The sequence below is a fragment of the Callionymus lyra genome, chromosome 6 (genome assembly GCF_982586985.1).
Source record: "Callionymus lyra chromosome 6, fCalLyr1.hap1.1, whole genome shotgun sequence".
NCBI lineage: Eukaryota > Metazoa > Chordata > Actinopteri > Syngnathiformes > Callionymidae > Callionymus > Callionymus lyra.
Genome location: NC_141823.1, coordinates 28,611,116 through 29,187,831, shown reverse-complemented (window position 1 = coordinate 29,187,831; position 576,716 = coordinate 28,611,116). Strand labels below are relative to the sequence as shown.

The 576,716-nt window shown below is 38.0% G+C and overlaps 4 protein-coding genes across 7 annotated transcripts in view; 1 reads left to right on the top strand and 3 right to left on the bottom strand.

The window, feature by feature from the left end:
* Window positions 1–3,140, bottom strand: part of LOC148078048 (DNA-directed RNA polymerase III subunit RPC4-like) — a 3,373-nt gene extending 233 nt beyond the window's left edge. Inside the window, exons 1-8 of the mRNA XM_087793473.1 lie at window positions 2,477–3,140; window positions 1,744–1,790; window positions 1,523–1,674; window positions 1,328–1,452; window positions 996–1,095; window positions 677–903; window positions 379–531; window positions 1–309 (exon numbers count right to left, since the gene is read on the bottom strand). The exon at window positions 1–309 is cut by the window's left edge and continues 233 nt beyond it. Of these exons, the coding sequence (XP_087649599.1) occupies window positions 172–309; window positions 379–531; window positions 677–903; window positions 996–1,095; window positions 1,328–1,452; window positions 1,523–1,674; window positions 1,744–1,790; window positions 2,477–2,716 (1,182 nt within the window). The 5' untranslated portion in view covers window positions 2,717–3,140 and the 3' untranslated portion in view covers window positions 1–171. The remainder of the gene's footprint in view (window positions 310–378; window positions 532–676; window positions 904–995; window positions 1,096–1,327; window positions 1,453–1,522; window positions 1,675–1,743; window positions 1,791–2,476) is intronic.
* Window positions 3,141–4,182: 1,042 nt separating this feature from the next.
* On the bottom strand, window positions 4,183–7,587 carry LOC148078047 (ectonucleotide pyrophosphatase/phosphodiesterase family member 7-like). Its single transcript, XM_087793978.1, has 6 exons — window positions 7,519–7,587; window positions 7,155–7,341; window positions 6,898–7,043; window positions 5,539–6,171; window positions 4,959–5,196; window positions 4,183–4,238 (listed from the first exon to the last, which is right to left on the bottom strand). The coding sequence occupies exons 1-6, from the start codon at window positions 7,585–7,587 to the stop codon at window positions 4,183–4,185; spliced, it is 1,329 nt and encodes a 442-aa protein (XP_087650104.1).
* A 1,640-nt stretch (window positions 7,588–9,227) lies between these two features.
* LOC148078046 (ectonucleotide pyrophosphatase/phosphodiesterase family member 7-like) lies at window positions 9,228–13,904 on the bottom strand. The gene is made up of 6 exons (XM_087793977.1): window positions 13,649–13,904; window positions 13,199–13,344; window positions 12,304–12,936; window positions 10,844–11,095; window positions 9,692–9,792; window positions 9,228–9,231 (listed from the first exon to the last, which is right to left on the bottom strand). Exons 1-6 carry the CDS (start codon window positions 13,902–13,904, stop codon window positions 9,228–9,230), a joined length of 1,392 nt encoding a protein of 463 aa, XP_087650103.1.
* Window positions 13,905–94,181: 80,277 nt separating this feature from the next.
* On the top strand, window positions 94,182–552,869 carry rbfox3a (RNA binding fox-1 homolog 3a). Of its 4 annotated transcripts, none has more exons than XM_087794608.1 (16): window positions 94,182–94,397; window positions 150,712–150,826; window positions 238,709–238,761; window positions 315,001–315,051; window positions 395,817–395,938; window positions 502,623–502,871; window positions 511,837–511,980; window positions 521,115–521,168; window positions 523,592–523,684; window positions 524,400–524,460; window positions 527,120–527,173; window positions 534,482–534,614; window positions 535,226–535,265; window positions 535,374–535,438; window positions 541,283–541,361; window positions 542,777–543,752. In XM_087794608.1, the coding sequence occupies exons 4-16, from the start codon at window positions 315,030–315,032 to the stop codon at window positions 542,819–542,821; spliced, it is 1,161 nt and encodes a 386-aa protein (XP_087650734.1). In that variant the 5' UTR covers window positions 94,182–94,397; window positions 150,712–150,826; window positions 238,709–238,761; window positions 315,001–315,029; the 3' UTR covers window positions 542,822–543,752. The 4 variants fall into 4 exon arrangements, with proteins under 4 accessions (XP_087650734.1, XP_087650736.1, XP_087650737.1 ...); XM_087794610.1 differs by lacking the exon at window positions 542,777–543,752 and adding an exon at window positions 552,361–552,869 and having other exon boundaries at window positions 94,183–94,397; XM_087794611.1 differs by lacking the exons at window positions 94,182–94,397; window positions 150,712–150,826; window positions 238,709–238,761; window positions 315,001–315,051; window positions 395,817–395,938 and adding an exon at window positions 407,917–408,070.
* Window positions 552,870–576,716: the final 23,847 nt, after the last annotated feature.

Here is a 576,716-nt window from a genome sequence, read left to right as displayed (position 1 = left end):
AGATTGATGTTAGAACACAGATTTACTTTTACTGTTTAAAGATAAAAAGTGTTCAAAAGATTAAGCTGTTTTAACATTTTTGACCTTTACAAAAAGAGCTCTTACAGAAGAAATGGTGAAAAGTAGCTGCCAAGTAAGAAATTCTCCAGAGCTGAACCCGTGCTGTGTTGATCAGGACATTTGCTGCTGAGCCACAGTCTGAGCCAGCAAAGCTTGAAAGTTTGGAGACAACACCAGTTTGTGCTCCACGTTTCCCAGAACCATCATGTCACCAGTCTTGCCTTCAGAGAGTTGGACAGACACCAGTTGCTATGGTGACAGAAGCACAGAGTTAATGACACCAGGAACATAATGCCGACATCACATTAGACCAAGTACCTGCAGGAAGGAGAAGGCAGCTCCTTCTGTGACATCGAGGACAACGTCACCCAGTTTCAGCTCCACCTTCCCGGATTTCCTGATCAGGAGTTTACCCAGGAGCCCCTCTGAGAACTCGGACATTGCCAGACTCCTCTCTTTCACGCTGGCCAGCTAGACACAATAAGATGCAGTTCATTTAAGAAGACTGTGGCACAGAATAGTCCAGTCCAGTTGAATGTGTGACCACACAACAGTAATGGAAACATAAAAAAACAACATGTACAGATGTGTGGCCTGTTGGGTCAGCAGAACTCACTTGTGTTTGTGTCTGCTCAGTTCTCTTATGTGTTGATTTGACGTCCTTTTTGACATGCTTTTCCTCTGGTGCCTGAGAAGCAGGCCTTCGGTCTACAGGCAAACAGTCCGGTAGCTGCATGAAGAAGAGCTCCTCCCTGCCAGATACCTTTAGGTCCTGAAGCAGGTGGACTAAGGAATCAGTCCTTCCAGGACCCTCACAAGAATGAGACCTCAGGCTCTCTGGACCTGCAGTCATCAAAAGTCAAACGTCTTTTCAAATGTGTAAGAAAAACATAAAAGCTTGTTTAAGTCAGAGGACAATAGAGGCTTTCACTTACTTAAAGTGCATGTGGGTGCTTCAATGCTTGTGGACTTGCTCAATGGAAGCAGAATGGGCTTGAGTTCGGCATCATTTCTTAGGCCAGGGTCGTCTATGAACTGACAAAAGGACAACATTAATTTCAATCTGGATGATTATGATGTTAGATTGACTGTAGGAGTGTAAGACTTTAAGATTGACTGTTAGCTTGAGCTCCAACAATTATATTAAATATACAAAAACAAAACCACTTCTGAGACAGGATGATATTGATGTGACTTTTATCTTAAAATAACTTTTAAAAGTGCGTATTCATTTGTGGACCACAGATCAATTTCCAGTCTTACTTACATCGTCTCTCTGCAGTTTACTCAGTATGTCGTCCTCCCTCTCCTCCGACTCCTCTCTTTCTTTGTTTACAGCTTTACTGAGAGCAGACTTAGAGGAATATCTCTTGTCGGCGTCCACATTCCACCCTGCAGACACCCTCAGGTGAGTCAACGGCCGCACAAGATCATTGGGCTAAAACAAGATCCAGACACACACCTGATTTACGGTCTATGCTGGCAGGACCCTGCTCAAAAATGGAGTGAGACTGGATAGTCTGAGGCTCTTTCCTTCGTCCTCGGCTCTCCCTCCGCCTCTCATCCCTCTGTCTTCTCTCTTTCTTCGGAGCCGCATGGACTTCTTCCTTGAACCTGGAGAATTAAGATATCCAGAAGAACCAATACACAGACAGCAAACAGTGAAGGAAGAATGTGACTCACTCTTCTTTGCTTTTTCGTACAGCATGGACATTTGGCTCGATGGTTTTCTTCAGGGGGGACCAGAAGAAAATATCAGTCTGTTATTGATTCATCGGTTGCCAAAACTGTTATATCTGCATAACAATACTGTTGTAGAGTTGTTTAATCTTTGTGAACAGTAAGTATTTTTTAAATTTAATTTTATTAAAATAAAAGATCATCTGCTGTATATGATAAGTTTATTAAAAAGGTTTTGTACCTAGATATTATCTTGTCTCTCTGCTGTCTGATCTATTTAGAGCAGAGATGGGCAATTGGACTTCTTTGAGCTGCCACATTATTGACAGTTATAAGAGGCAGAAAAGTGAAAAGAAAGAAGGGAAGGAAACATTATAAAACGAATAAATAAAAGGACATTGTTAAATACTCTATAGCCTTAATCTGATTGTATTTCATTATTGTGATCATTTGATCATTTTAACATTTATTTTATAAAATAAAGAAAATAAAACACCATATTTAATATATTTTAAAACGTCAAATTAAATTGCCATTAAATAAGTTGTTTGGACTGTATTTTAAAAAGCAGATATTAAAAGAAAACAAGAGTAAAAAGGTCTATACATAGAAATAGAAAGACACGGTTATTTTCAAAAGTAATAATACACAACTCAATCCCCACACATATTACATTTTTTGGTGAAATTGTTTAAATGTGCTTCTATAATTATCACAACGTTTTAACAATTCTTACCTTCGTTTTTTTAAAAGCACCGCCTAACGTCAGGTCCCGGGTCCGTAGTGACGACAGTCTACCAAGAGGGGGCGTGCTTGGCGTTATTCCTGCCCGGTTTGATAGCATTCTGCTGAGAGGAAAGCTCGCGCTTGGTCCACTCGTAAGTCCAGAAGATCCCGGTAAACTTTCTGCTGATAAGCCAAGGCCTCTTGCCTCATATGAGCCCGGGTCCTTCCCCGCGTCTTCCTCTTGTGACATTTGTCCGGGTAAAGACAGCGCCCGTACTTTTACTTTGAAAGGAAATTCACAACATATCCGGGCTTTCTTCGCAGCGGTCTTCTTCCGCGTCGTCCAAAACAGCAAACAGCGTTTTATATCGTCTCGTCACTGGCCGAATGTGCACATTTAAACATGCAAAAAAAGACACGAAACCTCATCTAGCGAAGCTAACACAGCGCCGAAGACGTGGTCCGCCAACTGCCTCCATTTTGATCACGTTCGACATAGCACAACAAAACACCTGAAGTTAGTTATTGAAGCTTACTCGAGATGTAAATTTGCTTTGCAGCGTCTCATGAAGTCTTGGCCCACAAAGCTTCACTCATAACAACCTGAAACCATCGAAAGAACATGAAGATAGTCCAATAAACTGAGCAGAGACTCCATCAGTAGCTGCTGGTGCTGGAGCTACTCGAGTAGCTGTCATGTGTAACTGGCCACCGGAGGGCGCTGTTTGACTTAGCCGAACTCGGCTCTAACGCATTTTAATTTCGATCTTATTACCTGTTAATAATATTAATAATCACAATGAACATAGGATTTTAGCAATCAAAAGCGTATTACTAAAATGTTGAATTACTCTACACGACGGAGACAATCCCTAGTTAAAAGTTTTAAACTTCCTCATGAACTAATTTCTCGAAATGAGTAGTATCGTGAACGAGAGGTTAACGTTGTTGTAAGAGCTCCCTATTGAAATACATTTTCCAAGTTGCACATACCTGCAGTGCATTCTACTGTTTATACATACATTTCCAGGATGACATGGTGATATTCTGCTTATGTGAAAAATCTCATGTATTTGTTTTAACACATTTTTATGAGGTCACTCATATTTGCACTGCAACAGAAATTCTTGTTTGGTGCTGAAAAAAGGGGGGAAAAAGTCAGATACGTAAACCTAACCCTGGTGTCGGGCATTGGCCAAGGTGGGGCCACAGTCCAATCTCAGGGCCCATTAGATCATACATTAACATTTATGTGAAACGATGCAAGAAGCTATCACCATTCCATATTTCATTATAGAACTTAACTAACAAAATGTGTATAAAATGGGGAGAATATTTTTTTTCAAACAGAAAAAAAATCTGGGGAGCCACAAGGAGGCCCCTTTGTAAGGAGAACTGCCACTGGCGCCAGGAAGCAGTTACTTTGATATAACTTAAATGAATATTTACAAAAAGTAAGCCACAGAAAAAAAGGTACAAATGCAAACGATATGAACTGGAATAATACACTTTTTATATTGTAAGATCCAATGTTTTGTTCTTTGATGTAATATATGACAGATTTCATCAGGGTGTTTAATCTAAATCATTAATTTATGCTAGGTGTAGTCAGATTATTTTACAAGTAACATATGGGCATTTGAATTACTTATGCTTTATTTCCACTTGAATCTTTGGTCCTCCTACATATGTTGCAAGAAACAGTTAACACAAACACTACAACGAGACATGCAATAACAGCAGCAAACCGATCCACACCACAGGAGTGTTCTCTGTGAAGAGACAATGAACCCACATTAGACCTGCCAGTCATAAATGTGTGTACAAACTTTCAGCTTCACTGATAACATAAGTTTGTTCAGCATCAAGATAATAGTGCGAAGACATGTGACCAAGGACTATTGGTAGGGTTAGACTATCTGCTAGCAAAATGGAAAACAGACCAAAGTTCTACGTAAATGTCTGTCCCATCTTAACCACATTAGGTAACACATTTAAGCAAATATATATTTTTGTTAATTTTTAAAGTACACATTTCTCTCTTCTTCTCTTTATATAAAAATATATCACTGGACAAACTACTGTCCATCATGGATGATGATGGTCATCAGTGAGCAGAGAAGCAGATGGAGTGCACGAATGCTCCTTCCCAGATGCAACACTAATAGACTCAAGGACTCATTCATTCCTCGGGCTATTAGATTGTATTATTCTGAATTTGGGGGCAGGAGTGAAGCGAAAGTATCTTGACATTGTATTCTATGTTAATCTTTCTCTTTGATCTATGTTCTTTATCTTTAGACTCAGATTGTGTCATCTTGTTCTTTATCTATCCATCTATCTATCTAGATTAATCTTGATTTATTCTTTTTTAATTATATCGTAAATATTGTATCGAAATTGTCCCTCCTGGTGTTAAATTGTCAGACTTACTTATTGGAAAGATTCTGCATTTTTTATGTATATACAGTTATCCACTTAAATATACCTACCATTTATTTCTCCAGTGTTTTGGACCAGCATGTGTTTGGTACTCTGTAGTAGTCCATCGTTGATCTCCGGGGTTATCCCCAAGAGATGACACATCAGTGGGTACACGTCAATCAGGTTAAATGGGTCCGCCTTCAGGTTACCTCGGAAGTCAGGGCCCACTGCCCGAAAGAAGGCTTTCATCTCCATGTTTTCATTGTCAAAGCCGTGGTCTCCTTTGCTGTAGTGTAAAGTCCAGAACTGTATAGAGAAACCGAAATGCAAACAAAAGTCAATGATCACTATCACTGGTGTGTCACAGCATGATCAGCAGATTAACAGTTAACCTCTACACCAATATATATATATAATATGTATACATTAATTTAGATTTAATTAAATTACTTGTTTGATTCTAAGTTGGGAAACTTGATGTTTGCAACAGCTACCTGTGCTGGTGTCTCTGTTGAGAATGTGCTGTTTAACTGCTATATTTACGTTTATGTGTTGCTGATGCCATCACCTGAGTTTGCGTGTTATTTCAAAGAGATGATATGGAATGAATTAACTGTTCGATGAATTGAATTCATTCGTGAATCTCACCCCATTGACGACATATCCTTCATCTGCAATAAGAATGAGAGGCAGCAGTCTGGGATGGTTGCTGTAGTGCAGTCTGTTCGGCATGTCCTCCTTCTTATATACACGGAGGTGAGGGTGGCTTCCTTTCAACGCCTTGTACACCTTCTCCAACATTCCTTCTTTCGGAAGCAGCATCCCAAGTGGACCATAGTCCAACAACTGGAACTGAATGTCCTTAAAACTAAAACCAGGAATCTTTGACAGGATAATTTCATTGACTGCTCCACCGCGAAGAATTTCAGTCATTCCATGATCCGAGGTGATGATGATGTTAAGACGTTCTGTGAGGCCCTTCTCCCGAATCTTGTCTCTAATGTATCCCACTGTGCGATCCACCTGGCGAACCATCGCTTGGCGTTCTGTTGAATTCGGCCCATATTTGTGCCCGGCCAAATCTGGTTCTCCAAAGTATAGAGAGACAAAGTCCAGGTCTTGGTTTAGGAACCAGTCTCCAATCACCTTGTTTATGTTCATTCTCCAGTCCGTCTCATTGGAATGGTTGTATGTGGCTGGTTCTATTTGCCTCACATGGACAGCCTCTCCTTGATAGGTGGCAGCTGTGCCAGGGAAATGTAATGAGCCGGTTTTAAGACCCTAAGAGGTACAAATCACAATTTCAACATTGATGATACATAAACATAAGACGCCAACAAGAGGGGAGACATAAACCATACTTGTTCTTACTTTTAATGTTTCTAATCAAATATTCAGTTTTAGTTTGAAATTAACACGTTCAAATAATGACCCTTTGGTGACATCAATTGTGTAGCCTTTTTTATCTGAAGGATCATCACATTTAGTTAGAAAGTTTGCAGCTTTTTATGGAAGAATTTCCTTGGTTCCAATTACATTTGAAGGCAAATATTAATAAGTTGACATTCCAAAAAGTATTTAAAATAAAGTTTTTTTTCCTGTAGGTGGATTGTTATCTTCAAAAAAATATGATAGCAGTCAGTGACTTGGCTTAGTATAACAAGAAATAATTAATGTAATTAGTAAGAAAAACAACAACAACTAGAACAAACAGGATTCATATCTAAAATGAAATTTAAAATGAGCTCATGGGAGGGCCTGGCCACATAATGTTTTGTAGAATGACCATTTCTATTTTCATCTTATTGTTTTGTCAGATGTATCTTCTCCAACACACCCCAAAACATGTTGACTGCTTTAAGTTTACGCTTTACTGAATGCGGTGAAGGAATCTTCTTAGGAAGTCAAAAAGAATATGAAAGAGAGTTTATAGTGATGGGAATTGTTACTACATTACAGTGAAGCTCTGATCTCATCTTGAAAAGAATGACCAAAGAAGTGCCGTACCTGTCTCTGGGCTGTTATCCAGATGGGTAAACTCCCGTTGTCCCAGTAGGAATCCACAAACTGAGCAGCATAGTACTGCTTCTTCTCCTGGGTTGTTGTGTTGAACCACATGTTGTGTATCACCCCATGGTTCTCAACATAACGACCTGAGAGTGAAAAGTATTTACAACGCAACCAGTTTGTAAAGAAACACTCTCTAACAAAATTAAATGTAGTTTAGAGCACACAGTGAACGATTGTTCTAGAACATGAGTCACCTGTAAGCATGCTGAAGTGAGAAGGACTTGTGATGGTGAGGAAGGGCGGCGTGACATAGTCAGCCTTCACCCCATCAAGAGCCATCTTGTCCAGGTTGGGGGTCTCAACATCTATGTCGTAGTCCCATCGGAATCCATCAAAAGAGATGAGGAGAAGTTTGTTCCTGACAGAGCTGCTGTTAACAGACTGAAGTGCAGGAGAGCCTTGTGGTGGAGCCGCAACACAGATACCACAGACAGCAAGGCTGAAAAACAGTTTGACTAAAACTAGAAGCATTGTCACTTACTAGATAAAGTACTGAAGATTGAGTTTACTCAGACCTGCTCACTGCTAATGCTATTAAGCCAATATGGCTACACACACCTCCAAATTGGCCTGATATTTGAGCCACAGCTTGAGATAAGTTTTATCAGAGCTATTTACTGATACCATCTGTATTGAGAACACATAAAGGAGAGATAACTAATCAACATTATATCAGCGACTGAAGGTTCTCTGTATCTGCCATGAATCATCTGCATGGATATAAACATGCAGCACGAAATATGATTGATGATAGTTCGGTGTGCTCAAATGTAACATTGGACATTTAGAAAAAGAGAATGAAAAAAGTTGTAGTTTGGGTGTTAAAAACAAGGCCATTTGTTTTGGTTTATACAGGGAATATATCAGTGACGTGCGGTGAGGTTCATGGTTAGTGAGGCACTCCTTAAGTGTCAGATTTACAAGTATATAAACCGTAAAGGGTAATATATTAAATTAGCTGCTGGTTATTTCTATAATAAAAAAAATATATGATTTTATTAATAATTTCTCAAGTCTAGATTGAATTGTCTACATCCTCTATATCTAAGGCAGTAATCGATCGAAAATAATTATCAATTCATTTAAATTATGTATTCAAAATCTTTAACCTGCCATATTTAATGATCTGAGACCTTTCAATTGGCGGAAAATCTAAATTCGTTTTAAACAATCAATGGATATAGAAAAAGATGAATGAACTAATGAATAATTAAAGAAGGATCAGCAAACGTGGATTTAAACAGTATGGAGTATGACCGTGATAGTAAAGGATTACAAGAAAGACGCAGAAAATTAATAATCTTAATTTGAAAGCCGAGCGTTTATTTCCTCCTATTAAATGGTGTTTGGGGAATTTACCGTAAAGTTTAGCCATAACTGTCCAGATTTAAGTTTGGCTCAAGAGTGAAGAATCCCGAGAGACGGCGTTAGACAAGTGGTGCCGTAATGTTAGATAGACCCGCCCTTTCTTGCTTCTGATTGGTTAATATTGCGTCAGGCCTTTGGTGATTGGCTAGATTTAAGCAAACCGGAACAATGTTTATTATGGTGAAAAGATAAATATTGAGTATTAAATGGGTCAATATAAGCGTGAGAAAAACAAACAATTTTTATTTAAGGCCAAAATGTAGTTTTTAAATATTGTATTGTATTATTCCTAGTCTTATCTCTTTATTAAACTATTGAAATTAAAACCGTTTCCGAGTCAGATCTACATGGCGATTGGAGATAGAGGAATATAATACATAATCGACAAACTATGACTTGATATTGTATTGTATTTTTTTCTGGTTTGTGTTTCTGTCTGTGTGATTGTATATTTAAAGATCTAGTTTGTGTAGGCTTATTTTTGTTTATTCTTCCCATAGTTTAATTTGTCTGGATTTTCATAAAAATGCATTAATAAAGTGTTTTGATATAAAAAATGAAAGTAGATAAATATCACAACATAGGAATTTAAACTCCAAATCCTAAATTAAATGAAAAGAGTCCAATTTTGTGTAATTATAAGTAAGTAAGTAAGTAAGTAATTTTTATTTGTATAGCGTTTTCCAGACCAGGGTCACAAAGAGCTTAAACAATCAAAACAATATTCAATAAAGTATATACTTTAAAGGTCAACATAAAACTGATAACACAACAGGAGTTCCAGAAAATCAAGGAAAAGCCTGAACAAAAGACATGATCATAAATGCAAACTTGCAGAAAAGTAATGATGCCTTGAACCAACTTTATTTGATCAATAAAACCTTCAGACCTTCAAACCTTTATCTGAATTGTAAAGTGAGCACATGTTCACACTCAGCACATCTACAGGTCAATTCACTTGGTTTAATCATCAACACCATGCAGAGGTAGAAACAGTTTCAACACCAAGATAAATAACGAGTCTGATCATTTTGTTTACACTTAAAAACCAATATTAATTAGTAAAGATGAGTTATGAGACTTTTATACAGTATATATCTTATCACAAATGCTTCAGAAAGAATCAAATTGATTTAAAAATGTGTTTGTTTGATGTCTTTCAGGTCTTCATTTACAGCAAACTTTTTTAACCTAGGAAAAAAAAACAGAAATTGATTGTTATAACATTTATTTAACAGATAAAAAGAGATAAATTGTTTGATTCTTGATTGTCATCACTGTCAAGATTTTAACATTTGACTTTCAGGAATGTGCGACTTGTCTGAGGCAATCACGTCGTTCACCTGGCAGAGACTTTGCTTACCTTTTTTGCTCTTTAGTATTTTTGTAGCAGGTACAGGAAGTGGCAACAAGGAACACCACCAACAGGAAACCACAAACTGAGGATAAACCGATGACGGCGCGCTGCATCATGTCTTGGCCTGGACGCGTATGCAAAAAAAAAACAAACTTATATTAAATGAGAAGTTTAAATAATTTCACATGTCACAGGTTTTAAGGATGACCTATACTGTTTGTGAATCCACTATTTTCATTTATGGAGCATGGATGATGGAGATCTACTGAACTGAGTCAGCAAGGTTATATTGGGGCACAGTAGCAAGTTGATCATTGTAACAACACAAAATACTTGTTACTTGTTAAGGTATTTTCTTATTAAAAACATGGCGGTGTAAAACATATCCCAAAGCAAAATTATCAGAAAAATGATGAATGATGAAGTAACAAATTATTATTTTAAATGTATTTGATTGGCTTTTTGTTTAATTGAACTTATAAAATGATTTGTTTTAAAATGAAATTAGTGCTGTAGCTAAGCGCCAAGAAAAATAATAATGTAAAAGGAATCAAAGCATTTCTCATGACATTAGTTTTAATTTGAACTTTAACAGCATTTATATCTTGTACTGTATATTTCATGAAATATTCATTCATTTAATTTTGTTGCTTTTGGTCTGCAGACCATAAAATAAAAACATATATTTCTTAACCATTGTGTTTTTTCTGTTTCAAGGTCAAAGACCTCCTTGGCATCCATAAATACATATGCAGTGGTGGAGGTCATTCACCTTCACCCAGTGACAACACAAGGGATACCACAAACACATTTTTTCTGGTTTTCGGGTTACCTTGACCCTGACATAACACTGAGGTTAATTAAACTAATTTGCGTTTCTAAAAGTTCTTTACCACATTTAAATATTTCAATCCATTGTTTATGTTAGGTCATATTTATTTCAAAGTCTACAAACAAACTTAAAATATACAGTTTGATTTAAGTATTTTTTAAAATCTTTTTGGACGAAGATGAAGACGAAAACAACTGAGTATCAGTCCTACATTCAAATGAACATACATTTTTGCTTATAACTCTTTGAAGGAACAGATGACTCTGAAAATAATCCCAACCCTTATTCAACATGACGGTGAGTAGAAAATGAGGGAAACACCTTACATAAATTATGTTTATCTTACCAATGGCACTGTCGGAAACCAGCATTTGCTTGGTTCTGTCAAGTAGTCCGTCGTTAACCTCCGGGGTGATTCCAAGTAGATGACACATCAGAGGGTACACATTGACCGTCTCGAACGGCCCCACCACCAGGTTCCTCTGGAAGTCCGGCCCCACTGCTCTGAACAGAGGCTTCATGTCCAACAGCTCGTTGTCAAAGCCGTGTTCTCCTTTGTTGAACTGAACTGGGAACAGCTACACGAGACGGGAAACAAGGAGCAGTGTTTGTTCACTAAGTGTAAAGCATGTTTGGTTCAACTGATAGTCATTGTAGCTGTGTTTATTCATTGTCCACAAATTGTCTGTTCTTTATATCTCTGTAATGTTAAATTGTAACATGCTTCTGTCAAATGATTATACCACCTGTTGTAACGAGTTGCCTTTCAAAATAAAGACCCATGCTGTGTCTCAAATCGCATACTAGCGTACTAAAAGTTAGTATTTTTAGTACGTTAGTGTGTCTCAATTCTTAGTATGCGAAATTTAGTGCGCCATGCATACTAAATTGGCGTACTAACACGCCCACAAAACTAGCATGGTTCGATGGACACTAACCATACTAAACAGCTGCCATTTTAGTGACGTTTTAAACGGAAGTTACGTCATATATAAATGCATATATATGCATATACTTAAATGTGTATTTTCAGCAGCAGTAGGAGGATAAACACGTCTTCGCTGCTGATACCAGCTTAAATATCTCGCGATTATTTAGATTCTCATATTTTTTCTTTATTTCTTTTTCCAAAGTTGCAATACGTGCTGCCAGCAGGTGTCGGCGATAGCGTTCAAACAGCTGCTTGAAACATCGTTAAATAGAAGTAGAAGAAGAAGCTGTCATGTGATTTCCGGTTAGTGTGTAGCTTCAGGGTTTGATTTGAGACATACTATCTGCGGAGAATTTGCGTACTAGTTAGTATGCATACTAAACTGATGCATACTAACTTCTAGCATACTAAGATTAGTATGCGATTTGAGACACAGCACCAGTGTCATGATACAGGATCAATCAACTATTGCTGTATTATGAGGCCTCATCAGCCCATCACTAGTTTGATGTATCCCTTGTGTTATCCCAGGTTTAAGGTGACCCAAAGGCATGAAAACAAATGTGTTTGTGGCATCCCCTTGTGTTGTCTCTGGGTCAAGGTAAACAACCTACACAACTGCATATGTATTTCTGGAAGCCAGGGAGGTTGTTTACCTTGAACCAGAGTCAACACAAGGGATGCCACAACCACATTTGTTTTTGGCTACCGGGTCACCTTGACCCAGAGATGACACAAGGGTTAAGCTAACACTTAAAGGGATTTCATACATTTCTATATAAAACTGAGCTACTTTGCAGCTACTAGTTTAATAGTAACGCAATTTTCTAGAACACATTTGATTCAAGAACTTACCCCGTTTATCACATATCCACGGTCAGCAAACAGAATGAGGGGCAGCAGTCGTGGATGGTTGCCATAGTGCAGTCTTGCCGGCATCTCCTCCTTCTTGTACACATGCAAGTGGGGGTGACCAACTTTAAGAGCCTGGTAGACCTTCTCCAACATTCCTTCTTTTGGCAGCAGCATGCCAGAAGGACCGTAGTCCACCAGATGGAATTTGATATCCTTGAAGCTGAAACCAGGAATCTTAGACAGAATGATCTCCTGGACTCCTCCACCTCGCATGACCGTGGTCATGCCGTGGTCTGCAGTGATCATGATGTTGAGTCGGTCTGTGAGGCCACACTCATGGATCCTGTCTCTGATGTAGCCCACGGTCCGATCGACTTGTCGAACCATCGCTCTGCGCTCTTCTGAATCTGGCCCATATTTGTGCCCGGCTATATCCGGCTCACCAAAGTACAAGGACACGAAGTCCAGGTCCTGTTTTAGGAACCAGTCGGCGACCACCTTGTCAATGTTCAGTCTCCAGTCAGTTTCATTAGAGTAGTCGTAGAAACGAGGTTCCACCACTTTCACCTTGACGGTCTCTCCTTTGTAGGTGGCAGCAGTTCCAGGGAAATGCAACGATCCCGCCTTAAGACCCTGTTTCATAAATGATGATCACATGTTTGCTCTGTCTATTAAAAGATGCTAAAAAGACTATCCTATTTTACCTGGTGTGTAGCAATAAAGTCCCATATATTCAATCAACCTAATATTTTATTCTGGTTTGCTAAGACAGTCTGAGACACTATCAAGGGTTGTCATGTTAAATCATACGTTATGATTCATAATATCATTTAGTAATATCATCATAGGCCCTGTGTTAATGTCGCCCACAAAGTTCAGAAATGGGGTGCACTACCTGTCTCTGGGCTGTAATCCAGATGGGCAGACTCCCGTTGTCCCAGTACGAATCGACAAACTGTGTCATGTAATACTGCTTCTTCTCCTGGGTGCTGGTGTTGAACCACATGTTGTGGATGACGCCGTGGTTCTCTATGTAGCGTCCTGGAAAACAATTGAGTTCAAATCACTTTTTAACCCCAGACAATTTCTTTTATGTACAAATTATGATCAGAATCTTATTGTGACCACCGGGTTGTTGTGCAATTCTTCAAACTATTTCTATAGAGATTAGCGTCTATTAAAGAAAATCAAATTACATTTTTAACACCTCTCTAAAAAAATGAAATCCAATGTACAAAAGAAGACGAAACTATTCTCCTTTTACATGTTTTTAAAGTAATAAACATGTCTTTGTCAATTTAACGTTTAAAAACAATAATATTTTGAGTAAAATATCATATTGTACCTGTGATGAGGGTGAAGTGTGATGGGCTTGTGATGGTGAGATATGGCGGTGTGACATGATCTGCCTTCACGCCATCTACAGCCATCTTGTCCAGGTTCGGAGTGTCCACGTCCTGGTCATAGTCCCAACGGAATCCATCGAAGGAGATGAGTAGAAGTTTGTTTCTGGTGGATCGGCTGATGGATGCTGAGCCGAACTGTGGCGCAGCACTCACGGGACAGCTAAGGCTGAGTAGAGCCAGGCAGATCAACAGCATTGTGGGCGAGAAACTCTGAAAACTTCTCATTGACTTGATGTTGTTCCCCCAGAGACCTGTTAGAGTGCAGCGTTGTTTTTATGTGCTGGATTGTCTCTACATCATTTTATGTCCCGCTCTTTAACATGACGCAAACGTAACCAAACAAATGATTTAAGAGTCAATCTGCAAACATACACACAGTCACTTGGCAAGATAAGATGTGACATCTTATCTTATCTGCTCATATCTTCATGTCTTCCATCGTTAAGTTGTCTTTTATGACATGGTGCAATATTTATGGATCCAAAACTCTTGATTTTCAAAATTCAATCAAAGCAGACGTCAAGGTTTGAACACGTGACCTCATAAATTATTTGGATCTTTGTCCAATGGGAAACGGCTGGATTTTAAAAGTGAAGCTTATCCTACATGCAAAAAGACGGAGTCCATCGGCTTGTGGCTGGCTGCAGAAAGTCCGGAAGTCACGTTCACACACAAAAAGCAGACTTTTTCAGCATAAAAACACATATTTACAGCCTAGTTCCAAAACGGATTTGGTCTTAAACACTAATTAGCTCATTAAGCTTTTGTTTATATTCCCATTTATCTGTTTTCCTGGATCATCAGTTAAGACTTTCTCAATCTGTGGTAAAGTCATTGCTGTATTCATGTATTTATGAGAGTGAGGGGCATTCATTAAGAGCCCTGAAGTCTAACCATCGTCATCTCACAGTGCCTAGAGGCGGATATTTAATTTTTTTTAAATGCTTGGAGAGTTTTGTCTTTTATAAACTTGATATCCTTATTTAAAGATATATTTTAAGCTTTAATTCAAAAAGAAGTATTGCTAGTTAATTTTCAAAGATTTATTTAATTTTTTAAACTTATCCACTTCTTGTATAAATCATTTCATTCATTAGGCAACATATCTATTTGTTCTCTTGTGTATTTGATACGATATGAAACTGAAATGGAAGTCTTTAAAATAGTATATTTTTATTAGAAAACAAACACATTCTAAAATGAGAATACACTCATTTTCAGTTTTGACCAGTCACTAGATGGCGCCCTTAGTTTGAAAATGATGTACGGTTATTATTGAATGGGTGGTTCAGAGCAAGACGTTATAGAGCAGAGTGCCATCTACTGGCTATTGTAAAAGAGGACACGACACGAAATGAAACCTTATCAGACTAGATTGACAAATTACTGTTGGGTACGAGGATTTGGGCTCCATAGATCCAGTAAATTAGCATCTTATAATATCTTAAAATAGTTCTTTACAAGTGTAAGAGCAGTGCATTTCAGTGGAATATCTATTAAGAGTGTTTCAGGTCACACAGTGTAATGAAAGTGACTGACAATACAAGTACGGCCATTAATTCAATAATTATTTGCCTTTTCATTGTAGCAAGTCTTTGTTCTTCTTGTATTGCTCATAACTTTCAATTGCCTTGTCATGAATGTGATGGTTTGATTGTTTATATCCTCCTGTACATAAAAGTACGTATTCATAATGCAAAGCGTTTACATGTGTTTATTAATTAATTTAAAAAAATGTTCAGCACTTCCTCCAAGTTCCCATTGCAATCGATTGTATGCAAATATTAAGAATTTATTTAAATATTGATGAGAAATAAATAAAAGATAATGAGATTGAAGGTAAAACAGACAACGTCGAACTCAGGATGGTCACTTACATAAACTGTCCAGTAGGTGGAAGCATCACTTCAGTAAACAGCTTCAGTCTCACCATCAGTGCCGACGACGACAGTTGATGGTGAGAGCCGTTGAACATAACGGTCAACTAAACACGAACAAGGCCTGCAAGAAGTCTACATGTATCGCTATATATGACATAGAATCTACTTTGACTTCTACATAGAGGTGTTTATATATATTTTTTATTAATTTCTTATTATATCATTTACATGATTTCATACTTTTATTCTTTACTGACTAAAAACAAATCTGGTATTGTGTTTAAACCACTGGCAACACAAGTTTCTGATTCGTATATAAAAATGTAAATCCGTAAGTGGGAAGTGATCTGTTTAATATTTGAATAAGAAGTCTCCCCTATAGTAAACAAACAGATAAATGAAACTGAGGAGGATTATAAGATCGACAGTGGATTAAGTCACAACATAAGTCTCCTTTAATGAAAAAAATGTATTCTCCCTCACTGACACATTTTAATTACTTTTCATTTCGATTCACTGTTATTGCATTATCAATCTGCTTTTCTAATTGGTCCCTATAAATCTGCACGACCAACGCCTACTGTCCTTTAATCATTACCATTTTATCATATCAGAATGTTTGAACCCTAATCAAAGGAAGTTTTTAGGATGATTTTTGGGTGCCAAGGTCACCTTTAATGTAAGAACCAAACTTTATTATTGATATTTTTTCACTGAATTCCTGATCACAATCACTCTTCATGGCATCTTAGAAGGAAAAAAAGCTTATATGATGAATATGACTGCCATGACTACCAAAAGAGCTTCGTGTATTTTAATTCCACCTCTGTTGCTTTGTATCCTTAGACATATCCTGTAGAAGACACCTTCCTTCAGCTCATAAGATGCAACAATTCAACTCATAAATCATCAACATAGTTACCATAGTAACCCCATGACTGGTAGAGGTAGAACTGCAGTTTGTTTCATTGAAGTTTAGATCAGTGAATTTAAGATTAAGCTTGATGTTTTTTTCTGCACTATTTCCATGCAAACTGTTGCAAACAATTTCTGAGCACTGACTCTGAAGACGCATGGTGGAGACTCTCCAAAGGACACAGCCTATGCCAACACAAACACACATTGAGATAAATGTATACAAATTTGACAATCTTCAAATGAAACACACCAACTGGGTTCCCACTTAAAATGAGATTTTAAGTTTCATCAAATCTAAGCAATAGAAAACTTAATGGAAACACCTGAATTTCCTACAATATGATTGTAAAATTAGATAAGATAAGACATGAAATGCGAGAGAAAGAGAAGAAAAAGAAAAGGTGGTTTGTGGCACGGGAGGAACAACACTGTGGTCTGGTTTCCCAGTCAGACGTGATGTCTGTGAGTGTGTCTGGAGCAAATATATATATATATATATATATATATATATATATATATATATATATATATAAATACATGAATACAGCAATGACTTTGAATCCTACATTTACTGGTGTCTTGCTTTAAAGCCTTGCCTAATAGAACTAAATCAGAAGGTTCATTAGCATTTCACTTTTTCTCATTTTATGTCCAGAAACAAACATCTGATTCGGCTTGCATGTCTGTAACTGTGCGATTTTGTTTGTACTCAGGAGAAGTGCGTGTGTGTGTTTGTGTCTGTGTGTGATCGCAGCACTGTCACCCTAGTCTGTGCGACGGTGACAGTGATGTATGGGTAATTTAAAAAGTCGTTCTTTTCCACAGAGCGGTCTGCAGTCAGGCCAGCCAACCGCAGCCCATTCCCCTACAGCACTGAGAAAACTCATCTACATCCACCACACACACACACGCATGCATACACACACACACACACACACACACACACACACACACACACACACACACACACACACACACACACACACACACACACACACACACACACACACACACACACACACACACACACACACACACACACACACACACACACACAAACACAGTATTGATACAATCCACAAACAATTGCTTCATATCATGGGCTGACTGATTCATATCAAATTATTGATTAATTTTACAAAATACATTTTCTTAGTTTAAGTTATCTTGAATATTTTTTCACTGATCATGTGACCTGCCCTAGACACAGAAGGAGACAGCAGTAGCAAGTGTTTTACTCAACACATAGTAGTCCCTGATTTTACATGCCTCCTTTTAATCATGGATGTGAGTCATGTCAGATGAACATGCTTAGAATGTCACAGCATCAAGTCTAACTGTACCACTTCAGAAAGTGATATGTGTAGCAGAATTTCATCCTGCTTCTGTTGGATTCATTCTCTGGTGAATTCTTCACACTAAAACTAAGGTCAAAGATACAACATTGGTCAAAAATCCTGCAGAAAAAAAATAAATAAAAAAATAAAAGTTAAAATTAATATTTTTTGTTCATATACATGAGAGTAAAACAAAGATAAAATGATTTCAATATCCGACAGTTCACCTCAGAAATGGTTCCTTCTGAATTAGAATTTCTTTATTGACGATGTTTTGAAGTTATAACTTTACAAAGTTCTTCCCCGTCTGAAATCTCAGCGGATGAGAGGTTACGAGAGTGGAGTCCATTATGACGCCAGCTTCTGTTTATACTAGTCCCTTGGAGATTGATGACAATGATTACAAACCCCAATGCTTGACCAATCACAGCAGAGTGGGCATGGTTAAGGTAAACAAGATTTCATCTCCAGAAAAACAAATAGTTTTCAGTGGGCGGGGCTTAAGCACATTTTCTGATGTAAATATTTCTATGAAAAGAGAGTTTTGTACAAACAGACACATACTGATGGGTACAATAGAGGTCCAAGATCTAGTTAAGAGACACTTAAATCAACACATTAGTTGCCATTTAAGCAACAGTGAAAAACACACGTGCACTTTTGGCCAGACTTAATTCATACCTACTGCCATCCAACCTGTTTCCTATAAAGAAGCCCAGATGGTGACGCTGATGTTCATACTTGTCACTCTACATCAAACTGATCATTTCATGATCAACAACTTCAAAATCTGAAGTTCACTCATCATGTCACTGGACTGACCTACCTGTTCCCCACTTAAGAGTCAAGCGACTTGAGGGCATCTGAGACATTTATAAGGCTATTGTTGAGACACAGCTTAAATTTAGTGAAACGGTTTGTTCCGGCAAACTATTCCAGGCTCCTGTCTTTCTTTCTAAGTGTCTTGCATAAACCAGCAGCAGCGGAATGCAGGATCAGACAGCGGGACTTCCCTCCTGTTGGGTGTGTGATGGATGAGGGTTGTGTGTGATCACTCCACTATGACACACACTTAATCCTCTCTTCAACTCTCCCTCGTCGGTGCTCTCAGGTTTCTCCCTCACTCTTTCATCCCCTTCTCATCTCGCCCTCTTTCCAACAGCATCCTTGATATCAGTCTGCAGAGTCCTTTTTGTTCCGTTTATCCTCCCTCCTCATCCGCTCCACTTTCATCCCCCGCTTCTTTCCCCTCAATTTCTATGCCTTTTCTTTACATTCCTTCCTGTTTACATCCTCCCCATCCATTCTGGTCCCGAGGAGTGATGGGGGGGTGTGGGGGGGGGGAAGTCTGGAGGTTAATGCTTCGTGCTCTGTGGTGTCAGCACTAGCGCTCTGACACTTCCTGACTACGGTGTTCCTTGAGAATGCTGTATGTTTATGCTAATCTCTTGTTGCATTCTAACAACATGTCTAAGTGATAGAGCTGTCACCGCGACTGAAGAAGGCACACACACGGTGTGGACACGCACACACACACACACACACACACACATTATTCAAAGTCTAGGGTACAATTTTTAAGTGTCAGTAAAAGGAATGAATCTTGAGCATTCTGTCTTCTTCTTTCCCATCAAGTCACATCATGTCTATCTGATTCTGCCAATCAGGATGGCACTTTTGCTGCATAAACAATTCAGCTTCCACCTGCATGTACAATGATGCATGAGATCTGGACAACATCCGTCTGATTGATTATGACTTTTGATGCTTCTCTTTGCACGGCCTCTGCATTACTTTGAGAGGACACACCGTTCTCTACTTGATTGCGGTCTTACAAAGCAGACAAGGAGCCTGCAGTCTGCTTCACCTTTTTCCGTAAAGACTCACGATAAAAACGGCATGCTTAACCTTAAAGAGATGTCTGATCACACAGCTATAACGTTTATGAAAGTGTAATGCGACTGAACTTGATGTAAGGTGACCAGATAGTTTGCCAGGAAAAGACACAAGTGGGTACAAGTATCTAAACCACTAGTTTTGGTTGTCTTGTCCTCAAGACGCAAGGTTAGTGTCTGGTATGGCGAAGTGAAGAAGAAAGTTCAGTTTCCTAATTTTAATCATTGAGGACACACTGGAACATGGGCGATCGCTCCACAGCAAGAAGGTTGCAGGTTTGTTTCCAGGAGGGGTAGTGGGGGGCGGGGGGAAACTAGTTACCTTTCTGTGTGGCGTTTTAGTTCTCCCTGTTTTGCGTGGGTTTACTCTAGGATTCCTCCCACAGTTCCAAAACATACAGAGGTTTATTGGAAACTTGGTATTAGTGAGTGTGTGAATGGTTGTTTGTCTTTGTGTGCCGTGTGACAGACTGGCGTCCTGTTCAGTTCTGTCCTGTCTCAAAAAAAAGACTGAGATAATGAATAAATGAAGACACACAACATTATTTTTATTTTGGATCATTTTCCTTGAGTAATTCCTGGTCTGCATTTGGATGCATTTTAAGGTTTGGCTGGTGAGATATCTGGTAGATCTGCTCTTCAGTTAAATTTCGTTAGATTTTCTGTAACCATGATTATTATGATCTACTGGCATTTGAGGCAGTAGAGCTCAGGTCAGCTGGGAAAAATGTATATGGAATCCAGAGTTGAAAAAGCGAAAACATACTTTGGTCAAAGCGGTGAGACAATCTTAATTGTTTCCTTTGGAGCAGGAGACTTGAGAACCTGCTGGACCAATTAATAAGAAATAGCTTCAGTTTCAGGGACAGAAAACAATGAAAAGAGTAAACAAGTCACAGGAAGTGGATGATGGAAACTAAAACAAAAATAGAACTCATAGCAGCTTAAAAAAAAGATCGATCAAAAGACATTTGGGAAGACGTTTCACCTCACATCCAAGATGCTCCTGGGAAGAGGTGAAAAGTCTTCCCAACACAGTCTACACAGTCCAGTTGCTTCGGAACCTTTAAAACATGACCTTGATGAATGAGAATCAACAACAATGACATGAGGAAATCTTTACTAAGAAGCTCTATTGGTCATCACTCAACTCCTCTGTCTGTTAAAGGCACCATACGCCAAATGAAGTGTGCCACATGGGGTGTCTTACTGGAGAACGTTAATTTGATTTTAGGAAAGCATGAGCCGTCTGTCATGTCAAGCCAAGCTGGTAAATCTCTTGGCTCTGAAGGTGTTTTGAAAATATATTGTTTCATTCATCTGTCTTATATCAATTCTGACATTTGGCAGCAGCTTTTGTGTGGAAGTTGCAAAATGGTTCGTTCGATTCATACACAGAGTATGTCTGTCAAAAAAATTAAAAAGGCCAAAATAACTCAATTATTTAGGTGAATCTTTTGAGAAGCCCTTAAGAATACATCCATTTGTGATGTACAAACAGATTTTCGGGAATATTTAAATATTATTATTTTAATGCATTTTCTGGTATATGAAAGGATTATAATACAAACAAACTTAAATTGATCCTGTTTCAACTCTTTGTGGCCACTTTAACGATGTTTGTAGATTGACAAGACATGATAATATATTGATTTTAAATGTTATATTCACCTGTAGAAATCTAAATCCTGGCCCTTGTCACCCTTCTCATTACAAATGTTTAACAAGGTTATCAAAAACTATATTATTGTGATCTTTTGAGGACTCTTCACTGAGACATAAGAAATTATTACATACAAATTATAAAATTATGATTTTATCCGGACATTGTTCTTACATCAATTATATCCAAAGTAGTTTATTGTTATTTTGATCGCGTAATAAGGTGGAAGGCAAATGCAAAATAACTGCAAAATGAAGCGGATCTCCTTCTCTATATAATGAATCCAATTAAAACAAACTTTAGGAGTTTAAGTAAGTTTGTTCACTTGTGGTTACGGAACATCATGGCCCTTTGACATAGCTGTCAGCGCACTACCAGCCTCACACAGATAAGGACCTTTTTTCAGAGAAGGAATTACCTCTAACTGCACATTTGTCAGATATGTGAGAAGGATTCTCATTATAATTACTCCCAATGTTATATGCAACCTGCGACTGCTCATTAGTGGGAATGGATATTTATAGTTTCATTTGCGAAACTTTAACATAAACAGCTCAAGATGAAGGGGGTGAAATCTTTAGCAATTAGAGGAGCGTCTTTGTTCGTTGTTGATCTATTCATATGCAGGATTAATGAATGGAGGCTGAGTGAATGAGGTCACGCGCCTGATCTTGGTCCAAGACGTTGTGCAAAGGTGATGTCTTGTTGAATCATCTTCCCTATCTCTGGCACTTCTTTCTGTCAAATGCCACTTCAAAAGAAAATGGATGAATACATCCATCCATTTTCTTTTGCTTCACAGAAGCAAGGGGCAGCAGATGAAGGGAGATGACATTTTTGTGTTATCATTAATCTCCTTCAGGATTTCTGAGGAAGACATCCAAGTGTTAATTGAGAAACATTAACTTTTTTTCATGACTCTTTCGAGGCCCCTTAGGCCCCCTACCAGTTGGATAGGACTGAACACCAGGCATCCTGTCTAGATGCCCACTCACTGTAGTCCAGACACTAAACATTGTCTTTTTTTGTAGATCTCAGAAGGTGTCGTCTTCAGTTAGAGGGCAACTAATGTGTTGATCTAAGTCACTCTTACATTGATCTTGGACCTCTATTGTACATATCATTATGCGTCTGTTTTTACAGACTCTTTTAATAGAAATATTTACATGAGAACATTTGCTTAAGCCCCGCCCACTAAAAACACTAATTTTAAATCTCATTTACCCCAACCACACCCAAACTGCTGTGATTGGTCCAGCATTGTGTCCACCTCGTGTCATCAATCCTGGAAGTCTACACCTCCAAGGGACTCATTGTATAAGCAAAGCGGGATGTGATTACAGTTGGCTGAAGGAGGAGTGAAGCCATTATTAGTTGTAAGTAAGTAAGTAAGTAAGTAATTTTTATTTGTAAATCGCCTTTCACAGACCAGGGTCACAAAGTGCTTAAACAATCAAAACAATACACAGTTAAAAATACATACAAATAAATGTTATTAAAATACGAATTAAAGACTTTAAAAGCCCAAGACAACACAGTGACAAACATAGCAGCTTCAATGGGCTTGTCTCTCGTAACCTCTTGTTCGCTGAGATTTCAGTACGGGGGAAACTTCATTAAGTAACAAATTCAAAACATCATCATGTTGTGGGACTTACTGCATCATTTCAGACATGTGAGTAAGTCAGGAGAGTTGGATGTTACATAAGTGAGGGTTGATTATGTCAAGATTACTTTGAAAAACTGCAGTATGATTCCAACACTGTGCAAACAATATCTGCGTTACATAAATCCAAAGTTCATTATTCTTGAGTCCAACGTAAAGATAATTCAAACGGTCCGAATCATTTAGGATTTGTCTGCTATTATAGATCTTTTATTCTCCTAACTATATTAATGTTGCTCAAACAGATCGAGTCCATTGTAACGTCAGTGTAATTGTCCCCTAAAGCCATGAACACATGACTGCATGTGTGAACTGGCGTATGATTGATCGTCCTCTGTTAAGGTGTTTGGCGGCTGTGGCAGGGCCTGTAAAGGTGTCTTTCTATGAGCCGTCCAAGACGGCGACACCATATTGATGAGGGGCAGATGCATGGCTAAGACTGGTTTCATTTACAAGCACTGGATTTGCTGCCGGGGATAAAGGGACAACACGCCGACAGCAGTGTGCATATGTGTGCCAGGGGGGGGGAGATGGGCCGAGCACGGGTCAGGACCCTCCTCAAAATGGCACGGCTAAATAGAATAGTCAAATATATCTGGCGGCGGGCCCTAGAACGAGCAACGGCCTCGTGGACATGGATTGATTGCTGTCCATTGGCAGGCTTGATCAGTCGAGCTTAAAAAGCCTCCTTGGAACACTTTCTCCCAGAAGGGTGTGGGAAAATCCACAGCTGGGAGAAGCCAAATGGATTTGTCAGTGTGCTCACGTCCAAACAAGAGCCTTTTTCTCAGTAAATCCATTTTCACGAGGCCAGGGAAGATGCAGGCAAAAGCGTCATGGAGTACGTACAACAAAAAGAATTAACATCAAATACTTAGATGATCACAAAATTACTCAAACATTTCTCTTTATTACAAGACCGCTGTTCCCCCACTGCTCTGTTTGAATCCTGTGAACAACTAATATAAGTTAAGAATACAAAGGGACATGTCTGTCATTTTGGAAAAGCACAGAATGATGTCATGCTGGCTCAATCTGGCACTTTTAGATCTCACACAATGCAAGAATGACTCCTTCTCGTTGAACAGTTGCTGCATCGTGGTTTATGGAAAGTTTTTGTGTATGCATATTTAAATATATAAATACTAGAATTTCCTTTGTCTGAGACATTCACTTAGCGCTTCATCTCTTAGGGTCATCATCCTGACGTAGTCATGGGGTGAATGTTTCGACCCGCTCCATGTATACGGCTCAAGGTAGAACTCCCCTATGCATGGGGAGCAAATCCAGAGTTTAAAATCTGTACCCTGAATTTCCTCATTTGGCCATCATGTTTTTTGGCCATTGCTAATTTCCTAGTAGCCTCTTTGTGGTTGCCATTTTCCCTGTGCTATGCCACGGTATTTGTAGCTCTCCTTCTGCAAATCTTGCTTCGTGGAGTGTGACGCCCGCCCGCCTCTATTCATAACCATTCGCCACACCTCTCCAACAGGAACGGCATTCCCATGTCACTGCTGCAGATCCTGGTAGTTTGGATCAGACAATGTCTTGCTCCCTCTTGACGTCATCATTGTAGAGCAAGTGACTAATGTTGGTCCCATTTCAGCTTGAATAGTTGTGTTCCATTGCCTCATTGAGTTTGCATTTAAATTTCAGGCGTTCCAGGATCCAGCAGTGTGGCACATCTAAATTCTCATTTCAGACATAAACATGTTTATTGGTTTTTTGATGCGATCTGAAATGAGGTAGAATAATACATCAGTTTGATGCTGGAAAACATTTTATTTTGACTCGGTATAATACATTTGTCAATAATTTAATTCAATATATATGTGTTTGAAAACATCAATTCAACTTAGCTATTTAGACATCCAATTAAGACATTGAAATGATTGCATATCCAAGATGAGTTTATGAAAACAAGAAAGGAGACAACTCTGTGACTGCTTGACTTGACGATGTACCCGATGTATAAAATTGTTAGAATTCACACCATTTTCTATTTGGTTTAATTAATTTGTCAATGTAAATTTGACATGTTTATAACTGAATATAAATTGAATTGAACAGAGATAAAGCTCCTTCGAAGAAATTGTGACAAACCACAATTAAGTAGCGGGCATCTGTAATTTCTATTATGAATATTAATAGAACCATAGATGTCTTTAGTTAGAATACAAAATATAAAAGTATTTGGTATCAATCAAAGCACAATTACAGGTATCTTATCAATAAATGGAAGTTTGATTGCAAAGGCAGGATATATTAGTGGAAGCAAACAAACAAATCTGAGAATGTCATTTGATGGCTCTGAATAACCAATAACGTTATGCCAGGAGAAACGGAAGTCGTAATCATTTCACCAGCAAAAGTTGCCAAAGGGGGGTGACAGAACAGTCAAGAGGAGAGAAGGTATATTGAGCTTTTTAGCTGTCCCCCCAAAAAAACCCTTTCTCAGTAAGTCCAGCTACACTAGATAGCTGTTGAGCTTCAGCAGGGCTGCCAACTTTCAGAAGATGACAAGAGTGAGATTTGAGTGTCCTTACGTGCTCAGCTTAAAAAGAAAATAACTTTTTTAATGTCGGTTTGTGCCATTAATGTGAATGATGTCTTCACCTCCCGGCCAGCTTCAGGATCATAAACCTGTCAGCTCTGACAATTTCTTATGACCAAGATGGTTAAAATATGATGATTAAATGATTAATTTCTCTAAAATTCTACATTGAAACATTATCATATGTTGATGGGTACTAGTCCATATTATTTAGAAGAATTTACAATGTGAAATCTAAATGTACATTTATTTTCAACAAACGATAGATATTGTGTACTGGAATTTATTGTGGTGACAGTAAAGAATATAAAAATGAAATATAATATGTATGAAATAAAAAAGAGTTGTATTATTATATCATTAATTAATTATATTATATCAATATATTATTGATTTATTAAAAAAAATATGAAAAAGGCACTCTACAATAATAAAACGGCCTATTAATAAATAATGAATGAAGATAAAATACTTTACATTTAATCAAACAATATCTGTGGTTGGCTGGATTAACAAACAAAGTACCAAAGTGTATTATCATGAAAATAAACAAAGAGTATTGATTGGGTAAATGTAAGGATGGGGCATGTCATAAGTGGTGAAAGGTGTGAAAATGGCTCAAATTTAATAGGATGTAAATGGACTGGGTGGAGAATTGGACAAAGAAAAGTGGATCAGAGCCACAAAAAATGAGATAAATGACAGTGATGGTTTGATGAGGCCTCATGATGCAGTATCAGATGTGGTACACTGCATGGTGCTCTCTGCTTTATGTAGTAACTAAATTAAACATGGTATTATTTTCAGAGTATAAAATAACACATTCTAAAATGTGATATTGAACTGTGGTTCTGTATCACAACTTTTTCTTAACTGTTAAAAATAGGACACTGCTTCATGAAGCTTCATTAGCCCATCACTACTAAAACAATTATTTAGAATCATGTTTAAGTAACAAAAAAAACAAACAATTTTTGTGTATTGTAATTGATGTTGGCTCTATTGTTTGGTGGATTGTTTTACATCTTTCTCCTGTGTCTTGAAAGTATTGACTCTGGGTTCATCTAGCCACAACCGAAATGCATGAAAAAGAATTATTCTATTCACTTGCTTTATCTACATAAGAACCACTTTAATGCTATGAACATTTTTTTTCAAATTATTTATACTCGTCATTTGTCAGTGGCTAAAATCTTGTGGCTGATCCATTTTTGAGGGAGGAAATTAACTTAAGTTAAATGAGTACTTTCAACTAGCAAAGTCAAGATTTCCCACTAAAGACTGAAGAAAAAACAAGTGTCTGCAGAATATTCACAGTCGAAATGTTACAGTTTTTCACTCGTCTAGTTGGAAATAATGAAGACTTTAAAACCTGTGACAATAAAGGTTCCACAAGTGTCTTTCTGGGAACTTTTTCTTTTGCCTCTCTCTCTGTCTCTTTTCTCGCTCTTGCCATCACACAGACGTTTGGTCTAGTCCTCCTATTGAGTGGAGATGTGAGCCTCGCTGCTCCTTGCAATCTTCTGACATTGATCTAAGAGAAAGATCAAACTTTGGCCAGACACTCGCCGGAATGCTGTTCATTAACTTTGTGTGCGTGTGCGAGTGAGTGTGTGTGTAAGCGGTTGATGAAAATCACACATAAACATTAGAACTTTCAAGCATATGGAAATATTTGACACTTTCTCCCCCGAGTGAGTATGAGAGAAATCTGCTTCTAGTAGTATTTCATTCTCTCCATGTGTTCATCGGAGTGTGACCGAGCTGTTCTCTTCCGTGTGTATGTGGTGAGGTATTTGCAGTTGTGTGTCAGTGTGTGTGTGTGTGTGTGTGTCCGTGCAAGGGGTTTCTGAGTGGCACCGTCAAACCTGATAGGGGATTGGACTGCAGAGACGGGCAGGCAATCAGACTCCATCCAGACAACCCAAAGCCACCAGCGTCTCCTTGTTTTGATCAGTTAAAGGGCGAGCAGACCCCTCCAGCCTCGGCTCATAGATGGCAGAATGGCCGCTGGAATCTGAAACAGAGACAGGCAATGACTACCACAGAGATGCAGCCATTTCTCTGTCCAGACGGTGCGTCACTCGGCTCAAGATGTCATTCAATGTGACAAATATATACGATGGATTTTGGGGACGCTGGAGATCATTTTGATACATTACACTTGAATAGGAAATGCAGTTATTGACTTTACATATTTATGTTTTAAAGCATAGGAAATGTTACTGTGCTCCTGTTTTCTCATTTACACACTGTCAAAAGTGATCTATTCAGAATTCCCACTCTTGGTGTCACATGCAAAGTTGTGCTTACTAAACATTCTTAAATATATGTTATAGATATTAACCCAGTTCAGACTATACTAAGCATGTTCACTTTCCTTATTCCTTCATGCTTCTCTTTTCTTTTTGACAGCGCTTATCAGCAAAAAAGATTATTTAAAGCAAATCAAAAATGTGTTTCAACATACTGCGACTGTCACACTTACACAACCTTCATATCCAACCTTAAAGAACCAGGTTATGTAAGCATTAGATAAAGCCTTCAAACTCACTGAAAAGAAACGCACATCTTCATCTCCCCTTGTTAACTCACTTCGTGTCCCTTCTCCTCTCTGCTTTGTTTGTTTTCATTAGCTTCACAGACTTTGGCAGATCTAGAGGGAAATCTTTTGGTGCAGTGATGAAGGATTTAACATGCTTTAAACTAGTGATTAGTTATTGAAGATTCATGAAGCAATATCCTTATTCCTGAGCCCACTAGATGGCATTGTCTTTACAATAATCAATTGCCTTTAACAGCAGTTAACACCAATCTATAGAAACCTAGCCACATTTTGAAACCTAGAGCGCCCTCATGAGGTCAGTGTGGGTTTGAAGAAACAGTTTATAAAACAGTGATCTCATTTAAAAGGCCACCAGATGGCACTGTGTGCACTATAATATTTGACTATGAATTATTTGACAATTTGACCAATTGAATTAAATATCACATCTTACATTTTCCTTTTAGATTTAAATAACACTTTAATGTATGTAATGTAATGTATGTATGTATGACTCACACACATGTTTCTAATGTTGAAGGTAGTCCATTATGACGCAATAATGGGCTTCACTCCTTCTCCAGCAGCGAAGAACACCTGATTCTTTCTGTATCCACTTACCTTGGAGGAGGAGACTTCCTGGATTCATGACGCTGCATGACAAACATCAATGTTATACCAATCACATCGGAGTGGGTTATGGTAAAGAAGATTTTAGCCTAAGAAAACCAAAAAGTTTTTAAGTGGGCGGGGGAAATTTTCTAATGTAAATATCTTTATTAAAAGAGAGTTTTATAAAAACAGATACATACTAATGAGTGTATTGGAGGTCCAAGATCTATTTAAGAGACAATTAAATCAACACATTAGTTGCCCTTTAATTGCATCGCTAGAGCTGTTCAATTACTTGGTAAAATAAACTGTCAATTAGCCAGTCAGATGGCAGCAACTCAGTGGCATATAAGGATGTAGAAGAAAACTTGAATTGAGTTCAAATACACGTACAAAAACATTGTCATGAATAGACTGGTGAGATGGTTGGTTCTTTATAGAGACTGGTCCAAAAAGGAGAAAATGTTCAGAGAGGATACAAAGAAATGTTGCTGCATGAGGTCAGAGTGGCCAGACTGGTTTGAGGAGACAGAAAGGCAACAAGTCGAGCCCTGAAGCAGATGGGTTAGAGCAGCTTCACAAGTTTGGATGATAGAAAAGTTTGGAAAAACATGGCCTGGTCTGATGAGTCAGATCTGTGCAACTAATTTTAGATGGCAGGGTCCTCATTTCTCATGAACATTTCTTGTGGCTCAAATCAAGTTTTTGACAAGGCATTTTTTGTATAAAGTAAATACAATATTTAATATATTTAAATCAATAAATGTATAGTATAGAAGTACAGATCTACGTTTTGAATGAGACCAAGCCCTGTCTCAAAGAAACTGATCAATTATTTTAATTTAAAACAATTTTTTGCTCTTGAGATAATTCGTGATATTCGTATCTCTTGCTTCATGATATTTGCCTTCTCGTTTTCTTGCTTTAATGGGGCAGGGGGCAATAAGAGGATGCTAATGATCATTATATACCATTATCATGATATACAAGTATCTTTTGATATACGTATCTCGAGATATTACGTATCACAAAATACTAATATCTCGCCACATATTTCCCTGCAGGAGCTCCGTAATTTAGTGAGATTTTGGTAAGAATTGGGCAGCTTGTAAAGAAAGACACAGTAGATGAACCTGATGGAAAACTAAACTTTATTTGTAGATTCCAACTGAGCCTGAGTAATTATACTGCTGTTCATTTTCCGCTCAGAAGAGTATAATGAGAATTAGTTAGAATGCTCACCATCTGGGAATATCAATCTTGTCAACTCAGATGACCTTTAGTTTATGTTCACAGTTATTAAAACTGTTTGGATCACAACTGCCGCTGATCCATGACATTGTCTGTATTTTCAAATCTCAGATGTTGGAAGATCAAATTGAAAGTTTCTAAAATTGCTCGGAACAGAAATGGCTGGGGCGAAGGCAATAATGGCCGTGCCTTTGAGTTACACTTTCAGCCTGCATTCTCATTCTCTCCCCGGACGTTCCCCCAGACACGCTTCTCTGTCTATAGGACTTACGGATAAGAGATGAGATGATTTTCAAGGTGTTAGTAGAAAAAAAAGGGGGAGACGTGAAGCTCAGCCTTTTGTCTAACTCTTTCATATCAGAGAAAAATGAATGAATCGATTTTCTGTCTGTTTCTGTGTCTGCTGGGAATATTAAAACAGACAGAGAGGGTTCACATGTAGCTTCTCCCAACTCATAATCCTCCTCTGACATTCCTAAATGTTCAGCCGTTTCACAACTTCATTCCTCTGATTTCTGTTCCTCTCACTCCTTATTCGTGTTTTACATCCTTTTGAGGGAATTATAACAAAAGACGTATCAGCACTTCAGGATTGTCCATTAAAGTGTGTCAATGCTTCGTCTGCGTTTTTGGCCTGAGAAAAAAGGATTTGCCACCCTGGTGAATACTCAGAACCTTCAAGATATTTTAAAAGAACAAGGTTTGCCATTTCAGAATCAATTTATACTCCCATTTTCTCAATCTGGTAACACCTGCGGACTCGTCCAAAACATAACTCTCTTAAAGCTTCCTGATTGCTAAGTTTAAAAGAAAAATCTTAAAATTTACTTTCAATCAATATATACAAGGACAAAGCTACATGAAACTCACGAAACTTGTGATAGAGATAAAAAAAATGGTAAAAAGTTAAAATATGAAACTGATTACCCAGACCTGGCAGCTAATAGCAATTGATTTGAATTGAAGCCAACATACACAAGATTGACAATATAGTGCCTGGTGCCCACCGGTATGAGAACATGAATGTAACTGTAATTTCCTAAAGCCTCCGCTGCTTAATTCCCAGATACAGCATGTTTATTAGCTTTTAAAACTAGATAAAGACTCTTATTGTGTCAGTTTCTTGTTATACATACTGTAGTAGTTAAGGTATCCAGCGTTGCCCTTGGAAGATACATCAGCGTAAAATGTTTAAAATGAAAAATACAATTTAGTTTTAAATATTTCCTCATCCTTTCAACAAACCCGCATTCACTTAAAAGGGTGCTAGTGTAATTTTAGGGCAGATTCTGAAAAATTATGCAGAAGCTTCCATGGGCTCAAAGAAGGCTAAAGACATTGGAGGAGTTGCAGCTTTTAAAAGGCTATAACTTGCTTAATATTCGACAGAGCTACAGAGCTTTAGTACAGTTTAATACTTAGAATACAATCTGTGATGAGTGGAATGTCAATATATTCAAGTAGCATAGTCTCAAACAAGTTCCTACATTACTGGCAATGTTACTCTTTAAATTATAAGGAATACAAAAGATTCAGATTTTTTTTTCAGTGTAACCATGAAAAGCAATCCATTTGGCAAGGTAATGGACTCACATACACACAGCTATTTTGGCAAAAATGTGATATTTTAAAAATAATAAAGGCTTATATAGGCTTTTTACAAAATAAATGTTTCTACACAAAAAGAAAAAGCTGCCTTTTAACCTGAAGAGAAGCTTCTTAATGAAGAGCAACACATCTACTACTGCCACTACCAAAATATCCCACAGACAGAGCTTGAACAAAAGCAAACAGCATTTGACAACAAGGAGTAAAAGTAGTAAAGGAGCGTGCGTAGCATCTCTATCAAACTAGCCAGAAGTTTGACACTGGGCACAAGATTTCGCCATAAGAACTTGCCACATCTGCAGGCATTTGACGACTCACATCAGACAGAAACACCTGCTTAGGCTAGGGTCCACAACTGTAGGTTACTATGGGACCTGCTCTGCTGTGTGAAGCATGGTGAAGCAGAAGCCAGGCTGACTTAGCTGCCACAATAGGTAGAATTACCACCAGGGTTTGGATAATTGACACCAGCTCTGGAGGAGAGGTGGCTGGCTCTTCCGAAAGGCTTTGCAAAGCCACTTTTTGAATTTCAATCCTGCTCAGGCCCGGCAGGAAATCCACCAGCTATTTATTTCCCTGCAAGGTTTTTGTTACAAAGTTTCTGTGACAATACAGAGCAATCCTCCTCGTCTTTGATTTGACAATTGAAAGTACAACTGTGTAAGATGACTTCCCCGTATTCCCAGTAGCCTGCCACTGCTGCTCCTGAGCATGATGATGAATAGATAAATGTGAAGTGAGATTGACTGGGGTTGTCATCTACAGAGGAAAGAGAGTGTAGTTGTTATTCTACTTTATTTTGTTTGTATCAGGAGAAGGCTGAGCATTCAATATGATAAATAAACTCATAATGGCATTTATATATGGAGCTTTGTTCAGTATATGTGGCTGTATGTAACAAATAAATAAAAATTATCAGTGAAAGTAATTACAAAATTCATGTTGTGTTATGATACAGGAAGCATACCAACATCCTGAAATGATTTGAAAGACACTTTCTTATGTCAAGGATCCTCAAAAAAACTCAGTAGGTCAATAAAACTATACACTTCTGTACATATTAAGTATGTGGATTTGTATAAGATAGAAAATCGAATAAATATATTACAATCCATTTAACATGCTTACATGGACTTTAAAGTCCATTTATAGTAATAGTAATATAAGGGCTGAAACGTTGGAGGCGTGACGATTTCTTTGAGTTAGATTCTTATTTTGTCAAGACATTTCCTGCTGCTCCCCTTGTTTGCCGACAGGTTAACGGTGTGTTGCTGAAAAGCTAACGACGCACGAATGCTTGCACTATCCCAACATCAAGACCTTCTTATACTTCAGCATCATGCGTCAGCTCATCACAATATTGCCTGGTACGTCTGACTTCTCTCACTCACTCGTTTCTTCGTTCCGTCCAAGAATTTCTTTGACTTTTTTCAGACTATTATTTCTCACTGCTGTTTGTAACAAGGTTTGGGTGAGTTTTATCTTTCAGTTTGACTCTCTCTTTTGTTTTGTTTTAGTGGTCTGTGCATCTGGTCGACCCTCCATTTCTGGACTTCATTCCTTCGAGTTATTTAGATTGATTGGGTTAGGACTTGAACTCTGATATAGGACTCTGAAGCCATCCTGTGGACATTATTTGGTAACTTGTTTTTTGTTGTCTGAACCTGTTGAACCCTTGTAGTGCTTCCGCTCTTGGGTTTCCTGGTTAACGTTTTCCGTCTTTTTGTCCTTGAATAAAGCCAAAAACCAAAAATCTGTTTTAGTCCTGACACAGCAGTTCATGGTGGCCATAATAACCCCAAAACCCTTGTGTTGGCTCAGGGTCAAGGTGACCTGGAGGCCCGGAAAACAAATGTGTTTGTGGTATCCCTTCTTTTGTTTCTGGGTCAATATGAACGACCTCAATCACTGCATATGTATTTCTGGAAGCCACCTTGAGTTCACCACCTCGAGATAACACAAGGGTTTTAGATATAGATAAAACAAATGCATACATATCTTTGACACTCGTCTCAAAGTTTGTTAAAGATGCCGTTATTATTTAAATGAAACGTAAATAAGAGTCACAGAAAGGAGTCAGAAACGTGAATGTGGCAGTCAAAAACTAAAAAAATACACATCTACATTAAGCTTTTACTTATGGACCTTTTTTATTAGAATACAAATGTTTTCAACCCGAAACAATACACACACATCATTTCTCACATACTGGTCACAATTTTGTGGACATTTGCAGGATAAAAAAAAGTTTATTATTCCCCTTCAAACATTTTGTCTTTTTACTTCAAAAAATGATCATATTCTCTCATAGACTCTCTTTGCCATGGTGGATCACATGGTTTGGCATGGTGGGCACATGCTAATAGGCTAATGTTTGCTCACATCTGTGGGAGCTCCTGATTTATGCGCTGGCACAACAATGGATGACTTCCACTCCCTCTGAAACTCCTCAACTTTAATGGAGACTCAAATTATCTCTGCGGTTGGTTCAGTGGATGACTCCGCAGTTCAAACTCTCTGTTTGATTTAGAGTTTTTAAGGAGCTCAGGAGAGTTGCATTGACTTTCAGATCAGAGCCCTCCATCAGAGAGAAGCAGAGATGCCTATCTGTGATGGATCTAGAGGTCCAGTTAGATTGATGTGTACTGTCCTTGAACATAATTCACAAAAGTACGTGCAATTATTCATCACCTTTAATCAGGAAGCCATTGTCTTTAATCTGTGTTGCATTACGATGCTTCATTAGTTACTGTTTATCACCATCAATCCAGCAAAGACTGCGGGTATGTTGCCATTTCATTAGAAAGTGTAATTTAATCTGCAGACTGACGCATGTGTGTGCTCATTTATACCACGCTGTAATCACATCCTCCTCAGTACACAATCTGTTGATCGGGGATTTAAGTAAGATTTCTGCGGGAAAGTCTAATGAAGGCCAACGAGATCTATTATAATTGCTTCTTTTGGTTTCATCACTTCATGCAAGTTCAAGTTTCAAACTTTCCAAATGTCTTTCAAGGCATATCAGATGCTCTCTTTGATGCAAATGTCCGTCCAGTGCTTTGAGTATTTTCTTTTGAGCGCTTTTGTAGGCATGGATGGGCAAGCACTGGGAAGAAAGTTGATTTATCATAATTAGTCAAGAAAACCTGCAGTGGCTGGCACCTTAATTTAGTCCGCAGTCTCAGCATGGAATCAGGAAAATTGCTTTTGTTCATCTAATAAAAATGTTTTCAAACCACCACTTTGACATTTATTTGCACAACTTCTTTAAGTTCCTGGCTTCCATTTACCTTGAAAAGTTGTTATAACAGTAAGTGAGTTACAGTAATTTGTAGATAAGATTTGTTGCCTTTCTGGACAAGGGTCGCAAAGCGCTTCAACAATCAAAAGCAATACACGGTTAAAAATACAAACACATTTAAAACTCCTAATGGCCAAGACACACACGACAAACACAGGAGTTCCAGAAAATCAAGGAAAAGCCTGCACGAATAAAAATGTTTTAAGATGTTTCTTGATGGAGTCAGTGGAGCTCACTACAGCCCCTTCGAACCCCCCTTTATTTATGTTTCTGTCAGTAGCCTTCATCAAGTACAGAGGGAGATGAAGATCGTTCCAAAGTTTAGGAGCAACAGCCTGGAAGGATTTCTCTCCTCTGGTCCTGAACCGTGTGCGAGGAACCATCAGTAGATTCTGATCCACAGACCTCAGAGACTGAGCTGGGGTGTAAGGCTGAATCAGATCACTTATGGAAGGTGGAGACTGACCATGAATAGCTCTGAAAGTAAGAACCAGAATTTTAAATGTGATCCTGAAAGAAAGCCAATTCAGAGTTCTAAGGATCAGGGAAAAAAGAGTTCTTCTACTAGAGCTAGTCAGAATTCTTGCTGCAGAGTAAACCAGGACTATCTTTTTTCTCCATATTCCTGGACCTCTAGATGCTGATCAAAATGGTTCCTCTAATCACTCCTGGCCACCACTTGAGTCTGATCCAAGGACAAAGTTTCATGATGTGTATTTTCTTTGATGCTGCTTCAAAATGAGCAGCAAGATCTGACTGCAAATGTATCTTCCCTATACATGTACAACTCAAAATATTCAAGTATTAAAGATGTTTTGAATTTTGCAACGATATCGATTAACTTAAGTAAAAGTGTGACCATAAAATGGGATCTACATGAAGTCAATTTATTTTATATTAGAAATAAAGTTTTAAATGGGATTCATATGAAGGATATGTAAAATAATTTGTGTGGGCACAACTCATAACTTTTTACTAATGACATGTTTGCACATGTGATTTAAAAAAAACCCAAATTAGTTGGCCTTTCTCTCCCTCCGTCCCAATTAAAATGTACCACACAAATATCAATATTGTTGGCTTGTAGCACCCGAATCTGCATTTCCATCGACCCATGTGGGCTCATTACAGAGCTGATAAAGTCTGGATGGCAGCGGGAACGAAGACTCGCTTGAAAAAATATTTGGATTGATAAAAGTGTGAAGAGGGCAAGAAAAATAGCATACAGCTGGAGGAACTCTGAACATATGCTCAACCTAAGTAACTGATATAATCAAGTGCTGCGGAGTAGCAGAGAAAGTCAACCAGGGCATCTTAAATGACTGTGTGTGTGTGTGTGTGTATGCAGTTGAACTGTGATATATGTGCTTTTTCGTTTGTGTGCGATGTATAGTGTGTGTGTGCACAAGCTTTTAAGTGTCTGTCAATGTTCAGCTCATGGATATAGATGTTTTTATGTGTTACAAGTGTAAGCTCTGAGAGCTTTGTATGCGTGTGTGTCACACAATTAAATTCACTTCTTTTATCCGAGTACTCTTGCTCATGCTTTCATTTAGGCATTAGATCACAGCTAAGCATTAACTCTGAAAATAAAAATGCTGTAAGAAAGGAGCACATATAAGTTAGTAAGTAAGTAAGTAATGGTTATTTCTAGAGCGCTTTTCTAGACCAGGGTCACAAAGCGCTTTAAAGATCAACAATACACAGTTAAAATATAAACTTTAAAAGATCAAGACACGTAAGACAAAAACAGGAGTTACAGAAAATCAGGGAAAACCTGCATAAATAAGAATGTCTTAAGATGTTTCTTGAAGGAGTCAGTAGATTTAATCAAGATTTTGCATCTTACTACGGATCAATACTGTGCCTTACTTCAGTGTTGGTTTAATTTTCTCTTTTCAAACGTTATATCTAAAATAAAATTAATCAAACATGTATTAAAAATAAAGTGATTACACTTACTCTCACTCTTACTCTGCTTCTGAACTCACCTGTCAGAGCCCCTCATGCACCCGGAAATGATATTGGTGAAACATTACCTTGTATGTTAGGTTAAGGTAAGGTAAAACTTTATTGATCCCTCAGGAGGTCTCCTTCGGGAAATTGTTTTTTTCCAATAGCCAATACATACAGCATTTTTTTTATAAAAAAATCAAAAATAAATCATAAAATAAGAACAAGAGAAATAAAGAGAAAGAACACAATTACACAATCTAAGTCTAAAGATAAAGACAAAGAACATAGATATCCATCCATCCATCCATCCATCCATCCATCCATCCATCCATCCATCCATCCATCCATCCATCCATCCATCCATCCATCCATCCATCCATCCATCCATCCATCCATCCATCCATCCATCCATCCATCCATCCATCCATCCATCCATCCATCCATCCATCCATCCATCCATCCATCCATCCATCCATCCATCCATCCATCCATCCATCCATCCATCCATCCATCCATCCATCCATCCATCCATCCATCCATCCATCCATCCATCCATCCATCCATCCATCCATCCATCCATCCATCCATCCATCCATCCATCCATCCATCCATCCATCCATCCATCCATCCACTGCACTATAAGCACTGTATTACTGGTAATGGTGTCAAACCAAACCTAAACTATGTACATTTTTACCAGAACATGAGGTGTTATTTGAGTAAAGTGGGATTGATAAACACTTTATTTCTTATTTAAGCACAATGGCATATCAGCAAATTAAAATCTTTTACGTTTAAATGTACCATACACACGTTTTACAAATGCTAAGAAGATTAGTAACATATTGTGTGTATGTGTTTTTAAGTAAGTAAGTAAGTAATAGTTATTTGTAAAGCGCCTGTCTAGACCAGGGTCACAAGGGTTAATTGTCTGTGTGAGTAGCAGGTTAAGGATATTGTACAGCTTGTATTTGATTGTGTCAACATGTATTGTGTGTGTAATAATGTCTGTGCTCTCATGAGGTCATGTAGAAGCCGATGTAAAGAGGCTTACAAATGATGGATTACAAAGTCCGGTATTTTCAGGTTCTTCAAGGCCATGGGCAGAATATCAATCTCCAGCCAAAGAAAAACCCTTCATGTTCTGTCAATGTTGCTCATGATGTTTAATTCTTTCCTCCCCTGATCCTTCCTCAAGACCTGCCCACGGCAAAAATTCCAACCTAAGTCTTCACATAATTTGGTGTTTGAGTGACAGGCAGCTCTCCAGCCGTAGATCTACAGCTGCCCTAAGTGCTCGCTTTCATCAACAAACATGAATTTGAAAATTAATAAAGGCAGCTTCAATGTCAGTGGACATTGATGGTTTGATGAAAAACTATCAGAGAAATATTTATTTTGGCTCTGGTGAAAATCGGGACTTGATGGAAAGACAAAAATAATGATGCGCAAAGTTCAAATACACGGGTGAAATTTGGGTCCAATTTACTATCGACTGCAGTTCCTTTTTTCACGAATCTGCTCCATGGATGAGTCGTGATAAAAACATCCCAGCAATAACCTGAGGCAGCCATGCAAGCTGAAAAATATAGAACAAATAATTACAGTTGCTTTTATTAAGTTTCAGCAAACCAGGATGCATGTTGGGATAAGATACAACCCCCCCCCCCCTCCGCTCCTCCTCACACACCTTGTTATGACATGCATGGCTGCAGCTTACAAGCTGCCACAAGCAATTAAAAGAGCTTTGAAGGATTACACACTCAATGTCTGAAACTTAAATTTACTTATTATTTTAAGTAACAACATCATCACTGTAATAAACATTTTAGTCATGATAACCTGACAGATATGGAAACTGTTCACGTACGCTGGATTGATGGATTCCAAATAAACTTTAATAAGCTCAGGGGCCACATTTTTTTCACAGTGGCTGTTGTGAGGGGCCATCAAGAAAAGATAAAGGAGCAAAAAGAATAAACTCAAGCTAAATATAATCAATTTATTATTCTGTGTAGTTCATATAATTTTCAGTTCAATCTGTCATAAAAGCATTTTCTTCCAATTTCTTTCAAAAACACATTTATTTAAACGTATAACTTTATAAAGAGAAATTATTTCATGCCCTGTCATTTATGTTCCCTTTTGTCTCACTTCCTGGTTTTATTGTGAAGTCCTGATCCTTGTCTTGTTTACTTCCTCTTGTGCTACTGATCGGATTGCCCTGATTTGTGTCACCTGGGTCTTCATCTCACCTGATCCCTGTTCCCCTTGATTGTTGTGTGTTTAAAAACCCTCCTTTTTCTGTGAGTCTCTATCTTGACGTCAAACTTATGTTGTACATGTTTTGCTCAAGTATAGGATTGTGTTTAGTGATGTGTCCGACTGTGTCGAGGCTTCGAAGCGTGTGTCGAGTAATCCAGGAAATTTTTCATGAAGCGTGTATCGAGGCGTGTGTTGGTTTCGTAGGTGGTGATGTAGTGATGACGTTCGAGGCCTCGCAAACCGGACCGTGACGTGACTGGTTCGAGCAGCGTTGCTTGAACCGGCTCGTCACGTTACCGGCTCGTAAAGCGCTGCTTGAATCGGCACGTCACGTGACCGGCTCAAGAAGCGCTGCTTGAACCGGCTCGTCACGTGACCGTCTCGAGAAGCGCTGAGTGAACCAGCTCGTCACGTGACCGGTTCGGTAATCGCTCGGGAACTTCCAAAGCTGGTGAAATAATTAAAAAAAAAAAAAAAAAGACTGAAGCAAAGCACTGTTGCTTTTTTGGAATAAAATATAATAGGTTTTTCAGAAAAAAAAAAGTTAGTCAAGCACATTTTTTTATTATCACAATCATTTGCGCACAAAATATGCAATGCTCCGAATTGTCCACATGATGGCATGGTCGTACAAATGAAGCCTCATGAGGCTTTGCTCCAAAGATGAACTACTCGGCTGCGAGGCTTCAGTGCTACATGAGGCTTCATCTCGCCATCACTAGTTAAGTCGGCCAATGCCTTTTGCCTGCTCTTTTTGGTAATAAAGTAGTTTGTTCATTATCAGTTTCCTGCCTCTGGCATTTGGTTCTACGTCATTTGGTGCTCCGCCCTCTAACCGCTTCGCTATTGGTTTATCCTCGAGGCCCCGCCTCGTCTCTGAGAAAGCTTAATGAACTTGCCCACCCAGCTGGGTGCAGTCCACTTCCTCCTTTACAACTCAGCAGAAAGCTCCTGACAGTGGAATTTTATGATGGCGAATGAGTATTGAAGTGAACAAATGTGTGTGCATGAAGTGTCTGTGAAGAGGGGGGACACACATGTCTGCTTCGTTTTCCTAGTCCCAAATCACACGCTCTTGACAGTGACGGGAAGCGTTTCGAGGCTTGTCGACTGATGCCGCCTCAGAGATCATGATTATGATCAAGACAGGTTAATGCAATGTTGTTTAATAAACAAACAATATGGCATTCCTGTGCGGTGCACTCGACAAGCTCACGTTCCAACGTAATGAGAAGAAAAAGGTTGTTGGGCGCTGATGAGTCGAGCTGAGTCATCACTCGATCGTGAACGGAACGCGACGAGGAGGATGATTTGCTCACTGCATGAAGTTTGGCCATGAGGTATGTGAGAGCGATCCAGGTAAGTATCTCTTGCAGACAATATGGCCCTCCTGCAGTGCACTCAACGGGCTCACTTCTACAGTAAACTGCAGATGAGGTAGAGGAGAACCACAGAAGCTGCCCTCCTCAGGATGACGCATGCATATGTTCTTCTGAAGGAGGTCCTGGGACTCTGCTCGGGTGGAACATCGACATCTGTGGTGAGTTTGTTCATATTTTTCGGAGATTTCAGGAATATCCCCGGAGGTCCGTTGTGGAAGTTTTCCCATGATCGAGCCGGGCCTCTTGGACACAGACGTCGGAAATGGTGTCACTCAGCAGGTGTCAGTTCAGCTAACTGTTTCAGACGCCCGGACATCGGATCACCGATCATGCAGCAGCTTTGGGTGAGCGATCTCCTCTATAAAATACACTTTATGGCAATAGAGGAGATGAAACGGATGATTCTTTTGTGGTTTATTATGAGAGTGTTACTGGCAGAGCGTGCAGCTTCAAGCCTGTGACAGGAAGTTACTTGCATGTTTTGAAGTCTTTGCTGCTATTGCTATGCTTTCATGTTCCGCCACTCAGAGCCGGGGAGGTTTTTACTCTCACCACAAAACTTAAAGTGTTGTCTAACACCGCAGTCCGTTCTTTCATAGTCTGGCCTGTCCACACAGATGAGGGTCAGACCCCGATCACTGTCTTTTATTGCCCTTTAAGATACAGATGTCTGTGAGACCGGCTCGATCAGCTGTGTTTACTTTCACTTCCATGTGACGTTTGAGATGCCGGCCTGGTGGGTTTCGTCATCTGAGGAGGTAAGAATACGGAAACTCATTATGCTGACATTGCCCGGAGGCTGTTTTCCCTCTCCTACAAGAGTGTCGAGAGCAGCCAGTTCCAGGTTTAGTGTCCTTGTGTTTTTGGGCAGGAGTGCCATGGAACGGTGCGTCCCGGCGCCATTACTCACCGAGGGTTTCACCCCATCCTGGGATCCTAGGGGGGGGGACCCCGGTTAGAGATCAGGATCTCCAGCGAGCCGGTTCACCTATAAGCATATGTCCACGAGACCGGCTTAATCAGCTGTGTTTACTTCACTTCTGTGTTGACATGCGCCGGTCTGACGGGGTTTGACAGCTGATGAGGTAAGTGAAAATTGACCGGACATGTCTATGTTGACCGGAGGTTGTTCCTTCCCTCACAGCATTGTCAAGAAATCCCGGCGTCACGTTTGGTGGCAGAGAAACGCCATGGAACAGACGCACCATGGAACCTTTAAACGCGGGGTTTTCCCGCTGTTCCGAGACTAGACCAGACGAGGCGAGGAGCTATCGCCCCTGCTGGTCAGGCAGCTGGAGAGGTGCGTAGTGGATGGATCTCACAAGAGATGAGCATATTAGGACCGCCAGCAGAGCTTGAGAATGTACTGGATGCTGTGAGTGATGCGGTGCCGACGCGCAATCTGTTCTGAACTCACGTCAGCTCTGGGTTTCTCCCACAGAGCCGGATTTTATGTACGAGAGTGGGGGTTCTAGTGAATCCAGCTCGCGTTCATGCGCTGTTGGTTCAAAAGATGGAGATACGGCTCGTGTGATGCCCTTTCGTCAACGGCCACCCCTGGAACAGTGGACAACCCAAAGTTCGTCAGGGCTGCGGTTCTGACGGAACATTAATTCGGCTTGTAGTCACATGGTTATACTTTATTCCAGATGGAAGAGGGAAGTTATCAGGCGGGGCTATGCGTTCCAGTTTGACTGTCAACACTGCGTTTTTCAGGTATTCTCTGGACACATGTTCGAGAGACATCAGAAGTACTTGTGTTTCGCCCTCGAGGATCGAGTGTGTCAATACAATCGACTCCAAGTGTGTGGAAGCAGCACTGGAACCAATGAGAGCAAATAGGGTGAGGATCTTGTCCTATTTGGCGACTGGTTGATCCTTGCCTCTGACTCCAGTCCAGCAGTTGGTTACATGGGGGTACTGCTGAACAGGGAGGAAGGACAGCAGGCGCTGTTATGTCTCTCCCGGGGCTTGTGGCAGCAGCTCACATGGCACAGGGCTGGGTTTACTGCATATAAGTGGGGGTCCAGAGATGGTTTGGTCATCTCAAGCAAGACCCTTAGCGGGACCGAGGGCGAAAAGTGAGCCTTCCTGCTTTGGTTTTGCAGGACATCAACTCTCTAACCAACCTCAGTTCCATTAGGTTGCGTCCTTCATTACACATTTCAGGTGTTCCCAGACACTTCTCTGACAGGTTGGGGTGGCACCTTGGGTCAGACCTACGGCAGCTGTGTCTGGAACAGACCGGTGTACGGACACATCAACTGGCTAGTGTTGAAAGCAATTCACAACGTCCTGCTTCACTTCTGTCCCCAACTTTCACAGTCCAATGCCCTAGTGATATCAGACAGCTCCACCGGTGGCGTACGTGAACTGCTAGGGTGGAGTCAGATCCCCAGACCTTCTGAGTGTGGCAAAGATGATTTGGCTGTGGGCAGACCGACACCTGCTCTCTCTCAGATCTCAGAATTTGCCGGGCACACTGTCCAGGACGAATGGGGTCTTTGCGAGTCATGGCTGCAAAGATGTGGTCTCGGTTCGGTCACACGGTGGCGGACCACTACGCAAACAAAGAGAACTTCAAATGTCTTCTTTGGTTCTTTGGGCTTCTGATTGGCCCCCACTAGGCGTGGACGCTTTGGCCCACTTGAGTTGGCCGGCCAGTTACTGTTCACCTTCCCTCCTCCGCGGCGACTCCTCACCTTGGCGAAGCGGGGGAGTCTGAGGTTAATAGGTGTGGCCCCGTACTCCCCGGGACTCTGATGGCACCCTGACGGCACCCCCGTAGCTGGGTCTGCCTCTCAAAGTTAGGCTCTTGCACCGGACGAGCTGAGCGGGACTCTCCACATGCTGGAGAATGCCCAGGCCCCCAGACTACACATAGGCTTCATGCTAATGCTATGCTATGCAGACAGGTCCCTGGACCACAGCTCCTGATAGGTCTTTGCTGTCCTGTTTTTCCTGCAACATTGCTGGATAGCAGACGGACTGTGGCGACACTGAGTATTCGCATCAGCCATAGCAACAAGGCACGTCGGGTGCTTCGGCGCGTACCCACCCTCTGGTGGTGCTTTTTCTTACTGGGGGGCCTACAGTCTTTGACCTCCTGTGCCTTCCAGCCCTCGGCGGGATCTCCAGCTGGTGCTGGATTCTCTCGCAGACCTGACATTTGAGCCTCTTGACCAAGTCCCACTGGACATTTTGATTGAGGTCTCGCTCCTTCTGGTACAGACATCCACGAAGAGAACCAGTGAGCTTTGTGCTCTCCCCATTAGCCCTGAGTGTTCCTTTTGAGTCGAGGAGTTTTGACAGTGTCATTTTGTCCGATCCCAGCGTTCCGTCTTCCGAAGGTTCTCAACTCCTCCTTCAGGGCAACAACTCTCATGCTGCGGGCCTTCCAACCGCCGCCCGACTTGGACCCAGGTCGAGATCGTCTTCACTTGTTGTCCTGTGAGGGTTTTGTTTTGCGGCGCCTGGCCTCATTCGGTCGCTCTGATCTCCTAGCGAATTAGGGGAACATTTCACCCGTGGTATTGCAGCTTCAGTGGCTCTTTCGCTGGGTGCTTTCTTGGGAGCCTCTTGGGCATCCACTTCAGCCTTCGCTAGAGCCTATCTCCTCAACATGGTGACAGGAATCAGTAGTTCATACTGTTTTTCAGCAACTCCATTCCCCCGAGGCCCGCGGCCCCAATGGATTTGGATCCCGGGCCGCCGGGGCCCTTTAATGCTGCTGTCAGGAGCGGCATCTAGCTGGGGGTACATTGATCCCGTCGGGCTTCGCTTTGGGTTTAAACCAATAGCGAAGCGGTTAGAAGGTGGAGCACCAAATCATGTAGAACCCCTGAGTTATCATCATAATCTCAGGTTCTACGAATTGGTGCAAAGCCCTCTAACCTCCACCCCCAGCAGCCGCCTTTCCAGCCTTTATAGGAAGTGGACTGCACCTAGCTAGGTGGCGAGTTCATTAAGCTTTCTCAATGACGAGGCGGGGCCTCGAGGATAAACCAATAGCAAAGCGGTAAGAGGGCTTCGCATCAATTCGTAGAACCTGAGATTATGATGATAACTCAGGGGGTTTCATGTCCTGAGTAAACACTCAGGAATAAAATACTCAGAGAAATGACAAAAGAGGAAGAACAAAAGCCATATAACAAAAACATTGTGAAATTTAGAGACGAGTAATAAATAATATCAATAAATACAAAATAAAATTGGTAGTTTCAAATAAATACAGTCAAAGGACAGCATGTGGCCCCCGGGACGCACTTTTGCCCAGGTCTGGGCAAAGGCAAACACATGCCAAAATGTTTCTCAAGGATGGAGAGCTGATAAAGCATTTTCCTTTTTTTTAAGGCCTCAGCCATTATTGAACTTCTGCTACCCACCTAGAAAGAATATCCCTCAAGTTTTTTAATGATTATGACAAGGGTGACAGTGATGCTATAAAGCAGAATTGTCAGTGCTTTGGTCAATCTCACACCACTGTGGAATAGCAACAATAGGAAAATGCATTCATGTTTTCGGTAATTTTTGCAGTCAAGACACCAAAGATCTATTGGCCCAATGGATTTGCGAACCCTGGTGTACAAGTTCTCATGCAATTCGGACACGGATGTGGCTCTCCTCTTTAACGGAAGGCCTCTCACATTTACATTTACACTTCTAAAAGAAAGGAAGAATGTTCTTCATTAGGATGCTCATTTTGTTTTATGTGAGCAACAGTTCCTGAAAACGTCCTACCAATATGAAGAATTTAAAAGCTTTGGTAATGGCAATGACAACATTCTATCACAGTGTTCAACTTTTCTTAGACCTGTTCATAATTGATGCTAATCGTTCTTAAGATCATGATGTTTGATATTATGAACTGTTAAAAAAACATTGAATATGCGAGTAGCTTACATACCTGTAACAACCAATAAACTAATAATTAACCTCAAAAGGTATACAATTAAGATCTCAGAAATGTTGTTCGTCTCTATCTCATGAACACTATTTTAATCCAAATTGAAATTCATAAACAATAGTCTGTTCAATTATAAACATACAGCAGCGTCATGCTTCTGTTGTTTGCTTCACAACACCAGAAACAGGCCTCGCAGTAGTACTGAAGTACATGGTTTTAGCTTTTCTTAGAACCAATTTTCACTTTGTTATTGCACTTAATATTCTTCTTTCTTGTTTCCTTGTTTTTCAATTCTCAGGTTACATCAACACTTCTCAAAAAGTGCTACCCAATAAAAAAAACATGTTAAATAATTCAGCAGCTGGAAGTTTTAAGTATGCAGTGTGAAACAGTGTATGTTGGATCACTGTTGTCAGCTGTTTGATCAATTATCCGTGATCAAGAATAAAGAATGGTTAATAAACCTCAATATTTAATAATAATTGACAATCACAAATCCAATCAGGACATTGAATCCGGAAATTGGACAGATTAACCACCCCTCAAACTTTGTATTGCTTTTCTTCACATGCTTAAATGCTCTCTGACAACTAATCTAGCTCACAAGAGAATCAATTATAACTTTGTTTACATTATATCTCTGTCTACTGACAAAGTCAACATTATGAGCGCCACACATATATCGCTTTCTCAAGAAAATACAGACATTTTAGTAATTCAGAACAGGGTTCAAGGTTGCACTGAGTGCATCCTCTCAGGAAAACAAGGTTTGAATTCACAAAGGATCAGGACGTTGCTGACACTCGAACATCTTTTCTTCTTCTCGAATCACATGCGGTTCTCTTCATTTTCACTCTTCAACACTGGCTTTTGTTGTCCTTTATTCCTCGGCTGAATTACATTCCTGAGAGCTTACATTGATCTTGACAAGGAAGCAGAAACTTTACTTGGGTTGATATTGTGTCTTACAATGAAAATGACTTGCAGTTTGGTTTGCACATCAGGGTTTTGCTAAATACTAGCACCTTAAAGTATGTCTACTTTTAAGTAAATTAGTAAAATTAAAATTGTTTTATTCGTGTAAGGTCTCGCTTACGTTTTTTCAAATCGTGGTGATTACATGAGGCTAGACAAGACTAAAATGGTAATTCTGCTTGCCTTGCTGTTACTACGAGGGGAAAAAAAGGGCATGTTTAAAAAATCATTTATTTAATGTTGAGCTTATAGAGATGACGTACAATTGGTCAGTAAATAAAAAGACTTGAATGGCCATCTATGTGAAGGGAGATAAGGAAATGAGGAAGTGTTGGACGTGTATGTATAAAGTCAGGGACAGAAATGCAGGTTGGATTGTGACAGATTTTCTAAATTAAGGGGAGTGATACAGTCAAGTTGATGGTCAGGTTTTATCAGTGGTGTAGTGATTATGGCCCTTTAAAACTTTAAAATGACCTCTAGGTATAAAATACCTGAAGTTGGAACTCCACCTTTGAGTCTTAGTCCAAAGGAAACTATTACATTTATGTGGATAATAATTAATTATTGGCCTTATTGATTAATTATGAAACACTAGTTTGAATCAATCTCATAAACTGAAGTCACTACTTGTTGTTGTGATTAATGTTCTTTACTGAAAAAGAGGCTCTTAAAATGACTAACAAAAATATCCCCAAAATTGTAAATGCAACTGACATAATTGTTGTAGGATTTATTGAAAGAAACAAAGAGAAAAGGGAGAACAGTTAAGAAAAATGTAATGGAATGATGATGCTTGCTTTGATATCATGGAAGAAAATGAATCAGGAAGTAACTGAAGGCTTTGATAAGTGTCAACTCTGGGAAAGCTTTACAACTTATTTTAAGCAAATCTTGTTATCTCAAATCAATTTGAAAAATCCCAACACATCAATCAATGCAAGAGTGACAATGTTACAGTTTCTTATGCGTCGAGAGGAGAGATGAAGGCGTGATGAAGACGAGGCGGTTGATGTGAGGAGGATGAGGAAGAGGTGAGCAGCAGCTTAGGAGTCAGGAACGAGAGTCAAGAGTCAAGAGGGAGATTGGTTTCGAACTGTCCTTTTTAAACCATTCTTTCATGTTCCGGGATTGGTGGGCGACATCTGTTTCCTCAGCACGCATTGGCTAGAGATGGTCAACTTCGTCTTTCTCCTCCTTATGATTGACTTTGAAACTTCTTTTATTTGACGTTATTGACAGATCTGAGGGTCACACATAATGCTAACTAATCATAACTTTCCCAGCTTTTTCTAAGTATCAGAATGATGTCAAACATTACATGTTATGAAAACACAATATTGACATGTAGGTTCAAACAGCATATAGACATCTTTATGTTTGGTTATATAGTTCATGTGACTTTCTTCCTTGGCTTCTCTGTATCTAAAAAATATTTTATTGAACAAGAAAATGAAATTTAATACTCTGAAAGTCATCTGGTGATTCTGGTTCTATGTGGTCATTCTGGTTCTCCGGCCATGTGTGAGGTTCTGCATTCCAAAGTCGTAAAATGGGGCTGGGGGCGGCACGTGGACTGTTCGGGGTGGGGCTTGGGGTTTGCTAGTTGTTCTGGACGGCCCTCTGACCTGGGTGGCCTTCTACCTTGTCCATGATGGGGGGCCATGGGTGGGCTGGTCTTGGGATGGATGCCCACGGCAGTTATGGCTGTAACTCTCTGCGTGTGGCATGTGCCGGGTTAGGGGCCTTTACCTCCATGGCTGCTGGGTGGTGCATGGTTGGTCTTTCGGGGGCTACCCGGGAGGTGGGGCCGCAAAATGGGTAGGGACATGGCAAGGGGACGGCTGGAGCGATGGGCGGACCCTTGGTACCAAAGAGACCATGGACCGCCCATGTAATGCTGCTGGCCACCCTGGTGCTCATGAGGTTTTATGGTTTCCCTGCCCTCATGACCGTGGCCTCCCTGTGACCAGGGAGACACTCACCGAAAGACTGGACTGGTACCTGGCCGTGCTGCTCCCAGTCTCCTCGGGTGGTACAAGGCCCAGCTTCTGGCCATATTTAATGAGCCACAACCACAACTAAGCTTAAATTAGCTATCTATGAAAAACTGTTGTTGGACAATGATACTTCACCACAGAATGAACACAATACTACTACACCCTGTATTTGTTATTTTTAGGAAAATTGAATGATGTTTAAGGAAATGTGTGATAAATAAAATGTACTTAATAAGAGAGAGGCTCCCAGTATAAGGAAGAGGAGTATCGCGTACAGAGCCGGTGATTTCGTCAGGTGAAAAGGGTGTCAAAGAATCTGAACACTTTGAAAGAGGTGGATCAGGTATTTTGGGGTGTGCTGGATATGAGTTTTCTGCAGTCAATCTTAAAGGACATAAGGGTTGCTCAAAAGTTGTGGAACGATAAAGAGACTCTAATGATGGTGATGTTGACATTGTTTCTTCCGATTCCTCCTCAAATTTAAATCAGACCTTTATTTGCTATTATTGATTATAATAAGATATGGAAAACTCGATTATCATATATATTGCATAATATAAACATTTTGCATTAATATTGTTTTATCTGATTAATGACGAAATAAAACTTTTTAGCAATTGATATTGATCAAATCAATAAGACAATCTAAAAAGATAAGATTCAGCACTTTTCAAGTAAATGATGGGAGTTGGCTTTTAGGGAGTGACGAACTAACTAAGTCACATCATGAAGACGTTGGCGAAGACAAGTCACCATCAGTGAGCAGCATATGGGTTTATGCTAAGATAAAGAATCAGAACAACCCATATAATGCGTTTGCATTGAGGCTAGTGAACAACTTGGTGTTACACTTTGTAAACGATATAGTAAAACACAACTCACCAGAAGGATTGCATCAGTGATCAGTTCACAGCCTCAGACGGGTCAGGAAGTAGAAATGGTAAAAAACAAGTTCAAGAATTTGGGGTCAGTCATACAGAGTAATAGACAGAGGTGAGGAGAAGAGTGCAGGCAGGATGGAACAGGTCACCGTCAGGGAGGAAAAGTAGACGCTTAAGTGAAACGGAAGTTTTTTTTATAGGACAGAAAACACAAGTTGTATAGACCTGTATAGATAGGGATTTTAAAGAGAGGACAAGATACAATAAGTACATCAAAGGTAGTAACCAGAAAATGAATACATTTATTTAAGTTTTTATTTACTTTCCATACTATCAAAGACTGGATCTGAGAAGGAAAGATATGGAGGATTCTCCTGGATTGTCACACGACTGACCCACAAATGAATAAACAGTCTGTGTCGCACAATAGCATCCGTCAATCTCCCTTATCTGCAGAAAAAGTCAAGTTTGGGCTTCCCTGATAAAAGTGCACCCTGTAAGTCATAAGTGTATGAATATAAATGAGCCTGCGATTGCTCTCTCACTTTGTTTCATCATCTGAGGAATCCTGCTATCATCGCTCTGCAATCTACTTTGTCATTTGTGTTTTCTTTTGTCATATTTCATTGACAACTCTGATGTCACTCGATCAGACTCATTTTCTATCTGCCCTTGCACCGAGTCCACACATGGTTGCTGTCAAAAAGGCATCTGTTGACTGTTCCTTTTCCTTCACATGTATCAACATCTGTGCTTTTCCATATGTGGCGACGAACTCAAACACAACTGCATCACACGCCTACCTCGCCAACAGATGGTTCCTGCCCTACCTTCATTTGTGCTCTTCAAAATGATGCATGATTATCTAAGCCAGAAGCCATTGAAGGGCCGCAACCTGCTATCACACGGGTCTATAATTGCTTTACACCTACAAGTGCTGCTAATTATTCCCATTCAAACTGTAAACAATAATGATGCGGAGGGATGAACATGTGATCAGTTCTTTGTCTGCAGGGAATCACTCTCACGGCACAGATTTCGATTTGTAAAAGTCCTAAATAGTAATTGTTTACTTAAAATGACTTAAAGTGTAACATGAACACAGGTGTTCTATATATAGTTCTCTTATTATTGTTGAGTTATTGGTTCTCTTAGGTCTTTGAATATAAATTAAAACTATATTTCATGAGTCTAGACGCCGAATACTACTTTTAAATGAAAACATGCAATGTCTGTTTCCATTTGTTAAATCATCATTATTGATTAAAATGTAAACAAATTAGTTTGTGTGTGGATTCAGTAACATGACATTCATGCTTTGTATACTTTTCAAAGACCTTTTAAGTGTAAGCCCAGTGTGTAGAAGTACTAAAGACCTCTTGCTGAAAAACAAACCAGTCCCTACGTGACCTTTTCAGAAATTAAGTAAGTAAGTAAATAAGTAAGTAATTTTTATTTATATAGCGCTTTTCCAGACCAGGGTCACAAAGCGCTTAAACAATCAAAACAATATTCAATAAAGTATATACTTTAAAGGTCAAGATAAAACTGATAACACAACAGGAGTTCCAGAAAATCAAGGAAAAGCCTGAACAAATAGAAACGTCTTAAGATGTTTCTTAAAGGAGTCAGTAGACTCCATCAAGCGCAAAGAGAGAGGAAGATTGTTCCAAAGCTTAGGAGCAACAGCCTGAAAAGATTTATCTCCTCTGGTCCTGGGCCGTGTGCGTGGAACCATAAGTAGATTCTGATCCTCTGATCCACAGACCTCAGAGCCCGAGCTGGGGTGTAAGGCTGGATGAGCTGGGGTGTAAGGCTGGGTGTAAGGAGTGATGTAAGGAGGAGCCTGACCATGAATAGCTCTGAAAGTAAAAACCAGAATTTTAAAGTTGATCCTGAAAGAAACTGGAAGCCAGTGAAGAGGTTTAAGGATCGGAGAAATGTGAGTTCTTCTACTTGAGCAGGTTAGAATTCTCGCTGCAGAGTTCTGAATCAACTGCAGGCGAGACAGCTCCTTCTTGTTTAGACATGAAAACAAACTGTTGTAATAGTCCAGACGAGGAGAAACAAACGCATGGATTACAAGCTCCAGATCATGTTCCGACAACATTTTCCTAAGTTTCTGGTCAGTTTTCTGCAGTGTTGAACAAGAGACATGTCTTTATCAAATACAACACCCAGGTTTCTCAGGCTCAGTTTGACAGACTTGGTGACTGACTGTCACCCAAGTACTGACTCAACCCTGGAACCTTATCATCAGGAGCAATCACCAGTGTTTCAGTTTTGTCCACATTTAGCTGTAGAGTGTTTTCACTCAGCCATTGTTTGATTTCTAGCAAACAATTGACTAAGCTGAAAGCAGAAAGGTAAGATGAGAACCATTCTAACACAGACCCAGACAGTCCCACTTCATCCCCCAGTCTTCTCAGCAGGATCTGGTGATCAACTGTGTCAAAGGCTGAGGACAGATCCAAAAGAACCAGAACAGTGAATTAACCCGAGTCAACCGACATCATGATGTCACTGGACACTTTCAATAAAGCTGTCTCCTTAGAGTGATGTTTACGGAAGCCAGACTGAAACTTCTCATGGATGTCGCTCTGATCCAGGAACAAAGACAGCTGCTCTGACACCACCTTCTCCAAGATCTTGGACAAGAAAGGGAGCTTAGAAAAAGCCCTGAAATTACTGAGGTCAGTTGGGTCTAAGCCTGGTTTTTTGAGCAGAGGCTCCACAATGGCATGTTTAAATGCATTGGGAAAAACCCCTGTGGAAAGGGAGAGGTTCACCATATTGGTAACCCAGGAGCCAATTACATCAAATACTTTGATAAAAAGCCTACAAGGAAGGACGTCATCTGAGCAAGAGGAGGGTTTCAGCTTGTTCACTAGTGCCGAAATATCACCCAAAGATACAGCAGTGAAGGAGGACCAAGAGGAGGAGAGGGGCTCAGAGACAGTAGGGGTTCCAAACAAAGGGGGAGAGATTTTCTCTTTGATCAATTAAATTTTGTCAATGAAAAATCTCAACAATGCATTGCTGTCAGCTTCACAGAAGACAGGCGTGATTTGAGGAGCAGGAGACACGAGAGAATTAATTAAGACACTCCAATAAGTGAAAGTCTTGCGAACGAAGAGCAAACCCACAGTGAACCCATACTTAAACTATTGAAAAAAGGCAGCTTGTCCTCTCTAATTATGATCAAATGTGACACTCAACTCAATCTGGAAAAGATTTATTCATTTAGACTTTCGCAATGTAACGCTTACAACTCTTGTCTATTCATTAGCTGCAACACATACAATAAACTAACAGTGTTGCAGTTCGTAAACACAAATTTAGAAGAACAGATCTTTCTAGCTTTGTCAAAGACTTCGCCATTTTCCAAATAAGCCCAACGATCACTTTAGTAGCCGTTAAATTAGGTGAAAATGTAGTTTTATAAGACGGTGAACCTTTGCAACGTTGTATTAAATAAGCAACAAAAGAATGAGAGAACCGCCAATGGAAACATCTCAAAAATGCATTAGAAAGCTGCTGCAAGACTTTAAAATGAATCAGGAAAAGGCAAAATTATCAACTTGTTTTGCTCTCTTGAGCAAAAAATACAATTTTTATAGAGAAAACATATACGCAGGAAGGAATTGTCTAGTTCCTCTATGTGTCTTCAAATTCCTTCAGGGCAGCATGTTGACTTCCGCGCAGTTGAAGCGTATGCTTGCAGGACGAGGACAAAAGCCTATTGAAACTGCAGTGATGGTATTGAGAACTAAAATGGAAAACAAATGAATGTGAGGGCTCAAACATAGAACTGAATGAGATTAGTTTATTTTGGAGAGACACAATTTTGAATCTTTGAAAATAACATAAATCCGGGAATTTACTGAATTATGGCGTTTACATATATATTAATCAGGTTGTCAAGAAATGGACCTTACTGTCAATGAAGAGCATCTACATTAGGGGACGAGAGATGTGTGAAAGTGGAGACACTTACTAATTTAATTTAAATCCTGACTTTGATAGACTCATACTCTCACCCTTCCAGGACAAGTCATACAATGAGAATAAAATCTGACCTGAACCCCACCCTTGCAGTACGTCACTAGTTAAATTGCCTTGTAATTTGAGATATCACCCATGATTACCACAAGGGTTATATTTCAAAAGTTGTTAATGCTGCACGCAACAATAATCAGTAGGGTCTATGAAGTGGTTTTCATTTTGGATAAAATATTTCATTAAAAAACGAGAGGGTCACTGGTTTAAAACAAATAATAGAATTCACACAAATCATAAACCAATTGAGTCAAATATGAACCAATTATCGTTTAAACCGATTCAGATAAACCGAGTCATAAACACAAGAACAGGAACAGAAGAAAAAAAGCTTTATTTAATAAAAAACTAAAAACCTAGAAAAACTGAGAAACTAAGTGACAAAAACTTCAAGGTACAATAAGAAACAAACACATAGAAAATCTGTTAAACAAGTGCCAAGTGTGAATGTAAGACAATCTGGCAACACATCTGAACCCTTCTGCTTGTCTTGAGTTTGAGGTGTAAATGTGATCAAGACAGTGGAAAGTACAACATCACATCTTGATCACCAGGATATTTGAAGTGACAGACACAGAAATTATCATTTCAATTCTCTGAAATTATGAATTATATCATTTTATGCCTTTATTTTTTTGTTGTGCAAATCAAACACATCTGTGCAAAACTCTGTCAAACCATAATTATTTATATTCTTATTGTTAAAGATGATGTTTGCATATTCCAATGATTATGACTCATGCACAGCTAAATAAAGTATGAGGTGATGAGTTTCACTCAGTAAAAAGGTATAAATGTTGGATAAGATTTGCTATTCTTATTAAACTTAAGCCCTTTTCTATGTCTAAAAGTTGTATACTAAAAGTTGTACTTTACGTTTCTCCTCAATCTTGGTATAAACGCAAAATAAAATTAGGATGGAACTACTGGATAAGTTAGAGTTAAGAAACAGATCTCTACTCCTCTATATAGTTTGTGGTTTTCTGCCTGGCTTAGAAATGCACTGAAGATCTTTGCAAGCTGTTCTTTCAGCACCATGGCAATTAAAGTTTATATTTTTCATTTCCTGCTTTTATACTTCAGCAAACATTAAGTTATTCAGGTTTGTCTCATCTTTTCTCGTATGAAATTAACTCCCAAGAGTCAACATTTCTATGGAGATTTGCTGGATGACCTTCAGCCTGGTTCAACATATACTTGATAAAGAATCAGACATAAATTGAAGGGTGACACCAAAAAGAAATAGCTCTCCTTGTCCCTAGTTGTTTTCTGAAGTGCACTCCAGACAAGCTCTTTCAGTGAAACCACAGTCGGAGGCCTTCATTCCAACGCAGTGAACTAAACCATGAGCTGTAAAGACGGAATCTCCTTGAATCCAAGCACACAGTCCTCAACCAAGTCAATCGACATTCTCAAGGCTGATAACAGCCAAATTGATTCCAAACGGCTAAACAAAATACATTAAAAAACAGGGATGTGTATGGGTTGTTAAGGAATATCCATACTATTGATAATTAGCACAAAGTAAACACAATATTGGAAGCTTTCTTAAATCAGCCGCTTGTGAATCAAATGTATGGTACACGATCCATGTTCTTCAGAATGATGTATAACCAGGAAATTAGTGTTTATATAAGAACTACAAAATGTTAGCAGCAGACTTGTGAATGTGTGCACAAACTACTTATCGATACCACCAAAATATCAGTAGTCAAGTTAGAATGAGTGGTAAAGTTAACATTTGGGTAAAACTAACCTGTCTCACGACGGTCTAAACCCAGCTCACGTTCATTATTAATGGGTGAACAATCCAACGCTTGGTGAATTCTGCTTCACAATGATAGGAAGAGCCGACATGGCACAAGCCAGTTATCCCTGTGGTAACGTTTCTGACACCTACTTCTAAACCAAACAAGTCAGAAGCATTCACAACATAGCTGTGTTATTTTGCTACATACGATTCTCAACCTTAAAAACATTTTTTATCAATGAAATTGAACATTTTAACTAAAAGTGTAACTGCTCTGTTAAAAAGTTGACTCACAATTAAATTAAACATCATGAGCAATGGTCATGTAGCCTTTGTGAAGGGCAATAATACCTTTGACAATTACCTCTACACATGTAAAAGTACTGTCACTCAATTTGACTGAAAAATAAACATATTCTGAGACATTTTGTTCATCTGTTCAAACAAGCAGTTAAGATTTGCCACAGGAATAAGGGACATTATAAGATGCTAATAAAGAGAGTGGGTGTACGGTCCATCTGATGATACAGAATTAGCATTAGCATTATACCCTGAAAAAAAAAAAAAATTCACTAATTACCAACTAGAATGTTGTAAACCATCAGTAGACTGAGTAAGTTAGTCAATCTAAACGTGGATCTTTGTTTTTGTTGACTAGATTAATAATTTAGAAAAATGTGGAATCAAACAGACCGAGGCATCTCGGTGATAGCCAAGTCTGTTATTTTACCATCCAAGCCACTTTCGTTGATACGACTGGAGAACATTGAGCCGCTAACCACAAGGTTTTTAATTAGGTGCCAGCTACAAGTTTGTCAGTTGTTATGGCAACAGCAGCTTAGTGTTTGAATCCTGATTCCCGTATTCCAGCAGGTGGGCATTTCACCGTATAGTCGAACACACATCATCATTATAGTTGACTGGTGGATGCTTCCCTTAGATCTTCAGCCACATTGGATCGATCCACGTACACGCTTCTGTCTTACCCTACTACACAAACACACATCCATGTGCTTCATGTGCAGTTTGCTTACAACCACTGTCTGACACGTATATGACTGCACAACAATAACATTGGACACAGTATAAAATACACACATATTTGCTTTTGAAAACACCCAGATCTTCAATATCAAACATACAACAAAGACAACAGCCATTGTAAATACACAAACTTGTAGAATCCACATTCATAAGAACAAAAATATATCATTTGAGACCTACATCTCTGAAATAAACTGAGTAACATGTATACATAAACACCCATATGATACACAAACAGATCATTACACTCAATGAAAAATTGGAATCATGAATTTATATGTATTTCTTTTCATATATTAATTTGCATTTATTGTATTTATGTATATATTTGGATGTTTTTACATGTATTTATGGATGTTTGTATGGATGGATGTGTTATTGCTGCTGGACAAAATCATTTCTCCTCCGAGGATCAAGAAAGTATCCATCCATCTATGTCTATACGGAAGAGAAACCCTCCGGTAATTAAATAATTTCACAAATAAACACACGTAAATTAAAATCACAAATAAAACTACTTTATTCACAATTCGTCTTCTGTCTTTAATCTTAACAATGACAAGTCAGTTTAACATTTTCACGCTTTAAAATCATTTAAATTGTTTAAAGAAGGTCATTCCGCCACACAAATACAAACATAAAAACACACACACACTCACAGTGGAGTGGGCCCTTACACTGTGGCTTGAGTGTAATTGATAAACACTTACTGCTCAGCCGCTTTGGTGGATTGCGGTTGAGTCCTGGTGGAAGCTCTTGGTGGCAACATCATTTTTCTTGACGACAGCTCACACAGTCGCTGTCCTGTTCTCTACTTTTCTTTCCTTCTTCTGTTTTCAAGCTTCATCCTTCACAGAGTCGGCCAGATTGTAAAAAAGTAGCTGCAGCCTTCAGATGAAATACAACACAATGTGACTAAAAAAAAAAGCTCTTGTGTTGTTTACTTCTTCACTGTTTTTTTTTTCATTCACAGACTTGTGATTAGTTCTGAATGAGGGGAGATTAATTGTTGTGTCTAATTTCTGCATGAGGTACCGTTGAGGCTGCGCCGCTCTGAGCCACAAGCACCGCTCCAATCTCAATCTACTATTGTGAAAAGGGTCATATTTGAGCACAGACTTAATTTTCTGACTCAGTGCTTCTTCAGCTGCCAATGGTATAGATGGGATGGGGGTGCTGGCAGGGGGGAGACAATGGGGAGCAAAGACAAGACTAGTGGTGGAATCCAGAAAAAAATATAGATGCTGGTTCACAATTTGAGCAAATGGATGTCGACAGGAACATGACCAACTAATGTTGCACTGACTAGCTTGAACAGGGATTTTATCTTCTTTGATCAGTGCTATTCTAACAGCATTTTGAAACAAGTTTTTTTTTTTAATGATATTTAGCCTGGCTTTGTTCCCGCTGATCTTTGACAGTGAATTTTAAAAATATGCTCTATCTCATCTTGTCTATACTTTGTATTCCAAAATGTAACTTTCATTACTGTCATTGTCAGGGCTAACACTTGCGTTATCTTGGTATCAAGGTGACCCAGAGCCCCAAAAAGTTTAAGGTAGCCCTTGTGTTGCCTCTGGACACGGGGAACAACTTCCTTGGAGGAGTCAGTAGACTCCAATGAAACACAAAGGGAGATCGTTGTAAAGATTAGAAGCAACAGCCTCGAAGGATTTCTTTCTTCTGGTTTGGAAGCATGTGCGAGGAACCATCAGTGGATTCTGATCCACAGACCTCAGAGCCCGAGCTTAGGTGTAAGGCTGGATCAGATCAGTGATGTAAGGAGGAGCCTGATCATGAAAGTGAAAGTAAGAACCAGAATTTTCAAAATGGATTCTGGAAGAAACTGGTAGATTTAAAAATCAGGGTAATGTGAGTTCTCCTACTAGAGCTAAGTCAGAATTCTGGTTGCAGAGTTTTGTATTAACTGCAGGCGAGACAGCTCCTTATTCTTAAGACACGAAAATAAACAACAGTCCAAACGAGAAGATACAAATGCATGGATTATAAGCTCCAGATCGTGTTGCGACATAATTTCCCAAATTTAAGAGAATTTTCTCAGTTGAAGGAAACAGTTTCTGGTCAGTTTTTTGCAGTGTTGTACTAGAGAGATGTCAAATACAACACCCAGGTTTATCAGGCTACAAACACATTTATGAGACATAATGCATTTATAGGTCTTAATAGAAGATAGATAGATGACAATAGTTTATAAGCATGTACAGTAACTCACAAAATGCTTTATAAAGTAATATAAATTGTGACATATCACATAGTTTAATCTAGTTATAAAGACTCAATAACATAATAAAAATGCTTTATAAACCTTGTTATAAGTTTCAATACATGATTGTAAACCGTCATTGTTTCTTATATAATGTCTTGATTGTTTTATTCCAATTCCAAATGCTGTCCTCTTCTATTTAAATTGACACTCTTTCTGACACGTTTATGCTTTTATATGAATGAAAATCATGCTTATAAGAATAGGTTTTGACATGATTTTCGACATACCATGTGGAAAACTCCTTTCTTTACTTAATACGGTCGAGAGCTTTCAACAAGGACGTCCTTTTTATTAAAAGAGCCGAAAGAAAACCCCCCGATAGTATCGTAATATCACATAAACGTTTCCACTGCTGACCTCTCGAGGACACTTTCTGCATCACATTAGCCTGGACCCTCTTTGAGGGGGCCGGTGGCCCTGAATGTTGCACCAGGGACACTTAACGGTGGCACTCACTGCTCACAAGATCAGAAAGGTTAGACACAGTTCTGAGCATCCGGACCACTTCATTCCAATAATGGACACTGCTGGAGAGGGAGTGTGAGGTGACTTGAGGTCTTCAGGGGAATAAGTTGTGTCGCCCTGCAAAGTCTGCTGATTTTCTTCCTGTCACCTCCTGAGTGGTGATTGGAGGTTGACCTTGAAGGAGTTTTTGGCGTTTTGAGGAGGAAAGTGAGATTAATACCGCGCTGTTAATGTTTGTACCTTCATAGATCTCTTCCTTTCATCCTGCCATGTTTGGCTCGCTCTGTTTTCTCTCTCCGTTTCCCTGATTGATGACGGAGACTGGATATCCAGTCTGTTCAAAAACACTCGCTGCAAACTTCCAGCCAACCGGCTCTCACTTTAGTTTCAAGCACAAAGAAAACGTGGCTCACTTAGTGCTGCTGAGTTTTCTGCTGTTGAGCAAGTTAACTAACTCACCTAATGAACCTCACAAGAGTAGCTGTTGCTGGCTGAGGCCGGGCACGGTGATTTATGATTGGCCAGTCAGGGATTCGGCAGTGATCCATCATGGTTGGAGATGGGCATCATTGAGATGAATGGATTCTGCTCCAGATTCACTCATTATCTCAGTGCTCAAATTTATGCCCTACCTTTCGTCTTCAATTACACCAGCACTTCCACACCATCAACGTTTGCTTGGGCAGTGATGAATAATCATCAGCGGGGGGATTCCTAATTACTCTTCTTAGAGTTTTTGAATTTTGATGAAGAAATGAAAAGAATTAAAATCAAGCTATGTCATTGAATTTGTTAGTGATTTAGCTGCCTCGATAACACGATACAAAGGTACTAATTGACCCTGTTAAAAGTACAATATGGGGCCATTCAGACCAAATCAACTTTCAATCTCGAGTGTTGCTTCATACTAATTTGTGCTTTGCTTTTAACTATTGCACCACGTTAAAATCTCATGGTTCCATGATACGGCTAGTTGGTTAATTTGACATTCATAGTTCTGAAAGGGTGCTGAACCAGAAGAAAGAAATAATCTATTACCAACATAAAACAAATCCTTAAGCAACAAAGAAAAACCAAATAAAAATATCAAACACGGTATGAAAGGATTATAATAACGGTTTAATTAAGATGTAATTTTATTTTACTTTATTTATAAATTGTACATACATTTATGATACATCCATTTAACATTTTTTCATAGTTTGAAGTTTTAGTCCGTCATCACAATATTTTAATTATATTTATAAATATTATTTTATATTATAAATAAAGATAAAGAAAAAAAAAAATTATATGGTATAAAAGTACTGAATAAACAAATAAATCAATAAATGTCTGTGATTAAATAATTGCTCTAAAATTGTCTTCACACCCCCCATTTTTTTGAGACTCAGAAAATTGACAAAATTTGGTACTTTCTGTGAGGGTTAAAGTTAATCTTGAAAAACAGGATTATAGAGGATAATCCATACCTTTAGACAAAAACAAAAAAGTAACATTGGCAAACCATTGCAAATTAATGTAGTCCTATTCATTTGCAGCTGCAATATAAAGATAACCTATATATTGGATAAGACATCTGGATAAGCACCAAAATCCAATCAAGTTTAAGTTGGTAACATAACTCTCTACTAACAGGAAAGCTACGGCCAGCTGCCCTCAGAGTAAACACATTTAAATTTGACTATAAAATAAATAGTAAATAAAATACAGAAAGCATCTCAGTACAAAAAAACTAGACAAAAGCACTATTAAAAATTAAGTTTGTTTGTAAGTAAGTATGTTTGTATATAAGTGGCTAGGAGAGTGCAGCTCTATTTGCTTTTCTCAAATGTATTTCTTTTGTTCAGCCCCCCTTTCACCAAAGGTACTGAACCTATTTAAATAAGACTCATTACCAGCCACCTGCACATCCCCCAATAAAGCACTCTGACATTCAAAAACAGTATCTATGGCAAGAGGGTTGGAACTTTTTTGTCAATTACACCATGCTGTTCAAAATAAGGGCATAATTGTGATAGATGATTGTCTAGTCATTATATACATTCATTAATATACATTTATTTTATTTATTTATATTTGTAATTTCACTCAAGTCCCATTGACCACAGGGGGAACAGAGAAATAAACGATTTCCAACAAGGTTTCATTTTAGTAGCTTAATATGCAAAGGCTTGTGGACAGTGGGAGTGCGTATAGAGAGGAATCGAGTGCAGTTTAAACTTGATACATACTCATTATGAATCACCTGCATAACTCATCTTTTGTCTTCATTTAAAGTCATCAATCAAAACACTACATTTTATCTTATTTGAATTTCAGATGAAACAAACTTTATTTTAGGCTTTAAGCTCATTTACAAAGATGAACTTCTGCAGCTATAGTTTCTTCAACAAGCACTGGGATTCACATTACATGCAGCAATAACAAACCCCAAAAGAGATTGTGAATATATCTTACCTGTCATCTAACAATATTAGTGAGATGAAAACAACTAAAGAGTAGCCTTGGGATAATTTATACGCCTTTTCTTCTTCACGGGTGGGAAAAGACAGAATAATTGTTAATTTAAGTCAACCAAAATTATTTTGCAGCTTGATGTAAATGTACTACAGGTAACATTGTCAGAGAGATGAAAAATTACCTTTATGTACGTTTTTTTTCCAGAGTGAAGGAAAAGTTTTGCCTTAAATACTCAAAAAATAACTCCAATTAAGTCCACATACAATCTCTCAGACATTTTCATGCTGTAATAGTTTAATCAAATAATCCATGAGAACAGTACACGAGATTGGAGAATCAATTATTTGGTGTCATGAGAAACTGGAAACAATTAAAATATATGCTTTACTTGTGACATAACATTCTTATGAGTATTTTACAAATATACAGGGATTTCCTTTTGAAAAATATTGAAAAGTGTAAAATATCTGTTTACCTCTAATGTTACATTACACACTCAATGTAAAACACAACTACGAAAAAAAACTACCCCAGAGAATTGTCTGTACTTTAGAGAGTTGGAGATGTGAAAAGATTATTTACAAGGCATCAATCTCTGGTTATATGTTTATGTTTTAGTGCTTAGTTCTGTTTTTTCTATTACTTGTTTTGTGTGTTATCTTATTTCATTATTTTATTCTGTACTGACACCACAAAAACAAAACAATGGCAATACAAGTTTCTTAATGTGATACTGATGAAACTCCCTCTTAAATACCTTTACTTATTTTGTTGTACAATAAACATATTTTCTCACTAAACCCAATATTAAACTGCCTCTTACTTGACATGTAGTTCATTGAACTTTTGGACAGGTACTCATCAAGTCAGTAAACAGTTCTCTTGTCAGGCCAGTAGAAGATCTGCTGGATCTAGAATGTGCTTCTCATAAAGAAAAAATCAATGGGCATGAGTGAGGACTCAAGGAAATAATAATGAGGCCCTCCACAATTGACATCATTGAATTTAGCAAGACACCCTTCATAACCTGGAATCTAAAGGAGATTAAATGATCAGCAGTTTTATGAGGATCGCTCTTCTCTCTTCATTGCAGTCATTCATGCTACACCTTTAAGGTTGTCCCAGCATATCAGTTTCTTGTCCTCCCTGGGTGATAATTTCACTTCACGATGGATGTTAATCCATATTTTATTCCTTAATTTTGTTGATTGTCCTTCACCGCCAAGGACACCCTCATCTGTCATGTCCTGCATAGTGCTCTTTATGAGGAGCTGGAAGTGACGTTCAGGCAAACACTGGGTAACTGGTTTTGGTACCAGGCAGAATAAGATATGGATGAAGTATCCGTGACGTGACCATCTGTTACTGAACCACAATCTGCGGTCATGGCCATCTTGGTAATGCATTCTTTCTACAGTCGAAAGGCAGAGTTCAGGCAGGCTAAATTATGATGGGGCAGATAAAATGGTCCATTTAGTTGAAGCTAAGGTGACTAGTACACTTGACAGTCAAGTCAACCCCTTATCATGATAATTCTAGGAAATGGTAATAATATATAACAAAAAAGTTCAGGGTAGACTATCTGAGGAGGCTCCGGTCGTTTCAAAAATACTAAGAATACCTGTGATCAGTTTTTCAGACATTCTTATTTCCCATGTTTCTGTGATAAAAATCAATTATACGACACTACATTTTTCAACAGAGGCGTTTGAAAGAAATTACCTAAATCTCATGTGTCACACTCATGGCCCAGGGGCCAACCCAGCTCAACGAGTAATTAATATGGCCTGCCTGTTGGTGGGCTCAATTTTCCTAGATTAATGATCAAGTTGATATCGTGACTGATATCGATGCATATGCCAGTGTTTAATATAACCAATTTCAATAAATACACAGAGGGTTCGAATTTCAACAAAAATGATGTTGAAACTGTTCTGAAAATCGCTCTGAGATTGAGGCAGCTACAAGAGTCCTATCTCTTTAAAGAAAATACTGAGTCTCTTTCTAGGGGGAATTCCTGACCGATTGGGTGGCAGAACGACAGGAAAAACACAAACAAGAACAAAGTCAATCAAAAACTCACCAAAGAACAAAGTACCTAAAACACTGACCAGAAAGCTTGCAAAGAATCACAAAAGTCCAGAAACAAATGTGTTGCCGAACTAAGGGGAGGTACAAGGAGTTGCCAGGTATTATAAGGTGGAACTAAGTAACGAGGTGATGCTGGTCTGCAGAAAATCTAGCGTAGAAATAAGGCTGTGAAGTGGCGGACAGACATCCGTCACCAGAGGACCACCAAGCACTATCAGAAACCTTCCCTGTCCCCGTCGGCAAAACTGATAGCTGAGAAAAAGAAGAAGAAAAAAAAAATGAATAAGCAGAAAAATGAAGGAAATGGCATTTTGTTTAGTCTGCGATTTTGACCCTGACACCCTAGCCAACGATTTATTTTTATATAATATTTATTATCATATATTTTCCAAATATATTTTGATAGATCCCTAATTGTTGAGGAAAACGTTTGCTATGACTAGATTTAATGTAGTCCATACTTACAATGTCAATATGAATTATAAGGTTCATTAGTTGCTATCTTGTTGGTAACCTGAATATTAACTCGAAGGAAGTACATTTTTTCTCTGGTGGATGTGTGTATTTAAAAACAACTGTGCATGTTTCCAGGTTTTCTATTGATTTTTGCGACCGTGTTCAAGGACTCAGAATGTATAAAATAGCAGACCTTGACAATTTCTAGCTTGTGCTGGATTAAACCAAGTCCATAGGTAAGTATGCTTGTACTTTCTCTGTACATTTGCGTTTCCTCCTCATGTTTTCTCAAACATATTTAAATATTTTAGCCAAATCATGTATTTTAATGTGTGTGTGTGGTTGTATGTGTTTATCTCATGCCACTGCTGTCACTTCTCTAATCCTAGAGACAGCCAGCGAGCTGGGAAGAAAGAAAAAAAAAACCAGCAGGGATGCTGCGTGTCAGGCCAAGAAGTGAAAGGTGCTATTAATCATAATCAGACTGTCAGAGCTCTGGCGACTCACTGTTGACCACAAACACACACACACACATACACACATGCAGGCAAATGGCTGCGGTTCAACTTCTCCATGCCCCATGCTTAGACCGGATCTTTCAAGATGACAATCAACAAAGAAACAAGGGCAGGTTTGCGCTTGTGTAAGGAAATACGACGTGACAGACGCTGAGAAAATTCAATTACATAAAGAGGGAGCACATTTGTTGACCAGCTACTGTGGCCAACCTTGTTCGTATACAATCAATGTGTATGGCTATAGTTAAAACACACACTTAGAAAATGAAAATAAATGAATCATTTCTAATTACATGTTAACTAAACCATTTAAATTGAAACATTTACACCTTGATTTATGTTGCTGTAATCGGACAGACAAACCACTTCATGAAAGAACAACAATATAAAAAGAGCCGCTTAATTTTTTAGAGCTGTAAAACGTGCATGTTGTCATCCTGCATTGGAGAGGCTGTACTTGAAACATTTGCAACACAACACTTAATTTATGAGGACCTTATGAATACACTTCTGTCGCTGGTGGTTCTGTCTGTCTACATCTTAACTAATATTAACCATGTTAAGACACAGGATGAATAAATTAATGAAAGAAACACACATCTGGCAATGACATGGTGCTGATTCCTATTGTTTCCTTTTGTTTTATTTGTTTATTTAATTATTATCAATCAATCAACACTGGGAACATTATTTTGTTAAGAAAACAAACAAAAAACACTGATATCTCTCCTGACAGTGTGTGACGACTTTAAATTGGAAACGACGTAGGACCTGAGGCCAACTGTGCAGAGTAAAGAGAGAAGGTTTCTTAATATACTTCCTTTTTTCTCCCAAATTGGGAAGGTGTACCTCAGAGGATGCAGTCTCAATAACTATTCTGGAGGCGATGAAGACTTTGATAAGGCTCACTGTGGTGTGAGAGGAGGGAGTGATGGGTACAGACAACCTCTTATTTTTGAGGTACGATAATTCAGTTTGGTGAAACTATTTAAAAAAAGTATTGTGGCTGAAAATGATACTGAGGTTTGGGTGAAGTCAAGGAATGTGTTTTTCCTCACAAACATGTTTTGTTTTTTTTAGCAGTTGACCTCTTCCACATAAAAATATGAACACAATTAGTTAAACTTTAAAGCCTTTTAGAATTTCCTTTTAATAATGATCTGTTTCATTGAGTCTCTGCAGCTAAATACCCTTGGATTAATTTACGCCTTGCCATATTGTATATTATAGTAAATAACACCACTTATTATTATCATTCCTTCATTTGGATTCATATTTTTCTGTTATCATTCCTTATTACACCTCCTTTCACAACATTCTGACTACACATTAGTGGATTAGTGGAGATTTATAGGGAAGTGTCTCTAGCCAATTCTATGGCCATAGAGGACATGAATATTCTTGTCTTGTTGTTGGTGAGGAAATAATAATACACTTTTTGTATTGGGTGAATAGACACAGTTTAGTTAAGATTTTAAATACAGATGTCACCATTGATGTGGTATTTGGGGAAGATGGTTTTAGAAACAGAATTCAAAGTTATTAATGTTTGCTTACTGTATGCAACGATAGTTGAGACAGAGATGCAGAGTAACGTTGAAGGGCAACTAATGTGTAAACCCAACTCTCCCGACAAGCTCACATGCTTCAAATGTTGAAGTCTTCCTCTCCAAGATACAGTGAGTCTCTCATCATGGCGCTCATTTGAAGTTATTACTTTATACAGAAATCTCCGCCAATGAGAGGTTACGAGGACTAATCCCATCATCACATAATAGGTACAAGAAGTCCCTTGGAGGTGGAGACTTCCGGAGATTAATGAAATTACCTGGCACACCCTGATGATTGTGGTAATGGTAAACAAGATTGAATCTCCATAAAAATGTGTATTTCAGTGGGCGAGGCTTAAGAACATTTTCTGATGTAAATATTTCAATTAAATATATTTTTTTGTGCAACAGACACATACTGATGAGTAAAATAGAGGTCAAGGTCAATACATTAGTTGCCCCTTTAACGTGGGCAGCATTGTACATTTAATTACTACTTTAAATCTTATTACATTGTTCTTTGGTTTCATGAAGATGTAGATAGAACCAGTGGTGCCAAGATAAACATGTGCTAATTCCATACTCTAGACTTTATTCCCATCAATTCGCTTAAAGTGATAGTTTCCCCAACCTCCAAATGTATTCTCATTTTATACACTTTCTCACTTCAACTAAGGGTTCAGAAATCTGTCTTATTGGAGTAACAGTTAGTCCATAAGATGGTCACGACCGGGTCCCACTTTTCTTTGCTTATTTGTGTTGTAAACTCCCAGTCTCTCAGGATAAATCTTTGCGAATGCATTCTCCTAACCCTTAGTCGACATGAGGGTGAGTAGAAATTAGTAAACATTTTATTTTGGGGTGACTATTCTATTTGGTTGCTTTGAGTTTCTGAAATACTCTCAGTCATTCAAGCTTATTTTTGTAAACACAAAATAAATCAATGTGAACTATATTGGACCATAAATGCCCCTTCCTCGCCCCCATCATGCTGGTGCATAAAGGCATCACATGGCACTCTCTAACAGCAAAGATGATCAAGTTTGGCCGTCTTTTTTATGGATGGGGCCAAGTGACAACCATTGTCTTTACTAGAAGCTTTGGCTTTTAAAATCACCTCCTGCGGAAGGTTTACAGTCCCAGTGTTCAGGCTGTGTCAGGCTCCTATGCTCGCACGCATGCCCGCTCACTCGTGCACTCTCCCCTCTGTAGTCTGTGGCAGGTCAGGGTCTGTGGTGTAAGTTAAGGCAGGCATCAGTACTCTGTTGCCCTGCAGCCTTTCCCCAAGGCCTAGGGAGCAACTCATCTACATAGCATGAATACCAATGACTGGAACTGTATGATAAAAGCTATTAGATCAAGGCTGGTATTCCATAATCAGCATAGAAAGAGGAATGATAGGAAGTGTGACCGAGGTCACCGCACAGATCAGCTGTGGAAATGGCTTTCTGCAGGTATTCCATTGTCTAGTGTTTGAACCTAATAATTTTGCAATCAGCGCACACACTAAGTGGATCATGTCGAGAACGAATGTCCAATCTAATATTTCCTCCAGATGGAGAATCTCCACCGTGGTAATTTATTCTCTCTGCTTATTAATACCGTGTTTGTTCTCTGGAAACTGCAAGGTTTGCAACATTCACCTGTTTTAGATGCAACATCTGTTCTTCATCTAATTCTTTAACTCCGTCTAGACTCATTTAAAGTTTTATACCACAGAAGAGTCCTTTATTAATGCTTACAATTACTGAATGGAGAGAATGAGAAAACGGGGAAATTAAGGAAACTGGAAATTACAGAACGAGTCATTTTTATTAACGAAAAAAAAGTTTTTTTAATTGTGCTGTTCAGTGGGTGACTGCTTTAACTTAACATTGGCCATGTTATGGCTCAGTTGATACGGTAAAGACTGTTTTTTAAAGTTGCAAAAAGGTGTGTATCTCCATATCTCAGGTTGGTTAAATCAATATGAGTTTATGAAGATGATTTATTATATTGAAAAGCAGTTTTAAGTAGGAAATGCATTTTTACAGATTCATTTTCTTACTTTCTAAAATTATTTGCTAAAAACCTTTAACCAAGTAAACTCCAATCAAAACTCCATTCTCTCAAACTATTTCCCTGGTGTCATCAATACTATACATTCAAACAGTCATTAGTGCAAGACAGTGTCTACTCAGCATGCGTTCAGCCATGATCCGACTTGAATGTTTTTGTTCTTGCTGTCATTCCACAACAAAGATTTTTAGAAAATACTTGTCATCATTGTAGACAACATCAGACTAAAGCCGTGACGTTCCGGCCTCCAACCCAATTGTTTGATCTCATTATTTATATTCTAAAATCAGGGTTTATCTTTCCAACCCTGACAGCAAGGTTAGGGAGGAGTCTCCGTGGACCATGATGTTTACTGATGATATGATTAGTAGTGAAAGTAAAGAGTAGTTGGAGGAGAAGAGGGAATCGTGGGGTAAGAGCATCAGAGAATAGGAAGAAGACTTCAAGCTTAATTTCAAGCAGTATGTTGGGGATTGTACATCTAAAGTAACTTTAAGAGATCACTGAAGGTTAAGCATAGAGTGCAGACAAGGTTCTCATTGTTAGTGATCAGAAAGTGAAGGGATTCAAAGTGATTATATACGAAAGACATCCCTTGTAGAAACACGATAAAGAAGGTTTTAAAGAGGATGTGTGTGATCAAGATTAAGATTAAGTTGAGAAGGCGAAACACGTGTGTCAATCAATAATGGGAAATGGGGAAATAAAAAGAAGATATTTAATTCCAACATCCACCTCTAAAGCAGTTTGTAAAATAGAATATGGCAATAGAGGATGTTTCTATTTTAAACTGTGGAGTGCACTTTCCTGTAATATGTTTAAATATTTTGTTTTTACATACTCATATTTGAGGGAACTTGAAGAATGATAATTAAAGGAGCTGTGGTGAATTATTCATCATCATTTGACTAAGAAAGATTTAACTAAATGCTATTGACTAAACAGCTGCGTGAGCAGAGACATCACATGGACCAGGCCCTGACAGCAGTGAATGGAGCAGACACACAGGAAACCACATATGGTAGAAATAGGTGATAACACCAGTTGTCTTTCGGTAAATCATGTCATGTTTTAGGAGGAATCGCAGTGTTGCTTGAACAATGTTCCGAGATGTTCTTCGAGAATTTGCTGTGTGCTGAAGTTTGAGAGTTGCGTCTCTCTCTCTCTCGCTCAATAAAGTCAAGACATCCCGGTGACCTTTGTGGACTTCTCCTCTCTCCGGTCGAGAGTTGTTGAGAGTAATTAAACTTTAAGCTCATTAATATTATATTATAAATTATAAAAAGAAAAATAAGGACTGTTCTTTTTTCGAAAAGGTTTATTTTTTTCTCATAAATATTAAGTATATTATTATGTTAATCTTCAGTGATCGTGTGGGGTTTCTCATGTTGGGTTGAAAATGACGGTGGTCAATAAAAAGTACTGGGAAGAGCAGTGAAGGGAGATTCGGGACGAGGAAGTCTTGTTTGCAGCTTTTACACACTCTAACAAACATCCAATGATTAAAAAGGCCTCTCTGTCAGACCAATACCGCAGACAGGTCCATATCTGATTTTAATGAAAGGTCATTATTGGAAAACACATTTAGTCGACGAACCTCCCGTCACTCAGGAGCCTCTCACTCACACATCCCTGCACAATGACACACGCCACAACTTGGTGAAAAGACACGGACACTACTCATTTCCTGTCGTGATTAGCCGAAATCAGAACCTGTGCGTATATGTGCACATCCGTGCGGTATAAGTGACACTGCTCTCCCCTCCACCACCTTTCCCCTCTGTTAGTAAGTATCAATAACCTGTTAAGTCTTTTAGTAGAGATGAAAACAACATGATCTGGGAAAATATTGAATAATCAATAGAGGCTAATGCTTTCTGATTACTCGGGTACGTGTGCTGAGAGCCTGAGAGGGTGTCAGTCCTTGTAACTGGACCCCTCCCCCCATCCCTCTTTTGCCTGCCGCCCCCTCGCCAGACAAAAATCCATACCCAGCAAATACAATCTAATTTCTCCTTGCCCTGCCAGTTTAAATAGCCCGCATTGAATTAAGTTGGTAAAAACAGAAATCGATCTTTCCGTTGGCCATCTGACTGCGGCGCCTTGCACCGCTGGGCTTGTAATCACCGTTGATCCCTGAGAGAAATTAACCCGAAGAGAGAGATGAGGGGCAGGAGTGAAGAGAACATATAGCCGAGTTGAGAGAGTGGAGGTGGGGTCGGGGTGGTATTCATATAACTTTGAATAGCAGGTTAGCGCCATGGTTTTTTTGTCGGCAGTCACAGCTATCTTAGGGAGGCATTAAAGATATTACAGTCTTGATTTATATCAAGCACAGTCTATTCCCACACAGTAAATATGAGAAGATCAATTCCACTCACTCAGTTGAAATTTACTCCGCTTGAGTGAAATTTAGCCGAGTCATCTTCGATTCTTGTTCTACGCTGACAGAGGCGCTCTGCCTTCACTCTCTTCGTTTTCCTCCCAATTACTCATTAACGCTTGACTCGATCATTCATCTGCAAACACTGTACAATAAAACACTTTTCTTATCTAAAACTGATTTTTTCATTTACATCTGCTACCATCATGATATGTTTCTGTGGTAAATCTATGTCTGTTCAATGTGCACAGACAGCAGAGGAGACTCGTCATATCTTCACTTCCTTTTTAGAAAGTCAAAGTAGGAAAAAGACAAACATTATGAATTCTTTAAAATCTGCTGAGCATGCAATATGGTTTTGAATGAGCTAGTTCACCTTGACGCAAGTCAAACCTCGCTCGATTTTTTTGAGTCGTGAAAGCTACAATGAGTGTTTTTCCCACTCTGACCACATCAACCTGGGATGTGGGATGTAGAGATTTCGAGGTCAGTGTCGGAAGTTTATCACAATTTAAGAAAGACCTTCATTGAAAATGCTACGATGTTTTAATATTCGTTTGGATTCATCTTTCCAAACCGGTCGGGAATACAAACTAGTATAATGGCTTAATTCTCCAACGCTTGTTCCCTTATCAGTATCAGGGGGGTCTGCAGCACATCCCAGCTGCCGAGGGCGAAAGACTGGAGACACCCTGAACATGTCGCCAGCTTCACAGGGCACACAAAGACAAAGTATCACTCACACCTATGGTCAATTTGATGTCCTCTATTAACCGTTTTATGTTTTCGGAATATGGGAGGAAACTGGAGGGACAGGAGTAAATCTGTGAAACATACTGTTAGGTTTGTTCTGATGAACCAAACCCTCCCCAGTATCGGTACATGGCAGTGGTAAAGAAGGCCCCTGGCACAGGAATAAGTTAACTCAAAAGAGAATAGATCCAGATTGCCTCAAACCGAATGCAAACCTGTACGCTTCTTATGTCCAACACTATTCCACAGTATGTAGAAAAAAACCTAGAAGAAACCATGTTACACCTTATTCTGTTCTAATTACTTCATTATTCTTGATAACATATAATAATGTGTACTAATTAAGATGATCAAAACAGCTCTAGGGTTTAAGGATTTTTTTTACTTTTCAGAGCAGGAAACATTGACTGCCATTGTTGTGAACACAACATAAGAAGTAATCAAGGTGGCAGTATAAAATAAAATAATGGAATTGTAAATTATTATTCTTGAAGCAGAAGCGCAAATAACAATAATAATGAGATTCGCTCTGAACTTGAAAATCACAAACTCACGCTTTCGTCTTTTCCCCATCATGTAATAATTACGTATATCACCCTAACAAAATCAATTCCTTATTAATTCTGCCAAAGAACTGTGTGTACGAAGCAAATCATTTATATTATTTTGTTGGTGTTCTGGAGTTCCAACTGGATTACAGAAGCTTTTGAAGGCAAAGTGTATTCTCCCTAAAACCAACAAACAAACATGACAGAATACCATTGAGTTCATTTTGCTGGTGGTCTTGTGTCTAGCAATACAACTAACTTTCCCACTCGCCATTGCCATTTTTAAAGCATATACAATAATAGTGGAAAATTTAACAGGATACTGCTGACACTTTTGATTGTCTCCAGCAGAGTTAAGTAGTATATCTGTGTTGCTAAATTTAAAAGATCAACATATTTATACACAAGGCTGAATAATATCTTATGCTTTAACGCATGAAAGCCGTTTTATTGAGAGAAAATTCAAACAGAAGTGAAAGAACTTATGTCAACAGTTCCCCATGTCTCTGACACAGTAAGAAAGGGCGAAAAGTGTTTGTGAGAAATGGCTGTCACGATAATACATGTATAATTATTGAGGTTGGCAGTTGATGCTGCGGGCCCTTTCGATGTGGGAGACATGTTTGTGACTGAGGGCGTACACAAACACGCACAGCCTTGATTCAAAGCACACAGAAATAATTGAAAGGAGGGTGACGTGATTCATTATTCATGGTTTGGGACTTTGTAATGCTGGCGCATTTATTTACTGGCTTTATTTGATGTATTGCCATTTAATATTATGTTGCCATAATTCCTGCCACAGTTGGCTGGTAATCAGGGCAGCTGTTAGCGCACGGTCAACTGTTGAGCTTTTCTTCTTGCATTTCTATGTTTGAATAATACATGTGGTGAAGTAGAAGCTGAGCGATTCTCCAAATCTGATGGCATAGATCTTTGAAAAAGTGCACTTGTGATTTATACACTTATTAAAAGCTGACTTCAGGGCACTACATAAGGAAAATAAATCATAATTAGAGGTTTATTTCACGTGTAAAAACAGCCAAGCTGGAATATAAATGCTTATCCTAGATAACTAGAATTTTACTGAAATTTAGTTTCTAGTTTCATTTAAGATATCCAAATGTGCGTCTTCCTCACTGTACCAGTGTTTTACAACAACTGGTATGGATTTTTAAAGCAAACGTCTGAAGGAAGGAAACACTTAGACTTCAGCTAAAAGGTTTTATTTACGTAGACACAACTTCAAAAATAATAGTTGGTTTGGCATTAGAGGTCTCGTCACTAATGGAGCAAACCTAGGGTAAAACCAGAGACAACTCTTTGTCCAAAGCTCCCCTTTGTCCTTTATTTGTAGTGTTTGGATACTCTCTTTGCTTCTGCGACATAGGGGTCAATACGTTTCTTTGAAATATCCTTTTGTGTTTCGCGATAGAGAAGTCGTAAAAAATAAATGACTTCTCAGTCAAATCGCTTTATTTAATTTAACTTCATGTTTGAGTTAATGGCATCACTTAAAAAACATGTTATACTAGCGTTTGTTTATTTTTGAATTGTTTTGATTCAGGTATAGTGATAACAAACCGCGTATGAGACCAAAATGTTTGATGAAGAAGAACCGAATCAACCGGACATGAAGCCAGTTGAAAGCAGTAAACTGTAAATAAGTGATCCCAAACGCTCACACACCTGATAAAACTCAAAGTTTAATCAATTATAGGACAACATCAGAATGTGTGTTTTCCGAGGCAGACAAACAGGAAATGGTTATCAAAAAATAAATATATCATCAAATACAACAATCAGCAAATCAAAATGAATAAACAGACAGTTAGGGATTGAACTTGTATGTAACATATTTATGTTATGCTTCACTGTGTCTTTTACAAATTCTTAACACCTGCTGGATTTTTGATGAATAATTCTGTATTCAGATCAAGAGGCAATAAAACGAGTTCGGTTGAAATAGTAATTGGCAATTCACCATCTCCAAACATGGACAATACGGTGCAGTTATGAAAGTTACCACTGGTAAAGCTTTGATGGTCTGCCTTATGTTGTACAGTTTTATTAATTGTACTTTTAATTGTAAGTGAAATATAAGTTGAATTTCGCACTTTCCTTAAAATTCTTCCCATTTAAGATTGTTTTTTTTCATTAGCCTTAATAAGTTATTTCCTAAAGGGTATATACCTTTTAAAGAAATAGAAAATGAGACGTTACTATTTGTTAATTAAAAAATATATATTATATGGCAATATGTTAAATGTTGTAGCAGATCGTGTAAAGCAGATTCACTTGTAATGGCTTACAATCCCCTTAATCTTTATCTATAAATAATAAATTGCACAAGGGCAATTTTCCCATAGTCCCCTTGAATTTGTCCAATCGGCTATAAACTATATTGTATCTAAATCGTATGGTACTAAACTAAATGCAGTGGTCCTGAATTGTATAATACAATATATCAAGACAAGTATTGGCTCGCTTTATGTAGGAGGAATGCACAACTCAAATAAATGTGGAGAGTGATTTTCTGAATTTAGTTGTATAATATTTAGAAAAAAACCCCTGAAATGTTGGCATATTTAAATGACAAGAAAAACATTGAAGCAAAATTAAAAAAAGGTATTATCAATCGAACAATATTTAGTGTAAAAAGATTAGATTGACACCTACACTCAAACACTTCATATAAGAATAGACAACAATAGAGTATGTGCACTTAACACTTCTTGTTTTCAATATAGAAGGAAGAAATGCTAAACTACCTAAATATATCTCGAAGATTTATTGTATGTTGCGTGACAGTTGAGTTTTTCAGGCCAACTGTTTCCACATAGAGCTCTGCGGTGATATTAACTCAGTCAATATGAGTCCGACTGTGAGTTGGTGTCAACTTGAGGGAGATCTAATGACATGGTTGCTGACAGACATCCCCACACTCTCTCAATAAACCAACTCCCTTATTACCCACGCTCACTTTCATTTACCAGCTGGCAACTCTCCTGCTTTAAAAAATGTATTTGTTGCTTTGCAGTAGCAGATTATTGCCCAAATTTGATGAAAAGGCGCACACACGCTCAATCTTTCTTGCGTCCGTCATCTGGGAGCCATCAAAGTAACGTCAGTTAGGAGCAACTCAACTTGAAGGTATCATTTATAATCGCAAAAGATAATTTCGGAACATTCTGCCCAGGGGGGGTTGCTTGACACAATTTCGATGTGCAACAGATCCTTCATCGAGCACCCGGACGTGTCGCCTACTCTCACAGGCATCTGGGAGCGATCACGGGCTAATTAGCAGCTAATCAGTGTTTAATTAAAATGCTGTTGTTTATTTAAATGACTGGTGGAAGGTTCTGGGACCTGCTTTATTTTCCTGCCGAGACCTCAAGTGTATGAAGATGTAGGAGCCGAGCCAGGCTGCAACTTTAGTAACTTCCGGAGTTTGCAAAGCCATTAAAACAAATTGAATTGAAGCTCCCACATCAAGTGAAGGATTGCAGAGGCGGTGTTTTCATAAAACCCAGAGGTATCATCGCCTTGTCTTGTATTTATGTACGAGCGACTGGAGTTCAGACTTTGCTTTTACTTATGATGTGTTGTTCTCTCCGGAGAATGAAACTTAGTGTAGGACAATACAGTATAAATGACCTCATGGTGGATACATTTTCTTCTGGGTGCAGTTAATCCATACTTGTAGTGGATGACAGATGGCCTTTTGACTTGTTTTTAGTGGCTTTGATAGAATACCAGCGTCGACTGTCTTGTTTCCAGTAGAATGAATGACTTTCAGTGCGAGTAGCCACCAGCGCTGCTGCTTCCAAAATGAGTCTTTTTTTTTATTTATTTATCTGCAGCCTCTGCTGGGAGTAAATAACTTTGGGGAGAGACAAAGAGGGAAGAGGTTTTTAGAAACGACACTTTAAGAGTACAACACATGTTTTTGGTCTGCAGAAGTTGAGACGTACTCATCTTTTCCCAATGCCGCTAATTCCAAAGAGAGATACACAGGAGTTTTATTGCAGCCGGTGATTAACACTGACCTTTAATGGAGGAGGAAAAGTGCTTAAACGGTAGGAGAGAGAGGAAAGAAAGAAAATGACAGGAAGAAAGAGCAACAGATCACAGTAATTAATGTCTATGGGACACCTAATGGCGTTATGCAAATATAAGATGAATTGCAAAGCTCAAACTTACCCAAGGGACACAATCAACACCAAACACACGACTCATGTATGCAAACACGCGCCTGAAACAGCCAACAGCAATTAGAATCTATGAATCCTTTACTGGGTTGAGTTTATACATATTTAGGCTCCACAAGTGTCTTCTTTTCTGGGCTTTGTACATCCTGAAACACATCCTGAATTAATAGTTCGATGAATACGCAATGTCAGAGTTAAAATGAGTGGTTTGTGAAAACACTTATGAACTGATTTAGATTTAAATATATAAAAATTAAAAATACATAAATTAGATTTCTATTAAAGGCTTTCTTAACCCAAAGTAACCCAACCTAACTAAGGGTTTGGATTACTTTCGGATGAATCCGTTACTTTTTAGAGTTATAGTCAAATATGGAAGTGGATTTTAACGTAGCGACTGGAGCCCAGGCTAGTCTTTGTCCACAAATGACACTTTTTAAAACCAATAAACCAAACAAAATACCTCTGAGGTGCTCGTCTGTAACGTCCATCTTGTAATGAAGGATTGACACGAGGAATTGTTCCTGAAAGCATCTGAATCTGCTAGGCTAGCAGCCTTTATCTTGGGAAATGACACTTGCAATGGGTTTCAATGAGGAAATATGTCGGGCAGGAACTGAGAGACGGATAACTTCCACTGCAAACAAACTTCAAATATACTGTACAGGCTTATTTTATATTTTCCTGAACAGTTCCTCAATTTAATACAAGATGATGATACAGACAAACACCAAAAAATAATAGATCTCCAGTCGCTTCTTGCATTTCTGTCTACAACTCTTCAAAGGAACGGATTACTCTGATAATGTCACTGCAGACTCAACCTGTTTTTATTCACTAAATTATGGCTATACATGCTAATAGTTACTAGTAGTGGTTACTGATGAATATATATATATATATATATATATATATATATATGTATATAATATATAATATTTCATATATAATATATTATATTTCATATTATACGTTATACAATTAATAAGCATCAGGGCTCACGGTGATGCAGTCATCAGGGAACTTTTATTTCCAACCTTTCATACTTGTGTCGAACAATTTCTATGCATTATGTAAGTGGTTCTATACCTTTTATTAAACCTCACCTGTCCATCCTGCCTGCACTCTCCTCTTTATTTCCCTTGGTCTCTACTTCATGGATCCTCATCTGATCTTTAGTCCTCCTCTCTTCAACTAAAACCTGGACCTCTCCAACTTCTTCTTCACCTCATCTTTACTTTGTCTACAAATCACTATACAATGTTTAATAAAACATTAGATATGACAATATTCATTTTATTGTCTGTGTTTACTCTACGCTTCAGACCTATGAAAGTGTTGTTTTAATCCATATGAATAATCAAGTTAATCTGCTGCATTTGTTTGTGGCGCAACAAACCGTCGGCCACTGCATCCGTTCCTGGTCTGTCTCCGATCCATAGCAGCGCTTCGCAGAAACCAGAGGAGCTTGAGTCGTGAGATCACGGTAGAACTACAAGCAGGGATTATCAAATTTCCGTAGTAATGGGCATCTCCAGATGTATTTCTGAACCTCAATAATCAATGTCTCTTCGTCCATCCTCTCGGGACCTGTGGCATCTGGCATCGGATGTGACGTAATGTTTACAAAGGGTGTTACGCAATCGGGAGTTTAATTATTGTGTTTTATTTTGAAATTTACCGGATGCTTTGTACGTTTCACTTCCTTTGTGGTGCGATCCAATCGCTGTTGTTTGATGCATGACGGCTGCGTAATCCGGCAAAAATAGATCACTTGCGTATTTCTACCGGACGCCTGAGCTGAGACGTGCTGCAATTAACGCGGTGGAATAACTTTAATTGACTTTAATGAGTCCGAATTGCGATCGCAACAGAATCAGAACGCAGTGGAGACAGATCCAGTGGGAATTTGGGGGTGATTCTCAAGTCTTTAGGATACACTGATTCAATGATAATGCTGTTTATGGCCCAGTGAAAATGGTAAGGGGAAACAGATTTAAAACCTTGCTGGCCTTTAAGTAACTTATATCCCAAGCTGTGTCAGGCATGGGATCTGGCTAGGTTTATTACTGGTGATATGGTGATGAGGCATCTTGGGGCAGCTGATGCTGTATCATTACACAGTTTGAAAGGTACTATATGATGCTAGATTTCTTTGAACAAGCAGATCATTGCCAAGGATTAGAAAGCGTTGAGAGTAATCTATAGGTTGTTCAAATTTAAGACACTGCATCATCAACCTTTCACTTATTGTTATTTTCTAGCATGCACAGTTTAAAGTATATAAAAGGATGGTTGTATAGGTATTTCTCCATCAATGCAAATCCGGACCAAAAACTATACACATGTTAAAACCCTTCCTTGAATGATAAAGCATATAAGGCGTGTAGGCTATAGCTATATTTGTAAATATTGACACTTGCTTAGCTAATGCACTTTCCACCAATATATCAGCCACACTGTTACAACCCAAGAAGGCTGAGGACTCTGACAATATTTTGTGAGAGAGCACATGTTTAATCAAGGTGAGGACAAAAAGTGACTCCAGTTAAGAAGATAAGATCCAGGTGTTGTTGGTTTCAAACTTGGTTTTTGCTCTGCAGCAAGTGCTGGAATAGTCAAGAGTAAGACAATGAATTGTGCAGGCAGGTAGACAGGTTGAAGTTCTCTTGTCTAGCGGCTTGATGTCAAACCATTATTATTTGAACGTCAACGAGGACTGCTTCTCAGAGCCGCCTTTCGTACCCTCAGGTGAGTGTTGGCAGGTGATGATGAGGAGGGCAGGACAAACCTGTCAGGGCTTTATTCTGTCCAGTGCTCAAGCCACATCCCAATATCTTCAACAACCACACACTATGATGTGTTTGATCTATTGAAAGCAGGATCTACATTTTACATTTCACTCACATGTTTCATATGTTGAAGTCTTCCTCACCATGATGCAGTAAGTCTCTCATCATGACCATTTTTTGAAATGATTACTTAATATAGTTACTGTAATCACACTTGCTTTGTTTATACAACAAGTCCATTGGAGATAGAGACTTAGGATTGATGACGCAATGTGACAAACTTCAATGTTTTTACCTATCACAGCAGCGTGGATGTGATTATTTTAAACAAAATCTCTTAAAAAAGAGTTTTTCAGTGAGTACATAATATTAATATTTCAATGAAAAGAGGGTTTTGTACAAACAGATACATACTGATGAGTACAATAGAGGTCCAAGATCAATATAAGATACTCTTAAATAACACATTAGTTGCCCTTTACTTAATATTCACCTGACTCTAGTCAATGGCATGATCTTAAACACACTTTATATTCAGATGTAGAGTCTCGAACAACCATCTTACCGCATGACATTGATGTGGGTGAGTTTTTACCAATAAAACAACATGCCTACTGCGAAGAGCCGGACAAGCTGTGCCGTTTTAAAAATGAAGCTGAATACATGCTGGGTAATAGAATTTCCCAGAGAGGCTGAAGGGCTTGGAGTAAAACTTTAGACTCAGGCAGTTTTGGTTTTGAACAAACCACGTGATTCATTTTCAAGGTGGACAAAACCTGTTACACTTTGGTCTCAATGATTACAAGATGTCACATACTGAGATTGTCAATAGGTCACATGGTTGGGGAGTCATGGGGACGAGAGTTAAATGGAGTAGCTTGTGACATGACCCGGGAGAGAGGAGGTCATAAAGCCCCACTGTGAGAAGAAGCTTCAGGTGGATGTACTCACTTCTACTTCTTCAAGACAAACACACAATTACACGCAGCAGGCCACTGGATGAAATGGCGTCACAGAAAATTTGTGTTATGTTTGAGGCAATACAATACCAGAGTCCCAGTGCAAGTTCCATTTGTGCTTCCCTTTGTATTTCAAATTAAAAGGTAAGTACAGCTTCAAAATCTGGAACGGAAATAGTTAGATATTCAACATCAATCAAGACAAACAATGTCAGCCAATAGTAAAACCAAATGGCAAAAAAGGCCTTCAGGGCCTTGACAACTTTGATACATGTACGTGTTCTGTACTGTATCTAAAAGAACTATAGTACAACAGCCCAACATCTCGTAAAAATCCAGACCAACCGTTTAATTTTTATACCAATTATTCCCTTATCTGGGTTGCCAGCAACATCTCATTGACTTCTATAGTAAATACAAGTATAAATACAGCAAATGATGTGTGAACAGTTCATATTGCCTACAGTTTGCTTTGCCTCTGCGCCCTTGACTTGCACTGTCTTTTTGCTACGCCTTCTGATGGCTGTTAGCCAGTATTAAGTTGATTATTTCCAAAGTTTGAAAGTTGTTTATTCTTTGAATTTACTATTCGTATTAAACAATTTAAAAGCACCGTCTATTTATGTTATTTCCCCCTTATCCTAACGAGCAGGGTCGTAACAAGAATGATGAAATAAAAAATGATGACAAGAGAGATTTGAAGCTAAACTGAAATGAACCTATGTAGATGAGAATGTACACGAGAATTTGACCCTGGAGCAAAAATGTCAAATAATCGTCTTGAAAACCAGTATTGTAATTTTCAAATACAATTTTTAATAAGCAGTCACTTGATATTTGTAAACACCCTTGATATTATTGTGTACAGGACTATAAATATAAATAAAAACACGCTGAAAAAAAATACATGACTTTCTATGCGAAAAGAGGGTCAATAAATCGAAAGAGAAACTGAGCTTTGAAAATCTCCTACAAAAAAATAACGATCTGTTGTGTTTTACACACTCGATGAACTAAATGAAAAACATGAAGATGGATTAAATATTAAATTAAATCAAAATAAAACTATTCATTTTATCAGAGTTAATTTGCAAACCACTGTCATCCGTCTTTAGCCAATGCAGAATATAACAACCAAAAAAAAGACAAAATAAACACCGAGATATTTATAAAAGCTCAATTAAAACCAAATACGGTAACTAGAGAAGGTTTAACATCCGGGTGATACCAAAAAATACAATAAGCGGGGCAAACTGTAGCATCATGAAACAGCAACATGAAACTGATGTGGTATGCAGCATATGATATAGAGAAGGAAACACAGGACTTGTATTGTCTCTGACTTCTAATGTCATTTAAGTTATGCTGCAGAGCCAAAGTAAAGTAACGAGATTCTCAACACGTTTCATGCATCACTAGTTTCATTAAAGTATCGTCTGATGTGTTATTCAGTGAAAGAATAAATGACTGGCTTACTTTGTTTCTGGTGGAGATTGATGCTGAGTGCAGTCCTTGACAGGTTACTGTATGTTCCATATAGTCATCAATCTGCAAATTGCACAATTTGTTTACATCAGTTCTAGAAGTGAATATTTTATAAACGTGATTACATTTGTCTACGAGCCTTTTGGTCGTTTAGATTGCGCAAGAAAAATATACAGAAATACATTTTCATCAAAAGTTGCCTCTTAATCCACAATTTAAGTTTGAACTTGTCATTGACTTGATATTGAAGAGTAACATTTCAGGCGCGTGTTTTTCTGGTTAGAATTATGAATTTCGCTTGCAGATGCTGATGAGATGAGGGCACGACGATGATTGAAATGTGGAATGTATTCTTGAAATGAAGGAGCAAAAACATCTGAAAGTGAAATAAACAATCTTCCAAGTTTAAGAAGTGAAACTTGCCAAGAATGAACCACAAGCACATCATCTTTTTTCCCATGGGCGTGAGTGTGTGTGCAGAGGTAGCCGCTGTGACAACAACAAGCGAGCTGATTGTTTGTTGTGTGAAGTAGCGGCCTGACTGGATGCGCTGCAGCAACCAGCCAAGCCAGCATGGAGACTGAGTGGAGGAGCAGATTGACTGTGGCAGCTGGAGGAACTTTCAGGGCGACTCTGTGTGACACAGTGGGGGGACACAAGGGCCACTAACAAATCATTATTTTGGCCTCCCAGAGTTGTGACGAGCTGTAATTCCGACTCTGCTCACAGATCTGTAGCAGGATGCTGCATCCCAAACTTTACGTCCACCATACCTTTTGTTTTTGTGCTGACATTTCCCACCTCTTCACCTCGGACTGATGTGTTGCTTCCCATCACGGTGACCCGTTCTTGCCTGACAAAGCTCCTCAGTCTCTTCATTTTAAAACCCTACAAATACCATCAAAACAACAAACAAATACCAGGAGAGACGGGATAATCGTGACATTTCTGGCTCTCACTATTGATCCTGGGAAAACGATGCTTGGCAGCGACAAATGATGAATAAAAAGTGCCCGGAGTGGACGTGTATCTTAATGTGCTTGAACAAAAGCTTGACGAGAATTTGAAAATGCCATTGAAATTTAGTCTGATGATCTCCGACTTGAGAATAAAATACTTTGCAATCAGTCGTTCATGATATTTTAATCTTCAGGATACTTTCAGTTTTCTCGATTCATTCTTTTCTCACAACATATTTTCGGGTCATAAATGATAGTAGTTGTTCAATGTTTCTTGCACACACACTCAAGATGAGTTTCTCAACACTAGTGGTGTGTTGATGAGGCCTCATGAGGAGTTGATGCAGTAAGATGATATAGATTTTGAAAGACCACTAGATGGCACTCTCCTTAAACTTTGCTCTCATTAACTGTCCTCTGAAAAATATGACTGTGTCATGAAGCTTCATCGGCCCATAACTAGTTATTACTGTATCAATATTGTTATTGTTGTGTTTGCTACTAAAACTAGAATATCTGCAAGGTCATGTCACTGAATATAAATAAATGTGAAAACCAGCTGATGCGAAAACAAGCAAGAAAAAAGTACCAGGCAAAACAGAAGTAAGCTTTTGTGTGTAATTTCAAAGAGGCATGGTGGCACAAATATAATTTCTTTCAATTTCTAAGTAATATTTTTGCATTTTGGCCTAAACTTTATACTCAAAACATGTAGGCTAAGTTCCCCTCCAGGTATAAAACGTATCTGAGATGAAGTATTCATTAAATATTGTCAAACAAATCCGATACTGAGCATCATTAACTGAACTGTTTTAATGGCTGCTGGCTTCACACATTATTTTACACCACAGCATATTTATTGAGCTGTTATGAATGATGTTTGCAAACACTGTGACGAGAGTGAAGAGCGTTCCACAGGCAGTGGGCTTCAGTAAACTGGCAGGTTGACTCAACATTGTTGATTGACTCCGAAGCACACGTATTTAAAAGACAGTCTTCTGCTTAAAAGAAACAGCCTGAGTCATGATTCATGTAAGTATAATTAAGGAACAAACAAACATGGAGTGCAGAGACATACGAAACAGTTTTTTTTTTTTTTAAAGTTGTCCTTTCATGCTTGCTCTGGTTGCTAATATTATTGTCAACACTTATCTGAGGGTCATGATGATCCAGTGGCTTCAAAACAAGTGTGTTTGTGGTTGTCTTTGGGTCAAGGTGTACAACCTCAACCACTGCATATGTATTTATGGAAACAGGGAGGTCGTTCACCTTGACTGAGCGAGAACACAAGGGATACCACAAACACATTTGTTTAAGGGTTAAAAAGATCCCCCCCCAAATTATTAAAATTGTCAGATTTAGGTTTAATTTACTTTTAGTTTGTTTATTTATCAGTTGTAAATGTATGTCTGTCCACAGTTTGATGAAATGAAAAAATATAAATAATAATAACACCAATACTTACAATGTGTGTGTGTTTGTGTGTGTTTGCACACTCCTTCACCTGATTATCGTTATTTGAAAAGATGGAGAAAGAAACAGTACTTTAAAGTATATCTTTTATTGAATATTATTTCGATTGTTTAAGCGCTTTGTGACCCTGGTATGGAAAAGCGCTATATAAATACAAATGACTTTCTTAGTACTTACTTGAATAAATAAAACTGTTTTTAATGAAATCAATTGTAGAATGCCTGAGCTCCATCTCATGCTCTCTCTCCCTCCACTTCTGTCTTTTTGTCATCTTGACACACTCTTTCTTCTCTCTCTCCCTAATGGTTTGTAAATTTCTCTAACTTCTGCATTCATTTCTTTTTGTATGCTCCATGTTACTTTCTGTCTGGTTTCTTTTTTATTTTTTTTATCACACTTGCTTATTTTCTGTCTCGCTCCGAATTTGCCTATTGCTCTCTCCTTATTTCTTTATAGACCTTATTTTTTTTCTCGTTTATTTCCCCTGGCAAGAATAACCAACTTCAACCAACTTCAAGGTTCTTTGGTGTCGCCATCAGCTTAAATAGCCATCTAAACTGCTAACTGTGCGATATTCTTTCAGTTTTTTTTCACCTGTTTGTCCAAATTATTCTATGGTTGCTAAAAGTCACTTACTGTTACTTCCAAACAAGACCCCAATATAGTCAAACCTCCCTGGAGGTTGTTCACCTTCAACCAGAGACAACACAAGGGACACCACAAACACACCTATTGTCAAGCCTTGGGCTAACCTTGACCCTGAGATAACACAAGGGTTAATTGTTCAACTTATATGAAAAAGGAGGACATTTTTTTTTCTGTGGGAACCGATGTTACAGACAAGGCTGATGACCCAGCGCCTTCAGAGGAGATGTGATATATTGTAGCGATACAGATTGATAATGCTACAAGAATGTGTGTAGTTTTTGATTTATATTCCTTTTTTTCCCCTTCATTTTTTACAACCCAATTTGTTAACTGATGCACGACTGATGTATGTCACAGCCAACACCAAAACACACTGTTGAACAACCTAAACAACTCTCACTCTTTTCCCTTTAACTTGAAAAACCAAAGCACTTCCTCCAACTCAGCCAATCATAGTCTGTCTAATAAAGAACCTTAGAGTAGTTTTTGAGAGGTGGATTCATTCAAACGTGCGCCACTGTAGTAGACACTTGTAGTAGAATAGGGAAAAATGTCAGTATTAGATTAGATTATCTTTATGAATCCCTCTGGAAAGCTCAAGCAGAGATCGTTTTTTGTAATGTAACACCTGTGATAAATGAGGGTCCACTGTATTTATAGATGTTGCAAAATCAAGGGTCATTCATATATCCCTGAATCTTAAAAAAAACATAGAAAGGATATCAAACTATTTTGATATTATTGCATCAAAACCAAATTCCATGACACAGGACCAGAGGGCCCACCGTAAACCTATGGTCACATGATTAGGTTTAAAATTGTATACTTTTTTTCCTTATGTGATTAAAATTTCATTTTCAGCTTTTTGTCACAGAAGTCATTTAAGGGGATTTAAGAGAATCACCAGTTCATGAGAGAATTCATCATATAGCTGAATGGAGTTAAATATCAGTACAAGTACAGGCGGTTTTCTTGCTGCCGATAAGGAATAACTGAGTCAAAAGAGGGAGACAAAAGGCAGGAATGGGTACAAGGATAAGGACGCAGAAGTGATGGAGGACAGAGGGAGAGTGACAGAGGGGGAGCTGAGGAAGAGCTGGAGCACTTCAAACAGCTCTCAGCTTTCTCCATGTGCAGTAATAATAAATGGGGCTTCATTATTTAGTTGTGTATGTCTGTGCTGCTTCTGCTGCTGTCAGTTACACCACAAACCCTGCTGCCTACTTATCACCACGTTATTCCGCCATTTAATAATCCAGGAGCAAGTGTTTGAAGAATGTGTATTAGAGTAAGAACTACTTCCTGCCTTGTGGTGTGTGTGTGTGTGTGTGTGTGTGTCTGGTTTGCCAATGGAGATGATTATCTGTGTGCAGAGAGAGCAGCCATGAAAGACCCTTTCTGAGAAATCGAGGGAGAGAATATGTCATTGTACGGTAATTTTATCATACTATAATGTCACAGAAAAACATGTTTTCTCATTAAAAAGAGGCCTTGTCTCCGTAGACCGTCACGTCCTCTTAAACCTTTACCAGAAACAGAAGCTCTGTGCAAGTGTAAGGGACAGTATGATGACCTATGTCCAACGTAGAATCAGAGGCCCCAAAAAACATTTTAGTAATAAACCAAAACAACAGGTTGACAGAGTGAAATAGGTGACGGGTGGGAAAATGACGATGTTGTCAAGGAAAGGGGAAAAATACTATTAACATCGGTTATCTACAAGACAATCAAAAGCATGTCAGAACGACTATTGGTCAGAATCCAAATCTTTTTGCTGACTCATTAGATACCTGTCTTTTGACCCTGTGTACATACTCTTCTTTGGGCCTAAACCAGCTGAATCCCTTACAAAAGCTGATTAACTATCATTAAAAATGTATTCAAACACAAATGAAACTGATCACTGCTTAATGTAGTATCCAAATGTTTTTTTTATTATAGGTGCAATATTGAGTTTTTGTGATAATAAATAAGAGATTTAATACATTTTCAGTCATTTTTTCATATGCTGGGTGGTTAACAAGCACCTTTTTTCATAAAGAGAAATTCAAACTGATTCATAAATGCTAAACACATGGCTGGAGTTATTGTTTTCAAAAGGTGGTTATCAGCAATGAATTTTTTTTTTTTTTTTACTCATAAGTACTTCAATCTTTCCTTGATGCAAACCATGAGTCGATTAATGAAGCGACAACCTTCTCAAATAGAAAAAACGATTCCCCTTTTTTTTTATCATGTTGGTGCCAAAAGGGTGAAGCTTAAATTAAGAAAACATGTTATAAAAAGCCCTGAATGGAGAAAACATAATCTACATCTGTTATGGACACTCTGGTTGTCATTGTCCTCTACTGAACCCTCACAGTTTATCTCAGTACGACTCCAAAGGTTCCCCACAATCTGTCTGTGTGTTCCTGATAACATCATTACTGCTATAAATGAAGCGTCTCATGCAAGTTTATCTTTGACCATGATTCTGCTGAGACACCAGCGTGATGCAATTTAGCATTTCTGCCTCATTTCTGCCTCGTTCGCTGCTTTCGGAGTAGTCAGCAACATGCAGAGCAGTGGTGGGAATTTCATCACTTTTGTTTAGCTGCCTTCATTTCGGCATGGCTGTGATGACCACTTTTATAATAAAAATCTCCGCGCTGATGTCTGACCGCTTGTGACAGAGACCCAATTCTCTCCTCATCGACTTTGAATATTTCATCACAGAAGGATGCACACACTCCCTTCAGACAAAAACTACTTTAAGGCTGATGTGATAAAGTAAATGTGCCACCCGGTGATGCTGTTGCTGGCACTTTTAAACAAATGTTTATATCAAAAACAAACATAATATTCTTGCCTGAGTGATTTCATGGTTGTATCAGAAATAATAACTATCTCAAATTAGATTTTCTGTCTGTCACAAAAAGCATTAAGGAACCTGTGGTCTATCACTTCTTTTTTTGTTAAATGCCACTTTGTTTTGTTTTCTTAGGCAGTTTGGTTAGCATCAATAGAACAATATTAAGAGAAAAAGGAGGGGTAAGGGTTATTTGTAAAGCGCTTTTCTAGACCAGGGTCACAGCGCTTTAACAAAAACAATACACAGTTAAAATATATATATATACAATTAAAGGCCAAGACACATAAGACAAACACATGGGTTCCAGAAAATCAGGGAAACACCTTCACAAATAAAAATATTTTGAGATGTTTCTTGAAAGAGTTAGTAGACTCCATCATTAGGAAAGAGAGAGGAAGATCGTTCCCAAGCTTAGGAGCAACAGCCTGGAAGGATTTCTCTTCTCTGGTCCCGAAGACGTGTTCGCGGAACCATCAGTAGATTCTGATCCACAGACCTCAGAGCCCAAGCTGGGGTGTAAGTCTGGATCAGATCACTAATGTAAGGAGAAGCCTGACCATGAATAGCTCTGAAAGTAAGAACCAGCATTTTTAAATTGATCCTGAAAGAAACTGGCAGCCAGTGAAGAGTTTAAAGGATCGGGGAAATGTGTGTTCTTCTGTTAGAGCGAGTCAGAATTCCCGCTGCAGAGTTTTGTATCAACTGCAGGCGAGACAGCTCCTTCTTGTTAGACACGAAAATAAACTGTACAATAGTCTAAACGAGAAGACACAAAGACATGTATTCTTATAATCCAGATTGTGTTGTGACAAAAAAGAGATTTTTCTCAGTTGAAGGAAACAATTTATGATCAGATTTCTGCAGTGTGGAACTCGAGACATTTCTTTGTCAATTACAACACCAAGGTTTCTCAGGCTCAGTTTGACAGAATGACCTAAGTCACCCAAGTACTTACTCAGCCCTGGAACCTTATCATCAGGAGCAATCACCATTGTTTCAGTTTTGTCCACATTTAGCTGCAAAGTGTTTTCACTCAGCCATTGTTTGATTTATAGCAAACAACTAGCTATGCTGATCATCCTTTAGGGCTAAGTTGGTTTGAATGAGCAGTAAAGCTGGATGTCATCAGAAAATATGTGGTAGGAAACATCAGGAAATCTCTGAATGATTTTACCCAGGGGAATCAAGTACGGCAAAAATAATAAAGGACCCAATACAGAACCTTAAGGTACTCCACACAACAGATCAGCTGATTCAGACCTCATTTGATTTGCAGATACACTGGGACTGTGCCCAGAAAGGTATGACGAGAACCCCTGTAACACAGACCCAGACACTCCCACTTCATCCCCCAGTCTTCACAACAGGATCTGGTGATCAACTGTGTCAAAGGCTGAGGACAGATCCAAGAGAACCAGAACAGTGTATTTAACTCGAATCAGCTGACGTCATGATGACACTGGACACTTTCAGTAAGGCTGTTTCCGTAGAGTGATGTTTGCGGAAGCCAGACTGAAACTTCTCATGGTTATTTCTAAAGGGCCACTAAAGTCACATAGTTAAATGAGGACCACAAGGTGGAGACGGGCTCAGTGACAGCAGGGGTACACACAAAGGGAGGAATTTTCTCTTTGATCAATTTAACTTTGTCGATGAAAAATTTAAACAATGCATTGCTGTAAGCGTCACAGAAGAGAGGGGTGATTGGAGCAGCAGGACACACAAGATATTTGATTGTGTCAAACAACACTTTTCTTATTTAATGTTAAAAGTTTCTGAATGAAATCAGATCTGGCAGTTTCCATGCCATTAGATCCCAGAGCTTAAGTCTGTGCACCTCAAGTTTAGTGGACTTCCAGAGACGCTCAGTCTTTCGACAAAGTCTCTTCAGACTAAGACTAAATTTGTTTGTCCAAGGGCGTCGTTTTTTCTGTATTGTCAAGTTCGATTTAACAGGTGCCACCTGATCCAGTATTTCAACACATGATTAGTGAAACAGTGAATCAAACCATCCACGTTACGGAAACATTTTGGTCAAAATTAAAGGCTTCAGTTAAAGTTAAAAGTTATTTAGCAGAGCAAGATGTGATGTCATCAATGTGAAGATTAAAGTCTCCAAGAACAAGAACATATCCCATTTGAATAATGGAAGATAAAAATTCACCAAAGTCCTCAAATGACACTGCCGCAGGACCAGGCGGGCGGTAGATTGAAATACAATAGAAAGGTCTAGAAACCAACCAAGATCATCTGAGACTCAATAGAAGTAATTCCTATGTTGGAATCACTTTGCATAAACGACTATCTCAATAAACGGCAGCCAAACCATCCCAACGACAACAGCGACGGGGCTTCCCTAAGACAGAGCAGACAGCAGGACAAAGTTCATTATGATGAATAAACTCTTCCTCTCTCTGAAAGACACAATAAACCAACTTTTCTCTTGTGAAGAGATCATTCAGAGAAAAGGATTTATCTGCAATGGAGCGAGCATTCAACAAGCAGATATGCAGCGCTGATGATGTCACAAAGTCAGTGAAAGTGGAGAGCAGTTGGAGGTTTTCTAATATATTGTGGACCAAATAGTAGAGCCTTAGTTTTGTATGTTTACTAAAAGGAAGTTTTTTCATCCAGGACTTGATATCTGTTATACAACCATGTTGTTGTGTTGGCTAATCCATCTGGCTTCATTGATGAATACGTTTAGGTTCCATCAGCATGACAGTGAACGTATATAAAGTGTGTAGATAATAAAATAGAGCAGTATCTGTTCCGTTATGTTCCCTAAAACCAGACATACATTTTCAAATTGGTTGTTGTTAGTTGATAGTTTTTAACTGCTTCGCTACCAACTAGTTATTCCTGCAAGCTCTTACTAAAGTTAGATGTTCATGTAGATGTGACTCTGAATTAGTTCATGGATCCTCCTAATAGACTATTATCTGGAATGGAAAGCTTTCTAAAAGGGAAAGGGAAAAGAATTCTCATCCTCAAGAGATGTGCGTGCAAGCAGACTCATTCCTCAAGTAGATGGAGGAAGCCAGCTGCCTTGTCAAATAGTACTTTATTTATCAATAAGATAAGTAAATCAGGAGGAAAATGACTCGTACAATTTCAAATACTCAAATTAACTTTTCTATAGGCTCTTTACTCCACCATGGGCTGTTCACAGAGATTTCTATGAATCCCTGTTGTTTGCAGATGATGTAATTGCGTTTGCTTTTTTAAATCCAGGTAACATGATATTGATCGAAACAGAAGGGGCAGCGGTGCAAGAAATAAAGCTCTGCACCGAGACAAGGCCCTGATTTTAAAATCAAATTTGATTCTTAACCAACCCCAAGGCCATAATCACTCTCAAACAACCTGGATAATCAAATGTAGGCCCCCGCCCCACTGGTCCGCAATTTAAAAAAAGGTTCCTTGTCATTCCTTCAGAAATAGCACATTTTCTGAACATGAAATGACAAATTAGTCATTTGGAACCCCGACACATGTTTACATTAATGGCACATGGTTGTGAGCATAAATTGATGGGATGAACCGCAGTCCCACCTCAAATTATTTGGTGACAGGAGAGAGGAATGCCGCCAGGCTGTCATTCATTATCAAGAGAAGGAGACGGAGAGGCAATTGTGCAGGGTCAAAAATAAATTCAAGGTCTGTTTTATGCAAATTATAAGTGATGCTGCACCGAGACTAGCAATGAGGCCTGGAGCTGATTCCTATATTTCTCCTACACGGTTTCCATGTTCCTGATCATTTTGGGGCAGCTAATAGAGGTTTAGTTTGTCAGAATTCCGAATGAAACACTTTACTTATAATACTTTTTAGGTTTGTTACTTTATCAATCATAGATATATATATTTCTTAAAGCCAGTGGGACTAAGAGTTGGGATGGATCCAAAAGCAGACACAGACTTGTCTAAAACGGGAACAAGAGAAAAATGCTTTTTAAGAAGCAAAAAGGGATTAAAAAACAGAAAAATAATGTTTGTTGGGCCTTAGAAATGGTTGAAAAAAAGAAAATGAAAAACAATATTGTACAGAGGAAATCCAAAATGTTCAGCACTATCATTTAGGGAAAAGACAAGCATAGAAGCGAAACTAGATAACATTAAAAGACTGATCTCTTTGCTTTGTACATCATCGGTTTTAGACATTTTTGTGCAAAACTTCTTCTCCACAGACAGTTTTTATAGTTTCATGTTGCTTACACCTTGACCTACATTTGCATTTAAGTGAATATATTGGTCTCACTCTGACAATATTTTAAGGAGAGTATGTTTCTTGTGCCAATGTGCTAGCTCTGCATCTCAGGGATTGAGTTAGGTCGTAGGCGCACAAATCTGTAGGTATCAAAAGTGTTTTTCACAACTAAACTGGTGACCTTTAGCTAACACTGAGCCTTCCCTGTCTTCTTCTCATTTCAGGTAAAATTTAGATTTTGTTTTGAGCTCCTATTAAAACCCCAAGAATCCCAAGCAGCCTTCTTCTCATCTCTTACTTTCTCTCTGGAGAGAGAAGCAAAAGCCTTTCTCCATTAGATCAGTGTATTCCCATAACGCTAATCTAATAGCTAATTTCACCTTTAATTAAATGTGCGGTGGAGACGCCGAGCCTTCGTACGGGCCCGGATTAAAAATGCACCACTTCAATATAGATACAAAGATAGGCAACCAAAACTAAAGGTAATGCCAGGACAAAAGCAATCTTACTTTGTATCTTAAACTTTAGATTAAATGTATACACATAAATCAAATCTCCTGTTTTCAGTGGGCGGGGCTTAAGCACACTTTCTAGTGTAAATATGTAAATGAAAAGAAATTGTTGTGCAAACAGTCACATACTTGATGGAGTCTACTGACTCCTTCAAGAAACATCTTAAGACATTTTTATTTGTGCAGGCTTTTTCCCTGAATTTCTAGGACACCTGTGTCTGTCTTATGTGTCTTGATCTTTTAAGTATATATTTAAACTGTGTATTGTTTTTGATTGTTAAAGCGCTTTGTGACCCTGGTCTAGAAAGGCGCTCTAGAAATAACCATTACTTACTTACTGATGAGTACAATAGAGGTTCAAGATCCATTTAAGAGACACTTAAATCAACAAATTAGTTGATTTAGGCTGAGATAGCTGGTGATAGATGGTGATCCTTAACTTCACACACTGTTCACACTACACACATCAACATTGAGAGTAACATTAGCCGACTAAATGCTTGCTGCTTTTTACAGATGCCATGGTAACCAATTAATATTGGTTATTCTCTTTACCTTTTAAGTGGACATAATATTTCTACCAATATGGAAGTTTTATATTAACCTTAATATTTCAATACCATGTAAACTGAATTGTGACCATTAGATGGGTGGCCATGATAGAGGAGGTTACACTGCCTAACTTACTACTAAGCCTAGAAGGCTATTTTTTTTCAACCCAACACTATACTCATCTGACACCTCCAGCAAAGATTCTGTGCATTCCTGGCAGCCCAGGAGAACGAAGACTTCTCCATGAGCTGACAATCTTGACAATGTTGCTGCTATTCGTATCACTGAACATAAAGGTGATGTGATTTAGAGACGGGATGGGAGCGTAACAAAGAAAAAAAAACATATTTTTACCTTGGAAGAGTGTCACAAAAAACAGTATGAACAAGTTAAACGTTATTTCATCTTGTTTTTCTTTGTTTATAAATAGGCATTATTTTGTTCTAGATATTTTAGATATATATATATAACTTGGTTACCTTTAAAGTGCTGGTTCGTTATGTGATCCATTTCCCAAGTTTAGCAATTTAACGGTATTTAAGTTTAACTGAACCCAATCCATCAAGTTTTCCTGGAGAATAATTCACAATTGTTAAGACTCCATTTTGACCTTGAGCAGTTCTAACTTGAAGTTACAATTGACTGGGTAAAGAATAGAATAGTTTGAAAAACATTTTTTTTATTCAACACCCTTGAACAAAGTACTGTACAGTAAATACCTGATGTTGCCTTGGTATAAAAAATGAATAAATATTAAACTCCAAATAACCTCCAATCTATTTACATGTATGACATTTATTTGAATCAAAATTGGACGCATTTTTTAAAAGATATATCCATCTTTTATTATCGATAAAATAAGTCTTACAGTCTTCTACAACCTTTGTGCCACCTTTTCTTTAACATAAATAATCCGAATGGTTGAGTAGTCCATATGCACATTTTCAAACAATTTTGTGCCAAATTTGGTCACTCTTGTAAAATTGGTGTACTCCTGCTATTAACAAATGAGGAATCAGAAATGGTTGCTATGGTAGCTACAAACAACTGGATGATACTTGCATTTTACTCGTGACATGAGGAAATCCTGCTTTTCTCCAGTTATCATTTCAACATTCAAACGTTACAGAAAGACTTGTTGAGTCAACACTATGCTTTTTTTTTCTGCGTCACTTCCTGGTAATCAAGGATCAGAACATTTCAATTTTGCATTGAAAGCTGTAGCTAAATGTATAAGCAAGTCTCTCTGCCTCAAATGCTTCATTGTTGCTCTAAAGAGATTGATATAAGTTATGTCTTTTGGTGTTTTAAAGAGGGAAAGCTTGATGAATCATCTTTAAATATAAACTTTTACGCAGCGTGTTTGTTATCATGTGTGTCTAATGAATGACACCTACCTCGTAAGTCTCGCCTCGACCTCCACTCTTGTGGATTGATGAGAACACACGGAAGTAGATGAATGAATAAATGAATGAATTTAGTCTCAGAAAGGATTAGAGGCTTGTTTAATTCAGTACTTCCCTGCCTGACACAGTGTCATTAAAGGACACGCACTCGCTGCCTCACTCACTCACACTGAGAGAATTGGGGATTTCCTTCCTTTTCTTCCTTTTTATTGCCAAAATCGGAGCCCCGTATTAGTGCGTGGTGACTATTCCTGATTCTATTGAAGCTCCGGTGCTGGATCCCGGGGAATGTGCTGTCACATTTCTGTGCGTGTCGGTGTATTCCCACTCACTCGCCGGAGCATCTTCCCCCTCAAACCTACATCCCGACACAGTCATACACGCGCAGCCCAGCCTCCTCCTCTTACTCTGACTCCGCTTCTCACTCCCTCACCATCTCAGTCTCGCTCTGAGCGCTTGTTCGGCAGAGCAGCATAACACAGCGGAGTGTGTGTGTGTGTGTGTTTCTTTTCTCAGCATCAGTGAAAACATAGAGAAGTATAGAAGGAAGGAAAGAGAGAGTCGTCCGGAGAAGAGCGAGCTGACACAGAGCAACACTCCTGAGCATCGTGAGTACTGTACTCGCTTCCTCCATTCATTCACTCACATGTTACACAATAGGTAGGGTAGTACGCTCAGAGGAAGACGTGCTGAATGGCTTCCCTACTTGTTTGTTAACATCATCACTGGACGGTCTGTTTTCTGCAACGTCGGCTTTTCTGCTTTTAAACTGATGTCCTTCTTTTGTGGAACTTTTCGAGTGTAGATCAATACTGTTGCTGCCTTTGACACACCTGACATTCTCAACATGAACTTTTTGGCCACTCTTTCTCTTTACAAGGGACGTTTTCAACGCCTTGTCCACACTGCACTCTCTTCACAAGTGGTGTTTCCCAGCGTAGAAACATTATCTCCCTCCTACACACACTCTGAAAAAAAGTCTAAACGTGTCTCCACTCTCGTTTGTAGGAGTGTGTTTATTGTCAAGTGCTGGGGCGACCAGGTTCTGTTGGGGGCGGAGGAGAAACTTAAAAAGAAAGATTACAGGAACTTCTTAAAAAAGGGGGGATTATAAGAACTGCTGCCATCCTCTCTTTTTGCTCTGTCACAGTAATTATTTCTTGAAAGACTGTAGATTGTGTAGCTCTGTGTTCCTCCAGGAGACACCACAAAGTCATAACCAGCCACTGCAACGAGGGACAAAGTGACTTTTTTTTTCATTTGCTCTTTTACAACAATTGCTTTTTTTGCATTATGAACAGTGAGAAATGACACAATTGGGCCGTTTTAATGTCAAACCAAATGACTGAATGCCATTGCAAATAATTTGTTTTGTTGTTAAGGCACCATATTGAGGATTATACACCTACTTAAATGAAGCCAGGCACCTAAAAGGGCCTGGAGGAGACAAGATAATTAGGTAATACAAGTTATATTAGGGTTTAAAATATTGCGGGAACATCCTCTTCTGCTCCAACTCTCTTTAAACCAATTCAGTGATTCAACCACTCTTTTTACAAAACACACACACATACATTTTAGTCAGAAATAAAACTGATCTATGGTGAGATGATAAGTAGGTCATGTGAAAGTGCATTATAAAGTACGTTTCTTTTATGGAGGTGTGAGTTCTATGAAGATGTCAAGGTGAAACATTTGTATAACTGCACGGCGGATGTTCTCTGGATGGAGGAAGAAGTGCTTGTTGCTGTCCGCCGGGTGCAGCTCAGGAGTGGAGGATATCTGTGGCGTTTTGCTGGGATTTACTCTTACAATAACGATTAAGCATGTGACACTCGGGCCGGGTGTGTCGACTTCAAAGGCAGCTTCCCACTGTGGAGTCTTTTCCTGGTGTGTAACGGGGGAGGCACAAGAGAGGAGGAGAGAGAAGGTGCACAGTTGGAAGATAAGTTACCTCTTTTTTAGTGCATCTTGAATCATGAAGCAGCCAAATGTGTCAAAAGTTCCTGCTCCCATTACACTTCATTAATATCGCTATTAACGATTATTATAAGGGATTATCATATTACGTGTTATATACTGTAAAGTAATAATACATCCTTTAAAGGGCATCATTTCTACATATTTATTAAATAAACGTTTAAATGTAGCCAGATTATTCAGGACTTTTTGCGTGGAAAACCTTTGACTGTCTCTGTTGACTCTTACATTGGGCTGCCACCCACGATTTAACAACATTCAGCAGGAAATATAGCTTCAACAATTAGCATAGCTTCTGTTTAGTTTTGTTGTGCGATGAATAAAAAAAATCGAATTTTTTTAACGTTTAGACGTTTAAACAGGAGAGTGATAATAGTTTTTTAATCTCTTCATTTCTAAAAAGCTGCCTGCTACATCTTTGGCAGTAAATCCTCTTCAGCACGAGTATGGTTGTCTTTCCATCAGGCTGAGATGACCTGAATGATTCTTTGAGCGATTATCATAGCTTTTCCACTATCACCTCAATGCATTTACAAACAAGCGCTGAGCCACTTGTCATGCACTAGACGACAGGTAGAAAGTCAGAACCGGGGCACACAGTCCAGAAAGTGTTGCCGCAAAGCTCTGTTGGAGCCCTGCAAGGTCTCCGCCATTATAAATATATAAATATATGTATGTGTGTGTGTATGAGCCGGGTCACAATGCTGTGTCAGATTATTAGGAAGCTTTAAAAAAACTCATAATATTTATTACTTAATTAAAGGAAATCCTATTTTCAGAATACAGTTCATCTACCAGAAAGAAATACTTATTCATTTATTTTAAAATAAAAAATAAATATTTACACAATAAAAAGTACTTGTCCCAAGGGATTAATGAAGTAATATTTGATCTCAAATTATAATTAAATCCATTAATGATCCAACCCTTTTTATTACTTACTCATATTGATTATTTATCAGTTACAGGTTTATGGGAACATGTCAGGGTCAAAGACGCTGTTATGTCATTTATATTTTAACAGCAGTATTAACAGGAGCATTCGTCTTCCGACTAATAGCAGACTGATCCTCTTCTTTGTCTCCTTCGGTTTTTTATGCCCTTACTAGGGGTCCAAGGCGTTCCCAGGCCAGCTTGCCGACGAAACTTATTACACTGCTTATTTCACTATTTCAGCAATAATAGTCTGACACTTCATTTTAGAGTAAATGTATTGATCGATAATAGTGTTATTCATTTGTGTCAAACAAAAGCTCTGATCCTAGTGCCCAGAGACATCAAACTGAATTGGTAACTTAAACATAATGTGTGACTAAATACGATTATATCAGAGTTCACTTTTTTCCTTTTCGCCTGGGCTCCTCCTTTTTGGCAACTGTTGCCATCAATATAATAAGCTTCAATATTTTTAGGATCAGGAGTCAAAACTATTACAAGGCAAACCAACCAATTCTGAGATTTCTGAGTTCATAAAGGAGTTTCTAATGTTGCAGACTGGTGCTGGTGCCACACACCTTTTTATCCACAACAACTTTTTGTCAGAATATTTTTCCCCCTAATCTCTGATTTCACTTGCTTTAACCCACCAATGAACCCACGTACAAAGCTTTTAAGTCTGCATTTTATTTGAAGCAATGTATTTGTCATTGTGGTCAATTAAGTTTAAAATATAATTTGCTTCCCTGCTCAGTTTCCATTTTTTTTTAGCACATTTCTAGTCTAAATATTTTATCAGAATTGCTATAAGACACCATTTTTCACCTTACATCTTGGTGAGATGTAGGAACTTGTTTGTATCTTAAATCACTTGAATACCTTGAGTTTTAGCCGATGTTTTAACATTTGTTCCAAACATATTCAAAATGTATTGATATGATAACTCTGCCCTTAAGCTCCCCAACAATTTAAACGTTTTCTTGCAACCAACATTTTTATTTAACCTAATATTGATCATATGCATTTGAAAAGGTCAATATTTGATCATCTTATTCATATGACAAGAAATGATCACAGATGAATTGAATTGTTTGGAATTACTCTATCCCCACATAAATATAGGCTCAGTTTTATTAGCTGATCCTGTCTCGTCTTCATCACCCACTAATTTCTCTGATAACAAATCACCCCGACTGACATCTTCCAATTACATCTTTCATTTTCTCATAAACATCCATTTTCATTACAGAGAACATCGCACTTTACCCTTCAACTGCTGCCGCAATTCATCATACACCCCGACTGCCAGAGGCCGACACTGTTCGACAAAGCCTCAGAAAGCGGCTCCTCCACACAAACCCACACTCTTCGTAGGTCTCCTTTTAAAAAAAAACGTCTGCATCGTTTCAGTGGGAATGGTCCAATATTTCACACACCTCTTAATCCCCTTTAAGCGCAGTTGTTATCCAAGCCCACACTGAACTGTATCACTACTGTAGCTTGTTGCTGCTACAAGCTGTTTAAGCAAGTGTCTTTTTATGGGGTAGTGAATGCAGTGTTGTGATTTGTTGTGTGCTACTGTCTGTTTGTGGTACTGTCTGATGTGATGCACCAACTGAAGAGATATTTTTTTTCCTCCTGGGGCCCTAATCCTTCTTCTACATGAGAAGAAGAGATTGATAGAGAAGACGATGAATGTGTGTGAGAGAGTGACAAGTCGCCATAAAATAGTGTGTTGTGTGTTCTTGAGCACAGCTTTGAAGGCTTTCAAACGGAAGCATAAGCAGGATTTGCATGTGAACAAGGGCTTTAACGGAGCCGTGAACCGTTAATATGCATTCAGAGAGGTTTTGTCGCGAGCGGCCAGAGTTTTTCAGAGACAGGTGTTCTGCAAATCATAACAAACTCGCTCCCATCTGAAAAATTCTCTCTCCCCTCCAAAATATTTTCCTCCGGAGCTTCTATTCTCTGTTCTCTACAGTGTCGCTTGCTTTGCCAGCGCTTTCAATAGAAGTTGGGCGCTTATTCAGAACTGGAAAATGACAAGAGGAGTACTGCATCCGCGTTATTTTTATCCTTTTTGAATCCTTGTTGCCCCAACGGACTTCTGCTACCAATCAACAAGGTTGGAAATGCTCTCAATTTTTATTAACTGACATGCAAACAGACGTCAACAGCAAACTACTTAACAAAGAAGTAAAGAATAGTTTTGAATCGTTTGCTAAATATGTGATGAAACGACCGCTGCAAATGTCTTTTACCTCTCCTCGTGAGTCAGTTGGGACTAGTGTTGGGTTGATGAGCATCAATTGTTTGAAATAATAGGTTGAAAATGATCCCAGGTTTCTATAATTTGGTTCAATAAATGTTGTAAAGCAGACGGAAACCATAAATGTAAATACCAGATTTGAAATCTAGGAAAAACATCAGCAAATTTTTCAGTTTCTTTCTGAAATATCGCTTTTTAAGTGGTTTACCTGGAAATTAAGATAAAACGGAATGAGTTGGGAGCAGACCTAGACAAAGTGCGGTCTGGGGGCCACATGCAGCCTTTTAAGTGAGTAAATATGTGTCCCTCAAGAGGTTAGACTTTGACCAATGTTTCTGATGGCAAAACATAAACATTATTGTGCATTTTTATCATTATTCATTTCCAGTTTAACTTTAGATTTATCTTGCTTATTATCTTCTGTACGTATCTGTCCAAAACAGTTGAAAGAACAACTATTTTTTAACTAGCGATGGCCAGATGAAGCCATTAGTTTAAAAATAATGTGATCTTTCGTTAGAACAGATATACAAAACCAAGGAAAATTGTGCAGAGAGTGCCATCTAGTGGACTCTGAAAATAATGACACTGCTTCATGAAGCTTCATCAGACCATCACTAGTTTTAACAAAGACGTTTTAGAAAAATTCATAGAAAACGAAACAGTTTTTTTTTTAATTTTCTCATTATATTCAGGCTCCATTTCTTCATATAGTGTTCTGTTTGACTTAATGGCCCTTCACAGGAATCACACCGTATAATATGCATCCTTTGGAATTGAACTACCCAGCCCTGATTCAGACTGTCGAAAGGTTGTTTGATGTAATAGCTATAAGGTGGTTTATCAACTCACAAGTATCAAATCTGCTTCCCCCCCACACTTGGATTCACATTATCTTTGTCTCTCACAAGATTTGGATGAATATTTCCTTTGGTTTATGATAACATTTCATTTTTGCGATAAGGCCAGAGCAGAGAGTAGCTGAGGACCGCTGTCTGATGTGACGTTATTACTCAGCTCCTTCTGCTGCCGTTATAGATTTGGATATCCCTGCTTACTTAGATCACTCAATGGGATTTAATACCCCATTTTTCCAAATAAGTAGAAGTGAGCAAACTCACATATCTTACATTGTAAAAATTATTATGGCATAAGTCTTGACTCCAAGCTGTATGTTTAGATAAAAAAATGCTTTGAAGTCGTGTTGGGTGATGAAGATTCATGAAGCAGTAGCTCAGCAGGTGGCGCTTTGAGTTTAAAAATGATGTGAAGTTACAATAGAAAAGCCGTTCCAAACAATTGATTATAAAATATAGACACTGCTTCATGGAGCTTTATCGACCCATCACCAGTTTAAATCAGTGTTTACTGAACATTAGTGATGGGTTGATGAAGCCTCATGATACAGCACACAGTATCTTCATTTTGAAAGGCCACTAGATGGCACTCTGTGCCTCATAATCTTTGGTTCTGATCTGCTAATTCAATGAAACCTAACATAATTGTCACTAAAACTGGCATCTCGTGGCCTTTCAAACTGTATCATGATACATCATCAGCTGCTTCATGAGGCATCATCAACCCATCACTACAACAATTTTGTGACATCCCTGACCAATTGACTTTGGATATTGAGGGTGTTTTAGAGAGATTCTGACTAACACGTTAGACACACACCATTTGGCAGAAAATGAAACACAATCAGAGCATAGCGTTAAATTAAAATAAGTCCAATGCGTACAAGCTCATTTTGGAGCTCATGAAGACTTCATCAGATGGTAAAAGAGGGAACAAGTGAGGGTACCTTGTGATGTAGACAGGTTTAAGGATAAATATTAGATTCTTAAGCAATGAGAATAATAAACAATACTTTTATAGAGCTGACTTGTTGGCAGCATACATAGGAAATATTTAGCAAAACCTGAAAGTGTGTATGGCAGAGCAGAAAGAGATTTTTGACTCTTTGCCACAGATGCCTCGCCATGGCAGCTTCACACATTTTTCTCATTCAAATGCATATGTATGGAAGTGCAAAGTTGAAGGCGCTCACCTCTCATTGTGTGCATGTGAGCTATAGATATGAGGGACTCTGGAAGGCATCCACTTGATGATGTTGAATGGTGACTTTCTCCCCGCAGCTTTATTTATGTCCACACTTTGCAGTCCAGACACACACACACACCTATAAATCTGTTTCTGCTGCAGACCACACACATCACTCAGTGACACCTCTCACACACACTTCTTTTTTTCCCCCACTCTCTCCATCCATTTCAAGGTATCACTGTATTTTCAGTCAACAAACCAAATCGCTGTCCTCTGGGGGGTTTGAACCTTCTCCTGGTATGATGAACCCACCCGTGACTCGCCTGGCCCCACCTCACTAACTCCTGCCCTTTCTCCCTCTCACTCATGCATATCAGTTGCTCAGTAGCCCAAGGGCATCGCTGCAGGACTTTGTGACTCTGGCCTGCTAAATATTTTACCGTTTCCGGGTCTTTGAAAAGGCTCTTCTCAAACACACTCCTGAGGAGAAAGTAGAGCAGGAGGAGGAAAAAGGAAGGTTTGGAAAGATTGAAAATCAATCATTCTCTCTGAAAGGAGGAGAAGCAGTTGAGTGAGCAGGAGGAAATATTTCTTCAGGAAAGTAGTAAGCTGGGGAGATGTTACATGCTCTGACTGTACACAGCTTCAAAAAGAATGCAGGGCTTTAATCAGAGATTTATCAATCTCTGGATGAAGGAAGAAGTCCGAGGAGGAAGAAGCAGGTCTGGAGGACCGGGCAATTATAGAATCTAAAAAAAGAATAAAAAAAAGAAAAAACACGTTCTTTTTAAAACATAATTCTGTGAGTACAAAAGGCAAGTTGAAGATTGATTTTTTTCCCTCTTATAACAATTATCATTATTACACGTATAGAACTTTTTTAGCCATTCAAGGAATAATATTACTCTACTGTTAATAAAAATAAAGCTAAAGATCGTTACTACACACAGAGGAAAATCACGACACGGTATAACACATGGTTCATGGTTTCATCTCCTTGAAGATACCTTACAGTTTAGCACTTATTTAAAGAACTTTACATAATTTGGGGATCACACATGTTTCATGCAAGGAACTAAACAAAAGATCAGGCACAGTTTTTCCACACAACTCTTTCTTTGAAAGAACTGCAACAGGAAGTACAGTCTTCTTACTTGCTTGGAATCAAGACATTGTTGTCGGCTATTGATATTTAAAATGTAGAAGATAATGCTGGTATTTATTTAAATACTCAAAAGAGCGGGTTTCATACGCCTTTAATGATGGGTTGATGAAGCTTCATGAAGTAGTATCCTTTTTTTCAGAGCCCACTGGAAACATACTCTGCTCAAAAATCAATTGCTTTGACCAGCTCCACCTACTGAGCGTCTTGGCATTTCCTACCATGGGTTGCTAAAGCGAATAAACTCACTAAACTTATTGTCAGTGAAACTTTCTTTCCACATTGTATATGGCAAGCCACAAGCAAAGACATATTTTTATTTTTAATTATCATTTTCATCCTGGAATAAAACAAAAGTAAATGGGGTAGTTGTTGAAATGTTGATTTCATGAATAAACAAATGATCTACCTCAGAAAAATCATGAATATGTTTATGTGGTTCATAATTTTAAAATGGACCTACAAGTGACCGTCTGTTAATTATTGAATTATTTTCATCTCAAATCTCTTTAAATCTTCTAGAAAAGGTCTACAGTCTGTGAGTGGAACACAACACAGGCAGACATGTGTCGGGACAAATTCATGTCAAGGGTGTTAATAAGAAATTAACCTTGCATTAATTCTGAACACCATTACAATTTTGGTTAAGCACTTCCTATAAAGAAAACAAGCACATATCAGAGGTAGTTCATTTTTCAGCACCATGGACAGTTCATCTCTTCAGCCTGTTTACTTGTGATTGGCAGATGAAGCTTCATGAAGCAGTTCCTACCAGTGCCTGGAACCCTCATTTAAAAATGTGAGGTTTGGCCAGTATTGCTGTTCAAAGGAAATTGAGTGACATCTAGTGGCTTCTGAAAGTAAACAATACTGTTTCACGGAGCGTCATCAACCCATCACTACTGTCTCTGAATACAAAGAAGTATTTACAATGTTAAATGTTTGAACAGAAATATAGTTCATATATTGCATCCACTTAACATACATTATTGGTTAATCAGCAATTATTTTTGTGAACATCTCAAATTACAGTATTGAGAAACTATTGGCTCAGTTGGGGATTTCCAAAATAGTCGAAGGCACAACTCACTACAATACACATGTTTTCTCTACAGCTCTGTGATGGGTGTAGCTGAAGTTGAACTCTTAACCTGTCAACAGCAATCATCATCTTGGACTCAGAAGTACGCAGAGGTCATAACTGCTGGTGGGGGAGAGAATACATTTCAAATATTTCTTTTAAAAATACTCAACTTCAGATAGTAATGGGATGATGACGCTTCATGAAGCAGTGTCTAATTTTTAGATGTCTCTTGAAGGAGTCAGTAAACTCCATCAAGCGCAGAGAGAGAGGAAGATCGTTCCAAAGCTTAGGAGCAACAGCCTGGAAGGGTTTCTCTCCTCTGGTCCTGAACCGTGTGCGAGGAACCATCAGCAGATTCTGATCCACAGACCTCAGAGCCTGAGCTGGGGTGTAAGGATGGATGAGATCACTGATGTAAGGTCAATCCTGACCATGAATAGATCTGAAAGTAAGAACCAAAATTTTAAAATTCATCCTGAAAATAACTGGTAGCCAGTGAAGAGATTTAAGGATTGGAGAAATGTGAGTTCTTCTACTAGAGCTAGTCAGAATTAACTGCAGGCGAGACAGCTCCTTCTTGTTAAGACATGAAAACAAACTCTTTCAATTGTACAGACGAGAAGACACAAACGCATTGATTACAAGCTTAAGATCATGTTTTGGTCAAAGTTGGCTCGGCCTGGAAGCGAACCAGCAACCTTCTTGCTGTCAGCGCGCTAACCACTGCGCCACCTTGCAAACATGTCTATGTCTAATACAACACCCAGGTTTCTCAGGCTCAGTTTGACAGACTGACCTAAGTCACTCAAGTACTGACTCAACCCTGGAACCTTATGATCAGGAGCAAAAACAAAAGTTTTAGTTTTGTCCACATTTAGCTGCAAAGTGTTTTCACTCAGCCATTGTTTGATTTATAGCAAACAATTGACTAAGCTGTTCAGCCCCTGGGGCTCAGTTGGATCAAATGAGCAGTAAAACTGGATGTCTTCAGCAAAAATGTGTTAAGAAACATCATGAAATCTCTGAATGATTTTACCCAGGGGAATCAAGTACAGCAAAAATAATAAAGGACCCATAACAGAACCTTGAGGGACTCCACAACTGATTCAGACCTCATTTGATTGGCAGAAACACTGAAACTGCGCCCAGAAAGGTTCATCCCTCAGTCTTCTTAACAGGATCTGTTTAAAAATCAAAATCAATGTTTCAAATAGAAGAGCTGTTAATAGCAAATTGTTTTTGGGCAGAGAAAGTAATCTAGTGGGCTCTGAAGACAATGACACTTCTATATAAAGCTTCACATACCCATCACTAGCCCGGAAGCAAATTTTCTGGAGAGGCAAATCTTGTATCACCATCTGGAAACGTGATAGATGAGTACGTATTCAGGCTAACTCGGTTTCCAAAAGCACCAAGCAGTGAAACACACACTCCCAAGGTATTGTGAAACACTGTGACAAGATATCAGTGGATTCCACTTTTTGTATTATTCACTCAACAGTGTAATAAACTATAGTATTGACTGCATTTTATATAGCCTCTCCTCCTAACCTGATTTATTTAACACTCAACTATAAATAAATCTGAGTAAAAATTAAATTATATTTATTTAGAAAAAAAATTAGAATTTTCTCATGTTAACATAATAGCAAGAGAATAAAAAGTTGATCTATATTATTTTCTGCTACATTGAAATATTGCTCTTGAATAAGTGCTATACTTACTTGAGATATCAAGACTCATGTCGGGCAATAAATTAATACATATTCAATGAACAGATGGGCACAATAAAGTTGGCAAAATCATACAAAACAACAACCTAGTCTCTTCTTTTCTCCTTGATAATTAAAATTCTACCTTACATTGCACTGTGAAACTGTTCACAATTGCTTCACTGAGCCTCCCAGCTGTTAATTTAACATGTCTTTTGTTTGATTGCTTGAAAATGGCAGTATCGCTTCTGTTGTGTAACACGTCGTATACACACACACAAAAATAATTAGAAGTGGTGCACCTGACAGATCATATTGTAAACAGACAGGTTATTGTCAAATCCTTAAGAAACCTTTCTCTGCTACCTTGCTTTCCTCCGATGTTATTCCGTCCTTCTTCATTGAAGTGTAATAAAAATATTTAACACACCATAGTGCCCAACAGATGTTAAACCATGACATTAAATTAGCCAGGGACTTTTGTGAATGTGAGGCTTCAGTAATTCCACGACACCTAAGAAAATACAGCCTAGCAAATCAAGTCAGAGACTTAAATTGGTGTTATTGAGCAAATCCATGACTCCAAATTGTGAGTATTTAAAGTTTAAATTTGAGAGCCACTTACTGTTGATTCCTGCCATCTGACTCACTCAGTTGAATGAATAAACGACCATACAAACAATTTCAGTCATGTTCAAAGCTTGGACAAGAGAGTTTGATGAATTTTATTTTATTGTAAAGCTAATCTTTGAACCCTTTCAAACATCCTTAGAATTTGGTCCTATTTCAGCAGACCTTGCGTCTGTGCTTGATGAAAAAGGAGTTTCAACTGCTGCGGCGGAGACAGAGAGACAGCCTTGGTGGCTCAGACATTTGACAGACAAGTTGCATTCCTCGTGTCTGAGAGCGCAGCGCGACATATCCATATGTATCATTTCTTTTCATCATCATGTCCCTTCGACCTCAGCGGTCCTTTCTCTTATCAACTATCTGTTTAGTGTCCTCCACTTTGTTCTTCTGTTGCTCCTCCTGCACTTTCACTTGAACCCCATTTCACTCCATCGAACACCACTCTCCCATTATTTGCATCCACCAGTGTCTCACCCCCTCCCTCCCTGTTTCCAGGCCGATTTGCCGCGCTCGATGGCGGGGTATTTGACAGGCCTGCTGCAAGAAGATAGCGAGATTGAATGCAAGTCCCGGGGGTGGAAGGCAGGATGGTTTAAAAAAAAAAAAAAAAGAAAGGAAAGGGGGGAGATGTGGTATTAGTTGGTGAAAAGGGGGTTGGCACCAGACTGCGAGCCGAGGGGGAGGATGGGAAACGGAGATCTAGGCATGGGGGGCTTAGGGCGAGCCAGACAGACTGACACCACAACCCCAGAGAGAGAGAACCGGAGCTGCGCGAGATGAAAAGCTGTGAAATCGCCAACTATTTAGGAACTTTGAGAGTTTCATGTCATGTTTTTTAGGAAACAGCATTTTTTGGGAATACCATGAAGGACTTTGATTATCTTTCTTTCTTTCTTTTTATTCTGCTAACGATCAAAAGAGAAATTGTAGGACTATGAATGTCTAAGTCATACGAGCCTGGTGTTGTTGTTTTTAGATAAAGCGTGAAACAAACACATGGTAGGATTCACACATGTCTGTATTGTGTAACTTTCTCTAATAATGGGATGTAGAATATCACATTTAGATGCTACAGCTTACACATTCTGACTTTGAATCATCCACCTTTTAATGTAATGTAATTTAATGTTGACCTTATGAGAAACCAGAAATTGTTTGCCTGCACACTGCGGTAGGAGAGGTAGTTCCCAGTCTTCCCAAGTGTTTCTCCTCAGCTGCTCACAAGAGAACGCTTTTTTCTGATTAGATGACAACTTTAACTAGCTTCTGTCATACTGGACGAGAAGTGTTTACTCGTTTCAGTCCTTCAATAACCAAGCTTCTGTCTCCATCTCCACTGAAGAGTAAATATGGTCTGCCTAAATTTCCAACCATGCAAACTCAAGTGAGTTGAGTGTGAACATGGGCCTAAGGTGGGGGACTGGATTGAATTTTGACATATTGGCAATTATAATTTTATTCATTAAACAACCAGGAGCCTCAGTAGAGTGTGGAAAAAAAACACGTCACCTCAACAGCCTGGTTCCCCTCACAGTGGTCACCAGAAAACCCTTGGCCATATCGTTCTGCAAAATTGTCAGAAAATGGTCTTCTTAAAGGCTTATCTCAGACATCTCTTGTTATTTGGAACTTGGTTTTAAGGTAAAAAGTTATAAGGCTCAATGCAAACAATATTGAAACTTATATTAGTGGAACACCAGCCTGAAGTTGCCTAGCCTCTATCCAGATCAGTCAAAAGTGTCATGTGGATTCTTGGAGCAGACACCTACTGACCACTCTAGCACAACCCATTTATACATGTGGTTCCTTATTGGCAGCACCTGGTGGTACCAGAAGGTTAAAAAAGCTACATCCCAACAGAAGAGTGAGCTCCTGACTGGCCGGAGATGATTTGTCACATTTTAAATGGGTGCAACCCAGATACACCACCAATTAAAAGAATAATATAGATTCATTCTAGCAATATATAACAACTGGAACAACAAAGACATATTTTTACAAAAAACACATTTTCTTACTTTTTCAGTCATTTTTATTCTGTAAGGTTATCATGTTCCTCAAACAAAAGGTAAACATGTAATTGTCTGCAGGTTTAATAACAGCTGATATCTTTGTCAAACTGAAAATGTTTACCTAAATATTCATTGTTGCAGGTTTTGTGCCATTTATGGTTATAAAATAAATAAAAAAACTTTGATGCAAACCTATGCTTTCAGACAGTCACAGAGTTTCCAAAATCAATGCTCATATCCTCCTGTCTTCAACAGCTAACAGCCGGGAAACAGTGGATTTATGGCCGTCTCTCTCTCCTTCCTGTATGTCTGTGAGATTTTTCACGTCTCTCGTCATTTTAAATGATTGGCCTGTGTGCTTGCCAATCATGGCCCCTTGGTCCAGTCAATAGTGGGCAGCAATGACACATCGCGACAAGGACATTTCTCTGCTGACATCAAGTGCTGACCTTAAATCCTTAGAGGGAGAGAAAGTCACCCAGGCGTTGAACAAGGACTCTAAAAATAATACAGGAGAGGTGGTGGAGAAAGAAAAATACCGCAAACACCTTTTCAATTCAGCCTCTTTTATTCAACTTTTGTTTTTACCAAGTTAAAGCTTAAATAGCCAGTTCCCGTCTAGAACCCATTACCTCAACCTTCCCTTTTCTTCCTCATCCCCCATCTATGGGTTCACCTCCAATCACCCAAGGTGCACCTGACAGCTGAGAGTGTGAAGGAATGTGTGTGTGTGTTTGTGTGTGTGTGTGTGGAGTTGGGGGCTCGTCAGATTGCTGTAAAGGGCCAGAGAGTTGACAGCTATGGGAAAAGACAGCTGACCCCTCTTAGACGGAGAATGGGAGGACGGTGGCGAGGGAGGAGGGAAAGGGCAGGAGAATACAGGAGAGTGCATGAGATGGAATGTAGTAATATCAGTTCTATAAATAGCCCGTTTAACAATTCCAGGCCCGGACTCTGGCGCTACCTGTCGACATTGGAGGCTGGAATAGTGGTTGGCTCTTCACTGAAGCAGCAATAAAGATATATGGGGTTGTTAAAAAACAATTTGTATTTTTATTTTCAACTTGTAAAACAGTTGACTCTTCAATGATTTTCAAATTATACTGCAACCTACAAATGAGAAAAAGCATTAACAAATGTATCATGTAAATCTTTGCCTTATCCCTTTCATTTTCACCAACATCTTGTATTGATGATGTGAGTTTTAACCACTATACAAATCTTTGCCACGACTCTGTTGTGGGATCTATATTAAAACAATGCATCATTCTCCCTCTATCATAGTTTGAGACAGTAGACAAGTCAAACGGTTTTTAATCAAAATCCGATAAATAAATCCAAAAACCCATTCAGTCAATAAAACCGAAACCTATTCAGTAAGAGAATAGAAAACAAAAGCAGTTTAAAATGCAAAACATATCCGATCAATAAATCCAAAACCTAATAAGTACACGCAAGGATAACAAGGAAGCACTCAGACAGGATCTAAAGATCAGGGACTCACCGGCAACTAAAAGAGGGACAACTCACTTGAGTAACTAAAAACGCTGACAACGTCAGGAACTGTTCATCAGGTAACAAGGAAGGTCCAGGGAAAAAACCAGACGGGAGCGAACAAGGAGACGCAATACGCTGATTCTTCTGCTATTCAATCATCCCCAAACATGCACCTGCCTGCATCTGTCAAGTGGTCAACACAACAGAAAACCGGAAAAACATACCAACAAAAAAATCCCAAAAACGGGAGACATGACAGAATCCTGGCAGTGAAATCGTGGAGCAGACCATCTGGGAAAGAACAATACTTTAATGGAATACATTGGTCTGTTAATGTCTTAAGGGAGTTAGTTGATCAGAAGAAAGGTTGTCGCTGAATTCAAGAATTCATCTTTCGCTTCGATATATTCAGGTGGTGTTAAGAATGGATTTGGCCAAAAAGACGAGAGGATCACAGAATCAGCGGTATGGCTTGGCTTGATTGGAGAAGTCACGCCATCGGACCAAATCCATCAGAGTAAACTGCGTCGACACTTTTTTTTGTACATGTGTTAACAGTGGGCTCTCAAGAAATCTCAATTCACATCATAGAACCAGTTTGGCTTCTCTCTGGTCTACTGAGAAAGGAAAAACCCGGATCACTCCTATCAACTTTGAGTAAAAATCATTTCGGCCAAGTCCAGGTCACTGTGACCCAACTTGGAACAAACAAGCAAACCATTTTTGGAAGGAGAATGCTAGATCTACTACTATAGTGGCAAGTTTTTTTGTTGGCCAGGCAGCATACTTCATACCCTGTGAGTATACAGGAAGTTAAACAGGTCTGACAATGCACAATAGACACACTAATTCCTAGTAATAAACCAAGAGAAGCTCCGTGTCTTTCTTAGAGCCTCGAATCATACACAAAAACAAGTCAAATCTAACTTAAATTGTTGCCAGACACCTTTGGTTATTAGTCTTTCATGCTGTAAATATCTCTCTTGCAAATTCATAGCTGTGTTGTGGAAAATGCCCGTAGAGAACGGTGCAACAACACACAGAACATCTCAAGTAGAACAGAGGAAATAGTAGCACTTAACGGCGTTGACTTCTGCGCTAATGGGAGCCGATGTTACACTCAAGGCCCAGTTTAGATTATTTAGCCGACGTTCACTCTGACAGCGTTTTACCTGGTTCCCACAGTCATCGGCCCAGCTTGCATGTGCAGAGGCTGCGGACCCCTGTTGTCCAATCAGGGCACATTAAATCTCGGCCCCTCAATCTGCCTCAGCTGCAGCCACGGACGCTCAGGGGAAATGTCCCGTACTGTATCTAAATGCTAATCAGTGCTCATGCCGTTAATGAACACAGAGCAAACTCACACACAACCTTGATTTCTTCACACATTTTTGGCACAAGGACAGGGCACCCAAGGCTAATGGAACATTTTGACCGGAGGCTAAAAAGAAAGACTTTCTTTTTTTTTTTAAATACACAGGAAGGATGTTGTATTTTTTAATATTTTCTTTTAGACCAACTTATTTGAAAAGTACCCACACAACCAATACGTTGACTACAAATGAAAATAGTTACAACTATAAATGCTTAAAAACCTCAAAAAAACCCTGTTAAATAATGTAAAAATAATATATAATATAATTATTTTAATTCGGTACAGTGTGTTTTTCCATATATTTCTGTCACTTGGTTTGTCTTTTATCTTCCAGTAGCCCATGCACATGGGCTATGGTCCATCTTATTGGTGTGTGTCCAAGAGATAAATGAAATAATCAAATGTTTATGGCCCGTAAAAAGGCAATTGGCAGCTTTAGTTGTGTGCGTGCGTGTGTGTACGTGTGTGTGCGGGACTCGGTAGTGATGGAGCAGAAGTTATCCAGGCTCTGCCACGGAAAAAGGGAACGAGACAAAGTGGGGGAAAAAAGAACACACACTGGTGTGAACACACACACGCTCCTATCATCAGCCAACAACCAACTAAAGCACAGAATTATTACCACATTCTTCTGGTTCAGAAGAAGGTCAGAGGAATGTTGCTTAGCTACAGAGGAAGTGAAAAGGTTAAAATTAGAAAGGTTTTTTTTTTTCGTATATTTCCATCTAATAAATAGAATCTTTACTTAGTCACTATGTCAGCAGCAGAGGATACAAACAAGTCACACTATCTGTCAGCTTTGACGTGTGCTTTAGTAAACAAAGACCACATTTTCTTCCAGTATGTGAGTAAAACAAGTGACAGCTAAATTAGCTGCTGTGCATGCCACACTATCCCCACATCAGAGAAGTACAGACGAGCAGATCGAGCAGAGTCAAGCGAGTGTCAACTTTCCTTTAGTCGCTACATATTCTGTTTGATCTATCTTTGATTCTGAGACTTAAATCGTTCTCCACCCGTCTTACTCAACACAAACACTATCTTTCCAATTCCAGCTAGTGAAGTTGGTGCCTAAAATAATGTGAAATTGATGTATTAATTAAAAGTTTGTATAAAAATGATATTTTTTTTGGAAGTGTTTGTTCACCGCAGACTCAATTGCACGTCACACAATGCTGGACAAAAAGTGAAACAAGAAGAGTTTACAGAAATAAAAGATTCATATGAATAAAAACATATTTTGTGAGACAATGTGATGACTAATTTGATAAACCTTCCTAATTCATATTGTCCTTGGACAAAATAGGACATTTACAGCTGTGTTTCTTTGTAAATAGTTCCCCAGGGGTCTTAAGATTGTGAGTATTTTATATTGTACACTGTTTCCTTGGTAGCATCACACAAAAGTCATTTTAGACAGAATTAATCAAAAAAAAAATATTTTTTTCAAACTTTTGTTCTTTAAAAAACATAAACTATAAAGGGGCTCTCAAACTGAAAGTTTTTTTTCCTTTGGTTGAATTAAACTCCAATCATTTCAACTCCAAACACTCCAACTGCTGTTGTTTTTAGCTGCTGTCAAATTTTGACTTACTGCCTCATTTTCAGGGCACAAGAAAGTCCAGCACCTCCAAGGAAACAACGTAATCACAGCCAGAAGTTAAGAAACTCTTAGAGGCTCCTTTGAACTTTATTGAAGTAGAGTTCTGTAGACTGTTGAAAGAAAATAGAAAAATAACTGAATCTTAATCAAACAAAAAAAAGGTATTAATTTAAGGTTTGACTATAACCAGGAAAAGGTTGTATTGACATGTTGGCGATTTTTACACTTGTGTAAACAGATATACAATCAATTATCGTGAGCCATTCTTTGTTTTAACTATGATGATGAGATAAATGGGTCTTCAAATTAATTCCTGCCAATTTATTAAAGCTTGGGAAGTGAGGAAAACAAGTTTCTAAAAATATATTGACCAACTAATTTGACCGTTCAGGGCAGTGCGATGCCATAATAGATCAATCACTAAGTTCTCCTTGCAGGCTAATGAGGAGAATCTCTTAATATGATTTAAAGTTTTTAAGGCAGTTTTAGATTTAAAAGCTCCTTATTTGGGGGAAGATACTTGGCTTCAAGTGTTTTCTTGAATCTGGGGTAACTGAAAAAGAAAAAGAAAGCCGAGACAGAGATGCAAAAAAAAAAAAAGGTTCTTATGTAACTTTGTTAAAAAGTAAAAGTCATCTCTTGACTCACTGCTCAATTAATTATCTTTTTCTCCCAGTAATCAATGATGAATAATATAGAAAATAAATGCTATTTAGCGTTCATGAACAAGAGTTCAAAGGCATTTGAGAGGGGTCAGGGTCAGTCAGGGACACCAAGCTGCAGCTTGTTTTCTTGGACAGTCTTGACTGGTCTTGAACAGAAATCCTGAGTCAGTGTATTGAGTATATAGGAATTAGCATGGCGATTTTTCTGTTGTTTCTAATTGACTCATCTGAGCTTGTTATTGAAATGTTTAATTTAAATTTTAAATATAAGGTGTAGCATTTTCTTTTCGTATAAAAAAGAGATACAATGGAATCTGCGGGCCCGTGGAATCTGCTGAAGGGATCTGATCTGATCAGACCATACATGGTCTATGGTCTTGGTCTTGTCTAGTGTATTGGGATTTTTTTTCCAGGTGTAAAATATGAAGAAGTTTTTTAACATCAGGCTTTTAGAGCTACACGCTGCTAAACCTTTCTCATCTATTTGAGGGCTAATATTTTTCACGTCATTCAGTATTATCTACAAATCAGGATTTAATAAAACAACATTTGTTATCTTAATATAATTGAGTTCACCTGTGTCCTCGATACGGAGGGTCAGGCTGGGACCACAGTGAACGAGCATTTACTGATGTTAAATCTTTATACTGAGCCGGAACTGTCTTGGGATCACTCAGTTGAAGCTCATGTCCTTGGAGAAAGGATTTGTTTCTAAAAGTGCTGACTCTGTGACATAATAACGTACGATCAGTTGAGGTTCATCAGGCCTTTTTTTCTAAATCCAACCAAGTGTAAAAGGTCATGTAGGGTGTAAGTGAGCCCATGTGAAGGTTTAGGTGAAAGCCCACAATCAGTTTGAAGTGACGTTTTCCTTTATCGTCTTCCCTCTGATCCAGTCGTCTGCAACTTCATTTAGCCCTCTCTCCCTTCCCCCCTCTGCTCCTCACCCAGTCTCCCACAGTTACTACCATCCATTTGTGCATTCCAGAGGAGCTCCTCACTGACAAATCACCATCATTCTCTGTTTTGATGAGCTTTTGAATGATTATCCTGTCCACGGTGATCCATGTAGTGCTAGCTTAGATTCCGGGCTCCATCGGCTGCACCATCAGCGGCTGAAGCTGGAGAGATCCATCACTACTGCCTTGTTAATTCTCCTAATCTATCATTTGCTCTGGAATGAAATTGCAGCACCTGTTTCACTAATATTCAAATAAGGTTTAATAATCACTCCATTTTTTTTCATTTCTTGAAAAAAAAAGTTTTTAAACAAACTATTTCCAATAAATTCCACTCTTCCTTTTTGCACTATTATGAAATCATCATATATTTTTGCATTTTTTATTATTTTTATAGAGCTTTAATTTTGTCGTCCCAAATTCACTCACTTGACGACAGAACACAACACTAACACTTCTTGTTGAAGTTGAAACACAAAGTTAGACACATTTTACAAGAGGTGAGCAAGCCATGTTTTTCCAGCCTTCCAAAGTATACCAGGGATCAATATAGACATGTAATCATTTCATTTCATTGGTTGTACGATCCAAGGCCAGCAGTAATGTGAGCAATAATCCAACACCTTTAATTCCTCCTCCTCATCATCATGAAGCGGTTATATGGTCAAGAATTATGCAATTCTTTGGAAAATATATTCATTAATCTGCTGTGACGGAAGATGAATGAGAGTCAAACTAAAAGTTTACTGGCCAGCTGTGAACCATTATTTAGTAACAAGGCTCATGGCCCTATTTATAAAAAACTGTTCAAGGAAGAACGGTACATTGATCATGTTAAACAGAGGTTTCAAACTTGAGGTTTTGGGGGCAAATGTAGCCAACCAACTAATTTTAAAGAGATAGTTCACCAAAAATTCAAACTTCACTCATTTTCGCTCAGTAATCTGTTCCTTCTATAAAAGACACTTAAAAACATCCACATACCTCCATACTGCTCGTCTGTAATGTCTATCTTGTATTGAAGCTTCAACGAGAATAATTGTTACGCAAAAAATAAATGCCTATTATTCTAAATAAAACGGCCAATCCCAACCTTAGATCCACATGGAAGGAAAGACATGAATGAGTGAAGTTGGAATATTAGGTGTACCATCACTTTAAGTTTGCAACAAGTCTAATTTGCTACTGAATCTGAAACCAGTCAACAGGTTGTTTGTGTGGTCTATAAACTGTCAGTCAACAATAATCTAGAAACGTCTAAAAGGGACCGAATACAAAGCTAATGCAAAGCTTTTATATTTGGCTTGACATGGATTCTGAATGACGCTACGTGGTCTGGCTGCTTGATTTCTCAGCAAATCCCAGAAATATGTTTTAGTTTAGCAGAGTCTCTGTTTTCTGAAGGACACTTTCAACACCCTTAATATGAGTTTGTGATTCTCTGTGGCATGAATGGTATTTAAAAAGCTCGAAGCCACAGAGAGGTCGACACAATTCCAGGCTTGGCAACAAGAGCGACTTTGTGTGATCGTGCCGTTGAACTTCAGGAAAATGAGATTTGACACAGCTTTTAATTATGCATCAATAGCAAATAAAACATTCATTTAACATCAATATGCAACTCTGCTCTTCATCGCTTTCCTTTCTTCTGTTCAACCTACATGACGCAGCCCGATCAAAGAAATAAATCCACAAATAAATATTATGTATTTGCCGATAAGAAGCAATAAGATTTTTGTCTTTTCTCATTTTAAGCAAAGTCTAGTATCTCAAACCTGCTTTTTGCTGTTTAAAACAACATTTGTTGGGCTTTTGTTATAAAGTAAAAGCCAACTATCAAACCTATTACTTCATCAATAGCCAGTCAATCTCTGTGTATCTGCTGTCTTGCCAGTCTGATTTACAACCAATCAATGATGTGATCACAAAACTGGTTTCTGCCCAATATTGCCGACGTGATCTGAGAAGATATCGTCTTGGAAATGATCCAAACGTCTGACAAAACCAAGATGCACATTAAAGATCTCTCTGGCTCGGCGTAAACCTCGGCGATGATCCCTGTGAACCGGCGGATGACTTCAGACACTGAGATGCGATTGATTTTCACTTCAAAGCTGCACGACTACGCATTATCGCTGTACACGTGGAGCTTGTTAAATTGTACAGATGCAGTTCTTGCTGATGTGCTCTACGTGTGGATATGAAAGAGAGCCTCTATCCCTCCGTTCATCCGTTCATCTCACCCTTGTTGATCTTCGGGTGCGTTTTAAAAATATACCATGGAGAGATTGAGCTGCCTGGAAACTCAAAGTGACAATGTATTCCTTTTAATTAAGCAATTAATATCGATTGACAACGTTGTTGGCCACATCAGTTATCTTCATGTTGAGAGATGTTTCTCTTCGGGCGCATGAGTCATGAGGAGGAGAAGAGAGAGACAGAGGAAGCGCTATCACACGGAGGCTTTCTTTCACTTAAAGAGTCCATTAGCTTATCTACTGCTCCTGGGGAGGGAGACAAACTCATGGATATGTACTTATGTTGCGCGGAGACTTTAGATTTTTTATTTAGTCTCCCTGCTGTTAAATCTCTTTGATATAGATAACAATGAAGAATGGTTTGGGTCTATTCTTAGTCTCATTACTCATAATAAAATGGTTGCATATCACCTCATGTTGCTGTATTTGCTGAGGGGAGGAAAGAACGTGGATTCCAATTTGTGACTGAAGATCTCTCGTGTGATTTTGAGTCCAAGGAAAAGCTTACAGAATGACGTTTTGATGTGTATTCTTTGTGTTTTTTTAAATATGGATTTCTGCCTTAAAAAACATACATGTTCACGCTAATGCTATTTTTGAACTATCAAAACATTATTCAGACATCCACAAATATGCATAAAATATGCAGCAGTATGCATAATGCAACAGTGCTCATGAGGGAGTCCTTGACCTTCGCCTGCTCCCCGGGCTCTCCCAGACGTGCCCTTGGATGATTGTCTGACCTCGGCTCGACTTCAACTGTACTCCCCACTCATGTCACCTCATTGCACCCGAGCCTGGCCCGGGCGCCGCCGCCGCCTCTCCCTCCCCATTAACCTCGCGTTGCCTCCCCGACTCCTGGACATCTGCATTCTCATCAGATCATTTGAGGACGACTGAAACAACTTAATCGGTTGCTAAAAAGCAGCAGCGTAACCAATGTTTACTCTTATAAACACACATACGCTGTTTACCAACTTTGTTGAGGAGCTGGGAAACACTTCCTGGCTGCCAGTATCGGCGAGTTTGAATCACTTTCACACATCAATGGCCTTTCCCGCTTCGACTGTGGGAACATGTTAACAGATATTTATAGCCTGGTTTTGAATTTGGCAGGAACATTTAAGGTAATTATCATAGCACAACACTACTGGACTTAAAGAAACATTTTTTAGAGCAGATTCAAGTGAATCCCGGAATAGAAATAAAAAGGATTTAACAAATAGCATATACTTGAAGACAAGGTCGACCTTATTTGTTGTTGTTACAGGATATATTATTTAAAAAAATACATTAAGTAGGAGCTTCTTATTTTATATATATATAATATATTTTATATCGTTTATTGAGCACAAAAAAAGACTTTCAATCATTTATCGTCCCTTAAAACTTTGACTTGTATCTTCATCTTTGAACTTACACTTCCAAAACATATTTTTATTCCATATTTATGATGTCCTATACTTGTGTAGTGACATATTAAATATGTGTTCCTGTCCACAATACGCATCAACAAACCCTGATGTGAGGATGTTTAAATGACTCAGTCAAATTCAGACAACAATCCGTCTGGTGATATGTTATGTTGTTTTTAAAAAATCTATTCGTTCTTGTATATGTTTAAGGATTAATTAACATTAAAACGTTAGATCTTTAGCCTTATGTGTCGAAAAAAAATGGAAGTTGTTGGACTAAAGTGTTTGTTGCGACAGATCGACTCAAACACCATAGATTAAATGACACAATTGATTAAATATATACAAACACAAAAAGAAAGATGAAAGAGAGCAGAGTATGACAATTGAAAGAAGGAAAAAAACACAACAATTAATTGTAAGTGATACAACTTTAAATGGCGTAGCAGTCAACACATACCAACATAGAGGTTTGAAGGACCTGAGATACAATGCCGGAACTGAGAGGCTTATACGCAGGTGACAGGTGAACATCATAGGGGCTTTCAGCATTGTTATAATAGATTATACTTGACATTGAAAAATATATCCCTCAAACCTAAATTAGTCAAATCAGAATCTTTTCTTCTTTCGTAATATTTGACACATACTCATATTCACTCAATTTCATTTCTCTTTGGCTGCATAGTAATGAGGAAATAATGGACTAAATATTCTCTGAACAATGTGGTCAGTCCTCTATGACCCCCTCCTCCTCCTAGTTCTGCCGACTCCCTCTTTCACAGCGGACGGCACTTGTGAAGCAATTGAGTAATCTAATTGAATTCTGATGATCATTGTCACTTCATGGTAATTGCAGCCGTTCAAAGCGTCCTCCATTACATGTGACCGCGACGCCAGCACAGACCATCATATCCTGGCTGTGTGAGCGAGCGTGACATCGAATTAATCTCAAACTGGGGTCACGGCAGGTGACTGTAAATGGAGAACACCGCCAGTCAATAGTAGAGAGACGCCAGGATTCAGTTGAATTAACCCTAATTGAGGTCCTTTTAAATGTGTGGAGTGAGTCTCCTGGACTGTATCACAGATCGAAAGTTAAAGTCGGACAGTGTCAGACTGGAGGTGTTATTTCCTTTTTTGATCCCTTAAAGTGCACATTTTCACTGCTCTTTATTTCACCTTCTGCCATTTTCTTCAGTGATTTAAGGAGAGGCACATCTGGGTGGTGACACAAAGGTAGCATCTCTGAAATTTAGCCACTCCAGATGCCACCCTGTGAAGATGACATTGAAGAGAAAAGGACTCTCCCACACACCATTTGTTAATAAGCGGATATCCACTTGATAACTTATTTGCTGACTAATTCTTGCTTGTTTTTTTAATCCTAAATATTAGTCACAGAGCTTGTGTTGTACAGAAGAGATGTCGCTGAATGCAACTATGTTTCATGGTTTTCAGCTTCACGATCATGGAGAGAAAATCAAGTAAACTCCAACATCGTGAGGATAAATGACTTCCCTAAGTACTAAAACTAGAAGATAATCAGGTCCATAAATCCTACATATAATTTATGATATATTTCAGCCAATCAACCATCTACACTATTACACTTGTCACTGTGGCATTTAAACAGACATGTGAGACTGACACTCCAGTGCACCTACGTTGATGCTGGCCTTAGGTTAAGTCACAACTTGTTCGTCATTGTATGGAGAATGTATATTCTACATTTTATGCGATTGAAAATGATCACCTAAGCTTGCACGTATAAATAAATGAACTAGTATTTTATTTTACCAGATTAACGCCCCCAAAATAAATATTTTATTTAAGCTTTTATATCTGTTTTATTCATTTTTCCTTATGTGTTTCCCACAGTTTGCTTTCTTTGCAACAAGATTACTTAATGATCTCATCTTGCAGTAAATTACAAAACAAGCATTACTTGCTTGAAAACAATTCACTTCCTAAATGTTTAGAAGGAGCTATCAGGTATGCACAAGATTAGTTAATAATACGCCACTGTTAGGAGAACATTACACAAACAGAATAATTTATCCTTGAGCCACTCATCTTATTTTTTTATTTCCATTTCCTTTTTCATAGCATTTTATTTTTATTTTAGTCATTTTGGCAGTTGTGAAACACATTGGGCTTTCATCTCTTTATTTAAGAATATGTACTATCTATTCTATGAGGAAAACTTGTGAGAACCATTTCCTTAACTGAACTAAATGTCTATCTTCAGCTATATTTACCGCAGAGGTACCAAAGTAAATCTGTTGGGCTGAGAATCTAAAGAACAACAGCTGATTCTGTATGGCAGCTGTCTGTCCTTCCATGAGGTTATGTCAGGGTTATGCTATATAGCAGAGACCTAGAGTGGAGCCTCCTAATGTCTTGAAATGAAGTGAAATAAGAATCAGCTGTCAGCTGTTTTCAATCCTAGGAAAATATGGTTAAACTGAATCAGCTTGTGTATAATTTGGGGAGCAAGAGACATTGGAACTTTGAAGACAGAGAGGCTGTTCAAGATGGGTAAAGTAGAAAGGCTCCTGCTAAATTTAAAATCAATATAATGTGGCATGAAAGTTGCATTATCGCCACCAATAATAAATGAGCTTTGACACATGTGGTAGTACTTTGGAAAACATTTTTTGGAAAGTACTGTATGTCTGAAGTTCATTATCAGTGGACGGCTTTATTTTTTTTTTAAATTAGAAACTCAAAACCTAACAAATAATCATATGGCCCTTTTTTTTTTTTTTTACGATAATTCGATCCTGATATTCTTTAAACAAATCAAAATTTTGGTTGATAAAGCCATATTTCTTTTTGGAAAATCTGAGAAAAAAAGCTGCACAATTGTATTTTCTCTACATTCTGAGTAGAAATCGATCATTGTCACAGGCTGGTGAACTTTCTTTTATACCTGGCTTGTTGGGAAAGCGTAACATTTGACAACTTGCATTCAAGTCTCGTCGCCGGCTCCCCATTCCCGTGTTTGCTACATGGATTGTTAGCAATCAAAGCTGTGATTTTCTGGATGTGCCCCCACATGACTCCTACCAGAGCCTGCCTGATATCACCATGGCCAACTGTGAAATCCATTCAGACCATATCGAGGAGTTACAGGTCCCCAGCGTTGTGCCTAAAGCTTAAGAGAACACACAACAGCATTAAATAACCATTCAGTGCAGAGATTTGGCTGTTTTTTTTTGGTCTTCCACGCGACAAAAAGCCTTTGATACCTGTTAGTTCCACCATGAAATGAGGAACAAAGTGAGTAAAAGCCTCTCGAACAACTTTCAGATAAAAATAAAAAAACCAAGTGTACGGTTTTTTAGTGTTTCATTTAGATTCTGTTTTTCTCAAAGCCTCCTGCTGGTTTTTCCTCCACACCTTGTTAAAAATACATTAGCCGTCTGAAGGTCTCTCTCCATGCGTAAACGTATGTCCTTTGGGTTTGGAGAGCTGTTCAACATCGAAACTCCGAGTAATAGCAAGCGTAGAAGATGACTTTTGTGGTTGAAAAACACAACAAGGTATTGAAAACAAGTCTGATCCACTCACACGTTTTTGACATTTTAAATTATTTTATTCCAAAATGGTTTTCAAAACGTTAAATGACCATCTTAGCTACATATATCGAAGAGATTAAGGGGAGCAGTTGAATCAACAGCGTCTTGTCTGAAGTCTCTTGGGATTTGAGGCGACATACAAGACAAAAATTCCAAGCTTTTATCCTTTCTTTAATTTTGTAATGGAATGCACATTCATCTTTTTTGATTGGGTAGGATAAAGGGAAATTAGATTTACTGGTAACAGAGAACAAGAGAAGAAGCTGCTTTATTCAGCCAATGTACCTGAGCCAAGATCAAGCTCAAAAATCACAGTGTGAAAATACTGGTTTGCATCATCTTTCCTACAACAAGTCCCTTGGAGGATGCTTGACCAATAAAATCAGAGTGGGTGTGATTATGGTAAACAAATCTCTAGAAAAACTACGCTTTTTCAGTGGGCAGGGCATGAGCACATTTTCTAATGTACATTTTTTAATTAAAAGAGGGTTTATTTTTACAAACAGACACATACTGATGAGTACAATTAAGAGACACTCAAATCAACACCTTATCAGTTTTCCAAATGTCAATTAATGTGAATTATTTTATTGTATTTATCTTATTTTAAATCTTTCTTTCAAAACAATACATTATTTCATATGAATACACATTTTTCTTATTCATCAGTATTTTGATCTGAATTAAAATAAATCTTCTTTCAAAAGAAAAGTAAATTCAAAGTGTTTCAACAACACTCATTGAAAAATGGTCCAGTTGGCTCAAAAACATTACAATATTATAACATATTTATTAATCATTTCCATAGTTTTCGTCAACAGAAAAAGGACCTGTTAATATTTTACCTTTGATGCCACATGAACCTTGCACCAAGTGTTTGAAGCTAAAGATCACGGTATAAACTATCTACTGCTCTGGATAAACATCTCCACTGCTGCACTTCACTGAAAGACTTCTCTACTATTGTGAGTGTGCTTTTGGAAGACCATTAACATCTTCAACATGGAACTCAAGTACCAGTTTTGTCGCTCCTCCTTTGGCAACATCTTCGACGAACCACATTGTTCAATAAATGACATTTAAATCAGAGCCTAGCTCACCGTGACTCTGCCAGCCAGTGGGCTGTCTGAAGCTGTTGCTGTGATTGTATCTGATCTGCCTAATCACGGCGTAATCTCCTCCAAGGTAACGCCTGGCGTTGCGCTCGTCGGGGGATGAAAAAAAAGCTCCGCCACAGTTTTAATCTTGGTAACTGAGAAGCTGTGAGTTGTGCAAATGAAGCTAATCTTCAGTCAGATGAAAGGAGGGATGCCTAGCAAACACACCGATGATGTTGTTTATTGTTTTGCCGTGTTTATCGGCTTAACATGTAGAGATTTCACAAGAAACAGCTCAGTGGTTTTAAACAGATAAAGACGGCTTAGTGCCAAAGCTGCCTTTTTCCTACACGGTGAAACCTCCCTTTGGTGTCATCTGAAGAAGGTAACATCAAGAGGAGGAGAGAAGAGGAGGGTGAGGGGCATTAGCAGATGTGGTCCTGATAAAGTATGGATGGATATGTGCAATGGGAAAAACACTTTCCTGATCTGGGAAAATAAAACTCATTTGTGAATATGTTGGATTGAGAAGAGAAGTTAATTAGTCCTCATTGAGCAATGATATTTTTCTTTTCTTTTTTTTGTCTGCAAAATCATTCACTAATATGTTGTTCTCACCGCTGCAAAGGTGAAACAACATGAGACAAACATTTATTCACTTACCACCCACCTAGCTTGTTTGCACGCCAGCACCCGAATTAATCCTCAAGAGCACAGCAGGAGATAAGAGGTAATGTTCACCAACATTTTATTGCAGGGGGATTGATCCTATACGGTACATCTGGAGGGAGATGCATTGAATGTTCCAAAAAAAATGTATCTAACAACAGGTCTTTATGGAAGTTTCCCCAGCTTGTAGACTTTTTGCTCATAGATGACTGTACTTCTCCCGAAGCGGTGCTTCTGCTGATGTCCCGATTCTTCTCCTGAAGGTTTCACACTCACTCTGTGTTTGCGATATTTGGAAATCACATCTTGATGGCAGAGCTCTTTAAATCTGTCTGGTTCTGTTTAGAACAGTTGCAAAATGTCCCGACTGTTTGCTACAAGATTCTTGAATGTTTGTTGCTATAAGCATATTATTTTGAGCTCTCGTTCAAAACTGGAATTCCATGACGAATTTAAAGCATCTGGAATAATAATGGTACGCTAATAAATAAGCAAATTTAAGCCCTTTAGATTAAAGGTATTTTTCAAGTTGTATTTGTCTCCCTCAGTCTGTAATGCAGGATGCACAAATAATAAACATGTATATGAGGCCATCTGCATCGAAAAACAATAAATAAGCAGCTTAAATGTCAATATATTATGATTTATTCATTCAGCAGTTTGTTTTTTGGTGTTTAATTGTTTTGTCGGCTGACTTTCATTGACTTTCACTCGTCTCTTATGGCCCTCATTCAGTCATTCCTGTTTTTCTGAATACGTTCTTACACCGAGATGTAGTTGTCAGTGTTTATTTATGGGGGCAAGAAAACATTAAATATCTTAACACTGTTTTCCACAATACTGTTCAACAGCAACAGATTTAAAAAAAAAGAGGTTATTGCTTGGGCTTTCAAATCATATTTCATTTTTATCACAGTTACACACACATTACACACACATTAGTTTTACCATGCAAAATGTTCACTGTCTAGGTTTCGCCCTTGCTTGGCTTGTACTAGTGGTCTAGAGGCATAATGGACTAGATTATATATATTATTCTGATATGTAAAAATGTTGTCTTGGTTCTGAAAATCTCTAGTCTCTATAGACGCAACAACTTTTTTGTTTCTCCTGTTTGTGTTTGAGTGAGTTCACCTGTTGTCCCATAGAGCACATTTAAATTGGATTTTTAACAATGATCTTGATCGTTTCAAAATGCTAAAAAATGTTACTATTTATAAAGTTAATATGAAAAATTATTAGGCTTAAAGTGGTCTAAGAAAAAGATGGAAATGATCAAATTCTTGCAAGAAACAAAAAGGTTTCAGTCCAGTACTGGAAGACTGACAACCCAGACCCTTATTTATATCCATTTAATGTTTCTCGTACTGGGAAAACAAACAGACAAAGCTTTATGATTTGATGATTTTATTAATCAAATAACTTTCAATTTGTTTTTCTGCTATTTTCGATATTGTGATCATCTGGACTAACTTTCAAGAATAAAACTGTAAATCAGTAACTTAGAGTATTGATGATGATGTGAAGATGGTCTGAGCTTCATATGAATTTGTGCTTTTGCGCAAATTCTCATTAGATTTATAAAATAAAAGATTTTTGTTTACAAATTAACAAATCATGTGACGGTGTATTTATACAAGTATTTTTTTTCAAGGAGATCGCTCTGATCACGTGATCACAGCTTCAGTTTGATAAAACTGGTGTGATGTTGTTTCAGAAGAACGTCTGTGACTCTCATAGAGAAGATTTGAAGCGATCAGACGCTTATCATTTTGTTTGTTATATTGTAAAAATAAGCTCAAAATTTATTTTATTTTTTCTGATTTGCATGAAATAGCGGATTCAAATATTCAGTATTAAATGATCATTGTTGTCTTAATAAATACGGATCATCAGTTTGTTGAATGAGAACATATTTATAAGTTTGTGAATAATTTAATATCGACTCGTGTGACTACAAACACTTGTGTGTGTTAATTTCTGATCAATATTGATCGTTAATGTCACTGATGTGAACATCTCAGCATGACTAGTGAGGCTGACATGCATCCGATTGATACGTATGAACTTCGACGTTGAAAAGTATGTCTGTACGTTTTACAGCAACTGTTTAATTTCCTGCACAAATGGCAAATAAATCTCATGTGAGCTGTGACAAAAGCCAATAGTAAAACCATTAGCCACCTCCAGTTTACTACACACTGTGCTTGTTATGATAGATCTATGTAGTATCTTCACTGTGTTGTCAAATACATTATCTTCGCCTCTAACAGCTGAAGCGATTTGTGAGCAGTTTCTCTCTGAACTTGGACTTTTTAATTTTCACATTTTGCAATAAATAATGCAAACATGAAAACAAACAGCCATCTAATGTCTCTAAGCACACAGTGCCACCTAACTAGGTGTTAGTTCCAATTATTGTGTGCTTAACTTTGCAAATAGGCAATTTTTCAGAATTTGATTTTTTTTTCTTTTTTTTTCAATCACACCAAGGATCGCTTTGAAGTGCTGTGATCAGAAAGTTGACGTGTACACTCCCTTAGCCTCCATAATGTGATTTCATGCATTAGCCGAATTCTCTTCCTCTGAGGAATCTATCAAGGTTCTCCAGTCTCGTGTCCTTCAGATGAATTGAGTTAGATATTAATGCTTCAGAGTGACTATGATTATAAGATTTTACTTACATCTTCCAAGTAGCTGTCTGATATGTTGGGCTCCAGTGTCGTTCACCGTAATGAGGATTCAATGTCAGTCCATGCCGAGGGCAGGACTTCTATGGCTTCTCTGTGATCAGTCACAGATTAAAAAAAAAAAAAAAAAAAAAAATTGGAGATATTAAAATTGATCAATTGAAAAGTAAATTATTGCTACACTGATTAGTTCATTTGTTAATAATTTGAACAGAATGTGTTAACTTTTGTCTCCAGTTATTCCGTATTATAACCATGCTTACCATTTAAAGAGTCACTAAGGTGTAATAGACTCAGTGAGTTTGAATTGCCTTCTGAGCCATTTAGTAAGTGGAAAAAAACAACTTTAATACAGCTCAAGGGTTCAGGAAAAGTTAGGGTCTATCAATTCGGTTTTATAAGTTGTGATTTTAGAATTTTCAGCTAATAATCTTATAATAAAAACAAAAATATTAGAAATACATTTAGGGTAGAAAGAAAGGAGCACATGAATGCACCATTAAACGCAATTGAATCAGTCTCACAGCAATTACCAACTGTTGATGAATTTATTAGCCAATATTGTTATTAAAAAATATTTAATATAATAAATATGAAAGTTTTTTGATCGAGATGTAACAGTTTCTGCTACTTTGTGTTCCTAACAAGATTATCATTTCATTCATTGCATTATTAGAAACTTTCTTTCTTTTTCTTTTAATCCTGACAGCTTGATTTAGTTAACAAATAATTATCATTTTAGTTTCATTCAATGCAGGAAGATTTCCAGGAAATTATAATAATAGTCATAAGTGACAGATTGAAAACCTATGTTTAATAAACCTACATTTCACTGTAATGTAATTTCTTGTGGCTAGTCTTCTGGGAAGTAAGAATGGTAAAAGTACTTGATGTGGCATCATTGTAAAAGCCACATTGAAAGCCACGTTGAAGCTCATTTCAGCGTTTATTAATCATCTCTGTAATTGGTATTACCGCATGACTAAAGGTAACCACATTAATGTAAATGTATTGGACAATGGCAAATGTTGTATTGTCACAATGCAACAAATAACTCATTATAAACCTCCTATATTCATCCATCATCTGACTTTATAGTCAGTGCAGTTTCCCTACTGTTTAATATCATATATATATAATATCTTAACTATCAATTAAAAAAAATCTCATACCAAAGAAAAGTCTTACCTAAAGGTTGTTAAATAAGACCTACATTAAACTCTCTCAAATCATGCGAAGCACTTTATGGCAACAAACTTGTTCGTAACAGTCTTTCAAACTTTTAATTATTAAACACATTTTCTATTCCAATTCTTTTTTTATGGAAGTTGGGCATTAGTGCCAAACTATTACCTCAAAGAGCAATGCTTGTCACTAAGTGATGATGAAATATTCAGTGTTGCATTTATTATTTAATTTAGTTTTTTTTAGGTATAATGATTAAAAGACACAAATAGCACATTGTTAAAGCAAAATTAACCATATATTATTAAATTAATAAAATCAATGGAATTAGAATATACTGTGGCGATTTCTGTAACACTTGCCTTTTAAAAACAATGTATCTAACTATGACAGGATAGGCAGTGGTGAGTCGACAGATGAGGCCGAAGAGAGCTTTTAATAAAAAAAGTGCATTTTTTATTTTCTAGATTGAGCAATATCAAAACAATTATCTTTAATCCATTCATTAAAAAAAAAAGTCTGCCAGGCATGAAATCCTCACAAGATATTTTGCAAAGAAGTTGACACTTGCAACACTCTCTCCTGGCCTGCCAAAGGTTGGATAATACAATGTTTTTCAACCTTTTTCGAGCCAAGGTACTTTCCATTGGAAAAAATGATGAGACACACCACCACCCAAAGTGTTAAAAAATGGTAATATCTAGATCTCTTTTCACTGCACATCAACTAATAACCATTTGCTTGACATACAAAGCAGCCAATCTCAGCTCTCTTCTCTTTTATTTGCAGACGAATAATGTTTTTTGACTAATTAGGTAAAATTTTATATTTTCCAACGGCACACCTGGTCTCTCAAAACACACTAGTGTGCCACGGCACAGAGGTTGAAAAACACTGGGCTAATACAGCGTACTGTAGCCCCACCCTTGGATAAATCCATTTAATTATATAATGCATTAATTAACCAAAGATAATCATTGTTAAACACAAATGAAAAATGTAAATAAACAATAAGCTGTACAACGCCATAGAAAATCCAAACAAAACACCTCCAGTGGAGAACAAACAACTAATTAAAGATCACTCATAAAACGCACCACTGACCACCCCCCAAAACACCCCTATTTTAGCTGGGTGGTTCAGTCCCTCTGGTTCTCTTTTCCAAACCAGGACATTGTGAGTACCGACTGATTGTTTAAAACAATAATACAAAAGCAAAATGGTCAAAGAAAATCAGAAAGCCTTTCTGAGCAAGGGATTCTAGTGACCTTTTTAAACTGTATCACGATACAGCATCAGCTGCCTCATGAGGCCTCATCAACCCATCACTAGTTAAGGTATATCTGTGCATCCCGTCAACGATGTCGCTGTGGCTGAATAAGCAACTGACTGCTGTAGGACAGTTTAAACAAAAACAACTGTCCCCGTATTTTCTTTTCAATTTAAAGTGTATCAAAAAACAATGCAACGTCTGTTTTCTGTTTCATTGCTTGAATCATTCAATCATCTGATCCATTTAAGAGACTCTAGCTCTTATCTATAAATAGCATGTCTATAAGGTGCATGTCTTTTGTGGAAGTCACATAGGCACTTAGAGACCACCTACTTTCCACCCTCCAGTGAAGATGATCCTTGATAAACAGTGGCGATGGGATGGGAAAGATTAGGACTACTCCTTGTGTGTGTGTGCGTGGGTGTGTGTGTGTGTGAGGCAAGGTTAAAGCTGGTTGAGCCACCTCCAGCTCTGAGCTGGCTAACAGGCAGCGAGCTAATAACTTCAATTATCTCAGCACTCGGCTTCAGGCCACAGCTGATAGGACAGCAGCAAGTGTTATCTGCCTTTGATAGAGGCTCGAGACTCACACACACTCACCAACACATGCATACACACACACAGCGGAAGCCAAAACGGAGTGTGTAAATTTGTGATCACCTACACTCAGACAATCTCAGGATGGGGTAAAGGGCAAATGTCCAAACACACACTCATGTATGTGCCTGGAAGGACAGTCACTTAAAAGATTAATATTTATCACTGTCGGATGCTTAAAATCTACTTTTTTTTCTTTATATCCACCTTGTTGCACTCAAGCACCTTGATCATATGTTTTCTATGAAGGTCAAAACAATGTATTTATAGATGTATAAATAATGTTTTCATGGTCTCCTCAATATATAAATTCACAATATTACATTGTGCTATTTTTTGGCGAGCACTGATAACTCAGTTTTTTTGTTTTTTCTCAAGCTGTGATTTGAATCAGATTCAAAGGCAAGCACATTGGCTCTGCCCAATGTTCCCCACAGGGCTTGATGTATATGGTAAAGCATTCAAAGGAATAAAAACATAAAGAAAGTCCAGCTAATCTATCTATATTCTACAGGCAGAGGAAGCAATTTGCAACAGCATTTATAGTTTAGTAAGTAAGTAAGTAAGTTAGTAAGTAAGTAATAGTTAAGTTATAAGTTATTTGAGATCGTTCCAAAGCTTAGGATCAACAGCCTGGAAGGATTTCTCTCCTCTGGTCCTGAACCGTGTGCGAGGAACCATCAGTAGATTCTGATCCACAGACCTCAGAGCCTGAGCTGGGGTGTAAGGCTCGATCAGATCACTGATATAAGGAGGCGCCTGAACATGAATAGCTCTGAAAGTAAGAACCAGAATTTTAAAATTGATCCTGAAAGAAACTGGCAGCCAGTGAAGAGTTTTAAGGCTCGTGGAAATGTGAGTTCTTCTACTAGAGCTTCATAAGGAAGATAAACTTAACTGCTTGGAGTTGGGATGTTCTCTCATCTGCCCAGTTCAGATTTTCTTCAGGTTAGGAATTTGGTGATTTCTGCACCAAGAAAATAGATGTATTTTATTGGCTGAAGTATGTTAGTTGAAAAAAACATCAAATGGTTAGTTCACCCAAAGTAAAAATGTTACCCATTTTCTACTCACCATCATGTCCACTAAGGGTTGTCATTGTTTTCAAATGCATCATCAGCAAAGCTTAATGTTTTCGGAGATGTCGACAGTGAACCAAAACTAGTCCAGTGTCATAAAGCTGCTGAGTGTCTGAATCCTTCAGTTCTTACTCAGGCACTGATGAGTCTGTAGAGCAAACTTTAAAAAAAAAAAAAAGTCACTTGTTGGCAAGTGCTTTGAAAGTTATTCAGATAAAACACAAAATGTAAATCTAACTTAAGACACCAAGGGTGAATTAACATATATTTTCAACCAAAGTCTTAACTACAGAGGGTGTATGTATCGACATGTTTGGCAGCTTGACGTTCACCTCAAGCGTAAAACCTTTTCCGTTCTCTGATTCAAGCATCAAGTGTGAACTAAGCGAAAACATCTTTTGTGTGGTGCGTGGAAATTGAAAATGGGCAACTGAGCGCTTTTCCGTGTACCCAGACGGAAAAACCTGGTCATGCTTTAACGCTGTTTTGTGGGACAATAGTTGAGAAAAAGCCAGTTTGTTTTATATTCACAGACTTATACTTAAGTGAAAGCAGAAATGGGAAAAAAAGATGTAAGTTACAAACAGTATTTGCATTAGAAAAGATGTTTCAACAAGAAGAGACACATTGAAATCAATTGTCTGGAAGGAGACGGGGATAGGAAGAAAAAAAAGTCAGATACGACATGGACGAAAAGAGGACACGGAGAGCAAGGGAGTTCAACAGTGTCCTACTTGCTTAGGATTTCATTTTCTTCTTTTCTATCTGACCTCCTGATTCTGCCATCACCTCTTTGGAAAAAGTTGTTCTCTTCTCGCCGAAAACCCGCCTCTGCATACTCAAGATTGTGGTCGCTGTCCCGTCTGAAGGAGCGGTAAATGCGCAAGCTGCCGTTCTGATGTTTAATTCATTGTCGTGGTGTCAGAGAGGACAACAGGAAATAAAGAAAAAAAAAGGGAGGGAGGAAGATTACCATTTCTTTCTTTTGCCCGTTGCTTTGCTTCCAGCGGCGGCAGAGGAAGCAAGATGAAATACGTGTGTGGGAGGGGGAGACAGAGGGAAAGACAAAGAGGACCAGATACACTGGGAAAAAAAAAAAAAAATCTTAGCGGAAGAAACAACAGGACTGTTTGGTGATTATAGAGGTGTCTGCTGTTCGCCCGTCTTTAGAGAAATACTGACACAAACGCAGGTGTGTGTGCGGGTGTCTATGCAGCAGCCCTGACACTGTTCTGTCATCCTCCTGCTCATCAAAGCCTGATTAAATATCCTCACAAAGGAGACAGGATGGAGGGAATTCCCGCGAGGCCAAGGCCTGTGTGTGTTGGAATGGTGGTTATGTCACCAACAATTAATGTGTTCAGTTGAGAGGGCGCAGATGCTTTTAATGGCCTCATGTTTGATCTACTTTGAATATTAGTATCAGTCTTTAATTAAACACATGAAGTAATCCAAGCAAGATGTGCTGCAGGGTATGATGGAGTCTATGTGGGATACCAAGCAAACTAACACGAGCAACAACTGGAAGAGAAAGCTGGGCAGTTTTCCTTTGTCACAATACAGAGTCAAACCCTGGAACCCTTGGTTGTGTTTTTTAAAAAAAATAAATGTGGTAGTTAAAGCCGTTAAAATATTACATTTACAAAGGTCACTAATGATATACCTAGCTAAGATAAAACATTTCTATTTTAAGAACCCATGCGCCAAGGTTTGTCCAGTTCCTTCTTGATCCAGTTAAAGGCGGGCAAAAAAAACAACTTGGAAACTTTTAGAAACGACCCTTGCACTTTCAGTGGCAACAACTAGTGGTAAATGGGACCCCATGATATATCAGCTGCCTCATGAAGCCTCATCAATCCATCACTAGTTATTACTAAATACACATTTTCTAAACAACAGAGAGTGTACCTGTGAAGTCGCCTCAGCTACATTCGCATGAGGCAAGGCATCCGCTCAATATGTTCGACCTTTGTAATGCGTGACTCAATGTCGTCACGTACATTAATTTTCTTTTGGTGGAACATTCATCCCCTGTGTCATCATGTACAGAGAAGAAGCTGTAAGCAGCCAGTAAAATAAATATTGGTAGCGGATAACACAAAATTGTCTGAAAACTGCTGAATTAATTGGAGAATTGATTCTACTTTGAAACTATTGCTGGTGCTCAAGCCCTGAACCCTTTGCACCATAGACACTAAAACAGATGTGTTACTTACTTACATTTCCCAAATAACCATTAAGCCTGTACATTTTATTCCTATAGATGACATAAATGGAATACATTTTATGCTGTGAATTAGCCGCAGGACTCACTTTGAAGGGGAAAAAAGAAAAGCTTGAGAGCTCCAGGGAAAGTGAACATTTTGACAACTTTCTAGTCAGTGTAATCAATAGCAAGTCAGAGTCAGAAGAATGGTTTCTTAGACATTCAGTGTGTTTCTGGTGTGTTTGGTTCAATATGAAAGACATCCCTGGCTTTCAGAAATACATATGCAAAAGCAGAGGTCGTTCACCTTGACCCAGAGACGACACACAGGTTTGCTAATCCAGGACAGTGATTTCTGAATGTCAGTAGCAACCTGTTATGAGTAAAGGTGGGACCATTATGGTTTTTGCTGCATTTTGCATTATCTTCATCCAGTGTTCTCCCGTCACCTGTCTCATAAAAGCCAAAGTTGGTTCACAATTCAGAGTGGAAACTTGCGGGTGGGTCTGAATTGTGAATTGTCTTCTTCACCAGTTGCTTACAACTGGATCAGCGCCTCCACAAAAAGAAGAACTGACGGAGACACTGCTTAAATGTGTATTATAATAAAATAACCAAATTTTCTGTCAGTGTATCCAATATTTGTTGCTACGGAGAGCACAACAATATATTACAGTATAGATTTTTTATTTTGGTCCTACTTCATGCCAATCGTGGAAATATTTGACTGATTTTAGTGTTATTTAAAGCAACACGGTAGCATGGCATCATTCTACTACATTTGGGCATGTGTGAAATAGACTTTGCCAGGTGGGCGAGCCATCAACTTCACAAGAATTCAGCCTCTCGTCTTGAACCACTGTCACTAGACAACGAGCTTCAGATAAATCCGGCGCTAAATCTAATTACCACAAAGCCGATGTGATAGACCCGGACATGTGGTGCTAATTGTTAGTGGCACAGGCTTTCTACGTGTCTTCAGCCACGCTAATAGAGGTGATATACCCGCCTGTTATTGGACTTGAACGTTGCCACAGGCACAGAGCTCTCATCAGAGACAGAGCCGAAAACATAGAAGACATTGTTAATGATCTGAAAAACATTAGCTGCTGTTTGGCCTCAGATCAATACGCTGAATATGGTAATTGAACAGCTACAATGTGCCTCGACTCAGTCTTTGACACACTTGCATGTATTAAGGAGTGATTTCACCTGAACGAGAGAAACTAGAAAAAGGTTCATGTATATCTCGGCTTTACACACTGGTATCATGTAGGACATTTATGTCCTTTTTGCAAGGCAGATAGAGTCTGTCAAACTTCCTCTCACTTTTAATTATTCACTACATCACCATAGAAAAAGAGAGGCGTGGCCTCCTATTGACGGGGGACCTTAAACTGGGCCGATGTTGAAATTCTGTTATGGACCCACAGAGAAAGACCCTAGGAGAGTTTTGTTGTAGCGCAGAGGCAGCTGTCCTCAAATTCTTTCCCTCAATTGTGAATGCTGGCAAGTGCCCCCCGTGCTGCTCTGTGCACATTCCAGACCTGATGCCAGGGTCTTGGCTACCACCTAAGGCTACCTAAGTTATGTGTTGTGAATGTATGTGTGTAACTGGTTACCGGCTCAGCAACACAGATTCAAGTGTTGGGAAAAAGAGGGGGCGGGGCTAAGGTACAGAACTTGTTCTTTACCTGTCTTAGTCAAATACCTGCTCAGAGCCAGAATACATCTTTTATCTGTAAAGTTTCCTACATAAACTAAGCAGATAAGAGACATAATAGGAAGAATAGATAACGAGTAAAGAGAGTTCAGACAAGGTGGTGTGATATGTAATCTTGTGTGTGAAGATTTAAAGGTACTTTTACAAGAGAATAAGAAACGGATTGCAATAACGGCGCTGAAGAGGGTTGTCGAGTGGGGGCACCTGCGGGTGGTCGCCGCGAGAGAAAGATGTGAGCAGTAGCGAGGAACGAAAAATGTGGAGATACCTTGTGAAAGGAAGCAGACAGAAGTGGAGAATGTGATAAAATCAGTGAGCAAATGAGTTGACAAAAGAGTTTTCAAGCTTCATTGAAATTCAGACGCTTGAGTCAATTATTGCCTCTAAAACTTAAAGAGGAAGTGATGAGTCATCTGTTTAAATGCTCAAATGTATGACAAGGTCCTTGTCGGGTCTTTAGTTGGAACATTACCACCTCTCTATCTGTTTGTCTGTCTGTCCATCCATCCATCCTTTTCAAAGATATTATATTATAATGCACTCCATTGAACTGCACGAAAAAGCGATTATTATTTATCTGTTGTAGGAATCTGAAGACACTACTTTAGAAAAATCATACTCAATTACATAGGTATCTGTGTAGGCAGGATGCCTGAGCAGATTCCAGATCACTGCCAAGATACCACTTACTGTCGTTTCATTCAGGCCAGCATATATTCCAGTGCTGATCTTCAAATGTACCTGTTTGTACTAGGCTAGGATCAGTAACTGCTTTACCTTTTAATGATTCCCTATAGGCTTTTAAGATGGAATAAATACCAACACTATGTATTATCCAGCAAAACAGAAAAATATTTATTATATTTCTACCAATTTTAACTGTCTTAAAGGTACACGGTTTTCTCAAAATTGATATTAGACAGTAACTCTGATGCTCGTTTCGGTCAAATTTACTTTTTCGGTTCATACAATTTTTTTTCAAATTACTTTTAAGCTATTTTTATTCAAAGAATACAAAAAAAAGGCTCAGGACTTTTGTTCTTTATAGGAAATAAAATGGACTACATAGGAGAGAATGACATATTGTTTTATTTTAGTCAAATTTGCATATAAAAAAGGTAAATATGGACAGGTAAAAATATATTTACAACTATTTCCATGTTAAATGTCCTGACCTTTTTTCCAATACCAACCCAATTTGCCAAAGATACGGTTCGTACGGATGAACAGCAGTCATGACTGATGGCTAGAATGTTTTTGTTTAACAAATTCCTAAGGTATGTCACACTAGGGAAGGAATGCCACAATAACTTTAACAAAATGTTGAAACGAACCCGGGTTTGTAAAAACAGGCAGTTGCGTCAGCAAGACACACTGAGCCAGACAGCAGCCGGAGACACAACAGGTACAAATGAGCTATTTAGACTGCACACTGACGTTAGTGGTGCAATTTCCCCTGATGGCTGTGTTTGTGTGCTCAACAGGCATAGCTGCAGGACACGGTGCGTGTACATGTTTCCACGTTCAAAACCGGCTGCACTTCTTGTCGTTCAAGGCCACCTTATTGCTTGATGCGAGATCTGATGTGCAAAGATTAAGTTATCCATTCACCAGCATGAAACGATGAAGGTTAGTTTACAGTTAGTTTATTGAATAAATAAATAATTTAGGGGCGACAGAAGTAGTGAGTCTCTGTGCAGGGTTCTCGACGCCTGGCCTTACTTGTGATGCATCAACAAGAAAGTAGAAGCACATATCTATGCATTTATGTGCATAAAGAATCACGCACCATTAAACAGATTGAGCCGTATATTGTAAAATGTATCTTTCTGAAAGATAACATTTTTAGGATTTGTATGGCTTCATTTGTTCTTCTAGACGGAGGAATTCCATCACAGGCTACATATATTCATTTCCAGAATAGAAATGTCTTGAAAACTCAAAGCGACAATTAGGAATCTTAAACAGGACTGATCATGAGCAGCAACAACTGTAAAGCTTCAGGATTGTAGGGTTAAGGTGAATAATAATTTAATAAGCTTTAAGTATATCTACTCATAATAGGGAAAGCATTTCACAAGCTTGAATGCAAACCCACGTCTTGGGAGATCGCTTAAGTCTACAACGACCCAAAAAAAATTATGTTTTGCCATCTTTGTTTAGCCAATCAGTGGATATTATTTCCTTCACACAGGCGATACAAAGGTGCCTGCTCTGGCAACCACCCACGGTCCTCCCCTGCGAAGATTCTGATTCTTATTATGTATGGTTGAACAATCAGCAGTGATTTGACCACTCACTGTGAAATCAACTCAATTGAACTGAAGTCCTCTTTCAAAACATGTCTTAGGAAAAGAAACATCCTTTATTGAGATTAGCAAACAAGACAAGCTCCCTGCTGGTGCATGTTTTATAGTTGATTCTTTTACCCAAAGCTTTTACCTAGATACATCTAAGCTCCACCCACACTGATAATAACCAAATGCACTTGATTATTGGTAAACGTACTCTGATCTTTAACTTGTAAAGCAGCCCGATAACAAAAGCTCACTTTGTTATATTTGAACTGAACAAAGACGCGGACCAACTTTGTCATCCCCAGAATGAATACAATTTTATAAAAGCAAGTTTGCAGTGGTGTTTTCAATCTTATAAGTCTATTACAGACTGTATATCAATCGTGTTTACGGAAAAAGCACGGTTAAATGAGTGCACTTTACATAAGAAGCATGTCTAGACTCAGAGGAAAAGTGGATAATGTACAATGCAAGCCTCGCTGTTTCATCTCGAGGATGTATGAATATGAGAAGCCATAATTAAATAACTGTTGCATTGCTATTAAAGAAGTATTTCGGCTGAAATACTTTTGAGAATGAGGCCTATTGAATGCAATGTAGTCTTTCTTAAAACTTGCAAGGACTCACGAAAATCTATATATTCCAGGACTGAATTAACTATGAATGATTAAATTCAAGCATTTTGCCTGCACACAATTATTTGCAAAAAGCAAGGCTACTTTGCTACTGTGTTGTAGAATGGATACGCAAGTAATATTTATTTTTCTATAAATAAGCTTTGAATTACCTGCAAATAAATGATTAAATAATAATAATCTTTATGCACATATTTTCAGTGGTGGGCAGGTAACACATTAATGTAATATATTATGATTAGCTATAACACAATAATTAAAGGCATTACAAAAAAAAGAATAACATTTTTACAAAATACAATTCCCCTTGTGTTAATTAATTTCAGTTATTATTTTTAATCCACTAATAAATTAATAAAATAAAACACCTGTTGTTTATGCGTGTTGAAATGAAAAACCAGAGAGATTTTTTTGCCTGTCATTTTTAGCAAATTAACTCGCAACGGCAGGTGTCTGTTTTACATTTGTTGTTTTGCCAAATTCTCCAACAAACTTTAAACATTTTAGAATAATTATATATATTCTAGTCAACATGGATTGCTTTATTTGATAACCAACTTTTACAACAGAATGCAGACATGAGTTGCTCAGACTGTTTAACAGGTTTGACTTATGCTAAAAATAACAAAGCATACTACTTTTTTTATAATTATATAATTGTACCTTAAGTTATAAATATTACACCCATGAAATACAAATTTTGTGTTTCCTTAAGCCCTTCGACTTAAACATTTAAATGAGAGGAGAAGTAAAAGATGAGTCGTTCAGAAGTCTAGGTTAAGTTGAATAAGGATGTTCAGCACTTTTTTTCTTTCAGTGACTAGAGTTTCTGAACAAGCTTTGAAGAGCCGTGTCGGACAAAGCCTGTCTGGCACGTCTCATCACAGCCCCGGTGGTGTCTGGTCCCTGGGGGCCTCTGGCTCGTTCCTGATTTACAGGGACACACAGCTGCTGATTAGGCGTGTTCAGGTGTGTCTCCGTGTGAGTGTGTGAAGGTGATCGAGGAGTTCGAATGAGCCTCGAGGCTGTGCTGAGTCGACACAATTGTCATAGAGACATGTAATGGAACCTGTGCTTATACTAGTGTGTTTTCTGAGGTACTTGTGTGCATATTTATACTTTACCTCCTCTTTCTAGGGTCTTAGCAAATTGGAAAACAGATTCATAGTTTTCAATTATCTTTTGGCCGCTCAACAAAAAAACCTTCAAACTCCAATGATTTACCAACAACATGTTTTGAGTCCAGAAAATGAAAAAATAAAAACTATGCTATTTTCAAATGTTGTTCCCTTGCACTGAAAAACCTGAACACTTAGTGAAATTGAAGAAAAGATTGAAAAGAGAAGGTATTTGAGAGACGATGGGCGTCCTTGATCAGAGGCGTCACTCAAAATGAGGCTTTGCAGTTTCGAGGCCCAGAGAAAGGCCTGTGAGGGCAACAAGTAAGATGAGTTTTTCAAGGATGTTTTTTAGAAAGAAAAATCCATTTTGACTTTGTAACATGAACTCACTCATTGTTAGAGAAGGAAATCTCATACAAAATACAATTTTGTATAACAAACTACATTTTGTACATACATCTACAATGGCCACCCTTTTTAAATACCATGTTATTATGTTCTTATTTGGTTAAGTTTGTGTTTAACCTGCTTTTCATTATTACTTTTTATTAGTGCTGAGTGATGAGGCCTCATGATACACCATCAGCTGTAACATAATACAGTGTCTTAACATTTAAAGGCCACTTGATGGCTTTATAATCTGTCCTCTACTAATTCAATGGAACCTGACATTGTTGAGAGTGGTCTTTCAAACTGTATTATGATACAGTATCATCAGCATCTCATCACGACTTTAGTAGTTATATTTTCTAACACGAGAAAGAAATATATTTACATCAAAAGTATTTTCCCAAGTGAACATCTATTTATTCAGTCTAATGTCCAATAAGGATAAGTATTACCTGGGGACCTCTGGTAGTTTGTAATAATTGTGGAGAATTTCTGATTTTGAATCCAGTGTGAATGCTCCATGTCTGTGATTTGTAATGTAATAATTCCGCCGCAAATTACCTACTGTAATTCGCCAAACACAGACGTCAGGTGATAAAACTAGTCCCGTGCGAATCCGAATGTCTGTGTTTGTAATTCTGAATGCTGCATATATGCCACTGTAACGGACTTCTAGGCGCTCGCCATTGTGTTAATATTTACTTCCGCTGTTTTATTTTGAGGTGGTTGAAAAGGAAGTAGATCGAGTTCATTGTTGGGGGTATGTTCCACATAACGAAAGTAAAGAAGACGTGCGCGCTGCACAGCTGCAAACTAAGTTCCAGCCTCGTTGTTTACCACACAAATACACTCGGTTACACTACTGAAACTGTGTCTCTCTGTAAGAATAATTTTTACGTGCAGGGCAGCACTCTTGCTGTTGAGCATCTGCACAAGTTGAGAAACAAAAGAAAATAAACGATTGTCAACTTTATCTTCTCTAAACAAAGAACGCTTGGTTACACTACCTTTCACTCTTAGTAATTGCGCTCCTTTTTATACCTGTATCTCTAGGTAATGTCAGTAAAAATTACTATTTTACAGACATTGCTTATCCCCTGTGATTGCACTTAAAATAACGCAGAGGAGGGGGGGTCATTTACAAAACACAGAGGTCCCCAGGTAATACTTATCCCGTGCGAATAGGGCTTTAGAATAATTTACATTTGTGGTACCTATATATTCTTTATATGTCTACAATGGATGGAGGGAAAAACTAAGCAGGTTTTTTATTTTGTTATTCATTTTTTCAGAATATACATTATTGTGTATTCCCCGCAGAGAAAGGAATACATAACTGTGACTCATTGGTTGAACTCTACATCAGTATTATTTATGAGTCCATACTCGCGGAAAGTTTTTCTCCATAAGAGATTCCTGGTCCTTAAACAGTCTCTTTCCCATGAGGGCGATTCACAACCCCACAAAAACTGTATTGTACAAGGCTTAATGTTGTGTGAAATTAAACATGCCCTTTCAAAAGGCCTCCTCCAACAACATTTGGAAAAAAAAAAACAACAACAGCGTGGTAGCCACTGTGGATGTTTCACCAAAATACAAACCTCATCCGTTCTGAGGAGGGCACGCTGCTGACATGGAGATTGAGTGAAAGAGCTGTAATTTCATAAGTGATAGAGCAGCATGATTAGATGATGCTGTTTCCGGGCCTCGCAGAGATCACTTTTAACAAGACCGTGTCTGGTTTAGCAAAGACAAATTATATCCGCCTCTGAAACTAAAAAATAAAGCAGAAAAATGCAATAGTCATCATCATTATACGGAACTATTGCAACATCACAGTTTTCACAAGAATAAGGAATCTGAAGGTCTCATTAATGACTAAGCTTACCAAGACTTACTAACATTTGTACTTAACCAGTGTATATTCATCTGAACTGACTATAGCATTTTGTATTGTGACGGGAGTTTTCCCTCTCGTTTTATGAACTGAGCAGAGTGGTTATAAATCAGGTCTTGCTCATGACCAATTAAACAGTAGGACTTTTTGCAAATAAAAGTCTTTCAGCTAGGAGTTGAAGAGAGATGTGTTTTATTGAAATTGCTCATCAAAAGTGCAACGTCCCCTTAATTCAGAAGTGTTGCCACATTATCGACTCACAATGCATAACGTATAGATGTGTTAGCATATTATTGATTGCAGAACAGAAGAAATTAACTTTAAATTGTAAAACTTGAAAAATGATGGACTTCAAGTCAAAAATGCTAATCTTTTTATGGTCTATATCTTAGTTGTCACGGTTCATAGATGGCCACTGCTAGATTTGTCTTTATCAAATGTGGCCCTCCTCAAAAGACTATTCAATGTAGCACTTTTTATATTTATAAAACACAAGGCTATATTCAGGAGGAAACTACATAGATTTAAGAAGGTGTTTCCAACTTTGTCTCCTCATACGAACTTGAGTAGAGTTAGAATCTTCATCAGTACCGCCTGATATACAGTACGTTGTGCAGCATGCTGCTTCTTCAGCCCTGCAATGTCACAAACTATCTTCTGTCACCATGGGACCGAATTGAGTATTTAGCATGTGAATGTTTCGTTCGACTTTGAAATAGTAGTTTCAAGGAGTCAGGCTGTTGAGCAAATGAGACACCTTTTTTTTTTTTTTTTTTTTTTTTTGCTCCGCAGAGAAATATATCATTCAAGTCACAGAAGGAGGCGTTCAGCGACACTTGAAATGTTTTCAGGGTTCTGAGAAGCCATGTTGGAAATCAATTTATTTAGTAATGGATCAAAATACATGTACAAAATACAAATTTGATTAACCTTTAAATATTTAGCTCTCGCAAAAGTCACCTACATCCTTATTACACACGTATTGTATTTAGTAGAACATGTAAGATGTACATATTCTACATCCAGGCCATTTTGAGTTAAAAAAAATCACTCAAACAGGCGTTTTGTGAGTGTCTTTCTATCCTTAGTGAGCTCTAAAGCTTGAATGCCTGGTTAGTGATTAAAATGTCACTGTTTCAATTCCATTGAAGGCAGAATTAAACACTGGCTGGTACTTTCTGCTCCTATCTAAGTCTATGGTAGTCGGACAAAATCCAAAAATCCAAAATAGATAAAGCAAATCTAACATGCTTAATATCTCTTTTTTTGATTTGAACCTTTATTATCAGCAAGCTTCTCTGCATTAATCATACATTTGACCGTCTGCAAACTAGTGATGGGTTAATGAGGCATTATGATACACCATCAGATGCTGTATCATGATGCAGTGTCTTACTTGTCCACTAGATGGCACTCTCTGCATTTTGATACTTGGCTCAGATCTACTTGCTCAATAAAGAGAGAGTGCCACCTAGTGGGCTCTGAAAATAAGCATGTGTCATGAAGCCTAGCTTAGTTTTCTTAATTATAACAGAACGTTCTTATTCTATCTGGGATCAACTGAGTTGGTTCTTCCATATCTTCTGTTTCATTTTAAATACTTCATTTTAAACATGCCTTTGTAATGGACCCTTGTGAGAGAGGCGGTTTGAGCATGAAGCTACTGAGGATGAAGGAGGTTCACAGGAAGGCGTTTGATGCATGACCGGGTTGAACTGTCCAGACCATGACAGATGACTTAGTTGGGCTCACTTTTCTCCTGCTAAACCAAACAAGTTCTTATCTAGAATTCACTGTTGATGTGAACTGTCTGGACTAGTATAATACATCAATCGTATATTAAAAGCTTTAAAAAAAACTCCCTGATGAATCACTGTGTAGTTTAGTTCTTAATGATCTGATTTATAAAGTCAGCAAGATAAAGAATTCCTGCTCTTCTCTTTTGTGATTTTGTCTGTCTCATCAGTTTGAGGACAAACCAAAAGCGTCCGGTGTTGTAAAAACCACAAAACTGCCCGAGTTTTTCATCCCAAAGTTAATTTTCAATTCATCTCTCTCTGAATTGTGACTGTGTGGTTGTGTGCACACGCGAGCTCTGCTCCACAGCGGGACTGGTGATTGGTCAGCCCCCATGTGAGTGCTCTCACACTGAGTCAAGAAAATGAGTCCAGATCTGTGGTGACCTCCGGGTCAACCACGTCCTCCTCCATCACTTGCTGATGTAAAACGGAGGGATGACGCCCAGCTGGATCACTTTTTCTTACATCCCCACTGGACTCTTACCACGGCCATATCCTTCATCCATCGCACTCCTCCCGCTTCACCTTCATTAATCCCTCGCTTCCTCTCGCACGTCTGGAAGTGAAGTTCACCACAGTGACAGTCAACTGTCAACTCGGTGTGTCAGTAAGACCAGACGTGTGTGTCCAGACAAAAGAGATTTGGGTGGACCAGAGGTCAGTCTGCGTTTCCTTTCACATGTTGTATTTGGTCACCGCGGCTGTCATTCAAGCGTCAACTACTGGAGATTAATAAGTGACATGCCCACCGTGGCCAGAAATATTTCAGTCTGAATCACGTTGAATCCTCGATGTGTGTGTGTCACCCATGTGCGTGACTCCTCGTGTGTGTGTGTTGGGCTGCTACGCCTGGCCTTGCCTCTCTGCGACTTAGGTGCAGCCATGCAGAACCAGCTGTCAGCTACCCTCCTTCGCCTCTTTCTCCCTCCACCCTTCGCTACTCCTCACCCTCTCCCCCGCCCCCCCCCCCCCACTCGTCCCTCACCCCCAGATAGCAACACAAGTTCTCAGTATGTGGTAACAAGCTGGCACGTCTACATGTGCATTCAGAGAATTCGGATCATGTAAAAATGAACCAAAAAAGTGTGCCACATGAAAATTGTTCTTTGCCCAGAAGTCTGAGAGCTCATATTTAATTCTGTCTTCGATTTCTGTGAGGACCCGATCCAAATTACACACACTTCTTGATGCACTCACACACCCACATGCAATATTTGACGGATCTAAAAATGGCCTTCATAAACTCGCATGCATTAAATGAACCTTCACAAAGTGACTCATACATAGTTAAATATGTTTTTATCTAAGGTTTCATGTACAGTTACCTCAGGCATGGATAAAGTGTAAATGCAACATTGGTGTTACATTTGCCACCGTGTAAATGCGGTAAAAGATCATATACACAAGAAAAAAAGATTGATATTGCCAGTCATGTAAGAACCAAACAGGAAATCTGTAAAAAAAAAACATGATTGCTTTTCATGGTGAAGTTGAAAAGGGAGACAATCTTAGATGCACCTGTCCATTTCTATATGAACAATAAGGGAGGCACATAAAGAAACACACACCCCTATGTCCTCAATGCATATATAACCACAAGAATATTTTTGCACTTAATATATGATAACAAATGCACACCATTTTGGCTTTGTTGATACCAAATTTGAGATAGAAAAATGAATTGAAGGAAATGGATGAATCAAAAGCGTTGGTGCTGACATCATGTATACATGCGCATAGATTTTAATATAAATAATTTAGTACAATTTGAGGCATAATTATATATTATTAAATGCCTGTATTTGCAAACTAATATTTTTTTAACTGGATTTCTGTCTTCGATTTTGCATCATTCACTTTGAATGATAAGAAGAGGAGACTTGTTTCGGGCCAGACAGGCATGATGTGAAGAGGGTCGGCGCCAATGGTGCTGCCCAGGTCAGATACAGGGTGTCATGTTGGTCCGGTCAGCAGTAAACGATCCAGGATACCTTGTTAAAAGGCATCTGATCTCAGATAAAGCCTAACTCATGGTACTTCAGAGAAAGACAAATTCAATATTGGCTTTAGCTCCAACTTGAAAGTCATTTTTTCATCAGAAGGTAGAATCTATGTTAGTTGAATAAAGCTGACCATTTAACATACGATCATTAGTTAGTGGGTCGTCATCCTTTCATAGAATATAATGTTTTAGATTGTGACTGTAATCACAATGTAAAGAAACTGTTATGAGGTATTTCCTGTAGCCTGATCAGAGGCATCTGATGTTATAGATGTTAAACATATAGAAGTCCCTGGATCAGGTTGACCTTCATCAGTGACCTTAGAAAGAACATATGCTGTTGTGTCTGTGACGTCCTGAGAAATATATTTTCTGTTAAGATCAGCCTGTTTAATACCCAAGAAATGCCCCTAAAATGTCAAACTACAATGGTTTTCTCCATTTTTTGCTTAATAGTTTTCTTTGCATGTTTTTTGAGATGCTGACCCTTAAATCAACAGCGTGCCCTATTGGCAACAAATCACATCAGTAAACATAATAAGAAAAATAAACTAGATATTTTTTGTTCTTATTTGATTCTTTCAAAACCATTATTTGTGTGGGTATTTATTGTGCCTCAAAAAGATTTAAGTGAAATAAAAAAATATACAAGATGAAAAAAAACGACTTTAGGTCAAATTAAAAAAACACATTCAGAATTTGGGCCTATGAAGCTTGATATTATGGATTTATTTTGTACTTTTTGCTGGTTTATTTTTTGCTTAATGGCCCCTCAAGACACCCACTGTATAACTTTCCACTTGTCCACTTGTTTGTTTCAAAACGTTCTAATTAATGTTTCAACTTAGTTTAACAATAAGCATCTATTTTTATATGTGCCTTAGTTTTCATAACCTGGAGGAATGCAGCTTCTCAGAAGTGAGACGTTGGCACAAATCCTGATGATGCTTCTAAGAAAACTACACATATTTTCTGTAAATGAAAAAAATATGATATTTTTGCTCATTAAGATCCATCTTACCTTTTTGATCCACTTTGATTCTGTTTAAATTACTGTGTCACACAGCTGTGTTGTGGACGCCACACACTAAGAATAAGCACATCATGAGACCGTGCTTCATCTCTTGTAATGAAAAGTGAACAAAAATGAGCACAACAGTTTGGGAATAGCCCTGATTTTCTGCAAAATAAAAAAAGCAGAGTTAGCGAGAGGCAGCGAGGAAAAGAGGGGAAAGAAGAGGGTGGTGGGGGTGTGGGGGGGGCAATCCCCACAGATGGTGAATGAAACAAATGGATTTGAAATGCTATTTGATGCTGCAAAACTCAGAGCACGGAGGTTTCAATGTACTGGGCTTCTCTCCCTAAAGGCTGACCAGGGGCTCTCGCTTTCAACACTGCCTTCTCAAGCTGTACACGACAACAGCAGTTAAAATGAAAGCTGAATCCAACACGCCTTTTTTTAATCCCCGAGCTAATTACCTGCCGAGTGACCGTATGCTTTTAAAAATCCCCTTTATAGAAAGTTCTTATCCTCTTTATGAAATGACGAATAAACAGCCAAGGCCCCTCCTTGGTTCTTTTTTTAGTCTCTTCTGGAGAGACAGCGAAATTATGAAAATCATCCTCTGGCAGAGAAGTGAAGGCCTGACATTGTGGTAATCTGGTGTAAAATTGGCTGAAATTGTAAATGCAGACAAGTGTGAGAAGTGATGATGCTGCAGTTGACTCTAATGAATAATTCCACTGTCTGTTTCTCATTCTGTTCTACGGATCAGCAGGAGACGGGCCCTGTCCTCATTACTGACACTTGTAATTCCATGTCAGTAACATTTCTGTTATTTAAGGAGCCCTAGAATATTCAAACCCGTCTGCGGGTGCTGCAAAGTGTCTGGTGGAAGATCAGGCAAAGGGAAATCCTATTACTCATTCTATCAGTTAATATTACAATGTATCTTTTAAGAGCTGATTTACAAGGTATCAGAGAGAAATGACTCTGATTTGCATCTTAAAAGGAGATGGCATACATTATTTTATCTTGCTTTTTGTTGCTCTATGACTGAAACAACTGTCACTGTAAAACTGCGAGATTTTTCTCACTACATATTACTCTGATATCCACCATCCTTGATTGTCAGTGGGTTAATAATGTTTAAAGACAGACACGCACAAAAGAGGAAAAACAACTTAGTGACGATGAAAACAACAATGATGATTATTGTGGGTATGTCAATGTGAATGGTGATGAAAATAAAAAACAACAATGATAGTGATGATGATGACTATAACGCCAAAAAAACAACATACTTCACTGAAACCAAGAGGATTATTGTAAATGGTATTGTAACTTTTACAAAAATAACTTAAACGTATTTAACCCTTGTGTTATCTCAGATTAAAGGTAACCCGAAGACCCAGAAAAAAAATGTGTTTGTGGTAGTGAACATCCTCCACCACTGCATATATATTTATGCAATCTTAGGAGGTTATTCACTTTGACCCAGAGCCTACACAAGGGATACCTAAAACACATTTGTGTTACACGGGTTAAAAGTTTTAATCGTTTACTTGTATTTTTTCTATACGCTGCTAAACACACAGCTGACAGCAACAATAAGATGTATGTGGAATTTAAAAATATATAATTTTTTATTTTAAAAGTCAAAGTTTACAGGTTGATTTTCTTTACAGGTGTTTCATTTTGATGATGGTAATGTAGAATATTAAGTATATTTGTTTGGAAGGAAAAAGTCATTTTAGATTTTGATTGTATTAGCCTTACACAGGACTTTATAAACTGTTCTATTTACAATTATTTCCACATGAAATTTTGTTAATTGTAACAATTTTTTAACAATTTAATACCAAAAAAAAAAGTGTTTATCTAATAGGAGAAAGTTAGAGTCCTCAATAGGATTTTTTATTTTTGCCATGAGCCAATTCAGTTTTATCATGAAAGTTGTTAAACTGCTCTCTTGGCTGAGGTATGTACATGCTCAGTGTTTTTCTAATTATACAACACTCAAAAATAATGACACTACATCAATTACGTGTCATCATAAAATTCCAGGGTGTCTACTGTCATTTTATCCATTTACATTTCTGTATCAATGGCCTATTTTTTAATTAAAATCCGTAGTACACTGACATACCTTGTTTGTACGTAGTGAATTATATTTGCTCATTGTATTTTTTTATTTTTTTATTTTATTTTATCATTTTTTAATTATTACTGATTTTTTATTTTCTCTTTTGTTATTCATATTTTTGCACCTTGCATGCAGTAAATTGGATGTGAAGAAACCCAATTACCATTCTCTAAATCACATTCTACTTGCCTCTAGAAATGAAGATAAATGTTGTTTGTTTATCAACTAATAGAAAAATAGAAACTGAACCTGAGAATGGCTGAGAAGTAAAATGTTTGGCCCCAAACAAAGACACCGTGTTAGTGGTGAATGATTTCAAATAAAGGGCAGAGTTTGGGCTCCTTAAAGTTCAGCAGAAATGTGTCTTTCACGGCGTACTACGGTGGTTTTATTGGCTCAGAAAGGTCTGTACCACATAAAACTACAAATGACATTTAAAGGAAAATCCCTCCACTCCTCAGACTTGGCCACACACTAAATTCCATGACAAGATTTATTTATTCTAATGAATAACCTTCCTCACAAAGCGCTTTGCCGAAGGACCCTCCAACCTTAGAAAATGTCTGACAACCACGTTACACTTATCTTTTCCCGAGCTCTTTATGAAAGAGCCAGTGATTTATTACGAGGATCAAAGAAACTGTGGTTTACAATTAATTTTGTGTAATAGCTCTTTAATACGGTGGTAAAAATATGTCCCTTTAGTGATAGGGGCTGCATGAATTAGAATTAATTCCTCTTTAATTGTTCCTATATTTCAGTGGCCACGATGGCGGCTGCCCGGCCAAGGTAATTTATTTCCTGCTTAGGATGAGAGATGGTCTGTGGCCAGAGCTGCCATGGGAGGAGTGGTTAATTGCACTAGATTGCCTTATCTCCTTGTAATTATGCCCGTCTCTTTGGAGTCTCTAGTTCCAAATGGCCAATCGATACTATCAGACCACAGTCAAGGAGGAAAAGGAGAATATTTGGGTCCCAAATCTGACTTGAGGTTTATGAAGGTTCGCAGCATCCGGCTGCAGATAGCAAGGGTTTAGGGACTAAATCCCTCTAAAGCACAGAGTTTAAAATATGCTTTGGCAGGAATAATTTGGAGGTAGAGATTTGGATTTTCACTTTATTTAGTTGTTTGAATGGAAACGTTCCCTTTATCCTTTTGAGTAGGTGGGATTCCTTTTGGTCTCACAAAGGCTTCAGTGAACATCTTTCGCGAAAACTCAAACCCACTTCAAAGACAAGTGTTGTTCTTCAGAACCAAGAGCCCGTCTGTTTGTTTTCCTTCGTACAGCAGAGTGACCTTCAAAGAGTTCAAGGGCAAACAAACACCAATGTATCAAAAAAGTCCTTTTTTATTTATTTACCTATTTGTTCAGAAAAGGACAATTGGGAAAATGCAACTGCAACATTTACACCACTATATATTTGATGTCTAAAACTGAACTAGAGTCAAGAGGAAGTGGAACATCTTTAAATGTGAGTCGATAGTTCTTAAAATCCCACAATGTAGGGGCCAGTTCATGAACTTATTTAGACCCACAGTCAATCTATAGTAAGTAAGTAAGTAAGTAATATTTATTTTTATAGCGCTTTTCGAGACCAGGGTCACAAAGCGCTTAAACAATCAAAACAATACTCAAAAAGGTACATACTTTAAAGATCAAGATAATACTGAGAACAACACAGGAGTTCGAGAAATTCAAGGAAAAGCCTGAACAAATAGAAACGTCTTAAGATGTTTCTTAAAGGAGTCAGTAGACTCCATCAAGCGCAAATAGTCACCAGCTTTACGCGAGGATTTCATGTGAAGAATACAATTCACGCACAAGCTCACAAAATTGACCATATATCGTGTAAATAGAAATATATGTGTAATAAGTTCTTAACCAAATAGCTCTTGAAATAGCTATTTAGATAAAATACAAAAATGCACAATTACTAGCTAATATATAAGATAACAAACTATAATATATGTATAGTTTTTATTAGATTCAAACGTATAAAGCATAAATTTTATCAATTTGAGGCAATACATTTTTTTCTACACCCCTAAAAAAACTTGCCATTTGCCAGAAAAAAATTGAAAATACACAAATGTTTGCTTAAATTATAACAATAGTGAAGACATTCTACGGCAGTCCAGTAATCTGACTACATCTGACTCTATAAATGCAGAGTGATGTACGGATTTTTAATTTTAGTTCTTTTTGTATGCAAAACTAAGTAAAAAACTATTAAGATTCTCTCAATAAAATGTATATTAAAATTAATCTTTTTTTATATTTTAAATTTTGGCATTATTATAATTATACATTCAATCTTAGATTTTTTTTGATTTCCGTACTGAGGTCCAGGAGGGGGTGGATGCTTTCCCAAATACAAACGTGTGATAATTTAGAGGAAGTAGGAGGAAACGTTGAGTAAAAATACTTAAACTCTGTCTCCGTCTACTGATTTCCAGTGAACAAAGACATGTCCATGCTTCGTTCTGCAATCAGACGTGAGCGTCACACATTTCGCTCTGAAGTTGATGCTAATGTCAGGAATCTTCTCAACAAGGTGCACCATGTTCCGGAGACTCCGGTTAATCAGCGTTTCTTCACCGGCAGGACAAACCCAGGTCTGTCTCACCTTGGTCTGTGTCAGAGCCATTGACTCGGCAGGAAATAATCGCAACACACAGTTCAATAGAACACGATGGAAGACAAATATTGAACTTCCTGTCCAACTGGGCTCAATTGCTGGCGAGAGCTGCTGGCATGTTAGAGGAGGGTAAGGAGGGGGTCAACCCCTGATCAATGGTACAGACTGATCTTATTGACGGGACAAAGTGTTTAATCTTATCCTTTGCTATAATTACTCTTGCTGTTGGAAGTTTGTCTTAATCTTAAATTACCTACAGATGCAACTATCATCAAAAAGATTTAAGAGCAAGACATAAAACAGAAGAAACACTTTAAAACCTACAAAACTGTTAAAACAATTGGTAAATGGATCATTTAATTCTAAAAAATACCTTTTATACAATATATACTAACTGTTGTTTTCAAAACAATACACATTTTTCTCAGACACTACCTTTACCAATATACTGGTAAGCTGACTCAAAATCTTCAAAGTACGGCAAGTTTCAATTTCTGATTTAACAAAAACTGCATTGAATTGTACGTTTTATATTTATTTTCATGAAAAATACGCATCTACAGTTTTAACATTACATTTTTTGGTTGGGAAAATCAAAAGCCCAAACCTTTTTTAAAGCATTCAAGTAAAAAGAAATGCCTTCTGCAGAAGATTCAGTAGAAAAAAAGAGAGATAAATAAAATGTTTTACAGTAATGCGTACAGTGAGGTATCCAAAAAAGACAAATATGACTATACCACAGATGTTTTCATCTGCTGAGATATATAGTTTTCATCGACTGATATCATTGTATATCGTGTGAAAACAACATGAAAATTGTGATTGGCATGGACCTAAAATAAATTGTCTTTTCAGAACTGAGATTATGATACAGATAGATACAGATTTTTCTGTTGTAGTGATAATATGTGTGCTTGTCCTTTCATTTTAAAACATTCATTGTAGCTCCAACAATGTGTTCAATTTGAGTAAAAAGGACAAAATATTTGTCAAAATAACTAAAATACTTCAGAAAAACAGTTTGGAAAAAAATGGTTCTATTGTTTGAATTAATTGTTTCTAAGGTGACCTTGGGTGAAGTTATAAATACCTCATATATCTATTGTTGTCATTCAAACTCTTAAAAACTGTGTACAGTAGAAATCGAGATTGACCTTTTGGCAAAATGTCAGGTGCTGTTGTTTAAGCTGCACATATGCTGATGATGTTACACTGATCCGAGCAATTACCCTCCAAAGTCCTCTTCTGTGTTAAAAAAAAAATAAACTCTCTCCTTCCTTCTCCTTCAGGTCGCGGCGCGAACAGACAAGGATAAAGCATCCGGCTACCCAAACGGTGTATCCCTCTAGACGGCTCGACCCCGCTCACACTTCCACAATCATCTCTATTATCGCTCGGCAGCAGGTAATTGACTTCTCGTCACATTTGCCTCACTTTTAACACAGCTATAGCTCTTTTCCAAAGAAGCACTGAAGGGCCCTTTGAAGTGACTGCAGATTTGCTTTTTAAAGCCGTCGGCTCCTGAGCCGCAGATTGAGACTCGGGAAGGTTGGTGGTGGCCGGGGTTGCGTCAGGATTTGCTTCTATCAGCGGGCCTCCATCAAAGGCCAGATAGGGTTTGTGATAATGAGAGGGTGGTGTGGTGAAACAAGAAGTAGAAAGCGGAGCCCGGGCTGTCACGGAGCATTGTAATTGTTTGAGAGGAACGTCTGCCTTGGCTCCTGCAGCTCAGGGACTCCGCAGTTGTCAGCGATTGTCATTTTCGAGCACATTCTCTCTTTCGGAGGTGACACTGAGAAGCTGAAGGCTGAATGAGAAAAAGAGAGAACAGATATACTTAGAGCAATCAAAGACCTATTGGGCCCCACGCTGGGCACAGAGTGAGAGGAGGTATGGACGGGGATGAAGTGTGTGCGAGTGTCAAATAGTGTCTCTGTAAAAGTTGCTGATGAAAAAGCAAAAGATGAGTTGTGAGTTTGAAGTAAAGGCAGCCCCAAATCTACATTTAAATAGTTAGATACATTTCAGTCACAAACCATACGGATGAATAGTGAGTACAAAAGATGCCTCAGGAAGTTATTGTCAGTTCTGTCAGTCCAGACCACAGACCATACACTTCAACCTGCAAATCATACTTTTCTAAAGTTTCCTCACTGGGATTTGAACCCACACCCTTCTACTCCATACACGTCGTTGCTCACCACTTAACAAATACACACAGGAAGTAATAGCCTAAGAGTTTGTTGTTTGTTTTTTCGTTTTTTACGATATACTTTTACTGTGTATTTTTAAATATTGTAAAAAGGCCCAACCAGGGACAGGAACTGAAAACTAGCACAAGCAAGATACATTCTTTATGCATCGCATCAACTGCAAACTTGGATTGTAAATAGGTTGACTGCATTGTTCCTGACAAATAAGTAAATAAATAAATAAATATAACATAACAATCTTTTCTCATAATGACGACATAATTAAATGACCTCAAGTTGTTAAAGGAGATAAAAATTACACAGAATTTTTGGCTTAGTTTTTTCTACTGAAGTGGAACCTTAGTAAAAGGTATTATGTATTAGTATAAACACAAAGGTAATGTACTTGTAGTGTTCAAGAAATATACTAATTTGATACTTCTTTGGACTCAATGGGAACATTTTTAGTTTAGAAAAGTATACTGTCAAGTAAACTCATAGCTATAGTACCACCGTACTTGGTATATCGGTCTATATTCTAGTTTAGAAGTATACTCAATGTATACTATTCTCTAGAATAACAATGTACTGGGTATATACTTATATTATTTATATACTCTCGCGTACACAAACTACCTCTGACACAATAGATGAATTCAGCTTGAAAGCCAAGATAAGAACACGGTCATGTATCCAAATGGTGATATTACCAAACACTTATGAAAAGACTAGAAATCTATCAATAAACAATACAAGTCAATGTTTCGCTGTAACTGTGTGTATGTCTTTAAGAAACATGCATGCATTGCAAATGAGGACACATACTATTTGATTTAAACCTAAACTCTAGCAGTTCCTGAACACAAAAAGTCACCACCCTTTATCCACTTCAATAATCCTTTGCGGATTACTTCCGAGACATCACGATAATACAGTTGCCCAAAGAAAAAAGTAGTATATTAGTATAAGTAGTAAAGTATGTATTTTTATATTTAAGTACATTTCATGAAGTATACTTGAGTATAATTACAAGTATGTATAAGTAGTAAATAATTTTGACTGTGTATTGTTTTTTTGTTTGTTAAAGCGCTTTGTGACCCTTGTCTACAAAAAGGTGCTTTAAAAATAATCATTACTTACTTACTTATATCATATTACTTTGAAGTATAGTTTGTCAAAAGTGAACTACAAATGTACTATTTCAATTTAAGTATAGAAAAAATATACTCTTCAATAAACGTACAATATTGTTGCTAAGTCCAGAGAGTAAAATGATCTTGTTACAAGAATATGCTTTCTATCTTAAATTGACTGTCAATAATTGTTGATCATGTTAATTTTAAGAATGTACTTTATATATCAAATTGAAAATAATTTGAATGGACTAAACTTGATACTGTGGAGGTGCTTGAGCTGTGATATAAACTTTAGGAAGGCGACAAGTTTCAGAAAGTTTCCTTAAAAGTCACTGCAGCAAAGTTGAGTTCAAAGAAAAAGAAAGTTTTTGTTGCTCCTGTCAGGTAAATGAATGAAAGAAATCAGGTGAATGAGTGTGAGGCAAAGTTCCCGGACTAAACGTTCCCTCCACTTAGGAAGCAACCTGCTGTGGCTCTGAACTGTGATTCTAAATCAGGGCATGTGAAAATGATTCCTGAGCATCCAGTGCTGAGCTGAGGTTGTGTGTGTGTGTGTGTGTTGCCAGCCTGGTTGATGTGGGTGTCTCCGTGGCCCCGGACTCGTTAAGCTGAGAGCAGTAATGGATGTCAACAGGCTGGCCCCTACTTACTGTGTCAACATTAATCACCAGCCTTGAACGGCACCTCCCCTCTCCACTCGGCTTAATATTCATGACATTCTGTGCTGGAGTCAGCCGCCGGGCCATTCACAAATACGTACGCACACTGGCAGGGAGGGTTTCTCACCTGTTGAAAACCACTCTGCCCCAATTCTCTCTACAATGCTTTTTATTAACACAGACACAAACAATGGATTTCAAACCTTTGTAAACTTATTTATTATTGTTTACCTGAGATCTGGTCGTTATTACAGGGCAGTGGGACGGGCCATTATCGATTACTCCTCTTTGCTGAGTGGCCACTTACATTAGGCAGAATGCCAACTGCCTTGAATCATGGGCATAGTTTTTATACAGTATTATTTTCCCAAACATAGAGTGAAATTAAATTGAAATAAAATGATAATAACAAAAAAAGACAAATAAATAATACAGTATATAAACAAAAATGTATGAAATATTGATTACAAAACTAATGGTAGTGAAAAAGAAAAATCACAATAATCAGTAATCTCAGAAAAAGTGTAGGTAAAACATATATATATATATATATATATATATGTTTTATGTGTGTATATATATACAATGGGTATTAGCTTCCAGGACCACCGGCACTATGTGAAAATCCCCAAATTAGCAACATTATAAAACAACTGTTTTACTTACCATTTAAGACTGCCATAAAACTTCTATGATGAGTATTTTGCTGTGGAGTAATGTAATATTTTAAGCATTCCAATAGTTTTTGGAATAATTGAATATATTGAAAGTTTGAATTTGATTTATTGAATAATTTAATTCAATAATTGATATATAGACAGATTAATCCCTTTGGAGATCTCCTTCAGGTAATTGGTTTAAATCTTTTTTTTGTTAATAAGTGAATACAAAAACATTTTCAAAATGATGAATAAATGCAATTTTTTTCACACATACATAGTAAAAATAGAAGCACCATTGCACTGCTTTGGATTCTGCAGGGATTTATTGAGGGTCCAGTGCTTCTACGTCGTCATGTCATTATCTGCATGTCACATGATTAGTATGAAAGTTAGATCAAGTAGCTTGGTCCTATTGTGTGGAGGCAATGTCATTCCAACAATTTGATTAATATTTTTAAATATATATATACATTTTTTATTCAATTATTTAAAAAATCTCATTGAATCTCTCAATATACACATCATTGAAGTCAAACATATATAAAAAAGAACCATTAAAGGTACTGATGGCACTGATATACTTCCGTACCGCCTTGATGAGGAGCTGCGTCAGGAGATCTTCAGTATTCCCCGCTATAAACCTCCTAAAGCTAAATACAATGAACCGCGATATAGTGGTAAAGAGGGAACACTGGATATTTTAAAATGACCTCATGACGACCAGATAGGTACTGGTACAAGTATCATCATGCACCTCTGGATCCACAACAACATCATCAGTAACTTAATATAAAATCAATGTGAAATGAGTTGATATGATTGTGATCCTTAATTCATGTGATTAATAATATCCGAGAACACATCATGTTCAGAATAAGGTGTTTCTTTGCAGCTATTTCTCTTCTTTTATTTACACAACATCTTCATAACAACTGTCCTAGGAGCCGGTGAGTTTGAAGCCTCTGGCTCTGCTCCTCGTAGGCATCTGGTTTGTGGGAGCACTTGGCTTTCTTGGGACTTTGGGAAAACAGCCACCTCAAGTTAATGAACCCTGGGTCTGGTCATTCCTCCAACATTAATTGTTTCTACAGAACTGGCAGTCCTCCACTCCGCCTCCCTCCCTCCGCTGGGCTCTACCCTGTCGCCCGCTCACCACCTTTTCTTCCAGCCACAGGCTGTGTTTTCTGAATCAAGTTCACCCGTGATCACGTTAAGAAGCAGGAGAGGGAGAATTTCTCTGCTTCCTCCTCGTGTTAGATGAGTTCACTCTGTATCTCTCCCACCTGTTTGTTCGGTCCGTGTGCAGTGAAGCCTGTAGCTGTTGCTGCTGAAGTACGGAGGCAGATCGGATCTCTCAGGACGAATTATGTTGATGTGGTCAATATGTTTTGCCACCAGCCAGACGTACTCATGGCCTCTACCTCACTCCTTGTTTGAACATGTGCAAACACAGTCGAGACAGATGCTGACTTTTGCAGCAGCATGTTGAAACACCTGAGTTTATTTACTCCCCAGAGATTTCTCAGATATGGGCACCTTCTTTATTTGCATACCGGGGAGTTTCACACGAATATTTGTCAAACTTTTAAAAACAACAGGTACTTTTTTTTTCTAAATTAAATTAATAATCCTATCTACTCAGCATATCACAGAGACACACAACCTTCTATACACACTAACTGACAATATCTCAATCAACCTGTTTATGGACTGTCGGAGGAAACCCTGGAGTAAACCGACGCAACCATATAACATATACACTTCTCACAGAAAGGATAAAGCTGGATCTGAACCAGCAACCTTCTATCTGTCAGACAGTCATCAACTTGCGCCCTTTAGTTAAAGTTGAATAATAAAATACACGAGTATTAAATCATTTAGAGGCCAACCAGAATTAAAATTCTAATTATGCAAGAAGACACAGAGCGTTATGGGGTGGTAAATTTCACCTCACAATGCCTTCAGGTGTAAGTGTTAATGACTTGCTAATCTGGTATTTAAATCATTACCCTTAAAATTTCCTTCCCTTTAAATTACAGTTGAGAAACAAATAAATGAATAACAGTACCTGTCACAGTCACACTAAACAGTCTATTTCTACTCCCCAAAAAGTGACGAAAAATCCAATCAAATTGTACAGATACATGCCTGCTTGAGACCTTTAAGTGTCATCAGCTGTCTTAACCCTTGTGTTGCTTCTGGGTCGAGGTGACCATTAATACCCTGCATATGTATTAATGGAAGCCAGGGAGGTCGTTCACCTTGACCTATATACATTTGCTATATGGCCATTTGGTCACTTGACCCAGACATAACACGAGAGTTAAAGAGACAGTGTCTATGTGTTACTGGAAAAATAAGCATTAGGGGATTGAAAATGATTATATAAGAAATCTCACTTTACTTTAAAAAATAATATAAAGTAAATCTTTAAGGGCATTATAATTTATTATGGGCTAAAGGCTGTGCCAAAGAAGTAGTGAATGTTCTTTAGTAGATCAGAGCCAAATATTATTAAACAGAGAGTTCCATCTAGTGGCCTTTAAAATGTAAGACACTGCCTTATGATACAGCAAGAAACAACTGATGCTGAGGCCTCATCAACCCATCACTACAAAGAGGGTTTATCTTGTGTTCACAATACAGGTGAGCCAAAAGAACCTTGGCCTGGACCTAGTGCGAAAGTTAAAAGAACAAAGTGAATTCATAAAATTACATTGAAATGTGCATTTTGTCCTTCACTACAATTAAATACATTGTTTAGAAGCTTTTAAAAGCGTGTCGTAGAGCAATCAAGAAGCTCTTTAGCGGTATCTCCAATACTGATGTTTTACAACCACTTATTGTTGATGTCTTAAGTGTCTTGTAAACATTCGTTTGCTGTTTTTGTTTATGTCGAGAGTCGAAGCGAGGTCAAACAATCGTAAATCTGTTGTTAACAGTCGCTATCCTCAGCCGACACAACAATGTTCCGCTTGTCTTCTCTTGGACCTAGTATGCCTAAATTGTTATAGTTCTCAAAGGACAATTTATCCACTGCATTACAAAACGCACACAGCAAGACACAAAGTCTTAACAGACTTCAATTCCACTTTGAAAATGTTCATCCGCAGCTTCTTTATCCTCCATCAAACTGTTAAATGATCCCTGTAGTTTTAAAGAACCAAATCCAATGAGTGATGCCTTTTCAGCCATGCAGCTTGTTTGATAGAGTCATCGAATGAACATTATAGCAACACTTTTCAGGAGGAGAGAGTCGAGGCCCTGGGAGAAAGAGGCATGCCCGGGGAGTCAGTGCATGTGCACGTTCATTGCCCCTGACAGTCTGGAAGTGTTTCATATCCGCACTGGCTGAGCACAGACGCCGCTTCAATTGAAAAAAGATGTATTGGAACGTGGCGGCATTTGTCCTGATCCATACAGTCTGTTCATCTTCAGCCAGACTCTGGTGTCATAAATATATAACCTAGAGGGGCAAAACAAACGAGATGTTCTTGGTATCCAGCTGTGTGAAATCCTGTTAGTATTTTTGTGTTTAAAGGGCAACTAATATCAAACTCCAACTCATCTGACATACTCTCATATTTCTAATGTTGAAGTCTTCCAAATCCAATATGCAGTAAGTCCCTTATCATGACCATGTTTTGAAGTTGTACATTTGTCCCGTGGCTGAAATCTCGGTGAATGAGAGGTTATGAGAGCGGAGTCCATTATGACGTAATAAATGGCTTCGCTCCTCCTCCAGCCAGCTGTAATCATGCCCTGCTTTGATTATACAACGGTTCCCTTGGAGGTGGAGACTTCCGGGATTGATGACTTGCGGTGACAAACGTTAATGGTTAAGTGTTTTCAGTGGGCGGGTCTTAAGCACGTTTTATAATGTAAATATTTCAATGAAAAGAGAGTTTTGTGCAAACAGAGACATACTGATGAGTACAATAGAGGTTTAAGACTCAAGTCAACAGTTGCCCTTTAAGGACATTCTGCATTTGATCTCACAATGTTTGACTACTTGTTGTGATTGACATCATGCTGATTCAGACATGTTCAGTCCAGTGTTCATATATTTCAACCTCCATACAAGTGATCTGTCCATACATTAACAAAAAGTTAATATCTCAAGCAGCCTTGGAGCAAACCTTACAGCTTCATGGACAGTTTGGCTCACTCTATTGAGATGACATGATTTAGATGAAGCTGTTTGATATTCATATATTTTCTGATTATCATACTTGGCATGTATGTATGTATTTTTTTGGTTTTAATGCTCTGAAAAAAACCCACAGAAGTAACAGTGGAGTGTGATCAACAGTGTGACTCTTCTGACCTGATGGTGGAGTTATTTATGTGACGGCCCATATGTGTGTATCCACGTGTTCGCGACCTTTAAATCAAAACCTCAATCTCTCAACATGACAAGATTGACTGGTACAACCCTGTGTGAATACTGCAGCGTGTGAGTGCACGTTTGTCTAATTAACCAGTCAATCTGGGTTTGGTGACAGGCTGGAGGTGAACGGGCCAGACATACTGATGAGCAGTGGGACACGCTTTGAAGTTCCAGTGTCATTTCAAAGACGTTTTGCCTTTGTTTTCAAAGAAACAAAGTATTGTCTTTTTTTCTTTTTTTAAATTTCTCTCGCTTTCTCCACCTGAGTTTGTTGTGGCAACAGAATCGTGACACCATGAGAATCTGTTTCGCACATAAACACACAGCGCCTGCCTAACTGGCCGTCAAAGAGCTGAGGTGAATGGAACAAAGATGTGTTGTTGTGAGCGTGACGATCAGCTCCCCGTGCCTGACCATCTGCAGCGGGCTGGGCTCAGCGGGAGGACGGGGAAATGAGGTCAGCTCAGCTTTTGAAGCCGGCGAGCTGCAGGCAGACAAGGCACCATGCAGTGACTGGAAGCTCACATGAAAGGCAATCAACCAAAATAGGCAAATATTGTTACGGCTTTAGACGTGTGGAGGCCGGGGGATTTAACTTAACTTTGTGCCTACTCAGTATCTACGGCAATTAGCAGTCAAGGCGATATCATTTTGACTCCGTAATTCGCCAAATATTTGTATATCCTTTGCAAAAATTACCTTTTTGTGAAATGAAATGCATTTAATAATTTATTTAAGCTTCTTGAATAAGCTTTTTTAGTTTAGCCCACACCTAACAACACACCTGTCAAGAGAGCCCAGTCCTCGGTCAAGTCGTTGTTTCCACCAGTGATCACCAGTGATAACAATGAGCTCAGACAGCAGGTGGCAGTAGTAGAATAACACATGCTCACACTACACAGAGTAGCCCAAGAGTTGCTTTCGTGTGTACAAATACACCTCATTACTGTAAGTAAAGGCAACTAATGTGAAAGCCCAACTCTCCTGACTCACTCGCATGTTTCAAATGTTGAGTCTTCCTCTCCAAGATGCATTACGTCCCTCATCATGCTTTGAAATGATTACTTTATACATTTCTCCTCTGTCTGAAATCTCAACAAATGAGAGGTTACAAAAGCGGAGTCCATCATGGCATAATAATGGTCTTCACTCCTCCTCCAACCAGCTGTAATCCTGCCCCTGCTTTGTTTATACAATGCAATACAACTATGACCAATCACAGCACAATGTGTGTGGTTATGGTAAACAAGATTTATCTCCAGAAAAAAAGTGTTTTTCAGTGGCCTTAAGCACATTTTCTAATGTAAATGTCAATAGAGTTTTGTACAAACAAACACATACTGATCCGTACAATAGAGTCCACGATCCATTTAAGACACACTTAAATCAACACATTAGCTATTTTTTTTGGTACTTTCGTGATGCGATTTTAGTCATACTTGATGTACGCCATGTAATCTACTTTGAAACTTTCCACTGAATACGCCCACAGTTTTAATATTTATTCAAACCAGGAATGAAAACACATTTAATTCATGTAGTTATCTTCACGTTGTTCATCTAAGACGTATGCTTTGAACATAGTTCAATATTTCAATATTTCCCCTACAAATGGATTGTGAAACCCCCACGCCAGGCCAAAGATATGTGACACGTCGACGTTGCAAAAGAAAATAAAAAGCTCACAACTCCCTCTACAGCTAGCAAGTAAACAATATCTCTCCATTTAAAGTTACCATGTTAGTTGTCATCAGTATAAAAAAATGCTCCTGTGACTTTCTTTAGAATAATTGAAACCTTCACACTTGCATACAGTAATATTATTATTGTTATGAATGACCAAATTAAGCCCCCTAAATTAAACTAATAGACCATATCTTAGTTGTATAAGACTGACACTTACTATTATTCAATATCTTAGTAACATCAAGCCAAGTTTAAGCAGCAGCACAATTTCAAATGTACCATTTTGGCACCATTATTGGATAAAACTCATACATTAGCCATTCCTATTCATCTCAAACTAAAATAATAATATGTTAATTTTCCATTAAGTCAAAGACATTAAACTGTTTTCTAAACGAGAGAATCATTTGAATGCAGAACCAATCAGATTGAATCGAATCAAATTGCATGACACGGACAAATTCCCATCCATAATATCCATATACTGTAATGTGCATTGTTCAGGTATAACTCGCCGATAAAAATGTTGATGATCTATTTGGTGTAAAATACTATTATTTTTCAATGATAAGGCTTCATTGGTTATCTTCAGTTCAAACAGGTCAGTTTCATAAAGGGTTGACAATGATATGAAAGATCTTAAAAGCGAATGGTCTATGACAAAATCCTTTGGTCATATTCTCAGAACAATGAATGAAAAGAAGTTAACTTTTTTCTTTTGGGAGCTGTTAATTACAATCAATCTTATTTGATAAAACCGCATTTGAGTTTACTATTCCTAATCAAATGCAGAGTCACCATATCCCTGAGGGTTGTTGGTGTGTTGCCCCCTTTACTACCGTCATTAGCTCGTCCAGAGGTCTCTTGTGTTTTCTTATCTAACACTTTTCCTCTAAGCCTGCTTCAGGACAGCCAAATGACATTTCAAGTCTTTCTAAGATGTGCGTGACCTAACATCTGTAGCGGCTTCAGTCGGTCTCTAACCTTTTACCACAAACTTTGAACACACTTCTGAGCGGCTGTCAGAAAATACTTGCAAAATTTGGCCAGGCAATATCATTTTCATAGACACAAACTGGTCTGTCTCTTTTGTTTTTCACATGTTGCCGAAAGCAAGCAGAACATCAGTGAGAGCCGGAGGGTGGGACTGTACTGCAGCAGAAGATGAGACAGACTCATAGGCAAAAAATAGGACAATTAATTTTTTATTGTGCACAGTCAAAACAAAGCAGGAACCTGTGGTTCTGCACTGAGAAGTATAGATGGGGAGCTGCGTGCTTCTGGCTTTTGGTAGCTTGAAAGAAAAAACGCAAGACAGGTCGACCAAGTCTGGTCCGTCTGCCGTCAGGTTTGGTTCCACTAACAAGCGCTGAATTCCGTCAACCTCCCGTTAGCTTTGCTCTCTGCTCTGAGTATGTGCTACAGCCTTTGTTTCCAGATTCCCTTACGAATGGCAATCAGCCTCACGACCGGCCACATCTCATATCAACGTTTCAATTAAGCCATTAAAAAGTCACTATGTTCAAACATGCTACAGAAATCCCAGTCTTATTCGTGTGTGCTGATGTACCAAGACTGAAAAGCTTTTTTGAAAAAACTTGAAAAGCTTTTTTGAAAAAACTTGAAAAGTTTTTAGAACTTTAATTTAACATTTGAAAAATAAAATAAAAACACAATGGCTGAGTGATAGCGGTAAGCACCACCACTTCAAGGTAAGATGATTGAGCTTGAGGCAACTAGTGTCCTCTCTGTGTCAAGATTGTATGTTCTTTCCATTCTTGCGTGGGTTTACTCGGGAACTCCTGGTTAATCTAAATTGTTGTCCATAGGGGGAAAAAGTTAAACTTTTTACCAACCAAAATGAAACACAGAATATTCACATTATAAATATCAATAATCACATGAACACATAATGGTCATATGATATATAGATATCAAAGGACACACAAAGTGTTCCATCCATCCATCCATCCAGGATAAATGACACATAATGGATATAAAGGAGCACACAACACACATACGGTCCCCATGACAACCATAATGTTCAAACTTATAACTACAAATGTTCACATGACACACATGATGTTGACATTATAACTACAAATGGTCACATGACACACATAATGTTGACATTATAACTACAAATGTTCACATGACACACATGATGTTGACATTATAACTACAAATGTTCAGATGACACACACAATGTTCACATGACACACATAATGTTGACATTATAACTACAAATGTCCACATGAAACACATAATGTTCAAACTTATAACTAAAAATGTTCACATGACACATAACGTTGACATTATAACTACAAATGTTCACATGACACACATAATGTTCGAACTTAGAACTACAAATGTTCAGATGACACACACAATGTTCACATGACACACATAATGTTGACATTATAACTACAAATGTTCAGATGACACACACAATGTTCACATGACACACATAATGTTGACTTTATAACTACAAATGTTCACATGACACACATAATGTTGACATTATAACTACAAATGTTCACATGACACACATAATGTTCTAACTTAGAACTACAAATGTTCAGATGACACACACAATGTCCACACGACACACATAATGTAAGTAAGTAAGTAAGTAATATTTATTTATATAGCGCTTTTCATCATTATAACGACAACTGTTCACATGACAAACACAATGTTCACATGACACACATAATGTTGACATTATAACTACAAATGTTCACATGACACACATAATGTTGACATTATAACTACAAATGTTCACATGACACACACAATGTTCACATGACACACATTATGTTCACATGGCACACACAATATTCACATAACACACATCATTTTGACTTTATAACTACAAATTTCCACACAACACACATACTGTTGACATTATAACTACAAATGTTCACATGACATACATTCTGTTCACATGACACACACACTGTCCACATGACACACATCATTTTCACATTATAAATACAAATGTTCACAGGACACACATAATGTTCACATTATAAATACACATTTTCACATGACACACAGAAATGATGAAGCACTTATAATGTCACACATCTTGTCACATCAATAACACATAAATCAAATAATATAATTGAAGTGTGATGTAAATATTATGTTCCGTGAAATATCAATGAATAAAGTATGAATGAGGGACAGAAATAGTGCCAGATGAAAATATAAGTGCAGTATGTTTTGAACAAGAGTCTTAATATCTATCATTTAAAGGTTTCACATCTTGGAAAATGTTCACCTGTTTCCATCAATTCATTTGATGAATGTTTTAAATGTGTAAAAAAAAAACTGACTTCAGGGAGTCCAGAGCTTGAATTCGATATGATGGGAGAGTTTGACTGGCGGCCACTTGGTAAATGTGATATAAATATCTGAGGTCAAAAGAACCCTGAGTGGTGCCAGACCCACCCTCGGGAGCTTTCATTCATACATTACACGTCTGTTTACAGGCAACAAGTAGCATGAACACAGATGAACGTCTGCCTGTCTGCGTGTGCGCTGCTCTCTTGCCCTCGGCCGCTCCCACCCCTCTGGCATACATGACAGCAACAACGAGGACAAGCTGTTTTCCCTGCTGATAAATATTCCGACAGCCCGAGTCTGACAGGCCGAGTCAACCAAGTAGGAATGGGAACGGACAAGCCGAGCACTAGTGTGTGTGTGTGTTGGGTGTGTGTGGATGAGAGACAGCCAGGTCGTCTCCGTGGTGCCAGGACGACGTTCAGAATCTGCTTGAGATGCTCCCCTTGGACGGAGTCCAGCGGAGTCCGTGTAACTAGACCTCTGTGTTTCCCACCCTTCCATCCTTTCGCTCCTCCATCCTCCAGTGGAGAGACCCCCACCCTCTGCTCCCTGCCTCATCAGCTCACCCAGGAGGAGGGCCGGGCACCGCTTTCCTGCCAGCATAGAAATGCTGACATGCACAGCCTGGCATCCTTTTACTTGGAACAATCTTGCAGCTCCACACCCCTTCCTGCTTCACTCCCTCCTTTTTACTCACGGCTTTTTTTTTTTTTTTCTCCCTTTGCTGTCTAAACTCTGTATCCAGCCAAATCAGAAAATAGACTGAGATATTTATAGAAAGTTTAGATAAAGGAGGGATAACTCCTCTTTTCTCTGGACATGCGGGATTATCTTTTATTATTTATGTCTCTCCTCGCCTTCTCATCCCTTTCTCAGCCCTTTACAGATTTCCGTCCTTGTCTATTTTTTTCCCCCGTCTTTTAGCTGTCCTCTAATTAGGCCTTCTGTCTCTCCATGGATGGCTGTCCTATTTCAAACAAAAGAGGCTTAACGGAACAGAGCGGAGGAGAACAACACTTTAGAGATTGGGGAGGGAAAAAGTGAAGGTGTGGAGACGTGTTTGATTCCGAGCTGGAGAGAGGTAGGCGGTGAAGGCGGCGTGTCATCAGCGCGGCTCGCATCAGTCACGTCTGTGTTTGTCAGCATTCCAGAATAATTGATTAATGGCTGTGCTAATGATGAGAGCCAGTTGCTTGAAAGCGCACACTGTGCCCGCAATGAACATGTTGCTTAATGACACACAGCAGCTGTAATGAAAATGTATTAGGATGTTGATCCTCCGTGTATTCATTCACACGTAGAAAATGCGCAAACCTTTTTTTTTTTTTTTTGTTCATGCTGTTAGACTAATCAATTACATGCATGGATTTAATGCACAACTTGGTTCCGAACAATTCCTAAACAGTAGGGATCGGTCGATGAGGCCTCATGATACAGTAGCTTAATTCTGAAAGGCCCTCTAGATGGCGCTCCCTGCATTATATTTGTGTCTGATCTACTAATGTTATTTAACATGGCATCATTTTAAACTGAGAGTGCCATCTAGTGGCCTTTCAACTGTACTCATGATACAGCATTAGCTGCCTAATGTAGCCTCATAAACCCATCACTAGTAAGCAAGCAATTTTTCCAAACGTCAGTCAAAAAGAACTGAACTTGATCACGACAAGACGAGAAGAAAGGAAATGATGTACAGTGAAATCATGCCCAGAAACATCTAATTCAGAAGTTCAAAATAGAAGCGTCTATCTTCATTCATCTCAGCAGAAAACTTTTTTATGAAAAAAGGGAAAAACTTTTTTAGTATTTCGCAATTAGTCAGTTATGGAGCCTTGGAGATGACATACATTTGGTTGTAATCACGTGATATCAATATCTCAAGCTATTTGTATCAAGTTATTTGTACCTCGAGATATGAGTGTTTAATGATTATGCGTATCCTCATAGAATCACCGACCTTAAGTGGGGAGAAGGTCAATATCATAGATTGAGAGCATCTTATCAGCATTTTATCATTTATTTCATTGTTCTTTTACCTTGTTTACTTAAACAGTGATATACACTTATGTCAGTAGATGTCAGCAACTAAGTAGACAGAGAAGAAGATCACTTGACAGATGGTGTCTTAAGTAGCAGACAATCTTTATTGAACAATTATATTACTTGTTATATCACTGTCTTTGTGTCTGTACTGTGCAAATAAAGATATTAACACCTTGAAAGAAGAGCAACATTTCCTTTCATTTAGGTTTTAAGACTTGTCCTCGCTAATTTTGTGGAGAGGACACAAACACATTAAAACAATGAATTATATAATAATAAACTAAATAACTACATAATAAGACTGTTTGTGATCCAGACGTCCAAATAATGCGATACATAAATATCATGAAATATCAATATCTCAAGGCAGCACAGTTTTTGTATTTCACTTGTCATATGTATGTGATCTTGTCATAAATGAAAATGTGTTCAGACCTTAAGAAAGATTGTTCCTCTTAATTATTTAATTTGTAATTCTTCATTTCTAAATGTTTGTTAACTTTTATTGACCATAGGAAAAGTGATCATAATATGACACATTTTTCGCAAGTTGTCTATTATTAGTGATTGTTATTTTCACCACATGGACATCATTTATTCACACATTCCAGCTTCCCTCGCCAGCTGTTACGGAACCTTGTGTTGTGGCAGCACAGAGTGAAGTGTGTTCTGGTTTGAGATTGAATATGTGTGATCTTCTCTGGAACAATCCAACAGGAATATAGGTCCTGTAATCGATAGTATTGAACAGTTGGCAAGCGTCAAGACCGCCTCTTGTGCCACCTCCAGATTTTGGCAACACGTCCAAAACTAACAGATCATTTTCAACGTCCTCCCTAATCTGGAATTATCCGGAGTACTTTGCTCATTTCTAGTCTTTCAGCCTCGCTTTGTGGAGTAAGATGAGAGACTTCCCACTCTGAATTCCTGCTGTGAGGTCTGTGAGCTGCTGCTGGTGTGGGCAGGTGAAGTCAGCGACTGTTTGCTGTCACAGTGCTTGAAGATGCAAACCTGGCAGGCAAGTTTGGAGCTGGCAGTGTCCTGGGTGGAAGGGAGAAGTCTCTTATCTATGTTAGAAGGCATCCCACCATTCTCTCCTGTCCAATCAGAAGCTCCACCATGAGCCTCGCCACCCGCTACCTTCTGATGGTCGTAGGTTGTTTAACACCTCCACTTGAACTCATCCTAAAGCGATGATGAGGATGAAAGCAGCACGACCGCATCGCTAACTGTGTCAGTGTTGACTGTTGCTGAGCTTCCATGCTGCACACAGCCCTGTGATCTTAATAACTCGCTTCCTTCTTTAAAACTCAATTATGGAATCATCCTGACAATACACTGAAGGATTTTGTCTCCTTCCAAATAGTGAATCATTGTTATTTATAAAGAATAAATCAAATACTAATCCATCAAAAGTCTTTTATGTAATATAAAAACAATTAGATAGTGTCGCTCAATTGTAATTATAAACAAATGGTACAAAAAGACACAAAGAATTACATTTTTACATGTTTTTAAAAAACTTCAGGATGGGAAAAGAAGTTGCCATACCATGTCCTCTTTAACCTCTTAACCTCTTATTCCTAACCTTTACATTTGAGTTGTTGAGATAACAAGTCACCCATGGCAAAATAAAATGAAGTGCAAACATTAAAAAAGGAATCACTTCTTGTTGGGTTATTAAGAAGTTGGTTATAACTTGCGATGGATTCAAGAAGCATCATGATACACGATCAGTTGGTTAATGCTGTATCATGATGCAGTTTTAAAATGACGCCAGGTTTCACGGAGTTATTAGAGCAGAGTCAAATATTATAATGCAGAGTGCGCCATCTAGTGGCCTTTCAAAATCCAGACACTATATCATGATACATAGAACAACTGATGCTTTAAGTATAAACTTTATTGAATATTGTTTTAAGCGCTTTGTGACCCTGGTCTGGAAAAGCGCTATATAAATACAAATTACTTACTTATTTACTATATTTACTATTTACTTCGGTTGTTAGGTGCATGCATACATGTGTGCATATGTCTGCTGTCACCTTCTAACTCCAAGTGGATGCTGCTTTGTTCCTCCAAGGTTTCTCAACGTGCCAGCAGATAGTCATCAGTGCACTTCATCATAGAGCAGTATCGTGGTAATACTGTCAGCAGTAGTTGGCAAAAGAGGAAGATATTATTAAGCACAGTTTTCTCTAAAATGTTTTATCATATTGTTTAACATATTTTTGCTTTGAATCGTCCCAAATACACTTTGCTAGAATGCAAATCAGATGCTTGTTGAAAATCCTGTCGAGTTTGAGTGATGACAATTCTTGTAGGTAATGACGAAGTGTATTTTAATCTTGCCAAACATTGTTTCTTTGCTAAAGTTGGATTTTCAGAACTTTTCTGTTAATTATTTCTTTTCTACTCTTTTTCGTCATGAAATTTATTCATGTTTTATTTTTGTTTTAATTGTATCCTGCCTCCATGTTATTTTAATTTTAAATTGTATTTTGATGATACTTAACGGAAGCTTAATTACGAATTTAAAAGTCTTCAATTGTAATTTAAAAACAAAACCAGTAGAAATAAAAAATAAAAAATAGTAAGTAAGTAACTAAAGGTTATTTGTAAATCACCCTGTGCGCGGAACCATCAGTAGATTCTGATCCACAGACCCAAGAGCCCGAGCTGGGGTGTAAGTCTGGATCAGATCACTGATGTAAGGAGGAGCCTGACCATTAAAAGCTCTGAAAGTAAGAACCAGAATTTTAAAATTGATCCTGAAATAACTGGCAGCCAGTGAAGAGATTTAAGGATCGGGAAAATATGAGTTCTTCTACTAGAATCGGTCGATATTCTCGCTGCTGAGTTTTGTATTAACTGCAGGCGAGACCGCTCCAAAAAATCTGTTACAATAATCCAAACAAGAAGACACAAACGCATGAATTTCAAGCTCCAGATCATGTTGTGACACAATTTTCCTAAATTTAGAGATTTTTCTCAGTTGAAGGAAACAGTTTCTGGTCAGATTTCTTCAGTGTTGAACTAGAGACATGTCATACAACACCCAGGTTTCTCAGGCTCAGTTTGACGGACTGGCCTAAGTCACCCAAATACTGACTCAACCCAGGAACCTTATCATCAGGAGCAATAACCGAGTTTCAGTTTTGTCCACATTTAGCTGCAAAGTGTTTTCCCTCAGCCATTGTTTGATTTCTAGCAAACAATTGACTATGCTGTTCAGCCTCTGGGGCTCAGTTGGATCAAATGAGCAGTAAAACTGGGTGTCATCAGCAAAAATGTGGGGAGAAACATCAGGAGATCTCTGAAGGATTTTTCCCAGGGGAATTAAGTACAGCAAGAATAATAAAGGACCACATAATTATATATATAAACTATATTATACTCATATAAAATACATAACATTGTGTTCATGTAGATATGAAGTAGATGCAAGTGAACCAGGGACTTGTATAGATGGACATGTCTAGCTGAAAGGAGGTACTTCATAAAGGTCACTTAACGCTAATGGACTTCTGGTAATTTCATACTTAAATTAAAAAATAAATAGATAAGATCAAACCTTTAAAAAATATTTTATTTACTGTCAAATGATTGCAAACATGGTACATTGTGAGTGATTTCTGACTTCTCTTGTACATCTACAATGGTAGGTTATGTTAGCATGAAATATATTGGAGAAGATTTAAGTGAACATGTATCTTGTATTCTGCTCCAGTCCATTATTAATGTTTAAAGTATATCTAGTCTCCAAGGCAAAGCTTGGACCAGAGTGGATTTTGAGTCTCAAGAAACACCAGTGTTAAGTTAAAATGTCTCATTTAGCAAATGGTGATTTCCTTATGTTTATCTCAGCGTATTTGCTACATACATCGACTCACACTGGAATTGTGCATTTATCCGTGCGTGAAAGTGAGTAGGAGTTTGTTCCTGTGTTCCTCTGAGCCAAGGCAGTGGGGAACAGGATTCTTCCTTCCGTCTCACGCCAGTGAACAGGTGTGGGGTTCGGGCACTTGAGTGTGTGTGTGTGTGTTTGTGCACTTGTCTGTGTGTGTATCGAGAGATGCTATAGAACATGTTGAGACGTGGCAGCGGTCAGTGGCATGGAACTGATTGCCCTGCCAAACTCTGACAATTACCACCCGAGCTTGGAGACATCACCGTGGTCACACAGAGCATTTCCAATCGCCTCAATTTCTGTTTCTGCCTGGAAAAAACTGACGTTTATTTTATTATATAAACCAATGATTTCACCATCTCAGGCTTTATTATGTTTAAGGCTGGAGAATCACACGTAAATATTTTCAGGAGATTTTGTCTCCTCGATTATTTTTACCACAAGTAATGATATTAATATAAGGGTGTATCACAGCAAGTAACTTATCAATGCTGACAAACACGATTCACTACTCTTTATCTTTTCTTTCAAAAATTCCAAAGAAAAAAACACATTTAAATCTAGGAATACAAATACATATTTTGAGTTGATAAATGTTATCATACTATTTATTAGTGATGGGTTGATGAGGCATCATGATGCAGCATCAGTTGTTTGATACTGTATCATGATCATTTTGAAAGGCCACTAGATGGCACTCTAGGTTTGTAATTGATTAAGTGTCATTGAGTTAGAGCCAAATATTATAATACAAAGATTGCCTTGTAGTGGCCTTTTAAAATGAAGACACCATATCATGATACAGCATCAAAAAAATGATACTGTATCATGAGGCTTCATCAAACCAGGGACGTGTGGTCAGGGGAGGCAGGTGAGGCAGAGCATCTAAATGCACAATCCATCACAAACTGTGTTGACACATGCAATTGACACGCGCCGGTTGTAGTATCTCTGAATGTCGCCAATATAATGCTCACAGATACGTTTATTTTTCTTGGTAAGGGTCATTGGTCTTGGAAGGAAGAATCCTGTTCCCCGCTGACTTTGGTAAGAGTCTTATTTAGTTTTGCCAAGAGTGGTTGGCTGGCTGTGGTTCATGACCTCGTCCGCTCATCAGGTACCATCTTGGAAAGAATGTCCGCTCGGCTTGAAGCATAATTCGGCCATTTGGATTTATAGAGAGGCCACTGAAAAAGACTCAAGTCTGTGGAAAATTCCAGCCTGTTCCCAAGCAAAGTCATATCTCAATCTGAACTCTCTCAGTCTGGCCTTGGAGTCGAGTTATCGCATGGAAGACATGTGACACCTGATGCTCAACAACCACCACCCCTCAAGCCCCCCAGGGACTCTGAATTCCTCTCTGGACCAGCTCCTAAGGCTGCCTACCACCTGCAGGCAGAGACTGGGACAATAACAAGCAAGTTCATGGACACATTAGCAAGAAGGAGCTGTACCGCCTGCATTTGATAAAGAACTCTGCAGCGAGAATTCAGAGCCGTTCCAGTAGAAGAACTCACATTTCTCCGATCCTTAAAACTCTTCACTGGCTTCCAGTTTCTTTCAGGATCAATTTAAAATTCTGGTTCTTACTTTCAGAGCTATTCATGGTCAGGCTCCTCTTTACATCACTGATCGGATTCAGCCTTACACCCCAGCTCAGGCTCTGAGGTCTGTGGATCAGAATCTTCTGATGGTTCCTCGCACTCGGTTCAGGACCAGAGGAGAGAAATCCTTCCAGGCTGTTGCTCCTAAGCTTTGGAACGATCTTCCTCTCCCTCTGCGCTTGATGGATCTACTGACTCCTTCAAGAAAAATCTTTAAACATTCTTATGTGTGCAGGCTTTTCCTTGTTTTTTTAGAACTCCTGTGTTGTTCTCAGTATTATCTTGACCTTTTAAGTATATATTTTATTGAGTATTATTTTGATTGTTCAATGCTTTGTGAACCTGGTCTGGAAAAGTGCTCTACAAATCTAATTTACTTACTTACTTACTTCATGTGCTCCCGCAACTCACCGCCTACGTTGTTTTGTCTGTGTGTGTGTTTGTGCTTCTCTGTTGAGGTGTTTTTTTTTTTGTATCCCTGCACTGCTCCCCCTTCAGGTAAAGAGCAGAGATGCCCATTTTTTTCTCCACCACCCCACCTTCCCTTATGTCAAGCGCTAGACAGGTTTTTCGACGTTGTCCCAGGACTGGCTGCCTCAGTGATTGTCTCACGTTTTTCCACTGCACAACATATATTGACAAGTATATTGATATGAAATTATATGATTGACCCATTTTTTACTCAATATTTATCTTTTCACCATAATAAACATTGTTCCAGTTTGCGTAAATCAAACCATCTCTACTATTTATTCTTTAGCGTTTAAATACGCTTCAGAAATGAGTCCCTAACGTTTGTCACTGTGGCGCTGGAAAAAGTCTGAATTAAAATGTCTACGTGTTACTCTTTGGCTTCAAATATGTATTTGCAAAACAGATGCAGATACTTTAATGAATCAGATGTCCAAATGTTCTTGTTCAAATCAGTATTGCTATTTGCTGATTCCAAACTGTCAAAATGTCCTTCATTTATCTTAGTCTTGATTCACTTTTTCCGGTTAAACCGAACTTCAAGACTTGAAGATGGCGTCGAGACAGCAAATACTTTTTAATTGCGTATTTTGTGTCCATTTAACGTTGAGCATGTTCTGAAACGCGCCAACATGCTGTCCAGAGTTCGTAGAGACTGACAAGTGATGTTGTCTTTTTGTTTTGGTTTCAACTAAACAGCGCTAATTGGTTCATCTGTCTGTAAGTTTGTATAATGGCACACTCTCACATGTGCTCACACATACACGGCCACACTCTGGCACGTTTAATCTTACAAAGTTATTTTAAGTTCACCATAATTATCTTTGAGCTCAAGTGGAACACTCCTTTAAATATGCTAATTGGGCTGAAGGCTCTGGCAAGGTAATTGTTAAGCTTGTTGGGTTTGACAGTTTTGCTTGTTGTGCTGGTAGCAGCTTCACTCTCAGACACACAGACGAAAACACACCCGGACACACACACACACACACACACACACACACACACACACACACACACACACACACACACACACACACACACACACACACACACACACACACACACACACACACACACACACACACACACACACACACAGCCTGTTTGTTTGTCTGGTCTGCAATACAGGCTTAAATTATCCTTCACAGATTGTGAACATATGGTGCCATCCTCTTGCTCCTTCTTCTTCTTTTTAGACAACATATTTCTTATATTTATGTCTTGGTATAATTTGCTTTGTAAAAAAGCTTCATGGAGAACTTCTTCCTTTTCAGATCTTAAAGACTGTCACTATTAATAAAGCAAAAAAAAAAAAGAGTGGTATTTTCTGCTCTTGGGGAGAGTTTAGCAGCCTGAGCATTGGCATTCTTCAAAACTTATTAAATTAGTTTTTCTTTCCATCCATACTTTTCTAAAGTTTTTAGTGGTAAGTTAAAAACCCACAGTCTGTTAACTTCTCTATTCTTTATTAACTCTTGTTTTCTTTATTGTTCTTTCTTTTTAATCTGCATCTTCAACCACAAATACTCAACTCTGAATGAAGCTGTGTTCAAATGAAAAGGAAAAATTACCTAAAAGAACTTGAAAGAACATTAAAATGTTGACATAATTTTTTCACGTATTCATAGTTTCTGTAATGATTGGTTTAATATTAAATATACATATTCAACAGTCATGACTCATGTATCAAAATTCAGGGAGACTTAAGTGTTGTATGACTTTCAAACTTCTTACAGAAGCGAGTCTGAGATATTATTTTTATATAAAGTACTGCAAGCCAGGAAGATAATACAAGAAAATCAAAAAATGAGAGCATTTATCTCATATTGTCAACAAATTTGAAGACACAAAAAAATTGCAGCTAACCGTTCAGACATTCAGGGGAGCCATAAACACACATTTTATATTATGTTCTATGGCTTTAATCAGAGACGGTAGTTGTGGACAAAAGTACATTTAACAGATATTGTTGAGATTTTTTCATTATTATTTTCTTTAAAGCGATTTTGCCTCCCAAGTTTTCCATTAATATTACATATACTGTATATCAAATATATCTTCTTACAAAATATGGGTATTTTGCTAACATTATAGAATGGGGAAAACATATTAAGTTGTAGTTACACAATTAAAACACACATTTCTGCTGTAGACAAAATGTTTGTCTGAATGTATCTATGTTTATTTTTTATTTGAAAAGGTTGTGATTATTATACATTGACCAGAGCCTTATGAGCTATTTAAGATATACTTTTGGTTTCTATTTAACTCTACAGAAGAAAAACAGAGGGTTTAATGCTGACAGACTTAACAACGTTTCATACTGTACATATCTTCAATCATGAACACAAGACAGCCACAGCTTTGAATGTTAGACGCAAAAGTATTAATGGCAGTAAAATTTTAGGGATATTTATTTGACTTGGCAGAGCGAATAATTCCCCTTCTATTACAGTTATTACACCATTATGTCGAAGCACCTTCTAATATTTATCCATCTAGTTTTTGATTTGAGATATAACGTTTATTGTACATCTTCTACTGTCTGAATGATGATATGTAACTTAAGTAAGAGTCTGTGGTTGAAGGGATGACGTATAGAGACACAATTTGGATTTTAACTTTTGTTTCCCTGATAGGTGAGTGGGTTTCTGCTAATGAGCTAACTGCCTTTATGATACAGAGGGGAATTTTGAGTAGCGCAACTGATGGCTTTCTTTCCAGAATTGCAGAATGTGATATAAGTTTGTTTTTCACAGTAACTTACAGTAACGGCACAGGGCGGTTTGGAAACCCCATTTGTTTTTATTGTACTTTTGGGTATTCACCTCCTTTGGAGTAGCTTGTCATTTGCAATATGTTGTTGACCCCTAGTCTGTTGTCTGTTGCACACGAATATACAGCTCTTTCTATGCCTTATTCACTTGGCATTGAAAAAAAAATCACATTCATGACCAGCCATTCTCTAAAGATATTTTCATTATGTGACACACATTTAAAAGATTTTCCCACGTACACATGAATCCCTCTTACTATTATCCTCTTTATTGTGACCCAGATGAATTTTGTCATGGAGCCGTTTAATTCATCTTCAATCCCCCCGACTCAAAATTCAATTTGAACCATTTTGTAAAAATGTCTTTCAATTCATTTATCGATTATTTAATTTGACATTAGAAATATCCAAGCTCTTATTTGTTTGAGATTTCACTTTTTTTTAAATCATAAATTAGATTCTAATTACATGCGTTTAACAAATTCCCTCATTTAATGCATTTGGATTGGTGTTATTGAGCTATATGTACAGTATTTTCTATTCATCACGTACCACCTCTGGACCAGACTACCAATGTGACTAACACCGCACTAGAGTTCACTGGATTTTCTTAACAAAACAAAAAGAAGGGGAAAGAAAAATAATAAATGTATGTTTTAATCAGGTGGACATGTTCCATGATCCTCTCTGAACATTGTGCAGCGTTGGGACAGGATAAGATGACAGTTTTTCTTCTTGGTTTGAGTTAAAAATGGATCTCATTTATTGCCTGGCTTTACACATTTCATACTTAAAATCGCTTCTAGTCCCCCCCGCTGTGTTTAAAGAATAGAACTAAAGCTGGCCTGGTTAATCTCACTGCTGTGAGACCTGAATTAAAAGAACTTCATGTCCTGTTTCATCCATCTTGTAGTTCCCAACTTTATGTTGCCAAACTGTCCAAGCAGAAGATATGAAGACAAAATCATGTGTAGAGGCAACTAAAATAGAATCAATTCAGTCAATTGAGTGACATTAATATTTGTATGTATTTGAGGCACTATACGTTTGTTGTTGCGAATGTTTACTTTAGTTAAAAAATTCTTAAATTTAAGAATAAATTATAGAAAGAAGTTACATTTTGAGCAAGTGTTGTAGGACCATGATATGTATCAACAGGTAAGAGTGAAATGTATTGTTTACTTCTACCTTAAATTTAATGTATTAGTGAAAAGTTAACAGAAAAAAAGGTAGACTTTAACTGACAAAAAAACTTTTATTTTTCAAAAAAGAAATATCGAACATACAGTAAATCTTTAATAAAAGGAAAATGAACTTCCTGCTTATTCATTGTGTGATGGTAATGGTAGTTTAATGCCAGTGCAGTTCTTCTGGGGATTGTTTCTGTTCTTTAAGAAAGCTGCACAAAAGTGAGCTAGAAGGAGGAGAGCGAAGAAAGCGAGGGGCTGGAGGTGTCTGGAGGGCGCAAAAGACTTTCTAGACTGAAGCTGTTTGTGAGCGAGCATTCCCGCGATAGCTGGGTTGAGAATTAGAAAGCAGCGCAGATTCTGTAGCTTTGGGGGAGATTCTAGGAAGAATTTGAACACTGCGATCACTAATTCTGTTTCTCTGCTCCATCGTTGTTTCGCCAGAATAACCAAAAAAAAAAGAACACGTGTGAAATTCTGTGAACTGTTAAAATAATCCAAATTCTCCAGACTGGGGAAATGGCTCCTGTCATTGTGTGAGATATTAGCATTTTTGTGACGACTGTCCAGATGCTGGAAGTTGTTCCTGGTTAGTTGCAACCTCCGGGGGGGGGACCCTGGTGCTCAGGTACTTCAGGGGGTCTGAGAGGATTAGGTTGTCGGCCAGGTGCTCTTTTGTATGGGGGGGAGGATGAGGCAGCGGTGCAGGCGTCAGATAGCAGCTGTAGGCACACAGACACACTCGCAGAGGCTGAAAGGATAAGCAGAGCAGTTTATCTAATTCATTGTGGAGTTAATGGGGCGTATCAGCCAACGTTTACTTTTACGGCAAATGACCTCCAGTACGGACCACTTTTCAATAACGTTCTTTCTTTTTCTCATATAGAGACTGAAGTCAATAAACTGAACTGAGGGATCAAAGGTATGAAGCACATCTCCATAAAGGCCACAGCTTATTAACGGCAGCCATGTTAGGAGTCGGTCGCCGATAAACGTCACATGGAAGTACGATGTCTAGTTCAGCTGGAGCTGTGGTGGTTGTTACTTTACTCTGTCTATAAATTAAAAGTAGCCCTATTTATTTTGATTTAGAGCAAATTCCAACCCATAGCTTGTGGAAGATTCTACTGCACTTGCTTAGGTTTTAATATCAAATAATCTTCCACACACTTAATGTTTTAGTGGCTTTTTTTTGCAAGCTTGTTAAACAGATAAAAAAAAAATTACTTGTTGAAATGAATAGCTAAAGTGATACTTTATTCTAAAATATAAAATCAACACATTATAAATAAAGCTTGGTTGAAAGTTGGATGATTATTATTAGGAGATTCACTAGTCTTGTACCATATCAAACCGGATTTAACCAAATCCTAAATTGAAAATATGATCAAAGTGTGAGCTGCTGGACATGAGCTTCTACCCGCCATTCTATTCCTCCGTCATAAAACCATCCATGTCCCTCTTTTCTTTCCAATTCCCCCATAGTTCACTTTCACCCCTGGTTTGAGTGGTTTTCACTGCAGGTTACCAACACTGCCATTTTGTTTTGGAGCTGCAGGCTAGGAAATCCAACAGAGGTGCTATAATGCACTCAGTGGGAGAGACCAAACCCGGCCAGCTGACCTCCCAAATCAAATGTATCCACTTAACCCTTCAAAAAGTGATGAGCCCCTTTTGCTGCCCGGCTGCGGTCTGCTCAGAAACGATTCATAAAGGATAAATTGAATCTGGAGTTTCTCCACACAGACATATGGCAAACATATATTTGATCAGTGTGGAAAATTGTGGAAAAAGAGTTTCTGCATAGAAAAAAAGCTCTATGAAACAAACTGTATGCTCAGTCTAGATAGGTGTAAATTCATACATATATAACTTATATATACATTCAGAGTTACACTTTAGAATGGGGAATATATATATATATGTAAATATATATAAAACTATTAATGAGCTACCTTTTGATATGTGTATTAACTGAAAATTAGTCAAATATTAACCATTATGATCTACTAACTCACACCTTGTTACTATATTTTCCCCTTAATATAATGATAATAAGAAGTTCACTCTGAACTACACGACAATTACTGATTATTAACAGGAAATAAAGATTAAGATAAAGATTAAGAGTAGTAACTCGAGACTAAGAGAAATATTTCACTATTAATAATGAACAAATAAAAAACGTGTGCAGCATTTGTTTGATGATGGTTTCATTCATTGCATCAGTCCTTAAGTATAAATAATATTAAAATAAATGACAATAAAAAAATAATATATATTTATTTTTTTTTGGCAATTTTTTTTGTCTTGTTCACTTCTTAGTAAAAACAGTTATTCGGGGCAGATGGTTGAGGAACAACCCCCTTGAGGAAAACAGTGGCTGCCACACTATTTCCTATTGGCAATTTGTAGAGGGCAAGCTCTGTTATAACTGGGTCACTGTGCCGATAAAAAATACACAACTGTCAGCTTCTTGCAAGACAACCAATAGCTGTGGATGATGTGACCAGTACAGATAATATAATTTTATTCATTCTCCTTTTTTTAACCACTGACACACAATTGTGGATTCAACACAAGTTCCATTCAGGTAAAAATAATGCATTGAATCAGGGACTACTGCTTTTTTGTGTGTCCAAATTAATCCATCCAAGAGACCAAATAATACCAACTTGGTTTGAAACAGTTTGCGAAAATTGTATTCATTTAATTTATGTCATTTAATGCTTGGGAACTGACAAAAACATACCTCTGCTAGTCTGGCCTTTTTCCCATATTTTAATTTTTTTCTCCCAATATTGCTTCCCTTGATACATTTTATTTATTCATAATTGACTAACCCTTCAAAATCGTTGTGGATCCAGATGGGTTAACAGAAGACTCCAGGATTTAAACTGTTCTTTATCAACATCACTGCAGGCAACTGCTTTTTTTTTCTTTCCTACAAAATTCCTATCAATATGTTGTTGCTTTATCTTGTGAACTATTGCAGGATGTTTGATTAAAGTTGTGGGAATGCTATAAACACACACAAGGAAATGATATTGCAAAGGTCGAAGGAGAAATGAGGATAGAAGCCATGTTCAGGGTGACCTCGGAGCAAGCAATCAAATGCAGAGATAATGCTGATGGGGTCATATTTTTGCAGTTGTTCTCTCCTGTTCTTGCCTTCCTTCTTCTCTGTTGAATCAAACAGACGACAGTTTTATTAACCCACGGCTGATTTATTCACCCATGCACTCCCTTTTTTTCTAAGGACAGGAACACAATCACTCTTTTAGATTGTTGCATTGTTTTTTTTGTTTGTTTTTTGCCTTTACCTTTCAGCATCACTCTCCCCACTTCACACTCGCTCACTTTTCTCCAACCTTTATTTGTGCAAAGCTGGATGGCGCGAATAAATCTCAAAGGTTGTCATAAAGGTGCTATTACCTTGTTCTTTTGTAGGCTCGAAGAGTTGAGCACCCACTCCATCAAACTGATTTCCCAACCAAAGAGCTCACACTCCATTTGACCTGCTGCGAAGTACATGTGAGGGTCCTCAAACAACTGCAGAAGTCTTTTAGAGTTATAAAGAACGAACCGGGAGCAACACTTGACCTAAAGACGATACACCTGCCCTTCACTTTAAAGTGTTCTTTGTACTCTGTTGACAAAGTGTACGGTGATGCCTCATTAAATCAGAAAACGCAACTTTCCCTTTAATGATTGCGGAATGGATTGTGTCAGCCTGAGCTTATTCCTCAGCTCGGCTTTGCCCCGTACACCCCTTCAAAAGACTCACCTGACAGGGCACAGATGAAAGCCAGCAGGAAAGAATGCGGCGGAGGGGTAAAAGAGGCGAGAAGTGCTGGAGGAAAGGCGTGGCAGATGAAGGAATTAGAATAAAAAGAAGGGAAAGACAACAAGGAGAAAGAGAGGTGGTGTAAAGGAGAAGCCCTGCAGGGGGTTTTAGCCTCGGCTCGAGAGCGACTTGAAGGCGCGATGTTACAGACACATAAATAGAAAAACAAGGAGGGAAAATTATTCTTTGTCTCTCCTGAATCAGCTGTGGCACCTACCTCGGGATGAAGCTCTGTTTAGTTTTATTTTAACAAGATAAATTTCTGCTTATGACCGTTGATAATAAAATGTTGAATTTAAGTAAAAGAGTAACAAAGTTCCCTTTGGGTCTGAACACACCAGTACTAGAATCTATGTAATGCTGTATTACGCGTCACACATACAGATGCAGTACAGGCCAAAAGTTTGGACATTGTACAAATAATTGAAAATATGTCTTCTAGTCTCTCCACCACTTTCTCGAATGACAGCTTTGCATGCTTTTAGATTTTTCTTGATGGACTCAAGAGTCACCTGGAATGATTTTTCACTTCACAGGTGTGTGTTGTCTTGAGTTCCTTTGAGGAATTTCTTGACTTTTTATGGTTGTGTTTTGCACAAGTCAGTTAAAAACACAGCCAGCTGCCTTGTTTGACAACTGCAAGAATAAATATTAAGAGAAGAACCAATCAGCTCAATTAGGAAAAATGAGTGACCATCATTATGAAACGAAGGTCAGCAAGTCTGGAAAATGGCAAAAACTTTTAATTAGCATTTTAGGTGTATTAACTTTCCGCTTGTACTGTATATTTCAAGCACCATTGTTTAAAAATACTTTGTGGTGGTTGATGAAAGTATGTAAGTGTTGGCAATAATAAGACATGACCTTCCCATTTAGAAATAAGAGCTAAGATAAATGGCTTTCCAAATTGATTCTTTTCATACCTTAATGAAGGACATCTGCATTGATCTCCATCAGCCTAGATGCAAGGTGAATGCTAGTCAATCACACAAGATTAACAAATACATCGGTCATTTATCCATCTTCACAATAAGGTTTGATAACACTGTGGTCAAATTAACAGTCCTGCTTCTCACAGCTCTGTCACAGAGAACACATAAGACTCATATTCAAGATTTACTTTTACTTTGTTATTGTCCAATAATAAACTCACTAAAATAAATGATCATACTTTTAGTATTTGCATTGTATTCTTTCTGAATGTATTCTTGTTAACTTTGGACTTGACATCTGACTTCCACATCTGCTCTTTAAGTTTCAAATAAAAGAGAAAGGCATTCCATCAAAAGCTAACAAACATGAAAAGAAAAGGCCCACCTTCCAACATTTGTTAAAAACAAACAGTTATCTCTAGAGAATTGGATTTTCTGATCGGTGCCACTGTGTTAAAGTCAACAAAACATTAGAGAGTTTAAACTTTTCCTGTCAATAACAACCGAGGTAGTTCAGCTTTTCCCTGAAAGAGAAGAAAACTACACATATATGTATATTTTTCAGAATGTTCAATACCTGGTGATCCTTCAACTTTTCACATTTGAGACCCCTGCTGAGACCTTTCAGCCTCCTACCGAGACAGCCCATCAACGCCTCAAAATGTGCCAAGAAATGTCTTGTGAGAGGAGCAAAGGTCTTTCTAAAGTTCTTGTTGAACTGTTGGCTTGACTTCTTTTGACTTTACAAATAAAGCTGTTGCAGCACTGAATATTGAAATCTGAACAAGGGCGATACAATTCTGAATGCATTCGCTACAAGTCTTGTTTAACTTTTATTAACAGTGAGGCTGAAAAGTACCAATCATATATTGTTTGACTCACCTGAACACACAGTTCAGATTCAGGTATTAACCTACTCGAGAGATCTCTACAGTTGTCCGGTGAAAGTGGCGACAAGCTGGTGTGTGCTTGCTGAAAACAACTAAAGGTCGACAAATTGGCATATACCCCAGTAGATGAAAGTGTGCTGCTCTTTATCTTAAGGTTGGGTGTCTTTTGCCAATTGCTGTTTGGATTTATTTGCCAAATAACAGCTCAGGATACCCACCTTTTTGGAGGCACTCGATTGAGTATAGCTGCTGGTTTTGTTGGGAGAAGAGTATGTGTGGGGCAAGAGAATGATTTGGAAAGAACTTCTCCTGATAAATGGATGACGATGGGACGTTGGGGGATCAGCGATTAGTTAATTTGTCTTTGCTATGTTGAGATGGGGATAGTTGTCCTTACTCCACTGAGTGAAATGCTGTTGCTGTTGAAATAGTCCAGGAAAGAGTTATAGTCAATAAGCAGTGAGTATGGCTGGATCATCAGAGTACTTGGAATATAAGATATTGGGTGATGAGTGTGTAGAGTAAGGGGGCTACGGACACAGCCTTGTGGCTGCACCAGCGTTTATGGTGACTGCCTGTTATTGAGGAAATTGTGGATGAGATGAACCAGACAGAATGGGATGTTGAGCTGGTGCAACTCCTATTAGTTTGAGATCATGGTCCTCAGTCATAACAGGGTCCTGTGCCCAGGTAGCATAGTTCAAGTACCATAACATTTGGCTTTGCTATACCTACAGCACTCAACAAGAGGTAAATACTCTCAGTAGACATGCAACAGTAGAGCTGTGGTCATAAATGTTATCAAGTGTCTTCTCATCATAAAGCAGAAGGGGTTTGGACTGAGATGCCATTAGCACTTCTAACCATCAGTTCAGTACAGTACCATGAATATCAGAGCAAAGTTCTAATGAATCTGGAGTAATAAAGCTACCTTGACCTTGTCCATTCCAGATAAAGGTTTGTTTGTTCTACAAAAGTGAGTTTGATGAAAAGAAAAATGATCAGAGTGTGGGCAAAATGGTGAAAGGAACGACAGCAGCAGGTGAGGCCAGTTATGTTCTGGTGGACCTGCTGATATAACTCACAGCAAATCAATGAGAATTCTGTCTGACAGCTCACTTTCATGAATGCAGGGGTGGGCTGATGGAAGGCGCTGACTTTCTTGTTTCATAAGCTCTATTCAGGTTGCCTGTTGTTGATGAGAGTCAATTAAAATGTTGCAAGTTTAAGTCAGTAAAACGCTCTGTCTTATTAAAGTGAAAAAAGGTGTTTTGAAACTGAAAGCGCACCATGACTCATGCAGTTTGTCCTCGTTATCAAAGACTTAGTGTTCATTTTTAATGGACCCTCCGACAGCAGTCGCATGTGAAGCATTATGGCGACTGTCACTGTGCGCGGAAACACACCCAGATGTGTGTGATATTCTATCACGGGCCTTGTAGGGATACTGAACAGCCCCAGCCCAAACCTCATTAACAGAAACTGCATCCACAACATTTGGGCGATAACTTGTAAACACATTAAAAATTAAATTGTACCTACAGGCTTTGAAGCCACATGTGCATTTTTATTCAGGCGCCTACTAACAACGAAGTGGCGTCCCCTCACAAAATAGCCTGAATCCTGATAAATTTGAATATGTCTGATAAATAAAAGTGGAGTATGTTGATGAGCAAGATAGTAAATTAGTCTACCGTTTATTAAATATGTGTTACTTGTATACACTTTGACTTGGTGGTTTCAGTCAAGATGATTACATCCCAGCTCAAGTGGGCTTCGGTATGGCCTAAGACAGTCCAGTTTGTAAAATGACAAGGAAAACTTGCACCTCTTTATTGTGCTTCTGCAGTACAAGAAGCAACATGAAGATGGGTTACACTTCCTGCCATATGCCTCACAGGACCTTGGCTTTAGGCACCGGTGCCGTTTCCTGGGCAGATGGGAGTACCAGGGGGAGGTGGGGATGGCCTGATCAACTCCTCGCTCAATTTGCTTGTTCACTTGTCCAGTTTCCTCGTTCAGGCCGGAGTCTGAGCCAGAGAACTGGCAGAGTCTATGTCTTCTTCTGCCAATAAGCATCTTCTCAGTTGTACTGAACATGAGTCAGCTTGCCACAGTAATTGTTACGCACCTCATTAGAACTAACTCACCTCAAAGATTTAAACCAAGATTAATATAAAAGTTATTGTTATGTTGTTATGTTTTAACGTAGAAGGCCTTTCTCTAGTTGGCAGCTATTCTGAAATCATCAGATTTATTGCAAGTCTACTGTCTTGTGTAAACTATTTTGTTATAGTTTAAAAAATGCTTTTTTTTCTGTATATTGAACAAGTTTCTTTCTCTGCTGACACATCATTTACAATATGGCCTTGTGACTCTTTACTTACAGGAATCACTTTAGACGATATAAGGTTTATTTTAAAGGTCAACTTATATGAAAAGTCTTCAGGATGCAGTTAGTCCTTCATCATGATGATGTTTTAAAGTTATTACTTTATAAAGTGACCATTATGACATAACAATGGCTTCGCTCCTCCTCCAGCCAGCTTTAATCACGCCCACTTTGTTTATACAACCAGTCCCTTGGAGGTGGAGACTTCCGGGATTGATGTCGCACGGTGACGTACCTTGATGCTGAACCAGCACAATAGGTGTCGTTATTGTAAACAAGAGTTAACCAGGATTTTCAGTGAGCATAGTTTAAGCACATTTTCTAATGTTAATATTTCAATTTATTTTTGCACAAACAGACATATACTGATGAGTGCAAATCACCACATAAGTTGTCCTTTAAAGGTGTAGCTTTCATTATTAGGGTAATACTGATGGTGAGAACTACTATTGCCTTAGTAACTGTTGTTTTGGTTCATCAATTACTCAATTGCATCTTATCAGTGTTATTAATATTTATTTCATAATTGTGACTTCAAGAATAATTATGCTTCAGTGTTGGTTTTGAAGGTATCGTTGTCATTTTAATTTCAAGTTAATTTACTCATTCTGAAATAACACAATATTATAATGAAGTGGCCAATGTCAATCTTTTTTTTTTTATAACTGTTGCTTATTAGCCTCAATACAAAGGCCCTACATGTAAAAGTAAAAATATATGAAGGCAGAAACTAAAGTTAGTAATATATGTCATCATGACCCAAACCATTGTGACCACTTTAAAAAAGAGTTTATTAAGGGGTTAACCAATAGTATAGAGAGACGTTTCTGCTCTCACTTATATCTTGATTATACAAACATATGTAAAGTTACAAATACACTGTTAATTGAACATTCACCAGCTGAGCTATTTTACTATGAACTTTTAAATGTCATTATTTCATGTGTAAATATTATCATTACATATTATGAAGTGCTCACACATGCACACACGAGCGTCATGTTTTTACTTATTTTTTATTCGGAGCAAATTAAGGGTTTTTCAGAAGTGGTTTAATTAGAGATAATGAACTCCGATGTGGATGTTTCTGTGGCATGAAAATGCATCTATTTGATAGCAGATAAGATATTGTTGACTATCGTTGAGTTGACCTTTATTGTGATATGGTGATATCATTAACTGTTTATCTACTCACGTTGATGGCACTTTACAAGCAGGTCAGGTCAGCAACACTGGGTGAGGATAGTAAATACCTGATTCAATTCAAACATATATTTGTTAAGTGTTCACAGCAAATGCAGGTGTAAAATAAGGCACAATCAGTTTTGTCAGAAAGTAATGCTGTTTTCTTTTTTTTATATAATAACCATCAAAACAACATATATGAGAAGACACAGCCAGAGACAAAACTTAGCAGATAATACACAACAAGCAACAATAACTGGAAAAAGTAACTAAAATAAGAAAGTCAAAGAAATCCCTCGACTGTCCGCCCTTGTGTTTAATGCTTTCTCTCCAGACGAAGAACAGGCGGCCTCCCTGATGGGTTTCTCATCTATGCTCCAACTGCATGGACACTAACTTTGTACGCTAATTGACGGTGGAAGCTAGCCTTAACTGCAGGAGAAAATCTCCTTTTGGGCAAACAGTTGACAAGCATTTCTTTTAAAATCAATATAAAGTATCACACTATTGTTCTCTGTCTTTGAGTATCTTCATGTTTTCTGCAGGAAGATTTAGCATGTAAAGACTATTTAAATTGTTGTTAATTTGTCATGGTCTCTCTGTTGTTTTTATGTGCATAGTTTAGAATAGTCATCTTTAAATTTTACAAATTTGTATCTGATCTGATGTTAGCTTGCCTGTCACATGTTGGATTTGAGGAATATTTTGTATCGCGTCCAGGCCCTTTTATTTGGTTGGCCAGATGTGTCTCTGATTCGTCTCAGTGCAAGTAGATTGCAAGTAAGTCAAGTCCAGTTTGGCTTTTGCTATAACTTAGTATTGGGGGTCAAGTTTTACGCTTAGCTTTTCGTGATCTGACTTCTCATGAAAGGACCTCTGTTTCAATCGTGCAGTGAATGAGATCATCTGACCTCAGAGTTAAGCCTTCAGGGTGAGACCACCAGACTGGAGACTTTGGGTGAGTTTTTCAAGAAGAATAAACAATCTGTTTCTCCATAAAGTTGTTAAAGCTGTCATCTGATAGAAGAGCTGAATTAAAACGAATGGATTTCTTTGCAGTGGTTATTCTGGAAGAGACATTCTTAGTTCTTCATGGGCATGGTCCGAGATGATGATACTTTGGTAGGAACATGTTTTCACTTAAGTAATAAGTTGGTCATCCCACAGGTAGACATCCAACTTACAGCAAAGAAGAATCTGAGGGGAAAAAAAATAAGATGATTTACTGATCAATTGATTGCAGTATACTTTATACATTAAATATATAAGCCTTCAGAGTTGTACACATTCATGTACATACATACATTTGATTAAAGTGCAATCCGCAATAATAAGCACAGACCCAGCCAGGCTACTTCCACCAACACAAAGCTACAAAGATAACATAGGGTCTCTCAAATGTTTTAGTTCAGCTAACTGTGCCAGGTATTTTCTTCTCTTCGACTGAAGTTGCTACGATGTTTCCTCAAGTACTTTTGTCAGAGGAATTTTACTTTTTGGTGACGACGTTCCTTGCTTGTTATTCATATTATAAAAGCCAAACTGTGCCCAAACGTGCCCTCGTGTACAGTTAGTGCTCTAGCTCTAACCATCATCTAGAGATCCAACTAGGACTTGAATTGTTCACTGTAGTTAGAAGAAACAACCCAAGTATAATTACATTGATTATTCTTCATCTCTTAAATAGATCTTGGACCTCTATTGTACTCCACAGTATGTTACTGTACAAAACTCAGGTCTACATTAGAAAATGTGGTTAAGCCATACCCACTGAAAACACTTAATTTTTCTGGACATTAAAGCTTGTTTACGATAACCACATCCTCTCTGCTCTGATTGGTCAGCATTGGGGTTTGTCACCGCGCGTCATAAATCCATTTTTAATGTAACTGCACATTATCCTTTTAAAAAAACTGAACTTGAAAAAATTACAGCTTGCTGGAGGAGAAGTGAAGACTATTATTATGTCATAATGGACTCTGCTCTCATAACCTCTCGTTCTGCCGAGATTTCTAATGGGGAAGAACTTTATGAAGTGCATGATGAGGGACTTAGTGCATCTTGGAGTGGAAGACTTTAACACACTTTGCTCACTGTACAGCTCACTGTACAGTGTTTTGTTTCTTGCTCTTTGTTGAATTGCTGGGATCTCTTTTTCCTTAATCAACTGTAGTCTTATTTCAACTGTATAGTGTCTTGAGATAACTTTGTTATGATAAGACACTTTAAATAAAATTGAATTGAATTGAATTGAATTGAATTGAATTGAATTGAATTTACAACATGAGACTGAGTAAGGAGAGTTGGGTTTTCACATGTGTTGCCCTTTAACGAAGTTAAAGGAGTATGCTGCACTACTGATGTCTCTCAATTGCTAATCTGGCCATGTTTTCCGATGTGGAACAGTGTTAAGTCAGCGAGTGTAGTGTGATTGCTGATGTGATTGTGGTCGAACCTCCATCATGCAGAACTTATCATGTGTGCAACATGTGTCCACTGCTCGTCCAGACAAATCTCTCCTGGGTACCAGAGTCTTGGCTGACAGACATGCAAGTGGAGGATGGGGACTAATACACACTTGAACTAGCTGACCCTTGACAAATGAAGGTCCGGATTGACAAATGAAGACTCGCCATCCCTGTGCAACTGCCAATTAAGCAGTCATGTGGAAGGTAGAAGGCAAACATACACTCGTATCCAAAGTAGGTTGCACCAGGTCACGCGTGTGTGCCTGCTTTATAGATGGACTTGAGATATCTTGAGGAGATATGAGGGAACATAGCACTATTATTTATATCATCGACGGCCCACTTGGAGCTGTTCAACATTAACAAGCTGGCAACCTTGTAACGCACACACACACACCAACTATTTCACATATTCTCCACACCTTTTTTTTTTTTACATACCTGTGGGATTAATGTGTCAAATCCTTCTCTTTCAAGCATAAAAAGCCCTCTCTGTGTCAAACACAGGCATCATCAGCACACACCCACAGGCAGCAGATGGTGCGGTGGGCGTCAGGTACAGTAGCAGCCTCTTGACACCCCAAACAGCTGTTACCATTACAGCATGCTAATTGCCATCAATCAAAACGGCACCCCAGTGCATTCGTACACAAGGTTCAGGTAGCGCGTGTATGTACTCGTACAGAGAAGGACGTGAGCTCAAACGTCAAAGCTTCTTCTACCTAAACTTAATTTTCTCTCTCTCTCCCCCTCACGGTGAAAAAAAAGCTTGTTATGAATAATGAAGGTAACAGAAAAAGAGATCCATTACCTTACATGTCTTTCCCTTGCTCATTAGTGTCTGTGTGCATGTGTGTGGCCTGTAGTGCGTCTTCTATCCACCTGAGCTGGGGGAGGAGGAGGGTCTGTTATGCGGTTCTGTCGGTTGCAAATGAGAATTTTTTCAGCGAAGCTGTTGCACTCCGAGCTTGATTTGTGCGAGCCGGCCACGATCGATGGTCAGAAACGAGGTAGTCGATTCAGGTCAGAACGTACATGGCCATATTGATAACCTCGCAAACAAGCAAATATCTGGTTCAATAGTCTCTCATGGCTCAGGGGCTGTTGTTCAAGAACTGTGCAACACTGCCATTCATTATTTCATCAGTCATGTGATCTTGTCGGGAGCAACAAAATCATAAATGCAGCTCAGAGCCAAATGTGTTTATCAGATTTATTTTTTTCTAGCAGCTTACAACTAATGTAAGATTCACCCGTCGATTAATGAATATGAGCACAACATGAATATGAATATGAGAAACTCCAATTAAGATGTATTTGTATGACTTTAGGGATTGGCAAGACATTAGCGTAGGACTTAAACACTGGAAGCACTGTGCTGGTTTTTCAATGTCCAACAGGGGAAGAATTGCATGGATTTCATACCAAAAACAGGCGTACATTTAAATCCAGATGAACGTTGCACAAACTAAAATCTGTGCATGTCTACCAATCCGAACCTGTTTCCTTTGTAGATCCAAATCAATGTGAAATTCAGCTCAGAAATGTTTATCCCTTTCCAGACTTCCACTTAAAACATATATGAAACAGGAACTGAGATTCTTCTCTCCACGTTCAGAAAAAACAACTGTTGTAAATGAGTGCGGACAAGCTCCAACTAAAAAATATTTTTTACATAGGGGTTATTATTTACCTACTTACTTAGGCCTGTGGCTCCTTGAGGAACATAGGCCATCAACGACATTCCTCCATCTTACAGGGTTCTGGGCCACCCTCTCTGCTGCTTGCCAGGTGGTGTCATTTTCCTTCAGCTCTGCCTCTGTGTCTTGCCTCCAGGTGTTTTTGGGTCGTCCCCTCTTCCGTTTCCCCTGCAGGTTCCATTTCAGGGCTTGGTCTTTAATGCTGGTTTCCTTAGGGTGTGTCGGATCCAGCCCCACTTCCTCCGTTGGATCAGTTGGTCAACTGTCTCCTGACCCTCTTTCTGCCACGGCTCACTATTTCTGATCTCCTCAGGCCTTCTGCTGTTGAAGATGTGCCTGAGGAAGGTGTTGAGGAACGTCTGGATCTTCTGCAGTGTTGCAATAGTGATTTGCCATGTCTCTGCTCCGTACAGCAAGAGAGACTTTACGTTTGAATTGAAGATCCGCAGTTTAGTTGCCATGGGGATATGCTTTGAAGTCCAGATATTCTTCAGCATAATGAACTCTGCGCGTGCTTTGCCAGTCCTTGACTTGACATCTTGGTCCGTGCCCACCTGCCTGTCCACCACACTTCCCAAGTAGACAAAGGAGCTGACTTCTCTGATGGACTCTCCACCAACTGTGACTGGAGTTTGGGCAGTGGTGTTAATCTTCATCAAGGTTCTTCTTCAGCTTGATCTTGAGTCTTGTACCTGCTGATGTTGCAAGGCGAGTCGTCTGGTCCTGCAACTGGCTGTGGTTGTGTGAGAGGAGGGCGAGGTTGTCCAGAAAGCCGAGGTCTTCAAGCTGCATCAGCAGGGTTTGGTGTATCCCAGTGCTCCTGCCTGTTGTGGTGGTCTTTATGATCCAGTCGCTGACCAGGAGGAACAGAAACGGCAACCACCCCTGACGGACTCCTGTCCTCACCTCAAAACTCACGGACATCCAGCATGTGCCACCCTACATGTCATGCCTTGGTAGGTGCAGCAGATCAGGGAGACCAGCTTTTTGGGAATTCCATTGTGCCTCAGCAGCTTTCACAGGATCTTGTGTCAACACTGTCGAATGCCTTGAGGTAGTCAATGAAGTTAACGTAACAAGGGGAGTTACACTCCAGCGATGATGATGATGCGTAGGATGGCTATCTAGTCGGCGCATGACCTGTTACTTCGAAAGCCGGCTTGGGATCCACCGCCTGCTTAATGCGTTCGACCAGAATTCTGTTGAGAAACTTGGCCACTGTTGGTTGGTCACATTTAATGGGGAGGTCTGTCTAGGCTGACGGTATGTCTGGCGGTTCTTCTGGCCTGTTGAGGAGCTCTTAAAAATGTCCTACCTCTTCAGTTGCTCCTCTGTTGTTCTGAGCTCCTGCCGTTTTAGTACTTCACTGGCTTGTCCGTCCGTTGAAATCTGTTTGCAAGCTTCTTCGTGACGCTCTGGTGCTCGCTGTGGTTTCCCTGTCCTGCAACTTCCTCAGCTTGCTTGGCCAGGTCAGTGGCTGTGTAGGCTTTTTTTTTTCTTTGGCTGCTCTTGTCTGGCTTGTGTTCAAGACTGCTTTCTTTCTCTTCCTCTTCTCTAGCTTCTTCATAGTGTCAGCAGAGATCCACACTTAGTGCTGTCTCTGGACTTCTTTACCGGTGTCTCTTTGATGTTCTGCCACTGGGTCTCAACGCCAGTCTCACTGACCTCAAGCTGGACTTGTAGAGGCTGGAATCTGTTGGACAGGCTCAGGGTGAAGAACTTTTCATCATGATTCTGAAGCTGACAGGTTCCCAGCCGATGAGAGTGCGTTGTGTCCGGGGACAGCATCAGGCCTACCCACTTGGTGTGGAGAGCCCCATCCTCGGTGTGTCCTGAGTAGAGCCTCAGCTGTCCTGCCTGTAGCTACCTCGTCTCACTCAGCCATAGGAGACAAATGTTGTAGGTCTTCATCTCATTTGCTACTTGTACTGTTCTTCCTAGTAGCAAGTAGCGAGCTTGGCGGGTTTCCTGGAAGTCAGAAGGGGAGTCGGCCCTACAGCTTCCTTTCAGCTTTTACTGCAGCGCGTCATAGTCCTTCTTGCAGAATGCCCTTCCTGGCCCTGGTCATGTAGCTCTTGGTTTTTTCGTTGAAGCTTCTGTAACATAGTACTTTTTTCTAGGTAGAGTTGTTGTGAAACCCATATTTACCCAGAGGAGAGGTGGTTTAATTTCAGAGTTTTGTCCCTACCCTGCATTCTATCCCTCGATATTTAGCGCAGTCTGCCCATTAGTTTGGTTTTACATCAGTGTTTTCCTTCACCTAGCTGGAATCACTTTTTGTCAAACCTATCCTTTTCCCTGTCTGGCATGGGAAGTCCTATCAGGAGTCCAAGACTCCAGCAAGCATAGCTCTCTCGTAGGGAAACACAAACCACCCCACCACGATAAGGTAGTGATCCCAAAAGGGTGAACGGGGTTATTAACACAATAGTTACTTACAGAGATAATCGGATGCTTGTTCGGAAAAATCTTGAAATAAATCAAACAAGAAAAAACTTCAAATGAATTACATAAAGCAGTGATTAGTGATGACAATGTGAAGATGGAATGATATTTTGGGTGCAACACAAACACAAATTTGTGCATCATGTGAATGATGTGATGTTGCCTTCATAGGGACCTGTGTTAGACGATTAAGAGCTTTTCAATTAAAAGCCACAATATCATATATTCTGTTTCATAAAACTGGCATTGGTTGACTCAGAGTCTCAATGGTTCTTCCCGGTTGCTCATAGCATTTTATTTAAAAAACTTTCTGAATCCACTACAATTTGAATTGACTTACATCCTATATCCAGATGCGGATCGTTTGTTTGTTATAATAATACGATATAATGAGAATGGTATTTTTAGTAAATAAAGCTTTCTAACAAATGAAGCCCCAGCTAAATCTGTGAACAAGCGTGTCTGTTAAAATATAATTTAAAGTTCAACTAATGTGTTGATTTAGGTGTATCTCAACTAGATCTTGGACCTTTATTGTGCTCATCAGTATGTGTCTGTTTGTACAAAACTCTCTTTCAAGTGAAATATTTACATTAAAAATGTGCTTAGTTTTTCTGGAGATGAAATCTTGTTAGCCATTGATACACACACTCTGCTGTGATTGGTCAAACATTGAAATTTGTTACCGGACGTCATCAATCCTGGAAGTCTCCACCTGCAAGGGACTTGTTGTCTGAAGAAAGCGAGTGATTACAGCTTGCTGGAGGAGGAGAGAAGCCCCTTATTACGTCATAATGGACTACACTCTAGTAACCTCTTGTTTGCCGAGATTTCAGACGGGGGAGAACTTTATAAAGTAATAACTTCAAAACATCATCATAATGCAAGACTTGCTGCATCTTGGAGAGGAAGACTTCAACATTTGAAACATGGGAGTGAGTCAGGAGAGTTACGTTTTCAAATGAGTTGCCCTTTAACCTGTTTTTTTTGCCTGGTGGATTTTGTCCTCCTGTATTCAAATATATTTTACATTGGATAGGCATGGATGTAGTGAACAGAACATGAAATGAATCCCTCCTCGCTGTGACAGATTACATCAATTTTGCAACAGGAATCAACAAGAGGTATTCCAAGATTTCTAGACATGTGTTCTGTGGTTTCCACTTTCCTAGTTGTTCTAATCTCTGAAAATGTAAAGAGACATTTTTTAACACAGATCTTGTCTTGTCAAAGTTTTTTTTTTAATATTCCAAACTTGTGTTTTGCAAGGCAGAAATGTGACAACTTTATGAGGAATAATGAATGATGAAGATCAGTAACCCAGAAACAAGACAAGTCAAGTTCAAACTATAATCTGGCATCATCAAAAAAAAGGATTTCTGTCTTTAAGCACTTTTTTTGTGACCGGTTGAGAAAGATTTGCGCACAATATGTGACTTGGCATCAGTGAGTACACACACCTAGATTTCTGATCTGTTGGTCCTCTCATATGCTGATATACCCGTTTGTCATTTACCCAGAGGCCTTTGTTTGCCTTGCCTGTTTACCCAGCAAATCCAATCCAAAGTATCGGACTTGCACTTCAAAGAGATCACTCGCTCTCTCGCTACTTCTCATTCAGCCTCGTTTGCATATTTCAACCCGCTTCCCGCCGAGTCACAGATTGACTCCGCAGACCGTTCTAGATTTGGCACATCCAATTTGCATCATCGATGCTAATTAGTCGTTGAGTTTCAGCGATACACGCCTTTGAATATTCAGTCCGTGGACTCCATGCAGACTACAATCACTGCTCTGTCTACTGAATCAACACCATTAACATTGGTATGATAAAATAACACAATCTTAATCCCACACTTCGGTTCACTTTTCAACTGGTTATGGAATATGATTCTGAAACTACGAAAAGTTCACTTTGTCTCTGCCCAGATGAATCCAGATCTGTATTTATCAACCCTAGACTCACAAATCAAGACTTTATTTATTCTCTATCAGAGGACTTTTCAATGTTCCTTTTCAACATAACATTTCTTAAGCAATACATTTTTTAATATTCTAAACATATTTAATCTAATATTCAACCAACACATTTTAAACAGGGAAGATATATCGCTACACAAACATCAAAATGAAAATGGACACTACACCTTAAAGCCTAGAGACTGTTAACTTGAACTGTTTCCATGACAATATCACCAAGGACAGCAAGAGTAGCTCCACAATGACTATTTGAAAGTATTTCAAATCCTTTGAAATCCTTTGACAGCCTCACCTGACAATACTCCACCAAGTGCATTTATTTAGAGTTGAACGTAAGATCACCTTCACTACAACCCCCCATAAAAATCCACTTTTCTTTTTATATTCGTGGCAATAACCATTTTCGGATTCTGAATCTTTTTAAACTAGGGCACAGAATACACATACAAGTACCAGTACATTTTTGATTATGAAGAACCACATTGTGTTATTTATAGTAAATGTAGGCTTTCAGTAGTAAATATTGTAGCATTACAATTGACTTGATAATATAATCGTGTTAACCCACCCTGCAGTTGACACTCCCTAAGACTTTCACAGTCTAAAATGACTATTTATTCTTACAAAATGCTTTAAAATGCTTCATTATTATTTTTTGATAAGTGTCACAAGGACTTGAAGAAGATGTGTAGAAAAGAAATGTACATCACAATGAATTGATTTGTAGCTTATTAAACCAAAACGGGTGCACATTGACGTGATAAACATGGATAGACTTGTGGCTAGATAGGGACCAGAGTCTAGCCTTTTCAGTTTTCTCTAAAAAGGTAACTGTTGAAGAATGTATTAGACTGGAAATATTATGCACATAAAGCCTGGGGTTGTTATTGACCATTTGAAGACAGGCAGTTGGATGTCTTTTCCAAACCAAGACACATTATCCTGAGCACTGGACAGGTTGTTATGACTGCAATAGCAACCATATGACACAAGGAGTGTTTCACTGATCTACTAAAGAAGGCATCATCCTCGACAAGGATGGATTGCGAGAGGTATCTGTAGGCCAATTCAACATAAGCCACCTTGACATTTTCACACAACTTGATAAGGGGTGGAGTAGAACGGTGGCCAGGGCTGACAATGTTTTATTTACCAAGTGCTGATAAAACCATTAATTCTTGTTAATTAATGTGTGTGAGGCCAGAGGGAAGGGGGAGGATGGTGCTGGGAGAGGAAATGACATCCGCCGAGAAGCTGGCAACAAGATACCATTCATCACAATTAGAAGCTCAAACGCTCAATCTCATCTCCATTTGAATGTTGAGTTCTGTTGTGGTCAATGTTGGCATTTTGGCTTGAAACACGAACTTTTCCTGATCGGCAGCAGGTTAAGAGAAACATTTTGAAAATAAATTAATAAAACAAAAGGGATTCCAGTTTTCTTGATCAAAAGGATATTTTCTAACATAGGAATAACTCAAAAGTAAAAATCTGATATATTCAGGATACTGTGCACGTTTGTTATTGATTCCGTAAAAGTTTTTTTTTTTGGTAGCTCCAAGCAACAGATTTTCTTGGCTCCGATTATAACCTCAAATGAAAAGCAACATCCATAAATATAAAAAAATTAAATAGTTTGATTTAATAATCATATTAATTTAAGACATTTCAAAAAAGTGAGCAAAGTTGTAACACAATAACATCCAAACCTGTTAAAAGAAAAGTGTTCAAGGAATCCTTTATTTAAAACATGAATGACCTCACATATGAAATGGTTTGGAACCTATTGTATGTTCAATCATCTCATGTTGAAAAGACAATCGAGCACTGTGTAAAAATGCAGCTGTGGTTGCTTAATATATACTTTCAAATTAAGGTAAAACAAAATAGAATTTTGACATTAAAAATTCCAGAAAATGTACACGATAAGTTGCTGATTCTACCATAAAAATAAAATGTGATCTTTAAATAAAACTTTTTGTTGATTTGAAAAATACAAGCAGAATATCGAGAACAATTTAATAAATAACCATCCTATTGATAAACACAATAATAATAGAGGCCAATATCTCCAAGAGCTTAAAAAAAATAATGAAATACAAATGTCAACGGGATCAAAAGACAATAACTCGGAACCTGGAAACACAAAGGTTAAAACACTAAGGAAAAGGAAAAAATTGGGTTCAAAAACGTTATCCATGAGAGACAACACATAAATTGCAATTACTCATAGGTGTTGATTCCAAATGATGCCCTTGCATTTTTCTTTTTAAATATTTTCAATGGTTTTGTTTATTATACAAATCCCTAGGAAAAGTTGGGTACTTCAGCTAGAAGTATATAGACCAGGACAAAGAAGAATAAAACATTTCAAATTATTTTCCCTTCCTTTTTAACCTCATCGACCATATTTTTACCCATTCAGTAAAAATTAAAACATGATTTTGCTGAATATTTATGTTTGATTTTACACATTTTACATAAATCTTTTGATTAAGCAGAATAATGTTGTTCAAACCTTTTTAATAACTTTTCTTCATCTTACCATTTTTTATTTTCACAAAAAGGATTGTTTTATATATACTGTATATTGACACTATACATTTAAGCTATGTAATGTTTCTTGATTGACAGTATGTCTTTATTAAGGTGATATACTATTTTAGATTTTTCGGTCTTCGTTAATGTTTCCTGTTAAGGTCTCCTGTTAATATTTGACAGTTTTTCACCGTCATTTTCTACGACTTTTTCCACAGTGTTCTCCATGTGTCTACTGTATGTAATTATCACCCTCAGTGCTCACTGATATCAGACAGAATGTGGAATTACTGGCTCAGCAATCTCATTTTCTCTTCGCTAACTCACTCGTCTCATCCCTGCTCCCCCTGACTCTCCCTCACATTTTCAACCTCTCTTGAGACACCGTACAACAAGTTGAGGTGTGAAGATTAATTAGATGTGATGATTAAATTAATGTGCTTCATTACTGGCCTTTAACAGCCTCTGAGACAATAGCAGTCTAGCACATTTATCCAATGAGACGTGCATATGCTTCGGCAACACTCGACACAGATCTGCAAATTCACTTTGTGTCTTGATTTGTTCCAATCAAAGAGTGAGTTGAAGAAAACCAAGACACTGATGTATTTGGTCATTCCAATGCATTTGTTATGGTGTCTTATGAAAACTTGAGAGTTCATAGCATAGTTTTCAAGGTTTAAGAGTCTTTGCAAAAGACGAAGAAAGGACGCAGTATAAATAGTGTATTTATACCTATTTATTTTTTATATAATTTTGTGTATAGCAATTCAGTGTGGACAAATGCCAAAGTGCATGAAGTTAGTCTGATCGTTGTGGGGGAGCCTTATGAATGTGAAATAGTGTTCAATTCAATTCAGTTTTATTTAAAGTGTCTTATCATAACAAAGTTATCTGAAGGGACTTTAAAATGAGTAAAGCACAGTGTGGTGTTCACAGCACTCGAGAAGAAACTATCCAAAAAAACAAAGTTCTTGTTTCCTGCATTCGGACTTTCTGTCTGGAGATGCTATAGAACATCGGGATCAACACTGCAATGGTGGGTTCACTGGTTCTGGTCAGTCATACCTGTCAGCACAGGGAATAGGTTTTCAGAAAATAGGCGTCATATATACATAGAAGCCAAAAAGCAACAATGCATCAGTGTTGAAAAGTGGGTCTTTATCTCAGCACGAGACCACACGTTCTTTGTTGTCCGGTGGACTGGTCAACAAGTGGCACACGACAAGCTGCAAACCGTTGCTGCAGACATGAAAACATACATGGTATGTGCGATGAAACCAAAGATGTTGTTGTGCAGGAGGAAAATGATTCCACGCAGTGACTTGGGAGTAAAACACTGTCTCACAACTGTACTCCCCTGACCTTGCACACCAGCAGATTACAACCTATTCTACTCCCTAGAGAATTTCCTTCATGGAAAATGCTGCTCAAATGAAGGAGACCTCATGCAGGAAGGAATTTTCTTTTTACCACCAGAACATTACACAGGGGCAGGGGTCACCAATGATGTGCCTGCATGTACCACTGATGGTGCCTGTGAGGCATGTTCTGTCAAAAAAATAACGTGTTTTTTTATTTTTTATGTAAAAATGTAAAACTTAGAATGAAGCTTATACTCAGAACCTGCTAGGTTGATTGTGTTTCCTGGGACAGATCAAGCCAGATTGCTGAATTTACTCTGGACGTTGATGGATCTTTGCCCATTTTTGCACGATTTTTGTTTGTGTTTTTCAATATTTGTGGAATCAGTTCATGTTTTGGATGTTGACGATGCTCCAAGCTGCATCTCTCTGCAAGCACACCTCAGCCTCTGAACCGTCAAGTGCCTGATAAAATGTGAGGGAAAAAAAAGATTAAAAGGGAGCAGGGAGTGATGGGAAAGCATTAGGTCAGGAAGTGCAGCATCGTAAAAGCAATTTACATAGTTGTGGGATGGATTATAGTGTTACTGGTCGTGTCTCTGAAAGGCATGGACACAACTATTCGACATGCATAAATGGGACACACACACACACATGCTCGTGCACACACCATTTTGATCCGATACGGATGTGGAGTGTACATAAAATGCGCAGTGTCCATTAGTCAAATTGGCGAGCAAGTGTTTGTAATCTTGGTTGTGGGCGTGTTGTACACAACATTGGCACCGTATACATGAACTTGTTTATCTACACTCGCTTGGATTATCAACAGTGTCATGCATCACAAGATTTCAACAATACATTTTCACCAGAGCAGTACAAGTTATTCAGTATATTTTCGTCAACTCTCAAACACATAGTACATGCAAACACATGTAGTAGCTTTCTCTGAAAAAAGCTACACTCAGAGTGACAGGGCAAACCACACACACTTTAATACACTCTTCTTAAGTGGACGGGTCTCAGTAGACCACCGTGCAGCTATTATGCAGAATTCAATTGTATATAAAGGAGGAAGAGGCAAGAAAGAAATGCTGCATCTATGTCAGATTGTTGCTCAAAATATATAAGATAATGGATTTTTAATCTGATATAGTTGTTACTGCTGTAGACTCACAGCAGGTAGGCCTGAGGTTTGACATGTATAGATGGTTTATGTGTCATGTTATGTTGTTTCTTTATTTTCATAAAGTGTATTTGTTCATTTAGATGAGAGCTTGAGGTGCAGAACTAAAATTGTAATTGTACTCTTGTATCGGGTTAATCTATTATTTAGAAAGAAAATCAATAAAAACAATAAAAAGTCATTAATCTAAGTGCTTACAATTATTCTAGTAGAAGTTATCATTAAAAATTATGAGTAAGTGTTTTTTTATTTTTTTATTTCTATTGTCATCAGGAAAACACTCAATCAAACACATTTCCTGCTCCCACTGTGCTGCGGAGGAAATTAAACCAACTGTGTAGGCAACTCATGTCTGCTCAGTACCACCTGAGGACTAATGTAAAGATTTTGGAGAATATTATTTTCTCCTACATCATTTAAAAGAAGGAGGATGCCATTCTATCTTCAACCTTTTCTGAGGAAATTTTCTCAGAACGAGCAACACACATGTTTGGAGCTGGAATTTGTCTTTTTTAACCATTTGAACGCCCAATATTCTTTAAGACAAAGGGACCCCATGAGTCCTGCTTAATCTGGGTATAAACCAGTAAGAAGAACCTTTCAGAAAACCAACCTTGAAGGTTCCAAATTTAAAAGTGACACAATGACGACACCATCCTGGAACCTTCCATTCTCCAAATTGAGTATTAAACATAACAAAAATTCCTAACATGGACCATAACGGCCAGATATGATACGTTTAAATTGGTAAGACCGGCTGTGGTTGTAGTTTTGACCCTTACATCAATGTGTTCAAGAATTTGAACAGATTTCTACACGTAAAATAAATTGTAATAACCAGAATCTGCAAAGGTCATTTAACATTTACAAAATCCCACAAATTAAATGATAGTGTGTACACAATATTTAATGCTAAAATACACAAACTGAAAAAGAAAATCCAGTTTGAAACAATGATGGCAAACACATTAAACTGAAGCATTACATAAATACAGGTCAACTCCTTTTTGTTTGTGTTGAGTGATGAAGCTTGACCTTCTGTGTATTAGGTTGATAAGTAAAATAAAATATAGTTTGTTGTTGATCAGACATCTTCTGAGGAATTAAATCATTAGTGTAGCATTAACCGGATAGTAAAATGGATGTTCCCATTGAAAAACTCAAATATAATTCAATTCATAATCATTGCCTGCTTTGTAAAGTGCAACCCATTAATCTCAAACTTGCATTATTTATTTCAGAAACAATTAAGATTATTGTGTGCAATCTCTCGTATTTTTTTTTCCACCAGAGAGCAAATGTAACCTCCTTGAAAAACCGTGTTAGAAAATACTGCAAAACAAAAACAGTATCTTGCCTGTTCATAAATGCCACTATAGGTCATCATGCTCCTCGACATACTTTGCTAAACAGCAGTTATGAAAAGCTTTTCTTCTTCCATCGGCTGCGTGACTTGGTCTAGAGGTAGATTCCAATGCTTCAATCAGAGAAGCGTCAGAGTAGATGGAGAAGGATGAGGATACCATATAGGGGTCAAGATCCAAACGTACAACATATTGTAAGGTAAAGCTACTTTATTTGTGTGTGAGAATTGGCCACTAAAGAAAACGAATACACAGTAAAAAAACCCTCCCAAAGTATTATTAGGTTGTAAAAACTTAATGCCATATAATCCTCTTGCAACTCATTTTTTGTGTTTCATAGTGCAGTCTAAAACCTCAAACCTTAAACAGGGGTCTCGATGGAAGGGCCAAGATTATTCTGACGAGTGTACTTTCTAATATTTGGAAGCACATCTTCATACATAACGCTTCTATTCATTTTACTTCAGTTCCTCTTTTGACTTTAACTTCCACATTACAGATACATATCAGCAAAATGTTAAAAATGGCTTCCCATGAATCAATAACAAGGCGACGAACACAGCAGAAAAATGGGAAGAAACTTCCTAATTATCAGTTATAATTAGCAGATTATTTTTAAACACGGCGCTCTTAATTAGACTGGCAAAACATCACAATCATCTTTGAAATGATAAACCAAGAGCACGATATCCTGGAAGCCGTGTTCAAACATGGCCATCGTGTCCTTTCAGAAGCTCCCCCTGTTCCTCTCGTCCAATTGATGTGCATCTCTCTGATGCAATGTGTTGTGGAGAGCCTAAATTCAAAATAGAACTCTGTGGGTGCAAGCGCAGCAACCCTCCACCTCCTGTCCTCTCGCTTACACCTATGCTTGAGCACCGTGTGCATGTGAGTGTTCGCCTCAGCAGCATGACGGGACAGGAAAAGCAAGGACACCCCCTTACATATTTGAGTAGTTATGCAAGCATGAGACGTCAGACTGTGTTGAGGCGCTGTGTAGGGGGGAGGTATGATGTTGGGTTCACTGCTCTCTGAAAGGAAAACCACCAAAAAGAAACCTCAAATTCTTCCACTAAACGGGCAACTGTGTATGTGTTGCGTTTATAAGACAACTATTTGAATACTAGGCGCTCATTTTACAATTTTTTTTTCATCTTTATTTTTCTCCTGCTGAATCATAAATCTGTTTTCTGTGATCTTCTATTATTTCCACTTTGTTCTAAGAGTTTAATCATGCTCATTATGAATACAGTTTTACCCCAGAGTGAGGAACACTTAGCTTTGATATATACTTAACAACAATACTTAGAGAGCTTCATTAAATCAGACGTAGAAACTCCTTTTCTTTATCTCATCAGGAGCCACTTATCAGTATCTGGGTCACGGAGACTTCCGCTCTGGCTGGTAACTGAATGAAGTTCCTTCGAGCGGCTGCCTCACCGTTTTCAGAGCTACTGTTTCAAGACCTCCGGATACCGATCTGGAAGAAATCGCAGGTTCCATAGACGTCAGTCATTCATCTGTCTCGACTGTATGATTTGTCATTGTGACAAAAGCCTCCATGGTGGCTTGTGCTGCCATGAGAACGTGTTGAATTTTCATTCAGCGAATTGCGTCGCTTAACCCTGATCACAAAAGTGAAATGGCTCATTGGGATAACTGATATGTGCTTCAATTGAATACTGGTTATTGCATCTCTCTTCAGCATTCTTCACACACATTTGAAGTAAAAAAAATATATGATTTAATTAATAATTTCTCCAAAAGTCTATTTTGAATTGTTGTGATATGTTCTGGGATATTACTCTACATTCTATAGATCTATAGCAGTCATCGATTGTGGATGAATATTGATTTTAAATATGAAAAAATGAATATTTGATTATTTAAATTATGTATTCAAAATCTTTAACCTGCCATATTTAATGATCTGAGACCTTTTAATTTGCTGAAAATCTAAATTAGTTTTTAAACAATCAATGAATATAGAAAAAACTGAATGAACTAATGAATAATTTAAAAAGGATCAGATAAAACATGGATTTAAACAGTACAGAGTATGAACGTGATATTAAAGGATTACAAGGAAGACGCAGCTGATTCAATGCTCTTAATTTGAAAGCTGAACTCTGCAGATTAAGTTTGGCTCAAGAGTGAAGAATCCCGAGCGACGACGTTAGACAAGTTATGCTGTAATGACAGATAGACCTGCCTTTTGTTGCTTCTGATTGGTTAATATTGTGTCAGGCCTTCCGTGATTGGCTAGATTTACCAAACCGAAACAATGTTTATTATGGTGAAAAGATAGTGAAAAGTTTTTCTTGGTCTTATCTCTTTTTAATGCGATTGAAATTAAAACCGTATCTGGTTTTAATTTTATCTGTAGATAAAGTCCACGCGCCTTTCCTTCACTACACAAACCTCCGTTACTTAGTTGTAAAAGTCCACCTTATTTCCTTTTGTTTTAAAAGTCTCTCCGCCCCACTAGAGATGTGACGTAGTTTGTCGATGCTGAGTGGTGCGTGCCTCAAACTTTGCCTTTTTTACTGCAGTTGTATTTCCGATCAGCTAAACTGAACAGCTAAAGAAAAACATTAAACTTTAATGGTTTAAAACATCAGCCATACTGACCTAGACAAATAAATGTATCTGTGAGCATTATATTGGTGACATTCAGTGATATGGCAACCGTGGCGTGTCAATTGTATGTATCAACGCAGTTTGTGATGGATTGAGCATTGAGAAGTGTGGCCCTGCCTCACCTTCCTACCCTGACTGCAAGACCCATGTTTAAAATTGGATAAATACCTGATATGAAAATGTATAACGAAGCACGATTTACTTAACTTTTAGATTTAACTTAAGTCTTAAAGTCAGAGTAAAATGGTGTTTTTTGGTTTATCAAATGCTTACCAATAATTAGGTTAGGTAGAACTTTATTGATCCTTCAGGAGGTCTTCTTTCGGGAAATTGTTTCATTCAATCATTGATATCGATAAATTAGAGGGTTTGACCATCATTCCTGACTCGTTTAAATTAGACAAATCATATATCAAATTCTTAAACGTTTTAAACTCATTTGATGCCTCCTTGTAACACCATAAAAGTTGCCATGACAACAGAACAAAAATTAAATAAATCAAACAAAGTGGGCTAATGGGGCCATAGAATAGGACTTATGGAGAGAATAAAATAATAGAAATCGGTGGATTGGAGAATTTCCGCTCAAGCAGATAGTTGAGTGTTGGTCAAGCATCCCAAAGTTGTACATGTTTTAAAAAAATAGATACATCATAATTATTATAGGATCTTTATCAACACAACTAACAAAACGGTGGGAAAACAAAAAAACTCATCTCTTTTGTTACTTCTTAAAACTAATGTTCAACTATTCTTGTTTATTCTCAATACCTCCAGCAAACAAGTCTATTGGATTTCCTACTTATCTGCTTTGTTAAAGCTGCTCTTCAGTTCATGTGAAGGACGATGAATCGTTTTAAAATAAACAAGAATAAACAACATCATCAATCCTGCATCATATCATTTAAGGCCACTTGTCATAATCTTACAAAAAAAGTGTTTTCCTCAAGACAGGCTTCTTTGAAAGTGAGTTTCCAGCCAATATCATTTAAATAATCCAGTGAGACGTCACCATGCCCTCCTGTTCTTCAGCAATCACGGGTTGCTTACAAATGAATGCAGTTAAAACATGTTAAACACAGCTTGTGTCACGCAGTAAACACCCTCATGTCTTGTGTGGGCGAAAAGATTTTGCTCCTGGTCTGCCTTGGCGTCGTCTCGTAAATGCCACTCGCCAGACACAGGCTAGGTTGTGAGGCTGAGTCTGAACTCTTTCCAAGCCGTGACCCGATCGTCTGGGATCTGTCAAAGAGGACAGTGACCCTAATTGTTGACTGGCATGGCAGCTTCAATTTGTCGCAATGTTTTGACTACGCTGTTGCCATGTGGCATTTATTTGCATGTTGTTAATGGCTTGCTAAGTGAACTTTAAGGCCCGGGCATAAATCATGTGTCAGATCATCAGAGAGCTGTCTTCGTCGCAGCACTTAGAGGACGACACCGCGCATCAGGTTTGCCTGTGATTTGACTGCTCTCATAATGCCAGGCTGTCTAGGTATTGATATCCTTTCCCACTGACATGACGCAGCGGAGGGTGAACACCCGTCATGTGTTGTGACAGCGCCCGCAGATGGCTGGTTTACCACTTGACAGTTGTTCAACCAAAACCAAATGAATAAACAGTGAACGAGAAAATTGACCCAAAAACTGTGCACACGTTTCCGATTCAATTAGGCCTGCATTTGTCTCAGATTCATTCTGGGATGATGTTTTGGTTGAGGAGTCGTGGTGTTAATGAACAAACCTGTCAACACACAACGTGTGGAATCAGCAGATCCACGAAACAGATGGACTGTCGGATTTAAATGGGGAAAAAAAAATCTTCGTCTCTAAGATGCAGTAAGTCCCTCAACATGATGATGTTTCGTGGTTATTACTTTACTTGCTATTAAGTTCCCCGCCGTCTAAAATCTTGGCAAACAAGAGGTGACAAGAGCGGCGCTCATTATGACGTGATAATGATAATAATTCCTCCTCTACCGAACTGTAATAATGCCCCGCTTTTTTTATACAACGAGTCCTTTGGAGGTGGAGATTCTCCTGGATTGCAAACATTGATGTTTGACCAATCACAGCAGAGTGGGCGTGGTCCAAAATCTAACTTCACCCCTACATTTTCGATTCCTTATGACATTGCTTGAGTAAGACTGCTTTTATTAATTAAAAGTTAAATAAAAAAAAAGCCAAGAGGTCACACTCGAAGCTTAACAGAGAATAATAATACATGAATAAACTTCTCAACACTATACTCATTATTTTAATCTCTATATATCTCTGAATACAGTCATGTGAATGAGTCAGGGTGAATTCTAAAATAAGGGTACTCACGTCTCATAGGTCTAACCTTGAAAAGCGTTTCTGACCAAAAAAAGCGCCTGTTCTTCTGTTCCAACTTCCAAAAATCATTCTCATCCCAGACACACATGAAGGACCATCACCATGACTGACACTTTTCACCCTCTAATGCCCTTCTTCTGCTCTTTGAAAACTTTCTGCTAACTTTAACAATTACACCGCACAAATGGTGGAGCAGAGCTCGGGAGCCATTTTTTTTTCTTACCCAATATAAAACATTTTGGTAGAAAGGAGAAAATACAAATATATGAACTTGACTCACTCAAAGTAACTGAACCTCAAAGTGTGAAATGGGTCTATATACAATGTTTAATGAGCAGTTGCACGAATCTCTGCCTGCATAATGATGACTGCTGCTTCTTTGTAAAGCCTCAATGATAAACATACTTGAAATGCCAGATAACTCCGAAATCCCTTCCATGCATAATTTCTGTTTTCATTACATTTACTGATTTAATAGCTCAACACCGTCTTACCTGTAAAGATGGACGTTGAAGGTAATTGCCTTTTAGCCGGGAAAAGATGTTCTGCTAACTCTCATTTTTGTTCAAAAGAGGATGCAACCTCATTGTATTCTGCTTTCTTTGTAGGAATATTTATGCATTGAGCAAAAGCTGAGTAAGCTAGTTGCTTTATTTTATTCAGACTTGTACTCTAAAAAAAGAGTCAGAGAAAAGATGTTAGATCCACTGCTTCCTCTAACTCAAATTTATTTTTGGAAACTACACACAATTGTCTTGTTAGCCATAGCTATAGGCTATATATAGCATTGACAAATAGCAATTACTAATTATATTGTTCATGAATTAAATGAAAAACACAGTTTTCAATGTTATTAGTATTTAAAAAAGAATTGAACATCAGGTTTCCATATGCAACATTTGAGTTGCAACCCCTGCAGATTTTTAAGTAAGGAAAAAAAGAGCACAAGTGACCCAACAAACACCCTAAAAATTCAGCAGCTTTGACCACTAGTTGCAACCCCACAATCTGTCATGTACAACAACCACATCTCAGTAGGCCTCAGGTCGACAACTTGATAAAACACAATGGAATTTAATACGATGTTTGTTTTTTCATGTTACAACTTTGTTTCTTGTAAAAGAAGAGTGATCTGTATTGCTCATCGGGTCAGCATCCATTTGTACGTCGGATCTGATCATCTGTTTATCCCTGTTTTGGCAATTTATTTTGTCACTGTGAATGTTTTAACCATGTGACATGATGCAGTTCAGATTGACCCAGCACTAAATAGCGATATGAGCAAATAGACAAAGTTGAACGTTCATTTTTACAGATTAAAGTAATATTCTTTGGCAGTTATTGCTATGTTTCTGGTGTCAGTTGGATTACAAAACTCTAGAGCAGGTTTTATAGAGGAAACTTGTATGTTTGATGCATAGTTCTCGACCAATGTGCCGTAGAATATCATCATATTTCACCCGATTGGTACATGAAGAGCCTATTTTTACAGTGCTGATACCTTCTCTGTCTGATACCTTTTAATGTGCCACAGACCATTTAATCAAGTGGGAAAGTTTGGTGCCTGTGTGGCATAAACACTGTCGAACAGGCATGTCGAACATCATGGTAAGGCTAATGCGCATCCGTCAGATTCAACAAAACAACAATGACGCTGGTCGGCATGAATTAGATCTTCTCCTTTAACAATATTTTTGTTCATATGTGTTCAAGAAGTGTCTGTACTCAGTATATTTGAGTAAAAAAACACCTTGACATTTGCGAATCTGCACCATGAAACATTTATTTGACATTAAATAAAAAAAAACACATCTACAGCGATGTTTTGTTCATATATTTTTTAATTAACGTGAAAAATAATGACAATAATTAATGACAGTTGGGACATGCACAGTAGGTAAATTAGAACGGTTTTTCATTGTATATAATGCTTGTAACGTCTTTGCTTGGTGGTGTGCCGATCACCGACATATAATATGTGCCATGACTCAAAAACGATACGACACTGGCACAAACAAGAGCATCTGTATTTGATCTGGATTAATATTAAACAAATGTATTTAGATTTACCAAAAAAGGAAATGTGTTTGACTGTAGTCGGTTCATTAAACAAATAATTAAATACACAGTGTACAGTTTACATGTACACATATTTCCACGTATATGTTCACACTGTGGCCAATAAATATATTTAATTTTGGATGGAAAGATTAAAAACAAAGATGCTACAGTCTCATATTTTGTCTGGTTTAATTCACCTTTTGAACACGTGTAAAATAGTATTTCTTTTTTTAAGTAGGTGTCTTTATACTGTATTTATTTTGGATTTTGATGAAAAATTATCATTTCAATGGTGAAATTGGTGTTTTGTGCTACTCAAGAAAAGGACACTAACATTGTTAATACTTTTTTGTTTTAAAATAGTATTGAGGCAAAATACTATTGAAGTCAGATTGAATTGTGGGTTCATGTGCTGGATTCAACAAGTAACTAAACTCATCATGAAGTCAACGGCACAGGCTCCACATCCTGCTCCTGGTAGACCCGCTACAGGTGTTGTTTGCATCAAATGTGGGTGGTCGCCCGAGGGGAAGGGGCGACGTGCGGAATGCTGCTCTGCTGATAATTAGCTTAATGAGAGATTAATTAAGAAGGTAGCTGAAGGGAGGACACTCTGGGAGTTGTACCAAACTCTGCAGAAGAGAGGCAGAAATGCAAATGGATTGGACCTGAAGGCAGGGTTAACGGCTGATATTAACATGCGGAAATATTCACTGCAGCTGTGTTTTTCATGAGCAAACTCCTCCCTTCTTTCTGGATGTTTTTCATCCAGAGTTTACTAATATAAACTAGTCAAAACACGGATATATTTTGCAGAAAAATACGTTTTCCTATCAAAGCCATCTCTTACATAGTGGAGGATGTTAGCGTTATAGATTATTTCCCTACAGTTCCGGGCGTTTGCGAAGGCAATCTCGCTTTGACCTGAAGATTATTGAGAGTGCAAAAAGACGTGGGAAGTTGAGGCGAAGACTGACGAGTGGCAGACTCTGTATACCGTCTCTCAGCGGGATAGAACATGCCTCAGGTGTGAGAAGTGGCAGGCAGGCTAAAGCTCTTAACCCTGGTCTCAGAGGCATTACCACCCCCTGCCACCACCTAAGCCTCTCCTCTCTCTCAGACACACAATCTCTCATTCCCTTGAGCAACACCACAATCGTCTGCTGTACAGATTAGAAGGTGGAGATAAGGCTTGTGTGGCATCATCTTGGAGGATCACAGTGTTCTCTCCGTCACTCTCTTTTCTAGCTGGATACACACAGATACACACAGTACATATGGCCTCTCAAAGCCCTCTGGATCTCCACAGAGGCCCATCAGGCCCTAATTAATGGCAGTTGCAGTTATGTTTTATGATGGGACATAATCAGGCTCTAATTAGTGTGAAATGGGGCCCAGTGGTCTGATTTATGACCAGTTAGGGCGATGGCTGGGCGGTGATTTAGGAGCCGTCATTTTAAATTCATGCGCTTGTAGTTTTCATTTTCAGCTTTCACAACATGTGTCCAGTGTTGAGCGTTCGCCGACGACCACGTCTTTGTTGCCCAGTGATTGTGATGAAAGAATTTCAAGGACAATTTAGTTTTTGAAAGACGTACAGAAAACAAATAATAAAGGATATACTTTATGTAGCATCGTGGACTATACTCGGGATTCGTTAGTTTTCCCAGAAGACAGTTTGGAACATTACCAAAATTATATATTCTGTACCTTAAATTGTTACTTAGAAAATGTAAATATTTTGTTCTGACTAAACATTCATAAGGATATCCAATCACGAAAATTAAAAATAAAATAAAATCAATATTTACATACCTTCAAGTGACACCAAGATCCTTATGGCCAATGAGGTGAGTTTGTTTTGGTCTTGGGATGTAAAACTCAGGGAGACGTTGGTTTGAATACAGTTTTGAGACTGAAGCCCCTTTCGCACAGGATAAGTATTACCTGGGGACCTGGGGGTGTTTTGTAACTACCCCCCTCCTCTGTGTTCATTTTTACTGACATTACCTAAAAATACAGATGTAAAGGAGCGCAGTTACTGAAAGAGAAATTTTCGTTTCTCTCCCCAACATTATTCTTATAGAGGAGACACAGTCTGTTACAGTAGTTTAACCGAGTGTATTCGTGTGGAAAACAACAAGACTTAAACTTAGTTTGTTGCTGTGCAGCGCGCACGTCTTCTTTATTTTCCTCATGTGGAACACATCCCCAACAACAATGAACTTGATCTACTTCCTTTTCAACCTCTTTAAAATAAAACAGCGGAAGTAAATATTAATACGATGGCGAGTCCCCTGCAGGCACAAATGTATGTCCATATGAGATTGATATGGATTTACCTGCCAGGTTTCCCGTCTGTGTAGAATGTTAGCTTTTTAGCTTCCACTACAAGCAAGCTTATAATACAGACTTCTTTCATCTTTTTCAAACGATTCCTCTTGTCAAAGTGTCACAACAAGAGGGACATTACAGACGAACAGTATGAAGGTATTTGGATGTGTTTTGGTGTGTCTTTTTGGATAAAGAAATACGAGCTGCCGTCATGATCTCGTCGCAGAAAAGTGATTGGCAGCCATCAGTCGTCTGTAAGAGACAGAATCCAGAAGCTGTGAGAGACAGAAAAAACTGTGAATTTATGATTTTCAAAGACTGGATTTAACTATTTGAGCAGGAAATAAATGCACTTGGGGACAGGTGCCATTTATATGGGTAATGAGTGGAGGATTGAAGAGCTTTGGAAAGTAACAGGTCTATGAACTATTTCTTGTTTGTAGGTAATTTGTTTTATATGTGAAAGAGATTTATGATCATTGTATTTTTTTATTTGAAAAAACATAAATGCCCCCTGCTTTAAATTCAACTTGCTTCTTTTCTTTTGTTGTGCTGCCGAATTCTTTCCTGGACCTTCACATATCCATGAACTGCACTACATCGGCTCACTAACTCTTATTTATTTCCTTTGGGGTATATGGGGAGGTGTGCGGATTCTCTCTTCAATATTCGCTAACTAACATGTTTTTATCCATCTGTGGGTTTTCAGCTGAGTTGCAAAGTCACAGCGTGAGAGCTTAATTGTGGCTTCCAGGGCCCTCATTTATCAGCAGAGCACACGCACACGCAGCATGAGATTGCAATTTCAACACAAGTGTGATATAAATATCAGCCCAGATTTGTAAACGCACAAATGATTTGACCTAAAGAGAATTTTTTATATACGTGAAAACAGGTTTGGATTTAAGGTAAGATCAGCCCAGCGTCTCATTATCATACATAAGCCATTAGAATAGAAAGATTGAGAACCCGACAGGGCAGCAATATTAATGATCCGTCCAGCATCAGTGCCTGTGGAGATCACACACTTATCCCTCCTGAGGTCATCTGGTTTTTTGACGTCCAGTTGTGACCAATACGACCCTTGTCAGGGTGACACCAAACAATTTTGAAAGTCAACGGCTGGATGTTCGTTCGCTTGTTCGCTGGCTTTTGGTGTTCATTATCATCGTGGCCTGATTCACTTAATGTTCTCCAGACAGATTCAATAATTATATCAATCAATGCATCTTTGACTGAGAGCCCAGAGCTATTGAGGAGGTTTTCACTAACATTGTCAATATTGCTATTCGACGAATGATTGAGGCAGCTTTCAGTTTTATAATTTGTTTTATTTTTTTATTCTAGTAGTCCCTTTTGAGAGGGAACTATGCCAAGGTTTGTAAATTAATTTCCCAGCGGAAATTGAAATAAACTGCATAATATAACAAGAACAAAATGGAAAAAAAATAATGTGTTTGAGTACTTCACAACAATTTTATGCTCATTTTATTTACAAAACAACTATGACTTAACTAAAACTACTATTATAACTTAGTCAGTAAATACTAGGCTAGAGGTAAGTTGTCTTTAAACTTTGAAATAATGTTGCTGCAACTGTCAACAAGATCGGCTGCCAAGTATATCAGTGTCATCAGAATGTTAAATGGTTGAATTGTACATCGTCATGTGATCGTTTGTGCGTCACGTGATTGGCTGATAATGGATCAAAAACCTTGGTTCTCTTTAAGTTTTTATCTGAATTTTGTCTTTTTTTATATATATTTAATTTCAAACAATACCAATTAAACGAATATTAAATGTAGAAACTTCATTTTTCAACTATTGGAACTAGGATTAAACTTTATATGTAACATAAAGAATTCATGTTCAATGTTTAAAAAAAAATATTTACAAATTAATTTCAAACGTTTTCGATATGAAAGAAAATTGAATTAAATTATTTAATAAAAACAGATGTAACCTTTCAATATACACATGATTCAAAAATGATAAATGCCTTAAAAACAACATTTCAATAATAATAAAAAAAAAAAAAAAACATAGATTCAACCTTTTTAAATTTCAAATTGGCTGTAATATATATCCTTATCACTGTCATAAAGCTTTATCAGCCAATCACTATCTGCTACATTGTTGACACATTACCACAGTTGACTATGAACCATACTTTTATAAACTCATCGAATGTTGTGTCGCCTCCAGTTATGTGCAGTCGAGAGCCTTGCCCGAGGATTTCCTTGGAACTACCCTTGACTGACTCTCAAGTCGCTGCAAAATCCAAGTGTCCTCAAACTGACAAACGCGCCACATAAACTACGACACATCCTATTACCGCAGGTTCTCATATCCAGAGATCAAAACACAATGTCCTCCAGAAACAAAATTCACCTCATGTCAGATACGTGAAGATGCGTAGCGTCCAGCAGAGAAGCAGCATCTTTTCTGATCCGATGAGAAGTTTGATAAAACACAGCTGGCTCTCATGAGCGCTCATGTATTCTTTATTTTACAGAATAAACTACAAAGACATTTCACAGGCTTTTTTTTTTGTGCAACTCAGCCCATCATTTCCTTCTCGCGCGCATCGCTCTGTGTCTGCATTTCATCACTCTGAATTCTTTTAGTCTTTTAAGTTGGAACAAAAAAGAGACTGATGTTAGTGTGATATTGTGTGAAGTGTTTGTGGGAGGACATGGCAAGTAAGCTCTTTTCATTTCGAGAAGGTTCATAAATTGTAAAAAAACTCGCAGCTTATGCTGGGAGAACAAAAGCGAGGAAGGGCGAGAGACGTGTGCAGCGGCTCCACTGTCCACACTCCTTCCATGTGTGTGTGTGTTTTGTCTCTCCTCGTTTCCCCTCCGGCGTCTCCCTGACTTTTAAACTACCTTGAACGAAATTATGTCTCCGACTTGAGAGAGCTCATAAAGCGGTAGAGTGGCGCGGCTCCGTGGACCCTATTTACCCAAACTTCTTCTGACATGGGCTGAATTCAAAAACCATAGACCTTGTTCTAATCCACAACACAGGGGGAGACAAATCAAATCTAACAAGGGAATATATGAGCGAACGGGCAAACTTGACTTTTGTGTGTGGGTGTATGCATTTCTTTTGATGGATTGCCTCAATATATAACATTATTTAATTTATGTTTTTTAATCGGTCCACCTCGCCGCCTGCTGACCTTAAACAAGTCAAAGAAGTGAGTTGATCATATATGCTTAAAGTTTACATCGCCTTCCTCCTTTAACTCATTAGGTGTTTGTTGGCATTGAGAAACCTTTGGAATCTGCCGTTCGTTGGAATAAGCGGATGTCAATGTGAGATTCGTATTCACACATATTTAGACTCCTACATCCACTTGACTATCATGACCTTCACAGACGTGATTCAAGAAATGGAGCAGAGCTTCAAAACTCTTTTGTTGCTCATTAAACACATTTAGAAGAGAAGTGTTGCACTCTTCTTCACTGTGGTCTGTCGTTCTTATCTAAACTTTCAGATAGGTCTTCAGTTTGTCCAACTCCTGTAGCTCCTTCAGTATTAAGGATGATCCTCTCTGTTCCTCAGCCAGCATAGCTTCTTCATATCAAAGTATTTATTGCTGCTTTAATTAAGTTATTTTCTATTTATTTACACAGCAAAACTTTTGTGGAATGATGAATGGGGTCGCTGATAATAAAGCGGTCACAAAAAGGAAAGCACTAGTTAGAAGTTAAACATATATACTACCATAAAGTTCATCTATAAAATATAACCTATATTCCCACATCAACCATGACAGTACTTATACAAAATGTGTAAAACCACCAACATTATTTTATCCTGAGCTCCCTTTTTGTGCTGGATCACTCACTGTAAGCTGCCTTTTATTCTACAGGCATTCATTGTCTCACGCGTCGCTGATGTAAAAACAACAATATATTGCATAATTGAAATACTGAGACATCTCAGGGTAAAAATGGAGATGAGATGAAGCTACATGTATTAATAAAATGGGTATTTTATTTATCACTACATGATACAAGGTTTCAGTCGTCTTTCTGAAAGTTTCGTTTGGAGGCTAGACATGATTGTTTAAACATGAACCAGAAAACATGGTAATCTAGGACACTTGCAAGTGAAGTTAATGGACACTGGTTCTGAAGAATGGAACCAGATGTCATATAACTACATTTTATTGTTTTAAACGATACATGTCATGACACATGACTTAATAAACTACACTTGTAATTTCGGTGTACTTAGAAACCAACATTTGTCGTAGATAATATCCATAAGGGCATTATGGCCAGTTATATGTTAGATTCAAATTCTATATAATTCTAAGACATAAGTATGGATTCATTATATACATTTTCGTTTGAACAAGTGTATTTTCACTTTTTGAATTTGATAGTAATTCTTCATTAATTAAATATTTATTGATCGGCATTGCCAATACAAGTGCTAGAGCTTAAGTTTCAAAAATATAAATCACTTTTGTATCCATGATTGGGAACAACAACAACAACGACGACAACAACAACGTGACATTTTTTTGGGGGGAAATGGCCCAAATCCACAATAACATAACACAAAAATCCACAATACATTAGATTACAAAATCTGGATTTGATTAAACCCTAGATAGAGAAAGACTATTCAATCTTGCTCCTCCAAAATGTGTGTTACAGATCCTCCAAGCTGTGGCCCTCAACATTTTCTATAAAATAATTGAGAGCCAACATTTATATAAAGCTAGTCAAGGGATATTATGTACTTCTAAGAGTTTCGTTTAATCTTTAGCGGTATAGAAAATGAATGAATGAAAATGAATGAATGACATATAATTAATTAAGAGAATCAAAAGAAAGGGTGACAAACCTCCTCTGACATCTACCCTCACCAGTGTGCATGATTTGGTGCTGATGTTTTCATGGAACACCAAAACAGTTGACACAAGGTCGGTGGTCTTCTAACTCATGGGCCCACACATCATTAAAATAGTCAGTATTGATTTACAAAAGTATCTTGCTGTCTTCTAAAATTAAGTACTGTTTAGTCGTTAGATAAATAACAGAAAGCTGTGCAGCAAATACAGAAAACTTCACCTGAAAGCTGTTTTCTGACTATGATAACTAGTATCTCATAACTCAAAGTAAAAAAGAACATTACTTGCTGAATCATTGCAATACAGTTTCAGTATAAGAGCTAAATATCATCAGGGATGAGGTTATTTTATGTAGGCAATTACCATAACACTGGATTAGTTTTTCTGCATTTCCATTTCTGAAGCTACATGTAGAGAACTTGTGTTGCATTTTGCTCTATGAAAGGTTAAACCTGGTCAACATTCTAGGCAACTCATTTCCATGTCCAACCACATTTGCCTCTTAAGTTTTTTTAATTTGTCAAGAAATATTTGACCATCTGGTATTTGGGTTATCACAATGTAGCTGGAATTTAAAGCTAAAAAAAGGCCAGGAGAATTTTAAGAAAATGATTGGTCCTCACACAAATGTTCATCACTGTGTTTCCATGTACATTTTCATTAGTTATGTTAAAAGATTAAATTTATTCTGCAGCACTGTATGGTGTCAAGTTGTACGGCGCCCCTTCTAACAAAACATCTTCTGATGACAAGCTGTCAGTTGTCAAGGTTCAACAAGTGTGTTAAAGTAAAATCTGATCATAGATGCAGCTCACAGGACCTACTTTCCTCGGCTGAGAGAACAACAACCTCAGGGCATCATGGTGATTTATCCATCAGATGCACCCCGAAAAGACAAAAACCCTGCAGGCAAAATAAGACGGACAGAAAGTTGGGAGGAAATAAACAGTTAATCAAACCACAAGCTTCAAACAAGGAGACGTGGCAGGCGGGTCTGACTCGGATCGGAGCTAAATATGCAGAGCGAAAAAGCAACTTGATTTAATAGGACGTTCATGAAAGTTTCTCATAAAGTCGCCTTTGACTGCTTTGACCAATACGGAGCCTCCTGTAATTGGAGAGTACAGAGCGTGGAGTTTTAGGTTCGTGGTGTGCCGATAATGTCATATAATTGGACAGAAATCTGTCACAGCGGCTCAGCCGAGCCACCAAAGCCTGTAAGGCTCACACTATAAACACAGATTAATTACTGGACGGCTCCATTTCTCTAATTGTGTGTTCTCAGATAATGAGTTTAGAGTTGAGCCAATTATCACTTTGCTCCCTCCAACCCATTTCTTCCATACGGATATTTTTAAAACCCCTTGCTTCATTTCCAGGTCAGTTTAGATCCACAAAGGGCGTTCCTCCATGATGAAAGAAACAAGTTGGATTTGGTTAAAAGAGCGATTTTGTCTGGTTCTGTTACTTCTTTTCCTGACCAATTCTCCTCCCCTACTCCCCTAATTCTAAAATTATATGTTTGCATTGCTTTTTCCTCCTCATTAGTTTCTTTTTTTAATCTCCCTCCCAAACTTAATCCATTACTTTGGATCTGTTTCAAATCCTTGTATCTGTTTCATCACACATAAATCTTTCACCTGATCTGTCTCTTAATTGACTTCTGGTTAGTCATCCGAACCTTTTATAGCTTCCAGTGGGTCCATATCGCTCCATTTAAACTCGTTTTAGGAAGCATTATGGATTCACAGGGGCAGGGAACTTATTTGCTTTCACACAAAAAATGGTATGTGTGCCCCTTACTGACAAATCAATTCTCATAACATGTTAATCATTTATTTAATGTTTTCCGCATGTAGCATGCATCTTAGGACCAGAAACAACTCTGTGAAGACAAAAGCTGTGTCACTTTAACTGAATAAAATACGGATGTAAATACAGACGTCATCTTACACAACCAATCCATAAACAGGGTCCTTATATGACGATGAAGCCTCATCCATTAAGTCGAGGCTATGGTAACAAATACACGCTAACATGTTAGTCAACCGCGCTCCATGATTTTGGCAATTAACAAGAACTGATGAATGGGAATATATTCAAAAAAGGAAATATTAGATAAACTGTACCTATGTAGATTGTGTGGTTATGGTAAAAAATCTGTTTGACACACAAGTTTTCTTTTTTAAATACATTTGTATTACCCAAGAAAATATTATTTTTTCCTGCCATGGTGTCTTTGTGACATCTTCAAGCAGAAAATTGACTTATGGCTAAGGGCAACTCATGTGAAAACTCTTATGACTCACTCGCATGTTTCAAAGGTTGAAGTCTTCATCTCCAAGATGCAGTAAGTCACTCATCACGACCATGTTTCAAAGTTATTTATTTACAAAGTTCTCCCCTGTCTGAAATCTCAGTAAACAAAAGTTTACAAGATCCATTATGACATAATAATGGTCTTCACTAGCCCTCCTGCCAGCAGTTTTCACGCCCCGCTTTGTTTATTCAATGAGTCCCTTAGAGGTAGAGACTTCCGTGATTGATGACGCTCGGTGAAAAACCTTTCCTTTTTTTTCCTTTTCTGCTACATCCCAAATAAATGATATATAATAAGAGATGTTCCTCAATCTTGAAAAATACGTTGCAAATACTTTATTCCCTTAAATAATATAGAAGCTTTTGTTTTAATGATGAATGTCATTTTACATTTTTCAAAGATTGAGTAACGGTGTCTATTTTGAAGTCAAGAAAAAATAAAAGGAAAATATAGAAGGATGTTAAAAGGAAAAGTACAAGAAGCTGCTGGTAGCAAAAAAAGTGTTGGAGCATGAGAAAAATTAGGAGTCTTAATTGGCCTGGAAGTCTATATAGAAGCAAGAGCAGAGAGAAGCACAGTCAAAAGATGAGGCTCACCAAAGAAAGGATAAAAAAGGTGAGAGGTTTGTAACTATAAAAAGCCGGTTTGTAAAAGAAGTGTGTAAAGGAGTTCATTGTGTGGGTGACAGAGTCTGCTAGTGGGATGAGAAACAATCCAGTTAAGCCAAGACAACTGGTTTAATTGCCGTTTGTTTTTGGAAAGAGAATTTGAAGTGTTTGGATGTCAGACTCCGAGATTGGGGTTGTGTGAACGAGCTTGAGGTATGCCGGTCATCAGTGTGTGTGCAGATGTCGGTGTTTAGAGCTTGTGTGCGCTCCTCCGAATTGTCGCCCGAGGCTGATGAAGCCATTAGGCCGCAGTCTCACAGCCAATCAATCATTCTGACACCTCAATAGGGGAACTGGATGGTCATTCTTCAAAACGCAGCCAGCGCACCTCGCCTGCTCCAATAATCGCTCCAATCATTCAGTATCCACACCTGAACTTCCAACCTCCGACCGCACAGCATCTCTTCAAACCAGAGCTTTGGATCTTTGTGTGTTCTTGATGATTTCTGTGAGCTGTGACTGCCCTTTGTCTCGTAGACAAAATGAGCTTTTAGTGTTTAAGGTAAAAGTGAAAATTAGTTATAAATGCTTTAAACTATTTCCAATATTTGCAGCTTTTGATTTTGGTTAATAATCCCTCATTTTATTACTGTAACTTTAATCGATCTACTAAGTTGTGATGGGATTCAGCCCAATTTAATGTAGTTTAAATGGTTACTGATCTTGACCTGAGTTAGGAATGTATGAGTGAAAGTCATGATTGTATTTTCTCTTTGCTTCCTTCACTCCACCACCTTGACTGAGAAAACCATACTCGCCCTCAGAGACGTTTCCTCTGTAATTGGCTGGCATTTTAACTTCCCTTCACACTGAGAATGTGCAACACTTACAACCAAAACAATTCCCAGGACAGTCATAAATAGCGACGGTGACAGTTGGCAATTTAGCACCACTATCAAGTTCAGAATGATGACTGCTTCAGAGATGCAATTACACAATCATAAAACCACAAGATGTTAATGTACTCACAAAAACTCCTCGCCATAAATAAAAATGTCCTATTTTTCAGGAGAAATCTGACAAGTAGCCGCATATGAGGGAGATTGATGGAAGAGATTTTGACCAACTTGCAAATGTTTTATGTGTGTGTGATTGGAATGTTAGGAGGAACTAAATTGACTGAAGTCCTTGAAACCCCCACTCTCCTCTGCAGCACGTACAACTCTCAAATACAAATGGTATTTGTTTTCACCAGGTACAGAGTGAGGTCAGGCTGCTCCATTCAGCATTTTTCTTAAACAGCGCCCGGGAGAGTGTCCTCACATGACACACTGGCCTCGTGTCGTCCTCATTTGCACCTGCATAAGAAGCTCACACGAGCTGCAGCAGGAACACCAAGGTTAATGACTGACACGGCTGCCAGATGGAGCTTCGCCAGAGTAGCAACCTAAAACCTCTGTGTTCAATCTTTAGACCCCGGAACCCCAGTGTACACAAATTATCATGATTGTGTGTTATATAGTTTTGAACTTTCTTAAATATAAATGTGCACCTAAACATTGATTGACTCAAATTCAAAAAACAAAGATCAGAATCGATTCAAAGTAACAACAATTCTTCTTCTACAGGTACTGTTTCGGTTGCATCGTAAGTTATTGATTATCTGAGAGACCAGAACAAAGTTTCTAAGCAAGAAAATACAGACTATAATAAAATGCAGCTGGTCTTAAAATAATCATAGAAAGATTAGAAAGACACAAGCAATGATTAACATGCTAATACATTTGGTTGGGAAAATTTGATATTACACAGTCATTTTCCATCAATGGAAATAAATTAAAGATTAGTGCATAATAAAAGAAAATCGTCAAGAGGACATGAAACAAATGTTAGAATCAGTGGACATGTATTTTTAAAGTTCAAGCAATCTTCCATGGTGATACACGAGAGATTATGGCAAGAGCAATGCATTTGAGGATTTTTATATACAACAATTGACAATTGAAATTGAAATGATAGTCCTCAATACAACACGCACAAACTTATATTGCAGACAACATTTTTTTTACCGCAAATAAATATAAAAGTGAAATGAGACAGTATAAGTTTCTTTAGGGTGGAGTGAGTTGTGGTGAAAAAGTGATTGGTTTAGCTTTTTGCTGATTTGTCAGTTTACTTATCCTTTTGGCAGTATACCACCCCTGAACCCAAAGCTTTTTCACTCTCCTAGGTTCCCACATGGATTAATAATGTTATTACAATTAACAGTTAAGCAAAAAGTTTTAAGCCAGATTTACGGCTTTATCTGCTAAAATCACTTTTGTTTATTAGTAAATGTTCAGAGCATGTTTGGATGGATTTCATTGTATGGTAGGATATACATTTGAAGCCTATAAAGATCGAACAGGTGAAATAAGAAGAAGTCATTTTAGATGGTTGATATCATTCTCTTCCCTGTCAAACTGAGAGTTCAGTTTCAAGATGTTGAGAAAAAGAATTCATAAAACCTTAGAAAAGGTCAGGTCATAGTCTAAGAGGCATCACCAGTGGCTTCTTTGTAAGAGAAGTGAATAACAATATGAGTTAAGAATAACAAATTCTACAACAGCCCAGGAACAGGAAATGATTATAAAAAAGGCTGAGATATCAAAGGGGATATGAAGATGGATTTCTCACTTAACATTACAGACTAACTATACTCAGCAGAGACCAGGACACCACCAAGACAGGAACATGTTGATACCAACACCAAGACCAACAAGGGGCGGAGGGTCAAGACTATGTCCGAGACCAGTCCAGTTTAGTTTCCGTGAGTTAATTTGTCAGTTAATTGAAGTACATTTTTTAAACAATATACTGTACTCATTTAATGCTGCTCATGATACATGACTTTTGTTGATTTCTCGTTGTATCTTCTATGGCAGGTTTAATCTTATCTTATCTCTCAATAAGTTTGTTAGTCTAATTATTCTCGTACACCCTTTGAGCAAAGTAACATAGTGAAGACCATTGTTCAAATTATAGTTAGTTAGAGTTCTACTCAGTCATGACTGTTTAAAAATACATTCAGTTACATGAAACATTGACGAAAATATAATGATAAATTTAAAATGTTGTGTATTGAGGATAAAGTTTTAGGTCAAAATAAGGTGTGGAGTTATTTGTCTGAATGCATTTTGCCAAGAATCTTTCCATCTTGTATACTTGGAATTTCACCCATGGATACACACACAAAGAAGAGTGAATACAGACTTTTTCAGACACCATCTCTACTCTTCAGCCGCTCCTCCTCACTAACAACCCCCCTCCAGGCAATACCCACCCCTCTAAATAATTCAACGTCCAATGCAGGTGCACAACAGAGAGAACCAACCAATCAATGGTTTTGATATTTCCTTGTGTACGTCTCGCTGTTTGGGCTGCATCTCCAATAAACTCATGGTGAACTACAGATCCCACAAGTGAGAGATAAATATTGGAGGAGATGGACAAGCGATCGATGGAGCCTTAATGTCAGAGGTCAGAGAAGCAGCAGAGTGAAATACCTGACCTCTGATCAGAGTCTTATTTACTTGGATTCTTGGCTTTAGTTGCTCTTTATCTGAGGTTGTGATTTACTATTATTGAGTTAGTCTTGTGTCATGTGTTAAACTACATTTGTGCTTTGTCTGGTTTTCCAATGTTTTCTCTTCATATGTAGAAGAAGACTCTCCATGTAAAATAAATCATTAACAGTGTTGGGAGTAACACAAGTGTTCCGAGATCCATGTCAGCTGACTTTAATTCTTTATAAGAGACAATTTATATACATACACGATGATGAATTGATAGATTTTTGCGTTAGTACTCTTTTTAAATTAGTTGGACTGGAAGAAACACATTGCAAAACACTATTTTAAAAACTGTATCACTTCAATAAAAAAGTTAGACAATAAACACATCAGTCGGTAAGACCAAAATTAGGATTTTGGTCAAGCTTACATTTTGATTAGTCCACTGTTTTATTTAACACTTTCTATTATTTACCATTTCATCATTTCAAGGTTGTTTGTGTTTTTATCTGATAGGTTTGTGAGCAATAGGAAAATTAAGAAAAGGTTACTTTTGTGAGTTAATGTTCCTGATGGTTAAATTAATTGGAAAAGTATATGTTTTATTTGTTTTTGTTTATTTCATTTATTGTTCTTTCCTTTTGTCTGCATTGAATAATCCTAGCATCCAGAATGGCCCTCACACTTGGCCAATGTGTCTTTCTTCCTCTATCTTACAAAAAAGTGACTTTCCCTAGTAACTAGTTACTCTCGAAACAAATAGTAAGTTATTAATACTATTATAAAGTAACTTATCACAAACTCAATACAGTGGATCTTTTGGGTGATGCATACTTTCCATTTAAGTATTTTTTCTTCAAATAAAAACTTTATCTACCTTCATTCATATTTAAAATTCACTTCACTTTTTTTTTTACTAGACACATATAAAATATGTATTGTTTTGTTCATCGTAGTGTCTGTGATTTTTTTTTTTCAATTTTCCACATTTGTACATTATCCCTATTCAATGAGTTTCTTCTTCTGTGCACTCTGATTTCCTCCCAAAGTCCCCAATTAGGTTGGTAACCATAAATTGTGCATTTCTTGCTCGTCATGTTCGTAGACCCTGTGATAGATTCAACCCAACTCATCAAATTCAATTCTCTAGATATGATTTCAACCATGAACCAGATTCAAAGCTTTACTGTGGAAATTGTGTTACAAAATACAGTGTTCTGCCTTCAGGCTCAGCTCGATTTAAATCTTTTGACAAGCCTACAAATAGAATATTCGTGTATTCTATTGTGATGTAGCCCTCTTCAAATATTTTAACTTTCTCTAATATGGAGACATCATATTTGGTAAGTTCCACTCCAACTTCTCGTTTTCCACTGTGGGCTGGAATTAGCGAGGACTGATATGGCTTCTTTTCCCCCCACTTTCCGCTGCGCTAAGATGAATAGATGAAATTAAGAGATGACAACGCCCGCACTGACGGTCTTGTTAACTGAGACTGTCTTAATAAATCAGGCAAACAATGAAGAACGCCCACACGAGTCAAAACTGCAGCGAAAGTGAGGAAAATGGCAGTTGTTAAGAGAGGGGGAGAAAAGAAACAGATTGCTTCTGTGTTTTTCTCTCCTCAAGCAAAACAACACCCTCCCAGTGCTGCTGTGGGAAATAAAGAATCTTTATTAGACTTAACTTCCGCATGATTGACGAAGTGAGATTGTCTTAATATCTTAATAGCGTCTCCTCCAGGGCGGCTGCAGACCATCTCTGGAGGAGGTGAGGTGGGTTGAACTTGAGGCGCGAATGGAACTTTTTTTTTTCAAGATTCAAAAGTTTATATCACTTACTGCTTCCATCAACCCCTCATCATGTCTATTGCATTGTCTTCCTCCCCCTACTTTCCATCTCCTCTGCCGTTAGATGCTATCATCCTACTGTGTATACTCTTTTTTTCCTCCCTTCATCGGCCCTGTTGTCATCCACCATCCTCTCTTATTGATCTCAACACTAAATATGGCTGCCTGCACACCTACACCCGCGCTATTTCCAACCAAAACAAACCCATCTTATATCCTTCCTCCTCTGAGATTATCATTGTAAACAAAAAAGCTGAATCCCTCAGCGCTGCTTCTATAATGGTAACAGTGTGTGCTGCAGATGGAGGAGGCTGGCAGCAGTGGGCGGTACAAGTACAGTACAACGAGTACACCAGTAGGAGGGACTCTAACGGTTTTGCACTCAGGTCTTTTAGTTCAGGGGCTGGTAGGCTGCAACCATAGGTAGGTTGTGTGTTTGAGTGTGTGTGTGTACTGTGGCACAACATTGGATTTTCCAACCCAAAAAGTATATTAAAATAAAAAAAATTCGCAAAACTATTTTTAAATCAGTTTAATATATTTTATTATTTGTATTTATTTTAAGATTCAAACAAGGTTAATCACGTGATAACATTTAGTGCAAAAACAATTTAATTAATCTGAAAATCACTGAATCAAACCAAGTTATTCAAATGTTGCTGGAAGTGAAGACAGAGATGTGTCACTTGTGTAGTCCTTAATCTCATTCATTTAAAGCAGGGTTGTTTAAACTATATTAATAAAGGGTCACATTTGATGAAAACAAAATGAGATCAAACAAAGAGATATCTTATCTTATCTTTTCTTATCCTATAGTGTTTAGAAATAAGCATCGACACTTTGTGATGTTATTATTTGACTTGACTGTCTTAAAATACTTTTGTGGTAGTTTTAAAAAATGTTTCAAATGTACAGTCTATAACTGAGACTGTGGGAGACATGAACACTTCTATAGTGCTGCAAATACCCTTGTGCTTGAACCTCAGGTATGCCTTGTTTAAATAATATTTTTTATTATTTATAAATTGCATATTGATGTTTTTTTTATGTCAAATGTAAACCTATTTGTACATGTTCGAATGAATAAACCAAATGTTTGTGTTTATGCTTTAAATCACTCAAATGGAAGTGTTTACAGCATGAACTGATAATATACACTTGATACACCATGATGTTTTTGTACAGTTAACATTCTAATGCACACCTAACATGTGGCCCTTTGACTGTATTCATGCGGCCCTCAAGAGGTCAGAGTAGAACATAGACATTCTTTCGGATAGCTTACAATTTAATATTGCGTTTATTATTGTATTAACTCTATATATATATACATTTTCTTTTCGTTTCTGATTTTTTTGTTTTTACTTTTATGAAGATTTTTTGCCCATCAAAATTATTAACATCATATTTAGAGGAATAAGCTTTTTTCCCATCAGTTTCTTTTACATGAAAGGTTTATAAAAGTGTTTTGACATTTTTGTTTTTTGACAGGTTTATTTTATATTGATATTTCATTCTTTATTATTCTTACTTGCTTTTTTTTTTTTTTTAAGTTTTTCTTTCATATTTTAGTTCATAGCTCCTCTCCTTTGGATTGACGGCCCCTCACACACAAGTATATTATGTGGCCGCAGAGAAAATTCATTTGCCGACCCCTGCTCTAATTTTTTAGGTAATACAACTATAGAAATGTTACCATAAAAAAATAGTTACAATGTACACGTTCACCATAGTATTTAAAGCTTGGATTAATCCTGATGAACCTCAGACAATGATTATATTGCGTATTATTATTGCCAGGAACACATTCCTACTTCACCTAAGCGTCACATTAAAACCCTTGGAAACCAAATCGACTAGGCGGATTCTTTCTTGCGTTTGTTTCACCAAACTCAACGTTTTGCAAACCAGAACTAAAAACGTTCTCTGATTAAACAACAGGGTGTATCCAAGACTTTACCTACGCCATACCTCATCAATACGGTCTACTTTGGCAACAATAAAAGACATTGGATTGTAATAAACAACAGAGAAATGTCCAGAAACAAATAATGGTGTTGTATTGAACATGTTATTAGTTATATCTGAGAGCCTTTTCTTCTATGTTTGCATAGAAAATAAATAAATGCTGAAAGTGGTGGTTTGCATTCGTAATCAAACTGTGTCGTGTCGCCAGTGACACACTGAACTGTTCCTGAGAAAAGACCTTAAAACCCATGATTACTCCTGATGACAAAATTGCTACCATATTGTCTCCAGCAGGGCAATGATGATTAGCTCCTCGAGGATCTCAGTCTTGGTGTGGCATTTAAGGGGGATTGAACAGAAACTTGAGCTTATGCCACGACCATCCTTTAACATCTGACAACAGTGCTCAGTTTAAAAACAGGGACAATAAATAAATCTCTATCATTTTTGAATTATTTTGACCAAAAATTAATTGGATGAAGAGCTAAAAGACTATTTTTTTTCAAAATTACTGAGGAAAATGTCACCATTCATCCTGAAAGGGTTAATGCAGTTCCTGAATGGAACATCTGAATACACTTTGTCTATTTGTGTTCTCTCCTTCATCAACTCTTAAATTAGGAATAATCATCTTAACGCTGTTTAAACCAAATAAATGGAACATAAGTCGGATGAAATCACCATCAGCTCCTTTCCTCTCAAGTCCAAGATTTATGAGAGACATGTTTTGTTCAACACACTCATGTATGGAGAGACACACACACACACACACACACACACACTCCCTCTCCTCCTGTCGAGGGTCCCCGGGTGTGTTCTCCCCTCATGTTTATCACTTTTCCATTTTTAACCCCCAGGCAAGGTGGCGCAGTAAATCAGAGCGGCCCGTACCTTGTCATCCTGTGATTACCTGCCGCAACATGAAGTGACTCGGTGCTTGGCCAGGAAAATAGAAGCTGCAAAAACGCACTCAGACGGATTTGTGTGGTTGTTTGTGTGTCTGTGTGTGTTGGAATTCTTCGAAAGCATGAATGATCAAAGCAGACGGAACCAATGCAATAAGCACGTGCATTTATACTCCGATGTTTGCCTGAAATCGCCGGCAACGACGCTGTAATTGATGGGCCACTGTATTTTCTGGCTGACTGTGTGCTTTGGTTTCAAAGTGTTCACCCCCAACATGTGCTGATATGAATCACTCGCTAAGCTTGATTCGCAAACTGTGCTGGTATCAGATGGACCTTGGTGGGTAATCCCTCAGCTCGGGTTTAGGAGGCAAAACTTCACGAGTGCCATGACTTTCTTTACCTGTTTCCCCCCTGACACTGATAGTGCCCTGACTCGCACTCCTTTATCCCAGCAGAAGAAGAAGGAATTTATAAATATTTTGTATTTGACACTCTCCATGTTAAGATAAGTGTATATTTATATGTATGTATGTTTGAAATATGGTCGATTTTTGGACCTGCAATTTATAAAATGAGCGGAAATTCTTGAGATTCAGAACAATCTTTCTCAAATATCATCAAAATCTTATGTTCTCAAATTTTCGTTTCCTGTCTCCCCCTTTCGCTTCCTTTTTTACAAGTTTTCAGTCCTCGCCTACTGCTGAGACATGCCCTGAAAACCTAACCAGTGAGGTTTCCAAGTGACATCCTTATATGATACTCAAGAACTTCAACTTATTCCTCTCAAAACAAAGGAGCAGCGGCTCTACTCCAAGTCTTTCCCGGATGGCCAGGCTTGTCACCCTAGCACAAAAGGAGAGCCCAAAACTAATTTTGGCCGATTGTACCTGTAATCTTGTTGTAGAGAGATACATAACATCTATAGGGAAAACTTCGCCTTTTTGCTTTATTCTTATTTCACTACCAACTACCGGGGCATCGGCGGCATAACTCATCAATCCACCTGTCAATCTCACACTCTATCATTCTCTCACCCATGCACAAGACCCCAAGATAATTTAAGTCCTTCACTTGAGGCAGGATCCCAACCCCTTAAGGCGCCCCACCTTATTCCGACTGAAAACCATGGACCCAGATTTGGAGGTGCTGATTTTCATAGCATCCCGACACTGATAGTACATGATCACTTCTTAGGTTCATCATAATTCATACACTCAACAAATAAGTGTGTGTAACTTGTTTTATTAATGCTGTTTCTTAGACTAAATCTTATTACTTGGTTGAAATTTCCTCAAGATCCAGATTTCTGTTAAAATTCTTACCTGGTCAAATTTCAGTATAATTTTCCTATTTAGGTTAAAATGCGTTTTTTAAAGTCTTCAACAGAAACAGAAGAACGTCTAACGTCTGCAGGGCAGACAGCTGCCACCTGCAGATATCGACATCTCTGTGAAAGTCATTAAACCCTTCAGTCCAAAACTTCAAATCCAGTTCATTGTTTTCCACCTGTTAAGCAGGACACCCACTGGTATCAAGTCGTGACTTTCATCTATTACATTTTCAAAATGTTTTTGTAAAACTTTGAAAAGTCCTTCTATTGAGGTGATATGTCATTTCTAAGTGAGGCCACAGTAACTGTTATTTATGAATATTTCTTGAAAAAGAAAACTTTTAACCTCTTAAATAATAAGCATTATATTTACAAAATAATTGTATCTCAGTTGTACAAGGACCAGAGGTTTTAATCAGTCAAAGGTTCTTGTATAAAACACTGACATTAAGGTGAAAATCAATGAGCCAAATATAAAATAAAATAAAATTGAAGTACAAACAAATGCAACAAGCGAAAAAGATGGCTGTGAATCTCAAAAACGAATGCCATTGGTAACTACAAAGAAACAATCCAACAAAATGGAAAAGTACTTTTGTGTTGAATTTTTTAACGTTGAGCAATTATTCCGAATGAAGTTTTATTGTTTAAGAATTATTTATCTGTTCAACTACAGCCCTCTGTAATGATTCAATGAGATGAAGAAGCTAAGCTTGATCATTATTAGTGTTCACATCGTTCGTCATCCTCATCTTTTAATTACAGTTGTTAGAAGTCGCTGCTCCCTGAAGTAGCCGGTGGGGTTACATATTGTAGAGATAAAAACAAAGCACACGCTCTCTGTGACACATTCTACACTACAGGGGAGGTTTATGTAAGTTTAGGCGGAGGGTGTGTGTGTGTGTGTGGAGTCGTGAGTGTGTAGGTGACTTTATTTTCCTCATTAGGAGTAGTTGTGTTGGATAAAGAGAAACAATGGAAAGTGGGATAGAACAGAGTTTAGCTCAGGTATGTGGTTTGGAGTGTGTGTGTGTGTGTGGGGGGGGGGGGGGGGGGTGTATCTGTCACTTTAAATTTAAGTGGTGGATTCACGCCGCAGTGGGCTAACGGACAAACAATCCATCCTTATTTACCCTGCTCAATGCCAATCCCATCGGACTGGAGGGAATTGGATTCCCGCATCCTGGGGTAAATTCTTTTTCAATTTGAAGGACCCCATTTAAAGTCGTTTTCTGTCCTCCTCGGTTTCACTCTGCCCGTCGTCTGCTCCCTGGAAGTTTTCCAGTCGGTGTGGACTTCTTCGGAAGTGATCGCGTTCTTGTGAAGACAAGGATGGGCCGATACATTTACCAACCACCCAGCTTCTAGAATTAAAATCAAGTGTGAGGAACTGAATTCCTTCAATGTAATGCATAGTAATGCATCCAACCTTTCACTTCAGTTTAATGTGAAAGAACTTTTCCATGTCTTAAAATTAAATCATATATATTTATGGTTGCGGGTCTGAGGGGAAGTTACATGGACCAACCAGAAATCCCTTCAAAATAAGATCAAGGCTCTTGAGTAGAGATGTGTGGAACTTCATTCTTAAAAATACTTGTATATAACAGTTGACAATCAATCGTGTGTCTCAGATGATCACAGGTCAGATGACAGAAAAATTTAAAATCAATTAAACTTTGTCAAGATTCAATTAAAATCCCTTTTGTAATGATATGCATCTTGTGTGACACAATAAAGCAAACCAAACAAAATATTTAAGCAAAACAAAAATAATTAAGGTCTTCTTCTCGCATCATTATATGAACCTTTAGTAAAGTAAGTAAGTAAGTAAAGGTCATTTGTAAAGCGCCTTTCTAGACCAGGGTCACGAAGCGCTTTAACAATCAAAAACATTACACAGCTAAAATGCATGATTTAAAAGGCCAAGACACATAAGACAAACATAGGAGTTCCAGAAAATCAGGGAAAAGCACAAATAAAAATGTCTTAAGATGTTTCTTAAAGGAGTCAGTAGAGCCATCAAACACAGAGAGAGAGGAAGATCGTTCCAAAGCTTAAGAGCAACAGCCTGGAAGGATTTCTCTCCTCTGGTCCTGAACCGTGTGCGAGGAACCATCAGTAGATTCTGATCCACAGACCTCAGAGCCCGAGCCGGGGCGTAAGGTTGGTTCAGATCACTTAAGGAGGAGCCTGACCAGGAATAGATCTGAAAGTAAGAACCAGAATTTTAAAATTGATCCTGAAAGACACTGGCAGCCAGTGAAGAGATTTAAGGATCTGAGAAATGTGAGTTCTTCTACTAGAGCAGGTCAGAATTCTCGCTCCAGAGTTCCTTCTTGTTTAGACACAAAAATAAACTGTTACAATAGTCGCATGGATTATAAACACCAGATTGTGTTGTGACATCATTTTAGTTTAGGTTAGGTTAGGTTGGGTAGAACTTTGATCCCTCAGGGATATTTCCTTTGGGAAATTGTTTAGTTTGAGAGTTGAAAACTAACAAGTAAACAAACTAAGTAACCCTTGTGTTGTCTCTGGGTCAGTGGTATTTGAATTGTTGTTGATGCCGAGCTGAAGCAGGTTAAAGATGAAAACAGTTGAAAAAAGTAGAATAAAACACTTTCCGATTTCGCAGAGAAAATAAAATAGGAATGGAAAGTGTTTTCCATTTCATTTTGGAAGCCTGTGACCATAAAACTGTCTAGTAATCATTCCAAAAAGACAAATAATGATGTTATCAATACTGAATAAAATCTATATTTCATTATTCCTCTCCTAGAATTCTGCGTTTTTTCACCTTACCTATAAACAATAAGTTTTCAGTGGGACACATCTGCCCACCAATCACTTTTTCATCCAGAAACAGAACCGCGTTGGCAGCTCCAACATGATGAAGTTTTTATTTTTTATCAACAAGAGATACATTTGGCAGATAGAACCACCCGCGTGTTCTTTCGCACCCTGACGCTGGTTGACAGGATCGCAGATTACCGTTGTCAGATGGCCCATTCACTTCTGGAGGAATTCATTCTTCAGTAGGTTTTGATCATAACTCACAGAAACATGTATTCATGGTACTCGCATCTACACCTGCAATCAAATAATTATTATTAATAATAATAATAATAATATTGACAATGATAATACTTATGATGAAGAGCATTTTTCTTATTTCCAGGACAACTTTTGGGGTCCAATTGCATTCCTTTGGTTGAGATTTACAGCATGTTTTTATTGTCACAAAAGTGTTTGACCATGAATGTCACAAGCAGACGGCGCAATGGAGGGAGTGATGGTGAGCGTGGGGGAGATGAAGCATGACTGAGGGAGACGGAGACCGACAGGCAGCGAAGGAGAGTTGAACACAGGGATGAAGAAGATAGATGAGAGATTACTTTCACTTTCAGGTCGCGAGTGGCTTTTTTCAAAGTGTTTTTTTTTTTTTTTTCTGCTGAAAAGCCTCAGTGGGCCTCTTACAGCCTTTAATAACATTCTTACTATGCACTCATTACCTCCAACAAACAGTCCCCTGCTGCCATCATACAGTGATGCATAAGAACACAAAACGTGCAGCATCTAAAGTGACCACCCCCCCCCCCCTCCCTATTTCCTCGACCCTGTTTAACAGGATAAATCTGACAGGATGGATCGTCTCAATACTGCAGGGAGAGTGGGCTGGAACGACGGTAAATAAATAACCAATGACAGGGAAAGGAAATATTAATATCCATAAGAGTTGTGTCAGGATGGTCTGCATGGATTCCCTCGGTGTGTTTGTTATTCACAGGCAGCTGCCGACAGGGGATGTGAGTGGCGATGTTTGTTAATTTGGTTGGTGAACTGTTTCTATAAATCACAGTATGACAGTGGGCCAGTAGGTACATGGAGGCTGCACTGATGTTACACACTTTACAGAAATCGAGAAAATGAATTTGAGCTCTGGGAAAAAAACGATTTATTGGTCAGTGTGATTTTTCTTGTTTTGACTTTAATCTCAAGCAGGAATTGTAGATGATGAAAAATAAAGGGGGTTCATACACATTTGAGATTAATTGTTGCTGGGCCAGTACAAAACAAGTATAAAACAAACACGGCAAATATTTTAATTGTGTGACTCAATAATCAAACTAACCAAGTGTGGCTATTTAAAAAATAAGATAATGGTGTACAAGCTTTCAGGAAATGTAATAAATGCTTTATTTTTAATACAATAAATTCAGTATAAAAAGTTAAATCTCCTTATATTGTTTCATGTATCTTTTCTCTTTAAATGAAAATAAAAATAAAATAAGCATTTGCCGCAATTTTGTATTTTTTGTAGCTAACATTTGTTACTAACATGTGTTACTAGCATCTAGATACATGTGTAACTAACATTTAGATACATGTGTAACTAACATTTAGATACATGTGTAACTAACATTTAGATACATGTGTTACTAGCATCTAGATACATGTGTAATTAACATTTAGGTACATGTGTTACTAGCATCTAGATACATGTGTTACTAGCATCTAGATACATGTGTAATTAACATTTAGGTACATGTGTAACTAGCATCTAGATACATGTGTAACTAATATTTAGATACATGTGTAACTAACATTTAGATACATGTGTAACTAACATTTAGATACATGTGTAACTAACATTTAGATACATGTGTAACTAACATTTAGATACATGTGTTACTAGCATCTAGATACATGTGTAACTAACAGTTAGATACATGTGTAACTAACATTTAGATACATGTGTAACTAACATTTAGATACATGTGTTACTAGCATCTAGATACATTTGTAACTAACATTTAGATACATGTGTAACTAACATTTAGGTACATGTGTTACTAGCATCTAGATACATGTGTTACTAGCATCTAGATACATGTGTAATTAACATTTAGGTACATGTGTTACTAGCATCTAGATACATGTGTAACTAATATTTAGATACATGTGTAACTAACATTTAGATACATGTGTAACTAACATTTAGATACATGTGTAACTAACATTTAGATACATGTGTTACTAGCATCTAGATACATGTGTAATTAACATTTAGGTACATGTGTTACTAGCATCTAGATACATGTGTAACTAATATTTAGATACATGTGTAACTAACATTTAGATACATGTGTAACTAACATTTAGATACATGTGTAACTAACATTTAGATACATGTGTTACTAGCATCTAGATACATTTGTAACTAACATTTAGATACATGTGTAACTAACATTTAGGTACATGTGTTACTAGCATCTAGATACATGTGTAACTAATATTTAGATACATGTGTAACTAACATTTAGATACATGTGTAACTAACATTTAGATACATGTGTAACTAACATTTAGATACATGTGTAACTAACATTTATATACATGTGTAACTAACATTTAGGTACATGTGTTACTAGCATCTAGATACATGTGTAACTAATATTTAGATACATGTGTAACTAACATTTAGGTACATGTGTTACTAGCATCTAGATACATGTGTAACTAATATTTAGATACATGTGTAACTAACATTTAGATACATGTGTAACTAACATTTAGATACATGTGTAACTAACATTTAGGTACATGTGTTACTAGCATCTAGATACATGTGTAACTAATATTTAGATACATGTGTAACTAACATTTAGATACATGTGTAACTAACATTTAGATACATGTGTTACTAGCATCTAGATACATGTGTAACTAACATTTAGGTACATGTGTTACTAGCATCTAGATACACGTGTAACTAACATTTAGATACATGTGTAACTAACATTAAGATACACCTGTAACTAACATTTAGATACATGTGTAACTAACATTTAGATACATGTGTAACTAAGATATAGATACTTGTGTAACTATCATCTAGATACACGTGTAACTAACATTTAGATACACGTGTAACTAACATTTAGATACATGTGTAACAAACATTTAGATACTTGTGTAACTAACATTTAGATACATGTGTAACTAATATTTAGATACATGTGTAACTAACATTTAGATACATGTGTAACTAACATTTAGATACATGTGTAACTAACATTTAGATACATGTGTAACAAACATTTAGATACATGTGCAACTAACATTTATATACATGTGTAACAAACATTTAGATACATGTGCAACTAACATTTAGATACATGTGTAACTAACATTTAGGTACATGTGTTACTAGCATCTAGATACATGTGTAACTAATATTTAGATACATGTGTAACTAACATTTAGATACATGTGTAACTAACATTTAGATACATGTGTAACTAACATTTAGATACATGTGTAACTAACATTTATATACATGTGTAACTAACATTTAGGTACATGTGTTACTAGCATCTAGATACATGTGTAACTAATATTTAGATACATGTGTAACTAACATTTAGGTACATGTGTTACTAGCATCTAGATACATGTGTAACTAATATTTAGATACATGTGTAACTAACATTTAGATACATGTGTAACTAACATTTAGATACATGTGTAACTAACATTTAGGTACATGTGTTACTAGCATCTAGATACATGTGTAACTAATATTTAGATACATGTGTAACTAACATTTAGATACATGTGTAACTAACATTTAGATACATGTGTTACTAGCATCTAGATACATGTGTAACTAACATTTAGGTACATGTGTTACTAGCATCTAGATACACGTGTAACTAACATTTAGATACATGTGTAACTAACATTAAGATACACCTGTAACTAACATTTAGATACATGTGTAACTAACATTTAGATACATGTGTAACTAAGATATAGATACTTGTGTAACTATCATCTAGATACACGTGTAACTAACATTTAGATACACGTGTAACTAACATTTAGATACATGTGTAACAAACATTTAGATACTTGTGTAACTAACATTTAGATACATGTGTAACTAATATTTAGATACATGTGTAACTAACATTTAGATACATGTGTAACTAACATTTAGATACATGTGTAACTAACATTTAGATACATGTGTAACAAACATTTAGATACATGTGCAACTAACATTTATATACATGTGTAACTAACATTTAGATACATGTGTAACAAACATTTAGATACATGTGCAACTAACATTTAGATACATGTGTAACTAACATTTAGATACTTGTGTAACAAACATTTAGATACATGTGCAACTAGCATTTAGATACATGTGTAACTAATATTTAGATACATGTGTAACTAACATTTAGATACATGTGTAACTAACATTTAGATACTTGTGTAACAAACATTTAGATACATGTGCAACTAACATTTAGATACATGTGCAACTAACATTTAGATACTCTTGTAACTAACATTTAGATACATGTGTAACTAACATTTAGATACATGTGTAACTAACATTTAGATACTTGTGTAACAAACATTTAGATACATGTGCAAGTAACATTTAGATACATGTGTAACTAACATGTAGATACTCTTGTAGCTAACATTTAGATACATGTGTAACTAACATTTAGATACTCTTGTAACTAACATTTAGATACATGTGTAACTAACATTTAGATACTCTTGTAACTAACATTTAGATACTTGTGCAACTAACATTTAGATACAAAAGCGCTATATAAATAAATATTACTTACTTACTTACTTACATGTGTAACTAACATTTAGATACATGTGTAACTAACATTTAGATACACGTGTAACTAACATTTAGATACTCTTGTTACTAACATTTAGATACATGTGTAACTAACATTTAGATACTTGTGTAACTAACATTTAGATACATGTGTAACTAACATTTAGATACATGTGTAACTAACATTTAGATACACGTGTAACTAACATTTAGATACTTGTGTAACTAACATTTAGATACTCTTGTAACTAACATTTAGATACATGTGTAACTAACATTAAGATACTTGTGTAACTAACATTTAGATACATGTGTAACTAACATTTAGATACTTGTGTAACTAACATTTAGATACTCTTGTAACCAACATTTAGATACATGTGTAACTAACATTTAGATACATGTGTAACTAACATTTAGATACATGTGTAACTAACATTTAGATACATGTGCAACTAACATTTAGATACTTGTGTAACTAACTTTAGATACATGTGTAACTAACATTAAGATACTAGCATGGCTTTGAAACTGTTATGTCACTCATGCTTTCTTTCACATACTCTTTGACAAACAGATCCCCTCAATAACGTCCTCATTCAAAAATATATTTACACATGTTCAATATCGTGTCGGCATCTCTGAGTTTGTTTAGGGTGAGCAACAATACGCAGCTGTAAAGAAGCGACACAAGAATATGGCGACACTGCTGCTCCTCAAAACATGTTGCTCGCACAAGGAGCCTCTAGGAAGAAGTAAAGGTGTTTGATTTCGATGTCGTTTGTTTGTCATGTTCTGCCTGTGGTGGCTCCAGTGGGACCTGGTTGTATATCCAGCTGTATGGAAGACAAACACTGGGATGTTGACAAGAGCCATGAGGCCTTGGGTTAGTTCAACGTGATTGGCTTCAGATATCAGCGCTGAGATGATTTGTTTAGGTTTGTCTCTACTTCTATTTTCTCTGTTTGTCTTGTTTGTTTTAGAGGGAACTGAATTCCGAAAGGAAAGTAATCCGGCTGAACATTTTTGCTCAGATCTTTCGAATTATATTCATGTCCATTTATTTTTCACAATCTGGGATTTCATACGTAGCTAATAAAAAACTACCAAAATATATAACAATAACAATATAAAAATTTAAAGCCTCCCTGAGCTAGATACGTAAATTATCACCGGTTAGAATTCTAGATAGCATAAGACTTACTAGATGACTCAATAGCTTGCAGTATTTACCCTTCTTAAACAGCAGCAACATGTTAAATATCTAAATAAGAAATCCCATGGAGACATGAAAAGAAAGAAAACAAACAAAAAGGTTTTAAATAATAAAACCTCAGTTGCTAAATTTACATTTTTTACTGCATGTTCTGCTCTAGTCTAATTCCAGTCAGGACAGCTGCCCTGTTTTCAGGAATTCCCTTTTCTTGGGATTAATTCATAGACGCTAACCAATCACCGACCAGGACTTTTGAACAAGGAAGTCTCGTTTCTACTGTATCAACGAAGGCTTTGAATAAACATTTATTTCTTTGTACGTGTGAAAGAATAATAAATCAGATAGCGGACGATAAATAGTGAATAGTATTTTCTCTTCCTCAAACACACTTAATTCCACGTAAATCCTCCAATTTACATAACAGTTGTACGACTAACAAGAAGGTAGATTTTATTTCAACCCTTTGAAAAAACATCTGCATAATCCATGTAAATCTAACTAGGACATATATTGTATTCCCACCCTTTGAAAATCATTACTTGTTGCCTTGTAAATCACTCTGTTCGTTTTGATTGTTACAACCAACTAGTTAACATGTGGTTTTGTAAACAGAGTGAACCATTTATCATCTTCTGAATATCTATTTTTGACAAATTAAATACTGTTATTATGTGTAACGCCTTTTGAGCAATAATGCGTTGCTTACACAAAGCAATAGTCTAGTCCCACTAGATGTCACTCTCTCCTGGAAAAATTCCAGTGATTTGAACACCTATTTTATTGAAACCTCAGATCATTTTTAAACTGAGAGCGCCACCTACTGAGCTCTACAATAGGACACTGCTTGATAAAGCTTCATCAGCACATCAATCTGACTCAAGGGTTAATATATTGATCTGGGTTAATGAAACGAGCGAGTCCATACATCTGCATTATTGAAGCACAGCCTCTTTCCATCCCCGCAGCATCTTTAACAAAAGTCAGTAACCATAGCAACAGGTTGGCCGTGGTACCGTATAGCCATACGAGTTGAATCTCCAGCATCTTTCACTTCCCCTCCTATCGAGGCAAAAATATTTTAATTGCACCGGTTAAAGGCAGTCACGGTGAGCGGCTGCCAGCCTGTTAGTGTGGCGGCGTGTTTCTGTTTAGCCATAGTTTGTTTTGCCATGAAACACCATCTGTCTGGCCTGCTGGCTGGCTCCCCCGTCGATCGCTATAGCTACTTCAGCTTCAAGTGCGGCAGCCATTAAAACTTCACAGAGGTGTGAACTAATGAAGACGTGTCAGTATTCAACCGACAAGCTGCAAAGTGCTAATTTGTTTGGGGCGAATACATCGGAATATTCTACCACATTACCATAATTAATGCGCTTATCTGTCATGGATATCAAGTATCTAAGAATTCCTCTGTCCTTGGCTTGAGGCATTTTTTTGACATTAATATTTAGCATGGTGGTGTAGTGGTGCTACACTATCAGAGCAAGATGGTTGCAGAGCGGATTCCAGTTTGAGGCAACTCCTTGAATTGGTGATTCGCCCAGCTGTATCATGATACAATTAAAAAAGGCCACTAGATGGCAGTCTCTGCTTCATAATATTTTGCTCTGATCTACTAATTCAATGACACCTGACGTCATTTTTAAAACGATAGTGCCATCTAGTGGCCGTTCAAACTGTATCATGATGCCTCATCCACCCATCACTACCAGGTTTCATTGAACCAGTAGATCAGAGCCAATGATTTTGAATCAGAGAGTGCCATCTAGTGTCCCTTCAATATGAAGACACTGTATCATGAAGCAGTCGATGGTGTATCATGAGGCCTCATTAACCGATTACTATGTAGTTCCCTCAACACTACAAAAATGTTCATTGATGTATTTAAATTATACACAATTTTGTGTGCCCAGCAATGGGTTGGTGATCTGTTGAGGCCTCTCGCCCCAGAGTGGGTTGCTGAAATATAATAAAAATGTATTGGAAGAAAGATAAGAAAATGTTTTTAAATTGAATCTCAACAGACGTTAAATTATTACCATATTATTGTAGTTACAAAAATAAAACATATATCGACGTTCAAGCTTATTATGAACACACTCTCAATGAGACTGTGTGGGACTCAATCATTTAATAAGTCTAGTAAACCTTTCTTGCTGATGCTTGACTTTTAATTTATATAGAGACTGTATCATGATACAGCTTGAAAGGCCACTAGATGGCACTCTCAGTGAAAATGATGCCAGGTTTCATTTAATTAGTTGATTACATTCAAAGATTATAAAGCAGAGAGTGACATCTAGTGGCCTTTCAAAATTAAGACACTGTATCATGATACAGATTATTTTAGTATCCCCTAAATTCATTATACTTTCCTGTTTTTAACTCTTTTCTTTCACAAACACACTTTAAATGAATCTCATATCGAATAACGAAAGACAAAATTGCAACAATGGTATCAATAACAGTGTCAAAACACACTGAACCTCTTCGTCAGACTCTCTGTGAGGGTCTTATTTTATCAAGTTGTTTCTTCCTGTAGTCGGTACAGTTCATCTCGAGTCTGGCCTGCAATAAAATAAAAGTTAATTCATCCAGTCAGTTTCTTTATTACTTCTCTGGGAACTGCCGGAGCAGAGTTGGGTAATTGTTTGCAAATAAAACTAAATGTTTGTCTACCAACAAGAGAGTTTCCACCATGGGTGGTGAGCAGAATGGCGAAGGAAAAGAAAAGAAAAAAAAACAATCTTATTGTCCAGGTTGGAAAACTCAAGCATCTGCGTAATTTTTAGTTAAATGACTGCATGTTGTAAAACAAAATATCATCAGAGGGACTTGACAAGCGACGCTGAGTGTTTGGACAGACTTTTAATGTTGCCAGTCGGAGATAGACAAGCTATTTTAATTAATCTCAGCTCATTGACAGCCGGGCTGTGTAACATGACTTTCTATACTGGTACTTCATCAAGACTGTCGAGATGTGACTCACGTGCACGCCACCACTCTGTCATCATCCCGCTTAAAGCTGCTGCTGCGAGCTGTATTCAGGGCTGTTGATGCAACTTGCGATGACTTCTATTCTGTGGTGTATGTCTGTTGTAATAGAGACTCCATCTCTGTGACATCCGTGCGTAATAGACTGGAGGCTGCCCAACCTCATGAGTGAACATCTGATAACACTTCTGCAGCCAATTATGTTAACTCTGAGCTTGAGAATTCAGCTCCAGTATGATAACTTATTCATCTAATCTCTCTCTTTTTTTTGGAAGGTTTCTATACAACCTGGGACACATTCCAAAGTCTTCATCATCTCAACAACACTGTAAGTAGTCGACCTTTCTTGCTTTTGTTCAGGTCTGGAGTGATGCGATTGTGGATCGCTCCTCAAAAGTGTTGCTGTTGTTTCTCCTCTTAAGTGTCTGACCTAGAGTTAACACAAATGTATTTTAAATAAGACCTACTCAGTGTCCTCTTGTGGAAATACTAAAAATGAAGAACGTATTCACCTTCATTTTTTAAATCAACATCCTGCATCTACCTGTTGAAGCAATTTATTATTAGACTTGGTCGTCAGTAGAAACTACCACATGTCTATTTCTTGTTTTCTGAAAATTGAAATTGGATTGATCACATAACTTGATAGTTAATGGAGAAAAAAAAGAATTCTTACACAGTTTTAACAAATCAAATTGAACAAATGGTGAGTTTATCGATGGTTCAAAACTAAGTCTTCCAGCATTGCCACACTCGGTGAGCTCGACCGAGGTCCAATATCCAATATTAAAAATCCAGCTAAAATTCAGTGTTTTTTTGTTGTGGTGTCGCTGCTGGTTCCATGTCTTTCTTTTTTGCCTTCCTTTGCAGGATCTCAGCCTTTATTAAACAGCTGTTACCCAGAGGCTTATTATGCCAGGAGAATCTGTGAAACAGAACCATTTTAAGGCAAATTGAATGATGCTTTATTTATTTATATGTGCTTTCCATTATTTTCACTATCACGATGCATCCAAAGCAATTGACAGGTTAGTTACCTCTGCTCTAGGAGGTTGATTCACTAATTCACTAAGTTAATGTCATGGCAACAGGCTGCAACATCAATTACGTCTTTTAAATGTTTTTCTAAATCAAGGTTCTAGCTTTTGCTTTGACAACGTTCAACCTGTATTCCTCAAGGGTCTCTCTTTTTTTCAGTCTTTTGACTTTTAAACTATTAAACACAAACGGATTGTGTAGTCTCAGGGTACTTATCACACATGTATGAAGATATAAAAACTTGGATTGTATTTGGAGAAAATAATAATAATAATATATATTATTTTCTTTTTAAACCATAGGGGGTCAGCATGTCTGAGATTTAAGAGGGAGCCAGACCACGGCAAGCTTTAAAATTAATCAGGAACATGTTTAATTCTAAAACGCATAGTAAGCCAGTGCAGTGAGGCTAAAACTGGTTTCTGGCTGTGGTTTTAATATTTTCCGAGAGGGGGGAGACATTCAACTGGTCACGTCGTCTAGACAACGTAAAACAGCAGCTAGACCTCCAGAGTCTCTGAGTGTCAGGTATATCTGTACGTAAAATAATACCGGCCCTAAAACTGACCCTTGCGGTACACCACAGGATACACTGGCTGTAGAACTTGAGGTGTTCCATAGCGACAGCAAAGGATCTGTTTAAAAGGTAGATGGTTGTTGTTTTGCTGTTGTTCGTTGGTAATAGTCCCATCTTGATTGGCTTTATATTTACTAAAAGTCTCATACACATCAAACACATCAGATTTGACTATTTTTGCCAACTCTCATCTCACTACTCTTTACTAACCGGGTCAGGCTTTGCTGATCACCATAAAACCTTGGCAGCCCATGAGGATGAAACTGCTTTGCTGCAGTTCCATCCTTGAATCACTTTTGACAACAAATCAATGGTTTAAAAAAAAAAGTCTCAACATGGAATCTCATTATTGATTTGTGTTGCATGTCACTCGCTTTGTCAATTTGTTATATACAAACATGGAATTCTGTCACATAGGAGAGAGTTTATGATGATTCCTGTTGCAGAGCTGTTAAACCAGATGTTCTTAAATATATAGTAGCATATGTGAGCGGAGGGCAATGACTGAAGCACATATAAAAAGATGTTAATATTACCGTTTTGCATTTATTTTCTACATACTCTTGTCAGTTCTTTTTCACTGCAAGGTTTTGAAATCTATTTCTTTTCTGAAAACATCAGCAAACTCAAGTTTGTCCAAGTGAGGAGGGAACAATTGTGGATTTTTTTTTTCTTTGCCTTTGACTCCACTTTTCAATGCTAGGGAACAATAAAGTTCTGACACAATAATGAGCTTTTCACTGCGCGGCGTTTTATGTGGAGCAGCAGCCGCTCTGAAAGACATCATGTAAGAACGCCGCCGGCCATGACAATTTAGCTGCTCTTTGACTAATTTATTTTCCAACAGCAAGCATAACTTTTTTATTATTATTATTGTTATTTGACTCACCTTGAGACGAGGAGTCTTTGCCTCATTAGCAGGAACAGAGGCTGCATGTTTGTATTGAACACAGCCTGAGGTCATAAGCCTCGGATGAAGCAAAACCTATTAATTTTAGGTCTTTGAGGTGTCTAGGGGTGTGTGTGTGTTGCTTGCTGCTGTGTGTCAAAGGTGTCGTCAGACCACTTTTTTTTTGTTGCAAAATGTGTGTTTTTCCAAACAGACAACAAGAATTCCTAATCACAGAGAGTCGTTTACAAACTTGAATGTGGTCACACAGGAATATTTCTGACAAATACCATTGAAGCTCTGGCATAAGAATGTGTTTATATATATAAATATATTTATATAAACATATATAAGTTAAAATCTATAATATATAAACATTCCTTTTGTCTGTCTGGACCATCATACAATCAATCTTCCATCTCCTCCCAGGTGTCTGCTCCTCTGAATGAGAAAGTAAGAGGCTCCCCTCCAGCTCTCGGCTGCTAAAGATCAACTGTAAATCACTCTAATATAATTCTCCACAGCCTTTAAGTGTGTGTTGACTCTCTGAATGAGGGCAGATTATTCGTCGCCAGTGCCAAGATTGGCAGGGTGGTGGTTACATGTTAAAATCTACAGATCTCACGATTGCAAGATTGTATGTAATTATTTTTTGTTGTTTAAAAATATTATGTCTTACATGAAGAATGAGAAGAGCGTTCAGGAAATAGACTTAAACCAAGAGTGCCACAAAGAGTGATACTTTATTGTAATGATATTGTTAAAAAGGTTGGTCTATGGTTTGGGTTGTGAAACATGTTGTTAGATTAGATTAGATTAGATTGGATTATATAATATTAGATTAGATTAGATTCAATTAGATTCAATTAGATTAGAATAGATTAGATAGACTTGATTAATCCCTCTGGAAATATCCTTTGGGAAATTTGTTTTCTATTACACAGCAGACATAAATGATACATCAACTTTCATAAAAGCATGAAGAGGAACAAAGTGCAAAGGGACAACAAAGATAAAAGCACAAACATAAAGAGCATAGATTATAGCAAATAACATAGATCTTCAATCTTATCCTCTCTAAACTCAGAGTTATAAAGTCTAATAGCACGAGGAATGAATGAGTCCCTGAGTCTATTAGTGTTGCAATAGTGTATTGTTATTAAATTTAATAGTTGATACATGAAAAAAAATTTCCAACTTGAAAGGAGCCACGATAACTAACAAATGAGTTTCAGTGAAACAGATATATAATTTATTCAGACAAACTAACAAACAACAAATCCACAATATCAAAAGAACCAACTAAGATTTGCCTTGAGGTGAAACCTGAAAACCTAAAATAACTTTGAGGAAGAAATACAATTTTGAGGAACACAAACACATCCTAAGTTATATTTTAACAGATTAAAGTTTAATAAATGAACGAGGTAATTAAAAAAAGACGTCACCCCAACTACTGTAACTTGAAAACAAATACAACACCAGACACAAAAAGTCACACGCAAACCACAACACTGCAGAAAAACATGTTAAATACACAAAAAACATCCAGACAAAAATAAATAAATTGGTCTAGGGGGAGGAAATATTGACTCATTCAGTTGGCTTCTTGAAAGAACATGATACAACTTATGTCTGACATTTTTAATGAACTGTGACTGAAGTTTCAAGACGCATGATACAGGCTTTAACTCATGGGATTGGCTGAGTCAAACGTACATGAGTGGGTCTTTGCGAATTGAATTTCCTAACAAGACTTGACTCCACAGCTCTATCATTGCTGGTCCCTCTGGCAAAAACATCCACACAAACAGGATGTATATTTTATACATATTTTTAAACAAGGAATCTTTTGAAGAAAAAAAAAACCCTGAAAAAGAAACTTGGAAATGTATAATTCATAATTCATAATTTATTACATTTTGTTGCACCCCATACGCAAAGAAGTTGACATCTACATCCCATTGGACCATTTGCTGGAAATAAAAGGATTCACACTTGGACTTCACCCTGACACGACTATCAAGAAGACAGTTTCCATGGACAGAAGACAAAAATAAATCCTTATAGTTCAGGCCAGGTCAAATAGCTGGTGCAGCGAGTGCATGTTTGTGTATTCACATGTGTGTGTCAGTCTGATGCAACAGGCTGTAACCAGCACATTTGTTAGCATACTAAGATGCTCCATTTTCAAAAATTTGCTGGAAAACTGGATCAACTTTCTCTAAATATGTACTAGAAATCCATTGATAAAATGTTCAATGTTAGCAAAAGCCTGTCCCAAGTGTCCACATAGTGAGCAGCAATTATTTTGGAATCTATTTATCATCTATCCACTAACTTTGGGATTTTGACGTTAAAATATATTCCTGGCTTTTCAGGATGAAGCAAAAAGAAGTGATGATCAATTTCTTTGCTTCAGTGTGTCGCCTCCAGTGATGGAAAGAAAAAAAAAACTGGTGTCCTGACTTACCAGCGGACACAACCACTCAGCACTTATTCCAATGCTCCGTCAGCAAGTGAATATCTTTGCATCAGTTGAAAACTGAAAAAAAAGAAAAAAGTATTGAGGCACATTTTGACAAAGCTTGTAGGTGACTGAACAAAGAAGTGACCAACGAAGCTAATGCTAGAGCTCTTCTCCAGTGATTGTGAGTAAGAAGTTATTATTTAAAAATAGGGCCTTTCTAGACCAGGGTCACAAAGCGCATTAATAATCAAAAACAATACACAGTTAAAATACATGCTCTAAAAAGCCAAGCTAACAAACATAGTAGCTACAAGAAAATTAAGAAAAAGCCTGCACAAATAAGAATGTCTTAAGTTGTTTCTTGAAACAGTCAGTAGACTCCATCAAATGCAGAGAGAGAGGAAGATCGTTCCAAAGCTTAGGAGCAACAGCCTGGAAGGATTTCTCTACTCTGGTCCGGATGTGTGTGCACGGAACCTTTAGTAGATTCTGGTCCACAGACCTCAGAGCCCGAGCTGGGGTGTAAGGCTGAATCAGGTCACTGATGTAAGGAGGAGCCTGACCTTGAATAGCTCTGAAAAAAACATAATTTTAAAGTTGATCCTGAAAGAAACTGGCAGCAAATGCAGAGTTTTAAGGATCAGAGAAATGTGAGTTCTTCTACTAGAGCGAGTCAGAATTCTCGCTGCAGAGTTTTCTATTAACTGCAGGCGAGACAGCTCCTTATTGTTTAAACATGAAAATAAACTATTAAAATAGTCCAGGCGAGAAGACACAAACGCATTGATAACAAGCTCCAGATCATGCTGTGACATCGCTTTCCTAAATCTAGAGATTTTTCTCAGTTGAAGGAAACAGTTTTTGGTCAGTTTTCTGCAGTGTTGTACTAGAGACATGTCTTTGTGAAATACAACACCCAGGTTTCTCAGGCTCAGTTTGACAGACTGACCTAAGTCACCTAAGTACTGACTCAACCCTGGAACCTTATCATCAGGAGAAATAACCAGAGTTTCAGTTTTGTCCACATTTAGCTGCAAAGTGTTTTCACTCAGCCATCGTTTGATTTCTAGCAAACAACCGACTAAACTTTTCATCCTCTGGTCTTCAGTTGGATCAAAAAAGCAAAAATGTGTTAAGAAACATCATTTTGAATGATTTTACCAAGGGGAATAAATTACAGCAAAAATAATAAAGGACCCAAAACAGAACCTTGAGGGACTCCACACAACAGATCAACTTATTCAGACCTCATTTGATTGTCTGAAACACTAAAACTGTGCCCAGAAAGGTATGACGAGAACCACTATAACACAGACCCTGACAGTCCCACTTCATCCCTCAGTCTTCACAGCAGGAGATTTTTGATTGTTCTATTTTTCTATCTAGTTGTCTTAATACTAATTTCTGATTAACAACCCTGCATCTTAGCCATACAAATGCCACTCCAGTCGAAGAAACGTTCCTTTCTTTAGAGTCAAGGGGATGTAAAGTACAAAGAAAACATTGGGATGCGCAAAAAAGGATGAAGACGAGTTGAAAGAAAACAACTTCATCTGTTCTGAGAATGTGGTGTAATTCTCTCAGGAATGAGGCAGAAGTGTATGAACGCAGCTCAGGCTGACATAACTCAGGGCAACTAAACTTGTCTCTCGTGTCCATCAGCCGGGAGCCGGCCGGGCCCTTTTTAATGCAGCGACCTTGATTAATGTGTTTGTGTAATGGAAACATCCGGTCCGATGTGTACGCGAAAAAACCACATCAATCTATGTTGAATATCTTAAGACAACCTGCTTTGCATAACTTCCAATCCCTGCACCGAAAAAAAAAATGTTTCATGCCACACTACATCAGATCTGCTCTGTCCGTTACAATTAGAGAGAGACGGTTTATTGGCGGAGGACATCAGACCAACTAACTCTCCAGCTCCCAGTAGCAGATGCTGTCTGTACATTAAACATCTCTTCTGATTCCTTAATAAGCAACACTACTGCAAAAAAAAAACTCAGTTAGTTGTGTATCTGCTGTCGTCTCCTGGGCTTTGTGTCCAGACCTGTCTATCAGACGCACGTATCTATTAAACCTGAGCAGGTGGAGGAGACGGAAATCTCATGGAATATTGGGATTCAAACATGAAGACAGACAGAGTGTAGGGATTTAGTCTGAGTTGGGAAAACCTTGTTGTGTTGAGCAGCAACACAAAAAAACCTCCACATCGGGGGGCTTCAAATTTTGACAATAATGGATGTTGAAAATCAGTTTTGGTTGTCCTGAAGCATCACCGGTGTGTCAGTGAAATAATAAAAGCAGATTATTGCCCTTCTTTTGAAGTCCAGCAGCAGTAAATACATTAAAAAAAAAGTCTTCCATTTTGATGCTTTACAGATACAAAATGTACTCAAACTAGATGTAGTGATGAATTGATGAGGCCTCACGATACAGCATCAGTTGTTTGATGCTGTATTATGATGCAGTTTTACTTTGAAAGGCCACTAGATGGCACTAGATGCATTTTAATATTTGACTCTGATCTGCTAACTTAATAAAACCTGGTATAATTACAATTGGAGGGTGCCATCTAGTGGCCTTTCAAAAGTAAGAAACTGCATCATGATACAGCATCAAACGACTGATGCTGTATCATGATGCAGTTTTACTTTGAAAGGCCTCTAGATGGCACTCTGCATTATAATATTTGACTCTGATCTGCTAACTTAATAAAACCTGGCATAATTACAAGTGGAGGGTGCCATGTAGTGGCCTTTCAAAAGTAAGACACAGCCTCATGATACAGCATCAAACGACTGATGCTGTATCATGAGGCCTCATCAACCCATCTCTAGCTAATTGAATTTTATATATAAAATTATTAATATATTATTGTAATAAAGAAATAAAAATACAAATTTAGGTTTTTTATTTATCAAAATGTTTATATTTCAGTTAATTTTTTGACTTTTTTAATCAAACTGTTTTTAGTAGTGTAAGTATAATGTATTTTTTTTGTTTTATATCCATTATTATAATAATAATAATAATAATAATAATAATAATGTCTATTTATATAGCGCCTTTCTAGACCAGGGTCACAAAGCGCATTATGATTGTTATTACACATTATATTATACATGTTTATAGATAGGATTTCATTAATCGATCCCTGCTGTTGGTCTTTATATTCTGTGTGTAATCCAGAGATCCCAGTAGTGTATTATTTAAGCCTAGGCTTTTTCAATACATAAGACGTGAAATATCAATATTTAATTATACCCATTCAAATAAAGAATTAATGAGCAAAAATCCGAGGCTCAAAAGCATTCAAGAATGATGAATTTCTCTCGGAAAACAAAAGTACCTTCATATACAGTAATATGTGATTCTGTCCTGGGACCTGCATTACATCTCCAGCATATGTGGAGTTTGTTATCTTCATGATAAGACTGCACGTCAATGCGAGGCGTGAAGCCACTCGCTGAAATATTACACCCGTGGTCCTCCTCCCCCGGCGCCATCTGATTGTTCACCACCTCCCCGCGTCGTAACTCACGCGGCAGCGTAAAGAGGGGCTCTCAAGTCCATGAGAGTATTCTGGCTGTCAGCGATATGATCCAGGCTGTATGTTTTACTAGGTCGGATTCAACACTCCTCAAGGTTGACTCGTCATCCTGATGGCAGCCATCAGTCTCTCCGACCGAGGTGGGCACAAACTTACGTCATCCCACGCTTTCCTGACCATGTGTTTTGGTTTGTTTGATGCTTTTTGTAACGATTTTTTATAGTTTAAACGCTAAATAGCAGAGGAATGGATAGTCCTTAAAACACTGACGTTAATACTACAATAAGGGTGGACGTATATTTTTTAACAGTCCCTATCCATTGTTTTTTTAAATATATATATTTAAATATAAATATTGAATTCTTCTGCTCCGTTGTTGTTTTGTTCTTCTTTTTCTTCTCCTTTGTATTTTTTTCTTCGTCCTCTTCTTTGTCTTCTTTATGTCCTTCTTTTTCTTCTTCTTCTTCGCCCTCTTTTTCCTCTTGTATTTTTTTTCTTCCTTTTCTTGTTTTCTGACACATCTTCTTTGTTGTCCTTTTTGTCTATGGTTTCTTTTTTGTCTTCTTCTTTATCTTTTTCATCGTCTTTTTCGCCTCCTTTTTATCTTCCTGGTGAGAGTAGGGAGATAAACATTTGTGGTTAATATGAGAACAAAATAGAAAAAAGAGTGAATGCTTTAAGAAGGATGTTGTAGAGCGTACTTCTACCACACAATTTTTACAAAATTATTTTTGTTGAATTTTATCTTATTTTGCAACCATTTTATTAACGTCAAAATTATATAAAAACTATTTGATCTAAAATACTTTTTTTGGTTCAACAAATTGATTTTTCAAGAGACAAAAAAAAACAAAAGTACAGTAAAACTAAAAAGTAATGTTATAGAAAAGGATTTCTAATAGATCAAAACAAGAGAAGTCATATTTAAGTTCATTATTCTTCATCAGAACAAGCTTACCTTGCCACAGTCTAGGCAATTTTTTGTCGTCCATTCAATGCCAAACATTTTAATAACCAAGAAAATCACTATTTCAAACATGCTCCCACTTTCTTCTACACCTCAACAATAAAAGCAAAAAGACTTATTAACTGATCATATTTTTCAAAGTTTGGGGCACCCACTTAAAATTGCTTTTTTTTATTTCAAATAGTTTGGCTGGAAAAATGTTGGCTGATATTCTTTGAACCAGTTAATTTTGTCGTTTACAAGGACGTTCTAAATGAATGTTCTAAATAATATTTTGAAAATATTAATTTTAAAATTTCACATTTAAATACTTTTGAAATTGGCTTATTTTTGTGTTAAATTATTAATTTAAACATAATAAAACTTGTATTAGGAGCTCATTGAAGATAATCCTCTTTGATTTGCTTATACAAAGCTTATTATATCACATTAATATTACAAACATCACAGATCATCACAGCCACTCAATCTATATCCTGGCATTGCTTTTAGGGGGTTTTGAAAATGAATGAACCTCTTATAGATGATAATTTGATGCTTTTATTCATTACTTATATGAGGTAAAATGAATACATTGAAATGCTATAAATAATATCAGGGTGTCAAACCATCTTACCAAGAGATATCTCATTCAGACTTTCAAAATAAAAGCTTCTATATCCTTATTCAGTTCAACACAAAGAAAACTTCAAGGACAGACAAAAAAAATACATGTTCAGTATTTAGAAATTCATGGCGCATAGCAGATTCACTTCATTTGACTAAAACCTTTTTTCATATTTATAATATTTCATTTTACATGAGAAAATTAACCTACACATTCTCTAGCTGAATAAAACCGTGTAGGTCACTGGCCACGTGAAATCTGCTCAAGGGCATTAAATGCTCCAAACATGAGTTTGCACCAGCATGATTTAGAATACTTATTAAATAACCAAATAATGGGAAATATAAAGGAATATAAATAAATCTAAAACAAACAAATACACATACAACACATAAAGAAAGAACATTATTTTACAAACATGTATAGATAATAAAATAAATAATTAAATGAGATATATGACACAAAATAAATGTATAACAGAAAAAATGTTAATCATTACAGACGACACAAGCCTTGGTATTCAGTTTCACTCGTGAGATAAATAAAGAAATGTAGCACGTGGCTCCTGGGCCACACTTTGCCCAGGTTAGTCCTGGAAAACCACTCATTAATGCATAATCTCCATTTTTTATATTCCAGAACAAGTGCAGAGCTGGTTGGAACTTGAGAAGGTGGCCATCATCCTCTTGTGTCCTGCTCTTTAGACCACAACAACATTGTGTGAGCGTTAAAAAGGGCATCCATGCATTTTCATTCCATCAGAGCAGAAATCCATAATGCCATGACAAAATATCCTTCGCAGCCCATCTGGGACGTCTGAGAGAAGTTAATCTGCCGCTGAATTAACCTCTATTGCTTCTCACACTCCTCTGCCACCGCTCTGTGGGAAGGCTGTCCCAAAAAGCATCATTGTTGTTCTTTAGTTTCACTTCATGCAGCCAAATGACTCTGAAGTTGTGTAAATGGTGAATCAAGAGAGAAAACATTGTCATCGCAGCGCTCAGATTGCAATGCCTTTATTGCCACAAATGACACAGAGTGAATAAATCTGTGTGGGAAAGTCGTGAGAGGTTTTAAATGGGGAAGCCAGGGAGCCATAAAGAGAATGAGAAGAGGCGGACAGAGATTGCTTAAGAGAAGAAAAAGAGGAGGAAGATGGCATGAGGTGAATATCTTGCCAGTCATAGACATAAAATTGAGGCCATGCAGAGATTAAATAGGATCTCACCTTTTTCCAGGAAAAGTGTATTTTTGCCTTCTGAGGGAGCAAAGGTAGTAACGAGCAGAGAGAAAACACTTTATGCAGCTTTTAGTCTGAGGCGCAGGGTTTTTTTTTTGCCTCATTCTTCCTTCTAGACTTTAGAATATCAGAAAAAAGGGATTTTAAGGCTTGATGACGGAAGAATTAATTGGAGTTTAATAAAAGCAACATTCTCTCTTTTTTCATTTCCAACAAAAGCCATTTTCTATGTTTTACAGTAATAAGGTGTTGAGTTTCTGTAAGAGTGACACAGAGATTCAAGGCGAGTAAAAAAGGTTACATGAAGGATCGCTTCTCAGATTCTTCTCATTTTTAATTGTGATTGAACGACTGACAAATGAGTTCCAGGAGGAGTCTCTATAACCCATGATGTTTGCTGATGACTTAGTTATAAGTTGTGAAAGTAAAGAGAAGCTGTAGCTGAAGCTTCATTCAGTATCCTTATTTCCAGATAACCTAACATCTTGTTTTTTTTACTGAGAGCGCCACCTACTGAGCTCTAAAATGACTTCATGAAGCTTCATTAGTCCATCACCGGCTACAAGATAAGCTGGAAAGAAAAAAAATCAGTAATTAATATAGTGGAAATAAAAAAGGGAGAAGAAGAACAAAACAAAAATAAAACTTTTCTGGGCTGTTTGAGATTTAACTATTTTCTTCTGCTTCCATAAGCAAGTTGCCTAGTCATTTTATTGCAATGGTAATACAAATGTCTGCTACCTGAATAATCTTAAATCTCCCATTTGAAAATTACATATTAAATATATCCAATTTAATATATAACAAACCAAAAAAAATACACTTGTCCGATATTTAAAGGGCAACTAATGTGAAAACTCAACTCTCCTGACTCACTCACATGTTTCAAATGTTGACGTCTTCCTCTCCAAGATGCAGTAAGTCCCTCAATATGACCATGTTTTAAAGTTATTACTTTATAAAGTTCTCCCCCGTCTGAAATCTCGGCGAATGAGATGTTATGGGAGCAGAGTCCATTATGATGTAATAATGGCTTCACTCCTCCTCCAGCCAGCTATAATCACACCCTGCTTTGTTTATACAAAAGGAATTTTGGAGATGAAGACTTCCAGATTGATGAAGCGCGGTGAAAAAACCTCAATGCTTGACCAATCACAGCAGAGTGGGTTTGGTTATGGTGAAGATTTAATCTCCAGAATAAACAATGTGTTTTCAGTGGGCGGGGCTTAAGCACATTTTCTAATGTAAAAAATTAAATGAAAAAAGAGTTTTGTACAAATATAAACACACTGAGGAGTACAATAGAGTCCAAGATCTATTTAAAAGACACTTAAATTAACACATTAGTTTAAATCAAAGGAATTAATGACACGTTGAGAAACCTTTGATGCATTGACCTCAGGATAGTACCAGCTCTCCTTCACACAAACTCACCTCGGTCACACCTCCAAATCTCAGCATGCCACCGAGGGAACCAGTGTTTCAAAAGGCTGCTGATTTATTTGTGCTTTTTTAAACATTTCTAATTAGCTGGCATGGGAATGGTAGTCGGGGATGGGTGGACGGGTGCGGAGGGAGCGTGGGGGAAAGTAAAGATTGAAAATTGAAGAGAATTGAATGTTGAGAAAGGGGGTTGATTAGGATTCACAAGAACACACACAGCACTGGGCATTGGTGATGAGGAGATCAGAGGCCTGAAGCTTTACTCCCGTCTCTGGAGAGATTCAGGGAAGGATGAGGAACAGTGGAACTCATAAGCACTCCCTCCTTTAAGCTCACCTCCACAGGCCTGCGGGCTACGCTGTTTAGCACAGTCAGGGAAAACAGTCTGCGTTTCACTGTAACTTTCACACAAGTTTAACTTCTTTTGGATGATTGGCATTTGGAGGACATCGTACAAAATCCACAGGGAAGCAAATGCACTTAGCTCATCGATTTGCCTGCTGCGTAAGTCTACTTTCACTTTCTCGAATGTTCATTATAACAAGGATCTTCTTGAAAAGGACTGTTAAAAATGAGTATGCGACTGATGATTGAACCTCAGGTGCAATTGTGGATCATATTCTTGTTCTGTATGACAAAGATTAAACTATCATGAAGATACCTTTGTAAGTGATTGAATTATAATTTACCTTTGTTTTCTGTTAAGCACAATCAATGCAACGATCTATGTTTGGTAACTACCGTATTCATCCTAAATATTGAAGCCATGTTACTGTATAAATGCATACTTATAATTGCAGATTTACATCTATGCATTATGATACAACTTCATCTGCAATTCATCTTTTTGTGTCTGAATCAATGCTTGACACACTTTACAATTAGCCCGACTTCTATGCAACCTTACTATTTTTGAAAAATGTAAGATGAGATTCAAGGTTGGGGTGTGTTGTTTACTGTACTGGTTTACACAGTTCTGGTTAATTGCGATGTTAAAGCGTCAACATTTTTAAACATTTCGGTCTGGGCACATCCTACGTGAGGACGTCACACGCCGCAAACGCAGATGTATTTTTTTTTATGGGTGAACAGAACTTGAACTTGGCGATTCAAGAACACTATGTAACACACATAGAACATGTATGTTACCAAAGAGACTACTTTTGTCAGTCGGATCATTATCCAAGCATCGTTGACTTTCACCCTTCCAGAATATGTCCAGGCTACATGTAACGATGTCACTGATTGGCTGAACTATGTTTGACTAAAAAAAGATACTCTTAACACATGTTCCCTCTAATTTTTCGTGTCTGAGCTAACACACCCTCTCCCTGAGCGGCCCATTGTACTACTGTGAGCAACATCGTGCGTACTGTCATGAGGCCAATTAATATTGTCATAACTTGGGAGCACTATTGATTTATATCATGAACTAGTCATTTTTTACAATTATATTCGGCCTAGCTAAAATATTTTGAATTATTTATCGATTTATCTAAATTCTACATTAAAAAAAATATTATATTTTGTGGGATAGTCCACATCTTTAAGAAGAAATCAATGGCAGTCAATGATTTCTCTTAAATTTGCCGTTTAATTGATCTGTAATATGAACAGGGTGACAGTTTAGAAATTGTTCTTAACAATAATATGATTGAACTAGAAACAATGAATAAATTAATGAGTAACACATTTGCATTTTTAACAGTACAGAGTATGACGCTTGTAATGAAAGATTATAAAGCAGGCAGAGTAGCTGCTTTTAATATGAAAACCGGAAGTTTATTTCTCTACTTCTAAATTACTTTTGGGGAATTTACCGTCAAGTTAAGTGATGACACTCTTTGACCCTTATCTGTGAAAAACACTTTACAAATAAAACTTAGGTTACGATGATCACGCTGTTGTGTTATGAATAGTTAGAGAAGCCAAGCCTTGTGTTGCTTCTGATTGGTTAATGTTTCATGGCGTCTTCTGTGGCTATTGGCCAAGGTTTAACAACAAATAAAAAATAAGAGTATTCAATTGGTAAATATAAGCTTGTGGCTTAAATATCGCTCAAAGTGTGACACTTGACAACTCTAGTTCGTGTTGGACTCAAACCAACTATAAATATATATATATATACAGTATATACCAATATATACATTCAAGTGGCTAAAAGACATCATATAGCCAATCAGCAGCATTGTCACATTGGGACACATTCCGTTTGGATGAAAGTCACATGTTTCTTATTGCTAATATACACTATTATGTTACACAGGTGTGTACAAAGTATCATTTAATCGCTCAATTTAATTTTCTTTTACTGATAAAAAAAAGCTTACTTACTAGTTGGGTATCATTGAAGTACTGAGTTGTTTTTTTCTATTGTGATTATTCAATCTGCCTTTGTTCTCATAACCACGGTTGTCCTGAACTCAAGTCAGTTGAATCTGAATCTGTCTTAATTTACAACTTTATCAAACTGTCTGACTACCCTTGAGTGGACTCTGGAGTTAATCCATTTAAAATAAAAAAAATATCGCGATCATTCTGTGCTTTGACATTTCTAACAATTACAAATTCCTAACAAAAAAATTTGCTCAAAAACAGCAACGAGAAACTTCGAAGGAAGCGTTCGCCCGCCACTGTTGATGCCCTAATTAGAATGTGAATGTCACTCTCTACTCAGGCAGGCGTGTAATTGTGTTCATTTTTCCCCCCTATAATAAAAAAATATTGTGCATGGCTGCTTCTATCAATCCTCTGAGCCAATAACTATTGTTTGTGTGTGCGTTAAATGTTTATTTTGTGTTTTCATAAGGCACTAATCAACACAAGGCCATGTTGCTTGGCCAGAACTAATTAGTCTAAACTCTGTTATTATAGCCACTAAACTTGCAGATATACAGACCTGTGTATGTGTACGCATTCATTATCCCCATTGTTATACATTGGGTTTTATATACAAATGCGGTTTTCTCATTTTATTCAGCACATTTAATCATTTTTTGTGCCCCTGTTGGGGGGTGTCTCTATGACAACATACTGTATGATTAATGATTTAGTGCATTTAATGTCAATGTAAAACAAAATGACACACTTTAGTGTTTTCCTGTACGTGTGTCTGGGATGAAGCTTGTCAGGGTTTGTTTTTCCCTGCTTTCCATATTTAATAAGACGTGACTGGCTCTAACAGATGATCTACATATTTCCCTGTGAACCAAATGCATCTTTAAGAGTTGGCAGTAATAAATTGGCTTCCAAAGCTGCAATCCTGCAATCTCTCTTTTTTCTCTTCTTCATTTCAGTAATTACAACGGATTCATTCGAAAGCATGCAAATAAAATGTTGGAAATGGAAAAGTCATACAAATAGAAATCATTTGGCTTTAAAATAAAACCAAAGAAATAAAACAAAAGCAGCATTCATAGACTCAATGGTCATGCCAATAGGACTTATTCAGCTGATAAAACTAAACGTATAATGGGGAACTAACTGGATCACAACTGTTAGGTACAGCTTTATTGATAGCTAGAATTTAATAAAACGTGTGAACTGTTTGTGTACTTGCGTACTTGTGCATCGTGGCTGTAGGTGTATTAGTGATTAGACCTGAAAAAATGAAAGGAAGAGGCTTTACTTTCCAGACCACTTTCAGGACTTTACTTCGCAGTAGTAGTTAAAATGATGTCACCTGCACTAATACCGATATCATTAGAGCATGACTCGGGCACCTTTCAAAGATTCTGTAGTACTGATCCATCCATTAATTAATTCAGACTCCTCTCCCTAGAAACTACTCTCAGATCTTCCGGAGAGACGTATTCCTCATTTACACTGAAACGACTTGCTAGACTCCCTCCTGTTATCCAGCTATGACACTACAAGAGCGCCAGTGACCCCGCCACTTAGTTTTACAGACAGATCAGGCTGTAGATCACATGGCACTGAGCATAAAAGCCCCAGTTAATGTACAACTTCCACTTCAGTACCGGCTTTAAAGGCGAGTAGAGCTCTCTTTTGCCAGTGTGTATTCATGATTATCGTGGTTGAAAATTAAAGTAGTCATTAACTGGTGATGTAGGTCAGCTTCATTGAATAAACATTCCTGGGGTCGTACGCATAAACATGCGCGGACATTCTTCTCCACGTCAAAGCTCATGTGTATCAATAATGAAAAGAGTGTTAAAGAGTTTGTACTTCCTGACAAGTTTGTAGGTGACGAATGTCCTTATTTACTGCTCGGTGCATGTCAGCCTCACTAGTCATGCTGAGATGTTCACAACAGTTACATTCACGATCAATATTGATCAAAAATTAACACACACATGTAGTTTGTAGTCACACGAGTGGATATTAAATTATTCACAAACTTATAAATATGTTCTCATTCAACAAACTGAAGATCTGTATTTATTAACACAACATTGATCATTTTATAATGAATATTTTAATCCGCTATTTCACTAAATTCAGAAAAAAAAAGGAAAAGAATTATGAGATTGTTTTTATGATATACCGAACAAAATGATTAGTGTCTGATCACTTCAAATCTTCTCAAAGAGAGTCACAGATGTTCTTGTGAAACAACATCACGTCTTTTTGATCAAACTGAAGCCGCAGAATTAAGCAGCTAAAGTTTCCCTCATGTGATCACGTGATCAGAGCGATCTACATGGAAAACACACTTATATAAATACACCGTCACATCATTTGTTAATTTGTAAACAAAAAGCTTTTATTTTAAAAATGTAATAAGAATTTGCGCATGTGTTGCAAAGCACGGTCATTTGAAGCTCAGACGATCAGACCATTCACATCGTCATCAATACTCAGTACTTTAAGTTACTTATTTACAGTTTTATTGTTGTTAAACTCCATTTTAAGATGTTTCAAAAGAGCCCCTGATCGTCTCTGTTAATAAATTATTCGCGTTAATAACCCTGCATGTAAAATATAAACATTAACACCGGAGCTCGTCTGCACCAATTTAAATTTAAGTATGTGATCCATGTCAGAAATGTTTTAAATGAACAAATATAAACTGTTTATCAAGTTTAAATCCATGTTTTAATTCGTTTTTTCTGATCACAGAGAGAAAAATCACAGAATTTGGATCATTTAAATATGTATATTAGTGCGTGGAAAGGGACGAACTAGTCTGCAAATTATTCTACATTGATCGGGATGTAAATCATTCGTCATATGTCCATTTTCATACATCCATTTTCTGGATTGGAGTGTAGTTTTAGTAGGAAGTCCACAAACTTCTCTGCACACGAGGCACCTGGTGTGATTCTGATTTATTCCCGGGATCATGGCAAGTTAGTTTGTTTGTGGAGCACTATTTATTCAAACATTCTACAATTATAAACTCTACATTGTATATTTTTAAATTACTTATAGTCTTCAGTATTTCAGACACTAATGTTCTTCTGGCCGTCGTATAGAAGTGGTGATTGTATGGTGATTTGTTTGATAGAGAATTAGACACATTTAATGTGTCTGGTGAATGAGTTCAATCCATCACGCTCTTATCAGTGCAGTGACAAGAGCAGGAGGATTTGAGAGGAGGATCTCCTGATAGGGGTTAGAGGAGACTGAAAGGAGGCGCTGACATCTGGGCAGACTTTTATCTGCTCTACCTCCCTCAATGTCTTCCCCTGTCAGGTGTCAGAATTCTGCTGTCAATCTCTCAGCGGGAGTTTGATGTATCACTCACCCGCAGGAATTATTACTTCCACTTGAATTCTGTCTTTAAGTCTTCAATTTCCGTATTTCCTCTCTCTCTCGGCTCTGTTTTCCTGTCAAACAGACCGTCTTTGCCTGATGATGACAAGCTCTATTAAATATTGAAACGTTGAAAAGTTATAAAAGAGTTACTATTAAGATAATAGATAAGAAATATTTTTGTACTTTTAGTGTTTATTAATCCTACAAGACAAACAATTTCTGAACAAAATATTAACAGGAAATACAATTTGTTGTTTAGTTGATTGATTCTGTATCACAATGCAATGTGTTACTTTTCAAAGGCCACAAGTTGGCACTCTTTGAAAATGATGCCGAGTTTCATTGAGCAAGTAGATCAGAGCCAAATATTATAATGCAGATAGTGCCATCTAGTGTCCTTTCAGAAGTAAAACGTTACATCATGATACAGCATCAAACAACCGATCTGACTACAGAATCTTGATAATAATATCACAGGTACACAGCATTCTGAACAAAATGGGCGACTTGTATTCAAATAAAATATGTTATATATTGGGAAATCCTGACTGAATAAAGTTTTTGAAATATTGTAACTCCAGGATGTGGACTAGTTCGCCATTGTCAATGGGTATATAAGGATGTACTTTGACATTAATGATTTGTGAAATATACCTAGACTAGCCCATTGTTGCATGTCCAGGATAATTAAATGCTGATTTCAGGCATTTTAATATCGAACAGTCTAATGACCTTTAGACGAAGCTCAGAGAAAGACATCAGCATAATGTTGTGTTAAGAGCTTTTCATACTGTCCTAACATCAATCTTTTTGGAGATTCTTGTCCCAAAACTTGTGTGTTAAATGGTTTGTTTACTTAAAATTCAAGCTTCAATCATTTTCTACTCACCCTCATGTCAACTAAAGGTTGGGATTATTAATCTGTTCCTTGTTAGAGTTATAAACAAAAATGCAAGTCCTTTTTAACGTAGCGACTGCACCTCAGGTTTATCTTCCTCCAAAAAGACGCACTTAAAAACAACCAAATACCTCTGTGGTGCTCGTCTGTAACACCCATCTTGTATGGAAGCTTCGACATAAAATAATTGTTCTGGAAAAATAATCCCAACCCTTAGTCGACATTAGGGTGAGAAGTTAATCATCACTTTAAGACGTGATGTTTGTCACATTTGTTCCTTCAGTTATACTTCCACTCAATGCAGGTAATCACCCAGAACAGGCATTATTTCATTTTTTTTAATTATTGAAAAAGGTTTTACAAAAAAGGTTGCCTTAGGAGCATAACACATCTGCTCCTGTTTCCCCAAACCATACTTTCTGTTTCTTAAGGTGTTCCCTGCATTGTAGGAAGTTATGGATCGTGTCCTCTGCATGCTGTCATTTGCATAACAGATTACATTGCAACTTCACACTTATTTGCATGGTCTTGTGGGGCTTTCTTATGAAAGTCATACATTATTCTGTCTTAACTGCCCAAGACTCCTAACAAGAACAAAGCGAAAGAAACAGGAGGTAGTTGCAGCCTGAGTGCAATATGAAGATGGAAAGTAGGAAGTCAATAAGAAACAAAATTTTGACCTAGCCTGAAGAACCACGATTAGCATAAGACTACAATCCATTTTGAATTGATCGTCAGCTACCTATCTGTTTGTGGATGAAATGTTTGGAGCAGATTTTTTTGCCTCTCTAACAACAGCCTCCTCTCCGCCTGGGAAATGAATTATTGTGCATTTCCATAAACCGACTTCCTTTTTTTCCTTCTCGAATCTCTTCACACAAAAAACTCTAAATAAGTCCCTGGCTACTGCGAAAGAAATATGAATATCTTTAATTACCGTTTAGTGTTTACATATTTATTCTTACAAACAAACTAATTTTCTATAGAAGCATCAAACTTTGGATTTTGTTTCTGAGACATATCGACATAAAATATATATTGCTTGCTTTATTTATATAACTTTTTCTACCATTACTGTATCATTTTACACCAATTATTTGTTGACAGCATCTCTTGTAAGTCTTCAGTCAGTGACTGAATTTGGACCAAGAACGAAGACAATCAAGAAGCTACTCAAACGTAAAAAAAAAAGAGAAATGGAGCCGGTTAGCGGCCTCGCACAAAACAAACTGCCAAGCTTGGAGAAATCTGCCGCTTATCGTTTCGACTCTGTCAATCAGATATCCCTCTGTGGTGTTTATGCAAACAAACGTGTTTCATGTGGCGCGTAGCGTGGTGTAATGAAATAACGTCTGGAAGAGTGGCACTGTGCATGATTAGCTTAATGGAAGATCCTACTCGCAGCCGTCTTGCTCATTTGCTTGTTTCAATATGAGAGGATTATCCCTGATTCCATGATAAGCATAATAATTGCTTTGAAACATCACCCACCCCACCCAGACATCATTGTGTTTCTGTACGCATAACCTATAGCGCTCAGCCTCATTGACAATAGGAATTATAAATAGCTTACATACAGTTAATCTCAGCCCTGAGTAAATCTCCTCCTGCCTCTGGTAGACAAATAAGTCCTTGTAATGACATGTACACAAAGAAATATGTATGAACTTGCATCCAAAATTGGTATACTGATAGTCAATAAAACTCTATTAGCCTTCGGGTGGGGTATTTCCAACTGTGGCCTCCGGCGACCTGGGCTCCACTCACAGCAAGACTGAGTAATTCTCACCCCCTGCTGTTTCCTTTGCTAGTGCGGGGTGAGCGTGATCTTCACCACTAGGGGGCCTCTCTGTCTTGCTGGTACGTCATCTTTTAGTCTATTTCTGTTTTATTAATATATACTGTATATTATCCTGATGTTAATTTTGTTTAATTGTCTTTGTTTGTTTATTTTCTCTACATGTTATATGTTGTTTAATGGGATGCAATGAAAGTTTATTCAGCTTGTAATGAATAAGGTATTTTCCCATTGTAGTCAACTTAATGAAGATGTAGTTAGTCTAGTTTTAATAAATCATCAAAGTTGCATTATATATCGTATGTTAAGGAATACAAGTCACACTTTAAAGCATTTCAGTTTAAAAAAACAACATTGCTCCTTATCACTCGTTCATTTTTTTGTACCGCTTCATCTCTTATGGGGGTCGCAGGGTACTGGAGCCTATCTCAGTTTCTCCGGGCGAGAATCGGGGGAACACCCTGGACAGGATGCCAGACACAACCATTCACACCCCACACGACATGGGGAGAACATACATCATATCGCTCAGGAAGGAGAGAGGTTCTGTTTTCCAGAGATAACGTTGTTTTGTGTTAAATGTGTGTTCACCCAAAAACAAAAGCAAACAATATTGTGAAGATGGCTTAACCGGATAAGAGATGCATCTCTTGTGTGGGTGTTTTTAAATTGCTGAGAAATATTGTTTGTACCCCCCTCTGAGGTGCTGTTTGACTCCCACTCTCCCTTCTACCCAGCCACGTTCATTTTATTTAAGCATCTTAAGCTTGTTAATAATCTGCCTCAGTATCCACTGGATGCCCCACTCGCCCTCACATGGGCATGTTGGGATGTATTTCCCATGGTTTCTCCAACAGTCCTGTATGAGGTGCAGTCATTAAAATGTATCCCAGGTCTTACACCTGTGTTCCTTGCAGACAAAATACAATGGTTGACCTACTTAAAGTATCCTGGGTTATTTTTCTGCGGGTGAAAGCGTTAGCATGTGATGATCCACGATGAAACATGTCTTGTATGACAAGGGTTAACTGGCCACTCTGCAGAAAAGAAGCTGATACCTCAAAAAGTAAAGAGCTTCTCTACATATGCACATGCTTGCAAGCCTGAGAGCAGCGTCCTGACTGCAAAGTACTGTGGTGGTCGCATCATGTTGTGGGGTTGTTTACCTTCACTTCACAAGGTAGAGGGCATCACAATGATAGAACATTGCAAATCTGGTTACAGAGTAGTTCAAGGATAATGTTTTAAATAATTAAATGGTATGTCCCTTCTGTTTGCAAATTAATTATAAAACAATGAAGTCTATTTTTTCACAGACATCTACATACTGTATATGAGTTTTTAGTTTAATTGTGACTTAACTAATTCAATTAAAAGATTAAATAATCTTTATGAGTCAAACTACTCAATAAAACAACATTAAACTAACTTATTTGCATTTACGTCCGCAACTAATAAACATACAGTATATGCACATCAGACTGAAAGAAAGACTCTATGAAACTTTTCCAATCATCATAATTAAATGATGCATTCAATGGCATAGACATGTTGTAACAAAATGATGAAACACAGTTTTCACTCCAATAAACCAAGTAAAACATATAAAATGTGTATGCTTTCTAACAATTACACATGCAAACATAAACAACACTTTGGTTTTTCAAAGATATAAAGGAAACAGATGGAATTGATCTCGGAGAGGGTCCACTTTGCCCACTAAGAACTTCTTACGAAGCTTATTGGGCTTGATCTTAAGTTCCTCCTAAGAAGGTAGTTAAGAAGACTTTATTAATCCCTCTGGAGATCTCCTTTGGGAAATTGAGTAAGTGTTCCTTCTTAGCCGAACCCTTCTTAAGAGCCTTCTTACTTTACATCCTCAAGAACGATCAAGTCAGGGACACCTAATATGAAAACTCAACTCTCATGACTTATTAACATGTTCTAAATTTTGAAGTCGGCCTCTATAAAATGCAGTGATGACGATGCTCCGTTTTGAAGTTATTACTTAATAAAGTTCTACCCGTTCTGAAATCTCGGCAAACAAGATTACGGTTTAAATTATACATTCTGACGTCAGTATGGTGGAGGTGTCCTCCCCTAGATGCATTAGTTGGTGAACAACCTACATGTTAATCGTGGAACAAAATAAATATTTACGTAAACATGGCGAGAGTTACTTCTGCCCTTAGGTGTTTTTGTTATGTGTACATTAAGCAGCAAACCTTATTTTTATTATTTGTTCTTAATGTACAAAACGGGAGTTTCAGAGCTGAGTTGAAATTTACGTCTTAAGCATATTTTCTAATATAAATATCTTTATTAAATGAGAGTTTTGTGCAAACAGAGACATACTGATGAGTACAATAGAGGTCCTAGAACAATTTAAGAGACACTTAAATGAGCACATTAGGTGCCCTTTAAGAAGTTTAAGGAAAAACGCAACATAAAGCATATCGAAGTTTACATGTTTCAAAATACAAACGGAAAACCGTTGCATTCTTGTATCGCCAACTCCGTCTGTCTAGATAAACTAGTCTTCATGTATTGTGCATTGTTGTGGGCTAGAGTTTTTAAGTGTTTGTTCCAGCATTCTCCAGCCACAACTGCTGAGATAGTGTATGATAATTGTGCCGTCGTTGCTGTGGTGTTGCAGGCTCATGGAGCTTTGAAGCGTTGGGCTGCAGGCCTGCTGAGATTAGAAGGTGGCTGCGGCTCCATTATTCATTGGCTGTTTTGTTTTGGAACCAAACACGCTTTGACATCAAAGGCTGAAAGGGTGAGGGGAGGAACACAGCCCACTGTCTTTAAAAAGAGAGAGAGAGAGAGAGAGAGAGGGGAAAAAAAAAACTTATGTTGCATTTATGTATTTCATTATCCAGCCCAGGAGCAGAGTGAAAGGGGGAAGCAGGAGCAGGAAGATAGAGAGAAGGATGGAGAAGACTGGGGCTGATTGTGTTATCACAGTGTTTACATTAAACCCCCAAAGGCGGAAAGGCCCTGGATGGATTACTTCCACTGCAGCCTGTGTGTGTTGCAAGTGTGCATGTGTGTGTTTGTGTACATCAATGACCTGCAGTGCTTTGATTTGACATCCCATTTCTACTCACTTACTGTGTGGTTTTGAGTGTGTGTGTGTGACACACACACAGAATGGTTATTGATCATAACTCCACTCAAAATTTGAGAGGATGTTATCTGTATGATCTCTGCACCACCTTGATTTAATGTCATTTTCCTTTGAACTTGTGTGACCTTAGCAAACGTGTAAAAATGACAAAAAATGTTCTTTTATAAATAATCATATTTTAGTTTATTTTGCATCATTCATTGTACATTTTCTTTTACACTATATAACCTTGTTTATGCCTTTGGTTATCTTAACGTTTAAGATTAATTTTTTTTGTGAACCAAAAATAATGTTTGGGCAATGTCTGTTTTAGTGATTTTATTTTTTTTAATGTGATTGTTTTCTTTTATCGTTCAGTTTCTCTCTGCAAAATAACTCAAAGTTGGCAAAGTAACAACTGATTAAACATTGGTACAATGTTTTGGTTGAAACAGCACAAACAAATAAACAAGATTCTTAATGTGTTAATGCTAAAGTGAAGCTTGGCAAACTCACAGCCTATAAGCAAATCATTTGTAATTGCTATTTTTAACTTTTAATAAAAACACAATGCTGACCTTCTGCTCTTGCTCACTGACTAGCTTCGTACATCTCGTGTCAAATGTCAGACCACCAGCTGAGCGAGGTTCAAATCCCTGTTTTCCATATTCATTTAAAACACCAATTACAGCGTTTTTTGTTACCTATTATGACTTTTTGCCTATTTTAATTTCAACAGTTGTTTTAACCCTTGTGTCTCTGGGTTACACAAGGGATACCTCAAACACATTTGTGAATGGTTAAAATATATGTTTCAACTGTATAGTGTCTTGAGATAACTTTGTTATGATAAGACACTTTAAATAAAATTGAATTGAACATTTAAAGCAATTGGGTACAACCTTTAATATATTGTAAAACATTTTACTCACAAACAGCTAAGCTTACGCCGTCACAAAATCCAGTCAGCTCAGCATTTTGGTTCTTTTTTTTTGCAAAAAACCCTGTCAAACGTTCTATTTTCCATGCCTGACATAAACAGTGTCCTCAGAGCAGCGTGAATTTGTTCTCAGATAACACTTTCTGCTCTGAGAAAACACACAGATGAAGTGGTTGTCTGCATTTTCGTATTTGATTTGTATTTCAAGGAATACCGGGTCTTTTCCTTTGTTCCATTTGGCTTCAATCCTTCCCCTGGGCCACGAGATAGTGCAGGAAAAGCTGCCACAGCCCGCAAGTAAGAGCTGAATTGCTAAAAACTGCCCTGCCATTGCTTGCTTTATTCATGGAAAGAGAACGTGAGTGTGAGGGGATGGCGGGGGTTCCTGAAGGTCGCCACTTGAAACAAACAAACACACAGAATAAAAAGGGAAATAAAAGAAAATGTGTCCCATGAGGCGTTCTCTTAATTCATTTAAATGTTATTATTTATTAATCATTCCAGAAATTTAAGCAGAATATAATGGGGAGAGCAAAAATACCAGCAGTGATCAGCACTAGTGGTGGTTGGATGAGGCCTCATGATACAAAATCATTGGTTTGATGCCGTATCATGATGCATTGTCTTACTTCCGAAAACCCACTAGATGGCACTCTTTATTTATAATATTTGGCTCTAGCTGAATGAATCCTGGCACAATTTATCAGTACAGTCGATATTAAAACAGTTATTTTCCAAAAAAACAAGACATAAGGAATGTGTTTGAATAATTGTATTTTTTGTAATCTGTTTGTCTTCTCAAGAAGGGTTTGTGAGAGTTTGAATGTTCTCAGTAGCTAAACTCCTTTGTTGTTAAAGCAGCAGTATGAAAGTTTGAACTTTCACTTTTGAATTGTTCGTGGCTTCCCCACTGTTGGAACACTGCAAATGCAATATTGTGAAACCTATGTTGCACCGCTGCCACTTGGTGTTTGTGCATGTGTAATACAAAACACGGTTTATGGTTTTTAATACTTAATTAAAACGACACACCAGTTGCATCTTAGTAAGTTTCACTTGTACCAAGAATTCCTTTATTCAGAAGTTGAACACTTACAAATCTAAATACTCATTTGATTAAATTAGATAAGATTAGATTATACAAACTTTATTGATCCCTCTGGAGTTCTCTTTCGGGATATTGTTTTCCACCATACAGCAACACAGACGACAGATTCATAAAATGAATGAGTCCCTGAGTCTATTAGTTTTGCATCATGGGAGGAGCATTCGTGCACTCCATCTGCTTCTCTGCTCTTCTCTGCTTCTGCTTTGTAAACTGACATAAACAATTGTTTTGAAAATACCCTTTTATGTGTATGTTTTCTTGTATCCGAGAATGAAGTTGCACATTTTCCTTATGTTTTTCAGATTATTTTATTCACTCTTTGCCTCAATAATAGCTTCATATTGCAGAGCAACATGCTCTAGGTGATGCTTGCACGAGCTCACAGTTTAAGTTGCAACTACGAGACAAAGAATGTGGGCCAAAAAAAGCCTAAATGCTCTAGCTTAGTTTCACTAAAACTGTCATGTAGCTGAGTTTCAGCCATTGTAATCATTAAGAATATGATCACGATGTGCAGAACATCTCCTTGACGATCCTCTCGTAGCTGGAAAGAAGAGGACCTTACTCTGTGATCAATAACAGTACAAATCTCTTGTCGGAACTAATACGTTGATAATGAGAGCAGTAGTTGAGTGAATGGGATTAGATTAAACCAATCCTCATAGTGGCGCTCAATTGCAGCGGAAAGAGGATATTAAAAGTAAAGTGCTAATTAGAAGGTTTTAGAGGAACTCCAGTTTCTATTTCTCGTTAAAATTCATGATCATGCAGCGATCTCAGCGAGCAGTTAAAGGTAATATATCTGTCCCGTCTCTCTGACCTTTACGCCGAGTCTCTTGCGGAACAATTCCCACTTCAGCAGAGCTGGATTATACACAACATCTCGGATGCAGCCACATACCTAATCTAATATAGATTTGAAAAAACAGCAGGGCTGCATTCCATCACAGGTCAGCAAATGGAGTATCGGACTGATTCCCTGCGAGTGCCACTGCAAATATATGTGCTGTGATATTTGACTTTTAATGTGGGAACTTGAGTGTCATGTGGAAACACGGCAGGTTGTGAGGGAAGTTAAAGGGCAACCGTGCAAAAAGCATTGATATCAGATAAGTTCTAAGATATTCTCAAATCGTGTCTTCCGCATGAATATTTTTGCATGAACAACTCATTAAAACATTCAATTTGAGTCGTATTCAAGAGTTCCGTGGGGATTATTGAAGGTTTTGAAAGATCTACAGCGATAATAATGGGTTGAAAATGAAGAGAAAAAGCAATAAAACTACAATATGGACGTAAATGTGTGGCTCAGTTTTTAGAGGGTGACATTATCTTGTCGTGCACAGTGGAGGTGACTGACCGTTTCAGTGCGGAGATAATACTTATCGGACCGTCCAGCTGGAGCTCAGCGCTTTCATCTTTAACTCTTATCTAAGTTGGTGATGTAATGGTATCTTAAGGCGGTTATTACCCCCCCAAAAAACAATCCTTGATGCTTGACCAATCACAGCAGAGTGGGTGGGGTTATGGTAAACAGGATTTAATCTCCAGAAAAACAAAATGTTTTTAGTGGGCGGGGCTTAAGCACATTTTCTAATGTAAATATTCAAATGAAAAGAGAGTTTTGAACAAACAGACACATACTGATGAGTACAATTAGTTGAAGTGTTTGTTTTTGTGGTGTATTACATGTGTTTATTACAAGATACCCTAATAGAGGCAATCGTTTTACACACTTTACTTCTGACGTCAGCAGGTGAAAGCATTAAGAACAATTTAAAATGAATTTCTGTTCAAGATTTTAAACTACGATAGAGGTAAGAATTTTGCATTTTTTCATTACAAGAGAGAGCCAGTAAAAAAAAGCTTGAGAATTGTTTACTTAATGTTAATTAATTTAACTTAAATTTACTTAAATTTACTTAAAGTTACTTAAGTAACTAAGAGGAGAGAAATCCTTCCAGGCTGTTGCTCCTAAGCTTTGGAACGAGCTTCCTCTCCCTCTGTGTTTGATGATCTACTGACTCCTTCAAGAAACATCTTAAGACGTTTTTATTTGTTTTCCCTGATTTTCTGGAACTCCTGTATTGTTCTCGGTGTTATCTTGACCTTTAAAGTATATATTTTATTGAATTTTGTTTTGATTGTTTAAGCGCTTTGTGACCCTGGTCTGGAAAAGCGCTATATAAATAAATATTACTTACTTACTTAATTGTGGGCTTTACTTTGGCTTAATTCACACTCTTTTATAAAGACTGTCTTCCTATATGGAAGTTTATTAATGGGAACTTGATTTTGGTTTCAAAGTATTGAAATGTGGGGGAAATTGCACTGGTTGTATCTATTGTAAATATTAATTTTACTTGAATACCTTGGAAAATATGAAACGTAAAACGAAGTAATTAGTGGATATACTGTATATATAAATATAATATTTCTCCATAAGACACACTTTAACTGCACTATGTAAATAGCCAAATTGTAAATTGTAAATATTATTGTATTTATGTTTAATACTTTATTCTTAATGTTTGGTGTTTAATGTAGCACCGAAACAAATAATGGCACAAATATAGAATTCTGATTCTGATTCTTCTATTTGTATTGTTCAGATGAATTGATGACCTCCATAATATTTTTCTTCCTGGAAATAAAGCTTGTTTTTGTGACTTGGATTTGGCCCCCAAGCCTAAGTTTGACATGGATTCTACAGATACATATGATATAGAACAATATTAGGTTATAAAACAATTAAACTCTATAATACCATAATGATTATCAGCATGATTTATAGGGTCTTACCGGTCAATAACAGGTGGACTGTTGTAATTTCTTTTCATTTTTTTTTAATGTCCTGATTCTTGTTGTCTGACTATAATTTTCTTAATTTGTTAAGTATGTTTAGTTGCAAATATTCCTATTAATTGATAAATGAACTCACATTAACAGAGTGATGTCAAAGCGTCTCTCTCTCTCTCTCTCTCTCTCTCTCTCTCTCTCTCTCTCTCTCTCTCTCTCTCTTGGCTGAAGCTTCTGCTAGCTCATCACTAAGTTGCTCCACTGTTTACTTCTCAAGTTTGTTTTGCGAGAAGGACAGGAGATTCACCCTTGATCCACTCTATCTTGTTCTCACTGCACTCCAGCTCGCAGCACATCCATTTTCTTCTGACTTCTTTCTTTCTCCAAGAGACACAGCGCTCGGATGTGTAAACAGTCGAGGGATTCATAGCCTGATGTCGCCCACCTCTCCGGCTTTGGGTTGAGTCATCGTCCCGATGAGTCATTATGGTGTTTTCTCTCTGTGTCACAGAAGATAATTCAAGTCCATAATTCAATTATCCGTCATTATTTAAGACGCAGCTCTCTGTTTGCATGCGTGGAACCAGGAAGACCAGTGCTTTCACCTCGTTGCTTCATAGTCAGTGGGAGGATTCCATGCAAACCATCAGAAGTGTAATCCGCATGAGACATCCTTGAGATTATTCCCCCTGGGAGCAGTGGCAGAGGCGACAATTGGTTATGGGTTGCAAAGGATGTCTCCCTTTTAGCAGGGGAGGAAGAAATTGATTCCTGAGGCTGTGGACAAGTATGTATGTGATAGTAAAGGTCTGAAGGCATGTTGTCAAGCACCCGGTGTGACCCATGGTGTGTATGTGTGGTCGTGTACTGACGTAATACACATGGATGTTTGAACATAAAACAGAGAAAATTGAACTTGGACTGCTCTAGATTTGTGTTAAATAATCATAATAATGATCAGATGTATTGGATGGTGATGACAGTTTAGAAAAATAAGAATGAATTAAATATAAATTGAATAAAATGAGGTGAATAAAATAAAATGAGAGACACGTGTCGTGTAAAATCAATAATTAATGGAATAAAACAACTATAAAATAGGATTTTTAAATAGGTCAAAATAAAATAAAATAATGTTCATGATCCAGACAGCAGAAGGGTTGCAGTGTTTCATAATCCATAATGTTATAATTGCAACATTTATACTCTCAAATTATACTTGATACACTTGAGACAGTTTAATGACAAACAGATTTGAAGTAGAAAAAAGGGTAACGTGTGTCGAAGAAGCTAGGGACCATGACGTATTTTAGAAATATATTAACATGAATAAAAGTACAACTTGTTTTCTCTCTCTCTCTCTCTCTCTCTCTCTCTCTCTCTCTCTCTCTCTCTCTCTCTCTCTCTCTCTCTCTCTCTATATATATATATATATATATATAAAATCAATTTGCTTTGAAAATACATGAAGGTGTTTGCTCAAAAATGACATATATTGACATGTATACATACAGTAGAAGTAAAGAACTACAATAATAATAATAATAAAAACTTAATAAACAATAATAATATTAATAATTATAATAATTACCATAGTCCACAAAGCTCAGTGAGTGTGTGAAAGTAGACCACAGTTTCAACAAGTTCCTCTGTGTTCTGTGACAATTCTTACTAACCCATCACTTTGTTTGACGTGCATACACTTTTTTATTTTGTTCAAACCACCATAAGATGTTCGTGTTAATAAATTAGTTATTGGATGTGAGGTGTGATGCGGCACGTTTCAGTAAATGTAATATCTGCGCTTTTTACTCCATCTTGTGGTCAGACGTTTTTACTACATCACTTTGTTTTAAACAAGCGCTTTCTGTCTTTTGTTCCCTCGGCACTTTTTTTTTTTTGCTGATTTAGCCTAAATAAAACTAAATACAATAATTCAGCTTGTACTCTGTTAGTGAACTGCGCAGCTTTCTTTCCCATTATTTTATCGGCTCCTGAAGTAAAACAAGATTATTTGTTTTTCTTACATCTGTTCGATAATACACGCCTTGCATAGAAGCAAGACGAGAAATACAAAGAGGGATCTCGACTTTATGCGCGTCGTGTGACTGTACCGCCGACAGAGGGCAGTGTTATCATGCGTTGAGAACCTTCTGACCGTTTCTCTGAACGGAACGTTTCGAGCTCGACGTTGCTCTTATGAAGGTGTGGTAGGAACATAACACTGAATAAATAAAGTTAAAAAAAAATATATATATATATATATAAGTCCCAAATACAGCGTGAACATAATACTATGGTTATGACATTGACATCAGCACGTACTGTTATTGTTTAAATCATAAATATAGTTTAAGTGTCATTAAAAACACGGTCTGCTTCAGAGAATTGTGATTTTTTAAATGCTTGTCGCATCCTATATAATATTCACAAGTGAATACAACGATTTCCTTTAAAAAATACAAAAAAAACAAAACAATTATATATATAGTAAATTAAAGGTTTCATAACTACACAAGTAGTAGCTACTTGTGATTCACACTACTCATAAATCAAATGTTTTCCACATCAAAAAACAACAATTACAGTTAAACACAAACTACCGATTCATTACTAATGTAATTCTCAGTTTTTAACATTCCAAGTAAATACTGACTCTCAAAATTAATAAAATGATCTTTGATTTTTAGAGGGTAAGAAATATCAATGTCCTGTAAGTACATGAATATGTTCATATAGATTGTATTCAATGTTTTCATTAATTGTGTTGCAGATGTGTTGCCTTCACTGTCTTGAAGTTTTATAAGGATTTAAAGTGACATACAAGTGTGTTAGTTTTACCACTGAGTTAAAAATCCACACTCTAGTAATTGTATCGACTGTTTAATCTAGTCTGACTTCAATCTATAGTGTAAACTGACAAGTGTGTGAGTGTGTTCATGTGTGTGCGGCCGTGATGGGCAACAAAGTATGTTTTCTATTGACAATAGATGGTGCTCTCTGGTAAAAAATAGTAGTGTCGTCATTGAGAGCTTTAGGAGCTTTGTCAAGATATTATGAGGTTTTTCTTTTATACCTAACTTATGTTTGGTCTTTGCTTAAAAACTGCTTTGATGGACAAACATTTTTTTTTGTATCTGTGAAAGTATCTGTGAGCTTTCCCGCCCTTCATCAAAACGAAAACACAGTATAAGAAATGTGACCTTGGAAGGACAAGTGAACGGATCAATTTTCGCAACGTGTTTCACCAAACTTGTCGATCTCCAGGCATGTCTGATACAGATTCTCCAGGATGATCCAAGTGATCCTTCACAGAGCCTGTCGTTCTCACTAGCTGGATGTAAAATGATGCCAGTGGTATGAAATATTCACCAAGGACAAGAACATTTCAGTCATTTGTGAATCAAATCTGAATAAAGTTGTGTCCTAATTCTCAACCAACACATCTTAAGAAAGAGAAGTTACTGTTTTTTTTTTTTTTATTTCTGTGCTGAAATTTTTTATATGAAAGTTAGTTTTCATATTTTACAATGAATGACAACTTGTGGGGGCGGGGACCAACAAGGGGCGCTAAGGGGGCTTCAGATGAGTGGAGGCTAGAATAGAATTTCATATGATATAAAATAAAATATATATATTTTTGACCCATTTGCCCTGAACATAGAGCACATGAACTGAACCATAGACCAGATTTTCGGATTCAGATTCTTAAGTTTATAATTAAACACACAATTAAACAATTATTAGGAAGAAAACATCAAGTATGACTTCACACCCAAAATGAAAAAAAGACCCAAACGGTTCACATATTAAACAATTTCAAATTAATATATGTAATAAATACACTCTTAAATGTAACGTTTCTATAAATATCTTTAGGCATTTGTCATGTTTAGTGAAAGGGAGTCCCAGGAATATCCTGTGATGTACTTAAGTGAACCGTAGATTAAAACAAGCATAGCTGAGTATAATGAAACACTGAACGTTCTGAACGATATCAGTGAAACTTGAGCAGTTTGTGGATCATTTATGAGGAAGAATTAAGATCAAGTCAAAAGAAAGTTGTTATTAACGAAGGTACGACTTATCGTTTATGAGTGAGAACAGGATTTGAACCTTCACATGGGCATTTGAAACAGCTCCTCTACAACATGACAAAATTAATTTCTGATATTAAAGCTGCTCATTTACATCGACAGAAAAGTCTATGTACTTCATAAATATGAGTTTGAATTTAAACTTTCATTCAAATTCTACAGAACAAACTACATGGAAGATACTAAATACTTAGCTCAATATTCACTTCCAACATCTTGTCTGAGACCATTTACTAACAAATAAAGACTAATTATTGAGCTTGAACCCTTTACTTCCATTTTCATTAAATCATAAATTCCGCACGCGTCTGATTTTGGATGTTACATACACTCCGGACTAATGTTAGCACAGATTTATAGGCCTGCAAGGTTATGAGCTGAGTGTGGAAACTCTGGTGGACACGTGCTGTGAAGCCAACGTGCAAACACCACAGTGGGAGATCCTAATGAACCCAGAACTTTCCTGTTTGGGAGCCACTAACCACTCTACCTCTGAACCTTTCAGTCAGCTATTTTATAATAAGTGTGCATGTTCATATGTGCATGTGTGTGTGTGTGTGTGTAGGCATGCATGTAAAGCCTCTCCTGCAATCAGCCTCGGCACAGAGACACAGCTGTAAGGAGGAAATAAGACTCAATAAGAGTGAAATCCCTATGAGTTTTATAAAGCTGCATTTATTTCCATTATTAATTATACTCATTACGGCACCTCCCCCCCTAACGAGAGAAGGGGAGCAGTGGGAGAGAAAGAGTAAGGAAAACAAGCCATGGAAGCCAAAAGAAAAAAAACCAGAGAAATGAAGGAAAATGAGATAGATCATGAACAGAGATGAGAGCTCTTTGTTCCCATTAACATCTCCCCCTCCGTTGAGAAACACATTTGATGCCCAGCATTCTACCCACGGCAACAAAAGTTGTCCACCGTCAATGTTTTCACTTCACAAAAACAACGCCACCAACAGGAAGATAAACACATTTACAGTGGATATAAAATGGTGGATTCATTTGTGGATTCATTACAAACAACAATGATTTTCCATCATAAGAAATGCTCACACAAATGAAAAACAAATGAAATGGTGACAGATGATAAGAATTAGGAGACTGTTTACCAAGTTGTAGAGTGAAGGATTGAACACATCAAGGGGAGAATAATAAGGACTCTTTCAAAATCAGGCTGAATTAATGAAAACGATTAAACCACAATTTCCTCTATAATCTATTTCAAATTGATCATGATGCGATCAATGTTCACGGCGTAGATTGAAGGCTTTAAAACGTTGAAATCACTGCAGAGAGTTTTGTCACAAATCATCCTACCAGAGACGAACTTGTTTTAACTCTTTGAGTGTCAAATAAAAAAAAAATATAAACACTATATGAAATCACGATGCTAATCATAGTCAGTTTCATTGATCACGACCGGTCAGAACTTTTATCCGCAGCTCAGTTGGTGACTGACAGAGAGGTTGTTGGTTCAACCCCAGCTCCTGTGTTGTTCTCTCCTGGCCAACTAGATCACTTATACAATTAATTTGAAGTCTGTTTATATTTTGGATTATTTAATGTCTCAATTTAACTCCTTTAAAGAGTGAAGCATTCATGAAGCATCGTTTTTATCCTAAGCGCCCACTAGATGGCCCTCTTTGCTGAATAACCAAATGCCTTGAACATTATACTGAAAACAGAGTGCGCCACCTACTGAACTAATACAGTGGTTCACTGCGGCCCTGAACTGCTTCCAAAAAGGGCCAAAATATAAACCCAATTTTCCCAAAGTAAAGCATCTTAACCTGCCTTAAAACTCTTCCATGCATTTCCCCTCAAAGGTTTCCATGCAACCTTCCAACCGTGTGCATGTTTGCGACTGTATATTATGAATTCTCTCTAATCCTTCATCCTTGCATGTTATGCTGCTTTCCATTTTTTCTCACTGCTAGGATTAATTTCAATTCACCCTCCTGCTTCCTCACCACTAGCATGTGAATCATTGCCTCTTTTGATATTAAAAACATACAATCTAGATGAAGCTTCATGATGAGTTTTCCATTTTTTGGGGGTTCTCGCTTAAAACAAGTTCACAAAGTTTTTTTATAGCCAGAAATTGTAGCCTTTTAGTGGGCTCTAGAAAGGAGAGTGAAGCTTCATGAAGCTTCATAACGTCAGCTGTATCATGACGCAGTGTCTTCATTTTAAATGGCCACTAGATGCAATTCTCTGCTTTATAATATTTCCCTTTGATGTATTAATTCAATAAAACCTGAGATCTTCTTCTATCTAGTGGCCTTTCACCCTGAGTAGCTGGGATATTCTCCAGGGAATAACCTGTAAAATCTCTTAATACCTACTCTCATATGTAAAGGCCTGTAATCCTTAAAGTACAAAACAAAATAAATCCAAAAGAGTCCCGGGAATGACTGTAACCCCGAAAATAATTCTGTAACAGCATGTCAACCCATCTAATTCTGTCGAGGCCCATTATATTAGCGCTTCCTGATCAGACCTTTACCCTCAACTAATTCCATTAAAGCTTAAAACAGTATCTAATTATCTTCGGGCAAGAAGAGATTCTTTTCTGCTGACGTTTTCCCAGTTTACTTTTGGCAAAATGTCTGTACCATTTTCTCTACTTTTGCGATTAAGTTATTTTAACGTCTCGCTCATTTTAAAGACCTGCAGTTGAGCGGTCCAAGTCTCCCAATGAATGGCAAGTGACTCAAATAACAGAAATTCTGCATTCATTTCAACCATTGTTTTGAGAAATGCTTGACAAAGAAATTGGAAATATTTGATTTGGAATTTCATGTTTGACTGTGTTTGGCATGAACTGTGCTGGGTCTATTGTCCACTTTTTTTTTTCATCCTTCCACCGCATTAGTGAAGCTCGGGTAGAGGTGCTGATGACAGAGAATTGCTGACCGCACAGTATGTGACCTGGTCCTGACTCAGGACTGAGGGAAACAGGGGCTCCAAAACATGTTCAATTTTTAATTCTGTGGGTGCGTGCGTCTGTGTTAGTGTGTGGGGGGTGTGCATAGTGTGGAATAAAAGCCGTATTTTCTTTGGCGCAGCAGTCTAGCCGTCAGTTTGGGCTGACTCTCTTGACGAATTTGAAGAAACACCCAGTGTGGTGCCGCCGCTGCCTCCACAGCCTTTCAGTTTGACACTTAATTAAAGCTTTCATTAGCTCCCTGGAAAGTGGCGAATGGTCCTCTCTGGCTTATTAGCCATTGTCTTCCCTTACACCCCTCATTATGTGATGTTGTGTAATTGTTGCCATGTATTACCTGTGTGAAAGACCTCTGCTGGCAAGCAAGTGGGAATTATAAAACCTGTCTGTTCCATTTCTCACACTGTTTGCACAACGGCTTAATTGACTCACTTGCTGCTCACATATGGTACTTTTTAATTATGGTCATTTTTATCCAATCTGTGAGTACATCCTCTAATAATTCCTCAGCTCTTTCCGACAGACTGGCTACAGGTTTGCAGGGGGCTTGAATGTTCCCGGTGTCACTCGATTGCCGTGAAAATGAGTGTCTCTTCATCACAGTACTGCGCCAGTGACTGCTGCCACAATTACTATGAAAAAGGTAATCAGACGACTGGTCGCTTTACTGGTACCTCGATCACTTGGTTTTGAAAAAGATCAAGTTAGAATACAAGCAACTTTTTTCACCGGCTGCATTTCTCCCTCTCGCCCCACAATACTGGTTTTATTACGTCTCACTAGATTGATGCGACATCAACAATGTATGGAAAAAGAAATATTTTTAATATACATTTGAACGTCTCACTTGAAAAATTAAATTATAAGCATCACAAAAAATAATTTTAAATAAAGACAGAGTACTTCTTATAACTTTAATACTTGTTTTGGAAAAAAAAGAAAGAAATTCCTACTCGACTTCACTCTAAAACATTTTTTTTTGGGTTATTAAATAAGGTAAACAAGCTGTCCTTTTTGACCTGATACATTCAATTCACCTGGGAAAGATTTAATTTTCATGCTATATTTAAAAGTTGAACTACTTTGAAGAATAAATACATTGTTTTAGAAGAAATACATTGTACAAAAAACAGGTTATGTTAAACTTTACATAAGGAAATAAAAAAAAAAAATATATATATAGTAACAACATAGGGAGGTTAAATACATCTGGCACCACTTTGAGTTTTAGTTGAAAAATGCTTGTGAAATAATGCTGGGAAATATTACTTAAAAGTATTTAAAAGTGAAATGATCAAGTATTTTACCTGCAACAACGGTCTGGTTTAATGTCCACAATCCTATATTTATGTAAAATGACACGGGTAGGGCTACACCTTTAAATATATCCTCGCCACACATGCTCAAAGAAGTCACTCCCGTGGATTTTTGAGAGAGAACAATGGCTGGTTTCCTCCGACGCTGACCCTTAAATTAGTGCACTGATGTATTTATAGCAGTCTTGTGTGACATTAACGTTTTGGGTGGGAAAATGATGGCACATTCAGCAGGGGTGTAAAGGCCTTGTAAATCTGGTGGCTTGCACTTAGCATGTTTTATTACGCTTGCTGTCGAGACCTTCATCAGCATCATCTTCCTCTGAGCTTTGATTTCATACTTTTTTTTCTCACCGTAGAATTCCATCCGTAATGTTTATGTCTGTTCTGCGAGGCAGTATTTTTTCACATCAGGCATATCTGTGTAAATAAAGAAAGAAAGAAGAAAGTTTGCAATGAAAAATAGTAGTCATAAGACTTAGGTCTCACTGATTTATACATGTGAAATAGAAGGTGTGTGTGTGTGTGTGTGCGTGGATCTGTATTTGTGGCGGTGGGTCTCTCCACAGGGTGTGCCTCCCAGCTGAAGCTGTGTTCCCCAGAAGTAGACACATTGATCGGGTCAATGGAAAAGGGGCGGCAGGGGTCCTCAGGATCCCCCTGAAAATGTAAATGAAATTCATACCATGTTTAATGCTTTTTCAATAACTATCTTCTATCGTTTTAGCTTCTTTCTGCAAATTTAAGACCCATAATCCACCTGAATTTACGGTCTCCTCTCATCCCCTCTTCCCCTATTTTGGCTTATTTGATTTTCAAATGTATTTTTTTTTATATCATCCTTTGTCATTTGTCTTTTCTATTGAAGTACTTTCTTTTTTTTTCTACCCGACTTAACTGGGCAACTCTGGGTATTTCAGCGAGTTCATATATATACTGACAGAATTAACTTTGCTTGTCGATTGAACTGTGTTCGATAAAACTTTTTGTTTAACTCATTTTGATGTGTCAGCTAAAAGTGAAACCACAGAGTTAATTCTTTTCTACTTGTTTTGTGTTAAAATGTGTAATGAAGCGGACGCTCCCATCATGTCCTTTACCGGTTTTAAATTTGGGCGACAAATACATGGATTCCTGTCATCCTATGAATTGTTTGACGTTCCTTGAATCATTTATTTCTCATAACATCTACTTTAACTAGCTGTAAAATCCTGCCACCATCTGCCTGTGGCTGCACGTGTGCTCCTGTGATTCATGTGTTGCTCCTCTTCACCTCCATTTCCAGCCCTTTATCTTCATATGACACACTGATGCTTCGTCAAGAGACAAATTCATGATGAATCACCAGAGATGTGTTTCATTTACAGGCTGGTTTTAATATAAACACTTGTGTTCACAGTTAGATTGCCTTGATTTAAATATCTATTATTACTTTTTCGATGTTGATTAATAACGTTGTGAGTTCAGATAAGTCATCAGCATTTCTTGATTTGAAATTCAACTTTTGTTATTACTAGCTTTTAAAGCTATTGACTTAAAAATGTCAATTTTGAGAACAATCTGCATTTTCGGCCCATTTTGAAATCGGGTTTATCTGACTTAAGTCAAAGACATTCTCCCATGTACAGTCTGTGGTCAAAGTAAAACTGACGACACAAGCCATTTGTAAAAAAGGCTGTGAATGTAATTTATATCCCATAAGTTTGTTTTTTGTGTGTTTTTCTTTGGCTGGGTGTGCACTACTTTCTGCAATTCTACAGCCAGCAACCTTTTTTTCGGTCTTGATCTCCATTTAGAAAATCTTGGCCTGTTTTATTTCTTATTGGTCTCGGTCCTACAATTTTAGTAGTGTCTTAAACTCTGCTGAGGTTGTCTTAACTACAACTCCATGTTTAATTTTCATTTTGTTGTTTACCTTTTTTTGGGAACAATTTTCTTTTCTAGGCTTCAATACAAAATGGACATTACAGACAAGCAAAAAAGAAGTATTTGGATGTTTCTTAGCCTTTTGTTTTTTTAAAGGAAGATGAAGATGACGACAAATGTGCACCATTAGTTATTCACACATTTTTGCCTGTAATTTAAAAAAGCAATGGATTACTCTAAAAAAAATATAATCCCGACCCTTGGTTGACATAAGGCGGGTGAAAAATGAAATTTTAATTTTGGGTGAAGTTTCACTCTAAATGTATTCAATTTCAATTTTCTAAGGAAGAACATTTGCGTATTATATATATTTATAAAATTTTAATAGAATACATCGAATGTATTCAAAAGTGTTATAGATTAAGTGTCATATTGCATTTAATATGAATTCCATCTTCCGTCTTCAAACTTCAAAACTTTACCAAGTTATATGTAACTAGTGATAACATTGTTAGATAGCATCAGAATAATTTCTTAATGGACAGTTTTATAGTATTATTTTGCCCAGATCCGCTTAAGAAAATGCAAATGTCAATATTAGATTAATTTCCAGTAAGAATCAATGTTAACAACAGCATATTTCAAAGGTCCTGCCCAGTACTTCTTGTGAGGATGGTTGAATGAAGGAGAGAGTCATGCAGGATTGGTTACTTCCATGACTTCTTGTTTGAGCTGACTTCAGAGGTCCAACGGAAACAGAATTCCGATAGATGCTAGTGAAGCGACCAGTGAGAGCAGAAACACAGGTAAGCAAAAGATATTCAAATTGATTAAATTCATGCTGTCCAAGCGGAAAAAAAGCTAGTGTACAGCCACTGTAATTACAACAGTGTGTGTGTAAGTGTGTGTGTGTGTGTCAATGGATGGACTGTTATGCCAGCAGTCATTCAAACTAAAGGTCAGGTTTGTAATTAGATCAAATGGCGAAAGATGTGTGTGCATTTGCGTGTGTGTTTGAGCGCTCTCAATGATTGAATGGCACCTGTGATTACTCTCTCTCGTGGGCGGATGTGAGAAGGAAGGGTCTCCACTACAAAGAGCTGTCACGGCCATGATGAATGGGAAATGAAAGGTTTCCCCCTGTACCCCGTGCACACACACCTTCACGTGCACATTCTTCTTTTATTATCTGCACATTATTTCAATTTAGGATGAATGGTATGCGGGATAACTTTGCATAGAGAGACAGAGAGGCCGGGTTCGAGGGGCGGGAGGGGGGGATGTTCATTTGTATTGTGTCGGCTTTGTAGCTGCAGTCGGGCAGAAAGCGAATCTGCATGCATTAAGTAAAAGTAATGAGTTAAATGTAAGCAAGCAGGGAGAGAGAATACCTTTGAACAATGTTCACCGTTCCTTTCAGGGTGTGACATTTTGCCTCCCTAAGCATGTAAATAAGGATGATGACGCGCTGATGTGAGCAGACTATCACTTTGAGTGTGTGTGTTTGTGTGTGTGTGCGCTTCTGATGAATTGTGTATTCCCTCTAAACCAATCTTGGGCGATGACCGGTGTTGCTTACTTGTGCTTTTAAGCCTCAAACCCTGTGAATCAGCGACTGTTTTCAAGATCTAATACATATTTAATTCACTCCGGCCATTATTGTTAACATTGGAAAATACGCTTTCGATAAAATCATTGAACAAAGCAAACCTCGGCAATATCGTCCGTCAGCATCACGGCGGACCTCTTGTTTCTTCCACCTTTTCCTTTGTTACAGTATACTGTCATTGTTGTTCAGTGATGCGACAAATATTTAACAAATATTTTAATTAAAAACAATGTATCAAAAATGTTACATATTCACATAGAACGACCAAACACACACACACATATATAGAAACAAAAACATGCATAAAAGAAAAAAAAAAGAAAGAATAATAAAAATAATTCACCACTATTATTATTATTATTATTATAACAATGTAATTATATATATATATATATATATATATATTATAAACAATTTCCAATCAATAAAGCTTTACCTTACCTTAACAAGCTGTCCACAAACGTATAGAATCCATATAGACATGCACAAATGTTTACACACATATAACACCCTGAAAGAAGCCAACCTGTGGTCATTACAAGTGTAAGAGTTATTTTCAACTAATGTACATTTAAATCTCATCTTGTCCTTCACTTCAGTTCACAGTATATCTGTTCGTAGTGACCGGTTGATGAGGCCTCACATATAGCATCCTTTGTATCATGATACAGTGTCTTCTTCTTGAAAAGCCACTAGATGGCACTCTCAAATTTATAATCCTTGCCTCTGATCTACTAACTCAATAAAAACCTGGCATCATTTAAACACTGAGACTGCCATCTAGTGGCCATTCACACCGATACGGCATCAGCTGCATCATGAGGCCTCATCAACCCATCAGTATATGTTACAAAAAAAAAGGGAATTTAAGAATTCTCAGTTTTACATAATCCCTGCGCCACACGGGAGCGGTTCACAGGTGTATCGCTGGAAGGCACTCGTGATGCTGGACGGCACTCAAGACCTTCCCTAATGACGGCGATGGGTCTGGGATTTGAACCACATGTGTCTCTGCTCCTAATGGGCAGAACGATCTCGCTGTTTCTTCGCTTTCTCTCCCCTGTCTTTCTCACTCCTTCTCTTTCTCCTCCTCAGCACATTAACTATTGATAATCTGTGGAACAGCATCACATTCAGAAATAAAATCGCTGTCTAAATGTATTCAGAGGCCGCTCGTAAAACTGTAATTATACACATTACTTTGAATATGAAATGCTGGCTGACAGTTATTGTCAGAGGCTAATAAAAGTCGTGAATCTCCGCGGCTGTTGAGTGCAACACACAGAGCGAGCGCGCCTCAATATGGTTCTTACACACAAGGCTGGCTTCATGTGAACATCTTTCGCACGCTGTACTCCATTTGATGGCTTTGTGGCCATTTCCAGGGAAATTATTGGTTTTTGCTCCGTATTACCGCGTGTCCGTCGCCTGACCCGCTGCGGCAGAATGGCTGCGTGGCACACCACCAATGCAGTTACACCCCTGTCATTAATAATGCACGTTAGATACAGCATCAATAACGTGAGCACGGTCGGGATGAGGCCGTAATGAAATGGCTTGTCAGGCAAGTTGTTTCAAATATTTGTTCTTCCCCATTCTTTTTATGCCAGAATCTTATTTCATGCACTTTTGTTATTACCTGCTGCCCGGCTCACTTAGCCGCGTGCGCATGAACGCCAGACTGTCCGAGGTGAGAGCTCCACCATCTGCTTTTATTGTTCTCTAATGCGACCATATCAGAGGGAGAAAAAAAACAATTTCTCCAGGATGTGGGCCATTCCAATATTAGTGTGGGCCCAGCAAACTCTGTGGGAAGTAATATTGTCCAGCATTTGTCTTCTTTAAAAGCTCTAAGAGAACTTGCATCATGTTGCCTGTTGGATTTGTAAAATTGTAAATTACACGTGACCTTTTTCAACTTACTGCCTTAATATTTTTCCGCATTCCGATTCATTTCTAGAGGTTTGACAGGAAAAGTTCATTAAGTATATTGAATATGCTATTGTATACAATCATGTCCGGAAGACATTTGCTTTTCTGTCTGACATGTGGTTAGGCGTTCAGTAGTGATTGGTTGATGAAGCTCCTCGAAGCGGTGTCATGTTGTTTAGAGGTCAGTAGGTGGCGCCATCAGTTCAAAAATGATGTGATATTTTTAATTAGAACACTTGTTCAAGACAGAGGAAAATAATGCAGAGACAGTCATCTAGTGGAAAAAATGCCACTGCTTTATAAAGCTTCATTTGACTCGCTAGCTTTAAGGGATTCGTCGAAAAAGTTGTGACTTCTTATTTTACCTTTTCAACGCAATTAAATTCAGTCAAATTAAATCTAGTGTTTCTTCCTAACATCGATAAGTTGTCACTAAGATAATCACTCTATTATAAAAGTGTGTATGTATATATACAAGTTAAAAAATTTAGTTAAGCCAAGGACCTAAATACGTTAATGGTTTTCATAAAATTTTCCTTTCTTTTTTTATTTTTAAAGTAAACTTCCTTTATCAGAATATATATACCATGACTCACCGTTAGTTTTTAATTAATGGTAATGTAATAAAATTACAAAAATGCTACACATTAAAAGTTGAATTCTGACACGTTGCCATTTAGAATTTAAATCATATCATCATGGACCAACCTTCAGCTGAAAACAGTAAAAAATAGTTTTCATTAATTTACAGGTTTCTTCTTTTTAACTGAAACAATAGTCAAAGACTAATGTTACTTGAATATTTTTTCTAAAACATATCACGTTTCAGAGAGTGATAATCAGAAGAACAGAAATTCTATGAATCGTTTTTCATTTCAGTGCGGCTCTGGTGCATACACCTGCACCAACAATTTTGCTGTTGTATTTTCACCAAAGCAGATGCAAATATTGGTTTTGCTTTACTTTTTTATTTGTTTAAAAAATGGTTGTTTTTATTATCGCCTCGTTGCTGACTCATATGAAATGGCATTATTTGGCAGATTGATTGAATAATACAAGTTTCCTACTATTAATCGGTTGATGTTCTAGACAATGAAGTGTTATATTAAGGATACTGTGATGTATATTCTATATTATTCTCCAGCCATGGTGTCATGTTGATTCTATTATGAAGTGTTTTCATTTAGGTGTGACGTGTGATGTTACTGTTGGCCTTGGGCTGTAACATTGCGATTCTGCAACTTCAAATGGTGTCTATACTGTGAGGTCCAAAGTCAGGCCTGGGGGGCAATATGAAGCTGTGGAGAAAGATTTAATGTGTCCCTTGGTCTTTAGAATGAACTGTGTTGTTTAGACAGAGAATAACAAATATACAACATTTTTTTAAGTGTAAAAATAAAGTAAAAAAAAACGTTATTTTTCTTTGTCAGTGAAGTAGATCACTTATTTTTTTGTTAAACTGGATGAAGATATTGGAGCTTTTATTTTGAAAACTCACGGTATGATGTTACTGTTCACATTTGGTCTTTGCTCGTCTCCATGATATCAAATGTGGCTCTCTTAGAAAGAAGTTTGGGGACCCCTGTTTTAGAGGCATGCATATAAGTGGGTGTCAAGTGTGTGCAAGTGTGCGTGTGATCCATCCATCTATTTTGCCTGTGGCGGGCAGCCAGTGGAGGGTATGAAATAAAGCTAGCTGGAGCTCGAAGGAGAGATAATTGAAAATCAAAGGAGGACTTTGTTAATTTGATTAGGCAGCAATGGATTGTTCCCGATCAAATGAGATTTCATTATGACATGCAATTAAATAGAGCTTGGTGTAGAGGGGGATGAAGGAAAAAGGAGGATGGAGTGACTTGAGGTGTAGATAAGAGGAACGTCAGATTGGGTTTAAAAACTGGAGACAGGGTCCAAAGGGTGGACACATTTGTAAGGCAACATGCATGAGTCATGAGCAGAAAGGAAGGAGGAGAAGACAAGTCAAAATATAGTGACACATGCACTTTGACAGTGAGAAAGTGAGGTGACAGGCAGAGAAGAAACTTTGTAGACAAAAAGAAGCTGACGACTGGACTTGGAACTTGCCATGAAGATGGTCATAGCACACATTGGACACAAAATCGACAAATGCCTTATAATGATCAGCTGCTATCTTTGTTAACAGTAAAGTAAACTTTGAGCTAATGCAAACAGATGTAATGAGCTTCAGTATATTTCTTAAATTAAGTTTTTTTTTTAAATGGTTGCATCCATTTTTACATTTTTGGTGACAATAATAGCCCTTGCTCAAAAAGACACAGCCAATAATGGGTTATTCATTGCCAGCATGCCGGGTTTAGACAGTGACACAGCATGTTTTAAATCCAGCGCTATGGCTTAAAACGACTCTTGTTGTTAAGTTAAAACTCCCTAAGAAATGGGTTGTCATTACAGCTGTGGTTATTTTTCTATTTTTTAACTGTCAGAAACACAAAACTCTGTGGTTAAAGTAATGGCTAATAACAAATATTATCTTAATGAAGTTAGAATTACAAAAATAACTGTAAGAGACTGAATTATTATCACAAACGTTTTGGAAAAAGTGTGTAACCAACCCATCATCAGAATCTACCCCTGATAGTAGTGATAGGTTGATGGGGTAACAAATGGAAAAATTAGAAATTCAAGTGCAGGAATGTCAGTGAGACTTCTATATTAATGATATACATTATGTTACCATACATTAAAGCTCTTTTTTATTCATCTCTTGCAAGTTTTTTTTTTCAATACTCACGCACCAAACCTCTGGCAAATTGTGATTGAGTATATCTGGATGAGGTTCAGACCCTTGAAACTTTCACAGAAGAAGAAAACTTTGGTGAAGGTATTCTTTGGTTTAATTAATACAATAAGATCCACAACAGACACGGTTTGTAAGAGAAGAGAAGGTTGGAAATTAAACCTTGAAGAACGCTCCAGTCCAGTGACCCTGTGAAAAGAAGTGAACAGAAATGGGATGAAACCAGAAAGAAAGTACTGATAGCAGGGATGTGGGGACAAGGATGGCACTGAGCAACAATACAAAACGAGGCTGTGACAGTGTTTTTTTTAACTGTGGAAAGTTGGATCGTTGCTGCTGAAGAGATCCCTGGTGTTCTGCATGTAGCGCTGCTATTGCCTTTTTAAAAAGCAACATCATTTTATTATTACAGCTCATTCTCAGACAATTAAAGTTTCCACAAAGGGGGTTTAAAAGCGGAATAGATTCATAATAAAGTTGGAAGCTCAAGGTGAAGACTATAATGCTTCTCTAACTGTTTTAAGAGAAACTTTTAGCACCATGCATTTGTTTGGTCATTAAGAGTACCAAGATTAAACTTTAAGCAGCAGTATGGAAATAAAGATTAATTTATACAACCTACAGCTTAGCGCAAAATAAGAAGAAAATAATGATGGATCATTAAATGTTACAAATAAAGAATCTAAATTACAACTATTTGAGTCAAGTTGTCTCTTAAATGTACCATATTGCGATGAATAATGTATATTTAGTTATCTATGTATTTCATATATATTCACATTTTGGCCATTGGATAGGTTTAAGGTTTTTTAACCCTTGAATAATCTCAAAATAAGCCAAATTGATTCACCAAATCATCATCAAAAATAAATGTGATGATATGTTTTATATTAACCCATTCTCTACTAAAGTCTGAGAAAATCAAATCAGGGTTAAATACCAAGGCATTTATTCACAAAATATTATCTTAACAATTCTATTTCAGTGACAAAACCTTTATACCATGGGTGATAAATACATCCCATCCAAAACCATCCAAATAGTATGTATAATTCAGTGAAATTAATGAAGTACTTGTGATACTGCTGAAAAACTAAAACATCTTTGATGAAAAGACTTGGGAATAGGTTTAAATGGAATCCAAAAAAAACATTTTTTTTACATCAAAGGAAGTGATTTAGACGTGTCCACGGAGATGGAAGAATTAGTAGCTTTGCATTGAATACAAGCCAATTCCAAAACCTTTAATTTATGCAAAATACTTTGACTGGAGTTGTGGAACGTGCTAATGGCTACATTAATACGATTTAACTGTAACTCCACACTTGCTTGTTTTAAGACAAATGGTTAACCTGTTGGGAGATTGATCTCAATCCTTTTATATCAGGATAAACCACTTGATGCTTCGGCGGCCGACGTTCCTCGAGGAATATCAGGGCACCTAAATCACTGACGCTTTTCTTTTTAATCCAGTGAGAGCGCGAGGCAGAGCCGTGTCCAGGTATTGGTTATGCATGTTTTCTCTTGTGTATTGCTGCTCGGAGGGCGATTTATCACAAAACCACATGGTCTTGGCTGAGGGAATAGGGTTATATTTCATGAAAGCATTCTGTAGGGCAAAACTATTGTTCTGGCATAGCAGGGCTTCTCTAGTCGGCCAGAATCTTGAATTTCTTTACGCAATATTGTTGAATATTTGTGTGTAGCATTTATTATGCATTCATTTATGTTTGTACGCTGTAGAAGAAAATTAATCACTTCTATAGATCGCAGATTTGTTTTGGATCTTGAACCACCAAATGTCTTTTGGGGAACGGTAAAAAAAGTCAAAGTCAAAGTAAAAAAAGTTCACAAGAATGGATCTTTACCTGCAATACATTGCAATGGCTATGTATCGTGGCCAACAATAGCAAGTGCTCCTATAAAATTTCAATTTATTTGTCTTTTTTTTCATGCATCAGTTTTAATGGTCAACAGAGCCATAACCATCTTTATCCCTCTGTGGTGAATCTGCAGTACCCACATCTTTTTAAGTGTTCTTTAAATGTTTATGGGCTTAAATAATTAATATCCAGTTTTTGTTCCAGTTTTCAAATCACCAAATGAGAGGTGGTTTTGACCTCAGGAAGTGAGATATAGAGATTTAACATGAAAAATCCAGCATATTTTGTGTTGTATTGCTTCACATTTATTCAAAGGCAGACAGATGATGATAACTGTAGTGTTGTGAAATGATATATTTTACATTATATCAACTATGGACAAAAAAATAAAAATAAAATAAATCAGAGCGTTGATAATCGACTGTATGTCTCATAGTAAAATAGTTTATGTAAACATTAAGAAGTATAAGCCATGATAATGTGGCCCTTCTATGGTCAAACTGTCAATACATTCTTTTGACTATATAAACGTTTAATCTTTTCGAGTGGTGACTTTTCTAATTTCCCATGACTCTTCAAATATGGTCGTTGGTATTATTTACACTGTAGAATAACTATTTTCTGAGTCCATTTGATGGCTCTCTAAATAGACATAAATAGACTAAATAGACTAAATTGAAAGCTCTCATATCTTTTTTCAAAATGATGGCTGAAGTTTAAAAATACATTGTTTCATGAAGGTTAATCATCTGTCAATCACTAATGGTGATGTGTTGAATGTATTGACACCTTAATTTTAATTTCTTTGACACAAACCATTTTTTCAGAAGCAAAACGTTAAAGCACAAGTTGCTGAAGCATTTGTCATGTTTGTGTTTCTTCTTCGAACTTTTGTCTTAATTCTTTCCTTGTTTCTTTCCCATCACACAGTTGTCTGGTTCAAACTATTCATGATGTATGAATCAAACTTCCCTTTAATTCATACCTACAACTGCACTTGGCAGCTAAAACACACTTTTGTGTAGAGGGACTCTGAGATCATTGATATCCTTTCTGCAACATCACACTTGCAAAAGCATCAACATTGTCCTCCAATAATGTTTCCGTAAGCACTTCCAAACTCTCTCCCAACCATTTCTCCCTATTGATTGTCACTGGCCTTTATCATTCCTCTTCTTCCTCGCACCACCAAGTCAACACCTTATCCTCCCTCCCTCTCTCTCTCTTTCTCTCTCTCATAGTCAACATCTGTTTAGCCTCTTGATTGCCCACTTGGTCTCCGGAGAGGGCACTTATCTCTGCCGGTGTTGTCCGTGGACCTGGTTCGTTATCCCACAGGGCCTATTGTTAGACAGCCCAGCTGGGTCAATGGCTCTCGTCGACCAGCTAAAACAATCAGAGCACACTCAATAGCGGAGCCATTAAGATGTGGAGTAGCAATAACAGGCCTTCTGAAGACACTCCACTGCGGCGGGTCAGAAATGGGGGGTGGAGGGATTCTGGCAGAGGGGAAAAGCAAAGACCGTCTAAAATCAATGGTGTCTTTTGGGCCTTCAGGACGGGTCAGGAAAGTGAGTCATTGTGATTGTTTCACTCATCGGAAATCTTTGGGCATCATCAGGGATGGTGTGTCTAATGTGAGACGAGCGGATGGAGCATGTGAAGAACAAATGATCTCATCATGTGTGATGAAAAGTAGCATTAGTCTCATAACTGTTTCATCTCACCATTAGAGCCGCTTAAATAATGAAGCACTTGTCAAGCTTTTGAATGCAGCAGCGCATAAATACATCACTCACTCATGAATAATGCTTGTTTGCACTGCTGGTGATATCGCTGGAACATAAAACATAGGTATCTTGTTTCCTAGGAACAGCCAGAATGATCCCGATAAGTATTGAAACAGAACCAGTTGTATGTTTCTGCCATGTTCAATTGTGATTTAGCCTTATTATCATTACATTGGGTTTTCATGGATTTTGCTACTGCCAGGGTGATTGGGGAGAATCATTATTTGACAAGACTTGTTTACTCTCAACAGACAATCTCATCTTGTAACCTTGATCGACCCCCTCCGATTGTGGATTTCTCGCCCCTCCTGTAATTTACACCCTGATTTATGTATTCGGGCTAAATCAATGCCACTTTAGTTTAGACTACGTGTGTGAGGCTTTCACTTATTGAAACTGTTGGACAACAAACCATGTGAATACACTAGTCTTGCGTTGCTTTAAGGTATCCGTCTGAGTAGAAAAAGTCCCTATATACAAACTCATGTATTTGGCAGGGTCATTTACAAGTCGACTTTTCTGAAATTCATCTTAGATCGCTTTGAAAGAAATATGTCAGGTAAGCCCAGATGCATTAGTGTGAAGGATGGATTTCATCATAAAAAAACCTTTTTTGAAGCTGGACTTCTTACGGATAACAAAGTTAACGGGAGATGAAGGTTAGCGGAGACGAACTATTTTCAACACAAGCCAACATTGATTTCATTCGTCGTCTTTTACGAGCGATCACCAATTTGACAAACTTTCAATGAAAACTGTTTTAAATCGATACTAAGCTCAACAGTTTGATACATTTTTTATGTTTTGCAACAAGGAGGAGGAAAGTTTCTTCGTATATCACTATTTTAAACACAAGTATATTTCAGTTACATGGGTGGAAAATAAAAGCCATTAAGGAAGAGCGTTGAATTCATGTATGTAGCAAGTTCAGCTGATCTCAGGTGTGTACGACATTTATTGAACAGACCATAATATGTTATTCGGTCTAGCTCAGGTCAAACCTGTCACTTGACGGGCTGTCTCTTAGACATGGATAGATGGATGGATGGATGGATGGATGGATGGATGGATGGATGGATGGATGGATGGATGGATGGATGGATGGATGGATGGGTGGATGGATGGATGGATGGATGGATGGATGGATGGATGGGTGGATGGATGGATGGATGGATGGATGGATGGATGGATGGATGGATGGATGGATGGATGGATGGATGGATGGATGGATGGATGGATGGATGGATGGATGGATGGATGGATTCATCAGGTTGGTTTTACCACAAAAAGATAAATAACAGAACACTAGAAAACAAAAATATACATATATATATATATATATATATATATATATATATATATATATACATCTAAAAATAAAACTGGCAATCTTAATATGATTTAACCTCAAAATACATTTCATTAAGTTGTAAAAAAGTGAATTAGTCTTTGTTAATAGTTACATTTTAATTTAGAAAAACCCACTTGCAAGTTCAAAAACCTAAATATACATCTATTTTGTTGATTCTAATTACGATGTGCCTGGATGTATTTTCACCACGAGCCCACTTAAAAAGTTGTATCTGCAGATGCAAGCACGCTCTGAGGAACAATACCTAAACAAAGTTAATTGCACTAAAACACACACAATGCATCGGTGCCTGGTGTGAATACAATGGAGACTGCTAATGTGGTCATCTGTTTCAGTGGATAGTAAAATTAGATCATAAAGCAACGAGGACCTTTTTTTTTTTCCAGGGAAGCTAAGCTTGCTTCTGTTGAACTTTTGTGAGGTCAACTGTATGATCAGTTTGGCTTTTACTGTCACGCATGCTGACATGACCAGTTGATCGTGTCTTCGTATTTATATCTTGATGAAATGCTTATCTTCGCTTTGACATAGTATTGTGATGAAAGGAAAAAAACAATGAGGGAGGCTGATATATATATATATATTTTTGTTTGTCTTTCGGCATATTTGTGGTGGAAAACTGATGCACCTTCTAGTTGTTAGTAGTGTAAAGAATACATTTTCATATTGGTTGATTTTACATGTACAACAATTTATATGTATTTCTGATAAGCATAACAAAACACTGGAAATTGCAATTTGCACACAAAGCCATAAATCAGCATCATCAATATTGAAAAGCAATATTGATCAGCATGCTAGAAGAGAAGCTTGGCCTTGATAAAGTATGTGCTGGTGTGAACCTCCATTTAATATGACAAACAATCTTACAGTCCTTTAATGACTAGGGATGTCCAGATCCAGATCCGATATAATCCGATCTGATTTTTCAAGTGATTGGTCCCTCTTATATTATTATATTATATTATTTATTTTATTATTTATTTATTTTATTATCACTTATGACAGAAACGGTTTCCTTCAACTGAGAAAAATCTCTAAATTTAGGAAAATGGTGTCACAACACGATCGTTTGGACTACTATAAGAGTTTATTTTCATGTCTAAACAAGAAGGAGCTGTCTCGCCTGCAGTTAATACTAAACTCTGCAGCGAGAATTCTGACCTGCTCTAGTAGAAGAACTCACATCACACCGCGATTCTTAAAATTCTTCACTGGCTGACAGTTTCTTTCAGGATCTACTTTAAAATTCTAGTTCTTACTTTCAGAGATATTCATGGTCAGAATCCACCTTACATCAGTGATCTGATCCAGACTTTTAAAGCATATATATTAGCTGTATATTGTTTTTGATCGTTAAAGTCCTTTGTGACCCTGGTCTAGGAAGACGCAAATAACCTTTACTTACTTACTTACTTACTTATACCCCTCAGGTATATTTTCTACATATGCTTTAGTTTAAAACATAAAACTATGGAATATGGTTAAACAACTAAATTACTTATAACTTATATATTCCTCTAGTAGCTAGGCCGAACAAATACACAAGGTCAGCAAAAGTTCCCTCCATTCATGATCCAGAGCATCCTCTCCTCATATACACTCCCTCCTCTCACACCTGTTTCTGGCTCAAATCTAAAAGTAACAGAAACACACACAACACAGAATGTTGTGAAGGCGGCCGCTTAAAAAAAACAACTTTAATAGTCCGTTACGGTGACTGAATGCGATCTTGTCCAATCTTCCAAAAGTAGCAGGATCGGCAGTCATTGGCGATACTTCGATACGACTGGAATGAACATTATTGTCACTCTAGTCAAAGGGATATAGTCTTGCTAAAAGCAGCAAGTTTTTTATTTATGTGACCCATATGTAAGCAAAGTGAAGCTGCAATTCCATTAAAATACATAATGCACCATTGTCATATACATTGTCATATACAGCATGTGCTATTATTTAGAACACAAGCAAAATGCTCTTGTTTTGTAAGTTTCTTGTTTGATCCTCAAAAAGTCTCTCAGTATCTGTGAAATTGTTTGTGTTAGTAACACTTTGTCACACTGTGGAACAAGACTTAGTCCTGGTAAGCTTCAGCTTTCACTTTCACCTTTTTTTATTGTCTCATCATGATCTTCACATGGGATTTTGAAGGTAAACAACCAGACAAACATGTACAAGATTCTCCCAATTCAAGCAAGAAAATCAAGCATTCACTGTGTATTGTTAGATTCTCGGTTGTTGGTCCAGTAATCCCAGCATGTGTCGGTGTGTGCTCTGGCTGTAGCTGGCAGAGAGTATTGATCTGGAATCTCTTCCTGAGTCATAAGTGATAGATTCAATAAAGCCCGACACTTCTCAGGCCCAAACACCAGCCAATACTGAGATGAATTCTCCTTTTAATGTGCTCCGTCCTCCTTTTACATACTTTTTGTTGATCACATTTTCCTGCAGACTCAGTTTCTACTTCTCTTCTATCATCCACTGACCAGTGTGTTTGTGACTGCTTAGCTCTCTTCTATCCTGGTTTTCATCCGTCTTTTACCGATTTTGCCTCTGTCTCCCTCGTTCTTGCTCCCTCTCCATGCATGAGTGTTATATCTTTCTCTCTCTGGGTAATGAATGGCTGCCCATTTATCTGAGTGTCAGCCGGAAGCCCTGAGGAGGTGTGTATCTCCCAAATCAATATCTCATTAGTTTAAGAAGCCCTGCCCTCTCTCTCCCATGCCCTCACAAACACCCTCTTCCCCCCTTTTCCCTCTTTTTTTCCCCCCCTCATCTCTTACTCAGTTCCTTCTCTTTAACCACTCCTCGATATTCCACCAACAACTTTTACAGTCTCTTATTTGGTTTAAGGCTAAATGTTTAAGCATTTTGACGTAGTTGTTTAAGAATGTCATTTGGCAAGTCAGCTGTCATGACTGGATTTGACTTCAGCCCAACTTTATTTCTTCAGGCACCGCGGCGGACAGTACTTTTTTATAGGTCACATTATTTAGTTTATGACTGAGGTGGTGCCGACATTTTCTTTAATTTTTTATTTATTTTTATTCCTGATAATTTACTGCAGCGTCTAACAAGACAAGTAAATATTTACCTAAATTTCTATTCACAATTTAATTTGTCAAAATGTTAGCGATTTTTTGTAAAAGGCCGTATCATCATTTTTATTTTTAATAATATTATGATTACTACTTGTGCTTATTTGCATTAGATGTAGTTCAACTATTAAAGTAAATAATAAGACATTATGATAAATAGATCAATAAACTGGGTGATTGTTTGCAGTATTTTCTTCGTATTTTTGCTAAAATAACATTGTTTTCGAATATTCTTGCAACCATTTTGTGGCTCATGCACATATTTTCTCGATGACGGAAGCTACTCTGAGCAGCCATTTGCTAATGCACAAATTACATTAACGACAATTCACACAATTCAATTTTGCTTCAAAATAAGTCATCTGACAAAAACAACAACCAGCATATTCCACGCTGATTTTATTTTCCGCTTGGGTTTCTCTTCCCGTCTGTCTTTTTTGCTTTTTCCTCTTCACCGGCACAGCCAGTGGCCATAACTCTATATGAATGATTACAGCTACTTATGGCAGGCTCGCCGAGTGCCGACATAAAGCACTCAAAAGGGCTTTGTCGGGAGCCACAATAAAGAATATATTGATAGTCCTCGTGCTTTATCCAGTCCACTTCAGTCCAGGAGAGTTAGACTTTTAAGCCAGTTATTTGCTGAAGTGTGTGGATTGTAAAATCACAAAACAAAAAGAAACAGGGAAAAAAAAGATTTTCAACCAGATATCATGACACCCACAACAAATGTTCTTTTTATTTATTTATAGTTCTTCTCAGCATCTCTCTTCTGCACTTTTTATTCTTTACACCCTGAAAAAAAGGTTCTACAGAAACCAGAATTAACTATGAATGAAAACAAAGCACTGTTTAATGAGTTTCACTGTGAATTTGTGCCATTTCGGTCAAATTTAATGTTACATCTAAACCTTATAATCAAAGCTATAAAAAGGATATCATTTGATGTGATGATCTTTACTCCTTAACTAGCTGACATTTTACAAAGATGGAGTCCTTTGCTTGGCCGGCACTCATTAAACCTCAAATGGAGGGTCATATCTCTGGTATAATAGTGTTTAATTACATCCTAAAATATTTTAATACTACTTGCATTTGCAGTGGGTTCGTGCTGTAATAGTCGAGAAATAAAGAATTTATTTTCCTGTTTAAAACAACCTTAATTCACTGATACAAACAGAAAATACAAAAAAATGGTCAAACAATGCAAGCAAAGGATGGAAGTCCCTCCAGGCTGCACATCAACCATGACTGAGAGACACGCAGGACTTAAAATAGTAAAACAATTCCATGTAAAAAGTTGGACTTTGATCTTATTGTTGCAATATTGTTCCTTACATTTATGGCAGTGCATCGCACTGAAATTCAATAAAGCAGAATTGAAAGAGAGCAGCGAGATGGAGGGAGAGTGTTTTCTCCACTATATCTGTAAACTTTGCCATCCACTGCAGAAACACTAATGTGGGTTTCTCCTGGGAACAATGGCCTTTATGTTTTATTTACAAACACTAAACATCGCTTTCTTGTGTGTGTACGTTTGCACGTGTTGTCCACACATGCAGGATCGGGATATGTCGGGGCCTAAAATAAATATCAAAATGTAAATCTGACTGCTGTTCTAGAAATATCCATAAAACACAACTAGGATCAATTATTCATAGGGTGAGAAGAATCAAGTCTGCTTTGGGTAAAATCCAGAAGAAACTGTTGTTTGCGAGCCTAACTTCTGTAATAAACCAAACGTGGTTTAACTTGTGAATGATGAGCTCGAAATGTATTCACCCGTGTAGACTCGCAGGTTAATTGAAGGTTATCGCAAACATGCACATGCTAAATAACGTGTAAAAAGCATTTCATCAAGTGACAATGCTAAGGTAGCATGTTCAATTAATGTCTGTTTTTATAGAATGTTGTGTTTACTGAGATGATAAATCAATTAAAATACCATGTAATTATATAGAATATATGTATTTTTAAGCACCTCTTAAAAAAAGTGTCTAATATTTAAATGCAAGGTCAACTAATATCAAACCCCAACACTCCTGACTTACATGTTTGAAATGTTGAAGTCTTCCTCTCCAAGATGCAGTAAACATCTTTATGATGACGTTTTAAAGTGATTGCTTTATAAAGTCTCAGCAAACAAAGGTTACGAGAGCTAATCCCATTATGATGAATAATGGTCTTCAGTCCTCCTCCAGCCAGCTGTAATCACACCCCGATTTGTTTATACAATAAGTTCCTTGGACATGGAGACTTCCAGGATCGATAACTCGCAGTGATAAACCCTGACCAATCACAGCAGTGGGCGTGGTTACGGCATGGTTACGGTGGAGTTTTGAACAAAGCATAAAAGTACTAAATAAATGCTTTCAACCACGAAATAAACTGTGGTTTATTGTTCCCAGAACAATTCACGAAGACTCTGGTCTACTGGTATCATCTACCTATGACCACAATCTAAGAATCTAAGACCACAGATGTGTTTTATCTCCCAACTTTACTTTTTCACTTCTATTCTTTTCCATTTAGCACATCTAGGCTAACCTAGGTTTGTCCAGCTCAACAACCCATTAGATATTTTATTATGAGCCAGGTAAAGCAAGCCAAGGGGAAACATAAGACAAATCATCTATAAAGAGTAAAACTGTGTTTTGTGTTTGTTCTATTGGTCAATCTCACTCAGTAAACTAAAATATGTGAATAGAGAATAATATAAATGGAAGTCTTTGTTCGAATTATGACTCTCAACCGATGTCTTTCTTTGACCTCTTTCCATGATGCATTAATATGTCCAGGAAACATGCAGTTGACTGCTTTAATCTCCAGTCCTCTTATGCTGAATACAGTATAGCTATATGTAAAACTATGGCTTCTATTGATTTTCCCAGCATTGCAAGGTAAATGTAGAAGTAAAAGTTACGTGCTGACCCATACCTTTGACTAAATGCATTTGTTTGTGTGATTTTGCACAGATCAACAAAATATATAAGCCACACTATCGACTGAGTTGCTGGTAAAACAGAATTCAAGTGTTTTAATGAACATGCTTTCACGGACATATAGGGAGAGACAGTGGGGGGGATAATGCAATGGAGGGAGAAATAGTCCGAATAATGTCATACTTTGTATGTTCAGGGTTTCATTTAAGTCCTGCTCTTAGTATTGATCCATGTGCTTTTCCACCATCAATATGCTGCTGACTTCACTTCTTCCAGGCCCCTGATGTAAATATCATTAATGGTTTGTGACTCCGGCCCGAAGGCCGTTCAACATTTACAAACATATCTGGACCTTTGGTTTAAGGTGAAGGCATCAATGTTACAAATCAATCCCTATCTGATAAGCTGCAGCATCTGTTCTAAATAAATCAATCTGTACCTGATCCTCATTCTGTATCGTGTTGCTTCGCGGCACGAACCGAGAGGTTAAAATTCACATTCTTCAGGGGCATTTTCTGTAAAATTGACATTTAAATTGTCATGTAAAATTACACACATGTAATGGATTTCCCCCCAGAACTCCTCACCAGGAGCCATCCTTAAAATATATTAAGCCAACTCAACCTGCATCTCTTGAGATGTATTTTTACTTAACGTTTTGCTTGTTTTTACGCAATATTGCTGAAACGAATACCTTTTTACTCTTACATTCTGTGAAGGATTTTCATCTGATCCCATCAATAAAAGCCTAAAACGACTCAATGGGCATTTTTTAAAATTCCATATGAAGAAAGCAGCCATATGACCTTGGGGGTCCTCGACGTCTTTACAGTGTTGTGTACAGACGCGCCTCTGGGAGTGTGTGTGGTGGATCGTTCGTCTGGAGATAGTTGTTGTTTTCATATTGATTTTAGTTCAGAGGTCAAAGGAGCATGTTTTTGTTGGCTGTTTACTTCTTGACTGTTTGGCTGACCTTTGATTATTAAATAAAAAAAAGGATCAAACAAAAAGCGAGAGGCAACTTCTCTCAGAAATGGCAGCAGTTGTCGTTATTTCCCGTAGATAAGCTTGTACAACTACACTAGCTAAATTTACCGATTGAAAAAGGAAGTTTACAAGTTTTATTTACATGATTTTTATGTTATGCTTATCTTGTCAAATCTTGAAAAAAACTGAATTTTTATCTATTATCTTTGACCTCTATTATCAGTATATTTCTGTACAAAACGATTCTTTTTTTAGGAGATCAAATCTCATTTACTATCACCACACGCTTGGTTGTGATTGGTCAAACATCCAGGTTTGTCACCGCATGTCATCAATCCCGGAAGGATCCACCAGATCCACCTCTTAGGGACTCATTGTATAAACAAAGGGGGTGGAATTACAGCTGGCTGGAGGAGGAGTGAAGCCATTATTATGTCATAATGGACTCCGCTCTCGTAACCCCTTGTTCGCCGAGATTTTAACGGGGGAGAACTTTATAAATTACTTTCTTCAAAATATGGTCATGATGAGGGACTTACTTAATTTTGGAGAGGAAGACATCAACCTTTGAAACATTTGAGTGAGTCAGGAGAGTTGGGTTTTCACATTAGCTGCTTTTTAAATTTAAATTCTATTCAAATTTGACCTCTTGGAAATTTGTTTAGCCTTTACTTTGACTTGTTTGAGTGGAATATTAAACCATTTGTACATCTTATTACATGACTACATTACAGGCCTACAGTGATGTCAAACACAACACTAGGGGTTGTTTTTCATGTCCAATAATAGATAAGTGAAAATGTTAAAAAAGTATGATATGTTAATCTTTTTTATTGTATATATTCCCTATTTATATACTCCATATTAAATAAGAAAAAGGGAATAGATAATTGTCCTACCTGTATTATCTACCACTGGATTGCAACAGCAGTTATGCATGAGGTTAGTGAACTATTGAAATAGTTTAGTTGAAAGCATGAAGCATAAAACAGCCTGGATTCATAGTAACCAATCTAAGATGAATTGACCCCCGAGTCGAGACACCCACATATAGCAAACATTAGAGAGTGGTCCCGGTCATAGGCAGTATGTTAGGGGCAACAAGAGGTGCAAGGCTAATGGAGCAGGCTGTGATTTAAAAGCAGGATGGGCCACTTCCCTTCAACATTGCAGTCACTGTTAATATGTTGTGGTAGAATTTCTGAGAAACCCTCTTAAAATATCCTGAGGGATTTCTGAAGTGCATAAATCACATCCACTGCCTGCGAGATCGTATATCTCATCCTGAGGATTTCTGACCGTCTGGCATGTATTTGATTGTCAGGTGTAATTAAAGTCTAGACAGTGGTTTGATGCGTTCAATTAAAGCCGCCTGAGGGGGGGATGGGGAGTATCACATCACAACACAGTGGGTTTGGCTGAAGGGGAGAAGGGTGGCTTTGGGTTATAGCACATTAATAACATGCTTTTGAAACACTAGTTTGGTACAATTAATGTTTTTTTTTTAATCTGTACGTTTCTTTAATCCTTTTACATAGGCCAGGATATAACAATTTTCCTTAATATTCACCTAAACTCCAGAAGTACGGACATCTTTCCTGCATGCACATTTGTCCTAGAAAATTATCCCTTAGGAATTAAGTGGTTTTAAAAATTTCAATCTCCTTTCAAAAGGTCACGTGGCTGTCTCCCGAGTTATGTGACAGCATCTCGTCACACAGTGATATGAAGCTGATCGTTGCACATGTCGAGCTAAAAAGAAATATGTCTAATGCTTCTGCATGTCCACCTACTAAAAGCGTTAAAAAAAAGGTTTTTCACTCATCTTCCCTTTAGCGACATTTGTTTAACAAAAGTCGGTTTTACTGACATGCACAAAATGCAGCTTTTAGCTCATTTTTAGGATGTTACACTGATATTATTTGGTACAGACACAGGGTTAGTTAAAATAAATTGTCCAGTTTTGATTACTGGGTAATAAAAAAAAATCATATATGCCCATTTAAAAAAATTATACAAATATATATATTTTTTTAATTTAATTTGCATTCATATAGATCAAACTACAAAACATATGTTTGTAAATACAGCAAGATAGTAATTGGTTGATAATGAATTGTTAATTTATAGTTAAGGAAGTGTTTTGATCCCCAATTTACTTACAAATAAAACAGATTTTCTAAGGATTATTTCTACATGTTAACACTGTAATTAAAGCAGAAACACATTTTTCTTTACTGCCCTCTTCATTGTTTTTTCAAAATTGAATCAAGCTGTTTTGGGTGACAAATATTTATTTATTGACATTTGATTTGGTGATTTCTAAACAATACTTTAAAAGTAGGAAGTATGTTAGATAGTTGTGGAGATATTTGTGGAAAATACATCGCCTTGACGCTGCCGAGACCAGCAGACTGGAGCATTGGTAAATGTAGGGGCAACACACCGGACCCTATATACTCGTGACTCCTCAAGGCATCTTTTCTTCCATCAGAGACGACGAACGTGACCAAGAAAAGTTGAACTGTTAAAGATAAGTCGTTGCCCCGTTGTTTACTCCGAAGTATTTACATGCTGAATTTTGACTTTTCTATTTTAGTCCTACAATGTTGTCTTTCTCATAACTGTAGTGTAACAAAGTGAGTCTTCTCCAAAAACCCTCACACACTCCTTCACTGCCTCCTTTTCCACAGATATAATGAAACATACCGGGCAGCCAAGTGGTCACAGCAGATCCATGACAGTGACTCTAGTGTCATTTAAGAATCAATAAAGCAGCAGCAGAGGAGGAGGGCGCGGGTGCTCAAGTGTGTGTGTGTGCTCAAGTGTGTGTCTGTGTGTTGCAAACCCGGCTGGCCTCTTTCTGCAACTGTCAGCAGAATGTGCCGTTTAATACGAGGCAATCATGTCACACAGTGAGGGCCCCTTCTCCATCTTCAACATGTACGCACACACAGATCTTGAAACACAATGATATACTAAAACGACCGGCACACACCGTGCTGACACTCAGGGTCTCTCGTCTGACCACCTAATGGGTTATTCGGTCGGCATGGCGTCGCGTCCATCTTCTTCGTCTGGCCAGACTCCTCGCTCTCCGTCCGCGCTAACAGCCGCTATCATACGCAGCACATCAATTCACACCGCGGTGTAATCACAGTCACACTACACCTTTACGCACACAAACTGCACAACATCAATGAATTGATCGAAAGCTCGGTTCAATGCAAGTGTGTTTGTGAACATTGGTAAAGACGGTCTAGAGGGAAGTATGTCTACGAAAATGCTTCCTGTTTTCATCTATTGCCCTCCAAGGGCTCACATTCAAACCCATTTTTCAATGGTATTGATTCTTTATTGAATCTCATCCACATATAATTATCCATTTCTTAACGGCGTTTATCCATTTCCGTAGAACATTTATAACATATAATTGTAACTTACACTAAAACGTTATTTATTGAATCTCATTTACAATCATTTTAATATGATCATTTATTTCACAAAGGTACATTTCTAAGGAATAGTTTCACTTCACCAGGATGCCTTGTAGTCCTTGCACACACCTTGCGGGGGTCATTATAGAGATATTGAACACCTATATGTGGACGGAGCACAAGTGTCTGCCCCAACATTAAGACTTGTGACCTGGCATTGTACCAACAATGATGCTGATGGTCCATGCATACTGATCTTCCTTGTTCTGGAGGATGTGTCTCGGGACACTTCAAATGGTCTGCACAACAGTCTCAGCTCCTTTATTTATGCATTATTGATTTAGTCTATGCACTTTCCAAAATACAGAACTTCATCCAACATTCACACTGCAGGCCCAGACCCCCCCGAGCCTAAGTTCACCCACCGCTGTGCCACTTTACACCTCTTCTCTCACTGCCCTTTGGGTTGTGACCTATTATTGACCGACGGTTTATAAAGAGACACCAAAACTAAAACTCAAAAGTATAATACAAGTTAAACTACGCAATTTGTCTTTCTGTGAAACAATCTGTTATCATCTTTGTTTTTAATAATGATCAGAACATCATTGATGGGTGGAGAAAGCTGCTGAATTGTAATTTTTAGAGCTCAGTAGGTGGCGCTCTCAGTCAAAAACATTATGTGGGGTTTTATTAAATAAGTGGTTTTGAGTCAAAGATTACAGTGCAGAGAGTGCAATCTAGTGGTCTTTGGCGACACTGTTTCATGAAACCTCATAGACCCACCAGGCAATGACAAACAGCATTAATTCCTCTATATTAAGATCACAGCAGAGAAGCAATGTCGTCGATCAACTCTTATCAAAGCAGATGTTAATCAATCAATAAAAAGCTAAAACACTTAAAGAATATCTGAGCGAGTCAACAAGGCTGCATTGACTGGTGAATAACAAAATGCCCTGTCGATCACCATTAGCATTATAGTGTGGTTAAATTGATGTTGTTGGTTTTTCCATACGTTACGTCATTTCCTGCGTCTTGTGCGCTGTTGCCTCAGGCGATAATCGCACCCCTGCTGTGCATCTGCCAGAGAAGTCTGGGACAACAACCGCCGAACCACGCAGACTCAAGCTGGGGGCAAAATACATTAGAAGGTAAAGAAATCATTCCACAACATGTACTAAAATACATAAAATACCAACTTAGATCTCACAATAATTCACAAAAAAGGTAAGAAAAAGATAAGAAACAAAGATTATTGATGTCAACAATTATACAAATACTTCAAATAACAGTAAACGATGGTGAAGGAAAGGAATTTGATGGTAAATTGATACTCCCTGTACAAGACGGTTAAGTGAATATAAAATGTGTTCAGCCGACGACTAAGAGTGCTAAATGATTTTAGCTCCTTGTCTAATTGAGTTTGACACTCATGCTAACATCGTGGTCACCCAAATCCAACACCTTTTAGTAGGGCCCAGGTTGGGAATATTTTTACGATGGAGGCATCAACTCCTCTTGACTTATCTTCACCTCTTCCCTCAAACAAACAACTAGCCTAAGTTCACAGCAGCAGCTAATAATGAAACACTCTTGATCAGAAACTAATTGAAAATTGCTCCTAGTAGAAGTTTAGCAAAAAAAAAGGCTTTTTTAAAAATGTAAATAAATGTGAAAAAATGTGCTCAAGACACATTGCCCAAATGTCTGTTGAGATGAAGCGCTCCTCACTGACAAGACAAGTAAAGTGCATATAATGAAACAAGTTATTTATCTAAGTGATGTCATAAAAATGATATAAATTCTTAAAATCTGAAAGCACAGCTTTCTACAAAATTGATGATCACAAACTGTCAAAAACTGTCTCTTAGAAGCTGATTCTCCCTTCGTGTAGACTATTCAGGTGGGAAGTTTCTTACAGGAACCAGTTTTACTACTTCTAGTCAATGTTATGCACCAATTCCCGTGATTATATTGATCATAGCATTGCATTTGAAGTCAATTAAATTATTAGTTAAATTCATTTTTGTAAGATATTTCTTCAGTAGCTGCATGTGTGTGATGAAAAAAATTCCAAGTATCCTCCAAAATCACATTGCCAGTCACTTTTGTGGGATGTGACCCTTGCTGTAACGTTCCCTTTACTGGACGACCGAGCCTCTAATCTTGACGTCGAGGATGATTAACCCGGATATGGCTGCATTGTGTGAACACAAGGGGAGTCATCGAATGACTTTTTCTTGCAGATTCTCGGGAAAGTATTCTTCAGCTCCCCAACATTGACGTCCCTTTACGACTGACCGTATGCTTGTTGGTCAACATCCTGGATGTGGTTCGCAAAAACCCAAACTCTTGACGAATAAACCTGACGAGTGTTGAATTTATTAGTCTGAGTTAGCATTAACAACCACTATTGGGTATACACACACACGCACACACACACACAGGCTTATTCAACCAGGTGCCCATTAGTCTTGCATTGTTTCCCTCCACCACTGAGACAAGCTGATAATGCTAGCTTAGATTATTCTTAGCTCAGCACTTTTAGCCCTCATGGAAAGATGGTAGGAAGCTCTGAATACATATCTGAGTATTAATGTCTCCATGGACTAAATATCTTCAAACCTCAGTGTTTTGTTTCTCTCCTGGGCACAACAAGACAAACACACCTTCTCAAAGGCCGTGGTCACATTTATTTTGGGGCTTTAGGAAGGTTGAAGATAGAATTGTGGGCAATTTATTTTATTGTTGTTTTGATATGTAGCAGATTTACAACATAATATGATGACATACAAGTTAGAGAGATTCTTTAATATAATGAGGACAAGTTAGGTGATGTATGACAAAATGGTTAAGTTTTTTATTTAATAGTTTTGCCAATCATTAAGCTTTGGTCGGCTGACAAAATACTTAAAAGAAGCTACTGTATGAATAATACTCCTAGAGATCTTGAGACATTCTGGCAGAACAAACAATACCAAATATTTGTTTATTAAATTTTGCTACATTGATTGTTTTGTGCCATTGGTTCTCACCAAAAAGCATCTATAAATAAGTAAGTAAGAAAGTAAATAATGGTTATTTGTAAAGTGCCTTTCTAGACCAGGGTCACAAAGCGCTTTAACACAGTTCAAATATATAATTTAAAAGGTCAAGACAAATAAGAAACAACCATAAAACATAAACAAACATAAACACAGGAGTCCTAGAAAATCCTGCAAAAATAAATAGGTCTTCAGATGTTTCTTGAAGCAATCAGTAGACTCCATCAAACGCAGAGGGAGATAACCATCGTTCTCGATGAGAAGATTCTGATCCACAGACCTCGGAGCCCGACCTGGGGTGCAAGTCTGGATCAGATCAGTGACGTAAGGAGGAGCCTGACCATGAATAGCTCTGAAAGTAAGAAACAGAATTTTTAAATTGATCCTGGAAGAAAATGGCAGCCAGTGAAGAGTTTTAAGGATCAGGGAAATGTGAGTTCTTCTACTAGAGCAGGTCAGAATTCTCGCTGCACAGTTTTGTATAAACTGCTCACTGCTGCTTTTATCTCAGTTTTAACCAAAATATAAGAAAACATTCGACACGCTATTGTCTTCCGATCAGGGATTAAGTTAGTTTACTTTAAACATTAATCTCATCATTCATATCCAATTCAATGTCATGATGAACTAGTTTAAATAGGTAATGTACATTATAGTTATTGGAAGAGTTCTATTGTTGTAAAAAAGTGTTCATGCAAAGTACACCTTAAGTCAAGGAGAATTGTTTGATGTATAACATCCCAGAACTCTAACTCTTCAATAAGGAGAGACTTTGTACAGTATTTGTAGGACAGTGAGCTTAATATACTTTATAAAGTCAAGAAGCTCGGAGCTGTCGTTGCTCAGTGTTGCACTAACCCGTGAAATAGAGTTCACTGTATCAAAGATGGCAGCTTTCCACTCACCCATCGGACATTGAGGCATTCAGATGTTTACAAAGTGAGAGAGGTGGAGTCAAACTCAATAGAGATCCACACTTCCATGCACACACAGAGACACCATTACCATATCCTGAAATACAGCTTTCTCTCCCACGTGTACCCACAATGGGACTCATTACATTATCATGTAACACTCTTTCATTTCAATTCGTTCAATCCCTCTTTTCCACAAGGTGTTTACGCCACATCTGAACCCTGATTTATTCCAGGGGTTAATTGTGTCTGGGGCCTACAACTTCACCCTCACTTTTCGCCCTCCGCCCCTTTCTTTACCTTCCTCTCCAGACCGCTTTCAATTACCAATCTGCCACCACTAGGCATGTTGCGAGGAGAATAAAACACATGCGACCAAGGAAAACCCACACAGGGCCTTGTGTATGTCGCTGGCGTGGCTTCATCCATTTATGCATGCCTCATTTAAGTGTTCCTATTGTATGCATCCCCTGGGAGGATATATGCAGATGAACTGGTGGTGTGGTGGTGATGGTGGTAGTGGTGGTGGAGAGTTCAATCACACGCACGTATAGAAAGTCACAGCATTAAAGCACAATTGCCTGTGTAGCTGGCATTTTGCTGAGACTAGGGTCTTCTCCTCCTGTGCAGAGAAACATAAAGATCAGTGGCCATAACACACAGCCAAGCATACTGCAGTATACGGCTACAATCAAGCTTTTTATGTGGACCTGGCACATAAACCAGGATGAGGACCGAAACAGCTATTCTGCATATTCTAGGTCTTCTAAAAATGCACACCCGTAAAGGGGGAAAATATGCAGGGCTTCACAATTAAACAGCATACTAATATCGAAGATATTCCTTTGTCTTTTTTGGGGGGATAGATTTAACTCACAAAACTGGTTCTTGTTGTCCTTTCTCCATCCGTGAGACAATAAATTGTTAAAAGGAATGATCATATGTTGTGTTGTGTTCTGTTGACTCTGGTGACCCTCCACCTATGATAAAGACTGCAAAATAAAATCTTCCCAAGAAATGTTTCTAGTCTTTTATTGCACTCAAATAATGTGCAAAGCCTTGATGTGAACTTCTATTAAGGTCTTTATAAGTGGTTTGCAAAGAAAATCAGGCCTCATCATTGCAGAGTTAGAAGTAGAGTTGTATTGGTAGGTGCACCAAAAGAAATAAAATGCTGCTCAGTTGTTGTGAGATGTTTTGGAGGACAGATGGTAGGAGGTGCATGGATGTAGGTAATCAGCACGTGAAGAGGAACAGTATGAATTTATAAAAAGTCTTAGATATACTTGGGTGGTGAGGCAAACTTGACTTAGCAAGTGTGAAAGAGTCCTTCATGTAGCTTGATTAACTCATTGCTAGGTTTGTCAAGAAAAAATGTCTGTCGATTTTAATTCAGCATAGAGTAGGTCCTACAATGGTAAAAGCTGGGCATGAGCCAATCATATTTTATTTTATTTTATTTTATTTTATTGAAAGTGCCTTTTCATGAAGACACTTTACAGTCAAAGTAGGACTCTATTGGAGAAAAGATCCCAGCAACTTAACAATGGTGAGGAAAAACTTCCTTTTAGAATGAAGAAACCTCAGGCAGAACCAGACTCAGACTTCTGCTCCGACCGGCTGGGAGGGTGGATGGGGAAGTCGGGGGGGTAGACAGATCGAGGGAAAGAAGAGTGAGGGTACAGTGAGAGAAAAGAGGAGAGTATAGAGTAGGGCAGAAGAGTCCATGGACAGTGCTGGAGAGAAGTCTGGACTGTTTACATGGTGGAGATCCTGGATCCAGCAGCAGCCCTGAGGCTCCGGGAGAGAAGAAAAGTGTGGGTTTAAACTTCAGAGGTGATGAATATAATGCAGAAAAGAAGACTATACAGAGAGAGAGAGAGAGAGATTGGTGTCTAAAACTCCTCCTACAATCTAAGCCTATAGCAGCTAAAAAACGAACAAAAAGGGCTGATTCAGAGCCGAGTCAGTGCTAACTATAGGCTTTATCGTAAAGTAAAGTTTCAAGATTACTCTTAAACAGGGTGTCTGTCCATTGATTTCCTCTCCTTCTCAACAGAGACAATAGAGTTGGGTAACTATCCAATGCAAAAAAATCAGATGTTAAAAGCCTGCTGCTTTCAATATGAAATATTCATGTAAAGAAAACAAAAATAGGTTTTTATTCTAATAATGAGAAAGGTATTGCAAAAATGCAAGTGAGTTTTTAATGGGTTTACTGTAAATTAAACAATTTGCATAGTGTGACGTCACCAGGCAGTGGCGACATTAGATTATGAAACTTTTATGTTTATCGATCGAGATGGAATTGTTTGTCGTGCTCCATTGTATCTTTTCTGAAATACAATGCCAGAAGGAAAAATTTTTTTTTAGGATTGAGAGAAGTGATGCAGTTGTTTTCAAGACATAATTCCATGAAAAATGACCTAAACATGAAAGCCGAGACATCCACAGCGAGCGTGATCAGTGATGCAGTGTTACTTTGTAACAGGAAGAAACGATGATCGATATCTGGTTGATCTCCAAATAAAAAAATGGCTCCTCGAAAGGACTCATCGGTCCCGTGTCATTATGAAGGCCTCTTCAAAATAACTTCTCATGTCGCTAAAAACACAAAGAAGTAAAGAGGAAGTCATAACACAGAGTCACTAAACCTACAGAGAGTTATGCTAGCCTGACAATTCTCCCAGCAAAAGGCAGAACAAAGAAGGTGGTCAGGCATTAATAAAGCAGATAAACATGACAGCAGTTGCATGGCAAAGCTATTGCATTGTACAGTTTTTGTCAGCGAAAGCATGAATCATTTGGTTGTTATTGTTGTTGTAATTATTGTACCTGGATGGAAGTTATTTACACCGCAGGTCTTGAATGTCTTGGATGCGTGGAGTTGCACATTACTCCTGGGAACAGCTGTTGCGGATACAATTGTGTTGTCTTGTCGAGAAGAAGGTCAAAAGCTGTGTTTCGATGTCCATGTAAATAGCTATTGACACGCCGAACATGGCGTTGTCTGTCTTTGGCCTCCAGTGGATTTTTTGGATTATTTTCATTCCACTATAAAGGTGATGTACAACACCATCCCAATTTTTCTCGACCGCCACAACCATCAAATGTCGCTTAAGCAAGGGACAAACCCCTGATCCCTCATTGTTACCCTGCAGTTTAGCCTCATTTGCCATCTGGCGAACTACGCGGATAGCGTGGATCAGCGAGATGAGCTATTTGCATCTTGGTGGGATGAGTGTGGACTGAAAATCTGTGGAATCCCGTCAGGCTCTGTGGTATACACGTGTCTGATGTCTTCAGGCAACCCAAATGTAATTATAGAATGATAGCAGTTTTGCAGAAATATGAGAAAGAAATACGTACAGCGCAATCATGGCTTCTGAATATGTGCTCAGGCATAAGACAGAGAGATACAAGGGAGGTGTAGTGTCATCAACCAGCACTCGCCCATTACTTCTTGCGAAGGAGCTTCCAATTAAACAAGATGAAATCTCCGAGATTACTGCTGGTGGGGAAGCTGTGATTCCGGCATTAACAGCTGACTTCCTCCAAGCTCCACTCTCATCATTACAGTACATTCCTGCCTGCGTATCCCCCGTCCCTTTCGCTTCCCAACCATAGACGCAATCAGGAACTTTCACAATTTTGCTAAGCAAACAATAAACCCCCCCCCTGCTACAAGATAACTATCCAGCCCTGCACGAAACCGCAAATGACATCCCTCCACATTACTCCTCAACCGTCCAGAAGGGATTTTTGTGTATGACATGATGTATTTTTATGAGGCAGCTTTACATCCTTGTTACCTTTTATGATGTCTTACATTTTCTTAAATCAACACAAATTGGAAGGTAAAGTATCACATTCTCAGTAATAATTCATACTTGGTTTTGCGGTAAAAACCGTCATGTTTTTGTTCTGTTTATTTTGGAGGTTTTAAAGTCAGTCATTTTTCATATTTACAACCTCCCCATAAGGGAGGTTTCTCTTTTTTTTCCATTCCGTTGCAGATGATCTCGATCTTCATATGCATAATGCACGCACTTTTCAATGGTTCTTCTATAGCATCCTTTTTTTTCTACATTTTGAATTCTTTCTTTTCCTCGTGCAGTACTCTATCAAGCTGTCTCTACCCTCAGCGTGATTTCCCCCTCTAGGTTTCACCTGGTGTGCTCTCTTATGAATGGAGGTGTCCTTTATTTTACGCTTTTTTCCCCTTGGTTTTCCTTTGGTGTTTTGGCGGGTGATGCTATTCATCAGTGACTGTATCTTTAACAGGACTATCTCCTATGTGCGCTGGCATTTGGGCACTCTCATTAACATTTGCTACATGGGGTTTAGTGAAGGTGGTGCCGAGATATGCCAGCCAGTAGAGTCATTCGTCTTAGCCCGTCAGGAGGGCTTGTAAGGTGTTGGTGCACCATTACCTGCTGCGAGAACTTGAGAGGAGATATATGTTGAAATTACTTTTCAGAACTATATTCACAAAATACAATAAAAAAAAGAGGTAGAACGGGAAGCATTGCAGTGCTCCTGCCAACACAGTAAGTATACTCACCAGAGAAACAACTCAGCAGTTAATTAAAAACTAAGTTTGAACAAACTGGCAAAGATTTTCCAAAGAAGAAATATAGATGTAGGACTGGTCAGAGAAAGCCATTTTACCTGTATTACAGATTTATTGTTCAATGAAGGAGCATCATTTTTTAACTTCAGAGCAACGAAATCCTGCATTTGGATTCTGCCTCGTAAGATTTAAGATTTTTATTAAGTGTGCCAAGAAACGGCACATTGTTTCTTTCTTCTTTTTTTTTAATAAACTGACTCTTAACTTAAAAACCATGAAACAAAAATCAAAGTTTCTTTGGAAATTGGCAACATTAGAAGTTACTAGATTGTGTAGCAGAAGTTTTGAATTGAAACTTAACAACTTTGTTTCAATTGTGATTGTTCCTATGGCCACACTAGACCTCATTCATATTTTAAATCTAATAAACTTAAAGAAAACTTGCATCAAAACATTTCAATTATAACAGCAGTTACTGCTGCATTTTCTCTGTTGTCACAACAGATCGGATGTGTCAGAAATTCACCTGACCATTGCATTGACAGTTCGAGCGTTCCATTGCTTTTTTGTTCCCCTTGTGCACTCAATCGCATAACAAAGCTTAAATTCACACCGAAAATATAGTCACACAATCAAATTTGCGCTGTACATTTACAGCAAGAAGTCACCTTGTGACTCAGTAGTCAACAAAGGGAGGTCGTTCACCTTGAATGGATTCAATGGATACCTCAAACAGATTTTCTTTCTCACCTTGACCCTGAGATAACACAATGGTTAATATCTTTTTACTACACAACTGTCTTTCATTTAGATCTATTTGAGTGTTTTGCTTCTTTTATGCAACTTAAGGACATTCATTTATAACGTTTGCTGATGATTGTCTTTTATAAGGAAGATAACAATTTAAATTTCTAATCAGTAATACGTATATTCAGTGTTTATTTTGCAATATGATATCATAAGCAACCCAGTACTATGTATGAAGGTACATGGAGACAGTCAGGAAATGTATTAAAATATTAATATACAGATATATAAAGAGAACAAAGGAACATCTTTCTAGATGAAAATAAGAAATTAATTCATCCGCATTTCTTACATGCTGATTAATATCACTCTGAGGTAGATGGAAAAATAGTTTATTTTTTATTTAATATTTTATTTGTATAGGTTATTTTTATAAACATTAACATATGACTCTTACAATGAGGTGTTCTACAACTAACATAGAGTCTTGGGTGAATTTCTGTGGATGTCTTCATAGAAAGTATGAAAAGAAGAAACATAAGTGGACATTTGATTTGAGGTATTTTCTACACATCACATTCTTGGAAAATGATCTTCAAAATGTCACTCTTTTTCATTGTTATTTGTGTTCAAAATAATCCAAATGGTCAATAGCATCTTTCTATCACTTCCATTTACATTTCTTACCTGCTGACTACTGACTAGTATCACATTCTGCCACTGTCATCGTCCTCCAGAATCCTGTTCTTCACTTCTTCCTCTGCCACCATCCCTCCTTCTCCTCTGCTCTGGCTCAGTGTGATGGGACACTGGAGGCTGGTGTAATTTGATTGGAGGTATTAAAGTTAATTTGATTAAGCACGGGTCAAATTACTGGCTGCTTAATGTAATCAGGCCCCGTCACCTGCCGAGGGCCCCTGGACGAGTCGCTAGACAGACACACGAATTAATAAACTCACACGGAGACAAACGTTTTCCTTGAGACAATCACACGCGCCCGGCTCAAACTTTAGGTTCGACTGATTAGATGAAGAGGTAACGCTGCGGAGTGAAGACGTCACAGCTTCGCTCAGTTTTATGCCGAACACACATTTCTTTAGCAGGATTATTTTGGATCTTTCTTTTCACTAGAGCAACCTCTGTGAGGCACTGACTACTGGGCCGCACAGAAAGAAAATATAAATGATCTTCTATCGGCTATTTCTGTTAAATGAAAGACGATATTGTCTGTGAAGTAATATTGGATGTGACTCCTGTCACGTCAAGACAGTCAAGTTTAGTCTCAAAATAAGTGAAACCGAATCTGAACCATAGTGCAATTTAGCGCAATTTATTAATTTGTTCATTTACAGTGTCTTTGGTTGCCAAAATTGGACGAAAGGAGTCCATTTTTTACTAAAATCTTTATTTATTCTTAAGTTGTGGTTAAATGCAATGGGCTGAAAATAAAAACTTTTAAACACAAATGTAAAATCTGTATAGAAAAACTTGGTTAAAAATGAGTTAATTTAAATTGTTAAGATTTGCGGATTTAATGATTTATTATGTGTTTAACTAACGTGTTTCATTTATGTTGTTCAAAAGTTTTTCCAACTTCCACTGTCTACACCATTTAAAAATAAAATAAAGAAAATATGGGTGAAAGCCTGTCGCAAGTGAAGTCCTTCCTTAACGAGTGTTGGGAGCCATAGATAGCATTTAAAAGACACTCGACAGTAGTTAATACACTTTTTTTTCAATAAACCTGATAGAAACGAGCCACTTGAAAGGTCAAGAGTCGCAGTTTATGTCAGAGAAAATCTTTTCTCTCTAAATAAAACAGGTTTCAGACAGATTTTGTTTTCTTTTTGTGTTTTTCGCTAAAGATTCTCTTCCCAATTCATTGAGAAACTCTGTTTTCTTCCTGTCAAACATATTTTACTAGCAGACAACTTCATAAAAGCCGGAAGATCTTTCTTTCCATCTAACTGGTAAATAAGAATGTGAACCAAATTAATGGTCTCTCTAAAAATTTGATTCTAAAACACCCTTTATTTTAATCGCGATGCTGCTTCTTTATTTGTAGGTGTCAGCACTTATATTTAAACTTTGCCTCCGATTTTTGATTTCCTACATCTATTCTAAAAGTTTCACAACAAAAGCTGGTCGTGGAAGCAAACGGCCACCCCTCGACTAGACTTTAGCGCTCCAATCATCCATTTTCCTTTCAACATATTTAGACATAGTGAATCAGTCTAGACGTTTTTATTTCCGCCGCAGCTACATTCTGCCGGCTGCTCTGTTTGTTAAGGGGAATAAATGCATCTGCGGTGGACACTTTGTCTATATTTGTTAAATTATGTGTGTATGCGTCTGATATTGCTGCGAGTCAGAGGGTGGGGGGGAGGTGGGGGTGTAAAGTATATTCTCGCTGACAGCTAATTATCTCGTTGGCTTTGTTTGCTGAAAGAATTTTATCACTGCTGTGAATGGGTTCATTATTGTTGTACGCGCTCTTGTGTCTCTTTCTGTCTTCGCTTCTCATCTGTTTTGCCTTCTTTTAACCCCATTGATTCACTCGCCTTGCTGCTCGTTCGACGTGGAAATGCTCCGATTCAACTTCCTTTTCTTTGGTTCTCCATTGAATCTGAGCACATGGTTTTCACTCAAGTAGTTTTTGCTGCTTCCAGTCCACTTCTGAGGGGGAGGGATTACTAGCATATGTGTGTCAGTACTAATTACATTTACCCAGATGACTATTTATATTTGTTGTTAATTATTTAATGTGATAAGAACAGGATTTACTTTCCTGAACAATTTCAAATTACCATCCATTAGTTGGAAACATGATTTCACTTTTAATTCAGTCCTTATCATCCAAATCACTGTACTGTAAAGGATTTTCTCTTCCTTAAGAGCAACACATGAATCCAATATATAGGTTGAGTTGCTCAGGTTAATGACTGGGTTTAACTTTCCTAATCTATTAATGTGCAGCAGTGTGACAGGACATGTTGGTCACACTTGAATACATAGGCTGTGTCCCAAATCGTATAATTCTCCTAGGGCACTGGTTTATAGTACATATAAGATGAAAGATAAGAAGTGCACGTACTTAGCCAGTGCACAAATTTGGACAGGGTAGTACAGTCTCAAATCAAACACTTTCGCTACACACTTACTACACACAAGAAATGACTCGACAAATTCTTCTTCTGAAACTAGTTAGTAGGTTGTTTTTCATTGTGTTATAACTGTTGTTGTGTTGTTTCTTGGTCAAATTTTTGTTTTCTTGAGACATTTACGCCGGTATCTGCTCCGTTGACGCGCTGTCAGTGTCGTTGGTCATCTACATCACAAAGATGGCGGCTGTTGAGGGTGGAGAGTGTCCATCGATCCACACTCAATTTTCTGGCCATTTTAGGGCGCCAATTTCGTGCTCATTGCGCACCGCATTTTGGCACACTGCTAATTGGGACGCACATGTGCACTCAAAAAAAGTGCAAGTGCGTGATTTGGGACACAATAAACTGTCCAAATACAGGAAGTTGTGTTCACCTGTATTGACATCATGAGCCCCAACAATCCCAGTTTTAAAGCTCCGCTATCAAAGCTCAATATTTAGAAGGCAAAGGTTAAAGGAGTCAACAATTAGTCTGAGAAATTTCAAAAATAAAAATACACTAATGCAAATGGAAAGGAATTTAAGAAATTACGGGCAAGTAGTTTTATGTGAAACTAGTGTCTCTCGAGTGACGCTTGGTCACTGGTTAATCTCAGAGTAATCTATACTTGAAACTCAAGCTCTTTATATGATTAGGTTTGACTCCCCTGAAGATGTTGGCTGATTTTTAAAGTCTTAGTGTCAACGTATTGTACATTTTAAACCAAAAATCATAGTAGTTATCGTGAAAACTAATTAAATAGAGAGTAATTAAGATTGTCTTACTTCCATCATCGCAATACACACTGTAGAAACAATTGGACTCTAAAACGACTTTTAAAATGTATTTTTGTGCAAAAACAGTAAATTATGCCCTACATTTCCGGCTCTTCCAGGATTTGAACACGTACCTAATTGAAGCACCATATCCCTTTCTTGACCAACAAGCCAATGAGGGATTGAACGTGTTTCATTAACTATTCTTATTAAGGATAATACAATATTCACAGTAATTGCCCTGGCCTGGACTGTTGAGCTAATGGGAGAATCTGGCGCTTCGTTCATTTGTCTACATATACCATAAAACTCTGACAGTCAGCTCTTCTATTAGCCTAAGGATGAGAAAGTTGTGGAGAAGCAAACTTCACTGTGTACAGATGAATGGAAAACCATTTGAGTCGACCCTAAAGTCCTAGTAAGTAGTCCTATAGGTGCTACCATTCCACTGGGTAAACCAAGCTCATCCAAACATGCTTTCCTAAAAAATATTTCAATTTATGCGATGTCCCTTAATAACTGTGTCTTCACTTGACTTTTTCCTGATGTTGCAGACTCACTTTGTGGGCATTTGATGGTCTCAATCAAATAGAAACACTCTCAAATGTACACTGTGAAACGTAGATACCAAAAGGAAAATGAGGTTAAAATGTATGTACAATATAGTCACTTATAGGTCATCGCCCTAAAACCTTGTCCAGAATTTGTACCCATGAAAGACAACAGATGCAAAAAGAAACTTCAACTGATTAATGGATGAAAGTATAAATCACGTGAATGTAGTTTATTTTGTATAATCATGTTTAGTATACTGGCTTGAAGGATGATAACAGTCCATGCTCACATATAAGTGAATCAGAAATGTCAGTCTCATGGATAACAAAATGACTCGTCTCGTTCAATTTTCTTTATCCATCTACTTATTTCTTTATTCATGTGATCAGATTAAACAAGACGCTGTAACCTGACGCACATATTGACTAAAGGAAAGAACATTGTTTAGATAAGTTCAGATGTCTGATCATTTAATCATACAAAAAGCATGTGCACTAAGTTTTTAATCCTCAACAACTCTGCCACCACTCACTTAAGGGATTATAGCACCAGATTAGATTAATGCCAACCGTTTTAGAGAAGCCCACATGGACACGTGAGTCACCACATTTTTAGATGAGAGATACTGTTATTTTCATGGAGCACCTACACGAAGAGATGTGGCTGATAGATTCACTGCAAAATATATCTCATGAGTCAAATAATGTCACTTCTTAGTTTTAATGGTTATAATTACAGGTCCCTCTCTTTTAATTTGACCAATCCCTATACTAGTTTTAATAATAATAATGAGTTTCAATAACTAGATGTATGTTTGATTATTACATTATTCATCTTTTAGGGAAGCATAATAATGTATCAGAGCTGCCAGGTTCATGTACTTCCTACTTTTACCGGTTTTGTTAAGTTACCAGGCTCTTAAAAGTTATTATGATTAACTATTTCATGTCATTTAAGTTGTTTCCTGAAAAAAATGGAAAAACTAAATTTCTCAATTAACCCACCTGTTATCTCTGAGTCAAGGTGGCCTGAAGAACAAATGTTTTTGTGGTATCCCTTCTGTTGCCTCTGGGTTTAAGGTGAAGGTCAACAGAAGGGTTAAGTAACGAAGTTAGGGAGTTGATTTTGTTATTTTAAAGAATACGACTTTGGGGTCCGTGCAGGTGACAACACATTTGTTTGTTTTTACTTCTAGAGTGTTATTATCCACACTCATCATTCAGAATCAGAATCAGAATTTTACCACTTTGGAATTTGCTCGAGTATAATCGAGCAGCATTGAACATGAAAGAATAAAATCTTAAAAATGAAAAAAAATGTAAAATACAGTTAAACTATAGGCATTATTGATCATTAAAGTGGTTATCTTAAAAATCATGTCTGTTAATGAAGTAACTATTCAAAAATGTACAAAAGGTAAAATATATATATATATATATATATATATATATATATATATATATATATATATACTGTATATATAATTGATGTTCTTTGATTTGTCTTTTGCGTCACAGTTCATCTCTGTGATATTTGCATGACGTTCACATCAGAGGTCTTGGCTAACCTTTTCTTCTTGTGTCTCCTCTTGTCAAAGGTCCCTTCCCTTCGACCAGTTGGCTGTTCATGGAGACCCCCAGTTGGGCAGGTAAGTGTCTCAGCAACGACCGCCCGCTGTATTGGCTCTACACCTCGAGAGGGTTTTACTGTTACATGCACTTACACGTCCACCTGGGTTGCAGTGCTGAGGATGTCTGTGTGTGCATCCGGCTGTCTTTCCGAGTGTGTGTATGCGCAGAGTGAGAATGTGCTGACTGCAGTGCTTCGGTTCTGGGCATGCCCATTAGATGTGGCTATAAATCCTGAGCGCAGTGCTCTGACTGTGTCAGCAGTCCAGCCAATGAATGGATATTAAACGCCACAAAAAAGCCTCTTTAATTCTGCCTCCCTCTGCCATGCTGTTGCACACTCTCTCACTCTTTCTCTTTATCTACTCATCTATCCGTCCGTCCACCTTCTCTCCATCACTTCCTGTCTTCCGCCCTCTTGCTCCGGTCTAAACAAATGAGGCCATTTCCAGAACTTGAATATCTGGTTAAAGCAAGTGCTCTCATCAATGAAATATTATTATTAGTCAATACTGGATACACAAATACGAAACCATTGAGCAGTATTTGTTGGTTATGTTTCCCAGTGTTCGCTGTGCGCGCCGAGTGTTTTAGTGCGGACTCGTAAACACAAGCTGTAAACCCTCCGTCCTAATGTTACCCTGCTCACTGCCTGCAACTCACCACTTGCTTCCAAGCCTCGTGTGCAGCTCCATCATAAAACTGTAGTATTATTTCCATTGAATTTGTGGCTCTGAAGCGTGACCCTGGCTATAGGTGTGGCCATCTGTCCTACTGGCCCCATCAATAGCAATCTAATAGCAAGAGGAAAGATCAATCACAACTAACTTAGATGGGTGGAAGTGTACACTTCGCTTCATATGACTCTATTGTGGTGAAGTCGGGTTCATGTTCGATTCAGTGCGTTTAATATTCTTCATCTCAGCATATTTTAGTTCAACATTGGTGGGATATAACATCGCCTCACACAGTCCTAGATGAAAAGATTTAAACTTTATTGTTTGAACTACCTTTATTCTAAAAATAAAATTAATTAAGTTAATTTTAAATGTTCTGGCCTCTGGTCGGTTTAGCGGTACTTTCAACAAGTCTCAAATAATTAAGTTCCTTATATAGAAACACTGTCTCTAAAGCAGTTTTGTGGTCACATGACACCCACAGACACTACGAGCAATTCATCCGGAAAAGGTTTTAATTGAGGAACATCATCAAAATAATAGCTTCATTAGTCAAATTTAACTTATCATTGCCTAAGTGTTAACATACTAAATGTATATCCTCCCTCGCGACCCCCATAAGGGATTAAGCGCTACAGAGAATGAATGAATTAATATATATCCTCAAAATTGCATATATATTGTTTCCTTAATGTTTTACATTAAATCAGATTGAAACGTAGCGTTAGTTTAGTTAGGATTACATCAAAAGTATTTTGCCTAATACTAGAATAATGGCAGGAAAAGTTAAAACGTCCAATACTTATTCTAGTTTTTCGTTGAATAAACTGAGGTCACAATGTTTACGAAGAGTTTGGAACAACACAAGTGATGTCAGGGATTTTGGAAGCTCCCCGTGGAGCCTTTGACAGTTTGAAGTTATTAGTAGGATGGTTCTTTGTATGACATCATTGGAGGGTGCAACTAAGGTAGGATATCGAGAGTACAACTGTGGACTTTCTTGGGCCATGGTTCATCATTGAGTTCAAATTGGTGCAACATTCATATCAGTCCAAGAAGAAAGGCCAACACTAATCTAAACAGCCCAGTACTTCAAATATAATGTTAAAAAAATCTGATTAGAGTTCACATACAGTATGTACACAGTCAACAAACCTAGTCCAAAGAAGTGGAAGTGTATAGTAGTGGGTTGACTTTCTCCAAGGTGTGCTTCACTAACAAGGTAGCATCAGTAAAAATATTGATAAAATATTAAGCAACATTTTATTCCTTCAGAAAAACTTCCACAAAAAGTCTTGCTAATGGACAGTAACCAGTTATAACAACCAAACGGGTAACTAAGTGGTGTTTGTGAATGTCTGTTACTTCAATAGTATAAGGAATATATATGTATAATTATAATTGGATTTCTTCTTACCAAAATTGTTTCTAACTATTTTATTTTTTTTATTTATAAAGGCCATACTCCCAAAATGATCTTATTTTCGTGGATAAAATGGAACTCCCAGTGGAATTCTTGGTTGTGAAAATCCCGCTATAAGACCCGAAATTACTTTCCTGGGATACTTCATAGGAATTGTTAATATGCATAATTTGTTGCCATAGTAGATGAGCCTACACACACACTGTGTTTCTCCATAATTTTCAATTACAGCTGGGCCTGCTCCGGCTTCTATCAGTGTTCGTCAACAGGCCTCCAGGCCCAATCAAGGCTCCGCCGCCCAATCACACTGACGTGGCAGCTAATTGGAAAGTTGCGCTGAGCTCAAAGTGAAGATCATTGTTGGAGAGCCGTAGACGCTTTGAAGCGACGTGCAGAGATATGTATTGGTGATAAGGTGCGAGAGCTGATGTGACAAACACACTGTTTGATGCTCGCTGGAGCCCTGGATCAGCTTGTAATGAAAGCTGCATTGTTAAGTAGATCAAGACGGATGGAGTCAGCCAAACAACAGTGATACACCTGTGTCGTTTATTTGAGGGAATAAAGGAAAATTGAATAGAGAAAATTTAGTTACAGCTAGTCATTAAAGGGGGCTTACATTTCGTGCTTTAAACTTTATTTGGACTACTTTGTTTTAAATTAGTATGTGAATAACGTTGCAGTTTTTCTCTCATGCTTCCAAGTACATTTTTTTTCCCTTTTTTGACCTAAAACGTTGCAGCACAGATGCATCCAATATGTAACCAAACAAGATTTAGCAGAACCAAAAAAAAATTAAACAGTAATGTTCATTGTTCTTTAAAGTTTTCACGAGAAATACAAACCTAGAAAAACCTTTATAAGATGTTGAGTAGTAGAAGATGTATCTCCTCATATTCAAGTCTTTGTCGTTATCTTTGTTATTTCTAATGGGTTCATCTAATTTAAGTTGTTTTTCACTGCCATTAAAATTTCTATCACTTTCTTTTCATTTATAGTTTCCTATAAATTATTTACGACTAAAATGTGTGTGGTAGGGATTCACTACATTTATCTTTCATAATCTACATTTTTATTTATTACATTTTATCTATCTATCTAAATTGATGCTTTGTTTTCTAACTATACAATCTTTCTCATACATGTTCAGGTTCGTCTGTTTTTACATATTGTTCCTGATGATTCCAACTTTTTTTGTATTATACTGCTTAACATTTTTTTTATCAAAGTCAATATACAAAAACAATATTGCCTATTCACAATGAGCGCATCCCAAGGACTGCTGTCTGTTTTACAAAAAAAGGTATATAGTTGGATTACTCAAACATATTTTAGATTTCTATTCAACCTTTGGAAAATAAAATACAAACAAATGTGTTTTTGCTATCCCTTGTGTTGTCTCTTTGTTAAGGTGAATGATCTCCATGTATTTCTGAAAGCCAGGGAAGTCGCTCATCTTGAAACAGAGAACACACAAGGGATACCACAAACACATTTGCCTGAGAACAGATGGGTTAGGAGTCATTTTACGATGCCGCTTTCTCTGAACCAAATACACACTTTTGTGCAATAACGTTCCTTCTTGACCTGAAATGTGTTCATCAAAAGAAAAGCCCCGCAGATACAACAAATGTGTAACCACTTCAAATCGAGAACAAATACACACCTTGATAACTCTTCAACAGATGTGTGAGTAGGTGGTTTACGTGCACATGTGCACATGTTAAATCCTGCTAACGTTTGCTTTGGCTGATAAATGAGATGTGGTCGTTTAATGTACTCGAACATCTAAAGTTCTCCTGCTGTTTTGCCCGACAGAAGGTTACTTTTGTTCCTGCACTCGCAACATGGATCCACTCTCAGTGCCACTGAATCTACATTTTTTTTTTGCAGACATTAAATTTCAGATGCAATTTCCTCCGCTGCTACCTCAAGTCTGCGGTGATAAATCAGGTGCACCGGCCATTTGTATAAATTTCCATTCCTTCAGTATTTTGCGACTCTGAACAGGAGAGCCACAAAACGCAAGTGCTTGAAAATACATATTGTTTTTATTGCTGCGACTTGCCCTCTCCCATTTGAGTTGATCTTTTAAGATCCTACGTCCTTTGAGTCCAATGGCTGAATGAATTTCATAATGACAGATTCAGACTTACGTTCGGATGATACAGATATACAGTCGTCCGTCTCCATATCACAGCACACCTTCTGCGTTCTTGCTGTTTCACTGACAAGGTCTGTAGTTTTTATCACTTTGTTTGGTAACTGATGCATAGCCTGCTGTAGGCCGCGGCCGATAACAACTCTTTCTCCTTCTCCCTTTCACCAACTCGGCCAATAAGTCAGTCGCTCAGAGAGTGTATAAACTATGTCAGAATGTATAAACATTAATGACAGTTTGGTAAACATTTATAAAAAGTGCATGGAGCGATTATGAAGCCTTGACCAATTTATTTTTGTTCAAAAGTAGAAACAAATGAATGCTGCATCACCAAACAGTGTCTTTTATTGATTAATTATTGTTTTTTAATTATATTGGAATACAATTTAAACTGTACTTCTTGAATGATATATAATGAATGAACTGTAGAATTGATTTGCAGGTAGTAAGTTCGAGAAAAACTGTTTCCGTAAAGATGGATGAAAGCAGGACTTGAAGTTAATGTCAAAAACATTACCTCATTTCGGAGTTGAAAAATAATAATCACTCATATTCTACTCACTCTAATGTCACCATTTTTTTATTAAAGTTTTTAATCCATTTATTTTTGGATTCATGGGGAGAAATCTAAGTAAATGTTACATTCACAAACTCTTCTATGTATATTGTGACGGCTCCCAGTGCAGACAGCAAACTGTGGGAGCTCTCAAAATATGTATCTGTCTTTGTAAAGTGTAGGCATTTCAGCTTCTGCTACAAAAAAGCATTGAATATAGATCAAGGTATTGTTGTATTGGATGTTTTTAGGGCATATTTTTGGACAAAGAAAAACTGGTTTGCTTAACACAGTCATATGAACGAATGGCCAAAATGAACAACTTTCTCTCAAAATAAATTCAACCCTTAGTCGACATTAGGGTGAGTGGAAAATGAGTGAAGTTGACGATCACTTTAATGAAACGCTACTGCTTCATTTGTTTCAGGATCGCCAAGGTGAGTAAATTCCCAATAAGTATGCCTCAATGTCAAAGCTGCTGCCACAGATGAGGATACATTGATCAAGTAGTGCTGACCAGCAGGACAGACAGTTGAGTGATATCTATTCTACATTCAACTTCTCAACTGTAGCGACTAAAGGAGCAGCAGATAACGCCTTCGATGAACTTCACCTTCTCTGTTGCAAGTTAGTGCTAAAATATACCAGTAGACTATGAAGAGAAAACCTCCTCGGTCCGTACGAAGAGACAAGTATCGACAAAGAGACACAAACTAATCCTAACGGTACCTCTGATCGCTCGGGGCGGATTGTTTCGTCCTCGCTCCCCGCCTGATGCTGATTGGCAGAACCCGACCTCGTAGTCATTAGTTAATGTTAGCGAAGCGTGTGTTTGTTTCCTGCTTATTAAAAATTGAAGCGTGGCCTTAATGGCGATGACACGAAGCAACTGCTGAGCTTTTAAAACCACCTTTACATTATTAACGCAGATAAACACCAGCATCTGGGCCTAAAAGGGGGAGAAATCACCGCCAATGATTGTTTCGGCGACTCCCCTCCCAAATATAGCTCTGACACGAGGGTCCGGCTGCAGGTGCACACAGACACACTCGTCATTAGGTCGACCGGGAGGGGGGTGCGATGGACACAGATGGCGCTGGATTTTATTGCCTCTCATTGGGAGGACACAAACACGCAGACGCCTCACAAGTGTAAATGACAAAGGTTCTCTTTGTATTTGTTAAAGTGATGTCCAGCGTCTCTGAGCTGCTTTTAACACTCCCAGAAAGGCCATTACAATTAAAGGAGCACCGGCCAAAGCGAAGGGAAATGGAGAAGAGTGTGATGAGAGTAAAAGAGGGATGTCAGCACAAAGAGAGGTGGAGATGCTTTTAGCCTCTCTTCGCAGGAGTAATGTCCAATTACTGCTCGGTTTGAGGCGGCCGCCTCACACCGCCATCAGCGCACAAGCATCAGGTTATAGCCCCTCGCAATGGGCTGAGTGTCAGCTACCATGGATCACAATCAGCGAGCAGGACCGCAGGGCCATCCGGAGGAGAGCGGACGTTTCACATTCAATATTCATGTTGTTTTACTGGTTATAATAGGCGGCAGCAGTCGCAGGCTGAGCCGGAATTTCAAACGCCGTCATGAATAAAGTCGTCCTCTCGGCTTTTAAAAGCACAATCAGGAGGAATCCGGAGGAGATTCTGTTCTCCGTCCTTGTTCTAGTCGACACTCTGGATGTGACCAGCAGGTGGTACCAGATATTTAATTTTCCTTCTGTCTCTGCAAGCCTCACATTTTAAGTGTGGCATTTTCAATAGTGAGCTGGAAGAAAAACGGAGCATTTCAATAAGGTTTGAAATTGATTTGAATTAGCTTGTAGCGGGTCAACCAGTCCCCATAGCTTCACTGTTCACTGATCTGCAAAAACAGATTGAAATTAAGAAATTAGATTTATGTTTTTTTTTCTTGTTTTCACAGAAAAGCCACACTAATCTCTATACATTCTATATTTAACAGCAGTTTAAAAAAAACAATAATCCTCCTAATAAAGTTTATTTTCTTATGTATTCATTGTTTTGCCCGTTTAAAAAAAAGATAATTCTAAATGAGGATGATCTCCACCACACTTGTCTTTCCTTTATAGAAAAGTCCAGTCTTTATTTTCATGATTTTAGTTCCTGGTTTAACCATACTTACCAAACCAGACTACCAAAATAGTCTTACAAAATTTAAGATCACTTTAAGATCAACTTTTGATCCTTACTAATTTTGGTTGCTGAAAATTGTTTGGTCAGTGAGGATTCCAGCCAGTAACAGGGAAGTTCACTATGCTGTCCCCCATTATGACTATCTCCTGCTAGATAGTGAAAAATAGTTTACCTAACTAAAATTAGTTGATTTCAACCAGCAATGTTATGGTTAACACTGTAAACTGAGATCAATACGATACAATTTTATTTAAACGGTCTGGCCTTAACATCCTTATCTCAAGACACTTCACAGTTAAACTATATTGGAGAAAAGAAAAATAGATCCCAGTCAACATCAATGATATTTAGGGTGGTACTAAGGCCACACTGGGATGCCACTGTAAGCCCCACATCTGATTCCAGTATCACGATATGGCTAGTGATGGGTTGATGAGGCCTCATGGTACAGGATTCGTTTTTTTTACACTGTATCCTGATGCAGTGTATAACTATTGATCAGAGCAAAATAATATAATGCAAAGAGCGCCATCTAGTGGCTTTTCAAAAGTTAGACACTACATCATGATACAGCATCAAACAACTGATGCTCAGAGGCCTCGTCAACCCATCACTACTACTAGCTGATACAGTTGGAAGCCCATTTGGTCTGATCTTAGTAACAAGTAGTTAACCACAATGGGATCTGGAGTGCACCCCGACTAGCAGTGCTGATGAGGCGACACGGATGTCTGTTCTGAGATGGCAGTGGAGTAGAGGCAAGACAAGAGTTTCCAGAATCTTTGCAACGATGATGGGTCACTGGTCAGTAGCTGTGCACCTCCACATCATGTGGTCTCCTCAGCACAAGAACCAGGCGTGACGATCAGTAAAAAGAGTGAAGAAGTTCACATTGCTTGCGAAAACAGCAGAAGCCTGATTTTCTCTGGTCTCTTTCCTCGACAGTGTTGTGTTTTTAATGGGACCGGGTGAGTGAAAACAGACTGGAGTTGTTGTAAATCTTCACATCATTAACCTATTTTTGAGTGTATAATGTTTTCCACACTCTTAGGGATTCTCCAAATATCACTTGAACATAAACGACTTCAAACGAAAGCATCATTACGAAGCACAAACATATACTAACGTGTCACGAGCATAATTGTTTCAAATTGTCACGCTGGCGCAGATGTCACATCTTTAGGGTAGATTTCCCCACTTCAAGCTTTCCTCAAAAACCTACCCTTCCTCACGCTCTCTCATCCCAACATGCGCTCTCACTCTCTCTCCCTTTCTCACATACACATGTGCACTCTCTTTCCCTCTGCTTTCTTTTTATGTCTCTCTCTCTCACATTTTATACTCTCATTCATCATGTTGACAGCAGCACAGCTACTTTTGTGAAATGGAGAAAAATGTTTAAGTCAGCTTTTCCTCGTTCTCTCTCTCCCTCCCCTTCTTTCGTCGCCATCCAGATATGTGTGCGGGTGTGATGGTGTGTGTGTGTGTGTGTGTGTGTGCGCGGGCCACAGACGGTAGTAATTTCTTCTCAGTAGAAAGCATTTTTACATATGACATCCATACGGGATTCGGCTCAAGATGCAGAGTTGCCAATTGCTGGTGAATACACTCGGTGTTCAGTGTAAACTTCCACGTTTCACTTCCATTTCCCAATGGATGAATCTGGAAAACACACAGGAAGGGAACAACACAGTTGTTGTGGAGGAAATGTGTGCACTTAAAGTGTATTTTTTTTCATTGGAGAACTCACTATGCTTATGTTTGTGGTTCAAATTATTATCTGCATAATTGTGCAAAATATGAGATTTAAATTAATTAAATAAATAAAATATGTTTTAATTTGTTTTATTGAAAGGAGTCAGTAAGTTAGTAAGTAAGTAATTTTTATTTATATAGCGCTTTGTTTAGCATACTTCCCATATACGAGAAGTGAAACATGTAGAATAAGTAAACACCAGGCCACACGTTGGTGAGCAACAGAAGATAAATCACTCCAATAGGATCCATCAAGGTTGTTAAATCGCTGTGCAATAATGCTGACTCAAAACAATTAACAGAGACCAATTCTACTGATTAAACGTTGTCTTATCTGCAGTCTTGTTTAATAGCACGGCATGATTCACTTGGAAAAATAGTGAAATTAACACATTTCCGAAAACTATAAACCAGTGGAAATGTTGCTGTTAATGTGCTTTGACATCCAAATTCAGCTCAAATACAATTGTCACTGTATCAAGGTCACCAAGGATTCACTTTACAGATTTACACATAATAAAAATCAAGTTAAGCAAACCTACAAACACACTAAATTATATATAAATAATCTGGATAGGTTCTGAATTACACCATAGTCAAAAATTACACAATTACTAAACGTCACTCAAATACTCATCAATTAATTCTGTACCGCTTATTTTTTAAATTCTGTTTATGCAATGCAAAGTTTGGCTGATTTAATTATTTTAAGTCACTGTTTGTTTTCTGGTCTAAAGTAGGAAAGTTCCACAACAAATATTTTCTTTCTTTCGTGATAAAAAAAGGTCAGTAAAGTTTAAACTAGTGATTATGAGATACAAGATAAACTCAAGGTGTTTAATTCGACCTAAATTAAACTCATTATGACAGCATTGAATTTTTGAAAATGATGTGTGTTAAATTGAGGGCGTCTTTTCTGTTAATGCTGTTGAAGATGAATCGATCTTCTTGATGGAAAATGATATCTTGGTCTCATTAAAAATCTTGTAAAGGGTGTGGGAAAATAAAACAGGTCATATACATCTTACATCATTTGTCTTGTGGCTTTTCCTTGATAATAAAAAAAGAAATAACTCAATATGTGTGCTTTCAAGAATCTTAACGATAAGTAAACTTTTTCTTCTTTTTCATCTTTCAGTTATTATGGACAGGCATTGCTCACGTGTGTCTATGTAGGCTCTCATCCATCCAGGTCATGGTTATACAACCCTGAAACCCTTTGGACTAATCATGTTGACGAACTCTAACTTTGTTTTTACCAATACAAATATCTATGCAGTATGTAGCAACTGTGCAATGGATGTACTAGGACGTTACAGTCCAACTGTTCCGACACGGATGAGGAGCGAGAAATACTATTTCATTTTTTAAGTATTGCTGCTTAAAGACTAGTTACTATGTGAATATCAATGAAAGCGATCATATTATTGTTCATTCAATTGATTATCAGGATCAGATCCATGGGGTAAATTGTTAGCTATGATTATCAACGGAGAGGTTCCAAGAGAATGACATTGACATATGATATATTATTGTCGTACATGTCTAGCACCAGTTCCTGACCATATCTTGCTAGTGCCCATTATGAATCTTGTAGTGCTGTGTGTCCGAGTTCAAGGTTGAGGGTGTAATTCCTCATCGTTTCTAATTCAGTAAGCATATTTTAGTGTAAGGGGGGTGAATGTGTGGGTGTACAGATGCTCTCCCAGATCAGACCTCTCCTCCTCCGTCATGTTGATAAGGCCTTGTTGAAACTCCTTAATCTTCATTAAAGATTGAACTGAAGAGGGAGGAAAAAAGTTAGTGGAGGGATGACGACAATTAAATTTTAAACCAGGAGATAAGGCCGTATCTGCGACTCCCACCTTCTGCCTCAGCATCGGCCCACTCGAATGGTTTGGAAGGACGTAGAGATTATGTGCTCCTGGGTGAAAGCAAGGGGATGTGGAAGGACACTTTGAAATTGATAACCTCTCATTTCTGGCTGGCCTGATAGCGGTGGGCAGCCCCGCAGCCGTGCAGCCAGGCTGTTGCCAGAACCATTACCTTTTTAATTATGCCTCGCCCACTGACTGGATGTGGTCGTAGTAGTGGTGTTACAAGAGGGATAACCCTTTCATAAAGGTGACACCAGATGCTTGTCCGAGCCAAAGATGATTCTGCTGCTTCATCATTCTATCAACAGCGAAGGAAAGGTTCTATGAATTGATAGAAATTGAAATTGGAGAGATATATATAAGTACATTCTTAAAGAATTCACATTTAAATGAAGTCAGTTGCAAACTTCAGAAAATGCAATAATTCCAAAAAGCACATTTTCTTTATTTTGCTGAATCCTTAGTTTATATTTCCATTCAGTTTTTTCCTTGATCATTACTTGTCGGCATGAACATTTTGAAAACAACAAAGAATGCAGCTTACTGTATAATGAAACAAATATTTTGAATATTGAGTAGGTACAATAGGTGTGGGAAACACACCAAAAACTATTATTGTGTATGTTATAAACTGTCATGAATAGAATGTTTTTGTTTTCATCCTAACAGTCTTACTGATATCTCTTGTCCCAACCAATGGTAGCATTTATTTGACTTAATGACTTTGGTTGAAAAAAATTCAATCATGAGGTTGTTTTTTTTTTTTAGAAATAATTTGTCCATTTTTAAGAACGTACGTTTAAGGTCACTCCAAGATGAACTAAACTGCTGCTCAGTGGTAACCAACTTCATAAAAGTTGTATTGCAGAGAATCTGAGAAACTTTAGCTCAGTTTATTTTAAAATGTACTTTTGATACAGAAAACTCTTCTAAATCTGATTAGTAGTTATTGAGGCTTTGATTTCATCTTTGTTTTATTATATCAGGCCACATCTCTGTTCATAAACTAAAGTCAAGTTGTCACAGTAATGACAGATTCAAACTTTCACATTGTGCAAAACAATCGGTTTGGATCGGGAGTTGCAAAAGCCACATTTGTACTGTATATAGGAGAGAACATTTTCTAATACAATTAATTATAGTTCTCGTGCACAACCTTAACCTAGAAATAGCAGAAAAGTATAAATTTAAGTTCTCACTCTACAGTCAAGTCCACCAATGGGTTTTTTGCCGTTTCTTCGACCCACATGTGGGACCCACATCTATATTTCATTTATTTACTTTTAAAGTACGTCACTGTTGTGATCTGTGTTGTTTTTTGTGAGGGAAAATCAATCATTATAACCACAAGACCGGATTAGTGTTTCCCAGCTTCAGTAGCAATACATGATACAGTTAGAACATGAAGCAGTAAAACAGCAGTCACAGGCTTATGAAGTTTTGTATTGTTCCTTTATTCTGGTTCAGGTCCCGTTTTGAAAGGCTTTTATTCAAGTTTACAAAAGACACATTTGCTCATACCAGAGCAGAGTATTTGAACTTCTTATTTTGTTCTCATGGGTAGGTTCCCCATCAATATCAGGGTACCCGCCAGCGCCATTCAGCATAGGGGCCCCCTACGCTGTGATTTTGATCCCCTGTTAGCTTACTTACAGTTCTACAAGAGTACTGCTTTACTCTGAGGTCTGTGGATCAGAATCTACTGATGGTTCCGCGTACACATTTCCAGACCAGAGGAGAGAAATCCTTCCAGGCAGTTCCTCCTAAGCTTTGGAATGTTCTTCCTCTCCCTCTGTGTTTGATGATCTATTGACTCCTTCAAGAAACATCTTAAGACATTCTTATTTGTGCAGGCTTTTCCCTGATTTTCTGGGACTCCTGTGTTTGTCTCTATGTGTCTTGGCCTTTTAAAGCATGTATTTTAGATGTATATTGTTTTAAATATATTTTTTATAAGCTCTTTGTGAACCTGGTCTTGAAAGGCACTTTACAAATAACCTTTACTGTACTTTACTTACTTACTTACTTACAGTGTGAATTGGGCTGGGAAGGGGGGGTTTTGTTTATTTTCTGCCATTATTGCGCAAAATTTGGCTTTCAAAACGCTACACTGTGAAAAAATCCTGGTGAGAACCCTGAATATATGATCTAAATATATGTCAAGTTAACATTATTTGTTATTGTTGCATATAGTAGATAGTAGAGAGAGAGAGAGAGAGAGAGAGAGAGAGAGAGAGAGAGAGAAAGAGAGAGAGAGAGAGAGCGAGAGAGAGAGAGGTGTTTGAAGCTGTATCATGATGCAGTCTCTTAATTTTGAATGGCCACTAGATGGCACTATGATGAAAATAGATGAAACCTGGCATAATTTACAAGCTAAGAGTGCCTTTCAATTATAAGACACTGCATCAAACAACTGATCCTGTATCATGATGTCTTATCAACCCATCTAGTAATCTATTAATGCGTCATTACTTGACACTACAAAAACAGCATTAAGATTAAAACTACCTTTCCAAAGTTTGGGTCTGAAGACTGAGATCAGCGAGTGATGCCGCTTCATCTGCTTCAAAATCCGTATCAAGCATTCTTCCACTGGGATTACACATGTTTAGTCTGCCTCTCTTCGCCGTCGGGGACAATATGCCACTGTAGCAAGGCTGCATCTGGCGGTTTCAACACAATTAAAGAACTGCTTAATAAATAATAGCCTTGCCTTCATGCCCCCCACACCCCAACCCATACCGTAATAAATCCATTAGAATGGCAGACCAAAGAGTTTCTCCTGTTTTTGCTCCATTATTGATGAAGACAAATTCCTCCAGGCACTAATTAGATCAACAGGAAATTAGTATTTATTGGAATACAGGCCTACAGAAAAGGTCATATTGAATATTTGCTCAACGCTCTGGTCTTCCATGCAACACTTTCATGGTTATGCAAAAGGTTTTAATGGAAAGTCTATTGCCCAATATAGTCAGCAGTGTTGGATCAGTGGGGGGGAGAGAGAGGTGTGGGCAGAGCAGTAATGGAGTCATTGCCTTGGCACTGATTTCTTAAGAGGAAGGTTAAGCTTGTAAGAAACCATTGATTTCAAACAAACACCACGCAGACATGAATCAGGCTGATATGTGGTCTCATTTACCTCATCATAATCCACTAAGTATCATAAAATGTTCAAGAAAATGAAAGGAACAACAGAGCTAAGTGGTGGATGATGAAAGTCTTTGTCCTCCACCCACAAAAGGGTCGCTTGTCAGATGCAATAGACGCCGATTTCTCTTCATTTTTTTTATCGATTGCTTCACCTTTTGGACGTGTGAATGCTTCCTTTGCTGATGGATAAAAACACGAGTGTGGTTTGGATGGGAGATCTTGTAAGTCTGTGAGTATGGTGTTGCTCAGTGTTGAACCTCATAAATACACGTTTCTTGATTTTCCAGCTGTATTTAATTTGATTTAAAGCATATTTATTCTTTTTTCCTAAAGTTTTATTTCAGCTGAGTTGTTGTATTTGACATATCCAGAATCAAAGCTTAGCCTTTTTTTCACCCAACACAGCAGGCTTCTTTAATATGTCTGAATGTTTGAATGCTCACTCTATTCCTTTTTTCATGAAATTCTACATAATAGACGGAATAATCTTGTCCAATCCTTTTCTCTCCCCATTATCAAAGCGTGTCATGTAATTATTCACAGAAGAGCTCTTTGAACGGAGAAAAGAGAAATGGAGAATGCCGTGGTGGTGATCAGGTCGTCATACTCCTTCTACTGCCCCTTCGTGTGATATAGTGAACATAAAACATGATGGAGCTGTGAGATAAGACTCGAGAGGCCAATGACTGAACAAGGCTTTGATGGGCTTATTATTCTTACTTTGATTTATTGTAATTGACCTCTAAGTGGAGATGGTCATAATTAATGAGAAGGGGAAAAGACCAGCTCACTCTTTTTTTTTTTATCACTACATTTTCTTACACTGTCCATCAACAATTCAGATAACCAATAGTTCAATTTAGGAAATAAATGTTCTGGACGTGGACAGCTCTGTTTATTTAGATCATTGCAGCGACCTCACAACAAGAAGGTTGGAGGTCGCATATGGCGACACTCGAGAGCCAGTAAAAGAAAATGAATGTTATTACAATTTCCTTTTTTTCTTTACTTTTGTACACAACAGAAGATTAAACCCATTCGTTTTTGGCTCCCCCTAACGTTAGGACAGCCTATTACATTTCCTCAGGGGCAAAATTGTATACTGGCACTGGTGTAAGGGGGAGTCAAGCCAAAAGCAAAAAAGCTAAAAAGAAACAAAAGGAAAAAAAGGAACACAAAACGATGAACCAAAAATGCCAATCCAACATTTATAAACCACTAATTTTAAATTGATATCAAAACAATTTTTCCTAAATATGCTCTAAATATTCACTCTTAGTTTTTTCGGATATACAATACAGTAATTTATTAATCTATTTAACTAATGTGTTGAATTAAGTGTCTATTAAATAGATGTTGGACCTCTATTGTACTCATCAGTATGTGTCTGTTTGTACAAAACTCTCTTTTTATTGAAATGTTTACATTAGAAAATGATCCCACTAAAAATGCTTTGTTTTTCTAGAGATAAAATATTGTTTATCATAACCACGCCCATTCTGCTTTGATTGGTCAAGCATTAGGGTCCGTCACTGCAAGTCATCAATCTCAGGAAAGGCTTCACATCAGGTGGACTTGTTGTATAAAAAACATTTTCTACTTGTTCTACTCGGATCAGTGTTACTCTGACCCGATCAGGGCCATATAAATACAGTATAGTCGAAAGGCAGCATGTGGCCCCGGGGACACACTTTGCCAAGGTCTGATTTAGGTAATCATTAAAAAATCAGTTTTCTCTCCCTGGCTGTAGAAAATTAAGTAAAATAAAGATGTGTGAAAATTTTACATATTACTGCTGTAATATATAGACATACAGGAAAAAACACATTTGTGAACTGTTTTTTTAACTGACTATTAAAATGAATTCAGAACCCTTCAAATATCTTGTATTTTTCTTTAATTAAAGAAAGACCCTTAATATGTTTGTTGCACAATTTCAAACCCAAACTGATGTAAAAAGAAACATCCTTTTTGTTAATATTTCACTTAAATCACACGACAGAATCAATAGATATAATAGAATAATTGGTTAACACATACTGTACATTTAGAAATATGCTGACTTCAAAGGTTTTGCCCAAATTGTGCACTTTGCCAAAAAAGGAAGTGTGGATCGATGTACACTTTCCACCCTCAACGACCGCCATCTTAGATGACGCTAAACGGAAGCTAAGTCACTGACGATGGGTCTTCGGAGCAGATCCCGGCGTAAATGTCTCTAGAAAACACACAACACATTTTACCACAAAACAACAGTAATAACAAAACAAAACAACTTAATAAATCGTTTCAAAGCGCTGTCAAGTGTCCGCGATAGGGTTCCAACGAGTTGTTGAGATCAACGTTAAAAAGTAGTAGAAGAAGAAGCTGTCATTTCCGGTACGTGTGTAGCAGCAGTGTTTGATTTGAGACAGTATTACCCTGTTGATATGTGCGCACTATACCAGTAAGTTCACTATCTTACATTGTACTGTAAGACACACCGCAACTCAATGACAGAAGTGTGATAAGAAAATACCAGGTCTACTAGAAAGGTTTCAAACAACGATTTGATTCAACAGCAGGTGTCTTAGTGCTGCCGGTTCCTCACATCACCTTCATGTCAATTGCCTCTTGCATAGGCCTTCATTTACATTCTTATCCCGGGGTCCATGTTCTCCCTGTAGGAATCTCGTGCCAGCTCAACCCAATCTACGCTTCACTCCTCATTTGGTGCCTCTTCATATATCCCCTTGACCCTCGTTGCTTTCCTGGCTGCTCTCCTTCTCCTCGGCTTCATTCTTTTCCAAGAGGATATGGACAAAGGGATGGTGATAGAGAAGAGTTGAAAGATGACTTTGAGAATGGAGATGTGCTCTGAGCTGCTGAGCGCAGGAACCAGAGACAATGGAAGAAGGGCAATCCTCTAGCTGCTCAAGTCTGCATGATTGATACCATCTGTGTGCTGTCTTTTTTATTCACCTTAGCTGACACATGACTTTCAACTCACCCGTGTGATCCAATGGAGGTGTTATTTGCTGTATCTGAATGCTTCTATACAACCAGTAAACCACCCATGATCTCCAAAGGTTCAGCGTTAGACACGGGCTGATCTCAAACCTGATGTAGAAGATGGATATATGATTATATAAAACAAGACTACAACAGACTCTCTTAAAATGATAGTTCACCCACTCATCCTTATGTCAAGTTAATTTTTAAATTATTCTGTGTCTTTTTGGAGTCACAGGCAGAAATTTAGGTTTTCTTCGTAGGAAAAGACGTATCAAAAATCATCTGAATGCCTCTATACTGCTCGTCTGTTACGTTGTAGTGAAACCTCAACATGAGAAATTGTTTTGTTTCTTAGGTCATAGTTTGGGAGACTGGGAGCTTCCACTACAAACAAGCTTAATATATGGACTTATTTCACTTTTTCCAAAATGATTTCTCATGTTGAGGCTTTATTACAAACAAGAAATACAGAGATATTTGGATGTTTTTAAGTGCGTAATTTAGGACAGAGATAAGGGATCGCTACCTTCAAATGCACATGTACTTCTATATTTTATTACAAAAAACTCTTGGTCGACATAAGAAAATGAGTTTAATTATAATTAAGTTAACTACTCTTTAAATTAATTATCTTGTCTTACCAGCATTGTACTTTGGAATATAACGATCAATCTTATTTCGTTCCCCTCTTTTTCCTCATCTGTTGTTCCCTCGTCTTTTTTCAGCCGATATCATCTCCCCACATCCTTTATTTACATCCCTACTTTATCATGTTCTTCCCCCTGTCAGATTCTAGGTTCCCCTCCTCATCCTTCCCACCACCTCTGCACTCTCCTCCCCTTATCTTCTCTAACCTCCACCTATTTACATCTCAACCCTTCCGCGCATCAGCCTCATCTCCGGCACTCGCTCGCTCTGCGAGTGTGGTATAGGTAGGTGTCTCTCCAACCTCCCCACGGTGATGACAGTGTGACAGCTGTGTGCCGCCGCGATCACAACCGCCCTTTGATCACTCTCTCCACTCGCCATTGTGGCTAATGAGCGGAGCAGGAGGGTTCTGTAGCTCGGGCGCCGGAGCTCCTGCGCCCACCGCCGCTCCTCCATCTCAACTTCACTTACCCCACACTCCTACCAGATTCCACACAAATACAACACGCTTAGTAGACGTGTGGGGGTTTACTTTACAATGAAAAACAAGGAATAGCAATTAAAATATAAACAAATCTTCGTATCCTAATTGTGTTTCCTTCTGTGTTCTTTTTACTTCGCTTTACTGTCTTTTTATGACCATCGGAACCTCATTAGTTTCTCACAGTATAAAGGGTCTTACATGGATGGTATCCCAGGAGTATGCATAACTGTCCCGTTTCTTCAGCAGCAGTCTTTCACACCCAAGTTTCCAATTTACACAATTTTCATTCTTTCTTTTTTTCTTTTTTTTTTTTTACATGGTATAGACTTATGTTAGAAGTCTATATGGTGGCTCGTTACCGTTTCATCCGGATCCAAGCCACGTTGGCCTAAAGCGCTGGTCTCGAACTTTCGGCCGTGATCTTTTTGTGGTGCAGGAAGAGCAAGGGACTCACTTTTTGTGCGACGTCAGATGGTTGAGGAAGAAGGATAATCCAATGTTAGCATTTTTGATGATTATAGAGTTACAACGGAACAGATTTTTAAAATTTAAATTAGAAAAAAAAATGACCAGAATTCAAAGAAAACAATCAAACCGGAAACAACAAAATGAAAGTTAAAATTGGGTCATAGAAAAAACTGCAGGAAGACCCCCCCCAGTCTCCACAAGAATTAGCCTATAATTGCCCCCCTGGCCAGTTGAGTAGATGATAACCGGCCTTAAGTGAACAAGACAACTCTTTATTTATTGAATTAATCAAATAAAACATGCAGGAGAGTCTCGTAACATGTTAAATGTGACTTCTATTTTTAAGGCTTTATGCTCTCAGGCGGCACAAAGAGCCATTTCAGGCGCGACAGAACCATCAACATCCAAGAGCTCTAAAAAAGGAGGCTGAAGAACAGCATGCAACAACAATTGCTGTGTATTATTTCAAAATGTTCTCATTATGAGAGATTGAATTGGAGAAAGGGTAGGTAAAATGAATGATTATTAATTTAAAAAAATAAAGGGAAGTGAAGGGCAACCCCGTCAACATCTCCCTGAGTCCCTGCTTGTCTTCCTGCAAAAATGGAAATGCACGACAACACAAGCAGCAGGTTCCTCCCTCGTGTGAACCGAATCCGGGAGGAAGTCGTATTTCTTAAACACCGTGTATCTCCACACTTCTCCGACTTAAACTCCGGCAGACAAAAGAAGCTGCTGCTGTGGATCAGCGAGCGAGCGGCACGTCGCCTCAGAGACCCCCTCGTGCCTCCTGGCTGGCGTTGAGCCGACAGCCTGTTTGCCCTCAAACACCATCAATCTGTTGATTCAGTTACCGGCATTTGCTTTTGTATATTGAAGCCATCTGCATGCAGGGAAACAATGCAACGAGACATTTACAGACTAAGCCCTTAACACGTTTTAAATCTTCCCTTCAATCACTCGCTTGATCTGGGCACTGGCTTATTCCTTCTTGTGTCTTCTTTTCTTCTTCCCTCTGTTCCTCTTCATGAATGTTTTCACGTTATCTCATGATGCTAATTCATCCCTATGAATCCTCCTTCACTTACGTTGTGAGTCTGTATCCACCGGACTGGTGGGATGAGTTACCATTGCTTCTGAAATGCAGGTATGAAAGAGAAAAAGAAACGGGTAAAGTACACAGAAGAGAGAGAGAGAGAGAGAGAGAGAAAGAGAGATGGTGTTAATATTGATCTTGGTTAATTAGATTCCTATTGGAGTCCCCGTGAGGGATTGGAGTGGCAATGCTGGGTGTTTGAGTCCAGGCGGAGAAAGCCCGAGCCAGAATTAGAAGGAATTCCACTTTAAACATCAGATTGTTTGGACACAAAGCGTAGAAATCAGTGCTTCTTTATATTTGATGTATTCAAATAACTCACTTTAATCCGCCGCTCTCTGTTTAATTAGACTTTCCTTTGTCTTTGGCTGCCTCGCTCCTCAGATCGTTTATGTTCTGACTTCATTTGCATTTCCTTCTATGTGAGCGGGAGTGTGTGTGTTGGCATGCGTTGGGACTCCCTCCATCTAATCATAGCCAGCATGAGCAGATGTGGTTCAATGCTCCTGTGAACATGTATGATTACCCAGGAACATGTGTAACCCACAGGATGTGGATTTTAGCCGATGAAGCACCGCTCTCCACCTGGTTGGTTTCCCTTGCAGATCTGGCCTTTTATTTTTTCTCCAGAGATGGATATGGGTTTTTTTAAACACCATCCTCAAGCCCAATCATCTACTTTTGTCAGGTTCCTTTTATGTGTTTTGTGCTGAAATCCATTCGCTCAAGATTTACCACAAAATACATTTTTGGAAACATATTACTTGTGATGGGTTTAAATGAAATTTCCAATCCATAGTGTAACTAGTGTGTCGTCCATAGTGTCTGAATAGTGTAACTGTTAATTTGTAATGAGTATTTTGTGTATATGTCAATATATTGCCCCCTAGTGGTCTGGTACTTGCAATGTTTAATATTTTATTGCAGCTATGAGTGTTTACTAAGGTTTTTTGTCAAAGAAATTTGGTTAATTTTATTTTTTTGTTGTTGTTGCTCTTCTTGCATTATTGAAAATCCAATTTCAAGAAGTGATGTTCAAGAGTTATGGGCAAACATGAATGTTCATTTTAATGTAGTAAGTGATGATCAGGTGTCTTAGTATGTATCTACAGTATGTCCTGAATTACACACTTAAAAACATCTAAATACCGAGTGGTGCTCGTAGTTAACAAACCATCTTGTATTGAAGCCCGGAAATAAGGAATTCCCAGACGAGCTGCTAGGCCAACTTCATCTTCATCTTTGTTAAAAAAAATGATACTTAAAAGTATCCCAATACCTCTGTAAAGTCCCATTGTATTGAAGCCTTGACATGAAAAATGTGATCCAAAAATGTTGCGCATATTCCTCATGTTTCAATGATTAAAGCCATCAGGCTGGAGTTGAGAGACTGATAACATCTGTATAAACAATCTTAAAATATATAATTGTTTCATTTTTTTTCTTTTGTACAATTCCTTATATTCAGGCTTAAATACAAGATGGACATTACATGGACGAGCAACATCAAGGTTTTGGATCAATAAATTGCTTCATTAAAATGGACATACATTTTTGACTACAACTCTAAAAGGTAACATTACTCCCAACCCTTAGTTGACATGAGGGTGAATAGAAAATTAGTACATTTTGGGTGAACTATCATTTTAAGTGAGTCTGTGTAAGAATAATGTGAATGTAGCTACATTACCTAGTTATAACTAGTTAGTTACACAGTGAAACTGATTTAACTTGATGACTGTGGTGCTCCCCCCGCTCCCTCTGAATAATCTCTTGAGATTTAACCATTATTTTTAATGCCACTTACACCCTGTTTTTGTGTTTGTGCTTCTGGTTTTATCTTATTCCTCTAAAGCACTTTGTGCTGTGTAAATATAGATTAGCTTCTTACTTAAATCCTTCTTTGTTTAACATGACACTCAATCTTCCTCAACGGCACGTTTTGTAAACAGGCCTGACAGGAAGCAGACAACATCCTGTAGGAGAGTGTCGGCTATCTTTGTGAAGACCTGTTATGTTATCACCAACATTAGGGAGATCCTTTGTCTCACCGCAGAAACCCAAACCTGCTTAGTACGCCATTTGTCACGCCGAGGCTCATTTGATTCCAGTGAGTGATTGATCAGGTGATTGATGGCGTCGTCTTTCTGCCTCTTGGATTTCGCCGGCGCACCTGCACGGACAGTTGACGTGCGCCTCGTTGGTGTGCGTCGGAGCTGGTCTGACTGGCAGCTCACCTACACCCATCCATCCTCTCACTCCCTGCAACCTGGCCCGTCCTGCCATCACTCTGCATCCTTAATTGAATCCCTTCGATATATTCCCCTTGGCTCAATGGAAAGGGTCACTCGTTTTTGATTGCCTCACTACACAATTGGATTTTTTTTTTCTCCCAAGCTGTCACAGTGTAATGAAATATGTGTGTCTACATGGTTTATGTTGGGCCTGTCGTCTGTCGATCAGCAACGCTTTGCCATTCATCTCTGACTGAAACTGTTTTCTTATTAAGTGTGCGTCGAGAAATACGTTTCACACTTTGTGACTTTGGTATTTTCTTCTAAGAAAATGATTTTCCAAAACAAGATATTTCACCAAAATACAAGTTAATCTATTAGTATGCCAGTAATGCATTTTAAAGAATGATCCGAATTGAAAACCTGGTTTAGATCTTGAAAATATAATGGTCCAATCATCGAAAAAGAAAAAAGAATAAATTCTACTATGAAATATTAAACATCAATTTGTAAAGAGGGTGAGAAACTGTGGTTATAGCTACGAGCTGAAATGTGTGAAAATACAACCAGACAGGTGTGAATGTCAGAGTCTGCCGCTGATTCAAACAGCATATAAATGTCAATTTAATGTAGCCTCCTCTAGGGGGGGAAGGAACGTTGGTGGTTCAACAATTTGTTTTTCTCAAACTAGAGGAGAAGGCAGTGCTCAGCCGTGAGTTGCAAGTCGAGAAGAATCTGAAAAGAAATATCTCACCACCTCCGAGCAATAATTGTTTGTGTATTTACCTCTAATTTGACATTAATTTTAACTCTAAAGATGAGCACACATTGACCAACATTGGACAAGAATGTATATGGCCAGGCTGGACATTCTGCGGCCATATGAGAATAAAACATAAAATAATGTAGGTATACATGAACACCATGTTTCGTGTTGTTTTTATTATCTATTGTGTCACAAATGTGGGTGTTAGAAATATAGATAGTTTGTCTTTTAAATCATACTTTACCTTTTCCATAGTTATTTTATGGTTTATTGTTCAAGTGTGCGTAAAATCAAATACATTTTTTGTAAATTCAATTTTTTAACATTTACATTTTCCTATTAATTCATTTTTTATGTTGCAATTACACTTTCGTCCGCTAGATGGCAGTCATTACACCCTGCTTATCTAAAGTTACAAAGAAATCTATTCGAGGACTGAGGACAGGAGGATACTGTCGACTCCAGCAGCTTTTAAAGCTGATGTATAGCCATATTTGTGTTTAAAAAACAAATGAGAGAAGTTATGATTTCAGCTCGAGCCACTAGTGTCTGTAAACAACACTTAAAATATATTGTTTTTTCCACAGTAACGCTATATATGGTTATATATTGTATTGTTTCCCCTGTAGCTAAATATCGCATCACCAGAATATTGCCAAGGCACACCCCTAGACACAATATATAAGAAAACAAACATAAAAACGCAATTATTTTAGAGTAATCATTATCATCATTTTAATAATTACTATAATAATAAATGAAATGTAAAAATGATAATAAATATTGTTATCATAATCATTATAGTTAACATTTAACATACATTTTTTTTTGCAAGTTTTGTATTATTTTTAATTTATTATTATTCAATTCGTTTTGGAAAGTTAAAAAATATAAAAAAAAAAAAAAAAAAATTGAGGTGATTGAGGGAACTAGGGTTAATGGAAGAAATGGTCATACCATCAGAAAACGTGGTTAATTCATCATCATAAGGATTTTTTCTTTCTTTATGAGGGAATAATGGAGATGACATCACTAATAGAATTACCCTTATAATTTTAATTAATACATGATATTTGAAAAAACAACAAGTTTTTGGTCCGTCTCCACTTCAGTGTTCGATGTGTGCACCTCCGTCATCATTTCCCGACAGCTCTCTGACTGCCATCATCTGTCTCTCATCAAGCCCGTGAGTCTCCTGCTGCTCTAATACACGACTCGCATGCGGCAATAATGTGTGTCACAGCCTCATTAAACCGTTACACAACAAACCACCACTTCCCAAATCACAGGTGCGACTCCACGCTGCACCGCATCAGCAGAACACACGCCCCCTCAACTGAGGTCACATGGCGGCGCGACACCTCGGTTCATGCGGGCCCGGTTCACGTCTTCACGGCCAAAAGATCAGATTGGAAATATTGTTTGAAAATATCATATCACTTCTGATCCTTTTCGCTGCTTTTCCTGTCGATCACGCAGTTTCCCTTCCTCCACGTTCCAGTCATCATTTTCCCGGAGCACATCATTAATACTATCATGGTCATCATCGTCATCATCATTAGCGTGGAACGATGCAGTGGGAGGAAGATCACACCTCCCACAACTAATTATTCAAATGAGCTGTTTACCATCCATGTACATCACCAGGGCTGATATGTCAAAATAAACAAGAGGCAGTGTTGGGATACAAATGTATTACTTGTTTATATAGTGAACATATATTACACATTAACTACTATCCTACAAAAAATAAATGTGTTGATAGTAGCGATGGGTTGATGAGGCTTCATGATACAGCATTGGTTGTTTGACGCTGTATCATGAAGCCACTAGATGGCACTCTCAATTTTATAATCTTTGGCTCTAATTTTCACTGATGTTGCCATCTAGTGGCGGATCATGATACAGCATCAGCTCATGACGCCTCATCGACCCAGCCCTTGATAGGTGCTACTTGCATCACAATGCCGTTGTTAGTTTTAGTAGTAGTTAACAACGGTAAACCGAGCTAAAATGACTAGTAAACATGTGAGAAATCTAAATTGGAAAGCTTTATGTTTTTGACAGAGAAATGTTGTGTAAACCAATTCATACCTTTCTGTTTTCTTTAGCGTGTATCACTTTTTATTTTGTTTATTCACTGGATTATTTATTTGTTCATGTTTGTTTCATTTATTTTATTTTATTTTCAGGGGAATTATTTTTATTCTTCATTCAATCCCAGACCATGCACACACTCCTTTGAGTCATTCATTATTCTTTGTTAATCAAGTATTGCTGATCAACCTGGCTTCACAGACGAAGCAATATTTTCTCACACGGGTTGTGGTTTGTGCATGTTGTGCCTTCATCCGTGCTCAATCTCTCAGCCCGCTAATGGGCAACCCTGCGTATCGAAACATAATCAAGCGCCCGGTGGTTTTCTTTTAAACTCAGCCTCTGATTATGTGTCAGGCTGACCATGAATAACACACCCATTAATCGACGTATCACTGAATGAATGTTGCAATCAATTGATTTGCCGGAATGCAGATTTAGCCGCTGTGGTTTGGGATTAGAGTCAGCGATGAATACGTTCTCCCTCCCTGCCTTCAACATCTGACGTTGGGGAAAATACCGGGACAAGGGGAACACCGAGGTCTTTCTGTAGGAAAACAAGCGACTCGCTTTGGTCCTTGTTATAACGAGGAACTTTCACACACACACACCAGCGGTACACGCAAATATTGAGCCTGGGGGCAACAGGGTGTGTGTTTGCTGAAATGGCTGTTTTCTCGGCTCCCAGGGGAGGGTCTGTTACGGAAAGCCATTTTAGAAACTAAATAAACAGGTCTGTTAATGGTCTTCCGCTGCCTTACCATATTTCTGCAGTCAAGGGCCTTGAACGTGTTGGAGGGGGGGAAAGGTCACAGCACGCTTCAAGTACAAGGAGTTGAGTGTGTGTGTGTGTGTGTGTGTGTGTGTGTGTGTGTGTGTGTATCTGATCAACACGGTTTGGTTTCAGTGCGGATACGAGTATGACTTTAAAGTCCAGCTATGCAGAGAAACATTTATATTTCGCTGTGTAGTCGGTGTAAAATATGTCCATTTTTGATAAAAATGTAAACAGTATGTGTAACATATTAAGAAAGGGAAATTTCCTACTGATCTCTTAGTCAAAGTTGAAGGGGGAAGGGTTACTCTAGGTTTAACAGAAGGGTGCACGAGCAATGTATTAAAAAAACAAACAAAAAAAACCACTAAGACCCCCACAGCCTCTGGTCCAGTTTTCACCTGAATTTACATCTGGTGCCCCCCGGGTAGTTTCGTATGAGAAGCCTTCACTTAGATGAAAATAAGTGTATAAGTAAGAAAAAATATTGAAAATAAAAAATAAAGATGATGAAAAATTAGGGGGCTGACAAACCTACTGACACATTATCTTTAATAAAATGACTTGAAGAGTAGTTTAATAAAGAGCAGTTTTTAATATCAGAAATATACATCAAATCCTTTTTTTAAATTAGGAGGTGGTCTATCATGCAGCCCGTGCAACACTTTTTTAAACTGAAGTTTTTGGGGGGATTTGATCGGTCGAATTCATCTTTAAAAACCATGTACAAAATTAACTATGTTTAAATGGAATAATTCTCATTGATATTCTAGTTTATCTGCTAAAGGGTATCTGTAATCTGTAAGATAATGTCCTCACCTTAGATAATTTCAACTGAATTTATCAATACATTTTCTGCCGCTTATTCTCTTATGGAGGTTGCCAGTGGGTGGAGTCTATCCAAGCTTCTTCAGGCGAGAGGCATGGGACACACTGGACAGGACGCCAATCCGTCGCTGGAAACAAAAAGATATTCAACCATTCACAGACACACTCATACCTACGGACAATTCCCCAAGTTTCCCAATCAACCTCTTCAACTCAATATTATTTATAATGTCAAACCATAACACAATTATCTCAAGACGCTTTAGTTTAAGTAAGACTGTATGTGAATTTTAACCTGTATTTAAGGCATTTATCGTGATAAATCAGACCAGCTTTTAATTTGAAACAGTAATTAATTAAATAATTTGTAAATGGTGTATTCAGACTTAAACTGACTTCGGCACCGCTTCCATCTACAAACATCTAACATCCCTTCGCCAGTTCTTTGGTTTGCTTTTCGCTTGGAGTGTTTTCTTGTATCAAGGTAGAGATAACGAGGTGTTAGTGAAAGAGCAGTGCATGGCAGTGAGTCTATCTCAGCTAAAACGATGATTAAGGGGTCCTGCCCTTTAAATAGACAATCCTGTTGACCCAATTTAGAGTCGCGATCAATCCAGCACTCGCCACATTCATTGAGACGCCAAGCATTGATTTTTTTTCTTTTTTTTTCCCTTTCTATTCTGTGGCCCTGCTTGTCTGCACATGGCAAGCATGAGCAGTGCAGGGAAGTGAAGTCATCCATCAGTTAACACATTCATGCACATGCTGTGTTTGGACAGGTAAGGTTAATTTACGGTTATTTGTATTAGTGGTCGGTGTAACCTACTTCTTGCTCATGGGTAGTAAAGCGTGTCCTCCACGCTGACAAATGTATCCTATGATGACCAAATGGCACAAATCAATGTTGTAACAAATAATGAGGTTATAATGAATACAATAGTTTTATTTTGGGGTTTCATGACTTGTTACTGTCTGCCTGTACAAGTAATGATTTCCAGTCCATTAAGAGTATTGCAGGATTTAAGTGAAGGCAGCAGTGACACAGAAAGCTCTCTCGATATACCAAACCATTTTACGTCATCTTGAAAACCGGCCAAAGAAAGTAGTCGAGATGGGTCAGTGTGAGAGCAGCCTCAGAAGGAAGGAAACCTTTTTCCGAACAACTTTATGCTTCGACACAGGACAGGGAAACTGAAACTGGTTTTGTTGGTGCGTCTTTAACTCGCACACGTAAACCAACACACACACTAGGCATGTGTGTTTTCAGTACCTTCGCAGCCAGCAGAATAATCTATACACAGCCTTGGATGACTGTGGTTTTAATATAATTAGGCTGGGATCAATACAGCACTCCAGTCCATGAGACACAGCAGAGCAAAGACAAACACTCTTGCACCCTCACAAACAATCCGTCGCTTTATATAGTGATGAAAACAAATCATTGCACTATCCCTTTTTACATTTCCGCTGGTGCAGCTGGTTTAAAGATGAAGCTCCACTCCTTAAGCATAAGTGGAAAGTGTCTTTGCGAGTGTCTGTTCGTTTTGGATGATGTGTCGGCATTTGCATACGTGGTGGAGACGATAGGGTTGGACGGGGAGTTCGGTTTTTACAACCTGTGAGAAACATCTCACCGCTTCTCTAACTGCCCTCCTGGACTTGTAATAGTGTTTCTGCGTTCTCACATCTCAATTAAAGGTGCCCTTGTGGAGTTTTTTGCATAAACAAATAAGACATGGCCAAATTCCTTCTCGGAGAGTTTGTTGTGCGTCTAGGGGACCGAACAGACGTTTGTGGTCTTAACCCGTCAGAAAGTGTCTTTCAGTTTTTCCGTGCTCCGGGATTGTAGTTAATATACTGAAGACTTCTTCGAAAAAGTCTTTGCCTTTTTTTATGAGCACCTTTTCTGGAACATGACTATAAATATTTTACATAAATTGTCCTCAACTTCTTAACTTGTTGTACATATAGATCAATTGATGTAAAATATATTAAAGGGATAGTTCAACCAAAATTCCAATTCCACAAATGTTCTACTTACACCCTTGTCAACTAAGGTTTGGGATTATTTTCAGAATAATCCATGTGTTTTTGGAGTTACAGATTAAAGTGCTTGTCCATATGAAGGAAGCAACCAGGGCTCACTTTTCTTCGTTGAAAAAGAAACTCAAAAAAATATCTTAATACTTCCGTATTGCTCGACTGTAATGTCCCTCTTGTAATGAAGACCCGACAAGAAAAATTGTTTAAAAACATTTTTAAAAGATTTTATATTTTAAGATTGTTTGTAGCAGTAGCTCCCAGTGTAGCATGAACCGACACTCAGAGCTTTAACAACAAACAAGCTTAAAATTTAGATTTATAAAGAAAATGTTTGGAACAAATACTCATGCTATGGCTTCAATAAAGGAGGGACTTTGTGACTGTCATTTGGACATGCACTGCTGTCGAGACCCCCCTGTTTACTCCAAACGTTCATGGATGACTCAAAAACATTCTCCCAGCCTTTAGTCAACATGAGAATTAGAAATCGGAATTTCGGGTAAATATTTTTCTTTAAATTCGAACCACACAACATAATATTTAAAATCAAACAACATTAAAAATGGATATAGATACCTATAGATACCTTATTTGTTCTAATGACAATGACATGTTGGGCACATATTGATTACGAACTGTTAAATAAACAACTAAAAAAGCAGATTTTATTTGAATGCAAATCAGTTCATAAATTGAGTTATTTATTTTCATTTCCAGGTTTAAAGTCTAGACTATAAAATAAAGTGTTCGGCGAGCTAGCATGCTCGTTGCTCTCCTATAATACGCAGTAAACTAAGGACCATTTCTTTCCCAGTATAATTGACTCTACTCTCTTAAGATTCATCATGCTAAGGTTACTGCTTACATGGAAAAGCTAAAATGCTGCAGTTGTGTAGAGTAGAAACGAGGCCATTACCCCTTTGAGATCAAGATTCATTTACCTTCGCTACATCATTATAATCCATTCTGAAGGCACGATAATCATTCAAAACATGACCAACAAAGATAAGCGACCATGTATTTCCACCCCCCACCCCTCCCCCTCTCATGTTCGGAGTGTGTGTAACAGGCTTTTATTAGGTGCAGGGGCCACCAGCAGTGCAGCAGTGTGTGTGATGGACTCGCTCTAGAGCCCGTTGTTAAACAGGTGACTCATTATAATGCCGCCCCCCGAGGGCTCGTTGCAACACCTAGTGAGGTTTGAGCTGCTTTACACATGCTATTGTCACACTAAACGCCTCTTCATCAGCGCCGATGGTTTCATATGTAAAATCAATAATGGCATCCTTTTGGGGGCGTTTAAGTTAAAGGAGATGAGATGCGCTGATGAGTTTCTACATCAGCGTGAGCACACTGTAAACTGGCATTGTGACCATCAGATAACACTCACAGCTGTAAAAGAAGCTCACAAAGTGTGAAATCCACATCTATAATATTGAATGGTTGGAGATTAGACAACAGATCTTCATGTCTGCGGGAGCTCACTGAATCATTCTACACACATGTGTGTGTGGTAAGTGTATTTCCAGAGGAAAAATACACACACTCATAGTGTGAGGGATGTCTCTTTCAAAACTCAAGGATGGATAGAAGGAGGGAAGGTATCAGTACCTGTTGAATTTTTTACATCTCCACTCCACTACCCCACAGCAAGAAGTCCCAGTTGGTGTGAGAGAGTGTGTGTCGATGGGCAGTACACACATCCAAGTTTGACAGCTACCACATCTCAGGACTTCACAACTTGAATTTTCAACTGTGAGTCAGGGCTGCCACACAAACACACCGAGAGTTAGAGAGAGGGAATAAAAAGTCTTCTCACCTGCGAGTGGAAACACACACCTTGGAACTCGGTGTTCATTTCAGTTTGTATCGGCACAGGGAAGTTGTCCCAGACCGCCTGTGCGGCAGGGACAGGCCTCTGTAGAAGAGATCTGAGGAGCTGGGAGGGTCTCCAGGGACCAACACAAGGAGGTGGATTTGAGGTGGTTGGTCCAGACAGAGGACTAGTGGCAAAAACAAGTTGAGTTGTGGAGCAGAAATCCTGATTTAACAAATCTTGGTCTTGAGAAAAAGTCAAGTTTTTTGTTGAATAGTAACATGTCTGCTTTGTGTCTGCTCTCCTACCTCCTAGTTTTAACCTGCAATTCATGGCTAGTCAAGGTTAAACACAAAGTAAAGCTTCTGTAAGGACCAAACTTGGACAACGTATTTTATTATATGAACATTTATTTTAGTATTGTTTAAAGAAAAAACAGAAAATCTACCATTTTCTTTCAGTGAATTCTAAAGATTTCTGGATTTGACTATTGATGTTTGTACGTCCAGTCTATTGCGTATATATTCAAGATGTTCTGCAGATCGTCTTCCGACTTTACATCATCATTAATACCAGATCTTAATTAAGGCCACAGTGGAGGGTTATACATCTCTTTGAAGGGTTTAAAAATAATGCCACAATAAATGTGGTCTCCAAAAATTTTAAGTATAGCACTTTTTCTTTTTTTTTTTACTTTGGAGACTACTTGTCTCCTTGGCTAAGCATTAGGGTTGTCAAGACACGGAAATGTAAGTAGTTATGAATATAAATATCAACGTTACCTCAATACCTTTTACCTACCTGATGCCTGATCCCTGTACACAACTTCATTAGGTAACAAAACCAACAATCCATCATTTTACATTGAAAGAGTGGTGATGGTGAAATTGGTTTTACTTATAACAGTTTAAATAAAAAACAAAACCGACAGGTATTGAACATTCAAAGAGTGGTGATGAGCAGCGTAACATAGAAAAAATATATGTTTTTTTCATTCTTTTCATTTGAAAGATTCTTCTGCGACTGTTGGCTGCAGGCTGTGGCTGTCTCTCCTCTGGTCAGTCTCTTGCCTCTGGTCAGTGTCACCCGACTCATACTGCAAAGAAAGCCATTTTTTTTAAGACAGCAGAGATTCTTCTTCTGATCCGACAGCACGTACGTCAGTGTCTCTTGTGCCTGTTGCATTAGATAAGAACTTGTGTATTACATTTTTTTAAAGATAAATTCTTTTGAGAGTTTTCTTTAAAATGTATGAGTGACAATGTAAAAAAGTACAGTTTAAAATCTATTTTATTTCCTTTAATTCTTACTCTATTTTTTTTTGTAATTGTCTTAACATTATAAAGGTTCTTCATATTTGGAGAAACATTTTGGTGTGGCACGTGAATTCTGCCTCTTCTCTCCACGCCTGCATCATTTTCTGATTGATGGCCTTGCCAGTAGGTTTGCTCTTGCGTTGAACCCTCAATGGTGGCACCTTTAAATCATCAGTGACCTCGTCACCCCATGGTGAAGACACACAGTGAGGTCTTCCAGAAGCACCGCCACGCGCCTTTTCTTTATCTGACATCTTCCGCAGACGGGCGGCCGCTGGTATCAGAAGGCTACAGTCGCTATTGCTGATTTCATCATCGTGAAGCTTTTCATCAGTCATTGAGCAATAATCATCAATCAACGGGCGGGATCTCGGGACGTCATGTAAACGGGCGAACAAACACAGTACGTGGAACAGCCGCACGCACACAAACACACGCACTGTCATCACTCACAGCATGATAGAGACAACACCTCTATTTTATCAATCAATCTCCATCATCGCTCGCTCAGTACCTCTAGCCCCGTCTGTGGGTATCATGTATCACTTGTCCTCCACGCTGACAGGCCATCCCTCCATCCACCGTGATGGAGGGGGCTTTGGTGGACAGCTGGATCCCTAAGCAGACACATGATGTTCTGATTTTCTCAGCTGAAGGCCCTCGATTGCAGCCTTATTGATCAAGGTTGGGGTTTGGCTGTCGAAACCTCTGGAAGAAATGTAGTTTCTATTGGCAAACACGCCAGACAAGGAGGGACAATTGGATCTCAATAAGAAACACTTGAAGATCACCAAGAAGGAATCTGTCTTCAGCTGTCAGAATAAGAAATATAGTCAAGTAAGCAATAATCTCTGAGTTTCCTCCTTTAGGTTGTGAAGTTTTGACTGCAATAGCAGCATCTGTGCTGGCATAATCCACTTACCGGATATTGTAGTTTTCTGGACAATCCAAACCAGATCTCATGTGAAGCCCATCAGAAGCTCAGTATGAGGAAACATAGCCCTGAGCGTTGGTGGACACACACGCTGCTTCCCTCTGTCTCGCTTGATATTTTGAAGATGTTTAGGGTGAATAAAAACCTCATCTGTCTTTTAACAGGAATTACTTGGTTCATGAAAAACTGTGATTAACTGTGACTAGTTACTCTTGACTAGTTAAAGTGAGGAAACACAAACTCTTTTTGGAAACAAAACTTATTTTTCAGAATCCTCATTCTATATAAATAATGCTTAAACACGAACATTGTCACACATTGGCACAAAGACTCTTAAAACTCGAAGACACACACACATACAGTACACCATCATCAGCATACGATCAAATATACATACATGAAAATACACATCTTGTAGCTGGAGCTGTGTATTGGCAAGAACCTGGTGATATGATACGTGTCAAGATACATGTGTAGGAACGACAATATATTTTTTCCTCAAAGAATGTAATTGTACAAAAACCATCATAGCATAGCAATCAGTCAATGCTATTACATGCTTAGCATGATAACATCAACAACACTTTTTCTAGCTTTTACAACAAAAAAAAAAGCATATACTTTCTTTAATGAAAGTTCTTCTCAAAATATTAACAAAAACGTATATAAACAATACACAATGGAGTGTATTAATAGTCTCAAACAACCTGGAGCAACAAGCAATATCCAGTTTCTTGAACCCTGACATTTAACCAGTCCCTCGTAGAAAAATGGTTGGGGAACCCTGGTTTAGATGTTTCGTTCGGATTTGTGACACTGATTTCATCAGTTCATGTTCTGAAAAAAAAGGTGTTGATGCTTGTTAAGTCTCATTTGACTGTCGGTCCAATGTGACAAATAAAATCACTTTATTCTCCGAAAGCACATATTAAGAAGCACAAGCTGTAAAAGTCTTAAATGGCACATACCATCCACAGCGTAGCTCGGATCTATTTGACTAGGGGACCGAACAGTTGACTAAAAATTAATGATGCTGAACAAAGAAGCTTCTTTTATTATTCTATACTATACATTCTTATCCTTTATCAAAACCAACATATTATTATTATATTATTATCTTTGATTTGCATTTAGAAAAAAGAGACTCATCTACTTCCTGTTTGATATGGTGGTAAACAGATGGACAGACTAGGTCTGAAGAGTCTAAATAGACTGTGATCTTTGATGATGATGGAATGATTTAACTTGAGAGTAGGGAGGGAGTGGATTAAAAGTTCGAGAGGTGGAGGTTTGAGCAGGAAAAAAGACATTAATCAATCATTACCTGATTTACTTTCATAAAAGCAAACAACTGATGCATGTAATCATCATCAACTCCTGATGCATAGATTGTTTATTTTTCTGATCTTCGAGCGCTTCTGTTGTGTCAAACATACCACTCATATCCCCTAAACCACATAATGGCCAAAATATGTTCTTGTTTTTTTCAAATAAAACTCTCATAACTTACTCACATGTTTCAATGTCGAATTCTTCCTCTCTATATATAATAATATTCAATATATAGTCCCTCCTCATGATCATTTTCGAGTCCTGAAATCTAGGCGAATGAGAGGTTATGGAAAGAGGTGTTCATTATGACGTAATAACAGGCTTCGTTCCTCTTTCTGCCTGCTTTGTTTATACAACGAGTTTCTTGGAGGTGGAGACTTCTGAGATTGATAACGCGTGATTAATAACCTTCATGCTTGACCAATCACTGCTGCGTGGGTGTGGTTATGGTTAACAAGATTTCATCTCAAGAAAAATGCGTTTTCAGTGGGCGGGGCTTAATCACATTTTCTAATATAAATATAGAAATAAAAAGAGTTTTGTACAAACAGACACCTACTGATGAGTACAAGAGAGGTCCAGGATCTATTTAGTCGACACATAAATTAACACATTAGTTTAACTTTAAAGAAACATGATGTAATTGTATGAATTTCAACATTGGCCAAGACTCACTGATGTAGTCGTGCTACTTAACTTTAATAGAGCAGTGGTGTAATTAATTAATTAAGTAAGTAAGTAAAGGTTATTTGTAAAGCACATTCGATATATAAGCCAGTCACATTGTTACATGAGGACCACAAGGGGGGGACAGGCTCAGTAAAAGCAGGGGTTCCACACATAAGGGGAGGGATTTTCTCTTTGATCAACAAAAAAATGAATGGTAAAAAAAGATAATTCAGACTCAAATTGTTAAAAAAGTTATACTATCTGATGCTAAATACTAACAAAATAAACTGAACCAAAGACGTATATTCTTCTTCAACAAATTACGACTTCCATCTGCATATTTAAAATACGTTGTTGACAATCATTACCTATATCGTAACGTATTTAGTCTTCAGCATTAGTGTGAACATTTTAAACAAAGACAATGTCTTATTTATCTCATAGATACTGCATATTGAGCAATAAATTGGATTTTGACCCAAGTGTTGAGGGCAAGACGGCCAGAAATGCATTCGCTCTTGACTCATGTCTATTGAAATGAAGACGGATATATGCTTGGAAAATCACTGGAGATTTCGTGGTGAAGAGCCGAGGTTAACCCATGGACATTTACAGGCAGAGTGGATGCAAGATTCCTCTTTCTGTATAGTCAAATTCCTCATCGTCAGCATGCTGCTGCCAAGCACCATGATCTATTACAAACTCACTGACGTACAGGATGAGCTATGAGATGTGGATCTCTGTGAAGACGGATCACCTCGCCATCCCAGCTCAATATCAGAAATGGAATGGTGAATTTTTTTTAACACAACATGGCAAATTACACGTGATTCCATCAAATCATGTCCTATTAATGTTGTCAAGTCAGAATTAAACTTGACGTATATTAACTGTTGTCGTCATGAATGTTAAATATTGATTTCAGCAATTAAACTCCATTTGAATAATAATTTATTTAAAATTGTAATAGCTGAAAAGCCAAATAGTATTTGGGAAGAAAGCCTTTTTCAGTTGTGTTCTTTAAAGACAATTTGCTGGTCCGGACAAGAAGGCAGAAGTCGTAATGAAGCCAAGACTCATAACCCTCACACTCGCTCGTAAAATTGTGCTTGTTTGAGTTGCTGTGCATCATTAAACAGTAAGACTCTTTGGAATCTTCAGGCTTTTTTCCCACTATTTGTAAAATATATTATTTTTATCTTTGTTTTTTTTTACTTTGATAAGAGCTTGAGAGTAATTTTCTTCCTAAATGCTGACACTCGTTTTCCCGTTCCCTGAGCACATGTTTTCCCACTTCCTGATTTCTCCTCTCCTGTCTTTTTTCCCCCTCAACTTCTCCAATCCTTCCATCTCCATTCATCTGTCTACTTTCTCATTTTCTTTGTCCTGCAGCTACAATAGCAATGAGATATTTTGCATTAAGACCCTGACTGGCTGGGCTAAATGGGGCGGTGTGCAATTAGTTTTGCGAGTACTTATCTCATTAAAGTAAATGAATTATTGATTTAATGACACTCATGCTTTTAGAGGCAGGCGAGCTGCTATTATGACTCTCTCTGTTGTTTGAAAGGACACTGTCCATCTCAGCAGAGAAAAATCCCACTCTCCTTATGTCAATAGTCTGTCCTGACATCTCCTCAGGTTTGATACCATCCATCAGATCGTGTCACCCCGCCATCCCCCCAGTGGATAAACACCAGTGTCATTATCAACACGTTTAACCGTGTTTGTATTCGCACCAGCTTATTATAAGTAATAGTGATAGCTCATTATTATATTACTATATAATTGTAAAATACATTTTATCTGGTGGGTAACCAGTACCAATACCATGTTGTTGTTTTTTTGGCTGTTTGTGAAAAGTGGACACTTTTAATCCAGATAACATGCTTCTTAAAGAACCTAAAGGAAACCAGTGAGAATGAGTAGATAGTGTCTTGTCTAAAGCGGACCTATAGCAACTAATATTAATTTATTAATGGTGCTGCTGAGGAAGTTTTCATGCTGGTGTTCTGTTCCGTTTAGACAAGTCACAAGAATGAAAGTTTAATGAGCCTGTATGATCCATTTGCTATGTTATTTGCAGAGTTCAAGGTTTAAAAACATCATGGCAGTCGATTGATTTGTGAAAATCTAACTATTGGTTTTGCTTTTGAGATCTAGGTATAATCACATCAACAAGTGATCCATTTAAAACGCTGATTTTGACATCAAACTATTTATGTTTAAAAATAAAATGCAAATGTATAATATTTTCAAATGTTTCAGCCATTTGTTTAACAGCATGATATTGAACAACTAAGTCATATTTACACTTTGAAGTCAATGGTGATAAGATTTTTATCTAAGGTGAAGGTGCTGATAACATTCTGAATGTAATGGACTAACCAGGCTTAATTTTAAAGTGCTCTCTGGTTACCACTGGTCATCAGTCAATAACCATAAACAATTCCGTTCAATGAAAACTGGTGTTTTTTCTAACACATGTACTCATTTCTTAATTGAACTTTAAGCTTTTTTGAACGTAAGCCCAAAAACAACAACAAATCCTGTGAAATTGGCAGTATTTTCTATAAGGTCATTAGAGTGAGCTTGAGTCTATAATACGTTCAGGTTTTCTCTGCTATAGCCTTTTAGATATTCAAACATACTCATAAACTTATAAACAAAAATTTGCAAAATTTTGCCCTTTATTGCTTTGTAGCAAAGTGCGACCATTGCCTACATTTCTATGGCCATTGTGGGGTCATACTAACAATTATATTTTGTATTTACTTTTATTTTTAATTACGAATCTCTTAACATGACTATAGAGTTTATGTTTAAGAACTTTTGTCCCACCCTTTTTGTCATTTTTGTTATAATTTAGTTGGTGCTAAATGCCCCTCAAGAAGAGTTAAGTGAATATAATACAATATTTGAAAAAGAAAAGTGATTTTATATCAGATTAGAAAAGTTCTAATAAATACCATAAATTGTTTAAAATAATGTTATCATATTCAGCCTGATTTTGCATTATTTTCAATCCTTTTTTTTGCTTGATGGTCCCTCACAACAGCCACTGAGGAAATTGAATTCCTAACCACTGAAATATAATGTCTTTATTATTAATTCCGTTCACATTTTAATAAAGTTATTTATTAGTTATTATAGCTGTCTAAAATGTGATTTTAAAATTGATATTTTTTTCATGTTTGATCCATTTACTCTGTGCATTTTCTTGCCTCCTTCAACAGTTTCCTTGCCATGCTATTTTGAGTAGATGGAGGGTTGAGGGAGATTGATCCAATTTGTGCCTGAGGGTAGACAGAGATTGGTGCTGGATCTCTGTAGCCCCCGCTTCATCCCTAAGAGGGTCCCTGTCACCGCCTGGCTCCTGGGCCACACTACACCTCTGCTAATCACCCTTGCTGGAGATGATAACCTGTAATCAGCACTTTCTCTGTCTGTCACTCAGTCAGTCACTCAAGAGAGGGACGACAGATAAGAGGAAGTGCCTCAAAAAGGCTGAGCAGGCAAATATGGTGCCATTTTTTTTTACTTAATTGGGCACCATTCACTGGCAATACTACGGCAGGACTTTGCTTCTCTCTGCTGTCAGTAATGTTGCTTACTCTGTGGATCGAGAACAGATCCAGGTATCAAATATAAATTCTGATTCTTCTTATATAAAGCATTTTGAAATGCTTTTCTTTCGAGGAATGCCTGCCTGGATGAAGATGAGATGGAGGGATCAGATATTCACTGTTGCCAGAACGCCTCTGGATAGTTGAGTCATTCTGAAGTTGCAAGAAAAAGCGATGTCTGGCTGATCTAAATGTCAGAAAAGCATTGAGAAGGTTGTTTGTCTATTCAATTTATCTTGATCCTCAGATGAAGTTCAGTACAGTACATTGATCATGTGGAGTAAGCGGCCCACATATTAAATGTTCTTCCTTATCTATATGTATGTTGTAAAACTTGTACTGTATAAATACATCCTCTATTTTATCCTCCACATTTTGGCCTTAATCATTCAATTCACCCTCTTAAACTTGTATAAGTAACAATGACAATTTAAAAATGCATCTAAATAGTTATGTCGCTAAGAAAATAATGTGGTGGTCAGAACAGATGGTTCATAAACACATTTGGCTTACTTACTTTAAGACATCGATGTTCTTTAAAAAAAATAAATGTCCTTTTTTCAATTTCCTATAAATACACTGGAAGTTTAGTATGAAGATAATTATTAAAAACCTAAATTATATTATTTCAATATTCAACACATACAAATTTCAACTTCATTAATGTCATCCATTATGTTTTACAAGACTAGACAAAACATGCAAAGAAAATGTTTCTTCACAATTTTCTCTTTTTTTGTAAGCTTTGTGTTTATATCCTGAAATGTAGGTTTTCTCCGTGTAATTATACTATACTTCATATTCTGATCTCCTGTTTTTAGATGCCAAAAATCCTGGTGGGAGTGCCATTTGTCCAATAATTGGACGGTTGGTGGTTTGAGTTCTGTGCTGTCCCATTGATAAATTATTCTTCCAGTAAAGCTCTTTTGGCATCATAATAAAAAGGTGCTTTTACTGTCATTTTCAATCAGTAATATCATTTTCTTGGTTAAGTACAAGTTTTAAAAGAAAGCTACACATCTCACTTGCTCACTATCAGCCGAATTTTTCCATCAACCCTGTTGTCACTCAAAGTCTTGATGGGAATCGTCCAACATCTTCTGAGGAATGAATTTGACCACCGGAATAAGATACACAATTACAGTATACTTTTTTTCTGACCAGAAACACACAGAAGATAAATGGTAGTAGAGCTGTCTTTAATCACAGCATTCACCTGTCGATCTGGTTAAACCTTTCTCAAACTTTACTGCCCCCCTATTACAATGCTAGGATGTGTGGCTTCTGAGCCAGGCTCTCGGTTTACGGCTCTATCACTGTCTGTCAAAGAAAGGGACGCCAAAGACAGGCTTTCAATCTGTCTTGAGGGTCAGTGCACACCAACACATCGACTCTGTAGGTCAGAATATCTGGCTCGGCAGGTCTGCGTTTATGGCTTGAGTCTAGCCTCCTGCTGGGCGTTGAAGCTCTGGCTCATCCAACATGGGAGAGTAAAACTCCAGAGCCCAGAGTTGGTTATAGTGTCCCTGGGAAACTCCGGCACATCCAGTGCTCGGCTTGTCACTTAAAGCACTGCTCCTACACAAGACAGTCCAAATATATATCTTGTTCATGCTGTAGACAGAAACCATATTCATCGTTTCTCTCTGTCTCAACATATAAAAACAAAATTTAGTCTTAAAACTAACAGTATTTTTATATCTAGACTGAACTTTTTTACTTCAGATTAATATAACTCCACTACTATTTGGCAGCATCGTACTTGATTTTATATTGTTCTACCTGTATTATTAGAGTGTTCATTACATGGATATACTGTTTGTATAGTACGTATCTTGCATTACCCTTGAATGCCATGTGTGATCATTTGTACATGCGTTTCATGGACTTATATGCAGTCCCAGGTGCATGGTTTAGACATAAACTGTGACAAGATGATATTAAAGATAAAAAAATAATAATAATGATACAAATTAAAGTAAGAACATACACCATCTAATTCACACACTGCTCTTTTAGATGTTTTCAAACAGAAAACATCAGACAGGTCCTACCTCCTATTTATAGTTATAGAGTCTGAAAAAAATGCATTTCCATTTGTTTTCGTTATGTTATCATATCACCACTCACATGTCTATTTTGAATTGTGTTAATGCAAACATTTGTAAGATGGTCCTGGTGTTAAATGTTCAGCTTCCTTTGGCAATTACTTTAATTTATATGAATTTTATAGACTAACATATCCTAGTTTTATCAGTGTTATATCTAATCTATCCTTCTATTTTCTCCTCTCAAATCAATTTACCTTAACTTGCTACAAAAAGTGCCTCTGAAAACATAGATCACAAAGTAAATAGAAAGCCAAGTGGCCAGCTTTTGGATCACTTACAGTAGTTTGAGTCGAGCAGAATAAGCGCTTTATTCTTGCTGTGTGTGTGTTTTTGCGCATGTGTCTTTATCATTAGATGCTCAGGTAAAGTGTTTGACGCTTTGCAGACTCAGGATGTGCTTTTGATCCTCCGGGGCATGAATCATAAAGTAGTCCGACGTCCCTCTCAACGCGGTGTTGTCGGAGAGTGTTTAGTTGGGAGCAGATTGAAATAGACAGGTGTTGGTGTTTTGTCTCGGTGATTCTCCCACAGGGATCGCAGTATATTTTCAATCTGTTTTACGGGGTGATTTGACATTGACATGATTTTTCTGTGGCTCCGCTGGTTATATCCCCTGTGGGAAGATACATCGTCTACTGACCGGTGGGGGAAAACAAAACAGAAGAAATATACGGACAGAATGGGGAGAAAGAACAACAGGAAATGGGAGACAGGATGTATCTCACTACTCTCCTGCTGTTAAAATGCCTCTTGGTGGTGTAAACATGATGGGAAATCTTCACCTTTGGGGATTGTAGAGATGATGGATATAACCTAGAAAGAGAGAGCAATCCACATCCTGGCTCACTAAACTGTATCCACACGTGCACGTTTTCATGAAAACCTTTCAGAAGCATTTAGAAAATACATCATGGTGTTCAATGTGTTGACCGAGACATAATGCATTATTTATTCCTATCATTTTACAACAAGTAAATAGAAAATGTTATGGAATTTAATTGTAGAATGAACGTTGGATTTTATTTTGCATTTATTTTACCCTAAATTAGACATTAATTTTTCTGTTCTTTTTAATATGCATTCATTACTTCAATGTATCTAGCTATAGGTGGTATCACATGATGACTGAGGTAGTCTTAAGGTATAGTGTATTAGGACTACACATTGTTACCTTGATTCTTATTTGCATGAGAAGATAGATGTAACCATGTAGGAGGTACAAGTTCAAATATGTTTTTTTCAGTGATTTTCAAGCAGAAAAACATAGAAAATGGCAGTAATTCATTTTGTGTCATCTGGTAATAACAGGAAGAAAATATTTGCACAGATAGATGTTCTACATAGGTTTTCAAACTTGTTCAAAAAATAGATATTTAATAAAATAAATATTCATTTTAAGTTAATGAGAGTCGTACCTGAAGCTTACATAAAGAGCACTATATCTGTTAATCCACAGACTTAAAGGCATTTGAGTTCATTCATTTGCAATCAAAGTTTATATACAGTATAAAACATGATGCTTATAAGTGGGATCAATTGTTGTATAGTAGACAGGAAGTACATCTGACTAATGGCATCCAGAGTATACCGGATATTTAATTGAGTGTATGCCACTTGAGTGCAGAGCAATTTGTCCTTTATGATTGACATTAATATGATTAAAACCCCATGTAAAGCATGACAAGTTATGTGCTCTACCCTCCCCTTGGCGACCAGCAGTGAACTGTGAACTGGTCAAGCGAAATGGCAGCAACAACAACACTATTTTTTAATTATTTCCGACTCGATGTTCCATATGTTGTGTGTAGAATTAGAAGGGAACGACCATGGTGGTCAAGTATTCACTGATATAGGCTCAGAAAAAGAAAAGTTAGTCTCCTGGAATCAATTTTGACGACATGTGAGTCATACTTGCATCTCTTTTGACTATTAAACTTTTCTCTTCATACTCTTGCAAAGTCAGCAAATAGTTTAACAATGTAAACACACTTTTTTTATGTAGGATATCATCAAGGTATCGGTCTGTTACTCACTATGATGACATCACCAACCAAGTGTGCCCAACAAAGCAAAGCACACAGTTTTTGAATACACTTAAAAGCTCCCTTTCTTGTCCAAGATCTTGGAGAATGTGGTGTCTGAGCAGCTGTCTTTGTTCCTGGATCAGAACGACATCCATGAGAAGTTTCAGTCTGGCTTCCGCAAACATCACTCTACGGAGACAGCTTTACTGAAAGTGTCCAGTGACATCATGATGTCGGCTGACTCGGGTAAATCCACTGTTCTGGTTCTCTTGGATCTGTCCTCAGCCTTTGACACAGTTGATCACCAGATCCTGCTGAGAAGACTGAGGGATGAAGTGGGACTGTCTGCGTCTGTGTTAGAATGGTTTTCATCTTACCTTTCTGGGCGCAGTTTTAGTGTATCTGCCAATCAAATGAGGTCTGAATCGGCAGATCTGTTGTGTAGAGTCCCTCAAGGTTCTGTTCTGGGTCCTTTATTGTTTTTTGCTGTACTTGATTCCCCTGGGTAAAATCATTCAGAGATTTCCTGATGTTTCTTATCAGATTTTTGCTGATGAAATCCAGCTCTACTGCTCTTTTGATCCAACTGAGCCCCAGAGGCTGAACAGCTTAGTGAATTGTTTGCTAGAAATCAAACAATGGCTGAGTGAAAACACTTTGCAGCTAGATGTTGACAAAACTGAAACTCTGGTGATTGCTCCTGATGATAAGGTTCCAGGGTTGAGTCAGTACTTGGGTGACTTAAGTCAGTCTGTCAAACTGAGCCTGAGAAACCTGGGTGTTGTATTTGATAAAGACATGTCTCTAGTTCAACACTGCGGAAAACTGACCAGAAACTTTTTCCTTCAACTGAGAAAAATCTCTAAACTTAGGAAAATGTTGTCACAACATGATATGGAGCTTGTAATCCATGCGTTTGTTTCTTCTCGCCTCGAACAAGAAGGAGGTTTTTTTTTTTTTTTTTTTATTAGAATCCCTTATTAGTCCTGCGAGGGGAAATTCAGCCATTCACACATACTGATGGGAGTAGGCATGCACACTTGCGCCAAGTTCACCATCAGGAGCAATCAGGAGCAAGTGTCTTGCTCAGGGACACAATGACACAAGCTTGTCTGGAGCTGGGATTGAACCTGCAACCTTTTGGACTGCAGGCAACCACTCTACCATCTGAGCTATGTCGCCCCCCAGAGCTGTCTCGCCTGCAGTTGATTCAGACCTCTGCAGCGAGAATTCTGACCTGCTCTAGTAGAAGAACTCACATTTCTCCGATCCTTAAAACTCTTCACTTGCTTCCAGTTTCTTTCAGAATCAACTTTAAAATTCTGGTTCTTACTTTCAGATCTATTCATGGTCAGGCTCCTCCTTAAATCACTGATCTGATCCAGCCTTACACCCCAGCTCGGGCTCTGAGGTCTGTGGATCAGAATCTACTGATGATTCCTCGCACACGGTTTAGGACCAGAGGAGAGAAATCCTTCCAGACTGTTGTTCCTAAGCTTTGGAACGATCTTCCTCTCTCTTTGCGCTTGATGGATCTACTGACTCCTTTAAGAAACATCTTAAGACGTTTTTATTTGTTCAGGCTTTTCCTTGATTTTCTGGAACTCCTGTTGTGTTAAGAGTTTTATCTTGACCTTTAAAGTATATACTTTATTGAATATTGTTTTGATTGTTTAAGCACTTTGTGACCCTGGTCTGGAAAAGCGCTATATAAATAATAATTACTTACTTGCAGATAATCATTATGCATATACATTTACACCCTAAACCTCTTGCTACAATAAATTTAATTAATGGGATATTTTCAATTTTTAAAAGTGTTTAGTGCACTGTGATCATGATGCATTCAAAAAACTGTTTTCAACAAATACTCATATTTGTTTATGTATACTATATTATATATTATTCTTATATATATATATAATAGTCCAGACTGTCTTTGTAACTTTAAGCTCACCTGTACTTCCAACCACGAGTAAATCGCACGGGGATAAAGTCGGCTGCAGTAACTCTCTGACCGCTCACCTCTTGCCCACTTCCTGCTGCACGTCTCCTTCTCTCAGAGGAACCCCTGCTGGATCTGGAGGCCTCCTCACGTGCAATTAACCTCGCCCACAGGGCACGCTCATACACACACCTGTGGTGATTAGCCGGCGCTAATGGCTCTCTAGTACCCGCTAAATACTCTCATAACTCATGAATAGACTTGGTGACCCTGCGCTGACTCGCTGCTTGTGTGTCATGAATCAAACAGCGGCGTGAAAATAAGCAGCTCCGTGATGATTGCTAATCAGAGTGTTGCTCCTCTCACTCCAGATGCCTCGGCTCGCAAACAGGATAATGACCCGAGCCGTGGACATCGCAGAAACAAAAGTTATGTTTTATGTATTTTGTGCATGCGGGTACATGCTGTCCAGGAAATAGAATTGTTTTTTGTGATCAAGGCTGAGTGCGCTTGTTTCCCACCCTGCCCTCTGCCGCGGCGAGGTCAGAGGTCACCTGGAAGAGGTCAAAGGTCTTACCCGTGCATCATCTGGTCTAGGCTTATTCTGGTTTACCTCCAGTGGACGCTGTACGTTGTACCAGAGCTGCTCCATGAACTTGCAGTCGTAGCAGAATACATCCTCCATTTCATAGGAATTACACAATTACGTGAATGCTGAACATGGAGATGAACGATCAATACTTTTTATTTCCATTGACTGAAACATAGTGAAGTCACATTCAAACATGGGTCCACCTGATGGAGTTTCCCCAGAGCTGAGCACAATTGTAAATAAAGTAAGTAAGTAAGTAATATTTATTTATATAGCGCTTTTCGAGACCAGGGTCACAAAGCGCTTAGACAAACAAAACAATACTCAAAAAAGTACATACTTTAAAGATCAAGATAATACTGAGAACAACACAGGAGTTCGAGAAATTCAAAGAAAAGCCTGAACAAATAGAAACGTCTAGCTACAGTTATTTCTTAGAGTTATATATATATATATATATATATATATATATATATATATATATATATATATATATATACTGAATATAGCTGGTTACGTTTGCAATAAACTGAGCTAATAAAGTCATAAAAGATGACCGTGTTATGTGTGATATATGTTATAGTAGGTTTGTGTTTGTGAGTGTCCTCCTTGTCTTAATGTCTTAAAGACTACTAACCCGCTAGAAAATAAGAACTCTCAGTGAAGATTTTGAGGGGACTGCGATTTTAAACTTCCCAAACCACTTATTTCACATAATACATCACAAATATTTACAGAATTTCACCTCATTTTGCTTATTTTAAGGGGTCGGGTAAAGGGGATCAAAAGAGCCCCAATGGAATAAAAAAAAAGAAATGTATATCTTATTTAATACATTTTAAAAAAGGATAATTGCCATGATTTAGGCTTTTTCCGGCAAACGGCATAACCCGCTTTAACTTTCTTTCTTCTCATCTACCCTCATCTACCCAGATTTGGAATTATTTGGCTTTCATGTTATTTAATGCCAGGTCTCTTAGCAACTCTGTTTATGAAACAAATATATACAAAATTGCTATTAACACTGAGGAGAAACAGTCACATAGTTTGCCATGTAGTGAGTTCAACTCTGTCGGAATAAGAGAGGAGCTGATGCAGAGTCACGCTCGGTGTAATTACTCATCCGCTCAGCTCTGTGCAGTGTTGTGATTCAGTCCAGACTTCCTGAGCTCATCTGAGTGGCGTAAGAAGGGGTTGTTCCTGTTATTGCTTGGCAACCTCGCTTCAGCTTCATCCGATGTTTAATCACATTTGTTGCACTCAATACTTCTCCATAAAGCTTCCAAACACACCCATTTTTTGTAAATATTTTCCATGTATTTATTCAAAAATATTGTTAACAAGAGCACATAATGACATATTTACAATGTTGATCCTGACAAAGTGTGAGTGCGTCCTGTGTAAACTAAAATAAATTAGGAAATGTTCATCTTTTTAGTGCTACAGCAAGTGATTATGCTTTAGTGGAATTATCTTCGATGTCTTTTATAAATGAATCGAATGATTGATTCCTGCAAAAAATGTAATTACAGAAAGGTTAATAATGAGAAAAGTGTTGAATAAAATATCAATCTATTAGGAATGGGCAGTAATGTCAGGTAATGTGAACGTATCACAGTTTAAAGTTGGGCAAGTTTTTTTTAGTTAATTAATTTTGGATAAGATTGCATTTTTGATGATTCGTTTTTTAATAAATGAATGTATTAACAATAAATCAATCCATACACTTTAAGGAAATTTGCCTTTTGAAAAAATAAAAACAAGTTATTAAATCCATAATACAACCCTTTTCCTACTCTACACTGTCTGCACTTTCATGTTTTCCTCTACACTCAAACTCTTGTTCACTGATCCCAATAATTGATCTGTTTCAACTGCATCTACCTCCCTCTTACACGCATTTATTCAGTTTCTACGGCTCCATCTCTCAAACTCATACTTATTTTATCTTATCCAGCTTCTTCCTTACCTGCCCCTTACTCAAATCAAAATATTTCAAAGGGATAGTTCACCCAATATGTCAATTTCAATTTTCTACTCACCCTCATGTCGACTAAAGTTGGGAATTCTTTTCAGAATAATCTGTCGCTTTTTATAAGGCTGGATTAAGACTGAAAATATAAACTTGTTTTTTTGTTTTCTTTTGTTACAGTTCGAGTTTCAATGCCGATTTTGGACGAAGAAGAAAAATATTGGGCTACAGTTGCTGCATTAAAATAAACAAACATTTTTGTCTATAACTCTAAAAAGGATTGGATTACTCTGAAAATAATCCCAACCCTTAGTTGACATGGGGTTAGTTTGAATTTTGGGCAAACTTTCACTTTAATCACCATGGAAAACAAGAAAGAAGTGTGAGACACTGACACTGACTCACATATTTGGTGCTAATAGCTTGTACAGTATGTAAGTTCCTTCCTCTCTATGAACTCATAGGAACACAAAGACACAGCACATCCTGAACCATTTTAAGATTCTGGGTTAAATCCCAAATACAAAGCATAGTTTAGGAAGAAGAATTTGTAAAGCTCATTGAGAGATACACTATAAAAAAGTGAACAGTCTCTCCAGAAACTTCCTTAAAAGACAGAAATATACATTTCCTTCTTTTCTTTGATCTTTGTGCACTGATTTAATGTTTTAATGCTAGAGTCTCTTGAATCTTAAGTCTTACTGAATAACCTGAAATTGTGGTGTTGTTGTGTCGTGTCTCCTGTGTATGAGCTCGAAGGGTTTTTCTGTTGACGCCACAGGACTCCCTTTTTATTCATCTTGGCATTTCATATTTGAAGGTTGTTGCTCCGCTCCAGTGTCCGTCTGGTGCTGCTTAAACATTGAAACACCCAAGATGACCACCGATCCCTGTGGGCAGCACTGACCACTTTCTATTAATACCATTTTTCCACCAGGTCTTGGTATTTCTCCCCCTTAAGTCCCATGTCAATCCTGTAGTGTCATAGCGTTCGGCATTTGAAATCGAAATGAACCAAACAATCCATTTGTTCAGAGTCTGACGGACTGCTTATTTATCAGCTCATTGAATTTGGCCTTTTTTTTTTGTGTGGGGGGGGGGGTGGGGGGGGGGCCTGATCTGATCTGTTTCCATTTTTAAATGACTTGAATGCATTTAAAGATACAGGCGAGGACCACTAAGCTCTAAAATCATTGAAATGGATATTCATTTTTTGCTATAATTCTAAAAAGAAATGGATTAGTCTGAAAATAATCCCAACTCTAGTAGGAGTAGGCGAGTAGGAAATGATTGACATTTGAATTTGGGGGCGAACTATCACTTCAAGTTAGACCGTGTCATAATAATAACATACTGATTTAGTAAAAACACTGAAGAACAAAAACTATTCCACATTTTTAGGAGAAAAAAAGAAAAGTAACGTCATTAAACATTACAACCAATAAACAACAAACTCTAAAAAGTTAAGCTGTATTTCTCTTTCTTTAATTTTCCTCCTATTTAAGCTCTTAGTTTTTCAGCTCTAGTATAATTTGTTAAAAAATGACATCATTAGAAATGATCTCACTGGGAATTACCATCATGCATCTTGTTCCTCACGGTGTACAAACAACAATGCATATAATAAACCAAAATAAATCATTTTGTTGTTGATGAATTGCTTATTTGAGAATTCCTTACATTACAGTGTTTCTTTTGAGGCCAATTTTAAGTCTGTTTCCATTAAGTGCTCGGTTCAACTTCACTTTACACAAATTATTCAGTTTAAAATGATTTAACAACAGGAACATTGCTTCTATTCCGCGGTGGCTACGCTGGGTCCATGTACTACTCAACACAAACAAAAACATAATAATAATTGTGTTAATAGATGAACTCCACTCTTCAGTATTTCACAGTAGGATGGAAAAAAAAAGTTTTTGCAGATTTCTCTATTTACATTTTGCAAGCAGCACAACTTTGATATAATTGCTCACTTCATTAGACTGCATCTGCCGTTGTTGCCATCTCCATCCCACCGTGCACACGTGCACCCCACCTTTATTTCCAGCCTATTTAGGAAGGCTCTTTTCCATGATACACCCTTCCTCCTATTCCTCTGCCTCCTCCCTGCCTGTGATGGCATGCTAAATGAGTGTTTGCACTGTATTTTTTTTTTTTGCTGAGTCTGCGCTCTGCAACCTATAGCCGTGCTAATAATTGCCCATAAGCTGGAGATCGAAACAGAGTAAATGGCTGCAATGTTGAGGAGGCCTGGGGAGAGAGTGCGGGGAATGGAGTTGGTGAGGATGAAGTCCTCAGTGAGTGTTTAAAGTAGTACATAAAACAGTTTGATATTGTGTGTTTTTCCTCCGCTGCTTGCATTACTTTATTGGGCCAGTGCGGTGGCAAGTGTTGGAGCAACAGGAAGTGCTGCTCTCAGTATTGGGGGTGCGCACATTTATTTGTTGGGTTGACAGCTTGTTTGGGATCAAATTGGCTCTTGTTCCCCGTGCAATCTCTGCGTAATGGTAAGCATATGGTGTTTTTATTTGTCGTAAAAGACTGCAGGAGGCAATGTTTAGGTTAAAGTTGCAACCTATGGATTTTTTTGTAACTCGGCGCCTGCAGAGACGTGCAACTCCATTCCCAAATTAACTCACAGAAACAGATCAGATTCCTCCTGGAGGGGTTTAATGCTTTCTGTGCTTGGGTGGGCACATTCTGGTATTAAGCTAGCGTAGCACATGACAAGTTTAGCATTTTATGAAGGTTTCGGGACTGTGTCCCAAACTCAACACCTCTCAACACCTCTACACCAGACGGTCTTTCAAGTTTTTTGTTTTTTTTCTCTATTTATTTTTATTTCTCGTTTTACCATGCCATATGGATCTTTGACGAGGTTAAAAGGGCAACAACTGTAAAAACCCAACTTGACAACATGACTATTTATTATTATTTATAAAGTTCTCCCCTGTCTGCAATCTCAGTGAACGAGAGGTTACGAGAGCAGAGTCCATTATGATGTAATAATGTATTTCACTCCTCCTCCAGCCAGCTGTAATCACTGCCAGCTTTGTTGGAGGTGGAGACTTCCAGGATTGATGACGCACGGTGATGAACCTTGGTTTTTGCAATCACAACAGAGTGGGAGTGGTTATGGTTAAAGAGATTTCATCTTCAGAAAAAACACTTTTCAGTAGGTGGAGCTTAAGCACATGTAAATATTTCAATGAAAAGAGAGTTTTGTATAAACAGACACATACAAATGAGTACAATAGAGGTCAAAGATCAATTTAATTGCCCTTTCATTAGTTGTCTTTTAACGCCATTATAGGAACATGGTGATCATCTCAAAAATGAAAGGCAGGAGAGCATATGGAATAGATATTTGAAGCTGACCATAGTTAATATGCTGCTATTAGATGTGTCCATGTCCACGCAAATAAGCAAAAAACTTTACTTTTCATCAGATTTCACAATTAAACTAGCGCTAGAAATATGCTAATTACATAACTTTTCTAGCAAAAAAAACCTTTTCTTTTGAAGAATACATTTTATCGGACGATAACACACTGCATCATGGGATCAGTTAGACTGCTATAACCCGTGCAACTGATATGTTCCACAAGAAACACGAACATATGACTATCCTTTCTAGCATCTTTAGACTGGCTTTCCGTACATTATCTAATCAAATTTAAAGTCCTTCTGATTACTTACAAGAGCCTTACGTGTCTCTAGTGACGAATCTGGGTATTTCTGTGATCCAACTTCCCCCATAAATCGTCTCAAGTCTTCTCTGGCATGTCTCCTGAACTATCTAATGAGCTCACTCTGATAACATTTCACCGTTTTTAGTCTTTGTTCTAACTTTTGTACTGCACTTTAGCAATTGTGTTGTGTAAACAAGGATTTAATTTATTTATTTACTCCCACGGTTTCACTTGCTTCATTTGTTGAAGTTGTTTTATTAGTGTTGAAATAACAATTATTTACCTTATTTTGTGTTTACTTACCTCCACTTTAAATACTTTTTTTTAGATCTCTGATGCAAACTAAAAACTACACTTTAAATTGAGCTTACCCCAGTGACAGCTATGATTTTTTATTTTTTATTTAATCAATTATTTACATGTTGATACAAATCAAACTGAAACCGCGTCGCTTTGTACCTGTCTTCCTGTTAAGTACCTTTGGCATGTTTTCCCGTCTTGAAGAACAGTAGCTGCAACACGGCTACAGTCTGGCCACGTTTCTGCGTAGTCATCACTGCTAGGTTATGCAGAGGCCAACGAAGCAGCAGGAGCAAGCATTCATTAATTTATCTCTCTGTTCTGTATTTAACAAGCGCTGCATGTGCTGAGGAGGCACGCGCCGTACACAAAGGTTTCGGCACAATCATTAAGAGCACACAGGCATAGCAAGGCTAATCATTTGACCTTTGCTTTTTTGTTCTGGGCTTTGGGAGGAGAAGTACTATCTGCAGAGGATAAGTCCATTTGTTATATCAAATGATTTATGATGCGCCCGTTAATGTGGAGAATGCTAAAACAGTCCAACTGAGACAACCAGGAACAAATAGCTGTGGAGTCCAAAATAAGCTGGGAGGTGTTGTTTCGTTCAACACTGGCTACAAGAAAGTCTCCAGAAACACCAACAGCACTTTTAGGGGAAAATTGTTTTGTTAGCCTACAGTCAGCAGATTCTGAGCTGTTCATCAATTTCTATTGTTGCAGAGAACCAACCTGTAGAGCCTTTATTAGAACATACCAGCCACACCCAGTCTTCGGCCTGATGCTGCTGAACTCCAGCACTACCGTCAATATACATTTCTTACGATGCACCAAGGCCACACTATTATTTTTAAATCATAATTATGTATTCATTTTATTTGAATATACAAGAAGTCTGAGTGGGAAATCTGTTTTTATTCATCAGCAACATCAAGAAGAAGAGCAGTAGGCAGGCTGATAGCTCAATTTTTCTAAGATTGTCTCAGAGGAACTGTCAAATTATTTGCAATTGTTATCTGAAGCCATAAAATCCACAGACAATAACAAATATAAAATGAGCAGTGACCTTGACAACTTTCTTACATAGTTCCAGAAATGGAACATCAAGTAAGTAACAAGCAAAAAAGAAAAGAAACAAACTTGCACTGTTCAGTCCTATAGGATCTTTTGAGAAACTAAAACAGTCTAGCCTGCTCTACAGAGCACAAACTAAGAACCAGTCATTCCGAGAACCATTGTAGCTCCCGTTCTATGTCTTAAATCTAAAACAGACAACTGATTACTCCACCTTCACCAGGAGCTTAATCTGCATCTACTTTACGATCTTACCTTTTTTCATGAATTTATCTCATCAATACTATCTATAGTGACATGTTAGAAACAGATTTTGCATCTTATTGATAATGGAATTTCAATGTACCTGTGATGTTGTTCAAGGTCCCATTTCATGTCTATCTCCAAACTGCAACTTGGTCAGATGATCTGGAACCACAACGTACCTTTTATTGTTATGCAGAGGACACACAGATTTACCTAGACTTAGGAATCTAAATACCCTGTCATGATGTGTTACTGTTCAGATGACCATGCAACAGAATTAGAGTTAATCTGATAAAGGCCTTTGTCCCTTGTACACAATCAAACCAATGCAGTCCACAACCTTGACATCCTGTTTGACTCCTTAATTTCATATTATCAGCCTCTTTATTTCACCTAAAATATTTTTTCTAAAATTAGACCAATGCCAAAATGTCTAAATTGACCAAAATCAACATGACTTAATTTAGTTTTTTGCATTTTTTAAATATTAACTTGTTTCTATTGTGTATTTAACTAATTATTAATCATAAACATTCAGATTAAGTAAGTAAGAAAGTAAAGGTTATTTGTAAAGCATCTTTCTAGACCAGGGTAAAAAGCACTGTAACAATCATAAAACAATACACAGCTAAAATACCTGCTTTAAAAGGCCAAAGAGTCAATTGCAACCGAGAATAAACCTAGATTTGATGGTTTCTCACATGAGAAAAAGGTAGAACTCAGTCTTATTCAAACAATATTTAAACAGAACCTCAGCTCTTCGATCATTTATTGATTAGTTTTAGGGAGATGATAGTTCCAAAACTGAACAGGTTTGTACGTACTTAAAACAAGTACTTGATGTGAATGTTCACATGCCTCAGGGGATGCATTCGACCCATGACCTCTGTTTGAACAGTCACCAAACAACCATCAACTGACCAACTCTGGAGCTCACATCTGTCACTATTGATTCTGGCTTTATGTGGACACGGCTGTGGAGGTAGAATCCTGGCAGGAACTAGAGCCCCCCCCTAAGAAGATGCCACAGGCTCCAGTGCAGACACAACACAGCCAGATGAGCCCACCATTCTACCAGTCCACGTGTGTTGTAGGAGATTGTATTTTTTTTTATTAGGTTTGTGTCTGTCTTACACCTTCAAATCCCTTCCCTCATTGATTATGAAATGTGCGGCTCTCACATCCAACACCTTGTCCCCTTTGCGTTCAGGCGCCGTCTATCTATTTATCAGTGCCACCGGGATCAGTGTTACACATTTCCCGCCGCGGTTTTTCCACGGCAAACTGAAAAAAACATTGTCTCGGTGCCACCAGGACAAATGTACCCATCTCCTGTTATACCTGAGTGGGTATGCCAACCGGGGAATATTGGTTCATCAGTCGTGTGCCACTGCCTAATAAATGACTCTTTCGCCGAGGCTTGCTGCATCTGAGAAACACCTCCTCTTTGTGGCATTATGATTATTGCTGGTATTGAATGAAAGTGCACCCGAAAGCCCTGAACAGAAAGATCATGACTCACTTTGCCAAGAGGGGGGAGGAGAACGGTGCCGGCTCTCGAGGAGAAAAAACAGAATAGAATATATTGGTCTGAGGCGGATGTCGGTTGTGTTTGGCAGGGAAGAAGAGTTACTGACAGATTGAGGGGAAAGCAGTCAATACACGCAGATATGTGTCATGAATGAACGAGAGCCAAGGCAGGAATTTGTGATGAATTTAAAATGGGAGTTGGAACTCTTCAAGCGAGAGCCCTATCCCTCTTACTTAAAGTGGGGATGACCCACTGCTCTCGCTAACGCACACTTGAGGAATAAATACTTTTACCTGGTAGAAGCCACGCGTCTGCGTTCCTGCGTGAAGGCTTTGGAGATTGGGGATCTTCTGGATCTGCCTCAGTGTGGAGAGGAAAATCCCTTATTATCCGGCTGAGTGCATGCAGTGATGCCGCCTCCTGACCTCCAAATCCAAACGGTTAGCGGGCACACACTTGCCAAGGATGACTGATCGAGATTCACACTGCTTTATCTCAAACTCTCTAGTGTTGTCAACTAAATCCTCTCTAGATGGAACAATCTGGGATTGTGTATAACGGGAGAGACGAGGACAATAAATAGTTTCAAACAACAGGAAAGCCACGCATGGAAGCTTGATATTCATTACTGTGATGCTGTGAAGATCATGAGCCTCTGACTAGGTTCTCATGATATTAGGGCCTACAACAATTGATTTATTAGACAGTTTAGTCATTAATGATTGAATATTATTATTAATTCACCATTAAACATCCAATTGCTGTGGCTCATGCGGTGCTGTTGAATTCAACTCAACCAAAAGCTACATTTTATACATTATATTAGATGTATTCCATGAGACTGTGGGAATGCCCTTCTTGAAAAAGGAGTTCAAAAACCCTCATCTCCAAAGTTACATTCTTGGGTGTATAAATTGTGCATTCTGCAATAATTGAATAAACAATAATTCAGAAACTCAAGATAGAGAATCATTACAATTTTCTCGAGAAAAATAAGCAGTTCAGGCTTGAATAGAGCAAACAATTTACTTGGTATAACTTTTGTATGTATCTGTTAGTTTTGGGGTTTATTTCTGCAAGGATGACTTTCCATCTTAAAGTTGTAGTTTCCAAAATTCAAACCTCATTCATTTTCGACTCACACTCATGTCAACTAATGGTTGGGATTATTTTCAGAGTAATCTGTATTTTTTAGAGCTATAGACAAAAATGTTTGTTCATTTTAATGTAGTGACTGGTTCTATAGTTTGTCTTTATCTTCGTCCAACAATGATAGACTTAAAAATTGGAAAAAGGTTTAATACAGGTTTAATACAAGATGGATGTTACAGATGAGCACCAAAGAGGTATTTGGATGTTTTTAAGTGCTTCATTTTGGACCACTGAGCTCCAGTCGCTACAACAAAATGAACAAACATTTTTGCCTATAACTCTAACATGGAGCAGTTTGCTATGAAAATAATGCCAACTTTTAGTCGATATGAGGTCAGGACGCTCAAATACTGGTATTAAAATGAATAGTTTGTTTTTTGTGATGTAATTGGCTTCCTTTGCTATGTGTTACACAAAAACACATAGACACACACAAACATACACACTGCTATTTTGTCTTTCCACAACAATAACAACAATGCCTACTTATGGCATAATAAATGGTGAAGTCGCACAGCCTTTGTTTACTCATTTGTGACTGTCAGCCAGCTGTTGTCTTCTATACTGTAAAACCCCACTACCACACACCCACCCTAAGCCTCCCACTTTCCCCGAGCTATGGCGACCATCTTGGATATCACTGCTGTGCTGTGTAAGATCAGCTGTTTCTTTTCGAAAAGAGATTTTTTTTCTTTTTTTTTGTTCCTGCGAGACATGTTAGCGCTGATAAATGCACGGCACTGTGCCACATATTGTTCCGGAGATGAATGTCGAACTATTTGTGCACAATACTCTCACGCTATGAAGTCATTTATCAGTGGTGCAATTCAAGTTTGGGTGAGTGCTTTTATCACACTGCCAGGGGCAAGAAGAGCAAAGACGGCGGGAACGGTTACACTTATTCAATTCAGTGTCCATTACATCCCCAGTGACAGCATCTTGCTGCTCTTAGTCAGTTTCCGTTTTGCTAGCGTGGCATCTGCACTAGTGCTAAGGATTAGTAAGGATTCCAAACAGGTGTTGGTGTGTGCGCATCTTTTATGTTTGTGCGTCTGTATATGTGTGTCTCCTTTTAGCTTATTTAAGTTGTATCATTGGTACTGAGTGTGTGGTATATTTTGGCTGGTGTAAATACATGTGCATAATTTTGTGTATAAATAATGGTTGGAAGTTTATCAGTGCCCTCTGAATACTGAATGTTTGACTTTGCCATCTCCACTGTTAAAACTTTAGATTTTTTTTAATTGAAATGTTTGTTGAATTTTTTTAAGCATTACGTTATATTTTTTTTAATAATTGTATTCAATAATTCTAATATTGAAAGTTTTTTATTAATTTAGAAGTTATTAAATGACTGATTATTAAATTCAATCAATCAATAAAAACGAATTCAACCCTTTAGTATTCAAGTAATTTAATTGAATCATTTACTAAAAACAAATTTCAATTTCAAAAATAGACATGTTTTGAATAAAAATATGATTAAATGCTTAAATAATAAAACTTTTCAATATTATTATTTTTTAAAGTATCAACATTTCAACTTTAAATGTTAATTCAATTCAATCATTCAATATTCTGAAGGCACTTGTCAACTTCCATAAGTGTTCTAAACAGTGCTTGAAAATTGATCACAAAATTAGTCCAATAGGTCAAATTTTTTTTGGAATAATAAAACAACTTCTAAACTGTTTCCATAGCAAAACACTTTGTCTGAATTCTGTTTTGTTGGATACATTTTGTGAATTGTAACTTTGAGTTGAGATTGTGTGCATAAGGGGCTTTGGTAGGTGATTTTTGATGCAACACACACATGTTGATTCGTTGTTTGCTTTCTAGACAAACTTCTATCAAGGAAAATGACAGAAATAAAGCAACGCAATCTATGTCTATTTTTTTTAATCTGGTGACTCCCATTTGTGTTAGAACCGGTGCTCTTGGGAACAAAGTATCCATCTCTATAAGTGAGTGAAAAGAAGTTGAAAGTTTGAGTATGAACAGTCTACGTTAAATTACATGTTGTGCATCCGTGATTTTCTTACGGACCAATACTGTATGTGTTAATATTATATGGACATATTTGTGCTATCTGTTGTTCTTTTATCTTAACTTTTTAAATAACTTTTTTTTACCAATAAAAGCCTGTTGATTAAAAAGAAATGCGTGTCAAACAAGGTGAGGTAAATATGCAGTAAAAGTTTTTGGAAGAAGAATCCAGATCACAGACAGCTGCACGCCGTCTGTCTCTTAATTGATGGAGTCAATTACGTCCTATAACAGCTCCCCTATTAGCAGGCAGGAGCACGGCAGGGCATGGATCTCGCAGCCCAGTGGGTGAATTGGAAGATCCCAGCTGGGGGCGTAATGGGAAAACAGCAGTCTCCGCTGGAGGAATATTCCCACGTGTTGCAGTCCTACATGCCTCATCCACTAGACAGAGCGAGACAGACTGACGCAGGATTACTGTACACGTTCAGCAGAATGAGATGTTGGAGGAACATAAATATTTAACGACAAGTTTAATGAAACCTTGATGACGGTGTATCTATGTAGCGTCCGCCATAATAATCATAACACAATTACTGGACAATAAAAAAATGATCAATATTATTTCATTCAGCGAGGAACACGGCAATAAAACATCCAGAGCATTCATCATTATAATGACAGCCATCCATTAAAATAAGATTTCGCTTCAAAAAAAAAAAAGCTTGAAAACCAGGAAAAGTTGTTTTTCTTTGACATAATTTGCAAATAAATGTATGTTTTAATTGCTACTGAATATTTAATAGCTTGAATAGAACATTTCTTTACCCACAGAAGGCTCTTTAACAATACAGAAGCAATATTAAATGTAAGAGAATTATGTTTTTGAATACACCTTTGGATAAAAATAGAGATACAAGATTTAATAAGGTTTTATTGAGATAAATGATTGTTCATCTCCACACAATCGGCACAAAGTAAAGTTCACAAATGCAATCCATGTGAAACTATCTTGATGTGTTGTAAATATTATTCTACATCATTATTTCTACATCATTCAGAAATAACAGGTCATTTAAAAATTCAATAATGAATAGTGTTTTTATTTAATTACCTTTTTTAAATGTTGTATTTCCTAAAAGCAATGTATTCTCTCTTTTTTTAATAATTGTATTTTAATAGTTTAAGCATTAAACAGTTTAATTGGTTTTATTCAGAAATTTAATTCGATAATTGAATATTGAAAAGTTGAATTTGTTTGTATTAAATAATTAAATTCTGTAATTAATTTTTTAATGAATGGATTTTGTTGTTGTGCAAATAGAGTTTGATATTCAAGTTACAAACATAAAACAAAAAGTTTCAGATTAAATATTATAACATTTTAAGCCTTTAAAATTATGTTCTTTTTAATGTGTTTTTAACTTCAGCTAATCATGGAATATGTGGACGATCATGTGACAACTATTAAGCACTGGTGTATTCATTAATGCATTGTCCAGACAATGTTTCAACACAAAATATATAAAGTTACAACAATAAATGTTATATGTTTAACCATTTAATATTTTGATGGCACAGATATAATTCCATACAATAGCATCTGAAGTAAATTTGTTTCTCTATTAATCAAAAGACAAATGCGTTTCAAACCAAATATTAAAGCTTAATAATGTATTCATAAAACTCTTGTTGTTGTCCACCTCCTCGAAGTCAAAATGACATATATTGATATATATTTATAAATATATATATAGTCATATATTGACCATAACATCAACAACTCCGGTCTGTTTCTTGTCTTGCAAAAAACTTTTCCAAAAAGTTTTATTGTGATGAAATTTCCCTTTCTCCAGGTGAAACCAGTCATCTGACATGTTTGATGTAGACCCTGTCGGGTCTCCGTCTATGGGATTTGGATGTGCGCGTTGAAAAAAAAAAAGAACATCTGGACATTTCGGAGGGGATTTTCTCTGGTTTCTCTGCCGTGGAGACCTGCTCTTTCTAGCTGCATCCCTGCAGCTTTTCTCTCCCTATTTCTCTGTCTGATGAGGGAGTGGTGATGGCATGTGCTCGGAGATGGAGACTGAGTTTCTAACCAGACCAGTTATGAGGCAGTAAGTCTACTATTGATTAGCTGTCCACATAACTGCCTGGTCTCCTTTGTTTTCCAGCGCACAGCGCAGCGTGTATACTGCACAGGAGAGCTCAGGTGGGGATGACCTTTTATCACCTTTCCCTCGTATCACTTCATGAAGACAAGCACTCATACGTAAATGTTTCCTCTGGAAAAGTGAGCACGATGCCTCAGAACAGGGGGATGAAAAAAAGTTTGAGGGATGAATGACTCCACAATGTTGTTGCGAGTAGATCAATAAATAAAAATACAAATTTAATATATATTGATGAACATCAATTTGTATTTTTTGTCCTTTTATAAGCTGTGTTTTGATGCTGCTTTGGAAAGTTGTGGAGGAAGTAGTATCAAAACAAGACAAAGTGGGGCCACAACTTTATTAGTAGTTCAACTCAAGATAATTACTGGGTAAATATATTTGTTTGAGGGAATTTTCTCTACTCTTTTCTTTTATTTTTCATTTTTATGGGTATTGTTTTTAATACTTTCCGTCATCCTTTTCTAGCATATTTACTTAATGAAAAGTATATGAAATAAAATATCACATAATTTATTTTAGGTAATACTAGCACTTTCTTTTAATGTATTTTATTTGAAATGGTAAATATTTTGTCAAGTATACAATGTTACTTTGTCTTGAGAATCTTTGAATAAAATCTCAAGATGAATTATTTATCAAATTGAGACTAAAGCTTGTTTTAGCATGTCCGTTTATTTGTTTTCCGTTTGTTTTTAAGTATCATCATATTAAATGCTTTGTGTATTACAGTTACAGTATAATGTAGCTCTCGAGGAAATGTAATTGCTATAGATAGAATATGGGTAGAAAAGGAGAAGATATTTATGAGAAACAAATATGCTCTTTCAATAAAAAACTCCATTATATGACATATATATTTTAACATAATTAACTTGTTTCTCTAACTAAACTTTGCCAAAAGTATCTTTCACCAATGAAATAAATAAATAAACATACATTTTCATTTAATCATTTTTGAAAAGGTTTGCAAGTTAAGAAATAATAAATACTTTGATTGATAACCTAGATGTTTATTCATAGTATGGATAACCACAGCACCACAAGCTTCATAGTAGATACATCGTTGGTGTATATGTGATGACAGGCTCGCACGATGACTTTGCTTTGAATTGAATTCCATTAATGGCAGCCGGTTGACTCTCCAGGTGTTGTGGGCACTGAGGCTTCTATTCTATCCACAGTGAGTCGTAGCAGAGGCTTAACTTTCAATTGTTCCAGCTCAAAATCCTACCAACACGAGGAGAATCGGACGGTGCCCCCTTATGGATGTAGAGCAAAGAAAGACAAGAAAGCAGTATAGTTGCAAATAAAGAAGAAGATTTGTTTCCTTTTCATTTGGACCGGCGTTATAACAATAGTCGATGGTGTAGCTTCTGCATCCCAGCCAGCAGCTAATTACAGCTAATTACCAACGGCTGCCATGTGCGATATGATGTGTCTTCTTTCTGCGAGCCATTCCCAGTAATTACACATATATCATGTCATCCAGTGAATCATTATTGCATAAAGGATCCCCTGGTGGCTCTTTTTCCAACGGACGGAGAAGAGAAATGGCCTTCATCCACCTGGACCGTCGGTGCCCCGTCCAGGCCAGCATTCACTGTCCGGGCCAGGCTGGTTGTGGCCCGTGCTACGCTAGCTGCTTAGGGGCATATGGGCCGGGCTCTGCCCAGAACAGCAATTGAAGGGTAGCGAACCATGCAGACGGGGCAAACGTTTAAGTATCCATCAGAAAGATGGATGATGGAGAGGAAGAGGAGGAGAGTCAAGGAGGGAACGTGGTATTTATGTGTCTATTCCACTTTAGTTGTTTAGCTCATGAGAGAATGGAGATGTCAGCGAGTTTTTTTTTTTTCTCAGGAAGTCATGAAACTGATGATTGACAGCCAAAGTGATCAACAGCAAACAAAAGTATGACATAACCTTTTTTTTTTCATTTCAAACCCGTTGCAAGCTACTTTTTCAAGTTACATTTTGTAGGTTTTAAAACATTTGTGAGTCACGCAAACCGTTTAAACAGATAAACAAATCCAAAATGCATGTTATTATTGCTTGAAATCAATTATTGGGTTTGTCTAGACTTACCTTATGTTGACGACACAGGATTTTCTAATACCTTAGGAAGTATTACAGCACATCGATGGAAGTGCAACAAAGTATTAATTAAAAAAAATAAGGGGAACTAAAGGTTCCACAGTTTTAAGTATTGTGTTTAGATGTTTATTGAAAATATACACAATTAAAGGAGTTAACAAGTTTGATTCCTGACTTTTTGTCAAATCTGGTGAACTGCTGTTGAGTCACATTAGGTAACACAACCTCACATACTTTTTTTTAAAACTTAGAGCGCTTCCTATTCTGCAGATAAAGACTTTATAGAGGAAGAATCTGATGATGAAACTCAGTGAGCCCTCCTTGCTTTTGTAATAAAAAGGAGGATGAGACTCTTCACAACATACACAAATAACCGTATAACAACTAGAAAGTTTACAGTTTTATCCCTGGACTACAAAAACAGTGATTCAGAGCCAGCAGAGATGCTGATTTCCGCTTGTTCCAGGGCTCAAATTGGGTTTAAGTTTCTGAAGAAGCACAGTATTGTATATAGTTTTACTGTGGACTCCGGTCAGTATGGTGATATAATGCGTCTCTCGTGTGTCTTGCAGATTTTAAGTGCATCACTGAGTGTTGTCTGGAGTTACTTTAATGTCCATTCTGCCTATATAGTTGCTGTTGTGGTGGTGTAAGCCTGGACATTCTTTACGGCGTTCTCTGCATAGACCACAACAATCCTCTCATGATGTGTGCGAGTAAAACTTCATTTATTGATCTGTTTGTGTAACTTCAACCATCGGATGTAAAGCTGTGGTCGTCCTCCATCAGTCAGGTGCTGTTCTTCCTCTTCATCATTGTAGGAATTGACTTATTGTGGCTTTATATCATTGCTATTTTTGTCTTCTTGACCTTTTTTTAACATTATTTTCCCTGTTTTTTCTTTATACCAGCCATTGGTTGCTTAAGTAATATCTCAATGAAAAAAAAGAAAACCAACTATTAAAATGAATAAATACATTTAAAAAGTGATGGAATTTTTCTCTGATCTTTGGAATCGCTCTTCAATTGTAATGGGTTGATGTGATCTCATGAAACACAACTTTCAGAGCCCAGGATACGCTCACTGATAAATGTTGTGAGGTTTAACTTTAAAGCAGCAGAAGAAAATAATATTTGTTTTTCCTAGATATTGTCTGTAGTTCTTTTACTCGTCATTCCTTCAAATAACTTTTTATTTACAGTTATTTGGTTGTTGTTATACAAGGTTAAGTAGATCAAAATAGAGGGCACTTAGTTACAGTTGTTAAACTCTGCTTCCCTATATTCTCATGTTTACCACTTCAAGGTAAAGCAATACTAACATGAACTAGACGATAATGTTTAGATAAACAAATTTAAATAGTGAACCGAACAAACTCGGCACTAATGGTTCTGCTTCTATCACTAGTGATCGTTCGTGTGAATAATGGACAAAATACAGTTTCAACTGATTTAAGTTACAGTGGGTAAACACATAAGGTAATCTACAATTACCAATTTATCTAGAAAAGGATGTGATATGGTAAATTTGTATCACATTCATTTTGCTTTGACATTGAGTAGGATGTCAGATTTGGAAATGTCAAAGTCTCCTAAAGGCCCTTTATCTTTGTTAAACAAAAGTTAAAAAATCTCCATTTTGAAAGTTTTTAACTCTTTTTTTCCCCATCTAAATGTTCTAAACTGTACAAAACTATCATACCAATGCTAAAAACAACACCTTACATTCGGAGGAATATATAATCGAAGCACAAGCTACCGGCCACATGGGTTTAGATCCAGAGATAAAGCTCATAGATTAACTGGTTTCATTTAAGACAGTATTTTAACAAGAATGCTGTCTCAGTGAATGAATAACTAAAACCTTTTTTTCTTTTAATGCTGCACAGACTGGCATGGACGTGCTGACATGTGGTAGTTTACAGCAGAAAATGGTAAAAAAAAATTATTAATGGCGAAAGAACAGAGACAGATGGAAATTAAGTTTGCCTGCTGTGACTGAAATAAGCTTCTACATATATTTTTCTCACTGTTGTCATTGTTAATCACAAACCTTTTATATTTTGATGACAGAGTGGATACTGGAGAGAAAAGCTTTAAAAAAAACCTGCTTATTTTGTTTTAGATTTGAGTATTCAAAGGGCGATTAAAAAAACGACAAAGCATTCAAAGCTTTCAGAGTCAATGACAAATTCTGTGAGGTGAGATGTTATGGTTAATGCTGGCCAAGGCTTTATGTAACTGGCAGTGGCCAATATATGATAATTTCAACCAGCTCAATAAAACGTTATTAGGCAATCTTACATAAAACCAGAATGTGACATACACTGTATTCTTTTTCAGTCAAGTTACAATTGCTTTTAAAACAAATACCTTAACAAAGTGGCTGGAGGAATGGTTAAATAAGGTTTTATTGATGTCAGGTGGAGAAAAATGTTTTCTATTAATAACCTTTTAAATAATTAATTTAAAAAAAACTTAGAGAAAAAGGTGATTTTGTGAATGATCAATAGTCTCAGATTCTTTTTTTTTTAATAACCAGGTATATGTTACAGGCAAGCATGAAGGAACACAAATACCTCTGAACACATAGCCCCTTGGACAATCCACACTTCCTTTAAGTTAATTACCAGATGCCTTTCTTATCTGCTTCCACAAAAAGCCGCCTCACATGCACACGCAGCACAGTATCAGTCATACCGGGAGCCAGATGGCAGCGGAGCAGTCCCACATCACCATTACCTAGGATTCTTCAATCACTGGTAGCTGCTGGTAATGGAGCAGCACTGGAGAGAGTCTGTGTGTTTACATGAATGAGTGAGTGTGGATACGTTTCAAGGGAGAAGAAGAAAGGAGAGAGGGCAGTGTGATGGGCGAGCGTTAGAGTCGTAGGCAAAAAAAAAAGAATTGTGTTTTTTTTGCTGTCCGTCTTTATTTGCAGCAGCGTGGTGTGTTTTTTAAAGCTTAACTGAGAATTACAACCCCCTCTTTTCCGCTCCCTCCCCCCCTTAAAATTAAGCTCATTTATAAAACATTCTCCGCTCTTGTCTACCCCTAACACCTATTTCCACCAACCCTGCTCCGTCCCCTCTGTTTTTGCATTCCTTCATCCGTGCATCCTTCCAAGGTTGATTTTCTCCTCCTTTAAGACCAATGGGAGGAACATTTCATGCATGAAATGACTAGTCTTTCTCCCTTGGTAGTTCCATACAACACACCCAGCACACAGAGACGCACATACCGAAAGCATCCAGTGATGCACATACATCCCGGTGTTATAGATTTAATGATTTCCCTGGAGCGAGCATTAGACAGACTACAAGTATGTATCACCAACTACATCAACGACGGCTCCCTTGACCTTGCAGATTATTGCTCTCCTAGGCAACATGGAGTTGTGCACGGGTGTGTTGTTTCTTTATTCTTGTGTGTGTGTGTGTGTGTACACACGGTCTCATATTAAGAGGAATATGTTCAGTATTGATCCGTTTCATATTCCCGCAAAGAATGGTCTTTGACCGACCCGATCAAAGGAGGAAGAACCTGAATTGGAAGCTATAATCTCGACCTATGTAGGTGTAGTTAGCTAGCAGGTCTGAATATTACCTGCTTTAAAAAATAACAAATTCTTAAAAATTTTCAAGAACCATAAATAGTCAACTTCCTTTGTACTGCTGTTGGCTAGATAAACACCTTTATAGATTTGTTTAATCTGAACATAATCCTAATTTAATAGATAAAATCCTTAATAATTTAGCAAGAATCTGAGATATTATTTTCCTTTTTTTTTTTTTGACGCAATCAACACAATTTTTTCCCATTTACTGTCGTGAATTATATAGCGATCCGGACGATTGTAAGGTCCGGTTGTTGTGAATCGATCGAAAACTCAGCACCATTTTCTTATCCCAGCTGAGTACAGTGAGGTGGAAGAAAATGTGAGCGATATCAGCAGAAATTTGAGTGATTTCTGTAGTTTTTTAAAGAACAAGCAAGATAGAGTGATGACTAATATTGAGTTGATACTAATGGAGGATTGCAGCAATATTTTATCAATCTAAAAGAGCGATTACGACTCGCACTTCTCAGAGGATAACAGTAATGGAATAGAAATCAAGAATGTTCACCTCAAAAACATTCAAAAGAAAACGAAAAATATATCACAAGTCTGTTGCAATCATGTTGACATCGGCTTGAGCTGTTGGTTTTGTTTAAAAAATGTAGGCGTGGCCGCTGGTTAGAACCCATAGTGTTCTTTTCAGTGGAAAGATTCCTGAAAACCAGTCGAGGCCTCAAAAGGGCATTCTTGACTTATTTAGAGTTTGAATAAAACACCAGTATGTGGAATACGTAGTATGAGATAATTTTATACTGAATATTTATGCATGATTCCAACATTTCACCACAGGCTGTTTCAAAACTAGAACATTCTTTATAATTCATGTCTGGTGCTCAAAAACCATAGAAGGTCAACTTGTTTTGTCACCAATATAATCAGTCACATGTGGTGATCTATTATTTCTTAGTATGTCCTTGACACGTAGATTCCCCCGTTTTGTCAGCCAGTCTAGCAATACTTTCCTTTCGCTGTGGATATGTTCTGCTAGTAGAAATTGATTTCTGAAACCAACTGATCTCAGGCCAGACAAATGCTACCGATACTGAAAGTTTGAGGCGAATTGCTGTTAAAGTTTAGGTTGAACTAAAAAAGGCAAGAGAAGGAGATCTGGTATTTGAGAACTGAAAAGGAGAAATGTAAAGGAATACAACGATAACATTGAATAAATAAAGGAATTTAGTGCTAAATGCCTAGCCTAATTGATGGCACACCACCTCTGTTTTAAGCTTAACAAACAACTACAGCAATAAAAACAATATGTTATTTAATAGGGGGGATACACTGCTATTTTGGATGATTCATGTACATGACAAGTCCTGTAAAACCACACAGGAGATAAAAGCACATGAAGCTAAGCTGTATAAGGAGATGTATTTATAGCTACTCATTTGTTCGGTGGAATCTAAACCATGTTTTGTTATTTGAGGGATAAATATGACATTCTGAATATCCTTTTGGGAAACTCCTAAAAGTCAAGCTCTTCTGAACGCATATCATGTTTTAATACTTGATGCATGCAACGACAAAAGGGAAAAACTCACAGACAAATAGCAAAGGCACTCAGATAGAAACGTGTTCAAGCTACGCTGGGAAGTTTCATCTCACAACAGGGCCTTCTAACTTGTTTGCTGACGCTGCTGATTGGTGGCAGGAGTGTAGATCACCTACTCTCTGCATGTGTCCAGAGTTGCTACTCGTGACAAATGTTTAATGTTGGACTCCATGATTAAACAGCGAGGGCTTAATTACTCTGATTTCAAATGAAAGCTAATATTCAGAGGCAAGATGTTCAGTGGCTACGGTACTTTTCAAGGGTGCTTCAAGGTGTGCTGTAAAGTGTGCTAAATGGCTTATAAAAGGCATATTACATATTTTTTTGAAAGACACTGATTCCTTGTTCCTATAACCAAGCCTTCGATATTGTGGATCCCGGAAGACTGGACTACGAGTAGCATTACCCGGGTACGAAAGTCGTCAGGGGAATCTATGCCTTTGGCCACTGGGACAAGGTGATTAATGAAAAGGCACATTTGTGGGCGTTCAAGCAGCAATGACAGAAAATAGAAGACCTCTGGGTGTTGTACTTTAGAGACCAGAATCTTTGTTTCTCGCTCTAGTTGCCATGTTGGTGGAGAACAGATGTCCAAAAACACCAAACAAGGAAACACTTTGCAGGATCCAGCTTCTCCTTGGCACAGGGTTGTATTTACAATAACCCTGGTTCTATAATGAACAGCTCAACCACACTCTCTGCTGACCCTTGAAATCAACTCTTTTTAACCAGTATGTATAAACTTAGGACTTCGGGGTCTCAGACCTATGTCTCTCTAAGTGCCTGGATCAAGGGAATGAATGAGTTAACCACAACCTTTACTCTTTCAACTAACTCTGACCAATACAGTGACCTCTGTAATCTACATGTCACAGATCTAAGATGACAGTAGAAAGTATAGAAAAAGCCTTAAACTTGTCTTGACTAAGCATAGAGTAAGGGCGTCAATGTTTTTCTTCAGGATCAGAATGGGAAAGTTTTGTAAACACAACACAGTGTTGTTTTATGGTGGAAGTACAAAATAAAATAATTAAAGTAGATAATACACAAAATAAGCAATTTAAAAAACAGGACCAATCACAATCTAGATGGTATTAAATTAAGGACAAAATGTTGTCTGTCTCTCCTAATGATTTACATTTGAATTTTTGTATACACTTCCAAAAATGTAAGAGCTTCTTAGTTTAGTTAGGGTTTGCAAATATTATATTCCAAAAGGTAAGTGACACAACATTATGCTTATAAATAATATGACTGGAAATTGTGCCTTGACATCTTCACTGGCTTCCAGTTTCTTTCAGAATCCACTTTACAATTCTGGTTCTTACTTTCAGAGCTATTCATGGTCAGGCTTCTCCTTACATCACTGATCTGATCCAGCCTTACACCCCAGCTCGGGCTCTGAGGTCTGTGGATCAGAATCTACTGATGGTTCCTCGCACACAGCTCAGGACCAGAGGAGAGAAATCCTTCCACGCTGTTGCTCCTAAGCTTTGGAACAATCTTCCTCTCTCTTTGCGCTTGATGGAGTCTACTCCAAGAAACTCCTTCAAGAAACATCTTAAAACATTTTTATTTGTTCAGGATTTTCCCTGATTTTCTGGAACTCCTGTTGTGTTATCAGTTTTATCTTGACCTTTAAAGTATATACTTTATTGAGTATTGTTTTGATTGTTTAAGCGCTTTGTAACCCTGGTCTGGAAAAGCGCCATACAAATAAAAATTAGTTACTTACTTACTTACATGTATAATTTGTTAGTAAAACATAGTTGGCAACATTACTGTTCTGTACTGAAATTCGTGTTCATTTAAGAAAATGAATAAAAAAGCAGCTCATTTTACACATATTCCAAAAATTGCCATGTCTTGGTGGGGATTAAAGTCAGTGTTACCTTTTGACGGACCAATCATTCTTTCAGTATTTTAGACGTGGAATGTGGAAAAGACTTGCTTGTCTTGTTCCTTCAAACTTCAGTAGTTTCACTCCAGTCTTGTGTACCTCGGATGGAGATTGTTGTCTGTACATAAAACAAACAATTGATATGCTCGGAAGGATATGAGTTTACATGCTCAGCATGTAAACTCATATCCTTCAGGTCTTTGTGGCAAACAGTGAGTAAACAGAGTATACAACGTTAAACTAATGTGGACAGAAGCATATGGTGTGTTCCCAGGCCAAAACACACTAATGAAGTAGTATTTGTTTGGGTCTTATTTTACCAATATTTGTACATTGTGAATAATTCAGGAAAGTAGTCCCTGTTGCAAAGCACGGCTCCTTAAATTTGCATGTATAATTAAACATATTTATGCTAATCTAATTGTTTTACAGTTAGCTGGCTTTGTAGCACTTAGTCTTTGGAATAAACAAGCAACACAAGGAGAAGTCGGCCCAAAGCTTGGCGATCCCCCCCCCAACCCCCCGCTCTTCTACCGCCCTCTTCCCAGGCCTCCTACTGGCCTCGTGGGAATCCTCTCAAAGCAAGCTGTTGACAGAAGCGAGCAGTCGAGGTGATTCCAGGCTGCGAGGGAATAACACTGTTTTATTCTCATGTTAGAAAAAGCTTTGAAGCTCAGTGCACAACATGCTGCGTGTGTATCGCTATTTGTGTTTTGTGCCGATTCATGTGAAGGCCTTGAAACCAACAGCAGGACGCCTCCTTTGTATGCTGGTGTTGTTGGGATTGTCCCGAAGCCTTTTGCTTCCAGGAACAGCTTAACATTTGACTTCACTTTCTCTGAATAATATGAGTAGAATACTTGGTGAATATGTGTGAATAAATAAAACATATTCCCATTATTGTATAATATTATTCTTGATTTGAATTCACAACATCGTTTTATTACCATGTTATCATCTTATTATGGTCCACTCACTTGGTAGCAGGGTAATGACTAAATCAAGGTTGTCATGCTGCAAACAGGCTTGCACAGTTAGCAGCATACAACTAAAGAGCAAAACCTAAGCCAGATGTGCACAAGTATGTACACAATTCCAAACACTGTACACAGTAACACAGCGGCAGCCACTTAACAACCAACTTGAATCAAACACTATTCAAAAAGTATGTCAGAGCCTCTTGCTTGCCATACCTAAATACTTTTTTAATGAACAACAAAACTAAACAACTAAACAACTAAAAAAAGCATAAACACAACTGCTGGTTGTGGACACAAAGGTGCATGGAATTTAGGTGCATGGTTTTGGAAAACACGATGTGTAAGCTGTATTTTTAATTAAAAGGTCACGGCTCCTTAGTTCAGACTGTGGACTAAATTCACGTCTACACGCTGTACGTTGCACTTTACTTTGAGCCATGTTCATAGGGACTTGACTGAGATACAGAACTACATGAGGCGACAGTTTATGTTGTTTGCATTAATGACATCTGTCTTTATAATCACTTAAAAACCTTTTGTGTTCTTAGATTAAACAACAATGCTCATGGGTTTTGGATCACAAGTAACAATAACAGTTTAGTTTTCATTGTGTTATGATGTTTAGTGTTTTCAACTAATGAAAAACATGTTGTAACACCAGGCCCCTCCCCTTTTCAGTCACAGGGATCCAGAGAAAACAGGTCTAGAACCGGATACCACTCTGTTTCTCTTGTAACTAAAGTATAAACGTCAAATCAATTGCATTTAAAAGAAGAACCTTAAGACAACGATACAGGCCAGCCGTGATGGTGTTGTTGTTAGATTAGCATCACCAGTTTTAACCTATAATAAGCAGTTTATGTGAAAATGACAACATTATTCTGAAGACCAAACTATTAAATACAACATGTCAAGTTGGAAGACAATCACTGTGACATTAGTTTAAAGTCAGACCTGTCCTTTGGGTTGTCTTAACAAGTTGACTTAAACGTTAATCTGTTTTATCAAGATAGATATAATGAAAGCTTTGTGAACAGCATCACTTAAAAGCCATACATTTGAATAAAATATGACCGACAAAATCTTGTCTTCTTGCTCCTAGGTAACGTCATTTATAAGAAATCCTAAAACCTAATTAAAGTGATAACTCATTTTCTACTCACGCTCATGTCGACTAAGGGTTGAGGGAGTAATCTGTGTCTTTTTTGGAAGTTATAGGCTCAAAAGTTTTTCCATATGGCGGTCTTAAACTCAACTTTTTAACTATTGTCTACACTTCGAGCGTGCACGGTATTTACACAGTGTTTCCTGTTGTTTAGCATTTTAGCCTTTTAGCTTCTGCAACAAACAAGCTTAAGATATACAGTTTAATTTAATTTTTTCCAAACAAATTCTCTAATTGAGGCTTCATTACAAGAGGAATATTACAAACGAAATTCCGGACATATTTAGGTGTTTTGAAAGTGTGTGTTTTTGGGATGAGGAGACTCAATAAAAAGAGCACTGTTCAAGACCTCCATATGGACATACATTTTCGGATACAACAATAATATAAGGATTACTCTGAAAAATTATCCCAGCCGTTAGTCGACATTAGGGTGAGTAGAAAATGAGTGTTTTTGAGTTGTGGGTGAAAGGTGTCATATTTACAAATAATCAAGAAAACATGACAATTTACAAAAAGTAAAGCTGGTTCCTTTTTGTTTCATCCAGTTTTCCTTCAGATTCTTTAGAAATGTCTTCATATCATTCTACTAAAAATGTGGTCGAGGCCTCCCTGTCTCCGTCAAAGCCTGCAGTCCCCCACATCTTAATTTAAATTTGGCTGTGTCATCAAAAGCAAAAGCTCCAAAGGGTTTTCCTGTTTGCTAATTTGCTGGATGATTAACAGAGAGCGGTGATACAGACTGATGCGCCACAGCCAGTCCTCCATGGGATTCCCTTCCCCTTCAGACCCCCCTCCCACCTGTCCCATTGGCCTTTTTTGACCTTGGCAATAACTGTCGCGTGTCTACTTCCAGTAGGTGGAGAAGGTTGGCCACCTCATGCAGGCCACAGTTAGGGACCCACTTTAGGGGAGAGAGACGAGTGCTTAACAGCCCTGGCACGGCTCATGGATGTTGGTAGTGGATCAAAGCCGTACAGGCCATGCAGCCAAGTCAGTTAAACTGACAGGAACAGTCAGACCCACCTAACCAGCTGTCCCTGGTGGAGAGCCAAGAGAAAAGGGGAGGATGGAGAGATGAAAGGATGGAAGAGAGGAAATAATGTGGCTGAATGAAAATAAATTATAGAACAAGACGTGCAAAAGCAAAGGAAAGGACGGTACTTAACTGGAGCAGGTCGCAGAGGATGGAGAGGATGGTGGTAAAGGAATTGATACGCCAGTGTGAATCTTCTGTAATAGATTTCACAGTGTTTAGCAAGTTCTTGTCACAGGCCAGTCGAAATTTGTTTTGCTCAATAGATGGAATATTCTGTACCTGGAGGGTTTTAAGGGTATACTCCCTCTACAATTTAACACAACTGCTAATGTGACTGGTAATATGACAAGGTTGTGGTCCACGTTTTAGATTTTCATCCTCTGTATAATTGTGTTATCGTTCTTTGACTTCATTATTTATAATGCATGAACCGGGATAATATCATAACTATGACATGCATATAGCACAGCAGAGTTTTCTTGTGTCCTTCAATAACCAATTACTTCTGATTCGCCTTATCAGTGCAGCACCTTGTTGAATAAACATGCCGCACACTGCTGGTGTGTATGCCAATTAAGAGCTATTTTATTAGGCTGCCGTCCACAGTGGTGTGTGTGGGCGTCTGCAAGTGTGTGTGCTTATACCAGAGGGAAGGTTAGTGAGCGTAATTGAATCATATTACTTCCTCCACATGGCTTGTCAGGGCCCTTTTTATGATTTGGAGCTAATCCTCAAGGATGTTAAACATTGATTTAACCAAGCATTGATAGGTTGGGCCGGTGTGGCAAAAAGGTCTTGAAGCATTAATGAATAAGTATCTGGCTGGAAATATGGGTGAAGAAACAAGGTTATGAACCAATGAGGGGCCTTGTGGTAGGCGTATTGATAAAGTGTGCTCCAGGTTTCCTCTCAACAGGAGTTAATGTCTTCCTAGCTTGTCTTGCTTTGGCTCCACTTTGTGTCTCATTTTCAGGTGAAAGAGAACACACAGAGTTGACTTACTGTGTAAGCAACCCCTATTCTAATGGCTGCACTGTGAAAAATGGGACAGGTGGATACAAAATCATTGGTGTGGTGCAACAGCATTGTCAAGGTTCTACTATAAGTGTATTTTCAAGCAGCATATAAAATGTCCCATATATTTTGGTTTCTTTAAAAGGAATATATGACTTTACATTGCACTCATCTTTATTATCATCAACAATCAATTATCAGCGAACACATTTATATTCATGCAGTCATTGTGATTTGTAGATCATTTTCAAATATTTAAGAAATTGATCACTGTTCATAACAATGAAACAAGTACAATAATTAAATTGCTAAAAAGAATGGATGTGGTGAATCAAACAGATTCCTGAAGATACATTTTAACATTAAAAGATAAAAAAATGTTATGTGTGAATACATTTATATTTTACATAACCAGATACATTGTATGTCATCATTTTTGCTGAAATCTGTCTGTTTGCACTGTAAATAACTTTAGCTAGATGTCAGAATTCAAGTGAGCCACTGACTCTGTCCTATTGTATCTTGTAACTTGTAAATGAATTAATGTCTGAGGTCTAAATATCTCTACCTGACTTTCTTTGAATCATATAAATGATTGGAACTGGGTCATTTCTGGCGTAAAATAAAACAAAAAAAGCCAACCATTTATTTAAGAAAGTTTATCTTTAATTACTGTGTTTTGACATGTCAAATTGGAAATTAATTGAGTTATTGTGGCAACGTTAAGTGCATTGAAACAGTTAACACAGAAATCACAGAAATCTCATGGAATTGTTGGTGACTATTAGGTAAAAATAAATCAATAAAGTTCTACCTTACCTTACCTTACCTTAAAAGACCTATTAGGTAAAAAGGAGCATGTAGGGAGGTGGGTTGTGTGGCAGTTTGAAGCTACAGACTCATCGGATTCTTTGCAAACAAGTTGACCATATATACGTGTGTATATTACTTAACCTCATTCTCCAAAATGCTTGGACACATTATAAACTTAATCAATGACCCGAGTAACAAACAATGCAATCGTTTTTTATCTCCCTTCCCTGTTTATCTACAGGGGATGTGACATCTGGTTTTAAAAGTAAGGGATGCGCTGGTAGTCAAATGGTCAGTCTAACAATGTTTAATTTCAGTATTACAATGCAATAGTATATTTGTTTTAATTAAATTTAGGGAAATGCTTTTTTTAATAGGTGCTTCACAATCCCTGAATCGCAACACAGCCCTGCCTTTACAATGTTGCGGGTGTTGCAGATGTAGTGTGTAAAACTGTCCTGCAGTTAGCTGATATGCTGTCCTGCACACATTTGTCTCCACATGACTGGATGGTAATAGAAAAGCACAGCAGCTCATCCATGGGCTTTTATTGGGCTTTATGATTTTCATCAGCAGTTATTAGTAACAGTGCTGACCAATCCAATGCCTGGCTTGATGGGCTGTGAAGTCTTTATTGGTTTTTCAGATTACTTGATGAGGAGAGCAAGAAGTTTCTGTTTCCAGTCAGTGTGTTTCCAAAGAGCTTAAAGACGTTTAGCTGACAAAATGATCTTGAGTTGCAGCAGTCAGTAAGAGAGGAGGATGGGCACCACACTCGTTCACACTTCTGGTTTAAATCTTTACACAAACACCAAAGTCATGCCAGCCAAGCTAAACAATGCCTTTTTATTGTCACATCTGAAGCTGTTAATCATGGACGTCACTGTTGGTCCTGAAAAGAGGTGTCAAGTATAGTTGGTGTAAACATAGGCATCTTTCATTGTCTCGCTTGATCCTCACGTTAACGCTGAGTTCATCCATTTTTCACATATTGTCATTAGATGTTTCCTTGTTCATGGGATAGTGGTTGAGTGATACTCAGTGTAACTCTGGCAAAGTGTTGGTGGTATTAACATTTAATTAATGATGTGTATGTTAATTGTGTGCAGTGAGTTAGGTTTGACACTGGATGAAATGTACCCAGCTTTAGGATTGTGAAAGTTAAAAAAAAAACTTTACAATTGGCTTAATGCAGGATGTAAAAAAAGAAAAGAAAATGTATTGAAAACTAACAGGGAATGTAGTCATTGTAAAGACACCAAATCAGAGTCTTATATCGACTAACTTAACATGATAATAATTTACTTACTTTGCTTACTTACACATTGGAAGTTGACATAGAAATGGAAAAACACACTGATTTTAAAGGCATGTTTTGCCACATGTCTGCCACAATATTAATTCAGTATTTTCCGGGCTGTGAGACACACTTAATAGCATTTAATCTCTAGTTAAAGTGAAATAATAAGCTTGGATTTAACTATCAATAGATAACTATTGAAGGACTCCAGGAAGGTACAGTTTCTCTTGCAATTGCTGGACTTTTTTTCCCCTTGAATTTGAAAGAGCATAATTTAAGGTTGCTTGACTGTCAGTTTTTTATGTGGTGGGTAATCCCACTTGTATTGAAACACTTCCAAGCATGGCTATTGCCATTACAAGGGGAGGCCATTAGGATGTTCTTTGATTTACACCCTCAATTAAGAAATACCATCTTCTTGAAATCTATTAAAATATCCTGTGATAATTATAATCCACAATGTCACGTTGTTTATTTATAACAACCTTTTATTCTTGGAGATGAGGTAAATTAACGTACATAGTTGCTTTGCATGGCATTGTTCTGAAACACTCTAATTTCTCAAATGGCTTCTCCCTTTGGATTACGTCTGGGTGATCTTTGTCCCACAGGAATGAAAGTGATAAATACTGTGAAGTGAGCTACCGCTTCAAGAGAGTGCTTTTGAATGCTGGAGGAGAAGGGGCGATAAATTTGTCTCGACTGAGGAAGAACCGGGCACGTCCAACTCTCTAAGGGTGTAAATGTGTGTATTCAAGTGTGCGTGTCAAGAGAGAGAGTCCTTATATTCTTTCCATCAACATCAGGTGAGCCAAGTGACTGAGCAGCATTTCCTCACTTTCTTTCTGCCATTGACGCACACACACACGCACACACACACTCACACTCATTGAAGTGCTGACTGGGATGCAGGCCTAGCAAATACACACTTGCCAAGGAACCATCCAAGCCAAACCAGGCCATAACACTGTGTGTGTCAGACTATTTAACGTGATGGAATGCAAGCGAGGGTCCTCTCGTAGCCAGAAGATCAGTGTTGCCAATATATGGCAGAAAGTTTAAACTGATGCGAGTGGGCGTTCTCCATCAGTTGAAATATTAGAGTAGAACCAGTGCAGAAATAAACAGATCATGAGTCAACAGCTAAATTTAGTAGCTTTAATTTTAATCACATCTGCAGACAAACACTTGGTATTCATTCACTTGGAGGATTCAGCTCCAGACACGTCTACCAGTCCGACCAGCCAAGTAGAAAATGCCTTGTTTGAATTCATTAAACTTGTATAGAAGTGGGTCATTGCTCCTTATTGTGGTTACAAAACTTTCAATTCCCCAAATCAGTTCTTCCTCCCTGCAATAGTTTATATAAAGGTAACTCATGGTTTCATTTTCATGCTTATTTTTAATTATTGGAGGGACTGATCATCAACATTAACCTTTTTTAACATTTGCATTTTGACACTATACTATTCATATTACTGATTGTTTTTTTTCTACTGTTTGTGCAAATCAAGTGACTCAAGCCAAAAAAAGAACAACTAGAAAAAGCACTGAGGCAGCACATACTTCTGCCAAGGAGATAATTCCATATGATTTAATGTCTACACCTATGGAATGATTAAACAACTACATTGATTGATAAATGATGTCCTTGGATGCCTCTTGTGCAGACCGTCTTCTGTCTCAGTATTATCTCATTGTTTTAATCTTGGATTCACTTTGAGACTTAAATACTTACGTTGATAGAACACTATCTCCAAGAGAGAGTCCAGCCATCCTATGGAGAAAGCCTTTTTCAGCAGCTTGTACCCACGATCTTCTTCTATGGTCACTATGCATGGTTGGTGACCATAGGCGACGGTTGGGGGGGTAAACCGACCGGTATACAGAGAGCTTTTCCTCTTGGCTTAGCTCTCTTGTCAACACTACGGATCAGTACATTGTCGAAATAACTGCTGACACTCCACTAATCCAGCTGTCGATCTCATGCTCAATTCTTGGGATTCGGATTTGTAACTTATGTTTTTCTATCATAATCCTTTGAGGTGGTGAGCATCACTATCAGTTTGTTATTCAAGTTACAGTGAAAGGTGTAATAGTGAGGATGGATGATTGTTGGACACTGATGGTGATACTATGCATGTTGGATGATCAGGAATCATGTAAAGCGCTGTTCATGGTCCTGATGATGTGTGGTGCAATATGGGATTGATCCTTCTCCAAACTTGCCCTGTTGCGAACCATGAAACAATCTTTTATTTTTTTTTTTTTTTTATTGCTTAAACCATGTTTGTAAAAATCCCCCTAAATCTACGTTTCAGACGTCTGCGCAAAAATATAACCTGCTTTTACTCCTTAATAGGCACCAGCAGGGAAATTAGCGATTCAGCTCCTCAACTTCAAAACGCCTTTTATTTCCCTCCGAGTTCATCCCTGAGATATGTTTGATCTAAATCACTTACAATCTTGAAAATCTTTCATTGTATTTTGTAGGCCTCAACAAGTGCTTGAGATTAACTTAGCTGAACAAAAGCCTGTGTGTTGTAACATCTCAGCTCATTGTGTGCTCTGGACTCTGCAGTCGACTGATAAAGGACCATTACGTGACAACAGACTGTGACTATTGCATTTTTCAGATCTGGCTGAGATTTCAGTTTGAATGAACAAGTACATTGAAAAACATATTTAACAACCATAGAAAAATAACACGAGACCAGTTTGCTGCGAAAGAAGAGGCAATAAAAACAGGTGTGAGACCTGTAAGTGATATTATTTGGGATTGATACAATCATGGCTCACCCCATTACAGATCTATAGACTATGACAATAAACACTTCACTGACTGTCAGCATCATTGTAAGATTAAGTAGTAATTCTTAAAAACCACTTTAAATACTCCCCAGAATTTAGATTGCTTGTAAATTTGTACCCCGCTTGCAGCCACCTGTCTGTGAATGGCCGGAGATTTATAATGTAGAAGTCACGCTCAATTAAAGTTATGGTGGAGGTGGTCAGGGTGCTACAGCAGCCCCTGCAATCAGGCTTTATAAAAACCCTCAGTAGATAATAAAATAACGTCCGACATGTGATAAATCTCCGAGCATTGTTTTCTCAGGAGGCTCGTGAGCATCATATATCCTGCGGTGCACATTTATATCCCCACAAGCTGGAGAAACTACAATTGGCCTATAATTGCTGATGCATGAGTTGAGGAATGAGAATGTTTTTCTGTGTTTCTTGAGATTTATTTTTTTGAGTAAAACATTAATAGCCACGCCTGATGTTGATCATTTATGATGGCACCAAATTGAATATTAGCTGTTTGAAGCTACCACTGAAGTATTTGACCAGTATCCATCCTTCCTATAACATCTTTTAATACATTCTTTTCTTCATGTTTGTCATGGATATAGGATTATATCTTCTGTTCCACAAGAAGGTAGATTCAACACATGCCTTTAGATTTTTTTTTCTAAGGATTGGTTCCATTTTTAACAGCCAATAGCAAGAGTGCCTTCTGAATCCTCTAGGACAGGGGTGGACAATTGTAATTCTTCAAGCGCCACATTAATTTCTGTGAATGTTGTTAGGGGCCGTCAAGCAAAAAGAAAGACAAGAAAATCCCTAAAAAAAGGATCTGCATTTGTCATTTATTAAGCTAAATAAGCTGCAATTTAGTCATGTATATATATGAGTTTTTTTCAAAACATTTCTTCAACTAACTAAAAAAATATTCTGAGGGATTAATATATACCCCAAAAATTACACACAAAAAGAAGCAAAAGGGTAAATAAGTGTTATGTGAAAATGTAAATAAATAATAAATACACTATTTAATGCATTAGAACCATTTATACCATATACCAGATCATACTTTGACATTACGAGGGCCACATAAATACAGTCAAAGGGCCGCATGTGGCCCCCGGGCCGCACTTTGCCGAGGTCTGCTCTAGGAAGAGACAACAGGAAGTGATTTCATGATTTTATTCTAAACTGGCAACAAACAAATGTCAATAAAGGTTTCTGATTTTTATTGTATGGCCGTTTGCAACTACCTTCGGAGGAGAAACCAAAAACAAATATTGTCTTATATTGTTAAGAGCTGCTTTGATGTGAAACTTGTGATCAGACCTAACACAAGTGTCTCTGGAATAAATCATTTTTTTACATCAAGTTGACTATTGCAAGAAAATATGTTCAACCTTCGGTTTGTGAAGTGCATAAAAAAAACACATTATTATTTAAAATTCTTCTCCACCTCACAAAGCCATGGAAACTATTTTCCCCCGGAGAAGTGTTTCCAAAGAAATCAGATAAAAATGCATTATTCTCCAAACCTTGGTTGGTTTTCTCATTCATTTACTTATATTTGTTGCACTTTTTCTCCTGAAAACGGGCTTCATAGAAACTTAGAAACAAATATAAACATAATCCAGTTTTGGGATCAAATATTAGATGAAATAAAATTAATTCCTGGTTTTAAAAGGTGTGTGTAATTACTGAACTAAACCAAACGATGTGTTCATACACATATTAACTAAACCTATCGTTGTTAATGCAGTCAACCCAGGATTACTTTTAAATAATCCTGTCACAGGAATGTTTGCATGACACACCTCAGGACGAGGGAATCTACTCTTTAAAACATTGAAATATTGACAACGACATCCTTTATCAGCAGCAGCTGGATCGATGTATCGTGTTGCATAGGTCTTGAACTCTTTTAAGAGGAAATATGTCTTAAATAAAATAATGATCCTAGGGATTCATATTCAAATTTATTCAGTGCAGATTTGGGGATCATGAAGTTCCCCTGCTTCCTTTTGTCCTGCAGCGGAAACCGAGCATGCTTAAAGGGAATTTTGCAGAAGTTGCTTCTTTCTAAATTTAATTGGCTATTTTGTCTCACATTAAAAAAAAAGTGAAGGTTGAAGTCCTTTGAGGTGAAAACAGTATTCCGATTAAAATATGAATCATGCATGGATTTGAAAAAAAGAAAAGATGTCTGGGATTAAACATCTCTTGTGTTTCAATTGTCGGTGCAAATCAAATACTTTTGATTATGTGAAAAATGCCAGGCAAGTGACCGGCAATAATGTTTCAAAGCATTTTACGAAGGCAATGATTTCAAGGTCAAGACGTTTTGATGATTTCGATGAATTGATTATTTAATTCCGTAAATGTTGTTATCCGAGTGACTGCCCCAAATACTACTGACATGCTGTGGCATAATAAAAAATCCTTCAATGTGGCTGAATTTCAACAATTTTGCGATGATATGTTCGCCAAATTCCTCCACAGCATTATTATAGCCATTTGTGTTATCACTTGATTGCAGTTGTTACTGCTGAGGATGGACCAACAAGTTATTACGTTTAAGGAGAAACCACTTTTCCACACACAATCTTGTGGTTTTAGACTTTCTTCCCTCCCTTTAAAAGTAAAAAAGGTTGTTTTAAAAGCAACATTTCCTTTTTAGTTGTGTTGTCTTTTACTCAAATTTACTTGATTATCTGAAAGTGAGAATGTTTTAAGAAATAAATCAGATAGGAGACAAAAACATTTTCCGCACCACGGTAGATACCAAGGAACACAATAATAACAAAATGATTACATTAATAAAAGTTTAAGTTAACCCTCTTTTAGGCCGAAACCCCTTGAAAACACTTGACAAGCCGTCTTGCTCACTGGATGTTGCTCATTCAGATGTTGCCGCCTCAAATGTGTTGTGAGTTGATGCAGCCTCCATCTGCACAAGCTGTCTCACTTATTTTACATCTTAACTTGTTTTGTTGAATATCCTCTGAAAGAACCCCGCAGGAGCCCTGCAGGTGTGAGACATTTGACAACTGTAATGGAGGAAGATGGAGGGGATTGTAGAATCTTCACAACTTCACTGCTGCTAGCTAAATTCTTGTTGAACTGCTAGCATAACTGAGCAGTATTACATTTCCTCTGTGATGGCAAATAAAGACTTCCTGTATCTCTTTACGCTAGATTTGATTTTAAAATCCAAAGGTAAACAACCTTAAGGTGAAAGTTCTAACTTTTACTCGGTTAACTTTGTAATGTTAGTTAAAACACATGTAAAGAACTAAGGAAACATCTTACGTATCACATGCAATATCATTATATTGAAATCAAATTGCATGTCAATTCCTACTCTGTTTTAATCTATAAAGACATTTTTCTTTCACCCTTTGGGGTTCGGACAACTGTTTACAGATCAGTTATGATATAATTGAATTAATAAATGCTGACAGTGCAACACAAGATTGCTCTGTGTACAGGTTTGAAACAGGTATTTCTTGGCTATTTGGGTGAAAGGTAAAAATTGGAAGAGGTTTTATGCCAGGGCAAGACTTAGAATTTGACTCAACGCATTCTTTTGTGTAGAAGCTAAAAAATGTGATCAAAGGCTGTTAACTATTGTGTTATCTCAGGGTCAAGGTGACCCGAAGACCCAGCCTGTTTTTGGTGTCCCTTGTATACCTTTGGATCACTTTGACCCTGAGATAAGACAAGGGTTGGAAAAAATTCAATGCTGTTTCAATGGATTGTCTATTCCAACAGTTATTCAATTGTTTAATTATATATGTCTTGTTTCTTTTTTCCAGAATCCAAGCCTGGAAGTGGTCTGTGCAAACCAGGAACCATTGCTCTCTTTGGTAACGTGGTGTACAGCGGCCTGCTAAACGAGCACTTTTGGCACTTCGGGGTTCCCCTCGTCACCAGACTGGTGAGTTTCGCACTGTATTCTTTTCTGCGCTTGGTTTGATTTGTTTTGCAAAATGAGCAAAATGTAAATGTTTTGGTCTCTGTTTAAGAAGCCAGGGTGGTGTGAAGCTACATGCAGTTATAAGTAGACAAGATAGTTCTCTTAAATGCACAGTTTTCTGGATATTGAGTATTGTATATCTGGTATTGTCTGGTGAGGTTAAGACAATGATCTGTTAATCAGAAGCTAATGGGAATTGCACTTCACACCATAGTAAGTGTCTTGTTCACAAGTTGATGCTGTCTCAGATCTTTTGTATCACAATGCTGCTCATTGAGCTTTAAGAGTGGATCATCATGACGCTTACGTTTGACCTTAGACGTCTCTTGGATTACCTGTGACATTTACTCAAACCAAGTACGAGGAGTGTGATTCCATACATCAGATCCGGTTCCTGTTCAGTAACTCAAGTCGTCTGGACTTACTTGAAGTGATCGTGACTCAGCAAAAGCATGACTCCCGTCTTCATGTCCAGCATCTCCATGTCACTGAAACATCTGGATTAATGTTTGAACTCACTTCCTGTCAACTTAAGTCATTAAGTGAGAACTGCTTAAAAAAAATACTAACAAACATATTGATTTCTCCTCTCTTGGATGCTTGGAAATCCGACTTTAATGACTTTAGTGAATTTAACAAATGAGCTGCATTTGCTAGAAAGTTGATCTTGAATACAAGGTTGACGATCCACGATTATCCTGGAGCAAAGTAATAATTGATAAGAACAGAGGTTTGTTTCATTAAAAGTATTGTCTCATGAACAGTTTTAGCTTTAAGGAGGAAGGAAACCATGTTAAACTATGTGCTGCAAAATGCATTAATATGTGGAATGTATTCATAGTTTTTCCTCGATCTAAAGATTAATGAATGCAATTCTGCCATTCACATTTGTACCAAATGGCAAACTGGAGACATTTTCGCTAGTAATGATATTTAATCGGATGAGTTGTTTACAGTCAGATGCTGCTTTCTAAGTGTCCTTCACTACCTTTATTAATTCAACTTCTTCAGCCCCAGATATGAAATATAAGAAACATAGCAAGGACTTCTGCCGGAGTGATATTTGTGGTACCCCGCTGCTGACACGCATGCATGATGAAGGCAACTCCACTCCTTAAATAATGGATCGGCGTCTTGCATTAACACAAACTGATGCAATATTACTGGTTTTTCAATTAACTTTGAATTAGGCTGTAATCTCCTTGGTGTCACTGGCTGATTGCTTGGCTCTGTTTTATTGAACTGCTGATAAATGTTATATTTGATAGATATTGATGTTGTCTCCCCTGTCAGGATACAGCAGAGGATATTTGCTGGCTCAGTTTGATCAGTGGCCCATAAGTCCGTGCGACACAGACACACATTCTCAGATTTGTCTCCGATGAAAGACGGTTCCTTCATAAGGAAGCTACAGTATTTTATCCATTATATATGTTGTTTTTTTGGTCATACTGTCGAATATTGCAGACTTAAGGCATCTGGAAATCTTTAATATGTATTTTCAATGCTGAATATTTAAAAAGTGTATACCTTTAGAGCAGCTGATATCATCAGAAATGATGGTGAGCTACATCATTCATGTTTTATCTGCTCTGGTGCTCCATGTTACACACACTGGTGCAGCTGATGGGTGTCATAGCACCGGACCTCGGACGCAAAAGTTAACATCTGTGTCCTCTCTGTAATCCATGTTGTTTTTTTGTGGCTCTTTTCAATTGTTCCATAACAAAGACGTAAAAAAAACGCTGATGTTCCATTTTCGTTGATAGACTCTCATGTAATTAACCTCATGTGTTTGCTGATAATGTTCATATCAAGCTCATGCAGTGATTTTCATGGTTTAGTTCTTGAACACAGGAACTTGTAAGATTGATTAATCAGGCAATTTTAGGTCTTGTGCTTCGCTTATTTAAAAAGCAGTTTCAAGATACTTTTGAAATACATTTATATTAAACATTAGACGTAATGAAATTTTTTTTTTTTAATACTTGGTAAAGAAAATACATTAATGTGGACAGTAAACACGTTTATTTTGTGCAAACTAAAGATGTAACGATCTAGTTACTTTGTTAATCAGGATTACATTCAGAATTTCAAGTTTGAGGTATAAAATTGTAATTTTTCGCCAACCGATAATAATATATGTGATGTGTTTGCTCTATTATTGCTAATGACATGTAATTTTCCAGGTTCCCCTGCTTGTCTTTCTTCTGGAACAATTATTGGGTAAATCTTATCCACAGGTGATGTACCTTTCAGATGGGATTGAGGAAATAATGATATATTTTGACATATATCGGTATGTATAGGTTGAAAGCCAAAAGCATTTTCCGATGAAAAAATATCTCTCTGGACAAATTTGATGCCAGACATCATTTTATCAAAGTATTCCACCTTTGTTTAACCTCATGAACAAAATATGAATGAAAAACAGCTTGAGATCAATACACAGCTAAGCTTTCATCTTCATGTTTATGGAGTGTTAACATCTTTGTGGAAATTTAACAGTTTATCCAGAATCTTTGGGATCATTGTGCTTCTTCAGAGGGCAACTAATGTGTGGATTTAATTGACTCTTAGATGGATATTTACGATAACCACATCCACTCTGCTCTGATTGGTCAAATTTTGAGGCTTGTCAAGCAGCGTCATCAATACAGGAAGTCTCCGAGACGTGTATAAAGAAAATAAGCAGGCTGTTCTTCGCTGCTGCAGGAGGAGCAAAGCCCATTTTTAATCCAGAAGGTCTCCATCTCCAAGGGACTCATTGTATAACCAGAGCAGGGCGTGATTAAAGCTGGCTAGAGGACGGTTATTATGTCATAATGGACTTCACTCTTGCATCCTCTCATTCGCTTTATTAGGTAATAACTTCAAGAACAGAGCATAGTCATCATGAGAGACTTACTGCATCTTGGAGAGGAAGACTTCAGCATTTCAAACATGTGAGTGAGTCAGTTGAGTTGGGTTTTCCTCAGTTTGGTTAGCAAATATTTAAGCAGCAATGTGTGAGATTGAAAACATTGTTTATGGCTCCCCCCAGTGGTATAATAGTTTAAATGAGTAATTCAATGTACATTCAGTCCCCACGCCGTATCTACATTTGTGTACAAAATGAGAGAAATACTCTTCCCTATTTCTTGTCTTCTCGGGAACCTATAGTTTTTCTGTACTTTATACGAAAACAATGTATCGTACCCACTGCTATAGAGCAGTCTTGTATCAAACTCTAGTTTTTTATTGTTGCATTCATGTCAGTGCAAATGATCCAACAGAGAGACACAGCAGTAGCAATTGAAACTCTGTCTCTTACGTTTTACTGTGGACAGAACCTGTTTCCGTTTCTCATCAGCCTCTGACTCATCTCTATCACAGGGGACGAGTAATTATTCTGTTAATTGAGCTAATAATAATGAATCCAGACAGAGCTGGATAAAGACGGGGGTGCAAGACCTCCATAGCTCCTGCTCCACCAGCTTTATTGTGCGCCCAGAACTGATGACGAAGGCAACCGCCCTAAAAGCTAATGAGCTGCGAGAATGTGTGTCGGAAGCGCACACAGTGTGTGTGTGTGCGTGCGCTGTCCACCGGGGTTACACTAACGATTACTTTTGATTTGATTTGATTGACATTTCATAACACATTTCCAAAAACTCGACAGAAGTTTTTTTATTAGGTGACAAAGAGAATTGAGAAGATGAACAGGACAGTGTAAGATACGAAAAACATAGACAGGAGTTCTTGAATAGAAAGAAAAAGCTAAGAAAGAGTCTAACAGCGAGGCAAAGAGAGATTAGAAGGATAGTACAGTTGTATTCTGTGAGATCAAGGACAAAGGTGATAATAAGTGAAGAAAGGCTAGAGGATAATGGAAGGAACTCTTGAATAGAAAGAATAAGAGAGACAGCGCTGAGATGGTTCATCATGTAGTTCAAAGGATTACCAAGGTGCCAGTGAGGGCAGCTCTGAAGAGGATGAAGAGGAAGAATGTACTCCATAAGTGAATAAGCGGCCCAAGAAAGTGTTTAGTGGAAAGAGCAAGACTGTAAAACATAATCTTGAAGAGTGAGACGCTGCTTTGTGAGTGGAAGAAAAGTGTCCTGGTTCTTATTTCAAGCTAAATACTTAGTAACTGCAGAGCGATCGAACGAGTCACTCAGGGACAATGTGCGAAGAGGAGGTCGGGGGGGAAAGTATGAGGACAGCGAGACAAGACTTACCCCTGGATTCCACCGAATTTGTCTCCGTCAACTGAGGTTTCTAATAAAATCAACGAGTGTGTTTCCACCAGCTGAATGCTGGTTGCGTCTGTAACTGATACGTCACTCTCGGATGTCCAACAGAGTTGTATTGAACCACAAACGGCGGTCATAAAGGGAGGCTATATAAGCAAAAAGAACAGAGACGAAATTAATGCACGTGTCAAGCAGAATCCAGGGGTCATTCACACAGTAGCAGTGGTGGTTAAGTAGCAGTTCACAATAATCTGTCACAATAATCTTATTAGAGGGATCGAGGAGTTGGAGTGAATGTCAGTTGAAGGAAGAATATAAGTGAGAAAATGGGAGGAAGTGTAGTGGACAGAGATCCAGGGAGGTCAGGATTTATCCAGGGATGAAGTTCATTGATTGTCTGAAGGGGGGGGAGAAGGAGATCATTTTCATCAATAAGATTAAGGGTGTGACTGGTCATTCATAAAATGTTAGTTTTCTTTTTAGATACCAGACAATAAGGCGCTGGTGCTCACCAACAAAACTTACTTAGCTGGCTTAAAAACAGGCAGTATATTGATGATGGCAAATATCAATCGATTGATGATGTCACTGCTGAGGTAGATGTTTAAGATAAGAGCGGGGCAGCCGCAACCCGTGTGTGTCGCAAGACGCTGGAGTAAAATGGATTGTTGAAGAAGGATCGGCCAAATTGACCAGGAGATCCCATTGTCAACGGAATGGCTTAGTCACGATTCATAAACACATGGATCAAACGTTTATTAAGTAACATTCAATCATCAGGAATCACAAACCATCGGAATCATTTCATAGTTATTTACAGTTGGCTGCCTATAGGCGGTGTTACATGATTTCCTGGAAATGAATTCACATCATAGAACGAGATGTGCGACTACTGAAAAAAGGTAATCTGGGCTTGTTCCTCTTCCCTTAAATAACAGGTTATGTGATGCGAGGTCAAAGTGACCCAGCTGAAAGTTAAGCACAAACTTGGAACCCTATCTTTTGGTCAAATAACTGTAGATATTCCAAAATAATTATCAAGAAAGAAAGCAGCCACATATTGTGGTGTAAACAACTCTCCTTCAGCTCATGGTGATCTTTAAAACAAACATCCCGTCTAGAATTTAAGCCAGACAAAAGTTCCAGGGAAACACGGCCTTACTCTGACCTTGCAAAGGTCAAGTCTAGGTAGCTGGAGTGCATTCCATACAGTTAATCCTCAATTTTTTCGTTGACTGACCTGATGTTTTCAGTCCGCTCCAACACCCCCCAAGACACCCGCTCGCAGACTCGCTTTTTTTTTTTTTTTTTTTTGCATTAGCGCACTCTCATGCAGTCTGGACTAACTTATTCATGACCCAGACTTGAAATAGCATGACAACCAAATCTGATAGGGAAATGTTCTCTTTTGAGTAGTAGTTGCTAGGGAAAGAAAAAAGCGAGAAGTCAGCCCGTCTCCCAGCGCTCGGTCGTCTCAGAGGGAGATGTAAGGAGCAGTTGCGAGCTGGAGCTGCATCAGGCATGCATACATGTATGTAAATGGCCTAATTTCAACACAAATTTGGGCGCAAATGGATCCAGTTTTGACTGTGAATTAGATCGTTATTTCTTTACATTGGTGTCTATCTCAATCTGTAATGTTAGTCATGCACTTTCTGTGAATCTACACAGCCAGAAGGCTTGAGTTATAAACCCACTTTGAATCAATAATTTACTTTCGCACGTCAGTTTCAGTTCATATAGCATAGGGGATGTTAAAGTATATGTAGCGGTCTGCTTCATTTACATTATTCAGGTGTTTTAAAATTAATGTGCTAATGTCTTATTGATGATTAAATGTTCTAAAAACTCGTAGAAAGAAAAAAAAAAAAAGCTTACCGTACTGAACGGATTTGATGCAACTTTAATGTGGAATGTATTCCCTGTGCAGATGTTAAAATAAGCCCATCTGCATTTACAGTGCAGCAGTTAAAGAGCTAATGTGCATAAATCCTAGCTCTGGATATCCTTGTAGCAGCATCAGTACAGTAACTCGACCTGCTGCACACTGATTTCACTGTACATTAATCTTTTTAGACCCTTTTTTTTAAACAATCTGAATTATTGTTATTCAGTTGAAGGTTTTTACTTGTCATGAGAGAGCAAAGAAACATTAAGCATAACCTAAAAGAAAGGTAGAGCACTGACATTGATCTGTATAACTCATAACTAAAGTTGACCAGATACCAACAACTACTTAATAGCAACTTGTAATAATAATCAGGAGCTATATGCCCTAATTGAACTGATATGTGAGTAAGAATAAATAAATAATGGAACATGACAACAAAAGTTTCATTTCTTCATCCAACTGATTGCATCGTTACATTTTCAATTAAGTTTGCGAAACAAATCTCTACAACAAATCTTCAATATATTCAAGGAACCTTTAAAAAAGATGTATCTTTGTTAATGCTTTTAAACAAATGTCTACAGATTATTATTATAGTTTAAGTTTTGTTTAGTTTTTTCGTGAAAAGTTTCTGTTATTTTGATGATATTTTTATTGATATGTTCATAATAAAATATGTTTTGCACATCAGTTATGTTTAAATTATTGCATGAACTACTATATCTTCCTTCCCTCACTGTAACTGGTGCTTGATCAGTAGTAGCATCTCATTGGTCAAAGCTCCCATAGGATAAGTCTACGTCACGTATACTATCCCATCAGTCGTGACCCCAAACGTGATAAAATGAGGACACATTGTGGATATGAACTGTAATCCAAAGTTTGGATTCTCTTTTAGAGAAAGCAGGCAAACTTGTTAAAAACAAAGCAATTCATGAGCTAGGTAGGCAATTAGCAAGTAATTAATCTCTATTTCAGGCCACTTTACATAATATAACAACAAGCCTACAACACTTTCTGTCGAATTAATCAAATCCAGGGGCGTCAGTTCTGTGTCTACAGCCTCTCCAGCATAAAATTTATGTCACCTGCATATATTTTTGTTAGAAAAATGAATCCCTCCATTGGAATCAATAGATGTGTTTTATTATCCTTGAAAATGTAAATAAATAAGGATTATTTTCTTCAGTATGGAATTGGATTTCCAAAGAATGGTTGTAACATCTCACCTCTTGAGTGCATGACAAGTCTGCTACAACGCGAGGCTGCAGGCTAAGATTTACCAGAAGTGCCCAAAACAACTGTTAATGATGTAACTGAGTAAGTAAGTAAAGGTTATTTGTAAAGTGCCTTTCTAGACCAGGGTTACAAGGCGCTTTAACAATCAAAAACAATAGACAATTAAAATATATACTAGTAAAGGCCAAGATGAAAACAAAAACAGGAGTCCCAGAAAATGAGGGAAAAGCAAAAATAAAAAAGTCTCAATATGTTTCTTGAAGGAGTCAGTAGACTCCATTAAATGCAGAGGGAGAGGAAGATCGTTCCAAAGCTTAGGAGCAACAGCCTGGAAGGATTTCTCTCCTCTGGTCCTGAACCATGAGCGAGGAACCATCAGTAGATTCTGATCCACAGACCTCAGAGCCCGAGCTGGGGTGTAAGGCTGGATCATCATACAATAGCCTAAACGAGAAGACACAAACGTATGGATTATAAACTCCGGATCATGTTGTGACACCATTTTCCTAAGTTTAGAGCTTTTTCTCAGTTGAATGAAACAGTTTCTGGTCAGTTTTCTGCAGTGTTGAACTAGAGACATGTCTTTGTCAAATACAACACCCAGGTTTCTCAGGCTCAGTTTGACAGACTGACCTAAGTCACCCAAGTACTGACTCAACCCTGGAACCTTATCATCAGGCAGGTTAACCACAGTTGAAGACACCTCTTTGTGAATTAGCCTGGAAAGTTCAGACCCCGGCACACATTTTTCACCAAAAATACACTCACAAAGCCAACATTTTTTAAATATTTCTTTAATCATAAAAAGAAAATGGTAATGGGAACAAAGCTATGGATTTCACTTCTATACAGTTTTCAATGATTCATGTTTTTAATTGTATCATGTCTTACTGCCTGATCCACTTTAGATTGTCTGAATAAAATGTGTCCAAAATTGATGGAGACAGCATTATTGGCCTTTGTAAAATAAAATCAAAAGCAACATTTGGAGTTAGATGCACCTCTAGGTCTGTTACTCAACAGGATCATAAATATGCCACTACTGAATTTTTAATTGGGAGTGACTGAAGAAGACAATTTCAGGAATGATGGTAGAGAGTGCATGCAAGATTATGGATGGAGGGATCAGGAATGAAAAAAAGATAGGAAGTGTTACATTTTTGACATGTTTCAGAAATACAATTCAAACTATGTGTAACTTTGGAAAGGTTTGAGTAATTAAAGTGTAGCTTTATTTTTTTAATTGTTTATAGTTTTTCAAATAAATCTTTATTTGCACATTTCAGAAGCCGGAGAGAAAGTAACATTATTCCACATTCTCCAGAGTCAGTCATGAGTCAGACCAAATAGGCAAAAAGTATAGAATGAAAATCAAATGTATTGTACAACTTTTCTGTCTGAAAAAATGGATTTCATCCTGTTCTGCTTCAAGGAATTATAGCAGTTGAGGAAGATCTCAAAACTTAATCAACCCCAAGTGTTGACTTGCATTCTACTATTGTCTGACTAAAATTGTTTAACATCAGTTGAAGAGGAAGTCCAGAGACCAGATCGCGGATGGCTTGAGCTGAATAACTGAGTATATCTGAGTAAAGTAGTTTCAAGTGGAAGAGTTGACTGATGCTAAACAGTAATTGTACTGGGAGATGTTATCACCTGCTGAGACCTGTCGCTCCTCAGGTGCCCATGGCTCAGCTGAGACATCAGCCTTAAACCAGCAGTGAAGGGACGTCTAAATGTCAACCCCTCCAGCTGGTGGTAGAACTCCCCTGCCGCCAGGCTAAGGTGTTCTTCCCCAGACACCTATCCTTCCACCTTAACCAAAACCAGAAGCTCTCTTTCCCAGACTACTCTGCCAGGTCCTTTGCCACCCTCCTCAGTCTCCCTGACCTGGAGTTTCTTCTTGGCCTGGTGCTTACCTTGTCCCTCCTTCCAAGACAAAGCTGGTGTAATACTCTACTGTTAGTTGTTCTTTGCTTTTGCGTTGACATTCCTCCAGCACCTCAGCTAGCTTTCTCAGGACCTGGTCGAGACACCAGCTGTGGCCTTGAAGCCTGCTAAGAAGTGCTAGAGCCTTGCATAAGGAGAATGCAGAGAGCTCACCATTGTTGCCAAACCACTGGTGGAGGTTCTGAGGGTCCAGGGAGAGGGAATGTGTCATAGGTTGAGCCAATGAGTCTTGCCTATGGGATCTTTCATATGTCTGACCAACTGATGTTTAGGTTTGTGACTCCCTCCCAGGTTGTCCAGCTTCTTCGTTGACCTTGAGAAACAGACCTGATCTTGTAGCAATCTTCCTCCATCCCAGTTTTTCCTCATTCTGCCAATTTCCTTACCTTTTCTGCGGTCTAGCAAATGTAATCAGAAATGTCTTTAGTCTGATGCAAAAATAATAACAGTTGCTTAGTTTTAATCAGCTCTTTTGTGTCGTTGTTTTGGTTACAAACACACAGTTCATTTGGCCAAATTAATCTCAGAAGCTAGTTAGAATCCTTTATGGAAGTGATGGATTCATGAGGAGCTGACGCTGTATCATTAAATATAGTTTGAAAGGCCACTAGATGGCACTCTCGTGGAAAATGAGGCCAGGTTTTATTGAATGAATAGATCACAGCAGGGATATGTGGTTGAGATCTCATGATACAACATCAGTTGTTTGATGCTGTATCATGATGCTGTGTATTACTTTCGAAAGGCCACTTTCTTCATTATAATATTTGATCTAATAACTCAATGGAACCTGGCATCATTTTCATCTGAGAGTGTCATCTAGTCTGTCTTTTTTTAATTAAGACATTGTCAGCTGATGCTGTATCATGTGTCATGAGCCTCACTACAGTATTTACATGTATGAAGACATATTTATTTTATTTTCACCTTGATCTGACCACTGACACTTACACTTTAATGTCAAATAGGAAAAATACAAATTTATGTTTTCTACTGTAATGATAGTTACGTTGATATTTTTCTGCTGTCCATTAAGCTTACTTTTCCCAGAGTTCCCACTGTGTGTGGTGTTTCCACACACACACACACACACACACACACACACACACACAGTGTTTCAGTACAGTGCGACATTTTAGTGAGTAGTGATGTGAACATAGCAGCGCGCCTCACTCGTAAATGAATTGACTGTATTGGTGGTTGCCGGGGTAGGAGGGGGGAGAGGTTGAGGGGCAAATGTGCTGAGGCAGGCTACAACATTCAATCCACACCACACACACACACACACACACACACACACACACACCCTCACCCGCCCTCCCCCGCCCTCCTCCCTCTCCGTCTGCCTCACCCAGCCAACGTTGCAAACGCACCCATCAAATGCGCCGGCACACGACAGAGGAGATGCATGCACTGATGTAGATGCCGTGTTTGTTTGTGCACGTGAGTTTGTGCATGTGAGAGCGATATATGAGCCGTTCGCTAATAAATTCTAAAGACTAACGTGCAAGCAAAAAATGATATAGACAAACATGTGAAGCTCCACAGTGTAGTGAGCACACAAAGATACACGCAAATACACAAACACACACAACATAACTACACATACGCACGCCCGCATCGACCTACACACACGTAAACACAAAAGCTTACCCGTTACAATGCAAAGAGGAAAAGAAAAAAACCCTGAACAACAGCACATATGCTTCCTCTACTTCTTTGCTCAACAAAGTCGTATGTTGCTTTCACTGCTTTGTTGCCTCATCCACCATGTGCCTCACTGCTGAGTCGACAACCCTCCTCCTCCCCATAGTTCCTGGTGCAACTTAACGAAGCCGCCTGACACTCTTTAAGCAACATCAGGACCACTTTCTTTCCTGTCACCCCCCCCCCACCCGTCCTTCTTCCCCTCCCTTATTCTGACTCCTGGATGGGATTCCCACAACTTCTGCTCCGCTTGTCACCATCGCCTGCTTCCCGGCGCGTAACTGCAACACCAGCATCCCTTCACCAACTCATCTACTTCTCAGGCGCTCCCTCCCTCTCTCCCCTCTCTCCTTTACTCGCTCCTTTTTTTTTTTTTTCTTGACTTTTCCTCCCCTCCGCCACTTCCCCTCTGCACTTGTCTCTCCCCACTTGAAAGCGTCCGTGCTTCTGTACCGCGTGGTGAACTTCAGCATTTCTTTTTTTTCTTCCTCCAACCCACTTCCTCCAAGCCTCTCCTCGCCCGGGAATGCTGAAGAAGAAAGTCCGGCTCGCACTCGCCTTACTCCAGCAGCTGAACCAGAGCTAAACTCACAAGGCGAGGGAGCAGACAGGCTTTAGAGTGAGAAGAGCAAAGGAGAACGCGTGCGGGGAGGAAGCAAGTTTTAGACGGGGAAAGGTTGGCAAGTTAGAGAAGAAAAAAAGTAAAGGAAGAGTACAATTGGTTTTATTGCACCTCCTCACTGTTTCCTTTGGCAGTTTTTTAAAGCTTCAGGGGTGCTCGGCGACGTTGTTTGCAGCGAGTGTGAACTTTACAGGAGACGGCAGGATTGGAGGAGAGCTCTTCTTCAAGGACACAGCAACTTCTTGACTCGGACTTATAACTTGATACAAAGTTGTTTTTTTTCCAAAGAGAAAAGCCGCTGAAGTAGCCAAAGAGGAACGAAGACCAGGATTCTCAGGACAGTGAGAAGAATTGGCAGAGCCCTGGCCTCGCCAGTGTCCTTGCATACCCCCGTCTTTGACCCCTTGGTCTCCCATCCCCTCTCTGCCGAGATGATGATGTATTTTTGGGTGAGTAGCAAAGGCCTCGAGGTCCTTCCATTCTCCCTGTGATAAAAGCTGTAGTTGACGCGTTGTGATCGATCCTTTATTTTCCTCGATCTTCCTTCATTTGTTGTTCAATCACCTGTGCTTAAGGATTCTAACCCACAACCAAGATCTTATATCAAAGGAAATGTGCATCACATGTATGCGGAAAGGTAAATTATTGATGGCTGTGTTAGAGCTGATGGATGGATGATTTCTGGGAAGATTACGTCCAGGTTTTATTTTTCTGTCTTCCCAGCAGTTTGAAGTAAAGTCAGCAGAACTGAGGTCTGAGATTCAGTTTCAGACTCAAGTGATGTCATCGTCACAGCTAGTGTAGGCCCTTGCAAGCTAGTGGAGATGTGTTGTGTAAAACTGTGCCTCAGTGTGTTCTTCGATCCCTTCGTTGAACTATTTTGGTATTTCAAAATCAAACGGTGTAAATCCGGCAGAACAGATCGAGCTAGTGTATATGTGGGATAAAATATTTTGGTGAAACGCTAATCATGAAAACGATGACTATCAAAAACACTGCGACAATTAATTTTTGTTTGCTTATTTTGCAATTAAACACCTTGTTGACAATATTTCTTAATTTATTTTAATGTTAACTTTCAATTGACTATTCATTGAGGTGAAAAAATGGAAATTCCGGACTTCCATAATAATTGCGAAAAGCCATCAACATCTGCGAATACTACATTTAGATATGTTGAAAACAAAAATTAAAAAAACTATTTATTCAAACTATATTTTCAATCATCATATTTTGACTTGTGCATTCTAATGACACTTTACGAACAATTGAGCAACAACATTTTTGATCGAATATTTCTTTGCATGTCATCTAAAATATAACGATGATGTTGAAGCCGATTTATAGAAACTAAAATAATCTACGTAAAAAGAACGACTTCATTGTTTACGAGTAAATAATGATAAACTAAATGAAAAGCTAAACCCGTTTAATTTTCAGTTTATTTTATTTTTGAATTAAACTTTAACAGTCAGTTCATATTAACAGTTAATAGTAGTTTACATCATGCATTTTTCTATGTATGTATTGTTTGAGTTAATTCAACGCTCTCAATTATAAGTATGTTGGCGAGTGACCTGGTGAGCTGTCCAGGGTGTCCATCATCTCTCACCCTAAGAACTTTCTCAACAATAAAACGGTCCAGAGAAAATATCAAGCAAAACACAACAATGCTCAAACTTAAAAAACTTAATAATAGTAATAACAACAGTAAGCAGAATAATTATAATTCTACTCTAAATACATATCAAAAAGTTGTATCATTCGTAACAAACAACTGATTCCTAAAACGCTTGTAAAATTGAACAAAAGTTCTAAAACTATTGTAACCGTAACCTATAATCGCATATCAATAGCTTATCAATGAAATCCAAAATTTTTCATTTTAGTCGTGTTTTCAGATAAGAGTTCTAAGGACTACATTTTCAATAAGATCATGGAGTTTAAGTTAAAAGGACGCTAAAGGATTGTGTAAAATAATTTGCCTGCTTTTTTCCGATTTGTTACGATGGTGACGAAACCCCTTTGATGGGATGATGAGAAAAAGTTCCATTCATGATTTCCCTGCATACCAAGCCGGTCTCTTCTGTTCTTGAACACCTCTCAAGTCATCAGAGGAACTGATACACACATCATTCTCCAGCACACATCCGTCATTCATCTGGCCCCGGGCTCGCTTGCGCTATATCCCATTATCAGGGTTAAACATCGCGAGGATTAGCAGCTCCATCACACGGCGCGAGCATATGTGCGAGCACGAGTGTGGGTTTCCGCAGTGTGTGTCCTGGGAGTTTAGCCTAGACAGGATATTCAGCTCAAAGTGTGTACAGGAGGAGATTTTATTGATGTGCAATGAAAACAGTGATCAGGCGTGTTCTGACCTTCGCCTGAAAGAAGTCCACCGAAACGAAGGCGTACCAGGAGGTGTGTTTTTTCTCTATGCTGTCTGAAGTGCAGAGAAGCCGGTGGAGTCAAATGTGTGTTTCCAAGCTATCAGTGTTCATGGTTTGATTGCTGAAGTGGGCTCGTGTGTATTATTTAACAGCGAACCTTAAGGCTGGAGCTTATTGATTCAACACTGGCTTTGCATTGTGATGCAGTACAACTCTGTGCTCTGGGTCGCTTTCAGGCTCTTTTTCCAGAAATTAAAACACTCAACATTATGAGAAGCAACTCTCGCTGGAAATGTTCTCCTCCCCCTCAGGCTCAGTTTATTTCTTGTGGAAAATCCTGCTTCAGTCTAATTGGAAGCAAGTACTCATCAGAGGGTGAGGCCACTGAAACAATGTTAGGAGAACGTTGCTCCAGAACACAACAGAGTTTGAAAGCATAACAAAGTGAGATTGAATAAAGTAGCAGCTTTGGTCTGGAGTGAGCGTCGGAACTGACAATTTGAACAGAGCATATAAAGTTTTATTTTTGCAACTCTAAAATACAAATTGATGCCGGTCTTTGCACAGGTGTCTCCAGTAAAGCAGCAAAAAGATAATCTCATTTCTTCCGGTTGGTGACTTGGGTTTAATAATCAGAATTTAAAAAAATAAAATGACAGGATTAATAATAAAGAATCGCTAGTCTTGCTAGTTCCAGCCTGTGACTGCACAGTTATCAACGCGTGGTCCACAAGCAAATGTCGACAGTAAACATATGGACTTTAAGAATATATTATTATTATTATTTTGAGGGAGTAATATACAGTATACTTCTGGTAAAAAAAACAAAAAAACACAAAAACACAAAAACATTAAAGCAAATTAAGATACGCAGGAAATGCATAATCACAAAGTTTGTTAGAAGCTGAAAGTGCAGAAAATTAAAAATGTGTGTTATTATTGTTTGTATAAAATAAAACAAATATCTGCCTTCAATAAATAAATAATGATACTGACATACTAGGTGCTGTTAGTTCACATGACTTTAATTGTCCAAAATAAATATCGCACAACAGCATTGGAAAGTCATTTCTGTTTATTAGTTATGAGTTTGGTTTGAAAAAAAGAACTTTAATTCAAGAAGTTATTTGGTATAAACGTTAAAGCAGGCCGTATGGTCGCAAACAAAACAGAAACATGCACACATTTTCCATCTTTGCCTGCGATGAAAAACTCCTGACCCTTTGTAACAATATTTACAATGAGTAGAAGAGAAAAAATGATTTCTAATAAAATAAAATCTTCTTAAATAAACAAAGCTCCTTCTTGAGTGATGGTAATTAATGGGGCTGTATCCTGCTCATGCAAGGGGCTGTTCAAAAACCTGTTTAAAAACAAAGCGGAAAAATGTGTGTGTACAATACCACAAAAATTAAACACTTATTACACAAAAATCTAAACTGTTTAATATTGATTTATTTCCTATAATTGTATACGTGTGTATGGATCGATTACTCTTTGTTCCAAATAATGTTTTTTTTACTGTTAAAATACATGATACACATAAAAAAATGAAAAAGTTAGTAGACGTTAGCTGAAGCTGCAAACAGTACCATGAGAAGTCGAACTTGGGTCAAAGTTATGCCGTTCTCTGCAAATATCAAAAACATTTGCGACGCATATTGAATACAGAACAATCTTGTTGGAGATCAATGGTGTGAAAGACCTTCTGACATGGGAGCTTTTACTAATGACGACACAAAAATATATACTGATCATCTAAATAAAAGAGACACAGATGATTTTGTGATGATTTTGTGCACATAAATAACACGGTACCATGAATCGAAACCATCGGCTCGACGTCAATCGAGAGGCTGTTCTTTACAGTCTTTTGCACTTCCATTCTGATAGTCAACATCATCTTCCTGTTGTTTGTGTGACAAAGGTCACACAGACGGTACATCTTCCTACTCCTTCCTTAAGACATAGTAGAAAAGGATCTGTTATTAAGATGAGGAAGTGCAGACCTGACTCAGTCAGCACTGGATTGACCAATGAGAGGCTCGTCATTATTGATTTGATCCATGCTGGTTAATTTACTGGATCATAGTAAAGCTGAGCGAGTGATTATTTGATATCTTTGATATGTCGGAAACAAAAAATTGGTCAATTTGTTTTGAAATATTTGGCTTAGAACATGTATGTGGATGATGTGGAGTTGGTATGTTCTCCATTGCTCGCCTTAGTTTACTCCTCGCACTCCGGTTTCCTCCCACAGTCAAACAACATACAGTGGTTGATTGAGAACTTTTTTTTAACCCTTAACAGTGGGGAGAGATTCCTGCTCCCTGTGACCCTAATAAGTGGAAAAGTGGTAGAAGATGGAAAAAAAAAACAACAGTGATGAAATATACGATGTCTAGACCAGGGGTGTGAAACCCAGTGAGACAAAATCTTTTAGCAGATTTAGTCGAGGGTCAGACAAAAAATGTATGTTTAACCACAGGAAGCCTGATTGCGATATTGACTCTTTATTCTAAGACGTTCCACCAAATGTTCTCTGTTGTTGTCCTAAATAAAATATTCTCTGTATAGTTATGTTTAAGTGTTGACATCACCAATTTGCCATTCATCTTATATTAACTTAACTCATGTCACTATAGCTCAACACAATAAACCTTCATCTTCTTTGATTTCTGAGCAAACCATCTGCCCTCAGTTTGACACTTTTGCTCGAGCTATTGAGCTATATATCGTTTTTGTTTTTCCAATATATATTTTTATAATCGAGAAAATCTTATATTTCTCTGATGTGTTCATCACTTTGCTTTAAGTTCCTTGGCTTAGCTATGGCTTAAACATTATTGATTTTATTTGATGATAAAAAGAAGAAAAATGTAAAGCTTTAATTAATGAAAACGACAAAGTAGAATTTGCCTCTCTGTTGCCAGAAGACTTATTCTGCTTGACTGGATATTGTCCAAGTACCCCTCACAAATGTTTTCTATTATTTATTTTTTGTCCCCAAGTTGCATTTCATCTCTGAACAGCTGTATTGATGCATCATGTCGGTTTGCATGTATGTGTGCACAATTAAAACATTCATTTTGTGTTGATGGACACAGGAATGAAAGGGAAGGGAGATTTTTTGTATCTTCTTTGATTGGTATTAGGTTTTGGAGTGTTGTCTTTGCATACATAACTGGAATTTTCTTTTTTAAAAGAAAGAAAAACTATTATTGTTGTTGTTATTAAGAGTATTCCTTGCTTCTAATGAGAGAAAAAAAAAACAACACCAGCTATGTCAAACTGAATTTACTTGTATATCTCAGTAACATGACGGTGAAATCCACTTGTAAAAAGCGGGCCGTACATGGGATGATCTAACCCGAGGAGACAAATATGGAAGCAAATAAGTGTGGACAGCACGAGGTGACGTAACAATGCGAGAGTGACCTGGGTCGATCTTTGCCCTCCACTGCATTCTCTTCATCATTCTGTCTCTTTCACACCCCTTCTTTATCTTGTTTCCATGCCGTTGTCTCGCCCTCCCTGCTGCCCTCCCTGCGCTCGCTGGCGTGGTCCGGTGCGCTGTACAGTAGTTAATGAAGGGGAGTCTGTAGCTCGTGGCTGTCTGCAGATATGAGGCGAGCGGGGGGCTTTGATACCGAGGCGGCGAGCTAGTGCGCTTGACATTAGCGATTCCTCTTCATCACCACTGCTCACTCCCTTTCTTCTTCTCCCTCAGACGCAAATGCTCTATAAATAAACACCAGCACATATTGGAAGAATTTTACACAAAACTCAATCAGGCTCACACACACGCGTTCATACCTGCGCCCGGTCGATTTAATAAGCTGTAGAGGAAAACGAAATGAAACCGAACTGAGTTTCGGCAATGAAGCCGAGAGTGGTCAGGTGTATTGATATAGTTGTTGTGCCGCAGCTCTGCTACACACACGTACACACACAGATAAGGCTGCTGTGATCTCCTTGATGTCTGCTGTTCTGACAACACTAGACTTGAAACACAGTCATCCGTCCCTTTAGAGACTCTCCATGAGAACAAAGACCTCCGGTTTTGAGGGATGTGAGGAGGATAATAGGCGTTGGAGGGAGAGCAGTCGCCCGGATCTAATGAATAGGTACGTCTAGAAACAGAATCGGAAGGAGCAGGGGAACGGGAAAAGGAGGAGGATGGGTCGGGATCTGGGATCGGAGGAGGAAGACGGAGAAGGAAAAGGTGATGACCCATGTGTTTCCCTTCCCCTTGTTTTTGGCCGCAGGGTCGTTAGTGTTAAATATTAATGCTTACATGCGGGATGGTCACTCACGGAGAGGAGAGATGAGCAACAGCGAGGAGGAGATGTGCAGCTCTCTCCTCGGTGCGTCTATGAGCTAATAAATAATTGAGTGTGCTGAGCGAGGGACTGCGTGGATTAGAGGAGGAGAGAGAGGCAGGCCTGTTGGAGCGCTAGACGGTGAAATGACGAGCCTCTCAAGAATAGAGATTACATCCTTTCAGCTGCTCGTCTCCCCTTTTTTTTTTTTTTGGGATGGTTTTGATCCTCTGCCGTCTCTTTACCGGCGGACGCCCCTGATCCGACCGTGTTCAGAGGGAAGAGTATTTGGGTCTTTGCTGGACGCTCCGACAGCCTTCGACCTCTCCTGCTTCTGACGGACGACTGGGATGTCTGAATGAATTGACTTGAAGGCCCTACGAGTCTGTTTGAATTCACTCCAGTGATGATGGATATGTTTCATAGCGACTACACTGACAACATGACAAGCTGATGACCTGTCGAAGTATATTTATTTGCGTAATGAACATTAAAATGAAAGTACATTTGAAAGCTTTAATCTTATCTCTTATTATTTATTAGTTACTCTTGACAAAAGAATGCATGCATTGATCACTAATCTCACGGGTCAGGGAAACTATAATAACTAAACAAAAAGCAGTTTTAATCACTTAAATAGATCATAATGAATTCAACATCATGTTGTTTTCTAAAAAGTCATGTAGTAGTAGTTGTATGTAAATAAATAATGTAATACTGATTAACGTTTTGAAACCCTAAACACTTAAACTCAGAAGAGAGAAAGATGATACTAAGTTAGGGGCAGGTCTTACAATTGCCAAAAGAAACTATGGAAATTAACTGTATTTTACGGTTTAAATATGTTTTATTTTTAATTGAAATTGGGAATATTTACATTTTTAAAGGTAGCTATCCGTCAACCCCTTGTGTACCACCTTCCCTTTACCAAATTCCCCTACGCTTAAACCTTTATTAACCACATTAAGATCAGGGTATGACACAAACATGCATACACAGACAGACCGACAATATGTATATACTGTGTATACAGTAGTTATATACTGAACCCCAGGACTTCCCCTTAAACACGTCCGATCCAGTCCTCCACCTGACATATCTTAAACTGTAGTAACAATATGTTTCTGTATTACTTGGTTACTTTTTTGGACGGTACAGTTAAACACATGATGTGTTTCTACAATCACGTATTAAAAGATTAATCTGGTTACGGATACGTTATATCATCAACACGTAGAAATATAACTAGTGTTGATTCTGATACCGAGCATCCCAACGGTCCAGTCTTTTGGTCTCACAGTCCAGCATAGAGCATTTCACACCAGAGGCGCTGGTGAATGACTCTCACTCTCTCCCCCATAATAGTATCTGCTAATCGGTCAAAGGTGTTCGCTCAATTGTGCCTTAACTCTTTGCGTCTTCAAGATTCAGTCGAGGCTGAAGGCAGCGTTTGAGCGGTGATGAATGAATCTTTAGTAAACAGCTGCTGCTTTCACTTGACTAATCCGTTGCTGTTCCTCGTAGCCAGATGTATGAAAAATGTTTACATGTGCATATTCCATTATCTACACGTAAACTGGCATTTTGCTCATAAATCATAGCATATGGTGTTGAAAGAGCATGTGCTGAAGCAGAGATTAAAGAGGTTTGTGCTGCTCAATGGTAGATTTAGAAGATGAGGAACTTACTATAATAAATAGGCTGATAAAATATTGCATTAGAACTACTATTTTTTTTTTTTGTGATGTAGCTCAGACGCTTGTGCTTCTGTTGTTTACATTTAGTCCAGAGTGCGGGTCTGAAGATTTTCAAAATCCATATGATTGTCTAGTTAAGATAATATGTTTACAAACTAAACCAGTTAGGAGTATACAGTTGGGCATGTATAGTACTTTATAATGCACTGTACCACATACAGTATGCTAGCAGACACTTGCAATCAAAGGAAGATGTGAGATTCCAAATTTTCTTTTGTAGTTTTTGGCTCCTAAAACCCTGAAAACAAGAACATTGCACGTAAAATAATTCAATATTTTAAAGCTAAATCCTTATTTTAAGCATTAAATGTTAAATATCAAGGTTTTTTTTAACAAAGTATTTAATTGTTGATGTATTGAAGGCACAAGAAATACTCCCACAAAGTACAAGATAAAAATAATCGTCTGGCTATATTTAGAGTTAACTGAGTAAAAAATGAGATAAACTATCTAAGAAGCATGTGAGCCCAGGGCTGCAAATAGGACAACATTAACTTATTTTAATAACTCAAAATAATTTACTAGATTTCTTTTTATTAACCTATCTTGTCATCACTGGTGAATATAACATCATAAACTTAAAACATTTCAATCAACCAAGTCAAATTTTGTAAGCATCACTGAAAAAAAAAAGATTGATGGAACAGAAGTACAATTTTTTCACATTTTATGAATGTAAAATCAAAGTTATTTTAAATTTGAGCGAGCTGGGCTGTAACTTAAACAAGTCCGGACACTTTGATCAAAACAGAAATAGCTACAAAGTGTCTCTAAAACTGACAAAATAAATGAATATTATTTCTTCTGAATATTTGAGTCTACAAAAGCACACTGTGTTCTTTTTAAAAAGCCCAATAGAATCAATAAAAGCTACCAACGGTGGTAAAATGTGCTCCACTTCCTCTCTTCCACCCACAAAGACCCTCCCACTACCTTGACATCTCTCTCCCCTAATGTGCGGCTAATCCACTTGAAACAAATGTATTCTGGTTTAAATGCTGGGAAATATAATAATATCTCAGCCACTATTGTACAGGTCCCCGAGGGGGTGTCAGCAGCTATCTGTGGGTCCGTGTAATCCCTGCAGTCCCGGCATATCACACTCAGAGGTTTCCTGGAGATGTCCAGGCTCTCGGCTGCTTATTCCTCCATTCACTGTGCGCTGTAATCTCCACACTGATAAGGAGATTAAACGGTGAGCAGGCGAGGGGATTTCTAGGATTTCTTCTGTGAGTACAAAGGGATATGAGAAGGGAGGGGAAGGGTACTACCCAGAGCTCCCCTGCTGCAGACCAAGCGAAGGAGGGATGTGTGCGAGAGTGGGAAAGAAAGCCAAGGAGAGAGGGAGGCAGGTGTTATCACCTGAAGCCATCATTTGAACTGTTTACAGATGGGCCACCAGAGGAAGGTCAGAGCTCCGACATTCTCTTATCAGCTGGTCAGCTCTAATGTAGGAGGGCGGCGGGGGATGGAAGCAAACGTTACCTGGTCCGTATTTCTGGCTTCAGATGAGGCAGACGGACCAGTGGGACCAACAGAAGGAACCACACTTGAGCGAATCAACTAACCGCTCTATGATGAATGAAGTAGTAGGAGAGACCTTTTAGGTTTAACATGTTCTACGTCATGCGAGTAAGGTGAGGTCATGGAATAAGAGAAACGATGCACTGTGATGTCACAAATACAACCTTTGGTTAAACTGTAAGTGGGCCTCTTTGTGGGACTCCAGGAAGTAAACTGTCTGAAATATATATCTATGACTAAAATGGGGGAAAATTAGTTTTCATTCAAGTTTGTATTCTAACCTGCTCACTGATAATAACATTAAATGATGTCTGGCATGTTTATGAATTTAATTGACGTTCTGTCAATTCTAAATACAGTAAAAAGGGTGTCTAAGGTAATGACAGCAATACAACATCACATCAAAGAATACACAATTTGAGAAAAATCATGCGAACCTGTAGGATGGAAGAAAGTCCTGATGTAGGTCATCAGTTCATAAGGAAGGGATTATTAGTTCAGGGCTCAGGAGCAGTTTATACTGCCTTTAAAAATGGATTTGTTCACCTGAGCTCTAATTTATGTTAACAAAATTAAACTGAAATATAGAAGAAAAAAAAACAACGTTGTCACATCTAGAGAGTTTTAGAGTAAATTATTACATAAAGTAATGTGAGTTGAGTGAATAATTTTTAGAAATAGAAATAGAAATAGAAAAAGCTTTATTCATCCCCAGAGGGGAAACACACTTTCACAACAGCGCAGTTGGAAGAAAATAAAGTGCAAGGAAAGAGAAATAATACAAGAGATAATACAAAATAAAATAAAAACGATCTTAAAAATATACAAATTATTTACAATTAGCATTAATGTTGTTGCATTAATGTTGTTGCATTTTTATTATCCCATTCATTTGTGTATATTTGAATTTGAATTTCAATAAAAGTATATCAATAAAGTTCTACCTTACCTTACCTAACCTTACCTTACGTGTTCCACGTGAATGTGACACATCCTAAATCAACACGCACTCTGGGATGAGGTTCTATAGGACTTTAAAGATCCTTAGCGATAGACATGATACAAATGAAGAGGACATATTACTTTAAATGTGATATAAAGACATCACAAGCAACACCATTAACTGCCTCACACACACACACACACACACACACACACACTTTCTTCTCCTGGTCTCTGTGTTTGTCTACCTCACATACACATCAGGTTTTAAAGACAAGAGCTGGAGGCTTTGAGGTAATAATGTTAGCTATCAATCAATACACTGCCTCCACCTCTCGCCTCCCCACCCCCTCCGAGCTCGCCAGGAAGCAGCACAAGGTCAGCTCTGGGGTCCACACCCTGATACCTGGCCTGATGAAGTGAGTGGCTTTCAAGAGCAGGATCAGTGGGTGAGCAGGAGCATGAAATGAACAGTTTAAAAAGGTTAAGCAAGTGACAGTTAGTCTGTGTTGGTGCTTCGTTGCTTACTTCTGTGAAGCGTCTGGAATCCAATGAAATAAAGACACCTTGACGAAAGTTAATTTGGGAGTCAGACAAACTGAAGAAGTCCTTTCTAATTAGTAAACTTTCAACCAAATATCTGTTTAACTGCAAAATATACACAAACGACTGGGATTGGTATTGTATTTTGGGATTATTTATATTTCATAGTTATGGTGGTACTACTTCTACTATTACTACTACTACTACTATTAATGAAAAAAATTAAAATAATGATAATAATAATAATATTAGTAGTAGTAGTAGTAGTAGAAGTAGTAGTAGTATTTGTAGTTGTTGTCTTTGTGTACCATTTGAAGCTTGACATGCTTCACTGTTGTGTTCGTTTTTAGTTAGTGATGAGTATATAACAAAACATTTGAAAAGATTCTTTTTATGTTTTAATATATATGCCTGAGTTTAATAATCAGTCTGCATGTGAGTTACAGAGCTCTACTTATACGCGAGGTATTGCACCAAAAATGTAGTACAATCATTGTGGCTTGGAAATACTTTGCAACGTCACCTCTGATTCTAGGATGAGCCAGAACAACGAGTCTATCAGTACTTAAAGAAGGACTGAAAATCTCTCTCCCTTCAATGAGACTCATATTTATCTCTTCCGATTCAAACTAACTAACTATATGAATAGTTTCGGTTTGTATTCACTCTGTCCTGGAATTAGTTATGAAGCATGTTATAATATTTCCAAGTCTTGCCATGATAAAGAGTTACACATTCAGCTACTTTGTCCTCTAATAATAACATGCTCCACTGGGGTCCAATGTCCTATAACATTTTTTTATATATATAACAATATATATATATGGTGTCAAAGGTAATATATACTTTAAATGTTGTGGTAAAAGGCTTTAATTTGTTTTGTTTTATTCAGTTGTTTCATGTTTAATCGTGACAAAGATGACATGCCATCTTCCATGTACATGTATTCAAGGTTAATTTCATATATGATGCATGTCAGGAGCGTCATGTTACAGAGACAGTAACTTGAGAGTTCTGTTCTACGATATTAAATTAAACTGCCTCTGGTTGGAGTATTTTTACCTCCTTTTACTCCTCCATCAGTTTCCATTTCACCACAGATGCCAACGATCCTTCTGAGACACATTGTGGTCCGTGGGGCAAATTTCCTATTTCCACACACGGACACCCACACCAAATGACCAGTACGGCTCATTAAGAACTTGTTTGGACAAACACACGCACACACAGGGGCTGTACAGTAAATGGAACAGCAACCCGGTGACATTAATGTTATAGGATATTGAACGTTTTTTAAAGGATTTATAGGGCAGCGCAAGAGACTGTGGCAGCGAGGGCAGGTACAAACACACACACACACACACACACAGAAACACACACTGTGCAAGAGCTGCATCGCTGCTGATATAAATTACAAACTTTTTATACCGGAACATGGCTTTTTTCCTTCTCTCTTTTTTCATTTGACTTGTTTCTTTCCCACTTTCTTTCCGGCTCTCAATTATACCTTTCTCACCAAGTGCACCAGGACTTTCGTTGTTGGATTTAATCTGCAGCCACGGGACACAGTGGGTTTGGAGTAAATGTTGGGTTTACATGTTTAAGTTTAAAGCCGTACGGCCCTCTCGTGGGCTGGTGTAAACACAATTATTCACTTCTATAGTAAAGCAGGGATTTGCGTTTTTCATTTCATACACTCATTTCCCAGAACAATAAAGGAAGCATGCATTTACATAGTGGGGGGAAAAACCAGTGGACGCCACAGCAGCTTAGATTGGCATGTTTTAACTTTTAACTCACAATAAAAGAGAAATGTTTTTGATTTAAGAAAGGAAAAGTAGTGCCTCCACAATAATATTTTCTCTTGAAAGCAGGACATCAGTATTTTGTTCGTATTTTATAAGTTATAGAGAGGACAACAAAGTCTGGTGACACATTATTTTCATACGTAGAATTTATATTCACATAAAACTACTATTTACTAGCTGTGTAATCTGGCGACACATAACAATCTGATATATTGCTGTACTGCAGGAATAATTATAAAGTTGTGGTATTACACGACAATTTACAGACCTCATGTCTCTTCAAGTCGGAGCTTCTTTCATTATTTTCAAACAAAATGTGGTCAAACAGCAGCTTTAAAAGCAGCTGGAGTTGATTGTATCCTCTCGTACCCAGTCGCTATCGGATTTCTTTACTCCTTTAGCTGTGGAGGACGTAATGGCCGCTGCTATAATGAATGAATTGCATGAACAAACGACACAACTATAAGCATTTCAATAGTACATTAAAAGAAAATAAAAATATACATTTAAAATATATACCATTAAGAATGTAAAATGTTATTTGACATAAAAAAACTAAAAACAATACAATTATTATTCTTATAATTTTTATTTAATTTAAAAATGTTTTCTCACACCTACTATTTTATGAATGGTTTTGTTTGTAATAAAAAAAAAACATATGAATAAAACCAGAAATTAAAAAAATATATGTGTTTTAGCCAAAGTTATGGAAGTAAAAATGATTTTTTTTCTCACCCTGAGTATCAACTGGTATTTTTTGTGTGTATAGTTTAGACTAAAATGGATTGCCATGGTTTTGGTAGTTATTTCAACATAACCTCTTCTTCACAGGAGGCTCAGGATCGAGACAAACAATAGTTTAGACAGTGAACTAATGAAAGTTCAATGACTGTTAGGACCTCTGGTAGCAGTGGCTCGTTGCTACCAGAAGCAACAATCCACTGAGCTTCTTGAAGAGACACAAACCACTGACTTCCGTGTAAGTCTTTCATGACACAAATGGGTCTCAAAGCACAAGGAGGAGCAGCTGTTGGTTTTCCAACAATTCCAAGATGAAGCTAGACAAAAAGCGTTTTTGTGTCTTGTGCCTCCAGTGTATAAATATTCTTTTATAGCAGATGTTCGGTGAAAAAATAAATGAATGGCGTGGCAAGTCAAGGTCAGTGGGAAGTGCAGCCAACTTTTATTAGGAAAGATAGAGGAGGGATACTGGTCAGGTTGCCAGACCTTCTTGTGGAGGAAACACACTTTTCATTAGAAAAATACTGTTTAATCTGTTTTAATTGCTTAAAATAACAGGTTTTAAATGATTTTATTCTGCAATGGAAACTTGACTCTGAACTGAATCATCAAAATGACTTTAGAACAACGATCTGCTCCAGTTGTCCTTGCAGTCAGTGGGTATAAGTTTAAAAGTAAGATAAATGGACAGAACGCAGAGCTTTGTCTTCTTCTACAGAAAAACAAAGACATCACCTTTCAAATACAAGAAGACAAACAGAAGGCAGCACATTATTTTTCCTCTCAGAGGGCCAGTAGTGGACAGCATCAAACTCTTCAGTGTAATAGCATCTTACTGATTTTGTCGGATATTTGCTTTCCGGAGCATGGAGGCCCCCCGGGACCGTCTGGATTTGACTGTCAGTCTCTCACACTATTTAATGGCGTGCAGGGTGCGTCTGGGTGTGTGCGTGGGATGGTTTGAGTAACATTCTCTAAAAGCCTTTTTAGCACACTTCCGTTGAAGTTGCACATCTGCTTTCTGGGAAATAGCCTGTGTGAAGGGAGACACTTGATGTAGGGGAGAAAACAAATCTACTGTTGTATCTTTTTATTTTATTTTAATTTACTTTCATCATTTAAAAAACAATAAATATGGTCAGTTAAAATATTGATTATGTTGTTTCATACAATACTTTTTACTGATGAAATTTGAATAAAAATGTAGTGACCACATGCTCTTGACAATTCTTATTTTAAAAATATAAACAATACCTGTTTAATTTTTTGTCTTTGTAAAACCAAAAAACACGCTTTTGTTTTGAACAGTGGAAGGAAAATCAGAGGATTTCTAGATATACTGAAAGTTTCTGGATGAAATAATTAAAAGAAAAATGCATTAGCACTTAAACAAATACATGTTTACTCCTGAAATACTAAACAGAAAACCATTACTGTTTTGTTTCACATATTTTATTAGAATGAAAGGTCAAGCTAACTGACTTAAACTAGGAATGAAAAAAAGGATCAAAGTCCCTTTTATAACTTGAAATACAATAGAAAATTTAAGTGCCAAAAACAATAATATGCTCTCTATGTTGCTTATGTTATTTATTTATTATTTGGTCAAATAATGAATATACTGGATGTTATGATGTAATTACATGTTTATAATCACTAAAAAAAACGTTCATCAGAGCCACAGATTTAAACGTGTCGTACAATAATTGATGGAATTAAAGAGGCATGGAGATTTTATCCCACGACCCACTTGCATGTACACTCACACACGCATGATGTTTACTGTTGCATCTCTTTTACTATTTAATTGATCACACTTTGTTATTCCGCACACACACTCTCTATTGACATGCACCATGGGGAGATGAGATTTATGCTGGTGTAGCATTGGAATTCCCTGATGTGTGTGTGTGAAGGATCCAGCAAGTGTGTGTTTGTGTGTATGTTTACCGTGTCTACTTCTCTTAATGTTCTCGCACCTACAGTATATGTGCGGGCACAGTCGAGGGTCCCGGGTGTTTGCTTAATAGCAGCTGCTCTTTAACGAGACTGCATGCTGCACAAGCACAATGCCCGCCTGCTGAATTCAAATTCAGCTCCTGCGAGGAGGGGTCACAAAGTTTTAGAGGTCAGAGGTATTGATAGGTGTGGAGGTTGTCAAACGCACTGCGATTATTTGCTTTCATTTGTGTGTGTTTTTATTCATCATATAGCCATGTATGGGTTCATTACCCAGCTGTGCCTGCTGACCTTCCTGGAGAATTTCCCTGCACAGTTTAGTTCGATACAGATGTAACTAGACATCACCAGCCAACACACACACATTAACTAGCAACGCCTATAGATGCTCAGAATAAAATACCTTATATACACAACCGACACAAAAAACAACAAGACACACACCAGTCCCAACACAGATACTGTAAAACACACCAACCAAAATAGAAAGAGAAACACATATACACCACTCCAATACAGAAACACTCAAACCCCTTACAACACAAAAAACCACTGTGTTATAAAGAAAAAAACACACAATACAGAAACATTCAAACAACCACAAGAAAGTAATAAACAGCACACGGCTCCCCAATATAGAAAAAAACAAAAATACCAAAACAACACAACAACTGTAAAACACACCATTACAAAATGGAAAGACAAAACACACACCACCACAAGGCTGAGAAACTTAAACCCCAACAACACAGAAACACACATCACAATACCGAAAAAACCAAACACACCCACAACACAAACACACACACCACAGCTCAGACGGAACACACAACCCAAACATGGTAACACACACACCACGACAAGTCAGAAAAAAAAAAAAATACCACAAACAACAACAAAGAAACAGTGAAACACACCCATCAAAAATGAACAGAGAAACACACACCACCGAAACACACAAAAAACAAAATCCCACAACAAAGAAACCCAGATGCCAACCCGACAGAGAAACAAACACACACCATCCGAAACAGAAACCAAAACAACAAAAAACACACACTAGTACAAGACAGAAACACACAGACCACCCAACATAGAGATAAACAGCACACGGATACAAAAAGGAACAACAATGAAACAGTTTGTGTCTTCAAATCAGAAACCTTCATAAAGTGAGCATGTCTGAGTTAAATGTGATATAAAAAAATACTGTCAAACCTTGATCCTGATGAGCAGGCATATCTTGAATCTAACTGTGATGAAAATTGAATTCTATAAAAAAAAAAGTTTTTACATGCTCAGCAAAAAACATGTTACGAGGGTGATGGATGTTAAGTCTTCTGCAATTTTCAAACTTTAGTTTGAGTTTCAACTCAAAACCTGTCTGTGTGATAAAAAAAAATCAGATATCTGTAAAGCTAATACCATAACCTAATATCTCTTTCCAAATGGCCAGAGCGGTATTGATTGGGCTGTCAGGCTTATGTAAATGATGTGCACCGCTATCACTTTTTGACCAGACGATGTGAGGCATCTGACAGCTTAATTTGACAGCCGGAGTGTACGGACTGTTTATCTGGTCTGCTTGAGGGACACTGCAACGCTGCTGTGTGTGCTTTCAACTTGGCTGTGTCCTGCTGGTAAATCGCACAACTTTTCTGAAAAAAAAGCTCTTGTTTTCTTAAGTCAGTAAGTCGGTATCTTATCATGATGTTGAGATGTGTATTTCTCATCTAACAAACTCCATGATCTGCCATTAGTCACGACCTGACAGGAATCTTTGGAGAGAGCAGGAAGGAAGAGGAACTTTAAACTAATCATTTGATTTATTTTACTATTCCATTGAACTCTCTAAATATTAAAAAAAACAAAATCTAAAAATGTAGTCTAACTGGAAACCTTTGATGAATTAAGCTTCGTTTTGGAAGTTCAGATTCTGAAATGTTGTTCGGCGCCAGGGCTGAAATTGTAATAAAACACATATTTAGGCCGATGCAATCATAAGATTGCATATTTATTTGATCAAGCAATCTTCAAAACGCCAAATCAGCTATTTTAATTGACAGCTGGCTGATCCAATTAAACCTTTTAGTGCTCCAACTCATTGGATGGACCTTATGAAAAAAAAAGTGGCCTATTGGTTTGTTTTTATTACGAGAAGAGGTCTGGTCCAAGCAGCTGGACCTTCAATAAAATCACTTCCTGGACCGTGTAGCTTCGTAGATAAAGATCTACTGATAATAACAGAGTAAAATAACAAAGTGGAAGCGAAACAAAAATGCCAGATTGGAAACTGATGAAGTATCCAGTTCAATCACTCTGGAGATGGATGGAGGGATGGATGGATGGATGGATGGATGGATGGATGGATGGATGGATGGATGGATGGATGGATGGATGGATGGATGGATGGATGGATGGATGGATGGATGGATGGATGGATGGATGGATGGATGGATGGATGGATGGATGGATGGATGGATGGATGGATGGATGGATGGATGGATGGATGGATGGATGGATGGATGGATGGATGGTATAATGATAAATGGATGGATTGATGGATTGATGGATTGATGGATCGATGGATCGATGGATTGATGGATTGATGGATTGATGGATTGATGGATTGATGGATTGATGGATTGATGGATTGATGGATTGATGGATTGATGGATCGATGGATTAATGGATGGATTGATGGGAGGATTGATGAGTGGAAGGATGGATAATTGGGTGTAAGTATGGATGGATCTGTTGGTGGATCGATGGATGTGTTGATAGTTGGATGGATGTGTTGACAGATGAATGGATGTGTTGATGGGTGGATTGATGGATTGATGGATTGATGGATTGATGGATCGATGGATCGATGGATTAATGGATGGATTGATGGATCGATGGATCGATGGATTAATGGATGGATTGATGGGTGTGTTGATGGATGGATGTGTTGATGGATGGATGGGTGTGTTGATGGATGGATGTGTTGATGGATGGATGATGGATGGATGTGTTGATGGTTGGATGTGGTGATGGATTGATGAATGGATGTGTTGATAGATGGATCATTGGGGAAATGAGAATGTTGTTCATGCAAAGAGTTATTCTAACACAATAACTTGGGAAAAGCAATTTGTGTGTGAAGGTGTGACCCTCACTTCTATTCACTTCTATTCACTTCTTCATCAGCTTCATTACCTGTTTAATGCAATTAGCCGAGCACCCACACCTGCTGTTAGACACCATTGCAAATAATGCATTTACCTTCCATTCAATAATAGAGATTTAGACAAAATAATGAGCCAATTAGACGAAGGCCTACGTTCATTTGATTTCACAACGGAGCGCGTTACATTCCACCTCCTGTGTAATTACAGCACAAGTAATATCAGCGACAGTAATTGGGTTTTATGGCAAAGTGAAGTAAGTAATAGCGGCGAGAGGAGGCTGGAGGGGTGTTATGGTATTTAAAAATGGGGGAGTTGTTTCTCGGGGTTTCTCATGTAAGCCATGTGTTGCTGAGTCAGTTAACAGGGAAAGATTGTTTGCTACGAGGCATTAACAGGGACCCGGGAAGTCTAATGAACCAATCAGGTTATCAGTCTTTACCGGCTGACTGGTTACCCCGACTGTAAATTAAAGAGAAGACGCCAAACACCCTGTGTCGGCACTTTGATACTCGCAATTATCTGCTTTTGTCCTTTTGTGTTTGAAGCTGTGTGTGTGTGTGTGTTGGTGTGAAAGTAGGTGCCTCTAATTCCTTCGCTTGAACCTGAATTTTCATCTGTTCATCCCCACATTAATATTTAAGGTACAAATCACCCGCTAAATGCCGCAGACACACACCGAGAGAAGGAGGGAGACGAGGAACAAGCGCGGCGATGAAGGGAATTGTGTTCGCTTGGATCCTTTAATCCCGGAGAATTAGCTGTTCGGCAGCAAAAATCGCCTGTTTGTAGATGACAGAGTTTAGTGTTCGGCGAGCCGACACCTGAGGAATATGAACGCTCATATTTAATTCACAGGGTTTAGCATGTTTTGTAAATAACAGCGTTAAAAATGAATGGATATTAAACATATGTCTTGCTTGGATTGAACATTAATTATTGTGTGTGTGTCTTTGTGTAGATATAGTTCATGTTTGTGCACAAATTAGATGTATTGAAGTTAATTAAATCAAGATACAATCTTTTATCTTGGACAATCATTTTCAATAACTACATTTTGTATTCAAAAGTCCAACCTTCTTTCTTCAGACACATATCAATATTTTAATATATATTGATATAGATGTATATTTTTTATCTTTCCATTCATATGTTTTAGGTTATTTTTGTCTCCCATAGTCTGTCGTTTGTCTTCCTGTGAAGTGATGTCTTGTTACTTGTTGCTTAGCATTTCAAGCCTTTAGCGTTTAACGCCAGTTTAGTCGTCAGGATTTCAAGATGACGACCTTCACTGAGTCAACTGGATATGTTTGTTGTTCAATTCAAAAGCTGTGTGAGCAACAACATCATCAATATAATCAATAATAGAACGGCTTTTTTTGTTCTCACTGCTGTTTTTTCATTGATCTCTAATATCGCTCATTTTTCATCAATATACCTTCCTAAAAACCCTTTTCCGAATGTACTTTTCAACATTCAAACTGTTACACGACGAAACCAAACAGTCCATTTGTTCCTTCAAGTGGCAGCAAAAAAATATTCTGTCCATCTATAAACCCTCATATTCTGTATCACAACAGCTGCTAAAGTTAAAACCACACACACACACACACACACACACACACACACACACACACACACACACACACACCCCCCCCCACACACACACACACACACACACACACACACACACACACACACACGCACACACACACACACATCACGGATCATCTCTGTTTACAAACACACATGTTGGGATCAAGCAGCTGTTATTCCTCCTCATTCTCATGATCATTTAATGTGCAGCGGATGACGACTGTGTGTTGTCTCAGCGAGAGATAAGGCTCATTCAGGAAGCAGCGCTGTGTGTTTTTAATATTGGGCAGGCGGTTAGTCATTTATTCCTCGGTACATAACGAGATGCTATCACCGCTGTTCCCCTCAGTCGCCTCTGATGAGAAACAGAACACGGCGAAGAATAAAAGAAAATACGAAGTAGGAGCAAAAGTGGCTTTAAATCCCTGGTCCCCTGGTGAAAGAAAGCATTCTTTACTTCCTCGCATGTGCAAAGAAACTGTTTGTGTTTCCTTTGTGCTTATGATTTGTACAAGAGTGGGGGGAGAACAAATAAGAAAGTACATGGATTAGACTTGCATTGTGTCGGAAGGTAGCATTAAATGTAACGTTTCTATGTTAGTATGTGGAAAACAAATTACAAATTTAAATAGTTTGCTGGTTCTACTGTTACTTTTTGTGTATATAACAGCTGCACGTCACAGCATTTCATGCCATAATTGTGAAAACAAAGAGTAATTATTATTTGAAAATGAAATGCTTGTTTAAAGAAACTCAATTAAACAAGAATAACTCGATAAAGTGATCCATAGAGAAACATTTGCTCATCAGTTGCATAACTTCATGTTCCATGAGTTAAAAAGAAAAATACTCCATGCAGTTGTCATGTTGACACTGTTTCACCTTGCATTGGTCGCATGTGACGAGTTCAACGAGATATTTTTGACACATTAACATAAGAGGCTTGATATATTTAACTTGCTGAGCGTCTTTGAATTAGGGAGAGAATTATAAAAAGTCAAATTCCTACTTTTGACTTGAATTTTTTTTCAAAATAAATAAATTTAGCAATTGCAATACAGTTATCAGCATGTGATTTTGCATTTTCTAACATTATTTTTATTACATTTTTGGAGGTCTCAGCTTCTTGCTTACTGACATCCTTGTGATCACCTAGGTGAATTTTAGACCAGAAGTAATTACAGTACTGTAGCGTTATCTCTTTGTATAATCAAATTTAACACATATATACAAATATTTACAAATACAGATAATAAAATGCTAAGAGATTTTACTCATCATTTATTTATTTTTTAGGAGACTGTGTGCTTTGAATGACCTACATCCTTCCAGGTTTCAATGTAAGAAGGCTGAATAATTCAATATATACTACTGTTCTATCCATTCTGTTCCCTCCAAATCGTATTCTTGAGTAAGAGTTCCAGTTGAGGAGCGTGCCATATTTAGTACTAGTTCACTCTGCAGTGGTTCTAACTGATGTTCAGACACGTTAGAGTCACAAAGATCCAGCGTGGTTCCGGGTTTTACTGCCACGGCTCCTGCAAAAGTGACTTCATGCTTCTTAAATCACACATGTCGTCTCCCTGTCGGCCCCTCCAGCATCTCTCTTTCCCAGCAGTGCCAGCTGTTCCCTTTCTCTTCGACACCAGAGCTGCAATAGCTGTTGTGCTGATGCCAGTGGCCATCAGGGCTGTTAACCATGCCAGACAGACACACACCAACACACACACACACACTGCTCCCCTCCAGCAAGAAGCCTGCCTATGAATTATGGGTCAGCATATCTATGCACAGGTGAACAGCAGAGTTCACACGACCTGTGGTCTGTGTCAGTGGAGACTTACCGCTCGCTTGGCTTAACTGGACACACACAAGCACACACTCCTCTGTGGACATACACACTCCATCTTTTATATAGCGGGTGTTTCTCCGTTGTGTGTCGGCGTGAACCTCGCCGAAGTTGAGGCTCCGGCATGTCGCGTTCTCTATAAAAATCAAGTGTAAATGCAATTTGTCTATATTGCTTGCAACACACTGTATTGAATTGACCCTCTCAGTCTTTCGCTGAGATTCCTGAATAACCCAATTTGAATATGATTTTCACCTCACGTTGCGTTTTATTCTCTCTCCTCTTTCGTTTTACTGATGCCGGAGCTTTGCAGGGGGCTATTATTAAGGCCAGTGTTTCTGAGTGTGTGTGTGTGTATGTGTGTCAGTGTGTGTGTGTGTGTGTGTTTGTGTGTACAGGTTGCATATAGAAAAACATCACTACTTCTCATACAATGACAAACATAGCAAATTAACGTTATAATATTTGGATGACTGAAACATTTAAGATCTTAAATGGAACAGGCTCCATTACATGCTAAATTGCTAGCGGTGTAAGCTAACCTGACAACAAAAGTGTTAACATTAACAAGTCATTCGTATCACTGGCTAAACGAAAAAATATATTTACGTTCGTCCTTTAATTGCTCTCCAATTTCTAATTCTTATTTGTATTTCTTTTATGTTATTTTCCTGGTAGGTTTTTTTTGCACATTATGTTTTGTTATGACAGCGAGTTACATGTCATTGTTTTAAAGTGTAAAATTCACCATTGGCCAGGTAAGGTATCCTGAGTAAATAATGTAATTGAAAATACTTTTTTATTTGTTTCACAGAAACACTTATTATGTCTTTATCGGTGCACACACAAAGTTTACTATCAAAGTAGTTAATAATAGAAATGTCTGCTCATGAGTGATGGAGCTATGATAGTGTTATATTGAATTATCCAAATATTATTTTACTAAATACAAAAACCTGAACCATTGCTTGATCAGTTGTTTTTGTATATAATAAAATGTTAAATATAATAGTTTGTTTTGGGCTTGTGTCTTGTATCTTGGGTTTGTCTTGTTGGATTTTATTTCTCATTGTTTCTGAGATTAGTGAACCAGTGTTTATGCCTTGGATTTGCGCTAGAGAGAAGCTGAAGCGAAGGAGACACGTGCACTATGGATCGTTTCAACGTTGCCGGCGTAGATTCCAGCCTCTGTCATTTAAAATATATGATCGCTGCTCTGATTCCCGGTGTTCAGTGTGCGGGCTACAACACATCACGGAAGTATTACCACAGGCAACACAGAGCAGAGAGGCCAGGATGGACATCGGGGTTTATTGACAGGGGTCAGATCCGGGGCGCTCAGGTGAGTTGACATCAATGAGGGATGGCTCCTCCGCGGCTCTGAACGCACACTGATTCATGGATGAGGACCTGGACCAAATGCAGACGCCGCGGGGGCTGACAGGCCACCATGTTTCTTTCATGAGGTGTAGCTCAGGAGTTTGACTTTGTTTTGGCTGTGTGGGCCTGCAGACGGTGAGACTGACTGATCTGGCATCAGCTCGATTAAATGTTAAAATGGCCAGAGGTTTTGGAGATCAACCAAGATTGAGCTTTCTGGACGCACACCTGCAGGACACTTGATGATTTTGCCCAGTAATAAACTTGTAGAATTTCTAAATCTTTATCGACGAAGACAAACATCTCAGCTGCTCATCCAGTTATGTTTACACCGAGTCTCTTCATTCTCGGTTAAAGTTAGTTTTGGATCTCTTGTGCACAACATAAACTACAGAGGAGGTCAGGGTGCCAATGGAAAACAATAAATTGCTATTTCAATGTTACAATTTTATAAGGGGATTTAGAAGGGATTCATAAAATAATACTTTTCTAAAATATATTTGCATCTCTTGACCTACACACTGACCTTATATTTAATTTAGATGATTGGAAGTTACTGTCTTTTACTTATTAATTTATTTGATAACAAACAGTTAATCTTAATTGTTGTTTGATCCTAGTTTAAAAAAATCTTTACCGTTGATAGTTTTACATTTGTACATCAGATGTTTAGAGTCTTCTTCCGCCTAATCCAGGGTTGGGTTGCAGGAAGTGGGGAGGACAAGACTTTCATCCCTTCAACAATCTCAACCAGGTCTTACTGGGGAACCCCTCTCTTGCTCTCTGGAGTAGCAGCTCTTACTACGAGCCTCTCCTGGATAGCCATGGTACCTATTTTAAGGGGTAACCCAGCCATACTGCAGAGAAAACCTATGGCTGCTTGTACCTTCGATCTTGTTCTTAAGGTCACTACCCTTTTCATGAGTGTAAAGCGGTAGATTGAACAGTATACAGGGAATTTTGCCTTTTAGCTTAGCTCTCTTTTTACCACCATACTGTCGATCAGTGCAGAATATGCATAACTGCTGATGGTTTGACTGACATTTCATTTTACCCTCACTCGTTTATGAAAAAGTCCCTCTTGGAACAGGATCTCATGGCCAACCCAGAGCAGCCCCCCCATCTTATTCCAGCTGAGAACCATGGACTCACATTTGAAGGTGTTATACTGATTCGTGAATCGCTCTAGTAAGAGCTGAAGGTCATGGTCTGATAAAGCCAACAGGACCACATCATCCACAAAAAGCAGGGACTCAATCCAAAGACCACACAACAGGACCCCTTTAAAGTGTACGATTCTAATTTGTATAAATCACATACATACTGTTAACCAGTGTAATGGACCAGGTGAGAATGAAATGATCAATCAACATACATTTTTTCCTGTTCGATTTGTTTAAAAAAAAAAAACCAATAGGGATAAATTCACGTCTGCCAGGGTTTGTGCATCTTTTCACTTTTGGTGAGCCAGTTGCAAAAGCCCAAAAATCGGCTTTACACATGAGTTGATCTTTAACCCTTGTGTTATTTCAGGGTCAAGGTGACCCGCAGAACAGCCGACAAATGTGTTTGTGGTATCCCTTGTGTTGTCTCTGGGAGACAAAAAGTAAACAAAACTTCAACCATTGCATCTGTATTTCTGGAAGCCAGGAAGGTTATTCACCTTGACCCAGAGACAACAAAAGGGATACCACAAACAAATTTGTTTCCGGGCCTTCGGGGTCACCTTGACCCTGAGATAACACAATGGTTAAACTGTAAAAATGTTTGAGCCTTTCCAGCTTTAGTCTGGGTCCACAGATCCATGTGTTATTGGTAGCAGGGGTTCAAATTCAAACCACATTAAGGAAGCAGGAAAAAGGCTTCGACGGTTGGTGCCGATGACTCGGTTACGCGACCCTTAATAGAGAGTCCCCGTCCCCATAGTCTCTCCGTGACTCACAAAAGCGAAAAGTGATCGTTGGTTGATAAGGCTGCCGTCTGTGTGTGCGCCGTGTCAGTAGGTGTGGGAGGGCGACAGGGGGCCACGTTCCCCAGAGAGGCGGAATTACCCGTCTGACTGCGGATAAATCAGCTCACAGTACGCGCAGGAAATTTACGAGTCACACTTGATAGATAATACAGAGAGCGACTCGGCGGGGACACCGGCCCTCCCCCATGTCAATCCCCCTCTCCTCCACCCTCCATCTTGCGTTTGTTCACTAATTTGGCCGTCTGCTTTCTCTATTTTCAATTCTCCATCTCATCCCTCGTTCCCACTCAGTCGTTCTGTTAAATCCATCCGCTCTGTAATTTCCTCTGTGCAGAATCGGTTTGCCCACGCCCCCCCGCACCCCCTTCCGCCATCCCCCCATCTCTTATTTACAGAGCGAGACTGGTGTATCAGTAATGATAGTGTGGCAAAAAAGGTTTGTCGTTCCCATGTCTGCTCCCAGGCCTCTCTTCTTCTCATTATATCCCTCTCGCCCTCAACCTACTTTTATTCAATTTTCCCTTTTTTTTTTCTTCAGTTCATTTTCTTTCCTTTTTTTTTCGTACTTGGTGAAAAAAAAACAACTTCATTTGTTCATCTTCAGAAGCAAGAGAGGAAACACTGAAGCACACGTCTCACTGCTGGAGGAGGCCCGCTTCCAACTTCCCTCGCTAGCTTTGCAAAAACAATCCACCCGGAAAAAAAGTTGTTTTGATGTTGGTTCACTTCGTTTGTTTGTCCTCACGCTTGTAATTACTCCCTTGTTTTTTTTTTGTTTTCGGAAATCTCTCCCGCGCTGCAAAACAACTTGTGTGAAGCATTTGCTGCTGACATGACCAGAACATCCAGCCTCTGGGAAACGTAGTTTCCATCCACCCGCCTCATTTCCCAAGATGCTTCAGGGCCAAGCTTCGATAAATCAGATGCACTCGTTCCACAGAAATGCAAATGTTGGTCGTGGTGCACTTAAATTCTCCCAGAGACATTTTACTGCCTCTTGCCTATAGCCTGTGTGTGCGCGTCTGTGCGAGATATATTATGGCCGACCATTGGGAGTGGTAAAGCAGAACGAGCAGGATTGAGAATTGTACTTCTGTGACGTCAAAACACACAAAAAAAAAAGGCGCTGGACGGAGGCAGTGTTTTTTATTGAACTATTCCCATGTTTTCACTCTTCCTCAGCCATCTATTCTTCTTTACTCTGCATGCATCTCCACACTTTCTGGCACATTAGCGATACTGCAGCTGGGGAAGACGACACGAGCGGGAACAAAAGATGGAGTGATGAGTGTTTTGACTCATGGTTGCACACGATGATGGATGCTTCTTTAAGAGATTTACTGAAAATTAAAGGCCCTGTTCCTGCGTCGTACCCTCCCCCGGGAGTGCGGGCTGCCGCCTGGTCAGTGGCGGGGGGCTGCCGTCCCCGGCTGCTCCCCTAGCACAGAGCCCAGGTGTCAGCACGCTGTGGGTGAAATACTGCCGTGTCAGCCCCCTCCATTCCGCCTCAGTGGAGAGCAGAGACGAGAGGAGGAAAAAAAAAAAAGAGAGAGAAAGAGGAGCTTGTCAGGGTCTTGGTATCGATTCCCTTTTTTTTTTTTCTTCTTTACTGCTGATCAAATTAATTTGAATAGTAGAAAGTGCAAGTATTTTACATTCCTCTGGGGTGTCGACAACAAGAAGCTGGATTTACTTCTAATATATTTCATTTCCATGAGACATGGACGCTCTCGTGTGAGAGTGAGAGAAGCGCTGAAGATGCAAAAGGATGGAAAGTGCTTCCACAGTATTATTTCCAAGCCATTATTTTACTCCTCGTTTTATTCCTTCCAACATTTATATACGATTGGCAATCTACACCAAACAAATCTCCATCGTCCACGTTATCCTGGAGCTCACTGCAGTCCTGACATGTAGCCAATCCCATATATTTAGATTATTAGAATGCGCCACTCATTATAGCTGTTAACTACATGGGTAAAGATTTTTGGGTTTTTAAACGAGGGCACGGCACTCCCTGCTATACATCGTACTTGTTATGTATATAAGAAAGTAAGTAAAGGTTATTTGTAATGCGGATTCAAAAGCTTTTATTTAGTTGTTTCTTTTTTTTTGGCCAAAATCAAATATTTAAATTATATCTGCTACTATTAACGGTGTCAGAAAGGAAACTATTTTCCCATAACTAATTGTAATCTTCAGAAACTTACATATTTTATTTAATTTTTTTGCTGAATAACTCAATGTTCTTTGTGTGTTTTAACTGGTACATTAACTTTTCTGTAGTGATATCTACAACCTTTTTTTCATAGAAAGAGTTAAGCATGTAGTTAAGATATGTTAAGAAAAATTTCAAACATTATCTGGTGAGTTGAGCAAGTAATGTGAGATTGTATTAGTTTATTGAACTAATTTACAGAAGATTCATAAATAAATGTTCTCACTTTCCTCGGGTTAGGTTTTGTTACCATGTTTCACTTTATTACATTATAATACTGCCAGTTTGACACAAATATGCTTGTCTTTGTGAATATTTAATTATTTCTAATGTAAATCTAATCCCCAATAAACGTATCATAGATTCATTCCATGGTTTATTTTCTTATATATTATTCGTTTTTAAAAGTTGAAGTCAAAACAACACTACAACGCAGAGTCAACAAAATCCAACTTTCTTTTTCTGAAGCAAGGCTATTTTAAAAAGAGCTTGGACGCAGAACATTTCTTATTTATTCCGCAGAACGATTTAATTTACAATATGCGATTCAGACTTGCTATTGGCAGATATAAATATTAAATGGGTAACATTGTAGAAAATTCTGATTCCTATAATATAAGAGTTTGTTGCTACAAGTTTATCAGAATCTTATTGATTCGTTTTCCAACAAAGCCACGTCAAAATGAAGTTTTAATATCATTTCCCTCCTCGAGCTGCAGCTTCAGACTCGGTGCACCTTTTATAACCAGAGGCGCACACTGGCTTTCACACGTAGCGCTACACAGCAAGCAATCCTACGCTAATTACCTTCCAATTAGATTTACTATTATTCCCTAATAACTTAACCGGAGCAGGCTAATCATATGTTTGAGTCACGCTCTAATGCAATCAGGCCCAGCGTGGGGTCAAACTCAATTTGGTTTAGCGACGGCGCGGCAGTCGTCGTCTTCTCCGGCGCTCGGTGGCCAGACCAACGCCGAGTCGGGCCAGACAGACCCCCGGCTGGAGGAGCGAACATCCTCTATAGCCGCTCGTTCTCAGCGTCAATTGCTCCGTATTGTCAGAAGGCTGATTGTGACACGGTGTAATAACAGTGTAGACACTGAATACATTAACACACCCTCCTCTATTAATCATTTAATACATTTATAAATGAATTATGCAGAGGCAGATATGCACAGCAAGGCAGAGAGAAACTGTATTCTTTGTTACAGTACCGAAAAAAGAAAAAAACGAGGAGACAAATGTCTTGACGTTTCATTTATTTCATTTAAACGCACATAATGCACGTATCACTGAGAGGAACAATGAATTGATCCCACTAAGAAGTATTGTGCGCGTATCCTTAACTTGATGTATTATTCCTCGGTGCCTCAGAGCCCCATTGATGTTGGGAAACTATTAAAAATGAGCCACATTGTTGCACTTAAGCACACTATCTGAATCCACTCCCACAAACACATGCATTCATGAACAAGAAAAACACATAAACCATTCTGTGGAAAGATTTTGCTCATTATAGAGCAGTGAGTGAAGATTCATCTCTGACTAAAAAAATACTCCAAAACACTTATTTTGTTCCTTTCTAAAAAAGTGTTGCTGACACACACACACATTTACACAAACGGGCAAATAGACACACTAGTGATGTTTCTGTCAGTCATTCTGTAAATACTAATACTAACTTAATATAAATTGCATGTATTTCTTGCAGGCGATGTATCCGTGTCTTTGTGTTTATACATGTTTTTTTCTCCTTTTTTTCATTTATGGATTTGACTGCAAGGGATAAAAAGGAAATTTTAAACTCACATCTAGTTGCCACACTTCATCAAATGGCATAAAGCCTCCAGTCAGCATATGCCTGTGATATAGTACTGAGAGGGCTTTTGACCAGGCTGACACACTTAAACACAAACACACACATAATTCTCAACTTCTCCCCCTCAGGGTAAATCCCCACTGTTATTTCTTCTGCTGTCTGTGTGTGTTTGCTGCTGTGCCTGAACACACCAACAATGAATGCTCTAATCCTATATACATTCTCTTTACTCCAAATATATATATATAAATGTATATATATTCTTCTCTCATATTTGTAATCTAGTGAAATCCCACTTGCACATATGCACCATTATTTTGAATTGGATTGCCTCAATCGGTAAAACTACTTTATGCAAGTAGCAAGTCATGTTCCAGGTAACCTCCCGAAAGGCTCAAGACAAAACAAGAAATAAACTTGTGTATTACTGTCAGAAATAAAAATCGTAATAGTTTAAATAGCATTAGTTTTAGAAGCTTGTTAAAAGATTAATGAATATAATAAAAATAATAAAATAATAAATAATAATAAAAAATACTATATATGGCAATTGACTAGAAGAGAGACAAAGAGACCTAGGAAAGTATACTAGAAAATGGACAGCATACAAATTTAAACCACGTAAAACATTGGACACTTGATTTTGACGAATTCCATGAATGACCAACAGTTTTCAAATCAAGGAAGCCAAAGAGCTATGGGTGAGTTAGAATCTGCGGTGGAAAAAAGTAGACATTATATGTAGTTTAAGCAATAGACACGCAAAAGTATACAAATGAATTTTATTTTCTTTTTAAACTAGAAAGTTATGGCATTAGAGAACCAGCACAGCGAAGTATTGAGTTAGCCAAAATGAGATCTGAACGGAAGGATGAAGAACTCCCTCAAGATTCAGTATTGGGTAAATATGTGCAACTGTGAAGTAAAATAACAACAAGTAATTTGGTGAAAGCAGATGGCACCGTTTGTTAAAAATATTTAAGCCAAAAACGGCACTTTAGAAAACTGATAAACTTTGTGGAATTTGTTTTCTTTTCAAAATAGCATACATCATAATGTATGACGATTGATTTGATCGATTAATCAACTATTACATTTATATGGAAAAAAAGACTAAAAGGTTATGATAATTATTAACATGCATTACAGTGCAAATGAAAGGAGAAACGTAAAGTAACTTCATTTTAGGTTTGAAAAGCATCACTTAAAGTAGAAACAAAGAATAAACAAATAATCACCTGTTCAAGAAAAAAAATGTCTCTGAGTTTGTAGTTTGAATCTGTGTACTGTTTGGTGGATTGTAAAGAATTCCTCGGAATGTATTAAGAAACAAAGCAAACTGACAAAAATTGTTCTTTATTAAATGTAAATCTTGAATATTTTTGGTTAAAAAACCTCCTAAAAGTTGAATCATTGTGTTATTACCTGAAAAGTTCCCAGTGTGTAAGTATCATGTCCTTAACTTAATTTGTAGGCTACGGTTAAATACTAATAAGAGAAGCTTTGATGAAAAGCACAGTTTTTACCTTGAAGATGAAAACTTAATTATCTCGAAGACAATCAAAGACACTAAATTGAAGGACACGATGATAGGAGACACAGAGGAAGTGTGTGTCTTTGTGTGTGTGAGAGTGTAAGAAACAGGCAGGTTCTTTTGTTTCTTCCTCGACTTTGCGAGTGTGGTTCCACCTTGCAGAGGACGAGCACCTTAGGGGATGAGAGGAGGAGAATGCCTAATGTCGTCGCCCTGTCAAGCCTCGGGCCGCTTTGATTCGCCTCTTTCTTCCTAAACGCCGCCTCACCTCGCCAGCAGGGACCGGCCCACGCTTTCAAAGTCACTTTTGCTGCCGAGTCAACCTGCCTGCACTTTGCTTAAAAAGGACTCCCGGTGTCTCCTCCTACAGGCGGTATCTTCTTCTGTCTCACTTCGCCTTCATTCATCTTGTATTTGTCCTTTTCACTCAGTGGAGCGCTTTTAAAATTTAATTTTGGTCTTTCAGGAGACGGTTTGTGTGTGTTTTTATTCTGTCAGATACATTTTTCAAACCTCCCTGAACTCCTACGCTGACCTCTGTCCCGCAGACGCTCTAAACCAAAAGCCAGCAGTTATTCAGAATAAAAAGAATAAATATTTCAACACGTTCAAACTGGCTTTGATGCCGTGGTTTAACTTTGAAGCCTCAATGTCACCGGCCTTTTAAGTTCACCATCAGACTCCGTAGCACTCAAAGAGAGTGGATGAAAAACATGGAATGTGTATACATCATGCTCCTCCTAGGTGCGCACCAGATCACTGACGGAGAAGCCAAAAGACTGCGGGTGTCGTTTGCATCAGTTAACATGACGGCAGAGTGAGCGATGGTCTCTGCTTTACACTTCAGGAGATGCTCATCAACATGCTCCTGTCTCTCACCTGAACTGACATTCCATGTTTGTAGTAATTAAACGCCTCGCGAGGTACAGGTCTGTTGAGTGACAAGGATAGAAAAAAAGAAAGTTTGTTGAATTGAGTATTTTTTTGGGGTGTGTATGTGTGTTTGATGCGTCTGTGAGCGACTAAAAGATTATGTTTGGACTTGCTAGACCGCTTCTAAAGAAAGTTTCACTTTTTGTATGAAATAACTTTCCACCCCATCCTCTGTAGCCTCACCTCGTCCTGTAAAGTTAGTTAAGTAGTAAAGTTAAGTAAAGTAAAGGTTATTTGTAAAGCGCTTTTCTAGACCATGGTCACAAAGCGCTTTGACAATCAAAAACAATACACAGCTCAGCCCAGAAAATCAGGGAAAAGCCTGCACAAATAAAGTTTTTTAAGATGTTTCTTGAAGAAGTCAGTAGACTCCATCAAGCACAAAGAGAGAGGAAGATCGTTCCAAAGCTTAGGATGTGCGAGGAACCATGAGTAGATTCTGATCCACAGACCTCAGAGCCCCAGCTGGGGTGTAAGGCTGGATCAGATCAGTGATGTAAGGAGGAGCCTGACCATGAATAGATCTGAAAGTAAGAACCAGAATTTTAAAGTAGATCCTCAAAGAAATTGGAAGTCAGTGAAGAGTTTTGAGGATCGGAGAAATGTGAGTTCTTCTACTTGAGCGAGTCAGAATTCTCGCTGCAGAGTTTTGTATTAACTGAAGGCGAGACAGCTCCTTCTTGTTTAGATACGAAAATAAACTGTTACAATAGTCTAAACGAGAAGACACAAACGCATGGATTATAAACTCCAGATTGTGTTGTGAGATTTTCCTAAATTAAGAGATTTTTGTCAGTTGAAGGAAACATTTTCTGGTCAGTTTTCTGCAATGTTGAGACGCTATTTCAATGAGACCTCACTTTAACCGAGAGTGCCACCTAGTGAGCTGTGAAAACAACGACACTGTTTAATGAAACCTCGTCAGTTTTTTCCTTAAAACGTCATCAACTCATCATTATCCTTCCTTCTCCGCGTTTGAGTAGTGAAATAGTGAATGTAATTGTTAGTTAGCTCTCAGAAATATTTCAGTTTAATAGTTCTACTCTGACCTCATAAAGGGCTGCAATTATAAAGTCAAAGAGCTACATCTATAGCTGCTACCGTCAAAATCATCTTCAACTATTCCACCTCTTAACTCTTTCAAATGATTTGTTATTATTCGCTTTCTACATTGTAGCTATTAGGAGTGTACATATGATATTACCTCAATCCCGCTACATACTGGCAATGACTGAGGACAAGAGGATACAGTCGACTCCATCAGTTTTTACAGATGTTATTTGTTCAAATTTTGACTTAAAAAAATGTCACGTCATCTATAATTTCTCCATCACCACAGTCAGGAACTCAAAGGAACACTAAAACTATATTGTTGTTCCTACAGTATCGTTGCTCCTGTATAGTGATACATATCGTATCAGACTGTCAGAACTTATACTGACAAATGTCAGGAACTAGGTCTGTAAATTCCCTAAAAAAAAGCTATGACACAATAAGAGAAGTCCCTCAATGATTCCTAATGTTATTTGATGGCATCGTGGCTTCTATACATCCACTTGGGTGTAACACCTAAGAGAACTGTCGTGTTGAAATATATTCATATGACTTTCAGGTGATTCGGTTATAATGTTTGGTTCTTTGTCTCATACTGTCAACATATGGAATTTTATTAACTAATTTTACGATATTAAAATCCCTTATGTAGCCACGTCTAGATTGTGTAAAGAATCCTGAATGCCGTTATCGACCCTTTATGTATAACCATTATTATTAGGGTTGTAAATCACAAGTTTCATCCTGATAATATTGTATAAAATATTGATTGAATGGGCTAAGGGTTAGCCGTTTGCTGATGTCACGAAGTCTACAGAGATGCAACTATGATTGAAGAGGCAGGAATCAATGCGAGATAGATGAGCTGACTTAAAACAATCACTTCCATTTATAATGTGGCGTCCCCATCCCAGGGAAATGTTAGAGGTGATGAGGTTTGACTTCAGTGCATAACGTCTGAAATACACAATCACCAGGAGTCTTTAGGCAGCAATAAGATTGCAAGACATGCCGGCAGAAATGCTCTCATGTTTGTGCTCCCACTCTATAAAGCACAACTTCAAATCTCTAAAGTCCACATTTAAATCTGTATTTGTGCTGATAGACAATCAAACCAACGACAAAGTAAGGTCCTGATTTGTTATTTTAATTTTTTGTAGAGAATTTGGAACAAACAATGATTTTAAAATGATTTTGAAGGGTGAACAGAATAGAAAGAAAAGTAAAAAAACATGTTTCATTCACAACCTCAATAGCACTTGTGTTTATCAGGTCTTAAAGAAAAGTTAGATACATGCTACTGTAAGCGTCTGAAGGAAAGGGGGTAAAGGAAATTATGTAAATTTAAATGAAAAAATATACAAACAGCAAAATTTTAATAAAAATAAATCCAAAGACAGAGTGGGATTAAAGAGAACATCTAGGCAGATAGATTGAATTTTCATGGTGGTCTTCTGCCCCTCTTGCGCCCCCTTTCCTTGTCCTGATCAAGTTTCTCTAACCTTTTAACGCTTCACTAAGTCATTTTTTTCAAGAGTCAAACACAAAATGTTAGTAGACATGCTTTAAAATGAAAATACAGTATACCAAAAAAAAAAGAAATGGTTGCGTGCCAACATCAAAGTGTATTCTCTTTCAATCAAGACTCAAATTGTATTTCAAGTCCAACATTCATTTCTATGACGGTTATCTTGCTAACTGGGGCATACAAATCTTTGTTGTACTTACTTCCTAATTCATAATGAATTTAAGTTAAGTGGCTAAGTATGAGTGGAAGACACATGTCTTTAACCATTTGAGGCTGCCCTACCTGCCTCGTTGCTTGTCACACCCCATCATTCGTGTCGTGGTTAATGTGAATCAGTGAGATTTTTTTTGTTGAATAAACATAAATATTCATAAAGGCACTCGCTCCAGCTGTACTTTCTCATAACCCCCATTGCGTTTGGTTCACCCCTCTATGCATATTGACAAGTATTGACATAATTAAAATCAAGATGTCAGTCTTTTTCTACGTTCATTGATCCTTGTGTTACCAAATTAAACAGACAAGAATAGCCCGAGTGTTTAATTTCCATGTATGTATCAATTGATTTATTATAAACAACGGGATGAATATAGCTGAGAAAACGAGATATTGTCTTTGACTATAAGTGAACGAGCGTCTTAATAATTTAAAAGCTCCGTGGTAGGTATATCCTCTCTATTGCTTCCTCATTAGAAGTGTTAGACTTAATGTAGCTCTCAATATATCTGTCAGTAGATTATGATATAAAACCAATATGTACACATGAGCACACACACACTCTGGAAACATTAGCTGTTGTAATGCACGGCGAGAGGACAGCGTGCTGCTAATATCTTTAGATAATGAAACGTTACGGCGAGATGAGAACCTGTGTGTCCATTTTGCTGCTGGATAATTGTTATCATGCAGTAAAGGAAATGAGATGAAACTATTTGTAATGGTGCCATTATTCAGTGATACCACTGACCTTCACCAAGACAAATAAAGATGAAACATTCAACTCCAAAATGTTGGGATTTCCAGGGCTTTTGTTTTCTGTGGATGACATTTAAAACAGGTTGGTGGGATTTTGTGGATTTCCTTTTCGGTACGTAAAATGAGATTAAAAAAGCATGTTTTTGAGTTGTAATTTATAGTAAAAACATTTAATAATAAAAGTGAATTGTATAAAAGACTGATAGCTAATCTTCGGTTTTATCGTTGGGAAAAACAAAGCCATAAATTGGCCGTGACATCATGGGAATGTTGACACCTTTTGGGAGTTGTTTGTGCCTCGCAGTGGTCTGTATCTTTCAACACAAAGCAGTGAACTGTGACATGGTTATAGGCTGTGAAACCTCAAAGATACCCGTGGGGTGTCTCTGCTACTTCGCATGGAACTGGCAAGCCTTGAGCTAATGTCTTCTTGCCACAAGTTCACCATTTTTTTTTTCTTGGATCCTTTCTGATTACTACTCAATTCTGACCCTGGAGGGGAACCAGAGATTGTATGAGTTGGGGGGTGATACAGTAATAGATGATCCACAAATATTATAATTATACTGTGCTTTTCCTCTAAATAACAATGTGATAATGTTGAGAGGTTACTGGCTTCTAATAATAATCATCAAGGCAGACTAAGTGCCCATTTAAATTGACTTGATTGGGTGTTGGAATAAGGAATTCAATTTCACTGATGAGAAGAATGTCATTGATGATGAGTATTGATATGTTTTCATGATGTCTCATGAGAAGCTGAGGCTGTATCATGATACAGTTTAGAGGGCCACTAGATGTTATATTTATACATAATACAACTATTAAAAGATAATAAGGCAGCGTTAAAAATGGACGATTCAGGTTAAAATATGTGTGGACGATGAGTTTACTTACATATATGGTTGCATAGTGGTTAACCCTAGTTATGGATATATTAGTAGTGATGGTCAATAAGCATCCTCAATGCCATAAAACAACTCTTGCCACAATAATAGACAATGGGATTGTGCACTATATTAATGTATAATAATAGGACAGAATATAGGATATTTGTGTTTTACTGCAGTTTTGGGATTGTGCAGAATGTTTTTCTTATGCATTTATTTATGAATGTAGTTTTTATCACTGTTGTGTGTAGTTTAATAATAAACATGTGAATTTTGCTCTATATAATTCTGCACTAACTGTTTGACACCATTTTAATCTTGTTGTATTCTTGCAATGACAATAAAGGACTGAACTGAACTGAATGTAGTTCATGAAGCAGTGTCGTTATTTTCAGAGCCCACAATATGGCGGTGTCTGATGAACATCATATTGTTTTTAAACTGATGGCGCCACCTACTGACCTGTAAACAACATGCCACTGTCATGAAGCTTCATCAGCCCATCACTGTTGATGAGGCTTCACGATACAGTATAAGTTGTGTCATTTTACGGTCTCTTAAATTTTCAAAGACCACTAGATGGCGCTCTCTGCTTTATATAATGTTTGTCTGTGATCTACTAACTCAATGAAACGCTTCTTCTTTTACTACTTTTTAACACTGATCGGAACCAGAAGTTAGACCTCTATCGCCGACACTTGACAGCGCTTTTCGCCAATTGAAACAAGTTATTAGGTTGTGTTTCATTGTGTTATTACTGTTGTTGTGTTGTTTGGTGGTAAAATTAGTGTTTTCTTGAGACATTAACGTCGATATCTGCTCATCTATGTGACTAAAAAGGCAGCTGTCCATCGATCCACACTCAATTTTTTTGGGTGTAAGTGCAGAAGTGTGCGATTCGGCACACAATGCTGACATCATTTTCAATTAGAGTTCCATCTAGTGGCCTTTCAAAGTGTATCATGATACAGCACCTGCTACACCATGAAGCCTGCTTGTTTGTCCATTCTGAGTGACATTTATATGTTTTTTTCATGTGCTTGTGTGGGTTTACTCTAGGTACTACCACAGTGTCACACATACAGAGGTTTACTGAGTACTATTAATCGTTCATAGGTGTCGGTTCTCGTATGCACCTGTGACCCGATAAGGAAATAAGTGGCAACAAATGAATAAAACTAAACACTTTAATACTTGTTTTTATTCATTTTCATCTCCTTATTCTCCTCACACTATTGTCTGAACTGAATATTGTTGCTCAGGGCAAGAAACCAAGTCACATACAAATAACAGTCTCCCATAAACTTGATATTTTAGAGTATTCTCTGTCTGTTTTGTCCTCCCAAAATCTGTGCAAACCCAGTTGTCACGAGCTGAATGTGAACCAGCATTCTCTTTACTAGCACTATTCTATTGACCTGTCCTAGTGGATCACTTAAATAAATCATTTCTTGATCTATAAAGGTTTTTATTGGAGGCCATACTACTGTTTAACCCCGGCCATAATACTGTCGTGATGCTGCTATACAGCTATAGATGTACACTCCGGAGCCTAAAGTAACGTAGAAGATAATCAAGAATATATTTATTGAAAAGTATAAAGTTGAATATTTTTAAACAATATCAAAATACAGAAAAAAGTACAGTTTACTTATTCAAAAAATACAATTCCCATGCACCAGCCACAACGTGCTCATACCATTGTCTGTTTTAGATCAAAAGGAAAAGAAAAAGAGAAGAATCCACCTCCTCATTATTCCCCAAGAGTAGAACCGTCGCTCCTCCATCAACGTCAGATTACACTTATTCATTTCTTTCATATACATTCACCACCAAAAAAATAAATAATCTGCCGTGTTCCTGCAGCGAGGCCCCGCGCAGGGAAGGTATGAGGGAATGAGTGGGGGTGTATATTTTACTATATCTCATTATTCAGCCATTAGCCGCTCCTTTCTAGGGAAATGCTACGCTTAAAGAAAATATCCTCCTCACAACTGAGCAATAAATTTAATTAAGCCGCTACATCAGCTCTGCCATTTTGGGGGAAAGGCGCTAAACAATCGCTGTAATTGTTTTCGTCCCTAATTGTTTTTTAAATCAAATAATTTTAACCGTGCGTGTGCGTGTGCGTGTGTGTGTTGCACCTTGCAACATCCGAACCATTAGTGTGAGATGTGTGTGAGTGTGTAAACACAAGCAGATGTTTGGAATGGGTCCTCACAACATCTGGACGGCGTAAATCCAGCAGCAACACTGCACTCAGTGGATTTAGAGGAGGAATAATGTCTTTAGGAGAATGTTTCTGACAGTTTTTCATTTGCTTGTTTGCATATAAGTGGAGGATTTATTTTAACCGTTTTTGGAAAAAACAAGCGGCAGCACGAAGCTTGAGTATTTATCTGATATAATCAGAGGCGGAGGATGGGGTTAAAGTGTGTGTGCAACTCCCCTCTGGCATCTCCCCCCCCGTCCACGCTCTTTCTCGCTCTCCGTTTCTCTCTTACTCCAATCACCCCTTCTCCTTCCCTCAAGGACCTCCCCAGCCTACTTTGCCCCGCCTCCCCTCTTCATCCCTTGCCTCCTTCCTTCCTTCCCTCCTCCCTGTAACCATTTGCATGCCTCGGCATCCCCACCTCCTTTTCTCAAAGTAAACAGAGGCGAGAAGAACAGAAGCATCACTTTGCCTCCTGTGCACATTAGCCTCCCACACACACACACACTTTCCACGTCGATCCGCTTTGCTTCCAGTGTGTGTGTGTGTGTGTGTGTGTGAGAGAGTCTGTCAGCATCCCTCGTCGGTATCTGCTGAAGTAGTAACTCCACGACTGGCCGCCGCTGACGGCAGAGAAGAGAGGGAGGGGAGAAGAAGTCGCGAGGACAGAGCTTGACAGACAGAAGCGTGTAAACAGAGTGTCTCTATGAGTAAAGGGTCCCGTCTCCACATGCTGTGCTCTATGGCAAACTCTGGCTGTGTTCTGCTGTCCGGGACCGGGATGTTACCCCACTCTCTGCAATGCCCCCCTGCTTTCCTCTATCTGCCCCAGGTAAGACCCACCCCTCCCACTCTCTCTTTTTTCAACTTTCCAAAAGTGCATGGTTACTTTGTCATCCTTCACTTTCAACGCTTTTCTTCAACTTTTTCTTTTTTCATTCATCCCCTCCTTTCATCTCGTATTGTGTAGCACATGTCCGCCCCTCCCCCCCCGGTGTGTGTGTCTGTGAGTGTTTGGTGGGCACCGGGACAGGGACAGATGTCGACTCAGAACTGAGTCAGACAATAGACCCAAACGACTGCTGGCTCACTTCTTGGAGAGCAGTTTATCTCTGTTTACTTAAAAGTGCTCAATTGACACCACGTTGGTCAATTTCAGTTCTCGGCGCCAGAACTCCAGTCTGTGTGTGTGTGTGTGTGTGTTTGCTGTTGTTTTATGGCACTACTGGAAGCATGTGCGGTGGCAGGCGGTCCCCGTTTTCTCTGGACAGTTTGTTATTGCAGCCGTATAAAATATGATAAGACTGGAGAGAGCTGCCGTATAATATATGAGCGGGCTGTGGCGAGCTAACCTGCCGCGTCCAGACTCCAAATAGCCGCCACACATCACCTTTACACGGCGGCCCAGACCACCAGCAGGCTGGCAACACACATGGGCCCAAACACACACACACACACAGCACCAGCTGGGATCCACACACACACTTCCACTCTCCATGTGGGGACAGGAGCTCCACGAGTCCTCTGGGAAACAGTCTGTTAGTCCCCAAGTAATGTGTATTTCACTGTTTATTACTGGTGTGGAAGCACTAATAAATATTATTTTACAATTTCTAGAGGAGCAACCATTTATTTTTATTTTTATTAATAAAAACTTAATTGAAGTTTAAAACTTTGGAGCCTTTTGTAATTTCCCTCATGTCTAATTCTTATTTCTCTTTTGTCTTCAGGCCTTTTCATTTAAACTTGTTGATTAAAATACACCTTTAAAAATACGAACACAGTAAAAGAGACGGAATCATTTATTTATCCTTGTTTTCCCTCCTTTTTATTAGTGCCTGACTGTCCACATCTCTCATCCTCATGTACTTTCACTGAGGCAGCTCACACATTATTCATGGATGTGCTTCATTTCAACAGAGATTCCTACGCTTAAATTCAAGATATTCTCTTGAAGAGCAGAATGCTTTAATGAAATTGGAATGTTTAATTTTTAATGAAAATATACTCGTCACATTGAGATTCAAGCTGAAGATGTCATATTCCAAGGTTCACTCAGAAGTAGATACATCTTCAGAAGGATGTTTTTTTTTCCATCCTATTTTTGGAGTGAAAAAAAAAAGAAAGAAAAAATACTTCTTCATTCAGAGTAAACCAAACTCTTGTCTTAATATAAAAAAAGAAAAAGAAAAAATTGTTGTAACCGTCGATTACACCTCGTCCCCAAGGAGGCTGATTCTTCACCTCACAATTTTTTATTTAGAACATTTATATTTTGTTTACAATTTGAAGAATGTTTCTGAGAAGATTTTTGTTTTAAAATAATCTAACAATATGTTTGTAAGTAAATGTAGTAGATCTAGGAAAACTCATAAACATTTAATATTGTTCCTTTTTTTTAAGTTTAAGTAAGTAAGTTTTTCAAGTAATTTACATGATGATACAATGATATAAAGGCTGAATGATTACATCCTTTGCTATGTTGTGAACGACAGCATTTCTATCTGTTTTTTCTAAATGTCATATTGAACTTTTTGGAATTTGGGGTTTCCATATTCATGTGCTTTTGCTGAGGGAGCTCACCTATTATTCATGACACTGTGCTCTTTACTTCTGCTCCCATTTTTTCATATTCTATTGGAAAGTGGAGGAATTGCCTAAATTAGAATCCTAATGAAACGTGCGCATCTCATGACTGATTATTAAGAAAATAGGAAACATGGAATACGTCTCCATGCTTAGAAGAAAATGACCTGTTAGTTTCCTCCACAGTAAATCAATTTTGATTCCTATTTCGTGTGTGAATTTCATCATTTAGTTGTTGATTTAATCTAATCAGATTTTTTGTTTTCCTGCCATTAATATTATCATCTCATGACAATGTTATTGGATCATGCTCCTTCTTTTGCTTACTTTCATATGCTTTTATCACAGAGCTGCATTGTTTTTTTGGGTGTGACTGTTGAGCATTTTCTTCTTCATCTGTATTTTTGCTGAAGAAATTCAGTCATTATTCATGACACAGTCCTTGTTTATTTCATAACAGTCACCCGTGCCGGTTCCTCCTGTAAATTAGAAGACATATTTGGAATTATCATTAATAATTGCTGTTAAAATTTGAATTGTTGATGATGATCACTAATGACTGAATCAGGAGAATTTAAAGTGAAATGAACTGCAGCTTTCATTTTTTAAGCATGAAATCAATGTGTCTTGAAATTCATGCATTCAAACAAAATAACTTCTTAAATGAAGGTCTTAATTAATAGTTACACTCGAGTCATACGGTAAATATTTCAGTCCTTAAATGTAATGAGTTATTTAAATAATATAAGGCATTATTAATCAACGTTCCCTTAACACGCAGAAGTTGTAATCGTGTCTTCCATCGTCTGTGCGCTGTCAAAAACATCCACTTCATCTTAACCTTGCTCTTTCCACGTCTCAGTATGTGTTTATGTTTGTGAGCGATGCTCTTCTCAACCATCCGTTTGAACAGACAACATGGATCACAGCGGAACATACCAGCGCTCCTCTAAAACATTCATCTCATCCCTCCGTGCATATTGGATTTCCATTCCACCCTCTCTTCTCCAATACGCCCCTTTGTATCTCTCTCTCGATTCTCCCAAGGCGATGTCTTGGAAAAAAAAAAAGTCCTCGTAAGTCAATACGATGTGCTAAATCTGCTTGTGCAAGCTTCCTTGCTTTCCCCAGGGAGGGAGGGAGGAGGAGGATCCTTTACCAAAGCGCACCTAACAGTTAAACACTTCCTCTCTGCTGGTCGGAATACACCCAGGAATGTGGTGAAATAAACTCCCCTCTTCCTTCTCCTCACCTCTTTGGCTTTATTCTTCTCTCTTCCCCCTCTCATGTCCTACGCTTTGTTCTTCTCTGCCCTCTTTTGTAGCACTTTGTATTGTTTTGCGGGGCATGTTCCCACGTCTCATGTGGGAATGATTGGTTCCCTAGAACAATATGATGCATTTTCTATTCAGGGAGCTTTGTCAGAGGAAACAATCGTCGTGTTTTCTTCAGAGCCTTACATGTATTATGTGCTATAATTGTAGGGCCGAAAAGACGGGATAATATAATAATTTCATAGGATTGACACACATGACTTATGGGGGTCACTTTGGCCTCAAATGAACATTACACAAATTTAAAGCGATCTGATGAAATTATCAAACATTTTCCAGGATAGAAAAGGCAAAAGTGACTTATGTTTAGAACGACCACTCTTCCGGTCCAGCCCAGAAACATGTCATGGTGCTACTATTTATTTAGTATATATATATATACTATATAAATATATTGATAAATGTAGTTTAAAGTGCAAATCAATTGTCTTACTTAATTGGAATATCATGTGTAATCCATATCAAGCAACAATTTCACGTTTAAAGCAATCTTGTGTCCGAGTGGTTTGGTCTCTAATGAGAAGTGGTTCAGGACCATGGACAGTTCCACACATCCAGTCACATTCCACAGCTGAGTCTAAAGTGGGATTGCCGGGGGGTTCTGGAGCCAATCATCTCAGCTGACATGGGGGGTGGAGGGGGACCTGGTATTCCCCGGATAAATCAGCTGTCACTCTCAGAATTGTTACAGCAAGCTATTTATACTCTCATTCACGACAGTAATCTTTTTAAAAGCTGCAGTTCTATCACGTTTGTATTTTGGAATTAGTTTAATTAGTTTTACGAAATTTGAGCTTTAATATTCAAATATTAGGTAACTCATAGAACATTATATTATATTATACATTTGTTATACAATATTTTACAGTATATTGCAAATCTTTTTTGTATTTGCTGCTATAAATCAGTGCATATTTGGCATTGATAAGATTATTATTTTAAATAAATCAACATTAGAATATCAAGAACACCAACCTAACCCTGTGTTATATAATGAAAAGAAGATATGATACTTTTGTAAGATGCTTTTTTACCCTCATCTTTACTTTCAGTTGGTTTTGACTCACTTCGGTTTACCAAAAAAAGGGTTGTGATCTCAGAAATGGGTGACTAAGAATAAAGTCTACAAGGTTAAAAAGTCATTCATAATTCTATAATTTCAAGATGTTGTCATGAAAGTTTTCTGTAATCAAAGCTTAGAATAAGTGTTATTGAGGTATGTCGAAGAAAGCTCTTGCCAAAATTCAGGAGAAGGCGAGTGAACTGCACCAAGTGAATGGATCAGATCTGTTGGGCACACTGTTCATAAAAACGAGTACTTCTCCAGGTACTGCGTTCTGAATAAGCTGCGGTTCATGTTTGTAAACATGACGGATCTGCTTCAAAGATCCGCTTAAATGATTGGTCAAAACATAGTTACATCACTGCCGACATTGAGGTCCTCACCTTTTGAATTTACACAAGCCTCAGAACCTCTGTTTCTGTTTTCTTGGCTACAATTGATGGTGAGTGGTTTAAACTTCCTTCCTGTGGCAGAAAAACAATCTTTCCTTCTGCGGTCAGACTTCAACACACTTCAACATTTATCCGATTTAAGACCTGATGCACCCACACACACTTTGCTGCTTTTTTACTTTAAACGAAAAACTACAAAAATGTGGAGTTTTTCTTTCATATGTACAATGTTTTAAAATATTAATTTGTTGCAGCAGAAGAAAGGTTCTAAGTTTTATGCATAAGAAAATACAAATACATATGTATATTTTTGTCATCTTGATATTAAAATGAATGTATGTGTATGTCTTTTTGATATTTCTATGTTATCAAATCAGATGATTATGACAAGTATCAAATAATATATATATATATATATTTAATTGTATGGCAGAAATAATGCTCACATTTATGGTGGCCTCATTGATCATTTCCACACTTCAAAACACTGAATCACTGCAGAAAAATACTGTCCGACATATCGTGCCTCTCCCCTTCACGTGCCAATTCAAAGCCAATCATATTAAAACTTGTCAAACTGTTTGAGATACCAGCATCAATTAGGATTATAGAAGTTCTGACCTCCTCGACTGAGCCTCCAACCACATTTATTTGTCACAAAAAAAGCAACATCGCTCAGCCTACTTTCATCAAAGTTGCAGTTTGCAGCATGAGGCTCGGTCCATTCAATTTTGGGGCGGTTCCAGACATTTTCATTAATTTCTCTTGAAATATTACAAGGGCCTTGATGGCAATCTGTACTCCTCAACTGCACTCTGACTTAATTAAAATATCCGCCGAGAAGCACAAACAGTGTTCGAGAACATAACAGTTCAATCGAGGCTGATTAATGAGGAGATGCATTTTCTTTTTCCTCCAAAATCCTCGGCTCTGCTCGATACAATATTTATATTTTTAAATAAAGCAAATACATCATTGCACCTTTAAACATTATTATGTCATTTGTTTAAATTTAACTCAGCAGGATTCAAATGAAAATGGGAAAGTTATGTACAAGAATTAAAAGAAGAATACATATATATGGTCATTTTATGGTTATTTTCTTTCTATTTTCTCTCTATTATCCACGTGTTCAGACTTCCCAGACTCCAATGTTAAATTCTATTGAGTAATCATCTTGATTTTTACTTGCCTTAGAATGTGATTATTAATCTTAATAGTTCTATTAATTTCACCTAAAGCAAAGTTTATTGTAGTAAATTAATTTTAAAAAAAATGGTTGACATATGTGTGATATGAATATTACCAGGACAACCACAATGAATGGCTGCAGTGCTGCAATGTAGTTTGCACAGAAACAGAACAATTTAAGGGTAAAGTATGGCTGATGGATTTTTTTTATTTGTATGTTTAATGTCTCTCTGCTAAAAATACACATGTATTTATATGAAAAAAAGTTTTTAGAAATAACTTTAAAACCTTTAAATGCATGTATAAAAAAGAGGTTCTTCTAAAGTGCATTGAACAGTTCTGCTCTACGCACATCAGCACCAGATCAATATTCTTATTTATCAATTTTTGGCTCGTCTTCAACGCTGTTCCTCTTCTTTTCCGTGCCTCCATCTTCACCGTCTCCCTCTCCAGCCGGAGAGTGGGTCTGGTTCTTCGACAAGTTTCCTAATCCCAGATAAGCCCACCTGCTCTGAGGCCAAGTTCAAACAGAACATGTTTTACATCTCTCAAAGTTAGAACTGAATTCCTAATGTCATTCTTTCATCCTGTTATGAAAGCACTCACACACACATATACACAGATCTCTCTGAGACACTGTTCTTCCTCTCATTAGCTTTTCTCACCCATGTCCCAATTTATAAAGCAGAAGCAAATGTAATTGGATGTAGCAAAGTCTTTCCCCCCTTATTCATCTTTCTATTTTCCTTTACGTTCACCTCCGTCTGCCCCCCCCCCCTCCCCTTCCTGAACATCTCCACACTCTGTCTTTATTTCCACATAGTTGGACAGTGAAATATACAGTTCACCTTGACGTCGTTGGCTTGTAAACAGCCGACAGGTAATGATATGGTGGTTTGGATTACGGGGCCATCGTGCCGTGAATTGTTCCACTCAGACGCAGTGAAAGTTTCCTTGTGCTTCAGCTGCTATTCTGCTTCATGATTTACGAGCCTCATTGTCACGAAGGAACAACAAAGCTGTAAACAACGCATAGGTAGCACTTTCCAGCCATAAAACCAAAAAGGTCACTTGGAGAAATAATTATGAGTTAAAAAAAAAAAAAAAAAAACGCGTGAGAGGGAAGGAAGTCGACTCTGACTGTATGGCTCTGTGAACAGTGGGACAGTGACAGTGTTGCAGAAATGATTGGCCACTACTGGAATATTTGTGTCTCATAAATCCGCCATCATTCAGCCGTTATTCATGACCTCTGAGCCGACTAGGGGTCTCCGATGAGGGGAGGCCTATTGCCTTGACAACCTCCTACTGGCATGTCAATACTGGACCATCTACTAATGGTCTTGTGGGTTTTTGCCCAGTGTAGACCAAGAATTTCCATAAATATACATTGTTTTATATATATATATATATATTTGTGGTTAGCAAGCCATTTAATTCCATCCAACATTTCATTAAGTAAATTCTGAGGTGAAAAGTTGATGACAAGTTTAAATTTCATTATTATTATTGATTGTATTTATTATTGTTTTTGTTATTTGTCATTTATACACTGTATGTCTAAATTGAATGGGTTTGTACATTAAATGTTGATTTATTCTATTTATTTCTTTTTTTTTTAACTGCTGTGACTAAACAAATTTCCCCAACGTGGGAAGAAAAAAAAGTTACTCAATCAATCTAATCTACACAAAAATATTGAAACGAGTAAGGGAGGAATGGGGGAGTGGAAACTGAGCACCCAAAGACACATGGAATTTAAATATAAAGTAAGATACAATACCTTGAGGAAGCTTGTGTCGTTTGTGCCGTAACTAACCTAAAGAAAAACGAATATGGTTAGATTTTCTTGTTGAAGTCTGAACTGGATCCACCCTTTAAGTTTATTTCCCTATAGAGTTATTGTGAGTAATAGAAGGACAGAGAATTGTTCAGCAACTTTCTAAATCAATGTTGAAACCGATACAGCAACTTTTTAAAGTCTGGATTTGGATTATTGTAATCATTGAATCTCAATCAAGATATAAGTTGCTCTGTTACGAGAAAAGTTAACAATAAGTGTAAAAAAACAAATAAAAAAGATAAATTATTGTCATAAAAGATGCTTGAAAATGCTTAGTCAAAATAAATGTAATGTGTTTGTAATGATAATAACAAAAAACACATGAATACTTCTCCAAGTCCCATTCTTAACTCCTAATTATCAAATGGTTTATGATCATGCTACAACCAAACACAAGTGACGGGAGGAATTGTTCCGTACAGAACAGAACATGAAAATCTATGAGTCCAAGTGTCACCCACAGACGGGTATGAAAGAGGACGTTGCAGTTTGACACGTCGGAGGTTCCTAGCATCATGTTAGCTAAAGGTCCTAAAGAGCAGGTGGACGGCAATGCAGTTAAAGGTTATCCAGACCAGCTAGCTTGTTAGTGCGCCACTGATGTGACAGCATACAGTAGAATGAGGGGTCAGAAGGTCAAAGGTTCTGACCCCGGAAGCATCTGGGGAGGACCCCGCTGTCATTTGTTTAAGGTTATGTTCATCACGGAGAAATCCTTAGACTCTGCTCTCAACACTTCCCGGAGAAGGGTGGTCAGTAATTGCCCTCGGTGTTTACCCCCGGTCCCCTCCACTGACTTTGTAGGTGTGTTTGTAAAGTGTCAGGAAATCATCACTCCCGCCTGTCGCTGCGTTTCATCTTTCATTCTCTATCATGTTTCATCGGATTCTCTTAAGCCGTACAGAGGTTCGACAAAAACACAAACTGACAATCAGCTTATCCCACCGTTACACAACCACGGCGGACGGATTCCTACACACACTCCCACCCGAGCGAGCGCGTGTCCCTTTGCCTCGGCTCCCAGTAATTAGCATTAATTGTTGCCATTAACGCAGGAACAAGGGCTAAATTGAATCACAAGTGGAAGACAAATATTGATGCTAATTGACAAAGCTGTTTTTAGGAGGAATTTGTCCCCCAAATGCTTCAGATAGATTCTCATTAACCCTCATTTGCATAGATTAATCAGTGACAATTAGAATTGAGGATGATTGTCAAACCCTGCTCGCATCCTGTGTGTGAGTGTGTGTGACCTGTAGCATTTAAACAATTGTACCCGTCTCACACACACACACACACACGCGCAAAGTATACACACACACACGCACGCGCAAACACACGCCTGTTTTTGTAAATATCACAGTCCATTGGTCACCGCGAAGGCTTCGGCACGCGAACGTCAACTCAGCACTTCTGGAGAGGACATTAAATCCGTGACTCGGGCAACTCTGGCCTGATCTGGCAACCTCACCTATTGATTACAAAGCTCAGGTATTTTATAAGTGTCGGCTCCCGCTCTGAACCAGACCGGAGACAACACGTACACGCCTTCATTGATCTCCACGACGAACAGGGATGTTTTATTCTAGAGAGAATAACAACTCAGCCACTTTTATGAAAGAAAGTTATTCAAAACTATTATTATTTAAACTGCAGACTAGAGCTAACATTTTAAATGTCCTTTGTTATAGTTTCATCTTACACATGTCCATGGTCTGGACAGACTAGATACTCAACAAAGCTTTTTACTCCTATGATACATATAAATAAATATACCATAAAAATGGTGGCCCCCAAACATTATATTACACTAAAATTATGTTTAATTGTATTTCATGTACACAAAATGCTAATTTCCGACCACACATTACAGAATTAGGATTTGGTCGTGCAGTGGTTATATAAAAACATATAGGACACGTAGAAAAAAGCAATTGCATCATTGGTTTACAAGTCGCGAAACTGGATTAAATGGCTTTACTGAATAAAGAAAGAAGCCCCAGAGAGCGCAGGTCTGCTACTGCAGCTGCAACACAATAATGTGTCATTAATAACCACTTAAAAATGCTAATGCCGAGCTCGGAGATCTAGAGCGGAGAACAATTGAGCTCTGTGATGAAACTGAAGTCAGAGATGAATTAAAGAATAAAAGTATTTATTTACATAGAATTTAGTTTTTTTTTTCCAGGGTTCTGTAGTTTGATGAAACCCAGAGCAGAATGATGAACTCTTTAAATCTATGACTACACACGTGTAAACCGTGGTAAAGGCAAGTGTATCATAAAAAAATACAACATGATTAAGACGCCTCAGGTGAAAAGTTCACAAACACGCTCCAGACACAGCACTAATGCCGTCCTCGAGCTGTGTGCGGGGCCTTTCCCAGCCATTTTCATTAATTTCACGCCATTAATGAGCGAGAATACGAAATGGAGGAGGAAAATATGGCTATCAATCGCAGCTGTTGTTGGCAGGTGTATAATGAAGTATCAGAGTCCAATTGAATTGGCTCTAATTACAGCAGTCTTCAGATATTTCTTCATCTGTAGAAGGCCTATTAATGTACATGCTGTGTGTGTGTGTGTGTGTGTGTGTGTTTGTGCATGCAATCATGCTTACATGTGTACTTATAGAGGCTTTGATCCTCAGCATTTGATAGTGTCTCACACACACGAACACACACACACAGCGTCACACTTGGTGGTCTGTTCCCCGCATCTCCCAATACTTAATAAGGAAAGCAGCACTTAAGAGGAAATGGGATTATATTAATTCAATTCATCTGATAATACCAGGGTACCGCATCACTGGTGGTCCATCGCCGAATCTGCAATCGGATCAGACCTCAGCATAACACAGAGTGAGATGGTGCAGCTCGTAGGTGTGTGTGTGTGTGTGTGTGTGTGTGTGTGCGCCACGACACGGAAGGTAATTAGGGAAGATTTTGATAATTTCGCTGACTATGAGGGACATCATCTTAGTTTAAATTGTAATTAGCCAGACACACAAACACGTGCTTCGCCTCAAACTCGGAGGAAACTTTTTTCTTCCCGACATGATTTGGCATCACCTTAAACTCCTCCCTCCTGCGGAGCCGTGTGTCGGGAGTCTCCGTCCTGTGATGATCTAGAGGTTTAATTTCCTCACTATGGGCACCGTATAGATAAAAAGATTGGCCCTCATAAAGGGCCAGGAGTTAACCATGCTTCTTCAGGGCAGGATGTGGACCTTGTTACAACTCTGTCTTTTATAGATGCTGTTGATTTGCTTAAATTGGTTCTTGGTTTGAGGCCCTCGTGGTGGCCATGTTTTGTTTTTTGTTTGGCACACAAGGATAAGGAAATATAATTTTATGGCCCTTTTGTAAAACAAACTACATTCATCTGGCTTCTGCACTGACCCGCTAAACAACATTCACAAAGGCTACTAATAAGTCAGATAAAATATTTACGCCGTCGCTGGGCGGTGAAGAATTAAAACTGCTGGCGTTCTCTTTACAATTCAATTGAGACGATAGAAATGTGCACGCAGCACATGCAGTATATTGAGAGAGGATGCCTGTAGATGCGGACGATGGTAAAGTGCTGATACAAGTCATTCATTATATTACAACAGCTTAAAGAAACTAAAGAACGTGTGATTGAATGAAAGTTGTTGGCAGTAAACCACTTCTATTCATCGCTCTGACAGTCAATTTCCTCAAAGTACGCTTGGTTTAATGTAATATTGCACAGAAGTGCCTTTTTTTCACTCATGATATAGATTAAGACAACTTGCTGGAGGAGATAATGATTATTATTGAATTTGCTGAGCCTGGCGGGATCGGTCATCTCTTCACTTGTATTGCAACAATGGTATAGAACTAAAAAAACTAAAATAAATGTGATGTTGAGCAAAATTCCTGTTGTTTAATTTCTGGTAATATGTTAGATTTCTGCACATCACAAGGGTTTGTGTATTGTATTTGTTTTGTCACAGTGAAGAAAGAGCTGAGCCAGAAACCAAAGTTCTTAATTTACAAGTCGATCAATACTCCTGCTATCGTCTGTAATCAGGAACTATAGTATTGACAAAAAAAAAAAGTTTTACCACAGTGACTGGACTCACACTGAGATGCCATTTGATGTGGTTTGAGCACTTTTTATATCCTTTATTGTGGGCATAATAGGAAGCAAGGTTTCGAAAGACCCATTGCACGTCGGAGAGATTATGTCTCCCACTTGGCCTTGGAACTAGCTTCTAATATTGTCATTATTTTTGTATTTAATGTTATTATCATTATTTTTTCGTTTGGTTGTGGATTTAATTATTGTCGAGAAATGTACATCTTTGGATTCCATAATAAAAAAAACTGCTATTCTAATCTACGACAGAGAGAAGTCATTTTATTCCTGTTCACTGTTCTTATGACAATTTCACACCAAAATCAATATATTTAAAAATAACTTTTCTAATTTACACAGTTCACTTGATTAATTTTTCATCCCTTTTTTTTTTTTAAACCCATCAAAAGGCAAAATGCATTCAGTAAGCTCACCTTTTCCAGTTTAATGCAGTTCACAATGTGTTTGTTGTTTATCCCGTTTTTCCTTTTTTATTTAGTTTTACTGTGCTGCTGCAGTAATATATTTCTCACCTGTAAAACTACCAAAGGCTTCTGTTATCCAAATAAATCCAAATGGGAAATATCCACGACTTAAATTAGAGGAAGTAACTGCTGCAGTACATTTTTGAGTCTTTCAAACTTAATAAAAAAAAGAACAAGGGATTTAGATTTGTTCACTAATGTAGTTGCATAGTGGAATCAAATTAAGAATAAAAGTAAGTTGCTCAGTCAACATTATTACCAAAAGGTTGAGGAGAAGCACATAAAGCAGCCGTAAAAAGCGGAGTAAAAAAAAGATAATGAAAGATGAGGGAGTTAAAGGTCCACCTCCTCATTTCATGCTGGGTAACTGCTGCCCTGATTTTATGGATCCAATAGCTTTCAAATGGGTTTTTGTTCCCTCACCTTCCTAATGGAAGGCGAGCTGTGATCAATATCCATGGCTTGAAGGAGTGAGGGATTGCTATTATGCATCAATATGTCAGCCCAATAAAAATACAAAATTGGGAACGGTGCGTCTAGTTGCCACCAATTCCAGTTTCTGTGAATGTATCTGAGCATTATGAACTTATCTAATTTAACTTCTTGCTCCTTAAGAGGCTCAAGCTCTATTTGTTTTGGGCAAAATGTACAACGCATTTCATTTCCTTCCCTAGAGCAGGGTTCACATAAAAATAACTCCTGGTTCAAACCCCCACTTACTAAAGTATTGGACATATATCTGACAGTATATTATTTGTTTTTCAACGTCTCCCTGGTCGCTGTAACCACCTTCCTGATCAGGATTTATTCACGATCCTGGACCTTTTTTATGAATGAAAAGCTTTGTCTTGACCATTTGCATTTTCTATTTCCCAAAGCTTTAAAATAAAAGCAATGCTTACAGAAAATGTCATATCTGTCTCGTTTCAATTCACTCTCAACTCATACACTAAAATAGTAATAAAATAATCAGTATTTGTCTAAATTGTCTTAGGGTTTCTTTAAAACTAAGAAGAAATAAATATTTGGTAAATAAGGTCTGGGATTGAACTAGAAACCTCTTAAACTTATAAACTTCCCATCACCTCCAACAAACCCCTCTTCTCTGAACAGTAAATACAACAATCTCTCACTTCCAATTTGGTAAGTGAATTTCCATTTAATGAAATATTAAGAAGTGAAATTCATTGCTGGGCTAGTTCGACCCGTGGGATATTCCGGCATGCTGCATTAACCAACTGATAGCTACAAAATGTCAGCGTTTGTCTTGTGGCACTTCTTCTCATGAGACTCTCCCTGCTTCTAATGATACAGATCACTAATAATTATGTGCTTGAAAGATATCCACATTTTCACATCCTCCACTTTTCAAACACGTCCCTCTCTATTGCGTACTTTCCACCCTCTTTCTGCACTTGTTTTGCGTGCAGACAGTCTTTAGCTTCACATAATCCCTCGTGTGATTCCTACTCTAGTTCTGTCACCTCTTTTTACCTTCTTTCTTCTCTCCATCCTTCTGGCTAAGCGGAGGAAGGCCTTATCTTTCCTCAGAAGTGCGCTCTGGCTCTTTCTCCCTTTTCCATGTTGTGCGAAATGAATTATAAATGTGAATTACGGCATAGAGAGATATGCTCTTTCAACTACTGGGGATCTATCCATTGATCTCATTTCTTGCTGTGTATGTATTTGCACGTCACCTATCTGTCTCTCGAGCAGGACTCTCTCTCTTTCTCACATCCTGGTCCGCTCTTTTACATAGGAATCCTCCAGTGCTTTATAAATGTATAAATACATGGAAACAAGGCAGCGAGGATTGGTATCACTGAAACGGAACTTCTGGACTCGACTGTGAGCGATGGGAGTATCGCTTTTCATTTTATTGTAAATGTTTATATGTGCTTGGCACCATCGCCAAACCGCTTCTTATTTTGTGTCACTCCATCGTCAAAGATACCGCAGAAATTCCCCAGACCGCAACGGAGATATTTTAGATTCGATAGATCTTCGAATCACTTTCTGTTCTAGGCTCAGGTGTGAAATAGTTCTGATTTAGGTTGACAGAGAGAACTTCACGCACAAAAAATGTACAAATTATACTGAAATAAGATGGAGTCGCTTAAAAAAATGAGCCCGGTTGAAATGGAATGCTTGCTTTAACTATGACCATATTAAATATTAAAGACATTCATCCCCATATTTTACAGCCTTTACCCTAAATCCAGACCAGGACACTGATCAAAGCTCAGTAGAGCTTAAAATGCTGATCTTCAAAAGTATTTCCTTCATATTTATTTCCATCAGCATGTTTAGCTACGTGTCCAAGTTGTTAAGGGGTTACCAAACATAATTTTAAAATGTTGTCAGCGTACACTTGATTTATTTTAGTGAATCAGATGTATGCAGTGTTTTCATTATTATTATGTTATTGCTAGAAACTATACAAGTTTAAAAAATTCCAAAAATTCAGATCAAACCCCAGAACACTGTTAAAATGTCACATTATCTACATTTCTTAAAGATTTAATTCAACAGAAACAGGTTGAACATCAAGAGATTACCTTGGAATGTCTTTATATAAGTATTTTAGTGAAACCAATTTCATTTGAAATATTTTGCGAAACAATTTAGAAGTTACCTAAAGATACTTTCAACCAACATGAACTGTTACTGTTGATAAACCTAACAAAGGCTTCAGCCCTATTGGGAAATTATCTGTTTGATGTCTGGGAAACAATTAATTAAGATGTTGAAGGTTAGCGAAAAGTGAGTGAATGGGATTGAAAAATATACAAAACAAAACCTGGAAGTACCACAAAGGTTTAATGGCATGTAATAAAGATGAAAACTGGGCAACAAAGCTCTCGCATCACAATAAAATATCACCCCAAGGGAGCCCCTCAAGTTGATCCCTATTCATGGTCTACCAACTTCTCTTTCTGACCTTCTGTCCTGAGCCACTCCTATTCAGATCTAAGCCATGGGTCATGACCCCAGAAGGTTTAGAAATTGGAAGGCAGGGTCAAAAGTCACGATGGCCTGGAGTTGCAAGAGGCACTCAAGGATTAAATCAAGCTATTTGCCTTTATAGGAAATAGATTACATGGAGTGGCAGCGTCTTGAGAAGTGGATGTGCTAATAATTTATGCAAACCTTTTCCGAGCAGTCCTCGGGCAATATATGGAGCATGCATGTGCTGTGAACCATAACATTTCAGATCATTGGACTGCATTAAGCCTAGATATGAGCCGGTGTTAGTTGATAATGAAACTTGTCACTAGCGTTGCAGTTATTTCTAATAGCCCTTGACCATTAGCAACACCTTAAAGGGTATCTGACACAATGATGGAACAATGCGTGGATACTATTTAATATGAAATGCATGAATAATAATAAATATGGCAATATTCTGAGACGCACCTTTATACTATAATGAGAAGAAGAAGGTATCAATGTTAACAAGTGTTATAGCTTCCATATAAGCAAAGAAATACCAACACGTTGTTCTAATTCTTCCTGTGAACATACAGCCATGTTCTCATTAACAAAATATTTTTTTAAATATAAAGCGTTGAACAAGTGACAACCAACACTATAGCCTTTCCATAAACCAGCCCTGAAAACAACAACTATACGACTTTCAAAAAAGCTAAAAAAAAAAAGTAAATAAAAAGGAATATAGCATCTGTACTCACATGGAAAAGAGTAACAGATATCTTTGCCAATATAGCTTTATAATAATAATAATAATAATAATAATCTCTATTTATATAGCGCCTCTCTAGACCAGGGTCACAAAGCACTTTGACAGCCATTCACACATACTGATGGGAGTAGGCTGCACCACGTGGCACAACCGAATCTGCCATCAGGAGCAATCAGGGTAAAGTGTCTTGCTCAGGGACACAACGACACAAGCTTGTCTGGAGCTGGGATTGAACCAGCTTTCATATGGACACACACATTTTGTTCAACACAGAGTAAAAACCGTTTCTGATTACGTTTCCTTAGAACATCCTGTCACAGACCTCTTAAGCTCACATCAGTGACCGTCAAACAAGATACAAGTCAAAACATACAAGTTACATAAAAGCTAAATGGAGGCAAAGAGCCTAATATGGTAAGAGAATGACTGTTGTAGAAATGTTTCTGACAGATAACTAACTAATTGATTTGCAGTTATTTTATTATGTATTCCAGTTTAAATATACCCTTTTTCTACATCTTGTTTGATTCATAATTTACTTTTTCTTTGTACCTTCTTTCTTGTTTGCCTGATGGCCCTGCATAGTAAATAACTGCACCTGAGAAAATTCAAATAGTCAGCTTTTGTGTATTATGATGAAATCCTCCGCTAGCATACCACTCGCCAAATAAAGTGTTAAAAAAAAGAAGATAGTTTGGGGCTCTTTTTTTTCCAGACATATGCAACTTACTTATTTACTCATTTTTGTTATGAAGCAACAGCGAGAATTAGACATGGTCAGGCTAAAATATGTAGCCTCCACACTGCAAAACAACACGACAGCTTTAAATTATCTGTCCGTGACTTTCTCTCTTTTCCTACATTTTCTCTCCTGGCACGAAACAAACTGGACAGTGTGTGCTGAATGTGCAGGAGTTGTCAGGCCCAAACATGACTTAGTGTGGCTATTCCCAGACTATGACTGTGTGTGTGTGTGTGTGTGTGTGTGTGTGTGTGTGTGTGTGTGTGTGTGTGTGTGTGTGTGTACGTGTGTGTGTACGTGTGTGTGTGCGCTTGTGGCCAGAGTTGTGTCCAGCACATCCATTACCTGAGCGGGCAGCAGTGTGTGCTTCTCATTCATAATAGATGCTCTGACCAGTACCTGAGATGTATATCATCCACAATATGAAGGGGCCAGGGATTACACTGGGATGGAGTCAGAGTTGCAGAGGATGGAGGGTAGGAGGGCGGGAGGGGGGGTTGTTTCTGAGGAAATATCCAGCATTATTTGAGATCAAGACTTAGTATGAAAAAATGCTCTGCAGTTAAATGATGATGCATGCTGCAGGATTTGTGAATGGAATTCTTGAATGGCGGATAAAAGTGTTCGCCTCAATGACTCAGCTCAGCCGCTGTCGGTGATTATGTGTATAAATAGAGTGGGAAAGCCGTTTGTGATACTTGGAACTTACTTTAAAGCTTTTCTGTGTAAAGTCTAGCATCAAACAGTGGCCCCTGTTGGTGTAAATCCTGACTGCATCATTATCAGCGTTCATCAGAACCACAGAATCAGTCTAGCGTGATCAAGTATTTGCAATTCTACCTGAGTTTCTTAATATCTTATCTCGGGCCGAGAGCTTCTTGCTATTCTCCACGGTGAGAATGTGAGTCTGAAGTGGTGACAAATTAGTTAAAGGTTAGTGTCAGATGTAAGATTGCCAGCAATGATATTAACTCTCTGCCTCTTGACCTTTTTTTCTCTGCCAGCAAATGAGTCACTTCCCACTCCATTTTCCATTTGCTGGCAGTGCAACAAAAGCCTACCGGTCCTTATGAATCAGAGGGAAGCCATGTGGCTGAAGGATGTTTGGTTAGACTGTGGATTTGTTCACGTGGAGAAATACATAAGACATTAGATATCAAGGTGCATGGTGATGCGGTTACTCTCATGCAATCTGTGGTTTAATGGGATCATCGCTGTAGACGTGAGATGTTCATTTAATCGGGACTACTTTCTAATGGCACCCAACAATGTCCTATTGGACTCCTTTTATTTTGATATTAACACTGATTTAATCCATCATTTGTACTTAAGTCAAAAAGATGGTGTTTCAAATGATTCAAAACTAAATGTCCAGGTGCAAATGTTTTTCTTACGACCAGTAACAGATTCATATTTTATTCATAACACGAAGCAGTAAAATAAAGTAACGATTCCACATGAAAGATGAGTGAAGGACAAACCTCATATTCAGGAAAAGCCTCTCTGTTTTCCAGTTGGAAGTCTACGATCATATTAAGGCAGCGCAAAAGTGGTGTGAAATTAAATGAGGTTGTTCAAGTTAAAAAGGCAATGAAAAGTGGGTGGAACCGGTAATTTGGTTATTTCTATGCAATTTAGAAATGAACAGATGCCTCCTTTCCATTTCATGTTTTGGACCCCTATTTTCTTTTATGGTCCTCCCTCCACTTTTCCAAATCAATTACGTGAACTGGCTTGGTGCAAGAGTTGCTGCATATGGCACGATGGCAGACACACACCCACATATCAATGCATTAACACGACACATAGATGTAAGCATTAGGAGACAAGCTAGACCTTAGTGCTCAGATATTAGCTTTGTTTTCTCACGTTAATTTCCCTCATCTTGGAATTAATGCTGTGAAAGTATATTTTTTCCCATCCTAGTTTCCCCTTTGTGGCTTTATAATACTAACAAAAGCCATAATATGCTCAACATTAAATATTCAAACTCAAGACATTGTTTTTATAGCCACGGCAATAAGAGTAATTAACTTGTTTATGCATCATTTAATGTCTACACTGCTATTATTTATATTTTAGTATCTGTCAAATCGTAAAATATGTCAATGCTGCTGACTACAATGTTTGTCTTATATCTGCCATCTTTATCTAATCTAATGTGATGGATGCGCTCGTAATGCATCCGTCTTTTTGTGCAAAACAAGAATGATCACTTGAGCTTTTCTAAGCTTAGATTAAGATATTTACAGAGTTTTCTTTTGTTTGGCTTCAGAACACTAAGAAAGATGCAACATCTAAAGATTCCATTGTCTAATTAGATGTCTTATTTCTGAAAAGATGACAAAAAATAGAGTCCTGAAAGTTAAAACCAGTAAAAACACATTTTTGGAAAAATTGGATTGTGAATTATGTATGTTAATAGAGACATTCCAAAGATGATGAATATCCAAAGACTTAGACTTGAAAAAAAATTCAATAATAACAAACAAGAACTAACAAAGTCAGAGTTGCTGTAGAGTTCATGATTCAGTTCTGCCTCAGATGTACTGAACATCAAAAGTCCAATTTAGGTATCATTCAAATGTTTTTTTGGCTGGAGATGACTGAAAAAAACCTCTAAATGAATAAAAGCTTTCCAGAGTTAAACTAAAGATTCACACTTTTCATCAAATTAAGTTTTTATTTATTTATTCATGTCCCTCTGTGTCTGTTCTACCACTCTGCTTCGCATTCATCTCCCTTCTGTTATCGTCAGCTGAGACCTCTCTAGCTCACACACACACACACACACACACACACACACACACACACACACACACACACACACACACACACACACACACACACACACACACATACACAACACACACTCCTCTTTCTCTTTCCTCTAGGCACTACCTTTGGCATAACTTTGAGAAATATAATTTGTTCGGGTAAAATGCTTGCTAGTCAATAATTCCAGCCAGGGAATTTGGGAAACTCTCTGGACAGCGAGCTTTTTTAGATTTGTCCGGATTCCCATCTGCACAATCATCATAATCCAGACAGGAAAACGTCTCCAGGATAACATGGAGCTGTGAGTAATGTATGCGTCACTTCCAAATGAGATCTCTCAAGTCAAGTGCTCGTGTAATTTGTGCTCATATGCTAAATGAGCACTTGTGAGATCTGCCAGTGTACGTATATATAATTGAGACCTGAGATAGTGTTGCACTCAGGATGGAATACAACCTACCGTTTTCACCCTCAATGAGCTCCAGTAGAAACTAATTGAATCTCCACATCGCCTGCCTTAAATATTGTTGTAGTTCCTTCAGAGGACGGGCAGTAAAGTGATAGCGACTGGTACATTACTCATTAAGGGTGTGTATTGGCAGGAATCTGATGATACGATACGTATCACGATACAGGGTCAGCGATACGATGTACTGAGATGTATTGTGATACAGTAGGAACAAGGATATATTTGTAGTTCTTGCAGAATTTACAGACCGCATGGCCATTGACAGTGTCGTAACTGCTTTAATTTGTATAGAAACCAAAAGTCCAAACATCTGCTTTAAAACCTGCTGGAGTCAACTGTATCCTCTCGTCCTCAGTCATCACCAGGATCTGGTTTCATTATTGATTTAGCTCCAGAGGACTGCTGCCATCTAATGGACGGAAGTTTAATAGCAAAAAAGAACAAACGTCGTGAATATTCACATTTTAAATTACAAGAAAATTATTTACACACTTGATAAAAATATAAACAATAAAATATCTATGGTAAAACATTGAATTTGATTTGAAAGCAAAACAATGAATAGAACAAAAATAACTGATACAGTGGAACTGTACTCTTGAATATCGATACAGTATCGTGGAAAAAGATATCGCACTGTATCAATATTTTCTTACATCCCTATCACTCGTCTCACGGTGAAACTAGTCTTTGTAGGCTGCAGTAGGAAAAAGAATGAAAGCCCCATTTGCTAAGGCGGCTTATCATATGTTGAAGTAAAAATGAGAAGCAGCAGTGGAAACATACAATAAAGTGAGGATAAGCTGAAACAGATTCGGGCTGCTGCCGGGACTCCGTGCTGAAGGGGAAAGGGGAGATGAGAGAGACAGAGATGGAGTAAGAGATGAACGAGCTGCGACATGAGCGCTGATTTTAGAGGAATGGCTTGTACTGGCGGGAGACTTGGCGACAACTCCCCACCCATCGCACCTTCCACCCCCCCACCCCACGCACTCCCCTCCCTGTCGGTGTTAGTGTGCTTCTCCCCATGGCCCAGTGGTGACATGGCATTTAATAGACTCCCTGCTGTGAAACAAACTACCTCAATTAATTCCTCCAACTCGGCCGTGGCCTTTTCTCTCCCTCTCAAAGCCTTGGGTGTGTGTGAGTGTGTGATTTAAGCCATCTTCAGTCCGGTCTTTTTGTCCCCCCGCCGGCTGCATAAGCTGCGTTATAGCGGCGGACGCCTGAGGCCGGAGAACCATGATCTACCTTCATTCATTACTACACTGCTTTCCATTCAGATCTTATTTATGAGGCACTATTTTCACATATCTATGTTGCCACCTGAAGTGTTCGCTCCGGGTGCTGGTGTGTGTGTGTGTGTGTGTGTGTATCTTTAGTGTTGCGATCGTTTAATATGGAGAATTATGACAGCAATCGCCTCCAGGTCTCTGAATATGATGTTAGGTCAATATACTTTAACTCAGACAACTGAAAATGTCATGCCGACATTTCAGTAAAGCTTTTATTCTCATAGTCATCCAGTCATGTGAATCAAACATGATGGTATACATACCTTTATCCAACACGTGTGTTCAGCAGGAGGTAAAGAGAGGACGAATGACTTGAGAAATAAAGGACCTTATTGTTGTCGTTCATCACCACTCTGAAGTGTGAAGCTTGTTAATCGCAGCTGCCTTCAAGAGCTGTATGGAAGTATAAGAATACAAGTAGCATTAGTTGAGCTTCACAAATAGCATTGAGACAAATGTTTTTTTTTTGCATTAACTACATGTCAGACATCAAAGTGATTGTGATAGTGTATGTGTTTTATTTGACTTTTGAAATTGCATGATGTGTTATTTGTTTAGTAATTTTCCTTCTAAATATTGTCACATAATAATAGCACAGAATAATGTTGATATTGTTGTTATTATCTACCTTAATTAAAAAGGTTATTTAATATATACACAAGATATAGTCTGGTCACAGTCCAAAGACTGACTCTGTGCCAGTTTTGACCTTAGAACAAATTGAATCCAGCATATGGCAAGTGTCATAAACTAAAACTCTACCAGAGAATGTAAAATACATGTTTCAAATATGTAACAAAAATGTCACACTAGCTTTTTATGAGGTCAATGAGTCAAATAAAAACACCTCAAAGTGAGGTTGTTAATTCCTACATACATTCCTACCTGTCTGTAATTGTTTAATAATTTCAAAATGTTGTGGTAAACTAGTTGAAAATATAGGTGCTTTATATTTTTGAACTTCTGAATGAGACAACTCTTGGTATAATGCAAGACCAGGTTGGGCCCCCCTTCTTTGAAAATAATTGGAAAATGCAGAATTATATTTTAACACCTATAAATGCAATATATTATAACACAAATATTATATTCACTGTCACCTTAGGTGTCTGACTTAGAGCTGAAACTCAAACAAAGAGATCAGATTTGGTATAAATTCAAACCAATTTTACTTGTAGAAGGAAAGAGCAAATACAGAACATACATTTGAAGAGTCCGATTTCTCTCTGAAGCAAGAACTGTTTTGGTTGCATCTTTATACCCTGTCGTAAGAGAAATGGAACGAAGAATGGAATAAGATGAAGGACATGATTGTTATTGTTCTTCCTGATGGCTTATTTTAGTGTCATTTGGAGACACCCCCTACATTCAGGTTCCAGCAAAAGTCAAGCTATGATTTAAACACAAGCAGTGATTGAAGTTTATATTATGTGTGTCTAAGTAAATGTAATAACTCATTCTAGCTCAATAATTATACGTCATTAACATGTTGAAACATTTAGAAGAGGATGGTCTGCTTGCTTATTTCAAAGTAGCTCTTCAAGTGTCTGTTATTTTGCGTTTAGGGAACAAATGTATTGTTTAACATCTCTTGTTAGAGAGAAAAGTCTGGGTATGAGATAAATCCACACTTGAAGAGAAATGTTGGTTGAGCTGTCCCAAACTGTTGCCTGTGTGTAATGGATTACATACATGTCTGTAATAATTTTCTGAAAGTAACATCCTGAATTACACATGAATCTAAATTCAATAGCTATTACATTGAAAAATATTGCTGATAGCCAGATGGAAATTGGTATCTAAAATAGGCACTTGACCGATTGAACTTGAGGTTGACATCCCAGTCGTGGATCCAGTACCTATCCAGTGGCCGAGCTTACAGTGTGAATATAAAGTGAAAAACAATGTGTCACTTTCCAAATGCCAATGAACTAGAAGCTGGCATTATATCACGAGCCTGTCAGTCAGTGACAGTTTAACTACTCCTCTACCCGCGTCCCCATATACTCCCTTAGCATGGCTGACGTGTCGACTGCCGCGGCTGTAAATCAGGCCGGTCCAGTTGGGCTGACTGGCAGTATTTCTCCCACTCTCTCCATGCAGTGATGGCTTCATTAAGGGGAAACTGCCTGCCAGTGTTAGCCTCCGGCGCTAAGCGCTAATCACAAAGCTGACCTTGGCTTGATCCTGGACAGAGGACCACTCACCGCTGGGATGTATATACGTGTGTGTGTGTGCACATAAGGGGAGGCTTGGCATGTGTGTTGGCAATGAAATGAATTTATCTGTAGGGGAGCAGGCTGCTGGAACTAGGACGCCTTCCTGTGTTAGACCATTAAACACTCAGTGATACTCAGGCCTCATGTCAAGCTGCAGACAAACACCCACACGAGAAACAAAGTCCTTTCCACCCTCAAACTCTGCCCGAGTTGCCACTTCATTCAGATGCCACACTTCTCTCACTGCAACATAAATCCAACACACTCTTTTAATCACAGCGGTGCACTTAAGCCATCAGTGCTGCGCTCCCACTATGGCTGCCTGCCTTCTGCCAGACCGCTCAACCCGAGCAACGCTGCTGCTCTTTATGTGGCATTTTAAAACTTCAGCCTCCTTCGCAGCATCTGTTTGCTTGTGCTTTAAACTCAGATGGAAGTTAAAACCCCGGTTTTCCAACTACTTACAGCTCTGAGGTTAAAGTTACCGATTGGGGATTCATGCTTTTGTTGGACAAAGAAAAACAAAGCTAGCGATAGATTCACTCGCTACGTTTGATCTCATATTTCACACGTTGGTTTTAATTGGTTTGACACGTTTTATAGTACACTGTTAACCTAATGCCACTTTACTTTATTTTGAATTATTTCGGAATTTCATCAGAATTTTAGAAGGTAAAAAAGTTTAGTTGTTAATTATTATTATTATTATTATTATTATTATTATTATTATTATTATTATTATTATTATTATATTATTATTAAGAATAATATTTTTTATTAATTTATTTAAGAAGTTAAATGTGAAGGTAAAGAAATGTAAAATTCATAAAGCTGCAGTTCATCAAGTGTCCACTTGAGACTGGCTTTAGAAAGACTGGAAGTTAGGTACACACACAGGGTAACTAAAAAACATATTTTAAACCTGGTTCAGGAAAACGACTTGGGTCTAAAACTTTAATTTCAATCACCTCACATTGTACAAGGTGTGTTTTGTTGATTATATTGCTGTCCATCAGTTTCCCTGAATTGTAATAATGATTTTATTTTTCACTCAAAAGGTATTTTGTATTAAGCATAAACATCTAAATTGGCCTGTTTTCATCAGCAAATGATAATTCACTCAACCCAAACTCTGCCTCTTCAACAGAGTCTGGCTAAATCTGGAGATTGCATTTTCCAAGATGGCTTTAAAACCATTACAACGAGTGACGTCAAAATGATGTCTATGAAACCAATGCATGTTTTCTTAATAAATTGCTTTGTTCAATATTCACCAGAGCAATCATTTTTGTGCAAGTTTGCATAAAGTCCATCTTCCCCTTTGTCTCATTCCATCCATCCCTGAATTGTCTACCATGCTGCTCTTTCACTGCCACCCTGTGCTGTGCAGTCATCTTCACACATCTTTACATCATCCAACTTTTACAGTGTCAGTCCTCCCGGGTCATCATTACAGGACCTACTTAGGAAATATAGACTCGGTGATATCTACAGTCATAATGGGGAAAAAAAAAGAGGACGCATAAGAAATGTACTTTTAGAAATAAATCTACTTAAAGTCACTTTACCGCTGCAGGTAATGAGCCTAATAGCACCAGCTGTTTAAATAAATTAGAACATTGCCGTGGACTTAATGAGAATTCACTCATCTTAGATTGAAACAATTCAATCATACCATAATTACATATTTTATCATAGATGAGAGGAGTTTCCATTTCTATAATGTCCAGAAGTGATGAAGTGGATCTCATGAAGCTTTGTCGAGTAAAAAAGTACAAAAATTACGCATTTATTACAATTTTTATCCATACACTGAAGTAGAATAGATTTGGATACACTCTTGGAAATTACAACAGTTTTCAACAAGTTGTTTTTTTCGCACTATGACAACTGGGATAATGAATTATTTCGATTTTTTTTTTTTTCATGTACATGAATTCTATGGAATACTTAGCATCTGCTCGCAGAACTCAAACATTGTGTGATGATTCCAACCGTCTGATCATTTAGTAAAAGAGCAACTTGTGGGAATAACAAATGTTAAAACAGGGATCAACTGCTTTAACTTATTCATTTATACAAATAATACTCAATGAATGTTTGAATGAATCTTGGATTTCACAAAATCCCTCAAAATACAAGGGAACTTCATCTTTTGAAACTGGAAATAATTATTATTTTAATTACAACAGGAACATAAATGGGTCATATTTCTGACCAGTTAAACTTGTTTTGGTTTGTTTTTTTTCTTTTTTAGGATCAATTTCATTTGTGAATCGTGAATCATGAAATGTGTCGTGAGCAGTAAACACTAAATAAAGAAAATTGCCTGTTGATGTGGTTGTCGTTAAATAAACCTCACTAAAAACAGTTTGTACAGCCAAACTCTAGTACTTTGAAAACCCAACTCTCCTGACTCACTCACATGTTTCAAAGTCTTCCTCTCCAAGATGCAGTAAGTCCCTCATTTATTTATAAATTTAAAAAAAATTCTCCCCCGTTTTCTATTTAATGTACAGACAGAAACATTTTTAAATCATAATTCCTATATTTTCGCGAGACTAGAAACAGCATGAAAAATAACTCTTCCTATAAGATGTCAATAAAATATATATTAACTCATTACACAAGTAGTGTGTCCAGATGCTTGTTTACCATAAAATTACCCTGAACAGTAAATGATTTCCCACATTAAAGTGAATGAAAATACCATATATATATATATATATATATATATATATATATATAACAACCAAGAAGAAAAACCTTTGAGACAAAGTTGTAGAAACTTTTTTGTGGTTCTTTAAGAGTCAGCATGACTTCCAACAATCCTCCTCCAGTGAAATCACCCACTGTTTGGCTTGAAAGGATGAAAAATATCTCCACTGAAAACCACTACTGGATGTGTATGTGGCCTTATGTACATTCAAATGTTGCCCAATAATGAAAAAGGTATCTTGTAACTTCAATGACTGAAGTTACTCCTGCATCTACAAACAACTTAAGGTTCAGGGACACATTTCTCACATTAATTGTATATATATCATTTTTTTTGGGGGGGGGATAGGAGCAAAACCATTATATGTGTACAAATGGAGACACAAGGTGCTAAATCTAGTCTTCTATAACCTGGAAAAATGTAATTGACTCAAGCAAATTAAGTGTTCAACTTATTGGTTTTGGAAATAATATATTCCAACAAACAAAAGCTTCTGTAAAAAAAAAAAGTCTTGTTTTTTAAACCAAGACCCTTCTCCTTTTTTACACAACCTTTCTATTACAAATTCATTCAATCCACTGGCTGTTGCTCAGGTGTTTGTGCATGTGTGTACTAAAACAGAGATACCCAGTACACGACAGCCTCAAATGAATCGCTTGGATCTGTCCCCCTCCACCCTCCTTCCAACCTACTTGAAGTCAAGTGGCATTTCCATTTTAAAATTGCTTCCCGGCCCATTGTGAATAGAATCGAATTACACTGAAAAGCACTGATTGATTCTTTCTGAACACAATGGTTTTTATGGTGTAGACCTGCTGCCCTCCTCGCTCTCCTTCGCCTATTGAATTCAGTCCTTGTGCCCATTAGAGTGGTTTCACACCGGCTGAATGACTGGAGGAGAGTGTAAATAAGTGGGTGTATGTGTGCAGCCTGAGCAGACGGCCGACCCCAGCAGCATTTTTCTGAGAGGACTTCTACCTGTCACTGATTTAGGAGGTGATTTTTTTTTTACAGTCCAACTACCGACCAAGTATGATCACCTCACTGATCTTATAGCATTATTTATGTTATATATTAGGGAGTGTGAGAATAGATAAATAATAAATAAATAAAATAGATACACTTTGACATCAACATTTTTTATATACGGTTCTGTGTTGATATATAAAGAGCAACTTATGTCAAACTCAAACTTCCTCATTATGAGGTTTATTAGAAGCTGTTACTTTATAAAGTTCCACCCGCCAGAAATCTGCGCGAACGAGAGGTTACAAGAGTGAAGCCCAATATGACGCAATAATGGCTTCACTCCTCCGGCTAGTGGTAATCACGCCACGCTTTCTTTATACAAGAAGTCCCTTGGAGGTGGAGAATTGATGTTTGACCAATCACATCAGAGTAAGTGTGGTTATGGTAAACAAGATTTGATCTCCAGAGAAACAAATTGTTTTCAGTGGGCGGGGCTTAAGCACAAATGAATGAAAAGAGAATTTTGTACGAACATACACATACTGATGAGTACAATAAAGGTCCAAGATCTTAACTTAAATCAACAACATTAGATTTATTTACATTTCATTTACTTAACAGTTTTAACAGCAATGTATTTATTTTATTTACTTTTTGCATTCAATTAATATTTCACATATTGTAATTATTTTACGGTTAATATTTAAAAAATGTTTGTGTGTAGATATAGCTAAAAGACAATACAATCCTACGATATTCCTGAAACTGAGGACAAGTGGATACATACGACTCCAGCAGCTTTTAAAGCTGATGATTGGGCAGATTTAATTTTTTGAAGTAAAAGAAAACAGTTACAACTTCGTCAAGAAGCCTGCAGTCTGTTAATTCTGTAACATCAGACTCAAGTCCTCGAGCAATAGTACACATATATCTTTGTTTCTACTGTATCACAATATATCCATCGTAATGCGTATTGTATCGCCTGATTCGAGCCAATGCTCACCCCCAATATACAGACATTTATGTAGAAACATATATTTATATATATATTTATATGTGTCTACATACATACTTACACGTACATAAACAAGTACACGTTTAAAAAAAGAAAAGTAGTTTCCTCCGAACGTTGCCTCAAGCTGGAATGGAACCCATGACATTCTTGCTGTGAAGCTGCTGCTTGTGTTACATTCAGATTAATTTGCAGTTTTATTTAAAGACTTGTGACATTTCCACCCTCATTTACTGATTTACTTAATGAATCACACTCTCAAGCGCACACACAAACTCTCACACACACTTGTATTTATTGATTCATTCATTTAATCACTCTCACGCTACTTCAGTTTTTATTGTCACACACAAACGCAATCACTCATACATTTACTCACTCAACAAAATGTCTCATTTATTCACAGCCGGAATCTCAGTGAACCGCACTCGGCCACGGAAAGTGCACACACTCACACACTCACACGCGCACACAGCTTTATTAATGATCACAGCTGAAAATAAATGAGCACACATTTAAGCACAGATCCTTCTCTGTCTCCCTGTTGCACCCACACAAATGTCAATGTCGAAAAAACGCTTAATTTAATCTGAAACAAGTCTTTAAATCAAACATCTGTGACAACAAATGTAAATGATCCTAAACTCTCACAGGTGTAGACGATAACGTGCTGGAATTCGATATGAAATCGGCGGCGGCTCGGCGAACGTGTGTTTTCTGTGTTTCATAAGAATGGCGGTGAGGAGAAAAGAAAGAGAGATGGGTGGTTACCGGTGTTTGGAAGGCCACATAGATTAGTTTTGCCTTAGGCGACCCGCTCGCTCTCCGTGTCCCATCCCGCCACACCATTAATTCTCTACATCCCTCGCCGTCCTGCCCCTCTGGTCCTCCCAAGTGGTTTAATGGTGTGAGGCCTGAAGTGTTTTAATTTGTCCCACCATAGAAATAAAGTCCATTTTCCACATCAAGAAGCTTATGGGCTGAAAAAAAAAGTGTTTTCTAGAGGGAGTGACAATGGAAACTGAGCACTGTTTTACTTGAAAATGATTAAATGCGCTTGTGCCGCCCAGGTTTTCCGGGACAAGCAATTAACTATACATTTCAAAACTGTTCTTTTTTTTTATAGTTATTTACATCTTAGCTCATTGAACAAACTAATATTTATTTGGTATCTAAATGAGCTTGAATTAAAGACAACGGTATGACTTAAATACTTGATGGCTCCAGACAACTGGCTCCTCAAATTCTGGAAGCATAGCTTTTAGTTGCTCGTGGGTCTTTCCAGCCTCTTCACGTGGGCTGCGTTCTAATAAAGTATGATAACACTTACCGGAGAGGGTCAGTGGGGTCATCTCAAGCATCCTTGCTGTCATGTTTAGGACGATACTGACCTCTAGCCCTAGTCATAGAACTGAAAATTATGGGTGTGAGAAAATATTTATTTAAATAATATTTCATTTTCATCATAGTTCCTTTATGGTTTATATTTCAATAAAGTAAAATAAAAAAAATTGAATTTTTTAATTTACAGTCATACCGTTTGTTCATTTCTGTGTAGCAATCTCTGGAGATGACTGCATTCATAACATCCGCTGCTAAAATAAAAATTGAATTCGACCAGATCCTGGAGATGAATGAGAACGAGGGGATACAGTCGATTCCAGCAGCTTTTAAAGCTGATCTAAGGGCAGATTTAGTTTTTCAAAACAATTGAAAGCAGTTACAACTTCGTAAAGAGGCATGTGGTCTTTAGCGCCTGCAACGCCAAGTACTCGAACAGCACTACCCATGTTAATACAGTATCACAATATATGGTACTGTTGCGTATCGTATTGCCAGATTCTTGCCAATACCCAACTCTATAGAAAATGTCCAATGCGTTAACTGGTGTTATATATTGTCAATTTTAACAACTATGTAAATTTCCAAGCATGGGTACTCTTAATGATTAAGAAAAAATACACAATTAATATCCCAAGAATAGCATTCCTCTGATTGGATCATTTGATGAAAAGGAATTTTGGCTACAATGTGACCTGCAGTCAAAAAATGTTTGTCTATATCAATCAAATCAAATCATATTTTTCTTTTTTTTTTCTTTAACCTTTTCATAACAAGTTTTTATTAGCTAACATAGTATATTTCCCTTCATGTACTCACTCACTGAGTTAGTGGATCTGGAAGAGCCACCATAACTCAAGTCAGGTGAATCAAAAATTGCTAGCGTCAGTAAAGAGTTTAACTCTGCTTTAAGTTTTAGGAGGCAGTAAAACACATATATTTCTGTGGATAATGAGACATCTTTCTGATTCACTGGGAAATTTTCTCGATTATTACAGTATGTCAAATACTAAACACTATTACGTTTGCGAAAAGCAGCGTTAAAACGTGGAGATAAACAAGAGAACATTGGGTTTTCTTTTTTAAACAAAAAAAGGCACAAGATCTGGTCTGTACAAGTTTCCAGCACCAGCACATTGTGAGACAGAATAATCGCAAATTCAAGCTTTGTGTTTGAGTCACTGGTGCTTTAGCTCTTCCCACAGAGGCAACCGTTTCAAGGGCCACATGTGAGCAAACATGGCATGTGTCGAAACAGACCTTAAACCATAAAACAAAACCGGTGCACAAATTAATTTGGGGATATCTGTTTAGCAGCCCTTTAATGTGATGGATTGCTTTTTGAAGCTGACTGAAGAGTGGGAAAAGATTTTTAATTAAAGCAGGGACTTGTTTTGGGATATGGTGGAAGCAGCTGGCACACATTCACGCCCTCACTTACTCGGCTCATCTGTTCATAGACGGCAGTTATCGGCAGCTCGGCTACTCGTTTGCTTTCCTCTTATTTTCCTGATGAAGTGACTAATCATCTTCCTGCTGTATTATCAGCTGTGACATTTAGTGCACTCATGTTTTCTCTGGTTGCATCTCACAGCAGGGTTATTTACGACCTGGTTTCCTTCAATCTGTCTCTACACGTCTGCTCTCTGGACTGGAGTCTCAAACGTCACTAGAATTCACTGATTGTCTCCTCATTCCTCTTTTTTTTACATTTGAGTCGACACTTTTCTCTGCGAGAATAGGTTAGTCAAGCCGGTGAGTTAAAATGAACACTAGAAAATTCTGAATCCACAATAATAGGCTCAGAGTGATTGAAAATTAAGCAACTTTATTGACACCTGTCAAAACATGTAGGAGCTAAACAGCAAAATAAGGGAAACTTTTTTTTTTTGCTACGATATTCAAAGTTTATTAGTACCCATATATATATTTCTTCGTGACATTGAGTTATACTTTTTCAAAGAGCGACCAAAAACAGGAACCAATACCTCCTGTAACTACAGTTGCAGAAAATCCTTTCAATATCCCTTCTTGTTAGTTGTTCAACAATTGGTTGACGATACCAGTTTACCTTCCTTTGCCCACTTTTATTGGCACCAGACAATAAGTTGCCATTGTGTCTCTTAAAATGAGAAGTAATAACATGGTAATAATCTAAAATGGTAAGATGTCCATTATTGATTGTTTCTGATATCTGAAGTGCGAATTTAGGTTGTGTTTGGAAGATTGGTAAGTGGTTTTAGCACCTGCCCCCTCAAGTTTCTGACACTAAGAAAACCTACTCTTGCTTTAAAAAAAATGGCACAAAGTAGAAAAAACTATTTAAACAGTCATAGACATGAGATGGTGAAAACATGGCCACGAAATACTAAGGCGTGGCCAAGATTCAGATTATAAAAAAAAAATACAATGTAATATGTTTCTTCTAGTTCAACAAACCGTAGAAAAAAGTGGAATATTCTTCAGAAAAAAACTCTCTGGTGTCAAGAGAATATAAATAATGTGTAAACAAAAAGAAAATAATGAGAGTTAGCCTATTCTTTAAGGTTTAGTTATTCCTAGAAATACTGTTTCTTATCGTGGCTAATATCAAAACATATAAAACGCCACACCACAATAAGATTTTTAAAAAGAATCACGTATAAATGACAATACTGAGTTGGGGAATCGAACCCGGAATTATGGATACAGAGCACGACTTGGTATTTCGTGGCAAAACCCTTTTTTTGTTTTTTTTACCATGTCTTGTCCTGGGCTAAGTATGTTAAAGATAAGAGAGCTTTAATTCCTGTTCAATATTCTTACATCAACACTTATAACATGGACAGTCAAAGGTCACTTGAACAGCACATCTTGATCAGAAGTAACAATTTGTCAGTGTTGAAAGAATATATTCTTTTTCTTACATTCCCTATAATTCTGACACTATGATGAATCACAGTTTTTTTTATCCCTGTCACCTAAAAAAATAATGATTGCATTACGTGACTTATTCCAATCTTTAGTTTTATTCAGGTTTAAAATGAAGCCCATCGCAGTGGTGTGCCTTTTATCGAGCTGGGTTGAGGATAAATTGGACAAGAGTCGTGTGGATGTTGAGAATTTAGTTAAGTAATAAGTGAAAAATGTCCACTGCTGAATAATTGATCGCCCCCTGCCCCTCGTTCTCCATGCTCTCCCTCCCTCATTTGCACTCATACATGCTGATGAACTGCCATGTCTCTGCTTAGTAGGAGTGGGAACGTAGAACCCACCTTCCATGCACATACACACTGTCACACACACTCCTACTGTATATCAGGATGAGAGGCCCAGTGAAGCTCATTAAGATTTATGGAGAAGCCGGAGAAGTAGGAGGAGGATGAATACTGAGTGTTTGGTTTCCTCTTTATTTGGAGACGTGTGATGTACTGTTTGTTTTGTTGTGAAGAACGACTTTGTTGTTTGAGTTTACATGTTTCGCAATCTCCTGGTAATACTTTTAAATTGTTTCCTCTTTTTCCTTCCCCTCCAGACCTGGTTCTGGTGTCTGTTTACACACACACACACTGATTTATACTTGTTTCCCACTCCTCTACTTGCTGATGTGAGAATATTTAATGGCACAGTTAACTTTTGAAATCATTCCACCAAAGTTCAGCCTCTTTTAAAATACGACTGTTTGTGTCAGCAGTAAACCTATAAACTCCAGAATTTTTGGAATCCATGAATTAGCTTTATGATGTGTAAATGCCAAAGTGATTCACTTCCACCACTGCCTGATACTTCATCTTAATCAGGTGAAGTCAGCCGCTCTTTATGTAACTTTCAATATCCAAAAGTGTGTATCATAGTGTCCGCCGTTTGTTTTTTTCTCTATAGTAATTAAACAATGCAAGTGTAAGTAATACATGTCTAAGGGTGTGTTTTTTATCTTGGCTACTGAAACTCCTGCAGTTGTTTTTCGATAAGGCCACTTTGACTCGACTCACTTCATTACTTATCTTATGTTTTTATTTTTAACATGTTTACCACACAAGAATACACTCGTTTACTAAAGTAGTAATCGTGCACGCAACATATTTTTAAGGATAAAAGACGTAGTTTGCATATTGGACAAAAAGAACAGCATGTTTCCCCAGCTAGTATTTTTCTCCTATGAGAATGCAATTTGTGTTGTTTACACGCAACTAAGTACTTTCAGAGCCAGGAGAAAATGATCGTCAAATGATCATCTAGCGCGTAAAAACCCGGATTAATATTTTAAAAGTTTTATTAACCATCAAGCATCAACAAAATAGGACAAAGCGAGTGAAGTTTATTTCGATCTTTGGTGACAGGTCAGAGCCGATGCAGACGTCACTGTTGGAATGCAGTGTCTTCCGTGCATGATAATGTCCCTGAACTGTCTGTGTGTCCGTGCCACCAGACAAATGTCATCGCAGGGATGTTTGATTGGCATCGGTTTTATAATGTCAGTCGCTGAAACAGCCGCCGTTACACAGGAAATGTAGGTTTTGCGTGAGTGGCGGTCTGAAGAAACAATGAAAATATAAGAATGACCTAAATAGAAATGTAAAAGGATGATATAAAACATACATATGTACACCAAAAAAACCCGGAGAGAGAAGAGGAGGAGAGAAGAAGTTCAGAAGTAGTTCTGAATATATGGATATCATCCTTATTTAATATGTATTAAACATGGTATACATTTCATCAATAATTGACGTGTTGTGATTTTCCTTCCTGATCATGTCCCCCCCTCCCCCTCAAACCTTCACAGAAAGGTCAGTAGAGTAGATGCACATTTCCAAGCAATGTTTTGGAGAGTTAGAGAGTGTTGGCAGACACACACACACAAACACACACACAGACTGTGTATTCCAGTGAGCCCAAGAATGATCAGGTTTAGGTGCTCAACATGTGTTGACTTCATGCTTCCAACCAAGTGATGATCTGATTTAAATAGGCATGTCTTCATGCCTTTTGAGTGAATCATTTAGGATGCAAATGCAATGTAGTCCAATGCAAACCTATAGTTATTCATCGCTCATCATGCACACACTCACACACACGCACATAGCCTGGCGGTTCATGGTCTCCCATGTCATCTTCAGAACATTTCTCCAACCATCTCATAGTTTCCTTCACGTCAGGCTTTTTTAATCTGCCACTAATAAAGTGGAGCGGCTGCTTCACGGCTCCGCGCCTCTGTTTAATCTCTTATTCATGACAGTCATGTACCTTCTGTCCGTATGTCCTCAAAGTCCCTGTCAATTTGTGAAGCAGGACGTATAGATATATGATAAATGGCGCCGCGAATTAAAGGGCATCCATGCAAATGCATCTGTTCACGTTTTAAAGTGCGAGTGCGTCGGGGATTGCACCTGCCAGCTCGGTGCTCTTCATCTGTAACTGTCCTCTGTGACACGAACAAGTCTCCGAGTCTGACGCGGGAATGCAGCGGCAGTGCTCACGCTGCAAGAAAAAAGCTCTGGTTATGCATCTCCGTCTGTGCTGCGCATCAATGGATATTTCAACGCACACGCTGATTTTATCGCAAGAGGACGTGAAAAACATTAATATAATGATTGGGAAAATTTACCAAACGTATCAGACAAAGACTTTTTCTCATCATAATAAATAATATTGCTACTTAAACTCAATTTCAAAAGTGTCTCATGTGAACTGATCTTTAAGAGCCTCAATTGAATTACATACTGTGTGCGTTTTCTTGTACTAAAATCGTTTCTCATCCATCGAGACTTGATGCTGTGGGGAAGAGCTAAATAGTTCTGAGGTTGGTATTTGTCCAACAATAAAGATTTTCAGATTATTTACAAGTTTTCTGAATTGCTCCTGGCTTTTTGATGTAATACATTTATGAGAAATGCAGTTTTTAGTCCAGAGTAATTCAAAATATATCCATAATTTTTGTTTTTATTATTTCTTTGCCAAAGAATATTCAGCCTAAAATACAAAACCATTAAATCATGCCAATCCCTAGGAAATGTGGCGGAGCACTGGGGTGGATAATACGGCAGCATTCTTCTATCACGCGTCATGTTCAGTACTTGGAGCCATCATTCGTAGGTATTTTCCAGTGACTCCGATGACTTATTCATGCTCCACTCTGCGTGTGAAACTGTAACATCAAAAAATACGAAGCACTTCTCCTTTTTTTTTTTTCCCGAGCCCTGGTGACCGCCCGCACCGGTTATTGTTGTTATCAATCATTCTCTAAAGATTGCTGTGGTAACAGCCGCCCGGGTCACCACATCAACCCTCACCGATATGATAAGGTTAGCAGGGGATGGGGGAGGCAGCGGTGGGGGGGTGGGACAAGGAAAAATGGCAAGAAAAAAAAGTTTAACAAAGCATATTTTCCTCTTTTATGACTCTCTCTGACCTTTAAGGATATTAACATCTGACATGATGAATCGTGCTCTAGTGGGAAAAGAAAGGAGGAAAAGGGGGAGACAGAAGGCGGGAGGGGCTTCATTTCTTATTGGAAAATAGTTTTTTGGAGGAGATAGTGACACCACACACACATACACACCAGCACATACGCTGTATAATAAACATATATGGTGCAGGGAGGAGAGGGAGGAACATTTCACTCTGTCCTGCCCACATCAGCACTCCTGAGCACGGTGTCCTATTAGCCCTGCTGTTATGGGCAGCAACCCGTTTCACCCCCAAACACACTTGCTGCAGCACACACTGCAACATGCACACTTAATTAAAAGGGCCTTACAGCCTCTCCGGGTGCCCAGGGTGTGTGTCACGGCGCCTGTGTTTAAGCACGTGTGTCACGCTGTCAAGAGATAATGGTCGCACAAGTCTTTACAGTAGACATTGAACACATCATGAATGTGTTCCGTGACGCTTATCGGGAGGTGAGGTCAGCCCCTGTAAAGGTCATCCGTCCCTCAAAGGGCCAGACAGACGTACGTCTTGTCTGACATTGATATTCATTTTATCCTGTACATTTAAAACAACACGACCTCTGGCCTGTGTGAGGTAACCTCTCCGGCTAGAAAAGCTCCACACAATAGCACTGTGATTTTCCTTTTTTGTGGAGACTTTTAAATCACATTTCATCTTTATCATACTTACTTTATGGCATATATTCCAATAAACTGTCTATAAATTACCCTTTTTTACAAACAATTAACTTTATTCATTGGGTCTGTTTAATTTGGTGTTGCGCTTCAACATATAGCCACTAGTAGGCAGCAGTCACAACCTCCACAGCTGAAGGTGAATTCCTGGTAATGACTGAGGACGAGAGGATACAGTTGACTGCAGCAGCTTTTACAGCTGATGTTCGGATGTATTTTATTTTTAAGTAAATAAAATGAGTTACGATTTTGTCTGGAAATTAGTCAACAAACAGGAAAAGGGATTCATAAAGTTTATCTATCCATCTAGTCTGACAATACTACAAGTATATCCTTGTTCCTGCAGTATTGTAGTATATTGCATCGTTGCCTCTGTATCGTGATATGTATTGTATCGCCATCTTCTCGCCAATACAGATCGCTACAATAAACCTATGAAAAGTGTCTAGTGTCTCCAGACATGCTGCTCTTTTCCTGTTTCTCTGATAAGGATGAGCCATGTGTGGAGGGGAGTCTTGGGGGGTTTAACAGGGACCTCTTTAAGTCTTTCGCCTTTTTTTCCACTTCATATGGAAACAGTTAAGAAACCACAAGGGCTGGAGACGACAGGGAGAGATATAGAAGAGCTTAGAGAGTAATCTCTGCACTTTCAGTGTCTCTGTGAGGTGGTTGGGGGCGGACCGTGCAAACACACACCCACACACACACACACACACACACACACACACCCGGAGACTATGGAGAGTTCAGCGGTTCAACCAGGTGAAAAGGAGGCCGTCTTGTGAGTTCTAAACGCAGACCGCTGTTCAACAATGCTGCCAGTTGCAATGGTTTTAACCTTATCATGCATCTTTTAGGGGGAGTGAAACATAATCGCATGCTTAAAATCTCATTTTTATATTCCTAAACTTGGTTTATACATCCATTTAACCACCAAAAAATTGAGTTTAGGAGAGATTGAGAGCACAGACGCTCATTAGTGATTCAAACTCCACACTTTTATTCCCCTCTTCTCTACATGAATAGTACATGGCCACTTAAGTGTGTGACCCTGAAATTGTCCTCTTTTTGGCCAAGGAAACAAGCTGTACCCGACGTCTGCAGGCCCCAGCATTTGCATTATTTAAAACACATTATGCAAGAAATTCAGAAGAAGGAAGGTTCCCCCACCACAGTCCCCCCTGCTCGCCCAGAGGAACGTCTGAGGCAAGCATCTGTGTGTGTAAATGGAGGGGAAGTCTGTCCTTTTTTTTTTTTTGTTACTGTGTGTCTGTGTGTCTGTGTGTCGATGTGATGGAATGTCCATGGTTGAAATGCAAAAGGGCACTTCGGGGCACTTTGGGGCACTCTGTACCCATTAGTCAGGGCAAGCAGACAGGGACATGGCAGCTGAAGAGCACAGGAATGAGAAGATGATAAAGGGAGAGCAGACAGAAGGAATGGGCGGAGGCCAAAAATAGGTCCCGTGTTGAGTAACAGATTAAATATTTGGATAATTTGGGGGAATTCGGCACCGAACAGAATATGAAAAGTTTGACTTTTGACTCTTAAACTATCTTATTGTGGACATTTACAAAATATCCACCATCTCCAAAGACCATAGAATGTACAGAGTGGCTACTTCAGTGACAGCTACTGTGGTGGGAGAGAAAGTGATAGAGACAGAGGACATCAGAATACATCACATCACAAACATTTCCATTTTCTTATAAACTGTAGAAAAGGTGTTCTATTCTCATCTTTTATTTCACAAACATAAACTAAAAGGAATTTGCATGGAAACATGTATTGTTTATGAACATACGTGTGTGTGTGAGCGCAAGCTTGTGCATTGTAGGTGTGTGTCAAAGACACGCACTCCCCTCTCTCTCTTTTCCCCTCTCTGTGAATGTTTAAAATAATTACAGGCAGTTGACTGGGCGCTGAACAGAATGGAAGTGTCACTTTGGAAAATTGTATTTTTATTTACTGTGCACGGCCTCCGACTGCATCATTTTATCCGCAAGCCTCGTGTGTAGTTCATTTGTGTCAGCGTGCACATGACGGTGTCTGCCGTCCCCTTACTGTGCAGCTTCTTATGGAAATCGCACAGATGGAATCATAAATTGTCCCTCGGAAACAAAATCATTTTATAATACACAGTAACTGATGCATTTTTATTTGACCGTGTGACACTGCAAGATTTACCTTGTGCAGGTATTTTTCATATATGTGCTCCATCGATCACTTTTGTTCAAAAAAGTATACTATGAAAAAATATATGTGATATAAAAAGTGCTATGGGGTAAATACTTAAAATATTAAACATGAGAACTTTAAAACAGAATAATTACTGAAAGAGAAAGAAAATATCAAAAAAATGTGAATTATGTTTCAAATTATCAGTGAATCTTAAAGATTAAGATCAAATATAAAATGAGTTGCCGGTTTCTATCACTTTCTCAGGGAAAAGAACAGAACTCATGATGTAAAGAATAATAAACTTCTATTTCTCTTCAAAATGTTTCAAAAGGGATGCATCTGTTTTCAGACAGGCACGTTTACAGCACAGTCGAGAAGACAACAGATGCTTTTCGCACAGTTTGACAGGCTTTTGAGGTTACTAAATATCGGATCACTCACTTGAAATGTCAGTGAGCCGATCTTTCAGCGCCGCAGCTGTAACTCATTTGGACTGTTTGTGTTTATGTTGTGTGATGATGTTGACATCCACACAGTAAGAGTTTTCCGCGGCTCAACAGCTTGGTAATGACTGTGTAATTTTAGATAACAAGCCGGCGTTTTGCAATCAGAGACTTGTAGCACAGCAGTGTTCCTGTCGACTATGACATTTACCTGCTGAAAAGTAAAGAAGTGTAAAGGGAAAAAACGAGCAAAGAGAGGGAGTAGAGTTAACCTTTTGGAATAAGTTCACAAAACCATAGTTCAAATGAAATCATTGCAAGATTACGAAAATATAATGGTTTAAAAAAGTCTAGAAATTTGGTTGAAATAACTTTATTTATATGAGCAAATGATCAAACTGTGCTTTAAATATTTTTGGCGTGACCTTACTTTGTGTGTGTGTGTTTTTCTGTCATTCCAACCGCCCTAAGCAGCTGGAATAGGCTCCAGCACCCTGTGACCCATTTGTTGGGGGGAATAAGGAATGATATGTCAAATGTAAATTTGAAAAATTTCCTTTTTTATGATATCTTGGTTTTTGCCAGCAGATGGATTTCTTTCTCACCAATGGGGCTTGAAAAAACAATCATAATAATGTGGAGATCGATGAGAAAGTTGGAAAGTTTTTGCATTTTTTTATTTGCCACTGTCATGCATAGCTACGTTAATCTTTGTTCACAAACTGGGGTTCTTTGGATTTTTACAAATAAACCAGTCCGTCCATCATTAAGTTCAAGGAAGTGTCATCAAAAATGTGATCAATCAATACAAGTTACATCAAACGATCGAATTCAAAAACTGAATTCCGTCATTCAAAAATCGTTTTCTGCTTCTTTACATATGAGGAGAAAATCCCTTACTGCGGACAATTGACTTTCACCATTTTCCCAAGCTACATGTACATTTTCTTCCTTGTTGTCAAAACTTTCTTTGTAACTTTGTTGCTGAAGTTTAGAGCAAAAGAGCGCTTGCTGCACCCAGAACACACTGAAGTCAAACCTGGTTATCGGGGAATAAATCTTTATGTTTGTGTCAGACATGATCTCTCACTCACTTTACTCAAATTAACTGAATCATCCAATGAAGCAAAACCTTTTGTGGAGGGAAAAACAGGTACATTTGCGCATTGATAAATTGATCGAGTCCCAGTTTCCAGACCCTAACTCTTTGCACCCAAATTGGCAATTGATCAGCCCATCTTGCTCCACTCAGAGGGACTGGCTCATTGATCAAACAAATGGATGTGGGCCACTGGTTCCATCAGGCTTTTTCTTTACCGTGGACCGTTTAGCTTAACAAGCCTGGCTTCTTGTAGGGTGCGGTGTCCTCATTCATCATTATCTGTCATCTCCTGATCAACAACACCCGTGAAATCATTTCACCATAAACGTATGAAATCAGTTTGATTCCGTTGAAAAATGATTCCTCGAGTCTTGTGTGTGTGTGTGTGTGAACATGTGAGCTCGATTATTCCTGTTTTACTGTTACAGCTATTATATTGAAACACTGCCTATGTTCAACAACCATGTCTCTCATCTGGACTCATTTGTTGTTGGCAATAACTTATTCAAGAAAGAATATATTTCTTCTTTTACAGCTGTTAAATAGTCCACTGTGCTTGCCATCTGTTCACTGTCTGCTGTTTGCTTTGGGGCGGATTGTGTAAATGCAACTGTTTTACTTTATAATGAGCTCTTGAATCACACTGATGCTAAATGGTTGCACATAAACTGGCAACCCAAATTCCGCACCTTTCATTCCACATAAAACTCGGGCGGTGACTGCCTTTCAAGGAAACAAATTGGCGGGTGAGTTACGTGTGTTACCGACTTCGGTGTCCTCAATCAAAAAATCGAAAAAAAAACAATTAAATACAATAGAAACCCTGAAAAAGGAAAAACAAACTGCACTATATGTCGAAGATGACACACACCTTGTTTCATGGGAGATTAAACTATAATATCATTTTTACATACATTTTAACATTAGTTATCGCAGAACTATGATAAATATATATTTATCGTCAATTTCAATTAAGGATCATTTTAAGATTTAAAAAAAAAAGTGAATTGTGCTCCTTTTTACCACATTAACAGGAAGTGTGAGTCAATTTTTAATATTGTATTTCATTCTTACACTACTTCTTATTCTTAGACTAGCTTAATAATATCTGTTTTTGTCCTCCTTCCCTAAACACTTCCATCAAATTAGTTTCCTTTGACATCCGTTTAAGTCTTTGCATAATAGTTGACATTGATCATCTGTTACTTTATTAAAATAACAAGAACATTTATCTTTTTTCAATCCGATCCAACCATCCGGTTGTTTTGCCCGGAGGCCCTGAGGGTGACACAGGCGGTTTGCATCCACATTATCTTGGTCAAATATCTTCACGCTTCAGAACAGGATTGCTTCCGTTCTGTATTTCTTCAAGTCACACTTGAATCCCAGACACAGATGAAGCATACGGAGAAGACAATGGTGATGATGAAATTGCTCGAAAAAACAAGGAAATAGCGAATGCCATCCCATGGCAAATGAAATATTCATCAAATTCAGGACAGTTTCACACAGCAGTGGATTGTTAAGTTTGGAATCTGTCTCCTAACTGTTCACTGTTCACTTCAGCATTCTACTTAACTTTACTGTCATTTGGAAACCAAATAGTATTCAGTGAAGACCAGCACCTTTACTGAAACGCTTACTTCCTGCATCTATTTCTAAGGACAGCTACGTGAGAGGGAAAATGCATCACCTTATACCTACAAATCATAAGCTGACAAGAGCTGCACAAGGGGTGTTTGGGTCAAGATGGTCCATTCCATTTTTTGAACACAAACTGATGACGATAGCTAAGTTTCCACAGAATTTAGTGTGACATAGTAGTTGAACTGACCTTATAAATCTTTTTTTTTATGTTTGTGAAACTGATAACCATATTTGAAGATATTTTGCTGAAGGTTTGACCGACAATTATCCTTCTATTGTTTAGCCCATCATAGAATTGTTGTGTTTGCAACGATACATGAGGTAAGTACAGGGGGATAGCCAGTTCTAAGGAAAGGATTTGCTGCTGGAAAGCAGGAATATTTTACAGCATCAGCACCCGCAGTGATACAGAGATGAAGGAGCTTTGCTGACCGTACATAATTCTTGGAAAATTAAATTCTCAAATTACCAGCATATGCCATTAAGGGTCACTGATATGTGAATACTACCTGGTTAACATTCTCCGCATCCCTGCTGTCTTTTTTTTTTTAACCATTTAATGGAACAGTTCATTTAATTGGGTCTGAGCGCTTTGAACTTTAACGCTTCTATTTTTGAAATTCACCAAAACAAGAGAAAAGACTTCCGTGTTGCTGCTGTTGTTTAGTTTGGTTAAGTGTCGGTGATATTGATGCCTTTTGAACCCAACATCGATTGTTCATTTGTAAGTAGAAGTGGAATGTTGTCCCTGTCAGTCTCTCTGACCTCCCGAGCTCCTTCTGTCTCCTGCGGTCTCTCTCACTCTCCATCAGTGTCTCTCCGTCCTTTCTCCCGCACGTCTCTTCCTCAGACTTGATCTCGCTCTGCCTCAGACAGAAAGAGTGCAGTGATACAGAGACCCTTATGAATAATGGAGTGTTGTTATCACTCTGCTCTGGTTCCTTTTACAATGAAACAGTCTTAAAGCATCAAACATTTAACAGGGCCTCTCTCTCCATAAAAAAGGGCACCGATGGTTGGGGGGCACAGAAACTTCAACACTTCGCCCAATTTATACCAGAGTGTATTTAATCTCTATCAAACGAGTGGAGAAATCTACAGGCGCCCGAACAAGGTCGTGCTTGTATGTGTTTGTGGTATTACACCCTCGCAGACTTTGGGTAAAGCATTTCTCAGCTTAAGTTTTTCAATGTTCCACCCAAGGTATTGTTATCTTAAATACACCAGCATTTTCCCTGATTTTTAAGCTCATATCCATGAACGTAGTTCTTTAAAGCTTGTGTCAAACTCAAGTCCTGGGGGCCAAAATCCAAGTTGATAAATATTCCAGTTCTAATTATGACTTCTAAAGATATCAATTTTTAATTAAAACTTAGTAAAAGATCACCAATGATAATTCCAATTACAGGAAAACTGATGAAGTAAAGGAATTTGAAGTGAGTGTTTAGGGAAGTGGAACAAACAGAGGAAAGCTTGAGCCTCGAAAACCACATCACGGTTTAAAGTAAAGACAGTTTGGTAAAGATGTATTATGTTTGGCCAACGACATACTGTTGAACGATTTTTGGCTTCTTAAGTGACAGAGTTCAACCCCCCTGGTTAAAAGGATTAACACAACCCTTGTGTTTTCTCTGGGTCAAGGTGACACGGTGGCAGGGGATACCTCAAACACATTTGTTTTTGGCCCACCGGGTCACCGTGACCCAGAGACAACACAAGGGTTGAATCCATCTATTCCACAATTTAACTTATTTTGCCATGCTCACTTTCTAACCAGTACAACAGTTTTATTGTGCAGTATGGACCAGAACATTATCAAGTTAAAGAAGTGAAGGAAGCAAATCTATCTTCAAAGTAACAACAGAGAACTTGAAGATGGGCACATCAGTAGCTCTAATTCTATGAAGTCAATAGAAGAAAAAGTGCTGAGCAAGCCAGAAAAAATATCCCGTCCAGAAAAAGATAACTAAGTGAAATGAAACGCTAAGTTAACCGGGGCACTGGAAAACTCTTCAACTAATTGCAATAAGTGGTAAAATTTTAATTGAAATGATCTGTGAGGACAAAGCCAGGGTAGCTGTGTCGCTGACAGTACATGAACGAGCACAAAAATCCACCAAATTAAAACGCACGTAAGAAATAGTTTAATCTGGACAAGAACCGATTGATACATCTATTACAGTGTGTTTTCTTCACAGAGAAAAATTCAGTTCAGAGGCGAAAAAAAAAAAAAAAGTACTCAGCCAAAGGCAGTAGGATGGATTTATGGATCAATGTTTTTTTAAATAAAACATTAAAAAACCCTGAGAATTTAGACAGAATTCATTGGGATTTTTTAAAAGAGAGAACCTTCAAACTTCCTACATTCTAGGAAGACGGAACTTTCTTTCTGTTGTTTATACAGAACTGTTTTTCTGAAAAAGAATGTTGATTTTTTTTAAATAAATTATAATGACTATATTTTGGATGTCAACCTAAATGGTGACCCAGCATAGCTCCTCCCCCTTCCTTCTTTCTTCAGTGAAAACCTATCCTTATCTTATTCCCGTGCACCAAATGAAAACACTTATTAACTGCTCCTCCTTCTTTTCCACCTTCGATTTTTAGGAGCCTTGATTGCTCCCCTTGCTCTCTTTTCCAACTGTATCAGCACTGCTTCAATTGTTCACTATCGATACAGCCCGCTGTCCAAAGCACTCTGTCGTGATTGAGCTGGCCACAGTCTATCTCTATAGCCGGTTTAGAATCATTTAGCCTAATGGATTTCCACGGCCACACGTGTGTTGCATGTGCTCCTCGCATTCGGCAACCCGGGAGAACAATAAAGAGATATAAAAAATATTGAAATAAATGAATATATAACAAATATGTCAGCACTTCAATTTAGCAGAGGATGTGCTCCTGCTGAGGATCTCAACAGAATGAGGGCAGTCATTACTGAAATGAGAGCGGTGGCTCATGAGGGCTGATGTTATCTGGCAGATTCCCAAAGGGAAGCAGCAGATTCCTAATAGTTATCCAGTCCCTGTTATCTCTGATCATGATACACTTAAGGACCTGCTGATTCTCACTGCTCCCTCATAATGAGATCAGAGGACTACATTGTGTGTGCTTGTGTCCACAGATATGTGTGTGCGTCTGCTTATGTTGTCAGGGGTGATTCCGGCGTGCCTTTTTTTTTACCTGAAGACTGATTCAGCCATTAAAACGAGTACAAACCTGCATTTACTACCATGTGTTCTGTATTCACAAGTTCATAGAATTCTACTTCCTGCTGCATCACTAATCTTCTGAGAGGGTCAGTAGAAGCAGAGAGCATGAGATGTTTCCATTATGTACAAGATTTTTACAAGACAATACATTAAAAACATTGGCTGTTGAAACAAAAACCAATGAGATCATTTTGGCCACTTGTATTGAGGTATTCATTGTAATTGTCATTAAAAGTTGGTGGTTTTTCTTCTTATCCATTTTAAAACTAAAACCAAAAGATTTTTTTCCAAAATCCAGTTCTTCGTTGCAGATTAAAGATAAGCAAAGTAGGAACTGGCAATTTTATAATAATTATATTATTCCATTTGTTAGATCTTTGTGTTCATGTTAGCGTCAAAGTGGGCGTTGCCGTCATCTCGGCTGAAGTTGCACCACATGTCCGGATTATCAAGGATTGGTTGAAAGATGTTAGGATTACATAGATGGATATTCAAAGATGCTCTTGAATTGTCAGAAGATTCTGTTCACATAACTAGGGTCGATGTGCACGATTAGTCATAACATAACAATAGCAAATGACCATAGTTTGAAATAAGTACTTCCTTACTGGTGTTAGAATGTGTGTCTCAGCAACTCTGCCCAGATATACAAAAGAGCTGTTTTGGCTCTAATCGATTGAATCATGTTGGATGATAGTTAGATCCGGCCAAAAAAAACTAACTTAAGTACATTTTTTTAAACACACTGCATGTGGCGTCATAGCGGCGACGACAGTATCAGCCACTTAGAAGCTGGCAGGGACTCAATGATCAAACAAATTGAATAATAAAATCAAAAACTGCCTGTGGCCAGTATTTTTTACTTCCCTTTATTTGGTTTTGCATTAATAAACTGGATATTAAAAAAACAACCGATTTTTATAACTTTGCTTTTCATTTTTAAAGGGATTAATCAGGAAAAAAAAGACACATTTTGTTATTGAAGTAAAATATAAAGTAGTATTTAACATAACACGACTGTGTAAAAACAACTCGCTGTATAATTACATTTGGTCCAATCAAGTGTGATTGTGCTTTTGTAACAAGATTCCTCCTCAATAGAGCGACACACACTTTCTAAAAGTGTGTTCCTCGGTGTGTCTTCTCCGGTGTGTGGCACCGGCAGTGTCGGTGGCTTTGTGTCGCGCTCTGATTGAACCGGGCACACACGCAGATTTACATATGTTTGCCATTGTTACGGGGGTTAGTGAATATCATGTCGGGGTCCCGGAGGGAGCTGGCAGCCAGTGGACCCGCGGCACCGCTGAATTCTAAACAGTCCCGGCTCTCCCTCTGCCCTGTCGCTCCCCTTCCTTCATGAACATGACTTCCCTCTTGCTCTTCTCCCTCACTATTCCGCTCGCTCACTCACTCTCGCCGGCTCCCTTGTACTTTAACTATCATCACACACACACACACACACACACAGGCGCATCGTGGTTGGGTCTTGGAGTGTCCCTGCTTGGCCGGTGAGGGACTGGGAGTGTCGGCCAATCTCTGCTCAGTCAAGTGTTAAATTAGATTCCGTTGCCTCTCTGTCAGAGTAGGATGTGTGTGTGTTTGTGAGCGTGTGTGTGTGTTTCTCGCAATTGTGCTGGAGTCTCTCAGAGGCCCGGGTCACTGTCTCGCCATGTAGGATCCAAGCTCGGGGAGCCACACGTTTGCGTGGCTGATGATGATTAGAAAAATAAAAATGATGCACGCGTCACATGTTGGTGAATGTTTAATAAGTCGCGGCAGAAAATAAACTCTTTTTTTCCCCCCCCAACTTGCTTTGGGAAACCTTCCCCGACGTTCCCTGCATGAGTAACTCATTCATTTCTCCACAGAGGGAGGAAATGAATCAAATGAAGAATGAGTGTCTTTTTAGCAAGAGAGGATTTAATTTCATGACTGTATTATTCTGTGAACAGATGGAGGTTATTATATACTGGATAATATATTATAAGAGTATATTTCTATCATAATGTTATTATTTAATTATTACAGAATCACCAGGGCGCGCTGGGCCTGATGATGAATTACCCTGAATGTGAGAACGAAACCGCTGTTGTCAGGCAACAACTGGAGTTGAACTCACATATTCATCCAGAGGTTCTGCTGTAAGTGAGAACTGAACTCTGAAGAAGTGTTTTGAATATTTTAAAGCATTAAACAGAAACAGAAATCAACTAATGTGATGTTTGAAAAGTGATAGCCACTGATGTGTAGCTATAAGTGGATTTCCACAACACATTTCTGGACGTTCTGTATCTCATCATCACCTTAAAAAATCACATGTCGACTCTGTTCATCATTTATGTTCTAGAACATGGAACATACGTTTTCCAAGGTCCGTCATAGTTATTTAATGTATCATCTGATGCTCCTGAACACATCACCAGGGATGTTACCTGGGTCCTCAGGTGTTTGAGGCGACCACAGCTTGGTTGATCAGGTTGCATATACTTGTCCCCATGTAGCTTCCCTCCGGATCCAGAGTCATCTTGAAGCCTTCTTCCCTGCTTCTGTGATGCTCTTAATTGCTCTGGTCCTCGCTCCTCCTGTGGCGACCAGGATGCCGAGGTCTCTGCGGAGTGACTGGCCCACAAAACCTCTGCCTCTCGACTTGGTCTTCTTTCTTTCATGAGCCTCAACCAAGCCGTTCCTCCCGTGGCACTGTCATCTCCATGATGATAATGTTCCTGGTAGCCTCAGGGACTAGAAGATAAAAATCTGGCCTCAAGGTGGCGCTGATGATGTGTTGAAGGAGCCTCAGTTGCTTCTCCAGGTCCACTGGAAGGTCCACATTATAAATTGTTGCTGTTGTGAGGAGCCTTCATGCCAATAGAAAGAAAGGGACAGCTAAAAATGGCCTTAAAAGGACAGGGGAACTACTGGGGTAACAAGAACAAAATGAAAATCAAATGATGTAAATTAAAGGATTTAAAAAAATAAGTTTAGTTAATTCTATTCATATCTAAATAATATTGGTAATCGCTCCTTTAACAGGGCTTTTCTGTCACATACACGAAACATGGCACCTGTTGGATTGGTATCCCTCAAGGGTCTCTCCTCGGACCACACCTTTTTTTTCTACTAAATTATTTTAGTGTTGTTACTTCTTCTTCTCTTCTTCATTAAAACTTTATCTAATTAGATGATATCACACAGTGAAGGACACGATACCTTTCTGGCTTCCCGCAAACAATTATCATAACAGAAATAAAGAGCCTCTAACCTTTTCAACTTTTCTCTTAATCCTCTCACGTCTCCTTAATGCATTTGTTTAAACAGACAACTGGTTGTACCTAATTAAAGTGGAACCCAGCTAAGCCCACATTACCTTTTGTTTACTCGCAAAAACGCCTGCAGTATTTTCATGTTTGTAATGTCCTTCCAGCCTTTCTTCACCTCCAACTTTCTCTTCCCCTCTGTCCTCTCTTCTTATGTCTGAAGTCGGTGCTGCACATCAATATTTATTGCCTCCTAAAGCAGCAACTTTCTGGCATGTTTACACAGTCTGGAGGGGGGGAAAGGCTGCATAGGGCAAACCACTGCATTCTGTCTCTGCAAAACAGACACACAAATGCATGTATGGATATTGTGAGTGTGTAGCTGGGGCTCGTCGACACCAGTACCAATATCATCACGTCGACACTTCCTTAACCATACCTTTTTTGGATACAAATTCCATTTTAACAAAAATGAAATGACAAATCTTGAAGGAACCTGGTCTGTGGACGTAACCACAAACAGCCAATCACATTCTTGTCCATGTTATTAACCTCTGGGTACCGAAAAGATGAAGCATGTTTCAACACTCGGTAATACCAGGGCATTTAATTTAATTTCTCTTTAGCTGCATTTTGAGTTGTCTTATTGTCTCAGCCTGCATTTAAACGATTGCGCGTGTCTGTGTGTGTGTGTAGTTTTTCGATCTTGACAATGACATGCCTTTACATCCTTCCTGTGCGGTGTGTGTGTGTGTGTGTTTGTAACTCCCTAGCTGATTGCCCTCACCGGCTCTTGGCTCCAATCTTCATTAGTTTTCTCTGTCAAACAGGAACAATAAAGCAGGGGTGATGTGAGTGCGAGGGGCCCAGACGGCGTGGCACTGGCAAGATCACACACCCAACAGCTTGTGTTTAAGTGTATGTGTCAGTGCTTTACTTTGCGCGTGTTCAGGGGGTATATCATTCGCTTCGTTTTGATAGTTTCAGTATCTCAGCCAACTCCCCTTTCACTCTCATATCATTACAAGGTATTACACCCTGCGCACACATATACAGACACAAAGGGTGGTGTAGCTGGAGGGGGAGAAGTCATGGCGGCTGGGGGAGAAAAGGAGGGCAGATCTGAAGCGTCTCTGCCCAGCGGAGAGCTTGGTTAATGGTTAGTTGGGGTGGAGAGAAGCCCCAGGCTACTATGGAAAGTAGCTGAAGAGAAGGGAATCAATATAAGACACACCTGCTGTGTGAAGATGTGCGTGAGCTATTTAATTACCCTGCAATGAATTAACCTGATATTTCTGTCTAATCTTCTCTGCTGTAGACACACAAAGCCTCTCATCTTTAAATTAGCCGACAAAGATTTTGCTCCCTGCTGGTGGTGCCCCCTCCCTTCCCCCCCTCTTTTATTCAGACCAAATCCTTGATCTTGTCTCATTTTAGATATTAAAGATACTGCAACATTTCACGCCTGTTGAGATTTATTTATTTTGACATTATAGGTACTGGATGGAGCTTTTGGTGAAATTAACCTGTCATTGCAGATGTTCGGAGGGTTCTCCGCGACACCAGAGGCACACGGAGCATTTAGTCTTAATTATTTTAAAATTAGGCTTCCAGGGTCCGGGCCTCGGGAGGTAAAACAGGTTGTCCACTTAATCTCTCGGCTGGCAGTTTGATCCCCAGCTCCATGTATCTGTGTGTCAAAGTGTCCGTGAACAAGGCAGTGAACCCACCAGTCACTCCCAGTGGGCATTCCAGCTGCATGCATGGCAGCTCGGCTGTGTGAATCGGAGGTCGTATCCCCGTGCACTTTGAGCAACCAAATAAGGAAAATGCAGTGCACTAAAAGGAGGAAGAGCATTTTTATGTGTTAAAGGAATTTTAAAAAAGATTAAAAATTGGTTTCATTTCATTATTCCTGCCAATGACACCTTGAAAATACATGGCTGACCTGAAAGCCTAATTTTGTGATGCAGTAACTATTCTTAAGACCAGCTATCTACATTTAAAAAAAAAAATAGAACCTATTAATAGTTTTTTTGGAGTTTCCCAGCATTAACCAGTATAGCTGTTTGTCTAACCGTCTGTCTCCACATTTTATATAAATATATATTTTAAACAATATTAATATTTTTTCATTGTCTGGATTTTAAATAATCTATTTTTATCGCAGTTTAATGATTTATATTTCACATATAACATGTGTGTTAACTTTACTATTTTTTATATCACTGTGTCACTGTGTTTGTTCATTTTTATGTTTCGGGCCACTAGATGGCAGCAGTCGTGACGTCCTCTGCAGCTAAAGGAAGACTAAAATCCAGTGAGATGACTGAGGACGTGATGATACAGTTGACTCCAGCAGCTTTAAAAGCCGATGTTTGGTCATATTTGGTTTCAAAACAAATGAAAGCAGTTACAACTTTGTCAAGCCCCATGGGGTCTCTAAATTCTAGGGCAGTGGTCCCCAACCTTTTCCAACTCAGGGTCCACTTTTAAGTCTGACCTCTGACCCCATAAATATGAAGGCGTTATAATGCGTTCTCAGAGCACTTTTTTTTATTGAAGATTGAACATAAAGTACTGAAATCAATAAAGGAGAAACATATCAGAAGCTCCACAGTCACTAACACAGCATCTGTAACATGTTGCAACACCTTCAGTATTAAACGCACGCACACACACTTGCACGCATACATACGCATACACACTTAGGCACACACACACACACACACACAGACACACTTACAAGGAAAAACAATGTATAGGAGTATTTGAAAATGTTTCATATCTTTTTAAACTTAATGAGTTTCAACATTTAAAAAATGTTTATGTGTATTTTAATTTTTATATAATTACATCCACCCATCCTACCACAGGTTGGGAATCACTGTTCTAGGGAGTCAACTACTCGGATAACACTAGAAAAATATCCATTCTTACAGTATTGCAATATACCGTATAATTTTGCCTGTAGCGATGTGTATCATTTCACCAGATTCTTGCAAATACACACACTTACTACATGTCCATCCAAATGTTTTCCCATTAGTATCTATGGGTACAGCAAGTATTAGTGAATTTAGGGTAATTCATTTAATTTCTTGTTTTTTTTGTTCTGATTGCAAAGGTTTGCCACAAATAAGTCTGTGTGTGGTGAAGGCGGCAGCCACATATGTGCCGCTAATGTGGAGCCGGAGTCTATCAGACATTGCTGCTGGTGCTCCACTGAGCCACGGAGAAATAAACTCAATGAAGGAAAGATGGAGAATAGAGAAGGAGAGACAAGTGGATGATGCAGGGAGATAGATTGTGGGATGGAGGGAGAGAGGAATGGATAGTATGATTTAGCTGATAGGAGAAATCATTTACTAGCGCAATTTGTCGACAAGAATCTGGGGATGTCTCAGTGTGTCAGCGCCTCAGTCACTTTGATGGATGATGGAAGTTCAGTGTCTCTAACGCTTTCTCCCTCTCCCTCTGTCACCATTCCGTGTTTTCCGCCTTACACACTGGCTAAGCAAGACTATCGCCTCTGTGTTTGTGTCCACATATGTTTCCTCTATCAAGCTTAAATATTTTCTACGCTAATGTAGCTCCATAAACTCATCTTCCGTTTTTTTTTTTTAATCTTCCTTCGCGGTTCATTGGTGCACATTTGTGAATTAGCCTATATTTACAACGTGTTTGTCCAGGATGTGTATTGGCGGGTGAGAGCTGTATATCAGGGCAGGTCTTTACTGATGCTGCATAGCAGGGAGGCCTATCGATGAGGCTCCTTGTTTTAGTGAAGCTGAACTCGCACCAGGCCACAGTTCCACCCCCGCAATCGACTGCAAAAGAGATTAACAGAAAGAGAATAACACAGGAGAAACAAAGAGAGCCCCCATTTAAACCTGTAAGTCTGGCTTCAACTGTATTCAGTTGTAAATGTGGTATTTTTTTTATTTCAAATCTACAAAATAGAATCAAATAAAAATGTAAGAAATAGGAAAAAAGACCAATCCGGATGCCTAACGTCTTTAGAAAGCATGGATGTTTGGTGAATCCTCCGGAGATACCTGGATATGGATAGACATTTGAGTGGATAGATGGGGTAATGGGTTGGGAATTGCTGCGTTCATGCATAAAGAATGGATGGATGCTTGTAATGTTGGCCAGATGATAAAAGCTGCATCTATGGATCATGAAATGGATCTTAATTGATTGGATGAATGCTTGTATTATCTGATGTACGATGGGTTGTCCAGAGTAGTATTAATATTAAACCAGTAAAGCCAAAGATGAATGCCATAACAAATGTCTGCATGAAAGTTGGTTTAATAAATTAAATATAAAGGTATGTCTGAATGGATATTTTCTATGTTTATTACTAAAAGTCGGTGATTTTATTTAAGTAATTAGGATCGAAAGTATAAATTGTTAAATTGATGTAACAAAAAATCAAATTTAAAGTAAAAAATGACCTGGAATGAAAGGAATAGTGATCTCCATATCCTTACATGGTAAAAATGTGAGCGAAAAAAGGTGGTTTGATTATTGGATCATTGTCAAAGTTGGTATTCAATTTGTTTAAAAGCGCTAATATGTAAAGATGGATCGAAAGTGGAGTGTTAGACTTTGGAAGCATTTTTTTTGTTGGTTGTATTCTTCTGTAAAATGGTTGATAAAAACCATCTGGTATAGTTAATGGACACATGAATCTAACGAATACAGTAGATGATAAGATAAATAAAGATACAAAAAATAGTCGAGTGCAGGTTTGGATGTATAGAGAAAGTTACAGTTTTGTTGTAAATGTAAGAGTGGAATGTAAAACACAATGATGGCAGAAGGATTACAAGTATTATAAACGATAGTGTAATGTAAAAAGTAGAGTAGTAATATTAAAATTTACAACATATACACGCATCTATTACTAAAATCAATCATCATAAGTAAATCAATGTATTTTGGTTCTACCTTAGCAAGGCCACAAAACAACACCTGCAATCAAATCGACAACCTACGGCAAGAGTCGCGTTTCATTATTGGTGATGTGAGTCATTTCCTGCTGCACATCTATTTTGTTCATCTACGTGAAGCGAGCCTAAGTAAACCCTTAATTGAGCATAACGTTTTCTCTGCCTGGGGAGATGGGACGTGGATGTTGGCCGGGTACATCGCGGCAACAGTCAGCGAGCCATCGGCTTTGTTATGCTCAACACCATCAATCTCCATGCATAAGAATAGCCAACTCCAATACGCGTATTGATCGGAGAAAAACCTTTGGAAACGGCTAAGGTCAAAGACTCATCCCTCCTCAAAAAGTTGCTCGCGATTGATTTTTTTTTTTTTTACATTTTTTTTAAGCCACTTTTCATCAAGTTTGGAAGCGGTGCGTAAGAGAGGTGGGTCGCTAATATGTCAGATGAATTCATCATCATCGGCCGAGGGAAATTATTATCTGACAGGCATGTAGATTAGAGGGAGTGAACGGTTTTCACCTTAAAATGAAAGGGGTTGAAAAAAAAAAACAACCGAGAGACACATGCAAAAGTGGAGAAGTGAAATGCCAAGTCGAATTAGAAACATGCACTTCAAACCGAGCATGCCATCAAAGGCCTGTCAGTTAATTGATCTCGCTCATCTCGTATGCAGTTTGCACTACTTTCCTTTTGGTCTCCATGTTTGTCGTTTAGCTTGTGTGTGTTTCATATTTCTTCATGGGAATGATGCTGTGATCAAACACACTTTCTGTTATACAAATAGAGCCAATATTTTTTTTTAATCTCTGTGTAAGAGATAAATCCTGCACACACCAGCTCAAAAGACACGTCTCCACACGCTGTATTTCCAATGATTACCGAGGGACTGGCCGAGGGTTTGATGATTTCTTGTGATATCTCTGAGGCTTTTCTCTGCTACTGTTAGGATTTTAACACCGGTTGTTAATTTTAATCACCAAATAGTTAATTCCGCTTGCATCTGCTTTCACATAACTCAAGCCCGTCGACTGCCAATCATCTCCTGTCCAGCATAACGACTTTTTATATCCCGTAATATATTATCTGCAGATGATGTTTCACAAAATGTATTATTTATATTCATATTCCTGATATGATTTGACAATATTTCTCAGAATATAATCCTGAAAGAAAATCTGTTGTTCAAAAAAGAATATGAGAAAAGGGGTTACAATGTTATCAGATAATCAAGAAAATAATATACACAATAATGTTGAGCAAATGTGCAACAAATAATGCATTTTTTCAACTAAATTACTTGAAAAAGATAATACATTTTGAGGAAGTTAAGGGAAAATGGATAAATATCACAGACATCAAAGTAAAAGAATACATAGTAATAGTAATAATTAAAGAAAAGCACAGCAATGTTGTTAAAAAAAATGATTACATCGGAGAAAAGAATGCAACAACATACTTTCACATGTACTGACAAAAACTATGACCTCTTTGAACGTCGTATTATTATTACACACGTTCCAATAATTAAAATAAAGGTTGTTTTTTTTTGTCAGTGGTTCTGCTCTGTGTTCATTATCTTTGTAATAAGGGCTACATTCACTGCAAGCTGTAAACTTTGTGATCTAAGGCGATCATGGACGTCAGCAAAAGTCTTCTAAAATCCATGTGCTTTCATTAGTATGATCTGAAAGTCTCATCCATGCTCATCGTACTTTTTCTACTTACAGGGTAACCAAGAAGCCCCAGCTCCCCCCGAAGCCATGGCCCAGCCCTTCCCGCCGGCGCAGTACCCTCCTCCACCACAGAATGGGATCCCCGCCGAGTACGCCACGCCCCACGCTCACCCGCCGACCGACTTCACAGGCGCCACCACAGTGGCCGAGCACGCCCTGGCGCTGTACACGCCGACGCACACGCAGAGCGAACAACCGGGAAATGACAGCAATACGCCCGCCCTCACAGCCAACACAGTCACAGTGAGTCCCCCCAGTACGATGCGTTCAAGTTGATTTAAGGCCAACGGAAAAGTTTCCAGCGGTGATGAGATCTGTCAGAGCACCCGCAGACTGATGATTAAAACATTAAAACAGCCAATGGAGAGTAAATGCAACCTACTATGTCATTATAAATCAGTTGCTGACTAATATTGGACAGCAGGCTTTTCTAATGAGGTGATAAGTGGGCACGAGAAGACATGGCTGAAAGAGAGTAAATTAAATTATAGTTTAAACAAATACTCTTTTCATGAATCATTTGAGGAGACAGATTCATCTAGTGATCAAATCAATGGTCCCAGAGAAGGAGCAAATGAGTTTCCAGCATTAAAGGTGTGTAAGGCAAAATCTGAATGTATTCAAAAAGTCAGAAGACCCAAAGTAGTATTTTTAGTTTCACGATAGTATTAGTACTTGTATTAGATTATATGTAATTTCCCAGCACTCCACATTTTATCCAATGATTTTGTTTTCTAATACAATACATTTTTCTTATACTGCTTTATGGTAAGACCTGACTCACTGCCCTAACCCTAACCCTAACCCTAACCCTAACCCTAACCCTAATCCTAACCCTAACCCTAACCCTAATCCTAACCCTAACCCTAACCCTAAACCTAACCCTAACCCAATCCCTAACCCTAACCCTAACCCTAAACCCAACCCTAACCCTAACCCTAACCCTAACCCTAACCCTAACCCTAACCCTAACCCTAACCCTAACCCTAACCCTAACCCTAACCCTAACCCTAACCCATATCATGCAACTCATCTCGTCTGGATATGCCCCAGTCTGAGGTGTTCAACAACGTTAATGGTGTTTCATTCCTTCCTGGTACTAGCCTTACTGACGTTACACTTGTCAGTGTCTTCCTCCAACACCATCTCCTTCAAACCATCTCCCACTTTACCACCACACTCTGATGAATCTCCAGAGAGGCCACCCCAACACTCTCAACTCATATCAAAACACAGACTCTCCTAAATAGGTCATTTCATATTGATGTTGAGCTTTGAAAAGCATCAGTCTGAGGCATGAATTAATTCTGTCAGGCCAAATTGCCAGAGGGCCTCCAAAAAACATATGTTAAGTTTCTAGTTCAGTAAATTCTCATCTCTTGTTTCGTGTAAAAAAAATAATAAAAAAAAGTGACGCAAGGTGATGCTTGAAGTGAATAGAATATTTACAATCACCCGATTAATTTATGTATGTTTAACCAGCGATCCCTCGCGTGTCTCTCGCCTTTGAAGACCGCCAGAGTCTGAGATGGCGGAGACAGAGGGTTCACTCACAGCTCTCAGCTCAGCCCAAATGCTTTTGTAGTGGTGGGTGGTGCGCTGCGAGGCGTGCGGGGAGCGTGTGAAACCTCTCTTGTTGACTCTAGGACTGTCTCTCTGAAGTTCCTTTGACGCCGCACTTCACACAACATGAAACCTCAAACTTAAGAAGTTAAAAGTACCCAACTCTCCCAATAACGTCTCTAAAAATCTGAGAAAACGCATGACGCAGGAAAGCAAATGAGACCCAGAAGATATGCAAATGTAGAGAAGGAGAACAGATAGCTTTCACTTAAAAGGATGCGTAGCTCTCTGGGGCCTTCGCTATAAGATCAAGCCGGTGTGTGCGAAATGCGCGTGTAACTCACTGACACAGCAGGTAGTCCAGGACAAATGAATAGGATTCATATTCCATTACACACACACACTTGAACACACTTCAGCACTGCCCAGTCCTTAGTTAACTGCACCTCCACTCGTCTGCAGGTGAGGAGCCTTCAAACTGTCAAGGCCAATAAGAGCAGAGCATGCTGGGACGGCACGGGAGTGTGCGTGGAGTGACGGTGGAGTCCACACTCAGCATTACTGGGAGTGTTTTACAGTCGCTGTGGAGAGTTTGTCACGGGCTGTAACTGTTAGTGTCAGGAGCCGCAGTTACTGCAGGGGAAGGGAGGAGGCGCCGGTTCTCTCGGCGTCGGAACAGACATTTACTGCATTGATTGTTGTCAAAAAAAAAAAAAATGCGGGTCAAACCTGCGCAATATGACGACACTTTTATCAACAGAAGCTTGTCACAAGTGCACAAGCAAATTCTTATTTATTACCAAGCCATACGTTGTTTTAGTTACTTATTGCAGTTCATGACCGTAAAGCTGCATTTTATGATGATGACATACACATGGATACTTTATTAAAGCCTCAAAATTAAGTGATTTTAATAGCATTACAGTCGAGAACTGGTCAATTTCATCAGCAAAAATGTGTTAAATTGTATTCAAAGGTATCAAAACTGTTACATCAGGAGTTTTTAATTGAATAATAATAAATATTTGAATGTCCTTCTTAGGAACTACACTTCAACCATTGTCCAGAATTGGCCCCCTTTTAAATTATACATGTTGTGACTAAATTCTCAATAATTTCATAATAACAATCACCTAAAGTATTATAAAGTTTTACATTCCACCCTATACGGTTTACATTTTTAGCTATTACAAAGACACTATTACTTTAAGGGACATCACAGACAGAGGATTAAATCCCTTTGGAGCCAAGGTCACAAGCAAGTGACTTCCCACCACAAATTATTTGGTGGTTAGCTACTGTATAAATGTCACCATTACTTAGTTATTTTAATATTCACGGTACTTTATTTTTGTTATCAATTACTTTGTGCCGTGACCTAATTAATTAAATGGTGAATTTGCTAACTTATCTACTTGCTATGTTAGCTACAATAATTCTAAGGGAAATGTATCTTACATAGCTTTTTGAGTTAGGGTAGCATTAGCAGTGCTACTGTTTAATAAAGCTAGTATAAAAATAGCTTTAAACTTGATCTAATTGGCTGGTACTGGCATCAGTATAGAGTAGAAAATCCGGTTAAAAAATGCTGTTTTATCCCAATAAAAGCTGAAAAAACGAGAACACCTTTATTTTACCCACACCCCGGATGGTCGGCCTGGTGGCAAACTAGTTATTTTTTAAGCAGGTTTCCATGACAACCTCTCAGCCTCCTTCCATTAGCGCCGGCGCAACTTTATTCTTAACGTAAACGTTTCCATTAAAACACACATCTGGTCGTCCACGGATGTCTAGTCATGTGTGCGAGCTTGTGTGTGTGTGTGTGTGTGTGTGTGTGTGTGTGTGTGTGTGTGTGTGTGTGTGTGTGTGTGTGTGTGTGTGTGTTGGGTCTAATCCCTGCCGAGCGTCGGCTCTGTAGCAGCGTGTAATCTACCTGTCTGCTGATGCTCCCATCTGATTCCATTATAAGCCTGTGGAGGTAGTTCACAGACACGCTGCTGAGCTCAGCAAGTCCTGCTTCCACACAAGCCCGGACAGACACACACGTACGCACATGTGTTGGCGAGATAGTAAAGACGCAGCTGGGATCTAATTGAGTGTGTAATTAAGTGTTGTTGTTTGCGGCAGTTGGAGTGTGTGTGCGGGCGTGCACGTGTGTGTGTGTGTCAGAAGTCTTTGTTGTTTTGATTAGTTTTGGTTGTGATTCATGAAGCACCAAAATAAAGATTACATCCTTTTTTTTTTTCCTCGACTTTTGATGCCACACAAAAGCACCAGCGGCCGCACACTGTGTTTGTTACACACAATGAGGAGATACAGGTGATGTTTCCATCGTTAAATTAATAATAAAAACCCTCTTCTGAGGTATTTAAAATAACGATAAAACATTTAAATATTTAATATTTAAATGTAATAAACTTAATGGGGTTTTCCAAACTGAAATAAATGAGTCATGTAGTGAGGGTTTTAAAGCAATGTATGAAGGAGAACTTTTAATTAATGTTATATTGTGACAATGTAGACGTTAGAAAAGCCATTTTTGCTCAAAAGGAATGTAGTTCATATTTGCTGGTAATTTATTTATTTGATTATTTCAAACACATCTTTCTGATGACATTAGTTTAATACAATCTGCTGTAATTGTAAAAGATTATATAGTTTTAATAATCTTTTTAATACGTTTCCCATTTTTTTATTACAACAAAAACAAAACACTACACAGTTCATTGATGTTTCTGTTGTTACTGTATTCACTTTATTATCTCAGCAAGTTATAGAGTTTCTAATGGCTTGTCATTAATCGTGTATTAGCTCCTACGATCAGTTCTTCCAGTCCAGTGATCTTTAAAGTCCTTTTTCTTTACTTGAATATTTTTGTTATTTGTTAGCCAAATATGTGGCTTTAAAGAGCTTTAATTAAGTTAAGTTTTTTATTTCTATACGTAAAGCTTCCTTGTATTACATTGGAAGGTGGTACCAGACTATATAGAATAGACTGTATATCAAATTGACGCAGTATCTGGGATGTTACTCTACTCTTGTCTCCGTTTTGAAGCCGATACACAGTCATAGAAATCGTGGAAATGTGATCTTACAGTTAGGCCAATGACTGTGAATATATACAAATATTCAGTTAAACATATGATACAAAATACCACATGTTAAAGACTAGAATCAATCCTTGGATAACCATTATATCAGTAGTAGTTCATTCATAGCACATTAACTCCAGATAAAAAATCTGTCTGTAAAAAATTGTAATAATGCATGAGTACAAAGTACATTCACTTCACTTCTCTGATCACATTGTTTAGCACTAAAAAAAAAGTCTGCATTCCCTTGTTGCCTGCCTCCTATATTGCTTTCCAGAGAAGAGGCTAGTTTGCTTTGTTTTAACACCATTTTATAATGTGTTGCCTCATTTAACTGTCAGATATTACACAAAAAAACAACTAAAAGAATATGTAAAAAAGTAGAGATATACTCTTTTACAGCCAATAATGATTTGTGTGCTTAGTTTAAAAGTTTTCTGTCAACACACACCTGGCAGAGAAGCACATATACAAACCACAGTGCAACTCTCACTGTTTCCCTGGTGACAGAAGACAAGGCGCTCGCTGCTTGTGTATGATAATGTTTATGTAATTATTTCTCCTTCCTCCCGAGTGCTCACAAGCCATGCATGGTGGCGCCATGGCGACCGAATGTAGCCATGGATTTCGGCTCTTTGTCCGGTGCTTTCTAAAGCTGCTCCGTGCAAAGTTTTGAGTTAAGGAGGGATCTAAACTTTTTATCTGTGTGATTTATTCAAGAATTTCTCGTGCCCTTAGAATATTGCTAGTGACGTCTCCTTGTTTTGCTAAGCGGCTTGACGCCCTTGGTCAAAGACTTTACTGTATATTCTGTCTTTTAAAAGAAGTTCTAACAAGGTCCAGATATTCACTGTCAATAAATAAGTAAGTATAAGTAGTTTGATTGATGGGTATTGATCTTTGGATTAAAGTATTTAAAAGAGTGTATCATCTAATGGCACAATTTTGGTGAACCACTAATGCACACGATGTCAGAAGCATTCGCTGATGCAGTTGATATGTGTTCAAACATTTAATATGGAACATTTTCCATTTTATCTTTCCACAATATTGTCCAAAATTCTGCAATATTCCAGCTTCAGATCAATACAATGAGTCAACCACTTTGTTCCTGTTACGGTCTTGTAAAGGTTACAGAAATAAGTCCCTAAAGCACCAATAAGTGATAATATTAACCCACGTGGAGAGTCTGTGGTTGTCATGTGACCACCAAACTGCTTTACAACAGGGTTTTCAAATGAAGTATTGAGAAACCAAGGAGATAAAACCGGAAACAAGAGCCGTTATCTCGTTTTTGTAACACACAGACATTCTGGAAAAGCTAAAATAAGAAGTCAGAACACTATTCCCACACTAGGGGGAGCCCCAATTTGTAATGTTTTTTAATATTGCATATTGGGGCTTTAAGGTTGCACTTGATAATTATAGTGCAAAATATAAAAATATGCTTGGGTTTCTCTGGATATATTTTTCTCCTGCGGACAAGTCAAACACTTAAGGAAGCGCTTGGTTTAAAGGTCCAAAAGAATACAATTGTAAACTATTTATTTCCATTTTTGACATTGAAATTTGGTAATTTGTTGGCCGGTCACCTGTTTAGAAACGCAAGAAAGAGACACAAACTACATAAAACATGGATGAGCAAAGGCTCGACAAAAATATATAGCGATTTTCAATGAATCAAGTCATGGGTTATTAATATCAATTAGCTGGTTCTTATATTGGCAGCATCTGGATCCAATAGATAAATCATCGTCTGGACCTTGAAACCAAACCTCACATCTCGAAACCCTCCGTGTGGAGAATCCCAAACGCAACTTGTGCGACTGACCCCCGGACTCCACGTCTTTTTAATTACTGCCCACCTCCGCCGCTCGGCTCGGACACGCACGGATCAACTAACACGCAATTAAGAAAAGCAGGAGACGAACGGGGAGTAAGAGCAGCTCTCGAGTGAAAGACCGTGGGAGGCGTGAGTTAAAGCGTTTGACAGGAATGGACGTCCATTATGATGATGTGGGAAGTCCAAACATAGTCGTATCGATGGTGAAGCACATGTCGGATTCAACAACGCTTCGGGGGATTCCACGGTATGAACGAGCAAATGTTCCTGGAAGTGTTGTGAGTGGTCGATTAATCAGGTTGTTTTTCAGGCCGAACAAAGTTTGATGCATTAAAATAAGACGAGAGATATAGGAAGATTTTGTTGAGGCCTTCACCAACTGGCTTAACTATATTTTTGTCTTTCATTGTATTATTGATGGACTGTAGCTGTCATTCTTAACTGCAAAGATCTTTAGACTTTAACATCTAGGCTTTTAGCAAAAGCAAAAATATAACAAGGGTGTTTAATTCCATTATCTAAACTGTTCGTAAGTGATGGAATTTAACTGACACACACATGCACACACAATAGATGAAAAAAAAAAGCCTATTATTGCTTTCTTCCATTCAGTTAACCGCTGTTCTTTGCTGATTCAGCTTTTGTGTGTTTGTCTGTGAGTGTGTGTTTGTGCGAGTGCATGTGTGTGTTGTGATGTAATGCCATTATCCTCACTTGCCCGTCTTTCCCTTTTTACTGTTCTCTCTTCAATCAGCACTTAGCTTGCCTGCATCTCTGAACTCTCCCGCCCACTCCCATCTCTCGCGCTTCCTCCCTCTTCCCCTCGTTCTATCCTTTACCCTCCTACCTCTCCTCTCCCTCCATCCCTTCCTCCTCTCCTCTCCCGCCGAATGCTGCTACCTTCAGCACTTCTCCCTCATTGATCGAGCCGGTTTAGCTGACATCATCGCTCCATCTCAATCTCTTACGCTGTCATTCTTTCTCTCTCCTCCCTTCTTCTTTTTTCATGTTGGTCCAAAATCTTTCCCACTCTCTCACACCCTCGTTTGTTTTTTACGCTGCTGCCGACTGCAAACAACTCAGCAGGAGTATTTGAAACTGGGCCGGGCGCTGGCATCTCAAGATCAGACAAACACATCAGGGAGGGGATTTGTCTTCTTCGCCAGCTCTCTTTGCTCTTTTCATCGTGTTTTTGTTCTCGCTGTAGCTGCATCTTCAGATAATCATTGGCTGGGCAGGAAAACCGCAGTTCATTATACAAATGTGTCACCAGAGAAAATGTTAGTCTCAGAAGTATTAAAAATGAAAGGGGAGGAAATCTGCATCTAGATTTGATTCTAAACTTGAGGTGTAATTGTATCATGTTGTTTGTTCTGCGTAAAATTTTGCAAATACATTTTTTTGCAAATCAGTTCAAAGCTTACTGTTACTATAACACTGAATTTTACTTCCTTTTACTAACATTTAAATACACATTTCCTTTCTTTGCGTGCTATACGGCTGTTTGACTACTGGATTTCCTGCCAAAAGGATCAATACAGTGATTCAAAATACAAATCGTTTTCGTCCAGGATACTGTTGGTTTAGTTTTGGGGAAGATTTGATGAGGCTTCTGTTTTTTTTTACCTTTTTTTTGTAGGAACTTTCACCTAAAACATTTGCCCGGTCATAATTTTATTGTAAAATACATTTTAAAATATTAACCTTTACTTTTGGAGCCTTTAATAGTTATGTTATAAATCTCTGATGTTTCATCAACTGACCTTTTTCTTCGAGTGGTCCAGAGAAGCCTTTATGTATTAAAACGCAAAACAAGCTTTTTAACTAACTCAATTTTTTTTATTCAGTTTTTTTCAAAAATAATAATAATTGCTTTTTAGTGTTTTACACTTGTTATTTTACCATGTGAAAATAACTACATAAACAACAATACAACGTGTAAAAATGAGATATATAAAGTTAATTAAGTTATTATTATTGAATATCTTTTTTTTCCATTTACAGTATATATAGTCCCATTAATCATACATTTTTTCTATATTTTTTTATCATATTATTATCAAAACATGCGTTCAAAGAACAGCAGCCATGCAGGTTTCCAAAGACAATGTTTAATAGGCTGTAGAACAAAAGGTCGTTCAAGTTGAGTTTAGAATCAACATAACCTGAAATGACGGAGGATCTTCCTATGCCTCGCAAATTGGCACAGCAGCTCATCGGCTTTCTACATTCTACTATGCACTCACATTCTTGGGATTGACCTCTCACCTGGATTTCTGAATGAGGTTGAGATGGACGGTAGCCAGAGAAAGTAGCCAATACATCTGTCTTCAGCAAAATCCTTGGGCTCGTACACCAATGCTCGAACGGATGAAATTGCAACATACTCCCTCCTGTAATTATTTAACCTTTCACCCTTTACCTTGCTGATGAATTTCTAGTTGTAGAAGTGCTTATAAGATACAGTATACCATAGCTATATCATAGGAGACCTCGTGAAGTGGAAAAAAGAAAGGGAATGAATAGTTGATAATTGATTGTGTTTATAGTTTGACCTGAAAATAATCAGCCGAGCCGACAGTTCTGATTTGGAAACATGGAAATTTCTCTTTTAATTATCCTTACTGTTTCCTGTACAAGGCAAGAATTTGGGTGAAATGTGAGATGATCAAGAAAATGGAACTTATATACTTCCTTTTTTCTCCCTCAGCAGGAGGATGTCGTACAGACGGAGGGATCCCAGCATCTCCACCTGCAACCAAACGATTCGTCGGAGAAACAGCAACCCAAAAGGTTACACGTCTCCAACATACCGTTCCGATTCCGAGACCCGGACCTGCGGCAAATGTTCGGGGTAAGATCACCAGACTTACATCTTTGAACCTTTATTCAAGACAACAGAAGGCGTGATGTCGTGACACAGCAGGTTTACCTGCCAACTGATCTCAAACCATTTTTGTAATGACTAATAACATTTATACGATATTTTTGTAAAACACATATGTTCTTTTTATATAAATTTACATTTTCCAACCCTTTTTGAAAAATATTCAAATAAGACATTCTAATCAAGAGTACATTTTTCAATATTACGATCCTTCTTTGTGAAAAGGTAGGAAACAGGTTCATCCTTCGTTATTCCTAATTAATTTGATGTTGCGTGGAAAAGGAAAGTCTTGAATTGATTGACACTGTAATCGTGAAGCTACCATATATAACTCAATACTTTATTTTATCCATTATTGCATACTGGTCTTTGATAAAAAATGGCCTGTTTTTATGTTATTTGCTATTATTTTCTATACTTGCTTATAAAATATGTGTTTCTTTCTTTATTTATTTTATTATTAAAACTATAATTTTTTTTATTACGTTTCTCATAAAACTGTAGTTTCTCCTTTAAATCTTGTATTCTTTAGGGATCCATTTAATCACAAAATGATCTTTGATAGTATCTTCCATGAGTGTTCACAACAGTGTCTGAACTAGGTCATGACTGGCCACACTATGAAAATGTAAATTATTGATGCCCTTACCTTCTCGTGAACCTTAACCCAAATTAAACAACTTATATTAATTTTTCATCCTTCTTTGACGTCCTTTAACAGTCCTTCCACGAACAATCTAGTAGATGAAACGGTCATTGTGGTCCATTAGTGATTTCAGAGACAGTAAACTGTGAAATGACACCACATTCTTAATGGTGTTATTCTTCCTTCCCTCTCTAAAGTAGAAACAAACATTTGAATAACCTTTTTTTTATGTAACTTAACTGGACCTACCATTAGAACAAACAAAAAAAGACTGAATATAAAATGCTCAAGCTGTTGACTTTGCATGCATGATGGATTTCTTTTTTTTCCTGTTTGTTGCAAAGGTACTTGGTGTCCTTATAAATTAATGTCAGCAAGGTGAGGCCTGCGAGTAAAAGGTTTTTTGAAAGCGTCCAGTAATGTAACATGAATAATAATGAGTCAAATATGTGTATAAATATGTTTGAAGAAGCACGAAGCCACATGAGACGTGTTTTTCTTCGTCTTTCTGAAGTCAGTCTCTTCAACCTTAGCTTATCTTTTGATTCTTTTGATTCTTTTACAACATCTGTAAACCTTATTGTATTTCTTCCTTTTCTTCCTCTATGTGGGATTTACATTTATAATATTCTTCTTTCTCTCCTCAAACCATCTGACCGCTCACACATTGTCAATAATTTCCTGCCTTTGATTAATATAATTGTAAATGAAATTGACTCCCATTGAAAACCTTACTTTGGAAGTTTTTTTGAGCCACCGCCTCTAAACAAAGGGACACCAACACTAGCACCAAGTACCAGGGCCGGGTCTAGACAGGCATGTATGAGGGGGCAGCCACAAATCTTGAGGGGGCATTGTGCTGTTACTTACTTACTTACATGTAAGTTTGAGGGGGCACAACATTTATTTGAGGGGGCCAGGCCCCCTCTTGCCCCTGCCTAGACCCGGCCCTGCCAAGTACCCTACAGACCTGTTCTAATATTATATTGTTTGGTATTAGTAAGTAAGTTATAGTTATTTAAGTGCCTTTCTAGAACAGAGTCCCTTTTACAATGTTTAATTTCCGGTTCAATCATTTTTAAGATCATTAAGCATTGAATTTGCATGAAACCAAACAAGATTAAAGCAGAAACGATGCATAGATATATAATGGGATCTAAACTAAGTTATATTGTCGAGTTCATACACACGCTCCAAATGCATTGTGAAAGCTAGATGCAATTTTCAGAAAGTTTCAATTGTTACCTTGACTTAATCTAATGTACTCTGTAGGTACATGTTTTAGTTTGAAATATCTTTAATGTTGTTTTGATCCCAATCAGTAAAACATTTCCCTGCCTCCCTTTCCACTTTTTGCCTCACTCAGAAGTTAAGTCCTGAAGTTAGAGTCCTATATTTATACTAGACGTGCTGCCGAGACACCCCCATAGCTCCGGTTGATTAGCACAAAGAAAAGAGAGGGATGGGACAGCTTGCACTGTGCTCGGGGAGGACACATTGACAGTCTTTTTCCAAACCGTTCTTAATGGATGTGGGTTTATATGTGTGTGCTTGTGTGTGTGTATGCGAGTCCGGGTCCAAGCTTGTTAAGATGCTGCCTGGTTATCCTCGCTCCGGTTTGCTGATGATATCTAAATACACGTGGAAAAACACACACGGTCACATTTCTTAGCTCTGTCAGAAAGCCAGCGTGAATGGTTTATATAATAGGTGGTTGGAGACTCACCAACACCCACCTCCCCATTCCGCAAATGGAGTGAAACATCTGCTCCTGTGGGCTCCATGAGTGAGCCCCGGCTTTCCCTAGCTTTAGGGCTCTTGATGTGGAGAGAAGGCGCAGAGATGGCAGGGCCCGTCAGCGGAGACACAATTAATGGGATTCCTCAGTGAGGTTAAAAGGGAGTTTATCCTCATTACGTGTATGTAGGGTGACAGCTCCAGTTACGGTGGGGAGTAACTGTCTGTGTGTGTTTGGATTTGTATTTGTGTGTGTGTTCTTCAAAAGGGGAGGGATTCTAAACTTTCCCCCTGCAGTTTCCAGTCACTTAGCAAAGACTCCGGGGCTCTGAGCTCTGCACCACAATTAACCAGCGACGACGACGATCCGATTGGACCGACTCGAAGAGTGAGAAACAAGAAAGTGAGTGCGGAAGAGGGGAATGAGAAGAGACATACAATCGGGTGGAGTTCACCACAATCAGTGATGTTCGCCCAGCACTGGATCACACACTCGCCAGGAAACTTTACCAATCAACACTTCAATTCAGCATGAAAAATAAAACGTTGTTCTTCGGTTTCTAAGTGTTGTCGGAGAGAAGATATCTCAAGGTTCAAGAGTTCTATCACATTTAATTGGTTGGTTTCTGTTGAGCTTGAGTGGAAACATGGGATAGACATGAGAATGTGTAAAAAATAAAATATAATGATCGATAGAAACTTTCTCAAGTGTTTTCGGAATTTAAAAAGGGAAAGTTCACTGAGAAGCCTGAATAAATACCGGGTCTGTATATTGACTTAAGAGTCTAAAATAATAATAATTAAACAATCTCTAATTCCTGATATTTGACGTCACTCTTGTCTTGATACAGCTAACCTCAAAGTGTTTGAAAGTCACCCGTTATTTCCGACATAAAGTATGATTCGTTTATTATGTTTGTGTGCTATAAGATATAACACGCAAACAACCTTTATATTTTCAAAGTGTCATCAGAAGATCTGCCATGTGAAGTCTGGATCTTTCCACCTTCAATAACTTTTTTTTCAGTAGGTATTTATGTTGTGATTCTCCCATCAGCAGAGTAGTTTAGCAGCGGATCCATTGTGTTTGCTTACTTACTCCTGACTGAAGTAATACCGTGCTCAGCAGGTTCATAGTATGTGGACACACACACACACACAAACCCCCCCTTTTTATGCTGGTAATGGTCCAGCTCTGAGAGCAAATGCCCGAAGGCAGGGCAGTGCTTTGGTCTTCTAGATTTAACCCGGCCTCAGCTTTCACCACAAAGGGCTAAAGCGAAAACTCCCCTCCCTCGATTCGCTCAATCTACCATTATGGTTCCACTATAGCACCAGCACAATGCAAACAAAGGCAATAGCTTGGGCATTACAGTAAATGGAATTCTGAGTCATTTCAGCAAAAGCTGTAATAGAAAAGCAATATGAGAGCATTAAACAAAGCCATATAAAGAAGTTCAATGGAAGGTGATGCAGTCACAAGCTTTGTGGGAATTTATGTATTATGAACAACAATACAGTCGAACACAGTGATACCAGTCCAGCAGAGAAGAGGAATGAAGCCAGATTATTGTGTGTAGCTGCAGTATAGAGGGATACATGGTGGGAGGAAGTATGGCCTCAAAAGAAATAAAGCTGGGTCCATTACCCAAGCTTATTTCAGTTTAATTCATAATTAGAAAAACACATTTGGAGGGAAATTACTAGGTCGGAGGAGAGGGTCTTAATGGTAGAATGATAATTGGCATTAGCTACATCGCTTCACTGATTCAATTCTCTCATTCTCAACATGTGGCTCAAATCTGTAATCTAGGACTGGAGTAATGGCTCGCACTTTTACAGCCACATCGAGGGCTATTATAATGTTTGCAATCCTCAGAACAGTTGCAAAGAAAAACGGCACGTCTTCAGTGATATGGTCGAATATAACAACAAAGAAATCCCGTTGTGAGCAGCGACAATAAGTGGTTGTTATATTAGTGATGTGTCTATAAAAACATAATAGCTGCACATGGTTTGTCATTATACAAAATATGTTTTAGAAGCACTGTGTTTACATGAATATTGTTTATTTCTGATGTAAATGAAAAATAGACAGAAAGATATAGAAATAGTGATAGATATGCTTCTACTTTCTTTGATTTGGATGATCTTGATTTTTTTACTCACAACCTCTTCACCAAGGTTCCTCATGTTACTGCAATATTTTACACTCGTAGCTTCTTCAGCAATTCATCCCTTTTGGGGGTTGAAGCCTCACCTCCCAATGCCAACAACAAATAGAAACCGAAAATAGTTTGAAAATCGAAGCAGACTTCAAACAAATGAACGTAGAAAACCTTCTACATTACTTCTACATAACTATTTTGTGGTGCTTTGGTGAAACAAATTCCTTCGCCTTTCGGGAGGTTATGTAGTTCTTCCTCATTCATTGATATTTTTGAAAAGAAAAGCCTTCGCTCTCTGACCTTCAAGAACTTAAATCTCACAGTCAACAGCACTCCTGGCATATTCTAGAAGCAAAGGTGCACCTCTTAAATAAATGGTAAAACTATCACAATAGCTTGGATTTCAAGTGTGCTAGGACTTTTAAAGTCTTTATTTCCAGGGAAAGCCTCACACTGAGCAGCACCCATACTTTAAATAAGTCACTTTCCCAGTATCCTTGAGGGTTCTAAGAGGGCCTGTCAAGAAGTTGTACAGCGAGGAACTCAATATGTCTGTCTGTAAATGCTGAAGCCCCCTGTTCACTTTGTCCCACATAGAGTGAAACTTGACAAGCTGATATGCAGGACTGCTCTTGTCCCCAGAGCCTGGGCCGTGTTTAATTAATAAGCAGGCACTTAGTGAGCGGGCCGCAAGAGTGTCCTTACTGTCACATTCCCAGAGGTAGGGGTCCTAAATGAGTCATTAGATAGCATGTGTTACACCTACAGTGGCTAGCACATCTGCAGATGCACAAAAGAAATGCCGGGGTCTACCTTAGGCTGCGTATGACTGCGTGTAGGGGTTGGCTTTTTAAGGTAATTGAGTTTTAATGACAGCTACTCCTGCCTAATCACCTGTTCTAGAGGCTTCCAGCTTTCCAGGTAACCCAGCGTTCCCAGCAAGGGAATTCTCTTTAATGTCTCCTATTCAACGCTCTCATTTGCCTTCCCAATTATCCCACAGGGTTCTATCCCGAACCCCTTTCCTCCTCTGAGGAGGCCAGATGTAATTATAATTTAAAAAATCAGCTAATTTACAACAACATATCAGCCAACCAGCGGAGCTATTGTGCGCAGAGTGGGTAGTTAGGAGGCAGAAACTCCGACTCTGTTGCATACCCCGCCGGTGCCAGTGTGTTTGAGTTGATTAAGACAATTAGAGTGTTTAGAAAAGAGAGGGCCGGTGATACATGTTATTGCTTTATATCCCATTAAGTCAAGCTAGGTCTGAATGTAATTTCAGCTGATTTAAATTTTCAACATAATATTGTTCGTTATAGAAGTGGGATGATGTATGAACGCACACCTACACTTTTTTTTAATTTTTCTGAATTCAAGTCTGCGTAGTGAAGCATAACCAGAACAAATGAAATTAAGACAGTATGTGTCATACAAATGTAAACCTCTCTGAGCAATTGTTTCACTTCTTTAGTTAGAGTTTGGGCGTTGTTTTGATGGATTGGATTTAGTTGTAATAATTCCTAAAGAACGTGAGGTTGATTTCATGATGATGATTGGTGATTGAATAAATGAATCCCATTTAAATTTTTCTATGTCTTTTGGTCAAGAAAGATGGCAACAGTTGACACATCAACTATCAATAGATAAGCAGGTTTGAGTCAAGATGACCATCACCACTATTTTCTCTCTAAAAAAAAGACAATTATCTCTCATAAGGGGTTTAAAAGCTCCAATAAGAGCATTGTATCAACCCCCACTCAAGAGGTCAATTTTGATTTTTAGAAATAAAGCACTTTTTTAACATCAGAGTAATTAACCTTTGACTGCAGAACATGTGGAGGTGTCTCCATGACACTTAAAAAGGGGACACCTTTTCATTTACTATAATAAAACCAGTGTCAGCTCTGTCTTCCGACACATGCACCCAGACGCCATGTGACATTGGCGTTGAAAAGACGCACATAAGTGATCGGGACATGTTTTCAAAGAGTTAGTATGGAGCTCATCAGAAGGAGATGCCTCATTAGGTCTGAGTTCCCCTAATGGAAACTGGACAACAAAGAGAGTCAAGTGCTTTTGGGCCACTAAGCAGAAAAGCCATTAGAAAAAAGGCATGTTTCCTTAACAGGACTGATTTTCTCATTAAGGGAAGGCTTTTTTCGGGGGGCGTCCCTGTCAGCTTGATCATGTAAAGAGATCAACGTACTGCCATTCTGTGCCAGTCAGACGTAACACGTTTTTGAACACGTCTGCAGAAAAGGTAGTGAATAGATATTCTATTTCTATCTGATGCTAAACCACAAAACCTTAATGTTATAACCTTTAGTTCCTGTACATGAGATATAACATCTTTGAAGTTCACAAAGTTCACCTGTCTCAATTTTTTAATTTCGGTTGTAAATCATCTGTGATCATTTAATATTTGGGAAAGGTGGACCTTGGGGTGTTCAAAGCTTTCTTTATGTGTTCTACCCTGTTAATAGCTCGTACTTAAATCTAATATATATTGATTAAAGATCCCCTGATTCGCATTCCTTGTAAAGATTCCAAGAGTTTTCTTGGTCAAAAGTGAGACCATCTATGTAGTCATGTTTAGAGACAGACACTCCAACCAAAAGGCAAAGATGAACATGTATTTTTCAATTTGGAATGACTAACAAAAAAAACAATCAGAAATTACTATATCAAAAGGAAAAGGTTGGAGACCAAACTCAAATGGAGATGATAGTTGACATGTTGGTCATAGAAGGTTGGCGATAACTATGATGAAGACGAGAGAGAGAACCACTAACCAAGGAAGTTGTAAACGTGGGTGTCAAGTAAATAGGAGCGACTGGAAAGGATGACTTGCTGTGGCAGCCCCTAATTGCAAACTTCAGAAGAAATTTCTTAGCTTGGTTAGCATGAAGTGCATTTATTAATCCTACACTTCCTGAAAAAAGAAAGTACAGTCATTGTTCAATTAATTTACTGTTCAGTAAAACATAGCAGGTAGAACGCTTCAGAATAAAGGTCAGACATGTACAATGAAGTGTGTAAGGGGATAAGTCGAGCTATAAATACAGAATAACGTCAACGTTTGAAAATTTGACAGGTCAGAATGTCCTCTTTGAATTTTTTTAAACATATTAAAGTTCCATTTGTTTGTTTTAATATTGGGTCACATACCGAGTGTTTTAACCATAGACTTGTTCTTTCTAAATTGATAGAGATGAAGATCTCTATTTATTTCCTGTTGATAAAACACACGCTAAATCAAGTGTTTTTTCTTTACTTTGTTGTTGTTACACAGCGAGTCAACCAGTAAGCAAGACATCTTACCACCTATTTAAATCTTGTTCAAAAAGCGCTTTCCTATCCGGTGTCCTTTAGTTCAGGGTTTGGCAGAGTGGTGACCTTCCCATCGCTCTGATGTCTGCACCATGTTTATTTATTTATTGAAATGTTCCTCCTGATTCAAGGTCTAGCGCAGCACAAGGCTGGGTATTACCATACCTGGGAGGTGAGATTCCACTGGCTGACTCACTTTCCTGAAGAGGGAAATAGAGTCGTGAACAAGCAGGAAATTATATTGTCATTTCTTTGCCCCCTTTATTAAAAATATGAACAATTCATCTTCATCTTGGATGACACCACTTGACCAAGTCAAGAACTCTGTAGAGGAACTAGAACCTCACACTGGTCTTTTCACACACAATATAAGGATCCTTTGGATCAAACTACCTAATGTAGTTAATGCTGTTCTTTTGATTTCGCCTTGATTTTGAAGCTAAAAAATAATTAAACCAGTTGAATCTGCCACTTAAACTTCCCTAAAATGTAACTGTATTGGATTTGTATGTATATTATCAGACCACAAGCTCTGCTCTGAATGTCAGAGAGATGACAAGGCTACTGATTCTTTATCTAAAGGTACCACGTAATAATCATCTAAAAGTCTTTTTGTAGAAGATGTGAATATACAGCTCACATTTTGTTCGTCTTCTGTTGGATGATAACCTTGATTTTGAAATGTGTTTCTTTCTAAATTATGTATTTCATGTAAAGACAAGATTTTCTATAAACTTCATCAAACAAAATGACAATAGGTATGTTTCTGAGATTCTGGATGGTTAAAAAATCTTTTAATACATTTAATATCCTCCTAACCTCACAACTAGCCATTTCCTTTTTTCCTGAAAAATGAAATTAGTCTGTCAGTGTTTTTTTTCAAGATGGTGGAGGAAAAGAGGGATGATGAGCATCATTAAGAACAGCGGTGTGCTATAGCGTCTGCACCCACCACAGTAATGTTCAGTAACAGTGTAGAACCAGTCGCTAATACACAACAAGCCAACAGAGCAAACACAGCATTAAACAGCGTTAAGAATAGATGCATGTTTTATTAATCTTGTTGTCGGGAGAGCAGGAAGTACCTGCAGCTTTAACGGTTTTATATCAGGTGGAGGTTTTCCAGCTGTGTCACTGTGTTGTTGTTATTTGTGAAGAGTGTGTGTCAATGTCTTCTAATCGTCATCTTTTTTTTCTTTATCCCTCCTTGTCTTCAACAGCAATTTGGCAAGATTTTGGATGTGGAGATCATTTTTAACGAGCGCGGCTCCAAGGTAAGAGAACCAGAACCCAGATTCATGAAGACTCTTATTTGTCCCCTAATATCTCACAGTCCCCCGTTCCCACTGTCCTCACAACTCCCGGCCCCTCAGTCTAATAGTAATTATGAAGCCATCAGTGGCAGTTGCCTTCCGGCAGCTCTTCCTCACACTCAGCCTGCCTTACATTGTGATATACGCCAAGACGAGTCACTCCCACTTATCTTAATGCTGACATCAGGAATCACACAGTCTGCAAAACCACACTGTCTTGCCTGGTTAGCTTCCCAACCCATAATAGTAAGAGATAAGCCTGGAGTGCATTTGCTACTCTACCAAGCCAGAATGCTGCACCAGCTCTTTAAAAGGTCATTGTAGTTTTAAATCAATGCAGACACATGCTTCAAAGTTGTAGTAAAATCATTATAGTTTTGCTTCAGCTGCTCCACACATCTTGAGTATGATAGTGGAGGCTTTTCCTCTCTTCTATTTCTACAGTAGGTGTAATGGGAGCTATTCTAACTTTAATCAGTGGCCTTTTTACTTTTTTATTTGTACGGTTATATATATATAATCGGCATACATTTGTTGTAAATATATTCATGCAAAGATTAATTGTATTTAATGTATTGAATATTAAGGGCATGATCCAATCAATGTGCAAAATTAAATTGAAATGTGCTTCTACCAATTAATTGACCTGCATAAACAACACAATGCTCTAGTCATTCCTCTCCATTTTTTATTTTTATTGTTCTTGTTTTTGCCTCAAGATGTTTTAGTATATGGCAGAAGACTTGGAATTAAGCGGTCAAGGTTGCCAAGGAGAAAAACAATGCTTTCACTGCAACACCCGAAGAAGCGTTTTTGCATTGTAGACAATAGAATTTGACTGGCAGTGAGGTAGAAATGTATCTTTGAGACAAATATGTTACTGATAGGGTTTAAGCAGGTAGGCAGGTACAGCGAGAGATTCCACTTAAACAAACGCAAGAGTCACTAAAAAAGACTTGGGAAACAATGTGGAAACTGTTTTAATGAATAGATATAATGCTCTAATAGTTAAAGAAAAAGGACTAAAATATTTTATCCTAGATCAGAGAACATAAAACCAAACTAATTCTAAATTGTGAGGAGTCCAAAATTATTAAAAATAATAAAATAAAATAATAAAATATTAATTTTGTGTTAACGTTCACATGTATTTAAATATGAATACATCAAATGTATTTGAATCTTCATTTCTGGATATCAGACATTCAAATAATCCCCAGAGGAGCAACACGTGTTTCTAACACCTACCATGAGTCAACAGTGACAAAGTGGGTCAGAGAAAGGGTGAAGGGATGACTCTAGGAAGACATTCAGGGGAGGAGGTGGAAATGGGAGACCATTTAGATCAGCAACACTCTAGAAATAGTGCACAGGAAGCTCCGGGGTAAAGTTTTCTTCCAAAGACTAATGTACTGAACTCAACTGAAATCCTTTGAGAACTATTAGGGCCAATAACCGCACATAAGGAATAACATCTAGAGACCTCGATGGGAACCTTAAGGGGAAGAAAGTTTTTTTCCCCCTTGGGCAGGCATAAGTGTTGCTGTGGGTTTTGATGTATTGCCTAGAAACAACAGGCTGGAAGTTATGAGTGCAACATATCAACTCCCACATCACAACAAACATGTGTTTGTTAGTTGAACTCAAAATAATGTAATGATTATTTGATTGTGTAGCTCCTGTTTCGATTGCAGGGCTTAGTTTACATATTTGTATTAGGTAGGAAAGATAATCCCAACACACAAAATGTTAGAATAATAATGAAGGAAAAAGTAACCTCAGTATAACTCAAATACCTTAAGAATATGTACCAGTGTCATTGAGAGTTTTTGGTAGAAAACATCCATAAATAAAGGATTGTTACCTCAGCAGTTTATACTCACTTTCTCAGAAGTCCTGACGCTGAACTTAACTGGTGTCAAGGCAAAAAAGTTTTAATGAACATGCTGGACGACTTGAATACAGCAGAACGGTGAGCCTTGCAGAAAAGAGGATGTGAAGAGACATTTGAAGTGACGTAGTATCTTCTTCAGAAGCTAACTTAGCATTGAATAAATGGACCAAATTCGACCAATTGTTCAAATGTACCAATACAAGTCACTGTAGGTTTCCTGGTTTGACGGTGTATAGGGAGTAGTAGTCAGAAAGCTGTGCAAAGAATATAAGTCAGTTTTAAGGTAGCGGATGATGATGACATCAGTGCTTCATCTCACTGAAAAGAAAGATGGCGCTGAAAAAGTTCTAACTTTTCTCTTCATGATTGTTCAGCTGTTGCTTGTCTTGCTTTCTAACCCTACAAATCTCTGCTGTGTCTTTCTCTCCTCTCTTTTTTTCCCTTCCTCGTTTTGTGGTTCTTCTTTCCGCCCACCTCGTGTCGACTACAGGGTTTTGGGTTTGTAACATTTGAAACTACAGCGGATGCCGATCGTGCACGGGAGAAACTTAATGGTACAATCGTAGAGGGACGCAAAATCGAGGTGCCTTTCCTTCCTTCTTCCCCCAGACTCTGTCCTTTTAATGCCTGCCTGTCTGCAATGCCTTTCCTCTTTTCTTCCATCTACCTCGTATCTCCTACCTGCCTGCTGCACCTTGAACGCTGCATGCCGAAACTCTGAGCTGTAAGTGTGTGTGTTAGACAAAGAGCGACACGGCCCTGCTCAGCAGTGTTCGTCTAAAAATGTCACCCTTAAAGGTGATAAGTGCGCAGGTCACACGTTTGCTTTTTCCTCTCTACATTTATGCGTTTACAAGCTTAGAATGAAGATACAAAAGTTCATTGAAAAACTGTTCAGCAGAATTCATGAACAATAAATCTTTAGGGATGTAGATTTCCTGTTCAATATATTTGACCCTGTATGTTCTCCATCTTCTAAAATATACACCTAACAAAACTATTGTATTTGAATTTGTATCTAATTATCTTTTTTAAATCATTTCAATTATCAGGATTAACCCAATTTCTTTGTAAATAGATTTGTTTTGATTTTTATTTAAAAATTTGAATTTTTGGAAAGATACTTCCATGTTGTGGTTATTGTGTTACATCCTTTTCGTGTACTGGTGCATGCAGTTGTACTTGTGGGAATGAAAATAAAACCAAAAAAGCATGAAGGACGTGTTAGAATTTGACTAAGCATTTTTAATTGAATTATCTTATTTTAACAGTGTTTGTTTCTGTTGACTGTTTGACAGGTCAACAATGCAACAGCGAGAGTAATGACCAACAAGAAGGTGGCAAACCCTTACACAAACGGTAAGATGGTAGACCCTTAAAAATACTTATCGTCTTTTTGTTTTGTTCTGCTCAAGTTTGAGCATAATGTTTGTATGTAACAGTGGTAATATAATGAAATGTTTGCATTGCAAACCAGAATTTAAGACTTTTTCCTTGATAACATGAATGATTGAAATATACAATATTGGGCCCATACACTATGCATAGAATATTTACAATTTTGTTTCATATTTTATTATATATATATATTTTTTTTTGTGGTTATTTTAACCGAAAATAAGAATCTTTATCAGCAAAAAAAACTATTATTTCTCCACTCTGGTGCTGTTGAAAATGTGCCCTCTCTTCATTCTCACCACATATTACAAGACTGGATACACATTATTCATTTAAATTGACAAATGTCTAAGGTATAAAAATAAATATGTTCAATATACTTGAAGTAATGTGAGGTTTAAGAGTGGCTGCTGCAACCGACTCTTTCACTCATGTTCTGTTTCCTGGAAAACACTTTGAACTTTTGCTCTATAAATAAAATAGCTTTAGCTTTGTTCAACAAGCACACATACCAGGGACGTTTACCCTCAACCAAACAGAATGATATATCCGGGACAGACTTCTTGGCTAAAATATAAATTGAAAACACCACTATTTTTACCAACAATTCTCTTAAAGGATAAAATTAATTGGTATTTGAGGAGCTAGATCCCATAAAAACTTGCCCCTTACCTTATTTTATTCATCCCTGTAAGACCCCTCAACAAATCCTTACCACCCCAATGTCATCATTTAGCCTGAATCTCAGACAAACATCCCCTAAATACTATAAATGAAATTCAATCAGTCTCCATTCATATACAATAACATGCCTCATGCATCGGTCACAGTTGAATCACCGAGCTGGTTACGCTTATGAGTGTGAGGTGTGGTTAACAGCCCAGAACAAATTTGACTCGCTCATATTTTCCGTCAATCTGTTTTCCTATGTGTGACAAGAGCGACAACAGGCTCGCTGGAGGGGAAAAATGCCATACATGGTGTTTTTATTCATTTATTTTTCATGTCTTCTATATTTAATCCAATGAAACCTCTTTGGTCACTCCTCTCCTCTTCACTTTAACATTTGTTAATGAAATAATTGTATCATTATTAACTCAAAATATAATTTTTAAATGATTCAAATTAATCTAGACAGTGAAAGAAGATCAATAGGATGTAGGAGGTCTGGGTTGCTGTATATTGAACCACTAGCTAAAATGAGAAAATAAAGGTCAAAGGAAAAGTCGTGTTCTCATGTTTTTGTAAAACCTTTAATTAAACACATAATAAATAAACGGCTAAAATGAATAAACGAAAGAGGGGAGTAAAAGAAGAAGAAGAGGTGAATGCAAACCAGGGTCTTCTGACGCAGGGTCCTTCACATTTGATTAATGAAATCAATATTTGTTGAAAAAGGAGTCGATTTAGTTTGAAATATCACGCAAATAGCAAAGTGCAATCTTTCCCCGGCTCTGGGAAAAGGAACAGAATGAGGCGGCGGAAAAGAGAGTGACACAAGTTTTGTGTTGGTCCCGGAGAGCGAATGCGTAAATGATAGGGGACGGCAAAAAAGAGGAAAAGTCGTGAATCATTGAAAAAAAGGGGACGAAGAACCTATGAGGTTGCAATTTACTCTGTCAAATACTCGTTTATGTGGACTGAATGACAGAGTGGTGGGCAGAGGGAGAGAGGGAGCGACGGAGACGCTGAAGAGGAGTAAAGAAGGGAGGAGGGAATTGAACAAGGGAGGGAATTAAATGGCCAGACATGTCAGCACCTCTCTCTCGCTTACTATTACACTCGCACATACACACACACACACCTACACACACACACACACATACACAGTCATACACACACACAGTCTGAGGGTGCATAGCGAGAGAAAATGAGCCCTGAAGGGTTTTCCATTCATCAATGTCATCAGGTCCAACCAGAACACACACTCACACACACACACAACACACTCACACTCTATTCCACTCTATCTTTAATTATGTACGGAGAGATTGTAGCTAAACAAAAAATAGTTAAAGATGATCCATTATTGGATTTAACTACGTATTATTTAAGATAAGATACCTGAAAATAAGTTATTTATTAATGGGAAATTCCATTCAATAATCATGGTTTAAAAGCTTTAATAAGATAATAAACAAGTTGAAGTTAAGTTGCCCGAAATAATGTGTTACAAAAAAAAAGTAACGATGGAGTGTACCGCAGCGGTCAGTGGCAGACCGACAAGTTTAGCTAAAATAGCTGTTAACCCTGGACAAGGAACCATATTTCACATTTTCTTGGATTGTTTTTTTTCTTTTTCCAATCATCGGGGCAAATGTTTGTCGGGAAAGAGGCTTTTTGCCAGAGTTCATTTTCCAATGAATGAGTGTACATGGTTTTTGCGGAAAAAAAAAAAGCCACAGGGGAGTCCAAAGCAACTTCACCTGCTCGCCTTTCAGCCCCGTTACACAGCTGTGAGCCACACAATGAAGGAGGACCGGCCGAGGATTCACATCAATACCTTTAGACTGTGGTCAACAAACTTGGGATTAAAAAATATATATTTTGTGATATTGTAACATTAGGAGAGACGCGGTAAGGGAATCTACTAATCCACTAAAATGCGGTTCCTTCTCAGGCTGGAAGCTCAATCCTGTGGTCGGTGCTGTTTACGGACCAGAATTCTACGCAGGTGAGGAATCACTGACTTATCCTCGGAGTTATGTTTTTATTTTTGGGGGGCGGTGTTGCAGTTGAGCGTCCACTTTATAGTGGAGATCAGCAATGAAAGGCACAGTGCGAGTGTGAGTGTGTAGTTTGAAGTGGCAGCCTGGTTTCATTTGGTAGAAGTACCAGGACTGTCCGCTCACCATAACCGCTCTCCTTTTTGCTCATTAGTCTGAAATCTGTTCATTCCCAGACAGCTTTACAGCGCTCCTTTAAATAACTGCGCTGACAGAGAGGGGCCATCCATCTCTTTTATTTCTCCTTCACTCCCTCGCTTTCCCCCCAGCTTGTCTGCCTCCGTCCCTCTACCTTACCATCCATCCTTCCATCCGCAGACCCAACCAAGCAGCATCCTCAGATGACCTCAATCCCTTAAACACTGTTTTCATGCTCGGGTGCTTGTCGTATGCCGTAACCAGTGCATGCTGGTGTGTGTGTGTGTGTGTGTGTGTGTGTGTGTTTTTCTCTAACCGTCTGGACATAAATCTTTCAAGACAGTTGGGATTTTCTGCCCATTTGGGGACAAAAGCAAATCCCTGCAACATAAATAATGTGAAAATAAATGCAAAATACAGGTTGTTGGAAATAATTAGAGGACTGGGTTCAGGGAGCCGTTGGTTTTTCCTCTTCTTATTGAACACATCCATGTTTGTTCGGCCAAATCTTGCACTTCTGACACAACCACTAAGTAGGGCAATTCAAGTGACACCGTCCTCAGCTGGCTAATTACTCAAGTCCTTCATGCCAACAAATAAAGTGCTCCATAACTCTCCTGGACTAAGAGGCAACCAATCAGCAGGGTCGATTAGCCAAAATAGTTTCCCTGCATCAGGACCTTCACAGGAAATGACTTTTTATTAAATCTGTTGATTGAATGATATGAGGCAGAAAGTAAAAAGGGTGTTGTTTAAAAAATAAAAATGGATTTACTTTCAACGTTTGCAACTTCAAGTTGTATTTATCCTTGCTAGCTTAATGACGAGGCGCAGTCCGTGACTGGACCAGCCATTGAAGGTGGCGATGTCTACGATTTATGCCTCGATGCAAACGAAAAAATCCTTTGGCAAACTACACAACTCAATTACACACAGACACCTTTACTGACGCATACATCAGGTAGAGATTGTACGCTCTTGCATGTTTGGCGCATTCTTCTTCCACAATTTAAGGACTTCGTACCAGGAAGTCCCCATGTACCTAATTTACGCAGGCGTGAACCCAAGTCCTAGTTGTTCCCTGGAGGGTCCAGCACATTTGTGTGTCGTCCTTCCCTCTCCTTATCCCTTGTGTTTTCACTTACCACACCCCCTTCATGTTCCCCCATGTATACGCTCACACCTACATTCAGGTGCAGATTGTAAGACGTGAAAAAAGTATACGTTAGTGAGTCATCCATGATCATGTTTTTTACTTCTCTGAACTGGTCATTGATGGTGTAAAACACTCGCATCCTGGTGATCGAATGAGTCAAGCTGGGTTGAGACCACTGTGACAGAAGCAACGGCCAGAGAGTGAGTGTAAATCCTTGGGTTACCGTTGTCAGATCTGAGCAAAGGGCACCGTGACAGGGTGGTGAACCCCTAACAAGAGTGACCTTCACTTGGAAAAGTCTTTACAGTGTGTTGTGTTAGATCTAAAAAGAAGATGACTTACAATATCCCATAATATAGTTTAAACATTTTCTCAGTGTTGCATATGTTCAAGCTAAGATTTTTGCACATCCGTGTCTCCTGCTCACCACCTTACCATAAAAAAATGAAAGACCACCTTCAGGAAGCTAAAGCGTGTGGGATTGGCATTTCTACTAGAATAATTATGACTGCATTTAATCTAGTTTGGGGCGGGAGTAAAGCAGGATGTAAAGCAGGATGTAAGGACGATTAATCACTCTTTATCAGACGGCTTTTCCCAGCGCCCATCAGCTGAATCGGCCTCCATAAATCCTGGCCAGCTGACAGTGCACTCCATCTCCATTGGCGGGCTCGGCTACAGGTTTATTGTGCGCAAATCCCATTCAGAAGAATGACGGATGACTTCCACCGGCGCACATGCTCACATGCTATTGGATATCTGTATGTAGCTTCAGCATAACTGTACAGTCAGACCTAGAAGACACATGCAAAAAAAAAGAAAAGGAGATTACAAATATGAAAGCAGTTTTTTTCTTATTTATGTTCATGGGGAAATGTAAATACGACTCCTACTAATTAAAAAGTACCATTAAATCATCCCTGAGTGTAATCTGCATAGTAAAATCAGATAACAGAGATAGTAGAGGGCTTCAAATTCTGTCTTTTTGAAAGAGAATTCAATGTGTTATGTACAGAAATGTATTTCTTGCCGTCGCCCTCTCTCTGGATGAGTTGCCAGGTGAAGTAACCAGATATGGGACCCAAAATTGCTATTTACAGAAACTGCAAATATATTTATACAGAACTTAAGATGTAGGTTGTGTTTGAAATGTGTGATTTTTTTTCAGTAGTCTTAGACATGAAAGAAAATAATTTACATTGTCTTTACAAATGTGCTCATTCGTTTGAAAAAACAGATTACTACTTTTTAGAAATTAGAAATGAAGAAATTGTACACAGTCAATTGCAGTGGTAAGTCAATCAATATTGAGATCTTTTTTGTCATTGTGTTGATCACCTAAAACAATACAAATAAAAAAAAACGTTTTAAAAGTAATTAATACAGTTTAAGGTTGTACTTGACATGTGTAATTCCATAAAACAGAACAGTATTTAATTGTAATAGCCCAAGATATGAAAGAAAATATTTTTTAAAAGAGACAATTTCAATCTCATTACTTTTATAAAGGAATCACAATTTTGTGTGATCAGTCAATAATCCTATACATTTGGTCACTAGAAATTCATGTTAATCAATTCATGTTTAATCACCTAAATCTATACTAATATAGCACTTTTGGCTTTAATATTATTTCTTCGGTTTTAGGGACTCAAAGGATCAACCTTCTTCTAACACCAGTTGTAGCGTGAAACACGTGCATACACCAGTATTTGTAATGATATATATCTATAATAATGAAGTAGCTTTGCAGGTTAAAACATGTATACTCAGTGTCAGCCATCACACAGTTAAGTTGCCTATAAAATGTCAAATAAGATGTGAATCGTGTCATCCAACACACTCTGGGTCACAGGTTGACGGCGTACTTGTCAGTGGTTGAGGTTTAAGGTGGAGCGATGTGAATCACTTTCTCATCACCGTCAGAAATGATTGTTAGGTGTGTGTGTGTGTGTGTGTGTGTGTGTGTGTGTGTGTGCACATGAATGTTCAGGTAAGGGAAGAAGGCCTGCACAGCCATGAAGGACAATGAGGGAAATGTAATACTGATTGATTGACTGTGTCCTACACTGAGTGTATGCAAAAGAGAGCAAATGTATGAGAGTGTGCGCTATTAAGATGTGTGTCATCGTACGCGGGGCTTGGCAGCGCGGCTCTCAATAACACAACAAATAAGATTAAAATGCAAAAATCGTGCAGGGAAGTAACAAGGCAGGCGTCTCGGCAATGTTTTACATATTGCAGGAAATTTGCAAGTTAAAAGGATGGCATTAGACAGACACCGGCTTTTTTATATCCGTGCTCTGTCATTGGTCCAAGGCCAGCCAACAGTAACTGTCATCTGATGACCCCGCGCCGTAAGTCAACCCGTCTGGCATGTTTATGGGTCGGTTGAAGCTCATGCTTACACCTGTTATTCCAGCTCAGACTGCAACATGAACATGTGTTTTGGCTCATGAATTGCATATGAAAACCGAATATCATCTCACCAGATTTATTGGGTTTTTTTTGTTGAATTTTCATTATTGCGCAGGTTTACGTGTCCTGAATATAAGTGAATACTTGGGAAGCACATGTCATTAAAGTGGCATTTACTGCATTCTGCCATATATTGCTCTGTGGTTCTCCCGAGAGTGTAATCTTTTCTACATCTCTGCCGGAGATACAAATTACTGCTTGAGCGAGGTAGCAGCCAGAAACTTCCTTTTTGTACTTGAGCTCAAATTGTGTTTTTGTGATAAGAGCTTGTACATTTCCTTGGTAATCTCCTGACACCAAAGGTTTAAATTCAGCTTTTTATAAATCTCAGAAGGGATTTCAACCACATTCTTTCATGGAATAAATGACAACCTTCTCTACCTGCACAGAACGGTGAATACGTAGGGGATATTGCGTAAAGGTTGTACATTGTTTTTTTCTTAATACGTCTTCCCTGGTTACATTTTTAACTGGTTTAAGTAAAACTCAACATCTTTGAAATATCTATGTGACCTTTATTCACCTACTAAAACTTATTGATACAATTTAGTAGGTTTAGTATTGATATGAGGGGAAAAAAGGAACAAATGTAAAAAAAAAAAAATCATTTAACTTAAGTAAAACTGAGAGAAAATGTAAAATACAAAATACATTTAAGACCAGGAATTGCGGCCAGGGGACCACATTTGGCCCTCTGACTGTATTTATGCGGCCCTAAAGAGGTCAGAGAATGTAGAAAGTGTTTCTAACATTTTGTTTTGTATTCTTTATTGTATTAACTCTCAATAAAAAGTTCTTTATTCTGGACTTTTTTTTATATATATATATTTGTTGCACCTCAGGATAATTCGAATAAATATTGAGATAATATGAATAAAAAAATAGTTATTTTATATCAGTTTATTTTTTATGAAAGGTTTGTACATAATTGATTGCCATATTTGTTTTTATTTTTTGTTGATCTTTTTTTCTTTAACTTGCTTTGTTTATTACATTCTTCATTTCCGCTCTTTTCTCCTGTGGAATATAATTTGGCCCCTGAGGATTTTAGATTTCAACCCCTGATTAAGATCCTTTACTTGAAAGTGTTAAATATACTGAAAGTAAATATTTACCAGAATTTGGAAAATAACTTCAGGAATGTAACCGACATTAAATTAACTCTTTCAGGTTTGGTTTTAAAAGCAAAATCAGGTCAAAAATAAATAAAATAAAAGGTGTACAATTTGTTATAAAGCTCAAATTCAGTTTGATGTGAAAAAAAAGTACACTCAAATTTAGATTTTTGCAGCCAGGTTGGACTGGTGAACTGGTTGTTTTTGGGATCATTTTCCTTGATAAGGTTCTCAACTGAAATATCAATCTATATATAAATAAGTGGTGATAATTGTACTGACTTCATCAGAGCTTCAAAAGAGTGTGTGAACATTTTTCTTATGTAAAGATTTACCTGCTCCTCTGTGAGTCCCCACACCAGGGTTGTGTGGAATTTATATCTCAAGTCGACGACGCTCGCTAAAAGCCCACTTGAAAGATAATCACACATTTACTCAATATCAAATCTGAAAGTCACTTAAAGAAATACACTTTCATATCTGTGCATTTGTTCTTATCACCGGTGAGTGCAGCTGTTATCACACACCACATGTATCACCTGATGTGTGTGTGTGTGTGAGAAGCCTCAAGAGCTGCTTTGTGTAGTGCGTTACGCATGTGTGTGTCAGTGGATGTTGTTGTTTGTTTATTTTATGGGCCTGCTGCCTGTCAGCGAGGAGCTCCGCCATGATTCATGGGTTATTACAGCACCACTGTAGCATGCACAAGCCATAGCTCATCGTCAGATTACATTCATATACGTCACACCACAAACAACATGCACATACACATGTCCTCATTCACGCTCATGCATAAGCACACGCACACCTCCCTTGACACACACACACACACACATGGGCAGGTCGGAATATATGGATGTTGGGTATTAAGAGAGGGATGGAAGGTGGGGGCAGCGCGGGGAAATTGATCTTTTGCCCAAAATATATCACCAATGGACTGTTTGCAGGCTGCGTGGCATATTAATGCTGTGGTTGGACTAGTTAGAGGAGGCAGCGGCAGAAACAGCAGAGTGCACAGGCTCTCCATCACCCTGCAGAGAGGGAAGGAGACAGATGGATAGAAGAGGAGAGATAGAACGTTTGGTCTCTGGACACCTCAAGTCCTGCATGCTGTTGTGTTTCTCTCTGCAGCTGTGGAAAGTCACAGATCCACTTTTGCATCATCGACTAGAACGAATGTTTGGAACTGAAACTTTGTATGTGCAGACCATCCATCGGGAGTTCCTGCAGATCCTTTAGAAGTCGTAAAAAACGCTTTGAAGACACACGTTTAAAAACAAGGTCTTCATTGCCGTTGTAATGTCTTGGATTAAATTTGCAAGTCTTAAACTGTGAAAGCTGGTTATAAATAAGTTGTTTTGTTAGTTTTAAGTCTCAAAACATCTGGTAAACATTCATTTAATTTTATAATTCAGAGATTGCAGAACTAACAAACAGCAGATACCGTTCATGTAGCCACTTTGGAAAAAGGGTGTTAGGAAGGAGAGAATTAAATTGGAAATGTCTGTCCAACCAACACATCCCTGATCATTCCTGTTATTTCTGTCCATGTGTATGTTTGGGTTTCAAGTCAAGCGGCATTTGTCTCTACAAATACTTGCATAATCATGAAAGTAATTGAATGCTATACAGTAAAGGAAAATAGTTATACTAAACATAACGGAAAAAAATGTGAAATGACTGAAAACTTGTGTTGTAGTTTTTTTCAAAGTAGACACCTTTTTCTCTGATTACTGCTATGCTGACCTTTGCCTTCTTAAGAATAAAGTCACTTGACATGGTTTTACTTCACAGATGCGTCTTTTCATGGTCACTTAGGGGATTTCTTTCCTTATTAATGGGTTTGGGAGCATTAGTTGTCAAGTTGATACAGCCCTGTTAGACATCCTTATCATTCCTGTTATAGGAAGACCCAATCAAATAAGTAAAGATAAATAAGTGGCCATCTTTACTTAAAGATCAGTCCGTCGAAAAATTGCAAAAAAAAATTTGATGAGCCCAGAAGGTTTGAATCTGAGGTAGACCTTCTAAAGATCAGCACCTTCAACGCAGATGCTCTTATTTTTAGTGAATGTGCTTCAAGGTCAATAAAATTCTATATTTCTCCATGAGCCAAAGGAGGAAACAAGTTTGCATGGCCCACACATTTAAAAGTAACTTTTAAAACAACAAACGATAGAGGTTCTGTGTAAAGAAGTTGCTGTCCAAAGAGATCGACCACTTGGGACATGTTGATATCCATCGTTCCAAGGAGAAAATACAAGTTCAGAGTTGGGTTTTACCAATAATACATCCACAAATGTATCTCAGTGATTCTAAAAGTTGTGTCTATCATTTGGATATGTTTGTAATCTGTCTCCCTCCGTCAGTGACAGGGTTCCCGTACCCGAGCACAGGGGCCGCGGTCGCCTACAGAGGGGCCCACTTGAGAGGGCGGGGGCGAGCCGTCTACAACACGTTCCGTGCTGCACCTCCTCCCCCACCTATCCCAGCCTACGGAGCGTGAGTGACACCCGAGCACGGACACACCAGTGTTCATACACAGCTCAGACCTAATCAAATAAACAGTGTATGACAGACCTACAGGACCAAAACACTGGGCTGAACAAATCTAATTCACAAAAACACACTCTTAGACTAGCCAGGATTTATACACACACACACACACACACATATACACACCGTTCTGCGATAGAAGAATGGTGAGTGGAAAACAAAAAGGCCACCTTCTAATAGAGCGGAAAATTGCTCTTTGATTCCAGAATGGCCAAATTTGTCTCTCTTTTTTCTGAAGTGTCATTCTTTATTCAGCTGTGAATAGACTGCTATGACCCGCCCTCCACACCCCGACGATCCCAATTCAGGCAGAGCCCGAGACACAGAGGCTGTTGAAAGAGAATGAGGGAGAGAAAGAAAAGAGAGCTTGTTTGGGTTCAGTGAAAGTGGAGGAGAGGGGAGGCATATGGGACAAGGAGGGGTGGAAGTCCGTCGCGAGACGAATTAAGGATCGATCAGTTTAATTAACACCTCTTAATGACACCGACCCGCCTCAGCAGATGATATGTTTAATAAATAAAAACTCCTGTCTAATTTAAACATGCTTTATTTTACAGGGTTGTCTACCAGGACGGGTTTTATGGTGCAGAAATATATGTAAGTATTGAGTTTCAACCCATTTTGTTCACAGAGCCTCAACCTAATTTGAGCATTACTTCATAATGTTGTGTTTCCGATTCCTGTCAACTTTGTTTGTCTCTTCAGGGAGGATATGCAGCGTACAGATATGCCCAGCCGACTGCAACTGCTGCTGCTGCCTACAGTGACAGGTACAGTTCATTTCTCTGCCACTTCAGGGGAATGTTTTTCTTCTTTCCTGGGTTTTTTAAATTAATTTCCCATTGAGGGAAAATCCCATTAAGTAGTCACTGACAGGAAGTAGTCCATGAATAAAATAATGGTGTGTACTTAACTCCAAAATGTCCAAAACATTTTAAAGTTTGGAACTATTAACTTCCTCAAGAGACAGAAAAAAAATATTTAGTTTTATTTTTTTGGGGGGGGGGGGGATTAAGAAAGATCCTATTTATAAAATCACTTGTTGAAATTTATGGTAAAGTTTAAAAAAAAAGGCATAAAATGTGCAAAACAAGAAAAGAAAATGCTAATAAAGACGTAGGGGAATATTTATGGTAAGGGACAGGGATTAAATCTAAAGGGAAGAGTTCAACTTTAAAAGGACGAAGACTGAGATAAATATCAAAAACATGTACATATCGAGCGCTGGAGTGCCTTTCTGCAACAGTCTAGAGACAGAAAGTTTTTAAAAAGTTACAAAAGAATATGTCTAAATAAGTATTTGGAAGAGGAAGTTTGAAGACTGAGGATAAGGAGAAAAAAATAATCTTGCAGTATATATGCAAGTAAAGTAAGTAAAGTAAAGGTTATTTGTAAAGCGCCTTTCTAGACCAGGGTCACAAAGCAATTTAAGAATCAAAAACAATACACGGGTTAAAATATATACTATAAAAGGCCAAGATACATAAAACAAACACAGGAGTCCCAGAAAATCAGGGGAAAGTCTGCACAAATAAAAAGGTCTAAAGATGTTTCTTGAAGGAGTCAGTAGACTCCATAAAGTGCAAAGAGAGAGGAAGATCGTTCCAAAGCTTAGGAGCAACAGTCTAGAAGGATTTCTCTCCTCTGGTCCTGAACTGTGTGTGAGGAACCATCAGTAGATTCTGATCCACAGACCTAAGAGCCTGAGCTGGGGTGTAAGGCTGGATCAGATCAGTGATGTAAGGAGGAGCCTGACCAGGAATAGATCTGAAAGTAAGAACCAGAATTTTAAAGTTGATCCTGAAGGAAACCGGAAGCCAATGAAGAGTTTTAAGGCTCGGAGAAATGTGAGTTCTTCTACTAGACGTCTCAGAATCCTCGCTGCAGAGTTTTGTATAATCTGCAGGCGAGACAGCTCAGAAAATAAACTGTTGCATATATATTATGTATGTTTATGGATATCTGTGTACAAACGTGTCAATTTGCAACATTTTAAAGGAAAACAATTTTTTCCTTCTTCCTACATTTTATTTTGCTTTATATATATCTGAATTACTTTATATTATAAATAAATAATAAATAATTTAATATTTTTATTTTATACATAGTCCAAAATAAAATGCATTTATTCATTCTTTGATGAAAATGTTTTTTACAACCACAACATGAAGAATAGTTCAATATTGTGACGCTAAATTAGGGTCGGTTTATTCCATTCCAAATCCAGTATTTGCAACCGTTGTTAATCCAGCTTTGCGGTCTAGACTTCCATATCTGCTGGCCGGTTACATCGGGCTCCAGATATTCAAAACTTCCCCGTCTTGTCACTATCCTGCAAGAATGATGACTCAATTTTCCTGAAATCTGTTTACTGTCAGCGCCGGAGCCGCCGGCAGGTTCTGATCCGATCGTGTGAATCAGTGCGGCTTAGGTTTGTGATCTACCGCGGTAAACATTGAGCCGGCCCGGTGATACCGGAAAAACCTGAACTAAGCCATGAGATAGTGTGTGTGTCGGTGTGTGTGTGTGTGTGTGTGCAGCGCGGTGCTCGGGGAGCTAATCTTAGGGAGATAGAGCATGTCAGCCCAGATAAGGAACGGCCACAGCAGGAGCCTGTAGGCCTCTGATAATGTAAGATTCATCAGAGGCGAGGAGCGGTGGGTGGAGAAGTGGCGGCTCGGGAGAATTATGAACCGAGCAGAGGAGAGCGAAGCAGGTGAGAGGGGCACGGCTCTCTCAACAAGACTTATTTAACTCTCCCCATTTCTTTTTTTTTTTACCCCTCACACTTCCCTCACATCACTTATGCTCACAGGCGGAGGTGTATTTTACCCCTCTCTTCTCACTTGGATCAATCCTTTCAAGCTGGTTTTGTTCTATTTTTTAAGTATCTTTGATTTAAAAGAATACCAGGAAGTGCAGGAGACGAGGGGGTGATGTTTTTTTGGGTGATAAAAGAAAGTTTTTACTGACGACTGTGAGCGGAGAGTTTGATCTGCTCCCATATTTGCAGACTCTGTCGGAAGAAGATAATGGCAGCCAGCGTCAACCATGGAGACTAATCTTACTTGAATTAACCCCTATAGGATCCTTTAAGTGACTCATGGTTGGTTGAATTTCTCGAGCAGATTACAAGATGAATTTGTTCTCTATACTGGCATGGTGGCAGAATCCAGTCTTATCCGTTAGATGCTTCATTTTGATCGCTAAACTAGTTTAACTATATGGCTTCCTTCATGTATATGATGTACATCTGACCATCGGTCATTTTATCCAGGCAGTCTGTTGTTGCAAAACCTAGAAAATATAATATCCTGCTCAAGTTCCTTCTTAAAACAAATCACATAACTGTTCAAAAAGACCACTAACACTTTTCTCAGGGTTTAAAATATTAATAAAGATGAAATCCAATGAAATTTGTTCGAGCTATTATTTCTCAGACTATGTGTATCTGAGTATGAACAAAACTATAGACGTTTTTATGTTAAACCTGAAGACAAAATCTACAAAAAACAATATACTAAAAACTAGACTGGCCAGATGTGTTTACATATTCACTTTTTTTTTATTTTTGAAGATTAAAGTGTGTAAGTGACAATTGTACCCTTCGGAACATACACAATTTTTGGTTTGCGAGTTTTTACAAGTAAAATGGCACAATTACATATAATACAATCTATACTACTTCATTTTATTGAACACAATAATTTAGTTTATATCGTTTTTAGTTGTGAATTCTGGTGCCAAATAATTAAAAACAACAGTGTGGCCACTGGGACAAGGTGACCCGGTGGTCGAAAAAAAATGTGTTTGAGGTATCCCTTGTGTTATCTCTGGGTCAAGGTGAACGACCTCTGGGTCACCTGCCAAAAATACAGAATATTATGATATTGAAAACATATTAACAGTCTGGTTTAAAAAACAGCTTGGCTCATAAAAACTAGTTTTTTACTTATTTACTTTTATGGTTGAGCATAGTCGACTAGACTAACCTGAACTCCGCCTCTTGATTGGCTTGATTTTGGCACTTATTTTTGCCCTCCCTGTCCTTCCTTTATTTTGCTCTTGATCATTTTTCACACCATACTGTCCACCACAGCAGTTTACAGAACACATTTATCTTGGCCTTTCAGACCAGCGTGTTGGCGTTGCTTCACTGTTTAGCCAGACCCGAACACAACAGTAGAATGGATGCTAAATAAAGCCGCCTGGTTGCTTCGGTGAAAAAAGGGAGGAATAAGAAAAGAAACCGGTGTTGGGGGGGAAAAGGATTAGTTCCAACTCAGTGCTGGTGAAGAGTCTGGAATAAGTCGCCGGAGACAGACGCACACACGGAGGAATTCAGGGGGAGTTGATGACATGCGGTGGAGATGGAGGTGAAGAAAGAATCAGGGACACCTTCAGAGAAAACCCCTGTTTCAACCATCCTTCTTTGAAATCCTTTTTTTTTTAACTTTACAAACTAATATGTCCTCACACACACACACACACCTACTGTCTCTGATTTTTTTGCCCCCGGGGATGATTTCTCAAAATGTTCCCTTTGTTCACAATCTTATTGCTATCTGCCTACCACCCTATTGCTATTCCCTTATCTCCCCCCCTTTCCTGGCTGACATTAGTTTTATTACAATCCTTCAAACACTCGTCTGCTTTTTCTCATAAATTGAAAATGTTAAAACAAATCATTCCAATTACATCCTTTCACCTTTACAATGTAAATTTATTGGGAGAGGCCGACTGCATTCTCATCCCGTGAGCTTTCTGTTAGTGAGTGCAAGTAGGAAATGATTATAGATCTTGCTCCGGACCACAGTTAAAATCGACGACCCGGTGCCTCTCGTGTCTCAGGAATACACAATGTGGCGAGTTCTGCTCTCGCTATTCATTACGAGCCTGAGCATCCGGAGGGTTTATGCGTTAACATAATTAACAATTTCTCATCTGATTAAATTCTGCTTTGATTTGTGCAGCTTCGAACAATCCATATACTTTTATGTTTCGACAACAAGTCAGAATGTCAGAATAAGAATCTATTTCCTCGTAAAATAAACGGTCCCGCGGAGGGAAACCTGTTGGAAGCGTTCAAAGGGTCGGTGGTTTGAAAAGTCATCGACAACAAAATTGACAACCAAATGAATAATATATCATATTAAATCAAAAACTCTCCAGGTAAAGTAATTTATATCCCCATTAGAGACTTTAAAGTATATATTTTTGAAGACTTTTTGTTGTATTTTCAGTTGATCATTTGTGGATTTAAGGCCAATAGTACTTTTAAGTTACTTTTGGGTTTTCTTTTTAAATTATGTATTACTTAACATTCTCCTACCAACACCATCATTGTGTTATGGCTGAGTGGCATTTTGTGATGCATTCTCCATAAGCTTCCAATCTTCTTTAGGCTATTCATTTAAATCCCATTCCATATTGTTATTGAATTATGTAATTTCTCTAATTTCTGTAAATGTTCTCATTTGTTTGACTCACCTAAATATTGAAAAGAGTTGTATTGTTATTCTGAAAAAAAAAAAATCTATCTATAGCTTTGTGCTCTAAACCTATCGGCTAAAATTGGATTCCCATTCCCATTCCAATGGGGGGCTCCCCAACTATTGTTGCATCTAAGACCAGTCTAATGTTGGCATTATTTTCACGAACCGACCTTTACATAAAACAACAAAATCAAATCGCATGACCAGCAAATAAAAATAACAACGTTACGGGCACTCAAAATAAGTCTCTGTCTCTCTAATTAACATGTGCAATTTAATTCCGAGGGAAACAACTGATGCTGGTAAAAAGAGATTAATCCAAGGATCAGAACACAAGTATATCTGAAATATAGAAAATCACAGGAAAATGACACAAAAGGAAAAAAGTACTTAAAAAAAAGTACTAAAAAGTACTAAAACCATTGATCGACAAAGTCCACTTTTATTTTTTCAGTCTGAATAATTTACTGTGTAAGAATCATTGTTTATTGTAGAAGATGTATATGTAGATGTACATGCTCATCAATATGTGTTCATGGATACATGCACTTTCAGTGAGAATATGTTGCATTTATTATCATTTATTCAGGCATTTTATTTATTTGGCCAAAGAAAACCTGTTCAAACGTTCTGTTTAAATGATGTGTGCATTGTGAATTTTCAGCACTTTTGCTTTGTCTATTTGGCAGCTAATAAAGTTGTGTATCTATATATCATCCATTTATCTAATTACCGTAAATAAATGACCAAAATAACTTTTTTTTCCTGAATGATAATCCACAACATACATTTGGTTGCTCAGGGCGAGCCATAAATATTACCAGATAATTATAAGTCTTACTCACCTGAAACATGCATATATCAAGGGAGCCTTTAAATTACTCGGGCGCTGGATTCAGACCTAACTTTATGTTATTAGCTGTTTGGTGAAATCATTATTCAATTAGTTCACGGATCCAAAGTGGGTATTATTCAATTACAAAACGTTTTTTTTCCCTATTCCCCGAGCCATGCTGTCACAGTGATAAATGCATAGAACATATATATATGTGTGTGTGTGTGTGTGTGTGGAAACATGTGACTTTGATATAGTTATGATAGCGGCTTCTTTCATTCCAGTTACGGCAGAGTCTATGCAACAGCAGACCCATATCACCACACGATTGGACCTGCGGCCACATACAGCGTTGGCACCATGGTGAGTGAAACAAGGCTTTTTTCACATTATTCCTTTTGATGACATGTCACATTACATGCAGTGAAAAGGGCAAAATACACATGTCAAAGGTCACATGAGCATTCACTCATACTCACGGAGACCTTTAAGACCAAATAAATGTTTCTAAATACTCTTGTCTATCATTCTGTCTTCTTATACAAAAGAGACTGAGTGTATATGTAGTTGTATTGGTGTTTGATTCAAAGTGAACTCAAGTCTTGACCACGTGTTCCTGTGTTCTGCCCTTCATGCATCATACCGCTCAGCGAGAATTGCCACTTCAGTAAATGAAAAAAGGACATTGTTTGATTGCTCTCCCCGTCCAAATTGATTGGCGCCGAGAAATCTCGAGACTGCTTACGGAGTGAATCCACTTCCCTTTCAAATTCATACCGGTCGGGGAGACAGTCGAATGGTTAATGTTTGTTTTTAGCTAGCTTTGCAGCTAACATCAAAGATGAAAATGAGTGTCCAACAAAAAAAACCCCACAACATTGACGCACCTCGTGAGAATTAGAGCGAAGGAAGAAAACTATGGAAAAAGAAAGTGAAGGAGGGAGATTTGGAACTTCTGCTGCTCTCTGCAGCATTTTGGACCCTGATAAAATTAGGATTGATGCCGAGTGCTGACACGCGTGTAGTGATGGAAATCGAAAAAGCCCACGTGCCCCCCAATGTCTCGCTTACTCCCTTAGTGCAGCTGCTAGCTAAAAGCCTTCATTAATTACGACCATTATTTCCTCTTCATTTACTTAATTAAACCAGTGGCCTGTGTTTTCCTCCTTATACTTTCTCCTCTTTTGTCTTCAAATTACTCCTCCCTTTTTCTAAATACTGGCACTGACAATCCAATAAGAATCCTCAACTATTTATGCTTATATTTACCAAAAGATATTTTTAGAGGAAGAATTATTTTGAGACTAATTATATTTTTGTGGACATATTTTAAGGCCATCAAACATCTGGCACAACTGGATTTTTCTTCCTCTTAAAGTAAAGTATCCCACATTTTTTTATTCTTGATAAAATAATAGTGACTTGATTTGTAAGCTTCAATGATGAAGGTTCACTGAACCTTCTTGTCCTTCCCTAGTGAGCTTATTGATCTATGTGCCTGTAAATGTATTGGGTGCATCATCAGTCTACGTTTTTATGTTTGACCAAAATATTCACCTAACTTTTATTTATTTAGATTTTAATTACAGCAGAAAGTTAAAAAAAATAGTTTAAGAATTCCACATATAGAGAATCTATCAAAAAATCCAATTGACAAATGGACCAAAGGAAAAAAGGAGGAATTTTTCGGGATAAAAGAGAGGAGGTCTTATGAATATATTCAATAATAGCTTCACTTTTGGAAACTGATTGGAGCTTTTTCATCTTTGATGTTGCAGGCTAGCCTTTACAGAGGAGGGTGCAGTCGCTTCACTCCCTACTAGAAAAGAGGGAGACACGTTCCGCAACAAATCAGGCAAATAAACAATCAAAAAAACAACTAATGAAATCACTAAATCTCCACCTTCTCCATGGAACAGTGAAAGTAAAAATGCTTCCAGGTGGCAAATGTAACCCCAAAATGCCAGTTCCTCAAAGTGTATATGTCGTCTTCTATGGATGTAATGTATTTATTTTGCAAAAAACACTTGTGTTAATCTGATTGTATACGCTCTGAAATGTCTGTTCTGGGAGAGAAAAAAACTTCTATTGTATCTCTTTCTTCGTCTCTGATGTCTTGCCTCAGCTCCTCTGGGGTTGCCTCGCTGCTGCTTTTAATTCCATCTAATTCCCGACCTTTATTGTCCCAATTAGTCATTTGGCTCGTATGCATTAAGAGCAGTAATGTTCAGCAAAATTCACATTGGATTTATTAAGTAAATGATGCAGCCATTTGCACCCCGAGAGAAAGAGAGCCGCAATAAGTGAGTCAACGAGCGGAGCTGAGTCTCAGCCCAACTTAATGGGACTCAGAAATGTTTAGCCCAAAGAAGGTGAGATGGCGACAAAAACGCCTAGCAGGAAGTGATGCATAATGAAAGCCCAGTGGTGAGGAGGAAGAGTGTGATCTATTACTAAATGTTAGCGCAGGAGGAAGTGATGTATAGTGGGGTGTGGAGAAAGAGCTATGGCCGCCATTGGGGAATGGGCAGCAGCGGCGTTGGAGCCAATTGATTGTTGGCGCAGTGCCACAGGCAGGAGATATCCCATTACTGCTCAATGGCTTTAAAGGAGAAAACAACATTATTTCTGCACATTTCTCACCGTTTCACGTCTTCTCGTGTCCTGCACATACTAAGCAATAATCCCACATTTCCTGCATGTGCAAAAAAACGGAGATATTGCACAGATGGTGGAAAATGATCTTTGCTTCACGACATGATCATGTTTTACCGCCATTGCAAGGCAGGCTGAAAGGCAGACGGTTGAAGGTTACATTTATATGTGTGAGGTTTGGGTTTCCAAAAATAGATTTTATAAACACTGCAAAAATGTTAATTAAATCATGCAAAAAGAAAAAAATAGATAAGAATGAATCTTGTTGATGAGGATAACTACAAAAAACTATTATATATGTTTTTAATTTGCTGTTTTCACATCGTCTTTAAATTATTAAATGTTTTTTCTTACCTATCATGAACTCTTTTGACCCATGCAATTACATCGCTGCTTAAACTCCAGTTGGTTAAAAATATGCAATTAATAAATTAATGTGACATTTTGTATGTGTAAAGAAAAAAGTATTTTACAAACAAACAAAAAAAAAAGGATAATACACTCAAAGATAAGTATCTGTAACACAAATAAATTTCACTGTTGGAGGAATTTTAAGGAATTTTAAGTTTTAAATGTATTTTTAGAGAAAGATTTTGTTTGACTACGTCAACCATGTAGTTGATATTTTGAGAATGCTACATAAGCATACTCTGGTGTTATTATTTGCAAAAGACGTAGAAGGCATCATATAGAGGTATCTTGCCTGATCACAAATCCATGATGACCAAATTGAGATTTTCCAAGAGGCCAAGGATATATGCAAACCTGTAACTGGCAAAAGGGAACTGGAGTATGTCAGAGATCACTTGATGTTATTTCCCCGTCAGAGTCCGTATTACAAGTCACGCACAATAGTTTTAAAATGTAGTTTAGTTTGTGTTAAACTGTATACATGTATTTACTACAGTCACACTGTACATGATGGATTCTGGACACAAAATTTGGCAACAGAAATGTTTAATATACAAACAAGTTTTCTATGTGTTCCCTCTTTATTGTGCCATCCCATAACCACACCCCTTCAATGAGCAGGGCCTGTGATTGGTCACAATTATCCAACCCAGTTGAAATGAACAAACTCTTTACTGTGCCAAAGAGACGTGGATATCTGTTATATAATTAAAGATTAATATGAAATATCTACTCAAAGATTTAAAAAATATATCGCTTGTGCAGCAGTGTGAAACTTGGTCTTCCCACCATTTAAATGTAAACAACTCAAGATACAAATCCACCTTTACTCACTCAACTGAGCACTTGAGTAGTGAGTTGAAAATATATAATCCTGGTGAGTCACACAGTTACAAAAACAATTTGTCATCAGAGCTCTTTTGCCAAAGTCGCTCTCTAGTTGTGACATTATTCAGTGTTAGCCTTGTACCCGCAATAAGCAAATGCCCTGTGGTAGCACAGGAGAGAGCAGCAAGAGAGTAGCAAGGAGACCAGGGTTTACCTCGAATGAACTAAAACAATCTACCCCAAAATACAGAGTTAAAAGGAAAACCTGGACTTTGAGAAACTGATTTGAATTTTTTCTATATCATCATAACCACCGAACTAAGAAGGTGTCGTCCAAGATCACACCCTCAGATACCCAAGATACATAAACATCAGCTGTTCCAATTGTACACACACGAAACTATCTTTGTCTTAACTTTGAAACAACATTCATAAGATAAATGTGTTTGATTACTTTTTCTTTACTGACTCGTACTTCAATTCCGTCTCTCTAAGAACCGGCGCTACAGCCAGATCTGCATACTAATGATCAAGCCTCATTGTACACACTTGCCCGGCTCTTTCAGACACGGCAAAAAGAAAAGCCGAGAACTCTCCCTAATGGTCCCCAGCCAATTTCCTCTCCTCCACTCACAGTCCCATATACACAAAAACACACATACCATCTCTCTCACCAGTAAATAGCATCTGTGCCTGCTGCGTCTGATGGGATCGTAAAGACGGGGAATCAGTAGCCCAGGAAGAAAAGGAGTGTGAAGAGAAGCAGTATCCGAGGCAATTTACGCCTCAGATTAGAGATAAGAGAGTTCAGTCAATAAGCACTGATCTCATTTGAAGATATACCAGACCAACTAAACTCACCCAAACACACAATCGCTGCCACTGTCTGTGTTGCAGGGCGTCTTTCCGCTCGCTTGTCTGGTCCTGCGAGTGCAAATATGGATCGGACTGATCTTGTATCTCCGTCCGAACACACATTTCCCTTCACTTTACATAAACATACCCCGTCATCAGATAGCTGGCTTCTTCACTACTTGTTTTTTTGTTGTGTCAAGTCTCTACAACAGGGCGGCACAATTTCATTCTTCTAGCAAAGTGAGAAACAATCGTCTTTTTTTTACCTTCATCAAACTTCAGGTCGATATCTTGAAGGGCACGATTTAAATCCTGGATCCTTGTTCTAGAAGGAATCCAAATGAATACAAATTTCAACCATATTTGTTGGATCCAGACTTGATGTCTGGCTTCTCCAAGAAGAATGTAACATTCTTTTTATTATTTTCTTGCTGATGTGGCATGAAAAACATTCGAAAATCTGGTACGATCCAGTAAATTTGTTGGTGACAACAAATTCTGGGAAGATCAGACTGATATTGCGTAATCCGACCCTACCATTGTTCACCTTCCTGTTAGTACTTTTCACTTTTGCTTACTTCTCCGGAATCATATTCACTCCAGTCACCCCCTCAATGTTTTCCACACCAAATCGAGTTGCTCTCTCAAGGCTGTCCACCCCGGTGAATTTGATCACAGCCAAGTAGTGGAGGATGGTGTGCAAATCCCTCCGACAACTGCTACTTCCTTCATGTCAAACCTGTTTGACATCAGTGTGGGTCAAACGTCTCTTACGCTGACGGTTCTAAGCACCGGCCCTGTTTTGTTAATAGTTTTCCACCACAGTGCACATGCCATCTCTCCTGCCACTCAAGTATTCTCTAACAAACCGAACACCTGAGGTTACTGCACTAGTCCTTACACTACCTCCCCCGAGCACCTCCACATCATGACGTCTTGCAATCCTCATGGACGTTCTTACATTGAGTCCTATGCAAGCTTACTTATACAATAACAAATATAATTACCATTAATGTATGTTCTTATATTTAACGATAACCAAACTATAGAAATTATCGTACGGAAAATGCCACAGGAAGTTTTGAATTAAAGTTAGACCTCAACAAACACTGAATAATGAAACACTAGAGCTCTAATTGTCAAATGTTTGTACAGATTTCAACTCATTGCAGAATGTAATCATAAGAAGACTGACACCGATCCAAAGCTCTGAGCAAGAGTTTCTGATGTATGGCCTAATTTCTGTGAAAAATACTACAAATCTGCACAGAAACATGAGCCACGAAAGAGTGAAAATTGTTGGCAACAAGTCCATTTAGATCAGTGGTTACTTTAATGCAAAATAATTGGAATTAATAGAATAAAAAGGCACACCTGACTAAATTAAATACGGACTGTCATGCTCTTGGAAAGACCCAAATTGAGGTAAACCTACAACTGGTTTGGTCATTGCTAACACGTCTTGCAGGTTTGCCTACAACCAGGACTGCACTCAATTGGCTGATAGAAAAGATAGTGAAGGAAAAATGACCTACAAAGATGCCACATGAGGTCAAAAATAGGCAACTGTACTTTGTCACACTACAGACATGACATACACAGAGTGTTTTATTACTCAGGTGATTGACATGCAGGAATAACAAAATAATGCCTGACATGAAGTCCAAATAAACTGTCAAATTAAAAGCCTTTAAGCTTGAATGAATTTGGTAATTACCACTTATTATTTGAATGAAAACTACTCAAACTCAACTCAAAGACATTTGTAAACATACAAATCTAGTCCTTTCTTAAGGATACTAATGAACTCTCTGCACTCCACTTCCATTAATTGCAATGTACACAGTCTGTGATCCTACATTTTTAAATATGTTATAAAAAGAAAGTTTTGACTAAATCTAATTAAATCAGCATTTTCCTTCCTCCCAATAATTAATTAATTACGGCAAAAGTACAAATGATGTTTTGTTACCAAAACTTGGTAATGCAGTTGCATTACTCTTGAGTTATCAAAGCCTATGAAGATTTATTGTAAAATATCCCACAATTTTTCCGAATGTTTCTGTTTTTAAATGATTTAAATTGAACGACCAGCTGGTGTAAATATTAAGGTGGATTTTAATGAACAGGTTAAGTGCTCTTAGTTTTGTTTACTAATTAGAGAGCTTTAATCTAATCTTGCATGATCGTCTTATGTGAAAACAAAACAAGTAAGGCTTCAACCCTTGAGTGTAATAGAAGACAACATAGGAAACCTTTGATTAATCATGTTTTTAAAAAATAAGATTATGAAATAAGTGGGGTTTTTTTATTTGTATTCATGAAAATATATCAGATAAGAACATGAACTCTTTATAGAGACACATTATACAGGTATGTACAAACTCCACACTACACAGAGTATAATACACATTGAGTGATGATGGAATATCTATGCTATTTATACTCATGTAAATACTGTAACTCATGTACTGTGGTTTCATGCACTTTACTACTTTGAAAGATTTATGTTAGTCTTGAGTTTCATTAAAAAAAGATGAAAAAGCATTTAATATAAATAAACATTTACTATAAATAAAAAAGCTATATCAAAGAGATTGATGTCGAGAATAATTTGTATTTCCTTTATGAGTTTTAGTAGCTGAGGGTCAGGTTAAGGCAGCATTTTATATTTTTCAATGTGTGTTATAAATATGTCCTATATGTGAACGTGGTCTCATTGAGTTGTTATCATGAGGCGTCTTGGTTTATTATTATGGGTTTTTTTTTCAAAAAACATACTTGACTTATTGAAGTTTTATTGTCATTACAATTTAAAAATGATGCTTGTGATTTTGCGTAGTTTAGATTTAACTGTGTATCACATGTGTTTCACAGGCTTGTTGACGTATTATTTTATATTGTTTTTATATTAATGAATACCATTTGCCTTTCAATGTTGTATTGCTCCTGAGCACCAAAGTTATCTCATCTCCTGCAGTGACAGCAATGAAAGACACATTTAAACAACTGCCAACTTATATTCTATACAAAACAAATGACAAAAAATCTCAAGAAAGCCTCATCAGTTGTTTTTTTTCTTTTCCAACTTAACACAGTATTATTTTGGCAGTTTACAGGTCAACTATCAAAAAGCATGGCTGCAGAGTCAGCTTTTTAAACATCAGTTAAATTTGCTCTCTTATGCAGTCATTTGTAAAATGGCACAACGGGCTTCAATCCAAACAACAAATGCTGGATTTGTTGGGCTGTTTATGTTTACGCCAGCACATTTACTCCTTTGCCCACTTAACCACAGTCAATACAAGCCCCCCTAACACACACACACACACACATCAGTAATTAAGAGGTTTATCAGCTGTGTCCCATTGGAGGAATTTCTCTTGAATCAAACATGAAATTGGAATTACTCCATCATGTCACCGGACTGCTTTTATTTGACCTTTTTTAGCTCCTCTGATGGCTTCTTGGGTTGAAGCTAAATGTTTAATCATTGCCTAGTCGGCAACTTTGTTCAACCAAATATAGTTTTTTAGAATATAAAATATACAATTATTATCGATTTAAATAAATAAACGTGATTAAAATGTACCTATATTATTGTAAAAATGTACAAAAGTACAACCTGAGCTTTGGTTGTTGATATTAATGGCAACTTTAAGCTAAAATCTGAACTGAAAATGAGAGAATTTAGGGATGAAAAAGTTCAGAAGAGCTATTTTTTGTTCCACATCTTAGATCCTCCAGTGGCTATCATTACATGTAAAGAGGTGTTTTGTGTGTACGCTGGACCTTTGTGAGTCAGTGTGTGTAGCAGAAAGCCTCCGAGACTTTCCTCTGTGGGATTGTGGGTGACAGACCCTCGAGTCAACAGACTTATGAACAGAGCAGCTTCTCCAATCACAAGAGCCCCAGGGGAGCCAATTTAAAGGCCAGATATTTTTCATAAAGCCGTAGCAGAACTTATCACAGCCGTTTCCAGCCAGTAGCAGAGTTAAGATGCAGTTGGACCACGTCAGCCATCTCTAGAGTGTTTTTACGCCCGTTCAACCACAAATGTGTGCTCCGTGTTGTTGGCAGTCTTTTAAATGTGCTGGCTCTTATTTTCTCTAAATTATTCACATGTGACCAGATCGTTTGAGGTTGATGTTTTGTATTTAAAAATAAGTCTGTTTTAAAGAGCTTTCTCTGCATGTTGTTGTTTTTTTTCAATTGCTCTTTTTTTTTTGTAAATGATGAACTTATATATCTGGTTATTTGTAATTTAGTAATTTATAATGAATATTTGTAGAAATGTCTGTTTTCCTTATTTACTTAATCTATTGTCTCGATTCAGAAAATATATAATGTTAAACTGTTTATCATCAATTGTCAATATACATTGTCTTCAAAGAGACATGTTACGTTTGTCTTTCTTTACCATGACGCTCATCCTCCCTTCCATGTCCTTCTAGTTATCATGTGATCCTCCATTGTAGTATATCTTTAAGAGTTTTTTTACTCAAAGAAAATGTAGAAAAAAAAAAATACTTCTCTGCTTTTTAGTTGTATACTAAGTGATAGTTATTTCAAATGGTTATGCAAAGAAAACAATTGTTTTTTAAGTTTCTTAATTTTACTGGATGGATTTCTCGAAGAAGCAGAAGCGTGTGGATAAAATAAGTGAGGAGCAAAATAACAAAACATTTATTTTCAATAATTTATTTCGCACAGGGAATAGAGTTTGATTAAAATTTTGATTTGATTAAAACAACATGAATTATTTAACTAATTTAAGCAAGTAAACAAAAAGGGAGAGCAAATAAAAGTTTCTTAAAAATATTTTGAATTCCAAAGAAATACATTCTTAATATTACATATCAGGGTCAAGGTGACCCAGAGGCCCGAAAACTCTGACTGTTTGTGGTATCCCTTGTGTTGTCCTTGGGTCAAGGTGAATGACCTTCAACACCGCATAAGTATTTTCCGATGCCAGAAAGGTCGTTCACATTGACCCAAAATGAACACAAGATATAATATATATATATATATATATATAATAATCCTGTTTTGAGGTCTTCCACGACTTCTATTCGGACACATGGACATGTCAAGTGCAGAGAGGCGTATCCTCGTATGGATTCTGTGGATATCAAGGATGTAAAAACAGTTGGAAATGAGTTAAGGTCATCTCACCTGTGGAGGGGTTCACTTCACATCACACATAACTGGGACTGTCCATACTTTGCCTCACATTACCCTCCTCTACATCCTTCCCCTTGACCCCTGCTGTTCTCCACTTCCTTCCCCCGGTGAGGCTCCGGCTCTGAAAACGAAGCAGCGAGAGTGTGAGCCTGTTAAGCCTCAGACGAGAGACTGCAGTTATTGGCTGTGATTGGCGACACAGCGGCGCTTCTGCTGCACGGGTGCTGTCTCTCTGCGGAGGGGCAGGACCCGGCAACTACAAAGCAGCACAAGAATTTACAGTCGGTCGCCTTTGTTCTTCGCTTCTAAAGATCCAACCTTCCCCGCCTGCACATGCACACACACGCACACACAGACACACACACAGACACACCACCACAAACCTCCTTCCTTCGCATCTCCCAGAATTACAGAGGCTCTGTCAAGACGAGCCTCCCAGGACAAAGACAAACTTCTTCACGCTTCCTGCTGCTACCTGACGCTGTTTAATCCACGTACAAAGGGGAAAAAAGCGTAACAAGGTCATCTTAAGATGACTGTTCTGGTCTTAGAGAAGACACTTTCCCATAACTTGGGGGGGGAGGGACATTCGAGCAAGATTTTAAACATGTTATTCAAGCTTTATTTTAGCATTTTCGTTAATAAAAGATTTACTTCAGAGTCACCACCGAACCACCTTTGATGTCGTTGTTCCACCATAATGACAATTAAAAATTAAATACTACTAAAGTAGTGATGGGTTGATGAGGTCTCATGATACAGCATCCGCCAGAATGACCACTAGATGGGGCTCTCTTCTTTATCGTCTTTGGCTATGATCTACTTATTCAGTGAAACTTGGCATTTTTTTCACGTACAGTGGCCTTTCAAAATGTATTATGACAGCATCATTTGCATCATGAGGCCTCATCCATAAAACACTACCTGTTGTATTATCAGTTTTATCTTGATCTTTAAAGTATATACTTTATTGAATATTGTTTTGATTGTTTAAGCGCTTTGTGACCCTGGTCTGGAAAAGCGCTATACAAATAAAAATTACTTACTTACTTACTTACTAATAAATCTTATAATTATAGTAATAATAACTAGTAATTATATCTTGTAATTATCAATCATTTACAAGTATTGATTGGTATTACAATGAATATAGTTTTTGAATCCATTTCTTGTTCTTCCATCTACACTTTCGTTGCTATTTAAATGTCGGATAAAAGTGTGTCGTCAAAAACATTATGCTTGACTTAATAACTGTTGTGTATTTGGATGTTGAGTTAATGTAAGTGAATTAATACTTACATTTAGCAAATTAAATATTTGGTTTGTTTCTGTCGTCTGTATTATGTACATCTTGAAACTCAAACATGTGTTTCATCCCTGTCTTAACAACGCACTGACTAATTGTTTCCTCTCATGTCTTTTCTTCCAGTAAATAAAAGTCTAGAGGGATGAGAGCAGATGGACATCCATGAAAAAAAATCTACACCGAAAACAGAGAGACGCTTTAAAAAGATCAACTGTATAAATAAAACAACAAAAAAGAACATATTGGTGAAGAAGCCCTGCTGTCAAGAGTGATCATAGGGAACGGATGAAGGATCTTTTTTGGGGCCCCCTCTGAGGGCCAGGACCTGAACCATTGAGCCTGTAGTCCACGAGGGCAGGGAGGGGAGCCGACTGGCTCTGACCCCTGAAACACAAAGCCTTTGCCGAGCAGAAGAGACCAATAAGACAGGTCACCGTAAAACATTTTATTTTTGTAAACTTTTTTTAAGTTTATGATTTGCAAAAAGACTTAATGTACATATCGACGTATTATATATTATATGTGTGTAATATAATAGTTAAAAAAAAAAGTGTGTCTTTGCAGTTGAGAAGCAGGTGGCGTGGTGACGTGATGCCGGCGCCCCCTCCCTTCCTGTCTACGGCAACACACCCTCAAACACCCCCGTTAGAACGTCGGGGTGGATGGGTAGGGGGGTGTTTGGGGGCTGGAAGGGGGGCGGCTGATCCAGCAGACTTGTCTCTACTTCTGAGTTGATTCCGAAAAATCAAAGGCCTTTTGAGCCGGTCTTCCAATGATGATTTAATTTAATAATTTTTGATATTTTCCAAAAGTATAGACAAGAATTTTCCAGCTCTAGCAAGGAGGTCGGTCACGTCTGCTGGATCCATAGCATCGCTACCCAACATTCATTGTGGTGTCGTGGTGGAGGTGGCTGTGCTGTGTAGTGAACTGCTTTTGTACGTCATGTCGGGGTCGGGGGTGGGTGGACCAGGCCAACGATCAAATTGGAGATGCATCAGAGGCAAGACTAAATGTGGGTGGGGCCTATATGAAGTTTAAAAAAATAAAAATAAAAAAGAAAGAAAAAAAAAGAGGTCAAGAGAAAACAGTTTTATGAAGCGTCTCTTGCTATTTATATGGATCTTTAGTGACATCCTTCTATATTTAAACGTTGTACTAATAACATGCTGTCAGGCATGGTCGGAGAGTCAATTGTAGCCATTTACTAATGTTGTATTTATTGTACTACCAGTAAGAAGAAATCATTTATATATGAATATAGATATATCTATTTGTGATCTGCAACTTCAGCATCAGTTCGCCTTTGAGTTCCCAACGTTTCATGCAGGATTCAATGCACTGTCCACGTATGATGAGGTTTTTACTGGTGTGACATTTTCTTCTGTTCTGGGTTTTTCCTCTCGTTTCAGCTACTGAATGTAAAACTTTCTAGGTAGGTGTTGTTGTTTTATATATACTGAAAAAATACATACAGTGCTCTGTAAATGATATACTTATGTAAATGATATAGCAAAATGTTTCTGATGATATGCTGGACTTATCTTGTACTGACCCAGACAGACTGTAACTCGGATGAAGAGGAGGTTTGGGGGGGGAGGGCTCGCTGGGGCGGAACCAGCGCCCGGCAGCGAGCGGGACGGGGGCGGGAGAGGCGGAAATATGGAAGCATTACAGGATCAGTCAGAATTGTTCTTAGCGGGGCTTTCTAAATTTGATGAGAACAAGGAGACAGGGAGCAGCTCGTCCTGTGTGAGAGGAAGTCTGAGGGAAAGATGAAAAGAACTTTATTTTTTGTGAAATATTGATTTTCCTTTCATTTTTCCTTCTGGCTGGTATCATGGAGCTGGTGCGCTGCTGAGGCCGACCCCTGCCGCCCGACTCCTGCATGGGGGGGAGAGAATGAGGATATTCCATATGGATCGCCCACTACTAAATACTCAACTAGTCTTCTTTATCTGTTTAAACTTGAATCCTGAAGTTCTTTTACGTAAGCCTCTTGCCTTTAGTAAAAGTAGAAGAGAACTTTATTGGATCATGTTATCCATGCCTGGAACTGGTCCTCAGTCTCCTGCTGTGTGACCAGAGGTAGTCTGGAAACTCGCTATCAAAGTTGTTGAACATCGAGCAATACATCCGATTTCATGGTTAAATTATACCTACAATGCTTTCCTTAAGTCTATTTCAAATATCACTCTCATATAATTGACTTGATCTTTCAATACGTATATCTAGATATGTTGGTACAGGAAATGTTGCCAAGTTACAGGAGCCCCATTAAAAAAGTGGGTGGACAAACCACCTACAAAAGATATCAACCCAATACTAAGTCTCTAGATTATTTACCCTTATCACTTAAGTTAGTTCTAGAAAAAAAGTACTATATTGGTCAACTTGAAAAATTGGATTGGAAATCAAAATGTAATTCCTACAAATTGCGTGAATTACCATCGCTTGAATCCAAATTCTTTGTCAAAGAAAGGTCAATTTTTATTATTATTATATTATATATATTATTATATTAGTTTCCCCGTACATATGAAAAAGACCCTGATACTCTGACTCCATTAACAGGCCTATATTTAAGATATTTCAGGATTGAAATGCAGATAAACTAAATTAATTGGAGTTTAACTTGGCATCTGTATGATGCACTTAACATTAATGTGAATGAAAATTCCTCCACGAATAGTCTCTCTCCCTCATCCAGTTCGAGTCTGGAGTGTTGAGCGTTCAAAGTTACAAGTTTCCTCTGTATCAAATGATCCATTGATATATTCATTTGAAGGCATTTATTTCCTTTTCAAACTGGGTCACGGACAGTCGGTTTCAACAGTACAAGACTGTTTGTGGACTCTCAGCTGCGTCAAAGACTAAAAACAGAACCATGGTCGGTTCCAGTGGATTCCAAAAAAACAAGGCCCGACCACCATCGTCCTGAGTAGCTCAACTGGAACTGTTGAATGAGCCAACTGGGACTCATGACAAAAGACAAAGATAAAAAGAAGACTATGAAAAACAAACAAAAAACAATGAAAACAACTAAAGATGTCAATCTTCGCAGAGATCCAGGTTTTGTCTGGTCTTTGCCATGTTCTGATTTCTATTTTGTGTTCCTTTCCGTTGTTGGTTAAAGACTCCCTTCTTGTTTACATGTACTGTAAATGCTTTCCATCCGTTACTGGTTGGGGAGATTTGAAAACAAAGGACGTGAAGCAGCTTTCATTCTTGCTCTGGTACTATCTACGGCTATTTACTGTAACTGAACCCCCTCTGATGAAGCTAACGTGCCCTTCCATTCTCAAACCGCGCCCCCTTCCCAGTCCTGGCACCTTTCATATGCTCGAAACCCTCACCATGAGAAATCCTTGAGCTTCCTTGCTAAACCTGAGTGGGTCCTCTGCAAAACTCTCCCCATGTGGTTATATTTTGTATACCTCAGATGCAAGCAGCTATTTTCTGAATTCTTCCTGCAACCAGACCTCTGTAAGCTCCCACTTGGCGTCCCCCTGATACTGTCACGCCGAAGCCACACCTACCTCCCCTCGCAGACCCTGTTGACCTCCATGTTAAAGGCTGCAGTATACTGACCCCAGAACCAGCTGTGAGTCTGTGTATGTGTAGGATAAGCTTAATAACTATGCTGATATGAATGACACACTTCTAGTTGTTTTTTTCTTTCTAGAATCAGTTTCTATTAAATTAATTTACACGTAATTCTTTGTACTGTATTGAACAAATTGGATATTATTTTGCGTTTCAAAACCTAAAGGAGTGCATTTCCTTCTAAAGACACACAAGTATCTTTACTGTTCTCCTTATAATACACTGAAATTGGCATTAAACCACACTAAATTTATAATCCATCCTATACATTTACGTAAGACCTCTTACAGTTACAAATATTGGTTTATTTTGCCTCTGTGGCTTCTTAGCTCAACATAGACAGGTGGTTGGCTCAATATTATTGCCTTAGTGTATTTATTATTGTAGCAATAAAAGCATCGGTAAACTCAGAAATCGAGCCACTTGAATAATATTATAAAGCTTAATTTCACAGCAGTTTACTCGGATCTGTTATAGTTATAGTTAGGTCTCCCTAGTTAAATATCACAAGGTAAGTGAATGCACCGCTTGTTTCCTTTAAGCCTTATAGTGCGGAAGAATACAACTCTAAGGCAAAAGATATTTGTAGTTCAATGGTTTAACTTAATCACAGTCATCTAAAAATCTATATTTTCAAATTGTCTGAACCATATATTTATTTAATTTACAGAAATGTAAAATAACAAATTATTAGTTTTTTATTATATATTGAGGGTTTTGATTATTTTGTTTTATTTTTTATTTTTTATTGTGGGTATAAATAAGAGGAGATAATGCCTTTCAAACTATGATAGTGAAATTACTATCAGTTTGAAAACTAAAATGAAAATATTATCATTATTAATATTACAAATATTATTGTTTATTCAGCCCAAAGCTTTAAGTACGTTCAATGGTTTCTTGAATTTTTGAGCATTTATTTACAGCAGCTGAGACATGCACAGTTATCACAGTAATAAAGACCAATAATGTAAATACTCATACTAAGCAGACTTGGTGTGTTACCTGTAATATGCACATCGTATCCAGAATATATGCACATGTAAGTTTGTGATGTTTGTAGGTAGTCGGTTTGTGAAAAGTAGGCTTAGCAATGATCACCGTTGAGAAAACAAAAACGTAGGAGGTTGTCGAGGACGCAACCTGTCACTTCACTCAGGACCACAATGCAAAACCTAAAAAGACACCAACAGATTTATCCTTCTTCTACTCACTGATGTAAATAACTGTACAGTTCAAAGAAGCCAAGAATCCACCAGAAATTCTGTATTTAACGTGTGTCTTCTGGGCCGTGTATACTGCTGCCTTTAGGAGCCCATCTCTCCCCCGGAAAAAAAAAAACCTCCCAAACATCTTTCCTTTCCTATGCAGATCCCCAAAGCACAAAGGTTTGAATGACTAATGAGTAAAGTAGAAAGAAAAAAGATTAATTTCCTTCCATTCTGTTGTACGTGTCTGTCTGTTTATGGTCTGTTTGATCTATTTGATGCTTCAATGTGCTTTTGTATTCCATCTGTACAGATCCTCCTCTTTTCTCTGCCGCTCGCAGTATTACTGTATAATAGAAGTGCAAACTTTATTGTGTGGCTTCACTTTACCTGTGCAATCACAACACTTTTTACACATGTGCACACAAACAGGACTGTAGTGAAGGGTTAAGGTCCAGTTTATTCAAAGGTTTTCTTCGAATATAAGTTGATCCATTTCAGTTTTCTTCAGATGAGATTTAAGAATGAAGTTAAAAAGTTAGGATGGTAAAATGTGCTTTGAATTATCAGATTTGTTTTTTAGTTAATAATAAAAAATAAAAAATAAACTATCATAGAAAGAAAATGCTATTTGAAATAATGCAATTAGTTTAAATACTTTTACCTTTTATAGAACTGGCTAAGATTTGTTTGTGTAGAAATTAGAAAAGAAATGTAAATTCCAATTATCAGTTTTGGGAACTATTAATACATGAAATTATTCAGAATAAGTGAAAATGTTGATGAGGTGTGAGCTACACTTCTCTACGGTGCTGTTTAGTGCATATTCTGCATTGGTACAGGGATTTCAGTTGTTTTCTTAACTTGTTTTTCTGTCGTTCTACTTCTGTTCTATATGCTTCCAAATGTGCAACAATACTATTTATTACAATACTGGTACATTATTATCACACAAATTATTACCGTTATACCATATTTATTAGTAAGAAACATTTCTCAGTAACTACTCTGTTACGGTGTTCTATTAAAGCTGTTTCACACGCAAGCTGGTGTCCACTTTGTCTTCAAATAATGTGTCACACATGCAGTCAAATGGCTCCTTGTAGTGGTTTATTTTCTTCTGTTCTTTGTTATTGATATGATCACTGACCCTGCTTTAATTTACTGGAATGTCAAACCAAAATGAATATTCCGACGATGGCCCATTCATTCATGGACACTTTACCAAAGTCAAGAAAACTATTTAAAAAAGTGGTTTTACATACCATTTTGAATGAAAGATTTAGAGCTGTAGTTTTCCCTAACTGCATTAATCATGAAGCATCATCAGAGATTTATTTCAATAAAACTTGTTTTTTTCATGAATATTTATCAGACACATGACAGTGATTTATTATTCATTTACTTCCTGCTTGCGACTCGACAAGTACCTGGAGCTCAGTGCTGTGAAGATGATGGTGGAGGATCAGCCACGCCCACCACCCAGAGGAGCGCCACGGAGTTGATCCATCAGCCGGGCCAAAAGAAAAACATCAGCAATATACTTCAAATGCCAGACTCAGATGTAGTTCAAGTCTACATTCATAGTTGATGATGGTGCACAAACTAACATTTGTTCCAGCCTCACCTCCATTACTGCCCGAGACTGTTGCCCCTGCCAACAGCTTTCATCATGATTCTCTTTAACTAAACAGCCATTTATTTTAAGTTCAAAGTTAACTTTAAACTTGAAATTTGGAGATATGTGACGTCATGATCACACAACTCTGTTTATTGTTCTTCGTCAAGGGACAGAGATTAGTTCAAAGTGACAATAATTGTACTTGTACAAGGAGAGAGCAAATACAGAAGCTACTCATAGTCAGTCCTATTTCTCTCAGAAGCAACAACTGTTCCAGTCGAATCTATGCTCATTCGTGAATTAATTCTTAATAATCTGAGAGACAACCAGAAAAAAACAGGAATAAAATTGATTACAGTTGGTCTTTTTAATGTAGGACACAATGGTTAGAATTCTTCCTGAAGGCTTATGTAAGTAAATCATGGTGTCATTTGGAGACGTTCCAACCAGCGATTTAAAGACAAGCAGTGGACATGTTATTCCACATGGTCAACACTCTATCTCTGTATTTTTAGTGAGTTCTTCAACTAGTGAACAAGGAAAACATGGAAGCAACCAACAGAAGTGACTGACATTCGAATTGTATCATTATGGAGGATCAGTAATTCAAATGTTTTTTCTTAACAACACAGTAAAGCGAAATCATCAAGTGCAAGAATTATCAAAGCAATACAAATTTGTACAGAAAACGCTGGGAAATAATATATAGCTTGACAAAAAAAGTTGACGTAATTCATCGAAACTTGTTCCTGTTGTTGATTCCTGGCTATAAAACAAATTCACATTTCTTCACAAAGTCCCATATGAAGAAGAAGGTCAATGTCCGAAGGTCAATAACGTAAGTCAAAAAATAATATCACCAGAATTGTAGTTCTTCAACTATATGTTTGTCCGTCAATCTGAAAAGGACCGCCATACGTTATCCATTATTTGGTTTGGGTCGCATGTGTCTTCATGTGGCTGTAGAGTCCAATTTGGGCCTTGAACCTCCGGCCACAGTGTTCACATTGGATCCGGGTCATGCTCTGTGTGGGTCAGACTTCCCGTTTCTTCCTGGCTCTCCTTTTCTGCTGGGCAGCAGCTTTCCAAGCTACTTCACTGTGATAGCATCATCTCGGACTGCATGTCGCCACAGTAGTCGATCGTTTGCAACTTCTTCCCAGGTGTCGGTTTTGATGTTAAAAGCCTTCAAAGATGCCTTTAGAGAGTCTTTGTAGTGCTTTTTCCGGCCACCATGCAGGCGTGTACCTTCTTAAAGTTCACCATAGAGCAGTGTCTTGGGCAGTCGATGGTCTGGACTACATGTCCTGGCCAGCTTAGCTGGCAGAACTGCGCGGGTCAGTACCTCTGTGTCTGGTATTTTGTCTTGCCATTTGATATTTTATATCTAATGATTCCTCAAGGAACGTTCTTTCTGTGAGGATGAGTGCGTGATCTGACCTTTTATTTCAAGATGTTGTCCAATTGCAAAATGAGTTTGTAAATGTGTTTTTCTTTTGTGGACTCCCACTGGAATGTTGTTGCTGGAAGCTGTCAACATAACACAGCCAGGTAAGATGCCTCTTTTTTGTAAGTATGATGGTTGACGGTTGCCCGGAATCGTCTGGATCCAGAGCAAAACAACGTTTTACTTATGCCCCTTCTCTCTGATCTTAAAGCTGTGTAGGAAATAATTAACTTGAAATCAGTTTAAATTCAACAGAGCCCCGGAGGTGATATGGATGATTTTTATTTTTTTTTAGCTTGAGATACATGTATCTTGTGATACTCTAGTCTCTAGGTACGATATAGAATCATGTCTAGTTGACGCATTAGTTCACGATACTTAAGCTTAAAAATGACAAGAAATGTAAAAGAAAAGATACTCGTATCTTGTGATACTTGTGATGCTAAAAGGGACCGGAAATATTCTCCAGTAGTAATGACGAAGTAGTTCTGTTTAGTGACTTCCTTTTTGCCAAATAAAGTTATTTTTATTTTTATTTTTATAAGTAATAATTATCACATAGTAAATTTTCATAACTGTAGTTCTTTAGTTAGACAACCCGCCCCATGCCAACGAACATGCACAAACAATGTATGACCCTTTCTAGTGGCTAAACTTTAGAACTACAGATATGAAAATGTACTACGACATTGGAAAAAATACTTATTTTTATTTTGTCAAAAACAAAGTCACTAAACAGAACTACTCCGTCATCACTACTGGAGAATATTTCCGGTCCCTTTTAGCATCACAAGTATCACAAGATACGAGTATCAAAAAAAGGATTTCATAGTTTTTACACCATTTGTTTGTATTTTCAGATGTTGAGATTTTGTGTGTTATGTAAGAGACAAAATGGGAATCAATACATGTATCTCTATTCTCCTGAAGAAAAGACCTGGTGCACTGTGACTATAACTGTAGACATTGAAAACCAAACAATTTACACTTATTGACTGATTTTTTTTTTTTAAGTTTCAATAAATCTAAAAAATATTTTCTCTTTAAAGGGCAGCTCATGATCTCTTTTGTACTCATCAGTATTTGTCTGTTTGCACAAATATATTGTAATAAAAATATTAACATTACAAAAGGCACTTAAACCTAACAAGTTTAATTTATAAACTGTGTGATGAGGAGCAATTCAAAGGCCAACTGATTTATATTTACAGCAGTGGTGATGCAAGAAGCTATAGAGAAATATGCAGGTCATATGCATCAATCGATGCTGGTTTCTGCTACACATTGATCATATTAACAGTATTGTCATTTTGTGTGTAACCTAAATGTTCATGTCAATTTTGTCCATGCACTATACACAAATCCACTTTGCAACCATCTACATTACTGTTCCTGGTCCAAGGGAAAGGCAAAAGATGGTTCCTGGGACATTGATAGCCATTTGTATTCCATCTCCAAGGGGACACAAGACAGAGTGCCGTTGTTCATCTCCACCACAATCATTTCCCTAAACAACAAATCCTCCATTGATTATCTCTTCCACACACATCTTTGCTTCTTTCCAATACCATAACACCGACATGGAACACACACAGTCTACACATTCACACACTCCAGACTAGTACACTTGATGGTATTGATCCACTTTAGCAGCACTTTTTCATCACGGTCTATTGTGTACTGGACAATACTTGCTGTCACGACTTTTCCAAGACAATGGGTTTCGCTCTGCTGCCACCACTTCTGTCAAACATGTGTGATTGTGCTTCAAAAAGTTTCAATATTAAACAATTATTACAGCTAACTACAAAGTTATTTTATTGCTGAATCAACACAATTATTCACATCCAAAAAAAACTCTCGCATCTTTCATTCCACACCCATATTATAAACATCTGACTGAAATCTTTTATAGCAGTAAAACAAGAATAAAATATGACATTATGTGTCCTGCACCTTTTGTTTTTTTTCCCACTTGACCAGGCCGTAGCTTATCCATAAGCAATGATCTTGCTGGTTCTACTTAAGCTGCGTGGTTCCAGTCCGCAGTGTCCGTTCGTCCATACTCCAAAGCTGCCAAAGTTGACCTCCCTATTATTCTTCGTTGTCTTTTGTATTTCCCTGGTTCTTTGAGTTTTTTCTAAAGTGTTTTCCGAACTTCAACATTTTCTTACCTGACTTAAGTGTGTGTGGAGAGCTACTTTTATTTTTTAACATTTTACGATTTTCTATTTAAGTGTTTCATTTCATGATTGTTCAGTTTTCAGTTTCCAGCTTTGTTAGCTATTGCGGGGGGGTTTTGTGAAGTCTACCTTTCTCCAGTCACTACAGGTACTTGGTCCAGTAAGTTCTGGATTTTGTACACAATAACAGTCAATGGAAACTGACTAAAACTGGAGTGAAATGTCGACTGAAACTGGATTGGACCACAAAAGTAGCAATAAAAAACTACAATGACTGACTGAAAGACGTGATCTAACATATGCCAGAAAACACAACTAACCTTCACATTATATACCCTCATGGTGATAATACGCATCAAATAAGTTTATCACCAAAATAATCACTCTAAAAAGCCTTTAATCCCTGCAGTGTATTCTGACATACTCTGAGTACATATTGATGTCATTGATATATACATCAACAGGTCTTACATATTCTAAAACATATACTGAAATGTTTTGGTTATAAAATGTATTATTATGAATACTTGCCTATTGTTTTACCATCTATTTGTTACATGGGAGTTTCAAAAGGTAAATAAAAAAAAGGTTAAAATAGATGTTGATCTCGGCGTAATCTAAAAGGCCAAAAAGTAGTTCTTAAGATACGTTTTTCTTTCTCTCCATGCTGTCATGTAGCGCAACTGCAGAATCTCAAAGGTTGTTATTTAGATGGGTTCAGGTTTACTCTACCTGGTAACTTTAAAAAGTTTCTCAGTCTTTTATATAAAAAATACTGTCTCTGACCTACTGCCATAAAAAAGTTTTGTGGTCATGTAAAGTTCGTGATTATAGAAAATGAAAAAATAAAAAAATAAAATAAAAATGTTAGAAATGTAGTAATTTATTTTTATCTTGGAGAAATTCTGTTGTTTGTGAGCAGCTAAATAAAATAACATTGTCACTAGTTTATGAGTTAGTTTCGTGCTGATCCTGAAATAGAGTGAAGCTCCTCACTGTATTGTAGTTGTGATCCTGCAGCCTCAATCCCTGTTTGGTTATTAATATCTGCTACATCAGTCTGCTGCCTTCACAACCTGGATAACTAGTGAATAATGGATGAATCCTTATTCATTTATTCATTCATCAGCTAGCAATTATTCTAACTTTGACATGATGCTAAGCCCTGCTGACATTACCTGAAGGGTGGGATACTCATCACATGGAGCGCTGGTCTCTTTCACACGGAGACAGCCAACAGTCCACCTTCACATACTTTTTCACAAACTTTTGACATCAGACAAACATGTTTTTAAATATAAACTGGAAAACAAATCTGCTCGTTAATGTTAACATAGTGTTTGTTGTCAATTGTGTATCAATAAATTGTATAATTGAAAAAAAAAAAACAGATTCATGGGGCGGTCAGTTTTTACTTGAAAACTGTATCCAGTAACACTTTCAAATCTCTAACATAATGAAGGTTAAAGTGGTAAAACTTTCTTTAAAATAAGGTATTATCTTATTTTTCTTTTTTTAAGTGACATTACAGACAACAGCACTGATTTAAATGTATTTGCCCTTTGAACATTTCCGAATTGAATGTAAATTAAAAGAGTAGTACAAGTACTATTTAATGTAGTAGATACTATTTGTTGTTCAAAAGGTGTAAGGTAAGGTAAAACTTTATTATTTTTTCCAATAGCCACAGAAAATACCCCAATTTTTCATAAAAAATAAATCAAAATAAAATAAGAACAAGAACAAAGAGAAAGAACAAGATGATAAAATCTAAGGCTAAAGATAAAGATAAAGAACATAGATCAATTATAAATTATAATTGATATAATAAAGAAATTGACGACTGTATAAAACTTTGTGGATTTTGAGGATTTTAATCTTATTTCTCTTCAACAAAAACATTTTATTCATATATTTTAATGTTAAAATTTAGGTCATTACATTAAAGAAAACATTGAATGTTTTGACATAAATGTCTCTTGTTCCGGTGCTCGAAGAAAACAAAAAAACTGCCTCACAACTAATTGTACATGATGTGAATGATGTTTTTTATTTTTAAATACAAATTGCAAATGGCACCTGTTTCCTAGCCTGTACTGCACACACAAACATGGCGTCCCCCACAGGACAGTCTATTAGAGCTAATACCTTCCATCCTCTGTGTATTGTTCTGTTCCTGATGATTACACCCTGAACGTCGCATGTTCCAACACACAGTCGATCGTCTCATATCACACAACCCATGTAGGAGATGAGGATGTGGATGGGTGGCTGCGGCGGCGCGGGAGGGGTGCAAAGCATTAATACTACTCAGTGGTGCGGTAAATTAATTTTGGATTGCTTCTCTGGGTTTGAACAAAATTGTTTTGTTGAGGGGAAAAAAAAAAAAAAGATTAAGGTTTTTAATTATGCCGGGTAATTCTTTCCACAAAATAAATCCCTCCTAAAACGATCTCTTCAGAAGCGGGAATGTGTCGCGTGCATGTTGTTATTAAGAGATGGACACAAACACTGGAAGACAGTCTGACATCAGTCATCTTCAGCACTTCTGCTGCAGTTTACCGCCTGGTTACACAGAGAAACCCTCTCTTTCAAAAGTTCATAATGGATCTAAATAACTGTGAAATCCCTTCCGAGAACAACACTTTCATGTCTGTAGTCAAACAGTAGAAGTCTTTTCCAAAAAACCAAACCATTTTGCGATTTATCAATCCCATACAGGAAGGATGATGAAACTACAGATCGCTGCCGAACTACATCAGCTCTGTTTGCTCTATAATTTATTCATAAGTGGGCATAATTGAATGGCGATAACTGCTGAATGTGTTCTTCGGTGAGCCCCCGACAATTAGAGGGGGAAATTACTGACAATTACTGTTGGCTTTTCCTGACACCCTACGATTTCCCGTCACTCCGTGTTCAGGTAAACTGGCTGTGGATGGCAGAGGTGTGAGCACCTACAGCTCATAGTCACGATCAATTGAAATCCTGTTGAAATCGGATCAGGAGGCGGTCGAGGTGGGAGAGATGATGCCGGAACAGAGGCAGGGTGTTGAGAGCGATTAGAAACGTTTTGATGACTTGCTGATTTTTGTTTTCTCTGACACTGAAATCAGGATGTACTCATATGGAGCGGGTCAGGTCAGAAACATGTGGTTCTGAACCTGATTAGATGTGGTATCTATGGATTGAAGGATGGATTGTTGTACATGAGTGGGTGGGCAGGTGATTGAGAGTATGGATCGGTGCATGATTGGAAGGAGATTAAAGGAAATTAAAGGCGAAATGGATAAAAATGGACTTGGAAAGTTGGATGTATTTTTGCATTAAAATGAAAAAGACGCTTGAAGGGCAACGCTTTGAAAAACTGTTTAAATTGAAATATATTAGAACATCAGCATAAACATAAGCAGTGAATGCTGGAGATGACATTTTTGGTCAAACATTGAGGGTTTGTCACCGCGTGTCATTCCGGAAGTCTGCACCTTCAATGGACTCCTTGTATAAACAAAGTGGGGTATGATTACAGCTGGCTGGAGGAGGAGTGAAGCCCATTATTACATCGCAATATCCGCTCTTGTAACCACTTGTTTGCCAAGATTTCAGACGGGGGAGAACTTTATGAAGTAATAACTACAAGACATCATCATGGCTGCCATACTGCATCATGGAGACTTCAACATTTGAAACATCTGAGTAAGTCAAGAAAGTTCAGTTTTCACATTAGTTGCTCTTTAAGATGCTTATGATCAAACTTTTCAACGATTTCATGATACATTACATATCTAAGAACAATAAACGAGTATAAAAGTGTCATTTGTGCTATTTCCACCATTCAATGGTTTGAAATGTTGAAACTGAAATCTTAAGCATTTCCAATCATTTTTTTAATAATTTCATTATTCATTCATTCATTTTCCGCCATTTATTGAATTGTTGAATTTATTCTATTGAATATTGGAATTCAATGATTTGTACTTTTTCAATTTCAACTTTTTTTCTTGCACATAGAGTTTGAGATTTCAATGATTCAAAAGTACATTTTCAAAAATAAATCAATTTGTGGCTTAAAAAAAGTACTTTTTTCTCTGCCCTTTTTAAAAAGTTCTTTATCTAATTCTTTACGTTTTGCCACTCTAATGTATATTTATATCAAGGTTTTTTATTTCTGCTTCTCTTGTGGAGAATGCATTCTGTCTTAAGAGGGCTGAACTGCAAAATACATCAGGGACCACCACAAGTTAAGAAGGCACCATTAGAATGGGGGAGGAAAGACACTGGCTAAACTGTTGTGCCAGACTCATGCAGGTTGCTCAACTTTCCACTCAAACTGCAAAACCAGCTTGCGTCCAGACCTGGTCCATTGGTCCAACGACCTAAAAGAATTGACTTTTGGACAGAGCCATAGCCTGGGCTTTGTAAAACTTACTGGGTTGAGGTGGGTTTGCGGGATTCTGCAGCTAGTTTCAGAAGATCAGGGGGATGTTTGACATATCTTTCTAGTATGTATTGATGAGGGAGATGAGGAGATTATTGGCTGCTGATGGATACTGAAGTGAGGGAAAGAGGACGGTTTCAAATATTGATAGAATGCAAGTATTTATAAATTGATTGAAGGATTAGTCCATATACATTATACAAGATGAGCATAAAAAGGATAGATGAACGAATAAGAGCAGTTGGATGGATTAATAATCTCTACTACTACACAAACAAACATCGATGAAACAATGTTATTCTTGCGAGAATGCACACACACACACACACACAGACTCACAAACACACCATGACACCTAAGAGAGAGTGTAAGTATCTTGCTGTGTGGTCAGTGACCTTGCTGACTGTTGGCTGTGAATAATAGCTCTATTTACAACTGGTCATCTATCTCAGTCACATCCACTCTCTCTCTTGCAAACACTCGCACACCTTTCTCGCACATGCACACACACACACACCTGGCTTCAGGGGAAGCAGACAGGTCCTGTTATTTAAAGTAGAGGCAAGTAATCAGAGAGAAAGGATGGACTGGTAAATAAAAAAATCTTTCCAGTTATTTCCATTTGCTGTGCTTGTCTTACTTGCGTGTTACTTTACATGCAGTTGAACTGCTTTCTGTCCGGACAGAATGGTTTTCTCATGAACTCAGACATGAAAAATGAGTCGGGAGGGGAAATAGTGGCACCGACAAACACAAAGATGCGCCTTGCACCTCATACAGATCCAAGTGTTCAAGAACGTAGATTGCTGACAAGCAAAGATAGCGACAGCAGTGTTGAAGATTTGGAAATAGAGACTCAGTGAACTAATAGACTTGGTCCTGATAGTTCTAGAAGTGGATTCCTACAGTTGAAAGCTCTCAAATTGGTAGTAAAGGAAATTAAACAACAACATATATAATGTGTCTTTACTTTATCTATGGAAATATTAATCTGTAAATCATACAAACTGTTGACCAGTTGACAGATTGACGAAACTTCAGGCATTACAAAGTCATCTTTTCTGTTTACATGTAGGATGTAAATACCTTCACTTTACTCCTGTTGCTGGATTTCAACCCCCCCTTAAAATGTGCAAAATCCAATTAGTGAAATATATAACTTAAAGAATTAACTGGACTTCAAAAACATCACCAAAAAACATTTAACGTTCTCAAAGATTTTTAATCATCAAGGTAAAAAACATTAAAAGTGCAATTGTACTTTCACGCTATATTTGGATTTATAATTATGACGTTTTAAGGTTTGTAGACTGATTTCTTTGGGCCAAAAATGAAAGTTGTGCATCTGTTAAACAAATGATAAGGCAATGGATAACACTAGGCTTGTGAGTAGAATTCTCAAGTAATCTCTGCATGTAACCACTGTTTTAGCAACAGGAAGTCTTGGCATTAAAAGGACATGGTGCGAGTGTTTTCATGACATTTAAGACACATTGAGCAGAACACTCCTTGTATTCGTTATTCAAAGCACAAGGATCTTCTGTGTAAATGTGGTACTTACTGGTAATGTTTTTGTTCTATGCTTAAAATAGTAGTTTTTTTTTCTACAGCAGAACGCTACTTTAAGAGCCAGGGTGTTTCCTCACTTCATTTTTAAATAGGCCACTATTTTGTCTTTTTTCTAATCAGGTTAATTTCCTCAGAATAATGACTATGACCTAAAAGTGCTCATAGGTTCCTCAGGAAAGCAGGATAAGTTTGCTGTTCAGTAACTCCATGATATCCCAATCGCCAGAGATCCACACACTTCTAGGCTTGTTCTATTTTTGTTAAACCACGAGTCATATTCCAACACGTATTCTTGGCGTTATTGTTTAGCTCTACAGTAGCATGAAAGCGCTGAGGCTGCAGAGAATGGTTTAAATTCAGGGAAAGTGAGATCATGCTTAAAGACTTCCTGAGGAAAGATAACCAGAATTGCCTGAAGGCAGAATGTAAACTAGAAAGTCGATTTAATTATTGCAAAAAAAGAAGAAAGTATTTTGCTGATGAAAGCAGAAGTCTCAATTGAATAAAGGAAAATCGTTAGAGGGGTGAAAAAAAAGAAAGAAAAACAAAACCCCCCAAAGTGTAGTTGAAGAATTGAAATTGAGCTGTTGTCCAAGAAGTTTCACAGTGATAACGTCAATCTACTGCTTACAAACTCTGAAGTTTGATATATTGATGTAAATTTAAGGATCCTTAAAAATAATCCAGAATTTACATTCAGTGAGTTCAACCAAACAAAACATGCAAATAATATTTAAAAACTTGCTTTTTTTTATTTTCTCCGTCCTCCACAGAGTATTTATTTACAATAACTGGTGATCCTCGACTCCACGGGCACCTAACCATGATTAATACTTAACGGTAGGTGAGGGGAAACCTCCAGATATCCATTGTATTTGCCGCATGTATAATCCTCCCAACACCAGGTCGGGGTAATTGCCTGTGTGTGCCTGGGTGTTTTCGGAAGTGTGTGGGAGAGTTTTTATATCATGGGGACTCTGAGCCTTCTTCGTCGGCGCGTGAGTGTGTGTGAGGAAGAAGTTAATCGCTGTGGTGGGCTGGGATAGCACCGTGCCCTTGACATGTGTTTGACAAGAGCTCAGTGTGTAAATCCATTAATTACCAGCATCCAGTCGCCGCCGCGGCCTCTGATGCCGCCGGAGTCGAAACCCCGGGATGGCGGCGAGCTGCGACTGGGAGTAGTGGGAGGTGAATTGAGGAGGACGGTTGGTGAGCAGGGGGTGTTGAACAAGAGAGCGGAGAGAAGCCGAGGCAGATGGCAGATTCACAGTCGTCTTAATGAAAAGGCCTGAATCACGGCCACTTGCATTGTGAAAGCTACTGAAGACTTTTCCATTGTCCTGTGTCGCATCTCTTCAATCACCGGCTGACACACACGCGCACAGACACGCACACTCTCACACACACACAAACAGACACACACAGTTTTAGTCATTTATTTGAGAGTGATTAGACTCCTCGGAGGAAGATCCTCAGTGGTAGACAGATTCATTTCACCAAATTAGACCTTATTGTTCTGGGCTACACTGACGCAGAGGAGTTTGTGTTTGTGTATGTGTGTGTGTGTGTGTGTGTGTGTGTGTGTGTGTGTGTGTGTGTGTGTGTGTGTGTGTTTCTTTGATTGCACAGGCTTAAATGATAAGTGAGACAGGTTAAAACACCATGTCAAGGGTTGTGTGTTGAATAATGAATGAAGGGTTAACATGTTTGTGTTGAATCCGAGAAAATACTATTCTTTAAAAGTTGCTAAACCTGTTGATCTGGTCACAAGTTCAGAGGCTGTTGTCCTCAGACACAGATCCAGAGGTTTGATCCGTACCATGGGAGTTTATATTATGTTGTGTTAGGTTAGTCGTCTACTAGAGATGGGTTGATGAGGCCTCATGATACAGTATCAGTGTTTTGATGCTGTATCATGATACAGTGTCTTTATTTTGAAAGGCCACTAGATGGCACTCTCTGCTTTATAATATTTGGCTCTGATCTATTAACTCAATGAAACGTATTACAAACTAGAGGCCTTTCCAGTGGCTGTTCAAAATTAAGACACTGTATCTTGATACAGCATAAAATAACTGATTCCTCCAACATGAGGCCTCATCAACCCATCACTACCATCTACTAAGTCAAGCATGTCAAACTTTAATTTCCCAACTGTATCATATTTTAAAAATAGGTTTTAATAACCAGTGAAAAGCTCTTTTATGTACTACAACGATTGAAGAAAGTAAAATAGTTGTATTATAATATAATAAAATCCAAAGGTTTTGAGTTTGCATTGATACAGAAAATTCATGTAATCCATCTACTTTCTCTTTACATATCTCTTCGAGATAAAGGTTTAGAAGCGTGGACATTCATGAGAGTCTCGCACTAGAGTTGCTGCTCCTCCATGTTAAGGGTATGTCCTGGGTCTTCCTCGCTTTGTCTCTCAGCTGGCCGAGGAACACCTGGGGTTCTCCAGGGAGGAGCTCGAAAATATAAGCTGGGAGAAAAAGGTCTTGGCCTCCTTGTTGAAGCTTCTGCTCCAGTGACTTGACCAGTCATCTTAACTTCTCTCGGATTGTTATGAATATTTATTTAACTGCTGTTTTTCTTGAAAGGAAATGTACATTTCAGAACCTAGTTGGTTGCTACCACAAAATATGTTTTTTAAATAACGTCAAATATGATCCACAGCCATTGTTATACATATTGCAGTAAATAGCTGATGTTCTTACCTGAGAAAATACACAAATAAAACATTTAAAAAATGCCTTAAAATATCTACTAACAAATCAAAAGTCTTATAATTTGCAATTATATATTTATGTATAATAAAAAGGACCAACATTTTTCTTATGGACAATGTTACCAGTAAGAAAATTAGACGTTAATTGACTAAAATAGTGATGGGTAGTTTTAACATCTGAAGGAAATTCAAATCAAGCTTTGCTGTCATTTTCCTTCACATGCTGTGCAGTCAAGATGAGATCATGAACCTATGAACCAGACGTTAATGAACATCTGCTTATACTCATGTTGTTATACTACATACTACCCAAAGATTAGTTTGGACCTTTTGATACTGTGCAAACAATAACATGTTGCAATTATTTAATATGAATGAGCTGGGGAACACTAGGACTGGACTGTGTAGCATCTCTAGCACTGAGCTAGAATTAAATAGTTGAGTCTCAGAAAGGGTGTAATGTTGACTGTTGTCAACGTGGAAACATTAAGTCAGACGAATGACCTTTTCCCCCATGTTCTATTTTTCATAAACACCAAAGCAGGCATTCCCAAACACTTAATTACAAAACAGGACAATAAGGGAAATTTTGAGTTACCAGAGAAAAAGGATCGGGATGAATTGTTTTATGTTCCGATTAATGAGGTATGCAGGGAGTTCGAGGTGGAGAGAGTGGTCCGACTGAATATCAACATCTGGCCTCTGCCTGAATTGAAAGCCTCCTTTGGTGTTTTAACAGTCATAAAATAAGCGTTTAAATAGGCTGTAAGTGGCATCAACCTCGCTTTACACCTCCCAACTGTGTACTTTTTCCCTGTTTCTGCCCCCCACAGGCGCCTCGGTGTGTTCATTTGTACTTTAATAACAACAGAGACAGTTAATGCTTTATGGTGTTTGAGTCACCGGAGAGATCCTCCCACCTCGCGTTCCTTCATTGCTTCCTTTCTCTCTACATTTTACATTTGTCAAATGTAAAATGCAGCAAATCAGAACATAATACCCTATTTGGTGCTTAATGATCTTGAACTGTTTAAGCACAGTAATGTACAACGCCATAAAAAGAGAGATTCACTGCTTGAGAGACGATATTTTCATATAACTGGGTGGTCCGTGGAGTAGAAAGTCTCTGACACTTAGGAAAATGCGGCAATATTAGCACGGAAAGTAAAATAAGTTTGTCCAAACTTGCTTCAACGTGTTGCATTTGGCTGCCTTCAACCTTTACTTGTCCATGAAGAACTTCTAAAAGTTTATTTTATTTTACTTCCCAGTTTCATTTTCAATTTTGGCAACATTACTCAAACACCCTACTTGTAATCCGGACAGGAGGGAGTCATTATGAACGGGCCTCTGTCTGTATTCACATTAAAAAATAACTGAAAACCCAAAACTGCTATGTCTGCGTCTTTTGCTAAGATTTCAAAAGTTATGTGAAGCTTCTTATAAAAACTTAACATTTTGTGCCCACATTCAGCCCCATCTTTCTTGAATCCGCCTACTCATTTATTGTTTTCTTCTGGACGAAAGTGTCTGTTTTTTTTTTTTTTTTTTTAAATTTCACTTTTGATCATTTAGCTTTGGGCTCGGTTAAATGTAAGCATACTTTTTTTTTAACAAATTCAGATTAAAACAGCAAAATACAATAGCACGGCCAGCAAAAGACATGGTAAGTTTAGGAAATTTCAAAAGAAATCACAATGACACTGAAGAAACAAGCAGCTTAATGTGTCAAGAGTCCCAGTATAATATTACCTCGGAAAAACATCTTTCAGAGACCACTGATTTACCTGGAACATCTGTTTAAAGGAATGTAAGTGCATGAAGTCAGTCAATTCACTTCAAAAAAAGCAATAAATAATATGCTATGTAACTATTTTTTTTAATCCTTCTAAGTTTCAGTCCTATTCCTCTATGTAAGGTGTAACTAATGACACCAGGATTTGTGTCTGCATTAGAGAAAAACTCTTTTCAGCCTTTACCAGCCAACAATTATGGATTTGTCATACAGCAAGGTAAGGTCTAAAGTGCAAGGCCACATTGATTTACATTGCGTCTAATCCATGGGTAGCAGGGCTAACAAATACCTGATGAAAGAAGATTTGAGCAACAGGAAGTCAGTGTGAGGAGAAGAGAATGTAAGAGAGCTTAGTTATTCCACAACAGGATTATTATGTTGCTTTATTTAAACATTCTTGTTGAGATTGGATACGTCTTTCTGATGGTCTGTGTAAGTTCTCTTTGAACCAGGTCATGGTTCTCCAGAGGGATCCAAAGCAAGGCAACTGGACTGGTGTAGAGTAATGGGAAGACTTTCATCCAAGAGGCTTCTCCAGTTCCCAATAGCTGGTGTGAGGAGCAGGTGGGAGGAGCCGGGATCAATGTGGGTCTCGTAGAAACCCATCTGAGTGATTCTCCTCCTGAGGGTCGTTAGCTCCCACCGTCAAGTGAGGTGTTACGATCACATGATCCTCGATGTGGATGTTTGGGGGATTATCTAGGAAGAGCACTGTGTTGTAGGTGACTGAGATGTTATGTTGAATCCATCACCTCTGTTGAGAGAAGGTTCCTTCAAGATGGCTTCTTTGACTCCTCTTTCAAACCTTCTTATCGCTCCAGCCAGTGCTGATCTTTCCTCTCCCTACGGAATTCCCCAAACATGCAGACGTAGGATCATGTGATCTGTCATATGGGGCTGGTGGGGGGGGTGGGGGGGGGGGGGGGGGGGCAAAGGAAAACATGGATACAGAACCATCCAGTGTAAATATTTGCAGACAGAAACGAGGTGCAGGTGCCAAGTCGACGGCTAGAATATTAACTACTGACAAAGAGACTGGCAAGTCGCCGACTTCTTCCTCTTACTCCCCTATTCTTTTGCCACCTCTACCCCTCATTGACCCTCCTCATCTACACACCCTTGTCGCCCAGTCCGTCCATCTCCTTCCAGAATCTCTTTCACATTTACTCATCTGTTTATAATATGGTTTGTCTTGCATACAATCAACTTCTTTTTATCTTGTTTTATTAGTTTGTCTCCCCGGAGATAAAAGCAAAGGATTGAGACAGCGGAAGAGGAGGAGGAGGAGGAGGGTGAGGTGGGGGTGTATTAATGTTTCATATATCTATGGCACAAGCGAAAGACTTGATGATTATTTCATGGTGTCGCCTGTTTCTCTTTTTATTCTCCTTTCTCTTTTTGGGAGGTTCTTGTTTGGTTTGTCTGGCGTACGCACACGCCTGTCCATCTCCAAACAAACATGAACACTAATATATTATTATATACTAGTCTATAATAAGTATATTATACTAGTATTGATTTGAAGAATACTTGAGATTATATTCTGGTCTCAAGTTGTTTTCTTCTCTTGGTTCGAGATCATAGGCAACAGGAATATTTAGTTCCGTTCAGATTTTTGACCGTCCTAACTGTTAATTGATTGTTCAAACCTTCTAGATCTTTTTAATACTTTTTACAGTCTTCAACAGTTTTATGTTTTTGATTTTCAGTCCTAAAAATACATTGTGTTATAATATGTAGAAGCTGGAGGATTATTGATTTGTTTTAGCAATCATTCGACACGTCCCCTTGTATCTTCTCTTCTTCTGAGCAAAGTTTGTTCACATCTTTTTAGTTTCTTGTGTAGTTGTTGTCCTCAACTTACTATCACTAGCTTCGGTGAGTTTGATACACGATGTAACGCCTTTTTTCTTTTACGTTTTTCTTTTTGTTTCTTTTCCTCATTGTAGACTTTTGTTGTAAGATTCTCATATTATATCTCTAAAGTATGGATAACATTTTTTCCATGTAAGATTTTTCTCTACTTGGTTTGTCCCTTCCATTTTTGTATCTTGTGGTTCTGCTCCACTCATGTCTTCTTCTTCTTACCATTTTCAATTTTATCCAGAATTGTCTTGTTTTTCGGATGGTTCTATCAGATATAATCGTTATCAATGTTATCAGGAAGTACTTATATAGATCATTATATTTAGTGCTATCTGTGAAAAATGTGTCTTTTTTTGTTTATACTTTGTATATGCTGTCGCATGTGATGTGCAAGTGAGTTGAAAAAAAAGCCACTTCCAACCGATCCGTCATTGATCTTATTGCTATCAATATTTTAAATACATAGAATTTATCAAAATATATTAGGAAAAATAAATTCGGGTTAGGGTAAGCATTGAGCTTGTCATTGGTTATTTCAATAAGTTTCTGGATAAGCTTTTTTAACAACTTCCTCTTTTATTTTTTCTTTGAACCACATTCCTAGAATCTGATGCTTGATTCGTCGTGCATCATTGTCTGTGATTAATGTAAAATGTAAAATATTATTAGGATACTTGGATAAGCTGAGATGATGAGAATGATGGACAGTGGACACAGAATATCTGACAACCCCTTAAATTCATGAATATATATATTTAATATTGAATGTGACATCGTTTTATCTGAGTACCTATAATTATTTTATGTGTATCATGTTAGACTTTATCCTCCTGAATTTATTTAATAGGCCTTCTGGTGATAGATTCAGAAAACACCAATAAGATTTAAGGCTTTTTAAGTTTGTTTATTATTGAAAACCTTTTTTGTTTATTTGATTTTGATCTTAAATTCCTTCCATGTAAAAGAGCCAGACTAGGTTGGTCAAACCCTTAATATTTCATTTCAATAAATATTTCAGTGATTTTGTAAGAAAGGTTTTCCGCAACTTATTGTCTTTTTTTCTAAATAGCATATCTTTCATGAATGATTGTGGAGGAAGAAATAAAGGAAAGTGAATATCTACTTTCTCTGCTCAGTGGCCCGAGAGCATTCGTTTTAGCGCCCCTTGTGGCACAACTTCAGACAGAGATATTGTCAGTAGTTTAGCATTTATGTTGGAGAAAACATGGCTTTTCATACTAAAATATAATTCCCTCTCCCGTTGGATGTTTTCCACACGCTTCTAAAAGTTCAGAAAATATATATTTTTGAAATTAAAAAGTTACGTTTACCAGTAAAAAAGCTTAGATTTTTGGTTTATTTGTTCCTAACAATCCACTATACATGATACAAACAACATTCATTTTCCAATTCAATTCGGTAATGGAGCAGAGTAAGGAATATCGAATACAATATACTTTCTTTATTTACACTTTATTTTCCTACACAGATGACCTACTATTCTATAAATAAATAATTTGTTTTCCTATAATAATTCTGGATACTATTAATTCCTTAAAAATCAAATTAAATAGCAATGGTAAAGACTGTCAGAATATTCTCTTGAAAATCAATCATCTATTTCAGTGATCCTTGTCAATTAACAGATGAATGAAGCAAGTCTACCACGAGAGAAAAAGCGAGCAGGAGGGGAACAGTAGATCGCTGCAGAGCCCCACGAGTGCTGACACAGCCACCAGTGTCCGTCATCGATTGACTGGAGTGGAGCGAGACTCTCACAGATGTGTTGTTTTAATCTGCTGTAGCTGGGGACACACTCACTACACACCATCAGAGTGCCATATCAGATTTATTTACACATGAATAAAAGCAAAAACATTCTTGAAAAAACACGCAAATCACTAAATGCTGGAAGCATTTATGGACTTGGTAGTTGTTTTTCTTCACTATTTTCCCTCTTCCAATTTTTTTTAGTATTATTTTACTCATTAATCAACTGACATCTGCTCCTTTTT

Excerpts from the sequence above, each read along its gene's own strand:
- LOC148078046 (XM_087793977.1), bottom strand. The coding sequence starts at position 13,904 with ATGCTGTTGATCTGCCTGGCTCTACTCAGCCTTAGCTGTCCCGTGAGT. Across the intron at positions 11,096-12,303 it reads GTGGATATGTGATAAACGGG|CTGTTCCCAGTTCAGTTCAA; the intron begins GTAAGTTCTTGA and ends CGTCTCGTGTAG. Across the intron at positions 9,793-10,843 it reads GTAAGATAAACATAATTTAT|CGCGCCGTCATCGGTTTATC; the intron begins GTAAGGTGTTTC and ends GACATGATGCAG.
- rbfox3a (XM_087794608.1), top strand. The coding sequence starts at position 315,030 with ATGGAGACCCCCAGTTGGGCAG. Across the intron at positions 315,052-395,816 it reads GGAGACCCCCAGTTGGGCAG|AATCCAAGCCTGGAAGTGGT; the intron begins GTAAGTGTCTCA and ends TCTTTTTTCCAG. Across the intron at positions 524,461-527,119 it reads GGCAAACCCTTACACAAACG|GCTGGAAGCTCAATCCTGTG; the intron begins GTAAGATGGTAG and ends GTTCCTTCTCAG.
- LOC148078047 (XM_087793978.1), bottom strand. The coding sequence starts at position 7,587 with ATGGTATCAGTAAATAGCTCTGATAAAACTTATCTCAAGCTGTGGCTC. Across the intron at positions 7,044-7,154 it reads TCACTTCAGCATGCTTACAG|GTCGTTATGTTGAGAACCAT; the intron begins GTGACTCATGTT and ends TTTCACTCTCAG. Across the intron at positions 4,239-4,958 it reads AAACACTGGAGAAATAAATG|AGAACACTCCTGTGGTGTGG; the intron begins GTAGGTATATTT and ends GTCTCTTCACAG.